The sequence below is a fragment of the Bos grunniens genome, chromosome 28, assembly GCF_055505025.1.
Source record: "Bos grunniens cultivar Pamir isolate PY7600 chromosome 28, Bosgru_T2T1.0, whole genome shotgun sequence".
Classification (NCBI taxonomy): domain Eukaryota; kingdom Metazoa; phylum Chordata; class Mammalia; order Artiodactyla; family Bovidae; genus Bos; species Bos grunniens.
Window position 1 is genome coordinate 17,029,123 of NC_141192.1, and position 467,865 is coordinate 17,496,987.

General features: G+C 38.7%; 4 protein-coding genes, 1 long non-coding RNA gene, 1 other non-coding gene and 3 pseudogenes across 25 annotated transcripts; 4 read left to right on the forward strand and 5 right to left on the reverse strand.

Moving 5' to 3' along the window:
* Nucleotides 1–3,129: 3,129 nt before the first annotated feature.
* P4HA1 (prolyl 4-hydroxylase subunit alpha 1) lies at nucleotides 3,130–103,436 on the forward strand. Of its 10 annotated transcripts, none has more exons than XR_015156834.1 (16): nucleotides 3,130–3,233; nucleotides 20,517–20,602; nucleotides 28,715–28,822; nucleotides 30,101–30,197; nucleotides 31,672–31,823; nucleotides 35,251–35,388; nucleotides 59,212–59,451; nucleotides 61,823–61,982; nucleotides 64,238–64,414; nucleotides 76,243–76,313; nucleotides 86,487–86,586; nucleotides 94,236–94,289; nucleotides 96,709–96,774; nucleotides 100,209–100,277; nucleotides 100,771–100,867; nucleotides 102,337–103,436. XR_015156834.1 is itself a non-coding variant. In XM_086382108.1 (16 exons), the coding sequence occupies exons 3-16, from the start codon at nucleotides 28,747–28,749 to the stop codon at nucleotides 102,405–102,407; spliced, it is 1,605 nt and encodes a 534-aa protein (XP_086238234.1). In that variant the 5' UTR covers nucleotides 3,130–3,233; nucleotides 20,517–20,602; nucleotides 28,715–28,746; the 3' UTR covers nucleotides 102,408–103,436. The 10 variants fall into 10 exon arrangements, 4 of the variants coding, with proteins under 4 accessions (XP_086238234.1, XP_086238233.1, XP_086238232.1 ...); XM_086382108.1 differs by lacking the exon at nucleotides 76,243–76,313 and adding an exon at nucleotides 75,124–75,194 and having other exon boundaries at nucleotides 61,823–62,019; XM_086382107.1 differs by having other exon boundaries at nucleotides 61,823–62,019.
* Nucleotides 97,512–200,617, reverse strand: LOC147342919 (uncharacterized). 5 transcript variants are annotated; one of them, XR_015156840.1, is made up of 5 exons: nucleotides 200,151–200,509; nucleotides 198,110–198,288; nucleotides 101,114–101,253; nucleotides 98,008–98,070; nucleotides 97,512–97,614 (listed from the first exon to the last, which is right to left on the reverse strand). It is a non-coding gene; the product is annotated as an uncharacterized LOC147342919 (long non-coding RNA). The 5 variants fall into 5 exon arrangements; XR_015156842.1 differs by lacking the exons at nucleotides 97,512–97,614; nucleotides 98,008–98,070; nucleotides 101,114–101,253 and adding an exon at nucleotides 193,289–193,992 and having other exon boundaries at nucleotides 197,618–198,288; nucleotides 200,151–200,617; XR_015156841.1 differs by lacking the exons at nucleotides 97,512–97,614; nucleotides 98,008–98,070; nucleotides 101,114–101,253 and adding an exon at nucleotides 193,289–193,992 and having other exon boundaries at nucleotides 198,055–198,288; nucleotides 200,151–200,437.
* On the reverse strand, nucleotides 99,604–100,198 carry LOC147342920 (large ribosomal subunit protein eL21 pseudogene; annotated as a pseudogene).
* On the forward strand, nucleotides 105,850–114,517 carry LOC147342921 (transcription factor BTF3 pseudogene; annotated as a pseudogene). Its single transcript, XR_015156837.1, has one exon. The product of XR_015156837.1 is annotated as a transcription factor BTF3 pseudogene (transcript).
* On the reverse strand, nucleotides 180,153–184,240 carry LOC147342922 (stathmin pseudogene; annotated as a pseudogene). The gene has a single exon (XR_015156838.1). The product of XR_015156838.1 is annotated as a stathmin pseudogene (transcript).
* PLA2G12B (phospholipase A2 group XIIB) lies at nucleotides 198,121–218,119 on the forward strand. Of its 3 annotated transcripts, none has more exons than XM_086382109.1 (4): nucleotides 198,121–198,331; nucleotides 207,930–208,018; nucleotides 211,567–211,732; nucleotides 216,618–218,119. In XM_086382109.1, exons 1-4 carry the CDS (start codon nucleotides 198,121–198,123, stop codon nucleotides 216,737–216,739), a joined length of 588 nt encoding a protein of 195 aa, XP_086238235.1. In that variant the 3' UTR covers nucleotides 216,740–218,119. The 3 variants fall into 3 exon arrangements, with proteins under 3 accessions (XP_086238235.1, XP_086238236.1, XP_086238238.1); XM_086382110.1 differs by having other exon boundaries at nucleotides 216,621–217,042; XM_086382112.1 differs by lacking the exon at nucleotides 207,930–208,018 and having other exon boundaries at nucleotides 198,181–198,331; nucleotides 216,618–217,042.
* Nucleotides 218,120–218,248: 129 nt separating this feature from the next.
* Nucleotides 218,249–246,925, reverse strand: OIT3 (oncoprotein induced transcript 3). 2 transcript variants are annotated; one of them, XM_086382102.1, is made up of 9 exons: nucleotides 245,492–246,925; nucleotides 240,758–241,132; nucleotides 239,890–239,997; nucleotides 234,543–234,665; nucleotides 230,537–230,659; nucleotides 228,912–229,072; nucleotides 226,876–227,291; nucleotides 220,502–220,601; nucleotides 218,249–219,046 (listed from the first exon to the last, which is right to left on the reverse strand). In XM_086382102.1, the coding sequence occupies exons 1-9, from the start codon at nucleotides 245,550–245,552 to the stop codon at nucleotides 218,870–218,872; spliced, it is 1,644 nt and encodes a 547-aa protein (XP_086238228.1). In that variant the 5' UTR covers nucleotides 245,553–246,925; the 3' UTR covers nucleotides 218,249–218,869. The 2 variants fall into 2 exon arrangements, with proteins under 2 accessions (XP_086238228.1, XP_086238229.1); XM_086382103.1 differs by lacking the exons at nucleotides 239,890–239,997; nucleotides 240,758–241,132; nucleotides 245,492–246,925 and adding an exon at nucleotides 234,813–234,908.
* Nucleotides 246,926–256,777: 9,852 nt separating this feature from the next.
* MCU (mitochondrial calcium uniporter) lies at nucleotides 256,778–452,492 on the reverse strand. Of its 2 annotated transcripts, none has more exons than XM_086382115.1 (8): nucleotides 452,334–452,492; nucleotides 305,399–305,468; nucleotides 286,198–286,368; nucleotides 285,017–285,121; nucleotides 271,144–271,304; nucleotides 269,298–269,501; nucleotides 260,092–260,208; nucleotides 256,778–258,763 (listed from the first exon to the last, which is right to left on the reverse strand). In XM_086382115.1, the coding sequence occupies exons 1-8, from the start codon at nucleotides 452,481–452,483 to the stop codon at nucleotides 258,752–258,754; spliced, it is 990 nt and encodes a 329-aa protein (XP_086238241.1). In that variant the 5' UTR covers nucleotides 452,484–452,492; the 3' UTR covers nucleotides 256,778–258,751. The 2 variants fall into 2 exon arrangements, with proteins under 2 accessions (XP_086238241.1, XP_086238239.1); XM_086382113.1 differs by having other exon boundaries at nucleotides 256,778–258,767.
* Nucleotides 281,299–281,405, forward strand: LOC147342926 (U6 spliceosomal RNA). Its single transcript, XR_015157283.1, has one exon. It is a non-coding gene; the product is annotated as a U6 spliceosomal RNA (small nuclear RNA).
* Nucleotides 452,493–467,865: the final 15,373 nt, after the last annotated feature.

Consider the following 467,865-nt stretch of genomic DNA (forward strand, 5'->3'; position numbering starts at 1 on the left):
ATTAAATTCTGCCAAAAAAAAAAAAAAAAACCCACTTACTTACTTTTATTGGTTAAGCATTGATAAGCACTAAATCTTTAATTAAAAATTTATACATCCAATAATTGGAAGAATTTCTCAGCGTTTAGTGTCTGACCCTTTACCTTTGTTTTACAGTGCTGGGCGGGTCAGAACAATGGGTGGTAGGAGTATTCTTGGATGCCACTCCTACACTGGGACAGCTGAAAATAGCTTAACTATACATGGGAGTGACTGTGAATTACAGAAATAAATCCCACTAAACTCAAACCAAATGTATTCTAAATGAAGTTCCCTTCAGTTATTATAAAAATGCCTTCTAGCCATTCCAACACTAGACAAGGGGACGTGTGACGGAGGGAAATCAGTGAGAAAAGAATTAGCAGTCTAAAGATTGCAGGTAAAATGTTCACTTTCACAAATTTTACAAAAGCATAAGACTGTGTGAGTGTATTGCTAAGTCCCTTCCAGGGTCTTGGACAGGGCTACTGCAAATGAAGTCCCCCTAAAGCTGAGACTTTCTTAGCTTCACTAAATCTGCCTCAAGGTCTGGAGCCATTTTATTTACAGGGTAAATTGCAGTTTTCAGGATTTTCTGTTCTATATAGGGCCAGTGGATACCACTGATTATAGTTTTACTTGAGACCAAGATTTAAGGAAAAGATCTTTGCCTTGCCCTTTAGGTCAAAGGCTCCCTGCTTTTTGTTTAGACTAGTGGTTCTCAAACTCTTTGATCTCATAACCACTTCATGCTCCTAAAAAGTATTGAGAACTCCAAAATGCTTTTACGTGGATATCTATCAAAATTGACTGTATCAGCAGTTAAAACAAACATGCAAAATATTTAATTCATTTAAAAACAACAATAATAAAGTAACCACTTTATTACATGTTACATGTTAATGGGAGACCTGGGTTGGATCCTTGGGTTGGGAAGATCCCCTGGAGAAGGGAAAGGCTACCCACTCCAGTATTCTGGTCTGGAGAATTCCACGGACTGTATAGTCCATGGGATCGCAAAGAGTTGGACACGACTGAGTGACTTTCACTTTGACTATACGTTAACAGGGTTTACAGGTGGCGCTATTGGTAAAGAACCCGCCTGCCAATGCAGGAGACAGGGGTTGGATCCCTGGGTCAGTAAGATCCCCTGGTGGAGGGCATGGCATCCCACTCCAGTATTCTTGCCTGGAGAATCCTATGGACAGAGAAGCCTGGCAGGCTACAGTCCATATAGGTTCAGAGTCAGACATGACTCAAGCAACTTAGCACGTACATGTTAAAATACTTTTTAACAAAAAATAACTTTTCCAGAGCAAAAAGAATTAGTGAGAAGAGTGGCATTATTTTACATTTCTGCAGATCTCTTTAAATATCTGACCTAATAGAAGATTCTCATTCTTCTGTGTGCACTCTGTTGCAATATCCCAGGACCTGTAGTCTCTGCAAAACCCCACTGTACTTTCATTAGCATGAAAAAGGCAAATAAACTTTTAGTATGAAGTAATTTTTTTTCCTGTGAATTCCCTGACCACACTCTGAGAACCGCTGATTAGTGGTTCACTATATTTTTCACTGTATTTCCTTTGAGTTGCCTAATGTTCCCTAAGTACCCTCTCTGATTATTTCTTTATCTGTATAATCAACCCCACCTCCTAGATAAGAGTTAAATCTTAATTATTGCTGTGCCGTTTATCATTCATGGAAAACTTTAGAAACAATGTTTAATGACTAACAAGTCTTAGAGAAGTCTTTTTTCCTTCATTGTCTGCTTCCAGATAGTTAAGACTTCTTTTAGGAATATAACGGCTAAGGGAAATGTTAGACGAAGACCAGACACAAGACTGGGTTTCTTATATGCTCAGTTCAGTCAGTCAGTTCAGTCGCTCAGTCGTGTCCGACTCTTTGCGACCCCATGAACTGCAGCACGCCAGGCCTCCCTGTCCATCACCATCTCCCAGAGTTCATTGAGACTCACGTCCATCGAGTCAGTGATACCATCCAGCCATCTCATCCTCTGTGGTCCCCTTCTCCTCCTGCCCACAATCCCTCCCAGCATCAGAGTCTTTTCCAATGAGTCAACTCTTCGCATGAAGTGGCCAAAGTACTGGAGTTTCAGCTTTAGCATCATTCCTTCCAAAGAAATCCCAGGGCTGATCTCCTTTAGAATGGACTGGTTGGATTTCCTTGCAGTCCAAGGGACTCTCAAAAGTCTTCTCCAACACCACAGTTTAAAAGCATCAATTCTTCGGCGCTGAGCTTTCTTCACAGTCCAACTCTCACATCCATACATGACCACTACAGCACCATCTAATAATTACCAAATCCTTTCTGTGTGCTAAGCATGTTCTAAGTGCTTTACATACATCATCTCATTTAATCCTCACAACGAGGAAGGTACTATGAGGTACCTATTTGTCATTCTCATTTTGCAGGAAACTGAGATACAGAGAGATCAATCCCCATAGTTTTATGGGACTGAGCCAGAAATTGAACCCAGAAATCTCCGGAGCGCGTAGTCCGTTATCTACTGATTAAGTATAAAGATGTGAGATGGAACAAGATACACATAAAATGAGTGTAGGTGACAGAGAGAGGTAGGTAAAGCAAAAAGCCTCAGGGCCGAGACAGCAAGACAGAATATACTGTGTTGTTTTCCACCCAATACTTATTCTTTTCTGCTCTATTTTCTACGCTTCTATGTTCCTCTTCTCACATTTAAGACATTTCCTCGCTGGTGCTTTCGTCGCTCAGGCCTGATTGAGGTGCTGATCCCAAAATTCAGGCTCTAAACAACCTGTTGAAAGAAGCAGCGCAAATCCCAAGTAACCATGGAGACGGTGGCGTGGTGAGAGCCCCGCGCAGGCGCGTTACATCCCAGGCCCGCCCGCCGGTCCCTCCTCTCGGCCTCAGACTACACGGGCTGGTGAGGAGTCCGGGGCGTGGGCCGTGGGCCACGGGTAGGGGCGGAGAGGGCCGGGGCTGGGCGCCTGCGCAGACGCCGGGCCGCTGGTGTGATCGAGCTCACGTAGCGAGGGTTGCAGTCGCCTCCTCCTCAGCGCAGCCGTCGCAGTCTGGAGGTTATAAAAGGGCTAACTGGCTCCCTCTGCTGCCCAGTCGCGCCGCCAGCGGGCTGAGGGAAAGGAGTAGGTAGCCGGCCGGGTGCAGGCGACCGGGTACTGAAGAACGCGCAGCTCTCGCGTGCCACTTCCCAGGTGAGACATTCGCCCGACCTTGGGGACTGAGGCTGCAGTCCTTGGGCAGCCGTGGCCTTTCTCGATGGCTCTGCTGGTCTGGTCCCTGCCCCCTCTCGTGGTATGGCTCGGGGGCGGGGGGTGTGCTCCCCAGTTTACTACTGTTGCCTCAGTACTTTCTCCTTTGGAGACTCGCCCTGAGCCCCGTTTCCCCTGGGAGCCCCAGAGGCCCTTTAGCAGTCCTCCGTGCTCCCCTTTCCACCGCCTCGCAGGTTGGCGCCCCGGACCGCTAGGGCTGCGGCAGCCTCAGTCTCCGCCCCGGGGACCAGCACTTTCTTGAATATTCCTTCCTGGGGAGGAATCACCCTGTTGAGTTTTCCAAGCGCCTCGCCTACGTGGGTCCCTCCCTTCAAAGCTGAGGGGTATGCAAGGGTTTTCGGCCTCCACAGCCGCAGATGGTTAGCATGTGGCAATAGAGAGCGGTTTTTAAAGCTTAGACCAGAGACTGAAGCGCTCGGGCATTTTTATTCTGCCGGAGTCGTGGGGTCTGGGAAGCAGACCTACCCGGGAAAGTTCAGGTTTAACTCATCTGTTGCGCGCCGCGGGCTGATTGAGCAGCTGGAGGTAGCCCCGGGCAGCGAGTTTCCGGCAGCTAGGTTGAGGAAGTCGGCTGTCAGATCCTCCGGTGAACTGGGAAGCTAGTCTTCTTCCTTCCTTCTTCTGCTACAAAAATTTTTTAAAGGCACATGAGCTTCTCCCCTCCCCCTCTCTTTCTCTCAGCCGAATTTGCAGCTTTTAAAAGTCCACATCAGTAAATCAAATTCCGTGGCTGTGTGAGAAGTCTGAGTTGAGTTACATGGATGGCCCGCAGCTGCATGTTTTTAAGGGGGCGAGGGGAATGGTTTCATAAGACCATTTTCTCCTAAATAATCGAATATATTAAATGCAGTCAGGTCGTAGACACTAACAACATAGACGTTCCGGATAGAATGGACAGGACTTGGAATTTTGCACTGTTTGCTTTAAGAAAGGGATGAAGCAGAAGCTGGATCTCCTTTTAGGAAATTGATCTAAAAGGCCAAAGAGGCTTGCCAGTTTCAACTTAACTGTTTCTGGTTTCTCTTGAGAGCTGTGGCTCTTGGACTTTCCCTTGGAATGCACTCTGAAGGAATGGAATAGCCACTACTGAGTGGGGGAAGGGAAAAGACGTGGCAGCAGTGTTCTTTCATCAACTTTTGCCTCCTCTTCTTTTTTTTTTTAATAGGTTCTGGCAAGAAACGTATTTCCCCTTTTAGATTTATATGTAGCTTATGAATGAGGCTAGTCTTTTCCTAAAAATCTGATGAAATATTCAAGTCTTCATAGTGGGAATACTGGAATTTAATTTATGAAACACTTAAAAGGGATTTTTCTGATCAAATATCTGTGGGAAAAACGGATATAATAAGCAAGAAATATTTAAGAAGCTGAAAGTGAACAACCTTGAATAAGGGTTTTTCCCTTGATTTAAAATTTAAGTAGACATTCAGTGATTTTTTTTTTAAACTTTGACTTTTAGCCTGTGAATGTAATTCCTAATCTTAACGATGAACTTCATATTTACCTTCCTCCCCCCCAATCGTGGGAAGTGTAAGTTTTATTACTTACCTTAAAACTTTTTTATTTATTTATTTTTGGCTGTGCTGGCTCTCCCTTTCTGCCCATGGGCTTTCTTTAATTGTGGTGAGCAGGGACTACTCTCTAGTTGCCCTGCACAGGCTTTTTATAGCGGTGGCTTCTCTTGTAGAGCTCTGCAGGGGTTTGAGTAGTTGGGCACATGGGCTTAGTTACTCCTTCACATGTGAGATATTTCCAGACCAGGCAGGGATCAAACCCAGGTCCTCGGATTTTTAACTACTGGGCCACCGGGGAAGTCCTGTTACTTAGTTTTGAAAGTCCTGTCAGTTTTGGTTTTAGTACATTATGCCTTAAGTCCTGTGATATTTTAGATGTCTGATGGCAAAGGATTCTTATAGATTTAACATAGTTACTACGAAAAGGATTACTTTGTGTCTTTAGGTGAAGAATGCTATTTCCTTTGATATCCTACAATGAGTTTTATTTTGAAGTACTGAAAATCAAGGGTTTTTGTAAGCGGATAATTGTATTTGCCATTTTGGTAATTAAAATAGTGAAAAAAATGAAAATATACTTTTAATTATTGCAGAAAAAATTAGTGTAAAAGACTAATGAAAAAAAAAAAAGGCTGTGTATTACCAGAGTACTGCAGGTTGTTGCAGGTGAATCTTGGCTTTTTGGTAAGGAGATGTTAACCTTTTCTGTTACCTCAGAGTGGGTTGTATAGTGACAAGCAGTATCTTTTATAGGGCAGATAGGTTTGAGCTCCTGCTTTTATTCCATGGATGCAGCCTAAAGCTTGTGAGCCTTCACTTCTGTGAATAGAATGCCTTATTTTACTTAGCAGTTATCAACTGGGAGAAATATAATTACATCACTTAGATTTGAAAAGTGTCCCTGTGGGATTCATAGTAGTACTTCTCAACCTATTTTGTGGTCGTGAAGTCCATTGGAAATCTGATAGAAGGTGTGGACTCTGGGTCTGAAAATGCAAGTACACATATCAGTGTGGAATTTTAATCACCATTTACAGAAATTCTCTCCCTCCATAAGTGCATCTGTAAATTCTAAAAACCCTAACCCTGTTAAGAACTAAAAAGTAAAAAGAGATACAGAATAAAGGCATCTAGGTATCTTGAGGCAGGATTTCTTGAATATTTTGGAAAATCGATCTAGGCTTTGTATCTGACTGGCCTTGACTGTATAGATTACCCTAGTAAACTTTGGCTAAAAGAGTTTTTAGGGCTTCCTGGATGGCTCAACGGTAAGGAATCCGACTGCAGTGCAGAAGATGGGTTCGTTTCCTGGGTTGGGAATGATACCCTGGAGGAGGAAATGGCAACCCACTCCAGTATTCTTGCCTGAGAAATTCCCTGGACAGAGGAGCCTGGTGGGCTACAGTCCGAAGGGTCACGAAAAGTCTGACATGACTGAACAACTGTGCAGAGAATAGTTTTTAACAAAGTGAATAAGTTAGTTGGAGAATTGTTGAATTGCTTAATTGCCTAGGTAATTATACATCATGTTGGCCTCCCCTCACCCCCTTACAAATTGTAACATATCTTTGGTTCTGCTCTAAAAGTGGAAAATGCTTGAAGGTAAATAAATTGCATAGACCCTTGGCATTACACTTTATTGCTCTTCTTACAGTGAGATCTTGAATCTTTTAAAAAATATTTGTTTATTTGGCTGCACCAGGCCATTGTGCCATACAAACTCTTAGTTGTGATATGTGGGATCTAGTTCTCTGACCACGGATGGAACCCAGTGGGCCTCCTGCATTGGGAGCTTGGAGTCTTAGCCACTGGACCACCAGGGAAGTCCTAAGATCTTGAATCTTAGAATTACATTATAAGGTGCGAGTGTGTGGGTGTGTATAGTAAATGAATATATGAGACAAGCCAAATAAAGTGGGTATGTGGTTTTGTGAAAGCTTCATTAATTAAAGCTTCATTTATGTTTCTACCCTATGAAATTTATTTGTATAAATTAAAGCTATTCTCTCATTAGTTTTTTCTAGCCAAATAATTGTGCTTCAGTAAAAACTAATGAAACTCAAAGGATTTCATTACGTTTACTCCAACAGTTTTGAACTTGATATAATGAAAAACATTCCTTTTCCTGAGGTTGTTTGGATGATCAGTGTGACTATTAGTGCATTTGGTTGTGCATTGACAAAAACAATATAGAGATTTATGTTTCTTATGTAGTTGTCATCAGTGGGTGAGTACTCTCTTGGACTTCTTAAACTTCCTGCTTAGTGTTTTATATAAATGTCCATGTTTAGTGTCCATGTTTTGGTTTGCATATTTTTCATGTAAATAGTGATATTATATCAAGTTAATATACTCTGTCTTTTTTTCTTGTTGGGCACTTGAACTATTTCTTCACTGTAAATATTGTGAAGAGAAGCCTGAAATTTAGTGGTTTATTTTATTTTATCTACCTGTTTAGCAAAACCTTAACTAGTTTTCTTTCTACCTTTACTTTTTTTTATTTTGGAAAAGAAACACATGACAGTAAAAATTCTTATACTAGTCATTTTTTCTTCCCACTAAGAATTTTCTAGGGGATTGAATTGGGCTTTTTTAATCAATCTGATAACAATTAAAGGACTTTCAGTTCAGTCACTCAGTCGTGTCCTACTGTTTGAGACCCCTCATATAGTATGTACTTCTTGTGGTGGGGGGAGGATGTCTGGCTTCTTAAACTCAGTATTAGTGCTTTGAAATTCATCCATATTATTATGTGTTTGTGTCTTTTTATTGTTGGATAATATTATATTGTATGGATATACTGCAAAACTTTGTTTTAGTCCATGTTCTTATTGACGGCCATTTGGGTGGTTTTCAGCTTTTAACTATTATAAATAAAGCTACTATGAGCATTCACATATAAGTCTTTGGAGGAATATATACTTTCTTTTCTCTGACATAAATGTCTAAGAGTGGAATAGCTGCATATGTGATAGGGAAATATTTTTTCCCAGACTGTGGCTTGTTTTAATTCTTTTAACAGTGTGTTTCAAAGGGCAGCAATCGGCTCTAATCGTGGACAGAATGTCTGTGCAGAAAATCTTTTTCTGTGCAGAAAGATTTTTAAAAAAAAAAACTATAATAAGTGAATTCTGCAAGGTTGAAGGATAGAAGGTCAGTATATAACAATCAGTTGTATTTCTATATAATAGCCAAGGACAATTGGAAATAAAAATTTTAAAGTACCATCTCAATAGCACCAAAACTTGTAAAATATTTAGTATTAGCTTTACAAGACATGTGCAAGATTTATATAATGAAAATTATAAGACATTAATGGAAGAAACCAAAGAATACCTACATAAGTGGAGAGAGATACCATATTCATGTGTTGGAAGAGTTAATATTGTTAAGATAACCATTTGTCCTGAGCTCATCTATAGAGTCAATGCAATTCCAGCCAGATCTCAGGAGGAGAGGATTTCCTATAGAAAGTAACAAGCTGATTCTAAAATTGATATAGGAAAACAATGAAACTAGAAAAAGGTAAAACAATTTTGAAAAAGACAAAAAAGTTGAAAAACTTGTGATTTCAACTTATTATATTACTGCAATACTCAAGAGTAAAGATAGCGAATAGGCAAACTTATAGATCAACAGAAAAAAATAGAGAAATCAGACATGCAAAATGGTCAGTTTGTTTTGATGAGGGTACTAAGGCAATTCAGTAGAGAAAGGATAATCTGGAATAGTTGTATGTTCATATATAAAAAAACTCCGTCTTATTTGGGCATCTAATATCCTCTGTTGGACACTGGGCAGCCCCTTGCTCAGGAATTCGTATAAATATTTTAACAGATGACAGAAAGGCACCAATGGATATGAAATAGGAAATAAGGTTTACTCACCAGGTCAACGCAAAAGGATTCCTTAAGGAGAGGTCTTAGGTTTAGTCCAGAATGAAGCAAAAGTGAAGTAGGGTGGTTGAGTTTAATTTTCATTGTGACCTGGAGTGTGATAGTTCCCGTGTGTGGGATTTTCATGGTTTTAGCTTCCCATTGATAGTGGAGAGAATGGCCAGGCTTTCATACTGACTTATCCAGATGTGGGGCAAAGGGAGAGGGAAGTGGGCTTTAAGGCAGTTAGCTTTCAAACATCAAAATAGAAAATTTTTCTTTATTATAGCCTCAGTGCAACAATTCCCCATAGTCTATGCAAAAACTGGTTCAAAATGGTTCATAGATCTCAAAAGAAGACCTAAAGCTAGAAAATAACTTGAAGAAAATATAAGACAATCTTTTGGACCTTAGATTGAGCAGAGTTTTTTGTTTTTTTTTTAAATCAGCAAAAAGTTAGACACCAAAAGCATGATCCATAAATGAATAAATCAGTACTATGTTCACCTTCAAAATTAAGAACTTATGCATGGTGGAGAGATTTGACAGAATGTGGTCCACTGGAGAAGGGAATGGCAAACCACTTCAGTATTCTTGCCTTGAGAACCCCATGAACAGTATGAAAAGGCAAAATGATAGGATACTGAAAGAGAAACTCCCCAGGTCAGTAGGTGCCCAATATGCTTCTGGAGATCAGTGGAGAAATAACTCCAGAAAGAATGAAGGGATAGAGCCAAAGCAAAAACAATACCCAGCTGTGGATGTGACTGGTGATAGAAGCAAGGTCCAATGCTGTAAAGAGCAATATTGCATAGGAACCTGGAATGTCAGGTCCATGAATCAAGGCAAATTGGAAGTGGTCAAACAAGAGATGGCAAGAGTGAATGTCGACATTCTAGGAATCAGCAAACTGAAATGGACTGGAATGGGTGAATTTAACTCAGATGACTATTATATCTACTACTGTGGGCAGGAATCCCTTAGAAGAAATGGAGTTGCCATCATGGTCAACAAAAGAGTCCGAAGTGCAGTACTTGGATGCAATCTCAAGAACGACAGAATGATCTCTGTTCGTTTCCAAGGCAAACCATTCAATATCACAGTAATCCAAGCCTATGCCCCAACCAGTAACGCTGAAGAAGCTGAAGTTGAACAGTTCTGTGAAGACCTACAAGACCTTTTAGAACTAACACCCAAAAAAGATGTCCTTTTCATTATAGGGGACTGGAATGCAAAAGTAGGAAGTCAAGAAACACCTGGAGTAACAGGCAAATTTGGCCTTGGAATATGGAATGAAGCAGGGCAAAGACTAATAGAGTTTTGCCAAGAAAATGCACTGGTCATAACAAACACCCTCTTCCAACAACACAAGAGAAGACTCTACACATGGACATCACCAGATGGTCAACACCGAAATCAGATTGATTATATTCTCTGCAGCCAAAGATGGAGAAGCTCTATACAGTCAGCAAAAACAAGACCAGGAGCTGACTGTGGCTCAGATCATAAACTCCTTATTGTCAAATTCAGACTTAAATTGAAGAAAGTGGGGAAAACCATAAGACCATCAGGTATGACCTAAATCAAATCCCTTATGGTTATACAGTGGAAGTGAGAAATAGATTTAAGGGACGAGATCTGATAGACAAGAGTGCCTGATGAACTATGGATGGAGGTTCGTGACATTGTACAGGAGACAGGGATCAAGACCATTCCCATAGAAAAGAAATGCAAAAAAGCAAAATGGCTGTCTGGGGAGGCCTTACAAATAGCTGTGAAAAGAAGAAAAGCAAAAAGCAAAGGAGAAAAGGAAAGATATAAACATCTGAATGTAGAGTTCCAAAGAATAGCAAGAAGAGATAAGAAAGCCTTCTTCAGCGATCAATGCAAAGAAATAGAGGAAACAACAGAATGGGAAAGACTAGGGATCTCTTCAAGAAAATCAGAGATACCAAAGGAACATTTCATGCAAAGATGAGCTCGATAAAGGACAGAAATGGTATGGACCTAACAGAAGCAGAAGATATTAAGAAGAGATGGCAAGAATACACAGAAGAACTGTACAAAAAAGATCTTCACAACCCAGATAATCACGATGGTGTGATCACTGACCTAGAGCCAGACATCCTGGAATGTGAAGTCAAGTGGGCCTTAGAAAGCATCACTAGGAACAAAGCTAGTGGAGGTGATGGAATTCCAGTTGAACTATTCCAAATCCTGAAAAATGATGCTGTTAAAGTGCTGCACTCAATATGCCAGCAAATTTGGAAAACTCAGCCATGGCCACAGGACTGGAAAAGGTCAGTTTTCATTCCAATCCCAAAGAAAGGCAATGCCAAAGAATGCTCAAACTACTGCACAATTGCACTCATCTCACACGCTAGTAAAGTAATGCTCAAAATTCTCCAAGCCAGGCTTCAGCAATATGTGAACCGTGAACTTCCTGATGTTCAAGCTGGTTTTAGAAAAGGCAGAGGAACCAGAGATCAAATTGCCAACATCCGCTGGATCATAGGAAAAGCAAGAGAGTTCCAGAAAAACATCTATTTCTGCTTTATTGACTATGGCAAAGCCTTTGACTGTGTGGATCACAATAAACTGTGGAAAATTCTGAAAGAGATGGGAATACCAGACCACCTGATCTGCCTCTTAAGAAATTTGTATGCAGGTCAGGAAGCAACAGTTAGAACTGGACATGGAACAACAGACTGGTTCCAAATAGGAAAAGGAGTTCGTCAAGGCTGTATATTGTCACCCTGTTTATTTAACTTATATGCAGAGTACATCATGAGAAACGCTGGACTGGAAGAAACACAAACTGGAATCAAGATTGCTGGGAGAAATATCAGTCACCTCAGATATGCAGATGACACCACCCTTCTGGCAGAAAGTGAAGAGGAACTCAAAAGCCTCTTAATGAAAGTGAAAGTGGAGAGTGAAAAAGTTGGCTTAAAGCTCAACATTCAGAAAACGAATATCATGGCATCCGGTCCCACCACTTCATGGGAAATAGATGGGGAAACAGTGGAAACAGTGTCAGACTTTATTTTTCGGGGCTCCAAAATCACTACAGATGGTGATTGCAGCCATGAAATTAAAAGATGCTTACTCCTTGGAAGGAAAGTTATGACCAACCTAGATAGCATATTCAAAAGCAGAGACATTACTTTGCCAACAAAGGTTTGTCTAGTCAAAGGCTATGGTTTTTCCTGTGGTCATGTATGGATGTGAGGTCATGTATGGACTGTGAAGAAGGCTGAGCGCCGAAGAATTGATGCTTTTGAACTGTGGTGTTGGAGAAGGCTCTTGAGAGTCCCTTGGACTGCAAGGAGATCCAACCAGTCCATTCTGAAGGAGATCAGCCCTGGGATTTCTTTGGAAGGAATGATGCTAAAGCTGAAACTCCAGTACTTTGGCCACTTCATGCGAAGAGTTGACTCATTGGAAAAGACTCTGATGCTGGGAGGGATTGTGGGCAGGAGGAGAAGGGGACGACAGAGGATGAGATGGCTGGAGGGCATCACTGACTCGATGGACGTGAGTCTGAGTGAACTCCGGGAATTGGTGATGGACAGGGAGGCCTGGCGTGCTGCAGTTCATGGGGTTGCAAAGAGTTGGACACAACTGAGCGGCTGATCTGATCTGATCTGATGCTGTTTGAAAGAGTGTTATGAAGGTGAAAAGGCAAGTCACAGACCTGGGAGTTAATATTCTCCTATCACATATCTAACAGAAAACTTGTATCCAGAATATCTACAGAACTCACAACCTTCAATAGTAAGTGAACAGCCTAATTAAAAATTTGACAAAAGGATTTAAGTAGAAACTTTACCAAAAAAGGAATATGGATAGCAAGTAAATATACCTAAAGATACTAAACATCATTGATAATTGAAGAGTTGTAAGTTAAAACCACAATGAGAAACCAGTAGTGAGAAAATTAAGACATTAAGAAAAATGAAGGAAGAAAGGAAAAATAAAAAAAACAATACCAAATGCTGACAAGACCATGGGGCAGTTGGAGCTTTCATTTGTTGACACGGGCAATGAAAACAGTATAGCGACTTTAACATTTGGCAGTTTTTTATGAAGGTAAACATACATATGGGTGGGCTTTTCTGGTGGCTTAACCGGTAAAGAATCTGCCTGCAATGTGGGAGACTGGGTTTGATCTCTGGGCTAGGAAGATCCCCTGGAGAAGGGAATGGCAGCCCACTCCAGTATTCTTGCCTGCAAAATCCCATGGACAGAGGAGCCTGTCAGGCTACAGTCCGTGGGATCACAAGAGTTGGCCATGACTTAGCAAATAAACCACTAAACCACCACCACTATATATGCTTACTGTGGAACCTAGCATTCCTACTCCCAGATTTACCTAGTGAAATGAGAGTTTATGTTGATTTTTTAAAATAATTTTATTCATTGATTTTATTTTTGGCTGTGCTGGGTCTTTGCTTTGGGCAGGCTTACTCTGGTTGCTGTGAGCAGGGGCTACCCTCTAGTTGCCATGTGTGGTTTTCTTATTGCCGTGGCTTCTCTTGTTGCTTAGTTGCTCTGCAGCAGGTTTGATCTTGGACTAGGGATCAGACCTGTGCCCCCTACATTGGCAGGCAGATTCTTATCCACTGTACCACCAAGAAAGTTCTTGATTTCCTTTTTTTTTTCAAACAGCTTTATTGAGATATAATTCACATACCATATAATTTACCTCTTAAAGTGTACAATTCAGTGGATTTTAATACATCTACAGAGTTGTGTAACCATTATGACAATCAATTTTAATCCTTTTTCAAATAAATCACTCCAAAAAGACACCTCAGATCTATTAGCAGTCACTCTCCTCTCCCTCCCCCAGCTCTAGGCAATCACTAATATGCTTCTTTTTAATGTCTGTAGATTTTTTTTCATGTAACATAATGTTTTTGAGGTTTATTTGTATTGTAGCAGTATTAGTACTTCATTTCCTTTTATGGTCAAATAAGATTCCATTGTATGGTTATATCAAATTTTGTTTATTCAGTCATCATTTGGGTTGTTTCCACCTATTTGCAATTAATGCTGCTGTGGACATTTCTGTACAAATATTTCTGTGGATATGTGCTTTCATTTGGTTTGGGTGTAGACCTAGTAGTGGAATTGTTGGGTCATATGGTGACTCCATGTTTAACTTTTTTAGGAACTGAAAAGTTCCTAAAACTTTTAGGAAAACTGTTTTCCAAAGTAACTACACCATTTTACATTCCTATCAGCAATGTATGAGTATTCCAGTTTCTTCACATCCTTGTCAATACTTACTCTTTTTATTACTATAGCTATCCTAGGGGCTGTGAAGTGGTATCTCATAGCGGTATTTCATTTACATTTCCATAATGACGTAACAGAACCTTGTGTGCACCAGGACCCGGGAGAAAGGAGCAGTGACCCCACAAGAGACTGACCCATGCTTGCCTGGGAGTGTCCAGGAGTCTCCAGCCGAGGCGTGGGTCAGTGGAGGCCTGCTGCAGGGTTGGGGGCACTGAGTATAGCAGTACATGCATGGCATCTTTTGAGGGAGGTCACCATTATCTTCATTACCTCCACTGTAGTTTGGCCTCAGGTAAATAGCAGGGAGGGAATACAGCTCCACCCATCAACAGAAAATTGTTAAAGATTTACTGAGCATAACCCCGCCCATCAGAACAAGACCCAGTTTCCCCCTCATTCAGTCTCTCCCATCAGGAAACTTCCATAAGCCTCTGTTTTTCTCCATCAGTGGGCAGACAGATTGAAAACCACAATCGTAGAAAACTAACCAATCTGATCACTTGGACCACAGCCTTGTCTAACTCAGTGAAACTATGAGCCATGCTGTGTAGAGCCACCCAAGACGGACAGGTCATGGTGGAGAGTTCTGATAAAATGTGGTCCACTGGAAAAGGGAATGGCAAACCACTTCAGTATTCTTGCCTTGAGAACCCCATGAACAGTATGAAAAGGTAAAAAGATAGGACACTGAAAGAGGAACTCCCCAGGTCGGTAGGTGTCCAATATGCTACTGGAGATCAGTGGAAAAATAATTCCAGAAAGAATGAAGAGATGGAGCCAAAGCAAAAACAATACCCATTTGTAGATGTGACTGGTGCTGGAAGCAAGTGAGTGAAGTCGGTCAGTTGTGTCCGACTCTTTGTGACCCCATGGACTGTAGCCTATCAGGCTTCTCAGTCCATGGGATTTTCCAGACAATAGTAATGGAATGGATTGCCGTTTCCTTCTCCAGGGGATCTTCCTGACCCAGGTATCGAACCCAGATCTCCCACATTGTAGACAGATGCTTAACCGTCTGAGTCACCAGGGAAGTCCCTGATAGAAGCAAAGTCCAATTCTATAAAGGGCAATATTGCATAGGAACCTGGAATGTTAGGTCCATGAATCAGGGCAAATTGGAAGTGGTCAAACAGATGACAAGAGTGAATGTCGGCATTTTAGGAATTAGCGAACTAAAAAGGACTGGAATGGGTGAATTTAACTCAGATGACCATCATATTGACTACTGTGGGCAAGAATCCCTTAGAAGAAATGAGTCAACAAAAGAGTCCAAATGCAGTACTTGGGTGCAATCTCAAAAATGACAAAATGATCTCTGTTCATTTCCAAGGCAAACCATTCAGTATCACAGTAATCCAAGTCTGTTCCCCGACCAGTAATGCTGAAGAAGCTGAAGTTGAATGGTTCTATGAAGACCTACAAGACCTTCTAGAACTAACACCCAAAAAAGATGTCCTTTTCATTATTGGGGACTGGAATGCAAAAGTAGTAAGGCAAGAGATACCTGGAGTAACAGGCAAATTAGGTTTTGGAGTACAGAATGAAGCAGGGCAAAGGCTAATAGAGTTTTGCCGAGAGAATGCACTGTTCATAGCAAATACCCTCTTCCAGCAACACAAGAGAAGACTCTACACATGGACATCACTAGATGGCCGACACTGAAATCATATTGATTATATTCTTTGCAGCCAAAGATGGAGAAGCTCTATACAGTCAGCAAAAACAAGACCAGGAGCTGACTGTGGCTCAGATCATGAACTCCTTATTGCCAAATTCAGACTTAAATTGAAGAAAGTAGGAAAAACCACTAGACCATTCAGGTATGACCAAAATCAAATCCTTTATGATTATACAGTGGAAGTGAGAAATAGATTCAAGGGATTAGGTCTGATAGACAAGAGTGCCTGAAGAACTATGAACGGAGGTTTGTGACATTGTACAGGAGACAGGGATCAAGACCATCCCCAAGAAAAAAAAATGCAAAAAGGCAAAATGGCTGTCTGAGGAGGCCTTACAAATAGCTGTGAAAAGAAGAAGAGCGAAAACCAAAGGAGAAAAGGAAAGATATACCTATTTGAATGCAGAGTTCCAAAGAATAGCAAGGAGAGATAAGAAAGCCTCCCTCAGTGATCAGTGCAAAGAAATAGAGAAAAACAACAGAATGGGAAAGACTAGCGATCTCTTCAAGAAAATTAGAGATACCAAGGGAACATTTCATGCAAAGATGGGCACAATAAAGGACAGAAATGGTATGCACCTAACAGAAGCAGAAGATATTAAGAGGTGACAAGAATACACAGAAGAACTGTACAAAAAAGATCTTCACGACCCAGATAATCACGATGATGTGATCTCTCACCTAGAGACAGAAATCCTGGAATGCAAAGTCAACTGGGCCTTAGGAAGCATCACTACAAACAAAGCTGGTGGAGGTGATGGAATTCCAGTTGGGCTATTTTCAGTCCTAAAAGATGATGCTGAAAGTGCTGCCCTCAATATGCCAGCAAATTTGGAAAAGTCAACAGTGGCCACAGGACATGAAAAGATCAGTTTTCATTCCAATCCCAAAGAAAGGCAACGCCAAAGAATGCTCAAACTACCGCACAATTGCACTCATCTCACACACTAGCAAAGTAATGCTCAAAATTCTCCAATCCAGGCTTCGGCAGTACGTGAACCGTGAACTTCCAGATGTTCAAGCTGGTTTTAGAAAAGGCAGAGGAACCAGAGATCAAATTGCCAACATCTATTGGATCATCAAAAAGGCAAGAAAGATCCAGAAAAAAATCTATTTCTGCTTTATTGACTATGCCAAAGCCTTTGACTGTGTGGATCACAACATACTGTGCAAATATGAGAAGACCAGTCTACCTGACCTGCCTCCTGAGAAATCTGTATGCAGATTAGGAAGCAACAATTAGAACTGGACATTGAACGACAGACTGGTTCCAAATCGGGAAAGGAGTATGTAATGGCTGTATGTTGTCACCCTGCTTATTTAACTTATATGCAGAGTACGTCATGAGAAACACTGGGCTGGATGAAGCACAAGCTGGAATCAAGATTGCTGGGAGAAATATCAATAACCTCAGATATGCAGATGACATCACCCTTATGACAGAAAGTGAAGAGGAACTAAAGAGCTTCTTGATGAAAGTGAAAGAGGAGAGTGAAAAAGTTGGCTTAAAGCTCAGCATTCAGAAAACTAAGATCATGGCATTTGGTTCCATCACTTCATGACAAATAGATGGGGAAACAGTGACAGACTTGATTTTTGGGGGCTCCAGAATCACTGCGGATGGTGACTGCAGCCATGAAATTAAAAGACGCTTACTCCATGGAAGGAAAGTTATGACCAACGTAGACAGCACATTAAAAAGCAGAGACATTGCTTTGCCAACAAAGGTCTGTCTAGTCAAGGCTGTGATTTTTCCAGTAGTTATGTATGGATGTGAAAGTTGGGCTATAAAGAAAGCTGAGCGCAGAAGAATTGATGCTTTTGAACTGTGGTGTTGGAGAAGACTCTTGAGAGTCCCTTGGACTGCAAGGAGATTCAGCCAGTCCATCCTAAAGGAGATCAGTCCTGGGTGTTCATTGGAAGGACTGATGCTGAAGCTGAAACTCCAATACTTTGGCCACCTGAAAACTGAGTCATCTGAAAAGACCCTGATGCTGGGAAAGATTGAAGGCAGGAGGAGAAGGGGACAACAGAGGATGAGATGTTTGGATGGCATCACCGACTCGATGGATGTGAGTTTGAGTAAACTCTGGGAGTTGGTGATGGACAGGGAGGCCTGGCGTGCTGCAGTCTATAGGGTCGCAAAGAGTCGGACACGACTAAGCAACTGAATGACTAGTGATGTTGAGTTTTTTCATGTACTTATTGGCCATTTGTGGCTTCTTTGGAGAAATGTCTCTTCAAACCCTTTTCTCATTTAAAAAGTGGATTATTTTTCTATTGTTCAGTTCTAAGAATACTGTATACTAGGTATTAAACTTTTGTTAGAGATATGATTTTTAATTTAATTTTTTTTTTTTTTTTTTACCATTCTTTTGGTTGTCTTTTAAGTTTCCTGAAAGATGAAAGTTTTAAATTTTGATGAAGTCCAGTTTAATTTTTTCCTTGGTTTCTTGTGCTTTTTATGTGTCATATCTAAGAAATTATTGTCTAGATATCAATGTTTAAGTGCTTAATCAAGGTTATGAAGATTTACACCTCTTTTTTCCCCAAGAGGTTTATAGTTTTAGATTTCAAGATAATCTTGGATACATTTTGAGTTAATTTTAGGGTCAATATAAAGTTTTCTTAAGTTTATTCCCAGGTAATTAACATATTGGTTGCTGTTGCTTCTGGTGATTGGTTCTTGTTTGTATGGACAGGTCCTTTTCTAAAGGGAATGTTGCTTTTTTGTAAATGATAATTTTTCAAGTAGTATTAGCTTGCTTTAAAAAAAAAAATTACTACAACCCAGAGGGATAGGGTGGGAGGGATTTGGGAGGGGGTTCAGGATGGGGGGACACATGTGCACCCATGACTGATTCATGTCGATGTATGGCAAAAATCACAATATTGTAAAGTAATTATCTTCCAGTTAAAATAATTAAAAAAATCAATCTTTAAGTTTCATTGAAAGCAGTTGTTTTGGAATAGTTTGTTTTACCACATGTTCCTTGTTGTTGTTTTACTGGCTATGTCGTGTCTGACTGTTTTGCAACTGCGTGGACTATAGCCCGCCAGTCTCCCCTGTCCATGGGATTTCCTAGGCAAGAATACTGGAGTGGATTGCCATTTCCTCCTCCAGTGGATCTTTCCGACCTGGGATCAAACCCAAGTCTCCAGCATTGGCAGGTGGATTCTTTACCACTGAGCTACCTGGGAAGCCCACATATTCCTTAAGTTTAATAAATCTAAAATGTGTATTGTACAAGATTTTATTTTCCACTTGTATCCTAAGGGTGGCAAAGACACTGCAGTTGCCTTATCAGGATTTTTTCTGTAAATCAAATATACATACAAATTGTTTTTGAGCAGAAGGGATTGATGGTGGTATTATGCCCTAGTAGAAGTATGGAGTTGCTCATTTGAATTTTACTAACCCAATGATTTGACTTGATCTTTTCACTTCAGTGCTACTTTGACTTCATTTGTTAGCTTGCATATTTGTTTATTTATAGAAATACAAATTTTCTGTTAAAAATGTTTATTAAAATGCAGAAATTGAGTAAAGAGAATGGACTGTGATTCCCTCTCAGACAATTGTTAACATTTTTTGATTTCTAAAGAATTGCTGTGTTTTATATTATTGCTGTTTTTAATATCCTAATCAATATTTATTGATATTCATGTTATAAAGCACATAGTTTCATTAACAAAGAGAAGATACTGCAAATTCATCAGATGAGAAATATATAGACTATGTTAATTTTGGGAAATACCAGCATTTTTATAAGCCACAAGGAGAGCATGTATAATTTAATGTTTACTTCTTTTACTTCTTCCCTTCCACTGCCTCTGTCCACTTTTTTCTCCCACTCACATTTCTAAATTATAAAGCCTGTGCATCTGTTTGCTAGTAGATTGGGCTTCTTGGTCCTTTTCACTGCCTTAGCCCAGGGTTGAGGTTGCCTGGGCTTCCCGCAGTTCTCCAAGTCACCTCTTTTTCCATGTCCTTTGAGACACTCTTGGCAACAAATCTATTTATTCTTGTGCTCTTGCCCCACATCCAAAAGTAACATTTCTTAAGTGTCTCCTAGGTGTCAGGCATTGTCCAAGGCACTTTCATCTGAAGTACTGCTGATTTTTTATTATTAGCTGGTGGTCAAGTTTGGCCTCATATTAGATACCTTACCTTTTTGCTTATTCTGCTTCCCTTTAAAGGGACCACCAAATAAAAGTCAACATTACTGATGAAATTTTCCTAAATTGCAGGCCTCCTAGTCTCATGTACGGTAATTTTTGTTTTTTTCCTGTTCTTAGAAAAGAATCCTGATACTTTATCCTATATTGGGAAATGTATGCATTGCTAACTAAAGTGTTGGAAATAATTGAGAGGTATATTTTACAGATTAAAATACACAGTTTAAAAATCATTGAAGAATGGCACCATTTTAATTATAAATAAGATTTGTTTCATTCTCAAACTTTCCCCTCAGCCTACACTTATTATTAAAATGTTTCTGGTTTAGGGGAACTTGACTTTCTTAGAAATAGAAACTTTAAATATTGAGCTTAACTTCAATTGTGAATCCAGTTTAAATATTTTTTTAATGGATTAAAATCATATTTATTCTTAAACTTTGTATCTCACATATATTCATTGAATTTCTAAAATTAAGAAAAACATTTAAAAGATCATTGAAAAATATTGCTTTTTGGTGCTAGGGAATAGAGAGTAGTAAACACATGAGAATTATTTACCTTTTTTAGTTTGCCTTAAAGAAACAGGGTTGATGAGTGAAAGTGTGTGTGTGTGTATGTATGTATATATATATTTTTTTAATTTGTTTTTTAGATCTGATGTTAGATCTTATTTGTCACTCTTGGAACATCTCATTTTTGACTGGACTCAGAAGTTCTCAGGACAGCCTCCATCTCTTGGTAATCTGTTATTGCCATTTTTCTTTGGCTTCCTTCATTCTCTTGGCCAAAAGTTTAGCATATTCTGCAGCCTCTTCCTTATTTTTCTTAGTACACTGTTTCTTCAGAGCAATAGTGTTGCAATAGGCCAGCATTCATGTTGCAGAATACGTGGAGTAATATGACGCTGAATCTTGGGTGCTTTGGTAGTGGGTTTCTTACCTTCTTTGTTTAAGGGCTTTCTCACAATATATTGGTGGACATCTTCTTCTTTAGAGAGGAGAGAAAGTGTATTCATTTGGACTCTGGGTTAAACAGAAATCTTAACTCATACTAGTCCATAATGGAATTTAAGAATTATGGTGATAGGAAGTTGTCTTAGCAACAGAGGTCAGGAGTATGATTAAATTTCCAGAATAATTGGAACATCCGCATGTTTTCTTCTGTCTCTTGTCTGTCTTCCTCTCTCTGTATGTGCATCATCTTAAAATCTTTCTAAATAAGCTTCATTCACTTGGTCCCTAACTTTTCCCAAGCTTTATTTGTAAAATAGTTCAGACATTCAAAGAGTGCCTGCCACCACTTTTCTCAGTTTCATTTTCAAATTTTCTGACAAAGAACTTTGAATGGCCACTTGGTCAGGGAGAAGTATCATGCTATATAACATGACTGGTAAAACTGTGGGAATGAATTACGGGTGAACTGGGGCAGTTAAAAAGGTAGAAGGGGGCAATTTCCAGGAGAAAGAGTAGGGATGATTGAGGTGCCATGTAGGGAAAAACAAGCGTGTGTTTTTGAAATGATCTTATCTTCAGATTACTTCTGACAAGGAAGACTGAACTTTGGAAGAACCTCTGAAAGACAGCCTACATAGCACTTTCAGTTAAGGGCAGTATCTTGGTTTAGAGGTTCTCTCCAATCATATCCTAAACTGCTGTTCCATTGGAATGATGCCAAACACTGGGTTCACTGCTCAAGTATAGAAAATTGTGGCAAAGAGGCTAGCATGACTTCTGGGTTTTTAATCGAAAAGTTGGTCATACCATTGAAGCACTCATCCCAGACTCTATGTATGTACCAGAGATGCAGCTCACTCTCTTTGGGAGTAGAAGTATGACTGGGATTCTTAGAGTTAAGTTAAAACAAATGGTAATTGGCAGAGCAATTACAGGGCAGAACAGAAATATAACTGGTTCTATTAGCAATCACTCTTAGTTGTCTTGGGAAATCCATCCTGCTTATATGAAAGAGACGTTCTGTCTAGATGTGTATACCACGTTGCAGTGGCCTGAATTAGCAGCTTGAATGTGTGTTGGTATTTTGTGCTGACCGTAAAACCTGTCAGAAAGATTAAAGTCTAACACAGATGTCAGGAAAACCAACAGTTGAGTATGGAATTTGTATGAGGAAAAATAATCTTAAAGTTGGAACCCTCTAAAGAGGGTTTGGAACAAGTTGTGGAAGATGTGGAGAGACTGTTAGAGGGAGCCCTGTAAAAAGTTTTTCATGTCAGAGAAAGATTAGAATATCAAGCATTCTTTAGTCTGCCTGATTTTTGAGTGATTTGTTTGGGAAAGACAGACTTGTTAATGTTGCATTTTTTTTCTTGGAAGAAAAATGTTAGACCAAAAGGCTAATAGAATTATTTGCCAGATGCCCTGTTCTAGTAATCCATTGAATAACCTAAATATACAGTTCAGTGAATCCTGATAACTCAGAGTCATATTTAAAATAGTAGAACTGTTTAACTATAGTTCCCAGGTTTGGTTGATCTGTGAATATGTGGGACTGGACTTTTCTAGAAGGACAGTAGGAAAGTTTTAGATAAACAGTACACTTTGCATTTTAGTTTTGTCCAGGTCTACCAGAGAATATGTTTCCCAGGTTGTTGTTTTCTTTATAGTTTTAGAAATATTTAAAATTAAAATTTTTTAATTTAAAAATATTCATGCATTTCAAACATTATATGTAATATATATATAGATTATTTATAGATTAATAAACACTCATGAAACTGCCATCCAACCAAGAACCAAAATATTATGAGTAACTTATCCATACTGCTTCAGTAATAAATTTTATTCCTGTATAAATTTGTCTTTGTATCTGCCTCTTCTTTGTCTTTCTTTCCTTTCCTCCTTTCTCCCTTCTCTTCTTCTCCGTCTTTCTTTCATTGTGTCTTCTCTGGGATCTGGGATTTACCTTCTTTTGAAGAAGATTGCATCCTCTTTAACCCATTTAAATTCTATTTCAAGCTTGTTTGAGGATTTAGAACAGAAGGCATTTATGTCTTCCTGTTTTTGATAAAACCCTAATGTCTTTTGGGATGCTTTACTCTTAGTTGTACATAATGATTGCTTTGCATGCTGCTAACTGAACAAAGGTGGTAATAAATGGAAGTGAGACATCGTAAGTGATGAAACCATTATGTTTTAAAAACCTGTGATTGATAAGGATATGCTTGTCTATAAACATGCCACTTAAGGTTTCTAAAGAATGTGCATGAGGCATAGTATTCAGACAGATTAGAGAAACCATTCCCTAGAGTAATTAGAAATTCTGTGACATGTTCTAAAAAATAAATTGAAGTAAAATATATTTTAAAGACAGAGTGCATCTTTTGTATGATTTCAAGAGGTAGTCATAACCTGTGGTTCTCAAAGTGTGATCACCAGAACAGCAGCAGCAGCGTCACCTGAGAACTTGCATATGTGATCTAGGTACTTTGACCATTGGGTGATCTGATACAGCTAAAGTTTAGAACCAGTGTTATATACTCTATCTTCATTTATATTAACTAGTTTAGGTTGGCATGGTAATTTGGAGTAATGCTGTGAGAGGGTCTGAATTTTCTATTGCAAGTGACAGAAATCCAACTTAAACTAGTTTAAGAAAAAGGGAATTTACAGGCTCCCTCAGCTGAGTTGGAAGATTATTGGGGAAGTTCACAGGTTCAGAGCAGAAACTATAAGAATCAGGGCCATGGAGCTTGTAAAACTGCTTGTTTCTGCATAACTTTGTCATTTTTATAGACTAAGTTCCTGTGTATGCTTGTCAGGTGGCACAGATGGTCACAGGCAGCTCCAAATTCATGTCCTCTGAGCGTAGCAATTCCAGAAAGAGCTGCTTTTTACCATTTCACAAGCCCACTCTTCAACAGTTAAATTCATAGGAATGAGGGTCAATGACTGGCTTAGCCTGGGTCATATGTCTATTTGTGGGAGAAAGGAGAATAGAAAAGTGTGCCACTACATTGTCAGGAGTGGCACACTTTCGGTTGCTTTCAAATAAGCTTAACAGTCTTTGAAGCACAGCAAGAAATCTAGAGGATTATCGAGTTAGAAAATGGGACATATGCAAACATGTTAGCTACTTTATTGTGTTAGAGTGTGGTTAACCATTTCGTTAAAGTCTTACGGTGCCAAAATATGGAAGTTGATGTTTTAGGTTTTCTATTTTGTATGGAGTTAATTTTTGTCATTATAAAAGCAAATATAATTAGAGAAATGCAAACCAAAACTACAGTGGAGTACCATCAGAATGGCCATCATTAAAAAGTCTACAAATGGAAAATGCTGCAGAGAGTGTACGGAAAAGTGAGCCCTTCTACACTGGTGGCGGGCATGTTGGTTGGTACAGCCCCTGTGAAATACAGTGTGGCAGTTCCTCAGAAAACTAAAAACAGAGCCGCCATATGATCCAGCAGTCTCACTCCTGGGCACATACCCAGACAAACTATAGTTCCAAAAGATAACATGCATCGTTCATAACAGCCAAAACGTAGAAACATCCAAATGTTCATTGACAAATGAATGGATAAAGATGATGTGGTACCTATATAAAATAGCATACCACTCAGTCATGAAAAAGAATGGAAGGCCATTTGCAGCAACATGGATGCAACTAGAGATTATCATACTGTGAAGTAACTCAGAAAGAGAAAGACAAATATCCTATGGTATCCCTTATATGTGGAATCTAAAATATGACACTAATAAACCTGTCTACAAAACAGAAAAAGACTCACAGAACAAATTTGTGGCTGCAGAGGGGAAAGGGTGTGGGGGGAGAGAAAGACGGGGAGTTTGGGATCAGCAGATGTAAACTGTTATATATGGGATTCATAAACAACATGGTCCCACTCTGGAGCAGGCTACTATATATACAGGGAACTATATTCAATATCCTGTGATAAACCATAATGGAAAAGAATATTTTAAAGAATGTATGTATATACCTGAGTCACTTTGCTGTACAGCAGAGACTTGCACATTGCAAAACAACTGTACTTCAATAAAATTAAATAATAAGAACCTATTACATGAGAAAAAAATAAGCATTGAGTATAAAAGTAAATATACCCCGTGTTGTTTAGTTGCTAAGTTGTGTCCGACTCTTATGTGAGTTCATGGACAGTGGACCACCAGGCTCCTCTGTCTGTGGGATTTCCCAGGCAAGAATACTGGAGTGGGTTGTCATTTCCTTCTTCAGGAATCTTCCTGACCCAGGGATCAAACTTGTGTCTCCTGTATTGGCGGGTGGGTTCTTTACCAGTGATTCACCAGGAATGCCCAAACCCTTGACATCTGGAAAATACTGAAAAATAGGAAAGAAAAAAATCACGTAATGTTCTGCTCTCCAGAGACAACTACATTTTGGTGAATTTCCTCTGCATATTTTTTTGGTAAAATTATGATATTATAATGTTAAGTTTTTTCTTTGTTTTGATTAGTATTTATTACTAACTTTCTATCAGAGTGTAGTAGAAACTTAATCTTCTTCAGTATAGATTCCACCAGAGTTGTATGGTGTTTATTTTTTTTAAGACTTAATTTTTTAGAGCAGTTTTAGCTTCATAACAAAATTAAGAGAATGGTATGGAAATGTCGCATGTACTCCTTGCTCCCAATATGTGTAGCCCCCCACCAGAATGGCGTATTTTTAAAAATTAATGAATCTACATTGACACATCATAATTGCCCAAAGGCCATAGTTTAACATTACCCCTTCACTCTTAGTGTTGTAAATTCTGTGAAAATGAACAAATGTATAGTGATATGTATTCATCATTATGATATTACACAGTATTTTCACTGCCCTAAAAATCCTCTGTGCTCCGTTTGTTCATCCCCCCTCTTCTTCTGCCAACTACTAATCTTTTTATTCTCTTAATAGTTTCACCTCTTCCAGAATATTATATAGTTGGAATTATACAGTATATAGCCTTTTCAGATTAACTTCTTTCACTTAGTAATATTTTTAATTCCTCCATGTTTTTTAATGGCTTGATAGCTCATTTCTTTTTTAGCATTGAATAATATTCCATTGCCTAGATGTATCACAATTTATCTGTTCACCTTCTGAAGGACATCTTGGTTGCTTCCAAGTTTTGCCCATTATAAATAAAGTTGCTATAAATATCCATGTGCAGGCTTTTGTGAACATAAATTTTCAACTCCTTAGAGTAAATACTAAACATGATTGCTGGATCATATGGTAAGAGTGTATTTAATTTTTTAAGAAATTGCCAAACTGTTTTCCAAAGTGACTGTACCATTTTGCAATCCCACCAGCAATGAATGTTGTAGGATTGATGTTAATTTTCAAATCTCGTTTTCATTTGAATTTACAAGTAAGGAATATGTTCATTTTAAGTTTCTTGACATATAGCACTATCATCATTAAGTATTTTAAATTTAGTTGTTACATTTAATAGGCAAAAACTGGCTATCTTATTTCAACTTCTTGAGTCCTTGATTACTGATGAGTCAGTTTTTATTTCAGTGGGTTTCGTTAACTGTAGTTCCTCTTTTGTGGCTTTCTGGGTTCTTAACCCACTCATTGGGCTTCCCTGGTGGCTCAGATGGTAAAGAATCCGCCTGCAATGCAGGAAAACTGAGTTCAATCCCTGGGTTGGGAAGATCCTCTCGGTAAGGGAACAGCTACCCACTCCAGTATTCTGGCCTGGAGAATTCCATGGACAGAGGAGCCTGGTGGGCTACAGTCTATGGCGTCGCAAAGAGTTGGATGCGACTGAGTGGCTTTCATTTTCAGCCCACCTCTCTGCTGATGTCTTGGGTTTTTTATTGATTTGCAGGAGTTCCTTGAATGAGCTCTGTTTTCTTTAGTTTCCTAGTTTATAGTTTTTATAAAACAATATGTAAACCTGTTATTTTGTGTATTTTAATTCCATTTGGCTTTAGATTATCTTAAGTTTAAAAATTCTCTTTTCAGAGGTCCAGTAACTTTTGTTGTTTTGTTTTTTGTTATTATGACTTCTTTATTTCATCTAGAATAAAGAAATTTTCAAGCTTTTTTGGTAATTTCTGTAGGCCAGTGTTTCTTGATTCATTGTAAGGTTTAAGGACAATAAAAGAAGACAGAAACTTTAGTGACAAAATACATTTTAGCAATGAAAAAAATGATAACTTCTTATCTGACAGATCTAAACTTTCTCATCAGAGCTAATGTTTAGACAACATTTCTGGTTAGCCTTCTCTTGGTACAGCAAAAGCATTTGTATTTGCTGGAAATAACATTCATTTATGAAGAAATTATGGCAGAAATCTGTTTAAACAGTGAGAAAATTCTAGACTGTTCAGACAGCCCAGGATTTTGAAAAAACCTTGGGCTTTGGCAAGAGCCCAGGAGAGGAAGTGTCTGCATCTGCTACATTCTAGAAGCCTTCCCAAAGAGTCACTGTAAGGCAGCCAAGAGAACAGTGTATTTCACTACTGTGTGGTTCTGGAGGAAACTTAGGAGGACTTCCAGCATGTCAGTTTCTGTGATGATCTATTTTTATTGATTCAAGTTAGGAGGAAAATGGTATGTGTGTATGTGTATTGGGGTGTGTGTGTGAGAGAGAGAGAGAGATTGGGAGTTTTCTATTGTGGACAATGGTGTGTGTGTGTGTGTGGACAATGGTGTGTGTGTGTGTGTGTGTGGACAATGGTGTGTGTGTGTGTGTGTGTGTGTGTGTGTGTGTGAATGATAGGGAGTTTTCTAGTGTGGACTTGAACCTGTTGCTTTCGGTGAAGTCTCTTGGGGAGAGTCAGAGGTGCCTGCACAAAGAGGAATAGGGTGACAAGTGAGAATAAGCAATGGGTGTCTGTTATTGGTGTAAACAGTGTTACAGGGGTAACTTGTTTTCCTGTAAGGTAATAAAGAAGAACTTAAAAGTCCATGTTTATGTGGTAAAGAAGGAGCAAGAGAAGAGTGCTAACAGGGCCTTTGGGAAAGCAGGGTAAAATCTGCTGGTTAGTTGAAAATCTGCATCTGCCATGAAGAATCCATTCCAGAAAAGAAAGACAGAAGGGCTTTGCTGCCAGTTTTTTTTTTTTTTTTTTTTCCTGAATGCTAGAGCTATGTCCTGGGCTAAGGATTTTTTACGTAGAACACAGTAGAAAAAGCTCAACTTTGGGTCCTTTGAGAGAGATTACTAGCCTAAATCGACAGCTCGCTAACTTAAATACCACACTATTCACCTATTTAATGTTCATGATTGGTTGATTTTGAGTAGTTTTACAGTGTTCTTCAGCCATCAGTCCCCGCAGTATATTTTGGAACATATTCATCACCTCCAAACCTACAACTTTTAATTGAACTTATTTTAAAATCTAAAGCCATTGTAGGGAAAAGATGGACCAAGTTAGGAATTAAGGGAATTAATCAGAAAGCTCTGAAACATTTTGTCCCTTTAAATATATTCTAACATTTTAGAATGTATTTTGGTAGTATTTAAATTAAGTTACTCTAATAAAGTGGTATATTTTAATGGGAAATTCATGACTTAGGTCTAGATTGCAGAGTAAACTTAATGAAAAAGTATACTACCATCCAGTTGATCTAACTGTAGTAGTAACTAAAGAGAAAACAAACAGCATTTTTAAGCATACATTATCATGGTGATAGCAAACATGTATATTTTTCTTTTAACATGAAATATCAAGTGAGTACTGTTCTATGAAAAATAAGATAGTAGCTCTTACTAAGTTATTAAATCAGTTTGCTAGAATTAACAGTGTTCTGTGGGCAATCTTAAAGTCTGACTTACATTTTATTCATAGGAAAAATAGGTTAGGAACTTTTCCTATCCTTCCTTTGTTTTAAATAATGGCCATATTTCTCTTGTAGGTGTGTGAGCCTGTAAAATTAAACCTTTGAAGATGATCTGGTATATTTTAGTTGTAGGGATTCTACTTCCCCAGTCTTTGGCCCATCCAGGCTTTTTTACTTCTATTGGTAAGTCTTAATTATTTTGTTGTGTTTGTTTTTGTATTTAAAAATTTCCTTTTTTTCATATTTTTAAATCGGTAAAAACAAATACATTATATTCTCAGGGACTGAAACATTACTTCAGTCCCTACCCCTCTAAAAATCTTTCTTTTTTCCTTCATATTTAAATGTTTAATTTTTTCTGATTGCCAAAACTTAGTAAAGCATACAAAAGAAAATTCTCTGATAGAGTCTACCTGGCAAATCACTTAATATATATACTTAGTCTTTATTTTCCTATATGAATACTTTATATGTTTTAAAAGAGGTGTTTTCCTACATCCTGTTGACCAGTTTTACCCTTATGTGATTGTGGAGCTAAATAAAACACAAGCAAGTATATTTATGACACTTAATTTTGGAATGTAAAATGATGAGTTTTCTCATCCTATTGAGGCTTGCCTAGTGGCTCAGACCAGAGAAGGCAACGGCAACCCACACCCTTGCCTGGAAAATCCCATGGATGGAGGAGCCTAGTAGGCTGCAGTCCATGGGGTCGCTAGGAGTCGGACACAACTGAAGCGACTTAGCAACAGCAGCAGCAGTGGCTCAGACAGTAAAGAATCTGCCTGAAATGCAGACCTGGGTTTGATCCCTGAGTCAGCAAGATCCCCTGGAGAAGGGAATGGCTACCCACTCCAGTGTTCTTGCCTGGAGAATCCCATGGACAGAGAAGCCTGGTGGGTTACAGTCCATGTGGTCGCAAAGAGACACAATTGTGCAACTTTTTTCTCTCATCCCATTAGGAATAACTAAATATGGATATTTGAATTTCAGTTGTGAAGTTTTTAAGTTTAAAAGTTAAACTTTAAAAGTTTTAACTTTTTGTTAGTGTGATCTTTGTCAAATTGAATAAAAATTTAATCCTCAGTAGTCTCAAAATCCAAAAAAGATGAGGGGGGAGGTAGGGAAGAAGAAATGTTGATCCTTGGAAAGTAATGTTTTGAAATTAAAAAATAAATTCTTAGATGAATAATTTGTCGATATCCAAGCTTGCAGAATTAAGTAGCTTGAAAATTAGAATTGGACCACATGCCTAGAAAAGTTTGGGGCTTAATTTTTATTTATTTGGTTTTAAAAGAAAAAAAATGATGCTCTCTCCAAGATACCTGGTTCATGCCAGTTAAGTCCTTTCATTAAATGAAGCATTCGCAATCATTCTTAAATTATTTAGAAAACTTGTTTTGACGTATGGGTGGGTATGTATGGGTATTTGATAACTGTCTTCTCTTTTCTTCTTTCTAGGTCAGATGACTGATTTGATTCATACTGAAAAAGATCTGGTGACTTCCCTGAAAGACTATATAAAGGCAGAAGAGGACAAATTAGAACAAATAAAAAAGTAAGTCAAGTGTTTTACTTATTATGACTGACTCCACCTGGATGTTTTCTTCCTGGGTAAAACATTCTTTAAGTGAAAATGAAAGCCCTCTGTCAGTCTTAAAAGGCTGGATAAGGGCTAAAATAGGACCACAGAAAACAAAAGTTAGGCCCAATTAAAGACTTCATGTGGAAGACTATGGATTGAGATAAGAATGTAAATGGATACAGGTAATTGACAGTTGTTTTCTTTTTTTTAATAGTTGCTAATATCTTCTATCCTCCCTAATCAAGCAATTTTCCACTGCTATTTAGCCTTTAGTTTTATGGTTGCATTCTAGAGATTACAGTGGTAAGTATAGTATTATTTAATTGATAGGTTTTTCTTCAAATGCTAATTTATCTTTAATTGACTCAGGTTCATAGTTAATCCTGACCTGAGAGTTCCTAGCGTTTGTTTAATGAGTAGCTAAGTAGTCAGGTTATTTATTTATGTATTTATTTTTAAGGTTTCTTTCTTTCTTTCTGCTTGGGTGTGCAGGGTCTGCATTGCTCTGCTCAGGCTGTCTCTAGTTGCAGTGCCCGGGCTTCTTGTTGCGGTGGCTTCTCTTGTTGCGTACCTGGGCTCTAGGTGCATGGGCTTCAGCAGTTGTTCATGGGCCTAGTTACCACTACATGTAGGATCTTCCTGGTGTAGGGATGGAACCTGTATCCCCTGAGTTGGCAGGCAGATTCTCAACCACTGGACTATCAGGGAAGCCCCAGTTTTTCTGTTTTAAAATATAGTTTCTAAGTACTGAGTACAAAATTTTTCTGTAAGTGTGATTTAAATGAATATGTAACTGGATTTGGATTGGGATGATGTGTACTTTGTAATAATCAATTATTTGGACTTGTAGGGAAATAAATTTTTAGATTCTTACTGCTGCTGCTACTGCTGCTAAATTGCTTCAGTCATGTCCGACTCTGCGACCCCATAGATGGCAGCCCACCAGACTCCCCCATCCCTGGGATTCTCCAGGCAAGAACACTGGAGTGGGTTGCCATTTCCTTCTCCAGTGTATGAAAGTGAAAAGTGAAAGTGAAGTTGCTCATTTGTGTCCGACTCTTAGTGACCCCATGGACTGCAGCCTACCAGGCTCTTCCGCCCGTGGGAATTTCCAGGCAACAGTACTGGAGTGGGGTGCCATTGCCTTCTCTGAGATTCTTACTAGAGGGGTCCAATCAACTTTTACTAAGATATGTTACATTTACTGTAACCATTTGGGAGAAACATAAAACTAAAAAAGTCTTATATTTTAATTTTTCCAAATTAGATTTTATCTGTAAGAGAATCTTGCTTTTTTAAAAATCTTTATAATTTTGCTTAAAATATTTTTAGGTATAGTTTTAACTCAAAAACCTCTAATCTTTTTTGAGTGCTTTACTAAATTATGTTCTTCCTCATTAAGTGTGTATTTACTTTATGTATATTCCATTTGTGTCTTACATTTTAGATGGGCAGAGAAATTAGATCGGTTAACCAGCACAGCGACAAAAGATCCAGAAGGATTTGTTGGACACCCTGTAAATGCATTCAAATTAATGAAACGTCTGAACACTGAGTGGAGTGAGTTGGAGAATCTGGTCCTTAAGGATATGTCAGATGGTAAGTCAGATGGTAAAACTAACGAGCCAAAAAAAAAAAAAGCATTTTGGGTACTACCTGTAGAAATGCCAAAAGAAGTGATAAATTCAACTCAATTATTGCTGAAATGTGTTTGATTTGACTAGAGTTAGTTTAGCCTAGATCCTGAATTCTTGATTTAAAAAAAAATGAGTAAACACTGAAAACAAAGAAAAATAAAATTTTATTCTTAAAAAAGTAATTTCTACTCTTCATTTACTTAACACTGGTCCTTTTTACTTTGAAATACACTAAAGTGAATCAATTATTGGCATATAGCTTCATTTCTGAGGATAATCATTTGCATTTTAGGATTACCTTCAGATTTTAAAAATTTATGGCTAGTTCTTTATCTTCTAATCAATTATTAACATACTGGGAGTGGTACTGATAAGGGAAAACATTAGCTGTGTTTTTCCTAGTACTTTGAAGCTTAGGATTGTTTTGTTTAACATAAACTATAAATTTAAAAAGTGAGACTCCAAACAGTAATAATGAATGTCCTTCTCAATGAAATAGTAAAATTATAGTTGGAGTAATGAGATGTTTGAGATATTTAAGTAACATATACAGAAAACTAAGTCTGAAGTTTAAGGAAGTAAAGGTATTATTATGCTTAGTACATAGTATTTATTTGTTGAATGATTGAAGATGGCAAAAAAAGAAAAGAACTGAGCCAGCTGTGTAGGTGAAGTACTCCAAGGGTGCTTTCAAGTGTTTGTGAGCAGTAAACTAAGCTATTATGCATAGGACAGGAAAACCGTGCTAAGAAAAATTAAGGCAAGCACTTATAAATATTTTGACATGAGAAGGAAATACCTATGATCATTTGCTCTCTTATATAACACCATGAGAATATTTTTAAGGTCATATATATTCATATATATGCGTTTGTATACATATATACATATACACATGTTTATTTATTATTAAAAAAAAACCTCAAGTAACAACCTGTATGACCTAAGTGTTTTTAAAATAAGATAAGCCTCAAGACTTTGGTATTTTAATCTGTGGTAGTACCCCATAATGCCATAGTAGATAAGCATTTTCTCTTATTGGAGAGGATTTTAAGCAACTTCTAGGAGATTTTTTTTTTGAGGCATAAAAAACATTACAGTTCTCTGTAAAACTTGCTTGTAAAAATTGTGTGGATTTTGTGACTTAAAACTATAAAGAATATGCTTAATATGAACTTAGACCTCTTCAGCTAGTTGTTTATTTATACATTTCAATTAACATAAAAATACCTGGCCTTTTGATGATCAGAGTATGTACATAGTTGATTATAAGTAAATGAGCATGGAGGGAAGTCTCATACCTAACTTTGATCTGCAAATGATGACACATATATTATTCAAATTTTAAATCACTTTTTGTTTCTGTTGTATTGATTTATTAAGGGAGTATTTAGCATCCATTTTCCTTCGGAGTTATATGTATGTACTTGTGCTTAGTAGCCCAGTTGTGTCCAACTCTTTACAACCCTTTGGACTGTAGCCTGCCAGGCTCCTCTGTTCATGGGATTTTTTCCCTTAATATATATATTTTATTGAAGTATATATTTTTCCCTTAATATATATATTTATTGAAGTATATATATATTCCCTTAATATATATATATATATTGAAGTGTTTCAGGTACACAGCAAGGTGATTCATTTATATATATGCATATGTTATTTTTGAAATTATTGTCCATTATAGATTTTTACAAGATATTGACTATAGTTCCTTGTTTTGTACAGTAAACCTTTGTTGCTTGTTGTATGTCTGTATTTTTTAATTAAAAATTTAGCATTTTATTCATAGTAAGTAAAAAAAAGTGTAATCAAAATGTCATACATTTTTTAATTAGGCAAAATTTCATAAGTTTTCTAAAATATATATATTATACATATATATGTATACAAAAACTTGACTACTATGCTTGATAAAGCCTTGAGAACATCAAAAAAAAAAAAGAGATGGGGAAATTGGAAAACATAAACTAAGTGAAATGGGAGCACTGAATATAAAATAGAAAAAGTGAAACAAACTAAATAAAAGATCATCATGTAGGTCCATGGGATGTTTTTTAGGCAAAAATACTGGAGGAGTTGCCATTTTCCTCCTCCAGGGGATCTTGCTGATCAGGGATCAAATCTCCTGTGTCTCCTCCTCTGAAGGCAAATTCTTAACCTGCTGAGCCATCAGGGAAGCCCTAGGAGTTACATAGTTACCAGTAATTTCTGAATTTGATTTTTGCTATATTTTATGTAAAACATTTAAAAATTAATATTAGGATTTATGTAGAGCAAACCTTGATTGATGAACACTATATTTGATAATTAAATAGATCTAAATATATTTTAATAAATGAGCTTACCCAATACTCTGAAATAAGTAATTATTTCTTCCTTCTCCTTAAAGAATTCCACCAAACTTTATATATTTACACACCTATGTGATATGTGGCACAAGGAAGAAGAAAATAGAACTTTAAAAGCATACATTTTATCTGAAAATATAATTTGTTGCCAGTGAATTTGGTTTTCAAGTATTTAAATCTGTTTGCTTTTCAAGCTGCAAGCTTAGCAGAGGCTGTACTGTGTAACTAAAACCTATTCAGATAGATATAATTTATGCAGTGACCTCAGATTACATAAGCAACATTAAAAATGGTTTGGGAAGATATAACAAATTAGAGGTGTATCAAGTCTCATTCAGTGTATTTAATTTTTTCTTGTTACACATGATATAGTGGAAAATTATAATAATATAGATTAAAAAAATCTTTATAAGACTTGTGTTAGAAATTAAAAGTCTGTGAGGGTCTAGAGTCTTTTTTCTTCCAATTATATTGAGATATAATTGACATATGGTACTGTAGAAGTTTAAAGTGTACGGTACAATGATTTTACTTACACACATTGGGGAATGATTATCATAGTTAGTGAACATTCATCATCCCATGTAGTTACAAAATTTAAAAACTAGAAAAAATGTTTTTCCTTGTAATGAGAACTCTTAGGATGTACTCTTTTTTATGTAGATGTTAATTATATTTATCGTGTTGTACATTACATCCTCTGTACTTATTTATCTTATACCTGAATCTTTGTGCCTTTTGCCTGCCTTCCTCCAAATCCCTTATACCCCTACCACCTGCCTCTGATAACCACAAACCTGATCTCTTTTTGAGATCATGAGTTTGTTTTTGAAATATAACTGACCTACAATACTATGTTAGTTCCTGTTATACAACATATTGATCCTATATTTCTGTGTATTTCAAAATGATCACCATGAGAAGTCCAGGTATGAAATGTCATCACGGTACAAATATATTACATAGTTATCAACTATATTCCCTACATTGTACATTTCAAACTTGTGTCTAAATCTTTTTTTGCTCCTCTATTTTAAGGTTTTATCTCTAACCTAACCATTCAGAGACAGTACTTCCCTAATGATGAAGATCAGGTTGGGGCAGCCAAAGCTCTGTTGCGTCTACAGGACACCTACAATTTGGATACAGATACCATCTCAAAGGGTGATCTTCCAGGTAAGGATTCTTGTAGCCTATGAAAAAACCCATCTCCTGGCTTCTCTGTTCAGTCCATTAGGACAATATTGATATAAGAAGACTTCAGTTATTTAAAAATTTTTAACACTAATTTGTTTCATATCCTTTGGGTCAAAACAACCTTTTCTCTAGTTCTTAATAGTTGTGGATAAGCTGCTAGCTTGTTACTGTGAAAGCCTGTGATTTTAGGGACTAACTTAAGCAATTTTAACATGAAAGAGAAACTATTTTTCCAAATGTCTTTCTTTATAATACCAATGTTTGTATGTAAAGTTATAAGGGAATTGATAAAGTTTGTATGTTCACTATTTTAAAACCAAGATATGTGGAGTATGTGCTGATTTTTAGTATTCTATAGTATGAAACATCCTGCTTTCTGACTTCTTTTTCGCAAAACACTTTTTAAAATACTTTTATTTATTTTTGGCTGTGCTGGGTGTTTGTTGCTTCATGTGGGATTTCTGTAGTTGCAGAGAGTGGGAGCTACTCCAGTTGCGGTATGCTAGCTTCTCATTGCAGTGGCTTCTCTTGTTGCAGAGCACAGGCTCTAGAGCACTCAGGCTTGAGTAGTTATGGAGAATGGAATCAGTAGTTGTGGCTTTCAGGCTCTAGAGTGTGGGCTCAGTATTTGGCACACACGTTTATTATAGTATCCCTCATGGCATGTGGGATCCTCCTGGACCAGGGATTTAACTGGTGTCCGTGCATTGCAAGGTGGCCTGTCAACCACTGGACCACCAGGGAAGCCCCCAAACCCTCTTTTTTTAAGTTACAGCTGATTTCATGGTAATCCATTTACATTTTTTATTGTGAAAAGAACATAAAAACAAAATTTACCATGTTAACCAATTTTAAATGTGTAGTTTATGGCATTAGGTGCGTTTGCATTTTTATGCAACCATTATTGCCATCCATCTGCATAGCTTTTTTCATCTTTTGAAACCAAAGCTCTGCAGTCATTAAACAATAACTCCCCAACCCCCACTTTCCCAGCCCCAAGCAACTGTCATTCTACTTTTTGTCTCTGATTTTGACTACTCTGAGTCCGTCATGTAAGTAGAATCATATAGTGTTTGCCTTTTTGTGACTGGCTTATTTCACTTAGGATGATGTCCTTCAAGGGTCATCCATGTTGTTGTATATGTTGAAACTTCCTTCATTTCTAAGGCTCAATAATATTCCATTGTATGTATCCATATTTTGTTATGCATTCATCTGTCCATGGACACTTGGGCTGCTTCCACATGTCAGCTGTTGTGAATAATGCTGCTGTGAACAAGGGTGTGCAAATAGCTCTTCAAGACACTGCCTTTCATTCTTGAGTATATACCCAGAAGTGGAATTGCTGGATCAGATGGTAATTCTATTTTTAATTTTTGAGAAGACACCATTTTACATTCCCACCAACAGTGCACAAGGGTTCCAGTTTCTCTAGACCATTGCCTACACTGGTTATTTTCTTTTTTTAAATTATTTATTTGTTTACACAAATTTCATATAAACAGAAAAGTATAGAGAATAGCATTCATGAACCTGCCACCTAGGATTCATATTAATATTGTACCTTATTTGCCACATAATTATGTATGTATTTATTTATGTTTAATTGGAGGATAATTACTTTACAATTGGAGAAGGAAATGGCAACCCACTCCAATATTCTTGCCTGGAGAATCCCCATGAACAGAGGGGTCTGACGGGCTACAGTCCATGGGGTCTCAAAGAGTCGAACACGGCTGAGCGACTAAGCACAATTACTTTACAATACTGTGATGGTTTTTGCCATATATCAGTATGAATTGGCCATGGGTACACATGTCCCCTCCCTTTTGATAGCCTCTCCCTCCTACCTTCCACCCCGTGCATCTAGGTTTTCACAGAGCACTGGCTTTGGGTTCCCTGCGTCAAATATCAGACTCCCACTGGCTATCTGTTTTACATATGGAAATGTATATGTTTCAAGGCTATTCTCTCAAATCATCCCACCCTCTCCTTCCCGTACTGTGTCCAAAAGTCTGTTCTTTATGTCTGTGTCTCCTCAGATGCCCTGCACATAGGATCATTGGTACTAACTTGTTAATATACAATATTTGTCTTTCTTATTTACTTCATTCTGTATAATAGGCTCTGTGTTTATTCATCTCATTAGAACTGACTCAAATGCATTCCTTTTTATAGCTGAGGAATATTCCATTGTGTATAGGTACCAGTTTCCTTATCCATTCATCTGTCTATGGACATATGGGTTGCTTCCACGTCCAGTTCAGTTTAGTTGTTCGGTCATGTCTGACTCTTTGCAACGCTATGGATTGCAGCACACCAAGCTTCCCTGTCCATCCCCAAATCCCAGAGCTTGCTCAAACTTATGTCCACTGAGTCAGTGATGCCATCCAACCATCTCATCCTTTGTTGTCCCCTTCTCCTCCCGCCTTCAATCTTACCCAGCATCAGGGTCTTTTCCAGTGAGTCAGCTCTTTGCATCAGGTGGCCAAAGTATTGGAGTTTCAGCTTCAGCATCAGTCCTTCCAATGAATATTCAGGATTGATTTCCTTTAGGATTGACTGGTTTGATCTTGCAATCCAAGGGACTCAACCAGAGTCTTCTCCAATACCACAGTACAAAAGCATCAATTCTTCAGCACTCAGCTTTCTTTATAGTCCAACTCTTACATCCATACATGACTACTGGAAAAATCATAGTTTAGACTAGATGGACCTTTGTCGGCAAAGTAATGTCTCTGCTTTTTAATATGTTGTCTAAGTTGGTCATAGCTTTTCTTCCAGGGAGCAAGCGTCTTTTAATTTCATGGCTGCAGTCACCATCTGCAGTGATTTTGGAGCCCCCCAAAATAGTCTCTCACTGTTTGGATTGTTTCCCCATCTATTTGCCATTAAGTGATGGAACCAGATGCCATGATCTTAGTTTTTTGAATGTTGAGTTTTAAGCCAACATTTTCACTCTCCTTTTTCAGTTTCAAGAGGCTCTTTAGTTCTTCTTCACTTTCTGTCATAAGGGTGGTGTCATCTGCATATCTGAGGTTATTGATATTTCTCCCGGAAATCTTGATTCCAGCTGGTGCTTCATCCAGCCCAGCATTTCGCATGATATACTCTGCATGTAAGTTAAATAAGCAGGGTGGACAAGAAACAGCTTTGACATACTCCTTGCCTGACTTGGAACCAGTCCGTTGTTTGATGTCCGGTTTTAACTGTTGTTTCTTGACCTGCATAAGATTTCTCAGGAGGCATGTCAGGTGGTCTGGTATTCTCATATTTCCACAGTATGTTGTGATCCACACAGTCAAAGGTTTTGGCATAGTCAATAAAGTAGATGTTTTTCTGGATCTTTCTTGCCTTTTTGATGATCCAACAGATGTTGGCAATGTTCCTCTGCCTTTTCTAAAACCAGCTTGAACATCTGGAAGTTCACGGTTCACGTACTGTTGAAGCCTGGCTTGGAGAATTTTGAGCATTACTTTGCTAGCATGTGAGATGAGTGCAATTGTGCAGTAGTTTGAGCATTCTTTGACATTGCCTTTCTTTGGGATTGGGATGAAAACTGACCTTTTCCAGTCCTGTGGCCACTGCTGAGTTTTCCAAATTTGCTGGCATATTGAGGGCAGCACTTTTACAGCATCATCTTTTAGGATTTGAAATAACTCAACTGTGATTCCGTCACCTCCACTAGCTTTGATCATAATGATGCTTCCTAAGGCCCACTTGACTTCGCATTCCAGGATGTCTGGCTCTAGGTGGGTGATCACACCATCGTGGTTATCTGGGTCATTAAGATCTTTTTTGTATACTTCTTCTGTGTATTCTTGCCACCTCTTCTTAATATCTTCTGTTTCTGTTAGGTCCATACCATTTCTGTCGAGCCCATCTTTGCATGAAATGTTCCCTTGGTATCTCTAATTTTCTTAGAGTCTTTTCCATTCTATTGTTTTTCTCTATTTCTTTGCATTGATCACTGAGGAAGGCTTTCTTATCTCTCCTTGCTGTTCCTTGGAACTTTGCATTCAGATGGGTATATCTTTCCTTTTCTCCTTTGTCTTTCACTTCTCTTCTTTTCTCAGCTATTTGTAAGACCTCCTCAGACAACCATTTTGCCTTTTTGTATTTCTTTTTCTTGGGGATGGTCTTGATCAGTGCCTCCTGTACAATGTCACAAACCTCCATCCATAGTTCTTAAGGCACTCTGTCTATTAGATCTAATCCCTTGAATCTATTTGTCACTTCCACTGTATAATTGTAAGGGATTTGATTTAGGTCATACCTGAATGGCCTAGTGGTTTTCCCTACTTTCTTCAATTTAAGTCTGAACTTGGCAATAAGGGGTTCATGGTCTGAGCCACACTCAGCTCCTTGTCTTGTTTTTCTGACTGTATAGAGTTTCTCCACCTTTGGCTGCAAAGAATATAATCAGTCTGATGTCAGTATTGACCATCTGGTGATGTCCATGTGTAGAGTCGTCTCTTGTGTTGTTGGAAGAGGGTGTTTGCTATGACCAGTGTGTTCTCTTGGCAGAACTCTATTAGCCTTTGCCCTGCTTCTTTTTGGATTCCCAAGGCCAAATTTGCCTTGTTACTCCTGGTATCTCTTGACTTCCTACTTTTGCATTCCAGTCCCCTATGATGCAAAGGACATCTTTTTTTTGGTGTTAGTTCTAGAAATTAAAAGACGCTTACTCCTTGGAAGGAAAGTTATGACTAACCTAGATAGCATGTTCAAAAGCAGATACATTACTTTGCCAACAAAGGTTCATCTAGTCAAGGCTATGGTCCTGTGGTCATGTATGGATGTGAGGTCATGTATGGACTGTGAAGAAGGCTGAGCACCGAAGAATTGATGCTTTTGAACTGTGGTGTTGGAGAAGACTCTTGAGAGTCCTTTGGACTGCAAGGAGATCCAACCAGTCCATCCTGAAGGAGATCAGCCCTGGGATTTCTTTGGAAGGAATGATGTTAAAGCTGAAACTCCAGTACTTTGGCCACCTCATGCGAAGAGTTGACTCATTGGAAAAGACTCTGATGCTGGGAGGGATTGTGGGCAGGAGGAGAAGGGGACGACAGAGGATGAGATGGCTGGATGACATCACTGACTCGATGGACATGAGTCTGGGTGAACTCCGGGAGTTGGTGATGGACAGGGAGGCCTTGCGTGCTGCAGTTCATGGGGTTGCAAAGAGTCGGACACAACTGAGCAACTGAACTCAATTGAACTAGAGTTCTTGTAGGTCTTCATAGAACCGTTCAGCTTCTTCAGCATTACTTTTCGGGGAATAGACTTGGATTATTGTGATATTGAATAGTTTGCCTTGGAAACAAACGGGGATCATTCTGTTGTTTTTGAAGTTGCACCCAAGTACTGCATTTTGGACTCTTTTTTGACTATGATGGCTACTCCGTTTCTTCTAAGGGATTCTTGCCCACAGTAGTAGATATAATGGTCATCTGAGTTAAATTCACCCATTCCAGTCCATTTTAGTTCACTGATTCCTAAAATGCCAGCATTGACTCTTGCCATCTCCTGTTTGACCACTTCCAATTTGCCTTGATTCATGCACCTAATATTCCAGGTTCCCATGCAGTATTGTTCTTTACAGCATCAGACTTAACTTCCATCACCAGTCCCATCCACAACTGGGTGTTGTTTTGCTTTGGCTCTGTGTCTTCGTTCTCTCTGGGGCTATTTCTCACTGATCTCCAATAGCATATTGGGCACCTACCAACCTGGGGAGTTCATCTTTCAGTGTCCTATCTTTCTGTGTATATCCATGTCATCTTTCAGTGTCACGCCCATGTCCTAGCTATTGTAAACGGTGCTGCAGTGACACGGGGGTACATGTGTCCTTTTTAGTTATGGTTTCCTTCGGAGAAGGCAATGGCGCCCCACTCCAGTATTCTTGCCTGGAAAATCCCGTGGACGGAGGAGCCTGGTAGGCTGCAGTCCATGGGGTCGCTACAGTCGGACACGACTGAGCGACTTCACTTTCACTTTTCGCTTTCATGCACTGGAGAAGGAAATGGCAACCCACTCCAGTGTTCTTGCCTGGAGAATCCCAGGGACGGGGGAGCCTGGTGGGCTGCCGTCTATGGGGTCACACAGAGTCGGTCACGACTGAAGTGACGTCGTCGTCGTCGTCGTAGTAGTAGTGTAAATGCCCAGTAATGGGATTGCTGGGTCATATGTTAGTGTTTTCCTGGTTTTTAAAGGAATCTCCGTACTGTTCTCCAAGTGGTTATATCAATTTGTATTCCCACCAGGAGTATAAGAGGGTTCCATTTTCTCCACATCAAACAGCATTTATTGTTTGTAGGTGTTTTGATGGCCATTCTGACCAGTGAGAGGTGATACCTCATTATAATTTTAATTTGCATTCCTCTAATGATGAGCAGTGTTGAGCATGTTTCATGTATTTATTAGTCATCTTTATGTCTTCTTTGGAGAAATGTCTGTTTAGGTCTTCTGCCTACTTTTTGATTGGGTGGTTTGTTTTTCTGGTATTGAGCTGCATGAGCTACTTGTATATTTTGGAGATTAAATCTTTGTCAGTCATTAAGTTTGCTGTTATTTTCTCCCATTCTGAGGGTGTGTTGTCTTTTCACCTTGCTTATAATTTCCTTTGTTGTGCAAAATTTTAAATTTTAATTCGGTCCCAATTGTTTATGTTTGTTTTTATTTCATTTCCTCTAGGAGGTGGGTCATAGAGGATCTTGCTGTGATTTATGTTAGAGTGTGCTCTGCCTATGTTTTCCTCTAAGATTTTTATAGTTTCTGGTCTTACATTTAGGTCTTTGATCTATTTTGAGTTTATTTTTGTGTATGGAGTTAGGAAGTGTTCTAATTTCATTTTATTAGTAATGTAGTTGACCAGTTTTCCCAGAACCACTTGTTGAAGAGACTGTTTTCTCCATTGTATATTTTTGTCTCCATTGTATATTTTTGCCTCCTTTGTCAAAGATAAGGCCCACTGGGGCATGGATTTATCTCCAGGCTTTATATCTTGTTCCATTGGTCTGTATTTCTGTTTTTGTGCCAGTACCATACTGTCTTGATGACTGTAGCTTTGTAGTATATATAAAGTCAGGAAGGTTGATTCCTGCAGTTCCATTCTTCTTTCTCAAGTTTACTTTGGCTGTTCAGGGTTGCTTGTGTTTCCACACAAATTGTGAAATTATTTGTTCTAGTTCTGTGAAAAATACCATTGGTAGTTTGATAGGGATTGCATTGAATCTATAGATTGCTTTGGGTCATATAGTCACTTACACTATATCGATTCTTTCAATCTAAGAACATTGTATATCTCTCCATCTTTTTTGTCATCTTTGATTTCTTTCATCAGTGTCTTATAGTTTTATGCATACAGATCTTTTGTCTCTTTAGGTAAATTTATTCCTAAGTATTTTATTCTTTTTATTGCAATGGTGAGTGGGATTGTTTCCTTGATTTCTCTTTCTAATTTTTCATTATTAATATATTGGGATTCCAGGGATTTCTACATATTAATTTTATATCCTGTGACTTTACTATATTCATTGATTAGCTCGAATAGTTTTCTGATGGCATCTTTAGGGTTTTCTATGTAGAGAATCATGTCATCTGTAAACAGTGGGAGTTTTACTTCTTTTTTTCCAATCTGGATTCCTTTTATTTTTCTTCTCTGATTGCTGTGGCTAGGACTTCCAAAACTATGTTGAATAATAGTAGTGAAAGTGGGTATCCTTGTCTTGTTCCTGATTTTAGAAGAAATGCTTTCAGTTTTTCACCATTGGGGATATTTGCTGTGGGTTTGTTGTATATGGGCTTTATTATGTTGAGTTATCTTCCTTCTGGTGTTGAATTTTGTCAGTCTTTCTCTGCATCTATTGAAATGATCATATGATTTTTGTCTTTCAATTTGTTAATATGGTATATCACATTTATTTGCATATTGAAGAATATTTGCATCCCTGGGATAAAGCTAACTTATTCATGATGTATGATCTTTTAAGAGTATTATTGTATTCTGTTCACTAGAATTTTGTTGAGGACTTCTGCATCCATGTTCATCAGTGATTTTGGCCTGTAATTTTCTTTTCTTGTGACATCTTTGTCTGGTTTTGGTGTCAGGGTGATGGTGGCCTTACAGAATGAATTTGGGAGTTTTCCTTCCTCTGCATTTTTCTGGAAGAGTTTGAGCAGGATAAGTGTTAGCTCTTCTCTAAACTTTTGGTAGAATTCACCTATGAAGCCATCTGGCCTTGGGCTTTTGTTTGTTGGAGATTTTTTATTTCAGTTTTGAGTTCCATGCTTGTGATTGATCTGTCCGTGTTTTATTTCTTCCTGGTTCAGGTTTGGAAGGTTCTACTTTTCTAAGAATTTGTCTATTACTTCCACGTTGTCCATTTATTGGCATATAGTTGCTCATAGTAGTCTCTTAGGATCCTTTGTATTTCTGTGTTGTCTGTTGTAACTTCTCCTTTTTCATTTCTGATTTTATTGATATGAGTTTTGATTTTTAATCCCTTTTTTTCTTGATGAGTCTGGTTAACGGTTTGTCAATTTTATCTGCTTAAAGGACCAGCTTTGCTATAGTCTTTCATTTCTTTTGCACTTATTTCTTCTCTGATCTTTATGATTTCTTTCCTTTACTAACTTTGGGTTGGTTTTTTGTTGTTGTTCTTTTTCTAGTTGCTTTAGGTGTAAGTTTAGGTTGTGTGTTTGATGTCTCTTGTTTCTTGAGGTAGACTTATATTGCTGTAAACTTCCCTCTTCACGCTGCTTTTACGGCATCCCATAGATTTTGAGTTGTCATGGTTTCATTGTCATTTGTTTTTAGGCATATTTTGATTTCCTTTTTGATTTCTTTAGTTATCTCATGGTTATTCAGAAGCGTATTGTTTAGCAACCATGTGTTTGTGTTTTGTAGCGTTTCCTATAGTTGATATCTGGATGGCATCACAGACTCGATGGACATGAGTCTGAGTGAACTCTGGGAGTTGGTGATGGACAGGGAGGCCTGGCATGCTGCGATTCAGGGGGTCGCAAAGAGTTGGACACGGCTGAGCGACTTAAATGAACTGAACTGAACTGATAGTTGATATCTAATCTTACAGTGTTATGATCAGAAAAGATGCTTGAAATGATTTCAATTTTAAATAAATTTACCAAGGCTTGATTTGAGGCCCAGAATGTGGTCTGTCCTGGAGAATGTTCCACATGCACTTGGGAAAATAGTGAAATCTATTGTTTTTGGATGAAATGCGCTGTAGATATCATTTAGGTCCAATGGGTACAATGTATCATTTAAAACCTGTGTTTACTTATTAATTTTTTGTCTGGATGATCTTTTCATTGGTGTGAGTGGGATATTAAAATCCCCCACTATTATTGTGTTACTATTTGTTAGCATTTGCCTTATGTATTGAGGTGCTCCTGTGTTGAGTGCATATGTGTTTATAATCATTATGTCTTCTTGAATTAATCCCCTGATCATTATGTAGTGTCCTTCTTTGTCCCTTCTAACGTTCTTTATTTTAAAGTCCATTTTGTCTGATATGAGCATTGCTATTACCTCTTTCTTTTGGTCTCTGTTTGCATGGAATATCTTTTTCCAGTCCCTCACTTTCAGTTTGTTCATGTCCCTAGGTTTGAGGTGGATCTCTAGTAGACAGTGTATATAGGGGTCTTGTTTTGGTATACATTCAGCCCATCTGTGTCTTTTGGGTGGAGCATTTAGCTCATTTACATTCAGGGTGACTATTGATGAGTATGATCCTGTTACCATTTACTTATTGTTTTGGATTTGTTTTTATAGGCCTTTTCTGTGTTTCTTGTCTAGAGAAGTTCCTTTAGCATTTGTTGAAGGGCTGGTTTGGTGGTGCTGAATTCTCTTAGCTTTTGCTTATCTGTAAAGCTTTTGATTTCTCCTTTGAATGAGATTCTTACTGGATGGATAGACTAATCTCAGTTGTAGGTTTTTGCTTTTTATCACTTTAAGTATATCCTGCTATTCTGTTCTGGCCTGTATGAAAGTGAAAATCACTCAGTCATGTCCAGCTCTTTGTGACCCCATGGACTATACAGTCCATGGAATTCTTCAGGCCAGAATACTGGAGTAGGTAAACTTTCCTTTGTCCAAGGAATTGTCCCAATCCAGAGATTGAACCCAGGTCTCCTGCAGTGAATGCAGATTTTTTACCAGCTGAATCACAAGGGAAAGCCAGGAATACTGGAGTGGGTAGCCTATCCCTTCTCCAGGGGATCTTCCTGACCCAGGAATTGAACCAGGATCTCTTGCATTGCAGGTGGATTCTTTACCAATAGTTTGTTTAAAGATCAGCTGGTAGCCTTATGGGGATCCCCTGGTATGTTACTGTTGCTTTTCCCTTTCTGCTTTTAATATTTGTTCTTTGTGTTTAATTGTTGTTAGTTTGATTAACATGTGTCTTGTTGTGTTTCTCCTTGGGTTTGTCTTGTATGGGACTCTCTGGGCTTCCTGGTCTTGGGTGGCTATTTCGTTCCCTATTTCTTTTTTTTTTTTGATAGTAGCCAACCTAGTGCATGTGAGGTGGTATCTCACTGCAGTTTTGCATTTCCCTAATCACTGATGTTGAGCATCTTTTCATGTACTTATTAGCAGCCATCTGTATGTCTTTGAAGAAGTATCTGTTCAAGTCCTTTGCCTATTATTTAATTGGGTTACTCATTTTTTTGTTGTTGAGTTTTAGAGATTCTCTATATATAATGCCTTATGAGATACATGATTTGCAAATATTTTCTCCTGTTCTGTGGGTTGCCTTTTTACTCCACTGATAACTGTATTTTGTATCCAAATTTTTAAATTTTTACGAAGTCCAGTTTTTTTTTTTTCTTCTGTTGCCTGTGCCTTTAGGGTCGTATACAAGAAATCATTGCCCAATCCAGTGTTATGAAGCTTTTGTCCTATGGTTTCTTTTAAAAGTTTTACTGTTTTAGATCTTATATTTAGGTCCTTGATTTATTTAGAGTTAATTTTTACATGTGGTATTTGGTAAGGGTTCAGCTTCATTCTTTGCATGTAAATATTTGGTTTTCCTGGCACCGTTTGTTGAAAAGATCGTCATTTTCCCATTGAATGGTCTTGCCATGCTTGTCAGAAATCATTTGACAATATATACAAGGGTTTATTTCTGGCTCTCTATTGCATTGGTCTCTAAGTCTGTTTTTATGCTGGTCTATAAATTGTTTTTTTACACACTACTTTATTATTGTAGCTTTGTATTAAGTTTTGAAATCAGGAAATATGAGTTTTCCAGTTTTGTTCTTTTATAGGATTGCTTTGACTATTCTGGGTTCCTTGAGATTCTGTATGAATTCTATGATGGAGTTTTCTATTTCTATTTCTGTCTTTTGCATTGAAACTGCAGGTCACTTTGGGTAGTACTGACATTTTAATAATGTTGTCTTCCAATCCATGAACATGGCATGTGTTTTTCATTTATTTATGTTGTCTTTCAGTAGCTTTTTGTAGTTTTCACTGTATGTCTTTCACCTCCTTGGTTAAGTTAATTCCTAAGTACTTTATGCTTAGATTTGTTTTTGTAATTTTTTATATTGCTCATTATTGGTACATAGAAATGCAACTTATTTTTGTGTGTTGTCTTTACATCCTGCAACTTGGCTGAATTAATTTACTAGTTCTAACAAGTGTTTTTGCAGGAGGATTCTTAGGATTTTCTAGTATAAGATAATGTTATCTGTGGGGAGTGTCCTGGTCGTCCAGGGGCTAGGACTCTGAGCTTTCACAGATAAGGGCGCAGGTTCAATCCCTGGTTGGGGAACTAAAATCCCACCAACTGTGTGGTGTGGCAAAAACAAAAAACTGTTATCTGCAGATAGAGATCAGTTTACTTCTTCCTTTCCAGTTTGGGTACCTTTAAGCTTGTTCTTGCCTATTTGCTCTGGCTACAACTTCAAGTACTAAGTTGAATACAGTGGCAAAAGTGGGCATCCTTGTTCTCATTCTCAAAGGAGAAGCTTTCAGTCTTTTACCATTGAGTGGGTTTTTCAAATATATCTTTTATTATGTTAAAGTATTGATAAACTTCTAGTTTGTTGAGTGGTTTTTTTTCCATTATGAAAGAATACTGAATTTTGTCAGTTGCTCTTTTTTGGATCAGTTGAGATGATCATATGTATGTTTTTTCCCCTTTATTCCATTAATGTGGTGTGTATATTGATCAGTATTCATATGTTGAAATATCCTTGCATTACAGGAGTAAGTTCCACTTGGTCATGGTGTGTAACCATGTAATCATGGTGTATAATCATATGCTGCTGGATTCTGTTTGCTAGCATTTTTTAAAAAATATTTATTTATTTGGCTTTGCTAGATCTGAGTTGCAGCACATGGGCTCTTTAGTTGTGGCATGGGATCTAGTTCCCTGACCAGGGGTTGAATCTGGGACTCCTGCATTAGAGGGGCAGAGTTGTAACCAGTGTACCATCAGGGAAGTCCCTGTTTATTAGTATTTTGTTGAAAATTTTTGCATCAGTGTTCATAAGTGATGTTGGTCTGTAGTTTTCTTGTAGTGTCTTTTTCTGGCTTTGGTATGAGGATGATTCTGGCCTCATAGAATGAGATAAGTGTTCTTTCCTGTCTTTTTGAAAAGTTTGAGAAGGATTGGTATTAGTTTTTTTTTTTTTTTAGTGTTTGATAGAATTCTCCAGTGAAGCTAATAGTCTTCCAATCCATGAACATGGCACATGTTTTCCATTTATTTGTGTTAATAACAGAGCTTTTCTTTTGTCAGAATACTGTTGATAACTGATTCAGTTTCCTTACTCAGTTCAGTCACTCAGTCGTGTCTGACTCTTTGAGACCCCATGAACTGCAGCACGCCAGGCCTCCCTGTCCATCACCAACTGCCGGAGTCTACCCAAACCCATGTCCATTGAGTCGGTGATGCCATCCAACCATCTCATCCTCTCTCGTCCCCTTCTCCTCCTGCCCTCAGTCTTTCCCAGCATCAGGGTCTTTTCAAATGAGTCAGCTCTTCACATCAGCAGTTTCGTTGCTAGTTAAAGGTCTATTCAGATTTTCTATTTTTTTCTTAGTCTTTGTAGGTTTTGTGTTTTTAGGAATTTGTCCATTTTATCTAGGTTATTCAGTTTGGTGTACAATTTTTCATAGAATTCTTATAATCCTTTGTTTTTCTATAGAATCAGTAGAAGTATCCCCACTTTCATTTCTAATTTTAGTTATTTGGCTTTTTTCCTTGATCCATGTAGCTAAAAGATTGTCAGTTTTATTGACAAAATTCTTTTCAGAGAACCAACTTTTGGTTTCATTAATTTTATCTGTTATTTTCCATTCTGTGCTTCAATATTTCCTTTCTTCTGCTAGCTTTGGGTTGTTTGTTCTTGTTTTTCTAGTTTCTTAAGTTGTAAAATTAGGTTGTTGATTTGAGATCTTGTTTTTTTAATGTAAGAGTCATAACTATAAATTTCACCCTTAGCACTGCTTTCATTGTGTAAGTTTTGGTATGTTGTAATTTCATTTTCATTTCTCTTTTAAGTATTTTCTAATTTTCCCTGTGGTTTCTTTTCTTTTCTTTTCTTTTTTTTTTCTGTTAGCCGTTAAAGAGTGTGGAGTGTGTTGTTTAATTTTTGCAAAATTTGAAATTTTCCAGTTTTACTTATGTTACTGATACCTGCCTTCACGTGATAGTTTACTATTGCCATCTGTCATTTATTCTATGAATATACCATTACTATCTTCTTGTCCTTATCAGTTGGAAAAATAAAATATGTTACCTCTGTCTTCATACTGAAATTGACTTTCTCAGTAAGAAAATACAGTGGTATGAATGACTTAAGATGTTTTTCTTGCTTATCTTTCTAAATTTGTAATGAAGTAGCAAGTGGGAAAACTAATCATGGTGTTCCATTAAACTGTAATATAATTCCATTAAGTTGGATTTCCAAAAAAGTATACATTTGCAAATTTTATTTTCTGTTTCTGCTGTTATAACACTTGTGATAAGATCACAGCCTTGTTTTTTAATTTGCTTCTGGTTTAAAACATAATTTAATAGATATAAGCCATTTAATATCTATTTAACATAATAACCATTGTGTATAAGTATTAGAAATGCAATAATGAATAAACACTGCTTTTGCCCTTAGGGTACTTAAATTCTTATGCTGTGGTATGATGAATGCCTAGCTAGAGATAACTTAGGAGACCATGGAGCACATAGACAGAAATCTAATTCTGAACTTGATAAATGAGAGGTGTAAAGTGAGACTTCCTGGAAGACAGAATATGTTAAAAAATTGAGAAATAATGGACAAGGAATTAGCCAGGAAATAGGGAGTATGAAAAAAGTATTCCAAACGGAACATGTGTATAGGCCAGAGAGGAGAGAACGTTTAAATCAGATAGCTAACAAGTAGTTTGTTTAAGAGCCAAGTGCGTGAACTACGGGCACAGGATGGTGTGAGAATAGTGAGAGATGAGGCTCCATTTTCCTGAGGATAAAAAAGAAATAAATGTCTGGGTGGGGGGTGGGGATTCCATGCCAGTCCCTTCTCTGTCTTCTCCCTCTCTTCCTAAGTTTCCATTTCCCTCCTCCTCCCTGAGAGACTTAGGGCAAAATAGAAAAGCACCGGTGGGAAAAAAAAAAAAAAAAGGTATATAGGTAAAGCTGAAGCCGTCTCTTGAGGGCCTTTGTCAGTTATGTAGAGAAGTTTGAAGCATTCTGAGTATAATGTGTAGTTATTGAAAAGTTTTAAACAGGGAAATTATATGATTTTCATTTTAGAGATATCATTCTGGCTACAGAATGGTTTGAGACCCGAAGGTAGAGACAAAGAAATCAGAGAGGAGGCTGTTGTAAAAATTTAAGGGATAACAGTGGTAGCTTAGGTTATTTCCAATTTTTGCAGGGCCAAGGTTCCAACAAACATTTTCATTATGTTTTCTTGTGTCCATTGCACACATGCAGGAGTTTCTCTAGAATATAAGGTTCTCAGACTTTACTAGATGTAGCCAGATTGTTCTCCAGAGCAGATGTACCCAAGTACAGTAATATTCCCTCCAGCAATGTATGGGAGTTCTCATTTCTTAATCTCCTTGCTAACAGTTTTGTCAGACTTAAAACTGTAGCAGTTGAGATGTGAAGCCTTACGGATGAGGACTGGAGGGAAGGATGATTTGCCTTTTCAAATTGCCTCACCTCCCAAAAATCAGAGAAATGCTTTTTTCAGTGGATTTATATTGATGTGATGTTACTTCTTGATTAATTTTGTCTGTTTCTCCTTTTTGAGCCCACCTTTTGAAATGCTTTCTTGATATTTTAATATAAAATCTGATAAGTTATATGTATTTTGGTATTGATGATGGCTTTACAGTTCATATGGACTGTTCCTTTAGTTTCAGGTTGTTCCTAACCCTAACTTGTTTAATAAATTCATAGCTTCCAGAGATATTACACTTTTTGGGGGGAGGTGGTAAAGTAGAAAAGAATGGTGGTATTGCTTTGATAGGCAAAGGGGACACCAGGGAGCTAATGCCCTCAAAACTGTGTGTCCTCTACACTTTTTTTGTATAGAATATGTCATATATAAAATCTGAGTTACTTCACATAGAAGTTGAGTGTTCTTATTGGTCATTTGCATCATTATCTTGGTGAACTGATAAGCTTACTTCACCAAGCAGTAGATTCTCTGTACATCTCTGGGGTGCACTCAGCTGAGAGTGTACCGTATTGCCTCTGACGCAAGACATCAGCTTCCCAGGTATGTGCATTTTAAATGTATTTGTTCTTTACAAATCAAGTTTTTATCCAGTAAGTATTTCTATAAAGTCTAAGAATTTTAAAATTAAATCTTGCAATTTAAGGGTGAGCCAAACATTTCTAAGTAAATTTTCCTATACTGTCTACTGTCACATATTATTATAGTTTATACTGTGATAATAAATTTAAAGGACTTTTGTGTTTTAACTGTAAACTTGGGTTACTACATTCAGTTTTTTTTTTAATTGGAAGATAATCGCTTTACAATGTTGTGATAGTTTCTGCTGCACAACATTGTGAATCAGCTATGAGTATCCATATAGCGCCTCCCTCTTTAGTCTCCCCACCCTGCCACTCCTCTAGGTCATCACAGAGCACTGAACCCAGCTCCCCTGTATTATAGGGCAGCTTCCCACTAGTTATCTATTTTACACGTGGTAGAGAAGGCAATGGCACCCCACTCCGGTACTCCTGCCTGGAAAATCCCATGGACGGAGGAGCCTGGAAGGCTGCAGTCCATGGGGTTGCTGAGCGACTTCACTTTCACTTTCATGCATTGGAGAAGGAAATGGCAACCCACTCCAGTGTTCTTGCCTGGGGAATCCCAGGGATAGGGGAGCCTGGTGGGCTGCCGTCTGTGGGGTTGCACAGAGTCGGACACAACTGAAGCGACTTAGCAGCAGCAGCAGCAGCAGTGTATATATATGTCAGTGCTACTCTCTCAATTCATCCTGTCCTCTCCTTCACTGCATTCAGTTTGAGATGCTAATGTCAATCATCTGTGCTATTTGCTTTGAACCGAAAGAATTTGCCTTTTTTTGTCATCAAATTCTAACTATTCATGCTTTGTATGAACACTTTCTATGGTTTTTTTCTGCCAACATCACTTCCCTTATGTCATTTTATTTGTCGTCTTGTCCATTACTTTTTCTTCTCATGTTCTCTACGTCGAAAGCAGCCTTCCCTTTCAAATGCTACGTCACTTCTCTTTCATTTTCATTTTCTTTAATACAGTTCCCAGACATTTTGCCTTTGATAATTGTGAATAGATCAACAGGTAAGATAACCAGAGATACTTTACCAAGGCAGAAGAGCTCAAGATCCTCTACTGTCTCCATTATGCTTTCAAATAATATTGACAGGATATAAGATCACGTGAAAAATTTTACTGGTGCTGTCTGCATTTATTAATAGCATACTATCCTCTTGTGTCTTTTGTGTGTCCCTGAGAAAAGACATTCTTAATTTCTGCATTGTAAAGCTCGTCTTAGAACTATATTCCAGTTCTCGTAACTGAAAAATTACAGTCCAAATTCAGTATGTTTCTTTTGTTTCTGAGATTGCATCGTGTTAAACTATTAATAAGTTAGTTTGTTGGTATCCTTTTCTGGATTAGAGTGTGAAGTAGAGAGTAACTGTCACAATATGGATCTTTATCCTCGTTTTAGTAGTACACTGATAATCAGTTATGGGCTTCCCAGGTGGCACAGTGGTAAAGAATCCACCTGCCAGCGCAGGAGATGGAAGAGACTTGAGTTTGGTTCCTAGGCTGGGACGATGTCCTGGAGGAGGAAATGGCAACCCACTCTAGTATTCCTGCCTGGAAAACTCCATGGACAGAGAAGCCTGGTGGGCTATAGTCCATTGGGTTGCAGAGTCAGACATGACTGAGGGACTGAGCATGCAAGCAGGATAATCAGTTACTGTCCATAAATGACGAATAGGAGGCAAAAAAATATATATAGTAAATGGAGGTAGTTGTATGATTTGAATGTTTGATTGTATTGGTCCATGTGATCCTCCTGTACGTATACCTCTGTATTAGGACTGTGCTTTGTACTGAAATCTAACATCCTCAGACCAGAGCATGTTATCCCCTAGACAGAATCACTAGCAAAATGTGTCCTAGATTTTATTTCTTCTTAATTTTTCATGAACCTTTTCTGCTAGCACTGGAAAAAAAAATGTTGACATCATTGGTTAGGTTAGAGCTAAATCTGATTCTAGCCAATATACTGATTCGTTGAAGTATATTGAATCAGAAGTTTTTAAGGAAAACCCCATTGTGTTCCTTTTTCTATTTCCTTTCTGCTGTCATCAGACATATAGGCATGTGTTTCTTTTGGTTAAATACCTAGAAGTGAATTGGTTGGGTTGCATGGTAGGTATATATCTGATTTTTAAAGTAAAATAATTGGTAGGTATATATTTGATTTTTAAGAAACTACCAGATGGTTGTACCATTTTATACTCTTGTCATTAGTATATGAGCATTTCAGTACCTCCACGTACTTGCAAACGCTCGTGAATAAGTCCTTTAAATATGTTCTTTGTTAAAATTGCTTTGGCTATTCTAGATTCTTTGAATTTCCAAATAAATCTTAGAATTTCCTTGGTGGCTTCTACAAAAATGCCTGTAGGAGTTTTAATTAGGCTTATTTTGAATCTTGAGGATAATTTGGGCAATACTGTCATTTTAACAAGACAATTTTCTAATCCATGGACGTGCTATATCTTTTTGTTTTGATATACGAAGTAAGATATTTTGACATTAACTTAAACCACTGAGAGCTTCACATTTATTGTTTGAACATTGGTATCAAAAGTTGGAAAATATACCCCTCCTTTTCTTTCTCCCCTTCCTTTTTCTTCTTCTATATCTTCATCACTAAAAGCACATTTATCACAGGATTTTTTTTTTTAAGATTTATTTACTTGGCTGTGGTGGGTCTTTGTTGCTGCACATGGGCTTTAGCTGTGGCGAGCAGGGTCTAGTCTTTGGTACACAGGCTTCTCACTGCAGTGGCTTCTCGTTGCGGAGCACAGGCTCTAGGGGCGTGGCCTCAGAAGTTGCAGCTCACAGGCTCTAGAGCATAGGCTCGGTAGTTGTGGTGCATGGGCTTAGTTGCTCTGCGTCTTGTGGGGTCTTCCTGGACCAGGGATCGAACCAGTGTCCCTTGCATTGCAAGGCAGATTCTTAACCACTGGACCACCAGGAAAGCCCCACAGGCTAGTTTTTAATTTATATCCTATCTTTGTCCTCTTCTATTATTAAAAAATTTTATGTTTTTATTTAAAAGAGGCACCCAGATTTTTTAAAGATTGAGATGTGATTGGCATATAACTTTGTGTTAGTTTTGGGTGTGCAGTATGACTTGGATATGTATGTGTTGTGAGATGATCACCATAATATGTTTAGTTAACATGCACCATCACATCACATAGTTACAAAAACTTTTTTCTTTTAAAATATATGTACTCTTCCAGCAACTTTAAATATACAATACAGTATTATTAACTACAGTTAACATGCTGTACATTACATCCCCAGGACTTATCATATAATTGGGAGTTTGTACCTTTTGACCACCATCACCATGTCTCTCGTATCTCTCATAGTAGTTTTAGTTATGCAGAACTTTTTTTATTCATTCAAAGTCTAAACTGTCTTAATAAGGTCCACTTACAGAAGTTCTACTATCATTCTGTACTTCCCAACCTGTTGCTTTCTTCTTCCTATATGAACTACCACTTGATTAGGCTTTTCATTTCCACTGTTTCTTCTTTAAAATATAAGCAAATGTGTATATATATTCCTATTTTCTCTCAGCTTCAGCAGAGAAGGCAGCATAGTATACTTTCTGTATTTTGATATTTTAATTTATTGATATGCTCTAGATATTACCTCATATGCTATGTAGAAATCCTCATTTCTTTTTATAGCTACCTGTTACTCTCTTTTGTGAATTTACTATAGTTTATTTAACTGGGGCCCCATTGATTCAGACATTTGTTTTGTTTGTACTCTTTTACTATTATAAAAATAATATAAAAATAATATTGCCAATAACCTTGTGCATATTTTTTTGTTTTTTGCCAAGTGATCTTTGGGATATTTTTTCTAGAAATGATGCCACTGATTCAGAGTAGATGTATAGGACATTTTGCTAATATTGCTAATTTCCCTCCATAGTGGTTCTGTCATTTTTTTCTACCAGTGATACATGAGAGTGCCTATTCACCACAGCATCACAAAAAAAATTTCAGACTTTGAAATTTTTGCCAATCTGATAGCTCATTTTTCTTTAAGTGTATACCAAATTCTTTATCTTTTTTTTTTTTTCTTTTTGGTACCTCAGACTTTTCTTTTGGAATTATTTTCCTCCTCCTCGTTGAAACAAATCCTTGAGAATCCCTTGCCTGTACTTTGGCTTAGGAGTCTCTGTGCTTCCTGAATCTTTGGTTTCATGCATTCTAATTCTAGAAAATTGTTGACTGTTATTTCTATAAATAGTGCCTTTTCCACATTCTGTTGTCTTCCTAGTTTTTCTTCCTTATCTTTTAACTAGCACTTTATATGTATTCCTCCTCTGTGCTGCATTCTGAGTAGTTTATCCTATGGTAAGTTATTCAGTTCTCTCTTCTAGGTATGTTATTCTCTTTTTTTGTTGTGTCTCACTTGCTGTTTGACCTGAGCAATACATGTTTGTCTCTTTGATAATATTTATAATTTCTGAAAGTTGTATTTTTTCTCCTATTCACATCTGCCTGGTCTTTTTAGGGTATCTTACATGTTCATATTTTCTTTTTCTTTTTTCTTTTTTTTTAGAAATTCTTTAAACATTTTAATCATAGTTATTTTGTAGTCTTAATCTGATAACATCTGAATATATTGGGTGATATCTGATACTGTTTTTGAATAGTTTCTGCTGATTTTGCTCATAGTGGCTTGTTTCATTGTGTGCTTTGTGATTTTGAATTGTGTGCATTTCTTCAGATTGTGTGTGCGAATATTGCAAAACCTGAAGTGAAGGTGTGTTTTGCAGAGTATAAATGTTGCTTCTGCCACGTGTCCTTTGACCTTACCAGCCTCCAATCACTTTAAGTTAAATTCTTGGCTTTGGTTTCCCAAGACCATGGAGATAGCGTATATTTGAAATCGAAACCTCCCAGAAGGCATGCCTGTGGAATTCTTACGAGATTGTTTTCTTACCTACAGTGCAGGATGAGAAAAATAAGTTTTTTTGTTGTTTCTCTTTGCCAGCTGACAAGAGTTTTTTCTAGCTCATTTTTTAAGTAAAGAGGTAGTTTTTCAAGGGTCTGTTCTGTCATTTTGCATGGGCCTGAGGCTTTATCTCCTATCCCTTTCTTTTAAAAAAATTTTATTTATTTGTCTGTGCTGGGTCTTCATTGCTGTGCAGGCTTTTCTTTAGTTATGGCAGGCGGGGCTACTCTCCAGTTGTGGTACTCGGGCTTCTCACTGAGGTGGCTTCCCCTATTGTGGAGCACAGGCTCTAGAACATTGGGGCTTCAGTAGTTGGAGCACGTGGGCACAATAGTTGTGGCTCGCAGACTCTAGAGCATGGACTTAGTTGTGGCATACAGGCTGAGTTGTCCCTCGGCATGTGGGATCTCCCCGGACCAGGGATCAAACCCATGTCTCCCACATTGGCAGGCAGAGTCTTTACCACTGAGCCATTAGGGAAGCCCTCTTTATCCCTTTCTTGATGGTTAAAAATCATGCTTCTAGTTTTCTCATCTGATGACTGCCTCCAGAGGAGATGCAGCTTCATCCTCTACTTACCTCTCTAGGTTTCAAGTTCCTTTTTGGTTTTGACCTCAAAAAATTTGCTTAATTCCTGTGAATCTGGCCATGGTACAAATGGATAAATGGATAACTGTTAGATTTTATCCAGCATTTCTAGGTAGAGTAGTTAATCCTTCAAAAATGCTGGTGTTACAGCTGCTGAGCTCCTGAGCAGTTGAAAATCTGCATGTAAATTTTGATTCTCCCTAGACTTAAGTACTAATAGTCTACTATTGATCAGAAGCCTTAGTGATATTTTAAGTTGCTTATTAACACAATTCATATGTTGTATGTATTGTGTGCTACATTTTTACAATACAGTAAGCTAAAGAAGGCAATGGCACCCCACTCCTGTACTCTTGCCTGGAAAATCCCATGGATGGAGGAGCCTGGTAGGCTGCAGTCCATGGGGTCGCTAAGAGTCGGACACGACTGAGCGACTTCACTTTCACTTTTCACTTTTATGCATTGGAGGAGGAAATGGCACCCCACTCTAGTACTCTTGCCTGGAAAATCCCAGGGATGGAGGAGCCTGGTGGGCTGCAGTCCATGGGGTCGCTAAGAGTCCGACACGACTAAGCGACTTCACTTTCACTTTTCACTTTCATGCATTGGAGAAGGAAATGGCAACCCACTCCAGTGTTCTTGCCTGGAGAATCCCAGGGACAGGGGAGCCTGGTGGGCTGCCGTCTCTGGGGTCGCACAGAGTTGGACACGACCGAAGCAACTTAGCAGCAGCAGCAGCAGCAAGCTAGAGAAAAGAAAATGTTATTTAGAGAAGCATAAGGAAGAGAAAATACATTTGTAATACATATATGTATTTATTGAAAAAAATGCCCATATAAGTGGACCCATGCAATGCAAACTTTGTTGTTCAAGGATCACCTGTGTTTTATATCAGAAGCAGTTCCCTTCCCCACCCTACCCCCAGAATATGTGGTCCAGATGTAATTTTCTCACTGTTGTTTACTTAACATGCTATAAACAAAGAACAGCATAAAATACTCAGGCTCTTAAAGTCTCTACTTAACTCATCTGATTTACTGTTCATAAAATGGAATGTTACATGGTTGCTATCATTCAGAGAATATTTTTTACATTTATATCTTTCTGTAGTTCTTTATCTTTTCCCTATTCTTATAAAAGTAATGGTGATTGTACAACATTTGAAACATAATTAGTCAATAGTAAAAAGACAACCAAGTTTTTAAATGGACAAAAGATTTGAACAGACATTTTTCCAAAGATGATATATAGATGGACAATAGGCATGTAGAAACATGTTCAACATCATCATTAGAGAAATAAAATTTAAAAACCACAATGAAATGCTACTTCGTACCCTCAGTGGCTATAATAAAAAAGATGAGCAGTAGCAAGTATTGGTGAGAATGTAGAGAAATTGGAACCCTCATACATTGATTTATGTATGAGCATACACACAGGATTGTAAAATCGTAAAATGGTGCAGCCACTTTGGAAAACAGTTTGGCTGTTTCTGAACATGGTAAGCATAGTGTTGCCATAAGACCCAGCAATTTCACTGCTATGTATATACTCAAGAGTAATGACAAAATATTTCCACACTAAAACTTGTACATGAATGTTTATAGTAACATTATTCATAGAAGTCAGAAAAGTAGAAACAATTCAAATGTCTATCAACTGATGAGCAAAATGTAGTCTATCCTATAGTGGGCTGGTATTTGGCAATAAAAAGAACCTTGAAAACATTATGCTGAGTAAAACAGTCCAGTCACAAAAGACTACCTGTTGTCCAATTCCATTTATGTGCGATAGCCAGAATAGACAAGTAGGTACAGAAAGTAGACTGGTGGTATCTAGGGATAGGGCAGGAAAGGGGAGATACAATGGGTAGTGACTGCTTATGGTTACAGCGTTTCTTTTTGGGGTAATGAAAATGTTCTAAAATCCTATTATGGTAATGGTTGTACAGCTCTGTGAATATAGTGAAAACTGTTGAATTTTTTAACTGGGTGAACTTCATGGTATGTAAATTACATATCATTAATACTTTTGAAAAGGGGAATGGTAGGGGAAAGAGTCAATAGGTTTGTCTCTCTTCCATGTATCCCTTTATCCTAAGGTGTTGGTTAAGAGTTAGATATATCTCATGGTGATTCCCACTGTGTTGGAAAATTGCATACTTCAGCTTAATTGGTGCGTCTTTTTGATATGAGGACTGATAATTGAAATCGTGGATTCTCTAGGTCCCACATCACCTATTAGCTGTGTGATCCTTGCCATGTTTCATTACCTTGTACTTTGTTCCTTTGTTTATAAACCTAGGGTAATTCCTGCTTTTCCTACCTCAGAAGGTTGTTGTGAGGTTCAAATGAGAGTGAGATAGTACTTTGAAAGCCGTATAGTCCTAAATAAACCTATAGTAGTATTAAGATTCCTAAAGTTCTCTGTATTTTCTTTCCATAGGAGTAAAACACAAATCTTTTCTAACAGTTGAGGACTGTTTTGAGTTGGGCAAAGTGGCCTACACAGAAGCAGATTATTACCATACAGAGCTGTGGATGGAACAGGCACTGAGGCAGCTGGATGAAGGCGAGGTTTCTACCGTTGATAAAGTCTCTGTTCTGGATTATTTGAGCTATGCAGTATACCAGCAGGGAGACCTGGATAAGGCGCTTTTGCTCACAAAGAAGCTTCTTGAACTAGGTATGTTAATTTGGCCTAATTCAAGGTTAAGGATATATTGGGGGATATATAGATATACTAATTATAATTATGTGTGAGTATGTATATTTGTCATACAGTTTTGGTACTTTTTGTCACAAGTCAAGAGCTCATCTGTCAGACATACTTTATCTTTCTGTTTATCCTCTAAATAAATGGCAACTGATCTTTCTCACCTAATAGTACTATAAGAGTAGCTGTGTTTCTCTGCTCTGTACTTCTTAGGAACTTCAAAATTGAATCCAACATAGCTAACTCAGTCAAAACTGTTTATTTGCCATGTTGCCATATTAAATATTAACCAGTATCCTTTGAAGGAAATTTTTGGTTTACTGAATTTCCTATTTGGAAATAGTGATTTGAAACGTCAGCCTAAATAAAAAGGTAAAATGAAGCAAACTCATAATTGTCAAAAAGATGAGTTTATTCAGGAATAGCAGAGGAACTGCATTTGGGACATGCAAGCTGTAGGAAGCTACAGATACGTCCGTTGAGGGAGTAGGGCAGGGAATATAAAGAGGTGAGAGTTCAGTTAGAGTTTGTTGAAATCAGAAACAAATGGGGACCAGCATTGAACATTCCCTAGGCAGACAAAACCCTCCAGTCATACAAACAAAGCTCAATTTAGCTTACTTTGTAAGACCATCTCAAACTGAGTCATTTCTTGTTCATGCCCCTGGAAACTGTAAGCAAAATTTCCCAAGATTGATAAGAGGCAACCCCTGACCAATTCCCTGAAATTTAAGAACATTCCAACATTTATCAGTTTTCTGAAAATCAGGCATTTATGGGAAATCAGTCTCTCAGTCTTTAAGTTTTGTGTTCCTGAGGGCACATGCATGAGATTTTCCATTTAATATCTTCCAGTTCCATCGGAGATTGAAATTATTTCACAGAAATAAATAGAATGAAAATATATTTGATTGCCGTATTTAAATATTAGGAAAATATGATACGAAGATTTTACCACTAGTATTTTTAACAGGGATGTAGTGTTTTTCTAAGTATGATCAAGAGGCCAATGATCAGAATTACTTGGATGCTTATTAGAAATGAAAATTCCTGATCTCACCCCAAACCTACTGACTTAGAATCTGTGGTGGTGAAATTGTATGCTAAAAAAAGTCATGTGGCCTTTGGTATATAATGAAGCTTTAAAACTTAAATTATTTTTATGAATAGGTAAATATGTGTATATTAGGAGAGTTAAACAATTCAAAAGGATTGGTCATCTGAAAATAAGCTTTTGAAATTAGGTTATTTCTTAGTTGAATGAATTGATAAATTGAGATATTCAGTTAGCCCTTTTCCCCCAGTATTTTAAGTGATTTTTTTTCCTCCTGATTTAAAAATACTTCATTCATTTAAGAAAAAATTTTAAAAGTAGAAGAAAATACAGAAGAGTCACCATAAACCAATCACCCAGAGACACCTACCAATTTTTTTGTTTCCTTGTAGCATACCCTCTTCTCCCCCCATTTTTCCATTTCTTCTGCAAAATTAGCCTCATATTCTGTACATCACAACATAAGCAATTTCTCAAAGACAAGAAGTATTTTACAAATCTAAGGCTGGATTTTTTTTAAAACACTCAGTTAACGTCACAAGTGAACTTTCTGTGCCCTAGTCTGTCTTTTTCATTTGTGTTGTGTGTGTATGTGGGCGGGGGGGTGGGGGGAGTGGTGGTTTATATTTTTTTTCTCCCACATGGGTGGAGTAGTCCTCCTTCCCCCTACTAAAAGATAGCTAAAAATTATGACTAGCAATTCTGAGGCAGTTAGTGGATTCTGGCTTATTTGAAAATTATATTTTTAGTTTCTCTTTTCTGTCTCACTTAGAATTTTGGGACTGAAATGCACTCAGCCCTCAGAAGTAGACTGTGTTCGGCATTTATAATATTATCTGTGGTAAAGGTTACCTTTGAACTGTATACCCTGTCTTCCCCATGGTCATTACATTTCAATCTCAGAAAAATCTTTTCTGTTGCTTAAAATAAGTTTAATCAGTAGTACTTTAAAATTCATTTGACATCAAATTGATCATACTTCCTTTGGCTGCTTAGTAACTTGTCACATGGAACATTCTCAAAGTAAAAGCAATAATTACTACTTTGAAATAGATGGCTGATTCCATCTCCAGAACTAGAGTTAGAACTGTACTCTTGATTTGCTTGGGGCAGTACTGATTTACACCTGTTGTTTTGGTATAATAATTTTCATTAATGCCTCCTTTCACTCTCATAAAGCAACCTGGTTTGGAAGGTAAATTACATGTTCCTCCACTGGGTATCTTATGCTCATGCTTGAACAACTGTAAACTTACTCACGAACATGCTTTCTTTCTTTCGTAATAGATCCTGAACATCAGAGAGCTAACGGTAACTTAAAATACTTTGAGTATATAATGGCTAAAGAAAAAGATGCCAATAAGTCTTCTTCAGATGACCAATCTGATCAGAAAACCACACTGAAGAAAAAAGGTGCTGCTGTGGATTACCTGCCAGAGAGACAGAAGTACGAAATGCTGTGCCGTGGGGAGGGTATCAAAATGGTAAAGTGGAAAAGCCAATTGTGTGTGTGTGAGTGTGCATGTGTGCTTGTACGTAGTTCTGGAGAGACACAGAATCTTTTAAACTTTTGTGATAAAAATTAGAATTATTCCTAAAGTATTACGTTATGTCACATCACTTTATTGTTGGCGTTGCACTTAATGTGTTCCAACTTCTAGTAAAATAGCTTTAAAATAAAGCTTGTGACTCATGTACCATTACATGCATTTTTGGTAATTATTACCCTTTTCATAGATTAGAAGAGGCTTTTTAAGGTGAAGGATCAGATTATTTAAGAGAAGTGATACAGTTTTTTCTTATATCTTAATGCAAAAGAGATTTCATCAGTCTTAGATAGAAATAATATATCATTCTAACATCCTATGAAACGATGGATTCATCTATACAGTGATATCTTGTGGTTTTGCTCCTAGTCAGCCTTGATAAGACTGCCTAATGTAAAGTTTTAGTCTATTTAAGAAATATTAAAAATGCATAAAGACTTTAAATAGATTTTGGCTTTATAACATTTATTTTTTAAAATACTAAAATGTGTCTGTAAATATCCCTTTGTTTATTGTATATCTATATTATATGTTTATACTCAGTTTACCAGAATACTAAAAAGGTAATAGGCCAAAAATAATACAGTTCAAGCCTTGGGAACATAGGTTTCTTTGTTCAGCTTTAGGACTTTTCAGATCCTTTTTATGATGATTATGAGTATGATATACTTTGTTTCTCAACCTTAATTGATCATAGAACCCTTTTTAAAGGAGTATCATGTGGTACTAGTGTTCAGTTGAATGCTGGTGTATGAGGCAGGATTTAGTGAATTTTTGGAGTAATTTTAAGTGAAAGCATTTGAATAGTGTTTAACTTTTCTCTACTACTGATAAACTTAGGCTGGGTTTTATGTTTTGATATTGATGACTTCTTGATATTTGGTGATTTACTGTTGACAGCCTAACCTCTACCAGCAAATAAGTAGATCTTATCTATGTTGACACTTTGATAAGTTCATGGATTCCCAGAGAATATGAACATTGATAAGTTCATGGATTCCCAGAGAACTTTTGCTTTGATCTAATGAGTAAATACAAATTAGACTCATGAAACATTTTTTTTTAATTTCACATCTAAATATTTTAGTGTATATCATTTAAAGATAAGGACTTTTAAATGACCACAATACCATTATCATGATAGTTCCAGTATCGTAAGTAGTTAGTAGTTCCATAATATCATTAAGTACCTAGTCAGTGTTCAGATTTCCAGTAGTGAGCAGATATTTTTTACTGCCCTTAGAAACTCTTAAATAAGAGAGCAAAATAGAACTATAGATTTATAACAGAAGTCTGTTAATTTGCCCGTTTGTTGATGTGACACACACGTAAACTCAGCCCAAAATCAAAAGAGCATCCTTTTTCTCAGAATAGTTAAATTGGTCTTATCATCATATAAAAGATATATTTAAAACCTTGGATTTGATTCTTGGTAAATAACGAGAATAAACATAAATCACTATTAGTTCTACTTTATAATATGAAATGCTTGTTTAATCAAGAGAAGAATCAGCAATGGCATAACATTAGATTGGCCAAAACATCCATGCGGGGTTGTTTTTATCTTTCTGGCCAACTGCATATTTAGTTAATGTGATACATAGGTGATTGAAAAATACATTTATTGATTTTTGCTGACTTGAATACCTGCTACTAAAAGCACCTGGCTTCTTTGTTTAATAACTAATTTTCTCTTTCAGAGCTCTCTTTTCATCGTAAAAAAAAAAATCACTTAAACTTTTTAAAATTAGGAGGTACTTGGGAAAACCTGGTTAGGTTTTTTTCTTTAAGAAACTTTTCTGGGTTTTTCCCAGTTACTTTGTGAAGTTTGGCGCAGGGCTGGTCATTCATTTCATATTTCTATAATCATTTTATTATTTTTTTCATATTTACAAGGCCTGAACTTTATTTTGATGAGAGAAGGGTTAAAGAGAAACCTCACCGTCTCTTCCAGAAAAGAATCATTAATAAAACTTTTAAAATTCTGAAGGTCCTGTTTGATGCAGAATATTTGCAGAGCACTATTTGTTTTGTATGTTCTTCCTCAAGTACTGTGTCTATATACCAGCATGATTACTGCTTCTTATCTTCATAGGAACAGCATTAAAATATTATTACTCTAATATATTTATAATTTTTTAAACTTTTTGTTCAGACTCCTCGGAGACAGAAAAAACTCTTCTGTCGCTACCATGATGGAAACCGGAATCCTAAATTTATCCTGGCTCCAGCCAAACAGGAGGATGAGTGGGACAAGCCTCGTATTATCCGCTTCCATGATATTATTTCTGATGCAGAAATTGAAGTCGTTAAAGATCTAGCAAAACCAAGGGTAAATAATTTTTTTTCTTTTTTTCTCTCCTCAGTTTACTTGTGTTTCAGCTTTTCCTTTGCAAGATTATAAAAATGATAATTGACATGACAATAACCCCATAGATAGTTTTAGATATTATTGTTGAAAACTAATGGAATTAACTAAGCTCTATTTATACCAATTTTTCTCTTTTTATTATCAACACATTACATACCTTGTATGTAACCTTGCAAGTAGGGTTTAAGCATTAAATTATGAAAATCATAGGTTATATTTTTATTCACACTTAACAGATTTGTGTTTCAGCATCTTCCTGAAAAAATTTCTGTGTACTTTGGAGCCCTTTAATCTCTGAGATTGATCAGAGGCCAACTTTTTATATTTAACTTCTATAGTTTTATCTGAAATAATACTTGAAGTATTTTTATTCCTGTCTAGGTACATTATTACTTGGAGGATATCATTGGGCATGAACATCTTGCTAATCTGAAATAATGACATCATCGGTTTCTGGCTTCAACCTACATCATTTATCTTAAGAAAGAATTTATTATAAACACAATCCTATAAGCTTTAGTGTTTAGCATAGAAATTAATCTTTGGGGAGCAAGAATGACCTTTATGCTCTTGGCTTTTTCCCCATCAGCTTGTTCTTAAAATCTGTTTGGTCTTATTGACAGCAAAATACAAACTATGATCATTTTCATAAAGAGACTGTTAAGTAAACACTAGAAATATTTTTGCTCACTTACTATACAGGAACTGGAAATTTTTTCTGTAAAGGTCCAGATAGTAAATCTTTTTAGGTTTTGCAGGCTGTACAGTCTGTTATAACTACTCACCTCTGCTCTTGTAATGCAAAAGCAGTCATAGAAAATACATAAATGAGTATGGCTATATTCCAGTAAAACTTTTATTTCTAGAAGCAAGTAGCTGGATGAATTCAGCCCATGGACCATAGTTTGCTGTTCCTTGTCTGGATTTCTATACTGCAGAATAAACTTGAAATCAGAATGTTTATTGCTGTTAAGTTTTACTACTTTTGAAAATGGGTACTTTTTGTTTTTTAACTAAAGATTATGAGCTTCTCTGGTGGCTCAGAGGGTAAAGAATTTGGCTGCTCTGCAGGAGACTCAGATTCAATCCCTGGGCTGAGAAGGTCTCCTGGAGAAGCGCATGGCAACCCACTCCAGTATTTTAAATGAAAAGACTTGTCTAATTTGTATGGGTGTTGTCCAAGGGAGCTCTTACAAATCTTTTAAACAGATAAAAGATAGTGATGTCATATTCTGTCTTTTTTTTTTTTTGGATTTTAGTCTGTTATATTTGTGTCAGTAAAGCAAAATTATTGTGGTAGAATATTAGAAATTTATTTCTGCTTGGAGACTGTCTTATATCTCTGAGTTTGGAGACCTCAGTCTTAAAAGGGATGCCTCAATTAGATTATTTGATCAAAAAATACAATGACAAGGAAAATTTTATATTCTTGTTAACCTCCAAACAATCTTTCATTTTTAGAAAAAAGTTTAAAATCATTATCTTGGCTGCCATCTCTTTCTGTGTTTTTTAAAAAAAATAACATTTATGAGTTCTTTTCATCAATCTTTGTGCTCAGTCTAAGATTATTTCACTGTTTATTTGAAATATATGAGCAAATATCTTGAAGGAAGAAAAGATTGACCTTGAAACTGATTTTTTCTTTTTAATTTATTTTTTTATTGAAAGATAATTGCTTTACAGAATTTTGTTGTTTTCTGTCAAACCTCAACATGAATCAGCCATAGGTATACATATATGCCCTCCCTTTTGAACCTCCCTCCCATCTCCCACACCATCTCACCCCTCTAGACTGATACAGAGCCCCTGTTTGAGTTTCCTGAGCCATACAACAAATTCCCTTTGGCTATCTATTTTACATATGGTCATGTAAGTTTCTTCCATACGTCTCATCCTCTCCTCCCATCTCCCCATGTTCATAAGTCTATTCTCTATTGAGAATAGAGTCTGTTCATAAGTTTGTTTCTCCATTGCTGCCCTGTAAATAAATTCTTCAGAACCATTTTTCTAGATTCCATATATGTGCGTTAGAATATGATATTTATCTTTCTCTTTCTGACTCCACACTGTATGATAGGTTCTAGGTTCATCCACCTCATTAGATCTGACTCAAATGTGTTCCTTTTTATGGCTGAGTAGTATTCCATTGTATATATGTACCACAACTTCTTTATCCATTCATCTGTCAATGGTTGCTTCCATGTTCTAGCTATTGTAAATAGTGCTGCAATGAACAATGGGATACGTGTGTCTTTTTCAATTTTGGTTTCCTCAGGGTATATGCCTAGGATTGGGATTGCTGGGTCATATGGGTGGTTTTATTCCTAGTTTTTTAAGGAATCTCCATACCATCTTCTCCATAGTGGCTGTATCAATTTATATTCCCACCAACAGTGCAAGAACATTCCCTTTTCTCTACACCCTCTCCAGCATTTATTGTTTGTAGACTTTTTGATGATGGCCATTCTGACCTGTGTGAGGTGATATCTCATCATACGACTGAGCAACTGAACTGAACTGAATAATGAGTGATGTTGAACATCTTTTCATGTGTGTGTTAGCCATCTATATGTCATCTTTGGAGAAATGTCTGTTTAGGTCTTTTTCCCACTTTTTGATTGGGTTGTTTGTTTTTCTGGCATTGAGTTGTATGAGCTGCTTGTATATTTTGGAAATTAATCCTTCATCAGGATTAATTTGCTATTATTTTCTCCTATTCTGAGGGTTGTCGTTTTACCTTGCTTATAGTTTCCTTTGCTGTGCAAAAGCTTTTAAGTTTAATCAGGTCCCACTTGTTTACTTTTGTTTTTATTTCCTTTCCTCTAGGAGGTGGGTCATAGAGGATCTTGCTTTTTTATGTCATTGACTGTTCTGCCTATGTTTTCCTCCGAGAGTTTAATAGTTTCTGGTCTTACATAAAGGTCTTTAATCCATTTTGAGTTTATCTTTGTGTATGGTGTTAGGAAGTGTTCTAATTTCATTCTTTTACATGTAGCTGTCCCGTTTTCCCAGCACCATTTATTGAAGAGGCCGTCTTTGCCCCATTGTATATTCGTGCCTCCTTTGTCAGAAATAAGGTACCCATAGGTGCATGGGTTTATTTCTGGGCTTTCTATCTTGTTCCATTGGTCTGTATTTCTGTTTTTGTGCCAGTACCTTACTGTCTTGATGACTGTAGCTTTGTAGTATAATCTGAAGTCAGGAAGGTTGATTCCTCCAGCTCCATTCTTTCTCAAGACTGCGTTGGCTATTCAGGGTCTTCTTTGTTTCCATATGGATTGTGAAATTTTTTGTTCTAGTTTTGTTGGAAATGCCATTGATAATTTGATAGGGATCACATTGAATTTGTAGATTGCATTTGGTAGTATAGTCATTTTCACAATATTGATTCTTCTTGCCCAGGAACATGGAATGTCTCTCCATCTGTTTATGTTGTCTTTCTTTCATCAGTGTCTTACGGTTTTCTGTGTACAGTTCTTTTGTCTCCTTCAGTTCAGTTCAGTTCAGTTCAGTTCAGTTCAGTCACTCAGTTGTGTCCTACTCTCTGCGACCCCATGAATCGCAGCACGCCAGGCCTCCCTGTCCATCACCAACTCCGGAGTTCACTCAGACTCACGTCCATCGAGTTAGTGATGCCATCCAGCCATCTCATCCTCTGTCGTCCCCTTCTCCTCCTGTCCCCAATCCCTCCCAGCATCAGAGTCCCTTCCAATGAGTCAACTCTTTGCATGAGGTGGCCAAAGTACTGGAGTTTCAGCTTCAGCATCATTCCCTCCAAAGAAATCCCAGGGCTGATCTCCTTCAGAATGGACTGGTTGGATCTCCTTGCAGTCCAAGGGACTCTCAAGAGTCTTTTCCAACACCACAGTTCAAAAGCATCAGTTCTTCGGCGCTCAGCCTTCTTCACAGTCCAACTCTCACATCCATACATGACCACTGGAAAAACCATAGCCTTGACTAGACGAACCTTTGTTGGCAAAGTAATGTCTCTGCTTTTGAATATGCTATCTAGGTTGGTCATGACTTTCCTTCCAAGGAGTAAGTGTCTTTTAATTTCATGGCTGCAGTCACCATCTGCAGTGATTTTGGAGCCCAAAAAATTAAAGTCTGACACTGTTTCCACTGTTCCCCATCTATTTCCTGTGAACTGATGGGACCAGATGCCATGATCTTCGTTTTCTGAATGATGAGCTTTAAGCCAACTTTTTTACTCTTCCACTTTCACTTTCATCAAGAGGCTTTTGAGTTCCTCTTCACTTTCTGCCATAAGGGTGGTGTCATCTGCATATCTGAGGTTATTGATATTTCTCCCAGCAATCTTGATTCCAGCTTGTGCTTCATCCAGTCCAGCATTTCTCATGATGTACTCGGAGAAGGCAATGGCACCCCACTCTAGTACTCTTGCCTGGAAAATCCCATGGATGGAGGAGCCTAGTGGGCTGCAGTCCGTGGGGTTGCTAAGAGTCGGATACGACTGAGTGACTTCACTTTCACTTTTCACTTTCATGCATTGGAGAAGGAAATGGCAACCCACTCCAGTGTTCTTGCCTGGAGAATCCCAGGGACGGGGGAGCCTGGTGGGCTGCTATCTATGGGGTCGCACAGAGTCAGACACGACGGAAGCAACTTAGCAGCAGCACTCTGCATATAAGTTAAGTAAGCAGGGTGATAATATACAGCCTTGACGTACTCCTTTTCGTATTTGGAACCAGTCTGTTGTTCCATGTCCATTTCTAACGGTGGCTTCCTGACCTGCGTACAGATTTCTCAAGAGGCAGGTCAGGTGATCTGGTATTCCCATCTCTTTCAGAATTTTCCACAGTTTATTGTGATCCACATAGTCAAAGGTTTTGGCATAGTCAATAAAGCAGAAATAGGTGTTTTTCTGGAACTCTCTTGCTTTTTCTATGATCCAGCGGATGTTGGCAATTTGATCTCTGGTTCCTCTGCCTTATCTAAAACCAGATTGAACATCTGGAAGTTCACGGTTCACGTATTGCTGAAGCCTGGCTTGGAGAATCTTGAGCATTACTTTACTAGCATGTGAGATGAGTGCAATTGTGCAGTAGTTTGAGCATTCTTTGGCATTGCCTTTCTTTGGGATTGGAATGAAAACTGACCTTTTCCAGTCCTGTGGCCACGGCTGAGTTTTCCAAATTTGCTGGCATATTGAGTGCAGCACTTTCACAGCATCATCTTTCAGGATTTGAAATAGCTCAACTAGAATTCCATCACCTCCACTAGCTTTGTTCGTAGTGATGCTTTCTAAGGCCCACTTGACTTCACATTCCAGGATGTCTGGCTCTAGGTGAGTGATCACACCATCGTGATTATCTGGGTCGTGAAGATCTTTTTTGTACAGTTCTTCTGTGTATTCCTGCCATCTCTTCTTAATATCTTCTGCTTCTGTTAGGTCCATACCATTTCTGTCCTTTATCGAGCCCATCTTTGCATGAAATGTTCCCTTGGTATCTCTAATTTTCTTGAAGAGATCTCTAGTCTTTCCCATTCTGTTGTTTTCCTCTATTTCTTTGCATTGATCGCTGAGGAAGGCTTTCTTATCTCTTCTTGCTATTCCTTGGAACTCTGCATTCACATGCTTATATCTTTCCTTTTCTCCTTTGCTTTTTGCTTCTCTTCTTTTCACAGCTATTTGTAAGGCCTCCCCAGACAGCCATTTTGCTTTTTTGCATTTCTTTTCCATGGGGATGGTCTTGATCCCTGTCTCCTGTACAGTGTCACGAACCTCATTCCATAGTTCATCAGGCACTCTATCAGATCTATACCCTTAAATCTATTTCTTACTTCCACTGTATAATCATAAGGGATTTGATTAAGGTCATACCTGAATGGTCTAGTGGTTTTCCCTACTTTCTTCAATTTCAGTCTGAATTTGGCAATAAGGAGTTCATGATCTGAGCCACAGTCAGCTCCTGGTCTTATTTTTGTTGACTGTATAGAGCTTCTCCATCTTTGGCTGCAAAGAATATAATCAGTCTGATTTCGGTGTTGACCATCTGGTGATGTCCATGTGTAGAGTCTTCTCTTGTGTTGTTGGAAGAGGGTGTTTGCTATGACCAGTGAATTTTCTTGGCAAAACTCTATTAGTCTTTGCCCTGCTTCATTCCATATTCCAAGGCCAAATTTGCCTGTTACTCCAGGTGTTCCTTGACTTCCTACTTTTGCATTCCAGTCCCCTATAATGAAAAGGACATCTTTTTGGGGTGTTAGTTCTAAAAGGTCTTGTAGGTCTTCATAGAACCGTTCAGCTTCTTCAGTGTTATTGGTTGGGGCATAGACTTGGATTACTGTGATATTGAATGGTTTACCTTGGAAACGAACAGAGATCATTCTGTCGTTCTTGAGATTGCATCCAAGTACTGCATTTTGGACTCTTTTGTTCACCATGATGGCTACTCCATTTCTTCTAAGGGATTCCTGCCTGCAGTAGTAGATATAATGGTCATGAGTTAAATTCACTATTCCTAGATATTTAATTCTTTTTGTTGCAATGGTGAATGGGATTGATTCCTTAATTTCTCTTTCTAATTTTTCATTATTAGGATATATAAATGCAAGTGATTTCTGTGTATTGATTTTGTGCCCTGCAACTTTGCTAAATTCACTGATTAGGTCTAGTAATTTTCTGATACTATCTTTAGTGTTTTCTATGTACAGTATCATGTCATCTGTAAACATTGATCTGGATACCTTTTATTTCTTTTTCTTCTCTGATTGCTGTAGCTAGGACTTCCAGAACTATGTTGAATAATAGTGGTGAAAGTGGACACCCTTGTCTTGTTCCTTATCTTAGGGGGAGTGATTTCAGTTTTTCACCACTGAGAATAGTGTTTGCTATAGACATCATATATGGCCTTTACTTTGTTGAGATGGGTTCCTTCTGTGCCCATTATTTGAAGGGTTTTAATCATAAATGGGTGCTGAATTTTGTCAAAGGCTTTTTCTGCATCTATTGAGATTATCATACGGTTTTTATCTTTCAATTTGTTAATATGGTGTATCGCATTGATTGATTTGCATATATTGAAGAATCCTTGCATTACTGAAATAAACCCAACTTGATCATGGTGTATGAACTTTTGGATGTATTGCTGAATTCTGTTTGCTAAAATTTTGTTGAGGATTTTTGCATCTATGTTCATCTATGTGATATTGGCCTGTGGTTTTCTTTTTTGTGTGTTGTCCTTGTCTGGTTTTGGTGTCAGAGTGATGGTGGCCTAGTAGAATGAGTCTGGAGGTGTTCCTTCCTCTGCAATTTTTTGAAAGTTTTAGAAGGATAGGCATTAGCTCTTCTCTAAATGTGTGATAGAATTCTCCTGTGAAGCCTTCTGATCCTGGGCTTTTTTGAGGGGGAGATTTTTGATCACAGCTTCAATTTCAGTGCTTGTAATTGGATTGTTGATAATTTCTATTTCTTCTTGGTTCAGTCTTGGAAGATTGAACTTTTCTAAGAATCCGTCCATTTCTTCCAGGTTATCCATTTTATTGCCATATAGTTGTTCATAATGGTCTCTTATAATCCTTTGTATTTATATATTGTCTGTTGTAACCTCTCCTTTTTCATTTCTAATTTTGTTGATTTGATTCTTCTCTTGATGAGTCTGGCGAAAGTTTTGTCAATTTTATTTATCTTCTCAAAGAACCAGCTTTTGGTTTTATTAATCTTTACTATTATTTCTTTCATTTCTTTTTCATATATTTCTGCTCCAATCTTTATGATTTCTTTCCTTCTACTAATTTTGGGGTTTTTTGGTTCTTTTTCCAGCCGTTTTAGGTACAGTTAGGTTGTCTATTCGATGTTTTTCTTGTTTCTTGAGGTAGGATTGTATTGCTATAAACTTCCCTCTTAGAACTACTTTCGCTGCATCTCATAGGTTTTGAGTTGTCATGTTTTCATTGTCATTTGTTTCTAGAAATTTTTTGATTTCCCTTTAGATTTCTTCAGTAACCTGTTGGTTATTTAGAAGCATGTTGTTTAATCTCCATGTGTTTGTGTTTCTTACAGTTTCTTTTTCTTGTAATTGATACCTCGTCTCATAGCATTGTGGTCGGAGAAGATGCTTGATACTATTTCAGTTTTCTTAAATTTACTGAGGTTTGATTTGTGACCGACGATGTGGTCTGTCCTGGAGAATATTCCATGTGCACTTGAGAAGAAGGTGTATTCTTCTGCATTTGGATGGAATGTCCCAAAAGTATCGATGAGATTCATCTCATCTAATATATCATTTAAGACTTGACTTTCCGTATTAATTTTCTGTTTTGATGACCTGTTCATTGGTGTGAGTGGGGTGTTAAAGTCTCCTGCTGTTATTGTGTTACTGTAGGTCTCTCCTTTTGTGTCTGTTATTGTTTGTCTTATGTATTGAGGTGCTCCTATGTTGGGTTCGTAGGTATTTACAATTGTTATGTCTTCCTCTTGATTGATCCCTTGATCATTATGTAGTGTCCTTCCTTATCTCTTGTAATATTCTTTAAGGTCTATTTTTTCAGATATGAGGATTGCTACTTCAGCTTCCTTTTGCTTCCTATTTGCATGGAATATATTTTCTCATCCTCTCACTTTCAGTATATATGTGTCTTTAGCTCTGAAGTGGGTTTCTTGTAGACAGCATATATATGGGTCTTGCTTTTGTATCCATTCAGCTAGTCTTTGTCTTTTGGTTGGAGCATTTAATCCATTTACATTTAAAGTAATTATTGATATATATGTTCCTATTGCCATTTTCTTAATTGTTTGGAGTTGATTTTGTAGATCTTTTTCCTTCTCTTGTTTTTTTGACTATTAAGTCTGTTTTAACATTTGTTGTGGAGCTAGTTTGGTGGTACTGAATTCTCTTAACTTTTGCTTGTCTGGAAATCTTTTTATTTCTCCATCAGTTTTGAATGAGATCCTTGCCGGGTACAGTAATCTTGGTTGTAGGTTTTTCCCTTTCAGTACTTAATATATATCCTGCCATTCCCTTCTGGCCTGCAGAGTTCCTGCTGAAAGATCAGCTGTTAAGCATATGGGGTTTCCCTTTGTATGATACTTGTTGCTTATTCCTTGCTGCTTTTAATGTTCTTTCTTTGTGTTTAGTCTTTGTTAGCTTGATTAGTATGTGTCTTGGCATGTTTCTCCTTGGGTTTATCCTGTATGGGACTCTTTGAGCATCTTGGACTTGATCGACTATTTCCTTTTCCATGTTGGGGAAATTTTCAACTATAATCTCTTCAAAAATTTTCTCATACACTTTCATTTTCTCTTCTCTTCTGGGACCCCTTTAATTCAAATGTTGGTGCTTTTGATGTTGTCCCAGAGGTCTCTGAGACTATCCTCAGTTCTTTTTGTTCTTCTTACTTTATTCTGCTCTTCAGAAGTTATTTCCACCATTTTATCTTCCAGCTCACTGATTCATTCTTCTGCTTCAGATATTCTGCTATTGATTCCTTCTAGAGTATTTTTAATTTCAGTAATTGTGTTGTTTGTCTCTGAATGTTTATTCTTTAATTCTTCTAGGTCTCTGTTAATTGATTCTTGCAGTTTCTCCATTTTGTTTTCAAGGTTTTTGATCATCTTTACTATCATTATTCTGAATTTTCAGGGAGTTTGCCTGTTTCCTCTTCATTTATTTGGACTTCTGTGTTTCTAATTTATTCCTTCATTTGTGTAGTATTTCTCTGCCTTTTTTTTTTTAAACATTGTGTTTGAGGTCTCCTTTTCCCAACTTCAGGGTTGAATTCTTTCTTCCTTTTGGTTTCTGCCCTCCTACGGTTGGTCCAGTGGTTTGTGTAAGCTTCATATAGGATGAGATTTATGCTGAGTTTTTGTTTGTTTATTTGTTTTTCCTATGATGGGCAAGGCTGAGTGAGGTGGTAATCCTGTCTGCTGCTGATTGGGTTTGTATTTTTGTTTTATTTGTTGTTTAGATGAGGTGTCCTGCACAGGGCGCCCCTGGTGGTTGGGTGATGCCAGGTCTTGTATTCAAGTGGTTTCCACTGTGTGAGTTCTCACTATTTGATACTCTCTAGGATGAGTTCTTTGGTAGCCTAGGGTCTTGGAGTCAATGTTCCCACTCCATAGGCTCAGGGCTTGCTCTTGAGCTTTGTGTGGTTCTGTATATTCTTTTCATCTGGTCAGGTTCTCCTGTCCGCCCTCAGCTCGTGTTCTGCGTGCACTTCTGTGTCTGAAGGTGTATTCCTGATTCATCCATGGAGAGAGATGTACTCCCCGCCCACCTACTCCGCCGTCCTGTCTTCAAACTGATTTTGAACATTCGTTTTGCAAGCATTTCCATCACTGAAAAAAATTAAAACAAAAAGTTTGTGATGAGTTATCAAATGCATATTGCCATTCTTGTAACTATAAATTAACTTCAAATTTTAGAAATTTCTTTTCCTTATTTCACATCCTGTAACCTTTCAAAGAAATTTAATTTCCAGTCTGTTTTGTGTCCACTCCATTCATGGAAAAAAATTTTTTTTAAAAATATAAAAAATTTAAAAGTCAACTGGCTTTCAAGGTTCAACACAGGTGACTGGAAGTCTGTGGAGTTATTTTCTCTTTTTAGCTTCCTTTGTAAAAATCCCAGATTTCTGACTGATTGGATAAATGTGATTCATTTTTTTTTTGTTTTGTAATGCAACTATTTTGATGGTTGGCTTCACAGCTGAGGCGAGCCACCATTTCAAACCCAATAACAGGAGACTTGGAGACGGTACATTACAGAATTAGCAAAAGGTAAGAGATGTGTATGCTGCATATTTTGCTCTCTAATGAGTGTTTTGTACATCCTACAGGAATTATTCATTTAAGGGAAGTAGGTCATTTTCAGTCTCCAGTCAAGTCACCGCCTATTTTTAAGCATGGAAAAACTGCTTTGTGTTTCACAGGTCTTTCTCTTTAACTAGAAGTTCTGTTTTTAGTATGTAATTGGTCTATTATTTTTAGGGAGTTAATATGCTTTTCCATCTCTCTTCAGGTTAGGAATCAAATCAGGTTAGGCCAGTCCAGGAACTGGCTTAATACTTGTTTTCTTATTCCTTTTTCTTTTTTCTTGCCAAAGACAGGAAAAAAAAAAAAAAAAGGCAGCAGCCTGGATTAATCTGGGAGTAGTCTTTGTTTATGTCGTTCTCTCATATTCGTAAATATGCTGCAGTGAATTCACATCATTCTTCATGATGATTGTGTTGGCATTTGTTCATGCATCTTATAAAATAACATTGTCATTATGGAGTCATTTGTATTTCTCCTACTGGAGTTTTTATTTTAAAAAACTTGCTGACTTAAACGTTGGCAATGGAAAGAACAGAGTTATGCTTGAGATCTCTGTCTTCCAAATGCTATTACTTACAAGTTTAGTTGCCTTTTACTTCACCAGAGAGATTTAACAACAGTTATAGCTTGGTGAGAGTTTTAAAAAAATGAATTTAAAGAGACTACTAATTACTCTTTTGTCAAATAATTTGAAGAACATCAAACTTCTAGATCCGAGAAAGAACCTGTGAAACCCAGTGCTATAAATCATTTACATACAGCTTCAAATGATTTAAAAAAAAAAAAGTGAAAGGACAATCTGCAACAAAAATCCGTCAACCCATTTTTTTCTTGATTTGGAAGTGGCTTTTCTTATCGCCACTTTTCTAAATGTTTCTGCTGATTTGAAACCATTGCCTACCATCCAGACCAATCTGAACCCTTCCAATCACCTGTGGCTTGGCAAAACAAAACAAAAGCCCCAAATTGCCTGCTACGTGAGTAAGCCCTTGTCCTTTCTCTTTTTTTGTAGCTGAGCCGAGCTACAGTACATGACCCTGAGACTGGAAAATTGACCACAGCCCAGTACAGAGTATCTAAGAGGTAAGGGAGTGATGGGAAGAATTTTAGTCATATTTGGACTATTTTCTTTCTTGTGAGTCTAGTTTTCATAAAACCCATCTTATGGTTTCTAAGACCTCGGCTATTAGGCATAGGTATTTGATAACAGTGCATGACTTTTCATGATGGACATGGTTATGGGGAAGTTGATAGAGGTTTTTCAAAGTGACTTGCTAGGTTTTAAAATGCCTGCTGAGATAGCCCACACCCTACCTGGTAAGTGAAGTTGTGTTCTCATGTTTAAAGTAACAGAAGTTCCCAAAGACTCTTCATAGAACAAGGCCTATTTTAATTTGTAGTAAAGCAGGGGCTTAAAAATCTCAGGGTGACTCAGTAGCTATAGGTAGTGAGAATGACACCTTGAAAGATTACCTAAAAAGTCCTCTGTAAGTCAGTTGGTTTCAAATTCTTTGTTTTTAACAATATTTAAGAGAATCTCCTAAGTTATTGGCCGATAGGTCACTGAAATAATTTTTAATAAAAGGTCACTATGTAACTTGTAAGTATATATAACTTAATAGAAGCTCACAAAATAAATGACGTTATTTCAACAGAACTCTATCCATTTACTTATTTGTATAAATAAAGTTTCTCAGCTCTCATGAAAATAGAAGTGTCATTGAGCTGAATTCTGTCTCATTGTAGCAACAAGTAATATTTATTCACATATAATACTTAATTGAAAATAAACAAGCTTCGTCTCCTTAGGAATATTTTAATATATTTTCATTTTTTATATTTGATGATTGTTTAATTATGTTCTTTAGATTGCTATTGTTTAGTTGCTAAGTCATGTCCAACTCTCTGGAACCCCATGGACTGCAGCATGTCAGGCTTCCCTGTTCTTCACAATCTCCCAGAGTTTGCTCGAATTCATATCCATTGAGTCAGTGATGCTATCTCACCGTCTCATCCTCTGCCGCCCCCTTTTCTTCTTGGCCTCAAATCTTTCCCAGCATCAGGGTCTTTTCCAGTGAGTTGTCTGTTCACATTAGGTGGCCAGAGTATTGGAGCTTCAGCTTCCAATGAATGTTCAGGGTTGATTTCCTTTAGGATTGACTGATTTGACTTCCTTGCTGTCCAAGAGACTCTCAAGAATCTTCTCCAGGACCACAATTCGAAAGCATTGTAATAACCCATTCTAGGAGACATTTTTTTTTTTTTGAACAGTTAGGCCTTTATGTTATAAGAAATGTATATTTTTATCAGTTTACATAAATATTTTGTTGTGGCGAAGTATAATGTGATGAATAAAAGACTTTAAATCATAAAAATATATCCCTCTTGGAGAGGGCTTCTCAGGCTCAGCACTATTGACATTTTGGATCAGATGATTGTTGTTTGTTGACTGACCTGAGGCTTGTAGGATATTTAGTAGCATCTCTAGTGCCTGCTGAATGCCAGCACCCTTCTGTCACCAGTTGTGACAATAAAAAATATCTTCAGACATTGTCACATGTCCCCTGGTAGGCAAAATTTCCACCACCATCCCTGGGAATTCTACCTCTCTACCCCTGTTAAGAACCACTGTTTTAAGGTAGGAATGGAATGAAAATGCATGTTCAAGGAAAAAAAGGGAAGACTGATGTAAAATTTTCAAGCATTTAAAAAATGCTTCATTCATGTATTTTCTTAAGTGGATGATGATGGGCATAAAATCATCATGGTATTTAGAGTCCACTGGATAAATTAAAAAATAATCATTTTTCAGAAATTACCACTGTTTTCAGTATGACAGAATTAAATTTTTTGAAACTCTTGGGATGAAAATTTTCATTTGTCAGCTAAAAATTGTGCAAAGGAGTACATAGATTTTTAACAACTAATTTAGGAGGCAGTCAAACAAAAAATAGCATTTCTCTGTAAGTCATAGCAGAAGTACTATAAAGACTATACAGAATGCATTGATTTGTTTTCTTAATTACTTTTTTAAGGCAAAGCTTTGTGTTCTTTATGTATTAGCCTTCAGCATCCCCACACACGTATTCTGGTATACTAACTGTCTGTCCTATACCGCTAGCTATCCCCTTACCCCTAATCACATTCCTGCAGTGTGATTTTGATGTTTGTTAACACTAATACAAGGTAAGGATTTGCAGTAAATAATTTGGATAGACATGTTAAACCATGATTGTAATGCTTCTGTGCATTGTATAATAATTAACCCTGATTTGTAGTTAAGTAAGCTAAATTTCCATTTATAGAACCTTTTCATGTCTAAAAAATGAACTCATCTTTTTTAAAAAAATAACTAAATCCATTATATATTTTATCAGAGATTATTACATGGTTTTAGGCTTTTTTTTTAACTGTCATAAAACTAGTAAGTATCTAAATTCTTTAGATTGGACAAAATATTCAGCCCACAGAGCCACTGGACTCTTAGAAAAGTCAAATTACTTTTGGAAAGGTGATCCAAACCTTATTTTCCCCTCTTTGGAGCTAAATATTTCTAAACATTTTGAGCTTATTTTTGAAAATACTATAATTTCATAGCTCTGGATTTTTGAGAAAGGCACAGCCATACTTTATATTATATTTAACAGTAGAAGATACTTAGCCAGTAACATTAGACACATTGAAAGACTGAATAACACCACAGTAAATTCATGCAGACTTGGCAAAGAATGCAGTGTGAGTGTGTGTTTGTGTTCAAAACAACCTAGTAAAAACAGAATTCCATAGCACAGTGGTTTTCATTTTTACTCTAAAGGAAAAATTTTCATCAGTCCTTTAAAAAATAAAATCTTTATGTGAGAGGTCTAAACAGTTAAGGAAGGAATTTGCTCCTTGAAATGTCCAATACATTTCATATTTTAACAAATAAAAAGTTTTTGCTATTTTGAAAATTTAATATCTATTGAGACATTTTCTACCCATCACTGTGAATCTGAAATTTGGAGATTTCACAAGTGAAATAAATGAGTGTTTTATGTTTCCTTCATATTTTATTGCTGGAGAAGGAAATGGCAACCCACTCCGATATTCATGTCTGGAAAATCCCATGGACCGAGGAGCCTGGTAGGCTACAGTCCATGGGGTCGCAAAGAGTCGGACACGACTGAGTTACTTCACTTTCATATTTTATACCTCTGAAGAAGGCATCTCCAATGCAAAAATAGCAGAAAAAGTTTGTTTGTACTGATGTCAGTTAAAGAGGTCCCCTTTTCTCTGGGAACATCTGTATTTTGAAAGAGTCAGAAGGGAATTTCAAATATCTGTATTCTGAGACATTTCTAAGTGATTGCATCATCATCTGTGGAAGTAAAAATATGTTCATCTTCTAGCAAATAGAATTTTCTTTGGGCAGAGTATGTGTAGAAATCCATTACTGTTTAAAAAACAAAATGTTTACTCTATTGACTACCTGTGAACTTTTGGCAAATCATTTTTTGTCTTTCCAGTATTAAAAAAAAAAAAACTAAAATTTTACTGTGTGTGTGTGTGCGCGCGCTCAGCTGTGTCTGACTCTTTGCAACCTCGTGGACTGTAGCCGCCAGGCTCCTCTCCATGAAATTTTCCAGGCAAGAATACTGAATGGGTTGCCATTTCCTTCTCCAGGGGATCTTCCCAACTCAGGGATTGAACCTGTGTCTCCTGCATTGGCAGGCAGATTCTTTACCACCACTCCACCTCAGCTTGTTACTGGAGAAGCTAATAGTTTGGCTAAATCAAAGTAATGGAATTTTAGTTTTTGAGAAGTAATCATTCAGTTATAGGTTGTGCAGTGATAAAAGAATCCATTTGTCAATGCAGGAGATACAAGAGACACAGGTTTGATCCCTGGGTCGGGAAGATCCCCTGGAGAAGGAAATGGCAACCCGCTCCAGTATTCTTGCCTAGAAAATTTCATGCACAGAGGAGCCTGGCGAGCTACAGTCTGTGGGGTCACCAAGAGTTGGATACAATTGAGTGACTGAGCACACACACGCACACACACATTCAGACGTATACTCTGAGAAGACAGTTATGTGAGTTCGTAAGTCCAGTTAAAGTAATACATGCAAATAAACAGTTGATTGAGTGTGGTAGAGAAAGCTTCTTTAATTCTGGTAGAATCAATATCACTTCTTGGAAGTGATCTCATTTTTTACTTTGAAGTACAGATATCCTATAATATGATATTTTATTATGCTTAAGATTTAATTTACCCCATGTTAAAAAGGAGCAAATGGAGTGTAAAAATGTATTAATATTTTTAGTTTAGAGGCCAATGTAAATAGCTTTGAGTGATACCAAAATTTTTTTTTAATTTGCATAGCTTGTAACAACAACATCCCCTTCTATTGGCTAGAACAGTCCTTCTCAGATTGAGATAAATGGATAGATCCAGATGGATCTATAGTGTTATTGTATAATTGTCCCACTGAGAACCAAAGAGACTGGATAAATTCCACCTCTAGATGATTAGTCTTTCTTTGTTAATTGTGAAGCACTTATGGAAGAGTTATTGAAAGTTTTGCCCTCTGTAAGTGGCACTTTGGGCCCTGAATTATATTTTGCCTTTGCAAAAAAATCACGTAGTGGTATGCAGATTACATTAATCATGTTTTCTTTTGGCAGTTTTGTAACAATCTTAACCTTCCCTTGTGGTTCAGCGGGTAAAGAATCTGCCTACAATGCAGGACACCTGGGTTTGATCCCTGGGTTGGGAAGATCCCCTGGAGAAGGGAAAGGCTACCCACCCCAGTATTGTGGACTGGAGAATTCCACGAACTGTATGGTCCTTGGGGTTTCAAAGAGTTGGACATGACTGAGCACTTTCACTTAAAAACCTCCAAAGTGATGGTGTTTGTTTACTTGAACATGCATTCCTTAGTATTAGAAATATAGTCATGCAACGTGAGACTGTTTCTTCTTACTTAAATAAAGCATTCCAGTGATATTTTTTAAAGTATATAGTAAAAGGATAATGAACTTTTTTTTATAGCAGAAACTCATTAGAAATGAAAAAAATGTTAATGTTACTCTGCATGTACAACTTAACTCTCAGGTTCCTGTCATTAAGACCAAAAGAAATATATTTTGGGTTATCTAATGGAAAAAGAGGACACATAAAAAGACTTCTGTTTTTCTCCTAGCGCTAAACTATGTTTTGTGGAAAAAACACTGTATAACTTAGTTGACGTTTTCAATTATAATTGTACAAAAGATAGAGAATGTTCTTCAAATGATTTTTTTTCCAGGTTACAGTAAATGCTATAATTTTATATTCTAACTCAGTTAAAGCACTGAGTACTAGAAGAATATTGATATCTGATTATTTAATTTAATGTAGGAGTAAGACTTCTAGATCCTAAAGAACAGTTAACATATTACAGTATCATTGTCTTGTCATTTTTAGTAGTGTTAAAACAACTCAGCTAATTTCAACTATCCAATAAGTCTACAATAATGTTCCTGAAGACAGATTAGCAGTAATGCTTTTAAGGATGGGATGAGTAAAATGTTTTAAATGTGTTCTCCAGCTTTGGAGAATCTTACTGTATTTTGGAGAATCTTACTATATTTTAGAGAGGTTTCATATAAAAGTCATATTAAGTGAAATAACCTCCTATGTAGAACTCATTTTCCTCTCCAGTGACTATAGCAGTTTCTTTTAAAGCTGTGGTTATCAGTGACTGTGTCTCATCTAAGGCTTAATTTCTAAGCCTTCTATTAAGATAGTTTATGATATAGCAAGAAGTACAAATTAAAACTTTTAAAAAATTTAAACAATTAAAATATTTTTGCCTCTAAGATTGGCAAAGATTAAAAAGATTTATACTGTCAAGGATTTTATGAAATGGGTACTCATAAACAGTTGATAGAAGTATAAGTCACAAATATTTTTGGAGGGCAATTTGATATCATTTATCAAAATGTAAAACTCATGTAGTATTTCCACATCTAGGAAATTATCCTACAGAGATATTTGCAGAAGTATGCAAAAGGTATGCATAAGTTTGTTACAATATTGTTTGTAACAGAGAAAAATTAGAAACAACCTTTTTTAACCAGTGCTTTATTGATAGACCTTTGTGGTCATCTTGGAATTAAAGATATTTTAATATTAAAAATAAAAAGTAATTTTAAAAAGGTAACAAATTGAAATGTAAAGTGGTATAGTTGCTGTGGAAAACAGGCTGGCAGTTCCTCACAAAGTCGAACATGGGATTATGATATGATCTAGAAATTCCACTTCTAGGTATATATCCCCCCAAATTGAAAAGAGGTCTCAAACCGATTACTTGTACATCCATGTTCATAACAGCCTTATTCATGATAGTCAACAGGTAGAGGCAATCCAAGCATCCATTTGTGGATGAATGGATAAATAAAATGTGGTATAAACAAATTATGGACTGTATTCAACCTTTAGAAGGATTGAAATTCTGATACATGCTATAACATGGATGAACTTTGAGGATATTATACTAAGTGAAATAAGCCAGGCATAAAAGGACAAATATGATATGATTCCACTTACAGAAGGTATCTAGAATAGGCAAATTCATACAGAGAAAAAGTGGACTAGAGGTTACCCAGGCCTGGGAGGAGAAGGAAATGGCAAATTGTTGTTTCAGAGTATACAGAATTTCAGTGTGGGATGGAGAAAAAGGTTTGGAAATAGAGAGTGGTGATGCTTGTGCAACTTTGTGAATGTATTTAACACCCCTGAATTGCACTCTTAAAAGTGATTAAAATGGTTAATTTTATGTTGTATATTTTTTACCACAATAATTTTTTTTTAAATGAGGTAGCATTATGTGTATTAACTAGGAAATATGTCAGAAGTATTTTTAGGGAGAAAAAAGTATATGTGTATATTAAGGTGTAAGGTTGAAGGGTGGATTCTTTTTTTTTTTTTAATTCTCTCAGTAAGTTTGTTTATACACAGGGAAAAGCTATTGAGAGGATATATATCTATTGGTTAATAGTGTTTTGAGACTAGGAAAGGGATGTACTTTTATACTCTTTGAAATTTTTATAATAAGTATTTCTTTTAAAAATACCTTTATTGAGGGACTTGCCTTGCAGTCCAGTGGTTAAGACTTCTAGCTTCCAATGCAGGGGGCATGGGTTCAGCCCTTGGTTGGAGAACTAAGATCCTGCAAGCTGCTTGGTGTGCCCCCAAAACAGCTTTATTGAACTATAAACCATACAGTTCACCCATTTGAAGGGTATAAGTCAGTGGTTTTTAGTATAGTTAGAGAATTGTGCCTCCATCACCGCAATTAATTTTAGAACATTTTCATTACCCCAAAGGGAAGTTTTACACTCCTCAGCCATAACTATCCAATCCTTACCCCCCTACCTGTCCAACCCTTGGCGACCACTAATCTACTCTCTGTTTTTAATAGATTTGCCTATCCTGAATGTTTTGTGTAAATGGAATCATAAACGTGACCTTTTAGTGTCCGGCCTCTTTTGCTTAGCATGTTTTCAGGGTATGGTTGAGCAATATCCTTTTGTATAGATATGCCACATTTTATCTATCTTTTGATAGATATTTGGGTTATTTCTGCTTTTTGGCTATTATGAATAATGCTGTTCTGAAGTTCATGTCTTTTGAAATACTGCTTATTTTGATGATGTCCTGTTTGTTGTTGTTCTTTGTACTTTTGAGGTCATAGCTAAAACAATGACTAATCTAAGGTCACAGAGATATACATCGTGTTTTTTTCCAAAAAGCTTTGTAGTTTTAGCTCTTATATTTAGATCTCTAATCCCTTCTGAGTTAGTTTTTTTTTTTATTATAATGTGAATGAGGTAGGGGGTTCATCTTTTCTTTTGCACATGGTTATCCTGTGTCCCAGAACCATTTGTTGACTATAACAAGCATTTGTTATAGTCTTGTTAAATAAACAGGCATATTATAATGTTGACTATAACAAGCTTTTATAATTTTAAAACTATAAAGTGAAAGTGATAATTTGCTAAAATGGTAAAAGTGAAGGTGTTCTTGAGAACAGGAGACTTCAGGCTAAAGAGTTAAGTAAGCAAGGAGTACCTGGAGAATGCTTGAGTGAGGAGAAGAGTTTCAAGAGGGATAAACATTGTGAAATGTTACTAAAAGAGCAAATAACTGTGAGAAAAATCAGAAAATCTTGTTTGATTTAATAACAGCAGGATTATGAGTGATGTTAGCAAGAGCAGTTTCGATGGAGTGATAGAGATTAAATCTAGATTGGAATGGATTGAGAAGTGAGGAGTCTGTGAAAAGGTTGACTTGAAGAGGGAGGAGAAAGAAGTTGGTAGCTGGAGAGAGAAAGAATTGAGGGAAAGAATTTGAAAATTTTGCTTATTTGTTTAATGGGAAAGTCTTAAGTGCTATTAAAAGCTGTGGGAGGAATTATTGAGAATGGATGTTGATTATGTAAGAGAGAGAAGGGCTAATCAATGATTCATGATTCCTGAAATGGCAGGAGATAATAGAATCTAAGGCAGAGGATTGGCCTTAGATAATGGAGAGAAATCTCCTCTTGGAACTGGAATGAACTAGAATGAACTGTGTATCAGGAATAGATTGAATGGTTTCTGTTTTGTCTTCTAAGTAGGAGATATGTTGTCCACTGTGTGAAGGGGGAGTCATGGGTGGGCTGGCATATAGAATAAAGGAGAGGGTAAGGCCCACTTAGAGTTAGTGTTCATGAATTTTTAGTGGAATGTATTTGCCTTATTTCATTATTTTCTCCAGTAGAATTTGGTAATACAGGTATAAGCTTGGAGAAAAGAAATTCATTCAGAATTTTTGCCAGAGAGTTGAATTTAGGCTTTTATCAAGAATGCTGTTGAAGGACTTCCCTGGTGGTCCAATGGATGCCACGCTTCCATTGCAGGTGGCATGGGTTCAATCCCTGTTTGGGAAACTGAGATCTTGCAGCCATGGCACTACTAAAAAAAATTGCTGATGCTGTAGAAATGATGGACCGTAGCTTGGTGAGAGGAGTGAAGAAAGAAAAAGTCTATTAGACTGGGAAAAAGCATACATAAAGGAGAGAGTTGAATTTTACAGTACCATTTTATTGAACTATAGTTTCCATACCATAAAATTCATCCTTTAAAGTATGCAGTTCAGTGGTTTTCAGTCTTTTTAGCTGTGCAGTCATCACCATTATCTAATTCCAGAACATTTTCACCACCCAAAAGGAAATCCTGTATCCATTAGCAACCGTTCCTTAATTCCCCCTTCAATGGCAACCACTAATCTACTGTCTATCGATTTACCTGGACATTTCATGTAAATAGAATCATAATGTGTGACCTTTTGTATCCGATTTATCTTTAACATAATGATTTCAAGGTTCATCCGTGTTGTGGCATGTATCAGTACTTCCTTTTCATGACACAATAATCCATCTTATGGATATATCACATTTTATGTATCTGTCCATCAGTTGATGGACATTTGGATTATTTCCACTTCTTGGCTATTAACAATGCTACTGTGAACATTTATGCACAAGTTTTGGTATGAACACACATTTTAATTTCTCTTGGATACACATACCTAGGCATGGAATTACTAGGTCACTCTATGTTTAACAATTTGAGGAATTGCCAAAGTGTTTTCCAGAGTGACTGCACTAGTTTCCCTTCCTACCAGCAATATATGAGGCTTCTGGTGACTTCACGTCATCACCAACACTTGTTATTGTCCATCTTTTTGATTACAGCCATCCTACTGTGTGTGTTGGGTATCTTTTAAAAACTTTTTTATTTATACAATCAGTACATGAATTCTTTTCCTTATGAAATATTAGCATTATATAAATCAAGCTAAAATCCCTAATCTCCACCCTGGCCAGTTCCTATACCTTACCTAGAAGGAACAGTTGTTTTTAGTTTGATGTATATATTTGTTTCATATATATATATTTTTCAAAATTAACAAGAAATTCTCCGTGTAGATAGCCCTTTATAGCCTTCTTACATTAACCCACCTGTTTTCATGAAAACTCTGTAATAAATGATATTAATTTTTTCCCTTTCCAACCTCGAACTGTTGAATGTAACATCCTTTAACATCAGTAAAAATCGTATCAAAGAAGCAAATCAACTAAATGATTATAGATAAAGCCATAATATTATGGCTGTATATTATGGCTTTTAAAATGGCCTTTATGTATTGAAACTTAATCAGTAAAACTAGTATTTTCTTCATGTTTTTAGTGCCTGGCTGTCTGGCTATGAAAACCCTGTGGTGTCACGAATTAATATGAGAATCCAAGATCTGACAGGACTAGATGTCTCCACAGCAGAGGAATTACAGGTAGGTAATCACATTATTCTTAAACTTCTTCAAAAGATGCTTCACATAGAGAACTCTCCTCAATGTTATGTGGCAGCCTGGATGGGAGGGGAGTTTGGGGGAGAATGGATACATGTATATGCATGGCTGAGTCCCTTTGCTATCCATCTCAAATTATCACAACACTATTAATTGGCTATACTCCAATACAAAATAAAAAGTTAAAAAAATTTTTTTAAAAAGATGCTTCAGATGAGATTTTTCTGTCACTGTACAGACAGTATTCAATTTGCATACTTTGTGACTGTAAAAGTGCATATATAGGCTGAAACCATGTACACTGATCTTAATAATCAGTGGGAAAACTTGAAATTGTTCTGGGACCTTTAAAATTTTTTCTCAAAACATTAAAAACTCTTACTGTTGAGTATAAATTTCTAAGGAAATGAAAAATATGTAATACTAATATTTATTAATACACTGTTTTTCATAAATAATTTTTTCTTTCTGTTTTCAATTCATATACCATAAAATTTACCCTGATTTTAGTATTCACATGGTTGTACATCATCACCACTATTTTCGTCACACCGAAAGAAACCCCATTTAAGTAATCACTGTCCATTCCCCTGCTCTAGTGCCCCTGGCGACTGCTTCTCTACTTTCTGTGAATTTGCCTCTTCTAGATATTTCATATAAATGGAGTAATACAATATGTGGCTTGATATATTTGGGTTATTTTACTTAACAATGTTTTTAAGCTGTATATGTATTGTAGCATGAATCAGCACTTCATGCTTTTTCATGTCTGAATAATACTCTCTTATTGGCGACTTAGCATAGCATAGCATAGCATTGGATATACCACATTTTATTTATTAGTTGAAGAACATTTGTTTCCACTCTTTGGATATTATGACTAATGCTATGAACATTGGTCTACAAATTTTTGAACAGATAACATTTAAATTCCTCTTGGGTATATATCTACTAAAGGAAGTGTGCTGGTTCATGGGTTATCTTTAATATTTAAGGAGCTGACAAACTGTTTTCCCAAATGGCCAAGTGATTTTACGATCCCACTGGCAATGTACAGGGTTCCATTTTTGTCTCATCTTTGCCAACACCTGTTCTTGCCCATTTTTTTAAATTAAGGTTATACTAATATGTATGAAATGCTATTTCATTATGGTTTTTATTTGCATTTCCCTGGAAAACCACTAGACCATTCAGGTATGACCTAAATCAAATCCCTTATGATTATACAGTGGAAGTGAGAAATAGATTTAAGGGACTAGATCTGATAGAGTGCCTGATGAACTATGGATGGAGGTTCGTGACATTGTACAGGAGACAGGGATCAAGACCATCCCCAAGAAAAAGAAATGCAAAAAGCAAAATGGCTGTCTGAGGAGGCCTTACAAATAGCTCTGAAAAGAAGAGAAGCAAAAACCAAAGGAGAAAAGGAAAGATATAAGCATCTGAATGCAGAGTTCCAAAGACTAGCAGGGAGAGATAAGAAAGCCTTCCTCAATGATCAGTGCAAAGAAATAGAGGAAAACGATAGAATGGGAAAGACTAGAGATCACTTCAAGAAAATTAGAGATACCAAGGGAACATTTCATGCAAAGATGGGCTTGATAAAGGACAGGAAAGGTATGGACCTAACAGAAGCAGAAGATATTAAGAAGAGGTGGCAAGAATACACAGAAGAACTGTACAAAAAAGATCTTCATGAACCAGATGGTCATGATGGTGTGATCACTCACCTAGAGCCAGACATCCTGGAATGCGAAGTCAAGGAAGCATCACTACAAACAAAGCTATTGGAGGTGATGGAATTCCAGTTGAACTATTTGAAATCTTAAAAGATGATGCTGTAAAAGTGCTGTCCTCAATATGCTAGCAAATTTGGAAAACTCAGCAGTGGCCACAGGACTGGAAAAGGGCAGTTTTCATTCCAATCCCAAAGGCAATGCCAAAGAATGTTCAAACTACCGCACAATTGCACTCATCTTACATGCTAGTAAAGTAATGCTCAAAATTCTCCAAGCCAGGCTTCAGCAATATGTGAACCATGAACTTCCAGATGTTTAAGCTGGTTTTAGAAAAGGCAGAAATAAAATTGCCAACATCCACTGGATCATCAAAAAAGCAAGAGAGTTCCAGAAAAACATCTATTTCTGCTTTATTGACTATGCCAAAGCCTTTGACTGTGTGGATCACAATAAATTGTGGAAAATTCTGAAAGAGATGGGAATACCAGACAACTTGACCTGCCTCTTGAGAAACCTGTATGCAGGTCAGGAAGCAACAGTTAGAACTGGACACGAAACAACAGACTGGTTCCAAATAGGAAAAGGAGTACGTCTATGCTGTATGTTGTCACCTTGCTTATTTAACTTATATGCAGAGTACATCATGAGAAATGCTGGGCTGGAAGAATCACAAGCTGGAATCAAGATTGCCAGGAGAAATATCAGTCACCTCAGATATGCAGATGACACCACCCTTATGGCAGAAAGTGAAGAGGAACTAAAGAGTGAAAACGTTGGCTTAAAGCTCAACATTCAGAAAATGAAGATCATGGCATCCGGTCCCATCACTTCTTGGCAAATAGATGAGGAAACAGTGGCTTACTTTATTTTTTTGGGCTCCAAAATTACTGCAGATGGTGATTGCAGCCATGAAATTAAAAGATGCTTACTCCTTGGAAGGAAAGTCATGACCAACCTAGACCTCATATTAAAAAGCAGAGACATTAATTTGCCAAAAAGATCTGTCTAGTCAAGGCTATGGTTTTTCCAGTGGTCATGTATGGATGTGAGAGTTGGACTGTGAAGAAGGCTGAGCGCCGAAGAATTGATGCTTTTGAACTGTGGTGTTGGAGAAGACTCTTGAGAGTCCCTTGGACTGCAAAGAGATCCAACCAGTCCATCCTAAATGAGATCAGTGCTGGGTGTTCTTTGGAAGGACTGATGTTGAAGCTGAAACTCCAATATTTTGGCCACCTGCTGCGAAGAACTGACTCATTGGAAAAGATCCTGATGCTGGGAAAGATTGAGGGCAGGAGGAGAAGGGGACGACAGAGGATGAGATGATTGGACGGCATCACCGACTCAATGGACATGAGTTTGGGTAAACGCTGGGAGTTGGTGCTGAACAGGGAGGCCTGGCGTGCTGGGGTTCATGGGTCTCAAAGAGTTGGACACAATTGAGTAACTGAACGGAACTGATTGCTAATGATGTTGAGTATCTTTTCATGAACTTATTAGTTATTTTTATATCTATGAAAGTAATTTCTATTCAAATCCTTTGCCTGTTTTTTTTTAATGGGGTTGTCTTTTATTGAGTTATAAGTGTTGTTCTTATGTTCTGAATACTGGACCCATGTTAAGTATATGATTTGCAAATATTTTCTCCCGTTCTCTGGGATGTCTTTCACTTTCTTGATGGTGTCCTTTGGCAAAAATCTTTAATTTCTATGAAGTCTGATAGTCTTTTTTTTTTTTTTTTTTTGGTTGCTTTTGCTTAAGGTGTCTTAAGAAACCATTGCCTAATCCAAGGACATAAAGATTTACACCTGTGGTTTTTTCCTATAATTTTCATGGTTTTATTTCTTACATTCAGGTCTTTGATCCATCTTGAGTCATTTTTATATATGATATAAGGTAGAGCCCAAGTTCATTCTTTTCATGTGGTTATATAGGCAATTGTCCCAGCATCATTTGTTGAAAACTAGTCTTCACTATTGAATTGTCTCAGTAATTTAAAATATTAGAGATACTGAGGATTACAGTGTTTTAAATCTTTGTAAGTACTTCTCAGGGGCTTTCCTGGTGGCTCAGGGGTTAAAGCATCTGCCTGCAATGCGGGAGACCTGGGTTTGATCCCTGGGTTGGGAAGATCCCCTGGAGAAGGAAATGGCAACCCACTCCAGTGTTCTTGCCTGGATAATCCCATGGACAGGGGAGCCTAGTGGGCTACAGTCCACAGGGTTACAAAGAGTCGGACACGACTGAGCAACTTCACTTCACTTCTTTAAGCACTTATCAACAGTGATTTCCTTTCTTCTCATTGTGAAACTTATGATACAGAGTGAGCATCTTTTCTCTTTCTTTGTAAATTGTCCTGCTTCTGAGTTTGGTTCAGCTTTTAGTGTTTTATCCTTTCTGCTTTTAATGTTGCTAAATATCTCTCAGAGATCTTTTATTGATGATTTTTTTCCAGAGTCACTTCCTCTAAGATATCTTCATTCTTTTCATCATGATCACTTTCTTTATGTTAATAAGTTCATCGCCAACAAAATTCCTCTGACCTTCACCAGATTCCTCTGACTGCATATCTAGAGTTTCTCAAACAGCAAAAGTTGGAAACATTTTCCTTGTCAGTCTTTTATTCTTCATCTCCATTTTAGTTTGATTTGTGGGGGGATCAGCATGAGTTTTCTTTTTAATACTGAAGTATAGTTGATTTACAATGTTGTGTTAGTTTCAGGCATACCACAAAGTGATTTAGTTATACATATCTGTATATATGTATTTTTTTTTTTCAGATTCTTTTCCCCTATAGATTATTACAGAATATTGAGTAGAGTTCCTTGTGTTATCGCTGAGGGTCGGACACGACTGAGCGACTTCCCTTTCACTTTTCACTTTCATGCATTGGAGAAGGAAATGGCAACCCACTCCAGTGTTCTTGCCTGGAGAATCCCAGGGTTGGGGGAGCCTGGTGGGCTGCCATCTATGGGGTCGCACAGAGTCGGACATGACTGAAGTGACTCAGCAGCAGCTACCTTTCTGCTTTCGTAACCATAAGTCTGTTTTTTTGTGTTTTGTTTTTGTTTTTTTTTTAATTTTGTAGTTTGTATTGGAGTATAGCTGATTAACAATGTTGTGATCGTTTTAGGTGAACAGTGAAGGGACTCAGCCATACATATACATGTATCCCTTCTCCCCAGGATGGCACAGTGGTAAAGAATCTGCCTGCCTGTGCAGGAGATGTGGGTTCAGTTCCTGGGTTGGGAGGATCCCCTAGAGTAGGAAATGACAACCCATTCCAGTATTCTTTCTTGGAAAATTCCATGGACAAAAGAGCCTGGTGGGCTACAGTCCATGGGGTCACAAAGAGTCAGACACAGCTAAGCGCGTGCACACACACACTCTCCCCCAAGCTCCCCTCCCATCTTGGTCCTTGTTGGTTATCCATTTTGAATATAGCGGTGTGTTTATGTCCATCCCAAACTCCCTATCTGTCCCTTTCCGTTAGTCTTTCCCCCACCCCCAACCATAAGCTTGTTCTCTGAGTCTGGTTTTTGTTTTGTAAGTTCATTTGTATCATTTTTTTAGATTCCACATATAAGTGATCAAATGATATTTGTCTTTCTCTGACTTACTTCACTTAGTATAACAATCTCTATGTTGTTGCAAATGGAATTATTTCGTTCCTTTTTATGGCTAAGCAACAGTCTGTTGATAAGTATATTCCACATCCTTGTCTATTCCTCTGTCAGTGGACATTTAGGTTGCTTCCTAAAGGTCTTAGCTGTTGCAAATAGTGCTGCAGAGAACATCTGGGTGCATGTGTCTTTTAGAATTACGGTTTTCTCTGGATATATGCCCAGGAGTGGGATTGCTGAATTACATGAAGCTCTGTTTTCCATTTTTTTAAGGAACCTCCATACTCTTCTCTGTAGTGGCTCTGTCAGTCTACATCCCCGCCAGCAGTGTAGGAAGGGTCTCCTTTCTGCACACCCTCTCCAGCATTTTTTGTTTCTAGACTTTTTGATGATGGTCATTCTGACCCTTGTGAGGTGATACGTCATAGTTTTGATTTGCATTTCTCTAATAATTAGTGATGTTGAGCTTTTTTTTTTTTCATGTGCTTTTTGGTCATCTGTATGTCTTCTTTGGAGAAACATCTGTTTAGATCATCTGCCCATTTTTTGTTAGGGTTTGTTTTTTGATACTGAGCTGTGTGAGCTGTTTGTGTATTTTGGAGATTAATCCCTTATCAGTCACATCATGAGAGAGGTGAGCTCAGGTCCTACTCATCTTTTCTCATCTTGTCCCAGAACCGAGTCCATTTCAGTTTGATTTCAATTTCAGTTACAGCATTATTGCTTTCCATTTCTCTGCTGCAGTTACCTTTGTTGGCCAATTTCTTCTAATTGTCTATTATTGCAAAACATCACATAGATTTTTACTGGAGAATAAGGCGTATGCTTTTCTGTCTGTACAAGAACTGAATAACAGATATGCAGTGGCCAATCATTGATACTTTAAAGAAGTGGTTGGTCATTGGTCATGTTGTGTAGCTGTTATTTATGTAGTAATTTGTGGACTGAAGAGCTAGTAGCAATATTTGCTACTATATATAGTAATTACTGTGGTATTGTATATAATTACTCACAGTTAATGTAACATGGTAACTGAAATGTCCACTGTGCTGTTGGGGGTCTGGTGTTAATGGTTAGTTAAACCATGATATCTGTGATGTATGCATTTTAGAACTGCAAAACAGGACTGCCTATATTTAAGTTTGCCTAAGTAAATTATCATTTACTCCATGGTCATCTACAACTTCCTTGGTACTCATTTGATTATTAAAAAAATGAAAGCTATGATGTGTCTTTTCTTTCCTAATTTGTATTTATTCTTACCTGCCTAACCATCACAGGCTCTTTCAGGCTACTTGATATTTCTGACTGAATAGTCTGATCCAAACCAAGATATCTACAACATAAGAAGTAAATTATCCACAGTAATAATAATTTACATAAGACTTGGACTTTGCTGTGAGCAAAGTTGTAACTATGTACTCATTTTATCAACAATGCTCTTTAGCATTATGAAGCATTATGTAGCATTATGTACTCATTTTATCAACAGTGCTCTTTAGCATTATGAAGCATTATGTAGCATTATGTACTCATTTTATCAACAGTGCTCTTTAGCTCACATTTTCCTTTAATTTTGTTAGCATTTTGTCATATTGGGGTGAAAAGAGGTAGTTAACATTATCTTTATTTTACAAACAAGAAAAGTGATTGTATCCAAAGTTACATATGCTGTATTTTAACTAAGAAATCTGGACCATGAACTCAGACCAAATATTTTTCTTACTTTCTTTTGTTGCTTCTCACTGGGACATTTGTCACATCCAGATGAAGTTGTCAGGGCCTTCCAACAGGAATAATTAAATTGGTGTTAACTTCTTCTCTTTTTTTACTTAAGTAGGGAAAAAATACATATCCAAAGGGGATTTCATTAAAGTAGATTGGGAATTTTCCAGTATTTTGGGCTTTGGTAAACATGAATCTTGATTTAAATTCTCAAGGAAAGTGTTTACTGACAATAATAAAAATTGTGAAATTCTAATTTTATAAAACTAATTCTAAAAATCAAAGTTTGTTATGTATTAGGAAAATCATGTGCTCCAAACATTTGCTAAAGAAAAGCATATTAATTAAGATTCTAAAATAGCGTTTAACAGCTCTTAGTTTTTCATCCTTGATTTCTTAGAAACTCTAATTAAAAAAAAAAAAATGCTTTGCTTCTCATTTATTTAGAAGTACCTAACTGTGATATATGAGAGATCAAAATGGGACTCAGATTTTTTTGAATAGTAATCTTGATAGTTCTTTTATTCATGCCTTGTTTCTCATGCAGGTAGCAAATTATGGAGTTGGAGGACAGTATGAACCCCATTTTGATTTTGCACGGGTAAGTAAACAAAAAAAATGGAGAATGTAGGAGTTCCACTGAAGCTTAGGCATGACATGTTAATTCTGTCATTTTAGTATTATAAATTCATAGCTTATTTTGGAAGAGGTTTGTAGCTCATTTGTGGAAGCATGGTGGGATAGATGCTCTATACATTTTAGCAGTAAGAAACAACTAGAGACATGGAAAAGAATTTAGGATACTTTTAAATGCATCACTGAGCTTTGGGGAAAGTAAAGGAAGTTCTCAAAGGCAAACTGAACAAAGAAAATCTAGAGACTAAAATTAGAGAGTTAAAAGGAAGCAAAAAGGCTGAGGCTGAAGGCGTATACCTCCAGGAATGTAGAGCTTTGGAGATTAACGGCTCTGTGAGAGGGCCTGTATAAATGTATGCTACTGACCTGAGATCCCTGCATAAAACCTAAATCTCTAAAGGCATACACCTTCAGAGAAAGAAAGGATGGCCTAGAAAATCATCTGCTTTGAGTCAGGACACTTCAGGAGTTTCCTTTTGCATCCTGGCTTGCGTAAGATGTATTATGGGGAGCTTCTTTGGGCAGTTTGAAAGCATAGGCCTGCCAACAGCTATAGATGCCCCCAGGGTGTTGATACCTCAGTGATCAGATATAGAATATAAAATAACTATACAATACTTTATTCATTTTTGTCTTATCTTTTATTTTTAAATTCTCAATGATTTAACTGAAATAGAATCTTCAGGTTGAAAAATTTTTTGAAATCTTAAATTTAGTGGATTAAACAGATTAGAGACAGCTGTAGTGAATTGGCCAGTAAATCTGCAGGAGTTACAGGAATACATTTTGGAAAAAAAAATAGATGTGGAGACTGGAGGAAAAATAATATTAAAGCAGTTTGTTAAAAACCCATCCTTGCCCAAGTACTCTTGGTTAAGTATTTAACCTTTTAAATAAAAGTAATTTTAACATATTGAGCTATAAATTATGTCATTACCAAATCTTAATTTAAGCTTTATTATAATTACATGAATTCTAAGACATGTGCCAAGTATTCTAATAAACTTCTTGATCTATTACCATTTTTAAATAAGAGTATATTCTTTGGAAAAAAAACATAGTCTGTTAATATATTATGTTATATTCCTTGACTGACTTAATCCTAAAATCCTAGATACTTTCTGTGTATAGGCTAGCAAAGAATATATTTTTAGTCTATTTTCCTTCTATTTTCAATTACTGAAAAATGTCTTAGGATCTTGGATGACGTGAAAGACTACAGTTTAAGTTCTGACATTAATGTAACTAAACTTTTTTTCTTAGATTTGTATTTTGAAATAATTAGACTCCTAGGAAGTTTCCCCCCAAAAATGTACAGGAAGATCCCATGCACCCTTCAGTGTTAACATCTTGCATAACTATAGTTCATTATTAAAACCAGAAAATTGGCACAAGCAACAGAGCTTATTCATGTTTCACCAGTTATACTGGCTCTCGTGTGTATATGTGTATAGTTCTATTACACGTGTGGCTTTGTGTAACTACCAGCACAGGTCAGGGTACATAACTGCACCATCACGTCAGACTCCCTGTATACTACTCTGTCGCTCCACATACCCTTCTGCTATCCCTAACTGCTGGTAATCATTAATCTGTTCTTTATGATAATTGTTATTTCATAAATGTTATATACAGCGTGCATCCTTTTAAGATGGTTTCTTTTCACTCAGCATAATTCCCTTGAGATTCATCCATGTTTTTGCAGAGCATATTGATAGGGTGTTTCTCTTTATTGCTGAGTAGTTTCTTGTGGTATGGAAATACCAGTTTAGTCGTTCATCCTTTGAAGGATATTAAGGGACATATTGAGGATATGACAAAGGAATGTGTATAAATTTCTGTATGAAAAATAAAATACTTTTTTTTTTTAGAAAATGCCAAGACTATTCTGTATTTTAATTAGCTTTAAATAGCCAGATGTAAATTCTCTAGCCAGATTAAAGTGCTGACAGTCAAAAGACAGGAATAGTAGAGGTGTGAATATTTGAATAGATCATGAGTTCAAAGTAAATCTCAAAGTTATTTTTTTTACCCACAGAGAATTGACTTAATGAATGGGGCTGAAGGTCTCTCATGTCTTGCTTGTTTGGAAGCTAAAACTATAGTTGTTAATTTTTAAAACAATCTGTGGATAGTAGATACTGGTTTTCATTGTATAGACTAATTTCCGCCCCCCAGTGGTCTTATCAAAAGTATTCAGTGTACTGGTTGAATCAACAGTCAACAAATACTTGAGAGCCTTTTGTATGTAGTGCACTGGATATTACAAAGGAACCTTTAGGGGCTATTTTTAGCTTACTGTTCAGCATGTTACTGATGTTTAGTTGCCTGTGGAGAACTTGAATTACTGAATTTTACATCACGGAATTGTATTTTATTCACAGAAAGATGAGCCAGATGCTTTCAAAGAGCTGGGGACAGGAAATAGAATTGCTACATGGCTGTTTTATGTAAGTTATAGCTAAAATTTTCATTTTGAGTTGGGATTTGATCACATGACTTGTTTTAATGTGTTTAGATGTTTGCTTTGGTTAGCTCTTAACATCTTAGTTGAATGTTTCTTACAACTGAGTAAAGAGGGTTAAGATTTTTTTTTCATTTATCACTTTTTCAGATTGTACTTACTACAGTCTGAGGAAGAAAGTTAAAATGATATCAGAAAAGTGTACAAATCATAGGTATTAACTTGATAAATTTTCACAAAGTGAACATATCTAGTGTATTCGGCACTCAGACCAAGAAATAGTACATTACAGCACCCTAGAAGCCCTTTCCTCAAGGGTAACCGTTCTCACATTGTTCATTAGTTTCAAAACAGTATGATCTTTTTAAAAATTGTTTATCTATTGATACAGATAGAAAGAACCAAGCTTTGATCATATAATATTTGCCCCAGTTATCTGTTGCTGCATAACAGATCATGCCAAAACTGAAAGGTTTAAATTAATAATTTGATTTTTACCTTTCATGGTGGTGAGAGTGGGCTTTATTCATGGTTCTTGCTCTGAATCTCTCATGATGGCTGGCACTTGGGGTCACCTTGAAGATTGAGATTAAAGCTGACCAAAATACTGACTTTTGGCCTGGGCTTCCTCACAGCATGGTGACTGGATTCTAAGAGCAAGTATCCTCCCACAAAAGGCAGTACATGACATTTTTATTAGCCATGCTCCAAAGTCAAATAATGTCACTTCTGCTCTATTTTATTAATTGAGGCCATTATAGATGTCTGCCATGCTTCAAGAGGGAAGGAACATAGACACGGATTCTGCCACTCAAGCAGCATGTCCCTGTCATGTAAAAAGAACACATGGGACAGTCCATATTGGGGTATATTAGATTTAGCAAGTACAGTCTCCTACAGTGTTGTAACCTTCATTAACTTTAAAAGATGTATTTTATATTGACTTAGTTTTGCTTATTTCATTGTTGTTTCCATCCCCTATCCTCCTTTGATTTATATGAAATTGAATCTTTTTGTTACCTATTTTATTTCACTCCCTGCCAGATCTGTGTATCCCTACTCCATCTGGTTTCTTTCTTCCTTGCTCCCTGCTCCCTTCTGTTTGTCTTTCGCCCAGTTTATTTTTGGATCATTCTTCTTTCCCTCCCCCCCCCTTTTTTTTTAACAGACCTCCCCCCCTTTTTTTTTTAACAGACCTCTTTCCCTGTATCCAGCCTACCTTGTCACTCTCCTGATTGCTCTCCTCATCCCTCTCACAACTCCATCTGGTTTGTAGAAGGATCTAAGACACCATAAAAAAAAAGGATTTAAGATGTATAAGATAAATTAAGAATGGGAGAGGGAAAACCAAGGGAGAAGCTGATAACATTATGCAAAAATTAGTGTTGTGAAGTCTTTGTATATTTTCTAGAGGTGAGATCTGTAGACTTGTACTGATTTTTATACCATCTTTAAGTGTGATGCTTGTCAGACTTTTGATCTGTACATTTACTTCATCAGATTAGCAGTTATTGTGGTTTTAATTTGCATTTCTCTTATTAGAGAGGTTGAGCATCTTTTCAGCTATTTAAGAGCCATTAAGCATTTGCTTTTGGCTATATTTGTTTCATAAACGCAGGCATACATGATGCTGTATTAATTGGTCCAGTATTCATAAATGTTAGATTATTTGTAATTATTAGACTATATATTAATTAGGTCCCCCTTTATAGCATTTTTATTAATTAGTTTTCATTTTTTTTCCCACTATTTGAATGCTCTTCCCAGATGGTCCCATAGCACAAAGTTTAAATTTCTCCAAAGTTAACTTTTCATTGCTTAAGAGCGATCAGGTCTTTGATACTGATTATGCATGTATCACAGTAAAATACACTTCTTTATATCACTCACTTTAAGCTGTTTAATATTAAGGTCAGACTCTGTTTTCTTTGGTACAGCTTCCCTGGTGGCTTGGTACAGCATTTGCCTATATATCACTGATTATAGCATATAGATGGATTTTTGCTTGATGTTACACTATATTATACTTCATTTTTTTGAAAAAAAATCTTCACTCTATGATCTGTGTTTCCTTTGCCTTATTTTGTGCATGTACTTCTTCAATTTATTTGGAAGATTTGTGTTTTTATTCTGGTTTACCTTTATAACTTTATAAATCTCTTAATTTTCTAATTTTTAGTTGCCATGTGTTGATACCCTACATGAGAAATGACAAAACTGGTTGTAGTTTGTTACTTTTCTCTTAGTTTATTTCTATTTTGTTTGAATTCATGTATTTAAATATTTATTGAATACCTACTATTTTGAGGTACCATTTTAGACACTGAAGCTCAGCAATAAAACAGGTGAAAATTCCTACCCCTATGGAGGTGATATTCTAGTGCTATATAATACATATTTATACCCTTATGTTCCCCAACGTGTCAGTTTTAAATCCTCTCTTTTTACCTCTGGCTATAAAAGAAATAGCTATCTCCCAAATTCTTTTCCAGTCTCCCTTGCTGACTTTATCTTTCCTTTGCTTTTATATATGTATGTACACCCAAATGGCATCTTGTTTTTTAAAAACTGACCAGCATGCACCAACCCATCTATGTAATTAGAAGTCCAGGTATTCTCATTCTAGTATTCAGTATCATAGCTATCTCACAGTAGCATGTTTAATTTTTTTTTTTTTTAATATCTGGCAGTTCATTAACCAATGGAGCATACTGAACAACAAACTGTTACATCTTTCAGGAAGAAAAAACAGTAAATTTGAAAACACATCACCACTGAATTTGGACACAACACCTCTACTCAATTAAGAGAAACATTTGTACAGTCTAGATCTTTATTTTTATACCCATCAGGCCATGAATTCATAGGGAATGGGCTCCAACAATTTGGGTTCCTTTCCATTGGTCCTCATGAAGTGTGCTTCTCTGGGTGGAACAGGCTGGTACTTCAGCTGAACTCAAGTCCCTTTCTCTTTAGTTTCCTTCTTTTTCTGATCATTTTCCTTCACACATTTCAGGAATCTAGCTTGGCACATTAATTCTTTTGGCAAGAATCTTGTTTGTTTACAGTGATGCCAACAGCATGCTGGGTAACATTGTAGACTCTCCCAGTTTTGCCATGGTAACATTTGTGGGGCGTTCCTTTTTGAACAGTACCCATTCCCTTGATATCTATAATATCACCCTTCTTGTAGATTCGCATGTATGTGGCCAAAGGAACAACTCCCATGTTTTCTGAAAGGCCTAGAGAACACGCAGTGGGCGCCCTCCTCTTGCCCTTTGAGTTGGTCGTTTTGGTGAATTAGCCTGAGGGGCCAGGGGTGAGATGGGAAGCCGCAGGAGACACGCATGGGCCTCGAAAGGGGCATGTTTAATTTTACTCCACCAGCACTTTTGACAATACTCTGTCATCTCTTATTAGATGAGTGATGTGTTAGCAGGAGGAGCCACTGTTTTTCCTGAAGTAGGAGCTAGTGTTTGGCCCAAAAAGGTAAGCTGGATTTGTCATTTTAGCTGGGGGTATTTCTCTGTATTTTTTTCCTCTCAGGAAGAGAGATACCTATAGTTATTTATCTATAAAAATAAATAACATTTTAAAAGATAATATACTTAAGGAATACATTATCTATAGGAAAATCTTTCCTTTTTTTTTTTTGTACAATTTACCATGGGTACCCAGAAGTATGAACAACCAGGGATTAGTATTTAGAAGTTTTCACTTTTAAAATGGGTTCCATATGATGCTTGCTATTTATAAGATGTGTTAGCTTTGGCAAACGCACTTCTTTGTTAAGCAACTCTGATGTTAATGTTTTCGTGTCATTGCCAAAATTTTGTAAGTTATGTCATACTTTCAGAATTCTATTAGAGGAAGATATAGTGCTGCCATGGGGAATTATTTCCATAAAACAGGAAAATTTAATTACTGTAAAAGTGATAACCTGATACTTTATTTGGGGATAATTTTGTTTTGTTCTCCTCAGGGAACTGCTGTTTTCTGGTATAATCTGTTTGCCAGTGGAGAAGGAGATTATAGTACACGGCATGCAGCCTGTCCAGTGCTGGTTGGAAACAAATGGGGTAAATATTTCCTGTACTTTCTGAATAGAATTTATGATTTTGGTCTCTTATTTTGGAATTATTTTTTTATGACATTTTAAACACTATTTCCACTTGTTACTCTGAGAAACACTATATGAGTCAAAGTTGAATTAGACAATATCTTCCTCTCTCGGGATTCATAGTTGTCTCAGACACATTAGTGGGTAAAATATAATGTAGTATATAATAATACAAAGATGTAAACAGAAGACCGTAACTACTTACATTTAGGGAGGCTTCTTTGAAGTTTTAATTTTTCTGTTTGGTCTTGAAGATAAGCAGTTGTTTTCCAAGCATGTTAGGGACCAGGGCCAGGACTCGTATGAGGCTGGAGAGGTACTCTCAAGGGTCATGCAAGTATAGAACTGGCCAAGTTAAAAAAAAGGGAATAGAAATGGGTAAGATTATTTTAATAAAGATTCATTTAACCCCATAACTATTTTAGTATGTGTCACTTGGCCACACTTCTAAGATTTAAGAGAAATGATGTTTATATTTGTGAACCACTGGACTAGAATAAAGAGAGGCTAGCACAGGAGAGATGAGTTTAGAAGGCTGTTTCCTGTTGTCTGCGTGGGTGATGATAAAAGGCTGGACTAAGACAGCTGCAGAAGATTTGGAGAGCAGTGAACAGATTGCAGAGATCAAAGAAGGAAAAATGACAGGGTTTAATGAATGAAAGATTGGCTACACAGGTTAAGAAAGGTAACAGACTAGTTAAGAGTTAGTAAGGAATTAGTAAGTGTTAGTTTAGATATTTTATACATGTCGATGCCATGTTCTATAATATAGGGGAAGAAGGAAATTAATTCCTTTTGGGGTGTATTAAACAGTATCTTGAAACACAGGAAACTTAATGAGCACATAATAGGAGAGATTAATCATAGAGTTGCTCCTTTAATGTGGAGACTTTATATTCATCTTTTAAATGTCTTTGTATTAGAAGTTGTATTTTGTGAGCAGGTAAAACAGTGTTTTGTTCTGTCTATACCTACCTACATCGCTTCCCTAGTAGCTCAGATGGTAAAGAATCTGCCTGCAATGCAGGAGACCCAGGGTTTGATCCCTGCGTCAGGAAGATCCCCTGGAGAAGGAAATGGCAATCCACTCCAGTATTCTTGTCTGAAGAATTCCATGGACAGCGGGACCTGGTGGGCTACAGTTTATGGTGTCGCAAAGAGTCAGACATGACTGGGCGACTAACACATACCTACATTAGAAACTTTAAGAAATGTACATTTACAGATTCTCAAATGTACATACATAAAAAATCTGTGTCTCCATCATTTAGTGAAGTTCTTGAAAGCCTCAGTAGCATGCATCTTTGTCTGGTTTTGGTCTTGAATTTTTTAACCCATGTTGAAACTTCATTATAGAGCTTTATCTCAGAAGTTAATTCAGTACTAGTTAGATAGCAGGATACATTAATATATTTTGTTCTTTCACAGTATCCAATAAATGGCTCCATGAACGTGGACAGGAATTTCGAAGACCATGCACCTTGTCAGAATTGGAATGACAAATGAACTTTCTCTCCTGTTGTACTCTAATGTGTCTGATACACACAATTCCCAGTCTTAACTTTCAAGAGTTTACAATTGACTAACACTCCGTGATTGATTCAGTCATGAACCTCATCCCATGTTTCATCTGTGGACAATCACTAACTTTGTGGGTTTTTTTTTTTTTTTTTTTCTTTTAAAAGTAACACTAAATCACCACATTGTACATATAAAAAACCTTAAAGTTCAGTTGGTATCACAGAGGACAAAAAGACAGGGTTAAAAATGAGGAAATTTTACCTTTATATTAAAAAAAATTTTTTTTAGTTGGGGAAAAAAAAGTCAAGCATCTGATTATAATATTTCAGTATATCTCTGTTGGTGGGTGGTGGACTAAAATGGTCCATCTGATTAAGGAACAGATGCCTTACAGTGTATACCTAGGTACTGTGTTTACCTAGTCTTAACTTTCTTCTGGATCTGCCTGACGACTAGGAATAAATTAGCCCTCTAAACTCGGTTCAGTTTAACGTTTGCCCCTATGTTTACTAAGTAGATTTTTTCTTCTCCCAAGTCCTTTCTAAAGTGTTCTTTATTTTTACCAATCTGTTCCTTTCATAGCTCCTCTGTGGTGAATTAAATTTGAGTTAAAATACTTTGATTTAAAAAAAATTTAACAGAAGGTCCTACATTAAAAAGTTTTGGCCTTCTTAACAGAAATGATCATGACTTAGTCTGTTTCTGCTTTTTCTTAAATGACTCATGATTTTGTCCAGGAATTTTTGTTGTTTTCCTTAGTGCTAATTCCTTGCCTCTTGTTCCAGCTATAGACAGCGGGGGATGATGATGTTGGCATTCAGATTAAATAAATACTGTGCCTTAGGAGACTGGAAATTTTAAAATGTACAAGTTCTTTCAATGATGAGGGAATTGATAAAAAAAAAAAAAAAAAGTTTTTCCTAAACAGTCAAAATGTTTGTTTCTTCAATTCTGAAATGTGTTGTGACAATAACCTATTTATGATCTTAAACCTTTTTTTAAAAATGTTTCTGTTTTCTGTGTGGTATTTTTCATATTTGAATGTGAATGTATGCTATTGCAATAACAGGTTATTTCTTTATATTTAGGACCTAGATTTATTCTCGATGTTCGTTCATTCTAAAGTCTCATTGTTGTGGTAGAAAATGTAGGATCTCTAAGCCTTCAGATATTTAATCAAATACGTTACCTTCAAAGGGAGTTCTGATCTTTAATACTGTGGTTATGGAATTTTTACAATAATGTTATGTAAGACTTTATTTTATTCAACTATATGGTGTGGTAGTAGAAAGCTCTGAACCTAAGGAAGTATGTTATTTGACCCTTTAAGTTAACCTTTACATTTCTTATGGTGAATCCTAGTTCATAAAAGGGTTCTTTATCCTTCACACAGTATTCAAATAGGAATTTGGTTAATTCTCTGAGAAACAGGGTATTCAAAAACCATTGGTAAAAAGTTAACTGAAGTTTCTTTCTTCCACCTGTCCTTTGTTCCACTACAAGTATTTTAGTAAGAAGTTGAGGATTAAATTCATTAACCTACCCAGATTTTCTGACCACGGATCATTTTTAAAAAATCTTTTTTTTTAGATGGAAGCAATGTAAATTCAAAATTGTAGAAATAAAATAGGGGTTCAAAGAATGGATATAACCTTTATTGCCGCATGTGTTTTAGCTAGAATAAAAAATACCTATTTTGAAAGAAAGTGATATATTCCATAATCTTAACAGTTTCATTATATTTAACCCCCAAACCCCACACAGGAATTGGTAAACTCTTTTCAGTGTTAGTTAGGTCTTACAGAAACCTCCCAAGTTTTATAATTACCAACTATTTTTCTTTATAAATGCAAAGAAGAAAAAAAAATTCCAGTGTAAAACTTTGCAGTTTTTTTAATGGTGAACTTTAAAATAAATGAGAGCTAGAGCTATGATGGAAAATGTAGTTTCCTTACCAACCCTAAGTGTCCATCCTTTAAGATTGGAAGTTTCATCGTTCATTAACTTTAACCATAGAATTATCACCAGTATCATCAAGTTGACAGGAGTGAAGGGGAGAGTTCACCAGAACACTCAATCGGGGTAAGTCATAACTAGTAGGATTGTTTTAAAAGACAATGAAGTGACTTTAGGATTCCTCAGAAAGCTAGATGGTAAATGCAGTAGTGAAAGAAGCAACCAACCATGTACTTTGGTAAATTTATAATAAAATGGTTACTACAGCATAAAAAGGGTTCCGTTGTAAGCAGTAAACACACACACATATATAAAAATAATAGCTTATAGGTGTATGTGTGTTTATGTCATTGTAGCTGAGGAGAATCTGAATATCCTTATGTAGTCATATGATTGGTTATATGTAAATTCTATGCCAGGTTTCCACTTAAGGCCATACAAGGTAAAAAATGAACAAATGTGTAGGGCCCCATGAGCTAAACAACTGAATGACTAAATGCTTGCCATTAAGAATCTTAGTTTAATACCAAAATAGCACAACCACCACCACAGTCATTAAATACTTAAGTCACTTGAGAAGGAATAAAGAGAATTATGAAATGGAGATTTGCAGAGAAAACAGAGAAAAATAGTATCTTAACCAGTCCCTTCTCTTGGTGCACTTATTTCACTCTGGTTCAGTTCAGCTCAGTCATGTCTGACTCTCTGCGACCCCATGAATTGCAGCACTCCAGGCTTCCCTGTCCATCACCAACTCCCGGAGTTTACTCAAACTCATGTGCATCGAGTCTGTGATGCCATCCAACCATCTCATCCTCTGTCATCCCTTTCTCCTCCCGCCTTCAATCCTTCCCAGCATCAGGGTCTTTTCTCATGAGTCAGTTCTTCACATCAGGTGGCCAGAGTATTGGAGTTTCAGCTTCAGCATCAGTCCTTTCAATGAACACTCAGGACTGATCTCCTTTAGGATGGACTGGTTGGATCTCCTTGTGGTGCAAGGGCCTCTCAAGAGTCTGCTCCAATACCACAGTTCAAAAGCATCAATTCTTTGGCGCTCAGCTTTCTTTACAGTCCAGCTCTCACATCCATACATGACTACTGGAAAAACCATAGCCTGGACTAGATGGACCTTTGTTGGCAAAGTAATGTCTTTGCTTTTTAATATGCTATCTAGGTTGGTCATAAATTTTCTTCCAAGGAGCAAGTGGCTTTTAATTTCATGGCTGCAGTCACCATCTGCAGTGATTTTGGAGCCCAGAACAATAGAGTCTGACACTGTTTCCCCGTGTATTTGCTGTGAAGTAATGGGGCCAGATGCCATGATCTTAATTTTCTGAATGTTGAGCTTTAAGCCAACTTTTTCACTCTCCTCTTTCACTTTCATCAAGAGGCTTTTGAGTTCCTCTTCACTTTCTGCCATAAGGGTGGTGTCATCTGCATATCTGAGGTTATTGATATTTCTCCCGGCAATCTTGATTCCAGCTTGTACTTCCTCCAGCCCAGCGTTTCTCATGATGTACTCTGCATATAAGTTAAATAAGCAGGGTGACAATATACAGCCTTGACGTACTCCTTTTCCTGTTTGGAACCAGTCTGTTGTTCATGTCCAGTCCTGACTGTTGTTTTCTGACCTGCATACAGGTTTCTCAAGAGGCAGGTCAGGTGGTCTGTTTCATAATTTTCCACAGTTTATTGTGATCCACACAGTCAAAGGCTTTGCCATAGTCAATAAAGCAGAAATGGATGTTTTTCTGGAGCTCTTTTGCTTTTTCGATGATCCTGCGGATATTGGCAATTGATCTCTGGTTCCTCTGCCTTTTCTAAAACCAGCTTGAACATCAGGAAGTTCACGGTTCACGTACTGCTGAAGCCTGGCTTGCAGAATTTTGAGCATTACTTCACTAGCGTGTGAGATGAGTGCAATTGTGCAGTAGTTTGAGCATTCTTTGGCATTGCCTTTCTTTGGGATTGGAATGAAAACTGACCTTTTCCAGTCCTGTGGCCACTGCTAAGTTTTCCAAATTTGCTGGCCTATTGAGGGCAGCACTTTCACAGCATCATCTCTCAGGATTTGAAATAGCTCGACTGGAATTCCATAACCACTACTGGCTTTGTTCGTAGCGATGCTTCCTTGACTTCGCATTCCAGGATGTGTGGCTCTAGGTCAGTGATCACACCATTGTGATCATCTGGGTCATGAAGATCTTTTTGTACAGTTCTTTTTATTCTTGGCACCCCTTCTTAACATCTTCTGCTTCTGTTAGGTCCATACCATTTTTGTCCTTTATTGAGCCCATCTTTGCATGAAATGTTCCTTTGGTATCTCTACTTTTCTTGAAGAGATCTCTAGTCTTTCCCATTCTATTGTTTTCCTCTATTTCTTTGCACTGATCATTGAGGAAGGCTTTCTTATCTCTCCTTGAAATTTTTTGGAACTCTGCATTCAAGTGGGTGTATCTTTCCTTTTCTCCTTTGCTTTTCACTTCTTTTACAGCTATTTGTAAGGCCTCCTCAGACAGCCATTTTGCTTTTTCGCATTTCTTTTTCTTGGGGATGGTCTTGATGCCTGTCTCCTGTACAATGTCACAAACCTCCATCCATCGTTCATTAGGCACTCTATCAGATCTAGTCCCTTAAATCTGTTTCCCGCTTCCACTGTATAATTATAAGGGATTTGGTTTAAGTTATGCCTGAATGGTTTAGTGGTTTTCCCTACTTTCTTCAATTTAAGTCTGAATTTGGCAATAAGGAGTTCATGATCTGAGCCACAGTCAGCTCCTGGTCTTTTTTTTGCTGACTGTATAGAGCTGCTCCATCTTTAGCTGCAAAGAATATAATCAATCTGATTTTGGTGTTGGCCATCTGGTGATGTCCATGTGTAGAGTCTTCTCTTGTGTTGTTGGAAGATGCTGTTTTCTATGATCAGTTTGTTTTCTTGCCACAACTCTATTAGCCTTTGCCCTGCTTCATTTCATACTCCAAGGCCAAATTTGCCTGTTACTCCAGGTGTTTCTTGACTTCCTACTTTTGCATTCCAGTCCCCTATAATGAAAAGGACATCTTTTGGGGGTGTTAGTTCTAAAAGGACTTGTAGGTCTTCATCAGTTCAGTTGCTCAGTCATGTCCGACTCTTTGTGACCCCATGAATCGCAGCACGCCAGGCCTCCCTGTTCATCACCAACTCCCAGAGTTCAGTCAGACTCACGTCCATCGCGTTGGTGATGCCATCCATCCATCTCATCCTCTGTTGTCCCCTTCTCCTCCTGCCCCCAATCCCTCCCAGCATCAGAGTCTTTTCCAATGAGTCAACTCTTCGCATGAGGTGGCCAAAGTACTGGAGTTTCAGCTTTAGCATCATTCCTTCCAAAGAAATCCAAGGGCTGATCTCCTTCAGAATGGACTGGTTGGATCTCCTTGCAGTCCAAGGGACTCTCAAGAGTCTTCTCCAACACCACAGTTCAAAAGCATCAATTCCTTGGCGCTCAGCCTTCACAGTCCAACTCTCACATCCATACATGACCACTGGAAAAACCATAGCCTTGACTAGACGGACCTTTGTTGGAAAAGTAATGTCTCTGCTTTTGAATATGCTATCTAGATTGGTCATAACTTTCCTTCCAAGGAGTAAGCGTCTTTTAATTTCATGGCTGCAGTCACCATCTGCACTGATAAAAGTCTGACACTGTTTCCACTGTTTCCCCATCTATTTCCCATGAAGTGATGGGACCAGATGCCATGATCTTCGTTTTCTGAATGTTAGTTTTAAGCCAACTTTTTCACTCTCCTCTTTCACTTTCATCAAGAGGCTTTTGAGTTCCTCTTCACTTTCTGCCGTAAGGGTGGTGTCATCTGCATATCTGAGGTTATTGCTATTTCTCCTGGCAATCTTGATTCCAGCTTGTGTTTCTTCCAGTCCAGCGTTTCTCATGATGTACTCTGCATATAGAACCGTTCAATTTCAGCTTCTTCAGCATTACTGGTCAGGATATAGACTTGAATTACCATGATATTGAATGACTTGCCTTGGAAACGAAGAGAGATGCTTCTGTTGTTTTTGAGATTGCATCCAAGTACTGCATTTTGGACTCTCTTGTTGACTATGGTGGCTACTCCATTTCTTCTAAGGGATTCTTGCCCACAGTAGTCGATACGATGGTCATCTGAGTCAAATGCACCCATTCCAGTCCATTTTAGTTCTGTGATTCATAAAATGTCGATGTTCACTCTTGCCATCTCCTGTTTGACCACTTCCAATTTGCCTTGATTCGTGGACCTAACATTCCAGGTTCCTATTCAATGTTGCTCTTTACAGCATCAGACCTTGCTTCTGTCACCAGTCACATCCACAAATGTGGGGTGTTGTTTTTGCTTTGGCTCCGCCTCTTCTTTCTTTCTGGAGTTACTTCTCCACTGATCTCCAGTAGCATATTGGGCACCTAGCAACCTGGGGAGTTCATCTTTCAGTGTCCTATCTTCTTGCCTTTTCATACTGTTTTGCGGGTTCTCAAGGCAAGAATACTGAAGTGGTTTGCCATTCCTTTCTCCAGTGGACCACATTTCACTCTGGTAGAAGTGTATTATTTAGCAGGAATGGTACTGGATAACTTAGAGAAATAAGAATGAATTATCAGTACTAGAGAGTACCATTTGTTTAGTTACAAGATTTATCAGAATGAAATAGATTTCATAGTCCAATTTTCTGATGTCCTTGGATATTATTCTACCACACTCATGAGTTTTGCAAAAGTAACTGTAGTGGAACAGTAAAGTTCTTGGGTGCCTGTTTTATTAACTTGTTTTTGAGGACTTCGAAGTTTCCTTTGTGTGTGAATGTAGCCTTCAGTTAAATATATATTTTGATGCACGAAGACTAAGTTATAAAAAATTAATAGTCTTATCAAATGTAAAAGTTTATATTCTGCTTTTTGAAGCCTTGTTGAGTTCCTATTGCAGCACTATTCAGCTGAGATTAGTTGTACAAAAAAAGATAATCACAGGTAAAATGAGCTCTAAAATCTGAAAAGAAAACCCTTACATTTTTGTCATTTGGTTGTTCCAATTCCTACCAGATTTATTTGTAATACAGATCTGTTTTAGGCTAAGCACTTTAAAAGATTCAGAACAGAACATCTTAAAGAGAATATGTAGAGTGATGTGCACATTTCATGACTTTATTTAGAGAGATGAATTTTATCCTTAGTCAAGTCTACAAAGAGCCAAAATTATTATTTTAATACCTTCCTTAAAACCATAAATGCAATTAAGCTCCATTGCAATTTAGGTTTTATATGAGTTTGGATATATCAGGGGTTAAATCATACTATGTATAATAACCCTGTAGTTGGTAACTCATAGATGAAGAAATACTTAAATTTACCTATGTATTCTATTTTTTACTTTACATTTAAAAGGCAGAAAAGTTTAAGGCCCTGTAACATGAAACACTTTCAGATTTTTATCATGAAATGGAAAAAATTCCTTATTAAAAATAATGTGTTATCTTTCCACATTCCCTTACAACAACGTGAATCAGCCATAAGTATACATATATCTCTTCCCTTTTAAGCCTCCTTCCTGCCCGAAAACACCTGTTCCCGATATGCTCAAAGAGCTGAAGGAGAGCATGGACAAAGAACGAAGTCAGCAGGTAATATATGAACAAAATGAATATCAGTTTAAAAGAACCAATTCTGGAACTGAAAAATACACTAGAGGGATTCAACAGCAGGTTCCAGTAGGCAGAGGACTAAATCAGGCAACTTGAGGACAAGTCATTACAAATTATCAAGTCTGAGGAGCAGAAGGAGTACAGAAAAGTGAACAGAGCCAAAGGGACTTTACATGACACCATCAAACAGCTTAGTGTACAACATTATATGAATTCTTGAGGAAGAAGATTTCTGGGAGATAATTTGAAAAAATAATGGTCAGTAACTTCGCAAATTTGTAGTCATGTCAGTCAGTGAAAGTGAAAGTGAAGTCTCTCAGTCGTGTCCGACTTTGCGACCCTATGGACTGTAGCCTATCAGGCTCCTCCGTCCATGGGATTTTCCAGGCAAGAGTGCGGGAGTGGATTGCCATTTCCTTCTCCAGGGGATCTTCCCGACCCAGGAATCGAACTGGGGTCTCCCGCATTGCGGGCAGACGCTTTACCGTCTGAGCCATGTCAGTCAGTAGTCTGACAAATTCCAGAAGCTTAAAGAATCCCAAGTAGGATAAACTCAAGAGAATGACCCTGAGATACACTAATCAAACTCTTGGAAGATGAGCAGCAAGAGAGGACTGAATTACTGTCCAAGGAATCCTGAATAAGATTATCAGTGGGTTTATTAGCAGAAACCTAGGACGTCAGAAGGTAGTGCTTTACATTTAAAGCACTGACAGTCAAGAACTATGTACATAGTAAATCTGTTCTACAAAAATAAGGGAGAAATTTAGACATTTGCAGATAGACGAAAGCTGAAGGAGTTCATTACCACTAGACCTGCCCTATAAGAAATGCTTCTAGTTGAAAGGGCTCTAGACATTGACTTGAAGCCATAAGAAGACATAAAAATCTATAATAAAGATAAATGTATGGACAACAGAAAAAGCAACATTGTGATTTTGGTTTATATCTCTTTTCCTAGAGAATTTAGAAGACAAAATGGATAAAAATAAATCTGTTAATGGGTACAATATATAAAGTTATAATTTGTGACTTCACTAACAAATGGGAGTAGATGTATACAGGGGTAGAGTTTTCATTTGTAGTTACAGAAACTGTTATTAATTCAGATTATTATAACTTTAGGATGTTATATGTAGTCCACATGGTAACCACCAAGAAAATGTCTAAAGAACATATGCAAATAGAAATGAAAAGTAATCAAAATGTGTCATTACCAAGAAAAGGCAGTAATAGAGGAAAGGAGAGGGGAAAGCTCTTAAGATACAAAGAAGAGAATAGCAAAAGTAGTTTTGCCATCCCTAGCAAGGAAGGTTCACACATTGCTGGTGGGAATGTAAAATCGTTCAATCACTGTACATTCCTCTTTTGAGTATGTTTCCAAAAGTAATGAAAGTAGATGCTCAAAGAGAGATTTATTTGTACAGTCACTTTAATAGCAGCTATATTTACAATAGCCAAAACACAAGCAATCCAAGGGTCCATCAATAGACAGATGGATACGTAAAAGATAAAGAGGACAGTTTTTAAAATAAAAATAAGTAAAAAGAAAATGACACTGAAAATAAGCAAAGAAGATCTAACAGAGATAATGAGAATCCCTAAATAACAAAACCAAGTAAAGAGAATCAAAAAACTTTATGTAGTGTGAGTGCCTGACAAGAAGCTGTTAATTGCTGACACATCCATTTCAAAGGCATCCATCTTAAACATACCGTCAGCTGTATGACACAGCTACCAGCAAAACAAATAGATAAGCAATCAGGCTGTTCCACCCCTGGAATTCCCCTTTTATTAATAGAAAGTCTTGTGTCCTAGACCAGCTGTCCCCAACCTTTTTGGCACCAGAGACTGGTTTTGTGGAAGATTATATTTTCCCATAGACCTGGGGCAGGGGGATGGTTTGAGGATAATTCAAGAACATTACATTTATTGTATACTTTATTTCTATTATCATTACACTGTGATATATAATGAAATAATTCTACAACTCAGCATAATGCAGAATCAGCGGGAACCCTGAGCTTGTTTTGCTGCAACTAGGTGACCCTATCTAAGGGTGATGCATGATGGGAGTGGCAGATGAAGCTTCACTCTCATTCACCTCTCACCTCCTATAGTGCAGCCTAGTTCCTAACAGGTGGCTGGGGACCTCTTTCCTAGATAAATGACAATTCTACCATATCTGTTTTCCCCTTCCCATGCCCTGGTCCCACTTATACTTGAAATTTGCCAATACCGAGGCAGGCACAAAATCTCAGGCACCCTATCCTGGGAACTTAATAAAGGCTGAATCCTCCAGATTTGTGCTCCCCCCTACTCTACCCATGACCAACTCTGTGGCCCTGGATAGTGCTGTACCCTGTAGGATCTTTGAGTAATGTTGTTCTTTAAAGTTCCCTGATGGTTTTTGCTGAGGTGCTCCCTGCAGTCATAGTTAAGAACCACAGGGCTGTTCCGGCCACGACATTGGCTCTGGTCCAGGAAATGTCTGGGGGCTCTCCACAAGTAACAGGGACCCAGGCAAGTGTCTCAGGCATTCCTCTCCAGCATTATCACTATGAGTAGGCTGAGATGGACACAACACTTTCCTAAAAATGTTTAAAACTATATATTGAAAGAGCAGGGACTTGTGTGCCAGAGAATAACAACTCAGAATAACCAACATCAATATGTACTTGTAAAATTACTAGATTTTAAAGAGGGAAAAAATTCCTTTGAGCATTTTGGCAAAAAGACCACATTACTTATAAAGGAGAGAGAATTAGATTATTATTAGGTGTTGACAGCAACACCTTATCCTAGAAGAAAACGGATATAAAATATATTTAAGATAGTCAAGGAAAGAAAATGTGAACAAAAGGTTTTATATACAGCATAACTAACCTTTAAGTATAAAGGCACAGACAAATCTATCAACATGCAGGAACTCAGAAAATATTGTTCCTATGACACCTTCCCAAGAAATTTAGAGAATGAACTGATACCAGAATGGAAAGCATGAAATAGATATGAAAGATGATGAAAATACTATTAAACCCATAGGATAGAGCAGCAGCTACAGAAAAAATTAACTTTTATAGTATAAAATAAAGATTTAAAATTAGTGTACTTATGGTGTAGCTACTCTGGAAAACAGTGTAAAGTTTCTTCAAAATGTTAAAAACAGAACTATGATCCAGCAGTTCCACTTCTGGCTTTTTATCAGCAGAAGTGAAAGCACTAACTTGAAAATATACATGCACCCCATGTTCTTTGCAACACTGAACATGGAAGCAACCTAAGTGTCCATCAGTGAATGAATGGAAAGAAAATGTGATACATACACACAATATTAATCATCCATAAAAAAGAAGTTTTGTCATTTGTGACACCATGAATGGACCTTGAAGATTATCATGCCAAGTGAAATAAGTTGGACAGAGAAAGATAACTATTGAGTACAATATGATCTTACTTGTACATGGAATCTAAAAAGACCAAATAGTAACAAAAACCTAAACATGCAGATACAGAGAAAAGATTTAGTGGTTTCCAAAGGTAAGGGGTTAGGGTAAAGGGTAAAAAGGTGAAGGTGATCAAGAAGTACAACTTCCAGTTATAAAATAAATGTCAGGTCTAGCTGCCATCTTGCATCCCCACATGCATGCGCCTAATCTCAGCTGGTCTGCCCAAGACCACCTGAGCACCAAACCTAGTCCCCAGCGCAGCCCTATTTCCGCTCCAGCAAGATGAAAGAAACCATCACGAACCAGGAGAAAGTTGCCCACACAAGTGTGCACTGGTGGGAAAGGAACTGCTTGCAGAAAGAAGAAGGTGGTTCATAGAATAACCACGGCAGATGACAAAAAACTTCAGTTCTCTTTAAAGAAGTTAGGGTTAGACAACATCCCTGGTATTGAAGAGGTGAGTAGGTTCACAAATCAAGGAACACTGATCCACTTTAACAATGCTAAAGTTCAGGCATCTCTGGCAGCAAACACTTCCACCATTACAGGCAATGCTGAGACACAGCAGCTGACAGAAATGCTACCCAGCATCTTAAACCAGCTTGGTGCGGATAGTATGACTGGTTTGAGGAGACTCGTCAAGCTCTGCCCAATCTGTGTACGGAGGAGCACCACTTGCCAGAGAAGAAAATGATGAAGGTACAGATCTAGTGGGTAATTTTGATGAGGCTTCCAAGAATGCCGCAAACTGAATTGAGTCAACTTCTGAAGAAGATGAAGAAGTTACTGGGAGCTGCTATTTTATATTATGACTGCTTTTAAAATTTTGTTTATGGATCTGATAAAATCTAGATCTCTTTATACCTTTGTTGGCAAAGTAATGTCTCTGCTTTTGAATATGCTATCTAGGTTGGTCATAACTTTCCTTCCAAGGAGTAAGGGTCTTGTAATTTCATGGCTGCAGTCAGCATCTGCAGTGACTTTGGAGCCCCCAAAAATAAAGTCTGACACTGTTTCCACTGTTTCCCCATTTATTTCCCATGAAGTGATGGGACCGGATGCCATGATCTTCGTTTTCTGAATGTTGAGCTTTAAGCCAACTTTTTCACTTTCCTCTTTCACCTTCATCAAGAGGCTTTTCAGTTGCTCAGTTGCGTCCAACTCTTTGCAACCCCATGGACTGCAGCACTCCAGGCTTCCCTGTCCATCACCAACTCCTGGAGTTTACTCAAATTCATGTTCATCGAGTTGGTGATGCCATCCAACCATCTCATCCTCTGTCATCCCCTTCTCCTCCCGCCTTCAATCATTCCCAGCATCAGGATCTTTTCCAATGAGTCAGTTCTTTGCATCAGGTGGCCAAAATATTGGAGTTTCAGCTTCAGCATCAGTCCTTCCAATAAATATTCAGGACTGATTTCATTTAGGATTTGACTGGTTGGATCTCCTTGCAGTTCAAGGGACTCTCAAGAGTTTTCTCTAACACCACAGTTCAAAAGCATCAGAATAGACAAATCTAAACAGAGGATTAATGGTTTCCTGGGGATAGGGGTATTAGAGAGTGATGGTATTAGATTTCTTTTTGGATTAATGAAAGTATTCCCAAGTTGATTGTGATGATGAATACACAATTCTTTGAATATATTAAGTCATCACGTAGTACATTTTAAGCTATAGAATTGTATGATATGTGAATTCTGTTTTAGTAGAAGTGGTGTTTTCTTTTTTTTTTCTGTTTAAGGCAAGAAAGGAAGAACAAACCAAAAAGAAGCAGAAAAAAACTAAGAGCAGAAATAAATGATATAAAAACAGGCGAATCATAGAGAAATTCAGTAAAGCCAAAAAATATTTTCTTGAATTGATAAATCCTTAGCTAGACTGATAGAGTCAAGAGAAAAGAAACAAATTGCCAATATCAAGCACCAAAAAAGGGATATTAACAACAGTTTTTACAAGTATGATAAGGATAATGGAATATTATGAACATTTTTATGTCAATAAATTAGACAATTCATATGAAATTGACAAATTTCTTAGAGACAAATTATCAAAATTTCCTCAAGAAGAAATATCCTGGACAACCCCATATCAAGTTAAAAAACTGAATTAATAATTAAAACCATTACCACACTATCCCAAGAAATAAAAATGGTTCAATATTTTAAAAATCTGATGGCCAAAAAGCAGATGGAAAGATATTCAACATCACTAATTATCAGAGAAATGCAAATCAAAACTACAATGAGGTATCGCCTCACACTGGTCAGAATGGCCATCATCAAAAGATCTACAAACAATAAGTGCTGGCGAGGGCATGGAGGAAAGAGAACTCTCCCACACTGTAGAGGGAATGTAAACTGGTATAACCATTACTGAGAACAGTATGGGTGTTCCTTAAAAAGTTAAAACCATAACTACCATATGATCCAGCTAGCCCACTCCAGGACATAGATCCAGAGAAACCACAGCTAAAAGATACACACACCCCAATAATCACTGCAGCACGTTCACAGTAGTCAAGACAAGGAAGCGACCTAAATGTCCACTGACAGAGGAATGAATAAAGAAGATGTGGAACATATATACAACGGAATATTACTGACCTATTAAAAAGAACGAAGTAAGGCCATTTGCAACAATATGGATAAACAGATTATCATATTAAGTGAAGTCAGGCAGAGAAAGATGATTTCACTCAAAGGTGGAATCTAGTTCTTTAAAAATGGTATAAATGAACTTATTTATAAAATAGAAGCAGGCTCACAGATTAAAAAAAAAACTTAGGAACTCCTTATTGCAAAATTCAGACTTAAACTGAAGAAAGTAGGGAAACCATTCGGCCATTCAGGTACGACCTAAATCAAATCCCTTATGATTATACAGTGTAAGGGACGAATAGATGCAAGGGATTAGATCTAATAGAATCCCTGAAGAACAATGGACAGAGTTTCATAACATTGTACAGGAGGCAGTGACCAAAACCATACCCAAGAAAAAGAAATGCAAGAAGACAAAATGGTTGTCTGAGAAGGCCTTACAAATAGCTGAGAAAAGAAGGGAAGTGAAAGGCAAAGGAGGAAAGGAAAGGTATACCCATCTGAATGCAGAGTTCCAAAGAACAGCCAGGAGAGATAAGAAAGCCTTCTTAAGTGAGCAATGAAAAGAAACAGAGGAAAACAACAGAATGGGAAAGACTAGACATCTCTTGAAAAAAATTAGAGATACCAAGGGAACATTTATGCAAAGATGGGCACAATAAAGGACAGAAATGGTATGGACCTCACAGAAGCATACGAGATTAAGAAGAGGCAGCAGAATATACAGAAAAACAGTACAAAAAAAGATCTTAATAACCCAAATAACCATGATGGTGTGGTCACTATAGATATCCTGGGGTGCAAAGTCAAGTGGGCCTGAGGAAGCATCACTACAAACAAAGCTAGTGGAGGTGATGGAATTCCAGCTGAGCTATTTCAAATCCTAAAAGACGATGTGAAAGTGCTGCACTCAGTATGCCAGCAAATTTGGAAAACTCAGCAGTGGCCATGGGACTGGAAAAGGTCAGTTTTCATTCCAATCCCAAAGGCAATGCCAAAGAACGTTCAAACTATAGCACAATTGCGCTCATTTCACATGCTAGCAAGGTAATACTCAAAATCCTTCAAGCTAGGCCTCAACAGTACATGAACCAAGAACTTCCGGATGTACAAGCTGAATTTAAAAAAGGCAGAGGCACCAGAGATCAAATTGCCAACATCCACTGAATCATAGAAAAAGCAAGAGATTCCAGAAAAACATCTGCTTCATTGACTATGTTAAAGTCTTTGACTATGTGGATCACAACAAACTGTGGGAACATTTTCAAGAGATGGGAATACCAGACCACCTTACCTGCCTCCTAAGAAACCTGTATGCAGGTCAAGAAGCAACAGTTAAGTGGACATAGAACAACAGAATGGTTCATAATTGGGACAGGAGTACCTCAAGGCTATATATAGTCACCCTGCTTATTTAACTTATATGCAGAGTACATCATACAAAATGCTGGGCTGGATGAATCCCAAGTTGGAATCAAGATTGCCGGGAGAAATATCAACAACTTCAGATATGCAGATGATACCACTTTAATGGCAGAAAGTGAAGAGGAACTAAAGAACGTCTTGATGAAGGTGAAAGAGGACAGTGAAAAAGTTGGCTTAAAACTCAACATTCAAAAAACTAAGATCACGGCATCCACTTCCATCACTTCATGGCAAATAGATGGGGGAAAAATGGAAACAGTGACAGACTTTTATTTTCTTGGGCTCCAACGTCACTGCAGACAGTGACTGCAGCCATGAAATTAAAAACTTTCCTTCCAAGGAGCAAGCATCTGTGACAAACCTAGACAGTGTATCAAAAAGCAGAAACATCACTTTCCCACCAAAGGTCCATATAGTCAAAGCTATGGTTTTTACAGTAGTCATGTATGGATGTGAGAGTTGGACCACAAAGAAGGCTGAGCACCAAAGAATTGATGCCTTCCAATGGTAGTGCTGGAGAACTCTTGTGAGTCCCTTGGACAGCAAGGAGATCAAGCCAGTCAATCCTAAAAGAAATCAATCCTGAATCTTCACTGGAAGGACTGATGCTGAAGCTGAAGCTCCAATAATTGTGCCACCTGGTGCGAAGAGCCAACTCATTGGAAAAGACCATGATGCTGGAGAAGGTTGAGGGCAGGAGGAGGAGGAGAAAACAGAGGATGAGATGGTTGGATGGCATCACCAACTCGATGGACATGAGTTTGAGCAAAATTGGGGAGATAGTGAAGGACAGGGAAGCCTGGCATGCTGCAGTCCAGGGGATCATAAAGAGTTGGATATGACTTAGCAACTGAACAACAACAACAAAAAATTTAACAAAGGGCAAATGGGGTGGGGGAGGATAAATTAGGAGCTTGGGATATATACACACTGCTGCTAAGTCGCTTCAGTCGTGTCCAACCCTGTGCAACCCCATAGATGGCACACTACTATAATTAAAATAGATAACCTACCAGGACTTGCTATACAGCAGAGGAAACTCTACTGAATATTCCTTTCCTTGTATGGAAAAAGAATCTAAAAAAGTATGAATATATGTATATGCATAACTCAGTCACTTTGCTGTACATCTGAAACTAACATAAATCAACTATACTTGAGTAAAATTAAAAAATATAGAATAAAATCAACTAATCAAATCCACAGCTTTAATAAATATTATATTAATTGCTTGAGAAGGTGTTTGACATCCACATGATTAAAAACAAATTGGAAACTAAAAGTAGTAGGGAACCTCCTTAATCTGTAACAGGTAGCTACTATAAACTTCTAGTAAATATCACACTTGATTGTGAAATTTGTTTTTAAGAATTTCAGTTAACACCAGAAGAAAGGTCAAATGCTTGCTAGTACTTCTTCCATTCAAAACAGTGTCAAGCATAAATCACAGCAAGATCTTTTTTTTATCCACCTCCTTCAGTAATGAAAATAAAAACAAATGAGACCTAAGGAAACTTAAAAACATTTGCACAACGAAGGAAACTACAAACAAAAGGCAACACTCACAATGGGAGAAAATGTTTGAAGCAAAGTAACCGACAAAGGATTCATCTCAAAACTCTCTAAGCAGCTAATGCGGCTCAACATCAAACAAATAATTCAATCAGATAATGGACAGAATTCCTAGACAGAAATTTCTCCAAAGACGACCTGCAGGTGGGCAACAAGCAATGAAAAGATGCTCAATGTCTTAATTATCAGAGAAATGCAAATCAAAACTACAATGAAGTGTCACCTCACACCCGTCAGAATGAATGACCATCAAAAAGTCTACAAACAGCCTGTGTGCCACAACTATTGAGCCTGTGCCCTAGAGCCCAGGAACCACAGCTGAGCCCTCCTGTTGCAGCTACTGAAGCCGCACGCCCTGGAGCCTGTGCTTAGCAACAAGAGAAGCCACAGCAATGAGAAGCCTGCACACCATAGTAGAGAGTGGCCCCTGCTTGCCAAAACTAGAAAAAAGTCCACTCAGAAAGGAAGATTCAGCACAGTCAGAAATAAATGAATAATGTTTAAAACTCTGCAAACAATAAACGCTAGGGAGGGCATGGAGAAAAGGGAACCCTCCTACACTGTTGATGGGAATGTGAATTGGTACAGCCACTATGGAGTTTTCATAAAAAACTAAAAACAGAACCATCTGACCCAGCAATCCCACTCCTGGGCATATACCTAGAGAAAACCATAATTCAAAAAGATATATGCACCCCAAACGTTCATTGCAGCACTATTTACAATAGTCAAGACATAAAAACAACCTAAATGTCAATCAACAAAGGAATGGATAAAGAAGATGTACATATATACAATAGAATATTACTCACCCATAAAAGGAACAAAATTGTGCCATTTGTAAAGAGATGGATGAACTGTCATACAGAGTGAATAAGTCAAAAAGAGACAGATACCATATATTAATGTACATATGTGGAATCTAGGAAAATGGTACAGATGAACTTATCTGCAAGGCAGAAATAGACAAAGAGAGAACAAATGTATGGATACCAAGTGGGGCAGAGGGCAGAATGGGTTGGAAGATTGGGATTGGCATATATACACTATTCTATATAAAATACACAACTAATGAGAACAGACTATATAGCTCAGGAGACTCTACTCAATGTTCTGTGGTGACCTAAATGGGAAGGAAATCCAAGGAAGAGGGGATACGTGTATACGTGTGGCTGATTCACCTTGCTGTACAACAGAAACTAACACAACACGGTAAAGCAACTATACTACAATTTTGAGAAAATGGTATCAAGGTCCTGGTAAACATAACAGGAAAAATAAGAGGTGCATGGCAGACAGTTTAGAAAGACTCACTCCACCCATTCCGATTCTTATTTTGCTATACCAAGTAGATAGAAAGCTGCAACAACTTTAAGACTTCCTGTCCGTAGGAATCCACTCAGGTTTTACCACACAAACACACTTGAGAGCAATGTGTGGCATCATTTGTACGTTTGAAGACTGGATCTTTCTGCAAGTCCCATGATGGTGGCAACTAGCTTTTCTGGGCCCTCTATGGCAGAGTTTGTGGCATCTATTCACAAATATTGAGTGGCAGCATTTTTCCTTGCTTTGTTACATCCAAGCTCGGCATCTCCTACCCCTGTAGTTTTAGTAATCTAATTCACATAATTTAAAACAATCTACTTTTTGCTTAAATTAGACACATTGCTATGTTATAAGCAGCTACAAATGTTGGCCAAGGAAAGAAATTATGACTAAAAAGAAAAAAATTTATTATTATTTACAGGTTACATGATTAAATACAGAGGAAGATCTGAGAAACATGCTATATACAAATAACTATAATACCAGGTTAAAATGATATTATGAAAGTAGAGATAAAGTGCTACTTAGGTTCAAAAGGGAAGTTGAATTCCTAGCTTTGAGAGCCCAGTGGTGGTGGAATGATGCTAGGAGGAGGCATGCACACGGTTATGGTGTATAATTCCTTAAAATGCTGATCAATTCAGTTGGCCACTATTTTGATGAAAACATTTGCACCAATATTTATAAGGGATATTTGCCTGTAGTTTTCTGTTCTGGTAGTATCACCACCTTGCACTGGTATTGGTGTGGACACCATCGCGTTGGTGTGCTGGACTTAGGAGTTAAAAATGTCCTTCCTCTCCAGTGTTTTGGGAAGAATTTGAGAAGCGCTGGTGCTGCTCTTTGTCCATGATTTGTAGACTCAACAGGGAGCACCTGGTCAGGGCTCTCCTTGGTTGAGAGGTCTTTGATTATAGATTCAATCCCACGCTAGTTGTAGGTTTATTCAGATTTTCCATTCTTTATTATCCAGTTTTCTCGATTGTGTATTTTTAGGAATTTGTCCATTTCATATAGGTCATCCAATTATTGGTGTACAATTGTTCCTAGTGCTCTTACAACACTTCTCATTTCTATAAAACTGGTAGTGATGTCCCCACTTTCATTTCTGATTCAGTAGTTGAATCCTGTCTTTTTTCTTAGTCACTGGCGAAAGATTTATCCGTTTTATTGTTCTTTTCAAGTGGGGTTTGTTCTTGAAATTAAAGGATGGTACTGTGTATGAAATATAATACACCACGTTAATAATAGAATGGAAGAAAAACCCACGTGGTAATTTCAGTTGCCACAGAAAATCCATTTGACAAATTTTAACACCCTTTAATGGTAAAACCTCTTAACAAACTAGGAATAAAAGGGGATTTTCTCAACATGATTTTTAAAAATCCCATCGTTAACATATTCAAAGGTGAAAGGCTTTTCCTAAGACCAAGACAATTTTATCACTTCTATTTGCCATGGTATTGGAAGTCCTGGCCAGAACAATTGAACAAGAACAAGCAAAAGGGCATCCAAATTGAAAGAGAAGTTAAATGATCTCTATTCACATGCTATGACTTTATATGTAGAAAAGCCTAAGAATTACAAGCAAAACCCCCACTAAACCCAGTATGGAGTAAGAAAAGTTGCAGAATATAAAATCAATTTTTAAAAATAGTTGCAATTATATACAATAATAACTGACAATTGAGAAAGGAAAGTAAGAAAAAAAAGTCCATTTCCAAAACCGAGACAGGCTGGGACCTGGGACCCTTTCCTGCAGTGCCCCACTGCTCCCACCTGAATACACCTCTTCTCCAGCAACAAAATGCAAACAGACGATATGGGACGGAAGATAACAGCATGCATGCACACTTGGGGCAAATTCTGGACCCCAAAATAGAGACCAAAACCCCACTTGCCACTTGATAGGAGCCTAGAGCAAAAGCAGGGTACTGCACATGCCCCCTGCGCATGTAATAGACATGCCCTACCCTCTGAGGGTAGAGACACCTCTACCCTCACCCCATTAAGGAACAAGCTTAGCCCCTCACTTTCAGAGTTGGTTGATCTCATTTTCCCATGCTACAGCAGAGTCCCCAATAAAGCCTTGTCTGGATTTTTTTTTCCAGGCTCTGATTAATTTCTGTCGACTGGGAAAGGACAAGAACTGTGGTCAGTAACAAACTTCGTGGTGCCCAACACAGGGCAGTTGTCTCTATCTGGGGAGAGGATATGGGTGCCTCCATGATCACCATGCACACCTTCCCAGCGGGTGACAAATGTCCACCTCGACCTCTTGATACTTCAGCATCACCATGTTTGCTAAGTCTGCCTTCCAGCCCCCCTGGGGCCTCCGTCCCCTCACTACAACAATGGTTTCCCTCTTTCCCCTTGTCTTTTTTCCTTCATCATTTTCCCTCTGTCCTTTTGGAGCTTCCCTGGTGGCTCAGATGGTAAAGAATCAGCCTGAAACCAAATCAGGGTTTGATCCCTGGGTGGGGAAGATCCCCTGGAGAACGAAATGGCAAGCCACTGCAGTATTCTTGCCTGGAGAATGCCATGGACAGAGGAGCCTGGTGGGCTACAGTCCATGGGGTCACAAAGAGTCAGACACAACTGAGCAACTAACATTTTACCTTTGTCCTTTTTCACTCATCACTTTCCCTTTGTCCCTTTCCCTCTCCTGAAATCTACTACTTCTCTCTCTGTCCTTTCCACCTGAGAGTGTGGACGTCGGTTAGCTACAGCATCACTCCTCTCAGCTTGCGAGACCTGCTCCCTCTGGCTGGCAATGGCTCACCTTGATGGGTGACAAGCAGAGGGGAGAGAGATTCACCTCATACCTGGCAGACCTTCATCCAGGGGGCTCCCCACTGACCAGAGATTTAGGAGACAGATTGAGGTGAAACCTCATATCATGTAGTGGCTGGAAGTCTGATCATCACAACGTTCCCACCTTTATTTTCTTGCCTCCAGGAGAAGTCCCATGGGGGTGGGCTGAAGTGACAGATTTCTAAATACTGGTGTACATGTGGGTGAGAGTTCCACCTGTGGGTTGCAGTCCCACACATGCTGTACAACAAACTGTTTCCCAGGCTTGATCACCCTGGTGGACAGTGGACAGGCTGCTCTCTCCTTAACGGGACCTTTCTGGAAGCGTACAGGTTGGGATCTGAATAGACACCCACAGTGGTGGGTGGAAATGGCAATCTCTCTGTCTCATTTTCGGTCCTTTCTGTCGCTCCTCCTTTTACCTCTCCCTTGGTCCTCGTCTCTATACTCCAGTCCTCTGTATCCTGAAAACTCTTGTTCGTGTCTTTAGGTTTTGTAATTGGTATCTTTGTATGTGATGTAGTTTTGGCGTCCTACTGCTCCTGCGAGTCTCTACAGATATTGTGGACACAGTGCAGCACTGAAGCCTTGAACAACAAACAAGTCCCCATTGCCTGAGTTCCAGCTTTGGTTTACTAAATGGGATTTTAAGAGCAGAAAGAAAAAACAAGAGCTTGCATTTCCCCCTCCTCTGTTCTTGCAATGTAACTAGCCTGCGGGGCTCTTAGGAACTACTTGATTCATCTGTAGTCTACCAGACTGGGGAAAAAGGGCCATTTTAAATACAAATGGGCAAAATATGAGATTTCTGGTTCTTTGTGTAAAAATTAACTTCTAAATTTCTGGTTCTGCCTTTGTGTAAAAATTAACTTTTTCAGTAGTCATGTATGGACGCAAGAGGTGAACCAGAAGAAAGGTTGAGCACTGAATAATTGATGCTTTTGAACTGTGGTATTAGAGAAGATTCTTGAGAGTCCCTTGGACTGCAGAGAGATCAAATGAGTCAATCCTAAAGGAAATCAGTCCTGAATATTCATTGGAAGGACTGGTCCTGAAGCTGAAGCTCCAATACTTTGGCTACTTGATGTGAAGAGCTGACTCATTAGAAAAGACTCTGATGCTGGAAAAGACTGAAGGCAGGAGGAGAAGGGAACGAGAGAGCATGAGATGGTTGGATGGCATCACCGACTCAATGGACATGAGTTTGAGCAAGCTCTGGGAGATGGTGAAGCCTGCAGGGTTGCAGTCCGTGGGGTCGCAAAGAGTTGGACACAACTGAACAACTGAATAACCACAACAAACTTGTAAATGAGCTGTATTTAATTGGCTTAAAGGAAATCAAGTGCTTATACACATTCTCAGAAATTTAGGAGAGGTTCACCAAACCTGAGAAAAGAAGTTAAGTGAAGTGAAAGTCGCTTTGCGACTGTATAGTCCATGGAATTCTCCCAGGTCACAACACAGGAGTGGGTAGCCTTTCCCTTCTCCAGGGGATCTTCCCAATCCAGGGATCAAACCCAGGTCCTCCTGCAAGTGAAAGGCAAAGGAGACAGGGAAAGATATACCCAACTAAATTCAGAGCTCCAGAGAACAGCAACGAGAAATAAGATCTTCTTAAATAAACAGTGCAAAGAAATAGAGGAAAAGAGTAGAATGGGAAACATGAGATCTTGTCAAGACAATTGGAGATATCAAGGGAACATTTCATGCAAGGATGGGCACAATAAAGGACAAAAAACGGTAAGGACTTAACAGAAACAGACAAGATTTAAAAGAGGTGGCAATAATACACAGAAGAACTACACAAAAAGGTTTTAATGACTGAAGTAAGCACAATGGTGTGATTGACATCACCTAGAGCCTGACATCCTGGAGTGTGAAGTCAAGTGGGCCTTAGGAGGCATTACTACCAACAAGGCTAGTAGAGGTGAGGGAATTCCAGTTGAGCTATTTAAAATCATATAAGATGATGCTGTTAAAGTGCTGCACTCGATATGTCAGCAAATTTGGGAACTCAGCAAAACTCAGCAGTGGCTAAAGGACTGGAAAAGGCCAGTTTTCATTCCAATCTCCAAGAAGGGTGGTGCCAAAGAATGTACAAACTACTTCATGGTTGTGCTCATTTCAAATGCTAGTAAGATTATGTTCAAAATCCTTCAAGCTAGGCTTCAGCAGAATGTGAACCGTGAACTTCCAGATGCACAGGCTGGGTTTAAAAAGGCAGAAGAACCAGAGATCACATTGCCAACATTCCCTGGATCATAGAGAAAGCAATGGAATTGCAGAAAACATCTACTTCTGCTTCACTGACTACACGAAATCCTTTGTGTGGATCCCAACAAAATGTGGAAAATTATTAAAGAGATGGGAATACCAGATCATCTTACCTATCTCTTGAGAAATCTATATGTGGGTCAAGAAGCAACAGTTAGAACCTTACATGGAACAACTGACTGGTTCAAAATTGGGAAAACGAGTCTGAACAGGCTGTACGTTATCACTCTGTTTACGTAACGGATATGCAGACTACAGCATGTGAGATGCCGGGCTGGATGAATCACAAGCTGGAGTCAAGATTGCCAGGAGAAATATCAACAACCTCAGATATGCAGATGATACCACTCTAATGGCAGAAAGCTAAGAGGAACTAAAGGGCCTCTTAATGAGGGTGAAAGAGGAGAGTGAAAAAGCTGCCTTAAAGCTCAACATTTCAAAAACTAAGATCACGGCGTCCAACCCCATCACTTCATGGCAAATAGAAGGGGAAAAGTTGAAGCAGTGACAGATTTTATATTCTTGGGTTCCAAAATCACTGCAGTGACTACAGCCATGAAATTAACTTGCTCCTTGGAAGGAAAGCTATGACAAACCTAGACAGTGCATTATAGAGCAGATATCACTTTGCTGACAAAGGTCTATATAGTCAAAACTGTGGTTTTTCCAGTTGTTGTGTATGGATGTGAGAGTTATACCATAAAGGCGGCTGAGTGCCAAAGAATTCATGCTTTTGAACTGTGGTGCTGGAGAAGACTCTTGAGAGTCCCTTGGACTGCAAGGGGTTCAAATGAGTCAATCCCTAAAGGAAATCAACCCTGAATAATCACTGGAAGGACTGATGCTAAAATTCCAGTACTTTGGCCACCTGATGTGAAGAGCCAACTCAATGGAAAAGACCCTGATGATGGGAAAGATCGAGGGCAAGAGGAGAAAGGGGTGGCACAGGATGAGATGGTCAGATGGCATCACCCATTCAGTGCACATGAATCTGAGCAAAGTCCGGGAGATGGTGAAGGACAGGGAAGCCTGGTGTCTTATAGTTCCTGGGGTTGGTTGCAAAGAGTCAGACATGACTTGGTGACTGAACGACAACAGTTGCTTTACAGTGTGTTGCTGCTGCTGCTGCTGCTGCTAAGTCACTTCAGTCGTGTCCGACTCTGTGCGACCCCACAGACGGCAGCCCACCAGGCTCCCCTGTCCCTGGGATTCTCCAAGCAAGAACACGAGTGGGTTGCCATTTCCTTCTCCAATGCATTAAAGTGAAAAGTGAAAGTGAAGTCGCTCAGTTGTGTCTGACTCTTAGCGACCCCATGGACTGCAGCCCACCAGGCTCCTCCATCCATGGGATTTTCCAGGCAAGAGTACTGGAGTGGGGTGCCATGGCCTTCTCCGTTACAGTGTGTTAGGGAAGTTATATAAATAGTCTTGTTTAGGCTTCAGAGACAAAGCAGAGAAGGCCTCTGTCTTTGCCTGGACACTGGCCTGTCTCTGAGTGCCCCGATTGCCTGCTGTGAGTGCAAGACTTGCGGCACCATAGATAAGATAGGGGAATATCTTGAGATTGTTGAGCCCTTGGAGGGGCCCTGGCCAACCAAGCTCCAGGCTTAACAACAGTCCAAGTTTTATCAGACAAAACAAACAGCATTAACATGAAACCAGAGCTTCAGTTTGCTCAAAGATAGATGATGATATCAGTTTGCTTCCTGGGATTATAAGCAGGAACCCAAAGTGAAATTTTTGAAGTCTCGCCCACAGAGCAGATGCACTGCCTGGGACTTTTTCCCAATTGGGATTCCAGATGTGCTGTGACACAGGACTTCCCAGCACTGTTTGAGTTTGGATATTGGTCAAAAACCCAATTTTGTGATGTATCCTCTGCTGTTTCTATTTCTCTTTTCTTTCAATGTTAGTATACTGAAAGTAAGCTAGAAAATTCTCTAATAAATATAGGTATTATTTATTTGTATATAACAAGTGGCTTATTTTGTTAACAAATCCTTTAAACCTGAGATGAAAGTGAAAACTTTCTGCAAAACACAGGTTGTGTTGGTTTCTGCTGTACAACAGTGTGAATCAGCCATGAGTATACATTCCCTGATGGTTTTTGCTGAGGTGCTCCCTGCAGTCATATTAAGAACCACAGGACTGGGTCAGCCACAACACTGATTCTGGTCTGGAATGTCTGTGGGGGCTCTCCACAAGTAACAGAGATCCAGGCAACTGTCTCAGGCATTCCTCCAACAGCATCACTATGAGTAGGCTGAGACAGACACAACACTTTCCTAAACATGCTTAAAACTATATATTGAAAGAGCAGAGACTTGTGTGTCAGAGAGTAACAACTCAGAATGACCAACATCAATACATACCTATAAAATTACTAGATTTGAAGGGAGAAAAGAATCCCTTTGAGCATTTTGGCAAAAAGGCCACATTACTTATAAAGGAGAGAGAATTAGATCATTATTAGATGTTGACAGCAACACTTCATCCTGAAAGAAAATGGATATAAAATCTATTTAAGGTAGTCAAGGAAATTGTGTATCCTCTGGAAGGAAATTGTGAACAAAAGGTTTTATATCCAGCATAATTTAACTTTTAAGTACAAAGGGCATAGACAAATCTATCAATATGCAGGAACTCAGAAAATATTGTTCCTATGATACCTTCCCAAGATTCTAGAGAATGTACTTCTGATACCAGAATGGAAAGTATGAACTAGTTAGATATGAAAGATGATGAAAATACTGATTATCAAACCCATAGGACTGAGTAGCAGCTACAGAAAAAAAATTTAACTTTTAACATTTACAGTATAAAATCAAAAAAAGATTTAAAATTAGTGCATTTATGGTGTAGCTACTCTGGAAAACAGTATGAAGTTTCTTCAAAATGTTAAAAAGAGAACTACCATATGATCCAGCAGTTCCACTTCTGGCTTTTTATCTACAGAAATGAAAACACTAACTTGAAAATATACATGCACCCCCATGTTCTTTGCCACCCTGAACATGGAAGCAACCTAAGTGTCTATTGATGGATGAATGGATAAAAGAAAATGTGATATATACACACAATAGAATATTAATCATCCGTAAAAAGAAGTAAGTCCTGCTATTTGTGACAACACAAGTGGATCTTGAGGATATCATGCCAAGTGAACTAAGAGGGATAGAGAGAGAGAACTATTGAATACTATATGATCTTACTTGTATGTGGAATCTAAAAATACAAAATGACAACAAAAAACCTACTCATGGATACAGAGAGAAGAGTTAGTGGTTTCCAAAGGTGAAGGGTGGCAAAATGGGGGAGGGGGGGTGCAAAATGGGTGAAGGTGGTCAAGATGTACAAACTTCCAGTTGTAAATTAAGCCACTAGGAAAATGTAACTGTGTAGTGATGGATGTTAATGATTATTGTGATGATCATTCTGCAATATATGTAAGTATTGAATCATTATGTTGTACACCTAAAACCAGTATGTCATAAGAATTATAACTCAAGAAAAATGATCACTCCCAAATGTCAGTAGGGCCAAGTTGAGAAACCCTGATCTCAGTCAGTTGATTAAGAACAGCTGAAAGAAATGTACTGATTGTGGTGAAGTGCTGTTTTGAAGAAGTTGCTTTTAAAATCTTCAGGTTATATTACATATGAGCCTGAAAAATATGTTCATCAGATACCATGTTCTTCATCCTATTTATTTTTCTTGGCACATTAAAGGGCATTATAAAAACCAAGGAATATAATAATAAAATAAATGTATTCAATTAGGAAAATAGAGAAAAACTTTAGTAAGTATAACGAAAACAATTAGTGCTTAGATGCAAGTTTACAGCACTAATGTCTACATTAGAAACATGAAACATCCAGAATTAATCTGGTTTGCACCTTAAAAAGCTGGAAAAGCTATACAATGGGGAATATTACTCAGCAATAAAAAGAAATGAAGTAGTGATACATGCTACAAGATGGACGAACCCAAAATATATGCTAAGTGAAAGAAATTAATCACCAGGGGCTGTATATTGTAATATGATTCTATATGTATGAATGTCCAGAGTAGACAAACCTAGAAAATAAAGATCAGTGGTTGTCTGGGGGTGGGGCAGTTAGGAAGTGTTGGCATTAGGTTTCTTTTTGGGTTAGTGAATGTATTTCCAAGTTGGTTGTGATGATGAATACACAATTCATTGGCTATACTAAAAGTCATCAAATAGCACATTTTAAGTTGTTCAGTTGTATGGTATGTGAATTGTTTCAATAAAAGTATTGTCTTTTTTAAAGCTAGAAAGGAAGAATACATTAAACCAAAAGTAAGCAGGAGAAAACTAAGAGCAGAAATAAGTGAAAATAGATGTCATGGAGAAATTCAATGAAATCAAAAACTATTTTCTTGATTACATTGATAAACATTGATAAATCTTTATCTATCATGCATCAAACCTGGACTGGTGATTCATTTCATATATGATATTTTACATGTTTCAATGCCATTCTCCCAAATCATCCCCCCTCTCCCTCTCCCACAGAGTCCAAAAGACTGTTCTATACATCTGTGTCTCTTTTGCTGTCTCGCATACAGGGTTATCGCTACCATCTTTCTAAATTTCATATATATGCGGTAGTATACTGTATTGGAGTTTTTCTTTCTGGCTTACTTTACTCTGTATAATCGGCTCCAGTTTCATCCACCTCATTAGAACTGGTTCAAATGTACTCTTTTTAATGGCTGAGTAATACTCCCTTGTGTATATGTACCACAGCTTTCTTATCCATTCATCTGCTGATGGGCATCTAGGTTGCTTCCATGTCCTGGCTATTATAAACAGTGCTGCGATGAACATTGGGGTACACGTGTCTCTTTCAATTCTGGTTTCCTCAGTGTGTATGCCCAGTAGTGGGATTGCTGGGTCGTATGGCAGTTTTATTTCCAGTTTTTTAAGGAATCTCCACACTGTTCTCCATAGTGGCTGTACTAGTTTGCTTGGGGCTGGTGCACTGGGATGACCCAGAGGAATGGTATGGGGAGGGAGGTGGGAAGGGCGTTCAGGATGGGGAACACGTGTACACCCGTGGCAGATTCATACTGATGTATGGCAAAACCAATACAATATTGTAAAGTAATTAGCCTCCAATTAAAATAAATATATTAAAAAAAAACTTTACCTAGACTGACAAAAAACCATGAAAAAAGAAACAAATTACCAATGTTAGGCATCAAAAAAGGGACATTACTACAGCTTTTACAGCCATTAAAAGGATAATGGGGACTTCCCTGGTGACTCAGTGGTAAAGAATCCACCTGCCGATGCAGGAGACTGGGTTCCCTGATCCAGGGTCTCCCATGCTGCCGAGCAACTAAGCCCATGGGACCCAACTGTTGAGCCTCTGCTCTGAAGCCTGGGGGCCACAACTACTGAGCCCATGTGCTGCAACTGCTAAAGCCCCGCATCCCGAGCCTGTGCTCTGCAGCACGAGGGGCCACTGCAGTGAGAAGTCAAGACACAGCAATGAAGAGAGCCCCCACTCACCACAACCAGAGAAGAGCCCACACAGCAACAAATACCCGGCCAACACTAAATTTAAAAAATGGATAATGGAATAATATACACATCTTTATATCAATAAAGTACACAATTTATACATAATTAACAAATTCCTTGAGAGAAACAAATTAACAAAATTTACTCAAGAAGAAACAGTCTGGATAGCCCTGTATCAAGTAAAGAAATTGAATAATTAAAAAATCATCACTTTATCCCCAGAACGTAAAGATGTTTCAATATTTTTTAAATCTGATGGTCACAGGAAAAGATGCTCAACATCACTAATTATCAGAAAAATGCAAATCAAAAGTACAATGAGGCATCATCTCACACTAGTCAGAATGGCCATCATCAGGAAACCTACAGGGCTTCCCTGGCGGCTCAGTGGTAAAGAATCCACCTGCTAGGGCAGCAGCAGCATCTCACAGGCTACGGAACAACTAAGCCTGTGTACTCCAACTGTTGAGCCTCTGCTCCAAAGCCCGAGAGCCACAACTATGAGCCCATGTGTCGAAACTACTGAAACCCCTGTGCCATAAAACCCATGCTCCCCAACAAGAGAAGCCACCACAATGAGAAGCCTGAGCACCAAAACTGGAGAATAGCCCCCACTCACCACTAGAGAAAAGCCCGTGCCACCTCAAAGATCCAACACAACCAGAAATTAAATGAATAAATGAAACCCCTACAAACAGGGGGACTTCCCTGGTGGTCCAGGGGTTAAGAATCTGCCTGTCAATGCAGGGGATACTGGTTTGATCCCTGGTTGCAGAACTAAGATCCCACATGTCAAGGGGCAACTAAGGTGGTGTGCTCTAACTGCTGAGCCCACATAGAGCCCATGAGCTGCGATCGCTGAAGCCTGCACGCTCTACAGCCTGTGCTCTGCAACAAAGAGAGGCCACCGCGATGAGAAGCCCCCTCACTGCAGCTAAGAGCAGCCTCTGCTCGTCACGACTAGAGAAAGCCAGCTCACAGCAACGAGAGCCTGTGAGCCCCAGGAAGACCCAGTACAACCAAAATAAATTAATTCTTTAAAAACCTACAAACAATAAAGAGAAGAAGAAAAGGGAACCCTCCTACACTGTTGGTGGGAATGTAAACTGGTACAGCCACTACGGAAAACAGTATGGGGAGGTTACTTTAAAAACTAAAAATTGAACTACCATGTGATCCAGCATTCCCACTTCTGGACATACATCTAGAGAAAAGCATAATTCAAAAAGACACCTGTACTCCAATGTTCATTGCAACACTATGTACAACAGCCAAAACACGGGAGCAACCTGAATGCCCACTGACAAAGGAATGGATGAAGAAGTGGTACCTATATACAATGGAATGTTAGTAGTTAGTTCAGTCGCTCAGTCGTGTCCGACTCTTTGCGACCCCATGAATCGCAGCATGCCAGGCCTCCCTGTCCATCATCAACTCCTGGAGTTCCCTCAGACTCACGTCCATCAAATATGGAATATTACTCAACCATAAAAAGAGTGGAATAATGCCATTTGCAGCAAGATTGATAGATGTAGAGATTATCATACTAAGTGGAGTAAGCCAGACAGAGAAACAGAAGTATCATATGATATTGCTTGTATGTGGAATCTAAATAAATGATACAGATGAACTTATGTACAAAATAGAAATAGTTTCACAGATTTTGAAAACAAACCTATGGTTACCAAAGGAAAAATGTGTGGGAGGGATAAATTAGGAACTTGAGACACACACTACTACATATGAAATAGATAACCAACAAGGACCTACCATAAACCACAGGAAACCCTACTTAATATTCTGTAGTAACCTATATGAGAAAAGAATCTGAAAAAGAATATTATGTATATGTATGGGCTTCCCTGGTGGCTCAGATGGCAAAGAGTCTGCATGCAGTGTAAGAGAGCCGGTTCCATTCCTGGGTCGGGAAAATCCCCCAGAGTAGGAAATGGCAGCCCATTCCAGTATTCTTGCCTGGAAAATTGCATGGACAGAGGAGCCTGGAGGGCTATAGTCATGGAGTTGCAAAGAGACAGACACGATTGAGCAGCTAACACACATGTATATGTATAACTAAGTCAATTTGCTGTACAAACTAACACAACACTGTAAAACAACTGTACTCCAATTAAAAGTAAAATAAAATCTGTTAATTGAATCCACAGCCTTAATAAATGTAATGTTAATTGTAGGGGAAGGTGTTTGACATCCATAAATGATTTTTTAAAAAACTTGGAGGCTAGAAGTAGAAGGGAACATCCTTAGTAAGATTGTGGGTATCTACTATAACTTCTAGTAGATATCACAGTTGATTGTGAAACTTGTTTTTAAGGATTCCAGCTCATGCTCATGCTCAGTTCATGTCTGACTCTTTGTGACACCATCAACTGTAGCCCACCAGTAGCTCCTCTGTCCATGGAATTTTCCAGACAAGAATATTGGAGTGGGTTACCATTTCCTACTGCAGGGGATCTTCTCATCTCAGGAATTGAACCCATGTCTCTTGCATTGGCAGGTGGATTCTTTACCACTGAGCCACCTGGGAAACCCTAGGAAGTAAGGTCAAATGCTTGCTAATACTTGTTCCATTCAAAATAATGTCAAGCATAAATCACGGAAAGATCTTTATTGACCTACCTCCTAGAGTAATGGGGGGGTGGAAAAAGGGCCCTAATGAATATTAAAAGCTTTTGTGCAGCAGAGGAAACTACAAACAAGACAAAGAGACAATCCTCAGAACGGGAGAAAATATTTGCAAATGAAGCAACTGACAAGGGATTCATCTCTAAAATATAAATAGCTCATGCAGCTCAATACCAAAAGAAATAAACAACACAGTCAAAAAATAGGCAAAAAACCTTAATAAAATTTCCCCAAAGAAGACATGCAAATGGCCAACAAACAGGAAAAGATGCTCAACATCTCTAATTATTAGAGAAATTAATCAAAACTACAGAGGTATCACCTCACACCAGTCAGAATGGCCATCATAAAAAATCTACAAATAATAAATGCCAGAGAGGGTGTGGAGAAAAGGGAACCCTCCTACATTGTTGGTGGAAGTGTTAATTAGTAGAGTCACTATGGAAATTGCATGGAGCTTCCTTGGGAAAAAAAAAACAAAATTGAAAGGAGAACTACCATATAATCCAGCAACCCCACTCCTGCGCATATACTTGGAGAAAACCTATAATTCAAAAAGACATATGCACTCCAGTGTTCACTGCAGCGTTATTTACAGTAGCCAGGATATGGAAGCAACCTAAATGTCCATCAACAGAGGAATGGATAAAGAAGATGTGGTACCTATATAAAACGGAATACTATTCAGCCATAAAAAAGAATGAAACGGTGCCAACTGTAGAGACGTGGATGGATCTAGAGACCATCATACACAGTAAAGTGAGTGAGAAAGAAAAACAAATACTGTATAATAACGCATATATGCAGAATCTAGAAAAATGGTACAGATGAACTTATTTGCAAAGCAGAAATAGAGACACAGACATAGAGAATAAATGTATATATTCTGAGGGGGTTGAGGAGGGGTGGGATGGAATGAGAGATTGGGATTGGCATCTATACACTACTGTGTATAAAAAGACAACTAATGAGAACCGCCTGTATAGCACAGAGTTCAATGCTCTGTAGTGACCTGAATGAGAAGGAAATTCAGAGGAGATACATGTATACGTGTGGCTTATTCATTGTGCTGTACAACAGAAAGTAACACAACGTTGTAAAGCAACCACACTCCAGTTTTTAAAAATTGGCGTCAAGGTCCTGGTAAACATAACAAGAAAAAGAAAAGAGGTGCATGGCAGACAGTTTAGAAAGACTCACTCCACCCATTCCGACTCTTATTTTGCTATACCAAGTAGACTGAAAGCTGCAACAACTTTAAGACTTCCTGTCCATAGGAATCCACTTAGGTTTTACCACACAAACACACTTAAGAGCAACGTGTGGCATTATTTGCACATGGATCTTTCTGCAAGCCTCACGATGGTGGCAACTAGCTTTTCTGGGCCCTCTATGGCAGAGTTTGTGGCATCTATTCACAAATATTGAGTGGCAACATTTTTCCTTGCTTTGTTGCATCCAAGCCCTGCACCTCCTACCCCTGTAGTTTTAGTAATCTAATTCACATAATTTAAAACAATCTTTTTGCTTAAATTAGACACATTGCTATGTTATAAGCAGCTACAAGTCTTGGCCAAGGAAAGAAACTATGATTAAAAAGGAAAAAATTTCTTGTTATTTATAGGTTACATGATTAAATACAGAGGAAGATCTGAGAAACATGCTATATACAATAACTGTAATACCAGGTTAAAATGATATTATGAAAGTAGAGATAAAGTGCTACTTAGGTTCAAAAGGGAAGTTGAATTCCTAGCTTTGAGAGCCCAGTGGTGGTGGAATGATGCTAGGAGGAGGCATGCACACGGTTATGGTGTATAATTCCTTAAAATGCTGATCAATTCAGTTGGCCACTATTTTGATGAAAACATTCACACCAATATTTATAAGGGATATTTGCCTGTAGTTTTCTGTTCTGGTAGTATCACCACCTTGCACTGGTATCAGTGTGGACACCATCGCGTTGGTGTGCTGGACTTAGGAGTTAAAAACGTCCTTCCTCTCCAGTGTTTTGGGAAGAATTTGAGAAGCGCTGGTGCTGGCTCTTTGTCCATGATTTGTAGACTCAACAGGGAGCACCTGGTCAGGGCTCTCCTTGGTTGAGAGGGTTTTGATTATAGATTCAATCCCACACTAGTTGTAGGTTTATTCAGATTTTCCATTCTTTATTATCCAGTCTTCTTGATTGTGTATTTTTAGGAATTTGTCCATTTCATCTAGGTCATCCAATCATTGGTGTACAATTGTTCCTAGTGCTCTTAACAGTGCTTTTCATTTCTATAAAATTGGTAGTGATGTCCCCACTTTCATTTCTGATTCAGTAGTTGAATCCTGTCTTTTTTCTTAGTCACTGGCGAAAGATTTATCCGTTTTATTGTTCTTTTCAAGGGGGGTTTGTTCTTGAAATGAAAGGATGGTACTGTGTATGAAACATAATATACCACATTAATGGAATGGAAGAAAACCCCATGTGATATTTTCAATTGCTACAGAAAATCCATTTGACAAATTTTAATATCCTTTCATTGTGAAAAACTCTTTAACAAACTAGGAATAAAAGAGAAATGTCTCAACATGTTTTTTAAAAGCCCCACAGTTAATGTCATATTCAAAGGTGAAAGATAAAAGGTTTTTCCTAAGGCCAAGATATGTTTTACCACTTCTATTAACCATGGTATTGGAAGTCCTGGCCAGAGTAATTCAGCAAGAACAAGCAAAAGGGCATCCAAATTGAAAGAGAAGTTAAATGATCTCTATTCACATGTGCTATGACTTTATATGTAGAAAAGCCTAAGAATTACAAGCAAAACCCCCACTAAAACCAGTATGGAGTAAGAAAAGTTGCAGAATATAAAATCAATTTTTAAAAACAGTTGCAGTTATATACAATAATAACTGACAATTGAGAGAGGAAAGTAAGAAAAAAGTCCATTTCCAAAACTGAGACAGGCTGGGACCTGGGACCCTTTCCTGCAGTGCCACACTGCTCGCATCTGGATACACCTCTTCTCCAGCAACAAAATGCAAACAGACGATATGGGACGGAAGATAACAGCATGCATGCACACTTGGGGTAAATTCTGGACCCCAAAATACAGAGACCAAAACCCCACTTGCCAGTTTATAGGCGCCTAGAGCGAAAACAGGGTGTCGAGAGCAAAAGCAGGGTACTGCACATGCCCCCTGCACATGTAACCATGACCCCTGGAGATACTCCTCCCCTCACCCCATTAAGGAACAAGCTTGCCCCCTTCACTTGCAGAGTTGATCTCATTTTCCCATGCTACAGCAGAGGCCCCAGTAAAGCCTTGCCTGGATTTCTTGTCTGGCCTCTGATCAATTTCTACTGACTGGGAAAGGACAAGAACCGTGGTCAGTAACAAACTGTGGTGCCCAACACAGGGCAGTTGTCCCTCTCTGGGTACCTTCGTGAACACCATATGCAGCTTCCCCATGCGTGACAAGTGTCCACCTCAGCCTCTTGTTTCAGCATCACCAAGGCTGTCCGCCTTTCAGCCCCCTCGGGCCTGTTTCCTCGCTCGGGCAATGCTTTCCCCTCTCCCCTTGTCCTTTTTCCTTCATCGTTTTCCCTTTGTCCCTTTCCCTCTCCTGAAACCTCTCTGCTTCTTCACTCTCTGTCCTCTCCTTCTGAAAGAGCGGATGTGGGGCAGCTAGAGCATCGCTCTTCTCAGCTCGGCCCACTCACCATGAAGGATGACAAGCCGAGGTGGAAAGGGCTCACCTCACACCGTGCAGACCTTGGGCCAGGGGCTCCACTGACCAGAGACTTGAGAGGGGGATGCAGGTTCAAACCTCATCTGTGTAGCGGCTCAAAGTCCGAGCATCCTAATAGTCTCACCTGTATTTCCTGCTGCGAAGAGAAGTCCCACAGGGGACGGGCTGAAGCAGCAGATTTCTGTACACCAGTATACATGTGAGAGGCCCACCTGTGGGTGAGGGTCCCACATGTGATGGGCAACAGGCTGGTTTTCTGGACTTGTTCATCTGGGTTGGCAGTGGACAGTGTGCTCCCTCCTTCACTGGCCCTTTCTGGAAGCATGCAGTTGGTGCCTAAATAAACACCCCCAGGGGGTGGGTTGCAATGATAATCTCTCTCTCTTTCTCGTTCTCATTTTCAGTCTTTTCTGTCCCTCCTCCGTTCACCTCTCCCTTGGTCCTCACCCCTATACTCCACTCCTCTTTATCCTGAAAACTTCTCATTTGTGTCTTTAAGTTTTGTCATTGGTACCGTATATGATGTAGTTTTGTCTGTCCAGCTGCTCCTGCAAATCTCTGCAGTCATTGTGGGCATGGCAGAGCACTGAAACCTTGAAATACACTGAAACCTTGAAATACAAACAGCCCACATTGCCTTGGACTCAGCCTTGTTGGGTTACTCATGGGATTTTGAAGAACAAAAAGAAAAGACAGGAGCTTGCATTTTCCCCTCCTTTGCTCTTGCAATGTAACTATTCTGCCTGGGCTCTCAGGAACTATCTGAGTCATCTGTAGTCCCTCAGACTGAGGGGAAAAGAGGGCCATTTAAATACAAGTGGGAAAACTATGAGATCTCTGGTTCTGTAGAAATTAACTTGTCTAGCTTAAACCTGTGGCTTTAATTAATACAGATCTTTTAGAGTTATCAATATTAAGGATGATGTTTTCACTTTACATAGAGTTATAAGAAGTCATAAGTGCATATTTTTTTCTGTTATAAAACTTGTCAACAGGGAAACATAACTTGATACAATTAAATTTTTAAGGAAATATAACTTGGATAAGAAGTTTTTGGTAAACTATAGGAATAATTATGTTTAGGAAGCATCCATCTAAAACGGTATCTCCAAATTTTGAGAACTTTGAAACTGTGTGTACTTAGTCGCTCAGTCGTGTCCAACCCAAGGACTATAGCCCTCCAGGGTCCTCTGTCCATGGTCATTCTCCAGACAAGAATCCTGGAGTGGGTTGCCATGCCCTTCTCCAGGGGATCTTCCCAACCCAGGGATCGAACCCAAGTCTCCCTCATTGCAGGTGGATTTTTTATCATCTAAGTTACCAGGGAAGCCAGATTTGAAACTAAATTAAGTTAAATGAGAGGAATTAATTGGATATTCAGGCCATTTCAAGTAAGACAAAATATTGGAACATTAATTGCTGAACAGGTCTTACTTCACCTACTTTGGTCTTCTTGTGAGACAGAAACTAAAGATGTTTGGTGCCACCTGGACATGTTCTCTACCGACGAATGGAAATGGTTGCTTAAGTAGGATGTGTTTTCAGAGCAGAAGGTATGAGGAATGGAAATATATTTTGTTGAAAGGAAAATGGGTGATTTTGTTCTTCGGCTGCTGCTGCGTCACTTCAGTCGTGTCCGACTCTGTGCAACCCCATAGATGGCAGCCCATGGGGCTCCTCTGTCCCTGGGATTCTCCAGGCAAGAATACTGGAGTGGGTTGCCATTTCCTTCCCCATATTTTGTTCTAGAGCTGGTGATTTCTGAGTGGGGAAAGAACAAGGGAGAAAGTTTGGCTACAGAAAGTTATAGAAGGTTTGCAGAAGAGAAACATTGAGAAAAGAGTTTGTGTATGGTCAGGATTTCTAAGGTTGGATTAAATTTAATTAGGCAAATGGATTTTATTAAAGAATGGGCTGATGCAGGACTAGATTTGGTTCCTCTCTCCTGAGAGAACAATGTTGAGTCCTGGATGCTGCTTTTGAGAGCAGATCATGTGAATTCCTATGTCTTTAACTGATCTACATTTACTTTTGATTTTTTCCCCCAACTTAGAGCAAGGAATAAGTATTATTTCACAGAAACCCATGATCCTATCTGGCAGGAAGTTTTAAAACTTTTACAAATTTTTGACAGACTTTTCAAATATCAAATTCTAACTGAACTTCTTTTGACTTCCATTTAACTTTGGGGTGCTTCAAGGGTCTCCTGTGTGTGTGTGTGTGCGTGCGTGCTCAGTAGAGGCTGACTATTTGCAACCACACAGACTCTAGCCCGCCTATAATTGTTGTTTTCTCACTAAGTTGTGTCCGACTCTGCGATACCATGGATTGCAGCATGCCAGGCTTCCTTGTCCTTCACTATCTCTTGGAGTTTGCTCAAATGCCTGGCACATCCCAAAGAGAGATTCTAAATTAATTGGGTTAATCTGCAAGAAGTTAGGCAGGTTCTCAGAGAACCCTGACAAATTTAGGGATGAATTTGTCAGGCTGCAGTTGGCAGTCTCTTTCATGTGGCAGGATATCATGGTTATTCTGGCCCACCTAGGATGAAAAGGAGCATATACTGAGAAAGGCTGGGGAACATGCAGATGGCCTGCTGGCCACCAGTCCACATTAAATTTATCAGGTGGGTGGGGATTCAATCCCAGAACATGACCCACACAGGGACTATGAAGATCGTGTTGGCCAGGCTAAGATGAGACATTGTATTACTTGTCTAGCAGAAGGAATAAAAAGGTGTATGGTGAAGCCTGTAAATTCTAAGATCCAAGAGTTTATATTGGAAAAAGATAAAAACCAGACAGTCTTCTTGAGCTGAGTGACAGAGGCTTTCAGGAAGGACACCAATACAGACCCAGAGTCCACAGAAGGGAGGACATACTGGCCATGTATTTTATCACTCAGGCTACTCCTGACATCCAGAGAAAATTACAAAAGCTTCAGGCTGGGCCCCAAACCCATTGTCAACCTTGACAGCAGAGGCCTTTAAGGTCTATAACAACCGAGACTTAATAGAGGAGGCCAATAAGGATGAGGCTAATAAAGAAAACGCAACTTTTGTCTGCTTTGGTTCCTCTACCACCTGAGGGGTGGTGAGGAGGAGTGAGAAGGTCCAAAAGACAGTCAAGAGGCCACCTGGGCTGAAACAGATGTGCCTTTGTCTGAAAGAGGGGCCTTGGAAGGGGGAATGTCCTGAGCACCCTCTGGTGGGATGCCCAAGGGGTATCCCTGACCAGCCTCAGTTTCGTGATAATTTCTCAAATGAGATTCCTGTATGCCGTATGGTGGACCCAAGTGCCTGCCTGTCTCCAGATCCTACTTGATCATCCTCTTGACTCCAGCAGAGCCTCAGGTCACTCTAGACGTGGCAGGTAGGAAAACTGAATTTCTTCAGACACCTGAGCCACTTGCTCTGTTCAGACTTGACCAGCCAGCCCCCTCTCCAGCCTTGACTGTAATGTGATGGGAGATGATGGACAGCCAAAGGGAAGGTGATTTATGTCCCTCCTTGCCTATGGACTTGGGTCCATTATCACTATTCACTCCTTCCTGTATATGCCAGAATGTCCTGTCCCTCTCCTCAGGAGAGATTTGCTAAATAAATTAGGAGCTATAGAGTCTTAAGTGAAATCCAAGGTGGTAAAGAATTCAAACAGAAAATGCTTCTGTTGGTAGTGGTAGCCCCAGATGATCCACCTCATGGTCATCAAGATATAGCCTAGGACATCCTCTAAGAAATGAGAGAACAGGTGGATTGTGTAGTTTGGGATCACTTGGTGCCAGGAAGGACAAAATTCCTTCCCCTGATAAAAACAAGATTAAGGCCTGGGGCACAGCAATCACACTACAGGGCATATACCCTGAGAAGACCGTAATTCAAAAAGACACATAGACCCCAATATTCATTGCAGCACTATTTACAATAGCCAGGATATGGAGGAAAACTAAATGTCCATTGACAGATGAATGGGTAAAGAAGCTGTGGTACATCCGGTGGGATATTACTCAGCCATTAAAAAAACAAAATTGGGTCATTTGTAGTGAGGTGGATGGACCTAGAGTCTGTGTGAAGTAGGTCATACAGAGTGAAATAGGTCAGAGAGAGAGAAACAAATATCGTATGTTAACGCATATATATGGAATCTGGAAAAATGGTACTGATGAGCTATTTGCAGGTCAGGAATAGAGATGCAATCGTAGAGAATGGACATACGGACAGTGTAGGGGTGGGGGAAGGATAAACTGGAACGCATTGGAAAGTAGCGCTGACATATACACTACCATGTGTAAGACAGTTAGCTAGCAGGAAGCTGCTAGCCCAGGGAGCTCAACTAGCGCTCTGTGATGACATAGATGGGTAGAATGGGGATCGGGGTGGAAGGGAGTCTCAAGAGGGAGGGGATATATGTATGCTTGTGTGCTAAATCAATTCAGTCATGTACAACTCTTTGCAACCCTATGGACTGTAGCCTGCCAGGCCCCTCGCTCCACGGGATTCTCCAGGCAAGAATGCTGGAGTGGGTTACCATGCCCTCCTCCAGAGGATCTTCCCAACTGAGGGATTGAACCTGCATCTCTTACATCTCCTGCATTGACAGGCAGGTTGACAAGCACCACCTGGGAAGCTGGATTATTGTTATTGTTCAGTCACTAAGTTGAGATTCTTTGTGACCCCATGGACTGCAGCGTGCCAGGCTTCCCTGTCCTTCACTATCTTTCAGAGTCTGCTCAAACTCATGTCAAACTCATATCCATTGATGGTGATGCCATCCAATCACCTCATACTCTGTTGCCCCCTCTCCTCCTGCCCTCAATCTTTCCCAGCATCAGGGTCTTTTCCAATGAGTCAGCTCTTCATATCAGGTGGCCAAAAGTATTGGAGCTTCAGCATCAGTCCTTCCAATGAATATTCAGGATTGATTTCCTTTAGGATTATTGGTTTGAAAGCCCAGACATGTATACATTTAGCTGATTCATGTTGTTGTACAGCAGAAACAATAATATAAAGCAATTATATGCCAATAAATAAACTGCAAGGATATACTGTTAGTTCAGGGAATATAGCCAATAATTTATAATAACTTTAAATGGAGTATAATCTATAAAAATTTTGAATTACTATGGGATACACATGAAACTAATATTTTAAATCACCTATGCTTCAATTTTTAAAAAGGAAAGAAATGTTTTAGACTTATGAAAAGATATAAAGAAAAATGAGCACCCACATACCAAGAATATTGCTTAACCCCTCCCTGTTTCATTTCCTTCCTTCTGACTTCATTCCCTGCTGCTGCTGCTGCTGCTGCTGCTGCTAAGTCGCCTCAGTCGTGTCCAACTCTGTGCGATGCCATAGACAGCAGCCCACCAGGCTCCCCCGTCCCTGGGATTCTCCAGGCAAGAACACTGGAATGGGTTGCCATTTCCTTCTCCAATGCATGAAAGTGAAAAGTGAAAGTGAAGTCATTCAGTCGTGTCCGACTCTGTGCGATCCCATAGACGGCAGCCCACCAGGCTCCCCCGTCCCTGGGATTCTCCAGGCAAGAACACTGGAGTGGGGTGCCAGTGCCTTCTCCAGACTTCATTCCCTAGAGGTTCTATATTTGGTGTTTGTGCATACTATGTAATATATTAGTTAGAAGTTACATATTCAGGGGCCTTTCCTCACAGTCCAGTGGTTAGGACTCCACTCTGCCAATGCATGGGCTGCAAATTTGATCCCTGGTTGCAGAACTAAGATCTCACATTCCATGCAGCATAGCTAAAGGATAATTAAATTATTTTACAGAATAAAGATTAAAGCCTGGGGCATATACATGGACAAAATTATAATTCAAAAAGATACGTGCAGACTTCTCCGATGGTCTAGTGGTTAAGAATCCACCTGCCAATGCAGGGAACACAGGTTGGATCCCTGGTCCAGTAAGAGTCCACATGACCTGGGAAGCTAAGCCCACGTGCCACAACAATTGAGCCTGCGCTCTAGCCTGAGCTCTGCCACAAGAGGAGCCACTGCAGTGAGAAGCCTGAGCACCTCGATGAAGAGCAGCCCCCAGTAGCCAAAACTCGAGAAAGCATGTGTGCAGCAGGGAAGACCAAGCACAGTCAAAAATAAAAATAAAAAAGGTACATGCACACCTATGTTCATAGCGGCACTATTCACAAGAGCCAAAACATGGAAACAGCCTAAACGTCCATCCATAGGTGAATGGATAAAGAAGGTGTGGTACATATATAAGTGGCATTCTACTCAGCCATAAAAAAGAACAAAATAATGCCATTTGCAGAACATGGATGCAACTAGAGATTATACTTAGGTGAAGTACAAAAAGAGAAAGAAATATCCCTTATATGTGGAATTTAAACTATGACACAAATGAACATGTCTATGAAATAGAAACAGACTCACAGACGAGAAAACAAACTTGTGGTTCACAGGTGGAGCGGGGAGGAGAGGGATAGGCTTGGGGTGGGTAGATGCAAGCTATTGCATTTAGAATGCATAAACAATAAGGGTCTACTGTATACCACAAGGAACTATATCCAATCTCCTGAGATAAACTATAATGGAAAAGAATATTTTAAAAAAGGAAAATATGTATGTGTAAAACTGAGTCACTTTGCTGTACAGTAGACACTGACACACACTGTAAAAGAATATTGTAAAGTAAAAAAAAATAATAATAATAAAAAATAAGAGAACTAAAATTCAATTTAAAAAAGGAAATAAAAAGAATATCAATTCATGAAACAAGAACAAAAACATTTAGGTCCTGCCAGTCCCCTTGCAACACCCCCATCCTCCCCATTCAGAAGTCTAGCAGGGAGTACCAGTTTGTGCAAGACTTAGGAGCAGTGAGTGAGGCACCCTGTTCACCCACTGGTGTCAAACCCATTCACCCTCCTCACCCAGTGCCAGGAGCACCCAGTGTTTCTCTGTTCTGAACCTCAAAGATGCATTTTTTCCTGTAATCACCTCCATCCAGGCTCTCAATGACATTTTGCCTTTGAATGGAAGAGCCCTGACACCCTGAAAGATACCCAGTACACATGACAGTATTTCTGCAGGGTTTTGGGGACAGCCCCCATCTGTTTGGAAATGCATTAGCAAGGGAATGGAGCCTTGAGAAGGGAACTTGCTACAATATGTTGATAATTTATTGATAAATAGTGAGACCAAGCAAGATTGAGATCAAAATACTGTTAGGTCCTAAATTTTCTGGCCAAAAGGGGATATAAAGACTCTCTAACCAAGGCACAGATCTTATAGCAGTGGCTTCAATATTTAGGATTTGTTTTGACTCCAGGGGCATGAGCCTTAGCCATAGATGGAAGAAAAACAATTAGTGCATTATCATCTCCAACCAGAATGAGGCAACTCCTAGGATTTCTCAGAATGGCTGGGTTCTGGGTTCTATCTTATCTGGATTCCAAATTATGGACTTATAGCAAAACCCCTACATGAGGCACTAAAGAAAGGAGAAAAGGAACTCCTTCCATTGCACAAGGACAGCCAGCAGGGCTTTGAGAGACTCTAAAGACTGAGTCGAGTAGAGCACCAGCACTGGGGCTTCAAAGTTGTACAAGCCCTTTATTCTGTGTTCATGGGAGGTCAAGGATAGCACTAGGAGTCCTGGCCCAAAAGCTGGGAACAGATCAGAGGCAAGTGCCTTACTTTTCAAAACAACTGGACTCAGTGGTCCTGGGAGAGCCAAGCTGCCTGCAGGCAGTAGCAGCCACAGTCCTGTTATGAGGCTTCCAAGTTCAAGGCTGTATATTGTCACCCTGCTTATTTAAATTATATGCAGAGTACATAATGAGAAATGCTGGGCTGGATGAAGCACAAGCTGGAATCAAGATTGCTGGGAGAAATATCAATAACCTCAGATATGCGGATGACACCACCCTTATGGTAGAAAGTGAAGAAGAACTTAAGAGCCTCTTGATGAAAGTGAGAGAGGAGAGGGAATAAGTTGGCTTAAAACTCAACATTCAGAAAATGAAGATCATGGCATCTGGTCTCATCACTTCATGGGAAATAGATGGGGAAACAGTGGAAACAGTGGCTGACTTTTTTTTTCTGGGCTCCAAAATCACTGCAGATGGTGATTGCAGCCATGAAATTAAAAGAAGCTTACTCCTTGGAAGTAAAGTTATGACCAACCTAGATAGCATATTCCAAAGCAGAGACATTAGTTTGCCAACAAAGGTCCGTCTAGTCAAGGCTATGGTTTTTCCAGTGGTCATGTATGGATGTGAGAGTTGGACTGTGAAGAAAGCTGAGCGCTGAAGAATTGATGCTTTTGAACTGTGGTGTTGGAGAAGACTCTTGAGAGTCCCTTGGACTGCAAGGAGATCCAAACAGTCCATCCTAAAGGAGATCAGTCCTGAGTGTTCATTGGAAGGACTGATGTTAAAGCTGAAACTCCAATACTTTGGCCACCCATTGAGCTGAAGAGTGAAGAGCAAAAAGAGCTGACTCATTTGAAAAGACCCTGATGCTGGGAAAGATTGAAGGCAGGAGGAGAAGGGGACTACAGAGGATGAGATGATTGGATGGCATCACCTATCCAATGGAGATGAGTTTGGGTAAACTCCAGGAGTTGGTGATGGACAGAGAGGCCTGGCATGCTGCAGTTCTTGGGGTCACAAAGAGTTGGACACGACTGAGTGACTGAACTGAGCTGAACTGAACTGAAGCTGGGTGAGGTAGCTTCGGTTAGCTGGGACATTACTTAGGTGTCCTGACCCCTCATCAGGTACAGTCTGTGCTGGAAGTCAAAGGACATAATTGGTTGACTGAAGAAAGGTTAACAAGATATTAAGCCCTTCTAATGGACACACTGGACATGACCTTGGAGGTGTGCCATACCCTGACCCCAACAACTCTGCTCAGTGTTTGAGAGTGGAGATTTATTGCATCAGTGTATAGAGACCCTAGAATAAATTTACTCCAGTAGGTCTGATCGTCTAGATGAGCTTCTTTACAGCCCTGAACTTGAATGATTCACTGATGGGACAAATTTTGTAGAAATAAGAACCCCACAGGCAAGTCACAGTCAGTCTAGATGAAGTCACAGAAACCAAAGCCATGCCACACCCCAGACATTAGCCCAGAAGGCTGAACTAATTGCATTAATGTGAACTTTGCAATTCGGGAAGATAAAGTTTTTTATTGACTCTTAATATGGGTTCCACATACTACACAATCATACTGCCATTTGGAAAGAAAGAGAAATATTAACTGCTAGAAATTTCCCCAGAAAACATAAAGATTTGGTTTTGGCTCTTTCAGAAGCAGTGAAGGTCCCAAATGACCAGCAGTCACTGTAGGGGCCATCAGAGGAATGGCAATTTTGTGAGCCAAGGGAACAGCAAAACTAATCAAATTGCAAAACAGGCAACTGGAACCTGATAAGGTATGGCTGTAGTGAATGGCCCCCCTGAACTCCCTAGCCTTCCCCAGTATTCCCCACAGGAACAAGACAATGCTGAGAAATGGGGCTATTAGAAGTGAAGCACAGACCGACATGAAAAGGAGGTTACAGTTCTAATCCTTGAGTCCAACAGTGGAAACTGTAAGAACAGATGCCACACACCCTGGGAGGGATGCACTATGGAGGGGTTTAAGAGAAAAGTAAAATAAGTAACGCTGCTGTGTGATCGATATGCCCTTAACGACCCACAGTCCCATCCAACACCCTCTTCCTTAGTCAGACCAATCCAGCACTGAGGGACATCCAGGGAAAGACTGGAGGTTAGATTTCACCCCAATTCCGCCATGATCAGGATGTAAATATCCTCTGGTATTTGTTGATACATTCCCAGGATGGGTTGAGGCCTTCTCACCAGATCTAAAAAGGCTATGGACGTCTGTAAGTCCCTTTTAAAAGAAATAATTCCTTGGTTTGAACTTCCAAAGTCCCTTAAGAGTGATTGATAACAGGCCCTCTCTTATAGCCAGAATCACATAGGACCTCACAAGCTACACACCCCCTGGCACTCCCAGTCTTCAGGGAAGGTAGAGAGAATGAACCATACTTTAAAAAAAACCTTAGCAAAGCTCTGCCAAGAAACTCAGGAACCCTGGACCAACTTGCTTCCTAATGTAGTCCTCAGGGTCCATGTAGCACCCAGGAGTGGTCAGAGACTTAGCCCATTTAAAATGACTTACAGGAGGCCTTTTCTTACTACTGACATCCACTGATGAGAAAGTGAATCAGGCTCTGAGATATATTACTAATCTAGGACAAGTTCAGAAGGTGACTCAGGATTAGGCCCACAAGGCAAGGCACTGCCGGCTCCCACTGAAAACTATAGTAACAGAGCAGTTCCTTCACAAAGAAACCAAATCCTTTTTAAAACCTGGAAAGAAAAGTCCCCCCTAGATCAACTATTGCCAAAATAGGAGGAGGATGCCTATAAATTAATTGTAACCACTCCTACTGCTGTCAAATGCGAGGGATATCTAGTTGGGTACATTTGTCAAGATTAAAAATTTTACCCTGCAGGTCACGAGAGGAACAGTACACTCATGAGCCATTGGGATATCTGAGATATCTATTCAAAAGACAGGCACCAGGCTTCCTTGATGGTCAAGTGGTTATGAATGTTCCATTCAATGCAGAGGACGCTGGTTCAATCCCTGGTCTGGAAAGACCCCACATACTGCAGAGAACTAAGCCCATGTGCCACAGCTACTGATCCCAAGAGCCTAGAGTCTGTACTCCGCAACAGGAGAAGCCACTGCAGCAAGAAGCCTGCACACCGCAACCAAATAGAGAGTAGCTCCTGCTTGCCACAACTACAGAAAAGCCCAAGTACAGCAAAAAATAAAAATACATAAATAATTTCTAAATGCTTAAAAAAAAAAAAAAAAGACTGGGACCATCAACAGATAAGTAAAGTGTTGTAGTGGGTTGGCTCCTGTCTGAAGCCTTCATGGGACTTGGGACCTCTCTTATTTCCTTGGCTGATGTGGTTCTTGATAATCGTCTGGCCCTTCAGTAAACCTTCTGGCAGAACTAGGTAGAGTTTGTGTAATAACTAATACTTAATGCTGCACTTGGATCAATGGGACAGGGCATGTAAAACTTAATATTAAGGAAATATAAGCCCAGGCAGAGTGGCTTCATAATTTTGGCAGGGGCAATATTGCCTCCCTTGTCTGGTCACCAGCTAAGCAAGCCCAAAGTTAACCTGGTTCCTTCCCTTTCTAGGCCCTAATTGCCCACTGATGCTTCTCTCCATTTTAGCCCTTGTTTGTTGAACCTTTGGTTAAGTTTGTGTCTTTTATCCTCCAACACTTTGAAGTAAGGCTAATGATGGCTCAAGGAATCCAGCCAATTCCAGTGGAGAGTGGCCCAGGTCCCTATAGGTCCTTGGAACAGTCACAAGAGAGTTCTACACCTCTTGGGTGGGCTAGGGTCTGCAGCCCTGGTCCAGGAGGAAGAAGTTTCAGAGGAGAACTTCGGCTCCCTTATCCCTTTAGAAAAAGGGTGTAGACTCTTTCGTGGGGAATGACACAGGCTGGGACCTGGGAGCCTTTGCCGCAGTGCACGATGCTTGCACCTGAACACACTTTTCCTAGAGCAACAAAATACAAAGATACTGTATGGGACTAAAACTAACTGCCTGCATGCACAGCTAGGGCAAATTATGGACAAAAGATACATACAGATGAAAAAACCCAAATGCCACTTTTGAAGAGCAAGGAGCAGAAGCAGAGTGCTGGGACAAAAGCAGGGTACTGCATTTGCCCCATGAACACACCACCACCTAAGGAATAGGCAAAACACCCAAGCCACCCTAGCCCTGACCACTGGACACTCCCTTGCCTTCACACTATACAAGCAACAAGTTGGCCTCCCTTAGGGAGTAAGTTAGGGAACCTATTGTTTGTTCTTGATCTCCCCTGCTGCTGCAGGGGCCCCAGTAAAGCCTTGCCAAAAGGGATTTTTGATACAAAAGTCCATTGCCATTTTCCTTTCAGTCTTTCTAGATACACACACACACACACATATACACACAGTGGAATAGTATTCAGCCATGAAAAAGAATGAAATGCCATTTGCAGCAATATGGATGGCTCCCATCAGTTCATGGGAAATAGATGGGGAAACAGTGGCAGACTTTATTTTTTTGGGCTCCAAAATCACTGCAGATGGTGATTGCAGCCATGAAAGTATAAGACCCTTACTCCTTGGAAGGAAAGTTATGACCAACCTAGACAGCGTATTCAAAAGCAGAGACATTACTTTGTCAACAAAGGCCGTCTATCAAGGCTGTGGTTTTTCCAGCGGTCATGTATGGATGTGAGAGTTGGACTGTGAAGAAAGCTGAGCGCCAAAGAATTGATGCTTTTGAACTGTGGTGTTGGAGAAGACTCTTGAGAGTCCCTTGGACTGCAACGAGATCCAACCTGTCCATTCTAAAGGAGATCAGCCCTGGGATTTCTTTGGAAGGAACGATGCTAAAGCTGAAACTCCAGTACTTTAGCCACCTCATGCAAAGAGTTGACTCATTGGAAAAGACTCTAATGCTGGGAGGGATTGGGGGCAGGAGGAGAAGGGGACGACAGAGGATGAGATGGCTGGATGGCATCACTGACTCGATGAACATGAGTCTGGGTGAACTCCGGGAGTTGGTGATGGACAGGAAGGCCTGGCGTGCTGCGATTCATGGGGTCGCAAAGAGTTGGACACGACTGAGCAACTGAACTGATCTGATCTGAAAGATTATCATACTAAGTGAAGGCAGACAAAGAAAACTATGCTATCACTTATAGGTGGAATCTTAAAAGATACAAATGACCCTATTTGCAGAACAGAAACAGACTCACAGACTTCAAAAACAAATGCTGTGGTTGACAGAGATGAAAGGTTAGGGGGAGGGATAAATTAGGAGTTGGGGATTAACATATACACACTACTACATACAAAATAGATAACCAGGGAAGTTCCTGGTGGTCCATGCTTAGGACTTCAAGGTCTCCCTGCCGAGGGCCTAGGACAATCCTTGGTTGGGAATTAAGATCCTGCAAGCCATGTAGTATAGCCATAAATAAATATATAGGTTTAAAAATAAACTAGATAATCAACAAGGACCTACTGCATAGCACAGGAAACTCTATTAATAACCTATATGGGTACATTACCACTGTAAAGTAGAAAACCAGTGGGAATTTGCTGTATGAAGCAGGGAGTTTAAAGCCGGTGCTCTGCGCCAACCTAGAGGGGAGAGAGGGGGAAGGATGTGCGAGGGAGGTTTAAGACGAGGGGGACAAACATATACCTATGGCTGATTCATGTTGATTGAAGAGCAGAAATCATCACAATATTGAAAAGTAATTATCCTCCAATTAAAAATATAATAAAATGAATAATCTGTATGGGAAAAGAACCTGAAAATAATAAATTTATGTATCTATATAACTGAACCACTTTGCTATATATCTGAAACAAGTGTAATATTGTAATTCAACTATACCGCAATATAAAAATTAAATTAAAAAAGAAATTAGGTAGAGATCAGGCAAAAGTCTGTGAAAATTAAAGTATATAATTTAAGTAACAGTTTAGGATAAGGAGTAAGAAATACCCCACTATACGGAACGACAAATGAGAACATGCATATAACTTCTGACTAATGGGAACTGAATAGGTATTAGAAAGCAGTGGAATTAATAACACTGATGTTTGTGAAATATGAAAGTTGTTGAGAGTAAATTCAAGAGTTCTCATCACAAGGAAAATGAATTTTTTGCTTTTATTTTGTATCTGTATGAGATGATAGATGTTTATTAAACATGATGATAGATGATAGATGAGATGTGTATTAAACTCTACTGTGGTCATTTCATGACATATGTAAGTCAAATCATTGTGCTGTACAATTTAAATTTATATAGTGCTGTATGTCAGTTATGTCTCAGTAAAACTGGAAGAAAAAAGATCTCAAAAAAATCTTGCCAGATTTTGGCAACTAAGAGGCTAAAGACAACATTCCTTTTTTTATTCACTTATTCATCAAGTGAACCTACTATTAGAAGACTGCATTTTACCTGTCAATTCTGAGGAGTTATCTGAGGAAAACATTGAAATTTGACTATGAATTTTAGCATCTTTCAGATGATGTACACTATCTTTGGGGGGGCGGAGAACACTGGTTATTAAAGACAGGTCGCCAGTCCAGGTTCGATGCATGAGGCAGGGCACTCAGGGCTGGTGCACCGGGATGACCCTGAGGGATGGGATGGGGAGGGAGGTGGGAGGGAGGGTCAGGATGGGGGACACGTGTACACCCATGGCTGATTCATGTCAAGGTATGGCAAAAACCACCACAGTATTGTAAAGTAATTAGCCTCCAATTAAAATTTTTTAAAAAGTGAGAACACACACACACAAACACAGGCAGGTTTGTTTACACGCTATTCTCATCCTTCTGCTGTTGTTCTCCGGGGCCTACACGGGGTGTAGACTTTTATTCTCCCCTCACAGCTGCCTTGGAGAAAGTTTCTGCAGTTGCCTGCAGTTCAGTGGGGAGAAGGAAATGGCACGGGGGAGCCTGGTGGGCTGCCATCTCTGGGGTCGCACAGTCGGACACAACTGAAGCGACTTAGCAGCAGCAGCAGTTCAGTGGAGTTTTCTGGGTCATCTACATCTTGCTCATCTCTCTTCCTCACATCAGTTTGAGCCAGTGCTATTAGTTCCCCCCCCAAATCACGTGAGAGGAAGGGCTTCATAGATTTTGTGTTTTCATTTTTCATTTTTGACTAGAAAATAGTTACACCCACATTTCAAATCTTACTTTTGCTTTGACAAGTAAATTTCTTCTCCTTGTATTGGGGGTCAGCAAATTCTTTGTAAAGGCCCAGTGTAAGAACGTTAGACTTTTAGGCCATGCAGTCTATTGCAGGCATTCAATTCTGCTGTGAAAAACGATACATAAATGAAGGAATGTGGCTGTGTTACAACAAAAATTTACTTGTGACAGTAGGTGGCAGGCTGGATTTGGCCTGGGTACATGGTTTACCAACTCTTGCTTTTACTGGTTGACTTTTGGAATTCCTTTATACCTTACGTATAAAATGTACTCATAAAAACTAACATTATTGAGCACTACTTAGTCTATTCCAGGTACTCTGTTAGGCACTTTATATGCATCATTTCATATAATTGTTTCAAACTTTGACATGGATCCTGACGTCTTGTCTTTTACGGAATATGCATCTGAGGCTTAGAGAGCTTCAGTGACTTGCTCAAGGTCACACAAGTGGGACGTGACAGTTGAACCAAGGTCAATATGAATATATTTTGGCCAGGAGAAATATCAATAACCTCAGATATGCAGATGACACCACCCTTATGGCAGAAAGTGAAGAAGAACTATAGAGCCTCTTGATGAAAGTGAAAGAGGAGAGTGAAAAAGTTGGCTTAAAGCTCAACATTCGGAAAACGAAGATCATGGCATCTGGTCCCATCACTTCATGGCAAATAGATGGGGAAACAGTGGAAACAGTGTCAGACTTTATTTTTCTGGGCTCCAAAATCACTGCGGATGGTGACTGCAGCCATGAAATTAAAAGATGCTTACTCCTTGGAAGGAAAGTTATGACCAACCTAGATAGCATATTGAAAAGCAGAGACATTACTTTGCCAACAAAGGTCCGTCTAGTCAAGGCTATGGTTTTTCCTGTGGTCATGTATGGATGTGAGAGTTGCACTGTAAAGAAAGCTGAGCACCAAAGAATTGATGCTTTTGAACTGTGGTGTTGGAGAAGACTCTTGAGAGTCCCTTGGACTGCAAGGAGATCCAACCAGTCCATTCTGAAGGAGATCAGTCCTGGGTGTTCATTGGAAGGACCAATGTTGAAGCTGAAACTCCAATACCTTGGCCACGTGATGCAAAGAGTTGACTCAATGGAAAAGACCCTGATGCTCGGAAAGATTGAGGGCAAGAAGAGAAGGGGACGACAGAGGATGAAATGGTTGGATGGCATCACTGACTCAATGGACATGGGTTTGGGTGGACTCTGGGAGTTGTGATGGACAGGGAGGCCTGGTGTACTGCAGTTCATGGGTTCACAAAGAGTTGGACATGACTGACTGAAGTGAACTGAACTATGTGATCTATATTTGATTTTTTTCCCCATTTATCTCAAGGGAAGTATTGTTTCACAGAAATCTATGATTCTCATCTGACTGGGTGTTTAAAAACTTTTAAAATTTGATAGACTCACCAAATCCCAAATCACAATTGAAATTCTCTTGACTTTCAGTTAACTTTGGGCTGTCTCAAGGGGCCCCTGGAGCATCCCAAAGAGAGATTCTAAACTAACTGAGTTAACCTGTAAGGAGAGGTTTGGCAGATTCTCAGAGAACCCTGACAAGTTTAGGGATTAATTTGTCAGGCTGGGGTTGGCAGTTTCACCTGGCAAGACGTCATCTTTATTCTGGCCCCCTGTTGCACCCGGGATGAAAAAGGAGGGTATGCTGAAGTTGGGGAATACACAGATGGCTTCCTGCCACTCATACCAAATGTATCAGGTAGGTGGGCATGCAGTCCCAGAACATGACCCACACGGGTACTATGAAAATTGTGTAGGCCAGGCTAGGATAAGGCATTATATAACTTATCCATCAAAAGGAATGAAAACATGTATGGTGAAACTTATAAATTATGATAAGGTCTAAGAGCTTACACTGGAAAAAGACGAAAACTCGGCAGTCTTCCTGAGCCTGGGGACAGAGGCATTTAGTCCACAGAAAGGAGGTTGATATCGGCCATGAATTTTATCATCCAGGCTACGCCCAATATCAAGAGAAAACTACCTTTTGAGCCTGGGTCCAAATCCTATCGTCAGCCTTGATAGAGGAGGCCTTCAAGGTCTGTAACAACTAAGGCTTATCAGAGGAGGCCAATAAGAACAAGAGGCTAATAAAAAAAAAATTAAAAAAAGGAAAAAAAAAAAAAAAAGCATCCATCCCAGCACAACCAAAATTAAAACTAATTAATTTAAAAAAGAGCGTTTGTTATAGCAGCATAACTGATCCTTACTAATAGAGTAGTGTATGTAATGTACAGTCAATGTGTTTATTTGTGTATTTATACATGCACACATTTTGAAGGTGGGAGGAGAAGGGGATGACAGAGGATGAGATGGTTGGATGGCATCACCGGCTCAATGGACATGATTTTGAGTAAACTCTGGGAATTGGTGATGGACAGGGAGGCCTGGCGTGCTGCAGTCCGTGGGGTCACAAAGAGTCGGACACGACTGAGCGAATGAACTGAACTGAACATGCACACATATACACGTTGACTGTTACATTCTTTTGTAGCTTGTTTTTTCCTTTTTGCTAAGAAATATATTTATTATTCAAAAGCCAAAAAAAAAAAAAGAAAGAAAATGCACCTTTTGTCTGCTCTGATTCATCTGCTATACAAAGGAGACCCTGGAAGGGTAAGAAGATCCAACAAATAGCCAGGAAGCCACCTGGGTTGAAACCAGTGCCTTTTGCCTGAAGGAGGGACACTGGAAGTGGGGACACTGGAAGGGGGAATGTCCTGAGCATACTACTGTGGGTGATACCCGAACGGCAACCCTGATCCACCCCCATTTCTAGATAGTCTCTCCAATGAGATTCCTGCTCACTGGGTGATGGGGCCAAGTGCCTGCCTGGCTCCAGATCCCACTTGATCTATCCTCATAGCTCCAGCAGAGCCTCAGGTCACCCTGGACGTGGCAGGGAGGAAAAGTGAATTAACTTTCGACTCCTGAGCCACCTGCTCTGTTCTGACTTGACCAGCTCGGCCCCTCTCCATCCATGACTGCACTGTGATGGGAGCTGATGGACAGCCAAAGGGAAGGTGGTTTATGTCTCCCTTTGCCTATGGACTCGGGACCATTATCACTACTCACTCCTTTCTGTATATTCTAGAATGTCCTGTCTCCCTTCTCTGAAGAGATTTGCTAAACAAATTAGGAGCTAAGTAATCTTAGGATAGGTAAAATCCAAAAGGCAAAGAATTCAAACAGAAAATGCATCTATTGGTAGTGATGAGCTTCCTGCTGGTCATCAAAATATATCCCAGGACATCCTCTAAAAAACTAGAGAGGTGGATCCTGTAGTCTGGGATAACTTGGTGCCAGGAAGAACAAAATTCCTTCTCCTGATAAAAATAAGGTTAAGACCTGGGGCATAGCAATCCCACAACTGGGCATATACCCTGAAAAGACCATAATTCAAAAAGACACATGGACCCCAATGTTCATTGTAGCACTATTTATAATAGCCAGGACATGGAAAGAACCTAAATGCCCACTGACAGATGAATGGATAAAGAAGATGTGGTGCATTTATACAATGGAATAATACTCAGGCATAAAAAAAAAAAATGGGTCATTTGTAGTCAAGTGGATGGACCTAGAGTCTGTCATATGGAGTGAAGTGCCTCTGAGACAGAGTAACAAATATTGTGTTTTAACAAATATATAAAGAATAAAGGTGGCTTCCCTTGTGGCTCAGCTGGTAAAGAATCCACTTGCAATGCAGGAGACCTGGGTTCAATCCCTGATTGGGAAGATCCCCTGGAGAAGGAAAAGGCTACCCACTCCAGTATTCTGGCCTGGAGAATTCCATGGACTGTATAGTCCATGGGGTCTCAAGAGTCAGACAGCCACATATGAGCACCCACATACAAGAACACGGATTAACCCTTGTTTCATTTCCCTCCTTTCAACTTCATCCTGCAGAGGTCCTAAATTCAGTGTTTATGCATACTATATATTAGTTAGAAGTTACATATTCAGGGGACTTCCCTGGCAGTCCAGTGGTTAGGACTTTGCTCTACCAATGCATGGGCCATGAATTTGATCCCTTTTTGGGAACTAAGATCTTACATGCCATTCAGCATGGCCAAAAAATAAACAAATTAAAGAATAAAACTAAGGCCTGGGGCATACATGGGACAAAACTATAATTCAAAAAGATACATGTAGACTTCCTTGGTGGTCTAGTGGTTAAGAATCCACTTGCCAATGCAGGGACACAGGTTCGATCCCTGGTCCAGGAAGATGCCACATACTGTGAGAAACTAAATTCTAGCACCACAACTCTGGAGCCTCTGCTCCAAAGCCCAAGCTCCACAACAGAAGCCACTGCAACGAGAAGTCTGAGCACTGCAGTGAAGAGCAGCCCCCAGGAGCCAAAACTAGAGAAAGCACGTGTGCAACAAGGAAGACCAAGCAAAGCCAAAAATAAAAGAATAAAAATAAAAAAAGATACATGCACACCTATGTTCATAGCAGATTCACAAGAGCCAAAACATGGAAACAGCCTAATGTTCACCAATAGATGAATGGATAAAGAAGATATAGTGCATATATAAATGGCATTCTGCTGCTGCTGCTGCTAAGTCGCTTCAGTCGTGTCCGACTCTGTGCGACCCCATAGACGGCAGCCCACCAGGCTCCCCCATCCCTGGAATTCTCCAGGCAAGAACACTGGAGTGGGTTGCCATTTCCTTCTCCAATGCATGAAAGTGAAAAGTGAAAGGGAAGTCGCTCAGTCGTGTCCGACTCTTAGCGACCCCATGGACTGCAGCCTACCAGGCTCCTCCGCCTATGGGATTTTCCAGGCAAGAGTACTGGAGTGGGGTGCCATTGCCTTCTCCGAATGGCATTCTACTCAGCCATAAAAAAGAACAAAATAATGCCATTTGCAGAACATGGATGCAACTGGAGATGATCATACTAAGTGAAGTACAAAAAGAGAAAGAAGAATACCATGTGATATCCCTTATATGTGGAATCTAAAATATGACACAAATGAACATGTCTACGAAACAGAAACAGACTCACAGACTACAGAACAGACTTGTGGTTCACAAGGTTGGGGCGGACAGGAGAGGGATAGACTAGGAATTTGGAGGGGATAGATGCAAACTATTATGTTTAGAATTCATAAACAACATTATTCTGCTATATGCCACAAGGAACTATATCCAATCCCCTGGGATAAACTATAATGGAAAAAAACATTAAAAAAAAAAGAATGTGTGTATGTGTAAAACTGAGTTGCTTTGCTGTACAGCAGAGATTGACACACTGTAAAAGAGCTACATTTCAATTTGAAAAATCAATACATGAAACAAGAACAAAAATATCAAATACTGCCAAGTTTTTTCTGATAGAGTTAAAAAGAAAAAGATTATGACCTGGGGAAAGATACCAATGAAAAGACGATATATTTTAAAGCCTGAGGCCCTGAGGAGGTCCAACCACTGGTCAGAAAATTCCTAAAACATGCTGATCCCCTTGTACCAGCCCTGTTCTCACAGTTAATAAGTCTGGGCTTCCCTGATAGCTCAGTAGGTAAAGAATCTGAGAGCAATGCAGGAGACCCTGGTTCGATTCCTGGGTCAGGATGATCCCCTGGAGAAGGGATAGGCTACCAACTCCAGACTTCTTGGGCTTTCCGTGTGGCTCAGCTGGTAAAGAAGCCATCTGCAATGCGGGAGACCTGGGTTCAATCCCTGGGTTGGCAAGATCCCCTGGAGAAGGGAAAGGCTACCCATTCCAGTATTCTGGCCTGGAGAATCCTGGGTTGCAAAGAGTTGGACAGACTGAGCCACTTTCACTTTCACTTTTTAGAAGTCTAGTGGGGAGTGTCGGTTTGTGCAGACGTAGGAGCAGTGAATGAGGCAGTCATCCCTTTTCACCCACTGGTGCCAAACCCATATGCCCTCCTCACCCTAGTGCCAGGGAGCACCCAGTATTTCTCTGGTTTGGACCTGAAAGACGCACTTTTCTGTATTCTCCTCCGTCCAGACTCTCAATACCATTTTGCCTTTGAATGGAGGAACCCTGACACCCTGAAGGATACCCAGTACACATGACAGTATTTCTGCAGGGTTTTCGGGACAGCCTCCATCTTTGTGGAAATGCATTAGCAAGGGAACTGAGCCTTGAGACGGGATCTCTGCCTCAATATTTTGATGATCATTGATTAAGTAGTGAGACCAAACAAGATTCAGATCAAAATACTGTTAAGTCCTAAACTTTCTAACAAAAAGGGGATATAAAGCCTCTTTAAACAAGGCACATAGCAATGGATTCAATATTTAGGATTTGTTTTGACTCCAGGGACATAAGCCCCAACCATGGATCAAAAAACAATAATTAGTGCATTACCATCTCCAGCTAGAAACAGGCAACTCTGAGGCTTTCTCAGAATGGCTGGGTTCTGTCTGATCTGGATCCAAATTATGGCCTTACAGCAAAACCCCTACATGTGGCACTAATAGGAGGGGAAATGGAACCCTTTCAATCCAATAAGAACCACCAGCAGGACTTTGAGACTCTAAGACTGAGTTGAGTAGAGCCAGTACTGAGCTTCCAAAGTTGGACAAGCCCTTTACCTTATACATTCATGGGAGGTCAGGGATAGCACTAGGAGTCCTGAGCCAAAAGCTGGGACTGGCTCAGAGATCAGTAGGTTACTTTTCAAAACAACTGGACCCAGTGGCCCTGGGGTGGCCAAGCTGCCTGTGGGCAGTAACAGCCACAGCCCTGTTGGTCAATGAGGCTTCCAAGCTCACCCTGGGACACACTTAGTTGTACTGACCTCTTGTCATGTATCATCTGTGCTTGAACTCAAGGACATGATTGGTTGGCTGGAGGAATGTTCACAAGATATCCGGCCCTCCCAGTGGACACCCTGGCCATTACCTTAAAGGTGTGCCAGACCCTACATCCACTGACCCTGTTTCCAGTGGCCAAGAGTGGAGACTTATTGCATCAGTGTGAGATGCTGTGGAGGAGGAAATGGCAACCCATTCCAGTATTCTTGCCTGGAGAATCCCATGGCCAGAGGAGCCTGGCGGGCTACAGTCCATGGGGTTGCAGAGTCAGACATGACTGAACACACACACATACAGACCATAGAACTAATTTACTCCAGCAGGTCTGATCTTCTAGGTGAGCCTCTTGACAGCCCTGAGATGAATGATTTGCTGGTGAGAGCAATTTTGTAGAAATGAGAACTTGACAGGCAAAGTATACCATAGTTAGTCTAGATGGAGTCATAGAAGCCAAGGCTCTGCCACCCCAGATATCAGCCAAGAAGGCTGAACTAACTGCATTAATGAGTTTTGCAACTGCTTTGCAACTGGGGAAGAAAAGGAAATTAAATATTTTTATTGACTCAATACAGGTTCCACGTGCTACAATCTCATACTGCCATTTGGAAAGAAAGAGAAATATTAACTGCTAGAAATTCCCCCATGAAACATAAAGATTTGGTTCTGGCTCATTTACAAACAGTGCAGCTCCCGACCCGGTAACAGTAACCACTGTAGGGGCCAGCTGAGGGATGGACCTTCTGTGAGCCAAGAGAACAGCAAAGCTGATCCAATTGCAAAACAGGAGCTCAACTGCAGGAACCTGAACAGGTTATGGCTTTAGTGATTGGCCACCTGAACTCCCTAGCCTTCCCCAGTATACCCCACAGGCTCAAGAAAATACTGCGAAATGGGGCTATTAGAAGGGCAGCACAAACTTGTTTGAAAAGGAGGCTAAAGATCTAATCCCTGAAGCCCAGAAGTGGAAACTCACTGGTAGCTTACAGGAGCTTACAGGATGCCTGTAAGCATGTGGGAGGGATGCAGTATGGCACTTGACGCCATAGGCCAGTTCAGGGAGGGATTAAAAGAACAGGAAAACAAGTCATGCTTGCCTGTGACTTTTGTGCCCATAATAACCTGCAGTCCCATCCAACACCCTCTCCCTTAGTCAAACCAATCCAACATGGAGGGACATTCAGGGGAAGACTGGAAGTTAGTTTTCACCCAGATGCTCCCAGGATCAGGAATAGAAATATTTTCTGGTGTTTGTTTTTCCTTTACAGGATGGGTTGAAACTTTCCACACCCAATCTAAAAAGGCTATGGACGTCTGTTAGTCCCTTTTAAAAGAAACAATCACTCACTTTGGACATCCTAAGTCCCTCAAAAATGTTAGCAAGCCCTCCCTTACAGCCAAAATCACATAGGGGCTCACAATGGCCCTTGGGATAGACTATAAGCAACTAAAAGATAGACTATAAGCACCTACACATCTCTTAGCACCCAAGTCTTCAAAGAAGGTATAGAAAATGAACCATACTTTAAAGAAAACCTAAGCAAAGCATTGCCGAGAACTGACCCAACTTGCTTCCTACTGCAGTCCTGAGGGTCCGTGTAGACCCCAGGAGTGGTCTGAGACTTAGCCCATTGAAATGACATATAGGAACCCTTTTCTTATTACTGACATTTTCCTGCTGAGAAGTAAACCAGGCTCTGAGATACACTACTCATCTAGGACAAGTTCAGAAGGCGATCCAGGGTTATGCCCACAAGGCACTGCCAGCTCCCACTGAAAACCACAGTAATGGAGCAGCTCCTTCATAAAGAAACCAAGTCCTTCTTAAAAACTAGAAAGAGGGGTCCCCCAAAGACCAACTATTACCAAAATGGGAGGGTACCTATACCACCTATAGGTATAGATATAGGGAGGATACCTATACCACCCAACTACTGTCAAACTGCAAGGGATATCGAGTTGGGTACATCTGTCCAGATTAAAGCTTTTACCTCCAGGAACCTGTCAGGTCACACAGGAGGGATAATACACCTGTGAGCCAGTGGAAGATCTGAGATACCTATTCAAAAGACAGGCTCCAGGCTTCCTTGGTGGTCAAGTGGTTAAGGATCCTCCTTTCAGTGCAAGGGAACACTGGCTCCATCCCTGGTCTGGGAAGACCCCACGTGCCGCAGAACAACTAAGCCCATGTGCCTCAACTACTGAGCCCGTGAGCCTAGAGCCTATGCTCCGCAACAAGAAGCTTGCACACTGCAACTAGAGACTTGCCACAACTAGAGAAGAGCCCGCGTGCAGCAGAAAGACCCAGCACAAATAGTGCAGGCTATGTTTGGGGGAGAAAATTGGTTATTAAGGAAGGTTTGTTTACATGTTAGTCTCATCTTTGCTGTTATCCTTAGGGGCCAACACTGGGAGGAGAGACTTTTCTTCTCCCCTTAAAATTGCCTTGGGGAAAGTTCTTGCAGTTGCCTGTAGTTCAGTGGAGTTTTCTGGGTTATCTACATCTTGCTCATCTCTGCTCTTCAAGTCAATTTGAGCCAGTGCTGTGGGTTTCTCCCCAAATCATGTGAGAGGAAGGGCTTAATAGATCTTGTATTTTCTTTTTTTTTTTTGTCTCTGACTAGAAAATAGTCTGGAGAAGGAAATGGCAACCCACTCCAGTACTCTTGCCTGGAGAATCCCGGGGACAGAGGTGCCTAGTGGGCTGCCATCTATGGGATCGCACAGAGTCGGACACGACTGAAGTGACTTAGCAGCAGCAGCAAATAGTCACATCCATATTTCAAATGCAGTTTGAAATTTTGTTTTGGCCAATTAAGTTTCTTTTCCTTGTATTTGGGGGTTGGCAAACTCTGTGTAAAAGGCCAGATGGTAAAAAATTTTAAACTTTTCAGGCTCTGCAGTCTATTGCAGCTATTTCATTCTGCTGTGAAAAACAATACATAAATGAAGGAATATGGTTGTGTCACAATAAAAATTTACATGTGACAATAGGAAGCAGGCCAGATTTGGCCTGGGGGCACGGTTTACCAACTCTTGTTTTTCATATAATTGTCTCAAATAATACATATAAAGTGCTTAACAGAGTACTTGGAATAGACTAGGCAGTGCTTAATAACATTAGCTTTTATAGGTATAGTTTATACATAAGGTATAAAGAAATTCCAAAAGTAAACCAGTAAAAGCAAGAGTTGGTAAACCCTAGTCTATTCCAGGTACTCTGCTAAGCACTTTATACGCATTATTTCATATAATTGTCTCAAACTTTGACATGGATACTGTCATCCTCCTTTTACAGAACGTGCAACTGAGGTTTAGAGAGCTTCAGTGATGTGCTCAAGTTCACAGAGATAGGAAGTAGCAGACCTATTATTTGAACCAAGGTCAATATTTTACCAAGTTAACAAGCCACTAGTTCTATTAATTTTAGTTTAAATGGACTATATGAAGAGACAACCACCCACTGATGAATGGATAAAGAAGATGTGGTACATATATACACAAAAGAATACTCCTCAGCCATAAGAAAAGGGTGAAATCTTGGCACTTGCAACAACATGGATGGACCCAGAGGGTATTATGCTAAGTGAAGTAAGTCAGATAGAGGAAGGCAATACACCATGATTTCACTAACGTGGAATCTAAAGAATAAATGAACACATAAACAAAAAAGAAACAGACTCAAGGTTACAGAGAACAAACTGGGGCTGGCAGATGAGAGGATGGGGTGAAACGCTGGACAAAATAGGTAAAGGAGATCAGGAGGTACAGACTTACTAAGTCACAGGGATATAATGTGCAGAATATTCAACAATGGATGTAATACATAGTCAACAATATTACTCATAGACTTAATATTACCATATAGTAAATTTGTATGTTGGCAGATGATTACTAGATTTATCAAGGTGGTATTATATATAAATGTCAAATCATCTTGTACACTTGAAACTAATATTGTATATCAGCAATACATCAATTTTAAAAATGTTAAAGGGACAGTACACCTGAAATAAAATTGATGACAAGGCATTGAATCAAGCCAATGCTATGATAAGGAAAATTAACCTAAAATCATATATTGTCCAAATTATAATTATAGCTATACCTATATATATATATATATAGATAGATAGATAGATAGATAGATACAAGATGTAAAAATTATCCATTTTGTAGCTAAGTACTCCTGCAGTATCTAAACCACCAGTGTATGTAGATGCATTAAAAGGGGAAGTGTCAGGACACAGCTGGGACTTTTATCATTTTGTACTTCAGGAGACGTGATCTCTCAAGGGAAAAAAATGAGGGTCACAATATCCATTCAAATTGTTTTTATTACTTATCATTTGGGGTCTTTGAAAAAAACCTAAAATATGAAAAAAATTTCAGGAAAGCAAACAGGAACTTGTGACAAGGAGAAATCCCAGAGAAAGTAGAGCTCTCATAGAAAGTCTCACCCTACAACCCAATCAAACTCTTTAAGCCAGAAACTTCGAGGTGATCAAGTAGTGATGGAGAGAAGTGGATAAATTTAGTATGTGCTTTGGAAGTAGAATCACAGGACATGCCAGAGAATTAGATGGAAGGCCTGAGGGGGAAAGGAGTCAAGAACCATATTAAGTTGAACTGTGCAGAAGCACATTTCCATGAGTAAGATGTGGGGTTAGAATAAAAACTTCTGTTTAGGTCATAGTGAGTCTAGGATATTAAGATGCTTGAGATGGAATGATTGCTAATAGCCGTCTCTAATCAGACTTTAAAGGAAAGTGAAGGAATCAAGATGAGGCAAAGAGGAGAGAGAGGTTTACTGGGGATGTGAGATGGCTCTGTATCTCAGTTCCTCTCATTTCTTCAACCCTCTTGAGAACCGACTCTAGAACAAGTCCCCCCTGTTATAAGCCTTTCTTGATATGGCCAATTTGTTCTCCACCTTATTGAACCTCATAACTTCATTTTATAATCAGTCACGTGTTTGCTTAACATATGCTTACTGAACTCTTTCTGTGTGCTAGTCTCTGTGCTAAATTCTAGAACACGATCTGTAAGGCACAGCCTCTTAAATTCTGATAGCTTTTCCTCTTTCTTCTCAACTGTGTTATTCATCTTGAGTTTAAAAGATACAATTCAAGTGTAACAGGCCCTGGTTTTAAAACCAGTCTTTATTCTCATAACCATCAACATACTTTGCTATTTACCATTTGCTATCTACAGTGACTTTTCATATTTCAAGACTTTGTCTTTGGTTATCGGCAGAAAATCTCACTGGCGGCTTGCTTCGTGGCCTGTGCTCTGTTCACAGAGTCTGTTCCACAAACTTTCCCCTGAGCACAGCTGTTCTCTGGGACTTTGGATTAGTAAAGTTCTCAAACTTCTTGGTCTCAAGGCCCCTTTGTACTGAAAATGGAGGATGCCAGAGAACTTTTGCTTTATATAGGTATATCTTTCTATGTTTACCCTATTTGAAATTCAATTTTTGGAAACTTAATAATTTAATGTTAATGAACCCATTGGAATTTTCTCCTGGCTGTACCTTGTGGCATAAGGATCTTAGTTCACTGACCACAGATTGAACCCACAACCTCTGCGGTGGAAGCACAGAGTCTTAATCACTGGACCACCTGGGAAGTCCTTGGATTTAAACGAGTTTATGAAAAAGTTATCTTCCAGAAAAAGTGACATCCTTTACATTTTTGAAACATCTTTAAAGCCTGATGAAAGAGGAAACAGGCTGAATTTCATAACTGATGTGATGCAACAGGTCATGCAGACTTTGAAATACTCCACATTTGTGAGAGTGTGAGTGAACTAAGTAATGTCTTAGTATTATGCAAATAGTTTCCTGGACCCCACCTTAAGAACTTAATCTCCAAAATATACAAACAACTCATACAACTCAACACAACAAAAAACAACCCAATCAAAAAATGGGCAGAAGACCTAAACACATTTCTCAAAGAAGACATACAGTTGACCACAGGCACATGAAAAGATGATTCAATGTCACTAATTATTGGAGAAATGCAAATCAAAACTACCATGATGTATAACTTCACACCAGTCAGAATGGTCATCACTGAAAAATCTACAATAACAAATGCTGAAGAGCTTATGGAGAAAAGGGAACCCTCCTACACTGTAGGTGGGAATAAATATAAGTTGTCACCCTGGGGAATAGGGGCTTCCCTGGTGGCTCAGATGGTAAAGCATCTGCCTGCAATGCGGGAGACCCAGGTTCAATCCATGGGTTGGGAAGATCCCCTGGAGAAGGAAATGGCAACCCACTCCAGTACTCTTGCCTGGAAAATTTCATGGACTGAGGAGCCTGGTAGGCTACAGTCCATGGGGTTGCAGAGTCAGACACGACTGAGCGACTTCACTTTCACTATGGGGAATAGTAGGAGGGTACTCAGAAAACTAAAAATAGAATTGTCATATGATCCAACAATCCTACTTCGAAGCATGTATCTGTACGAACTATAATTCAAAAGATCCATGCGCTGCTATGCTCATAGTAGCACTGTTCACAATAGCCAGAACATGGAAACAACCTAAATGTCCATCAGCAGAAGAGTGGACACAGAAGGTGTGGCACATACATACAATGGAATACTGCTGCTGCTGCTGCTAAGTCGCTTCAGTCGTGTCTGACTCTGTGCGACCCCATAGACGGCAGCCCACCAGGCTCCCCCATCCCTGGGACTCTCCAGGCAAGAACACTGGAGTGGGTTGCCATTTCCTTCTCCAATGCATGAAAGTGAAAACTGAAAGTGAAGTTGCTAAGTCGTGTCCGACTCCTAGAGACCCCATGGACTGCAGCCTACCAGGCTCCTCCGTCCATGGGATTTTCCAGGCAAGAGTACTGGAGTGGGGTGCCATTGCCTTCTCCGCAGTGGAATACTATTCAGCCATCAGATCAGATTAGTCGCTCAGTTGTGTCCGACTCTTTGTGACCCCATGAACTGCAGCACTCCAGGCCTCCCTGTCCATCACCAACTCCCAGAGTTCACTCAGACTCACGTCCATTGAGTCAGTGATGCCATCCAGCCATCTCATCCTCTGTCGTCCCCTTCTCCTCCTGCCCCCAATCCCTCCCAGCATCAGAGTCTTTTCCAATGAGTCAACTCTTCGCACGAGGTGGCCAAAGTACTGGAGTTTCAGCTTTGGCATCATTCCTTCCAAAGAAATCCCAGGGCTGATCCTCTTCAGAATGGACTGGTTGGATCTCCTTGCAGTCCAAGGGACTCTCAAGAGTCTTCTCCAACACCACAGTTCAAAAGCATCAACTCTTTGGTGCTCAGCTTTCTTCACAGTCCAACTCTCACATCCATACATGACCACAGGAAAAACCATAGCCTTGACTAGATGGACCTTTGCTGGCAAAGTAATGTCTCTGCTTTTGAATATGCTATCTAGGTTGGTCATAACTTTCCTTCCAAGGAGTAAGTGTCTTTTAATTTCATGGCTGCAGTCACCATCTGCAGTGATTTTGGAGCCCAAAAAATAAAGTCTGACACTATTTCCACAGTTTCCCCATCTATTTCCCATGAAGTGATGGGACCAGATGCCATGATCTTCATTTTCTGAATGTTGAGTTTTAAGCCAACTTTTTCACTCTCCTCTTTCACTTTCATCAAGAGGCTTTTTAGTTCCTCTTCACTTTCTGCCATAAGGGTGGTGTCATCTGCATGTCTGAGGTTATTGCTATTTCTCCTGGCAATCTTGATTCCAGTTTGTGTTTCTTCCAGTCCAGCATTTCTCATGACGTACTCTACAGCTGGCTATTTCTGAATGAGGAAAGAAGGGGCAAGATATAACTACAGAAAGTTTTGGTTTGTAGAAGAGGAACACTGAGAAAAGAATTTTGTATGTGGTCCAAGTCTTCTAAAGTTGGATTAAATTTAATTAGGTAGACGGATTTTTAATAAGAGTAGGCAGATACATGCCTGGATTTGGTTTCTCTCTGTCATAAGAGAACAAAGTTGTCCTGGAATGCTACTTTCGAGTTGGACTATGTGAGTTTCCATGCCTTTAAGTGATCTATATTTATTTTGGATTTTTTCCCCACCTTAGTTCAAGGAGTATTTTTTCACAGAAACCTATGATCCAATCTGACTGGGTATTTTAAAACTCTTAAAAGTTTTTGACTAACTTCCCAAGTATCAACTTCTAATTAAAATTCTCTTGACTTCCAGTTAACTTTGGGTGTGTTTCAAGGGGCCCCTTGAAGATCCCAAAGAGAGATCCTAAACCAATTGGGTTAACCTGTGACAAGAGGTTTGGCAGGATCTCGGAGAACCCTGGCAAGTTTAGGGATTATTTGTCAGTCTGGGGTTGGCAGTCTCTCTCATCTGGCAGGACTGCATGGTTATTCTGGCCCACTGCTGCACCCAGGATGAAATGAAGCATATACTGAGAAAGGCCAGGGAACATGTAGATGGCCTACTGGCCACCAATTCACACAACTAAATTTGCCAGGTGGGTGGGGATGCAATCCCAGAAGATGACCCACAAGGGGACTATGAAGATTGTGTAGGCCAAGTTGCTGCTGCTGCTGCTGCTAAGTCGCTTCAGTTGTGTCCGACTCTGTGTGACCCCATAGACGGCAGCCCACCAGGCTCTGCCATCCCTGGGATTCTCCGGGCAAGAACACCGGAGTGGGTTGCCATTTCCTTCTCCAATGCATAAAAGTGAAAGGTGAAAGTGAAGTTGCTCAGTCATGTCCGACTCTTAGCAACCCCGTGGACTGCAGCCTACCAGGCTCCTCCATCCATGGGATTTTCCAAGCGAGAGTACTGGAGTGGGGTGCCATTGCCTTCTCCGTAGGCCAAGCTAGGATAAGACAATATATTACTTGTCTATCAGAAGGAATGAAAATGTGTATGGTGAAGCTCATAAATTCTGATAAAGTCTGAGGGATTAAACAGGAAAAAGATGAAAACCAGTCTTCCTGGGCCAGGTGAGAGAAGCATTCAAGAAGGACACCAATACAGACCCAGAGTCCACAGAAGGGAAGAACATACTGGCCATGAATTTTATCACCTAGGCTACTCCTGACATCCAGATACAATTACAAAAGCTTCAGACTGGGCCCCAAATCCCACTGTCAGCCTTGGTAGAGGCAGTCTTCAAGGTCTGCAACAACAGAGGTATAACAAAGGAGGCCAGTAAGGATAAAAGGCTAATGAAGAAAATACAGCTTTTGGCTGCTCTGATTAACCCATCAGAGGGGACCCTGGAAGGCCGAGGAGGCTGAAGAGATGACCAAGAAATCAGCCTGAGCCTGAACCAATGCACCTTTTGTCAGAAAGAGGGGCACTGCAAGGGGGAATGTCCTGAGCAGTCTCCTGTGGGACACCTGGGGACAACCCCAACTGGCCCCAGTACCTTGTGGATCTCTTGGATGAGAGATTCCCACACACCAACTGATGGGGCCTGAGTGCCTGCCTGACTCCAGATCCTGCTTGATTCATCTTCATTACTCCAGTGGACATTTGGGCCACTCTTCATGTGGCAACCCAATCATGACTGCATTGTGATGGAGGTTGATGGACAGCCAAAGGTAAGGTGGTTTATGTCTCCCCTGCCTGCAGAGTCGGGTCCTTTATTATTTAACTCACTCTTTTTGTACATGCTAGCATACTCTGTTCCCCTCCTTGGGAGAGATTTGCTAACTAAGTGAGGAGATAGTATATTCTCATGTGTGTGTTAGTTGCTCAGTAATGTCCTATGTGACCCCATGGGCTGTAGCTCACCAGTCATCTATGTAGCCCCATGGACTGTAGCCCACCAGGCTTCTTTGTCCATGGGATTCTCCAGGCAAGAATACTGGAGTGGATTGCCACACCCTACTCCAGGGGATCTTCCTGACCCAGGGGTTGAACCCAGGTCTCCTGCATTGCAGGCGAACTCTTGACCATCTGAGCCACAAGGGTAGCCCACCGTATATTCTTAGGACAGGGTGAAATCCAAGAAGGTAAAGAATCTGAACAGAATATATATATCAGGTATCAACAGATGATCTACCTGTTGGGTGTCAAAATATTCTCCAAGACCTCCCCTAAGAAATTTGTGAACAAGTGGATCTTGCAGTTTGGCTCCCCTCAATGCCAGGAAGTATAAAAACATGTTCCCCCAATAAAAACAAGGCTAAGGCCTGGGGAGAAATACCCATGGAAGAGACAGTATCCTTTAAAGCCTGAGGCCCTGAGGGGAATCCAATCACTACTCAGCAAATTCCTAAAAAAAGACTCATTAGGCTCTGCCGATCCCCTTGCAACACCCCCATTCTCCCCATTCAGAAGCCTAGTGGGGAGCATTCGTTTGTGCAAGACTTAGGAACAGTGAATGAGGCCGTCATCCCTGTTTACCCACCGGTCCAAAAGCATACACGCTCCTCACCCAACTGCCAGGGTGTGCTTGTGCTTGGTCGCTTAGTTGTGTCCTGCTCTTTGCGACCCCATGGACTGTCAACTGCCAGGGAGTGCTCAGTATTTCTCTGTTTTGAACCAAAATAAAAGAGATGCACTTCTCTTTATTCCCCTCCATCCAGACTCTCAATACCTTTTTGCTTTTGAATGGAGGGGCCCTGACACCCTGGAGGCTACCCAATATACAAGGACAGTGCTTCTGCAGGTTTGGGGGGACAGCCCCCATCATTTTGGAAATACATTAGCAAGGGAAATGAGGGACCTGAGCCTTGAGAAGGGAGCTCTGCTTACAATATGTTGATAATCATTGATAAGTAGTGAGACAAGATTCAGATCAAAATACTGTTTAGGGCCCTAAATTTTCTAGCAAAAAGGGGATATAAAGCCTCTCCAACCAAGGTTCAGATCTCACAGCAATGGTTTTGATATTTGGGATTTTTTTTTTTTACCTTAGAGGCATGACCTCTGGCCATAGATTGAAATAGCCATTAGTGCATTACCATCTCCAAATGCAAAGAGAGAAGCTTGACGCTTTCTCAGGATAACTGGGTTTTGTTGTATCTGGATTCCAAAGTATAGCAAAATCCTGTATGAGGCTCTAAAGGGAGGAGAAAGGGAACCTCTTCAATGACACTATGACCAGCAGTGGGCTTTTGAGACTCTCAAGACTGAGTTGAGTAGAGCACCAGCACTGGGGCTTCCAAAGTAGGACAAGCCCTTTACCCTGTGTGTTCACGGGAGGTCAGGGATAGCACTAGGAGTCCTGACCCCAAAGCTGGGACCAGATCAGAGGCCAGTGCCTTATCTTTCAAAGCAACTGGACTCAGTGGTCCTGGGACAGCCAAGCTGCCTGTGGGCAGTAGCAGCCACAGCCCTGTTGATAAATGAGGTTTCTAAGCTCACCCTGGACAACTTAGACGGTTAACCCCTCGTCAGGTACAATCTGTGCTGGAAGTCAGAGGACATCATTGGTTGACTGGAGGAGGTTCACAAGATATTGGTTCCTTCTAGTGGACACCACAGACATCACTTTAAAGAGCGCAAAACCCTGAACCTGGCAACTGTTTTCAGTGGTTGAGGGTGGAGACTTATTGCATCAGTGTAAGATGCTGTGGAGGAGGAAATGGCAACCCACTCCAGTATTCCTGCTTGGAAAATTCCATAGACAGAGGAGCCTGGCAGGCTACAGTCCATGGGGTTGCAAAGAGTCAGACACGACTGAGACCACAGAACAAATTTACTCTAGTGGGTCTGATCTTCTAGATGAGCCTTTTGACAGCCCTGAGGTCAAAAGATTTACTGGTGGGAGCAGTTTTGTAGAAATGGGAACCTGAAAGGTGGGGTATGTCATAGTTAGGCAAGATGAAGTCACAGAAGCCAAGGCCATGCCACCCAAAAGGATGAACTACTTGTATCACTGAGAGCTTTGCAATTAGCGAAGGATAAGAAAGTGCACTCATTTCACATGCTAACAAGATTAAGGTCAAAATCCTTGAAGCTGGGCTTCAGCAGGACATGAATTGAGAACTTCCAGATATACAAACTGGATTTAGAAAAGACAGAGGAACCAGAGATCAGATTGCTAATATCCGTTGGATCATAGAGAAAGCAAGGGAATTCCAAAACACATCTACGTCTGCTTCATTGACTATGATAAAGCCTTTGACTGTGTAGATCACAGCAAACTATGGAAAATTCTTAAAGAGATGGGACTACCAGACCACCTTACCTGTCTCCTGAGAAACCTGTATACAGGTCAAGAAGCAACAGTTAGTACTGGACATAGAACAGTGGACTAGTTCAAAATTGGGAAGGGAGTATGTCAAGGCTGTATATTATTAGCTCTGTTTATTTAACTTCTATGCAGAGTACATCATGAGAAATGCCAGGCTGGATGAATCTCAAGCTGGAATCAAGATTGCCAGGAGAAATATCAACAACTTCAGATATACAGATAATATTACTTTAACGGCAGAAAGTGAAGAGGAACTAAAGAACCTCTTGAGGAAGGTGAAAGAGGAGAGTGAAAAATCTTGCTTAAAATTCAACATTCAAAAAACTAAGACCATAGCATCTGGTTCCATCACTTCAGGGTAAATAGATGGGGAAAAAGTAGAAACTGACAGATTTTATTTTCTTGGGCTCCAAAATCACTGAGAACAGTGACTGCAGCCATGAAACTAAAAGACACTTGCTTCTTGGAAGAACAGCTATGACAAAGCTAGACAGTGTATTAAAAAGCAGAGACATCACTTTACTGACACAGTTTCCTATAGTCAAAGCTATAGTTTTTCCAGTACTCATGTATGCATGTGAGAGCCAGACCATAAAAAAGGCTGAGTGCCGAAGAATTGATGTTTTTGAATTGTGGTGCTGGAGAAGACTCTTGAGAGTCCCTTGGACTGCAAGGAGATCAAACCAGTCAATCGTAAAGGAAATCAGTCCTGAATATTCATTGGAAGGACTGATGCTGAAGCTGAAGTTTCAATACTTTGGCCACATGATCCAAAGAGCTGGTTCACTGGAAAAGACCCTTATGCTGGAAAGATTGAGGGCAAGAGGAGAAGGGGGCAAAGGAGAATGAGATGGTTAGATGGCATCACTGACTCAACGGACATGAGTTTGAGCAAACTGACAGGGAAGACTGGTGTGCTGCAGTTCATGGGGTCGTAGAGAGTCAGACACAACTTGCTGACTGAACAACAAGAAACTAAATATTTTACTGATTCTAAAAATGGGTTCCAGGTGCTACATGCTCCTGTTGCCATTTGGAAAGAAAGAGGACTGATAACTGCTATTAATACCCCCACGAGACATAAAGATTTGGTTCTGGCTCTTTTAGAAGCAGTGCAGCTCCCTATCCGGTGGCAGTAATCCACTGTAGGGACCACCAGAGGGATGGACCTTCTGTGAGCCAAGGAAACAGTAAAGCTGATCAAACTGCAAAACAGGCAACTGGAACCTGAACAAATTGGCTCTAGTGATTGGCCTCCCTGAACTCCCTAGCCTCCCCCCAACCCCTGCCCCAGTATTCCCCAGGGGAATAAATGCTGAGAAATTGGGATATGAGAACTGAAGCACAGACTGGTATAAGAAGGAGGCGAAGTTTCTAATCCCTGAAGCCCAACAATGGAAACTCACTAAGAGCTTACACGATGCCACCCACTATGGGAGGGATGCACTATGGCACTTGATGCCAAAGGCTTTTTCAGGGAGGCAGTAAAAAGAACAGTAAAACAAATAATGCTTGTCTGATTTATATGCCTGCAACAACCCACAGATCCATCCAATACCCACTTTGTTCTTCAGGTCGATTCAACGCTGAGAGACATACCTAGGGGAAGACTGGCAGTTAGATTTCACCCAAATGTCTGCATGATCAGAATGTAAATATCTTCTACAGTTTTTTGATACTTTCCAGGATGGGGTGAAGTCTTTCCCACCTAATCTGAAAAGGCTATGGATGTCTTTTTTAAAGAAATAATTCCTTGGTTTGGACTTCCAACATCCCTCCAGGGTGATGAAGGGCCCTCTCCTATAGCCAGAATCACACAGGGGCTCACAATGGCCCTAGGAATAGACTACAAGCTACATACCGCTTGACACCTCCAGCCTTCAGGGAAGGTAGAGAAATTAATCATACTTTAAAGAAAACCTTAGCAAAAAAGCTCTGCCAAGAAACTCAGGCACTCTGGACCAACTTGCTTCCTATTGCAGTCCTCAGGGTCCTTGTAGCCCCTGGGAGTGATCTGAGACTTAGCACATTGAAACGACCTGTGGGAGGCCTTTTCTTACTGACTGACATTTGTTGAGGCCCTGAGATATATTATTAATCTAGGACAAATTCAGAAAGTAATTTAGGACATTTCCCACAAGGCACTCCCCGCTCCCACTAAAACTACAGAGAAAGGAGCCTTTTCTTTGCAAATAAACCCTGGAGGGACTTCTCTGGTGATGCAGTGGTTAAGAATCCACCTGCTAATACATGGGACACAGGTTCAGTACCTGGTCTGAAAGAGTCCACATGCCGTGGGGCAACTCAGCCCATGTGCCACAACTGCTGAAGTCCACATTCCCCAGAGCCCATGCTCTGCAGCAAGAGAACACATCGCAATGAGAAGCCTGCACACTGCAACTAGAGAATAGCACCCACTCACCACAATCAGAGGAAGCCCATGCACAGTAATGAAGACCCAGCACAGCCAAAAAAAATCTGCCTGCTAGTGCAGGGGACATGGGCTTGATCCCTGCTCTGGGGAGGTCCCACATGCCACAGAGCAATGAAGCCTATGTGCCACACTACTGAGCCCATGCTCTATAGCCCATAGCCTCAACTACCGAGGCCCTGCTGGCCACAACTAGAGAAAGCCCTTGCGAAGCAACCAAGACTCAGCACAGCCAAAAAAGGAAAAAACAAAACAAATAAATAAACCCTGGGGACCAAGTTCTTCTTAAAACCTGGAAAGAGGGTTCCCCCAAAGACAATTATTGCTGAAATGAAAGAGTCACTATAAAGTAATTTTAGCCATCCCCACTGCTGTCAAATTGCAAGGGATATCTAGTTGGGTACATTTGTCCAGACTAAAGCTTTACTACCAGAAACCCCGCAGGTCACAACAGAAGAACAATGCACCTGTGAGCCAGCGGAAGATCTGAGATACCTACTCAAAGACAGGTACCATCTAGGACTTCCCTGATGGTGCAGTGGTTAAGAATCAGCCCGCTAATGCAGGGGACGTAGGTTCGATCCCTGGTCTGGGAATTAAGATCTCACATTCCACATGCCACGAGGCAACTAAGCCCACGCACCATAACAAACAAGTCCATGCACCCTAGGGGACATGCGCCACGATTAAGAGAAGCCGCTGCAATGAGAAGCCCTTGCACCATAACTGAAGAAAGCCTACCTGCAGCGACAAAGAGCCTGTGTGTCTCAATGCGACCCAGCACCGTCAAAAAGTAACTCATTTAAAAAACAGACAGATACCAATAACAGATAAGTAAAATGATGGAGTGGGTGGGCTCCTATCTGAAGCCTTAACAGGACTTGGGATCTCTCTCTTTCCTTGGCTGGTGTGGTTCTTGACAATTGTCTGGCCCTTCTGGGAGAACAGAGTTTGTGCAATAACTATTGTAATACTTCGTGCTGCACTTGGATCAATGCAACTAGACATGTAAAAGTTAACATTAAGGAAATATACGCCCTCGGCAAAGTGGCTTCGTAATTTTGGTAGGGGCAATATCACCTCCCTTGTCTGGTTGACAGCTAAGAAACCCAAAGTTAACCTGATTCCTTCCCTTTCTAGGCCTTTAATGGCTATTGTTGTTCTCCTTTTTAGCCCTTGTTTAAGTTTTTGGTTAAGTTTGTGTCTTTATAGGCTCCAGCAACTTGAAGTAAGGCTCATGATGGCTCAAAGAATTCAGCCCCTTTCAGTAGAGAGTGGCCCAGGTCCCTACTGTCCTTGGAACAGTCAGTGAGGGACTTGTACCCAGCTCTATAGTAGGCTAGGGTCTGTGGCCCCTGTCCAGCAGGAAGAGGTTTCAGAAGAGACTTTCAGTCCCCACCCCTCAAGAATAAGGGTGTAGAGTTTCTCAGCTCCAGGGTCCCAGGGTCCCAGATTCTCAGACAGGCTGGAATCTGGACCCTTTACTGAAATGCATAATGCTTGCACCTGGACACTCCTTTACTCCAGGAACAAAATACAGACAGACTATATGGGGATAAAAATAACTGCATGCACATGTACTTGGGGCAAATTCTGGACCCAAAAGTATACAAAGAGACCAAACAACCCAGTTGCCACTTTTGAGGAGCCTGGAGCAAAAACAGGGTGTTGGGAGCGAAAGCAGGGTACTGCACATGCCCCCTGCACACACCACCACCTAAGGGGTAGGCAAAACACCCAAGCCACCCCTCCAGCTGGACCCCCAGACACACCACTACCCTCCCCGCAAGTAAAGAAGAAGTTTGCCTCTGCTTGGGGAGCAAACAAGCAAGGGAAAGTGTTGTTTGTTCTGGTTCTCCCTTCTGCTGCAGCAGGGGCCCCAATAAAACCTTGCCTGAATTTCCTGTCTGGTCTCTAGCCAATTCTATTGATTGGGGAATGTCAATAACCCTGTAATTGTTGTTTCGTTGCTAAGTTGTGTCCAACTCTTTTGTGACCCCATGGACTACTGTAGCCCTCCAACCTCCTCTGTCCATGGAATTTCCCAGGCAAGAATACTGGAGTGGGTTGCCATTTCCTTCTCCAGGGGATCTTCCCGACACAGGGATCAAACCCTGTCTCCTGCATTGGCAAGGGGATTCTTAATGTCTGAGTCACCAGGGAAGTTCACCAAGAACCCTAGTCAGTAACAAAAGCATCAAAGAGAATAAAATTCTTAGGAATAAATTTACCCAAGGAGGTAAAAGACTGTCAACTAAAAATCATAAAACATTGGTAAAATAAAGAAACTCAACTAGAAAAGGCCAATGCACAGCAACGAAGACCCAGCACAGCCAAAAATAAGTAAATTAATAAAAAATCTTTTAAAAAATATCACTAAAAAAATGCTAACCATCATCTGACAGTGCAAGATTGCCACAAACTTTCAATTTTTTTAAAAAAAATGCAGTATCTGCAAAACACAACACAGTAAAGCACAATAAAGTGAGATGTGCCAGTATATAAAATGGGATTAACACTGCCTACTTCACATTTTTTAAGAAACAGAGATGATAATATTTTTGTAGCATTTAGCACAGTGTTTGGCACATAGTTAGAACTTAATAAATAGCATCGTGGTCATTGTTTTCATCATTATTGATGTGAGGCTATCCTTGAGACAGAAATACAATGAAAATGTAGGAAAAGAGTGTGATTATGATATAAGAGTTAGAGAGATGGGGCATATCTGAGAGAATTTGCAAAGCTAAAATCATCTGATAGAGGAAGGAAAGACCTGAGAAGAAGCCCCTGACCTTCCAGATCTTTTTCCATCCTTTGCCCAAACATTTGGCTTATGTTTACTTGTAGCCATGGAATCATCTAGAAAATATCTCTGATTGGCATGAGTATTTTTGGAAAATAGTGTTTTGTATGTAAGCTGAAGGTGAGCCTTCTCAGTTCTGCTTTCACCATCTCCAATTTCTCTCACTTTGTAGGTACCTCCATCAACAGTTGTTGATTAAACTCCCCTCAATTAAAAAGAAAGACAGTAAAGACAAATGAATGGAAAGACACTCTTTAATCATGGCCTGAAAGACTTATATTGTTGAGATGATAGTATTACATAAACCGATACATAGATTCAATGCAATTTCCACTAAAACCCCAATGACATTTTTTGCAGAAATAAAAAAACCCATCCTAAAATTCATGTGGAATGTTAATGGCCTCCAAATAGCTTAAATAATTTTTAAAGGGCAAAGCTAGAGACTTATACTTCCTGATTTCAAAGTTTACTACAAAGCTGAAGCAATCAAAATATTGTGTCTTGGCTTATGGAAAGAAATATAAATAACAGTGACTAGAATAAAACACCCACAATAAACCCCTTTATATATAGTTAAATGATTTTGACAAAGGTTCTAGAGCCATTGAGTGGTAGAAAGGACTCTTTTCAACAAATAGTCCTGGAAAAACTGGATGTCTACATGCAAAAGAATGAAATTGGTCCTTTATCATATACCACATTTAAAAAATTAATGCAAAATGGATCCAAAACCTAAATGTAAATTATAAAAGTACTGAGGGAAAGGATATGGCAATGCTTTCTTGTATATGAAACAAAAAGCATAGGCAACAAAAGAAACAAATATATCATTTGGACACTACCAAAATTTAAGCTTTTGTGTAAAATTCCAAACTAACAAGAGAGAGAAAAGGCAATCTACAGAGTGGGATAAAGTATTTGCAAATCCTATAAGAGATTAATATCCAGAATACACAAAGAACTCCTAAAACTCAGCAACCACCACTGCAATTAAAACCTGGGCAAAGTAGCTTCCCCAACTGTACCGGACACAGCCAATGAGACCCATTTACTTATCTTATCCAAAGTACTGAGTCATAAGCTACATCACTGTAGAGGCTGGGGGAGTGGCAGATAGAACTCCTGGATAGCATTAGAGAAACACAAATCCGAACCACATCAGAGACTGCATCAAGAAGCCCACCCATGAGTACTGGCAATACCTCGCCCACTGATCCCAACTCCCGAGCACTCTGCTTGCTTTACTTATATACTACCACACCCTGTCTGGCTAGTGGGGACTCACAGAAAACCAGACTGACTCTGCAGACCAGGGAGAGACCAGAAACTTTAAGTTTTTTTATTCAGTTTTAAGTCTGTCCTAGGTTAAGCAAAGAGGTGGCTGTCAGCACCTGTGAGTATATTGCAGCATTGAGAGAAGGCCTATGAGCTTAAGAATTCAGCCAAAAGAGGGAGCAGGAAGCTTGGAGCAGATGTAGTCAAAGAATCTGATAAACCCTGCGAATTCCTAGCAGGATGACGGAAGGTATTTCTCTCCTAAAAGTGAAAGTGAAAGTCGCTTAGTCGAGTCGGACTCTTTGTGACCCCTGGACTGTACAGTCCATGGACTTCAAGTCAGTTATAAAAGACGAGAGGAGGTAACTACTACTTTAAATGTAAAGACAACAATGCAAGACTTTAAGGGACATAAAAAAAATCAAGGAAACATAACAACACTAAAGGATCACAATAATTTTCTAGTAACTGAACTCAAGGAGAGGGAGATTCCCAGTTCATCAAATAAAAGAATTCAAAAGAATTGTTTTAAGGAAGCCCAATTATACACAAGAAAACAATTCAAAGAAATCAAGAGACAGTACATGAAAAAAATGAGAAGCTTAACAAAGAGGTAGAAATCATAAAATAGAAGCAAACAAAATCTGGAGCTGAACAATTCAGTAAGTAAAAGAAAAATACAGTAGAGAGCACTAACAGCAGGATGAATCAAGCAAAAGAAAAGTATGTATGAATTAGAAGACAGGACCTTTGAAATTATCCAATAAGAGAAGAGAAAAGAATAAAAAGAAAAGAAAAAGCTAACTTGTCTATAGGACAACATCAAAAGAAAGTTTGTTAATTATTGGAATCCTAGAAAAAGACAAGAGAAGCAGGAAGAAAGCTTATTTAAAGAAATAATAGTTGAGAAATTCCCAAATCTAAAGAGAGATTTGGATATCCAAGTTAATGAAGCTCACAGATCACCAAACTGTTTCATATGAACAGATCTGTACCTTTAAATGACATATTAAAGGAACTTAATAGATACATACAGAATATTCCATCCAAAAGTAACAATGCATATTTTTCCTCAAAGTGCACATGGCCAAAATATAAGTCTTAATAATTTTAACAATACTGAAATCAGATCAAGCATTTTTTAATTAATTAATTTATTTATTGGCTACACCATGCAGCATGTGGGATCTTAATTCTTAACCAGGGATTGAATCTGTGCCCCTTCATTGGCAGAGAGGAGTTTTAACCACTGGACCACCAGGGAAGTCACAGATTAAGCATCTTTGCTGACATGAATGGTATAACTAGGAATCAATTATAAGAACAAAACTGAAAAATTAATAAACATGTGAGGATTAAACATGCTACTGAACAACCAATGAGTCAAGGAATAAGTCAAAAGAGAAATTAAAAAATACATTGAGACAAATGAAAATATAACATACAAAAATTATGTAATGCTGTAAAAGTAGTTCTATTAATATGAGGGAAGTTCATAGTGGTAAATGATTACACTAAGAAATAAGAAAGATCTCAAATAAACAACCTAACTTTAGTTTCTTTTAAGAAACTAGAAAAAGAACAAACAGTCGACAGTTAGTACACTAGAAGGAAGGAAATAAAGATCAAAATGAAAATGAATTAAATAGAGACTAGAAAGACCACAGAAAAGATCACTAAAATTAAGGGCATTTTTTAAGATTACAAAATTGGCAAATATTTTGCTGAATTCACCTAGGAAAAAAGAGAAAATTCAAATAAAATCAGAAATGAAAAGGGAGGGATTTCCCTGGTGGCTCAGTGGTAAGGAATTCCCCTGCTAACGCAGGAGACACAAGTTCGATCCCTGGTCTGAGATGATCCCACATGCTTTGGAGCAACTAAGTCCATGTACCACCACCATTGAGCCCGTGCTCTAGAGCCTGGGAACCACAGCTTCTGAGCCCACACACCCTACAGCCCCTGCTCTGCAATAAGAGAAACCACCACAATGAGACACCCGAGCACCGCAACTAGAGGGCCGTCCCCACCTGCTGCAACCAGAGAAAAGCCCACATAGCAATGAAGACCCAGCACAGCCAAAAGAAATCAATAAAAAATTAAATTATTTTAAAAAATAAATTATTAAAGCAATAAATTATTTTTTATTTTATTTTTTTTGCCACCAACCGCACTGTGCAGTTTTATTAACCATTCAAGTACAGTAGCGTCTGTAAGATCGGGACAGAATTGGGATTTAAAAGTGAACATATTCAGCATCTAACAATTTGAAAGAAGCCACTACATACTCTTTTCACAGACATGTTTCCACGGAGCCAATACAGTACTAGCCATTAACCCAGCACACCAGGTGTACTGGAGTAGAAAAGATGCAACAAGAAAAATAGCTACATTAGAAAGACTTCAACACTTTAGAAAAAGAGTAAAACACTTTTCGTTTCTCCCCTTCAACCCCTAAAACAACATCATACCGTCTGGATCTACCTATACAGTCCTACATCAGCTTCTAGAATATTTGTCAGGAGGGCAAAAGTAAAATGACACTGGCCAGTACAGTCTTTGGATATTTAGGAAGGGGAGGGGGAGAAAGTCAGTTCTCAGAGCAAATTAGTCGGCTTCAGTCTCATCAGCAGGATCTTTGGATTCTTTGTTCTTCCGCACTTCTTCAATGTGCTTGTCCTTCTCCCGCAAGCGCTCCAGCTTGGCGGCCATCTGCGCCTCTCGGTTCTCTTTGTTGGCCTCCATCTTGTGGGTCAGCTTCTCTTCCGCCATCTTACTGAAGTTGTTGTTCTCCTCTATCGCCTTCTGAAGCACTTCTTTCTCGTGCTCCCGTTTCTCAGCAAGCTGCTTCAAGACCTCAGCTTCATGGGACTTGCGTCTTTCTTCTGCAGCTTCTAATTTCTTCTGAATTTCCTCCAGGGAAAGATCCTTCTTCTTAGGAGGGGAAAGGGGAAATTCTGGGACAGATTCTTTTGATCGAGGGCTGAGAATCAGCTCAAAAGCCTGGCCTGAGGCACGCTTCTCCAGTTCCTTCACCTGGATATCAGAAGCCGCCATGGTGAAGAGAAGACAAGAGACTGGCACTGTACTCTACACGATTCACTGGCAAGGAAAACCCTGCTCCGTCCAAGCCGCCTGGCCACACTCTCTAAAGCAATAAATTATTAAAACAGAAAGAAATGAAAGAGATGTTAAAACTGATACTATAGAAATGCGAAGGGTCACAAGAGACTACTATGAACAATCAGTAACCAACAAATTGGACAACCTAGAAGAAACTGGTAAATTCTTAAACATACACTCTACCAAAACTGAGTCTGAAAGAAGTATAAAATATGAAGGGGGAGAAAAAGTTATGAGTTTGAAATAATTAATCGGAAGCCTCCCAACAACAAAGTCCAGGACTAGACAATTCATTGGTGGATTCTACCAAATGCTTCTCAAACTCTTCCAAAAAATCAAAGAGGAGGAAACACTTTCAAACTCATTTTATGAGGCCAGCATTACCATGATACCAAAAACAGACAAGGACAGTACCAGAAAGTAACAGTACTGGTCAATATCCCTGATGAATACAGAAGCAGGAATCCTCAACAAAATATCAACAAACAGAATTCAACATACATTCGGGCTTCCCTGCTGGCTCAGTGACAAGGAATCTGCCTGCCAGTGCAGGACACATGAGTTTGATTCCTGGTCCAGAAGGATCCCTCATGCCACAGGGTAGCTAAGGCTGGATACCACAACTACAGAGCCTGTGTAGCTGGAACTGCTGAAGCCTGAACGCTCTAGAGCCTGTGCTCTGCAACAAAAGAGGCCATTGCCATGACAAGCCTGCATACTGCAGCTAGACAGTGGTCATCGCTCCCTGCAACTAGAGAGAAGTCCGCACAGCAACAGAGACTCAGTATAGCCAAATAAATAAAATTATATTTAAAAATCCCAATACATTAAAAAGATCATATACCAGGGAGATGTGGCCAAGATGGCAGAGTAGGAAGACCCTGAGCACACCTCTTCCCACAGGCACAGGAAAAGCGCATCTACAGAGCAACTGTCTATAAGAACAACCTGAGGCCTAGCAGAAAAGATTTTCCATAACTAAAGATATAAAGAAGGAATTATGAGGTGACACAGTACAGTCAAGATACACATCACCTGGGTAGGTGACAACAAATGAGAAGATAATCACAACTGCAGAAATTCTCCCCAGTGATCAAGGAGACTGAGCCTCATGTCATGCTCCCTATCCTGGGGTTCCTGCACCAAGACAAGCCCCAGGAACGTCTGGCTTTGAAGGCCAATGGGGCTTGTGTATGGGAAAGCCAGAAAGCTGTACAAAGCATAGGCTGTTCTTAAAGGGCATGCATAAAATCTCACACACTCTGAGTCGCAGTAGAAAGAAGCCTGAGTCAGACCCACTTGCTGATCTTAGCACCCTTGAAAAGCAGGAGAAAACTGGAACTCCCTTTGGGAACACAGATGCTGACAGCACTCTTCTGTGGGGAGCTCATTCTACTATGAGGATGTTTATGCTGGCAAGCACCATTCTGGAGTTCTCCTTCTAGCCTATTAGTGCCAGAGGTTTACACATCCACCAGTAAGCTGGCACCAGCACTGTGACTCCTTGGACTGCCCAGCTAGCCAAGTTGGGACATGGGCCTACCCGCCAAGAGGCTGAAACCAGTGCCATGACTATACATACTGCAAAGCCACTACGGTGGGACCTGCCCACCAGCAGGTCATGACAAACCCCAGGACCCTCCAAGCTACACAAGCAACTGAACTAGGACTCATCCACCAGTGAGCTGGCAGTCACTGCATGAGCCAGGGCCTGGCTGTCAACTAAGCCTGGGGCCAGCATGCCTAACAGCCCTCCCATATTAGCTGGCCCCAACACAATAGAAGGACCCATGCAGCAGTCCATATAGGGGGCACCCTAGAGGGTATAGCTCTGGAAACAAGAGGGGAGTGTGCTGCTGGGCCCCACAGGACATCTCCTATATAAGGTCACTTCTCTAAGATCAGGAAAAGTTACTGACCTATATAATACATAGAAATAAACAGAATTAAGCAAAATGAGGAGACAGAGGAATATTCTCTACATGAAGGAACAAGGCGAAACCCCAGAAGAACTAAGTAGAAATAAGGAATCTATCCAATAAAGAGTTCAAGATGATAATCATAAAGATATTCAATAAACCCAGGTGAAGAATGAACACAGTGAGAAGTTTAACAAAGAGCTTAAAAAACCTCGAATAGCCAAAGCAATCTTGAGAAAGAAGAATGGAACTAGAGGAATCAACCTGCCTGACTTCAGGCTCTACTACAAAGCCACAGTCATCAAGACAGTATGGTACTGGCACAAAGACAGAAATAGATCAGTGGAATAAAATAGAAAGCCCAGAGATAAATCCACGCACATATGGACACCTTATCTTTGACAAAGGAGGCAAGAATACACAACGGAGAAAAGACAATCTCTTTAACAAGTGGTGCTGGGGAAACTGGTCAACCACTTGTAAAAGAGTGAAACTAGAACACTTTCTAACACCATACACAAAAATAAACTCAAAATGGATTACAGATCTAAATGTAAGACCAGAAACTATAAAACTCTTAGAGGAGAACATAGGCAAAACACTCTCCGACATAAATCACAGCAGGATCCTCCATGACCCACCTCCCAGAATATTGGAAATAAAAGCAAAAATAAATAAATGGGACCTAATTAAAATTAAAAGCTTCTGCACAACAAAGGAAACTATAAGCAAGGTGAAAAGACAGACTTCAGAATGGGAGAAAATAATAGCAAATGAAGCAACTGACAAAGAAGTAATCTCAAAAATATACAAGCAACTCCTGCAGCTCAATTCCAGTCAAAAAATGGGCCAAAGAACTAAACAGACATTTCTCCAAAGAAGACATACAGATGGCTAACAAACACATGAAAAGATGCTCAACATCACTCATTACCAGAGAAATGCAAATCAAAACCACTATGAGGTACCATTTCACGCCAGTCAGAATGGCTGCAATCCATAAGTCTACAAGCAATAAATGCTGGAGAGGGTGTGGAGAAAAGGGAACTCTCTTACACTGTTGGTGGGAATGCAAACTAGTACAGCCACTATGGAGAACAGTGTGGAGATTCCTTAAAAAACTGGAAATAGAACTGCCTTATGATCCAGCAATCCCACTGCTGGGCATACACACTGAGGAAACCAGAAGGGAAAGAGACACGTGTACCCCAATGTTCATCGCAGCACTGTTTATAATAGCCAGGACATGGAAGCAACCTAGATGTCCATCAGCAGATGAATGGATAAGAAAGCTGTGGTACATATACACAATGGAGTATTACTCAGCCATTAAAAAGAATACATTTGAATCAGTTCTAATGAGGTGGATGAAACTGGAGCCTATTATACAGAGTGAAGTAAGCCAGAAAGAAAAACACCAATATAGTATACTAACGCATATATATGTAATTTAGAAAGATGATAACAATAACCCTGTATGCGAGACAGCAAAAGAGACACAGATGTATAGAACAGTCTTTTGGACTCTGTGGGAGAGGGTGAGGGTGGGATGATTTGGGAGAATGGCATTGAAACATGTAAATTATCACACATGAAACGAATCACCAGTCCAGGTTTGATGCACAATACAGGATGCTCGGGGCTGGTGCACTGGGATGACCCAGAGGGATGGTACAGGGAGGGAGGTGAGAGGGGGTTTCAGGATGGGGAACATGTGTACACCCGTGGCAGATTCATGTCAATGTATGGCAAAACCAATACAATATTGTAAAGTATTAGCCTCCAATTAAAATAAATAAATTTAAAAAATAGAAATATGAAGAATAAACAGAACTGAAAGATACAATAACTCATAAAAAATAAACTAGAAGACACCAACAATAGATTAGATGGAAGGAAGAGATCAGCAAATTACAAGACAGAATAACAGAAATCATCCAACCTGAAAAGACAAAAAAAATTTCTTTCTAAATGAGGATAGTTTAAGAAACCTCTGAAACAACATCAGTCATACTAACATTCACATTCTAGGGGTCCCTATAATGAAGGAGAACAGAGAAAAAAAGAGGCAGAGAACTTATCTGAAGATAAAAACTTTCCTAACCTGGGACAGGATCCAAACATCCAGGTCCAGGAAGCACAACGCCTCAAACAAGATGAACCCAAAGAGTTCCACACCGAGATACATTGTAATTAAAATGACAGAAATTGAAGATAAACAGAAATCCTGGGACTTCCCTAGCGGTCCAGTTAAGAATCTGACTGCTAATGCAGGGGACGCAGGTTTGATCCCTGGTCTTGGAAGATCCGCCATGCAACAGAGCTACTAAGCCCATGTGCCACAACTACTGAGCCTGGGAGCCGCAACTGCTGAAGCCCATGTGCCTAGAGCCTGTGCTGTACAAGAGAAACCAGTGCAATGAGAAGCCTGCGCACTGCAATGAAGAGTAGCCCGCACCCTCTACAACTACAGAAAGGCCATGCATAGCAATGAAGATCCAGTGCAGCCAAAAAAAGATAAATAAATAAAATTTTAAAAAGAGTGAATCTTAACAGGAGCAACATAAAAGCAACTAGGTATATAGAAGGGAATCCCCACAAAAGTATGGGCTGATGTTTTAGCAGAAACTTTGCAGGCCAGAAGACAGTGTCATTATATATTTAAAGTGATAAAAGGGAAAAACGTACAACCTACAAGAATACCCTACTCAACATGGGTATCATTCAGATTTTTAGGAGAAATGAAGAGTTTTATAGAAAAGCTAAAGCTAAGAGTTCAGCACTATTAAGCCAGTGATTATAAAAGGAAAAATCTCATTCATAAACACAAACAGTAAAGTTAGTGGATCAACCAGTTATAAAGCCAAAGTAGTAAAATCTATATCCACAAATTAGTAGTTAAGGGATACACAAAACAACTAGATATTACATACTATGCCAAAAACTTTGAATGCATGTGTATGTTGGGGGAAGGAGTAAAAATGCAGGGTTATTAGAATGTGAACTTAAGATAACTGTATATGTATAAATTTACATACATAGTTATACTTCTATATTTGAACCTCATGGTAACCACAAACCAAAAACTTGTAATAGATACAGAAAAGCAAAAAAAAAAAAAAACAGAAAGGAATCTAATTTGACAAAGATAGTCAAATTACAAAGAGCAACAAAAGAAAAAAACAAAAGAGAAATACAAAAGACCCAGAAAATAACAAAATGGCAGTAAGTATATACCCAGAAATAATTATTTTAAATGTAAATGGACTAAACTCTGATCAAAATCAGAGTGGCTGAATGGATGCAAAAATAAGACCCATATATATGCTGCCTAGAGACTCACTTCAGAGCTGAAGGCACACACAGAAAGTGAGGGGATGGAAAAAGGTACTCCATATAAAAGGAAATAAAAAGAAGTATGGAGTGTCAGTGAGACAAAATAGACTTTAAAACAAAGACTGTAACAGGAGACAGGATATTACATAATGATAAAGGGTAACTCCTATAAGAAAATATAATAAATGCAAATTTACATGTACTCAACATAAGAACATCTAAATACGTAAAGCAAATATTAACAAAACAAAAGGGAGAAAATCAATAGTAATACAATAAATAAGAGACTCTAACACGCCACTTATATCAATGGAAAGATCATCCAGACAGAAAATCAGTAAGGAAACGCAGGCCTTAAACATCACCTTAGATCAGAGGAACTAAATAGATACATACCGAGAACATTCCTTTAAGAAGCAGAAAACAAATTCTTTTCAAATGGTCATGGGACATTCTCCAGGATAGTTCACATACTTGGCCCCAAAAAGGTCTCAGTAAATTAAAGAAAGTTGAAATCAAATCAAGCATCTTTTCCAAACACAACACTATGAGACTAGAAATAAACTACAAGAAAAAATTTGCAAACAAACAAACATGTGGAGGCTAAAAAAATATCCCACTAAACAACCAATGTGGCATTGAAGAAGTCAAAGAGAAAATTTTAAAAATACTTGGAAACAAGTGAAAATGTAAGCATTGATCCAAAAATCTATGAGAAACGGCAAAAACAGTTCTAAAAAGGCAGTTTATAGCAGTACAAGCCTACCGCAGGAAACAAGAAAAATTTCTAACAAACAATCTAACCTTGCACCTAAATGAACTAGGAAAAGAAAAAAAATAGAAAGTTAGTAGCCAGGGAAGAAATAATAAAGAGCAGAGCAGAAACAAATGAAAGAGAGACTAAGAAATAATAATAATACAGATTAAGGAAATTAAGAACTGCTTATTTGAAAATATAAACAAAACTGGTAAACCTTTAGCCAAACTCAAGAAAAAAAGAAAGAGGCCTCAAATAAAATCAGAAATTAAAGAGAAGTTATAATCAAACCATAGAAATACAGAGTGTCATAAAAGAGTACCACAATTATACACCAACAAAATGGACAATCTAGAAGAAATAGATCAATTCTTAGAAACACACAATGTCCTAAGACTGAGTCAGGATGCAACAAAATATGAAGATACTGACTACCAATAGTGAAAATGAGCCAGTAATAAAGTGTTAGTCACTCAGTCGTGTCCAACTCTTTGCAACCCTGTGGAGTGTAGCCCGCCAGGCTCCTCTGTCCATGGAATTTTCCAGACAAGAATACTGCCATTTCCTTCTCCACCAGTAATAAAAACAAACAAGCAAACAAAAAAACCCTCCTAACAAAAGTCCTAGACCAGACAGCTTCACAGGTAAATTCTGCCAAATATTTAAAGAAGAGTTAACATCCATCCTTCTCAAACTATTTCAAAAGTCCTAGACCAGACAGCTTCACAGGTAAATTCTGCCAAATATTTAAAGAAGAGTTAACATCCATCCTTCTCAAACTATTTCCAAAAAATGGAAGAGGAAGGAGTACTTCCAAACCCATCCTGTGTGGTCAGCAGCACCCTGATAGCAAAACCAGAAGAAGACAACCCTCAAAGAGAAAATTACAGGCTAGTGTCACTCCTGACACTCAAAGATGAACTCCCGAGGTCGGTAGGATGCTGGGAAAGATCGAAGGCAGGAGACGGGAACGACAGCAACGAGATGGTTGGATGGCATCACTGACTCAATGGACGTGAGTTTGAGCAAGCCCCAGGAGATGGTGAAGGATGAGAAGCCTGGCGTCCTGCAATCCATGGGGTCATAGAGAGCCAGACATGACTGAACAACAACAATCACTCCTGAACATAGATGTCAAAATCCTCAACAAAATATTAGAAAACCAAATTCAGCAACACACTAAAAGTATCATACACCATGATCAAGTAGCGTTTATTCCAAAAATACAAGGATGGTCCCATATCCACACACACACAAATCAATCAGTGTGATAATACCATATTAACAAATTGAATAATAGAAATCACATGATCATCTCAATAGATGTGACTAAAAGTTTCTGATAAAATTGAACATTCATTTATGATTTAAAAAAAGCTTACAGTGAATGTAGAGGGAACATACTTCAACATAATAAAGGCTAGATGTGACAAACATATAATCAACCTAATACTCAAGGGTGGAAAGCTGAAAGCATTTCCTCTAAGATCTGGACCAAGACGAGGATGCCCATTTTATTCAACAAAGTATTGGAAATTCTAGCCATAGCAATCAGAAAAAGAAATAAAATAAATCCAAACTGGAAAGGAAGAAGTAAAACTGTCACTATTTGCACATGACATGGTAAATATATATTTAAAACATCTTAAAGACACCACCAAAATATTAGAATAAATTAATTCAGTAATGTTGCAAAATATTAATACACAGAAATCTGTTGCATTTCTATATACTAACTACAACTATCATGGGAGCTAAGAAACAATCCCATTTACAATTGCCCAGAAAACAATAAAATACCAAGGAATAAATCTAACCAAGAAAGCATAAGGCTTGTATTTAGAAAACTATTGTACGATGATGAAAGAAATTGAAAACGACACAAGCAAATGCACATGGAGTGGAAGAATTAATAATGTTAAATAACCATATTCCTCAAGGCAATCTCCAGGGTCAATGCAATTCCTGTCAAAATACCAATGGCATTTTTCATGGAACTAGAGCAAGTAATTCTAAAACCTTTATGAAAACAGAAAAGACCTTAAATATGCAAAAGAATCTTAAGAACAAAGTTGGAAACATTACAGTCCCTCATTTCAAACTATGCCACATTGCTACAGTAACCAAAAAAATGTGTACCAAAAAATAGACACATGGATCAGTGGAACGAAGTTGAAAGCCTAGAAATAAACCCACATTATATGGTCAGTTAATCCCAACAAGAGAGACAAGAATATACAAAGGGGAAAATACAACTTCTTTAATTAGCTGTGCTGGGAAAATTGGACAGCTACATGTGAAGAATCAAACTGGACTACTTTATCACACTGTATACAAAAATAAACCCAAAATGAACTGGATTCAAATGTAAGACCTGAAACCATCCACTTCCTAGAAGAAACCATAGACTGTATGCTCTTTGACAATAGTTGCAATATTTTTTTTTTTTTTTGATATGTCTCCTCAGGCATGGGAAACAAAAGCAAAATAAACAAATGGGACTATATCAAACTCAAAAGTTTTTGCATAGCGAAGGGAACTATCAATGAAACCAAAAGGTAGTCTACTAAATGGGAGAAGATATGTGCAAATGATTTATCTGATAAGCAGTTAATAACCAAAATACACAAAGATGTCATATAAATCAACAAAAAATAAACAACCTGATTCAAAAATGGGCAGAGAATAAAAATGAGCAGAGAATCCAAATAGACACTTCTCCAAAGACGACATACAGATGGCCAACAGATGCAGAAAAGATGCTCAACATCACTACCCATCAGGGAAATGCAAACCAAAACCATAGTGAAACTAACGTCTCGTACTTGTCAGAATGGCTATTACCAAAAAGACAACAAATAACAAGTGTTGGCAAGGATGTGAAGAAAAGAGAACTCTTGTGCACTGTTGGTGGGAATGTAAATTGGTACAATCACTATAGAAAAGAGTACAGTTCCTAAAAATTGAAAGTAGAACTACTGTATAATCCAGCAATTCTACTTTTGGGGATTTTTCTAAAGAAGAGAAAAATACTAATTTGAAAAGATATATGCACCCTCACATTCATCACAGCATTATTTGCATTAACTAAGATGTAGAACAACAGACTGGTTCCAAATAGGAAAAGGAGTACGTCAAGGCTGTATATTGTCACCCTGCTTATTTAACTTATATGCAGAGTACATCATGAGAAATGCTGGACTGGAAGAAACACAAGCTGGAATCAAGATTGCTGGGAGAAATATCAATAACCTCAGATATGCAGATGCTGATGCTGCTGCTAAGTCACTTCAGTCGTGTCCGACTCTGTGCGACCCCACAGACGGCAGCCCACCGGGCTCCCTCATCCCTGGGATTCTCCAGGCAAGAACACTGGAATGGGTTGCCATTTCCTTCTCCAATGCATGAAAGTGAAAAGTGAAAGTGAAGTCGTTCAGTCGTGTCCGACCCTCAGCAACCCCATGGACTGCAACCTTCCAGGCTCCTCCGTCCATGGGATTTTCCAGGCAAGAGTACTGGAGTGGGGTGCCATTACACCACCCTTATGGCAGAAAGTGAAGAGGAACCAAAAAGCCTCTTGATGAAAGTGAAAGTGGAGAGTGAAAAAGTTGGCTTAAAGCTCAACATTCAGAAAACGAAGATCGTGGCATCTGGTCCCATCACTTCATGGGACATAGATGGGGAAACAGTGGAAACAGTGTCAGACTTTATTTTTCGGGGCTCCAAAATCACTGCAGATGGTGACTGCAGCCATGAAATTAAAAGATGCTTACTCCTTGGAAGGAAAGTTATGACCAACCTAGATAGCATATTGAAGAGCAGAGACATTACTTTGCCAACAAAGGTCTGTCTAGTCAAGGCTATGGTTTTTCCAGTGGTCATGTATGGATGTGAGAGTTGGACTGTGAAGAAGGCTGAGTGCCGAAGAATTGATGCTTTTGAACTGTGGTGTTGGAGAAGGCTCTTGAGAGTCCCTTGGACTGCAAGGAGATCCAACCAGTCCATTCTGAAGGAGATCAGCCCTGGGATTTCTTTGGAAGGAATGATGCTAAAGCTGAAACTCCAGTACTTTGGCCACTTCATGCGAAGAGTTGACTCATTGGAAAAGACTCTGATGCTGGGAGGGATTGGGGGCAGGAGGAGAAGGGGACAACAGAGGATGAGATGGCTGGATGGCATCACTGACTCGATGGACATGAGTCTGGGTGAACTTCAGGAGTTGGTGATGGACAGGAAGGCCTGGCATGCTGAGATTCATGGGTTCACAAAGAGTCGGACGTGACTGAGCGACTGAACCGAACTGAAGATGTGGAAGCAACCTAAATATCAATCAATAGATGAACAGATAAAGAAGAGGTAGTATATGTGTATATATGTACACACACACACAATGGCATATTAGTCATTAAAAAAAATGAAACTTTGCCATTTGGAACAAGATAGATAGACCTAGAGGATACTTAGGCAAAATGAAATTTAAATCAGGCATAAAAAGACAAATATTATATGATTTCACTTAGAATCTTAAAAAACAAATGAGCAAGCATAACAAAATTGGAACAGTCATGGATACAGAGAACAAACAGGTGGTTCTGGGGGACAGAAGCGGGGGTTGGGTGGGGATGAGTGAAAAAGGTAAGGGAGATTAAGAGACACAAATATCCATTTACGAAAACAAATGAGTCACAGGGATGAAATGTACAGCATGAGGAGTAAATAATACTGTAATAACTTTGTATAGTGACAGATGATAACCAGAGTTATCACAGTGATCATTTTGTAATGTATAAAAATATCAAATCACTATTTTGCACATCTGAAACTAATAAGTCAATTATATTTCAATTAAAAAAACTACTCAGAAGCTATAATCAAATCTTTAAATTGTTGACAAAAACTGATTCTCTGGTATCATTTAATGACAACACTAGCCATGCCATTTAAAAATTTCATGTGTAGTATAGAAATGTTTTGTGTATGGTTCAGAAACCATCTGAGCAGAGGGTGGGGGCAGGAGCTGAGAGAGGCGGCCAGCAAGCCTTGGCCTGCAGCAGAACATGAGGGTGGGTGCTGAAGCCCCCCACCCTCTGCTGGTCCCAGGGAGAGGCTGGGGCTGGCGGCCGTGAGGATACGCTAAGAGGGCGACTTTGACATAGCCATGGAATTAGATGCAACTGCCACTCCCAAAGCCAGAGAAGGTGCCTGAGGCAGCGGACAAGACACCGCAGGTGCTGTCCTAGCCTCAGAGGTGGCAGTTTTCACAAGGCTGTGAGCAGGCACAGGTTACTGCTCACACCTTGCTGGGGGCTTAAACAGCTTGGCCTCTCCTAGGGACCCACAAACTGGAGTCTTCTCCTCTGGGAGAAATGGTAAAATGTCTTTATTTCTCACACCTTCTCTCTTAAGTTCCTGAAATGTCTCTTGGAAATACTGAGAAAGGATGATGTGGAGAAAAACGCCATCAAAGCCATTTTTAAGGACAGGGAACCCTGGAGTGCTCTAGCCCATGGGGTTGTAGAGAGTCAGACGTGACTTAGTGACTGAACAACAAAAACAAAACCTTTTAAAAGTGAATTAAAATAAAACAATAAAAAACATATGTAAGGAGAAATAGGTGGCTAATCAGGTGTAAACAAAGAATTGTAAAAAAAAATGCTTTGAATTTGCTGGGGTTTTTTTTTGCTTATAAAAACTGAATTTTGATTAATCAGAAAGATGTTTCTTTTATCTGTTGATATATCTTACATCTGACATTGATTTGTAATGTGGTAATGTGGTCTCTTTCAGTAACTGAAATAATGAAGGAGCTGCCTTCATTATTTCTTTATTTCAGCAGAAATAGATATGGAATCTAGCTTCCTTCTAAACCTCAAAAAAAGGGAGGCTTTCCCTAGTAGTCCAGTGGTTAAGAATCCACCTTCCAATGCAAGGGACATGGGTTTGATCCCTGGCCAGGAAACCAAGATCCCACATGTCATGGGGCAATTAAGCCCATGCACACCAACTAGAGAGCCTATACACCTCAATGACTGAGCCCACGTGCTGCAACAAAGACCCAAGCACAGCCAAGAAAAGAAAAAGGATCATACACCATGATCAAGTGGGATTTATTTGGGAGATGCAAGGATGGTTTAGTATCTGCAAATCAAGCAATGTGATACACCACATTGACAAAATGAAGGATGAATATCATGTAATCATCTCAAGAGACACAGAAAAGTAGTTGACAAAATCCAACATCCATTTATGATTAAAAACTCTCAAAAAAGTGGGTACAGAGGGAATGTACCTCAACATAATAAAGGCCACATATGACAAATCCACAGTTAACATCATACTCAATGGAGAAAATCTGAAACTTTCATCTAAGATTAAGAACAAGACAAAGATGCCCATGCATACCACTTTTATTAACATTGTATTAGAAGTCCTAGCAGAGCAATTAGGCAAGAAAATGAAATAAACAGCATCCAAATTGGAAAGGGGGAAGTAAAACTGTCACTATTTGCAGATGACACGTTATTATATATAGAAACTTCTAGAGACTCCACTCACACACAAAAATATTAGAATTATAGAGCAATTCAGTACATTTGTAGGATACAAAAATGAATACATGAAAATGTTGCCTTTCTATACACTAAAAACTATCAGAGAAATTAACAAACTAATATACAATTGCATACAAAGAATAAAATATCTAGGAATAAATTTAACCAAAGCAGTGAAAGACAACTCTCAACATGGGAGAAAATAATAGCAAATGAAACAGTTGACAAAGGATTAATCTCAAAAATACACAAGCAGCACATACAGCTCAATATCGGGAAAACAAACAACCCAATCAAAAAGTGGGTAGAAAACCTAAACAGACATTTTTTCACAGAAGACATATAGATGGCTAAAAAACACATGAAAAGATACTCAACACCACTCATTAGTGAAATGCAAATCAAAATTACAATGAGGTATCACCTCTCATCAGTCAGAATGGCCATCAAAGTCAAAAATTCTACAAACAATAAATCCTGGAGAGGATGTAGAGAAAAAGAATCCTCTTGCACTGTTGGTGGGAAGATAAGTTGATGCAGCACTATGGAGAACAGAATGGAGATTCCTTAAGAAACTAGGAATAAAACTACTTTATGACCCAACAATCCCTGGGCATGCATCCTGAGAAAACCATAATTTGAAAAGACACATATACCCCAAGGTTCACTGCAGCTCTATTACAATAGCCAGGACATGGAAGTAACTTAGATGTCCATCGACAAATGAATGGATAAAGTTGTGGTACATACAAACAATGGAATATTACTCAGTCATAAAAAGGAACAAAACTGGGTCATTTGTACTGATGTGGATGGACCTAGACACTGTCAGACAGAACGAAGTTAAGTCAGAAAAAGTATCATATAGTAACATATATATGGAATCTAGAAAAATAGTACGATGTAACTATTTGCAGGGCAGAAACAGAGACACAGATATAGAAAACAGACTTGTGGACACATGGAGGAAAGAGAAGGTGCGATGAATTGAGAGAACAGCACTGACAGGTATACACTACCACGTGTAAAACAGACAGCTAGTGGGAAGCTGCTGGGTAACACAGGGTGCCCTCAGCTTGGTGCTCTGTGACGACCTAGAGGGGTAGGATGGGAGTGGGCTGGGAGGGAGGTTCAAAGGAGGGACTATATATATACTTATGGCCGATTCATGTTATAGTACAGCAAAAACTAATACGATATTGTAAAGCAATTATCCTCCAATTAAAAAAAATTTTTTTTAACTATAATGAGGTATCACTTCATCAGCCAGAATGGCTATCATCAAAAAATCTACAAACAATAAATACTGGACAGGGTTTGGAGAAGAGAGAATCCTCTTACACTATTGGTGAGAATGTAAATTAGTACAACCATTATGGAGAATAGTATGAAGTTTCCTTTAAAAACTAAATATAGAACTGCCAAATGATCCAGCAATCCCATTCTTGGACCTATATCCTGAGAAAACCATAATTTGAAAAGATACACGCCCTCCAGTGTTCATTGCAGCACTATTTACAACAGCCAAGACATGGAAACAAACTAAATGTCCAATGACAAGAATAAAAATGTGGTACATATATGCAATAGAACATTACTAAGCATTAAAAAAAAGGCAATAATGCCATTTGCAGAGACATGGATGGATTTAGAGATTATCACACTAAATGAAGTCAGAGAAAGACAAATATATGATATCACTTAAATGTGGAATCTAATAAAAAAGTCTATTTACAAAACAGACTCACAGATCTTGAAACTTACAGTTGCCAAATGGGAAACATTGGATGAAATGATAAATTAGGACCTTGCAGTTAACATACACACACTACTATACATAAAATAGATAACTACTAAGGACCTCCCACATAGCACAGGGAACTCTACTCAATATTCTGTAATTACCTATATGGGAAAAGAATCTGAAAAAGAAGACATGTGTGTGAGTGTGTGTATATATACACACATATATACACACACACATATATATGTGTGTGTGCAAGATGATAGAGGTATTAACTAACCCCTCTATGGTAATCCTTGAACAATATAGATAGGTATCAAATCATCATGAAGTATACCTTAAATTTACATATGTTATACTCCAATTAATTCCCAATGAAGCTGAGGGAAAAAATCAGGTAAAGAAGGACTTGAATAGACACTTCTCCAAAGATGACATATAAATGACCAAAAAGCTCAAGAAAAGGTACTTAATACCACTAACCATTAGAGAATACAAGTCAAAACTGCAATGAGATACTACTTCATATTCTTTAGGATGACTACTGCCAAAAAACAAAATGGAAAATAACAAGCATTGGTTAGGATATGGAGAAATCGGAACCTTTCTGCATTGCTGGGGGGAATGTAACTGGTGCAGCCATAGTAGAAAACAGTATGATGATTTCTCAAAAAGTTAAACGTAGAATTACCATTTGATCTGGCAAAACCCATTTTAGTTATGTACTCAAAAGAAGTGAAAGCAGGCACTCGAACAGCAATTTGTATACTAATTTCACAGCAGCATCATATACACAACGGTAAGTACCAACACATGCTTCAACACAGATGAACCTTGAAAACATTATGGTCCATGAAATCAGCCAGACACAAAAGGACAAATGTTGTATCAGTCCATTTCTATGAGGTACCTTCTATAGACAGATTCGTATGGACAGAAAGGATAATAGTGGTTGCCAGAAGTTGAAGGAAAAGAATGGTTAATTATTTAACATACAGAGTTTCCACTGGGGATGATGAAACAGTTCTGGAGATGGAGAGTGACGACAGCTGAACAACATTGTGAATGTCTTTAATGTACTTAAGGACACTGCATTATCCATTTAAAAATAGTTAAATGGTAAATATGAATAAATAATATTTACCATAGTAATAATAAATTTTAAGGTATCAAAAAATGGGGAAGAGATACTTTTAATAACTCCAGTAACAATTGGATCAGCAGAGCCTTCTCAAAATTAAAAATTATCAAAAAGTATCTGAGACCTTGCATTTGCCAAGAGCAACTGGCAATGCTTTCAATTGTATGAACTGAAAATGAAGTTACTAAAAGTATAAATTTTAATGACTTAATAAATGAATTTGCAGAAAAGTCAGAAAAATGATCAATCAAGGTGTCATACATTAATAAAGTATTACATATTATATAAAACTATGACATCAAAAATATTTTTGCAATTTATAAGTTTATATTGTTACTCAGCTATCACAATTACCCAGTATTTATAACACAATAAAACTTTTTTTTTTAAGGAAAAAGCTTTCTATTTTAGGTCCTTTAATGGCAATTTCCCCCTGCTTTTTGAAAAGGAGCTCCACTTTTCATTTTAACTGGTCATGTAGCTGGTTCTGTCTCTCAGCTTTTAGCCTGGATAGCCTGCTTATCTTTGACTGAGTCATTTGGATCTCAGTTTTCTCACCTCTCAAATGGGTATGGTATTTACCTTTCTTTGTAGAATTGATGTGAAATTAAAATACACACACATATATACAATGGCTTTAAAAAATTATAGGTACTTTAAAATATTGGTGACATTGCTGCTGTTCATACGAAATATTTTATAATGAGTACCATTACTGGAGTCTTTAGACAAATACATTTCTTATCTAAAATGAAGAAATTTAACTCACTATTTTCTGTGGAGATTTCCAGACTTTTGACAGAGAAGCAAAATGACTCATTTGATCCATAGTTATTATTTTTTGGCCTAGTGATTTCATGGATAAAATGTATTTCTTCACAGGACTAAAAGCAAAGTATAAACTGAAGATGACACCAAAACACTAGACGTCGGTCAACATTTTTAAAGCCTAAGGTTTCAAATAGTGTTTCTGATAAACTCTTTTAAGCAACTCAATGGAAGAATAACACTAAGAGTGCTGAGTTCCCCCAGTTCCATCTCAATCTGTATACACCAGATGCAGCTGAGTGTAAATAAAAATACTGCTGTTAAATAAAGAGGCAAAAATGCCCCAGCAGTAGGTTGGCTATGATGAGGAGCTCTGTCAGATTAGAGCACAGAGTCTGAGAGCAAAGCAGGCACTGACACGGAAGGTGGGGTGCTGAATCTGAACCCCCATTCACAGACAGAGCAAACTCTGACAGTACCCAGACCACTGGTACAGATGACACTGTTGACTCACCATCATTGGGGGTTTCCTGAGTCTTTTATACATCTTCCTGTATCTCGCTAAACACCAACTGTAGGTGACTGGCTTGGGGTGTGGCCAGGTCCTTTGTGTCAAGAGGCTGGTCCTGGGGGACCAAACTTGCAACTGATCTGTAGGTTAACCAGCTTGTTTGGGGTAGAATTCCAATTGCTCCACAACTTACGCCTCCAGAAGCTGGCTCACTTCTCTGCTCCAGGGCCGGGGAACCCACTGTGAAGTGTTCGCTCTCTCCCTAGCCGTCCCCCGGATAGGCCCGCCTACTGCCTAACCTTTACCCTTTCTAATTGCCCTGATCTCATCCTAACCTCCATAGCTGTGTTTAAAGTCCACCTCTGGGGAACACACAGATTGAGCGTTCCAGGTAATCCCTTTTCCAGTCCTGCCTGGCATCTGGCCGGTGGGCTGTGTACCTGGACTTCCTGGGACACTGGCTGGGGGAGTTTGAGGAGGGACCTCAGCACCCGCCTGGCTACAGGATGACGTGGGCCATCAGCTTCTTGATTTTGTGGCTCAGCCTGGCTGGTGGCCTGGCTCAGAGTGACACCAGCCCTGACGAAGAGGAATCCTATTCAGACTGGGGCCTTCGGCACATCCGGGGCAGCTTTGAATCTGTCAACAGCTACTTCGATTCCTTTATGGAACTGCTGGGAGGGAAAAATGGAGTCTGTCAGTACAGGTGCCGATACGGTGAGTGCACGGTTCCTCTTCCTGTGAGACTGACGCTGGTGGACCTGTGAACAGCCTGAGCAGGGCCACAATCTGTCATGCACTTTTTCCCTGTTACCCACTTCTTAGAGGGTAGTTGCCAGATTCAGAAAATTAAAATGTAGAATGCCCAGTGAACTCTGAATTTCAAATAAACAACCAATATTTGGTAAAATATTTGAGATATTTGGAACATGCTTATAATGACAAATTACTGATTGTTTATTTGAAATATATATTTCACTGCACTTCCTGTGTTTTATCTGGCAAACCTACTCCAAGGAGTTTTGCAATACTTGTTCCCTGGGGCCATTTTAATGGGTTTGTTTTGAGGCAGATAGATACTTAGGAAAAGGTGGCAAGGGCAAGGAGGAAAATGAATAGGGGATGTCTTTGTGAGATGTTCCTAGGGCTGAAAACTGAAGCTGATCATTCAGGGAAAATTCTGCCAGAAAATTCTGAGCTTCCTCAGTCACTCTGGGCCTAGCTTGGAAATGGATTCTCCTCTCCCCCTAATCCAGTTCACACCTTCCTCCCAACTGTGTCAGTCTCTGATCACTTTGCCTAGCCCATCCTGCCCCCTACCCCACCCCGCACCGAGAGAGCTGTCCCTGCCTCGGTCAGCAATGGCAGGCCTTCCGTGAGTAGGATGGGCATCTGCCAGCCGCCTCTGCCCACAAGGGATCAGGCCCTGAGTGACCACACTGCCCCTCAGGCCTGGTCTTGGATGTGGAACTGAACGGGTAGGAGCACTACCTCATCTGAGTTGTAAAGAGGGTACATGGGAAGCTGGGTGCAGGCCCAGCTGCAAAACAGCAGACCCTGAGGCCCCTTCTTGCTCTCCCCTTACACTGGAATTCAGTGTAATGGGAGCAGAAAGTGGGGCCCTGGACCTTACAGCTGGGAGGCAAGTGGTAACTTCCAAAGAAAATGTTTTTGAAACCACACACAGTCTCCTAATAGCATCCATTTCATTGTTTAGTTTATCAAATGTTTCAGCGTGGGATTAAGAGATGAAAATGGTGATCGAGCCTAGCAGGCAAATACTTGAGAAATATCCTCTCTAGACACAACAGATAAAACTCAGCTTGGAGAGAGACTCAAAAAAGCCACATACTTACTGGACTCAGCCAATGTCTCGCACTCCTTTCTTAACCCTGAGCAGGGGCAATCTCTTCTTATAAACTGGAAGGTGACTAAGAGACTGTGGTTAACACTCCAGAACCAAAATTTGTACAGAATAGAAGCCTTAACCTCAGAGGGAGACAGTGAAAAAAGGAAGCTGCAGCATCTCTGTGAAGATTCCATAGAGTAAACCTGCGCTAGATAGGGCCCACCTGGACGGCTAGCCACGTCTTTATCCAAGGTGTGTTGGACAAATGCAGAGGTGCCTTGGCACAGGGACCATGCTCACAGAGTTTGCATGGATGGGGCAGGAAAGGGTTAACTCCAGGTATTTAATAAACATAGGTGCTCCTTCCTAGAGGCAACACAAGACTGTGGTTTAGCAAATAGATAACAGCAGGATTTTTTTCTTCTTCTTCTTTTCTCTTTCTTTAGAGAAACAAGACCCAAACCCTCTTGTCTAGTAAAATGGCATTAAAAGATTTCAGCAAAGTTTGGTTTCAAGTTTCCACCTGGGTCAGTCGATGCAGCAATCACTGGCGGGGGTTGGGTGGGGTGGGAATAGTCAACAGAGAGATTACAGGGTCGCAAGTAACTCCAGTTACTCTGCAAAACGGAACCTGTCCAAAGAGGGACCTGAAAACCACATAGAAAAGAGGGGGTTAAGCCTTGTTACCTTTGGAATGCAGAGAGCCAAGAACCTGAAGGCTGCACCCAAACAGTACAATCTTCTCAAGTTGATTGAGAACCAAGCAGGCCTTTGAACAAATAGCATCTAACAACTGACTGTTCTTTTACAGTTTGCTTTGTGACACATTTCTTGGGCAAAACACTTTCTTCAAAGCACTGGCTCCCAAACTTGCCTGTGCTGCAAATCCCCTTAAGGGCTTGTTTAAAAAGACTGCTTCACCCCCACCCCTCAAATACTGGTTGGGTAGGTCTGGGGCGGGGCCAGAAAATCTGCATTTCTAAGAGTTCCCAGGTGATCCTGCTGCTGCTAGGGTCCTGGGATCATACTTTGAGGGAGAAAAAATAAACTGCTTTAAAAACTGCATTTTTTTCCAGAAGGAACAATTTAGCAACAGTTAATCTACAAGAAAAACTGCCATTTCATAGGTGCTTATCACTACTTAAAACAGTGGTTCCTACCTCACTCAGCACTTAGAATCACCTGGGCGGCTTTAAAAAACCCGTGCTGCCCAAATCAATTAAAAGGGAACCTCCTTAGGTTGGACCCAGACATCATTCTTTTTAATGTTTCCCAGGTGATTACAAATTGTGGCTACAGTAGACAACACTATTTAAGGGATCATTCTGGAAGCACTTCAGCTCATAGTTGTTCAGACAGGCAATTTGTGCTTGTATCCTGCTAGCTGTCAACACTATTTGCCACACTTCTTCCACCTACAGTTTGTTTTCATGTTAACACACAAAATCTTAATTTACCAAAGGATTGGGTTAAATATAGAGATCCATCACAAATCAAGAGCATACATGGTACATACACCTGGTTTAAGGAGTCTGCACTAATGGGAACACCCTCTCCCACCTCAGGGATTCTGACTCAGTAGGGCTGTTCTAGGGACAGCACAAATGGTCCTTGAACCAGGCTTTGATGGAAAATCAAGGGTTTGATCTGAGGGTGGGGGTGCAGGACGTCTCATTGCTAGTGACCTTGGACAAGTTACCTAACTTTCTCAACCTTTGTTTCCTCATGTTCATATCTAATGTTAATAATATCTATCTTGCTAGATGGTTATAAGAATTAAAGACACTGTATATAAAGAAGTAGTGCTGTTAGAAAGTGAAAGTCACTCGGTTGTGTCCAACTCTTTGTGACCCCCATGGACTGTAACAGCCCACCGGGCTCCTCTGTCCATGGGATTCTCCAGGCCAGAATACTGGAGTGGGTAGCCATTCCCTTCACCAGGGGATCTTCCCAACCCAGGGACTGTACCCCCGTCTCCTGCATTGCAGGCAGATTCTTTACATCTGAACCAAGCTACCAAATGGAGCATGGCAGGTACCAAACACATTTTATAAATGTTTGAGAAAGATAGTCAACAAGTTAACTATGCAATCAGATTCTTCCAATTCTTTTTCAATACAAAATTAAAAAACAGAAATCCCAGTGGCTGGAAAACACCCTCTCAGCTCCCGGAAGAAATCATCAAATGATGATTTAGACGTTCTGTGTCTTTATGAAGGTCTCTGGGGCAGAGTTTCTGTGTCTTGTATATCATGATTTAAGATATTCATGCACACTGTCACACTTGGATAAAAGGATAATTTTCTTCTTGGGTTAAGTTCTAGGAAAGCAGGTATCCTTAAACATCAGCGTTCTTATTTTCTAGAGAACTTTTCACCTGTTTGAAATTTTAGAGCAGAATTTTATGAACCTGTGAGTTTGTGTATTTTTCCAGGCAAAGAATTCACAGCCTTCATCAGATTCTTAGAGGATGTATAGCCCGAAAAAAGGAAAGAGCTACTGACTTAGAGGGCAAAGGTTGTTCTCAGGAAAAATGATGAACTGTCGAGGTTTGCCAGGATTGGGGGCCGGTGGTTCCTGGGACAAAGGACTTTAAATACTGAAACAGGGATTGTCCCACACAAATCTCTGGGACAAGTCGCTCACTTGACCTCATACAGTAACTGAATCTGTTTTAGCGACTGGAATAGAGTTTACTGCTTCAGTTAAATTGCCACAGTTCTGTTTTGCCCCCTTGCTGTGTTCCTCATGCTGTGTTTGAGGGTTTCTGGCAGGAAGCAAAATGTGCACTTCAAATTCGGCACTCTGACCACTAGGTCGACCCCTAATGGAGCACAGAACTGCCTCCGCTGGAACCAGCTGCGTGGGGAGAAAGTACACACCCTCCCGTGTGGCTTAACCCTTGACCTGGGTGATAAAACCCAGACATTTTTACTGTGACAGGGAGAAAAACTGGTTGGGCCCAGAAGATAGTGGACCTGTCTGCTGGTAGAACTCTCATTTCATGCCTAACTCCCTTGTTTGTCTTTTCAGTGTTCTGTGGTGTTTCACTTTAGTCAGATGTTTTAAATTTCCACAAGTCTATCGGTACTTCCTTTATATCTTCTGCATTTTTTGTCTTGCTTAAAGGACCATCCTCACATCAAGATCGAAACAGTTTTTGGCTCGTTTTTCTGTGAAAGCATCTGCGGCTAATATACATAATGAATGAGTGTTGCGGTGTTCTGAAAATAATTTTTATGAGCACTAAAATTTTAATTTCAAGTTTAATACGTCACAAAATATTATCCTTGTTTTGACTTTTCCCCCAACCATTTAAAAATATAAAAATTATTTTTATCTGGCAGGTTATACAAGAACAGGCTGGACTTGGACCAGTGTTCGCTAAGCTGACCCAGATCAGGTGGTCAGCCTCTCACTCCTATAAGTAGCCAAAACCCAAAAATAAACCTAATTTGTGACATCGTGCATAACTGATGCCTAGACTCGAAACATCAAACTGAAAAGACGCAACACAACTCAAATCTGCTCCAACTGTAACATGAGGATCTGGGACATAATTTCTGTCTGGACTCAAACCATCACCTTTTTTCTTAGAATTTTTATTTCAAGCTTCATTCCTCAATAGACTTTCTGCAACTATCATGAAACATTAAATACAGTAAAAGTAACTGTCATCAACAGCAGGCCAGATAGGATGTGTCTATAATTGGTGACCCATTATCTTTCAAACTGGGAGTTTTATCTTCTGTGAGTTATTAAGTCCAAAAAAGGCAGAGGGTAACTCAGGAAACTGGACTGAGTCTGCTGCAAAAACCCTTGATCAGAAAAAGAGTTAAATTTCACCATCAAATTTGGACATTTGTTTGTTTACTGAAAACTTCCCCCTGATTTCTATAAACCTAGTATAAGTAGAACATTTGTAAAATAACAACCCAAAGAAGAAATAAAATCACCATAGTCTCACTTCCGAGAGATAATACACATTTAATTGTGTGATTATTTCCATATGTATAATTTGATTACTAGTGTTATTTAATACACTTTACCCATTCCCCTCCTCCCAGTGCAACACACACACACGTTAGTAGAGTATCAATACTAAGTTATATTTCTCAAGGCCTTTGAAAAGTAACAGAAGAATCACTGGTGGGCTGGCAGACTCCATCAACGAGCACAGGACGCTTCCATTACAAATAATAAGAAAGGCCGAGTGGGAATTAAATATTAAAACAAATACATATACACTCAAGCTAGAATGAAATAAAGGGAAACCTTCAAGTTCCTGAAATGAAGAGGAAACACAAAACCAAAGTGGGCGCAGGAGCTTATGCTGCTGTGGTCCTTGGAGGCGTCAGTCTGGAACATTATATACAGATTCCATGGGCTGAGGAATGTGCTTTAATGCTCATACAGAGAGAGGAGAAGAACTGTAAGATTTGGGAAGTTGGAATTGAACAGTTTGCAGAAAGTTTAGAGCCTGGGAAACTGTCTAGTCTGTTTAAAAGGGATTTGAAGTAGCAAAGAAGCTTTCTATCCACCTGGGAGTGGGGCCTGGAGGAAGAATAAATACCCACTAAAAAATCACTACCTGAAGCGTATTCTATGTACAGATGAGGAATCGGAATCTCTTCAGTTGGCCTGGTGTGAATATCCCAAGCTGAGACATTAACAAATACCTGTGTGTCTCAATTATCCTCAGTCTCCTGGAGCCACAGCAAATCCTACTAGGGACTACTCTACAGTATGTGACTCAGGGCACAGGAATTCTTTTAGAAAAACAAGCCCTTCTGAAAACAACTACATACCATTTGAAAAGATAATCCACCATGAGGGAGAGTCAGTGGACATTAAAAAATGAAAGGGCATCCCAAGGATTGGAGATAAAAAACCATAACATTTGAAATTATTAAAGATATGAAAGAAAGGATAGAAAATGTAATTAGAAAATAAAGAAAATGGATATGTAGATTTGAAAGATTTAAATAGAACTCACAGAAATAAAAATTATAGTCATCGGAAGAAAACAATTCAGTGGATGGGTTACATATCAGAAAATCTAACAGCTAGTCAACCTACAGATAATTAGTAAAGTAGAAAATAAATTTGATGAAGCTAATAAAAATTCAGTACAGAGAGAAAAATAGGGAAAATATAAAAGAGAGATTAAGATACAAGAAGGACAGGATCAAAAAGATTCACCATTCAGTAGAAAGAGTCCCAGAAGGAGAAATTATAGAGAATGAAGAAACTTAAAAATTCAGACAAGGGCTGTGAATTCTCCAGAGGTGAAAGACCCAAAGCCTTCAGATTGTTCCAGATACATAGACCACTTACAGATACACTCTAGTGAAATTGTGAGGATTGAAGAAATTGGAACTTTTGTATATTTCTGGTGGAAATACAAAATAGTACAGCTGCTGAAAAAAGCAGGCTGATAGTTCCTCAAAAAGTTAAACAGAATTACTATATGACCCAGAAATTCCACTCCTTAGCTATATATACACAAAAGAACTGAAAACAGATATTCAAACCAACACTTGTTATACAGTTGATCATAGCAGCACTATTCACAAATAGCCAAAAAAATGGAAACAAACACCATGTCTATTAATGGTGGATGAATAAACAAACTGTAGTAGATCCAGAGAATGGAAGATTATTCATACATAGAAAGGAGTAAGTGCTGGTACATGCTACAACATGGATGAACATGAAAGATGGAGATTTTTCTAAAAATGGGTCTTGGGTTTCTTTCTGGGATAATAAAAATGTTCTAAAATTAGATTGTGGTGATGGTCTAACAGCTAAAACCCACTGAATTACATTAAATGAGGGAATGTATAATATGTGAATTTTATTTCAATAAAGCTGTTGTAGAAAAAGATGTAATGAAAAGAGATTCAAATCATAATGGCAACTGCAATAGTTAAGTATTGCTGAGAAACAAGTGACCCCCAAACTTAGCAGCTAAAATTAACAAACATTTATTGTATCACACAGGGTGAGGGATCTAGACGCTCTTCTGGGTAGTTCTGGCTCTGAGTTTCTAATAAGGGTTCTACTCACACTGCCTGTTGATACTACAGTCTCTGAAGATATGACTGAAGCTGGAGATCTCCTTCCAAACTCATGTGGCTGTTAGCAGGAGGCTTTAGTTCTTTGCCACATGGGCCTTTCCATGACAGAAGTTGTAGTCTTTTATAATGTAATTTTGGAAGCCACATACCTCCATTTCTGCCATATTCTGTTGGTCACACAGACCAACCATAGGACAGTACACACGGGTATAAATACACCAGGACAGGGATCACTGAGGGCTATCTTGAACCCCATCTTATAAACATGTACCACAGTAACAAATACCCAAACAGACTATGGCAGAAACTGCTTATCGTCCCCATTTTTTCTACATTTATAAGCCCTCCTTCCAACTTCAAGCTGGGCTCATGGCTGCCTCCATTGAAAAAAAAAAAAAACTTCATTTCCTAGCCCACTTTTGCAAGTAGTTGTTGCCATATGATAACTCTTTGTGACCCCACAGACTGTAGCCTACCAGGCTTCTCCATCCATGGAATTTTCCAGGCAAGAGTACTGGATTGGGTTGCCATTTTCTTCTCCAGGGGATCTTCTCGACCCGGGGATCGAACCTGGGTCTCCCTCACTGTAGGCAGATGCTTTCACCATCTGAGCCAGGGAACTCCAAAGGGAAGTAAGAGGAAGTGATGTGTGTAACATTCTGGAATGGATTTATTAAAGAGAGGGGCTCTGACCTTTTTACCTCCTTCTTCCATTCTGCTATTTGTAATATGGATGTGTTGGCTGAAGCACCATCTTGGATCATGAGACCCAGGGCTACATTCCAGGGCTAGTAGAGCAGAAGATTAGAAGTAGCCTCGGTTCCAGAAAAGGGCAGACATCATTCCAGCCTTCTGAGCCTTAATTTTTAGATCCTGATATTCTTAAAATATTCTGTTTAAGCATCTGAATAATATAGTTTGTAGGAGATATAATAAACATATGGAGTAAATTATAACACTCTATTGAAAGATATAAAGAAAGATCTAAGTAAATGGAAAGCTATATTAGGCTCATGTCTGGAAATTTAGAATATTCTAAGAAATTCAGTTGTCTCCAAATTAATCTGTAAGTTCAATGTATTTTCAGTAAAAATCCTGATGATGTCTCTTGTAGAGTGTAATAAGTGGACTCTCAAATTCGTATGCAAGAGTAAATGTCCAAGAGTAATCAGACAATTTTTAAGAATAAAAGGAGGGAGAGCTTTAAAGCATAGACTTAGCGTCTAAAACTTAAAACAGAAAGATGGGGTATAAAGAGACTTCAACTATAACATTTAATTAAGCATAAAAAATATTTATAGCAAGTTTGGCAACATTGACATGCATTTTCTCTGTGTAGTGGGTACATAGGTATTTGTTTCTCTGACTTTAGTTTTGAAATAGTTCATAATACAAAATAGTTAAGAATAAAATACCTGATAGGAGAAAATTATAGAAGAGAAAGAAGAAATGCCCTGTGTCTCACTTGGAGGATTAATTCTTGGCTTATTTCCTCTGTCTTTGGCTATGTCTTGCATCTCCTATAAGATGCAGAGGAATGAGGGGAAAGAGCATGGGTTTCAGAGATAAATAGGAAAGCTGGATTTATATCCCAATTCCTCCCACTTTCTATATGACTCAGGCAAGTCACTAAATCTCTTAGTCCCATATTTCTTATCTGGATAATGGCATAGAAATACTCACTGCAGATGACTGTTCTGAGGTCATCTAAGGTCAAGGTTATCTTTATCTATAATGACTACCCTTGATACACTGACAAGGCTTCTCTGTATGTATTTGCAAGACTATAAAATAACCCAAAAGCCATGGAGGAGAAACCAAGCCATCCAAAGCTTTTCAGATAGTTTTGCCTTAGTTCTATGACACAAACAACTACAATATTGCATAGGCATGTTTTCTCTGTATTTTGGTAAATAATGCTTTGCCTACATTTATGGAATCTTGCAAAATTTCCTTCAAGTTATTCTAAAAACGTTTGTGGTATTATTTTAATTCTGATCCCTTAGTGTATGATCAGGCGGTGGTCTTTGTGCATAGTATGTGGTCTTACAGTGGATAGAAGAATGAGAGGCCTCAAGTTTTAGTTTGGTTTTGCCATGGTGACCTTGAAGATAAGGTCACCCATGTAAGAAATGTTAGAATTGTTAGTAAATAAATGCTCATAAAACTCTTCAAGATTGGGAGAAAAATGCCAGTCTGGTCTGGAGATGATTATCTTTTTATGATATCATCACCGTCATCACCACCTAATTTAAGTCGGTGATGAGCTGTGACTTTTAAAGGAAAAGTTGAATATACTTTTAGACAATATTTATTTGATGAATGTTTCCAAATGCTTCATTTCTAAACACTTCTTCCTGCTTCTTTCCTCTCTTTCCCCTGCTAGGAAAGGCACCAATGCCCAGACCTGGCTACAAGCCTCAGGAGCCCAATGGCTGCAGCTCCTATTTCCTGGGTCTGAAGGTACCAGAAAGAGTATGTACACCACCATTGTTTTCTTAGTTGACTGGTTTTGACTAAGACTAATCTAAGAGGTCCCTCTGATGGAATTCATCACTTATGGAATATGGTTGAGCAATATAACTAGTATTTTAAACTGGATACAGAGAAAAGGAGATAGTTTTCAAAGAAAGCATCTGATTTCCTTTTCTCAGATGCAGCTGTCCCTCAGATTAGCCATTGGGTAGTGAACTTTGAAGTCACCAGTGCAAACATCAGCTGAGCCTTAGCGAACCAAGCATAACTTAATTTGAAATATATCAGACAAGTGTGACTTCTTTAAATTGGTGAGACTTTCTAGAGATGTACTGGAGCAAGCTGGTACTGACCAGTGAGGGCTGATTGCTATATCCTCAGGACTTTTGCAAGTGGCTGACTTCATGTCTGAACTGTTAAATCAATTATGTTTGGAGTATTAGCATCATAGAAATCTACAGACACACACACACATATCGTCCCCTGCCAACCAGCTGCCGGCTAAAACATTTTTCATTTTGCAACTGACTATTTCTCAAACTATCACACACACACAGAAGTCGCTCAGTCGTGTCTGACTCTTTGCAACCCATGGATTGTAGCCCACCAGGCTCCTCGGTCCATGGGATTTTCCAGGCATGAATACTGGAGTGGGTTGCCATTTCCTTCTCTCAAACTATCAGCTTCCTCTAAAAACAAGTAATAATTATTTAAAGACCTCTCAGAAACCCTTTTACATTTTTCACTTTAGAAAAGAAGCTTCATGTAAAAAATTGGTAGAAGGATTTCATATCTTGTTTTGGATTCTAAGCTGGTCCTACTCTTGTGTGTTCTTGCCCCGAGTGTTCACAGTTATCAGAACCAGTGTGTTTTCCTTTGTGGAAGCTCTCAATGACCTTTTATATATTCCACAGACACAGAGTCTGCCTGGTTGATCGTGTGGATTTAATCTGCAGCTTGTACAGCTGGTGGGAAGGTTTTGGGTCTTCTTCCTTAGCCACACTGCCTCTGGGTTTCAATTGTGGTTTGATTTCTACCTCTACATGTGGGTCATCCACTGGGGTTTGCTCCTGAGGCTGCCCTGGAGGACTTGGGTCTGCCCCTGTGAGGGCCAGGTGTGGAGGTGGTGCAGCTGGTTGGGTTGCAGGGGTTCTGGCAGCTCCAGGTCCTCAGGGGAGTTGGAGGCTAGGGCAGTAGGAAATATAGTGCTCCAGAAGGGTATGGCAACCAATATTCTTGGCTGGAGATCCCCCTCCCTGACAGAGAAGCCTGGCAGGCCACAGTCTACAGGGTCGCAAAGAGTCAGACACAACCAAAGCGACCCTGTGCGCACAGACGCAAGACTCTTTTTTCTTGCGGCAGCTCTGCCCCACTGACAGTTGAGGATGAAAGTGGTGCAGCTGCTTGGCTTGTGGGGACCCTGGCGGCGCCAAGTGTGCAAGGACACGGACTGCCTCCGCTGCAGGAGTTGAGGCCCTATCAGAATCTTTTTTCGAGCCTCTTGTTGCTGGCATCAGAAGGCCTCTTTGGCCAGACTTTCTCCGTAGCACTGCCTGTTCAGGGACTTAGAGGGCTCCCTTGCCTGGGGTCCTTCTCTGTTGTGCGGTGCATCAGGCACATAGAGGGGCATCCCTGGCTGGGGTCCTACTCTGTAGTTCTGTGCATCAGTCACTTAAAGGAGCACCCTGGGTGGGGTCCTACTCTGTCGTTCAGTGCATCAAGCGTTTGATGGGCCAGCCTCTTTGTTCAGCTACCGATGCTGGTGTGTGGGGAGAAGCTATGGTGATGGCGCCACCCCCTCCGCATGACTCAGCAGTATCGCCTTGCTTCCATGGCTGCCTGGCTTTCCTCCACAGGCATTTCCCAGCACAGTCTCCTTCCTCACATCCGCCCCCCACCCGCTACCCTCATCTGTCTCTCCGAGGTCAACAGCGGCCCTCGCCTGGTATTGCTCCACAATCTCTAAACTCCAGCTCCCAGCTGTTACGCCTTCCAGGGTACCAGCATCCCTGTCTGTGGTATGTACGGCTGCCGCAAGGACTGTCTGATTCTCATCCCCTTTAGGCTGCCACAGATCAGTTGTTTCACTCTAAGCCTTAAATGTTTCTCCTATGACTCAGGCAATTGCCCTGATGTGGGGATTGGATCCCTGCTTCAGTTCCCCCATTGGCCAAGGGCAGGTCAGTCCTACCAACTTTTCCCCCTAGTTCCTTCGTCCTACGGATTTTTGCATGGATCTATATATTCTTTTCCACTGGTCAGGTACTCCTGTCTGCTCTCAGCTGGTGTTCTGCATGCATCTCTGTGTCTGAAGGTGTGTTCCTGATGTAATCGTGGAGAGAGATGTACTCCACGTCCACCTACTCCTTCACCATCTCGTTCTCCTCTGATTACTTCTCTTTAATCACTTATTGTACCATGTCCCTTCCCTCTTCAAGTGCATGCAAGCTAAGTTGCTTCCGTCATGTCTGATTCTTTGTGACACTATGGACTGTAGCCCACCAGGCTTCTCTGTTTATGGGATTCTCCAGGCATGAATACACGAATGGGTTGCCATGACCTCTTCCAAGGGATCTTCCCAACCCAGGGATGGAACCTACATCTTTTATGTCTCTGGCATTGGCGGGCAGGTTCTTTACCATTATGCCATCTGGGAAGCCCAATCAAATCTAACTTGTTACTTTGGAAGTCAAGGCCAGCTATCAACTTGTCTTTCTCCCTAATTAAAAAGTACATATAATAAAAAATATATATCACACTGATAAGACCCTTGAATGACTAAACTAACTGGTTGACTTGCTTATGTATGATTTGCTTATTACTTCCTTTCTTTACTTGTTATATCTTAAGTCTACCATCATCTAATAATCCTCTACAAAAGTTCCCATTTGATATCTCTGTGTGTGGAAGTCTATGAACTTAGTTTATGACAGATTTATAATTGCTTATAGGACACTTTATAAATGTGTATGTGTATATATATGTTAGATGTTGTTTGATCGTAGTCCCCTTGTGGTCAGGAACTGTGTTCTATACCCTACTCTGTTCCCCAACACATTACAAACAGATACACACACTTAAAACAGCGCTGCATGGAATGGGTCCCTGCAAAATCCTGGTGACCTCTTTGTAAACTAAGGCTTAACTTTTCATACTTCTGAGCCTTGGAATCTTTGGTTAAAAAAAAAAAAAATCTCACAAAGTAAAGGTTTTAGTTGAATTTGAAAGTATTGAAGCTCTGCCCTCTTGCACTCACTTTCTGATTTTCTATTTTTAGCTCCCTAATGGCCTGTGAATTTGAAAACTACTAAAATCTAAAAGAAAAAGTAGAAAAAGGGGCCATTCAAAGTTATTAAACTTATGACTAGATCATGATCAAAACTTAGCATGCTGTGACTGTCTACTTGATGTATTCTTTCCAGTCATCTGGTGCTTCTGATCTGAATCTGTAACAGGAATTTGAGAACAAGGTAGGGAAGGTTGCCTAAGGTCCTTGGTCTAAACGTGGCATTTTCTTCCTTCTCTTTTCTTCCTTCACTTTTCTCCAGATGGACTTGGGCATTCCAGCAATGACCAAGTGCTGCAACCAGCTGGACGTCTGTTACGACACTTGTGGTGCCAACAAGTATCGCTGTGATGCAAAATTCCGATGGTGTCTCCACTCTATCTGCTCTGACCTTAAACGGAGTTTGGGCTTTGTCTCCAATGTGGAAGGTAGGTATCTTAAGTGCATTGACCTGTGAGCGGAGAGTTTGGTGCCTAGCTTCACACAGAAATGTAATCAGAGCCCCTTTACTCAAAGAGACCATCAGAGTTCACTGATCTTTCTTTATAGAACTCTGTGACCAATGAAGCAAGGGGGAAGGGAGACTCTGGGCAATCCTTCACTAAAGTTCTTGCTGTCCTGCCCAGGAGCTGCTGGCGCCACTCCTGATGGACAGGGCCACACCAAAGCCTTCCCAGAAGATAAAAATCTATCCTCTAAGACCAGAGCAAGAGTAGCCCAACTGGCTTTCATTATCCATTCCACTGTTAAATAATTTTCCATATCAGGAATTATTCTGTATAGGTCTATGGGGTTGGGTTGAAGCTTTTTTTTGTTGTTGTTCTCAGTAAGAGAAAGAATTTTTAAAAACCTATCTTCTTCTTGTGTAAAGTTCTCTATATCCTTGAGGATAATTATTTTAAAACGACTGCTTAGCTGCCTAACTTCTAGCAGTGATTCTATAATTTCTTTTTCCTAATTTATCTTAGGAAAATTGTAATTCTTTAGTTTCTGAAGCCTGAACAATATATCCAAGTTATTACTGTTACATACTTTTAGATGGTAAAGTTTGAAATTCAGGCTTATGAAGAGCTGGCTTTATGCTACTGGGAAAGTCAGCCGCAGGAAGAATCTTGGCTCCTGTTATAGACCAATGTCTAGAGTGTTGTTCTAATGTGCACAGACTTGAAAATATGAATAATTAATGAGGCTCTGTAAATGGGAGCATCCTTCTATCTGAACCTATAAAAGGTGAAAAATGCCTGCTGCTAATCTAGGGTCAGGTCAAGTTAGTCCCCACAATAAATTTTAGAACAATTTCATCACTCCACAAAGAAATCCCAGAGCCATTAGCAGTCTCACCACAATGTTCCCCTGTCTAGTGCTAGGCAACCATTAGTCTTCTGTCTCTATAAATTTGCTATTCTAGACAATTCATATAAATGGAATGACAAATATGTGGTCTTCTGTGACTGGATTCTTTCATTTGGTAAGGTTTATCCATATTGTAGCGTGCATCAGTATTTCATTCCTTTTTAATTGCTGAATAATATTCCATTATATGGATAAAACAAGTTTTTTTTTTTCCCATCAATTGATGGACATTTGGTTTGTCTCCGCTTTGGACTATTATGAATAATTCTGGTATGAACATTTATTTACAAGTATTTGTGGTGACATGTTTTCAATTGTCTTGGATATATATCTAGGAGGGGAATTTCTAGGTTATTTGGTAAGTTTGTGACAAATTGATTTCCAAAATAGCTACCCCATTTCACATTCCCACCAGCAATATATTAAGGCTCCAATTTCTCCACATCCTTGCCAACATCTGTTATTATCTATCTATTTATTATAGACCCTATTGGGTGTGAAGTTATATCTCATTGTGGTTTTGATTTACATTTCCCTGTGGGCTAATGATATTGAGCATCTTTTCATGTGCTTATTAGCCATTAAATAATTGCTTTGGAGAAATGTCTATTCATTTGCCCCCCTTAAAATTGGGCTCTCTTTTTATTATTGAGTCATAAGACTTTTTTATATATTCTGGATGTAAATCCTTTAACAGATGTATGACTTGCAAATGCTTTCTCTCATTTTATGGGTTGACTTTTAACTTTCCTGATGATATAATTTGTAGTGCAGAAGTTTTACATTTTGCTTAAGTCCATTTTTATCTTTTAAATTTCTTGATGTCTTTCTTGATGTCTTTTGATGTCATATGTAAAAGGGCTTTGCTGAACTCAAAGTCACTATGTTTTCTTCTAAAAGTTTTGTTTTAGCTCATATATTTAGATCTATGATCCATTTTAGTTAATTTTTCTGTATGGTGCAAGAAAGAGATCCAGCTTCCTTCTTTTGTATATAGATATACGCCATTTGTTAAGATCCAGCTTCCTTCTTTTGTATATAGATATACGCCATTTGTTAAATAAAAGACTATTCTTTTCCACCACTTGTTCCTGCACCATTTGTTGAAAGAGACTATTCTTTCCCACATGAAATTGTTTTTGTACCCTTGTCAAAAAAATCAGTTTGTCATAATTGCAGTGTTTATTTCGAGACTTTCGATTCAATTCTATTCTATTGATCTATGCCAGTCCCACACTGTTTTTATTACTGTAATTTTGTAGTAAAATCTGAAATCAAGAAGTGTCCTTCAACCTTGTCTTTTTCAAGATTTTTTCAGATATTCTGTATCTCTTTCATTTCCACATGAATTTTAGGTTCAATTTGTCAATTAGGTGAAATTTTGATAAGACTTTTCTTGGCTCTGTAGATCCATTTGAGGAATATTGCCATCTTAAAATTATGGTTTCTGACCACTGAACATGGATGTATTTCCACTTATTTGGGTCTATTTTAATTTTTTAAAAAACTTTTTATTTTATTTTGGAGTATTATTGATTAACAATGTTGTGCTAGTTTCAAGTGTACAACAAAGTGATTCAGTTATACATACACATTTATCTTTCTTTTCAAATTATTTTCCCAATCAGGTTGTTACAAAATATTGAGCAGAGTTCCCTGTTGGTACCTGAGTGACAGGAGGTCCTTGTTGGTTATCCATTTTAAATATGGCAGTGTGGACATGTCAATCCCAAACTCCCTAACTATCCCTCCTAGCAGTTCTATTAATAAGAGGAAAGTTCATAGCAATAAACTTCAACATCAAGAAATAAGAACGATCTCACATCAACAACCTAACTTTACATCCCAAAGAACTCATAAGAGAAAAGCAAATGAACTCCAAAGAGTGTAGAAGGAAGGAAGGAAGAAAGATCAGAGTGGAAATAAATGAAATGAAGACTAAAAGGACAATAGAAAAGGTCAATTAAATTAGGAGGTTTTCTTTAAAAAGACAAAATAGACAAAACTTTAGCTACATTTGCCAAGAAAAAAAAGAGGATGAAAATAAAATCAGAAATAAAAGAGAAAACATTAAAACTAATATCACAGAAATATAAAGGACCATGAGAATCTACTATGAAAAATTATACACCAACAAGTTAGACAACCTAGAAGAAACAGATGAATTCCTCAAAACAATCTATCAGGAATGAATCATGGGGACATAGAAAAATTTGAACAGAACTGTTACTAGTAAGGAGAATGAATCAGTAATCAAAAATCTCCCAACAAACAAAAAATTTAGGATCAGATGGTTTCACTTTTTTTTCAAAGGTGGAAAATTTCTATACATGTTAATTTAATTAGAGATAAATTTTACATGAAGTTAACAAAAACATCAAATTTCAAAAAAATTATTAATAAGCATTATTTCTTAAGAGAAGTCATTGAAATTTATAAAAAATATTATTAAAAGACATGAAAAAACTTGCATCATTATTTTGAAACTGATGCTACAGATTTAGCCAAGAACATTATTCTCTACCATTTCTTTTCTCATCTCTGATTTCTGTTGTTGTATCTGTTCCATGTGATACAGAAAGTGTCTAACCCAAAAGATCTGGGTTATTAAAACTCTGCACATTCCCAAGAAATGGCTATTTTCTAGCCATGCTAGCTGATGACTAGCCCTTCATCAGCTCTGGGGAAGTGAACTCTTAGAAAATTCTGACTGATGAGATGTTGTGGATGCCCAAGATCTTGAGCCACACTATACCAGTTGGTCTAGATGGCTTATACAATCATGTCTTTTATGGTGAATAACCTGCTTTCCTTCTGGGGGTCTGGGAGTACCAGTGACTGAAATCAGTCACATAAGCACCATATGCCTATGTAACTGATGCCCAATAAAATCCCTGGACTCTAGATTCAGGTGAGGTTCCTGTTTGGATAGCTTCACTTTTAAAGTGGCTTCAACATTCAAAGAAAAATTAATCAGCTATTTAAGCGGCTTCAACATTTAAAGAAGAATTAATACCAATCCTTCTCTCCTCTGTCTATGGAATACTCCAGGCAAGAATACTAGAGTGGGTATTCACTTCTCCAGGGAATCTTTCCAACCCAAGGATTGAACCTGGGTCTCTCTCATTGCAGGCAGATTCTTTACCATCCAAGCCATCAGGGAAGCCCCCTCAGTCTTTCAAAAAGTTGAAGACAGGACTTCCCTGGTGGTTCAGTGGTTAAGACTCTGTGCTCCCAATGCAGGGAGCCCAGGTTTGATTCCTGGTCAAGGGAACTAGACTCCACATGCTCCAACTAAGAGCCCATAAGCTGCAACTAAAGATCCTGGATGTGGCAGTGAAGACTCTGCAAGCTGCAACTAAGACTGGGAACAGTCAAACTGAAAAAAAAAAAAAAAGATTGAAGAGGAGGGAAAACTTCCAAACAAGTCTTATGAGGCCAGCCTTACCTATGCCAAAACCAGATAAGAACACCATACACACACACAAATTTACAGGCCAGTATCCCTGATGAATACAGATGCACAAATCTTTCACAAAATATTAGTAACTAGGTAATAAATAACTAGGTTATTTATCCCACACTTGAATAGGGAAAGCTGTAGGAAACATAGCAATGTTATTTGAGTCCTCTGGAAAAAAAATGTAATTTTCCATGGAGTGAGCATAGTGATGTGGGAGATTCTGATTGCTAGTCATGGTTTTGACCTGGAGGCCCCATAAAAGGAGAGCATCTCAAAGTGTGTTCTGCTTTATTAGATTGGATAGAAGCTTCTCTGAAAAAGCTTCTCATAAATCTTTTTTTTTTTTCCTTTTAATTCTGTATTTGGGTCACTGCTTCTAACTTTCCTCTGGGTATCATGTTATCCTTGGAAATACACTGCCTCTTCAAAATTACTCAAACTACTACTTGCAGTAGTCTTGTATATTAACCCTTATATTTCTCTTAATCTTTTTCAAGTAGCCTGCGATTCCCTGGCTGATACTGTGTTCAACACTGTATGGACTTTGGGCTGCCGGCCCTTTATGAACAGTCAGCGGGCAGCCTGCATCTGTGCAGAAGAGGAGAAAGAAGAGTTGTGAGGAAGAGGTGATTCCTTCCCCATTTTGAGTGACGCCACTCAAAGCTGTCGGTCTGGGAGATGCTAGTATGGCAGATGTACCTCATCCTTTTTCCCAAAAGTTTGGATACCACAAAGCACAGAAAGGAACACTATTTTACAGCTGAAAGTGAGTCTTGACCTTTGAAAAGGAGGATTGGAAAAAAGACACAGAGTGATTTGAAAACTACTCTTCACTTTAACACCAATCTCCCCAACCAGGACATATCTGCCTGGAAATTCAGTGCTTACTTTGAAGACTAAAATAAAGACTAAAATACTGGAATTCTTGGAATTGATAATTATATTAATAAGTGAAATTTTGGAGAGTCCAACCATTCGAGAGGCAATGACTTTCCTCTGGTCCATGTTTCAGTTGCTAATAAGCATCTCACATATTATATAGATTTTAGAAAATTTTGAAAAGAGATGAATGAATTCCACTATCACCAACGAGCTTCCATTTCACTTAGAAGAGAACAGAACCCAACCTGGTAAGTTCCTCCAGCGACAACAATTATAATCACTGGTGCTGAAGAGTTAAGAACAAGACAAGGTCAGAGACTTACTTGATTAAAGCCTGTGGAGGTGCAGGTCAGACAGAGTGGGGTCTCTGGGGTTCCATTTTTTTCCTTCATTGAACTAGTCCTGTTGAAATTCCCAATTACTAAGCGGTGTTAGTGTCATGTTAAGATCTGAGAAGCATTTGGTAAAAACTGCTACTGAAGACAGCTAGGAAAAGTCCGTAGAAACTGAAGGGAGCGAGAGACAGTCCTGATTGCAGATTAGAATCACTTGATGAGTATTAAAAACACTGGTTCTCAGCACCGATTGTAGATTAGAATCACCTGAGGAGTATTAAAACCCTAAAGAACCTCTGGGGGCTGGTGCCTACATATTGGTATTTTAGAAACACTCCCCAATGACTCTGATGCACTGTGAGGCCTGAGGACCACTGAAGTCAGGGACTGACAAAGACCTGGGCCATATCAGGCTTAGCGCCTGTTTGGGTAAAGTTCCAGCTGTTCCTGTGCTAGGACAGCCGAGCTGAGTAGTTGTGGCAGGGCCTGTATGAGCCAGGAAGCCTAAACTAGTTACCTTCAGCCCTTTACAGAAAAAGTTTGCCAACCCCTGATTTAGATTGTTTTCTCCTTTTTCTTCCTTTTGTTAATGTTACTGGTTCCAATACAAATTGTTGGTTGCAGCCTTTTCTAAAAGGAAAAGTTAGAAAAACTGCTTTCTGATCTTCCGTAAAGCCATAAAATGAACGGGCATATTTAGCAAGTGGATTTAACTGCGGATAACATTTATCTCTGTGGTTTAGGATATTTACTTCAATAAAACTTATTAAGCACCTACAAAATAGAGTGTGGTGTAGCTTTATAGCTTTTTCTGTTGTCAGTCTGAGGGCACAGAATGCCAAATAACAGGGCATATGTTACCATATTTTAATTTTGTCTACTGTTCAGTCACTGAACCACTTAAATGCATGTTAATGAATTATAAACATTTATTAATTGAAAATAGTTTACTTAAGACAACATAAAAACCCCAGAGGAAAATATTATGCAGGAGAAAATCCAAATAGTTTATTTTTAGTACATACTTACAGTGACAGACTTCCAAATCCCCTATAACTATTCTGTATTTGAATGGAAATTTTAGGGTATAATTATTATTTACATATTTAAGGAGTCAGTGTGTATTTAAGCCATAATTTCAAGCCACTATTTCATTTTTTAAATTCCTAATTTGGAATAATATACCCAACTTCTGATTTTAGTGGTGGTGCTACCGTGTCCTACTCTAGGTGTTTTATTGCAGGAAAGAAATGGGGGAGCATGGGGGTGAGCTGTTTTTGGGGTGCATGGCACAGCTTTCCACTTTAGGAGGATGAAGCTCCATCTGGAATAGGCTGGTCAGCAGTGAGGTGACTTTTCCTGACCCAGTGGCTGGAGTCAGAGTGAGTCGGTTCTGGGGGGTTTGTCTAAACCCAAAGTGTAAGGTTTAAAGCAGCATGGTGTTCTAGAGTGTCAACTGATGTTCTCAGAAGACAAGGGGAGAATTCCATAGAGACAGGCAGCCTGCAGGAGGACGCGGGTGGTGGGTTGTCCTAGTCCTCCCAGTCGATGCTGATTGGCCCGCCTGTCAGCATCTGGCTCCGTGGACCACTGGCGTCCTCTCCTTCAGTAGAAGCCTCACGACGCACCCGCCGGTGGCAGCCCTGAGCGCAGCGAGAACGCTCGTCTAGCATCCCGCAGACCAGGACCCGGCAGTGCAGGAACACTTCCTGGAAAGATCACAATGATAAAGAACAAAAACAGTGAAGACAGCTGCCAGTTTGGGGGGGGGGGTGCCTACTAGAAGCCAGACACTACCAAATACTTCATATGTTTTATCTCATTTCATCTAAACAACTGCCCTTTGAGACAGATGTCATCCCAATTTTACAGATCAGGAAACTAAGAAGGTTAAGGATCTTGTCCAGATTCACACATTTAGCAATGTGGCAAACATACTCAATCACATGGGTGATTTAAAACCTGACATCCACAACTTCTGCCTCCGTGCCTGGACACAAGAGAACCTTGGGAGGACAACGTCTAATAACATTAATATCTTGATTCATCACATCAAGGTCTGGGCATAACATGGGGTCCCATCCACATCTGTGTAAAGTAACAAGTTCTTTCTCCAAGCTTCTTCCTATAAGTAACTTCCCAGTGCATGCTGCCGAGTTGAAGAGGAAGGTCAGGGTTAGCCATCATGGTTAGCAGTTATTTCCGAACAATGATGAAGCTGGACAGCACATGAATACACTTAGACGCGATATGGAAAAAACTGTTGACCTCAAACTTTCCTTTGTTTAAGTTGTTTCAACAATTCTACTAAAATAAAAAACCTTCCACCTTAACACAGTATATCAATATATGGCCTCTTATAACCTCTATTTACTTATATACATTAAAAAACTGTTTCATATTCAATTTGCATTTAAATTTTTTATGACAAGAGTTTTTTCATATCTCCTTTTTCTATATTTCATTGTACATTAACTGCTTAATATTGCATTAATTGATGCACTGGTTTAATGCCTCTCTCATAACAGTACTCTATAAGCACATTCAACAAACCATGTTTTTATTTTTGTTTCTGAGAAGCTGTCAGAATTGAAATTTTTAGACTGATAATTTTATGGTTATTACACATTGTCAGATTATTAATTAATTGTCAGATTATTACACAACTTTCTAGAAGGTATATCAACTTATATTGCTACTATACACATCTCCCTATAGCCTTGAAAGTTGGGATTTATAATTTTTAAAAATTTCATATGTATAAAATAGTCTTATAATTATTTGAATTGGCATGTAAAACAGTGAAATACTGTTTTCACTGAACATTTCACTATTTGTCTTTTTTGCAAATATTCTCTCCATATAGTTTGCCATGTGACCACTACACAGGCTTTTTCAATCACACCTGCTCACAAGGATTTTGTATTATAATCACATCATATTTTCTTTGAACAAGCCTAGTTAATTTATTGGGAGGGGGCAGATGATTCTGACATTCACGGAGGTGGTAAGATTCTAGATGGCCAGTTTTATAGTATTTTTCATAAGGTCACGCAGATCCCAATGGTAGGCTTTAGAATGTGAACCAATTGGGACAGTAGGAAGGCTCAGGTTCATGGAGGGAGAGGGCAGGCAGCTCTGTAAGGTAAAGGTGTTCGGCTCACCTTGTGGTCTTTGCCCACAAACTTGAAGACGGGGACCTGAAAGTGCTTTGCGAGGTGATCCCGGGATGTGTACTGCTTCACTGAGTCATCTGAAACACAGCTGGAAGCAGGGCAGGACAGCACGTAAGACTTGATTTCTTAAACAGAGGTGGAAAAACAATCCAGTCCAACGTGTTTGGTCCAAGGAGAGGCAAACGGGGTGGAGGAGGTTGGGCTGCACTCAAGATTTTTGAGAATGAAGGAAAAATGAAATCCCTTCCCTGTGAAGGCATCTCAGACACAGCTCTGCTCATTAACGCTCTCTGTCCCATCTCTCATTCACTGTACCCACAAACTGTGCACCAGGACCTCCTGTTAAGTCAATATATAGAAGTATTAGTAACAGCAACAACATTTATTATAAAGATATCTTTCGATATTGGGGTATCTTTTTAAGGCTTTAATGGCACCCCACTCCAGTAATTTTGCCTGGAAAATCCCATGGACGGAGGAGCCTGGTAGGCTGCAGTCCATGGGGTCACTAGAGTCGGACACGACTGAGCAACTTCACTTTCACTTTTCACTTTCATGCAATGGAGAAGGAAATGGCAACCCACTCCAGTGTTCTTGCCTGGAGAATCCCAGGGACAGGAAGCCTGGTGGGCTGCCGTCTATGGGGTCGCACAGAGTCGGACACGACTAAAGTGACGCAGCAGCAGAAATTCTGCATTCATGTACTTTATTACTGATTTGAGAAGGCTTTTCTTGAATGAAATTTCACTATATTTATCAGACACCTAACAGATACTCACCCCTGAAGGGGATCCAAAGGTGAGCAAACCCCAATTTGTACAACAAGGAGCTGCATAAAGATGTCAGTTTCTTAGATAATAACTAGACCTATTGGGGGAAAATAATTTACTTCCAACATGTTTTAATACCTCTTTTCACAGATTTAATGCCAAATTTTAATTTGATAGGCTTTGAGATTTTAATCTCAGGTCTACCACTTGAAGTGAAACTCCTAGGCTCACCTCAGGGTTAGCTGGGGGAAAAAGAGGGGTTCTTGATTCTCCACTTTGAGCCCAAGGATTAAAATAGATGAACCATTTTTCCTAAAGGCCGGGGCTCATACATATATTGTGGAGGGAGGTGGGAGAGGGGTTCAGGATTGGGAACACGTGTACACCCGTGGCGGATTCAGGTTGACGTATGGCAGATCCATTCTGAATTCAAAAGGAACTTTTACCTATTTCCTTTTCATGGATGTGGATGCTTCATTGTTTCTATCAGGCAGTAAAAAAGTGGGATCAGATATAAACACCTATAAAACTGGATACTTACTCCACATATTTACAGAACACTTTCTAGTTTATTGCTAATTGCTGTTTCAGGGCAGTCAAAAAATCCAATAAAATTATTTAAAAATACGACACCTTGACTTGTATTACCACTGGTACCTTATTCCCTTAAACTGAAGAGGATCTAGAAATATAATGTGGTTTCTGTTATTTATTATATTTATGTACACATTGTCATTTTCCTGAGGGTAAATGAATCTATGCCATTTCTGATTATGTTCTCAACTACCTATTGCATATCTAATCTGTGTGACATACTCTGCTGGGTGCTGCAGAGGAGTTAGAGATGAACAACATGGTCTGTGATGTCAGGGAACTTAAAAGTCCAGTAACTGCCTCAGCATTTTCCATTTATCTTTACCTAAAATACTATTTTTTAAAAATTGAAGTATAGGTGATTTACGATGTTAATTTCTGATGTACAGCAAAGTGATTTCGGTATACACATATATGTTCTTTTTCATATTCTCTTCCACTACAGGTTAGTACCAGATAGTGACTATAATTCCCTGTGCTATAGTGTGTGTGTATGCTTAGTCGTGTCTGACTCTTTGCAACCCCATGGACTGTAGCCCACCAGGCTCCTCTGTCCCTGGAATTTTCCAGGCAAGAATACTAGAGTGGGTTGCCATTTCTTCCTCCAAGGGATCTTTCCAACCCAGGGATCAAACCCACGTGTCCTGAGTCTGCTGCATTGGAGGCCCTTTGCTATACAGCAGGCCCTTGTTGTTTGTTTTATATAGTGTGTATCTGTTCATCCCAAACTCCTGCTTTATCCCTTCCCCAAATCCAAACTTCCCCTTCAGGAACCATTGGTTTGTTTTCTGTGTGTCTGCTTCTGTTTTGTAAATAAGTTCCTTTGTGTCATATTTTAGATTCTACATATAAGTGATATCATCTGGCATTTGTTTTTCTCTGCCCGACTTACATCACTTTGTGTGATAATCTCTAGGTCCATCCAGGTTGCTGCAAATGGCATTATTTCATTCTTTTCTGTGGCTGAATAGTAAAAAAAATACTATTTTTTAAAGAGAAAATGTGACAGAAAGAGTTGTTGTAGGGTAACACATTACAGAATAGAACCCAAGACAAACTCTGGCTCTTGATTTGGTGTTTGCTGGGATTAGACAATTCTAGTTCATCAACTCCAAGTTCATGTGCTAAAAGAAAGTAACAGCAAACGGTACAGGGTAAGTTCAAATAACTGATTACCCAAAAGTTGTCCAATAGCGGATTTTGGAATTCAACGTTTCTTTTTCTGGAGATAAACTTTCTAATTCTACTTTGCTTAGGCTTGCATTAAATTTCTTTGCATTCTCAGACGATATGCCAACTAAAACTAGAGGGAAGCAAATCAGATGTGTTAAATATCAGGGGAAACCAGCCTGATTTAAATTCAAGCTGAGGACAATGAATAATCAACCAATTTACAAATATAAGTAAACAGCATTATGTTTATTTTAGGACTCTGAACTAGTCCCAAATTAGTATTATGAAAACATTCATTCAATAGTTCATTAGATAAATAGTTAATGAGCTTTACTGTATGTAGGCAAGGCATTGAGGACGATGAAAGGAAGATTTCTAGTTCTGGTTAGAACAATCAGGGACAGCTTCATGGAGGGAAAAAAAAGTCCCAATGTGTCTCAAAGGACCAGTAAGAATCAGACAGGAAGAAAAAGGAAAGAAGATTTCAGGCAGTGGAAATGGCAGCTGCAGAATCAGGAGAGTGTAAGGAGCAACAGAAACTGTGAAATGCCCATAGTTCTCTTTGGCAGGAGCAGAAACCGGAGAAGGTAGAGGTCAGAGGGTGAGGCACAGCAAGCCAAACTGAGAGCTGGATTTTTTCTTGAGGGAGTATCTCAAATGCACCATTACTGCTCTTAGCTAATACTGTACTATCCAGTATTGCACTAGAGATGAAACTATTTGCCCATGTATAGTGGAAACAGGTCCACATAGCTGTGTTTTTGAGTTCTGCTTATGCTTTTGAACAATTTTAATATCTTCCATAGCATTGTTTTTGTGTGTGCTAAAGGCTGGAAAATTAAATAGCACATCTTCTTAGAACTGTATAAAATATAAGCATAGAATCCTAACTGAGGGTCTGGGTTACATGTTTTCCCAGCAACTTTCCCAGTTAAGACTATATGTTTGCAAAAGTAAATGCAAGGGGCAGGAGAAAACTTGTGGTAAGAGAAATATTCACTGCCTTGATTGTAGCGATAGCTTCACCAGTGTGTAGACATCAGAACTTACCAAATTGTACACTTAATCTTTTGGCCACACGGGGCAGCTTAGTTCCCTGACTAGGGATCGAACCCGGCTCCCTGAAGTGGAAGCGTAGAGTCCTAACTACTGGACCTCAAGGGAATTCCCCAAGCTGTATACTTTGAATAGCATATTTATTGTATACAAACAGCACTGCAATAAACCTGTAGAAAATTTAAAAGTAATCACCCCCAACAAAGTAAATCCATCCCCAAATCTACTTAGCACTAATTATGTGACTGAAAAAGAAAAGAAATAAAAATTGATGCTTCTATGTTTCATTTTAAAACTTTGTGGAGATCACTTTAAGACGGCAAGAAACCCAAAGGCCTGCCGTCTCCTATGAAACCTGCCTCTAGCCATCCAAAGCAGCTCAGATGCCTTTTCCAGATTGTGAAAACAAGCTAAGGAGGCTACAGGAATCTGAAGCTAGAGGTACTCCTGCTAGTAAACAGCTAAATTTACCAACCAAAGAAGTCAAGAGCCATCAGTATGTTTTCAACAGGAATCTGACTATATATATAATTTGTTTTTCTTTTGACTGGATACCCAGGGCTCTGTGGAGATGAGACTTGAGAGCTGGGATGTAGGAGGCTGTGTTTGGAAGCTTTCATCTGTCCAGGTGAAAGATAATGAGGGCTGGAAATAAGGCAGTAAGAGTAGAGAACGGGTTGGGATATTGCTACTTTTAGAAAGGCTTTGCAGTTGATCCTAATGTGTATCAAAAGTTTAAAATCACTGTGCAGGAAATGGATAGTAGCAGGGAAAGGTCACCTGTGGTGAGAGATCCAGGGGGTTAAAAGCAAAGGAGAAATTTCAGAGTCTATCAGGGTAATTAGCAAAGGGCATGAACCAGGGCACATCTGTGGTGCTCTTCACTAGGCCATTTCCCTTTTCTTAAGCGGCAGGTCCTGACCTGCTAGAGATATGTCCCATCTGACATTGAGGATGAGGAAGGAACTGATGAGATACAGTTATGAATTTGGGATGTGAGTGTAATTTTCCTGGCAATGTAAGCAGTAGATGTGGTAACTGTTAGGCTTTTAATGATACAACAACACACGCAAAGTTCTCAATCCAACAACCTCAACAAATACAGAACTCTCCTTTGTATAAAACAAGCAAACAAACAAAGTTCACTTGATCTCTCCTCTCCTAAAACCAACCAATTATTTCATCTCTCTCCTTCATGACCAAACTTCTTAAAAGAGGGGTCTGCATTTGCTGCTTCCACTTCCTTATCCTCTTGCATTTCTCATTCCCAATCTGCCACCCTTATGCGAAGAGCCTACTCATTGGAAAAGACCGTGATGCTGGGAAAGGTTGAGGGAAAGAGAAGGGGGCGACAGAGGATGAGATGGTTGGATGGCATCATTGACTCAATGGACATGAGTTTGAGCAAACAGGGAAGCCTGGAGTGCTGCAGTTCATGGGGTCGCAAAGAATCAGACACGGCTTAAAGACTGAACAACAACAACCATGCCACCCATGCTCTACAATCTCTCTGACCAGGTTAATCAATCATGTATATATATTAAGTTGCTTCAGTTGTGTCCAACTGTGTGACCCAATGGACTGTAGCCTGCCAGGTTCCATGGGATTCTCCAGGCAAGAATACTGGAGTGGGTTGCCATGCCCTTTTCTAGGGGATCTTCCTTACCCAGGGATTGAGCCCTTCTCTTATGCTTCATGCATTGGCAAGGCAGGTTCTTTACCATTAGTGGCACCTGGGAAGCCCCAATCAATCCTATAGTTTCAACTATAAACAGGGGTAATCCTCTGTTATTTGTCTCTACTGTTTCTGGGTCTAACTGACATGCATTTCCAACTGCCACTGAAATTCTCTTAAGTATCCTGTGGGTATTTACAATTTGTTTCTGTTTGTTGTTCAGTTGCTAAGTTGTATCTGACTCTTTGAGATCCCGCGGACTGTAGCCTGCCAGACTCCTCTGTCCATGGGATTTCCCAGGCAAGAATACTGGATTGGGTTGCCATTTCCTTCTCCAGGGGATCTTCCCAGACCAGGGATCCAATCTATGTTCCCTGCATTGGCAGGCAGACTCTTTACCACTGAGCCACCAGGGAAGCCCAGGCATTTATATTAGAATATTATTATTTGGAATTATCATATTCAGTATTTTTATAGCAAATCTGCTTTTCAACCTATGTCCTTTCATCTTGGTTAAGGACATCTAGTCAGTCATAACAAGTTAGACCCCTTGGAGTTATTCTGGACTCTGCTCTTCCTCACCGGTTTTTACCACGAAAATGTGCACAAGTGGTTTCTGAACTAATTAAGAGCAAGCAAGAGTGCTGCTTGGTTTTATGAAATGATTGAAGTTGCTATTGTGTCCAGAGATCAAATGTGAAAGTGTTAGTCCCTCAGGCTGTCCAACTCTTTTCAATCCCATGGACTGTAGGCTACCAGATTCCTCTGTCCATGGAATTCTCCAGGCAAGAACACTGGAGTGGGTTGCCATTTCCTTCTCCAGGGGATCTTCCTGACCCAGGAATTGAACCCAAGCCTCCTATGCTGCTGGAGAAGGCAATGGCAACCCACTCCAGTGTTCTTGCCTGGAGAATCCCAGGGACAGGGGAGCCTGGTGGGCTGCCGTCTATGGGGTCGCACAGAGTCGGACATGACTGAAGTGACTTAGCAGCTTAGCAGCTCCTATGCTGCAGGCAGATTCTTTACCATCTGAGCCACCAGGGAAGACCCGAATGAGAACTAAGGCTAATCCATCATTCAAGAAGCCTACTTACCCATCCTGGATGATGTAGTACTTCATGATCTCGTCGATCTTGGATGTGGGGGTGGCAAAGCAGCTCTCCACCAGGCTTTCTAAGCCATTCACGTGCACCAGGGGCTCAATACCAAAGTAGAGGGAATCTCGCAGCTTGAGAGTAGGCAGGGCTTCCCGGTAAGGCTCTTCGAACTCATGGTCCTTGAAGATCTCCAGAGTGAATGGGAAGATTCCGTGACTGCGGCTCATGATTTCCAGTGGGGTGTTGCGAAGGTTGGGAACGTAGCCTTCGGAAATGGTGTACAGGCGTGGAAACTCACAGGTCACGGGAATCAGCAGTTTGCTGGTTCGAATGATGATGTCGCCGCTGCTCCCTGGGGTCTGCTTGGGTAGACCTGTCACCAGGTTGCTAGCCACGATCTTGTCGTTCACCACCTGAGCCAGGCCAGAGCCAGGAGAGGAAAGAGTCTCTGTTTATTTCTACAGAGCACCCTACCTGCTGCCCATCATAACATTCTCCAAATTTCTCTTTACGTCAAAACACATGAGAGATTCAGTTGCTAAAACCTGAAATTAAAAAAAAAAAAAAAATCGCTTCTCCTCTTTTTACTAACATGTTTTGACTGTTAAGAGTTTTATATACCACTTCATGGTCAACCCACACATTCCTTTGGAGTTATTAGTCATAAAAACCTGAGCTATGCAGAATCAGCAAATTCAAAGCTCTGATAGTTTAGAAAAGAACAGCCTCTGTATATTATATTTTTTCTGGAATCCTAGACTTGGTGATTGTGCAGCAGCATGACCTTGGGCTGAGCTCATCTGCATGTGGGCTTCAGCTGTCGCATTTACTCAGATGATTTTCAGTTCTTCATCTCTAGCCTTGTCTGCTCTCCTGTGTACCAAGAACCCCTGGCTCATTGCAGGGCACTTCTATTTGATTATCCACAGATATGACAAAACACAATTTGCCTAAAGTGGGTCCTTCTCAAATATCTCCCCAACGTCTCATCCCAAGTCTAATTAGCTCTCTGATTTTTCTCTGTTTGTTTCCATAAATAAATACTTGTTTATTTGATTGCAAGGGCCTCTACACCAATCTCCTGGGTCTAGGTCCTCTTTTTTCTATTCATTTTGTCCACTTCTGATTTCATCATAACAGTGCCTGCTTCATCCCATTCCTATGGGGAAAAGCCAAACGTCTCACCCCAGCACACAAAGCAGATCTTTGAAAGCACAGTCTCTCTCCACCCACTTTTCCAGTTTCCTTTCCATTATTCATTCCTTGCCAGCCAGGTTATGTAGCCCATTCACTTAGCATAAGCCTCAAGAATTCCCATCGCTGAGACTTGATCACTTGTTTCTCATCTGAAATGCCCTTTCTCCACCTCTCTGCCTGTATAAACCAGGCATATGCTTCCACCCCAAATCAAGTCTCACTTGTCCTGACTACTCCAGGGTTTGTCCCTTTCTGGCCTCCTATACCACCGTCAACTGTATCCCTGACTCATATTTTATGTGTGTTGTCTTTTAGGAACCATGTATGTTCCTAAAAGTCAGGGATCTTATTTTGCATGTATTTCACATATCCCGCAGCCTCCCCAGCACAGGGCTGTGCACAGATTCTTGGAAGGAAGAACAAATCTTTTACCTCTACCTGGTTCAATCCTTGGACTCATTTGTTACCTCATGAATTAATCATTTTTTCTTCAAGTAAAATAATTGGTCAGAGGAGACACAGTAGGCCCCCTCGTACTGGTGCTAACGCACTCAGGAAAATGTCTGTGCATATTGGAGAGATGGTATTCAATACTATTTGAGAACTGACAGAGCAGAATTCTTTTTAACTTGCTGTCTTCCCAGGGTCAGGATCACAGCACAACACAGATGCTCAATAACACATTTGTTAAATGAACAGCATATGAATTTTTGAGCGCCAGTCTTTTATGCGGAAATATGTCATCTATGACACAAGCCACAACGCACACCTTCATCAACCAATTCCCAAATAACTAGATTTGGTCATGCCCCAAGAGTCCTCCAGGAAGAACCTACATCAACCACTGTGCCACACGTCTTGAGGGAGAAGAGGATGTTCACATGGGTGCCATTGGACACGCCTCGGCAGGAGGTGTTGGTCAGGAAGAGCTCCAGACCGCCAACCAGGTCCCTGGGGATGCTCACTTCGATGGTGTTCGACTTGCAGAATACAGGAACTGTGGGGACAGGGGATGCTGTTAGAACCAGGAAAGCGGAACTGGGAGAAGGGGAAAGAGACAACTAGGAGAAACAACTTCTCCCTCTTGCACTTTGAGCTTTTTTGTGGTCAAATAATGCTCATCAAATACTGTATTATTTCCCAAATGAAGAAATATTGTTCTGAAGTTTCAAGTTAACAAACATTTCAAAGCGTGTCTAGCATAACTCCATGTATCAAAACACTTAAAAATGAACTTTTAGCAGAAACACAATTTATCGGCAATATAGGAAAAGTACTGCTTTGATATGGGCTTAAATTACATAATGTTACTGCTTTGACTTCACCATTAATTATTGCCCCATAAAACAGTGGTAATAAAAACGGCATTAGTGCACTTGGGGAAGAATTCCAAATCATCCTTGCATGGCTCAGTAAACCATAAACTGTGACTATAAATCCCACTTTAATTTAATATAAAAAGATTGCTTTTCTTAAGCATTCTCGTCTCAAGACTGTACAAATGTCCTAAAATAAGTACTTCTGAGTACTGTCAGACAAAACATGAGGGCAATATCAGTGTATGAGGGCACATAATAGCAATGACTTAGTATTAAGAAATCACAGATAGGTGCTTATTAAATATTTGCTGGATGAATAAATTAATATTCTGGACATAAATAACTAGATTCCCAGAAAAACAATGATCTGTTAGAAAAGAGGAACTCCATCTAAATTAAGTATTGAATATTAGTTATTCAACTAATAACAGAAATCAGGGTAAATAAAATCAAAAGTAAAAAGCAAAGGAAACCACATGTTCCAGCAATCCATTTCTGAGTATAGATCCCAAAGCACTGAAAACAGGATCCCAAAGAGATATTTGCATACACATATTCATAGCAGCATTATTGACAATAGCCAGGAGGAGGAAGCAATCCAAATGTCCATCGATGGATGAGTGGATAAATAAAATGTGTACACACGCAGTGGAATAGCTTTAAAGGGAAGAAATCCTGTCATACGCTACATGCGTGAAACTTGTGGACAATTTACTAAGTGAAATTAAGTCAATCACAAAATGACAACTTGTAGGAATCCACATATATCACACACCTAAAATAGCTGGCTTCCTGGAAACTGAAAGTAGGATGGTGGTTGCCAGGGGCTGCAGGGAGGAAGGAGGGAGGGGTAGCTGTTTTTAATGGGTACAGAGTTTTAGATGTGCAAGATGAAAAAGTTCTGAAGATTTGCTGCACAAAAATGTGAATATACTTAACACTACTGAACTATGCACTTAACACTGGTTTAGATGGTAAATTTTATGTTACCTTTTTTTAACTGCAATTTTTGAATGATTCCAGAGTGAACACACACTGCTGAAAGAGCTGGTATTGTAAAAGATGAGAATCTTGACACACTTAGGTGAGGAAGACAGGGAAATTTGGGGCAGAAGTCAGAGCAGAGGCTAAGCATGTAGTACCTTGGCAAGTGTGGTTATCCTCAGACAGCACCAAGCCCCGGGGACATTCACACCGATAGCCTCTCTCAGATGTAAGGCAAGAATGGCTGCAGCCACCATTGTTATTGTGGCATCCTTCAATGTCTGCAATAAAACCAAAAGAAAAAGGAAGAATCTTGTAGCCCTCTTCCCCAAGAATTCTGGTTCTTGGACTCATGGTTTGCATCAGGCATTATACTTGACTTACCATAGTATCACTGGGGCCCAGCTCAGTCACTGAGACATGCTGGAATGTCCACAAAGAAGTTTTGATTAAATGTTAGAGCTACAAAGAGCCATCTTACAACACAAACACAGCTCTCACCATTTAAGCTGGTCATTTTGTAGAATGCCCTTCAACCCGGATTTGTCTGTTTTTCTCATGAATAAAGTATAATTTGGAGAGGAAGATGGAAAGTCATTTCTTAATTGCTGTAACATTTAGTCCACCCAATTTTGAAATGTTTGTTACTGATGTAAAAGGAACTGACAAAATATAAATTCAAGCAGAGCAGCTAAATGGATCAGAGTTACTCAGAGTTATTGCCAATGGTTGGGTCACCAGCCCCTCTCCTCGAATCTCTAGGAATAACAGCACTGGAGATATTTTTCTTGGGTTGACAGCACATTATAAAAATGAGACCTGGACAGCACACTGAGAGATTCCACTCTACTGAGCTCTCTCATTCTTCTCTTATGAAGCAGCTTTTTAAAGTTTTCTTTTTAAAAGTTTTGCATTTTCAAAAAGCATACTCAATCAAATGGGCAAAAAAGGAAAAATATTCAGTTGAAAAATGAAGAAACTACCACATAATGTCATAGTTAGCAGAGGAAAAATAATGACCTTTGTGGGTTCTGGATGCTATCTTCTAGATCATGCATCATCAAACTCTGGCTGCTATATGCTGTTGTATATAAAGTTTTATTAGCACACTCAGTCATGCTCATTTATTTCCCTCTTATCTATGGGGTGCCTTCTCACTACGAGGGTAGAGTTGAGTAGTTTCAACAAATTCCATATTAAATATCCACTGTTCGGTCTATGCAGAAAAAGTTTGCTGCTCCCTCTTTTAGGGGTAAGGTAATATTTAAAAGTCCCTGGTGGCTCAGACAGTAAAGTGTCTATCAATGTGAGAGATCTGGGTTCAATCCCTGGGTCGGGAAGATTCCCTGGAGAAGGAAATGGCAACCTACTCCAGTACTCTTGCCTAGAAAATCCCATGGACGGAGGAGCCTGGTGCAGGCTACTGCCCATGGGGTCGCAAAGAGTCGGACACGATTTCAAAGGGAAAGCTATTTAAAAGGGAATGCCTTCAGGAATCCTCTGGTGGTCTAGTGGTTAGGACTCTGAGCTCTCAATCTCAACAGTCCAGGTTTGATCCCTGGTCAGAATTAAGATCCTTCATGGCATGGTCAAAAAAAAAAAGTGGGGGAGAAGGCTTTCAGTTCATTTAAGATGTTCAGGGAAAGATATTAGCCAATTTCCAGTTATAGCTGTAAGTCTCAGTTCAATAATGATAAAAATATTAGTTCTTTGGAACATCAGTTAATTAAGTTGGAATGAATCAATTTTTGTGAAATAGGGAGAGAGAATAAATTTGCAGTGAATTAATCTTCACAAAATTTAAGAGAAATTAGGTTATGACCTATTTATAAATCTGTAGTTAAAAAAGATAAAAGTATTCGTACAGGTTTTTTAAATAGCTGCAAATGATATATAATGATATAGAAGAAAGCATAAAATATGCTATAAAATGTTAAAATCAACATTAATAGGAAATTTTTTTCTTAAAAGTGATGTTCCTTAAGTCATTTAATTTTCCTGGGTGTCAGTTTCAATAAATGTAAAATGAAAGTGTTAGATTAAATGTTCATTAAGAATATTTCCAGATCTAAGACTGCAACGCACAAAATAAGCTGAAATTCTTACTTGGATTGAAGAATTTTAAGTCTCTTACAAGGATACACCAAAATGTTTAGAATGGATATATCTAGCAAATGGGATTCTGGGTCCATATCTTTCTTTTACTTCTCTGTATTTTCTTCTATGAACATAACTCTTTCATAATACAACAAACAATAAAAATTACTTAAAAATTAAAAAGAGCCTTTTATTTTAAAAAAGAAAATATGCTAATCTAACAGACTAGCTAAAGAAACAAATATGTTTGGACTATTAATAAAATGTAAGGATTTCCATAAAAACAAAAAACCCAAAAACTCCAAAAAGGGCTTCAAATATGAATCTTAATCCTAAAGTGTAATTCATAGTCAAACTTTATCTTCTGCTAAAATACTTTTCAGTTATGATTATTAGGTTTTAAAATTATATTAGGATTAACTGTAATATTTCCAATAAAATACTCATAGATAATTACAAATGTTCCTCATGGAACATTTCATTAATATACAAATATGCAAAGATGGTTGTATAACATAAGATTTAAGGAGGATTCAGGATATTACCCTTATCCAATAAAGCTTAAAGTACATTTAGCCTTTTTATAAGAGACAGCAGTTTGATATCCTGGTTAATGGACCCTGAGTTAATAATGCAAACTTTGTGGCATGAAATAAATTGTGACCACTAGCCATAATTTTTCCTTTTAGGGTAGAAGTTTATTATTTTGAATATAGATAGAATAAAGTGAACTCACAAGCAGTGTTATAATGTATTATGCCACACATTCAGTTACCCTCTGGGACATATCATTTGTCCTCTGTAAATAATGATAAGCAGCAGCATTTATCTCTTCATATAATCTGCAGAGTTTTTTTCTTTTTTTGGTCTCTCAACTCTCAATGTCATGAGATTCAGATTTATTAAAATAGAAATTATGAAATTTCAGCTCAGATAATTTGCAAGGGCAAATGTGCCTGAGAGAAGGGATACTGTCAAAGCTTCATGTCATAATACTAGACAATTTCCATTTCAGTTATTCAACATACATTTCAAATTATTTTTTATTACTTAATTATACAAAATGTATACAGAATCTCTGGACTTCCCTGGTGACTCTGTTGGTAAAGAATCTGCCTGAAATGCAGGAAACCACTGCAATGCAGGAGACCCAGGTTCCATCCCTGGGTTGGGAAAATCCCCTGGAGGAGGAAATAGCAACCCGCTCCAGTGCTCCTGCCTGGGAAATCCCATGGACAGAGGGACCTGGCGGGCTACAGTCCATGTCCAACTCTACAGTCCAAGAGTCGTACATGACTTAGTGACTAAAACTGCCACCATACAGCATTTCTACTATCAAATCAGGTAAGTTTACTTATCTCCAGACATGTGTTAATCTCTAATAAATGCAAAGCATATGAGTAAAATAAATGACTTCATAAAATCCAGTTTCCCAAACTTCCAAGATGGTAAGACTCAGGTAGGAAACTTGGTAAAAACACAAACTGTAAGGCCCCTCCCACCTCACTGAACTGGAGTCTCCAGGAGAGAGACCTGGGAAGGGCTGGCTTTAAAAGCATGCAGGTGATTCTCAGCAAGGAAGTCTGAGAAACTGCTATAAACCATTTGTTCTGCCACCTGCCTTCATTATCTTGCTACTTCAGATGTGCTCCCTGGGTCTGCAGCATAGCCAGCACCTAAAAGTTATTTAAAAATGCAGGATCTTCACCTGACTCCAGACCTACTGAATCAGAACCTGCATTTTAACAAGATGCCAGGTGATTCGTGGGTGTATTAAAGTTTGAGAAACATGGAATACCTAATTTTTATATCCCAAACTAAAAATGCAGCTCTTTGCCTCTTGCAACATGCAACAGCTCCCTTCTGCCAAAGCTTGGAGATAAAATCAGCACTGCATTCTGTCTGCAACACAAGCATCCTGCAGTGATACTCAGTGCTGATGAGTGGTTTCTTTACACAGTCAAATTGTTACTCTCTTCTAACCCTGGACAGTTTCATAAATGTCCAAAAAATCAGCCAGTGGCTTAGTGGGGGCTCTTGATGTGAATCCCTTCTTGCCCATCTCACCTTCACATGTCTTGCCATCACTTCTTAGCACGCGGCCAATCCCACACTCACAGCGATAGGAATTTTTGAGGTTTACACATATCTCACTGCAGCCACCATTGTTTTGCTCACATTCATTTTCATCTGTAGAAGAGAAACCACACCATTTACATAGTGCTGAGCCATGCAGTCTTTTCCCAAGCCCTTTAGCAGAATCACTACATCTTTTCAGATCCTGTTCACAGACTTTCCACAAACCATCTCCAATATAATCACTTCTATAATATTAACCTGGTCTCCTCAACCAAGTCATTTGTCCCTCTGCCCTCTGCTGGAGTGGAAGGCAGCTGGTTGTTTGCCAGTTCCCTCCTCAGGGCAAAACTGTTGGGGAAATGAAATTCCCTTTGTTATCTGGTTTCACTTATTTGCTTGTATTGGCGAGTTTCATTTTCTCCAATTCCTGAAACTTACAAATCAAACTGTGTTTTAAATGCATTAAATAAATTTACATTGCGAAAGGATAGGTCTGGTGAGATTTTTTGTGAAGCAGTCTTCCTTTATATATATATATTTTATTCAAGTATAGTTGACTTACAGCGTTTCAGGTGCACAACAAGGTGATTTAGTCATACATACACGCATATATTAGTTTTGAGATTATTTTCCATTAGAGGTTATTACAGGATATAAACTATGGTTCCCTGGGTTATACAGTAAAACTTTGTTGATTGCTGCATATCTGTTTTTTTAAAAAATAAAAATCTAGCAGTCCATTCATACTAAATCAAACAAGTGGAATCAAAATGTTATGAACTGTTTAGCTATGCAAAATTCATGTTTTCTAAAATATATGTATTATGCATACTATTAGTGAGGCAGTCTTCTGTTGGGTTGGCCAAAAATTTTGTTCAGTTTTAAGTAAAAAAAAGACACGTTTTTCATTTTCATGAAGAACTCTATTGACTCTATTTACTAACCGAACTCTATTTACTAACTGAACTAACTTTTTGACCAACCCAACGTTATAAACAACTGCCTTTAAAATCTGTTTTAACTATTGGAAGGGCCTTCCCTGGTGGTCCAGTGGTTAAGACTTTGCAGGCAGTGAGGATTCAATCTCTGGTCAGGGAACTAAGATCTCACGTGCCTCGTGGCCATAAAAACAAAATATAAAACAGAAGCAATATTGTAACAGGGCTTCCCTGGTGACTTAGATGGTAAAGAATCTGCCTGCAATGCAGGAGACCTGGTGTCAATCCCTGGGTTGGGAAGAGCCCCTGGAGAAGGGAATGGCAACCCACTCCAATATTCTTCCCTGGAGAACTCCATGGATGGAGGAACCTGGCAAACTACAGGTCATGGGGTTGCAAAGAGTCAGACACTGCTGCTGCTGCTGCTAAGTCGCTTCAGTCGTGTCCGACTCTGTGCGACCCCATAGACGGAAGCCCACCAGGCTCCCCCATCCCTGGGATTCTCCAGGCAAGAACACTGGAGTGGGTTGCCATTTCCTTCTCCACACTACTGGGCAACTAACACAATGTTGTAACAAATTCAGTAAAAACTTCAAAATACTAAAAAACCACCTTTAAAAAAATAAACATTGGAATATTTCCGTATCGTACTTAAGTAATGATTGTTATCCTTTTTAAGAATCTGATAAAGGATAATGATTCTTGTTATAAAAAAATGTACAGTTGGCAACAAATGTCAATCCACTTCCTTCTACAAACAAAAAATGGGGAGCTTGAAGAGCTAAATTTGTCATGGGTTGGATATAAGCTATAAACTAGGGACTGGGATTTAAATACCCACTAAATGACAGAAGGCATGGCTGTGGGTCCCTGAGAGAAGATGAGCTGGAACTGAAACCGCGCTCAAGCCGGGACCTTGCAAAAGGCATCCCCGTAGTGAAAGGGGCATAAGAAGGGCTCTGCTCTGAGGCTCGGTAACCAGTAAGGAGCTCTCTGCCTGAGGTTCTGAGAGAGAAAAAAGCCTTCGTAAAAGCCAAGTCTGGCTCTGCCATGGTTGAAGTATGAAGTCACAATTCCCACATCTCGTGGGGATCTTGAAGCTGAGAAACTGATATAAACTTTGACCTGGATTGGTGAAACTTCTGTGACAAAAGCATCTGAAACACTGCTGTGTAGTAAAAAAAAAAAAACAAAAAAAACACCAAACCCAACTTCTTCAAACCAGGTGATAAGAGTGGAGTTCCACAGAAAAAACAATTACAATAGAAGATGGTTTACCATAAAACACTACACAGGCGGAGATGATCTGCTATGAGAAAGCTGATAAGGTAACAATTGGTAATCGCTGAACTATAGAGAACAGAATAACCCAAGAAAATACATAATACAAGGATTTAAAAAATGACTAAACAGATACGAGGCCAGTAACCAAATAAAAGAATGTGTAGGAAGACAAAGCAGAATTGAAACCATACACACAGAACCTGTAGAAATGAAAAATACAGTTGATAAGATCAGGCCCTACTGCCTGGACAGTGGATGAACAGGGTGCCGGCAGCCTTCCTGGGTACGGCCACACTGGTGCTTGGGTCCAGTCTCTGTCCAAAGCCTGGACTGCTTACCTTGAGACTGATTCTTTTTATCGGAGAGAGAAATACACTTCTGTTTTTTTAAGCCTTTGTTATTTGGGAGTTAATTGTCCGTTACAGCCTAACTTAGATACTCAAGGCCCCAGCAATTCCACTTTTATAGGTATAAAATGAAAAAAGTGTGGAGAAAATCTCACAGAAGAGTTAAGGTTCTTAAAAGTATGTTAATTTTAAGAACATACAAACAGTGCTATATAGTTGGTTATATATGTTATATTGTTATTGTTATTTATTACATAAACAATAAAAGCATGAAAACAGGGACCAGAAGGACATAACTAACTTCAAAATACTAATTCCCCTGGAGGGTGAGAGAAGTAAAAGAGATGGCATGAGACGGCTTTATCTGTGTCTGTAAAATTTTATTTAAAAAAAAGGAAGAAAAATTTAGCTATAAATCTGGGTACATGAGGGTCTGTTATATTATTTTTCTTTACTCTTCTCTCTGCCTCCCCCAAATACATAATTTATAATAAATAATTAAAATTGTTATATATTTTTTTAAAAACTAAAGTAACATTGACACATACACATTAACACAAAGCTTTGCCTCTAATTTCAGGGAATTCATGATCTCCCTGAAACCAGTAGACAGGCCCCAGGTAGAAACTGGCAGCTTCCCCTGTGTCCTGATAGGCAGAAACATCCAAGGTAAGTTGCTAAACAAGATACACGTATGGTGTGAATAACTGGTGACCTTTGATTTAAACAACAGCAATAATTAAATGTGTATATTTTTATTTTTATATCTGCCTGAAGAAATCCTGGAAACATACATAAGTAAATAATGTAGGAGTTTACTTGGGGTGGAGTTGGAGGAGGGGAAATGGAACAAATGGAGGACACAGAGCTAGACATTTCACTGTATACCTGTCATGCTGTTTAATTTGGGAGCTATTTAAATACATTACCTATTCAAAATTTATATTAAAATAAAGGCAGAGAAATGAATGAAAAACCCCTGCCTTAAAAGGAAGCCAAATATTTTCCAACAGATGTGTGTGTGTGTGTGTGTGCGCGCGTGTGCAGTGTGAGAGGTTGGGGGGATTGTAGGAACCATCATCTCCTACACCCCAAATCCGTTTGCATTAAATCACATAGTCAAAATCGACCATGCAAGAGCCGTAACAACTGTTATGGGAGGGCCTAACCATGCTCCATAGAACAGTTGGTGGGGGTGGGGGGAAGCTGAGAAACAAAAGCTTTTCTAAAATAAGAACCCTTTGATAGCCCTTTTATCCTGATCCCTATCCCCCTCTGATCTTGTTACTGCTCTTCTGGAGGAGGCAGGTGTGGGGCAGTGCTTCCCTTTCTCTCCAGACTTGTTTTAAATCTCTTTGAATCTGAATACAAAAAGCTTCATAACATTAAACAGAAAAGAGATGACCTCAATCCTGGGTTTTTCAACTCTATTTTCTCCCAATTGTGGACAACAAAACATATATACAATTAAACAACTCTGCATTTCCAACGAATAACCTGACTCCCCTTTCTTGCCACTCAGACAAACCGAAATTATATCACTGAAGCTATAGGAGTATACCTGTAGGTAATTTTAGACCAAAGCTATCCAATAGAAATACAAAGCAAGCCACACATAAAATTTCTTATTAGTCACATTAAAAATTTTGTTAAACGGCATTGGTAAAATTAATTTTAATAACATATTTCATTTACTCTAGCATTTCTAAAATGTTCCATTTTAATATATAATCAGTATTAAAATCCTTGAGATATGTTCTTTTAAGTAGCCTTCAAAACCCAGTGTATATTTCACACTTACAGCCTGTCTCAATTTGGATGATAAATTTTCATCAGAAATATGTGATTTGTACTTCAGAGTCATGAAATTTACAGTTCACTCAAGTTGTTCCACGTATTTTTAGTTTTCCAATGACAATCAAGTATTAGCTTTTTTTTTTTTTGTCCATTTAATTTTATTTTATTTTTAAACTTTACATAATTGTATTAGTTTTGCCAAATATCAAAATGAATCCATCACAGGTATACATGTGTTCCCCATCCCGAACCCTCCTCCCTCCTCCCTCCCCCTCCTCCCTCCTCCCTCCCCATACCATCCCTCTGGGCCATCCCAGTGCATCAGCCCCAAGCATCCAGCATCGTGCATCGAACCTGGACTGGCAACTCGTTTCCTACATGATATTTTACATGTTTCAATGCCATTCTCCCAAATCTTCCCACCCTCTCCCTCTCCCACAGAGTCCATAAGACTGTTCTATACATCAGTGTCTCTTTTGCTGTCTCGTACACCGGGTTATTGTTACCATCTTTCTAAATTCCATATATATGCGTTAGTATACTGTATTTATGTTTTTCCTTCTGGCTTACTTCACTCTGTATAATAGGCTCCAGTTTCATCCACCTCATTAGAACTGATTCAAATGTATTCTTTTTAATGGCTGAGTAATACTCCAAGTATTAGCTTTTAAATTAAAATTATGTAAAATTACAGTTCAGTTTTCCAGTCACAGAAGCCACATTTCAAGAGCTTCATAGTCACATATGGCTAGTGGCTACTAGACTGGACAGCATAATCCTAGGCTGTCCCAGTACATGATACAAATTTGACTTGAGGCTTTAGTTATGAACTAAAAAGGCAAACCCCATTCTGAGCGCTCAGAGACACAAAGTGGAAAGATGGTGGTGCTGCGAGGCAAGAAGAGTTTTTGATTTGATTTGTCCTTTTGCCCCTAATAGCCTGTTTCTACTGCAAGAGGAGTTTCTTACCAAAGCATGTCTGTCTGTCGGGGCCGAGCACGGTTCCTGGAGCACATGTGCACTCACTGGTACCCAGGCAGCTGCCATGGCAGTCGTCATCACAGATGTCATAAAAATCTATGGAAGGATAAAGATGACCTTTCATGAGGGGCGAGGGTCAGAGGACACTCTCATCCATGAGAAAGCCTCATGAGTTCAATCATGGGGTATGAATTCCTAATCAACATCAAGAGAATTCCCACTGTTCTGGCTTTATATAACCCACTGGCAAGAGGTACTGTCCAGGGCCATGGGCATGTTCTGTCATTGAGATCCGTGAGTCCTAACTTCAGATCCACAGACCCCTGGGTGACCCTGGTGTTTTCTGCAAAACCTCACCAAACATGAGCTGTAGATTAAATAGTATTATGTTCTACTCTTCTATGCAGTCTATTTTTAAAATGTATACAGATTTTGATGGGATTAATAACATGAAAATTCATTTGAAAGTATTACTGATCTCAAGTAGCTTCTTCCCATTATACATCATTTCTAAAAAATATCAATGGATACTAAGCACAATGCTACCATATGGATGTCTGAAATATATCTAAAGAAGGGGTCTTCCGTGCTCAGAAAGGTTGGAAATCCACACTAAATTACATAAAAGACAAAACTGATCAAAGTCATAGCTCCCTTCCCTTTCTATTCTTGGGAATTTTTCATAAATCTTAAGAGCAGACCCCAGAAATCATGAGCTAGAGATATCTGTGCTCCTAAATCAATGTTCTTCAGGTGCTGAGATACTACCACCACAGAATTTCCTATGGCACTCTTCTCTTTGATGCCATTTCTGTGGCCTTTGAGGGGAGGGGAGAGAGCCCAGGGAAGTACTCACGACCACAGTAGACATGAAAGCAGACGCTGGGCTTGGTCAGACGATACACATAGTAGCCTCCAGGGCAGGACTTGACCTCCACTGTGGTGTTCCATAGGCAGCAGTTTCCGTTGAAGCTCGCGCAGGCCTGGCGTTGCACAATGCCATCACCTTCCAGAGGGTGGCTGCCATTGAGCCAGACAGGTGCATGGGTTCCGCAGTGGTTTTCCGGTATGCAGAAGGTGGGCATAGCATCCCCTGCCATGCCTGTGAAGCGGTACCACTCCCCGTCCACACTGTTGTCACATAGAGGGGAACCTCGAGACTCATCGAATTGGTGCTCAGTGTTCCTCCATGGCTCGTTCAGACTGATGTAAGCAGAACAAGGGTCTAGGGCTGGGAATGAAAAGGACACCTCAGAGGCACCTTGATGATTTGGGTCACAGTGGCAGTAGCCTGTGGAGAAGGCAATGGCACCCCACTCCAGTACTTTTGCCTAGAAAATCCCATGGACAGGGGAGCCTGATAGGCTGCAGTCCATGGGGTCGCTAGAGTCTGACACGACTGAGCGACTTCACTTTCACTTTTCACTTTCATGCACTGGAGGAGGAAATAGCAACCCACTCCAGTGTTCTTGCCTGGAGAATCCTAGGGACAGGAAGCCTGGTGGGCTGCCGTCTATGGGTCGCACAGAGTCGGACACGACTGAAGCGACTTAGCAGCAGTAGCAGCAGCAGCAGCAATAGCCTGAGTTTACTTTCTTGATCTTAGATTTCAAGAAAGAAGTAATCTAAAGTCCCTAAAAGCAGTTGTTTAAGATTCTTCAAGTTGATGTAAACATATTTCATAAATGCCTTTTACATTTGAAAAATTATTTCAAATCTACTTAAGGCTCTGTGTTTGCATTGGACTAAACCTTTTATCCACAGTATTCCTCTGATAGGATTGTTGTTCAGACCAAAGGAAGTTATAATCTTACTGAACACTGCACTGGTCAGACTGGATTTTGAGTACTGTGTTCATACCTGGAGGCTATACTTTATGAAAGTAATGGACAAACCTGATGTCCAGAGGATGGTGACCAGATTTAGAAGGGAGCCTAACAATTATTTACTGGGGAAGAAGCTGAGAACTATCATTTGGAGAGAAAAAACAAAACAAAACAAAACCCTGCATATTATGTATTACTTTTCAAAAAATCTGGAAAAGGCTTGTGAAAGAGGAATTAGGTATTCTGACAATGACAAAACAAATTGTTATGGGGAAGTGCATTTCAGTTCACCTATCCAGTAATGGTGGTTTGATTGCTAAGTCGTGTCTGACTCTTGTGACCCCGTGGACTGTAGACTGCAAGGCTCCTCTGTCCATGGGATTCTCCAGGCAAGAATACACGGAGTAGATTTCCATGCCCTTCTCCAGGGGATCTTCCCAACCCAGGGATTGAACAGGCGTTTCTCATATGTTTTCTGCATTGGCAGGTGGGTTCTTTACCACGAGTGCCACCTGGGAAGCCCAGTATTGGAGAAGCTGTATCACAGTGTGGTAAGCTCTTCATCTTCGGATATTCTGAAAAAGGCTGGATGGTCCAACTAGATGGTCATTTATAAGCACGATTATGGGTGGAATTTTGTACTAGTAGGTAGTTTGGCTTGATAATAAATACGTAAACTTATTCTACTGAGAAGTAAAAGGCCTCTGGCACATGCTTTGAAATACACCGTATAGCAGCAAGGGCAGTCTCCATGTGAATGTGGGTACATGTTCCACCAGCTTATTGAAAATATCATGAACTTCGTGTCTTCACAATTAGCCATGGCATCACTGTCTAGAATACAGCAACATTTCAAGCATGCATTTTTAAGGCATAAATAACATAGACAAGTATCTTATCAAAACCATTTTAATGACTGAAGACAGCAATATCTCCAGTATTCTCACTGCCTCTCTCAATTTCAGGAAAATGCTGAATTAACATAGGCAAATTTTGCTTATAAAGAATCTTACAATAAAATCAAGATATTCTAGAAAGGAGACCTAGCCAGAGGATACTATCCTTCTTAATGCATGTGAAGCTGATTTAATTGACATTGTAGGCAGGGAATTCATATCAAGGCTAGTAAACTTTGTGGACAAGAAATTCAGCTTTAGTAAATACTGCACAATAATTAAATGTGATGGGCCTTGTTGATAAGTTGTCAAGAAAATATGTTGAATTTTCCCAGGCTACATTTCCAATTCAAGTTTACTCTCAAAACTTCAGTCACATGTAGAGGAGGGCGTAGCCTAGTGCCCCGCTGAGAATATAACAAGGACAAGAAATAAGTACAACATTGCATATTCTAAAAAAAAACTTCTGCAGAGTTACACATGGAAGGCACAACCCTCCTTAAAATGTCCCTGAGGTACCCCAGCTGTGTCCTAGACCATGGTTTGATGTCTCTCGAGGGGAAGAAATGTCCACATACGGACTCTCTACCCTCTGAAAAGGGAGACGTTCCCTCATCTGCTCTCCCAGCTGTGGTTTTCTCTTATGAAGAAAGGTTTCCAGGGCAATTTCACAGGTGATTATATATTCATAGAAATATTTGGTTCATCTCCTTGGCTCTAATTTTACAAGAAATGGTTAGGCACTTAACTTGTAATGGCTTTTACAGAAATTCCTAAACCTCCCTCAGTAACTATTTCATGATTTATAAAGTTTTTCCTTAAATATAACTATCATTTCTTGCGCTATTTGTTAAAAGTTTATTTCTTCTCTTGTAGGAATATATGGCACAAATAGAAATTTACTATCTTCTGTAAAATAAACATATATTAAAAGTTACTCATGCAATATTTTCTAACATTAAATAAACCCATTCCACTCACCCCCCTTTTAAGGGAGTACTTCAATCCTTTAATAATCTGGCCACTGGTGTTAATTCCTGCTTTCAGACTCAGTGTGGAGGCCAGAATTCGATATTGTACATGCTGCGTCCTGAACTGCTGATATATGTACACACACCCATATATACACTCCTCAAATGAAAACAGCCGGGTGGATTGCTCTCGAAGTTCAAGCCAGGGGGCCTGGCTGGCAAAGAGCCGGTCAGCCTTTACCAGGATTCTCGCGCATCAGCCCCCTGGCCAGCTGCCCCTCCCGTATCCCCTGAGCCGGGAAGCGGCGCGGATGTCCGTGCGACGAGGGGCCAGCACCTCTCGGCGGCCCAAAGCGGACAGCAAATGTCAGCATCGCCGCCCTGTCATCCCCGGGGACCAGGAGTCCTCGACGGTCCTGGTCCGCACCCCCGGCCCCGCCCCTCGGCTGGTCGCCCGATTCTTCGCCCTCTCTCTCTCTTAGGCCGGAAACCCACCTTCTCTTCTTTCCCTCTCCCCCTTCGCTTCCTTCCCTCCCACCTCCCCTCTTCTCTGGCCCTTCTTTTCCTTTTTTCTCACTTCTCTCCTCTCAGGCAACCTCACCCCCACCTCAAAAAGTCCCCAGCCTCTAAAGTTTTCCCATTTTATGGCTTGAAGTCAAACGTCTTAGAAGTGCTGGGGGGCAGGGTAATTAAAATAAAAAAGATCTAAGAAGGGAGAACGCGTCTGATGGAAGGGTACAGGAGGTAATGGGCAGTTAAGCCAGGGAAGAGAGTGGGGAGAAAGCAGAGAGGAAGTTGAGGGAAGGACGACTTTGGCTCAAGCAACTCTTGGTTACTTACTGGCAGCAGATACAGGGTGATTAATCTTGGCTCAGACCTATCTTTAGGACTATTTTTTAGACCAGTTTTAGATGTAGAGAATAGTTGAGAAGACTGTATAAAGAGTTCACATCTTCTGGCACCCAGCTTCCCCTCATGAGATAATCGTACACTAGTATGGTTATCTTTGCCACAATTAATGAACCACTGTTGACAGCTTAACTCAAGTCCACAGTTTCGATTTCTTTAGTTTTTGCCTATACCTTTCTCGGTCCCAGGGTCCCAGGGTCCCATCCCCTGGACCACATGACATTAAATTTTCCATGTCTCCTTACTGTCTCAAGTCTAGTTTTAATTGTTTATTCTTAAAACTACTAGAGCAAGGCCTTAGGTACCCCAAAGAAATAGGGGCAGCTAAACACTGAGCTTCCCCAAAATGCCAAGGAGTATGGTTCTCTTCATCTCAGCCTCTTCTCACTCTGTCTTCTAGTTAGAACTTAAATTCTAATGGGAAAAGGAGAGAGAAAATTGTTTCTAACTGTAATGAAAACTTGGCTTTGTTGGCCTGTTTTGTACCAAAGCTGGGTGGGGAGAGAGTTTAAGATTCACTCAGTCAGTGCAAAAGTCATATTTTAAGAAGTCAAACCTAAGAAGTCTGATTTATCCAGATCTGTGCCTTTATGGGCACAGTTAGTCCCCTGTATTTGTTAAAGGAAAAACTCTATCCTCCACTCTGAAAATCTTTTTTTTTTTTGCTCTTAAAGTTAGGACTATAAAAGTGCCTAGAAAATGAAGAGGTTAGAACCCTTTTACACATACTCCAAGAAATATTTAGCTCGTGGAAAGTTGTTTGGATTTGGCAGATCCATGGAAATTTTGGATGCCAGGTGAGAGGCTAAATGGAACATGAAATGAAATTCTCTGAAAACATATCTCCATAGGTTATCAATGACTTTTCTTATACTATTCTAGAACCAGTATTTAAGATACTGGAATCTTGCTCTTAACAACCTGTACATAACAGCAAATTCCTCCAACAAAAACCAATATTGTGCCAAGTACTTGACGCAAGACTCACCCCTGGGTGCCACCCGTGTTACTATGATGAGGAGGCAGGCGAGAAGCAGGAGCTGAGGCATCCTTCTGGACCAGCCACCAAAGACAGACTGGAAAATCCTCTTGATTTCAGTTTTCCTTTGTCTACTTCTTTCTCAAGCACTTAAAAAAAAGGCCTCTAGGCTCTTATGAAAAAGACTTTTTAGTACTGGTTGGGGCTTTATCAGAGGAAGAGGATGAGTGGGATAAGGTGTCCATTGCTCTGGCCTTGACCCCAGATAGAGGCACTGTTTTACATTGTTAAGAGTTATTTTATTGATATTTTTCTTTAGGGGAAAAAAAAAAAAAAAACAACCCTCACAATCCCTCATCCTCCTATTGTTTTTTTTTTTTTTTTCAAGACTTCCCTGCAATGAGGCCTCCAGTATCTTATCCAGAAGGGAACTCTAAAAGAGGGATATCCCCTCACGTCAAAATCTTGTTTTGTGACTTTAAGAAATTGATTTCACGATATTGAAGCCATAGCATAGCATACTAAATGAAAATGCGATAAAGTCTAATTCTGGAAAATGATCTTTAGAAAATGTCTTTGTCAGATGGTCAAGGAGTTGATAATAGCACACAAAAAAGCAGTAGGGATCAGTATGGAATGAGGACAATGTTCTCTTAAAGCAGGCTTCCAAGTCTGGTTTATTATGGTTTTTGGTATCAAAACTCACTAGAGAAACAAAGTGTAAGCTGTGTTTGAGGAGCAGTATCTCATGTTTTCACAGAGCCTTTCCTCTCTGAATTTAAATTGGCTTACTGTTATTTATTTTACTAATTCTCCCTAAGATAGGGGTTGTTGTTCAGTTGCTCAGTCCTGTCTGACTCTTTGTGACCCCATGGACTGCAGCATGCCAGGCTTCCTGTCCTTCACTAATTCCCGGAGCTTGCTCAAACTCATGTCCATTGAGTTGATGATGCCATCCAACCATCTTGTCCTCTGTCACCTCCTTCTCCTCCTATCCTCAGTCTTTCCCAGCATCAGGGTCTTTTCCAATGAGTCAGCTCTTTGCATCAGATGGCCAAAGTGTTGGAGCTTCAGCTTCAACATCAATCCTTCCAATCAATATTCAGAGTTGATTTCCTTTAGGATTGCTTGGTTTGATCTCCTTGCTATTCAAGGGGCTCGCAAGAGTCTTCTCCAGCACCACAGTTTGAAAGCATCATTTCTTTGGTGCTCAGCCTTCTTTATGATCCAACTCTCATATCCATACATGCATACTGGAAAAGCTATTGCTTTGATATATGGACCTTTATTGGCAAAGTGATATCTCTGCTTTTTATTACGCTGTCTAGGTTTGTCATAGCTTTTCTTCCAAGGAGCAAGCGTCTTTTAATTTCATGGTTGCAGTCACCGTCTGCAGTGATTTTGGAGCCTAAGAAAATAAAGTCTGTCACAGCTTCCATCTTTTTCCCTATTTTCCATCAAGTGATGGGACTAGATGCCATGATCTTAGTTTTCTGAATGTTGAGTTTTAAGCCAACTTTCTCACTCTTCTCTTTCACTTTCATCAAGAGGCTCTTTAGTTCTTCTTTGCTTTCTGCCATTAGGGTGTTGTTATCTGCATATCTGAAGTTATTGATATTTCTCCCACCAATCTTGATTCCAGTTTGTCCCTCTTCCAGCCCAGTGTTTCTCATGATGTACTCTGTATATAAGTTAAATAAGCAGGGTGACAAATACAGCCTTAACATACTCCTTTCCCAATTTGGAACCAGTCTGTTTTTCCATGTCCGATTCTAACTGTTGCTTCTTGATCTGCACACAGGTTTCTCAGGAGGCAGATAAGGTGGTCTGGTATTCCCAACTCTTGAAGAATTTTCCACCGTTTGTTGTGATCCACACAGTCAAAGGCTTTAGTGTAGTAAATGAAGCAGAAGTTTTTCTGGAATTCCCTTGCTTTTTCTATGATCCAGCAGATAATTGGCAGCTTAATCTCTGATTCCTCTCCCTTTTCTAAATCCAGCTTGTATATGTGGAAGCTCTCAGTTCACATACTGTTAAAGCCTAGCTTGAAGGATTTTGAGCATAATCATGCTAGCATGTAAAATTAGCATAATTGTGCAGTAGTTTGAACATTCTTTGGCATTTCCCTTCTTGGGATTGGAATGAAAACTGACCTTTTCCAGTCCTGTGGCCACTGCTGAGTTTTCCAAATTTCTGGCATATTAAGTGTAGCACTTTAACAGCATTCTTTTAGGATTCGAAATAGCTCAGTTGGAAATTCATCTCCTCCACTAGCTTTATTGGTAGTAATGCTTCCTAAGGCCCACTTCACTTCATACTCTAGGATGTCTGGCCTAGGTGAGTGACCACATCATCATTGTTACCCAGGTCATTAATATCTTTTTGTGCAGTTCTTCCGTGTATTCTTGCCACCTCTTCTTAATATCTTCTGTTTCTGTTAGGTCCATACTGTTTCTGTCCTTTATTGAGCCCATCTTTGCATGAAATGTTCCCTTAGTATCTCTAATTTTCTTGAAGAGATCTCATCTTCCCATTCTATTATTTTCCTCTATTTCTTTGCACAGATCACTGAGGAAGGCTCTTATCTCTCCTTGCTTTTCTTTGCACCCTGCATCCAGATGGGTATATATTTCCTTTTCTCCTTTGCCTTTTGCTTTGCTTCTTTTCTCAGCTATCTGAAAGGCCTCCTCAGACAACCATTTTGCCTTTCTTTTTCTTGGGGATGGTTTTGGTCAGTGCCTCCTGTATGTTACGAACCTCCATCCATAGTTCTTCAGACTCTCTGTCTTGTCTACCAGATCTAATCCACTGAACCTATTTTTCACTTCCACTGTATAATCATAAGGGATTTGATTTAGATCATACCTGAATGGCCTAGTGGTTTTCCCTACTTCCTTCTATTTAAGTCTGAATTTGGCAATACAGAGCTCATGATTTGAGCCACAGTCAGGTCTTATTTTTGCTGACTGTATAGAGCTTCTCCATCTTTGGCTGCAAAGAATATAATCAGTCTGATTTTTGTATTGACCATCTGGTCATGTCCATGTGTAGAGTTGTTTTTTGTGTTGTTGGCAGAGGGTGTTTGCTATAACCAGTGCATTCTCTTGGCAAAACTCTGTTAGCCTTTGACCTCCTTCATTTTGTACTTCAAGGCCAAACTTCCCTGTTACTCCAGGTATTTCTTGACTTCCTACTTTTGCATTCCAGTCCCCTATGATGAAAAGGACATCTTTTTTTTTTTTTTTTTAGTTCTACAAGATCTTGTAGGTCTTCACAGAACCATTGAACTTCATCTTCTTCAGCATTAGTGATTGGGGCATAGACTTGAATTACTGTGATGTTGAATGGTGCTTTGGAAACAGAGATCATTCTGTGGTTTTTGAGACAGCATCAAAGTACTGCATTTTGGACTCTGTTGACAATGAAAACTACTCCATCTCTTCCAAGGGATTTTTGTCCAGTAGTAGATATAATGGTCGGAGAAGGCACCCCACTCCAGTGCTCTTGCCTGGAAAATCCCATGGACGGAGGAGCCTGGTGGGCTCCAGTCCATGGGGTCGCTAAGAGTCGGGCACAACTGGAGCAACTTAGCAGCAGCAGCAGCAGCAGATATAATGGTCATCTGAATAATTTCGCCCATTCCCGTCAATTTTAGTTCACTAGGAGAAGGCGATGGCACCCCACTCCAGGACTCTTGCCTGGAAAATCCCATGGATGGAGGAGCCTGGTGGGCTGCAGTCCATGGGGTCGCTAAGAGTCGGACACGACTGAGCAACTTCACTTTCACTTTTCACTTTCATGCATTGGAGAAGGAAATGGCAACCCACTCCAGTGTTCTTGCCTGGAGAATCCCAGGGATGGGGAAGCCTGGTGGGCTGCCATCTATGGGGTCGCACAGAGTCGGACCCAACTGAAGCGACTTAGCAGCAGATGTTTCAAATTAGGAACTACTCATCCAATTGCTGACACTTAAAAGTAAGTGACAAAGTTTACTAGAGTTTCATTTTTAGACAAAAGAGGGAAAATGTAGGGTCCTGTATATTACATGTCACTAGATATAACCTTAGTGATTACAGGTTTGGAGTTTGCCAGCCCCCTGACATCCTACAGTGTGTAGAATGAGAACTTGTAATCACTGAAGATAATATGAAGGGGAAGGATACAAAGAAGCATAGAGAAAAGGTTTTTGTTTGTTGTTTGTTTTTTTAAATACTACATTAAACAAGGAGCCAAGTGAAACCAAATTTTCACTCTCCTAATCTTACCTTGACCTGATGCTTTGGGCTTCTAAAATTTTTATTTTTCCTCATCAATGTTCCTTTTCTAATACCTGAATTTCTAATGCCTGGCAAAGGAATATTATTATCTTTAGGTAGTAGTCCCTAAACTTATCTCCATAATCTTTCAGCACATTATTTTACTAAGTAGCATTCAAATTACTGTGGTCTCTTTCCTCTGGGGTTTCAGTTCAATTAAACATTAGTGCCTAATAGGGGTCAGCTAACATGCTGGTCACAGGTATTTGACAGTCATTAAGGTAAAAGTGGTCCCCACAAGCAGAGTTTACAGTCTGGCAAGGGGTTTCTATTGATTTAACTTGTAGTTAGCTACTTCATCCCTAATGCTAGCAGGACACAGGCAATTTGATCATTAGCTTATTAACTTGCAATCTCATGGCAGCAATGGATGACTCTGAGGCTGAGGAATTGTTTTATTGCAGAGTAGCGCTGCTAAGAGGCAATAGTCTTAACAGAAAAACAAAATCCTGCAATTTCCTGCCCCTGAGAACCCATCTGACTACTTCATATGGGCTGCACAGAAACAGAGGATGTGTGCATGAGATAAGCGCAGATTTGCTGCCAGGATTGATTGCCATAGTCAAGGACTTTTACCAGATATCCCTTTGGTTCTGTAAACAAGCCTTCCCTGGATGGTAGGGGTTTTTTTTTTTTTTTTTCCTTATTCCTATTTTGTCCTTTTTGGTTGACTTGCCCTATCAGTTTAATTTTTTATGATGAAAAATTTCAAATATATACAAAGTAGAAAAAAACAATGACTGCCCTGCTACAATAATAGTTAACATTTCATCAGTCTTATTGCACTTATACAGCAATATGCATTTCTAACAAATGGTCTTTCTCTTTTACATAACCATAACCATATTATTATTACAACTATGGGAACTAGCAGTAATTCATCTAATGCTCATTCCATAGTTCAATTTCCCCAGTTGTTTCAAAAACACAGATTTCTTTGTATTACTGATTTGAGTCAGGATTCAAACAAGAGCCATACATTGCTTGTGGTTCAGTTCAGTTCAGTCGCTAGTCATGTCCGACTCTTTGCGACCCCATGGACTGCAGCACTCCAGGGAGTGCTGTCCGTCAGCAACTCCCGGAGTTTACTCAAACTCATGTCCATCGAGTTGGTGATGCCATCCAACTATCTTATCCTATGTCATCTCCTTCTCCTCCCACCTTCAATCTTTCCCAGCATCAGGGTCTTTTCCAGTGAGTCAGTTCTTTGCATCAGGTGGCCAAAGTATTGGAGTTTCAGCTTCCATCTCTTTCAGAATTTTCCACAGTTTATTGTGATCCTCACAGTCAAAGGCTTTGGCATAGTCAATAAAGCAGAAATAGATATTTTTTTGGAACTCTCTTGCTTTTTCAATGATCTAGCAGATGTTGCCAATTTGGTCTCTGGTTCCTCTGCCTTTTCTAAAACCAGCTTGAACATCTGGAAGTTCATGTTCATGTATTGTTGAAGCCTGGCTTGGAGAATTTTGAGCAGTACTTTACTAGCGTGTGAGATGAGTGCAAATGTGCGGTAGTTTGAGCATTCTTTGGCATTGCCTTTCTTTGGGATTGGAATGAAAACTGACCTTTTCCAGTCTTGGGCCACTGCTGAGTTTTCCAAATTTGCTGGCATATTGAGGGCAGCACTTTCACAGCATCATCTTTTAGGATTTGAATGGAATTCCATCACCTCCACTAGCTTTGTTCGTAGTGATGCTTCCTAAGGCTCACTTGACTTCACATTCCAGGATATCTGACTCTAGGTGCATGATCACACCATGGTGATTATCTGGGTTGTGAAGATCTTTTTTGTACAGTTCTGTGTATTCTTGCCACCTCTTCTTAATATCTTCCGTTTCTGTTAGGTCCATACTATTTCTGTCTTTTATTGAGCCCATCTTTGCATGAAATGTTCCCTTGGTATCTTTAATTTTCTTGAAGATATCTCTAGTCTTTCCCATTCTATTGTTTTCCTCTATTTCTTTGCACTGATCACTGAGGAAGGCTTTTTTCTCTTTGCTATTCTTTGGAACTCTGTATTCAAATGGGTATATCTTTCCTTTTCTCCTTTGCTTTTCGCTTCTCTTTTCACAGCTATTTGTAAGGCCTCCTCAGACAGCCATTTTGCTCTTTTGCATTTCTTTTTCTTAGGGATCATCTTGATCCCTGTCTCCTGTACAATGTCATGAACCTCCGTCCATAATTCATTAGGCACTCTATCAGATCTAGCCCTTTAGATCTATTTCTCACTTCCACTGTATAATCGTAAGGGATCTGATTTAGGTCATACCTGAATGGTCTAGTGGTTTTCCCTACTTTCTTCAATTTAAGTCTGAATTTGGCAATAAGGAGTTCATGATTTGAGCCACAGTCAGCTCCCGGTCTTGCTTTTGCTGACTGTATAGAGCTTCTCCATCTTTGGCTGCAAAGAATATAATCAATCTGATTTCGGTGTTGACCATCTGGTGATGTCCATGTGTAGAGTCTTCTCGTGTTGCTTGTGGTTGGGACTCTTAAATTCTTTTAATTCATAAGGGTCCCTCCAACCCCCCATGTTATATGTTGAAGAAACCCAGTCCTTTGTCCTATAGAATGTCTCACATCCTGGGTTTGGCTGACCACTTCGTGTGGTGTGTTTTAGCTTCCCTTCTCCCACATTTAATGTTAAGTCTTTGTATTTTCTTATTTTTCTGACAACGTATGTGCTATTAGAAGTTAAAAATACTCTGTTGACACTGAACCAATTTAATGCTCAGGCAGGAGTGCTGAAAATAGGTCACTTAGGAGGTGGATTAACACATCTGCTCTTCAGGAGAAATCTGAACTAGAATAACAATTTGAGAGCTACCAGCCTATAAAGGTAACTGCAACTGGGATTGGGGAGAATGGATGAGACCATCCATGGAAAATGGGGTCCAACATGGGGCCTTGGAGAAACCTAATATAAAAATGTGGGCAGAGAATGTTGCAAAATGACTGAAAAGCAGTCAAGAGATGTGGGGTATAGTCCACGGGGTTGCAAACAATCAGATATGACTGAGTGACTGGGCATGTAGTCGCTGCAGCCGCTGAAGGTGGCTTCAAGGTGGGTGAATTGTTCAGTGGATGATGCATTTATAAAACATACATAAATGAAAATTTATAAAGTGGGTCATTTTATATTCAGTAGCACATGTTAAAGTTAACCTATGTATTTATCCTAAGGAAATAACCACATAGTGCATTTTGGAAAATAAGGAGTTTGGACTTATTTGGGAAAGCAATGAATTAAAGGTTATTGGTAGTGAAAAAAATGAATTACAATCCTTAATAATTTTGGTGAACTTGATTTCTGAAATCAAAGAAGTTTCACTTTTCTGTGAAATCCAGATAGATTTTAAATATTCAACTTATTTGTATTTGTTTTTTTTTTTTTTTTTTATGTGCTTACCACTACGCTTTCCCAAGCAGGATACCATAGTAAGTACATGTGACATGATCGTTGCCCTTTCCACTTACCACTGTCACCGCACTCACCAATCCTCACTTGTTCTGGTTGTCTGATCACAGGATCCACTGAAGAGTTGTGACACAGCTGCCCTCCTGACGTCTCAGTCTCCTTCCCTTTAGAGCAATGGTTTGATGAGGTCAATGGTTTGCATGAGAGTCACTATGAGCACTTTTTAAACACAGATTGCTGGTCTAACTCCTTGTCTGATTCAGCAGGAAGCAGAGAACTTGCATTTCTGGAGAGGTAAGTTGCTGTTCCAGGCACCATATTCTGAGAATCATTTTATTACTTTTTTCAGCTCTAAGTTTATGATCCCTTTGCAAAACTGCATTACCTACACCCATGAATGAATTTAATATTCTCCGTTATTCTACAAAGCATAACAGGATATTGTGGAATATGTAATTATTTGTCTTTTAAAAATGTATTTTTATTGGAGTATAGTTGACTTACAATGGTGCCAGTTTCAGGTGTACAGCAAAGTGAATTAGTCACACACATATATATATTCTTTTCCAGATTCTCTCATGTAAGTTATTACAGAATATTGTGCTATACAGTTGCTGCTGCTAAGTCGCTTCAGTCGTGTCTGACTCTGTGCGACCCCAGAGACGGCAGCCCACCAGGCTCCCCCATCCCTGGGATTCTCCAGGCAAGAACACTGGAGTGGGTTGCCATTTCCTTCTCCAATGCATGAAAGTGAAAAGTGAAAGCGAAGTCGCTCAGTCGTGTCTGACTCTTAGCGACCCCATGGACTGCAGCCTACCAGGCTCCTCCATCCATGGGATTTTCCAGGCAAGAGTACTGGAGTGGGGTGCCATTGCCTTCTCTGGTGCTATACAATAGGTCCTTACTATTAATAGTTACCTGTTTTATATATTATAGTGTATATATGTTAATCCGCTGGGCTGGAAGAAGCACAAACTGGAATCAAGATTGCTGGGAGAAATATCAATAACCTCAGATATGCAGATGACACCACCCTTATGGCAGAAAGTGAAGAGGAACTAACAAGCCTCTTGATGAAAGTGAATGAGGAAAGTGAAAAAGTTGGCTTAAAGCTCAACATTCAGAAAACTTAAGATCATGGTATCTGGTCCCATCACTTCATGGCAAATAGATGGGTAAACAGTAGAAACAGTGTCAGACTTTATTTTTGGGGGGCTCCAAAATCACTGCGGATGGTGACTGCAGCCATGAAATTAGAAGACGCTTACTCCTTGGAAGGAAAGTTATGACCAACCTAGATAGCATATTGAAAAGCAGAGACATTACTTTTCCAACAAAGGTCGGTCTAGTCAAGGGTATGGTTTTTCCAGTGGTCATGTATGGATGTGAGAGTTGGACTGTGAAGAAAGCTGAGTGCTGAAGAGTTGATGCTTGTGAACTGTGGTGCTGGAGAAGACTCTTGAGAGTCCCTTGGACTGCAAGGAGATCCAACCAGTCCATTCTGAAGGAGATCAGTCCTGGGTGTTCTTTGGAAGGAATGATGCTAAAGCTGAAACTCCAGTACTTTGGCCACCTCATGCGAAGAGCTGACTCGTTGGGAAAGACTCTGATGCTGGGAAGGATTGGGGGCAGGAGGAGAAGGGGATGACAGAGGATGAGATGGCTGGATGGCATCACCGACTCGATGGACGTGAGTCTGAGTGAACTCCGGGAGTTGGTGATGGACAGGGAGGCCTGGAGTGCTGCGATTCATGGGGTCGTAAAGAGCTGAACACAACTGAGCGACTGAACTGAACTGAATGTTAATCCTAAATTCTGAATTTATCACCGCCCCCAACATATCCCCTTTGGCAAACATAAGTTTGATTTCAAGATCTGTGAGTCTATTTCTGTTTTATAAATAAGTTCATTTTTATCATTTTAAAAATCAGATCTGACATATAAGTAATATCATACGATTTTTCTTACTTCATTTAATATGATAATCTCTAGGTCCATCCATATTGCTGCAAATAGCATTATTTCATTCTTTTTATGGCTGAGTAATAGTCCACTGTATATATGAACCATTATCTTATCTATTCCTCTACTGATGGACATTTACATTGCTTCCGTGTCTTGGCTATTTTAAGCAGTGCTGCAATGAACACTGGGGTGCATGTATCTTTTCGAATTAGTTTTCTCCAGATAAACGCCCAAGAATAGGTTTGCTTGATCATATGGTAGTTCATATTTAGCTTTTAAAGGAACCTCCATACTGTCCTCCATAATGGTTTTATCAATTTACATTTCTACCAACAGTGTAGGAGGATTTCCTTTTCTCCACACCCTCTCCAACACTTACTGTTTATAGGTTTTTTGATGGCCATTCTGACTGGTGGGAGGTGATTCCTCATTGTAGTTTTGATTTGCATTTCTCTAATCATTAGTGATGTTGAACATCTTTTAATCTTTTTGGTCATTGCCTATCTTCTTTGGAGAATGTTTATTTAAATCTTTTGCCTATTTTTTGATACGGTTGTTTGTTTTTTTGATATTGAGATATTGAGCTGCATGATCCATTTATATATTTTGGAGATTAATCCCTTGTCAACTGCTTAGTTTGCAAATGGCTTTTTGTTTTGTTAATGGTTTCCTTTGTTGTACAAAAGTTTAGTAAGATCCCATTTGTTTTTACTACTCTAGGAGGTGGATCAAAAGATACATTGCTGCAATTTATGTCAGAGAGTAGGCTGTTTTCCTCTAAGAGTTTTATGCTAGCTGTCCTTACATTTAGGTCTGTAATCCATTTCAAGTTTATTTTTGTGTGTGGTGTTAGCGAGTGTTCTCATGTAGCTGGCCAGTTTTTCCAGCACCACTTACTGAAGAGACTATATTTTCTCCATTGTATATTCTTGCCTACTTTGTCTTAGATTAGTTGACCATAGGGGCTTGAGTGTAGTTGTTATTTGTTAAATGCAAACAACAGCTTAACATTTTCAATATTATCTTCTTAAGCCTTATGTATCTTAGGAATGTCTGTGTCGGTGGCTGTGAGCTGACTGGAGGCAGGACCGTGGCTGTGGAGGCTCTTAGTGTATCTCACACTGCACTTAATGCAGAGATTTAACACATGCTTTTCGATAGGCCTTCAATGGACTAGGCAGCATGTGGTATCTTCCCATTGGGTAAACATTATAAATTTGATACACACTCTTAAAATAATGAGAATTTAATCTTAGTTCCTTCTTGAACAAGTTTCTGGAGTCCAGGAGACCACACTGGTGTTCGGATACAATGGAGATAGCTCCTGTTAATCAGGAGATAAGGATATTAGTCTCAGGGTGCTCTCTGGGTTGTTGATAACTGAACTTCTGGTGGCTCTGAAAAACTAGGAAAATATCAACCATCTTAAGTTTAGGAAGACTTCGTGAAATGCCTTTTAAAAATACAGGCTCTGGGTACAAAACAGTTTCCAAATTGTATTTTTATAAAGATCCTTCCTACTCTGAATCAGAAGAAAACAAGCTTGTTTTTACTTTTGATTTTGGTTGCTTTGCTTTAAAGAATGAGATGCTATAGTTCAAAAATTGAATAAGTATTTATTGTTCCAGAGGTACATTGCGTTTTATACATATTTCATAAATGATACAGGATTTTACACATGTTCAATATTTTGCTATTTGTTTAAAGGACTTTTCTTCACGTTCTCCCCTCCCTAGCCTCCCACACAACCTGAAAGGATTTGCTCATTGCACTGTGCTGTTTCTTCTTAAAACCCCTGCAGTACAAACAGGATAAATGGTTTAAAAATAATTCACAGAGCTTAACAGAAATAAATGAGGGAAGGGGGTTGAACAACTTGGGGGCGGATGAGGAAGGAAGTGGGAGGAGGGACGGGAAGTGGAGACATGCATCCTTTCATTCCGTCATGCCAGTGGAAGGGAGGGGTGGTGGCAGGAGCAGCAGCAGCAATCCTGGCCGGCCTTCAACCTCTGCAAGGCACCTGGAGTCTGGGTTTGTCACTTAAAGTGTTTCTCTTCATACACAATGATCCCAAAGAAGGAAGAAAAAGAGAAAGAAAACCCTTGCCACAAGGAGGAGGGATGGATCATGTGAAAGAACAAAGTGAATCAGCTAGCTGTGTGGCAAGCCCCATCATCCTTTCATCCTGCCCCCACAAGTCGTTATTAATAAAAACAGATCAGACACAGATTCCTTTGACTCTCCAAGTGCAGATGTCATCTGGAAATACGATAGAAAATATTTTGATAGAGTATAAGATTATTTCCTCTTTCTCTCAATTTAAGATAAGAAAAAATAGGGTGAAGAGGGTAGGTTGAAAGAAACCATAGAAATGTATTCCTATATAAAGATAAATTGCACCCTTTGAGATCCACTCACTTGATTTACAACTGCTTAAGTGGTGGAGGTGGGAGGGTTCACAAGCAGCATGGAAGTGTGTATCCTTTGAGACTAACAAAGCCTCCAGACAAGGCAAGGCCATCTGGGTGGCCTGGAATGCTGTCATACAAGCAGATTAACAGCAATGAAACTATTCGGGTTCTGAAATGGCTACAGAGCCATGATTTTTAGCCAATTTGTAAACCTTACATCTTCCTGATTCAGTAATACAGCTAAACATTCCCCCTCTGGCTTGAGCTGTGGAGGGAGAGAGGAATATCAATGGGATAGTTAAATAAAGGAGGGAAATTTGTCTTCCTCTTAAAGATTACTTAGTAAAAAACAAAACAAAAGAAACCTCATGCAGTGTTGCCAATGATTTCTAGATAGTGATTCAGAGCACTGAAATATATAGACATTTAAGAAGGTATGAAGGCATAATCCAAAGAGTCAATTATCAAACAGTCATAAGTTGGTTCCAATTATCATATGGATAAAACTAGCATACCAACAGGTGTGGGTGGTCAGAAATGTGCACAAATGGGAGAGAGTCCTGGTAACTTTGCAGAGACTGGGTCCAGTCTAAAATAAAAGCTAATGACATGGGCTCAGACTCTGTTTGCCACCCACGTATCTTGAGGTTTTGCTTTTCTGGTGGATTTATTTACTCCTATGTCAAAATTAAGAAAAGTTAAATTAAAAAAAGAAAATTAGAGCTTAGTGGGGTGCTGGTGTGTTACTGTTTTGCTGACCCTGCAAAGAAGATGCAAGAGACAAACACCCCCAGCATCAATTTTTCTTTGTGAATCTAATCTCCCAACTATATAGAGTATCATTTTCATCCAGAAACTGAGATGCTTGATTAAGACAGTATTTCACGAAGCCCTTTGAGCTTATATTCCACAAAGCGTGATCTTCAGATTTTAACACTCCTTTCTTCCCTAAGATCTTTTTGTTTTTGTTTTTTAATTAAAGGTAAAAACCCTCTACCCCAACATGGCTCCCAGCTTCCACCTGCAATGCTTTAATTAAAAAGGCCATAGTTATAAACAGGTGTTCTTTCTGCCGGGACTCAGAGACTCTTTGCAGATCAATCTTTTTCACCAATTTGTCGGAGGGGCAGATGTACTTGTAATGGGTCTCTCAGTCTCTTCAGGTCCATTTCTGCCTAAAATAGAAACAAAAGGTGAGAAAAACTGGCTAGTCAAGCTTTCAATGATATTACTGCCTCCTGAGAAAAGGAACTTGTCTTTCCTCCATCATTATGAGTCAGAGAAACCATCTGAATCACTCTGAAAGTACGAGTGCCCTAGTGGCGAAGGCGCAGGACAGTAAAGGTGTATGGCCCCAGTGGCGAAGGCGCAGGACAGTAAAGGTGTATGGAAACAGAAGCTGGTCCCGGTAGTTTCAGCTGTCAGCAGAGCCTCCAGAAAGGCCGTGCAGTCAGCAGGGCAGGACTCGGGGCTCAAGAATGCGAGGGCATCGGAGGTACCTTGATGGCGTTTCTTCAGAGAAGCCCTTTGGAGCCAGAATTTAAATTATACTGCTCAAGACTTTAGTTATTTGTCTAGTTGCTGTTTAAGCTTTTCATTTATCAGTAATTTTAAAAATAGGGGTGTGAAGTCAACTGCAGCACTTTCAAAACTCACACATGCTTGGGCCTCACCCCAGTGTGGGGATGGGGCTGAAGTACCTATTTTTTTAATAGCTCCAGAAGGTAAGAATTCACTTAGGCCGAGGCAGGAAGACAAATTAAACCTATTCAGAGCACAACCCCATCACCACAAAGGGACAGAGAAGGTGGAGAAGGTCCAGAGAAGATAATTAAACTTTGAAGAGAAGGGAATGGTTTCCTGAGGTTTTAAAAAACCTCTAAAGTAATGAAAGACTGCAAAGAAAAGGAATGAGTATTTCTTAACCAAAATCAAAGATATCAGAGTGAGGGGAAGGCATAATCAGAAATGTGAAAGAGGTAACTGTTATAAGAAATAAAATATCAATCTTTTAAAAAAGCGTCTAGTAGTTCAATAAGCTCTGACTGGCACCTGGCAAAGATTTCTAGTAGTCTCTCTTTGACCTGGGTTTTATTTTTGCCCCATTGCTACCACACATTTTAGGTGAGAGATCTTGGGGTCAATTGTAGAAAGATTAAAAAAAGAGAGAAAGATAAAAGCAGACAGAAAGGTGAAGATACAAAAACTAAAAAACTAAAAATAGGTCTAAAAATTTCAATATGCTAGTGTTAACAGGATAGATGGGACACATTATCTTTTCTTGTGTTACATAACACCTGCTTGTGTTATATAAAACTTCCTGGGGAGGTGTATATGTTAAAACAGTCATTTCTACTGGTTGAGGAATAATTTGCATAGGAAGAAGAGGACTGGATCATTCTTTCAGAGTTTACCCGTTTAAGTAGTGTGATTATAGATGATGATGCCGCCACTGTACAAGACGGGGCTGGGGTTTACTTTCATTTTTGGAAAACTTACCTGAGCAATTGCATCCTTGAGTTGATTGTATTTCTCTAGGTCAAAACGTGACTTTTTGGCTCCTTTATGGAAAAATAATAAGTATTGTCTGTCTCTGGCTTCTGGATAAACATATTCCTTCAAAAATAAAAGAAAAATTAAATTATTAGTCCTTAGCACACTATCGTCACAAAATAAGCCCTTACTATTGATTAGATTCAGTACACATGATTGCAAATAAAGATATACTACTGACATGTGCTATGTTAAATATTTCTTAAAATTTTTTTTATTGTGAAAACACAGAAGAGAACACAAAACAAAAATGTACTTCCTAAAGAATCATCATCACATAATAAATTTTAATCATCACCAGGTAAAGAAAATAGAATACTACCAATAACTCAGAAGCCTCCTTCCTGCCCCTGTCCAATTACTCACCCTTTCTTCCTCTGCAAAATAATCACTATCATGACTTTTATGGTATCTGTTTTCTTGCTCTCTTTGTAGCTTTCTTACTTAAAATGCATCTTCCTGAGCTCTACGGATCAGTTTCACCTGGTTTTTAAAATTTTATATTAATAAAAATGAAGTCAGAGAGTACGCAATGTGTATGACTACTTTCACTCAGTATCATGTCTGTGATACTCATCTTTTGCGTGCACCAGTTTCAGGCGTATTGCACGGTGATTCAGATACAGGTAATTACAAAATACTGAGCATCATTCCATGTGCTATACAGTGGGTCTCTGTTGCTTATCTGTTTTATATATAGTAGTGTGTGTATGTTAATCCCAAACTCCTAAATTATATTATTTACATGACTACCTCATATTTTATTTTATAAAATTTTATTTATCTATTTATCTTTGGCTGTGCTGGGTCTTGTTGCTGCATAGGCTTTTTTCTAATTGCAGAGAGCAGGGGCTACTCTCCAGTTGCCGTGTGCAGACTTCTCACTGCGGAGGCTTCTCCTGCTGTGAATCACGGACTCGAGGGCACTTGGGGGCTCAGTAGTTGTGGCTCGGGGTCTCTAGAGCACAGGCGCAATAGTGGTGGTGCACAGGCTTACTTGCTTCACAGCATGTGGGATCTTCCCAAACCAGGGATTGAACTTGTGTCTCCTGTACCGGCAGGCAGATTCATAAGTCACCAGGGAAGCCCTACCTAACATTTTAAAAACAACTTTACTTGAGATACCATACAATTTACCTATTTAAGGTATAACAGTGCTTTTTAGCACAGCCACAGAATTGTACAATCATTACTACAGTAAATTTTAGAATATTTTTATCATCCCCCAAAGAAACCCCATACCCTTTAATATCACTTCTGATCTCCCTCCATACTTCCAGTTCTAGGTTAACTACCTGTCTACTTTCTGTCTCCATAGATTTGCCTATTCTGGATATTTCATAAGTGGAATCATACAACATACAGCCTTATGTGTCTGGCTTCTTTCAAGGCTCATCTGTTTGTTTCATGTATCAGTACATTATTTCTTTTTATTGCCAAGTAAGACTCCATTGAATGGATATGCTACACTTTATTTACCTATTTGTCAATTGATAGACATTCAGATTTTCCCACTTTTGGCTATTATGAATAATCTTGCTATGAACATTTGTGTACAAATTTTTATGTAGACACATGTTTTTACTTCTCTTGATGATATACAGCATTTTCATGATTACTCGTGAGGCTGAGGCTTTTTCATATCCTCTTTTATATTACTGGCCGTTTACACATCCTCTTTTAGAAGTGCCTGTGCATATCTGGATTGTCTTTTTCTTATTGGCTTGTAGGATTTGTTAATATATATGGATCCTTTGTGGGATATACCTACTGCAAACATCTCCTCCCAGCTCATTCTCCCTCCTAATGGTGCTCTTCAGTAAAAAGATGTTCTTAATTGTTAATACAGCCTAATTTATTATTTCTACTTTTTACGGCTAGCACTTTTTATTGTGTAAACAGCTGTTTTCTTTTCCACAGTAATGAAGATGTTCTTCTATATTATTACTTCCCAGGAGCTTCATCGTGCTACCTTTCACGTTTAGATCAACAATCCATCTGGAATTAATTTTGTTTATAGTATGAGGATGAGGTCATTTCTTTTTTTTATATGGACAGTCAATTGTTCTAGCACCATTTACCAAAAGACTTCTTCTCGGCAGCGCCATTTTTTAACATCATAAGTGCATTCACACTAGGGCTGTTCCTACTTTGCTGTCCCATTCCACTGGACTACGTCCACACCTCCGTCACTGCTTCAGTCACTGCAGCTCCGCCGTGTGCTCTGTACTGGAGAACTGTAGACCAGAACTGTAGTCTTCATATCTGACATAGTAAATCCTTTTATGTAGTCTTTCTTCAAGAGTTTATTGACTTTTCTTAGTGTTTTTATTTCCATATAAATTTTAGAAGTAGCTTAATCAAATCTCTTCCCCCAATCCCAAATTTATTGGGATTCTAACTGGGGTTGCAATGAATCTAACAGATCAATGTGGAGAGAACCAACATTTTTACAATATTTACTTTTCTGGTCCATGAACATGTGGTATCATTACATTCATTAAATCTCCTTTAATTTTATGCTTTTCTACATAGACATCTTGTACATCTTTTGCATGATTTATTTTTAAAAGTCATTTTAAGTTGCATCTTTTAAAAAGTTTCATTTCTAACCATTTGTGGTTGGCATATAGATATGTAACTCATTTATGTGCACTGACCTTGTATCCAGTAACCTTAATGAAACTCACTTATGAATTCTAACCAATTATCTACACATGTTTTTAAAATTTTTCTATGTGCAAAATCTATGTATCATGCCAGTTGTTTTTCTTTCCAATATTTTCATCCACTGTATCTTTTTCTTGCCTTCTGCATTGGCTAGGACCAAAAATAAAAGTGGAATGGAAGTGGTCCTCTTACCCTTTTTCTAGGCAACAAAGGGACATTACAACACTTCAAGTTCGCCTACCCCTCCAGATACACATGCTAGTTTTGTATGTTTTCGTTTTTTCTGTGTTTTACGCATTCACTGTTCATTTGTTGTTATTTTTGGCTGTGCTGTGTCTGCTGCAGCACGCAGGCTCTCTCGTCGTGCGTGGACTTCTCATTGTGGTGGCTTCTCCTGTGCACAGGCTCGGGGTGTGCGGGCTTCGGTCGCTGTGGCACAGGGCTCAGTGGTGTGGTACACGGGCTTGGCTGCCTTGTGGCATGTGGAATCTTCCCGGACCAGCGATCAAACCTGTGTTCTCTGCATTGGCAGGTGGATTCTTAACCACTGGACCACCAGGAAGTCCATTTAATATTCATTTAGATTCACTCACAGATTTACCATTTTCATTGCTCTTTATTCCTTCCTGCTTTTTTGACTTTCCAGCTGTGATAACCTTCCTCTGCCCTAAGAACAACAACCTCTAGTATTTCCTTCGTACAGATCTACAGGTGACAAGTTCTCTATTCCTTTGTCTGGAAACATCTTTATTTAACCTTTATTTTGGAAGGATATTTTTGCTGAGTATAGAATCCTAAGTTGACAATTATTTTCTTTCAACACATTGTAGGTACCATTCTATTACCTTCTGGTGGTTGAGATTACCTTCATTTCTGTGGTTGACATGCTATCTAACAGTGACTCCTCAGAAGGCAATCCTTTCTTTTTCTCCTTTTGCTTCTCTTAAGATTTCTTCTTTGTCTTTGTCTTTTGCAATTTTACTTCTGATGTGTCTAGATGTGAGCTTCTCTTCCTTTACATTGATTGGTATTTGACAGAATTTTTAAATCTATAAATTAATGTCTTTCATTATTTTGGAAACCTCTCAGTCATCAGCTCTTTAAATATTGTTTGTTCCCATTCTTTTTCTCCTCTCCTTCTGAGACACTAAGAAAATTAAAAATGTATTAGGCCTTTTCACTTTATCCTCTATACCTCTTGCCTTCTCCTATATTTTACTTCTTTATGTCTTTCCATATTTATTTCTTCTGATTTATTTCCAGGTCACTATATCCCGCTTATGTCTACTCTACAGTTAAATCAATCCATTAAATTTGTTCTCTAGAATGTTCATTGTTTTTTTTTTTTAATCAAATTTTTTTTTTAAATCAGATTTTTTTAAAATCTGTTAATATTCTCAACCTTACCTTTTATCTCCCCAAATACAGTAAGCATAATCATTTTAAAGGCTTTGTCTGATAAATCCAGTTACTAGATCTCCTATTTGTGTTTCAAATGTCTATTGTTTTTATAGGTATTTTCTTGTGTATCTGTTTATTTTTTATTGTATGTTTAACTCTGTATTTAGGCTTAGGATAATGTTATCTCCTCCCAGGGAGATTAATATTCTCTTCTGCCTGGAGCCTGTGAGATTAGCATCATGGGACTTCCAGTATTCTAGGACTACTTCAACCCGATTTACAACACTGGGATGCTTGAAAGAACAGGTTCTTCTATTCTACAATAGTGGCCTTTAAAATTCCAAACCAAAGCAAACGTGTTTCAACCTATTTTAACAATCCCTGGACATGAATGTCTATGGCTTTGGTCCTTCTAGGTTATCCAGTATGGCTCAGCTTCTTGGCTGCTCGGCCTTTACTCAGTGTAAATCCCAGAGGAAAAAGGACACCTAAACACCAGACTCACCTTACTCAGACTTCTCTTCTTCTGGTCCTTGCCTGGTAATTTTTGTTATGTTCTCTAGAATCTACAGGCAGATGTGTTTTATGTTTTGTTTAACTATTTTAACATTTCCTAATGAGAGCATTGTTCTGATTACCTAGTATGCCACAACTGGAAACAGAAGTAAATATTTAAATACTGAGGATGACAGATAACGACTCAACAGTAGTTGAGGGGTTTATGGAAGCTTTTTAAAAAGACAGAATCATGATCTGGATCAAATAATCTTGACCTAAGGGACAAATGCTGGTTTAAAAACTTGAGAGAAAGCCCTCTACTTTCATCTAAGTTGCTGTGACTAGGCTACTTATCTTTGGTAAGGATATAAATGTATACACTAATTCAATTTATTCAGATCTAGTCTATGTATCCTCTCTTGGGCAACAAGCATTTACTAAGCAACTGCATGCTAGACTCTATTCTAGAAACTTGGTTATTTGATAATAACTGAGAAGAAAGACATGGAGAGCTTTATTATAAAGGAAAGAGAGTCAGAGAAGGAGAGTTTGGTAACATAGAGAACATACAAAAAATATATACTGGGGTAAGATTCTGGAAGGAGGTAATAAGATTAAGAGAAGGTAGAAGAGCTAGCCCTGATTAAGAAAATGCCACCTCTTATTTGAATTTAAGGAAATAGTATGCAAGTCAGTAAGGATGCTATTAAACTCACAGAGTTTAGGAATTAGAAAGCTTCTATCTGTTAAGCTCAATTTTCTAGGAGAAGTAGAAGGCAAAGTTAAAGGTGGGATGAGGAGCTTGATGTGAAGTCTTGAAGTAACTTTATGGGGGAAGAAAATCTAATTAGAAACATAAGCAGTTGCCCATTCCATACTATTACATGATTTTTCTCTAGCAATGTTCAGTAGCCTGGATATAGGGTAAATGGCTAGAATTATCCAAGATTAGGAGTTTACAGACTACATATAATGGAAAGACAATGGAGCAGTGATTGAACAGAATGGCAATAGGGTCTAATTGGGACAGAAAAGGAAGCAACACATGAGGAAGGTGACAAAACAAGTTAAGAGAGACGTCAGGAGCCTACAGGTTTAGGCACACGAGTTTTTATTATAAGTAGGTTCTGAATGGTCACTGAAGTAGTTTGCTGGAGTATAACAGAACATAAAGCATGAATGTTGGAACTGAGATGACAAAGGGTATTAAAGGCTAGGTCAGTGTTTCTTAATCTTTTTTCATCATTACCTTAAGATGCCTTTTCAGATATTTTCCCCTTAGCTGCCTCTTCTCCCCAAAGAGGTTTTAATACCACAGATAGACTATATATCCATTTATCTGTTGTAATTTCCAAGATGTTTTACTCCTCAAGAACCAATTTTTGCCTCCTTGAGGGTGACATCCCCTTTGTTGAAAATACTTGGGCTAGGGTATTGAATAGTGGTTCACATGCCTGCTGAAGTAACTTTTTCAACTGGCATTTTCTTATTGTCAGGCTCCTTTTTCATATGACAGAAAGTGGTACTTAGGTCTCACTGAAATATTAGTAAAATTCAATATGCTACTTAATTTTATGATCTCAAGGAACTTATCATCTTATAAAAATTCTTTGGAACTTAATACACTTTTGAATCTATTTAGGTTGCTAATAAAAGCTTATTCAACAGTTTAAATGCTACTGAATAGGCTTTTGCTTCATGGGTGTTAATTATGGCTATTGACATGGGGAAGAATATTTTACATTCAATTTGGTCAATGTTTTCCTACTCACAAGACTAAATTGTTTACTACTGCTATTTTGCAACCAGTCACTTGGGGGCAGCAAAAATGTTGAGGAATCACAGCAGTTCAGCATTTAAACAGTAGGACACATAGGCACTGTATTCAGTTCAGTTCAGTTCAGTCGTGTCTGACTATTTGCGACCCCATGAATCACAACACGCCAGGCCTCCCTCAGTTCAGTTCAGTTTAGTCACTCAGTTGTGTCTGACTCTTTGCGACCCCACGAATCGCAGCACGCCAGGCCTCCCTGTCCATCACCAACTCCCGGAGTTCACTCAGACTCACGTCTATCGAGTCAGTGATGCCATCCAGCCATCTCATCCTCTGTCGTCCCCTTCTCCTCCTGCCCCTAATCCCTCCCAGCATCAGAGTCTTTTCCAATGAGTCAACTCTTCGCATGAGGTGGCCAAAGTACTGGAGTTTCAGCTTTAGCATCATTCCTTCCAAAGAAATCCCAGGGCTGATCTCCTTCAGAATGGACTGGGTGGATCTCCTTGCAGTACAAGGGACTCTCAAGAGTCTTCTCCAACACCACAGTTTAAAAGCATCAATTCTTCGGTGCTCAGCTTTCTTCACAGTCCAACTCTCACATCCATACATGACCACTGGAAAAACCATAGCCTTGACCAGACGGACCTTTGTTGGCAAAGTAATGTCTCTGCTTTTGAATATGCTGTCTAGGTTGGTCATTACTTTCCTTCCAAGGAGTAAGCGTCTTTTAATTTCATGGCTGCAATCACCATCTGCAGTGATTTTGGAGCCCATAAAAATAAAGTCTGACACTGTTTCCCCATCTATTTGCCACGAAGTGATGGGACCAGATGCCATGATCTTAGTTTTCTGAATGTTGAGCTTTAAGCCAACTTTTTCACTCTCCTCTTTCATCAAGAGGCTCTTTAGTGCTTCTTTGCTTTCTGCCATAGGGTGGTGTCATCTGCAGATCTGAGGTTATTGATATTTCTCCCGGCAATCTTGATAGTCTAGAGGGCCACAGTCCTTGGAGTGTCACAAAGAGTCCAACATGACTGAGCAACTAACACATTCAAACACTATACAGTTAACCCTTGAACAACATGGGTTTGAACCAAACAGGTCCACTTATATGTGGATTTTTTTTCAATGGTAAATACTATAGCACTACACGATCCACAGTCAGGTGAATCCCCAGATGGGGAACCTTGGATATGGAGAGACTATGGATACAGAGGAACCATGGGTCAGAGGGACGACTGTAAGTTATATGTGGATTTTTTTTTTTTTCACTTCACAGAGGGTTGATGCCCCTAAACCCTGATGTTCAAGGGACAACTGTAATTTAATGTGTTTAAAATACCTAGTACATACACAGATGAGTTGAGAGACATTTGGAAAGGACAGCAACCAGTTATGAACTTCGGCTAAGGAGTCTAGATTTCACCTGATAAAAAGAACCCATTTAAGGGGTGTCTCAGTGGTAAAAAATCCACCTGCCAATGCAGGAGACATGGGTTCAATCCCCAAGTTGGGAAGATCCTCTGGGAGCAGGAAATGGCAACCCACTCCAGTTTTCTTGCCTGGGAAATCCCATGGACAGAGGAGCCTGGTGGGCTACGGTTCAGGGGATCACAAACAGTCAGACACAACTTGGAAACTAAACAACAAGAAACTAAAACAACAAGAAACTAAACAACATAGACATATGCAAGCCATGCCCAGAGGTCTGATTAGATAAGACTGATCTGGTTGCCCGCTCTGTTCATATAGAGTGATGAATATGAGCTAGACATGGGATTAAGTGCTAGAGATGCTGGGCAAACAATAGCAGGACATGAGCAATGTACTTCCTCTCTTCTGCCCACTAGACAAATTTGGGAGGCCCAGAAAGGTTAAATAACACCCTTGAGCTTTCATTTTCCCTCACAAAAATAGGCCTGTGACCACTGGTCTAATGACTACAGAAATAAAACATCTATGTTCATTCAACAGAGGCCATGTAAAAACATAAGAAGCAACTCTCAGAATTCTTTTGACACTTAAGAAAATAGAAAAAGTTTCTCATCTATCTCAACTATTTCAAGTGATTTTTATTCAAGGGAGCCTGGATCTATGGTTGTATCACTTAAAGCAATAATAAATCCCTCATACATCCCATGGATTTCCAAGCTACTAAAAAAATAGCACTAACAATAACAATTAGTTCTAGACACTGATATTTAATACATGAGCCTTGGTTGTTAAAGAACAGAATAGTGATTAGATATCTAACTTTCACTTCCCTTCCTTGACATTAAAATAACATTGACAAATACCTATACTACTGATATACTTAGAAGTAACCCAGAGTTTTGTTTATTTGATTAGTTTTCACCAATTCTCCATTCCAAATATTCGATAAAAACAAAAAACTACCCCATCTGACTGCTACATTAATTACACAGTACATAAAAAGCCAAGCCAACTGAGCTGAACAAGTTATCCTACAGCTGACCTCTCTTCTCCTTTGCCTTCTTATTCTCTATCTTACCATAATATTGTTATGAATTTAGCACTTTATATGGTTCTCTTAATAGTCTGTTTGCTCCATGGGGGCCAAAGCCATGTCTTATATCTCTCTATCTCTAGCACCTAGAGTAGTTCCTGATATGTAATTGGCATGCATGAGCATGTGCATGTACATGTGTATATGTGAGTGACTGCATATAAAGGATAAGTGATTTACTTAAAGGGAACTGGCCTTATAAAGAATATGAGAGAAAAGAGAACTACTTTGACAACCAAAATTTCACTATGTCAGGAAAGTTACTTGAAGAGGAATTCTTACCTGGCGTGTCATTACAAAATATGCATACATTGCCATGGCACTTCCATAAGTGATGAAGTAGGTGACTGGCTCCATGATGTCCCAAGAATATTCCCACCAGGTAAGCCGGGCCAAAATGCCAAACTGTGTGGCCATGTAGGCAAGTCCACCCCATAGCACCAAAGTGGTCCTCTTCTCAGCTTTTCTGCTGATTTCAATTCGTACCTATAGGTCACACATGATCAGTCAACTCTAAAGCATTTTGACATAGATCCAATTTTAAACTCTTATTTAAACTGTTCTATGTTCACTTAAGAACAGGGCTTGCAATCAAGATACAAGTTGGTCTCAATTCTAGAAAACAGAGTTTGTCTTCCTAAATAGTATCTGCAGTTTTTACTGAATAATATTTTATAGGAATAACATTTTTAGTACACTAGTAGCTGAAAATATGGTGAAATAAGTTAGTTTCATAGGTCTTTATCCAACCACAAGATTATTTTCTTTGAAAGAGGGAAACAAAAATAGGCTAATGTTCTCTCACTGTAGCATTCAAGATTTAATCCATTATTAATTTTTTACTCAAGAGGTCTACTGGGGCAAAAGAGCACAGCGAGTCAGAGCATGGGCTCTGGATTCAGGCCCTGATCCAAGAATCACCATAACTTCATTAATGTGTTGTTCTGTTAAATAAGAGAATACAGGTAAAATATGTAGGACAATTCCTAGCACAAAGTAAATATTCAGTAAAGGATGATAATTATTTTGTTATAGCTAATACATTAAAAAAAGCTTTGCATTTTGAAAGTACAAAGTTTAAATTTCATCTCCCTTTACAATAGTTCCTCAAACATTTCTAAAGGTCTTAAATTTAATGAGAACAACCTTGAGATATATGTTTATTACTTTTAAGGAAATAAGAAAAAAGTACAATATTATTTATTCTCCTCCTTAATCTCTAATATAGTCTAGTTTCTTAAAGTGGAAATACTTGTATTATTATTAAAAAATAAGGATGACACATCTTCAGTGTAAAACATTCAGCAAAGTATAAAGAAGAAAAATTATTCATGATCCTATCATTCTATTAGCATTTGGGAATACGTCCCTTCTATTTTCTTCTTTGTGTGTGTGTGTGTGTGTGTGTGTGTGTGTGTGTATGGCTATATGTGTAACATATATTTCAATGAAAAATGGAATCATAGTATGCACTACCACGGGCTTCCCGGGTGCCTCAGTGGTAAAGAATCTGTCTGCCAATACAGGAGATGCGGGGTTGATCCCAGGGTTGGGAAGATTCCCTGGAGAAGGAAATGGCAACCCACTCCAGCATTCTTGTCTGGGAAATCCCATGGACAGAGAGCCTGGTGGGCTATAGTCCTTGGGATCACGAAAGAGTTGGATGACTTAGTGACTAAACAATAACAAAATGCACTAATGCGTACATTATCTTATAATTTACTTTTCATAAAATATGAGTTTTCTATAGCATATTAGATCGACAGAATTGTTTTTTAACAGTTACATGATATTCCATATAATATTAATTCTTAAGTTGGCTAAAATGATTATCTACCTCACTTAGAACCCTTCTTGATCAGCAAGTATTCCAATCTTTGTCATAAAGGTAGTATGTCTGGTTAATGAGAATATATTCAGGCCTCAAAGCTCTAGGTCCATTATTAAGGCCCAAACTATTTCTTTTAAAGTTCTTTCATAGTTTTAATTGGAAGATTTTTATGATTCAGTTCCCCAACTCATCAGGTTAACATAATTCAATCACATACAACTTGGAGGGGGGGAAGCAAACATATATCCTCTGGAAAAAATACTAGTGAAGAGAAAAGTGTGAAATTTGAATTTGCACCTTTTCCAGGGGCGCCAGCTGTTCTTTGAGATCTTCTAATCTTTCAATAAGCTCCCTTTCCTTGTTTAACTGGTGCTGCTCGATGCACAGCGTTGTGTATAGCTGCTGGACCAGTGTCTTTACATCATTCAGTGTTGCTGCATTTTCATGGCTTAAGAGGTCTGAAAGAAAAAAATTGTTTTTAAAAATTTAAGCCTTAATTCAAGGGCCCCCAATCTCTGGGGCCATAGACCAGTACCTCCTGTCAGATCAGCGGCAGCATTAGAGTAGAAATAAAGTGCACAATAAATTAAACAGGCTTGAATCATCCTGAACTGTTCCCCCTCAACCTACCACTGCCCTGGTTGTAGAAAAAATGTCTTCCATGAAATCGGTCCCTGGTTCCAAAAAGGTCGGGGACTGCTGCCTTAAATAAAGAGTTGCTATTCCGAGGGCTATTTGTGATAAGAACAAGGGAGATTCATTCACTATAGGGAATCTACCTGCAGTGCTAAACTGAAGGAAAGGGATAGTTCCTTTTTAAAAAGGAAGGATCTATAAATCCCAGAAAGTAAGTTCCAAATTTGAGCAACTTGAAAATTTTGAAGCCAACATCCACCATTATACTGTTGGAAGTGTAAATGCTACAAGTAATAATAATCTTCATTAGATAAAGACAAAAAATTCAAAATAATAAAAAACTGGGAATAGAACTGCTTTATGATCCAGCAATTCCACTGCTGGGCATACACACTGAGGAAACCAGAATTGAAAGAGACACGTGTACCCCAATGTTCATCGCAGCACTGTTTATAATAGCCAGGACACGGAAGCAACCTAGATGTCCATCGGCAGACGAATGGATAAGAAAGCTGTGGTACATATACACAATGAAGTACTACTCAGCCGTTAAAAAGAATGCATTTGAGTCAGTTCTAATGAGGTGGATGAAACTGGAGCCTATTATACAGAGTGAAGTAAGCCAGAAAGAAAAACACCAATACAGTATACTAACACATATATATGGAATTTAGAAAGATGGTAACAATAACCCTGTATACGAGACAGCAAAAGAGCCGCTGATGTATAGAACAGTCTTTTGGACTCTGTGGGAGAGGGAGAGGGGTGGGATGATTTGGGAGAATGGCACTGAAACATGTATAATATCATATATGAAACGAGTCGCCAGTCCAGGTTCAACGCACGATACTGGATGCTTGGGGCTGGTGCATTGGGACGACCCAGAGGGATGGTATGGGGAGGGAGGTGGGAGGAAGGTTCAGGATGGGGAACGCATGTATACCTGTGGCGGATTTATTTTGATATATGGCAAAACCAATACAATATTGTAAAGTTAAAAAATTAAATTAAATTAAATTAAAAAAAAAGAGAAATGTTAAAAACTAGTAGAGAAGTTTAGAATTAATCTGATTATTATCATGCTTATTAAAATTTTGATCTATAATTTATCTGTGGTCTTGCCATTTTAACTGGTCATTTTTTTCCTTTAGTAACTAACACTTGAGGGAAAAACATATAGTATTTCAAATTTGCAAATACAAGGTATAAATAAAAATATCATTATCCTAATAATCTTAGCCTCTATATACCTTCCCCCTAACACATCAATTTTTATTTATTCCTGTTGGGCAAAGACATGGACTAGCTCTTTGGGTCTCAACATCAAAGAGCATGAAGTCATGAGAATGACTGAAAAGGTAAATGATTAAATAATTCTTTGATTCAATATCCTCTTCTGTGAGTAGCATGTGTTTCCAGAACTCTAAAAATTATGTTTTGAAAATTTAATAAAAAGCCAGCTAATTTTAGCTGTCAAAGAATTTTTTAAAAAGCACCCAAGTAAAGCTTTTGTTTTAGAATCTTATTAGCCTTGAATGTGACATTCTGTTACCTGGAGCAGGAGGTCAGCCTTCTTCTAAACCAAAATAAGCCATGGTCAGAATTAGTCATGCATTATATATGGAATTTAGAAAGATGGTAACAATAACCCTATATGCAAGACAGCAAAAGAGACACAGGTGTATAGAACAGTCTTTTGGACTCTGTGGGAGAAGGCGAGGGTGGGATGATCTGAGAGAATAGCACTGAAACATGTATATTATCATATGTGAAACAGATCGCCAGTCCAGGGTTGATGCATGAGACAGGGTGCTCAGGGCTGGTGCACTGGGATGACCCAGAGGGATGGGATGGGGAGGGAGGTGGGAGGGGGGTTCAGGATGGGGAACACATGTAAACCCATGGCCAATTCATGTCAATGTATGGCAAAAACCACTACAATATTGTAAAGTAATCAGCCTTCAATTAAAATAATTAAATTAAAAAATTAATTAATTAAAAAAAAGAAAATTAGGTATGAATGGAGCTGTTTAGGTGAAACTCATTTTAGATTCCAGTATAATTTCTCTAAAAATTTGCTTCCGTATCTTCAGAAAAATGTGTACATTTTAAGTACAATGCAGTGAAAAGAGCTCTGAACTAAAACCAGGAGTCCTACTGATACGGTAGCCTCTAACTACACGTGGCTGTTGAACACTTAAAAGGTGACTATACTTTACTGAGATGTACTCTAAAGAAAATCTACACCACAAAAAAAGTCTTCATATAAGTTAAAGAATATAAAATATCTCATTAATAAAGTTTTATATTGATGATACATAAAATGAAATAAGCATAGTTTGGATACATGAGACTAGTTTAAAAGTTATTAAAATTAATTTTACCATGTCATACCATGACATGGATGAAACTTAAAAAAAATCATATGAAATGAAAGAAACCAGACACAAAAGACTACATATTGTATGATTCCATGTATATGAAATGCCCGTAAGAATTGATGCTTTCAAACTGTGGTGCAGGTGAAGACTCCTGAAAGTCCTTTGGGCAGCAAGGAAATCAAACCAGTCAATCTTAAAGGAAATCAACCCTGAATATTTGCTAGAAGGACTGATGCTAAAGCTCCAAGACTTTGCCACCTGATTTGAAGAGCCAACTCACTGGAAATGATTTTGATGCTGGAAAAAATTGAGGGCAAGAGGAAAAGGGGGAGACAGAGGATAAGATGGATGGCATCACTGTCTCAATGGACAATGAGTTTGAGCAAACTCAGGGAGATAGTGAAAGAGGGAGAGAAGCCTGGCATGCTTCAGTTCATGGGGGTCACAGAGTCAGACACGACTGAGCGACTGAACAACAAGAGCAACGACAATAAGCAGCTGTTGAGAGGTGAAATGGGAGTTGACTGCTATTGGGCATGCAGTTTCTTTTGTGATATAAGAATGGTCTAAAAAAAAGAATTAGTCATGCGTGTATTTCAAATATTCTTCAAGGTGTCCTTCACTAGATTTATCACAGAAATTCAATCAATAAAAAATTCAAAAAAGAGTAGCAAATTGGATTAAAGAAGAGCTGATACAGTAATATGGGCTATAGCACCTAGCACAGTTATCTATCTTCATACTTCAATGAATGTGTGCTGCATTAATGGGAAAAGATTAAAGCAAGAACACCCTGAGCTCGAGAAGTCATCTGTGTCAACAGGGTCTGTTTTGCACTAAAGTTGCAGCTCACATTCACAAATCATTCTACAATTTCCAAAGTTCCAAAAAGAGAAAACTGCACTCTGGAATGTCACAGTAAAGTGGTAAAGTCCACACCTCCTGATCCCCAGGCCTGGAACTGAGTTATAAGGCTTTTACTATACCTGGAAAATCCCGTGGACCGAGAAGCCTGGCAGGATGCAGTCCATGACGTCGCTAAGAGTCAGACACGACTGAGCGACTTCACTTTCACTTTTATGCATTGGAGAAGGAAATGACAACCCACTCCAGTGTTCTTGCCTGGAGAATCCCAGGGATGGGGGAGCCTGGTGGGCTGCCGTCTACGGGGTGGCACAGAGTCGGACATGACTGAAGTGACTTAGCAGCAGTTATTATATATTTACATATCTTATATATATAAATATATAATATTAATATATATATTAATTATGTATTATAAAATATTAATATCAATATTAATATTTTCTTGCGAGCTCAGTCCTCTTTCAAAAAGATAATTGTTTAGGTAGGTATAAATTATCTATGGTTAACAAAATCCTCTCACACATATTACTCCATATTTATTCTCATATATACAATCCATAATTTACAAGTGAGGAATTTGAGTTCTTCAATGGGCTTCCCTGGTGGATCAGTGGTAAAGAACCCGTCTGCCAATGCAGGAGACGTGGGTTCAATCCCTGGCTCAGGAAGATCCCTGGAGAAGGAAATGGCAACCCATTCCAGTATTTCTCCCTGGGAAATCCCATGGAGAGAGGAGCCTGGTGGGCTACAGTCTATGGGGTTGCAAAAGAGTTGGACACAACTTAGAGACTAAACAAAAACAGTAGACACAATTTGAGTTCTAGAGAGATAAGATTAACAAACATTTTTGTATTAGGTACCAATAACCTCAGATATGCAGACGACACCACTCTTATGGCAGAAAGCGAAGAAGAACTATAGAGCCTCTTGATGAAAGTGAAAGAGGAGAATGAAAATGTTGGCTCAAAGCTCAACATTCAGAAAACTAAGATCATGGTATCCGGTCCCATCACTTCATGGCAAATAGATGGGGAAACAGTGGAAACAGTGTCAGACTTTATTTTTCTGGGCTCCAAAATCACTGCAGATGGTGACTGCAGCCATGAAATTAAAAGACGCTTACTCCTTGGAAGGAAAGTTATGACCAACCTAGACAGCATATTGAAGAGCAGAGACATTACTTTGCCAACAAAGGTCCGTCTAGTCAAGGCTATGGTTTTTCCAGTGGTCATGTATGGATGTAACAGTTGGACTGTGAAGAAAGCTGAGCACCAAAGAATTGATGCTTTTGAACTGTGGTGTTGGAGAAGACCCTTGGACTGAAAGGAGATCTAACCAGTCCATCCTAAAGGAGATCAGTCCTGGGTGTTCATTGGAAGGATTGATGTTGAAGCTGAAACTCCAATACTTTGGCCACCTGATGCAAAGAGGTAACTCATTGGAAAAGACCCTGGTGCTGGGAAAGATTGAGGGCAGGAGGAGCAGGGGACGACAGAAGATGAGATGGTTGGATGGCATCACCGACTCAATGGACATGGGTTTGGGTGGATTCTGGGAGTTGGTGATGGACAGGGAGGCCTGGTGTGCTGCGGTTCATGGGGTCACAAAGAGTCGGACACGACTGAGCAACTGAACTGAACTGAACTGAGCTATTCAAAAATTCTATATTAGGTACTGAGCTATTCAAAATCACTGCAGATGGTGACAGCAGCTATGAAATTAAAAGATGCTTGCTCCCTGGAAGAGAAGCTATGACCAACCTAGACAGCATATTAAAAAGCAGAGACATTACTTTGCCAACAAAGGTCCATCTAGTCAAGGCTATGGTTTTTCCAGTAGTCATGTATGGATGTGAGAGCTGGACTATAAAGAAAGCTGAGCACCAAAGAACTGATGCTTTTGAACTGTGGTATTGGAGAGTCTCTTGAGAGTCCCTTGCACTGCAAGGAGATCCAACCAGTCAATCCTAAAGGAAATCAGTCCTGACTATTCATTGGAAGGACTGATGTTGAAGTTGAAACTCCAATACTTTAGCCATCTGATGTGAAGAACTGACTCTTTAGAAAAGACCCTGATGCTGGGAAAGATTGAAGGCAGGAGGGGAAGGAGACGACAGAGGATGAGATGGTTGGACAGCATCACTGACTTGATGGACATGAGTTTGAGCAAGCTTCAAGAGTTGGTGATGGACAGGGAAACCTGAAGTGTTACAGTCCACAGGGTCACAGAGAGTCGGACACAACTGTACGACTGAACCGAACTGAACTGAGTTATTCACTACAGAGGCACATGCTCAGTCACTTCAGTCACGTCCAATTCTTTGCAACACCATGGACTGTAGATGGGCAAGCTCCTCTGTTCATGGGATTTCCCAGGCAAGAATACTGGAGTGGTTGCCATTTCCTTCTCCAGGGAATCTTCCCAAACAAGGGATCAAACCCACATCTTCTGCAGCTCCTTCATTGGCAAGTGAATTCTTTACCACTGAGCCACCTAGGAAGCCTCACTGTGGTGGGGAAAAATCAAATATAAGCTAGTTCCTTCCCTTAGTGAAACCTAATAATGATATTCACAAAATTGCAGAGCTAGCAAAAGATCTGACTGGTTGTCCAATGACTTTTATTTCATGCTCTTTCCTTTTCTATTTCCACTTTCAAATCATAATTACACTTAAAAGTGCTTAGCAATCCAGGGAGGGAGGAAGGGAGGAAAGAAGAAAGGAAGCAAGCATGCAAACTAAATAGACTCTCCATCTTCCTTTTCCTAATGAAGCACAGACGTTAATGATCAAATATGTGTGGTCAATCATAACCTGAAAATCTATTAAATCCAAAATCAGGCTTGGTATTTGTTTTATAAAAAAGTCAGTGTCTATTAAAATATCATTCACTGAAGACATATTTTAAAACTAATATTCATATTCTGAGTTCTGCTGTGTAGAAAATTTATTTTTTATTTCAATCTTTTCTTTCATGGCTTCTTCTGTATTTTATGGTATAGTCAGAAACATTTCTCAATCCAAGTTTGTTTCTCCATTGATTTTTTTTTTGCTACAATAAATTATAAAATAAGTAGTTAAGTGAATGGGTACATACATTTATACATTCATACAGTAGGTAGCAGCTATGAAAAAGAATAAGGAATTCTTTATGCTCTGGTATTTTAAGATTTTCAGAATACACTGTTAGGTAAGAAAAGCAATCTGGTGGTTTAATACCCTGACATTTAGTTTCACTGGAATGATGTTTCCCTAAATATCCCCAATTCCCCAAAATTCCCTGTATAGTTCTGAATTAGAGTTAGCCACAAGACAGACTTAAGTGAGATTCTGGAAAGCAGGAGAGAAGCAGAAGCCCTGAAGAAGCTCTGAAGGTAGTAAGACAGATGCAGAGGTGCCTGGAGATGCCAGCGTGAGCCTGCTCTCCCTGGCTCTGCATCCGGCTCTTTATCCTCAGCGGCCACCTCTGAAGATTCACAGCAAATCACACCTTCAGTCAGGTGCACCTGCTAGAGCTGTGCTGTCCAAAACAGCAAGCGCTGGCCATGTGTGGCTGCTTGAATCAAAGTGAAATAGCATGTAAAATTCAGTTTTTCGGTCACACTAGCCACATTTCAAGTGCTCAGTAGGCACAGAGGGCTGATGGCTACCATACTAAACAGTGCAGAAATGTAACATTTTCATCATCACAGAAGTTCTATTTGATCACCCTGTCTCAGGGATTTCTCCACCAGCCCTTCTTTGCTAATTCTCCTTAACCTAAGAATTAAGGAGAATTTCCAGGTTCCCTGGCAAGCTTTGATTTGTCCACATTTGCCACCACTTCAAAATTAGTACCTTTTCTCTGATCTTCCAAGCTCCCCTTTACAGACTTACTTCTTTACTTTCATCTACAACTGTACAAAGTCTCATGCCTATAATAAATCTTTTATTCCACATCATTCAGAGCTCTGCTTCCCCAATTGAATCCTGACTGACATATGCAATGTGTATGCTATGCTATTATTTGCATAAAAAGGGGAAAAATTATGCATTCACACTTGCTTATGAATGAACTATCTCTGACAGGAAACCTAAAAAACTAAGAAAAATGCTTGCTGGTAAGAGGAGAAAAGGGTGGCTGGTAAAACAGGAATGAGAAATTTTTTCCTATATATTCTTAGACTTTGGGATTTGAACATTGTGAATGTATTACCTATTCAAAACAAATAAGATTTTATGTGCTCCAACATACCTTCAAATGGCAATGAAAAGATTATAAAATGATAATTCATAGGAGATCAGTCTTAGAGATTTCCAGTTCTAGACCTGGCTGAACAAACAGCTGCTATCTTTCTGACCAGGTATCAGAGTAGCCCTGGCAAACTCAGGGGACTTAGCTTTATTTTGTTAAGATTTTCCTGACAGGGAGAATATGCTTCCATGATATTGTCATGGTAGAGGAAAACAACAACCTCAAACCCCTCAACCCTGAAAAATCTGCCCATATATTTGGAGATGAAATTATAGGAAGAGAGAAGATAAATCTGCTAATGGCTTAACTTCTGGATGATTTGAGTATGCTTCACTAAAAATTAATTAAGATGTTTATTAATGTTTCTGCACATGCCATCAATGCCAGGATAATTAAGGTACACAAAGATAGAGAAATGTGCAAAAATAATAGGTTAAACACTCTTTTCAGCTAGTATAATGGTTTGGAAAAGACTGGCTATTTGAGTCACTGGTATTTGGTTTGCCTGTTCAACTGTTTCTCTCAATTATTCACATTATTAGGACAGAAGCAAGGTCTCAAGTATCCTCTGGATGGATAAATGGGACAAAGGGCTCAATGGTGCCAATCAAAATGATCCTTCTCATTACAAACACTCTCAGACTCTTTGCAACCCCCATGGACTGCAGCCCACCAGGTGCCTAACTCCATGGGATTCTCCAGGCAAGAATACTAGAGTGGGTTGCCATTTCCTTTTCCAGGGGATCTTCTCAACCCAGGGATTGAACCCAGGTCTCCTGCATTGCAGGTGGGTGCTTTATTGTCTGAGCTACTAGGGAAGCCCCAAGATCAAATTTAAAACCATCTAACTGCTACAATAACTACTTCTCTCATCCTGCAGAGGTCAGAGAGGAATCCAGCCATACATAGCTATGGTAACCAAGAGAATGCAATGGAACTTGCAACTAGCCTTGCTACTATGACCTGCCCCTTTGTTCCATTTCAGCTTTTTCCTGGCTCTTCCCTCCAATTTTGGTGTTAGGTACAAGAGCTGTTAGTACTTAGGTATCTATGTACTATGTAGTACTTGTGATCTAATAATTATATTAGGATCTAATAAAATTTAAATCCTACATGAATAAGTTCTCTATCCTCAGTGCCTGGTGAAGTGTGTGAAGTTAAAGTTTATTGGTGTACAATGTTCATAGAGCATTTTTTAGTTCTAAAGTACTACCCAAACACAGGGAAAAGAAAAACAGGAGAAAAAAAGTGAAAATTAAAGGAGGGTAAGGAATGAGTTCTGAAAGAGATGGGAATACCAGACCACCTGATCTGCCTGAGAAACCTGTATGCAGGTCAGGAAGCAACAGTTAGAACTGGACATGGAACAACAGACTGGTCCCAAATAGGAAAAGGAGTACGTCAAGGCTGTATATTGTCACCCTGCTTATTTAACTTATATGTAGAGTACATCATGAGAAACACTGGGCTGGAAGAAACACAAGCTGGAATCAAGATTGCTGGGAGAAATATCAATAACCTCAGATATGCAGATGATACCACTCTTATGGAAGAAAGTGAAGAGGAACTAAAAAGCCTCTTGATGGAACTGAAAGAGGAGAGTGAAAAAGTTGGCTTAAAGCTCAACATTCAGAAAACGAAGATCATGGCATCTGGTCCCATCACTTCATGGGAAATAGATGGGGAAACAGTGGAAACAGTGTCAGACTTTATTTTTGGGGACTCCAAAATCAGTGCAGATGGTGATCGCAGCCATGAAATTAAAAGACACTCCTTGGAAGAAAAGTTATGACCAACCTAGATAGCATATTCCAAAGCAGAGACATTACTTTGCCAACACAGGTCCGTCTAGTCAAGGCTATGGTTTTTCCAGTGGTCATGTATGGATGTCAGAGTTGGACTGTGAAGAAAGCTGAGCACCAGAGAATTAATGCTTTTGAACTGTGGTGTTGGAGAAGACTCTTGAGAGTCCCTTGGACTGCAAGGAGATCCACCCAGTCCATTCTGAAGGAGATCAGTCCTGGGTGTTCTTTGGAAGGAATGATGCTAAAGCTGAAACTCCAGTACTTAGGCCACCTCATGCGAAGAGTTGACTCATTGGAAAAGACTCTGATGATGGGAGGGATTGGGGGCAGGAGGAGAAGGGGACAACAGAGGATGAGATGGGTGGATGGCATCACCGACTCGATAGAAGTGAGTTTGAGTGAACTCCGGGAGTTGGTGATGGACTGGGAGGCCTGGCGTGCTGCGTGATTCATGGGGATACAACTGAGCGACTGAACTGAACTGAAGGAATGAGTAGAAAAAACTATGTCAAGACTTTAAAAACTATACTGGTGCTCACTTTGGCAGCACATATAGTAAAACTGGAACGATACAGAGAAGATTAGCATGGCCCCCGTGCAAGGATGGCATGCAAATTCATGAAACGTTTCACATTTTTCTGTATCAACCTAGAGGGATGGGATGGGGAGGGAGAAGTGAGGGAGGTTCAAGAGGGAGGGGACACGTACGCCTATGGCTGATTCATGCTGATGTCTGACAGAAAACAACAAAATTCTGTAAAGCAATTATCCTTCAATTAAAAAATTTATTAATTAAAAAAAGAAATAGGGAAAAAAACTATTCTGGGACAGTTTTCCTTCATTAACTATTTTAACTTTTATTAGATAAACTGTATTTGTCCATCTGCGCGGTGTATATACAGAACCCTAGTGTGCTCGTCACCTAACACCCAAACCTAGCGCTGCCAGTTCACTTTCTCCATTTGTGAGTGAGAGCCGCTCAGTCGTGTCCGACTCTTTTCCATCCCATGGACTATACAGTCCATGGAGTTCCCAGGCCAGAATACTGGAGTGGGTAGCCTTTCCCTTCTCTAGGGGATCTTCCCAACCCAGGGATCGAACCCAGGTCTCCCACATTGCAGGCGGATTCTTTACCAGCTGAGCCACAAGGGAAGCCCAACAATACCAGAGCGGGTAGCCTATCTTCCTGACCTAGGAATTAAACCGGGTCTCCTGCACTGCAGGCGGATTCTTTACCAACTGTGCTTTCACTAAAAACAGTTACAATGTTGAGACCAATAGGCTTACTCTTCTGGATGAGCAGCCTCCCTCTCAATACAGAAATTCAACTGTTTTCTTACTGAATGCAACTGGAAAAGAATGGTAACTTGGATGCCCGCATTATCTCCCTCAGACAGGGAGAGGAAGATAATGTAATGGAAACACTACCTTGTGTGTGTGTACTGAGTCGCTGAGTCACGTCTGACTCTCCGCGACCCTATGGACTGTAAGTAACACACCAGGTTCCTCTGTCCATGGGATTCGCCAGGCACAAATACTGGAGAGGGTTGCCATGCCCTCCTCCAGGGTATCTTTCTGACCCAGGGATCAAACCTGCATCTCCTGCATTGGCAGGCAGATTCTTTACCACTGAGCCACATGGGGAGCCCTAAAACTTACATTTTTTCAAAAGAAAAAGATACTTAGTTTTACTATGTTTTAAAAGTTAAGGGGAAAAGCGTTTATAAACTTAAAGGAGTATTATTTAAGCTTCTGTGAAAAATGGTATATAATGACTGAATCTCTCATTGGCTAAGAAAGCAGAGCTGAAAGAGCTTTGATGTCTAGATTTAAATATTAAAATTATCTTTTTAAGTTCTATAATGCTGCTGCTAATGAGCTTACCAAATTTCACATTTCAATTTACAATTATCCCATGAATTAGAGACTTCTGACCCTTGCAAACTTCACGTCTGTCTTCTAGTGAAGGTGGACAGATATTCTACAGCTCTGAGGTACAGATAAGTCAAAGAGTTATATATGGCTACCACATTGATTACCAAAGAATCAAATATAATTTCTCCCCTTTTCGGTTTCTACCTTTATTTTCCTTATTCAACTTGAGAATAGTCTTATTAAAAAAACTAAAACATATTCATTTCTATTTAAAAAACATAGTATTAGGACAAGATGGTTGGAAATATTCATTGATTTAAATACCTCTAGTTTTTGAAAACATAACAGATAGAAGCTTGTATCATTACTTTCGTGATTGTTATACCTTACATAAGACTACATTAGTCAACTTTTAATATTTTAGTGAGATTCTATTTCCTTTGGACATATACCCCAGAGTGGGATGCTGAATCATGTGGCAGTTCCATGTTGGTAAAAGTTCCATGCTGGTAAAAATTAATTTTATAATTATAAGATGAACAAGTTCTGGGGATCTAATGTACAGCATAATGACTATGGTTAAAACTGCAACGTATACTTGAAAGTGGCTAAGAAAGTAGACATCAAGTATTCTCATCAAAAAGAAATGGTAACTGTGAAATAGCTCCTCTAGGCCCTCCTGCGCCTGCGCAGCCACGGCTCCTTGGACATGGGGTTGCTCCTCCCAGCTGCCGCCCCTGGCCTCATGAAATGATGGAGGTATTAACTAATCTTACTGTGATAATCATTTCTCAACACCTAAGTGTATCAAATTATCACACTGTATATCTTAAATGTACATAATATTATGTGTCAATTATATATCAATAAACCTATGGAAAAAATACAAAAACTAAGTAAAATAAGGCCTGTACTTCTGCTATTTTAGAGAACTTTCTAGTTCAAGAATCAGAGAATAAAGAAGAAAAACATATTAGCATAGCTAATATATATAGCTAACAATTCTTGGTTTACATGTTTAGTTATTCTAACTTAACTATTAAAGGATACTTTAACTCACTTAATTCACTCAATATAGAATGATTACCTAAGTCAACAAGTATGTAAAAATCACAGGACCTTCCCTCTGAGCACTTGAAAAAGGATTACGAAGGATTCAGAGAAGACAGTGATCACTTCTGGTTGGCTGGGAGTCAGAGAAAGAATAGGATCATGAAAGCCTTCATGGAAGAGCTGACATTGATGATTTTGACATGAGGAAATGGTAAAAAAGGAAAAAGGCATCTCAGGAAAGGTGAGCAAACACTAACACGGCAAAGAATGAGGACATATATAGTTCAGGAAAGCAGAAAGGAGTACACAGTGGAGGAAACGTAGCATCATTTAAAAGGAAAAGAGAAAAAATTTAAAGGTAGAGGCAAGCCAGATTTTGAGGAAGGCATTCAATACTTAGGCTTTTACCTTTTCTACATTAGGGACAATTCACAAAAGAAGAATGGAGGGGACTTCCCTAGCGGACCAGTGGTTAGGAATCTGTGATTCCACTGTAGGGGGCACAGGTTTGATTCCTCGTCATGGAACGAGAATTCTGTGCAGCAAAAAAAAAAAAAAAAAGCAGAATGGAAAAAAACAAATGTCTTAGGAAGCTGATGGATGCGGTGGTGGTAATAAGAGGGGAATTAACAACATCAGCAAGTGACTATCAAGGCAAAGAGAGAAAAATGACCAAAAAGACACACTTCAAAGTGCTATTTCAGAGGGTTATTTAATACCATCAGTACTGTGCAGAGTCACATTGGAGAGCAGAGTGAAAAGAAAAATCAGTAATACTGATTGTCTTTATTTAAATTTTTGATGTTTTATCAGGAATTTTTTGCATTAACTTTGGTTTTTAACAGTAGTTCTTTAAAATACTTGATTACTGAGTTTCTTGGCGTGTTCTTAGAATCTGCACCTAAGACAAACATCCTAACTTTTTCCACACAAAAGCGTATACATGTCAGAAATTCCCAAGAACAATTATTGTACAATAATTGACTTTCAGAATGCTAACCCTTAGCCATCAAAAAAAGTGGGGTTAATTCCTGTTACATACATTTAAGAGGACAGGGAGTTCCATAATTTGTTTACAAAAGGTTCCTCAAATAACATTAAAGTAATGTTACTTTTAGCTTGAATGGAGGGAAGGAGTTTAAGTTATGTAGAACACTTCTGGTTTCTGTTTTAGTCAGTATACTAGCCAAGTGCTACCTATATGTAAAACTTAGAGTATTCTTTGAATACTGTCTGTTTCTCAAGTTTATCCAGGGAAAAACAAAGTTCTTTCCAAAAGCCCTTCTCATGTTTCTCTGACCTTATCAAGGTTACTTTTTACCTCTCTTTGGTGGTCGTACATGATACGTTAAGTCATTAATGACCAGCTTAAAGTCGTCAAGGAGGAGGAGGTCTATTCCTGTTGAGGCAGCAACTCGAACGCCATCTGTGAAAAATTTAAATGTGAAAAATTTAATTTGTCATATGTCCATAATTATTCAAGAGTGGTCAGGAAAGAAAGCAATCCTCAAAATAGATTTTAAAATTATGTCTTTTAAATTTCAGTTAGCTTTTTGCCTTATCCCCAAACTCTATGCGAAATAAAGCTTATACTACCTGAGGCTTTTTGTTTTCGTGGCCTCAAGTCTGTGAAGATTTAACAACGTACTTTTCTGGCAGAACTTTATGAACAAATGAAATAATTACATAGGTGTCATCTGGAAACCTAGGGTCACTGGGAGAGCTGCATGGATGTCTATTTGTCTATGACGGAAATTGGTTGTTAAAAAACCAACATCTTCTAGTATATGGAACTTTGCAGTATAGTTACTGATTAGTTGCCAATAATTCAGTAGGGGCAGAGGCTAGGGTGAGCAAAGTACACCAAGTTCATCTATTAATTATGAGTTGAGAATTAAGCATATTTAAACTACAGGGACTTACTGTACTAGGCTTTTATGTTTTCTGTACATTTAAAATTTTTCAAAGTGAAAGTGGTAAAAATGTAAGGCACTTAAAAAATAAATAAATGAAATGGATGTCATGTCAAGTGGGAATTTTAGTGCCTTATTTTCTGTTATTTTCAAATCCCATGTCTTTATTTTATAAACGTTTATGTGAAAGACATAAAAAGATCTAAAAAGAAGTCCTAATATTTCATATCTTCAGAGATAATGGCTCAACTACTGGATAAGTTTATTCTATGCCTAAGGTAATGACAAAAGGTCTCAAAAGTGTAAAATGTGACTGATGGCGCATTTTTGCCCATGGCATTATATGTGAGGTGCTTTTGAATTAGATCCCTGTGTATTAATATATACCCTTACTAAAACTGAACAATCATATTCTAAAAACTGGGAGAGAAATCACTGTCTCTCCTGACATTTGCTAAGCAAAAAATTCTGTCCCGAAGTTAAAAGCATGTGATTCATTTGCAGCATGTGTGTGTGTGTGTGTGTGCATAGAATCAGTTTAGAGGGGGAACAAGGGGTGGGTGGAAATGAATAATGAAGGTGACTATACCTGGTGAATAGATTGCAACTCTGTCAATGCCCCGGTCCTCTTCTTGTAGTTGTCGTAAAAACACACCAACAGAGTCTGAGATAGGTTTGAGTGTGAACTGACAGCGTTCACGCCGGGACGGTAGCCTCACAGATATCACAGGTAACCCATTTTGATACACCACTGTCACATCTGAATGAAAAAGACCCATAATCATATGATAATCAGATTTCATTAAAAGTTAAAGTGATATTATTAATCTTCTTAAATGGGGGTTTACTACTATTAGTGTGGTTTAAAATGTTTCCAAAGGTTCAAGAATATGCCCTTTAGCTTTAATTGAAGATTATTCTGGGAATTGGCTTATGGAAGATTATATCTATCACATAAATCACTTTTCAGAACAAATAAAATATGCAGAGGATTATCTTTCAAGTGGGTCAAGAGGAGGCTTTCCCAGAAACTTGAGGTAAAGTTCTTGGTATTGGTGAATACAAACCCTGATTCCATTTACTAAAATTTTATTAAGTAGCCAGAGATTGCAGGGCCAAATTCTATATCCTGTAGGAGATGGCTCTTGGGAGCCAGAGCTTTCAAGGATTTGTGGGGGAATAACATGTGAAAGTATACCAATAAGTAAGACTTACTCAAGGACAGCAATTCATATTTATAGTACATATAATATTACATCCAAAGTGCTTGATAAATAAGCATTCTCTTATACAATGTGGACATACTATGATACAATAAAAAACAATTTCTTTTAAGTTCTCTTGAACATTTTCCTGAGGTTAGCAAGAAGTCAAAGCTCAACATTTTGGGACTTACTAACAGAAAGTTATTAAGGGAAACATTAACATAAGCTACACAACTGACAGGATTTTCTACAACACTTTGGCACAGAATTCCTTATTTTCTTGTTTTATTCCTTAATTCTTAATTTATAGAACCTTAGTCTCTAAAACAAGTGTCAGAAGAACTCTTTCAAATCATTTTCAAATGAATTTTCAAATAACTTTTGAACAAGAATTTTTTACACAAGCAACCAAGCATTTAAAGGTGGTAGGTAATTTAGCATTAGCCTGTAAAAGGAAAACAGGGTATGGAGTCAAATCTGGCATGGAATCCTGACTTTAACTTTGGACATATTATATAACTTCTGTGAGCCTCACCTTTTCATGTATCAAATGGATTTAATCCCTAACTGAGACAGTTGTTGTGAGGAATAAATAAACCATTTATAACATACTGCTTTTAGATGAGTGGTTTATTAGCTTTTAAAAAAAGTAATTAAAAGATACATTCTATAAAGTTTGTAAGGATTCATACTCCTTAAAACTGAAGAGAAGAAATTACATAGAACAGTGTTCTGAATTTTCTAAATGCATTAAACTTTCATAATTGTAGTCATTTACATCTTTTTTCCTCACCCGGTCTAGTAAATGACAACGCCTATAATGAACACAGAAGCCTCACACTACAGTGTTCATGACTTAAATAACGCTTATTGAAACACAGTTTATCAATAACAAAATACATTCTTATTTGAAATGAGTATTTGATGAATTCTGATGTAACAGGATAAAGAACATTTCTATTAGCCCCCCAATTCTCTTGACCTCATTCCAGTTAACCCCTGGGCAACTACTGATTGGATTTTTGTCACCATGGATTACCTTTAGTGTTTAGACTTCTGTACTGCTGGAACAGCACAGCATGTGCTCTTCTGTACCTGGGTGACTTTGAGATTCATCCATGTTGTCACATGCACTGGTACTGATTTGTTTTTACTGCTGAGCAGCATCTAACTATACATGGACACACTGTAATTTTGTTCATCCATTACATGACTGACATGTCGATTGTTTCCAGGTTTTGACTACTATGAATAAGCTCTTTATGATTATTTACTTAGAAGTCTCTGAGTAGACATTTGTTTTTGTGGTATACCTTTTCTCATCCTTTTACTTTTAACCTACCCATGTCTTTATGTTTTAAGTGGGTTTCCTGCAGTCTTGCTATTTTATCCAATCTGACAATCTGTCTTTTAAAGTATGTATATCTTTTGCATTTAATAAATTATAAATATGGTTATGTATAAGTCTGGCCTCTTGCTACTTTTCTTGACTCAATTCTTTCTTTTACTTTCCATCTATTCTTGCCCTCTTTTAGATTAACTGAGTATTTTTATGATTACATTTAATCTCTACTATGGGCTTCCCTGGTGTCTCAGCGGTAAATAATCTGCCTGCCAATGCAGGAGACCCAGGTTAGATCCCTGGGTTGGGAAGATACCGTGGAAAAGGAAACGGCAACCTACTCCAGTATTCTTGCTTGGGAAATCCCTTGGACAGAGGAGCCTGCTGGATTACAGTCCATGGGATTACAAAGGAGTTGGACATAACTTAGCAACTAAACAACAATACCAACAACAAACTGGCTTATTAACTGTACCTCTTCATGGTTTTGGGTTACTCTACAGCAAGTAATGGCAGTGTTTTTCTATAAAGGGTAGATATCAAATACTTTAGGTTTTTGGCAGTCATAAAATCTCTGTTGCAACCTAAGACTCTGCATTGCGGTACAAAAGCAGTCCCAGGCACTATGAAAACAAATACGCATGGCCGTGTTGCAACAAACTGTATTTACAAAATTAAGGAGTGTACTGGACTTGGCCTATTGGGTCTGCAGAACCCACCTCAAGGGTTTGCAATATACATCTTTAATTATCACAGTTAACCTTCAGGTCATATTATACCACTTTAGATATAGTGTAAAAACCTTATAACAATATGCTTCCATTTCCCCTGCATTGTGCTACTGTTCTACATTTTATTTCTATATGTTACAAACCACAAACTATTTTTACTTTGACAATGAATTATATTTTAAAAATTTCAAAATGAGAAAAATGTCTTTTACATTTATGTGCATATTTACCCTCTGGTGTTCCTCTTTTTTTTTTTTTTTGGTATAATCCACATTTCCATTTGGTATCATTTTCCTTTTGTCTCATGAGATTCCTTACACATTTCTTGTTGGGCAGATATGTTGGCAATAAATTCTCTCAGTTTTGGTTAAGTCCAAAAAAGTCTTTATTTCATCTTCATCTTTGAAAGACAATTCTGCTGTCTAAAAATCTAGTTTTTTTTCCCTTCCAGTACCCTAAAGAACTTCTAGTTTGTACAGTATGTTATACATTTGTGTACATTCTTATCTTTGTTCCTTTGTATACAGTATGTCTTTTTCCCTCTGGCTGCTTTTAATATTTTATCTTTATCATTGGTTTTCAGCAACCTGATTACAATGTTCTTTTCTATGGTTTTCTTTATGATTGTGCTGTTTGGGAATTGTTAAATTTCTTAGGTCTGTGGGCTCATCATTTTCATCAAATTTATAAAAACTCTGGCCATTATTCAAATATTTTTCATGTCTCCCACACCTCTCCTTCTGGATTCCAATTACACTCATATCATACCATGTGGTACTGTCACACAGGGCACTGAAGCTCTTTTCATATATTTCAGTTTTCTCAGATTCATTTTGGATGGTTTTAATTGCTATGTTCTTCAATGTCACTGATCTTTTCCTCTGTAGTAGTTAATCTGCTATTAATTCCATCCATACTGGTTTTCATTTCATATATATTTTCATCTCTAGAAGTTCCATTTGTTTATTGTTCTATTTTCTATTGTATTATGCTTATGTTTTTTCTTTTCTTTTCATGAATATAAGAATCATATTTATAATAACTATTTTAAAATCTTTATCTGTTAATTCCATCATTCCTAGGTCTGGTTCTATTGACTAATTCCTGCCCCCACCCACAACCCTGCAGCTTCATCATATGCCTAGTAGTTCTTGACTGGAGATTAGACATTGTGACTTTTACATTGCTGAATGCTGGATTTTGTTGTATAGTTACTGCATATTAGCTTGATCCTCTAGAGTCTTTTAAGACAAATCTAGAGAATCCTTGGCCCCCCTTCCAAGCTATGCTTTTTCTGGGAGTCTCTACTGAATGTTCATGTAGTCAGAGATGCCTCGCCTCTCTAGCTGGAGAGAAGTCAAACGATTTCTGGCCCTGAGTGAGCACTAAGAGTTATTCATTTCAAAGCTTCTGCTGCTGCTAAGTCGCTTCAGTCGTGTCCGATTCTGTGCAACCCCACAGACGGCAGCCCACCAGGCTCCCCTGTCCACAGGATTCTCTAGGCAAAAAACTGGAGTGGGTTGCCACTTTGTTCTCCTTTACAGCTTCTGGTAATTGCTATCTCCTGGGAAGTTGTTATAGCCTGGCTTTGTGGCTTAGAATTTAACCAAAGCCTCAGGCTGTGAGCTGAAGCAATGTAAGATTAATTTCATTTGCTTCTCTTTCCTCAGATCAAAGTCCTGTCTAGCCTATTGTCCAGTGTTAAAAACAGTATTTTCATGTGTTTTTATCTGGTGTTCTAACTGTTGACAGCAGGATAGCAATTCCCACAGCAGTTAATGCTTTGTGGATACATGATTTGAATTTTTACATAAAAAATAAAAAGCAGAGCCATAAATCTCTATTTATTCTTTCCAAAGGACAGTCTGAGTTTTCTAAGGAAAATGAGGCCAAAATAGTAATATAAAGTTAATACATAGTATGTACCATCTAAAGTTTTCAATATCTAAAACAACTTGAAATTTTTGTCATTTTCTTTCTCGTTTTTAAAAGAATCCTTAGCCATACATTGCTTCTTTAAAGTCAGAGCCAGTAATGTTAGGGGAAGCACACTGATTGAAAACGCCCACCCTGGCCAGGCACCACAGTAATTATCTGCATGAGTGTTTTACGACAGGAGGTTCTGGTAAGGAACAGGGAACTAATAAGCCTCCACCAACCAGAAGAGTTCGGGAAAGGTCAAAAGGAGACACCACCTGTCTGACCACCTCCCAGAATCCTTCTCTCTGGCATCCATCTTGGCTGAACAAGGTGTGTACCACCAGGAAGGACTCTGAGTCAGAATGATTGGCTAAAGACAACCCGGAAACTAATTCCATCACCGTAAAACCCGAGACTGCAAACCATGTGACAGAGCAGTTCTCCTGGGTTCCCTTACCCTACTGCTCTCCTCCGGGTGCCCCTTCCCAATAAAATCTCTTGCTTTGTCAGCACATGTGTCTCCTCGGACAATTCATTTCCGAGTGTTGGACAAGAGCCCAGTTTCGGGCCCTGGAAGGGGTCCCCCTTCCTGCAACAGTAACATAAATATCCATATTTGTTCTATAAGCAGTAATGATGATGGGGTTCATAAAATTAGGTGACTAACTTGTCTACCTGGTGTTCACCCTCACCACCATCCAGTCTTCTTTCTACATGTGAAAATATTCAACCACAGATTTCAAGAAGTAGTCAGAGTTGAATTAAAATAAAAGATAAGAATCTGTGAATATTAAACACATAAACTATGGGCGATTTCACTAATATATCAGTTTCACGGGTAAGTGCTTAGGGATTACTGTTTCAAAATAACTGAGACAAAGTAAACAGGCAAAATTAAGGTTTTTATCACTCAGTTTAACTTTTTTAAGATTATGAAATTGTTAAAAGGAGTTAAATATGAAAGCTTTGAAAAACTTGGCAAAGATAGCACATTTCAGAACTAACAAATCTTTAATATAATACGGCTTTCGAAATAAATCCCCAGGTCTCATTCTTTCCCACACACTCAATTGTAATGCAAATACTAGATTTCTTGTTTTGCAACCAAAGAATAACAATTACCAAAGTTCCTCAAGTTTAATAATATACAAAATGGCTGTAGGTTGTAGTGAAGTCACAATGGGAGTTTACAAGCTAATGACAGCTGTCAGCTACTATTCTCTAGAGTCAAATATTCTTTTCAAATGCAAATTGCATCAAGTAGCTTTTTGGTTGGTTAAAAAAAAATCTTTTGCTCTGATTTCCATTTCAATAAATAAGAAATAATCTAAAGTATGTTCTGGAGCAGTGTACTTCAAAGAAACCTAGAAGTTATGGGGCATCCAATATAAATACTGAGAGACAGAATATGACAACTGAAGTAGGAATAAAAATTAAAAGGCAAGGAATTTTCCAGAGTAAAAAGAGAACTGCAAGGACAACAGACATCGGGGTAAAGAAGTAATATATTAAATAAATTTTTAAAAAATGCTTGGGAGAATTATAGAAAAAGTCCTATAGTAAAAATGCTTGTTATTTAACCAATTGTTAAAATTCATAGGAGGAAAATTAATCGGTGTTAAAAATAATTATCAAAATCTCCTCTAAAATATATAATTTTATGAACACTGTGACTGAACACAAGTTTGTGTGCCTGATGGACAGAGAGGTCAAACAAACTGAAATGTCAAAGTCTGATACAGAGAAAGGTTTATTGCAGGGCCAATCAAGGAAAATGGGTGGCTCAAAAACCCCAAACTCCCCAACAGTTTAGGGGGAGAAGTTTTTTGTTTGTTTTTTTTTTTAAAATACTATTAATTTATTTTTAATTGAAGGATAATTGCTTTACAGAATTTTGTTGTTTTCTGTCAAACCTCAATATGAATCAGCCATAGGTATATATATGTCCCCTCCCTCTTGAACCTCCCTCCCATCTCCCTCCCATCCCACCCCTCTAGGTTGATACAGAGCCCCTGTGTGAGTTCCCTGAGACATACAGCAAATTCTCACTGGCTCTCTATTTTACATATGGTAATGTAAGTTTCCATGTTACTCTCTCCATACATCTCACCCTCTCCTCCCCTCCCCCCATGTCCTTAAATCTGTTCTCTATGCTTGTTTCTCTACTGCTGCCCTGCAATTAAATTCTTTGGTACCATCTTTCTAGATTCCATATATATGCGTTAGTATATCTTTCTCTTTCTGACTTAGCTTTACTCTGTATAATAGGCTCTAGGTTCATCCACCTCACCAGAACTGACTCAAATGCATTCCTTTTTATGGCTGAGTAATATTCCATTGTGTATATGTACCACAACTTCTTTATCCATTCATCTGTCAATGGACAGCTAGGTTGCTTCCAGGTTGTAGCTATTATAAATAGTGCTACAATGAACACTGGGGTACATGTGTCTTCAATTTTGACTTACTCAGGGTATATGCCTAGGAGTGGGATTACTGGGTCATATGGTGGTTTTGTTCCTAGTTTTTTAAGGAATCTGGGGGAGAAGTTTTTATAGGCAAAGTTCGGGGTGAGGGCTGCAGGGTTTGTGACTTTCTTTTGATTGGTTGATGGTGAGGTAACTGGGTGCCCCAGGAATCATGTCCTCAGTCTGAAGTTACCATCTTTCACCTGGGTGAGGGCTTCAGTTCCTGCAGAAGAGCTCAAAAATATTATATGGATATACATTTAATTCATATTATATGTATATACTGCCCCAAGGCTGCCCTATTGTTTCTTGATTGCTCCTCCCTTGTTTCTGCATTCCCTCTGCTCCCTGATTAGCAATTGTTTGAATCAGCCCTTTGGAACCTAGAAGGCTGAATGAAGCCTATTTTCTATAAACAAGAAATGGGGACCCAGAAAGGATTTGTACACAGGAGACCCACAGGGTCTTGCTTGGTTTCAATAAAACTGTATACCTCTTAAAGATTTATTATGAAAAAGGAAAAGGTATAATAAGGAAGCACATTTAGGGTGTTCTCTGCAGAGATACTTAGAACTGAACTTTATATGATAGATGATTCCAGTGGCTTATGACTTTGCTATCATCTGTTTCTTTTCTTTCTCTTTTTCTCTACTATTCTGCATCAAGAATATGAAATACAATAATATAATTTTAGTGTTGGAAGGGTTAAAAGAAATCATACAGACAATAAGGGCCGTTCTTCTATGCTGCTGTTGCTTAGTCATGAAGTCGTGTCCTACTTTTTTGCAACCCCATTTCCTTTACCATGGAAAATGGTGCCATTTCCTTCACCAGGGGATCTTCCTGACCAGGGATCAAACCTGTGTCTCCTGCATTGGCAGGCAGATTCACCACTGAGCTAGGTGGAAAGCCTGCCCTTCTTCTATAGCTAAGAACAATAAAGTGCAACAAGGTTAGATGATATTCCTAAGGTCCATCCATGTTGTCCCAAATGGCAAGATGTCATTCTTTTTTATGGAATATGCTATTGTACATATATTCCACTTCTTTATCCTTTCATCTATCTGTGGACATGTAGGTTACTCTGGTATCTTGGTTATTGTAAATAATGCTACAGTTAACATAAGGGTGCATATATCTTCTCAAATTAGTGTTTTTATTTTCTTCAAAAAAAATTTCTGGAAGTAGGATTGCTTAATCATATTATAGTAGTTCTATTTTTAATTTTTTTGAGGAACCTCCATACTGGTTTCCATAGTTGCTATGCCAATTTACATTCCCACCTTTTCTTCACATTCTCTGCAACACTGTTATTTCCTTTTCGGTAACAGCCATTCTGACAGGTATAAGTGATATCTCCTTGTAGTGTGATTTGCATTTTCCTGATGATCAATGATACTGAGCATCTTTTCATATGTCCATTGGCTATCTATGTCTTCTTTGGGGAAACATCTATTTAGGTCTTTTGCCCAATTTTTAACCAGGTTGTTTGTTTCTTTGATGTTGAGTCGTATGAGTTCTTCATATAATTTGGATATTAACCTCTTATCAGATAAATCATCTGCAAATATCTTCTCCTACTCAATAGGGTGCCTTTTCATTTGGTTGATAGTTGCCTTTGTTGTGCAAAAGCTTTTTAGTTTGAAGTGGTCCCACTGTTTATTTTGCTTTTGTTTACCTTCTCTGAGGATATGTATCCAAAAAATATTGGTAAGACCTATGTCAAAAGTGTACTGCCAATGTTTTCTTTTGGTTATTTGGGGTCTTTTATGTGTCCATATGAAGTTTAGAATTACTTGTTCTAGTTCTGTTAAAAAAAAAAAAAATGCCACTGGTATTTTGATAGGGATTGCACTGAATTTGTAGATTACCTTGGGGAGTATGATCATTTTAACAAGATTAATTCTTCCAATCCATGAGCATGGTATATCTTTCCATTTGTTCATGTCATCTTGAATTTATCAAAGTCTTATAGTTTTCTAAGTATTTACCTCCTTGGTTAGATTTATTTTTAGGTACTTTATTATTTTTGATGCAATTATACATGAGATTATTTTCTTAATTTCTCTTCTTGATAGTTCATTGTTAGTTTATAGAAACACAATAGTGTTTGCTTTTTTTTTTTTTTTGGCTGCACTATGTGACTCTTGGAATCTTAGTTCCCCACCAGGGATCAAACCCACCCCTACCCCCACTGCAGTGGAAGTGCAGGGTCCTGACCATTAAGCTGCTAAGGAATTTCTAGATATTAATTTAATACCCTGAAACTTTACTGAATTCATTTATTAGTTCTTTTTAAAAAGTTATTTGTTTTTGGCTGTGCTGTACTCAGGTTTTCTCTAGTTGTGTCCAGTGAGGGCTACTTCTCATTGTGGTGGCTTCTCTTGCTGTGGGGCACAGGCTCTAGAGTCTGAGGGCTTCAGAAGTTGTGCTTCCTGGGTTCTAGAGAGCTGGCAGCACAGGGGTTGCAGCACAGGGGTTTAGTTGCCCCGTGGCATGTGGAGTCTTCCCAGACCAGAGATCAAAGCTGTGTCCCCTGCACTGGCAGGTGGACTCTCAACCACTGGAACACCTGGGAAGTCTAGAATCATAAATTTAGTAGTTTGATAAATCCAGCTGTTGGGTCCTTCCAAGTGGCAATATAAATTAACTTAGTGAAATCAACTATATATTTCACTGTGAACCTAAGGTGAATTAGTGTTTGTACAACTGAACCTCTCTCTGTAGAACTATGTAAAAATCAGTTATGTGAAGTTAGTACAAGGCTTAAGTGATAAAATTTGTGAAAACAGAATTATAAACCTTTTTTGAAATATATGGTATTATTGGTTTTGGGCTTCTCTGGTGGCTCAGAAGGTAAAGAATCTGCCTGCAATGTTGGAGACCCAGATTTGAACCCTGGATCAGGAAAATCCCCTGGAGAAGGAAATGGCAACCCTCTCTAGTATTCTTGCCTGGAAAACCCCATGGAGAGAGAAGCTTGATGGGCTACAGTCCGTGGGGTCACAGAGTCAGACATGGCTGAGCACCTGACACACATAATTGGTCTTATGTTAAATATGTCAATTACAAATTGGCACTTGCCAAGAGGCCTGGAATGCTGCAGTCCATGGGGCTGCAAAAGAGTCAGACATGACTTAGCAATGACTGAAGAACAATAACAACGACAACAAAGAGCATCAATAGTGACGAACAACAACAAGGGCTTTTGCCACCAGTCTCTGCTGAGTTTGAAGCCTATGAGGCTGCAGCTGTTGACCTTCAACACTCGCTGAGGGAGTTCAGGGTGGAGTGAGGCTCTCTGCGCCAGAGAATCTGGTGGAACAGGGCTTTAGATAGATATTTTCAGGAACTGATTTCATCATTCCAATCCACACATCTCTTCATATCTAGAAAAGCACTAAATCATTAAAGGACGATATCTGCTCCTTGTGACTAGTAGAATCTTTTTTTTTAATATTTATTTTTTTTAATTTAAATTTATTTATTTTAATTAGAGGCTAATTACTTTACAATATTGTATTGGTTTTGCCATATATCAACATGAATCCACCTCCCTCCCCATACCATCCCTCTGGGTCATCCCAGTACACCAGCCCCAAGCATCCTGTATCCTGCATCAAACCTGGACTGGCGATTCGTTTCTTATATGATATCATTTTGACTCAAATAAAACTTAATTTGCAACTCTCAAGTTGTGCATCTTTTTTTGTCTACAAATAGTAGAACCTATATAACTTTTGTTGAATCTGGTTCTTTTAAAATCTGTTTATGAAGATAATTAAACTCTCATAGATGTTAAAAGCATTTGAGCTAAATAAAAGGTCATCCACATCCTTCATCTATTCATTCTGAGAATTAAATATTTTATATTGTTTTGTAAAAATAAAATCCTGTCTTAATGTAGTGCCCTAACATTTTTTTCTTTTTTAAGAATAATTCTTTTCATGATGCTGCTTTGAAAGTAACTTCATTAATCCTTGACTTTTGGCCCACTTTAATTTCTGGACGGTGTAAAGTGGAATACAATCCTAAAGTACAGAGAGTAAAGTGCAGTAGAAGAATGATAGATGTTGGAATCTCAGACTTGAAAACAATTCCTGAAAATCTCAAATTCTACCACTGGAGACACCTTGAATGTATGGGCACATTACTGAATATACCCTTACCTCATTCACCTTTAATACAGAGATTCTAATAACTCACAAGGAGGCTGAGAAGATTCAATGAGGATATAGAAAAATGCTTTCCTTGGTAGTTTGACTTGCTTTTTCTAAAATCTACAGTCTTAAAAAACTGAAGTCATACAAATTTCCATGAGAAAATTTCCAGTCAAGGCTTTAACCCCCAAGAGAACAAAAATCACTTGTTCCACCGAGGGCAACAAGGAGAAAAAGAGCATAAATTATATAAACCAATTCCTGTTCCTAGGTATTTCTGGATAACAGACCTCCTTGATAACCTGAAGAAGGTATGGATTCATTCCCCCCTTAGACCTATTTCCTGAAAAAATTCAAACAATTCATACATAAAAATTTTAGATACATTTGTTGCATTGAAAAATTATTTCCTTCATATTAACTGTTATGGACTGAATTGTGATCTCCCAAAATTTGTACTTTTGAAACTCTAATTCCCCATGTGCCTATCTGGAGATAGGGTCACTCAGAGGTAATTAAGGTTAAAGGAAAAGATAAAAGTAATCTGATAATCTGTTGTGCTAATCTGATAGCACAACAGCTATATATGAAGAGTAAGAGCTTCCCCCACACCGTCAGTAGGTGGAAACACAGTGAGAAGGTGCCAGCTAGGAACAGAGTTCTGATCAGATCTTAACCACGCTGACACCCTGCTAGCCTCCAAAACTGTGAGAAAATAAATTTTTGTTGTTTAAATTACTCAGTCTACAGTATTTTGTTATGGGAGACTACTAGTGAGCAGACTAGTACACTGCCATATTTTTAAAATAAATGTTAACAAAAATTGAAGCATTTTTCCTCATTTTAAACAAATAACAGTCATTCTGTTTTTTTAAAGAAATTAAAACTTACAAATTAAAACAGAAAATAAACTTTAATTCTATATAAAAGGACATTTCAATTATAAGACTGGTATTGTTTGGCTTGAATAGAAAGTCACATAATGGCTTGGTTTTGGAACATGCTAACTTGAATATTACCTTTGATATCTAAAAAGGTTGTGCCTTTCTGTTTTGATGAAAAGAAGCTATAAAAACTCAGAGACTCTGGGAAAGGTATGTGGTAGCACAGCTCTCATAGTTCACTTCGCCAGATGATGCTTGGCTAAGCATGTGTAAGGAACCTAAGGTTTCTTCAAAGACTCTTAGAATTGAATTTATATCACTTTCTGTTTTGATGCAGTATCAATAATGAAATGACTGGAAATCCAAGTTCCAATTTTAAAGTTTCTGAGTGGAAGTAATCTTCAAGAGCTCTAAGTTTTTTCTAATTTTTACAGAGAAACTGACAAACCTTTCCATTCATGACTAGCCTAGAGAGAAACTTTCTCCAGCAGCTGAAAAATTCACCAGGTTGTCTACTTCCTTCTAGTTCAGAGCTACAGCTTGGTTAAAAGGGTTCATGAGTTTTCTACCAAGTCCAAAATAATGACTGTAAGGTCTTGAACTGGAAGATTATGCTCATTCATAAAGGCCCAAATACCCCCCAAGTTAATCAAGACATAACTAAAAACACTCCCTTGTAATAAACTTTCTCTTCTCTTAAAAAGCAAAACTCCTATCCAAAGTTTAATCTAGCAAAGGAGAATTTACATTTTTATTCTTTTTCTCACAAATTATTGTTCTCATAATACTAACTACTTCTGTGGTAACAGGCAAGGCCTCTTTTAGGGATGGTGGAAGTCTTCAATGCCAATGAAAAAACAAATGCATTATTGCAATGGATAGAGCTCCTTTCTTCTCTGAGGTCATAAAAGCATACATGTTGCTAAGTTTGGAAGATGTGCCATCTGTTCACAGAGTACAAAGATCTTTCTTAGAAAAAAAAAAAAAATCCTGGTAGTTATTTTGGAAAAGAAATTTAACACTATTTCAAAGATGGTGATAGCCATTAACGTTAACTGCATTTCTAATTTCCATAAGAGATCACATATAAGGGATTTTTCTTTGTATCAACATGTATATTAATAGACAAAAATTGGAAAGTAACTCCTTAAAACAGTATCAGTAGTTTAACCAAGTCACATTCTGGAGGGAAATGGCATAGTCTCCAATTTCCTCAAAACTTACCTCAAAATATTGAAATAAATGATAGCAATCCTAGAATGGATGACATCATCTGAATTGTGATATAAATTTACTTAACCCAGTTTAAATACTGTCAGCACAAAAAGTTTAAACATCTTTCCAAGTTCACATGGTTGTTTTTCTTAGCAATGTGAAAGTCAATTTTATAAAAGTCTTCAAAAAGACTTTTGTGATGCAACAAGTTCAACCATATTTTGGTACTTCAAACTGAAACTCCTACTTACCAAAAAAAAGTTCAAACTGTAGGATGTATTTTTAAAATGGCAAAATAAGGTGTTTCAGCTTTCCCAACCTCACATCTAGGTTGGTGAGAAACATGCCCACATTAAAACACTGAGGTTTTCTGTTTCTATCATTTTTTGTGATTTTATTACTTGTGTTTCCTTTTTGTTGTTAGGTTTTTAAAAGCTAGAAGGAAAGACAGTGGTGGGGTATGTTTATGCCCTCAATATAAATGATGACAATAAATACAGAATTTCCTTCCAACTGTACATGAATAGCCATTAACAATAAAATATGATTTTAAAAAATCCACCCTTTCCCACAAAATTATTTTAAAAGTAACATGAAAATTTCTGGAATATACAAAGAATGCATACAAATCGATACTAAGACAGTCAATTTTTTTAAACAGGCAAGAAGTTTGGCACTTCAATGAAGAACATATTTGAATGGTTAATGAGTACATTAAAAGATGCCCAACATCTTGATCATCAGTGAAATGCAAATTAAAACCTCAATGAAATAATACTAAAAATCCACTAGAATGTCTATTATCAAGAAGTGTGATGCAGGATACAGGATGCTTGGGGCTGGTGCACTGGGATGACCCAGAGGGATGGTACAGGGAGGGAGATGGGAGGGGGGTTCAGGATGGGGAAGATGTGTACACCCGTGGTGGATTCATGTTGATGTATGGCAAAACCAATACAATATTGTAAAGTAATTAGCCTCCAATTAAAATAAATAAATTTTTTTAAAAAGTGTGACTATACCAAGTGTTGGGGAGGATATAGGGAGACTGGAAAACTTAAATACCGCTGGTAGGAATGCAAAGTGGGACAGCCACTTTGGAAAACAGTTTTGCAGTTTCTTAAAAAGTTAAGTACATGATGAAAGAAACTGAAGACCACACAAGCAGTTGTACTGATAAGCTGTGTTCTTAGACTGGAAGAATCAACATTGTTTGACCATATTACTCAAGGCAATGTACAAATTCAATGCAATCCCTGTCAAATCACCAGTGACATTTTTCACGGAACTGGAAGAAAAGTCTTTAATTTGTAGGGAAACACAAAAGACTCTGAAAAGCCAAAAACAATCTTGAGAAAGAAGAATGGAGCTAGAAGAATCATGGTCCCTGACTTCAGACTATACTACAAAGTCACAGTCATCAAAACAGTATGTACTGGCACAAAAAGAGACATATAGATCAATGGAACAGGAAAGCAGGTACAGAAATAAACCCACACACTTACGGTCAATTTATCTACGACAAAGGAGGCAAGAATACGATGGAGAAAAGACAGTCTCTTCAATAAGTGGTGCTGGGAAAACTGAGCAACTACATGTAAGAGAGTAAAATTAGAACATTCTCTAACTCAGTATACAAAATTAAACTCAAAATGGATGAAATATCCAAAGATCAGATACTATAAAACTCCTAGAGTAAAATTTAGGCAGAACACTCTTTGACATAAATCACAGCAATATTTTTTTGTATCCACCTCCTGGGGTACTAAAAACAAAAATAAACAAATGGGATCTAATTAAACTTAAAATTTTGCACAGCAAAGGAAATCATAAACAAAACAAAAAGGACAATGTACAAAATGGGAGAAAATATCTGCAAACAAATTGACCAAAATGGGCTCAATTTCCATAATATGCAAACAGCTTGTATACCTCAATACCAAAAAAACCCCAACCCAATAAAAAAGAAAATGGGCAGAAGACCTAAATAGGCATTTCTCCAAAGAAGACATACAGATGGCCAAGAAGCACATGTAAAGATGCTCAACATCACTAATTATTAGAGAAATGCAAATGAAAACTACAACGAGGTACCACCTCACACTGGTGAGAATGGCCATCATCAAAAAATCTATAAATAATAAATGCTGGAGTGGGTATAGAGAAAAGAGAACCTCCTACACTGTTAGTGCAAATGTAAACTGGCGCATCGGCTATGGAGAACATTAAGGCGGTCCTTAAAAAAGTAAAATAGAGTTTCCATAAGTTCCAGCAACCCTACCACTGAGCATATATATGGAAAAACTGAAAACTCTAATTTGAAAAGATACATGCACCCCAGTGTTCACTGCAACACTGTTCACAATAGCCAAGACGTGGAACCAACCTAAATATTCACCAACAGATGAGTGGATAAAGAAGATGTGGTGTATATTTATATATACACATACATAAATAATGGAGTATTACTCAGCCATAAAAAGTTTAAACAATGCCATTTGTAGTAACATGGATGGATCTAGAGATTATTGTACTAAGTGAAGTAAGTCAGACAAAGACAAATATTGTATGATATTATTTATATGTGGAGTCTAAAAAAATGCAAATGAACTTATTTACACAATAGAAATGAACTCAGATATAGAAAACACACTTGCACCCAAGGGGAAAGAGGGGGAAGGATAAATTGGGAATTTGCAATTAAGAGATACAAACTACCATATATAAAGTACATAAGAAAACCAAGGACATACTGAACAGCACTGGGAACTATATTCAATATCTATAATAACATATAATAGGAAAACTCTGAAAATAATATATATATGTATGTATAACTGAATCACTTTGCTGTACACATGGAACAGTGTAAATCAACTATACTTCAATAAAGAAATTACGGATATACTTACCATATGACCCAGACATCCCACTCCTAATATCTACTCAAGAGATATAAAAACATATATCCATACAAAGACTTATAAGCAAATGTTGATAACAGTATTACTCTTAATAGTCCAAAATGGAAAACAATCCAAATGTTTTTCATGTGGTGAATGAAAAAACAAAATGTGTATTTTGTTTATTTCCATATATTAGAATTCTACTCAGCAATACAAACAAAGAACTTCAAACCATGATACAGTATGGATAAACCGCAAAAGCATTAGGATATGTAAAAGAGGCTAGATGCAAAAGACTACATATTGAATGAGTCCATTTATATGACATTTAAAAAAAGGTTTAACTACAGAGAGAGAAAGCAGATTAGTGTTTGCCTAAGGCTCAGGGTAGGAGCAGGGACTGGTTGCAAAACAGGAACAGAACTTTTAGGGGTAAGGAAATAGTCTAAAGCTGGATTGTTATTATGCTTACATGATGATAGGTGAATTTTATGGTACATAAAATATACATAAATAAAGCTTTTTAAAAAGTAATGGGACAAAAAAACAAAGAAAAAAAACTAGGGCCTATATCTAGTTACTTAGGTTAAGAATTTATATATATTATCTATATCTGGGCTAAACAGATGATTGTTTATTATTAAACAGGAATTTTTATAACTGTTTATTGCTAAAATTAATTGTCCTCAAACAATTTTTGTAAGGAAATTTTATATTTTTTGTTAACTACAAAATAACATTTCTTCCTATCACGGCTCTCAATACAAGGCTAATTAAGTAGCCTATTTCTGGACAGAGAAATGAAGGCAGCTAGGGAGACTTTCTTCTTGCTCTTACTCAACTTACCTACAGTGAAGACATGTCCTGGCTTACTGCATTTAAAACCGTCAGGACAACTCTGGTTGTCCTCAATGTATTATAAAAAGTGCTCTGGGTTGGGTGATAAATTATATAGTCAACCCTGTCTATAGCAGAATTGTTCTCATCCTTAATCCTTAATTTTCATTACTATGAAGGGGAACCCCTGAAAGTTTCGAAAGCCTTTAAATAGGCTATAAACCATACAGTCATAAAATTTTCAGATAGTCATTTTACAAAGGAGGATCTGGGGCATAGAAAAATTAAAATGAGAAGCCCTAAATCACATTGTTTTGATTAAGGTTTTTAACACTACCACACACACCACTCTTTATACAATAAGAGTTTTTGTTGGATAAGTACATTTTTCTCTTGGAGGTAGTAATTATTACTATGTAATAATGAGGCAGGAGGTTTTAAGAAGGCAATTACTTTGTCTAAGATTAAACCATGGCTTAAAAGTGAAAATTGGGATGCAAATCTTGATTACAAAGCTAAACACCACCTCTAAGCATATTGCCTCTCATGAAAAGGACCGTGGGCCTGGGTAGAGGGATGTGCGTGCACACATGTGCACAATGTGGCCAAAGCAGTTCTTGAGTGGAGGTTCATGAGACCAGGGATTCCGTGAGCTGGGTTGAGAGAGCCTGTATCACTAAGAAATTATATGTAACATTGCCTATGTGTATGTAAAATTTTCTTCTAGAGAGAGAATGTAAAGCTTTTACCAGATCCTCAAAAGTATTTATGACACAGGAAAATTGAGAACCTTTTAGATTGCTTTGTTAGGGAGGTTAAACATTTAAGATACTCTATATTTTACAACAGCTATCATAGTCATAACCAGAACATTTTGTCAAACAACAGAATTAATAGGCAATTACTGAGAGGCAGTATATATTTTCTATATACATATAATATTGTTTGTGTGTGTGTGCTCAGTCTTGTCCGACTCTTTGCGACCCCCTGGACTATAGTCCACCAGGTATATAATGTAGTATTTTGGATTTTGCACTTTTTTTAAAAAAAAAGAGGATCAAGCCCTCATTTGATATATTAATAGAACATGACCCAGTAGCCGTGACAGTAGTGAAGAATGAATGATGGGAGAGATGTTTACTATTGGTGGCTAAATTCTGCTGAAGTAGCTGTGCGTTAAGCAGAGTTTTCTTATACACTATACCAGCCTAAAGTAAGATTAATTTAGAAGTACTAAACCAGAAAGGTACATAAATTGAGAGTAGAAAGGACAACAAATTTCATTAAATCAAATAATTTTCTGCTTCTGTTTCTTGGTAAGTAATACAAGTTGATTTTCTTAAGCAGGACAATAGTATTCGTAGGAATTTGGGGAGCAACTCTTTTTTTCAAAAGTATGTATCATTTTACCTTTGTAAAAATATTGTCTTCAACCCCTCATACAACATAGAGTCAACATACTAGCATTTATGTCCTGGGATAACATTCAGCCAGACACACCAGTACAACTTTACTATTGTTAAATTATTGAAAGACATGGAAACTGACCCCAGTACTCTTGCCTGGAGAATCTCCACGGATAGAGGAGCCTGGTGAGCTACAGTGCAGGGATTGCAAAGAGTCGGACATGACTGAGCGACTAAGCACAGCATGTAGCGCATACAGATTGGTACACTGGATAATAGTAACTGTATTACATGATAGAATTAATAATAAAAATTTCAATATAAAATCACTAGTTCAAATTATTCGCCACTGAATATCATAATAAAACTGGTACAAGAGTCCTGTTGGAATGTGACTTAGTTATCACTGAATATATATAACTTAATGAATATATAATTATTGATACTGACACCAAATATTTAACAATTTTAGAGAATATTATAAAAACAAGAAGTTTCTAAGTGAAACGCTTCAGCAAAAGCTGAGAGGATTCATCACTATGAACAATATGTTTATACTGGAGAAATTCTCTCTTTATTGAAACTCTCCAATTGTTTTGATTCTGGCCTATTTTTTAAGAAAAATAAATTTGTATGTCAATCTGAGAATGGGAAACAGTGAGAAAGGAAAAAAAAAAAAAAAGCACTGGACATTAAAACAGTTTGCCATAACTCACCATCAGAGGGCACAACAGTACTGCAATAAACAACTCCCAAATTAGGCCAAGAAGAGAGCCTCTGGTGTACCTAGAAAATACAAAAAGACACATCCATCGTCAGGGCACACAACAAATGTTTTATGCATATGTGTATGAGTGTAATAAATAAATAAAGCTTTTAAATCATTCATATAATATGTATTCTTTAGTGGAAAAGTTTAAAAATCCAGATAAAGGAAAAGTCTCTCAAACTCTTTTCATCCTAAGGTGTTAGTGATGCATTTTAGTTTATTTCAAGACTTCATACAAACACATTTACACACACACACACACCCATACAAACTGTTTTCATCTAGTTTTTTAAACACCTAATACTGGTTTTAAGCACTGTCAAGTCTAAACAAAATTTTGTTTCTTGTTCCTCTTACTAGTTTTTAGACCTGGATTTCCTTTATGTCTTTTACTAGGTATAAGACAGTTATTAAATAGCTATATCACTACTCTACTGTTATTGGGTAGACATCTAGTCTTTCTGTTTATTCGCCTTTTTTCGTTTTAATTTGGTCAGGCAACTTCACTCCTGGAGTCTTTAATTGTTACCATCTTCTGAATATTGGAAGGAACTCACACTAATACCCACCCTTACTACTTCCTCAAAGAGTAGTGTCATTGTGGATTTAGGTTCAGAATTCAGGCTCTCACAATTAAACTAAGTTTCAGAAAGATTACTGAATACATTTCTGACTTGCTAAATGCTTAATTTATTCCCTTGTACCTTTTAATTTCCTAGCTTCAAAAAGTATTAAAGGAGGAAGAAAAGAATACTTTAATGGACTAAAAACCAACATATTAGCCTCAGAGCCAGATATTATATTCCACTCTAAGAATCCAAACAAAAGTCATTTAGGACTCTAAGCCAATGGATACCTAACAAGACTATGATGTATAACACACATCTTTCAAGTTAGTATCATAAATTCCTACTTCTTACCAGCTTAAGAAAACATGCAGAATGCAAGACTGTTTTCTAAAAATGAAAAAACCACTTAAATCACTTGAGACTTCACAGCTGCTCATTACACATTCATGTTTTGATGCCGTCATCGAGAATCTTTAAGTTAATATACGTAACAACTTTAGTGTAGACTGCTACTTTCAGATTTTTTTTGTTTCAAAATATTTAGTTAAACTTAATTTTAGTCAGAGATCCAAGAAGGCACTGGTTAAATACAGGTGTGCTGGGAAATCCTACAATCCTAATCCTTTGCTTCAACACTTTTAATGGGGACCACAGAATCCTTAGCTCCATAAAGATGTTTTGAAAAAGAAGATGAGTCCAAACTCATTCTACAAATGAGAAAACTGAGACTCAAAGAGGGAAAGTGACTTACAAAGAGCCACATATCAGAATCAAGATTAGAACCCAGGCCTCAATAGTGCTAACCATCTTTTATACAAAATACACAGGGCCTGGATCTCGTCCTCTGTAGGTCTCAACTGGCTCAACTCTAACTTTAGGATGCTTTGTTGCTGTGCAGTATCTAAGTTGTATCAAACTCTTTGCGACCCTGTGGACTGCAGCACATCAGGCTTCCCTGTCCTTCACTATCTCCTGGAGTTTGCTCAAGTTCATGTCCATTGAGTCGGTGATCCATTTCATCTTCTGCTGCAGCTCTTCTCTCCTCCTGCCCTCAATTTTTCCTAGCATCAGGGTCTTTTCCAATGAGTCAGCTCTTTGCATCAGGGGGCCAAAGTATTGGAGCTTTGGCTTCAGCATCAGTCCTTCCAATAAATATTCAGGATTGATTTCCTTTAGGAGTGACAGATTTGATCTCCTTGCTGTCCAAGGGACTCAAGAGTCTTCTCCAGCACCCCAATTAGAAAGTATCAATTCTTATGATGTTTAGCTATCGTTTACAAGATGCTTTTATTTAAAATGTTTAAGTTATCTTATTTAGTTAGACCAGAAAAAGCAAGTCTATGATACAAAATTCAAAAGAAGAAAAAAATAAGTAAAAAAATTAATTATTTTACACAAATAATTGGTCTTCCTCCCATCCTTGTGGCTCAGCTGCTCAGTTCTCCTCTCCAGAGGTAACTGGTTAAATCCAGATAGTCTATCAGACACTATTATTTATATATATATATATAAGTGTGTGGGTATATGTCTAAGCATTTGTGGAGATTTTTAAAAATGCAAATGGTAGCATGCTACAGTCTCATTAGTCATTTGTCTGTTTAATACATTGTAATAATAAAAGGTTGTCTGTCAATAGACACATGATACTTGATTCTCCCTGATGACTGAGATGGGAAAGAACCTGACTGCAATGCAGGAGACCTGGGTTCAATCCCTGGGTCAGGAAGATCCCCTGGAGGAGGCATGGCAACCCACTCTAGTATTCTTGCCTGGAGAATCCCATGGAGTCAGACACAACTGAAGCAACTAAACATGAGCATGATACTTGAATGAATATCCTTACATGTGGGCACAGATATCCAACAACAAAATACTTCAAGAGAAAGTGCTAGGTTAAAGATATGTGCTCTTCAACTTTTGAAAGCTATTACCAAATTGTTTTTCATGGAGGTTATATGAATTCACATACCTATCAAATATACTCTAATTCTCTAAATGAGTATGTGGTCTCTATGCCCTCCTAAACAATGGGCTATTATTAAACTTTGTTATGTTGCCAATATTGCAGGCGAACAGTATTTCACCACAACTGTAATTTACATTTGTTTTGTATTGAGTGATAATTTATACATATTTTAATCTAAGAGTTAGTTGTATTTGTTTTCCTATGCACAAAGTATTTACATCTTTTGCCATTTTTTGAATCTCAATCTTGGTCTCGAATATTATTTTGTAGAAAGTCTTTAAATATTAAGAAAATTACCAATTGGTTATAAAAATTTCCTTGTTTTTATTTTTACTTTGTTAATGGTGTTTTTGTAAGAACACAATTTTCATGTTTTAAGAGTCAAACTTTTCAATCTTTTCTGTGTGGTTTAAGGGGCCTGTGTCATGTATCTTAGCAGGTTTCCCTGCTGCTGCTGCTGCTAAGTCGCTTCAGTCATGTCTGACTCTATGCGACCCCATAGACGGAAGCCCACCAGGCTCCCCCGTCCCTGGGATTCTCCAGGCAAGAACGCTGGAGTGGGTTGCCATTTCCTCCTCCAACGCGTGAAAGTGAAGTTGCTCAGTCGTGTCCGACCCGATTCCTAGCGACCCCATGGACTGCAGCCCACCAGGCCCCTCCGTCCATGGGATTTTCCAGCAAGAGTACTGGAGTGGGTTGCCATTGCCTTCTCTAGCAGGTTTCCCTACTTTGAGAATATTATAAAATTCTTCCATGGCCTCTATCTTCTCAGGTTTAAATCTTTGATTCATTAGGAATTAATTTTAGTCAGTTAAGAAGTAGCAATCCAACTTACCTCTAATGATAACATAGCTATCCCTTATATTTAATAATTCATTTTCCCTCTTATTTTAAATGCTACCTTTATAATTCCCCAAATACCTACGTCAATTTGGATCTTCTTCTGTCCAATGATCTGTATGTTCATGCTCTAGTGGCGATTTAGTCATTAAGTCATGCCCGACTTCTGCAACCCCATGGACTACAGGCTCATCTGTCCATACAATTTTCCAGGCGAGAATACTGGAGTGGGTGGCCATTTCCTTCTCCAGGGGATCTGCCTGACCCAGGAATAGAATGCAGGTCTCCTGCGCTGCAGGCAGATTCTTTACAGAGAGAGCTGCCGTTTTAACATTCTACCTTTATATTTTTACATCTAGCAGGGTGGGGTATTTTCCCTTATTACTTTCCTTTAAGAATTTTCCTTGCTATTTTTGCTTATTTGTATCTCCATATTTACTTCAGAGTCAGTATTTTTATTTACACACATATGCACAAAGACACACACACACTCATGACACCAATCAGCTTCAAAAGTAACACTGCATTGGGATTAAGAGCATAGAATTTATAATTAGCCCTGAGTTAAGAGTCTGTAATGTACTCTAACTGCAGCCTTTGCAAGTTCATTAGCTTCTTTGTGCCTCAGTTTTCACTGAAAAATGGACAGAGTGTAATACTAGTAGTTACCACATAAAGTTGCCATGAAGACAAAATGATAAATACACATAAAGCATTTAGAAAGAGCCTGGCATAGAGTAAGCGCTCAATAAAATGTTAGGGATTTTTGTTTGTTTGTTTTGAAGTTGAGATCTTATTAACTCCATGGATTAACAAAAGGAAACTGACATCTATTTTTGATTTTGACATCTATTTTGATTTTTGAGTCTTTTCACTCAAGAAACTTGTCTTTCTATTTTAGTCTGTTTTTCTCAGAATATCTTAAGGTTTTCTTCATTCAGATTTTTCCTGAGTTTCTTTGTTTTAGGAATGACTCTAGTTTTCTTTGTGATCTAATCTGGGATTTTTTAAATGAGAAGTTTAGCCTATTTATATTTATTAATATAACATATATTTAATCTTTCAGTCATCAAACTTTATGTCATAAAATTTTTGTTTGTTGTCTTTATTGTTGGTCTTTCTTCTTAAAAAGTTTACTAAACAATTTGTGTTTGCTTTGTTTTAGTTACATGTGTACTTCTATTAGTAATATTAATATGGGAAGTTTTTTTGTATTAGTAGTTATTTTAGAGTAAGATCTAAGTTCTTTTAACTACCTTTAAGGCCCAATATTGTCTAATACTCTGTTATCTCTCTGGGCTTCCCTGGTGGCTCAGAGGTAAAGAATCTACCTGCAGAGCAGGAGACTGCCTGCAATGTAGGAGACATGGATTCTATCTCTGGGTCAGGAAGACCCGTGGAGACGGAAATGGCAACCTACACCAGTATTCTTGCCTAGGAAATCTCATGGACAGAGGAGCCTGGTGGGTTACAGTCTTGGGTGTTGCAAGAGCTGCACCCAAATTAGTGACTAAACCACCACCATTATTTCTGACTTCACTGTCTACCATTCTGCCTCTCAATCATTCTGCTTTAGCCCTTAGGCTCTTTTCTATGCACACTACCAATACTTTAACTGTGGTTTTCCCTTTCATTTCTTGATTGGCTGAACTTCATCTTATAAAGGTAGGACTCATGAGAGCTAAATTCCCTAAATGTTGGCATGTTAAAAAATGTTTGTCTTCGCCTTTATACTGAATGACTATTGTACGAGCTATACGTTGTATGTACCAGCTCTATTTATTCTAGGACCTTTGTAATAGCTATTCCTCTACTTAGAATACTGTTTCTCCAGATAACTCCCCTCAACTCCACGTTTTTCTTTTATTGAATTGATTTTTTTTTAATTGGAGTGTAACTGCTTTACGATGTTGTGTTAGTTTCTGTTGTACAATGAAGTGAATCAGCTATATGTATACATACATCCCCTCTGTCTTGAACCTCCCTCCCACCCCACTATTTCACACCTCCAGGACATCACAAAGTACCAAGCTGAGTTCCCTGTGCTATACAGCAGGTTCCCAACAGCTACCTATTTTACACACTTAGTGTATATATGTCAATCTTACTCTCTCAATTCATCTTGGATTTGTTGATTTTAAATGACATATTTTCACAGCTTGGAGTTTCACTACTTTACATCAGTTCTGTCCTGTACCCTTCCAGCTTTTGTTAGTTATATCATTACTACACTGGCAAAGTTTTAAATATTCATACTCTGCTCAGCAAAATCTAATCTTCACATTTGTTTTAGTCTTAATTTTATAGATCAGTGGACTCTATGTATACTACCAATACTTTAAATGTTATTTTTCCTTTCATTTCTTGGTTGGCTGAACTTCATCTTATAGAGGCAGGACTCATGAGAGCTAAACTCTCTAAATGTTGGCCTGTTAAAAAATGTTTGTCTTTGCGGCCTGTTAAAAAATGTTTGTCTTTGCATTTATACTGAATGATTATTTGGACTGGCATAAGATTCCTAAATTCATCTTTCTTTGAGGACTCCATGGTAAAGTGTGAGTGATCACTGCTACTTTGGAGAAGTCTGAGGGCAGCCATTATTTTGAAGAATCCTCTTTCAGCTTTGTTGGAGATCTGCAACCATCCCACAGGCATCCTCTCTCGAAGTCTTCTCACTCATTTATTTGACCTTCACTAGATCTGCAGTTGGAGAAGGCAATGGTACCCCACTCCAGTACTCTTGCCTGGAAAATCCCATAGACAGAGGAGCCTGGTGGGCTGCAGTCCATGGGGTCGCTAAGAGTCGGACACAACTGAGCGACTTCACTTTCCCTTTTCACTTTCATGCACTGGAGAAGGAAATGGCAACCCACTCCAGTGTTCTTGCCTGGAGAATCCCAGGGACAGGGGAGCCTGGTGGGCTGCTGTCTATGGGGTCGCACAGAGTTGGACACGACTGAAGTGACTTAGCAGCAGCAGCAGCAGATCTGCAGTCGTTCTTCATATACTGTGCTTTGGGATTGCAGAGATCTCTCTGGTTGTACTGAAGATGGAGCTTATATTTCTGTTTCTTATTCTCCTTCCCCCAAGTGAGGGAGAAATGCTGCCCTTTATTGGGCCATCATTTATTCAAGTGGTAACTTTTTAATATGAACTTTTTCAAACTTACACAGAAGTAGAAAACATGGCATGGTGAATTTCTTCCATTCACCCATCACCTGCTTCTGTATTTACCAAAATTTTGTCAAACCTGGTTCATCTACATCCACCCAGTTTTTTCAACAGAGTATCTTAAAGGAAATTCCAAACATCATACTGCTTTACCTGAAAATATTTCAGTATACATCTTCTAGGCCATTTTAAAACAGGAAGTACTCTGTTTTAAAGATTATCAACAATAATAAATGATGTGTTTGTGAGGCAGAGAACTAAATAAAAACATGGCTGTTTATCCACCTGCTTTTGCAAATGAAGTTTTACTAGAACACAACCAAACTCATTATTTACTATCTAGCGCTCATTCACCCACTTTGACACTACGACTGAAGAACTGAGTAGCTATGCAGTTGCCGGAGAGTTGGGTAGTTGCAACAGAGACCATATGGCCAACAAAGCCCCAAATATTTATCATATGGCCCTTTAAGAAAATGTTTGCTGACCTTTGCTGTAGAAGCCCACCTGCACTGTTTTGAGAGAGTTCACTGTCCCAAAGTCCTTCCCAATCGCTTCTATAATGACACTGACAATTACACAATATTACTTTTTAAGTGTTCACACACACATATAGGCCCTTTTTTTTGTTTAAACCTTTTGATAGCCTATAGTCTAATAAGGACACTGGGAACAAAACAGATTTTGTTGTTGCCTTTTTTCTTTGAAATATGGCAACAATAACAACAAACAAAAGCAAAACAAAGACAAAATAAATAAATAAATAAAAGGATTCAAGACCAAAGAGGCATTGGTATTCTAAACTGTATTTCATGTCTCTCCTAGATTGAATATATGTTGCTGTTTAAACTGTATATTCTTAATAAATCACAAGAAAATAGGAAGAGTTTAATAAATATTTGATTCGTGCTGAATGTTTTAAAAATATGTCAAAAAGTTAAAAAAAGAAAAACACTCAGGTAAATAGCATGCATTATTCACATATTTAAATTTCATAGGCAGAGAACAAGATTAAGGTTAAGAAAGTAAATATTCAGAATGAGCAGAATCATCAGAGAAAAAGTAAACCTCTAAGCAATCGATGCCAAATAAACACAGTGATGTGGTGCCAACACGGTCCCTTGAAAAGAAAACACAAGTTTACATCTTTGGTATGAAACAGTCTGTACCTTTGATAAGTATTTTGAGAACCTTTAGGAAAAACAGGGGCTTCTAGTGAAACTAAAGGAAGGTGTAACATCTACCCTGGTATTATAACCATCACCCTTAAATCCTAACCCCAGGAAAAGAAAAATGCTAGCATTATTAAGTTAGAGTCCGACGACAAAATACTATAACTTTATTTTCCCAAGTCATAAGACTTAAGATAATTTTAAAAATCAAATTTTAGAATGATAAAAATATATTCCATGACCCTAGAGCAAATTACTAAATTCATGTCAAAACTAACTTTCAAATCCTTTAGTTCTATCACGAGTTATGCGATTCTCCTACATGTACCATTCATTGTTCAGAAGAGCAAACTTAGCAACATATTCCTGCCAGCAACTGAGGAAGACTGTCAAGTCTAAATATCCTGTCAATAACCAATAAATATTCAGTCAGTTGGACATTAAAGCAGAAGCTGGGAAACAGAAGAAATAAAGAGAGGAAAAAAGAAAGAGGAAAAAGGTACTTCCATATTAACCCAGTTCCCTTTATTTATAAAAATCTTGGGACCTAATTTCATTAGGAAGCAAATATTTGTTACCTGTGTCAAACTATATAAAAAAATACTATATTAGTTATGTCAAAAAGCTTAAGATGGAATAACTATATATATATATATATATATATATATATATATACACACACACACACATACTTATCCATGGCTAAAACCAAGTTATAAATAGCCTCACTATTATCATGAGTTTAGATATGTCAAATAAAGTCTCTTTTCTTTAAGATCAGAGTACCCAGGTTTCAACAACTTTTCCATACCTCTAAAATCCAGTGCCTACAAGTATACTAGGATTAACAGTGTAAAAGTATTTTAGTTGTTCTAAAGCAAGACACCCCTGGGTTGGGAGGATTCCTTGGAGAAGGAAATGGCAACCCACTCCAGTATTCTTGCCTGGGAAATCCCATGGACAGAGGAGCCTGGTGGGCCATAGTCCAGGGGTCACAAAAAGTCAGACACGACTTCGGACTAAACAACAACAAAGCAAGGCACACCTATAACAGTGTCTACACTTTGGCATCAGTTTTTATCCATATCCTTGATATAATAAAACCGCTGAAGCACTGCATCGCCAATAATTTCTCACTATTTTAGTATATATAGTAAAATGAGACTTCAAATCCTCAAGATCTGATATAGGAGGAAATGCTGCAGTTAAAAGAGTTGGGGCCAGCTGAAATCTTGATTTGACGCCCAAGTCGCAGTTTCCCCAGTTGTTAAATAAAAACAGCAATGACAACAAAACTATTTCACAAGGCTGATTTCACTTAAGGATAAATAAAAGTAAAACTATGACAATCTTTGAATGACCAACATTCTACGAAAATTTTAAGACATTCAGAAATATAAATTCTGAACAGGGACCTCCCTGGAGGCCCAACAGTTAAGATTCTGTGCTTCTAGTGTGGGGGGCTGGGTTCGATCCCTTGTCTGGGAACTAAGATTCAACATGCCATGTGGTGTGGCCAAAAGAAACTCCTCAACCCCCTGCCACCTGCACAAAAAAAAATCTCAAATCAATCTCTTTAAATGCCTCTTATTTACAAGAATTTAATAAATTTAACACATTTCAAAAGTCACAACTATCTCTAAACAAAGAGATTGTTGTTGTTCAACCACTAAGTCATTTCTGACTCTTCTGTAACCCCACGGACTGTAGCCCACCAGGCTCCTCTGTCCATGGGATTTCCTAGGCAACAGTACTGGAGTGGGTTGCCATTTCCTTTTACAGAGATCCATACAATATAACACCTTGTGATGTTAAAGCTAGAAATCTGAAGGTTTAAAGAAAACCTCTTCAGAAAGCACTATTAAAAACATTTAATGGGTTACAGGGCATATTTTATTCTTCTCTCAATAACTCACCAAGGAAGCAAAGTTTCTGATACAGTTTAAGTGAAAGTGGTAATTATATTCTGTAAGCTAAATTACATAATACAGTTTAATATTAGAAAATTATTTGTCGTTGAATATGGTATTTTAAATGGTTCCTACATTTTATTATAACGTTGACAACATTTCCCCATTACAATATATTGTTCTTCATATTGAAAGTCATGATTCAATTTATATACCTTTGACCTTCAAGAGAATTTCACATCTACAAAACAAGGCAATATGAAAGGCTTTCATTGTATCTTTTAACATCAGTTTTCTAATTAGGAAATCAAATCTAGCTTCCAAATTATCAATAAGGTATTTAAAAAGCTATACTTGTTCAACAGCTCATAGTGCTTTGAGGATCAAATGTATATAAAGATACACTTAAAGAATAACGTGTGCATGTGTGCTAAGTTGCCTCAGTCGTGTCCAGCTCTTTGCGATCCTATGGACTGTAGCCTGCCGGGGTCCTCAGTCCACGGGAGTCTCCAGGCAAGAATATTGAAGTGGGTTGCCATGCCCTCCTCTAGGAGATCTTTCTGACCCAGGGATCGAATCTGTATCTCTTACATCTCCTGCACTGCAGGCGGGTTCTTTACACTAACGCCACCTTGGAAGCCCAGATAATAGCATACATGTATATAAAGGCACTTGGTCCCAAATCTTCATTACTGATCTAACAATAGACTAAAATAATCAGAGCATTCAAACCTTAAACATAACTATTTGTATATCATATCATTCAACATAATATGAATTGACATAAAGGTCATTTTTAAATCCAAGTAAATACAAATATCAACCCACTCCAGTATTCTTGTCATGGACAGAGGAGCTGGGCAGGCTACAGTCCATGTGGTCACAAAGAGTTGGAAACGACTGAGTGACTAACACACACCACGTTTTTTAATGGTATCAAGAAATGCTCAGTCTTCTCTGGTGGTCCAGTGGTTAAGACTCCACATTTCCAATGCAGGGGCTGTGGGTTTGATTCCTGGTTGGGGAACTAATATCCCACCTGCCTCACAGCACAAGCAAAAAAAAAAAAAAAAGTTTTAAAGAAATTCAATTAAAAAACGCTCATTATATTAAGTTAGCTTTTGAAATACATATCTAGGTTCTAAACTTGAAAATATCACCAGAATTTCTAGTATATCACTACTTATTGAGTTAATTTAGTATGAATTAATTGATAAACAATGTTTCTATTTAAGATTTTGGTATCACCCCAAAATTACAACCTATAGTTTATACTGGTTAAGAACTCTAATATCTGCTAAAATTTCACTGTGTAGTCAAAACCCCTAGTATAGAAGGCAATTCTACACCTACACTCAGAATGTGCTTACACCCTGATGGTTGCTACATTTTCCTTAATGGATGCAGTTTTACTCTCTTGGATCTCAAGACGGACACGTTAATGATATGAAGGCATTTCTGCTTTTCTTAAGTGACAATCTCCCTTCCCCACAGAGAACTGGGAAGTTCTTTTCTATTTTGTTCCTTTCCTTCTATTTATTAAGAACCTACACTCATAAGAAAAGTAAAAACCGTGGCTCCACTATATCATACTGTTTTTACAATTATTATTTTATCTAATATTTTATGATGAATTTTCAAAGAGCAAAGTTGAATTTTATAGTGAACACTTTTATACCTTTCATCTGGATTCTATGTTATCTATCCATTTTCTTTTACAGAAATTCTGAATTGTTTCTTTAATCATTTAAAAAATATATTACATTCTCTAATTCTATTTCCTCTACAACTTTCCTGCACTGCTCCTAGATTTTGTCCATATCTGTTTTCATTTGTCACATTGTATTCTAATTACCTGTTTAGCTGCCTGCCTCCCTTTCAGAGTAATGATCACCCTGAAGACTGCCTTCCTTTCTTTATATGTTGGTACTCTACCCCTCTACATGAGGAGAAAGCAGAAGCTTAATAAATATTTATCTAATTGAGTTGTCTTCTTCCTTATATTTCAGTTTCCTTAACATTTTTATGACTTTGCCTTGTTATATTACTGCTAAACTAATCCAAGTAATAAGGAATTATAATTTCTATAAGAATTTTGGGAGATACTCAGAGTGCCAGTTTCTTCATATATATGAAATGTCTATTTTATTTTTAGCTGCTATAAGTACAAATGTATTCCATGTTGTATTGAGATGGCCACTAAGTATTTTTTAAACAACAACAAAAAATCCAAATGCAAAACCCTTAAAGAACTCACTGTCCCATAAAATCTAGCATTTGTACCTCGTGATAATCATTTAGATAATTCAAAGCAGTATACAGACTTAGATATAAAGGAATGAAATCAGCATGTAAACTACATGGGAGTGTGAACTCTCAATAAGTATTTGTTAAATGAATAAACATAGATGGTTTAAAAGATCTTTGAATTGAGAGTAAAAATAGAACTTCACTGGTTGTGTTTTTTGATTCACAGTTCAATTTGGCTATGGTTCTTCTCATCCCCTGAATTAATATTTCCTTCTAAAATACCATTAAAGTCTGTAGAGTCTCAGTATAAACCAATGTTAGGGAAATAGGTAGATGCATTTATAAATTAATGTATTGGGATAAAACTCCCTTCTCTAATGTAGCACAGAAGTTAGGAAAACAAGAACTTTTTTTAGTAAGTATTTTATTTTAGCTTGATGATAAGGAAAAAGGTGTTAGTTATATTATTCTTTATGCTTTATATAACAGAAGTATTTTTTAGTTTTTTGTACTTCGCTGATGCCCAGGGGCTATGAGGTTTCTGAGCTGGTTCTAAACAACTGCTACTCAACATGTAGTTCATGAATCTGTGGCATCAGCATCAGAGGAATATGTTAGAAATGTACATTCTCAAGCCCCATCTCAGACTTACTCATCATAATTTGCATTATAACAACATGACAAGAGAAGCACTGCTGGAATCATTCAGACGAGATTCAAGGGATACATTGGTTAGGACACTTTACCTTTCTTATTTATCAAGACCCCAGCATAAGCATCAAGGGAGGCAACATGACATAAAAGAAAGAATATTAAGAGTTTGAAAAGTCAGATTCTAATCTCTAGTATATGACCTTAAATTTTAGCTCTTCTTATCCGTAAAATGAATGAGTTATACAACATATACTGCAGGGCTCTTTCAACTCTAAAATTCTACGAATATATGGAAAATAAATACTAATAGGTATTTGGGGAAATGACTCAACTGCATGTACTATCTTAAGAAATTTGGCTTACTTTAATGCTACAGGAGTCTTGTCCATCAATTACTTTGTTTAGGTTTGAAAATCAATCTCTATTTTTCATTTTGACACTTGGTTTCTGAAAGATGCACAGTGGTGAATAACTTGGGAAGTGGGTGGCTACTATTAATAATTCCCCTCACTGCTTCCTTTGTTCTTAAATGCCAATAAAACACAGGTAATAGACAGGAGTCATGAAAAAGTAAAATCAGATTCTGTATTTTGAACCAGCGCAGGAGAATAATATCATTCTTAGGAAAAACATGATTGAAACATTAAGAGGTAAAGGATTATGATGCCTGACACTGTCAAATAAATCAGAAAATAATAAATAATAGTGAGTGTGTGTACATATATCCACAGGTGTGTGTAAAGAGAGAGAGATAAAGCAAATGTGGCAAAATAATAATAATAATCCGGGAGTTGGTGATGGACAGGGAGGCCTCGCATGCTGCAATTCATGGGGTCACAAAGAGTCGGACATGACTGAGAGACTGAACTGAACTGAATATGTACTGACCCCCAAATATCTTGTTGTTATCGTCTCTCTTTTTTAAAGTAAAGTATAGCTGATTTATTTTTCTGAAACCTTTAAAATGCAAGAGAAAAGCTAGGATAGAAAGGGGATAAATATCATTATATACAAAATTTCAGCAACTTATACTCCCATATTGATTCTATAATTTGCCTTTAACAGATTTGCTTTATTCTTTTCTTAGCTTAGGATAAAATAAACGGGGGAAAAGAAGTAGTAGTGAGAAGTTGTGTCACGTCTTTCTTGTATTAATGAAGTAAATGATTTCAAACCAGAAGTAAGCCTTCTGTGATTTTCATTTTTATTCTAGTTTCAGCTAATAATGAAAAAGAATGTAGCTACCACTCACAAATATAAATAACTACAGACCCTTTTTATTCCTCTGCAATGAGAGGGACCTAACAGCTGCTATAAAAATCACTCTCTACCCTCCCATGTGTTATGTAAGTATAATACACTTAAGAAGACCAAAACATAAAATGAACAAGTAAGAGGAAAACAGCTATTTTGTTTAAGAATTCCTTTTTCATTTATAATAAGTTATTGTACCAAATTAAAAACAAAATAAACATGCTGCCTGCATTCCCAATGTAGTTGTCCTGCTTAATAGTCAATCTCAATCTGGAATATGAGCAAAAGAATCATGTACTAGCTGACTAGTATTTTCCCTTCATTCCTTCCAGACTTTATCCAACAAGAGTATTACAAGAACAACAAATCCAGTTTCAACTAATTGGAAATTTTAAAACACTCATAAGTCTTATTTGTTCTTAGCACTTTGGCCTTATATAGATACACAGATTTGGATAAACTTTCCTCCTTTTATTATCTTTAGTGAAGGAGATTTATTTCAATTTTCTTGATTTTTAAAAATATTCTTACGAAGCTGTCCCAGAGTATAGCTTCAAATAATAAATACATTTCTTAAAATTAATACAAAAGAATAGTAGTCATTAAAGGTATTCGGGCAGTACAAAGGGTAATAAGACCTAATATGAAAGTGAAGATGATTTTCATATATAATTCAAACTGAAAACACTCAACTCAGAATAGTCTTCAGCCCACTCTGACTCCAGCTGATCTCTCCATCTGTTTAGGGATCACATGGGGGCCAATCTCTTAGCTAACAATACTTTTAAAACATTTTTTTTTATTGAAGTATAGTTGATTTTTGGAGAAGGCAATGGCACCCCACTCCAGTACTCTTGCCTGGAAAATCCCATGGATGGAGGAGCCTGGTAGGCTGCAGTCCATGGGGTCGCTGGGAGTCAGACACAACTGAGCAACTTCACTTTCACTTTTCACTTTCATGCATTGGAGAAGGAAATTCTCCAGTGTTCTTGCCTGGAGAATCTCAGGGACAGGGGAGCCTGATGGGCTGCCGTCTATGGGGTCACACAGAGTCGGACACGACTGAAGTGACAGCATAGCATAGCATAGTTGATTTACAATGTTCTGTTTAATTTCTGCTGTATAGCAAAGTGACTCAGTCATATATATATAATTTTTTTCATATTCATTTTCCATTATGGTTTATTACAGGATATTGAATACAGTTGCCTCTGCTATACAGTCGGACTTTGTTATTTACCCATCCTATGCATAATAGTTTGCATCTCCTAATCTCAAACTCCCAATCCTTCCCTCTCCCAAACCCCTCCCCCTTGCAACCACAAGTCTGTTCTCTATGTCTGTGAATCTGTTTTGTTTCTCAGATGTTCCTATATGTCATATTTTAGATTCCATATGTAAGTGATATCATCTGATATTTGTCTTTCTCGTTCTCACTTATTTTGCTTAGTATGATAATCTCTAGGTCTATCCATGTTGCTGCAAATGGCATTATTTCATTCCTTTTAATGCCTGTACACATCTTCTTTATCCATTCATCTGTTGATAGACATTTAAGTTGTTTCCATGTCTCGGCTATTGTAAACAGTGCTATCTTAATTAACAGTTCTGATCACAACTTTATACAGTTAAGACTGAGATTGACAGACTGGCAGATCCTTACCTATATACAAGATAGGCCCTTACCACTGCCCACTAGCATCCTCTCCATCTTCTAAACATGTACAAGGTCTAAGTTTTCAAAATACTTTCTTTATTCTTCGTCCGTTCTACAAAGAATTTGAGGGAACAACAACACAATCACTCCATAAAATGGTGGCAAATTTTTAAAAAACCAAGACCAAGAAAAAGAAAAATACTAGAAAACAAAAACTGAGATTAAAAGAAGTTTTTATGTGGCTCATCAAACAGATGCTAAATTAAGTTCCATATTTAGCTTTAAGTCTCTGTGGCAACCAGAATAACAATCTCCTCATGCACAATGTCTATGTCCCAATCTCTGGATTTTGTGGTCATATTACTGGCAAAGGGAAATTATGGTTCCCGATGGGATTAAGGTTGCCAATAAACTGAGTTTAGAATAGGAGATTATCCTGGAGAGAACCAATGGTATCAAAGGGACTTTCAAATGGTTAGAAGAAGATGTGGCTATAGAGAAGCAGAGAGATGCCAGTTTGACAAAGACCAAGAAGGACTCTCCCCAGTGTCACTAGAGAAAAGAGAGTCATGGCAAGCAGGTAGCTTCTGAAGCTGGAAAAGGCAAGGAAATGGGTTCTCCCCTGGAGCCTCCATAAAGAAATGCAGACTTGCTGACGCCTTGGTTTTAGCCCATTGAGACTTGTACTGGACTTCTAACCTACTTAACTATATAAGATAATAAATTTCTGTTGTTTTAAGCCATGAAGTTTGTTGTAACTTCTTGCTGCTGCCGCTAAGTCACGTCAGTCGTATCCAACTCTCTATGACCCCATAGACAGCAGCCTACCAGGCTCCCCTGTCCCTGGGATTCTCCAGGCAAGAACACTGGGGTGGGTTGCCATTTCCTTCTCCAGTGCATGAAAGTGAAAAGTGAAAGTGAAGTAGCTCAGTCGTGTCTGACTCTTAGCGACTGCATGGACTGCAGCCTACCAGGCTCCTCCGTCCATGGGATTTCCCAGGCAAGAGTACTGGAGTGGGTTGCCATTGGGCAACAATAAAAAACTATTATGGCTTCTTAGCCCCCAAGACAAAAAGACAGCACAATCAGTGATAATTCTCAATAATAGTAGAGAGAAATCATAACAACTTGTCAGGAAAGGCAAAATATTTTCTAGCACAAAGTTCTAAAAGAAATTTCTGATGCAACGATTTATGTAGGAGGCTCTGAGTAATAACAGTGGATATAGGATCCCCCCAAATTCTGGATATTAGATTAAATAAAACATTTCACAAGATTGTTTCTTACTTTTCTTATTGTTTCTTAGGGAAAAGAGATCATTAAACAATGTTGAATCTTCCAAAACTTGTTTTATGGTCTTGTTTACAGTCAATTTTGGAAACTGTTCAATGTGCATTTGAAAATGGCCAAGTATCTACAGTTGTTGAATATGGTGTTGCCAGAGGCTTTTAATATCACTGAGTTAGAGCTGACAATTTTGGGTGACAATTAAAGGGCTTAACTTTGTTTCTTGTTTGACTGGAAAGAAGCAAAGAAAATGCATCTACTCCTGCAAAGAAATATGTTGATTCAAGAAACTGTTGTGAGGAACTGTCCAAACAGAATAAACTGCTTCCATAAACACTGTGGAGTTAAAGTCAAACAGAAAAGCGTGCTTGTTTCCTTTTGATAAAAAGACAGATTTCATGTTCAGAACCCGGACATGAAAGGAAACTATAAACAAGGTGAAAAAACAACCTTCAGAATTGTAGAAAATAATACCAAATGAAACAACCTACAAACAATTCATTTCCAAAATATACAAGCAGCTCATACAACTCAATATCAGAAAAGCAAACAATCCAAAGAAAAAGTGAGCCAAAGACCTAAACAGACATTTCTCCAAAGAAGACATACAGATGGCTAATAAACACCTGAAATGATACTCAACACTGTTCATTATCAGAGAAATACAAATCAAAACTACTGTGAGATATCACCTTACACCAGTCAGAATGGCTATCATTTTAAAAAATCTACAAACAATAAATGCTGAAGAGGGTGTGGAGTAAAGGGAACCCTCTTTACACTGTTGGTGGAAATGTAAATCGAGCCAAGCCTGGGGTGCTGCAGTCCATGGGGTCACAAAGAGTCAGACATGACTGAGCAACTGAACTGAATTGAACTGATAGCCACTTTGGAAGATAGTATGGAGATTCCTTAAAAAACTAGGAATAAAACTACCATATGACCCAGCAATCCCACTACTAGGCATACACCCTGAGGAAACCAGAACTGAAAAAGACACATACCCTAATGTTTACTACAGCACTATTTACAATAGCTTGGACACGGAAGCAACCTAGGTGATCATCGAGAGATGAATAGATAAAGAAGCTGTAATACACATACACAATGGAATATTTAGTTTAGTTTAGTTTAGTTCAGTTGCTCAGTCGTGTCCGACTCTTTGCGACCCCATGAATCGCAGTACGCCAGGCTTCCCTGTCCATCACCAACTCCCGGAGTTCACCCAGACTCACGTCCATCGAGTCAGTGATGCCATCCAGCCATCTCATCCTCCGCCGTCCCCTTCTCCTCCTGCCCCCAATCCCTCCCAGCATCATAGTCTTTCCCAATGAGTCAACTCTTCACATGAGGTGGCCAAAGTACTGGAGTTTCAGCTTTAGCATCATTCCTTCCAAAGAAATCCCAGGGCTGATCTCCTTCAGAATGGACTGGTTGGATCTCCTTGCAGTGCAAGGGACTCTCAAGAGTCTTCTCCAACACCACAGTTCAAAAGCATAATGGTCATCTGAGCTAAATTCATCCATTCCAGTCCATTTTAGTTCTCCGATTCCTAGAATGTCGATGTTCACTCTTGCCATCTCCTGTTTGACCACTTCCAATTTGCCTTGATTCATGGACCTGACATTCCAGGTTCCTATGCAATATTGCTCTTTACAGCATTGGACCTTGCTTCTATCACCAGTCACATCCGCAGCTGGGTATTCTTTTTGCTTTGGCTCCATCCCTTCATTCTTTCTGGAGTTATTTCTCCACTGATCTCCAGTAGTATATTGGGTACCTACTGACCTGGTGAGTTCCTCTTTCAGTATCCTATCATTTTGCCTTTTCATAATGTTCATGGAATATTACTCAGCCATAAAAAGGAACACATTTGAGTCAGTGCTAATGAGGTGGATGAACCTAGAGCCTATTATAGAGTGAAGTCAGTCAGAAAGAGAAAAACAAACATCATACAGTAACGCATACACATGGAATCTAGAAAGACGGTACTGATGAACCTACTTACAGAGTAGCAGTGGAGATGCAGACACAGAGAACAGACTTAGGGACACGGGGCGGGGGAGGAAGGACAGGTGAGATAAATGGAGAGAATAACATGGAAACATATATACTCCCATATGTAAAGTAGACAGTCAATGAGACTTTACCACAGGACTCAGGGAACTCAAACCAGAGCTCTGTAACAACTTAAAGAGGTGGGATGGGTGGGATGTGGGAGAGAGGCTCCAGAGGGAGGGGCATATGTATACCTATGGCTGACTCATGTTGATGTATGCAGAAACCAACACAATATTGTAAAGCAATTATCCTTCAACTAAAAATAAACTAAAACATAATTTTAATTAAAAAAGAAAAAAGAACCCAGGCATGCATATTAATCTTATTAAGGCTGGACTCAAAGGCTGGACTGGGTTGTTTTACTGTCTAGAGCTACATGACTAATTGATAGTTAAACCAGTTTTCTAAAATGAATATACATTTTTCAAAAAGGTTATCATATACAACTGGTAACTCTTAGACACCAGATAAAGTTGAAAACTAGCTGATTATTTCACTATATTTTCAACAAAAGGGACATTTCATTAGGAAATATCTATCTTGTGTTTCACTGCACTGTAGGCTTTGGGGACCAAATTTTTTTTTTTTTTTTTAACTAGAAGAGAATATTTTCAATGAATTTGAAGACAAAATTTCCATTTTTGGACAGAGGAGCCTGCATGGCTACAGTCCATGGGGTCACAAAGAGTCAGACACGACTGAAGCGATTTAGCAAGGACACAAATGTAATAAAAACAAACACTGCCACTTCATATTCAGTCTTCCCTGTGATAATCATTAATGATTGCACTAAAAATCAATATCTTTTTTCAAATTTGAATGTAGGGTCAGGAAACAGTGGTTGAGATGATAGCCTAAGTCTTGACAACTAGTTTCCTCATTGAGTGACCTTTAATGGAAAAACATTTCTTAGATCTAACAAATCAGCTGGCTAAGGTACGTAAAATTTATATACCTTACAATTTAAAAATTTTTACAACTTAAATTTAAGCTAATAACATATTACATTTTATAAATTAAAACTAGTATCTATATTATTCTAGTTTGATTTAAAAAATATTTTAAGCCCTTATAAACCTTCATTCTTTGACTTGTATCACAGATCATTGTTCGCTTTCTAGTCTGCTTCTTGCAATATAGAAAGCTATCGCTTCTCCTAGACAGGAGCAATGATCACAAGGAAGTTAGAAAGTTAAAAATGGGACAACACTTTAAAGATAAAGCAAAAATCAATTTCAATTGGCAGAATGGGCACTGAATCAAGGAACAGAATTTGATGTACAAAGTTGAAGTCCTGGTCTCAATACTGAGTTGAAAGCAGATGACTGTGTGGAATCTAGCATCAGTGTCACGGTTTGGGGAACAAAAAAGAAAACAAAATAAAAAACAGAAGACAAACAGGATGAGGTAGGGAATAACTATTGACTGAAACACTGTGAAACTTTTTATTATGCCATTAAAAAAACCCTAGCCAAATGGATGAATAAGAAGTCCAAAAAGAGATATCTACTGGACCACTTGCCAGTGAAATATCAAATAATCCCTTGTTATGCCTATCAAAGCAAAGCATGGGTAATTGTGAAAACCACCTAAATGTTTGCCCTCCAGCTAATATAAACATGAAGTCAAAAGTAACACTAAAATACCAAAAATATTTATTTCCTTCCAACAATGAAGCTGGGCAGTTTATGAGTACAGCTTGTCTAAGAAGAGGATGAGAGAAATTATTAAGAATCAAATCTAACAGTTCTTATGATACATGGCACACATCTTATTTCTTACTGATAAAATTCTCTACAAATGTTAGCAAGCATTAGAACAAAAACATGAGTTATATAAATACATATTACACACATGCACAGATGAAATGTTCTTTGAAGCACCAATAAGGTAAATAGACCATGTCTTTCAACAGATTTTCATTGATGAAAGCTGCCCACCTCAAGCACATTATTACTTCCTGCACTGTAACATATATATACTCAACTTCATAGAATAAATGGCACACACTTTCCCTTCAAACTTATCTTCAAGAGGGAAAAATGTATTTATCTTTGAAGTGGGTAAAAAAATTTTTTCCTTGAGTCAACAATCCCATATAACTATGATATGTTTCAATGCACTGTGTATTCGTTATTAGCACTGGATCAATGTTAAACTTCTTGAGTAATAAATATATTATGGTTATACAGAAAAATGTTCTTATTCTTGGAAGACATATGCTGCACTTTTTACGGATAAATTGTCAATGATATCTCAAAAGGTTCCATGGGGGGAAAAAGCATACTTTGGCAAAATGTTAATCAGTGAATCTATATAAAGGAAATTTGAATGTCCACTAGTACTATTCTTTCAACTTTTCTGTAGATCTGAAATTTTTCTACAAAAAAGGAAAGCATTTACTAAAAACCCAGAAGTGCTAAGGTTGATAGACTACTACAGACGAGGGAACTGCAAGTACTAAATATAATACTTAGAATATTCTAAGCTCCCTGAATGAAAAAGCTTTCCTTTCTGATTGCCTTTTATATTTATCTTGATATTTTACTTAATGTGATGATATCTAAATCTCCTGATGAGTATTTAGCATGTTGGGGTGAAGCAAACAGTGGGAAACAGGAGTAGCAACAACTGATTAAAGGACTAACAACTTGTCTTAACACTGTGTTTGTGCACACAAGTGCACATGTCTTAGTTTATCCCTAAAATCCTTGCCTAAAAAAGTATTCTTAATTTTAGGACACACTAAGATCTTCAATACCCCAAACCCAATCTAAGCAGAAGAGAGGGAAGGTAATAAATTCCTTTACTATAAAATTCAAATAGGAGCTGCCACAGTCGTGGTGGGCTCTTTTGTTAATCAGAAACAATATCCAAAGGCCTAACGGTGACAGACTGGCAGTAGCTCAGGTTTACTCCTGTCCCCACTACACTCCAGTGGGCGGGTCTCACTAATATCCCCTTTAGCACTTCTATATGAAATGCAATGCCAATCCCCAAAACCTATCTTTAGTTAAATAAACATGCAAACAGATATCAGAGGTTTCAAATATACAGAGACAGAAGTGTTTCTATGCCTCAAAGAAAAGCTTTTCACCCCTCCTTTCTTTCCATTTCTTACCATTCTCCCTTCTCACCAAAATGTCAGACTTACACTGAAAACGATTTCCTCAAAGCAGCTTTTCAATTGAACTATGCAAGTTACAAGGCCTATCTTGACTCACTCCAATTTGTCAAAATAATAAAAATTGACCTAAATCCCTCTCTGCTGTTGATTTTTAGAAATGCTGTTTAGGATCCAGATACCAATCTCCATAAGGTCCCCCCACCAAATTTTCAAATGTCATCCAAAGAAGTATCTCAAATCTTTTCCTATCCTGCCCAGCAGAAAAGTATTTGAGAGATATAACAGTCAAACTGGCAGCTGTTTATATACTGAATTAATGTTCTTATAAAAGAAGGAGAAAGAGCATTTAGAATTGAGTTAATTTTATTTCCAGTGTGTAAGAACACTCAATGCCAGTCAGTATGTTTAATGTCACTGAACAGCATCATTAAAACACTGCTCTGAGTCAATGCTGTCTTTACATACTTTAACAACACAAGCTCTTTGAGAATGGCCACAATACTACATTCTTCCTCTTCTCATTCAACACTACTAAATAATTCAATAATTGGTCTTCAGTAACAATTGCAATAAATAGAACCTAGTCTATTCTATAATTAGGATATGTTAAAGGAGTTCAGCAGGACAAGAAGAAGCAACAGTTAGAACTAGACATGGAACAAGAGACTGGTTCAAAATTGGGAAAGGGGTACTTCAAAGCTGTATATTGTCACCCTGCTTATTTAACTTCTATGCAGAGTACATCATGAGAAATGCCGGGCTGGATGAACACAGGCTGGAATCAAGATTGCTGGGAGAAATATCAATAACCTCAGATATGCAGATGATACCACTCTAATGGTAGAAAGTGAAGAAGAACTAAGAGTCTCTTGATGAGTGTGAGAGGAGAGTGAAAAAGCTGGCTTAAAACTCAACTTTCAAAACACTAAGATCATGGCATCCAGTCCCATCACATGGCAAATAGATGGGGAAACAATGGAAACAGTGACAGACTTTATTTTCTTGGGCTCCAAAATCACTGAAGATGGTGACTGAAGCCATGAAATTAAAAGACACTTGCTTCTTGGAAGAAAAGCTATGACCAACCTAGACAGCATATTAAAAAGCAGAGACATCACTCTGCTGGACAAAGGTCCGTCTGGTCAAAGTTATGGTTTTTCCAGTAGTCATGTACAGATGTGAGAGTTGGACCATAAAGAAGGGTGAGTGACGAAGAACTGATGTTTTTGAACTGTGGTGTTGGAGAAGACTCTTCAGAGTCCCTTGGACTGCAAGGAGATCAAACCAGTCAATCCTGAATATTCACTGGAAGGACTGATGCTGAAGCTAAAGCTCCGATACTTTGACCACCTGATGCGAAGAGCTGACTCACTGGAAAAGACCCTGATGCTGGGAAAGACTGAAGGCAGGAGAAGAAGCGGGTGACAGAGGTTGAGATGGTTGGATGATTTCACTGACTCAATGGACATGAGATTGAGCAAACTCTGGGAGATAATGAAGCACAGAGGAGCCTGGTGTACTACTGCAGGTTCATGGGGTTGCAGAGTCAAACATGACTTAGCGACTAAACAACAAAAAGGAGTTTAAGGTGCTAAAAGTAGAAATTATCTCACAAGTCAAAAAGGCCAAAGGAAAACTTAAGTGGCTTCTCAGAACACTACACTCTGTTTTATTTTCACAGAGTAAGCAGCATGTAGTCCGACTCACAAGGAGTCAGACACAACTGAGTGACTAACACTTTCAACTTTGAAAAGTTAGCAAAACACTGGATTATTATTACCACAATAAGGCAATCATGGTTTACTTACACTTAGTCCACCTGTCCCATTAATCATTCTACATTTGAAAAAAAATCAAATTTTCAGAAAATCTGAAAAGTCACAGAAGAGGACAGTGACCTAGATTAATGAGTGGAACTTTATTTTCAAAATCACATTTTTTCAGTCTTGTAATATAGCCAGAACAGTTACTCAGTTATAAGCTGTTTAAGTCTTTTACATTTTCTACTCTATTATTGTCCTATCATCTAATTCCTTTCCAAAAGGGAAGCTGAACACTCGTGATTTTGCTATTTTCACACAGCTATTTTCCATTTTACAAAATTCTAAAGGAGTAAGACAAGTCAAAATATTATCCACATTTTAGTGATTAGAGTTAGTACCTGATTGAATTTTTAAAGTACTTAGTACATGCAGGCACTCAAGAAATGTTAATTTCCTTTGGGATAAAATTTCAGAGCCCTCTGGATCAGTCAAGTCCACTGAGGTCTCTACTATTCTCCCTCTATCAATTACTAATACAAAGTAATATACTTACAGCTTTTACTGCCATTTATATTACTTTTCCCAAATAAACTGTAAGCCCTTTAAAAACAAAGTATCGTGTACTTCTCTTAACACTAATTTATAATAACCACTTAGTAACTTTTATGTTAAAGACAATAATAATTCTAATACTGAGGCCAGTAGCCACTGCAAACAATACCTAAAGAACAGATTCAAATGCTTACCCAAAATAATATTAGGTTTCCTTATAAAGTATTAGCAAGCCAGCATATCTCAGGCTACTTTTAAGAAGGTGGTATAGTCAATAACCAAATAATACTGGCACTCCACAGAGAAAGGATATGTGATGAGACAGAACTAGCCAGGACGAAAGGGTTCTATTACTGTATTATGCAAATAGTGCTAGGTAGAAGGATAAAAAACAAACATGTCTGAGGAGAGTCTACCCTCAAAAGTAAAAGCTTACTTACATAATTACTTTATTTGAAATCTGTATATACAAGGCAACAGATTTAACAGAAGTTATAAGGAGAGAACTATCCACAAACTATACTCTGAATTAAACTGATTTTAGAGTGTATGCCAGGGGAGCGGTATGATAAAAACCAACTCCAATAAGTAAATTATAAATTCACAGCAATGAAAAGAAATAGGAAAAAAAGATTGGCAAAAAGATTGCTGTATAACACTTTTGTTAATCAAATTATTAAATTCAACTATTTAAATTATGACATTATGCCACCAACTCCTCATGGATTTGCTTATTTGCCTGGTTTCTCAGAAGACATTTTATAATGAAGCTCAATAACTTCACCAGGTCGTACCTTAGTTTAGGATATTACAGCCTGTATTAGCTACTTGGAACCACATACCAACTGGAATACTTTTTAGTTATTGAAGTACAGGAAGTGACAGAAAATTTCCTTTTATTTAAATGACTATTAGAAACTATTATACAACCAAATAAATTCTTATTTTTTGTCCCTTCCAACACATTCTTATATATTATTCTTAGAATACTTGAAAGTTTTCATTGAATTATCTGAAGAAAAAGGAGATCATGTAAAGCTAAAGAATTGCTAATGAGTGCTACATCACATGACATTCCTAAAAGATTCCTCTAGAATTAAGAAAAAAATTACGAAAAACATTAAGAGCCCAGAGCAATTTTTAAGCTATGTTCAACTTTAAGGAGTATTTATTGATTCCATGTTATGAAAATCAGTCCTGAATATTCATTGGAAGGACTGATACTGAAGCTGAAACTCCAATACTTTGGCCACCTGATGTGAAGAACTGACTCATCTGAAAAGACCCTGATGCTGGGAAAGATTGAAGGCGGAAGAAGGGGACAACAGAGGATGAGACGGTTGGATGGCATCACCAACTCAATGGACATGAGTTTGAATAAACTCCGAGAGCTGGTGATGGACAGGGAGGCCTGGCATGCTGTAGTCCATGGGGTCGCAAAGAGTCAGACATGACTGAGTGACTGAACTGAACTGATGTTATGAAAGATGAAGAAAGGAGCACATTTATACTTCCTGTTATGCCCCTTGCCCACCTCATTGTTATTTTTATAATATTAAATTTTATAAATTTATAATCTATTCTAAAAGTGTAACTTGTACTGAGGTATATAAGTTCTTTAATGAAATTAATTTAATTTCTCATTATTACACTAATTTTTTCATGGTTTATTCCTGAATTCCTTATACTGATTCACCTTTTAATTAGGTATATTATGCTATAATTTGATTTAAAAAGCTCTCATGGGTATACGTTTGTTGAGCTTTTCCATGCTCAAGTACATTTATGTGTTGTACTCATGCTTAAAGTATTTGGCTGCTGCTGCTAAGTCGCTTCAGTCGTATCCAACTCTGTGCGACCCAACAGACAGCAGCCCACCAGGCTCCCCCGTCCCTGGGATTCTCCAGGCAAGAACACTGGAGTGGGTTGCCATTTCCTTCTCCAGTGCATGACAGTGAAAAGTGAAAGTGAAGTCGCTCAGTCGCGTCCGACTCTTCGTGACCCCATGGACTGCAGCCTACCAGGCTCCTCCTTCCATGGGATTTTCTAGGCAAGAGTACTGGAGTGGGGTGCCATCGCCTTCTCCGAAGTATTTGGCTGGTATGAGGTAAACCTCAGGACATGGTAGACATTCCCCTGTTGTTTTCTGACATTGCTTCTTATTGAGGAAAAAGCTAAAGCAAGTCCAAGTTCTGTCCCCCACCTCACTATCTAGATGTCTATAGAATTCTGTCCTTATTCTTCAAGTTCAGTAATTTGACCAAGACATGCCTTGATATCAGTTCATCTATATTATTTATTTCCAGGCCAAAGGGTAGTCATTTTCATTCAAGGTTTTAATTATTTCAGGAAGAGTTTTTTTTCTATTATACCTCTAAATATTTTTTCAGTCATTTGTTGTTTTTATTTAGAGGCTGACAAACAGAACAGGCAAGATACAGCCCACCACTTGTTTTTGAATATAACTTTTTACTGGAACAAAGCCATAGGCAGCATATTCTTTTGCACCGTAAGACACAGGGCTGAATGGCTATAACAGAAACTGTACTGACCGACCACAAAGGACTAAAATATTTACTGTCTGTCCCTTTACAGAAAAAATGTGTTGATCCCATATAGATATTAGATCTCCTTTATTTTCCTGTATCACCTATAATTTTTATATCTTATATTTTCTTATTTAAAGTTATTAAATTTCTTCAAGCCTTTGAGCCACGTCTTTGATTACATTTACTGTCCCTTAAAATTTCTAATATGATTTTTGTAATTCTAATGCTTTTCCTTTTCTCTTAGATTTCTTTCCTGAAGTTCACCCATGGATAGTTCATCTCCTTTTATTGTCCTATTATCTCTTAACACTTGTGTTGGTGAGGTTTTATAAAAATTGTTATTTTCCGTAACAAGTCATGTCAATAATTTCTTTGAGGCTATGAACAACAACATGTCACAACTCCAAAAAAGGGTCACTGGTTAGACCTTTAAAGTATTATAACACTTACTTTTTAGAGAAATCATACATTGATGGGAATTCCCAGGAGGGGTTCAGCATCCTCCTGCATGTGGTCTAGATTTTACAGTATGTAGCAAATTGTTTCACTGTCTGTATTTTGGGGCTTAGCCTTATGCCTCATTTTTCTTCTTTTTTATTTTCCTGTCTTCTTATTTTTAGTGAGTTTCAAAGGAGAAGGGAAGGGTAAAACTTTCTTCACTCTGCTACCTTTAACTGAAAGACTCCTCACACATTATACTTTAAGATGAGCTAATCTTCTAAAGCAATAAATTACGGGCTTGATAGGTTTTAATGCATAGGGGAATGGAACATAAAAATCCAACATCAGCAGTGTGAAAGAACTGCTTAGAAGAAGACTGTGCCAGGAACAACATTTGTTTGGAGATCTGTTCAAGCAACTGTGCCAAATCAGTTGTATCACTTGGATTAAAAGTAGTTGCAGAATGCTGTCTGTACTATAAAAGACTTCCATAGGATGCTTACAACTAGGTTTAGGATTAGTATCAGCAGTTTCACCTGACCATCACTGATCCCTTATTGTATTATTTGATTCAGCTCTCATTTGTTGACATATATGTATGTAAATGCTTTTACTTTTCAATCACCTGCCACTCTGGTTCAAATATCTCCTCCAATTTTCGGAGGTTAAAGTGATTTTTAATGCTTGAAATTTGTTAGGACTAGGCAATAAAATATGCTGTTAGTTATAAAACACATTGTGCAGTATGAAACTGAGTTATGTTTTAAAAATATCTATGTATTGACTAGAAGGACGTGTGGCAAACAGATGTTAGGTGATTATGTCTGTATAGTTTCTAAATTATTTACAGTAATCACATATTATTTTACAATCAGAAAAAAAAATCACAAAAATATGCTATCCATAGTGCAGATATCAAAAGATAAGGTATTTACATTAACAAAACCCTCTTATATTCTTTCCCAAATTTGCCTGATTTTTTATCACCTTCTATAATTAAAGGTTTCGGTTTCTGCAGTCTTCAGAGCGGCTTACAGCTCTGGGTCTTACAGCACATTGCTGGCTGATGCCATTGCTCATAAAAAGATCCTCTGTGTCTAAGTGTTAATTTCCAAATTGGCCGGTCAGTAGCTCTCAATAGAGGTCTATGGCTGGCTATCTCATTTGAATTTGTGTTCCAATGGGTTCTATTCATCTTACTAAAAGCTTGTCTCATTTCAGTTGCCTTGCGGGAATCTGTTTGGATGACATGAGTCATCCTCAATATATGAAAATCCAGAACACTGGGCTGGGCTACTGGACTAACAGCTAGGCTGTGTTCCAAGTGCTGGCAGCACTATTTAATGTTTAGTACAGCTTAGAAATGACACTGATGAAAGTGATCCAGGAATAAGATGTGTTAAAACACATTTTTAATCTTCAAGCCACAGAGATGACTAAATTGTCAAGGTGTAGATCTTATGTTTATTCAAAGGCTGGATGTCCCGCTGCACCAATCTCCAATAGGACACTAATAAACAGACAATGTAAAACCTAAGTATTTGATAAAACATTATTTAAAGCAGTATTGGGAAGAAAGGTTACTTCCTCTTTATATTGCTTTGCAAAAATTTCCTTCATATTGCAACAATATGTTTATGTTAGGTACTGTCAGAAAACAGTCCTTTACCTCAAATGCTGTTTTAGAGCATATCCTCAATAATGAATGCTAACATCAAGCTGCCAACATCCGTTGGATCACAGAAAAAGCAAGAGAATTCCAGAAAAACATCTACTTCTGCTTCATTGACTACGCTAAAGCCTTTGACTATGTGGATCACAACAAACTGGAAAATTCTTAAAGAGACGGGAATACCAGACCACCTGACTTGCCTCCTGAGAAACATGTATGTAGGTCAAGAAGCAATAATTAGAATTAGACATGGAATAACAGACTGGTTCAAAATTGGGACAGGAGTACATCAAGGGTGTATACTGTCATCCTGCTTATTTAAATTATATGCAGAGTATATCATGAGAAATGCTGAGCTGGATGAAAGACAAGCTGGAATCAAGACTGCTGGGAGAAATATCAATAACCTCAGATATCCAGATGACACCAACTTTATGGAAGAAAGCGAAGAGAAACTACAGAGCCTCTTGATGAAGGTGAAAGAGGAGAGTGAAAAAGCTGGCATGAAACTCAACATTCAAAAAACAAAGATCATGGCATCTGGTCCCATCCCTTCATGGCAAATATATGGGGAAACAGTGGAAACAGTGACAGACTTTATTTTCTTGGGCTCCAAAATCACTGCAGATGGTGACTGCAGGCATAAAATTAAAAGATGCTTGCTCCTTGGAAGAAAAACTATAACAAACCTAGACAAAGAGACATTACTTTGCCAACAAAAGTCCGTCTAATCAAAGCTATGGTTTTTCCAGTAGTCAAGTATGGATGTGAGAGTTGAGCAATAAAGAAGGCTGAGCATGAAAAATCGATTCTTTTGAACTGTGGTGTTGGAGAAGGCTCTTGAGAGTCCCTTGGACTGCCAAGAGATCAAACCGGTCAATCCTAAAGGAAATCAATCCTGAATATTCATTGGAAGGACTGATGCTGAAGCGCCTACACTTTGGTCACCTGATGAGAAGAGCCAACTCATTGGAAAAGGCCCTGATGCTGGGAAAGATTGAAGGCGGGAGGAGAAGGGGACAACAGAGGATGATATGGTTGGATGGCATCATCAACTCAATGGACATGAGTTTGAGCAAGCTCTAGAAGATGGTGAAGGACGGGGAAGCCTGGCATGCTGCAGTCCTTGGGGTTGCAAAGAGTCAGACACGACTGAGCAACTGATCGACAACAACAAAAAACTATTCATTAGAGTCTATCCCCGAAATTCCTTTCCCCCTTCACAACCTGTATTAACCTTTAAATCTCTTTATAGAACTCTGTTCTCTCTGGTCACTGGATCAAAGGTTCCTTTTCTTTCTTTTGTTTCTTGCTCTGCCCACTGTCCCCACCTCACATTGATAATGAAGTATAAGAAATCCTGAAATTACAAATTAAAAACATTATACTTTCCAGATTGAAAAAACACTATACATATCTAAAATGAAGAGATAATATAATATATAATATATATATACACACACATTGCCTTCAAGTGTATCTAGAACATAAATGATAAGGAACACTGGCTTGGCTGAGAAAAATTTGTTGTTCTCCTGAAATGTAGGAAGACACAGAAGAATGTTTCAGGTTATATCTGTAATGAAGGCAAAGACATATTTCAGAATTCTATAGGTCCCGAAACTAGACTGAAAAAGCAAGTAAGGTCTGTTGGTAACATTCTTCCCCCCCAAAAAATCATGCTATCTTGAGAAATTATCATTTGTCTTCCAAGACAAGTTGGTTAATGTGGAATTTATTTTTCAAATATTTAAACAGTCTCATTACTCAGTCTCTGAATACAGATAAAAGGAAATCATTAAACGATAAACTCAAAGACAACTTATGCATTTTTATTAACAGTATGCCTTTTCTATTGAACTAAACTGAATTTGAAAGATAACTTTCCTCCTGCTCTAAAATGCATTAGTTGAAAGAAAAGCAATCCAGAATTGGGTGGCTGCCTAGTCAGGAAAAGAAAATCCAATTGTAAAAATAATCTGAGTAAGTTCCACTGATCTTTTGGTATAAATCTTATTTAATAGATTTTCAGAAGATCAAATCTATTGGTTATTACCCAAAGGGTTAATACTGGTTGTGAAGGGGAAAAGGAACTTCGGGGGATGGACTCTAGTGAATAGTTTTTTGTTGTTGGTCAGTTGCTCAGTCGTGTCCAACTCTTTGCAACCCCATGGATTGCAGAACGCCAGGCTTCCCTGTCCTTCACCATCTCCTACATAACTACAAAGGCACAAGAAAATGCTTATCTCATAACAATGCCAATTCAGTTCAACAAAAACACACATGAACACATCAACAAGATATTAACAAATGTTATTTTGGCTCATTGATGCTGCAGTGGAAGCTTCCTTTAACATCAACAATCTTTTTCTAGAAACAACCACCACCACCACAAAACTGAAAGGCAGCATTATAAATTACACATTTTCATTTAAGTAAACTGGCAGTAAAAGATTTGAGTTTAAACTATCTTGGTTCATTCAAAGTGTGACTTCACAAAGGAGACCAATACAGTGTACATTAAATCTGTGACTAAAAGCATGTGCTGAACAGCTTTGAGATCTCTTAATGAGTGAGTGTAACCAAAAGAAGTTACAGTCTTTTTCAATATTCTCCCTTGGCATATTCAGGCCTATCCTCCTTGCTTTTTTCCCTTCTTAGGATAAGCCTTGTTTTAATTATGTTCTCTGGTGTCTCAGGTTCCTTGACCTCCTAGATCCACTTTGTCAACCCCTGCTACTGATAAATCCACTTCATCAACTCCTATCATAGGAGGAGGCAAGGACTATTTAAAAAGGTAACACAACTGTCTTAACTGACACTGATACAAATTCATATTATCCAACGTCAGATGGATGAAGTTTGCTCAGTAAATAAATATTTTCACATACTTCTAGTAGATACTCAGACTTTTCCCCTACAGACCTTTTCAGGATTGCTTCCTATACCTCTCAGTGACTTTACCAAGGTCAAAATCTTATGAAATTCATTTCCAAGATTTCTCTTATTACCACAGAAAAGCTTCTCAATTTATTTTTCCTTCCTTCCTTTCTCCCTCCCTGTCTCCTTCCCACCCCCTTTCCTCCCCCTCTATCTATCTATTGTATAGTTGAATTACAATGTTGTATTAGTTTTTTTTTTTTATTCTATATCCAGAGAAGAAGCATCTGTGTTTCTTTTGGAGGTTAATCTCTTTACTGCTTCAGTTTTGGCTCCTTCCCCAAAACTGAAACATGTCTTCTTCTGAACTACATCCATTCACCCACCCTACAAACTCTTACCTTCACTGATTCTATTAATACTTCCTACCCAAACTAGTTTTTTCACTGCCAAATTTTCCATTGCCTTCTTCTCAGTTCTCATATATTAATACCTTTTGGAAACATTTGACACTGCTGACTACCTTGTCCCTCTTGAAATTCTTTTCTTTGAATTTTAAGAATTCCTGAATTTACTTCTTGGCCTGCTGTGTCTTCGATTATTTCTATCTCCTTCGTTGACTATTCGGAGAAGGCAATGGCACCCCACTCCAGTACTCTTGCCTGGAAAATCCCACGGACCGAGGAGCCTGGTAGGCTGCAGTCCATGGGGTCTCGAAGAGTCGGACATGACTGAGCGACTTCACTTTCACTTTTCGTTTCATGCACTGGAGAAAGAAATGGCAACCCACTCCAGTGTTCTTGCCTGGAGAATCCCAGGGACGGGGGAGCCTGGTGGGCTGCTGTCTATGGGGTCACACAGAGTCGGACACGACTGAAGCGACTTAGCAGCAGCATTGACTACTGCTCTTTCAGCTGTCCCCCAAATACTCATTAAGGCCTGTTCTTTGCCTTTGTCTTGTCACACTTCTCTACGCATGAGGAGCTCAACGTTTGTTTTTAGAACTTCCAAGTTATTATCACAGTGAAAATAATAATTTGAGTCCTTTCTGTATTGGTTTTCAGATCCAAATTTCCAACTGCTAGATATCTCTGTCAAATATACCTATAGTTTCTTAAACTGTATGTTCCCAAACTTGTTCCACTCCAGTGTTTCCTATTTTGATTAATTAACTCCAATCTTCTGGTTATTCTCTCAGGCTTAAAACCTCATAGTCATCTTAGAATCTGCACTTCCTACTCCCAGTCAATTCCATGTATCATCAAGGCTACCACCACCCTTTTCACTCCTTTTTAGTTTTTTTTTTTTTTTTTTTTTTTACCAACAGTGGTATATAATCCAGAGGTTAAGTACACAGGTCCTGAAGTCAGAAATTAATTTGAATCTCAGCTCCCCAATTTACTAGCTTTGTGATTTTGAAGTTTTGTTTTTGTTTTTAACTATCTAAAACCTTAGTTTCTGCATCTATAAATCCAGATGTAAGTAGCAAAGGCCTTATGTATAAAAGCACTGACACTCAAAAAACACTAAAATTATTTTTTGCTATTGTTAACTACTCCTGCAATAGAACCTATCCTTCTAATATATTCATCAGAGTGTACTAGTCACTCCCCCCTAATAAAGATTGGATGATATTAGTATCATCACTTCTTCAACACACTTTCATTCACTTCTCCAACACACTTTCATTCACTTCTCTTTGCTCAAAGGATAAGGCCAAAACTTTCTATAATTTTCAACGTTTTCCACAAAATAAATGGATCCCAACTCTTCCTCAAAGTACTAGAAGGATACTTCCTTCTAAAAAATTACCTTAAAAATGTGTGTTATTAGATTCTTATTATTTCCTTTATCTAACAGTTTTCTATCCCATGAACATGAAGAATATACCTGAAACTTTAACAAATTTGGGGGGAAACTTTCTTCTTGTGTCAAACTGTAAAATATTTTCTTGGTATTCTATAAGCCTTTTGAAGTTATTATTTCAGATGTCCATGACTTCCTATCTCACAAAAAATTTCTACAGTAGACTTATCTAATTTCAGGGCTAACATTACTTGAATCCTTTCTTACTTGGCTGGTAATGAGCTCTGCATAGGAATCAAAGAAGAGAATCTGGCTGAGTTTCAGAGATAACAGGAGGAAGAAAAGGTTGGCCAACTGCTAAATATAATGACAAAAGAAACCTAATATCCAATAGTGATAATAATATGTTGTTGTAAAATGTATCTATTCTTTAAATGTTATTCTCTTCCTAAGCATTTCTTACAGAAATCATTTATCATTAAGTAAAATAAAATAAGTGTCTAAAAAGTACTAAAAATTTCCTGTTTCATGTTGCTCATTGACTAGTTTGTATCTAAGTGACTGTTTCTATTTGGAAAAGTAATTAGATGTTTAAATAAGTAAACAGAATCTGGACAGAAATCAATGATTGCTTTTTAAGTTTTCTTCTATTTCATTAGTTTATCTTACCAATAATGTATAAATACACATTAACAGAATAGTAATTTATATGTTCAGTTCAGTGCAGTCGCTCAGTCGTGTCCGACTCTTTGTGAGCACGTGAATCTCAGCATACCAGGCCTCCCTGTCCATCACCAACTCCCGGAGTTCACTCAAACTCACGTCCATCGAGTCCGTGATGCCATCCACCCATCTCATCCTCTGTCGTCCCCTTCTTCTCCTGCCCCCAATCCCTCCCAGCATCAGGGTCTTTTCCAATGAGTCAACTCTTCACATGAGGTGGCCAAAGTACTGGAGTTTCAGCTTTAGCATCATTCCTTCCAAAGAACACCCAGGACTGATCTCCTTTAGAATTGACTGGGTGGATCTCCTTGTTATTTCACGACTAATACATGTTCCTGGGTGAGAAAAGGGAGAAGACTCCCTGTATCCTATCTTCTGTTGGCCATCCCTTAGGACAGCCAGTCAATACTTACGTTAAAAATCCAGTACCAGGTCGATTCTCTAAGGAAAGTTTGTGTGTGGGATGAGGGTGGGTGGGGGGTAAAGATGGGGAGGAGAAAGATAGTATAAATATGGAGAAGGAAAAGGAGGCAGAAAAATCAAAGCATTAGGTTCACTGTTCCAATAAACAATTTAGAATTTAGTTAAAATTTGGGCTTTGTTTCATGATGACTAGCCTCCCTTGCTAATAAAAAATAACCAAAAAAAACACACCCCAAAACACTCATTTAATTTGAGCAAATTTTATTAGTTTTCTTGACTTACGCTACATTAACAATTATTGGCTCCAAGGAGAAGCACCAAGAGTATATATAAAAAAATTTTTCAGTAAAAGCACATTTGGCCTAAATGCACTGGTCATAACAAACACCCTCTTCCAACAACACAAGAGAAGACTCTACACATGGACATCACCAGATGGTCAACACCAAAATCAGATTGATTATATTCTTTGCAGCCAAAGATGGAGAAGCTCTATACAGTCAGCAAAAACAAGACCAGGAGCTGACTGTGGCTCAGACCATGAACTCCTATTGCCAAATTCAGACTTAAATTGAAGAAAGTAAGGAAAACCACTAGACCATTCAGGTATGACCTAAATCAAATCCCTTAGATTATACAGTGGAAGTGAGAAATAGATTTAAGGGCCTAGATCTGATAGATAGAGTGCCTGATGAACTATGGAATGAGGTTCGTGACATTATACAGGAGACAGGGATCAAGACCATTCCCATAGAAAAGAAATGCAAAAAAGCAAAATGGCTGTCTGGGGAGGCCTCACAAATAGCTGTGAAAAGAAGAGAAGCAAAAAGCAAAGGAGAAAAGGAAAGATATCAACATCTGAATGCAGAGTTCCAAAGAATAGCAAGAAGAGATAAGAAAGCCTTCTTCAGCGATCAATTGCAAAGAAATAGAGGAAAACAACAGAATGGGAAAAACTAGGGATCTCTTCAAGAAAATCAGAGATACCAAAGGAACATTTCTTGCAAAGATGAGCTCGATAAAGGACAGAAATGGTATGGACCTAACAGAAGCAGAATATATTAAGAAGAGATGGCAAGAATACACAGAAGAACTGTACAAAAAAGATCTTCACGACCCAGATAATCATGATGGTGAGATCACTGACCTAGAGCCAGACATCCTGGAATGTGAAGTCAAGTGGGCCTTAGAAAGCATCACTATGAACAAAGCTAGTGGAGGTGATGGAATTCCAGTTGAGCTATTCCAAATCCTGAAAGATGATGCTGTGAAAGTGCTGCACTCAAGATGCCAGCAAATTTGGAAAACTCAGCAGTGGCCACAGGACTGGAAAAGGTCAGTTTTTCATTCCAATCCCAAAGAAAGGCAATGCCAAAGAATGCTCAAACTACCGCACAATTGCATTCATCTCACACGCTAGTAAAGTAATGCTCAAAATTCTCCAAGCCAGGCTTCAGCAACATGTGAACCGTGAACTTCGTGATGTTCAAGCTGGTTTTAGAAAAGGCAGAGGAACCAGAGATCAAATTGCCAACATCCGCTGGATCATGGAAAAAGCAAGAGAGTTCCAGAAAAACATCTATTTCTGCTTTATTGACTATGCCAAAGCCTTTGACTGTGTGGATCACAATAAACTGGAAAATTCTGAAAGAGATGGGAATACCAGAACACCTGATCTGCCTCTTGAGAAATCTGTATGCAGGTCAGGAAGCAACAGTTAGAACTGGACATGGAACAACAGATGGTTCCAAATAGGAAAAGGAGTACGTCAAGGCTGTATATTGTCACCCTGTTTATTTAACTTATATGCAGAGTACATCATGAGAAACGCTGGACTGGAAGAAACACAAGCTGGAATCAAGATTGCTGGGAGAAATCTCAATAACCTCAGATATGCAGATGACACCACCCTTATGGCAGAAAGTGAAGAGGAACTAAAAAGTCTCTTGATGAAAGTGAAAGTGGAGAGTGAAAAAGTTGGCTTAAAGCTCAACATTCAGAAAACAAAGATCATGGCATCCGGTTCCACCACTTCATGGGAAATAGATGGGGAAACAGTGGAAATAGTGTCAGACTTTATTTTTCTGGGCTCTAAAATCACTGCAGATGGTGACTGCAGCCAGGAAATTAAAAGACGCTTACTCCTTGGAAGGAAAGTTATGATCAACCTAGATAGCATATTGAAAAGCAGAGACATTACTTTGCCAACAAAGGTTCGTCTAGTCAAGGCTATGGTTTTTCCTGTGGTCATGTATGGATGTGAGAGTTGGACTGTGAAGAAGGCTGAGCACCGAAGAATTGATGCTTTTGAACTTTGGTGTTGGAGAAGACTCTTGAGAGTCCCTTGGACTGCAACGAGCTCCAACCAGTCCATTCTGAAGGAGATCAGCCCTGGGATTTCTTTGGAAGGAATGATGCTAAAGCTGACGCTCCAGTACTCTGGCCACCTCATGCAAAGAGTTGACTCATTGGAAAAGACTCTGATGCCGGGAGGGATTGGGGGCAGAGGAGAAGGGGATGACAGAGGATGAGATGGCTGGATGGCATCACTGACTCGATGGATGTGGGTCTGGGTGAACTCCGGGAGTTGGTGATGGACAGGGAGGCCTGGCATGCTGTGATTCATGGAGTCGCAAAGAGTCGGACACGACTGAGCGACTGATTTGATCTGATCTAATACCTTCCTCAAGATTGTCTTTAAGGTTTTACTTCAGCTGACTGTGTTGTGAATGAGGAATTATTAAATTCTGTCAGAGTCTCCCCTCTACCCCACGCTGACTCCAAGATGAATCACCTTGTAATGATATTTATTTATGGCTAAAGTCAGGTTTTTAAACTTACCTAGGTATCCAAATAATGTATGAAAATGCTGCTTCTATGTGTGAAAAGCAGTACAATGACTATTGTCTCTCAAGGACTTAAGAACCCACATGAATTACTAAAAAAATGTCACTCGCTAGAGCTGTGCTATGCAGACTAGATAAATTAGAATGATGCTATGAAATTCACTTCCGCATTTGTGTTTTACACTGTGTTAGTGAAAAGTTCTATGCAGGTAAGTGAGACTATAATAGATTATACAAAGCTCCTGTAAAATTTGAAAAGAAGGAAAAAATGGTAGGAGAATTGAGACATCACAGCACACACAGTAGTGGATGTATGACGTACTCAGAAGAATCCAAGCAGTGAAAATGAGTACCATAATCATCTTTTATGTTGGTCATTTGATTTTTTTTTAACTTTTTATTTTGCATTGGGACATAGCCAATCAATAATGTTGTGATAGTTTCTGGTGAACAGCAAAGGGATTCAGCTCTACATATACAGATATCCATTCTCCCCAAAACTCCCCTTTCGCACAGGTTGTGTTGGCCATTTAATTTAATGTTAGCAAAACATTATCACATAAAACTAAGGCCACTTGAATTTTACTATTTTGGTAATATGGCTTTACAGCTATACAGACTTCCCTGGTGGCTCAGAGAGTAAAACGTCTGCCTACAATGCAGGAGACTTGGGTTCGATCCCTAGGTTGGGAAGATTCCCTGGAGAAGGAAATGGCAACCGACTCCAGTACTCTTGCCTGAAAAATCCCATGGATGGAGAAGCCTGGTAGGCTACAGTCCACGGGGTCACAAAGAGTCGGACACGACTGAGCAACTTCACTTCACTTCAGGAGCTCTATGCCTCTTTGATCTTATTTTGTACCTCTGTCATCTTTATTCCATAGATCCCAGCCCAATGATTTCTTACAGTTCTCTGAACTCGCCAACCATGTTCTGCTCTTATGGCCTTACACAATTTCTTTTCTCTGCCTAGAATGTTCCTTCCACAGATTTTCATGGATTGGTTCCTTTTTGTCATTCAGGTTTCATTAAAATCCCCTACTCAGATGGGTCCTCTCTTTCTATTCAGTTTAAAGTAGCTCAATAGTTACCATGAACACAGAGTTGGATTTATTTTATTCTTGGTGCTTCTCACTATATGATCTTATTGATTTATTTTTGTCCCCTTCCCTTCTGCCTACACCACTACTGGAGCACAAGCTTCATGACTGGTTCAACTATATGTTCCTGGCAATAAGGGAAATGTACCTAATACATAACAGACATGCTCATTCAAATAATATCTGCAAATATGAATGAGTTAAGGGTCTCAAGACCTCCACATAGCTGTCTGCAAAGCCCTTCATGACGTATTGCCGACCTATTATCTCTGGCTTGATTTCATACCAGACTTCTTCTCATTTTCTATAAGTCAGTATACACTGCTTTTGCACTTACATTCTCCTCTTTGGGCAAAGGGTCTTTCCTCATTCAGTCCATTTACGGAAAGACCCCAGTTTATTCTATTTAAAGAAAGATCCCAATGTATTCCTTCAGCTGATCATTTCTGCAGATCTCCTTCAATTACTACCTCCTTGAAAACCAGACTAGATCAAATCCCCTTAATAAATTCTCTTAGAGTTCTTCATATCTCTATTCTAAGCACTGAAAAAATATAATTTATATTTAATTGTGAGATTATTTGATTACTATCTGTTCCTTTATTAATCTGTAAACTCCATGGAAGCAGGAACCATGCCACCTTTAGAGTGCTTGGCACATTAAAGGGTCTCAGTATTTATTATATATATAAATATATGTGGAACGAACAAGCAAAACAAAACTTAAGAGACTCTTCATTTAATTAACTAGCTTTTTTACCCTATAGTTCTCATTTAAGGAAGTCTATTCTGGGAATTAGAATTGAGCAGAATCCTTTTTCAAAAGAAAACATTACATATCTAAAATTACAAAAGAAAAACAATTTGTTTTGCGATGTTTAAAAGTTCCAAATTGATTTATTTAAAGCAAGGTTTCAACATCAAGCTTTTAGACTGCTTAAAAACACTGAACTGAAAACTGGGGGTTGTGGTACTATATCCGAACAAAAGGAAAGGTAAATAAACATTGTACCCTCTGATGTAATGCAACAGGAATTATACAGAATCACTTGTAATGTATTCTTGCCAAAAAAAACTGAACTAGAATCTGCTTAAACTTCTAAACTTAATTAACAATATGTAGAAATACAGGAGAGAGGAAAATATGTTAAAAGACATTAAAATATGTCACAAGGATTAGTAAATTTTATAGGGAATTTCTATAGCACAAATGATCTGATTCATCTTAACAAATAATTGACAAGGGGAAAAATTTAAGTGAAAGATTCGGTTCTCATTCACACCCAGCCAAAATGAAACTCTCATTTGTCAGAAATATATTTGATAACACATGCATACAATTATAATGCACCACACCTTTTTATCATTTTTGTTGAAAACAGCACAAAACAGAATCAACTGTACTCTTATTTGTAGTAGTACTACAAACAAGAGTGCATCTGTTTGTCAATTTGTTCCTTTTTGGCACTCAAACTTTCAACAATAAAAAACAAATTTTAATTAACCATACTAGAGAAAAGCCTGAGTTAACTATTGCCTTCTACAGAAATTACCTTAAAAATCTTTTATTATATGAAGAAATGATCAAAGAGTATGAAGTCAAAAAATTATAAGAATAAAGTACCACAGTGCCAAAAGTACCAAAGAAGTGTTTCAGGTAGTTAATAAAAATTTGTTACTATCCGGGAATATGTGTTTGTTGGCTTTTGAAATGTATAAGTAGTAAGAGCTTTTTTCACATTCTAAATAAATATTCATTTTCATTCCTTAAAAAAAAAAGGTGAGAGAATAGGACCCTACAGATTAAAAGAGAATATAATGTATGGCCCTGGTTTGGATTCTGCTTTGAATGAACCAACTATAATAAAACATGTATGGGACAATTAGGAAAATTTGAATAATTACTAGTTACTTGATATTAAGGGCTTCCCTGATGGCTCAGACAGTAAAGAATCTGCCTCCAATGCGGGAGACCTGGGTTTGATCCCTGGGTTAGGAAGATCCCCTGGAAAAAGGAATGGCAACCCACTCCAGTATTCTTGCCTGGAAAATCCCATGGACAGAGGAGTCTGGCAGGCTACAGTCCATGGGGTCACAAAGAGTCAGACACAACTGAGTGACTAACACTTCCATTTTCACGCTGATGATATTAAGGAAATATGTTGATATTTTTAGATGTGATCATGGTATCGTGGCTATACTTACATCTCAGAGAACTATATTAAAGTATTTTTGAAAAAATGATATGGTAGATGATTTGCATAAAACAATCCAATATTCATGTGTGTGTGCAAGAGAACAAAGTGACAGTAAAGATGAAATATTGGCCATATGGCTTATAACTGATGACGTTAGGTAATGTATACACGGGATTCATAAAGCTATTCTGCCAACTTTTGTAAAAGTTCAAAATTTTCATAATAAAATACTAAGTATACAAAATGGAGGTTTGAAGTTATTTATTATAAAAATTTAGGAGGATAGGAATTGAATATATATTAAGATTCTCCAAAAAAAAAAGTCTTCAAACACAAGTCCCCTTTACAGTTTTCAGTAAGCACAGATAAATGAATAGTAGAGGATGCTACTCAGGAACAAATTGAACAATCCTGATTCATGGGTTTGGATTTTTGTTTCTCTGAGGTAAGTACTTGCTCGTATTTGCTCATTCTTTCCACTACTGCATTATTAAATGTAAGTTCTGCAGTTTCCTTAGGCTCATTGAGTATTACAATAGGCAAGTAAAAGGGGAAAATGAGAGCCAAATGGATAAAAAAAAACACAGGAAAAACTAGAACTGCTGCTGATTCTGTGTAGAAATGGTTTCTAAAACAAACACACAAGAGGGGAAAAAAATAACCAACCATCTACTTTATGAGCTATAGTCTCCTCCACAATAGCACAAAACAGTTTATCCAGATGGAAAAACCCACCTAATTTTGCTCCTGAAAAGTATTCTATTTTGAGTCTATCTTCTCTGACAATAAAACTCACAAAGAAGAATGGGGGGAAGATATTATTATAAGAGAATACAGAAACAGTGAGTCATGAATAATACAAGTGAAATAAGACATAATTCTTTTGGTACATCAACTGAAGGATGTACAGGGATGAAACCATGTTGATTAAGCTGTACTGAAAAGGTACTCAATGCAATTACACGAGAGGTATAAATATTGCAATGTAAGTTTGAGTGGTGATGTTTCTATAAAGGACTGTACAGATTTACCAGCTCACTTCTAATAGGTATTTACAGAATTAGAAGAAACATATAAACAAATATTATTTTAATGTTCAAATCAAGGCATAAAACACAAAACAGAAAGTAAAGCTTTAAAGATTATGCAAATAAATCAATGTTCTGTTTGCTTTTAAAAACAAAGGCTGAATATTTTGAAGATATATACAGACTGAATACAGAGGAGGGCAGACTCTGAGAGCCCTGACTATCCAACAGCATAGAGTAGTTATTAATAAGTATTTGCCTTTACCATAATTTTCCTTTTTCACTCAGTTTCTGATGAAACTACAAATTTGTAGGACTCATTTACACGTACCTGACAGTTTCACTAAAGGACTTTTAAGACATCATTCGGAAGCCCTGACCAGAGGTATTAGCTTTGAGTCACTCATAAAACCTTTCTTTTTGAAGAAAACTCAAGCTTGATTTGTATTCCAATTACCACAAAAATATTTTTAAATGGAAATGGGGTTAACAAAATGCCTTTGTCTTGTTTATCCTGTATGTTTGCCAGACTCACTGAAAATGCTGAAGTTACTGACGCAAGGATAGATGGTTGTCTCAAAGGAGGCAAAGAAAATCTTCAGGATACACTACGAGCCTGACTCGAGAACTATTTGTATCAGTAAATGCTTTATGGCCCTCAGGATAGAACGGGCTGACCTCTTCTCAAATGTGGAAGTTTCCATTTTTGAGCTGAACATTTCCTCAAAGGCCGTATATGTATTCTTAAAGGAAACCTTTTATGAATGTGGAAAACATGCTTAACTAAGGTTTTGAACTACCTACCTAGAGTGCTCACAAAACAAGGTATGTTTTCTATTTTCTTTTAGAGTAAAGTAGCCATTTTTAAGAAAACAAACTGGCAAAGAATTACCAAAAATAATCTTCTAAGAAATCGGTGGGTCAGAGTCAGTCCCAAGCCTCTCAAAAGGAAGTTGAGCCTGTGGGAAGAACAACTCAGAAGGCCAGAGTTCTAATGTTAGCTCCAGTGCTAAGATCGTGACCTCTCTCAAGTCGCTCACCTCTCTGAACTTCAGTTTCTCCATCTGTGACATGAGGACTGGATGAGATGAGTTTTAAGGTCCTAACTATAAAATTCCATGAAATCGTTTTGATCCTACAGCTTCTATAACATAATCCTAGAAGATGAAAAATAAATGTACATCAAAGTGTCACTGAAGTTACCTGGCATTAAATCATTCAAGAAGAGTCATCTTAACACATTATATACCTATAAAATCAACAACATAGATCTTTTGAAAACAGTTTCAACAAAAACTAAAAGTACTGAGTTAATATTAACTATCTAGAAAATTATTTAATTAATTTGAACCCCTCATCACCTATATTTTTAAAGCATTTTAAATTTCTATCACACATTAATAGTTATTTAGTTTAACAGATGATACTGTATTATAACACTAAAAGTACCATAAATTTTGTAAAGGATAGTTTTCAAAGTGAAAGTGAAAGGGTTAGTCACTCAGTTGTGTCCGACTCTTTGTGACCCCATGGACTGTAGCCTGCCAGGCTCCTCTGTTCACGGAATTCTCCAGGCAAGAATACTGGGAGTGGGTAGCCATTCCCTTCTTCTCCAGGGGATCTTCACAACTCAGGTATGAAACCTGGGTCTCCTGCACTGCAGGTGAATTTTTCACCATCTGGCCACCAGGGAAGCCCTATAGATATGGTCCCTACCTACTCCTACCTCCCAGGTTAAGGATAACATGCTAAACTTGGGCTTCTCCCTTTACTGAAACAGTTTTAAATATAATCCAACACCTAAAATTTGTATACAAAGATAAGAGTGTTCTCTGGAGAACAGATTCCTGAAGGCTCCAAAGTTAGTTTTGTTGACCACAATGTTTTTAAAACCAGGCATCAGAATCTGTGATCAGACTGCGGGGTGAATAAGTAACAGCGTGCCCAGGTATTACTTAGTATTAGAGGAAAATCTGGCACAACTACCTGGAGCTTATTTCTGTTGGAGTTATGATAGAAACATTTTTATATTCCCCTACTTTTTGCAAGTTCACTTTATTCACTTCACTTTTATGAAAAACCTACATTAGTACCTGCTTTCACTAAAAGAAACCTGAAGATGATTTTTCTTTTTATGAAAAAAGGCAAAAAATGAAAATAGTGTTCAGTGTTTGTTTTGCCATGTTAGGGGCAGTGCAGAACCTGAGCGACAAAAGTAGTACCATCAAACTCCTTCTGGGAACCACACTCAGCATCTCAGCATCAAGCCACCAGGGCTTTGAATTGTGTCTGTGAGCATCTGCACTTTATCTCATTTATTTTATGCATCCATTACCATGAGCTGTCCTAAGGTAATGCTTCTTCATTTTATGCCATTTCTGCTTACAAAGTTTCATAGGAATGCTCTACTTTTGGATACCAAAGAACCTTATATATAAAAAGATATACATACTTAGTACGTAAGTGCTAAGTGTGCTAAGTCGCTTCAGTCATGTCCAACTCTGTGCGACCCTATGGACTGCAGCCTGCTAGTCTCCTCTCTTCATGGGATTCTTCAGGCAAGAATACTGGAGTAGGTTGCCATGCCCTCCTCCAGGGGATCTTCCTGACCCAGGGATCGAACCCGTGTCTGTTACGCCTGCATTGGCAGGTGGATTCTTTACCACTAGCACAAATGGGAAGTCCTATTTAGTACAAAATAAAATAAAAAAATGTATGTAAGCTTCAAATGGGAATGTGAAAATGGGATTTCAAAGAAACTTTGTATTTGCCAAAGATACCCCTATGGACAGAAACTCTGTAATAGCAGTGTTGTGCTGTGCTTAGTCTCTCAGTTGTGTCCGACTCTCTGCAACCCCCATGGGCTGTAGCCCACCAGGCTCCTCTGTCCATGGGGATTCTCCAGGCAAGAACACTGGAGTGGGTTGCCATGCTCTCCTCCAGGGAATCTTCCCAACCCAGGGATTGAACCCAGGTCTCCCTGCATTGCAGGCGGATGGTAATAGTAGAAACTCCATTAAAGCAGGATGATGGAGGAGGCTGGGCCCTGCCTAGCTAAGAGATAAAAGACCACATGTTTCTCATTCTTGAAGGCAAAAAGACATCCCCAACTACACATGCACAGAAAGGCTCCCTGGAATCAAAAAAGTAGGCGGGGCACCACCTAAAAATAAGTGATATCAACTACCCATAAGCCTCTTCACTAGAATCCATCTTAACTAAGAGATGAGCATGCACACATGGGAGAATACTGAGGTATACCAAATAGGGACTCAGAACAAGGCAAATCAAAATGACTGGCCAAAGGAAACCCAGAAAAAATGCCCCATAAAAGTGATTCAAATCACCCTGAGGGTGCGACTGTCTCTCTGAGTCTGCCCATGTATCTATCCACACGTACTGTACTCTTTCTTCTCCCAATAAACACTTTACTTGATTACTTTCTATCTTTGTGGGAATTCTTCTCTGCAAAGCTGAAGAGCCTGGGCCTTGTCACTGACCACTGGTGTAGTGGTTAGGATTCGGTTCTCTCACCACCGCAACCCGACTTCAATCTCTGGTCCGGAACCAAAGTCCCACTTCAGTGCCTTAGAAATCCTTTCAAACAGAAACAAAAAGGCTATCAATAAGGGCATACCTCTTGGATACTATCCTTTAAACAACAGGGTTTCTAAGAATCTTAAGGGTCTTGTCTCACAGGGAGCTAGCAAGGTTGAAAAGGGTTTATCTTGGAGAAATTTTTGGTTAGAGTTGAAGACTTCCCTGGTGGCTCAGACGGTAAAGTGTCTGTCTACAAGGCAGGAGACCCGGGTTCAATCCCTGGTTTGGGAAGACCCCCTGGAGAAAGAAATGGCAATCCACTCCAGTACTATTGCCTGGAAAATCCCATGGACAGAGGAACCTGGTAGGCTACAGTCCATGGGGTCGCAAAGAGTGGGACAAGACTGAGCGACTTCACTTTCACTGACTAATGAACTGAGTTTATAAACTCAGATTTAATGAGAAGCCCATAAACTGGCTTGGAGAAACTCTATCAACTTGGATAGAAAAGATTACAAACTAAATGAAGGCAGGCTTTGGACCTCCCAAACTTCTATAAGGCAACTCAACAGCAAACAAGAAAGAGAGAGACTAATTTTTATGCAAAAGCAAGGATGACTCAGCAGAATCAAGAGCCCAGAGGGCAGAGTCAAGAATTTTAGCGAACAATCCCATAGACAGAAAAATTGAGCCTAATCAAGGAATTGGCAACACGTGTTTGGCCAGACTTCAGAACTGCTACAAATCAGTAACTGCTATGTATGGCTTGTTTTTCTCTCTTTTCCAATGGGAGGATCTATCATGGTTATCCTATACTTGTCCTGCCATTATATGTTGCAACGTATTGGGTGGGCCAAAAAGTTCGTTCAAGTTTTTCCATAAAATTCAATGGAAAAACCTGAATGAACTTTTTGGCCCACTCACTATGTGGGGCAGACAACTTATCTCTTTAGTCACAGGTCTTCAAATCAAGAAGGAATGGTTCTCAAGGAGACGAATATAGGGAATTGTACCTGAGGCACTTCATTCACACCTGGACTTGATAAGATCCCAGACTTGGAATTGCTGCTATAATAGAATGTGAATTGAGATCTTGATAGAGGAGTTGAATGTATTTTGCATGTGGGATATGAATTCTTACAGACAGAGGGCAGACTGGCAAATTGTGTTTACTAAAGATGACCACCACAATATACCCCATCCTGCAGGTTTTTCTCATAAAATGATGAAGCCATCATTCTTTTCACCCAGAGGAGGGTCTATGATTCTTCCAATCTGGGTGGACCAGTGAGTGTGGGAGAAGTAATGATATATGACTTCTGAAACTAAGTCATAAAAGGCCACAGAGCTTCCACCTGGCCCTTTGAGATACTCACTCTCAGAAGCCAGCCACCATGTGCTGAGGAATTCTAGGCCATATAAAGAGAGAGCCCATATGTAAATATTCCATATTACAGCCCCAGTTGAGGTACAACCTAACAGCCAGCCTCAGCCAGACATGTGCGAAGAAGACCCCATCATCATTTGACTATAGCCACGGGACACCTCAAGCAAGTTATCATCTTGCTACACCCAATCAACTCACCAAACCATGAGCAATAATAATACAATAACTGTTGTTGTCTTAGGTCACTAAATTTTAAGGTGACTTTTTACAAAGCAATAGATAACAACAGTATATCTCTCTTTGATAAATTAAACCCTCATGGCCACAAAAGGATGTAGGACTGTTTACCTATATAACATGTGGCCTAAGACTACAGAGCTTCTATAAAAATTTTCTTATAGGTGTTCCTTTTGCTGGTTATTTTCTTTTTGAGTGGTTTCAAAATCTGTTGTTCCTAGCCATATAATTGCAGTAAGCCTTAAAAGCAGCAGAATCATCATTGCCACCAGCGTCTGTTGGGCTCTAACCATGTTATACATTATATCTTACACGCATTGATGTCATTTAATCTTCAAAAGAAACTCCTGAGGTGGTACTATCATTATTCCCATATTTACATGGAAACACTGAATTACTTTATCCAAGGTCACACAGCGAGGAAGTGACAGAACCAGGATTCAAACTTGATTTCAAAGGCTTCATTCTTTACTACACAATATGGTTCCTTTTGATAAACGGAACTGAGGTAGCAATCTTTTCTGGATAAAGTCATTTAAAAATGATTGTCGCTTTTCAGCATAGAAAAAATTTCCCACATAGAAGAGAACATGTTCAGAAGGGGAAATTTTTAAATAAATTAATATAATCTCATATTCTTACATAAATGTGCAGAGATCATCTGCACTCAAACAGTAATTATTCAGATTAGTTGTACTTGGTGATTCATGGCACTTCAATAACTATAGGAAAGCAAATTGGCTGAAAGGCTTCCTGATGAAAACAAAGTAATTTTCCCCCTATCTTAATAGGCAATATAGTTAGGCAGAAACTTCAAACAAAGAGCGAGAGAGAGAAAGAAAAGGTATAGTTTTTAGCATTGTTTTAAATAGAAAGACATCCTCTAAAGAGAATCCATCTAAAGATTAGCATAAAAAACTTTTGATACCTTTTCTCCTAGACTAGGCATATAGATGATATGGTGAACAGAATAATAAAACAAAAGGGAGTGAAAATAATAAATACCAATGATTACAGTTTGCAGTCCATATAGGAGATTAAAGGGAAATTCTCTTTTTGCACCGCTTTCAAAAATAGCTAGCCAGCAGCTGAGATTTACAGACTGAAATTTGACTTTAAAACATTATAGTCATTTAATAACATAAAGAAATTAAAGACCTAAGACCCATCACTAATTTTAAATTGTTGGGAATAACCAGGGCGACAGACAAAAAAGTGCCACCCCCATCACTCCTTACCCCTCAACAACGAAAAGATTATTTCTCTTAAAATATTATTTCAACCCCCCCCTCCAATCTACAAAGACTACCAGTAGTATATCATATGAACTCGATTCCTTCTGGAGAGAATCAATCATTCTGAAGAATATCTACTAAGTACATACCAATCAGGAAGGCTCTCACGATTTTGAAATGCTTCCAAAAATTCTGATGTATCTTTGTCAAACCACAATATATTTCTTTGTTTCTTATTTCTCTATAATCAAAATGAAAGCACTATTATGATTTAAATTATATACTGGATATGAGATCTCAAGAGATTACATTTCAACTGAAGTACCATTATTCACAAAAGTACTTCTGCAATCAAAGCTTTCTGAGCACAATAGCTTTTATTGTATAGCCACAGTGTTCCTTAGATACAAACTTATAAATAATAAAGACCAGGGAATTCCAGGAATAGCCAGGGTTATTATTTTATTAAGCAAAAAGAGATTAAATTTAACAGGAGATATTTCAACTCCATACTTCCATCTCTATTCACTTATAAAATAACAGGATTCAAAAATAAAACATATCAGAATCATCTTGCAGAGCTTTCTTTTCAATATCACAATTTCTAAGAAGAGTACATACGAGTCACCTCAGATCTCATTCAGTTGACAATCTTTATGTTTGTTTTAGGCTGCTGGGAAGTATATAACACATACAACTTCCTGTGTTTCTTACTCCCACTCTCACCCCAAATGAGGGTGAAGAAGGTGGATAGAAAGTAATGAAAACAGGAAAGTCTAAAATTAGCCTAAAAATTATTGCCCATCTCATTCTATTGATACAGATTCAGGGAACGTCTTTTCCTATTTCTCCTTCGCTGAATTTTGCAACATGGAAGACATATACCAGAACCAGACCAAACGCTGAACTGCAATGCTATGAAGGATAAGAAAGATCTACAGAACTCAGAATTCTGATGTACATGTCTACAGTTTAAGTGGTCTATGACAATGCATGGTACAGAACATGTTCCTAAAGTCTCCTGAACGGTGCTACTGTTCAAACCAGAACAAAAGACAGTAATTATATCAGAAGTGGCTGGTGGGTCATGTGGTGAGAAGAGGAACCAACATCCTTTTGAGGATCTCTGATCAGGGATGCTCACTGGTCTTCAAATTTCTTTTCAAGTACTCCATACTTGTGTGAGTTAGATGGCTTAATGAAGTCTGAAATGCTCTTAAAAGAGGGTAACTGCTTTAGTGCCATGATTTGAAATATGAATATAATTTCCAAAGCTCAGGAGGGTCATAAAGATTAATGTGTTGATGGTCTATCTTTTTCTTAGATGCAAATTTGATGGAGAATTTTGAAAGAACAGGACTCAACAGGGGTTAAGGGAAGAGACAGGAAAAGCTGGAAACCCTGGAGATGAACTGCACCAATCTTATATTTGAATGAAGGGATGAGGGGAAGAGCTAATCTTGTGTGTCAAACATGGTTTAACCTCATTTTATCTGGATGTAGTATGGAAATGGAATTCCCCCATAAAACAAAATCAGAGAGAGATGCTCAATAAGATGATTAGACTATAATATAAAATTAGCACTATAAATTCTTATAGCTCCAACACTTACTTGACATCAAGCTAAAATTAATGCAGTTCAAACGCCACAGAAGTTATAGACATTTAAGAAAGGTCATATTATAACAAACTGTACCAGCAATCACTCAAATTCCAGCCATGTGACTTTGTTACATATTAACTGGTACTCATACTACCAACAACAGAATGTGAATTACATAGTATCACTTAAATCTAAAACATCTTACTACCTATTGTGCTAAGATTATACTCTTAAGTACCCTGTTCCCAAAATTTCCAGCCATTCAATCTCATTTTTGGAAATGGTCAAGTTACTCTGTGTGTCAATTCTGCTCACTTGATGGTGGTAGGTTTCAAGGTCCCTAAAGTGTATCTGACCATTAGTGAACACAGAGATAATCAGTGGGAGGACCCAAAGAAAGAAGTGCAAAGTCACAAGCCTGACGTCTAATTTTTACTGATTTAATACCCCAAAGTCACTCACTATATGCCTCAAGGAGTAGACACAGTCATCATTCCAGACAGGCACAAATGAATCAGTTATAGCACTCAAGGACTCTAAGCACGGTCTTATTTTCCCACTTGAGAAGACAGATAGATAACAGGACAGAAAAGATTCAGGAAAACAGCAAAACTGGCTCCAAGACATCAAACCCCATTCTAGACTGTAGTCAGAGGAAGAGATTCAGACATACCCAATGCTTAGTCTCTTGAATCATCCTTACTTAATAAATGTGAGGTTCATCCCAACAAAGCACCTGGTCCACTGTTTTAAAACAGAGGATGTTACAGACTAGCAGGCAAACACTCTGCTGAGTCTATTACTCATGATGTACAACTAGGTGACAATGCAAAATAAAAAAATGATTTTTTTTAAACACACTTCTTTACCTATCCTTTAGCAATATGGTATGGTGTAACATTTCTAAGGAGATTGGACGGGGGAGCCTGGTGGGCTGCCGTCTGTGGGGTCGTCAGAGTCAGACACGACTGAAGCGACTCAGCAGCAGCAGATGAAATTTACTCATCAGTAGTTTGTATGTGCAACTACTTATACAGCCTACTACCTTTGTGTTTTCACTGTAATCCCATCATTTTGATGCTACATTATCACTGAGTTGTTTAACCAGCTGGAGTCATATACTCAGAGTCAACGACTACTTGTTTAGGTAATGGCTTTGATATCTACTAAATGAACAGGCCAGAATTCCTTCCACAGACTAGAATACAGAAGAGACTATGTCCTTGTTTCCTGACAACTGTTATCATTTTCCTTCAGTAAAAGGCATCAGTTCAGTACCTATTACGTAGACATACTGTGAAGAAAATAAACAATAAGAAAAGGTCTGTGATGTCTAAGAGGTAACAATCTGACTACCAAGGCTCGATACAATCATAAAACAGACTGGTTTATAACAATGCTTAGGTGCCAAATGAGAGGAAACTCAATGGAATTTAAATAACCAAGAGAAGTTGAATTTTCTGTGCATCAAGATTATTGTAGGCAGTAATTATTTGATCAATTATTATTGATCAAAGAAGGCTTCTTGGAGGTGGGACTTCAGCTGGATCCAGCAAGATAAATTATTTTACAAGGTGCCAAGGGCAGCAGGTTTGTCTTTCAAATAATGCTTTGTTTGGCTTAATATTAAAATCATTTTATATTACATTATTAAGCTGATGGAAAGATTATCCTTCTAAGTTTGAAGTTAAAATGTGGTCCTTGAAAAATCTTTCCCTCTCTCTATGTAAATTTCCTTAGTTATTTTGCTATTTGAAGTTCAGAATGTACAGACGTAGAGAGTAGTAGATTACTGATTCGATGGTCTGGACAGGGACAAGTGCCTAAAACCTCAAACTCACATTTTCTACCAATGTTCGCATGTTTCCAGGAGGACTGAATTTAGCGAGAAAACTGGAGAAACAATGTTAATGTGTTTCAAAATAATTTAATCCCAACAAATCTGTGAATCAGTAACCATTATCCTAATTCTTCCAATGAGAAAACGGAAGTGTAGGTAAGTTATACAGCTAAGAAGCAGCACAGCTAGGATTTGAAATCAGGTGCATCTGATTCTAAAAACTCCTCTCTTTCTACTATATGTGACTTGTTTAAAGGTAGCAAAAAGAATGACTGCTCACTCAATGCTGGAATGTTCAAACACAACATAAAATGGATATATATATGTGTGTGTGTAAACCTAGCCAGAATTCCACCAACAGCTATCCTGAACTATATTAACTACTAACTATATTAACTATTTAGGCACATCTCTGAACACTAATCTCATGTCTAATGAAAATATTTCTATGGCCAATCAGTTCATTATGTACCATTCTATTCTTGAACTTCGACTGCACAGCTTAATACCTTATTTAAAAGAGTCTTGTTCACTTACTGTTCCATGGGCAACTTTCATCACCTTGAGTTGGTAAGAAACACCTTGCAGCCAAGGACATATTATTCTTCCTTAGAATCTATAAAGTGTTCAATATGTTCCCATGGTATATACTCAATAAACATCTATTAAGAGTTGCTGAGCAACAATCCTTTATGCTTTGTGTGTGATTATACGCTCAGTCGTGTCTGATTCTTTGCGACCCCATGGACTGCAGCCCACCAGGCTCTTCTATCCATGGGATTCTCCAGGCAAGAATACTGGAGTGGGTTGCCATTTCCTTCTCCAGGGGATCTTCCCAACTCAGGGACTGAACCCAGGTCTCCCACATTGCAGGTGGATTCTTTACTGTCTGAGTGACCAAGAAGCCCAACAATCCTTTAATTTCTATCAAAAAAAAAATCTCCTTTCCAAAAAGATTCCTTCAATCACTTCTACTATTAGATAACTAACAATAAAATTAAAATAAGTGGCTACGCAAATAATTTTTTTTAAAAAACAAATTAAGCTAAGGTAAAAAGTGCTGCCCTTGTAGGAGCTTACTTGTAATCAGACAAGGGTCAGAGATAAAATGAGAACTTATTTCCATGAAACGAGCCAACAGAATATCACATATACATTAAAACATGAAAATCATTGCAATTCTGGAATATATGCCAATACACAAAGGAAGATCATTTCGTCAGACAAATGCCTACTCAACAAGTGTAACTTCTTAGAATATAACCTATTTTATATTCTGTTTCCTTAACCTTCTACTAATTGTGACAATCAGAGAATGTTTTTGGACACTGGGATATATTTCTGTAATGCACTGTTTTAAAAACTCTAAAATGTATTTGTAAAATACATATCTAGTCCTTGCAAACCATGCAAATTTATGAACCTAAGTGGCAGGGGGTGGCAGGAGGTAGGGAGATGTGTGGAAGCAGAGAAAGAGAAAAAGAAAGCTGTAGCTCCAGTAAATACACAGCCACTAACCTTGCTGCAGAGACACCAAGGTTACGGGAGACCCGCTGGCAGCAGCTCTGCCAGGTTTGTGTGGAGCAGCCACTATTACCATTTGCTTCAATGACTGAGTGTACACATGGAAATTGGGGAGACTCTCCTGCTGGATCAATAAACTACATCTGCGTGCTGAATATCCACAGGCAGGAGGAGCCCAGGGGAAAGGAAAAGAAGGGCAATCCCTGAACTGTGTGGAATCCCAACTCCCTTGACAACAGCAAGACTGTCAGCTTGAAGAGCTCTTTCAAGCAAGTGAAAGCCATACACGAGGAACTGGCTGATTCATGTTTTAAAATCAATCCCTACGTGCTTTTTGCTCCTCACTCTGGCAAGGCCATTATCACTTTAGAGCTGAAAATATATCAGGGTTTAGGAATTTCCCCAAATCCACTGGGTAGCAGGAATTCCCCACACCACTACTCGGGAAAGGCAAAGCCTCTCTGCAGTCTACTTCAGCCAGAGACAGACTGCCCAGCAGCCCTCTCATATACACCCACGCCTGCTCAGACACAGGCTTCCCCAGCACTCGCTCCTTGCACAGCACCACATTAACATTTATGGGAGCTGTTGGGAGTGCAGAGGCTTTTCCTGACAAAGACATCCAGAGATCTAACCCCCTCGATAACTGCTTTGTAGGACTTTCTGCCCTTCTCAGACCTGCCAACAGGCAGCCAGCCTATTTAAATCTATTCTTTAACCTCTCCTAAAATTATATGTAGCCAGTTAAAAAGTGCACTTACCTTCAATAAATTGCTCAGGAAAATTATGCTACAAGACAGCCTGATTTTAAGTAAATAAATTACACATTAGCTTTTAAAAACCACAATTATTATCTGCATAAGACACCTGCTTCTTAGAGATCTATTAAGAAAACAGAGCCACATTTTTTCAAATTTGACAGTATTAATTTGATAAGATCTGAAAAAACGAAAATGAACAAAAGCCTATGTACTTTCCTTTTAGTCATATTCAAAGCAAGCAATCCCCTTTCCTCCCCACCCGGCACCCCCACCCTACTCCTGAATTAGGCGTGCTCTTTTCATTTTCATTCTTAAGAGGGAGTAGAAAAAAATACCTTACAAAATGTAAACCCCCTCACAGATCCAAGTAAATGGGTTCTTGAGTCTTGTAGCACAACATGAAGGGTTAAACAAGGACCTAACATCATCCAGCAGTGCCTGGTCTTCCCCCGCTTCCTTAGATCAAGCAGCAGAGTTAATTATGTGGAACAGCCAAAAATGTAGAGTAATTAGCTATTGACTCTTGGGGGCTGGTAAATTTCAACAATGCCTATGGTTCTAGACTTTATAATAAACTTTTTTTTTAAATTAATTTTATTTTTAAACTTTACATAATTGTATTAGTTTTGCCAAATATCAAACTGATATAATAAACTTCTATTTAACCTGCTTTTGAAACCAAAAAGGCAAAGTATTTTTTTTTTTAAGAAAGAAGCAATATTACTTAAAAAAAAAATTTGCAGTTCATCATGAAGAAGGTCCTTCCCATATGCATCTGATTTTAGGTACTTATATTGTGTTCTCCACCTCACTCCACTCTTGTGTTTTCTTGGTATGATCTCTGCTCTCTCCTTTACTTTGAGAAAGCAGAGTAACACTTTGGATACAATAGCTCCCCACAATGTCCTGCCCCCCAAAAGCCTCCATTTATCCCGCAATGTTTAACTTGACATATTTTTCCCTCAGCAGAAAATAAGCTAGAAATCCCAACGCTGTTCCAACTGACCAAACTCTCCTAGGAAGAGAGTGTTCACACAGTATGTGGAAAAGCCTCTCAGATGCCAAAGACCGACCCAAACAAGTGGCATGTGGCAACTTCATATCTGAGTCCAAAGCACACTCCTTCAAGGAGCCACTAGGTTTGCTTTTGGTTTTATTATTTGTGTCTTAAATAATATTCTAAAATAAATAGCAAATCACACTTGTCCTGGACATGAGGGTAGGAGTGAAGGAAGGGGAGGGAATTAAAGACCATAACTTGATCCTTCAAAATACCTGGAAGTTCCATAGAACATGCACCCAGATGGTGTACCTCTGTCAGGTAATAAAATCCAACTTGAAAACAATCTACACATTGACATCCTCTAGCCAAGGCGGAATACGTGCAATGCATTGGTTTCATTTAAACTATTCAATGAAGTACTTAGGGTGGATATTGATTATGCTTAAAGTGCATTCAGCAAAAAAACCAAACCAATTGAATTACTGTTTCTTTTTTTATGACTGGGAATTCCCTTCATACTTTTCTGTAGAACTATAGGCTACAAACTACTCAGGTTTGCCTTAGTGGAAGGAAGGTCCATGAGAGACACCCCCAGTCACAAACATTTCTAAGTTCACTGGATTTTTGATTATTTATCTTTTTCTCTTTAAAGTTCAAGGAGTAGTCCCATATGTGCTACCAAAGGATGTTGGCTCATGTTTAGACAGCTACAACAGAATAATAATCTCTGGTGTTCCTGGTCTTGCTAACTACCAGTCAAGATACAAATAAAGCATGAGTCCTACATATAAGGGACTTAAAAACTAATAAGGGAAACTAGACACACATCCTTGCAAAGTTAAATAAGAAAACAAAAGTAAAGCTGGGTTCCTCAGAAGAGGTAGAAATTCAGTTAAGACTTTTACAAATAGGTAGAAGTTTTTTTTTTTTTATAAAAAAAGGAACATCTGGGAGTACATGAATAAAGGAATAAATATGATATGACTACTACTACTAATAGAATGGCATTTATTTGGCTTCCCAGGTGGTTCAATGATAAAGAATCTGCCTGCCAATGCAGAAGACACAAGAGTGGTGGTTTGAACCCTGGGTCAGGAAGATCCCCTGGAGGGGGCAATGGCAATCCACTACAGTATTCTTGCCAGGATAACGCTATGGACAGAGGAGCCTGGTGGGCTACAGTCTACGGCGATGCTAAGAGTCGGACACAACTGAGCACTCCTATGTTACGGTATGAAGGTGACAATGTACCCGGCGCTCTACGAACGGAAACGACTTCAAGTCCTGCTGCACCTCTACAACCACTTCACAGTGGGCTTTTTTGGGTGAGCTGAGAAGGGATATGGCATTCTTTCATATTGCCAATTTTTGAGTTTCTCCCAGTGAATGTGTGGTTAGGGTATATTCTGTGGTGAAGAAGGGTTCCAGGACACAGTACAGAGAATCATGATCCAAAGACTACAGAAAGGGGTCTGCAGCCCTGGTAACGTTCACCAGTTCCCCTCACGGAAGTGACTCCCAAAATCTGATGAGAGTTAAAAGGAGTTTTCCCTTTTTGCGGCCTATTTGCTATTCACTCGCTAAGTCGTGTCCAACCCTTTGCAACCCCATGGACTGTAGCATGCCAGGCTTCCATATCCTTCACTATCTCCCAGAGTTTGCTCAGACTCATGTCCATTGAGTTGATGATGTCATCCAACCATCTCATCCTCTGTCACCCTCTTTTCCTCCCGCACTCAATCTTTCCCAGCATCAGGGTCTTTTCCAATGAGTTGGCTCTTTCCATCAGGTGCCAGTATTGGAGCTTCAGCTTCAGCATCAGTCCTTTCAATGAATATTCGGATTGATTTCCTTTAGAATTGACTGGTTTGATTTCCTTGCTGTCCAAGAGACTTCGAAGAGTCTTCTCCAACACCACAGTTCAAAACCATCAATTCTTTGGCACTCAGCCTTCTTTATAGTCCAGCTCTCACATCTGGAAAAACCATAGCTTGATTATATGGACCTGTGTCAGCAAATGATGTCTCTGCTTTTTAACACGCTGTCTATGTTTGTCATAGCTTTTCTTCCAAGGAGCAAGCGTCTTTTAATTTCATGGCTGCAGGCACCTGCAGTGATTTTGGAGCCCAAGACTTTCCAATAAGCAAACTGTCACCTGTTTCCATTTTTTCCTCATCTATGATGGGTCTGGATGCCATGAACTTCATTTTTTGAATACTGAGTTTTAAGCCAGCTTTTTCATTCTCTTCTTTTACCCTCATCAAGAGGCTCTTTAGGTCCTCTTCACTTTTTGCCATAAGGGTGGCGTCATCTGCATATCTAAGGTAACTGATATTTTTCCTGGCAATCTTGGTTCCACCTTGTTCTTCATCCACCCTGCATTTCGCATGATGTACTCTGTATATAAATTCAATAAGCAGGGTGACAATATACAGCCTTGACATATTCCTTTCCCTATTTGGAACCAGTTTGTTGTTCCGTGTCCAGTTCTAACTGTTGCTTCCTGACCTGAATACAGATTTCTCAGAAGCAGGTAAGGTGGTCTGGTATTTCCACCTCTTTAAGAACTTTCCACAATTTGTTGTGATACACACAGTTAAAGGTTTTTCTGGAATTCTCTTGCTTTTTCTATGATCCAACAGATGTTGGCAATTTGATCTCTGGTTCCTCTGCCTTTTCTAATAGCAGCTTGAACATCTAAAAGTTCTCAGTTCACGTACTATTATTAAAGCCTAGCTTGGAGAATTTTGAGCATTACTTTGCTGGTGTGTAAAATGACTGTAATTGTGCGGTAGGCTGGATATTCTTTGGCATTGCCTTTCTTTGGGAATGGACTGAAAACTGACCTTTTCCAGTCCTGTGGCCACTGCTTAGTTTTCCAAATTTGATGGCATACTGAGTACAGCATGTTCATAGCATCATCTTTTAGGATTTGAAATAGCTCAGCTGGAATTCCATCACCTCTACTAGCTTTGTTCGTAGTGATGCTTCCTAAGGCCCACTTGACTTCACACGCCAGGATGTCTGGCTCTAGGTGAGTGATTACACCATCATGGTTATCTGGGTCATGAAGATCTTTTTTATGTAGTTCTTCTGTGTATTCTTTCCACCTCTTCTTAATATCTTCTGCTTCTGTTAGGTCCATACTGTTTCTGTCCTTTATTGTGCCCATCTTTGCCTGAAATGTTCCCTGGTATCTCTAATTTTCTTGAAGAGATCTCTAGTCTTTCCCATTATATTGTTTTCCTCATTTCTTTGCATTGACCACCTAGGAAGGCTATCTTTGCACTGATCACTTAAGAAAATTCTACAATGGAACAGTATTGTTTCTAAGAAAGTAAGCTTAGAGGTACATGAAACAAGGGTAATCTGGAGTCACTTTTCCTCAGGACTTGGGCTCTATCACCAAATTAAACCAAACATCTAGTGGCCTCTAAGTTATAACAGACCACAGTAAAGGATGAGTTGGGGGTTGAAGGATTCCCTTATATCTTGTGCTTTGATTGTTATTTCCCTCGTCTACCATGTCTGGTATATGACTGTCAGATAACAAATGCTGGTCTAGATAATGACTATACAAAACTTGTATATCATGAAGAAATGGAAGTACAAGCAGCCCAATGGATTTTCTTCTCATAAACTAGTTTAAAACTATGAATGAAATCACAGCACTGCTCAAGTAAAACATTTCTTGTTTCACTGGAACACCATACTGAGAGTCAAGAGAAGATTCTTCCCCCGCCCCACTCATCAAACTAGGAAATCACATAGAAGAATGTTTTCCCCATGAGTCTGCTCTCTCCCTGAGCTTCTCTCAGAAAATGGTACTATCATTAGCTGTTGAAATTAAAAACCTGGCCATCGTTTTTAACTCCTTCCTCCCACCTTCCTTCCTTCAATCACCAAAGACTGTGGGTTCCAGCTCTTAAATAGCTGTTAAATCCATCTGTCTCTTTATTTCCAAGGATGAAACGCACCAATCAAGTTCTCCCTGCCTCCTATCTACCCTCCACAACATAACCAAAATTATCTTTCGAAAGTGCTAATCTTTTCATGTTACTCTCTTGCTTAAAACACATTTCACTAGCTTTAAGAAATTTTAAAAGTCCAAATATTAAAGGGAGGAACAAAAGCAGTAACTGATTTCCAAGAGTTCAGTGTCATGAGTATATACTTAAGAAAGGGCCGAAAGAAAAGATATGGATTAGTAAAATGCCAAGAGGAAAGAGAGGGGCAGCAATGGGAGCCAGGCTAAAGGTAAAAAGTGGCATAAAAACTATTTTAAAAGATGAGTAAATTGTCTTTGTGGCATGTTAAAAACACAGTATTACTTCATATAACAACAGATTTTTCAATTCAACAAATATTTAATAGAGTTTCTATTATCTAGAAGGCTTTGGATTATCCACCTTTTTGTAACAAGCCTCCATTCCAAAGACTTGCTATAATCCCACATCCCCCACGGCCTACCCACAAGATAATACCTTCTCTGACTTCATTTAAAAACAGAACTAACAAAGTATTTATAGGTGGAATAATATGATGCTTGTGACTTGATTTAAAATAATTCTGAGAAAGGAGCGAGTAGAGGGAGGGAAAGATATAACAAGACTGGCAAGATGTTCATACACTGAAGCTGAATAATGGGTACACTGAGGTTCATGGGTTAATTATATTGTTTTCCTCACCTTGTGTAGTTCTGTAATTTTTCTATGATAAGAAGTAAAACAAAACCCCGCCAAAAAATTATAAGAAAGAGTGACTCTAGTGCTAAAACACAACGCTTTTTCCATTCAACAAGCTTTCCTACAGAACAGGTAGATAGATTTTCCTACTTCAGTCATCATGTTGATACGATTTTGAACCACAACTAGAAAGGTTATCCTTTCAAATTCAATTACGTAACATAAAGATTGATACCAAAAGTTAAAGAGAAACAGCGCGAGAATTCAAAGTTGATTTTCTTAGTTAACAGCTACTGCAACTGAAATACAGAAACCACATTTGTTTTAGGAAAGCCTGAGTAGAACTATATTTCCTTCTCTTGTTCCTAGACATACTACTGGAAAAAAAGTATATCTTAAAGTTAGTATCTATTTCACCAATACTTGATTTTAAGTGGTCCTGGTTGATACAGGATAGGCTACAGGGCATTTTGTACTTCCAAAAATGAAGTTTTTATGAATACGATCATGTTGTTCTCTTTATCTCTAAAACTACCCTTGGTGCGGGTTATAACGCCCTACAGGAGGATTTCTCAGCTTCAGCACTACTGATGTCCGGGCTAGATAATGCTTTGTTGTCGGGGCTGCCCTGTGCATTGCAGTACGTTTATTCAGAGAAGCGTCTTTGGCCTCTACTCACTGATGCTAGGATCACTGTTGCCCCCCAACCAGCATTTGACAACTGAAAATGTCACCAAACGTTGCCAAATATCTCCTGGGGTGGGGAAAGATGGGACAAAAGTACCTCCTATTGAGAACCACTGCCCTATAGCAATGAGACAATATGATTTCTTTTAGTTGCTTATTTTAAAAATATATTCTCTTCTTCATAAATACATGTTCCTAGTCTAAGACTGTGAGACACCCAGGAATGTGTGTATATATTACTATCGTTACTTACAGGAACAGCTTCCTAGTCACAAAATCACAGAAGCATCTTAATGATCTAGTTTGATGTTCTCATATGGACCACAGCCCAGATCTGTGGCTGTATATTCAAGAATTCAGGAGTCACCTATAAAAGGTTTTAAATCTTCCACCTTTACTACTGATAATCTTTTTAAAAATATTTACTTGTTTGGCTGCACCAGGTCTTAGCGGCAGCACACAGGATCTTCATGGTGACATGTAAGATCACAGTGTGTGGGGTCTAGTTCCCTGACCGGGGATTAAACCCTGGCCCTGCGTTGGGAACACAGAGCTTCTGCCACCGGACCCTCAGGGAAGTCTCTGCCACTGATCATCTTGGAAAGTTTGGTTCATCAGAATGAATACTTTATAATTAAGTGTTGCCAGGTACACAGTAAGAATTGGTGCATGAGATGACCTATATTACAATGCTCTCTTTGCCAGTGGATAGGTGTGTGATTTTTGGCAAGTTACTAACACCACTGAACTAGTTTCTTCTGAGTAAAATAAAGGCATTGGACTAGATCAGCAAATTTTCAAATTTGAGTTATGTACAAATTATGGCTTATGCTCTAAACAGCTTAAAAATAAAAACCCCTCCTTTCCCTGTTTCTTATATTAGGTAGTCTCAGTGAGGATTTACCTATAAACAAGAAAAAAGCATAAGTCTTTTTATAATTTTTTTCTCTTATCAATGTTGAATATCTTTCATGTGATAATTATTTAATACATGGCAGTTATCATAAAACTTCTCAACGACATAATTTGAAGAATTAAGCAGGAAATTTTAAAAAACTGCATTAAACATTAATCAGTTTAAAAAATACTGTATTTGTGAAACTTACTAGCTAATCATTTAAAGGGAACATTCCTTTCATTGTGCTTTTAAAATCCATTTACTTCTGAAAGAAGCCTGTATTTGCTTAAAAATGGAAGAGCCTTAGATAAGCCTGTGATGGTAGAAATTATTAGCCTTTAACAGTTAATTTTAAGTCTTGTTTTTGAGGAGACAATGCAGGCAATCAATTAGTAACACAGAACAAAAGGAAAGCACTGATGTGGTAATGTATAATAATGAGCTATAGGATTATTTGTATGAATTTAAACTTTTCTGCTCTGATCTACTTCGCATTTCACTTTTAGAAAAGAAGAAAGGTGGCATTAGATAATCTCAGTGCAATCTAACTGCTAGGATATAGTTCTATGAAGATGCCTAAAACTTAAAAAAAGTCAGTCAGCTTGTTCCTGAAACAAAAATCAAAGAACTCAGGGAATACAAAGATTTCCTTAGCATTAGACTACCTTCACCACACAGTTACGGCAAGTCGCTTCCTCCTTGTTTTATTAGTTCCCTATTGTCTCTGTAATAAATTACCATAAAATTCGTATTTTTAAACAACACATATTCTCCTACAGTTCTGGAGGTCAGAAATTTAAAATGAGTCTCACTGGGCTAAATAAACTCAAGGTTTTGGTCTTCTAGAGGCTCTGAAACAAGAATCCTTCCTAACACTGTTCCGCTGCTAGACCCCTCCTCCATTCCTTGGCTCATGACCTCTTTCCCACATCACATTTGCCAATGACTTGCACTTCCTGCTCCCTTATTATAAGGACCCTTGTGGTTATAGCAAACCCATATATATACTCCAAAATAATCTTCCCCCAAATTTAAGAGTAACAGGTTTAAGAGTAGCAAGGATTTGTGACTCAGCAGTGAGGTGTGCAACTATTCAAGTCTCTGGAACTAATGAAACTACATGTTTCACCTTCTGCTAGTTCATGCCTAAAGGCTTTTTCTACTTGATAACATGTAACAGCAATAAAAGGCAACCTTCTGGTTTAATGCTATTATGAACCAATCACAGACACTGGATTCAAAAAATACTTCATTGCATTCTACATCCAATAAGGCCCAAGGACAAATAGTTACATATTTTCAGTATTTTCAGCTGTATAGGCATAATGAAAAACAATGAACAATATATCTGCTCAATGTTTGCGGCATGTTCTATACTAGCTTGTAACATATATAACCTATAAAAACCCTATTTTAAAAAAATTATTGCAACTCTTGCCATTTTACAGTATCCTGATACTACTACAGTTTTGTATAAGTATTAGTAATTAATAAGTATTAGAAATTATTGGATTAACATTATACAGATTACAAATAGGTATTATTTTCTTAATTTGTAAATAAGTTGTAAGAAACTTTAGATACTATCAACCCACAGTCGCAGTAGTGTTCAGCATGACAGAAAGTCTATTCCAGATGAGAGCAATCAAGAATGTAGGGCTTCCTCTATTCCCAAATCCCAACTGAGGATTATGCTAATAGGCGGGGCAGTCCACCTGCATTTCTCCTACTTCCATTTCTGTGATGCAGAAGCTCTGTAAGAAGAAAGAGCAGCTGAGAGCTCTGGGCTTCACTTCTTCCAGCCAGCCCCAACTCCCACTCATAGGATGAAGTTCTACCACAGCAGGCAAGCCAAGAATGCTGAGGTCCCAACTACCCTGGCTCCAGCTTGCTCACAGATTTAAAGTTTCCACAACAGAAGCAGCCCAGAAGACCAAGTAATAGTATCGTTACAAGAAAAGGGACCACTATCTTCACTCTCTGCTCCAGGGCAATGGCAGAGGTTTAGCCTGGGGTAAAGGCAGGACACAAGAAGACAGAAAGCTCCAAAGTGCTCCCCAAGGGAAGTGACTTTATTTGGGACACAGTGTGGGAAAGTTAATAGTGAGGGAACTACAGGAGATAATAGAGATTTTGGTAGTAAGCAATTAAGGCACTGGTAAATCTTTGAGACTAACAAGCTAACCCATAGAACAGCTAGAATTTTACAAGGGAGAACGAGGGGGAAAAGCAGCTAAAAAGAGTCCTGGGTTTAGAAAGCAACCTCAAAGGCTGCTACAAAATTACCCCTGCAGTGAGGCCCAAATTTAATCATATCGGCCTGTGGAAGAATTTATGCTACAGGCATTACTGATAACAGAGCAAATAGCAGAAGCTAATACATGATATCTATAGAGGGAGACAGTTTGACAGAACAGAGAAAGAAAGAGCCAAAGAGAGCCTTGCTAAAACCACCATCATCCTAGAATGATTCTGTGCATGTCAAAGACTGACTTCTGAGGAACAGTATCAATAGCTATACACTACAGGGAAAATTGTTTTTGTTGTTGTTTAGTCTCCAAGTCATGTCCAACTCTTTTGTGACTCCATGGATTGTAGCCCACCAGGCTCCTCTTCCTGTCCATGGGATTTCCTAGGCAAGAATACTGGAGTAGGTTGCCATTTCCTTCTCCAGGGAATCCTCCGACCCAAGGACTAAACCTGGTCTCCTGCACTGCAGAAGGATTCTTTACTGCTGAGCCACCACAGAAGCCCACAGGGAAAAAAGACTTCACTACAATGGTCTAATCAAGCCACTAAACAAATAAACAAGCAAATAACAACAGCCAATTCAGTGAATGTGTCAGAACTAGGGGTGGACTTATATCCTCAGTTGCTACAATGTGTTATCTAAAATGTCCAATTTTTACTACATATAAAATAGATAACTGACAAGGACTTGAGCACAGGGAACTCTACTCAGTACTCTGTAAAGATCTATATGGGAAAATCTAAAAAAGAGTGAATATATGTATATGTAAAATTGATTCACTTTGCTATTCAGCAGAAACACAACACTGTAAATCAACTATACTCCAAAAAAATTAATTTCAAAAATGTCCAGTTTTTGGCAAAAAATTATATAAAACATGCAAAGAAACAGAAAAGTATGCTCCCTACACAGGAAAAAAGAGCAAGCAACAGAAACTGTCTTTGAACAATGTTCAGATGTTGGACTTAACAGGTAATGACTTTGAAACAACTATTATAAATATGTCTACAGAGTTAAAGGAAAAAATGCTTTAAAAACGTAAAGGAAGCTGGGCTTCCCTGGTGGCTCAGTGGTAAAAATCCACCTGCCGGATCAGGAGACATGGGTTCGATTCCTGATCTGGAAAGATCCCACATGGCACAGAGGAGCAACTGAGCCCATGCACTGTAATGACGGAGCCTATGCCTGAGAGCCGGGGAGCAGTAACTATTGAGCCCAAGCACCCCAGAGCCATGCTCCACAACACAGAGACGCACACTGCAGCAAAGAGGAGCTCCTGTGTGCCCAACTAGAGAAAAGCCCACGAAGCAACACAGACCAGGCTTGGCCAAAAACAATTAATTTAAGTAAACAATGAAAATATCCTGTCAAATATACAATATCAATAAGATAAAAAATTATTTTAAATAGTGGAAATTTAGGAGTTGAGAAGTACGATGACCAAGAAGAAAAATTCATCCCAGAGACTCAACAGTAAATATAATATAAATTAGAAGAAATATTGGAAACTTGGATATAGATGGAGACTGTACAATCTGAACAACACAGAGAAAAAATAATGAATACATATTAACAGTCTCAGAGAAAACGGAAAAGCATAAAAAAACAGCAACATGAAAAGAAAGAAGAAAACTTTTTTCACAGAAGTAGAGAAAGGAAGAGAAAATATAATCAAAGAAATAATGGCTAAAAACTCCCCAAATTGGGCTACAACAATCTACATTTCCAAGAAGCTCAACATATTCCATGCAGGAACGCATTAAGAGATATCATACATATACAAGACATATCAACAGTAAATAGCTTGAAAACAGCAAGAGAAAAACAACTTCTCACTCACAAGGAAATCCCAAAAAGGTTAACAGCAGATTTTTCATCAGAAATAATGAAGGCTAAAAGAAAGTGGAATGACATATTCAAAGTGCTGAAACCAAAAATATATGTCAACCAAGAATCTGATAGTCAGAGGACTTCCCTGGTAGTTCAAATGTTGAGACACTGAGCTTTCACTCTGGGGGCACAGGTTAATTTCTTGGTCAGGGAACTAAGATTCCACATGCCATGCAGCACAGCCAAATAAAAAATAATCTTATATTCAGTAAAATCATCTTTCAAATAAATACATTCCCAGATAAACAAAAATTGAAAGAATTCACTGCTGGCAGACCTGCCTTATAAGAAATAAAAAAGGAAACTATTCAGGTTGAAAGTATATGACCCCAAAAGTAATTCAAATCCACATTAAAGAACCAAAGGACTTCAGTAAAGGTAATTATGTGGCTATAAAATATAGTATAAATGCATACTTCTTCACTTAACTATTTAAAAAGCAGTTATATAATATGTACATAGTTGTATTATTGAGCCCTTAACATTTAGGAAAGTAGTATATTCAACAATAACAGCATAAAATAAGTAAGTAGGAGCAAAGTTGCATTGGAGTAAGGAAATGATAACAAAAATTACTTGAATTTAAATAAAGGAAGACAGCAAGTGGTAAGTAAGAAGATTCAATATAAGAAATTCTATAAAAAATATACTTGCTTCCATTCTTGTCTCTGCATAAAATTACATAAAGTAATCATTACCACACTACTAGGTTTTAACATATATAGCTATAATACAAATAACAACAGCACAGAAGGGGTGGAAGAAATCAAGCTAAACTTGAGAATACTTTGATGTTTCACTGAAATTTAGTGTAAATCTTAACTACTTAACTACTTTGGCAAGTTACCTATGGTAACCCCTAGAGCACCCAGTAAGAAAATAATTTAAAAAAAATAGTGAAAATAATCATCAGAGGAATCGAAAGGTTACACTAGAAAATATTCACATAATGCAAAAGAAAGCAGCAGAGACTAAACAGAAGAAAAGGAACATAGGACATCACAAACTAGGCCATAAAGCTAGAATCAATAAATTTAGAAGGATTGAAACCACAGAAAATATATTCTCTGGACTTGTGGACACAGCAGGGGAAGGACTGCTGCTGCTACTGCTAAGTCACTTCAGTCGTGTCCGACTCTGTGCGACCCCACAGATGGCAGCCCACCAGGCTCCCCCGTCCCTGGGATTCTCCAGGCAAGAACACCGGAGTGGGTTGCCATTTTCTTCTCCAATGCATGAAAGTGAAAAGTGAAAGTGAAGTCACTCAGTCGTGTCCGACTCTCAGCGACTCCATGGACTGCAGCCCACCAGGCTCCTCCATCCATGGGATTTTCCAGGCAAAAGTACTGGAGTGGGATGCCATTGCCTTCTCCAGGGGAAGGACAGGGTGAGGCAAATTGAGAAAGTAGCATTGACATTATACACTATCATGTGTAAAACAGATAGCTAGTGGGAAGCTGCTATATAACACAGAGAGTTCAGCTTGGTGACGACCTAAAGGGGTGAGACTGGGGTGCGGGTGGGGATATATGTACATTTATAGCTGATTCATGTTGTTGTACAGCAGAAACTAACATAACATTGTAAAGCAATTATTCTTCAATTAAAAAAAATAAAGTGTGTTTTCTGACCACAAAAAATAAAATTTGGAATAAGAAACAGAAGGAAATCTGGGGATTCACAAATTTATGGAAATTAAATAAACTTCTAAATAATCAATAGAACAAAGAAGAAATCACAAGGGAAATGAGAAGATACTTTGAGATGAATGAAAATGAAGATAAAACATAACAAACTTATAGAATGTAGCTAAAGTGATGCTCTGATGGAAACTCTCAAATCAATAACCTAACCTTCCCCCTTAAGGTTACACAGTATATGATTCTATTAGAGAAATGTCCAGAGTAGGTGAATCCATTCAGGAATTATACTGTTGGTTACCTAGAACTGGAAGGATTGAGGGGGAAATGGTTATGGGGTTTGATGATTGTGGTGACGACTAGGGTGATGGCTGTACAACTCTATGGGTATACTAAAAAGTAATTATATACTCTAAATGAGTGGACTGTATGTTTTTTAATTATAATTCAATAAGCTGTTAAAAACACTCAAATAAATAAATACAGATAGTACATTTCATCAATACTAAGACTTTTTTTCACATGCTAACACCTATGAAATAAAAATGGACCTACCTTCAATGGAATTTCACACAGCAAAGCAGTAATTGTGACACAGTTGTCACTGCCTGTACAATCAAGAACTTGACTTTCTCTTCATGGAGTATCTGTCACTTCAACCTCTCTATTTCCTTAAACAAATCACTGAATGCTCATTGTAAGAAGAAATATGAGTACTTTTGCTGTATGGACATTCCACTGACACTAAACTCAAGAAAGCGCCAATCTAGAGATTATCATACTGAGTAAAGTAAGTCAGAGAAAGACAAAATACTGTATGATATCATTTACATGCAGAATCTAAAAAAAGGTACAAATGAAATTGTTTACAAAACAGAAACAGACTCACAGACATAGAAAACAAACTTTACCAAAGCAGAATGGGGGAGGGATAAATTAGGAGTATGAGATTAACAGATATACACTACCATATGTCAAAAAGATAAACAACAAGGATTTATTCAATTGCAATATAGAAATCTATATTTGGTATCCTGTAATAACCTATAATAGAAAAGAATAAAAAAATTACATGTATAACTGAATCAATTCGCTGTATACATGAAACTAATACAGTATTGTAAATCAACAATATTTCAATAAAAAAAGAAAAGAAAGTGCCAGCATCAAAAGGTATAGAACATGTGTCAAGAACGTGAAAGAAAACTCCAGAGACAATAGTGGAAAATTTTCTAAAAACACAGGATGACACTGTATAGAAAAACATGGATTCCATAACTCTGGGTACAAAAAATGATTCACAGGGATTGGGCTCTGAATATTAAGAAGTTTAAGGTTACCTTAAGAAATTCATTTCACTTATGTATTCCTCTTTATGTATGAGATATAATTTTTAAACATCTAAAGAAAATTTTCAATGAGGATAAAATAAAATTTTGTTTGATAAAGCATTATATCATAGTTTAATCATTTTTTAAAATGCTATGTAAAATAATGGTATATAACTAATGGCATCTTAGAGGTGATGAAATACGGCATATTAGTAACAACAATCAGTGTGAGTGGACTAAACTCATCACTTAAGAGGCTGAAATCATCATCTTGATAACTTAGTTCCTATAATGCATAGAGTTCAAGGTTGATTTGCCTAATTCTAAAATTAATATTAAATCCTAGATTTACTGAAAGGTTTTTAAATCAAGAAATGAATTACCAAAATCCTTAGTAGGGAAATTCTTCAGAACCTATTATTACTAACAATAAACCAGATTTTTTAAGAGGACACGTCTATCCTGCAACCTGGGCAAGAGGGGCAAATTTTTATAATACCAAAATGACTTCATTTAAAAGGATTCTAGGATCCAGAGATTCTGTAAGAAAGATTCTATGGTAGTTTTATTTTGTGCAGAAATAAATGCAATTTTAAAAAACAAATTATAAGTCATTTTTTCCTTTGTTTTCTTCTCAGGATCAAAGATTGATTACTCTTTATTTCAATCTTCTTTTTCCCCTTTGAAAATTTTCACTCTAATAGATAGTACATGTCATTTTAACAGTCTTAACATTTTCTGCATTCCCTTAAGAGGCTTATTTAAAAGTTGACCTGATCATCTAGTGTGTGCTTCAATTAAAAGTTAAGAACCTAGCGAGATAAGACAAAACAACCAGTGCAATCGCTCCCCAAATTAGACAGATTTCTGTTCATTCATAAATTCTCTTAATTCCTATGACAACTCTCAATTTAAATTTTCATTTTTCAGATAAGAAAGCTGAACTTCAGAAACCTTGTGACTAAATTAGTCACTTAAAAAGTGTGTGTGGGGAGAGACTCAGCACTCAAACAAATCCTACACCCTTATTTTCATTCTTCATAAATTCTTCAACTTAATGTGCTAGAAAAGAACTGATTTGATACAAAAATGCACAGATACAGTCAAATCAAAGTAGATATTTTCATTCCCTCCATAAAATTTTCAACTGAGCTCCTTTTTCAATAAGTAGGAATCCATACTGTCCTATACTTTCTCTGGGTCTCTGTATCTGTGTCTCAGTTTTCTTATCTATAAATTTCTTAGGAAACCTCAGAGATGACAAGACAACTATACATAGCAGAAGGAAAGCTATTTTAATTTGGAAAGCCCTGAAATCCTAACCAAAGTAATCCACACAAACAGTTCTTAAAAACATAAAATCATCAGAATTTAAAAAAAAATACTTTTTAATACAGAATTTAAAACAAATCTGTAATGTTAGAAGCAGATTAATGACAGTCTGTGGCTAGAAGCAGAAAAGAGCTTAACTGCAAAGAGGCACAAGGGAACTTTTGGAGCAATGAAAATATTCTATGTGATTGTGATGGTGATTACAAAGATTTATATGCTTGTCAAAACTCAGCAATTGTACACTTAGGCTTAATTCATCACGTGGTAAATTTTTTTTCAATAAAATTGATTTAAGAAGGAACGGAGAAGACAGAATCAAGGCCAGCTGCTTTAGAAGAGTTCTCCACAAAGGAACGATCTCTTGAGTACCACTCTGCTAACATCTACTGGTTTTTGGAAAAGTGTTTGACAAGCATATTTAAATCATAAGAAATAAAGAAATGTTAATTCACAGAAGTTCATTTGAAGAACCACAGAATGTTAGACAACTCTGTTTCAATCATAATTGATTAATAAGTATCAGAAATACAGGATGAGAAGGTCATGAAGTAGTGCCTTACCAATTTTACAGAGAGAATTGGAAGTACTTGGAAATGGACTATAATCCTGAACATTCAGTTTTAATACCCTAGCTATAAGACTCTGCAATTTTCTAAAAGCACATTTGAAAAGAAAATTATTTTAAAAATTATTTAAGGGTAAGATTGAAAAGCACTCAAGGGTTTTAAGAGTCCAAGCAGCTCTAAGCTACAGACTGCTAGTTTATGACTTAAAATACCTAAACATAATGATTAATGCAGATCTTGTGCTTCTTGCATATTTTGGACCTAGCAATACAGAGAGGTCATCCAAAAAAAGAAAAAGCTCATATTTCAACTTCAGAGACTGTGGCAAGCCTTGATTTTACCATTAATTAGTAATGTCCAAAATCACTGCAGATTGTGACCGCGGCCATGAAATTAAAAGACACTTGCTCTTTAGAAGAAAAGTTATGACCAACCTAGACAGCATATTAAAAAGAAGAGACATTACTTTGCCAACAAAGGTCCGTCTAGTCAAAGCTATGGTTTTCCAGTAGTCATGTATGGATGTGAGAATTGGACTATAAAGAAAGCTGAGCACCAAAGAATTGATGCTTTTTTTTTTTTCACTCTTTAAAAAAACTTTATTTTAATTGGAGGATAATTGCTTTGCAAGGTTTTGTTGGTTTCTGCCATATATCAACATGAATCAACCATAGGGATACATCTGTCTTCCCCCCTTCAACCTTCCTCCCACCTCCCACCCCATCACATCCCTCTAGGTTGTCACAGAGCATGGGATTGAACTCCCTGAACCAAAGAGCAAATTCCCACTGGCTATTTTACATATGGTAATGTATATGTTTCAATGCTACTCTCTCAATTCATCCCACCCATTCCTTCCCCCACTATGTCCACAAGTCTGTTTATGTCAGCATCTCTGTTACTGCCCTACAAATAAGTTCATCAGTATCATTTTTCTAGATCCCATATATGTGCATTAATATATGATATTTGTTTTTCTCTTTCTGACTTGCTTCACTCTGTATAACAGGCTCTAGATTCATCCACTTTACTAAAACTGACTCAATTTCTTTCCTTTTAATATTCCATTGTATGTATGTACCACATTTTCTCATCCATTCATCTGTTGATGAACATCTGGGGCTTCTTCCATGTCCTGACTATTGTAAATAGTGCTGCAGTGAACACTGGGGTACATGTATCTTTTTAAATTTTGGTTTCCTCAGGGTATATGCCTAGTAGTGGGAATTGATGCTTTTCAACTGTGGTACTGAAGACTCTTGAGAGTCCCTTGGACAGCAAGGAGATCCAATCAGTCAATCCTAAAGGAAATCAGTTCTGAACATTCATTTTAAGGACTGATGCTAAAGCTGAAGTTCCAATAGGTTGGCCACCTGATGTGAAGAACTGATTCATTTGAAAAGACCCTGATGCTGGGAAAGACTGAAGGCAGGAGAAGGGGACAACAGAGGATGAGATGGCTGGATGGCATCACTGACTCAGTGGACTTAAGTTTGAGTAAACTCCGGGAGTTGGTGATGGACAGGGAAGCCTGGCGTGCTGCAGTCCATGGGGTTGCAAAGATTTGGGCACAACTGAGCGGCTGAACTGAACTAACAGCTGAGACTACGTTTAATCTGGATGAAATGTAGAAAGTCTAGTCTTGTTGGACTTTTCCTATTAAATATCAGTGTTTTTTAAAGGGAAAAGAGCTACAAAAAAAAGGTACTTTTAATTTCAAACCCTCTCCTAATTTTATTCTAGTTATTCTAGAATAAATTTATTTATTTATTCTAGAATTTATTTATTCTTGTTAATATAAACTTCAAGAAATGAAAGACGTCAGTCTGGACTGTTTCTATGCTGGGAAGTTTTAGAGCTTCTATAACTCATTGGTGAGAAAAAAGATTACTTATTTTTGATGAAGATATTTGCCTCTGATACCTGCAATAGGCTATTAAAATAATAATCTTTGAAACATAAGACATGTTCCAAGAAATAACTTTCCAGAAGGAGCAGGCATAAACCAGAACAAAAAGCTAATAAATTTCTCCTTTCCCTTTCCTCTTACTCATTGCACTGTTCCATTATCTCTCATCTTTTGTAAGTAGCTCTAATGAAACCATTTCTAGATTTTGCAACATTTTACAGACAAAACTTCATTTTATAGACAAAACTTTTAACTAACACCTTTCTAAACTATGAGACAACTTAACTCATTAACTATAGTATGCTATCAACAACAGAAATTTTTATAGACCGATTTTATTTGGGCAAAGCACAGTATTTTCATTAACACCTTTGTTCTCTGTGCCCTAATATCTAATTGTTCCTAAAGACAAAAACCACATCTACATAACTCAATTTTTATGCCATCCTACAACTTTGTGGTCATCAATGAATCCATAGTGTGACTACTAGTCAAAGTAAGTATTTACAATGAACTTGTGCTATACAGAAACTCAGACTATCCCGATAAACACCATTCTCTCCATGAAGCCAAAAAGTAATATAAATCAACTTTGAACTTTATAGCAACTATGCTCTCTTAGTTACTCTAGATAGACTATGCCCCATTTTTTCAATTAAAAATATTAAAACTATAACTCAAAATCTATTTAAGGAAAGGCAAATTATTTAAATTCAAATTACAATGATTCCCTACTGCATACTTCATGAAAAGATATAATTTACTTCTTAAACAGTTTACAGCTTAAGCAGTGCATGTAAGAACTATTAGTCCAGTTGGTGAAGAGAAAATATTTGAATACATGTGCTATAGCATGTTAGGCCACCTTTCAGCTACCAGACCAAGAATATACACAGCTTCCAAAATAACTAGAATTCCTAGCTATCTAAAACATTAAGTTGCTACATTATAACAAGGAAAAAAAATACTACATCTACATGTAATTCCACTCTTAATCAGCAACCATCTCCCCTGAAGTTTTTTGATATCTTGAAGTAACCAGCTCCTTCCTTGGTCACAATTATATACTATCCATTAAAGTCAATAATGGACTACCTGGCAAGGCAGAAACTGGCTCAATTATGACAACATAACAAAGAAAAGAGAAAGTGAACTGGAACAGATTTCTACAATGCCCGGACTCCTTAAATCATTCAGTGGAAGAGAAAGCCACAGGGCAGGGAAAGGCAAAGTATATGGGAAGTCAACATTATGTATATGTGAGGTAGGTGCCTGGGGGAAACAAGATTGCTCTTAAGAACAGAAAAATCTAACAATTCAACCTCAACTATTTTGCTTACTTACGGATGGTAAACGGCTAATTTCAGAGAAGGAACTTAAGAATTTAGGTTCTCTACAAGGTTTTTCTTTTACTTTGTTTATGAAGGGGTGCTTGTGTGCTTAGTTGCTCAGTCGTGTCTGACTCTTTGCAACCCCATGGTCTGTAGCCCACCAGGCTCCTCTGTCCATGGTATTTTCCAGGCAAGAATACTGTAGTGGGTGGCCATTTCCTTCTCCAGGGGATCTTCCCAGCCCAGGATTGAACCTGGCTTTCCTGAAATTATCTTAGATCTCTTAAGCCTTTCTTTCTGTTCTCTTCTCTCTCAGATGGTATGAAAGTGAAAATGAAGTTGCTCAGTCGTGTCTAACTCTTTGCGACCCTGTGGACTGTAGTCCACCAGGCTCCTCCATCCTTGGGATTCTCCAGGCAAGAATACTGAAGTGGGTTGCCATTTCCTTCTTCAGGGGTTCTTCCCGACCCAGGGATAGAACCCAGGTCTCCCGCATTGCAGGCAGATGCTTTAACCTCTGAGCCACCAGGGAAGCCCAGATGGTATGACTCAGTCATATAAGCCAAAAACTTAATTGAACTATATATGAAGATACCTGAACAAAAGTAATAGCCTTTTGACTGTCTCTTTACCTCCAGTCTTATTCTCTCTCAAGACAGCTGGGCTGGATGAAGCACAAGCTGGAATCAAGATTGCTGGGAGAAATATCAATAACTTCAGATATGCAGATGACACCACCCTTATGGCAGAAAGCGAAGAAGAACTAAATAGCCTCTTGATGAAAGTGAAAGATGAGAGTGAAAAAGTTGGCTTAAAGCTCAACATTCAGAAAACGAAGATCATGGCATCTGGTCCCATCACTTCATGGGACATAGATGGGAAATGGTGACAGACTCTATTTTGGGGCGCTCCAAAATCATTGCAGATGGTGACTGCAGCCATGAAATTAAAAGACGCTTACTCCTTGGAAGAAAAGTTATGACCAACCTAGATAGCATATTCAAAAGCAGAGACGTTACTTTGCCAACAAAGGTCCATCTAGTCAAGGCTATGCTTTTTCTAGTGGTCATGTATGGATATGAGAGTTGGACTGTGAAGAAAGCTGAGTGCCAAAGAATTGATGCTTTTGAACTGCAGTGTCGGTGAAGAGTCTTGAGAGTCCCTTGGACTGCAAGGAGATCCAAACAGTCCATCCTAAAGGAGATCAGTCCTGGGTGTTCATTGGAAGGACTGATGCTGAAGCTGAAACTCCAATACTTTGGCCACCTCATGCGAAGAGTTGACTCATTGGAAAAGACCCTGATGCTGGGAGGGATTGGGGGCAAGAGGAGAAGGGGACGATAGAGGATGAGATGGCTGGATGGCATCACCAACTCAATGGACATGAGTTTGAGTGAACTCCGGGAGATGGTGATGGACAGGGAGGCCTGGCGTGCTGCGATTCATGGGGTCGCAAAGAGTCGGACATGACTGAGCGACTGAACTGAACTGAAGGACTTCTTAGATAAGGACTTAAAATAACCATCCAGGATTATTCAGGTGGGCCCAATCCAAACACATGAGTCCTTAAAATCAGAAAACCGTTTCCAGCTATGGAGCCTCAGAGACGTCGGTGTGAAAAGAACTGGACCCCCATTGCTGCTGGCTTTGAAGATGGAGGAAAAGGATTATGAGCCAAGGAATGTGGATGGCTTGAAAGGAACACAGCATTATTGACACCTTGATTTTAACCCAGTAAGATCCATCAGATTTCTGACCTATAGAACTGAAGCTAATACATTTATGCACTTTTAAGCCACTAAGTTTATGGAAATTTGTTAACTGCAGCAATAAAAAAAATAACACTTAGGGATTTTTTCTATTGTTGTCCGTGTCTGGTTGAGAGTAGGAATTCTATCTCACTTAAAACTGCATTCACAGTAACCCAACACCATTCATGTCTACAGAGAAGCTCAATAGTATTTTAGAACTGTACATGTTCATTATTTAATTCCAAAAATCCTACTACTGTAATTAAAACTTTTTTTTTCAATTCAGAATCTTAATTGGGAACATGAACTGCTTTCATTCCTCATTAGTCATTTCAGGCACAGAGATCTATTAATACTTGTTTATTTCTTCTGACTTGTCTCCTTTTATTAATAGGATAAGTACTCACTATGACACACTCTTCTCAAGGAACTTCATGCATGCATTCAGATACATCAATATTTTTAAAATCATATATACTGTCATTAGAAACATATTTTTAGTTCTATCAATCCCAATAACTATTAAGAACTACAACTGATGCTTAATTTGAACAACATGAGTTTGAATTGCACTTACACATGGTTTTTTTAACAGTAAAAACTACAGTACAATACTATCCAAGGATTCAGAACTATAGATACAGAGGAACTACATACATGGAGGGCTGACTACTAGATTATAAGGAGATTTTTCACTACATAGAGGATCAGTACCCCTAACCCCTGCATATTCAAGGGTCAACTGTATTTTATTTATCTGCAGGGTTTTAAATTTAGGTCTCCTGAGTATATGAAAAAATAAATTAGTACTAGAAGCTCATTTCTTGAATCAAGGTTTTAGAAATATTCAGAAAGTAAAAGTACCATTTTATAATCCTCTAAAATTGATGTTATTTTCCCCATATCAGAGGCATGGTCAATACCATAGTTCACAATGATATATAGCTAACATTTTTTAGGCCATTATATGTGCCTGTCTTTGTGATAATTAAGTGTTTCACAAGCGTTCTTAATCTTTACAATGACTCTTTGAAGGTAATTCTATTACTCCCAATGGGATGGAGTGGGAGCTCAGAAGGATTAAGTACCTTGCCCAAGATTAGCTATACAGCTCAAAGGTAAGGAGCTGGGAATTCAAATCTAAGTCAATAAAAGAGAGAGGGAAAAAAAAAAGCAAACTTTTTAGATTAACACCTATATATACAAGCTTATTCTACTAATCAAAAATGGAATTTGGGAAAAGTCAACCTTCACACCTGACAAAGAGTTTTCAAAGTGACAGGTACCCACGAAGGTATGGCAGTGGCTATCATAAAATACCAAAAAGTACCATCATTTGACAGTGAGAAAAAGTAACTGGCCATAAGACAACTTCATTTTCTTTGTACCTTAGAATTTGTTTTCTGGAATGGATAGGTCAGTAAATCATATGTCAGTACTGTTCATCTTTCTTATCAGCTGTTACTTCCATTCTGTGAGAGACAGAGAGAGAGATTCTAAATATCAGGCTCATTTTGTGGCTTAAGGTTGGTTCCATATGAAACTCATTTCGTTCAACACCTGATGTTTCTCATTACTAATGGTTAGTTGAAAAGGGAAAGTCACTCAGTCGTGTCAGACTCTTTGTGACCCCATAGACTATAGCCTGCCAGGCTCCTCTGTCCATTGAATTCTCCAGGCAAGAATACTGGAGTGGATTGCCATGCCCTTCTGCAGGGGATCTTCCCAACCCAGGGATCAACCCAAGTCTCCCATATTGCAGGTGGATTCTTTACTGTCTAGGCTACCAGGGAAGCCAGTGGTTAGCATTTACACAGGATTATAAATGGACTGCAAAATGTTAGCAATATTGATCTTCACTTCTCTAATTATTCAACAGTGCTACAATCTTAAGTCACTTCACTAACTTTCTAGTCTTTGCACTCTGCCTGGCATTCTACTGAGCTCAGTACAGTAGTAGAAACAAAGAAGGAATTAGAGCATGATTTAAAAGCTTTAGAAGGACTATGTTTGAATCTCATTCCCATCACTTAACTAATTATACAACCTTCTGTAAGTCTTAGTTGCCTTATCTGTAAAATAAGGACAAAAATAACTACCACCTACAGTTCTTGGGAGGATAAAATTATTAAATACATTTTTCAAAATGCACCCAAAACAATGCCTGGTCCTAAGTACTCCTTTCTTTTTTTTTTTAATATATTTTATTGAACTATAGTTGATTTACAATGCTGCATTAGTATTAAAACCAGGTTTTTTAGGGAGTCATTTCTTGAATTAAGATTTAAAAGTTTTGTAGGATTTAAAGATATCACAGTGTCAGGGGTATCTTAATCTATGTGGGGTGCCATACAAAAATACCACAGATAGAGTAACTTAAACAAAAGACTTATTTTTCAATAGTTCCAGAGGCTAAACATCCCAGATAAAGGTCTGATGGGGTTGGTTTCGGGTGGGAATATTCTCCCTGTAGACAGCCATCCTTGTGCTGTGCAGTGTTCTTCCCACTCCTTATAAGGGTGCCAACTCTGTTGGATTGAGGCCTGACTCTTACGACTTCATCTTAATTGCCTCCCCACAGACTCCAAACACAGCCACACTGAAGATTAGAGCTCAAACACACGAATATTTGGAGGACACAAACATTCAGACCATAACAAAGAGTATTACTGCATTTTGGGGCTGAGAGGCTTTTATGTTAAAGAAAATTTTACAGAACTCATTCAAACCTCCCGCCAAGTTTCTTCAACAAACAGAAATACTACAATCCTACATGGAGACTGGAGGAACAGACATGGAAAGGTTAAGGAATATATCCTTAATGATACACATGAATAGAGGCAGAATTACAAATAGAATTTTAGCCTTTTAAGTTTGAAGCTCATCCTATTAAATAATACTGTATTAAATGTTTTATCACTGTCCTCTTTGACATTACTTCTTAAATCTGCCTTTAAATTCTTTCAACCGAAATTTTAAGTGATATTAAAGAAAGGGAAGAGTTTTTGAAAATGACTGAAGTTCTCAGAGTCAAGGAAATAAACAGAGCCTTGATAATCAGTTTAACCTTATGGTTTTGTGATTTCTTCTTTTAGAAAAATCCAAATACTGGTAAATTCAGCAAAGTCATTAGCTTGTTTCTTGACCAACACTCATCAACGAGGCTAATCCACCCACGGGCAAGTTGGAGTTAGATAATCATTTCCAGAAGCAGAAAGCTGCCTATTCATGCTTGCAGAAAAGCGGAATATTGCTTTAATAACTATATTTCACTTTCTCTGAGTGGCAGAGATTTTATACACTATCTCTTTGAGAATCAAATACTAGCCTATATCTTTGGGCAAGATATAGCATTAAAAAGAAAAGTGAAAATTGCTCAGTCGTGTCCAACTCTTTGCAATCCCACAGACTGTAGCCTGCCAGGCTCCTCTTTGGGCAGGATATAGCACAAAGGTTCCTTCAAAGAACATTCTCGTGGAGTGGGAGGTCAGAATTCTTACGCAGGGAAAAACACTAGCATATACTTGATTGGTATTACTCCTTAGACCACTTTGGCTACACCTTAAGTTCTTCTCCTCTTTTTAAAGACTAAGAAAAATGTAAAACTAGGTGATGTTATTCCCATTTTTATGGCTTTTTAAAAATACTTTTATCCTTTAGCATTGACGTGTAGGCTGACACCTCCGAGAAAACGTGAGAAGCTTCCTTTCAAAAACAGCAATTTTTACAGAGCTTTCTGTGCTTTTAAGGTGGGGGGGGGGGGCAAGAAATAGAACTGAATCACATTGTACTTGCTTTTAACTAACCAAATGAAACACTTTCCCCACCCCCCACCCCGAAAACAATGTTTGTAACTCTGTGCAATAATGTTGCACCTCCCTGTTTCTTCAGCTGCAAGGGGTGGTAGTAGTGACTTCCTGCTGCGAATCTTCCTATTACTCACCATCTCTTATTTGCCTGTGTTACCATTTTCCCATATAAAATTTCTTCTGTTGTAAACACCAGAGAATACGTGAGATGCTTTCTGTCTTCCTTGGGAGACTGTGACTGATAAACCGCTTATTGGCAATTTTTATCATTTATTGCTTTTTGAAATGCTCATTAGCTTTTTCATATACTCTGTGCTTTAATATAGTTCAAGTACAAATCTTAAGCTTAAATTTATGGATTCTGAGATTAAAACTCTGATCAAAACTTCTCAGGACACATGCTGAAATAAGGACGGAGAGTAGAGAGAGGAAAAAAGGCAGACAGGGAAGGTCAGTGAACAAAACATATGGCAAAAGCTATGCAGGTAATATGCTAGATGTGCCAAAGTAATGTCAACAAGGGAGTCTCTATGATTGAGCTTTTCTTTGAATACAGAAAAAGTCCCATTAAAAACAAGTATACTGACAATGAATACAACAGGCAATGATAATACTATTATAATCTCTAAGAACTTCCACTGAATTACAAAGTTTCTTTAGCGAGGCTCCCAAACTGTCTAATGATCCAAAAGAAATGTTTTACATATGACTAATTGTTGATGGCTATAACCTAGAGCAATCTATTTAAAATGTAATTCTTAAACGGTAACAATCCAAACAGATTTCTACCACAGCAGTACAGGCATCATTTTTTCAGGAAAAAAAAAAAAAAGGAGTATGCTGTATGGCTGTGCAAGCTTCTTTTATGAATTGGGGTAGTAACCCTAAAGCAAGTACTTTGACACAATCTTTGAAAACTCCTGTCTGGCAGGAAAAAGTCCCAAGACCATATTTATTTGAGGATATTTTCCTTCTTTTTTTTTTTGGCTTCACTGCACAGCATGTGGGATCTTAGTTCCCTGACCAGAGATTGAAACTGGGATCGACTCAGTGGAAGCACAGAGTCCTAACCACTGGACTGCCAGGGAATTTCCCGAGAGACCATACTTAGGTGATCACTGATGTTTCAGCAAATCAAACTGCTGTGACTTACAGGGACAAGCTCATAAGGATGTAATACTAATACAACAACAAAAGATAAGCTAGCACTTAAATAATACTTACACTTACGTGCCGGACACTGTTCTAAGTACAGTTCAGCTCAGTTCAGTTGGCTCAGTCGTGTCCAACTCTTTGCAACCCCATGGACGGCAGCACGCCAGGCCTCCCTATCCCATCACCAACTCCCGGACTTTACTCAAACTAATGTCCATTGAGTCCGTGATGCCATCCAACCATCTCATCCTCTGTTGTCCCCTTCTTCTCCCACCTTCAATGTTTCCCAGCATCGGGGTCTTTTCAAATGAGTCAGTTCTTTGCATCAGGTGGCCAAAGTATTGGAGCTTCAGCTTCAGTCCTTCCAATGAACACCCAGGACTGATTTCCTTTAGGATGGACTGGTTGGATCTCCTTGCAGTCCAAGGGACTCTCAAGAGTCTTCTCCAACACCACAGTTCAAAAGCATCAATTCTTTGGCACTCACCTTTCTTTACAGTCCAACTCTCACATCCATACATGACTACTGGAAAAACCACAGCTTTGACTAGACGGACCTTTGTTGGCAAAGTAATGTCTCTGCTTTTGAAATCGCTGTCTAGGTTGCTGTCTAAGTACTTTATATATTTAACTCATATAGTAATTCTCACAACTGAATGGCATAGGAACTACTGTTTCCCACTCTACCTCTAAAATTACAGGCATGGCCTAAAGACATAAACTAAATTTCCCAAGTTCACATAGTAAGTAACATCTAGAATCTGATCCCAGGGAGTCAGCCCAAAGTCTATGCTCTTAACCATTATACTACATTCTTTCCCTAACATGATCAAAATCATACAGCTAACTAGGTGATGAGGTCAGGAATTTAACACAAGTCTTGAGCTACATTTAACCAAAAACATTTATGAGACATGTGAGTTACAACTCTTTAGCTCTTCCCCGCTAAACCCTCCCAAGTCTTTCCCGTCACCAACACACAATGCCAGTGAAACTGGGCAATGGGCATAGCATAGCATGGAACCTCCAGTGTCATTTGTAAGTCAGCCAACCTGCGTGGTACACAACAGAAAAAGTAAAGTGTTTGTGGTCAGAAAAAAAATGGGCTGAAAGTAACTTTGCAATTAATTGGCAGTGGGCTTCCCAGGTGGCTCCACCTGTGAGGTAGGAGACACCAAGTTTGATCCCTGGGCTGGGAAGATTCCCCTGGAGCAGGAAATGGCAACCCACCCCAGTATTCTTGCCTGGGGAATCCAATGGACAGAGAAGCCTGGTGGGCTACAGTCCAGGGGGTTACAGAGTCAGACATGGGTTAGCAACTGAAACAACAAAAAAAGCTACTAAGCAGACTACGGGTTCTGAAGTCAGACAGAAATAGACTGAGTACCTGGCTTAGAGACCATTGCAGGGTGATAAAGTTTATGCATATAATAAAGGCACCTTTTTCTCTTTGTCAAAAAAGCAAAATGGGAATGAACTTCTGCCCATGTTCAGCTCACCAAGCCATCCACCCAGGGGCTCCATTTTCTCTAAGAAGTGGCACCTAACCCAGCCCCAAGCTACTGATTAGAGTGATGTGGCAACCAGGAAGAAGTTTCAGTAATCTGACTTTCACCACAAGGGGGTGCCTTGTTATATTTCAAAGGTGTCTATACACTAGTGGCAACTTCCTACTCTAGTACTTATTACTGCTGCTGCTGCTAAGTCGCTTCAGCCATGTCCGACTCTGTGCGACCCGGTAGACGGCAGCCCACCAAGCTCCTCCGTCTGTGGGATTCTCCAGGCAGGAGTACTGGAGAGGGGTGCCATGGCCTTCTCCGGTACTTACTACTACTAGTCATGTAATCTTAGGGCAAGTTACTTAAACACTCTAAACCTCAATTTCCTTGTACGGAAAAGTGTTTGAAATAGTACTTCCCTCACGGTGTGGTTTCTAGGATTACACAAAATGATGCAAGTAAAGTGTTTAATACAGGGCCAGGCACTGAGTAAGTACTCAATAAACTGCAACCAATAAATAAAAACAACCATTGCAGTATCACATTTCTCCGAGCCTCAGATTCTACCCCTGTTAAAATGAATATCATATAGCTCATAAGCCATTTCCAAGAATGTTGAATTTTGACAATACGAAAGCATTTCCATATTCATATTTGAAATATGAAAAGCTATTTCATATTTATTTATAAATTTCATCTAAAGAATTAGGAACTACAAAAAGTTCTTGGTACTTAGCACTTAATAAATACACAATGAGTGTTAAACAGTATTGTTGCAAGAATTAACAATTTATTTAACATTTTTATACCAAACATTCATGTTCTGGGTATTACTTACTTTAGGGAGGATATTTATGCTCATGGATCATTTTAAATTTTGAGAGGAAAAGTATCTCATTAGAGATATCTCTAATTAGATATCTATATCTATTAATTAGATAAATATCTCTGATTAGAGATATCTTTCTCTAAATATCTCTAATTAGAGATATTTGTTATCTCTAAACAAAACAAATTTAAGGAGTCTAAGACTGAGGTATACAGTCTCCAAAAAAAAAAAAAATCTTACAATCCATCAGGTTTGAACTAACTTTAAAAAAAAAAAAAAAGGAAAATTCATCTCAGAGAACACTAAATTTTCTTGCTTAAGATTTGTTGTTGTTGTTTAGTCACTAAGTCATGTCCAACTCTTTTGTGAACCCATGGACTGTAGCCCACAACGTTTCTCTGTCCATAGAATTCTCCAGGCAGGAATATGGAAGTGAGTTGCCATTTCCTTCTCCAGGGGATCTTCCCAACACAAGGATCAAACTCGCATCTCCTACACTGGCAGGCAGACTTCTTACCACTGAGCCACCAGGGCAGCCCTGCTTAAGATTAGAGCCTCTCTATAGAAAAGACTGTGTTTTATATCCATGTGACACACATAAATCACCAGATTTTCACATAGTGGCAAAGCTGCCTGTTGATTCATTTCAACTTCAAAATAGATACTTGATCCTGCTCCCTTAAGAAAAGAGCTCCTTCCACGCATATTGCAATGTTTGAGATATTTAAAGCTTCACTTCCCATAAATTCCAAGCATACAGTCTCACAGCGGCCATAATTGAGCTACAAGGAAAATACACCAGAGGTCTACAGACTAGACGATTTAACAGGACTTCAAATCTGCAATGAATGATGTTTACTGTGATCCATACAGTTGGAAAAAAACAAAATAAAACAAAGACCTAAGGCTGCCATCAGATCTTATCCTTCTTCCAGGTCTCTCTATCTTCCAAATGTGCTTACAAGTTTTGCTGTCATTTTGTTGCTATTCAAGGTTAATAATACCACCAGAATGCTAGCTACACATTTGCTGATATAGTACTAAAGGAAGAAAAGAATGTTTTCTCATCTTTATGCTTGTATCTTCTTGACACTCTAACAAAAAACACATCCAATATTTACTGTGGATTATTTTCTCCATCAAGACACATTTTGATAGGATAGACACCAAAAAGCTCTGTATTCAAATCTGAATCTGTCACTGAATAGTGTTATGTCCTCAGTTTATCATTTAACCTCTGTGAGTTTCCTCCAAGATAATCTATGAAAAAGATTTTTTCTATCATAAAGTGATATACATATGGAAATAATTATTTCTGCCACCACTATGTCATGCAAATAGATATAAAAATCCATTTTAGTTATTTCAATGTACAATAAAGGAAAAGTTGTGAAAGTGCTTTTCAAGAATAGAAGCATTCTATAAATGCAAGCCTTATAAATTGCATCATCTTTTAATTCTTTGGAATTTTATTGTAGTGCTTGCTAAAGTACTACACACAAACAGCTCAATCAAAAGGTAATCATAATGGGAACTTCTGGAAGCGTTAAGTTTTGACAGTTGGGACAATCGGTTTCATGAGCAATATAATCTGTTTGCCAATACTTGCTATATTCTTTTGGCTTGTTTAGTAGCATTTCACATAGCCCATGCTATCACACAAGGGCAGTAAAAGTAAAGCTTCAAGTCTGCCTATCCTCACATCTCTCAGGGTTACTCAGAGCATATGATATTGCCTCTATTTTAAAAATGTCCCCTAAGACATTTCTGGGCAATCACCTAAACACATGAAATAAAAGATAAAGCCAGAAGTGGAGCAATAAATAGGCTAGATTCACTGTTAGATTCACTGTTATTTTTCCTGGATATACTGCATTCCTTGGGGCGGGACAAACCTCCACACTGAAAACAAAAAATCTCCCTGTTCTTTCTCCCAGGCTTCTTTACTACCTGAGAATTATGAACAACAGAGCAGAAGAAGCAAAAAAGTTTGTCCCATGAGACATTTCAAGGAATTAACTTCATGAAATCTTTGTTTGCTACTTGGCAGCTCTACAAACTATCAATACATATAACTGATCTCCATTAAGATCAAGGCTAGACTCATGTGACTCAAGATTCTCTATCTGGGAAGGAAACACTGGGCATCTGGCAAAATAATCTGTCAAAGGACAAGTCTCCTTGTATCATTAGCAGGCAGATGAAAATGGCTATCAAACATCAAGTATAATACTAAACTGCTATTGCTAATGTACTTTACCACATTTAAAAAGGAATTATCTTTTTTAATGTGCATTAATTATTATTAAAGCACAACATCTCTAACCTCAACATAAAACATGCCACTAAGAAATAAAACAGGGAGATTCAAGATGGAGGGGGACATATGCACACCTCTGGTTAATTCATGTTGATGTATGACAGAAACCAAACCAATATTGTACAGCAATCATCAAGCAACCAAAAATAAATATAATATTTTAAAAAAGAAAAGCAACTACTTCAAATGGCTTTAAAAGACAGCTTAGAAGCCAGACACATAAGAGTTCAAAAATTATATTCCAAAATTAAATACTCGTTTGGTAATTAGTGTACAAACACGCTGTCAGTTCAGTTCAGTTGCTCAGTTGTGTCCAACTCTTTGCGATCCCATGGACTGCAGCACACCAGGCCTTCCTGTCCATCACCAACTCCCAGAGTTTACTCAAACTCATGTCCATTGAGTCAGTGATACCATCCAACCATCTCATCCTCTGTCGTCCCCTTCTCCTCCTGCCCTCAATCTTTCCCAACATCAGAGCTGTTTCAAATGAGTCAGCTCTTCGCATCAGGTGCCCAAAATATTGGAGCTTCAGCTTCAGCATCAGTCCTTCCAATCAACACCCAGGACTGATTTCCTTTAGGATGGACTGGTTGGATCTCCTTGCAGTCCAAGGGACTCTCAAGAGTCTTCTCCAACACCACAGTTCAAAAGCATCAATTCCCCGGCATTCAGCTTTCTTTATAGTCCAACTCTCACATTCGTACATGACTCCTGGAAAAACCCTTGACTAGATGGACCTCTGCTGGCAAAGTAATGTCTCTGCTTTTTAATATGTTTTCTGCTTCTGCTAAGTCGCTTCAGTCATGTCCGACTCTGTGCGATCCCATAGACGGCAGCCCACCAGGCTTCCCTGTCCCTGGGATTCTCCAGGCAAGAACACTGGATTGGGTTGCCATTTCCTTCTCCAATGTATGAAAGTGAAAAGTGAAAGTGAAGTCGCTCAGTCCTGTCTGACTCTTAGCGACCCCATGGACTGCAGCCTACCAGGCTCCTCCGTCCATGGGATTTTCCAGGCAAGAGTACTGGAGTGGGGTGCCATTGCCTTCTCCGAATATGTTGTCTAGGTTGGTCATAACTTTTCTTCCAAGGAGTAAGTGTCTTTTAATTTCATGGCTGCAGCCACCATCTGCAGTGATTTTGGAGCCAAAAAAAATAAAGTCTAACACTGTTTCCACTGTTTCCCCATTTATTTCCCATGAAGTGATGGAACCAGATGCCATGATCTTAGTTTTCTGAATGTTGAGCTTTAAGCCAACTTTTTCACTCTCCTCTTTCACTTTCATCAAGAGGCTCTTGAGTTCTTCTTTGCTTTCTGCCTTAAGGGTGGTGTCATCTGCATATCTGAGTTTATTGATATTTCTCCCGGCAATCTTGATCCCAGCTTGTGCTTCATCCACCTCAGCATTTCTCATGATGTACTCTGCATATAAGTTAAATAAGCAGGGTGACAATATACAGCCTTGATGTACTCCTTTTCCTATTTGGAACCAGTCTGTCACTGGTACAATATTTTGCTAACAATGTATGGCAATATTGATTAGGTATACCACAAGTTTAAAACAGCTGCTCATCTAGACTTGAGGTCTACAGATGAAGTTCATGCTGATTTGGTTTTAATACACTAAATATGTTTCAGCTGCTGAAATATATTACCTATTTGAATTTATACAGAGAACACAGTCCATAAAATATAACAAAGCAGTATGCAAATTTTCAGAAGGCAGAAAATGAACAATAACTTTTTTCTTTAGATGTGTTTCAAGTTGATACACAGTGGTTTATTTTTAATAATTTATTTTTATTATTTATTTTAGGTTGCAATGGGTTTTCGTTGCTGAACACGGGTTTTCTCTAGTCGTGGCAAGCAGGGGCTACTCTAGCTGCAGCGTGCGGGCTTCTCACTGTGACGGCTCCTCTTGTTGTGGAGCACAGGCTTTATACACACGGGCTTCAACAGCTGCAGTGTGCAGGCTTCAGTAGTTGTGGTACACAGGCTTAGGTGTTCCACAGAATGTGGAATCTTCCTGGCCCAGGGATAGAACCCATGTACCCTGCACTGAAAGGCAGATTCTTATATACCGTATCACCAGGGAAGTCCAAGATACAGTAGAGTTGACACAGAGGTTGTTATTGAAGATTTGCATCTGACAGATCTGTGCTTCTGTGGCCATAATTTATATAAAATGTATTTAAAAGCAATTTAAAGTGAAATTAAAATTTTTAACTTTTCAAGATGTAGTCTATTCACTTTAATTTTTCTCTTTCATGAAAACTGTGTTTGGGTTTCTGAGGTGCTGGCTGGCTGACTCTGATGGTTCACAGATAATCACTGCTCCAAATCCTATCCGGGATTGTTCTCCTGTGTCATCTTCCCTTTCCTAACACAGAACAATTTGGGTTCCTGTACTCAATTGGAACACAGAGAGTTTTCCAACACCATCAATAAGCAATTCTTGAACACCAGCAGGGTGTCCAAGAAGTCAACTTAATTCTGATCTGACACCATCCCCCTGGAGAGAAAGCGAGAAATTCAGGAGCAATTAGATGGAAGAGAAGTATAGGGCAAGGTATATGAGAAGGAGGGCTTCTCCAGGTAGACCATTTTCCCTGCATCTCCACATGTTCACCGACCTGAAGCTTCAAGCAATGATTTCTGAAGCAGAAGATCTGAAAAGACCAACTAAGGACCACTGATTTCCTACTGGAGGCCATTAAAAAAGGGTTTTTCTGATGTAATGGCATTTAAAACAGTGCAATTACATAGAAAACATTTAAAATTTATCCTGAGATCTGGTTTTAAATAGAAAACAGATTATAGGTATAAATGAGCAATTCACAGTAGGAGAACCATGAATAGTTAACAAATACTTTAAAGTACTCAACTTCACTCATAATCAGGAAGATGATTCAAAAGACTTTGAGATTCCATTTCATATCCATCATATAGGTTAAAAATATAATAAAAAAAACTGTCAACAACAAGTGTTGAAAAGGATATGAAACAATCTAAACTCTTATATACACTACTGGCAGAAAAATAAATTGGTGTGACCACTTTGGGGAGCATCTGTAAAGGAAAACACGTAAACCCTATATCCCAATAATCCTAGTCATAGGCAAACCACAGAGAAAGCCTGGCACATGTACCCAAGGAGACCTGCACAACAATGTTCACAGCTATATTCTTATTAGGGGAAAAAATGGAATAGCTGCATGACTATCAATAGGAGGATAGATAACAATGTTCAAAAACTTCTTGCTGAATGAATGACACTGAGGGATGAATAACAATTTTCTCAAAGGAGGTCAGAGCCTCAGGAATATGTGGGACAATACCAAAAAGTATAAAGAAAAAGAGTATGGTACACAAAAACGGAAGACAAACTGTGGTACATTAAACAATGGAATACTATTCAGCAGTAAAAAAAGGAACAAACCATTGAACAACATGGAACATGTCATTGGAACCACTGGAACAATATGGACGAATCTCAAAGGCATTACACTGAGTAAAAGAAGCCACTTTCAAACATTACACACTATTTGATTCCCTTTATATGAAAATCTGCAAAAGGCAAAAGTACAGGAACAGAAAACAGATCAAAGGTTGCCAGGGGTTAGGGCTGAGAGGAGGGTTTGAGTACAGCAGAAAGCACAAGAGAATTTTAGAGGTGGTGAAACTGGTGTTCTGATTACTGAGGTGGTTACACAAATCTACATGTGTGTAAAATTCAAATAAATATACACTTCAAAAACCCAATTTTATTATACATAATCTTTAAACTTCTGATAAAAAAATCAAGATCTCCTCCAGAGAGATATATATCTGAGATTTATGACATCATTTACCATGTATCTTTTATACATAAAAGGCCACCAGATCATGCAGTTAGATGGCCATCCACACAAATACTATGACGTCTTCCTCAAAAAATCGTTAACAAAAGCCTAAATAAGGGCACTGAAGAATAAAAATCAAATATATAATCAATGTCTTATAACAAAATTTGCTTACAAAGTACCCATTTTTTGTACTTGCTTTATGAAGTTAATTTATAGAATTTAAAGGCAATAACTTGCACAATTAAAAGAAATTTTTTCTGTCACAATGGTTTCACGCTTGCAAAACTTTCTTGCAGGGATAGGAGATATTGCTGGAATTAAATTAAAGAATTAAATTAAAATTCTTTATCTTTTCCTTCTCATTCATCTTCTCAATTTCAGTGTTCTCTGAATAAAAAATTATCTAAATCCTGGGATGGAGACTCCACCAACAGATCAGGACATTAACAGTGAAAACTTCCATGAATTCCCTTTCCACAGCCTACTAGGGTTGCCTAAAGAGCAGACAGCAAAGCTATAACACTGCCCTTTAACTCCGGTGACTATGTGTCCCAATCTGCCTGGGACAGCCCTGGTTTAACACCTGCTGTCCTGACATAACTATTAATACCACCTACTTTCAGGTTAAAGGTGCTGAGTTTACGACAATGAATTATATGGCCATTCTACCCTTAACCCATTTTCCTTTAGGAATCTAATTCACAATTCCTACCTATTACCAAGAAACAGAAAGGAGACCTATAAAGAGAAGCCCTTATACCAGGTTGGGTTTTTTTTTAAAAGATAGGAAAAATGAATTTAATTAATCTAATGTGTTGTAGTTACTTATTTGGTCAATTATAGCTAATAAAATCCTCTTCTTAGGATTCTATAAATACCCTAAAACGCTAGAGAATCCATACCCTCAGATTTAATATCACAGGAAAAACTTCTAGTTATGCTGAAAAAAAAAACAAATTACCTATTTAAAATCTCTACCCATGTCTCTATCCTCATTTTAAAGGTATTTAATAGTGTAGAGAGGCCAGTTGCTTTTTTAAAAAAAATTGAAGTATAGTTGACTCACACTTTTATGTTAGTTTCATGTGTATGATATAGTAATTTGATATTTTTATAGATAATATTCCCCAAAGTTATTATAAAATATTGGCCATATTCCTTGTTCTGTACATTACATCCTTGTAATTTACTCATTTTATTCTTAGCAGTTTTCAACCTCTTACTCCCCTTCACCTATTTTGAAAGTGAAAATCACTCAGTCATGTCCGATTCTTCACGACCCCATGGAGTACACAGTCCATGGAATTCTCCAGGCCAGAATACTGGAGCGGGTAGCCTATCCCTTCTCCAGAGGAGCTTCCTGACCCAGGAATTGAACCGGGGTCTCCTGCATTGCTTCCCTGGTGGCTCAGATGGTAAAACATCTTCCTGCAATGCGGGAGACCCGGGTTCAATCCCTGGGTTGGAAAGATCCCCTGGAGAAAGAAATGGCAACCCACTCCAGTACTCTTGCCTGGAAAATCCATGGATGGAGGGCCTGGTAGGCTACAGTCCATGTGGTCACAAAGAGTCGGACATCGACTGAGCGACTTCACTTTCCCTTTTCTCCTGCACTGCAGGCAGATTCTTCACCAACTGAGCTATGAGGGAAACACCCATTTCACCCCTCCCCCATACCTCTTTCCTCTGGTAACCACTAGTTTGGTCTTTGTATCTGTGAGTCTGTTTTGTTTTGCTTAGTTTTTAGATACCACATGTAAGTAAAAACATACAGTATTTGTTTTTCTCTTATTTTTCTAAGCATAACATCCCCTAGGTCCATCCATGAGGTTCCAAATGGTAAAATTTCATTTTTTTGTATGGTTAAGTAACATTCCATTGCATACATATGTAGTATGCATCCATACTACAAATTCTTTATTAAAGGCCAGTTCTTTTTATTACAGTTGAGGATACTATTTGCCAAACTCTAAGGAAGCTAAATGGCTCCAATATGTTGTATCTCCAGATGGTAGTTTACCTCTGTTTCTTTGATGTGATATCATTCATTATCAAAGAAAAACCAGGTTTCAAATTACAATTATTTCTTGAGACTATAACAAACATGGACTAGTTAGTGTATCTTTCTTGTAAAATCTACCTAAAGCAATGAACCTACTTCCTCAGAGAATGAACTATCCAGACTCCTTATATCTCCTTGTCATCCACCCTTTGGACAGGTCACTGGATAGGAAAAGGTTAATATTTGCTCTCATTCCTTGGTAACAAATCTGATGGGATAAAGAGAATAAGATAACAGACCTACACTATGTTACAACCGCTATTAGTCACATGATTATTGAGCTGTGTGGTAAGATTTTGAGGACTGAGTACCCCCAATAACTCAATTTTTTCACCTGCTTCTTTTTACCTTTTCTAATGTGGCTACTAAAAAGTTTTAAATTACATACATGCTGCATCATATTCCTATTGAACAGACCTATAATAGACTGTTTTAATGTGTTTCCATAATAGTTTTCATAATAACAATAGCAGGTATATTACCGAGATAGTTTTAAAGTCTTTGCAATGGCGCACAAAGTTCCTAAGCAACAAAATTATCTGTAACAAGAACAGTCCTTGTTACTGTACATTAACAAGCAGTACACTCTTCTTAAAAGATTTCTAAAAGAGAAGAAAATGAAAACCAAAGCAAAACCTGTAATATTTCTTAATGTAATACTCCTCACGTTTTTCTTTTGGTTTTTCTTTCCTTCTTTTTAAAAACTGCTGGTTCAAGGAATATTCTTAACTATTTGTCAAGGCACTGTGCAATCTCTGAAATATATCAAAGCAATCAACCATAGATTTAAGAACACAATAACAGCTTGGGAAATCTACCTCCATAGCAGAGTGCAATGCCAGATCAGGAAGCAAAACCTAGGCCAGGAACATAAGACTAAATACAGCATATAGGAGGCAACCTGAGTTCAAACAAAAATAAGCTCAAACTATTACCCCATAACACTTTGTCCTATCTGCTCCCCAACTTTTCTTTTTTTTTCAGTTTATGCTGCTGCTGCTGCTGCTAAGTCACTTCAGTTGTGTCCGACTCTGTGCGACTCCATGGACTGCACCCCACCAGGCTCCTCCGTCTCTGGGATTCTCCAGGCAAGAACACTGGAGTGGACTGCCATTTCCTTCCCCAATGCAGGAAAGTGAAAAGTGAAAGTGAAGTCGCTCAGTCATGCCTACCAGGCTCCTTCGTCCATGGGATTTTCCAGGCAAGAACACTGGAGTGGGTTGCCATTTCCTTCTCCAATGCATGAAAGTGAAAAGTGAAAGTGAAGTCGCTCAGTCATGCCTACCAGGCTCCTCCGTCCATGGGATTTTCCAGGCAAGAGTACTGGAGTGGGGTGCCATTGCCTTCTCCTTTTAGTTTATAGTGAAGTTGCTCAGTCGTGTCCAACTCTTTGCAACCCCATGGACTGTAGCCTACCAGGCTCCTCCGTCCATGGGATTTTCCAGGCAAGAGTACTGGAGTGGGGTGCCATTGCCTTCTCCTTTTAGTTTATAGTGAAGTTGCTCAGTCGTGTCCAACTCTTTGCAACCCCATGGACTGTAGCCTACCAGGCACCTCCGTCCATGGGATTTTCCAGGCAAGAGTACTGGAGTGGGGTGCCATTGCCTTCTCCTTTTAGTTTATAGTGAAGTTGCTCAGTCGTGTCCAACTCTTTGCAACCCCATGGACTGCAGCCCACCAGGCTCCTCCCTCCATGGGATTTTTCAGGCAAGAATACTGGAGTGGGTTGCCTTTTCCTTCTCCAGGGGATCTTCCAGACCCACGGATCAAACCCAGGTCTCCTGCATTGTAGGCAGACGCTTTACCCTCTGAGCCACCAGGGAAGCTAATTTCGGTCACAGATGTAGGCTGAAAAGCCCTAAACAGTTACATTGTTGGGTTCAGAATTCCCTTTATAGTCCCAAATTTCAAATAGAGTAATTTCATGCTTCATAACCTACCATGAGGTGTTTACCAAACTTCTAAATAAACGATAAAAAAAATCAGGCCCCGCCCAATCCCCTATACACTGACAAGTCTTGATATCTCAGAGTTGGTATTATTAGAACAAAATAAATTCCTTCTCCTCTATCCTGGCTTACCTTACATGGTACCAATTATAACAAACTGGTATTAATTTCAGATGGCTCCTGAAATTACAATTACAAATATAGCATAAAAATCTCCAAAGTTACTAGTATAATCTCTGTTTGGAAGCAATTTCAGATACTTCAAACACTGAATCTTATTACAATCCTAGAATAAATAGGAGACCTAAAAATAATGAACTTTAGACTTATAGGACAGAGCTTCAATAAATATAATTCAAAATGATACATCTCTCTAGAGGAAGATTTATCCAATTTAAAAGGGAAGTAGTATTTATACAGATAACAGGACATTTATGCCTCTGACACTTAAATTTAACTAAAAATCTACTGTACAAAAGTTTTGTTTTTTTCTAAACAACCACATAAAATTGGATTCTCCAGATATGTGATGTAACTTGGAGCTTCTGCTCAAGTATTTTTTCCTTTAAAGTCTGGCCATATTCAAGCATTTTATGGAGGCTTCTGATTTTTGGAAAACTATAGCTATGCCAGTGTGTAGTTGGTATCAGTCCTGTATTTGACTATTATAGCCAACGGTTACACCACTAGGTTCCATGCCCTACTAGCACACAGAAGGTGCTCGATAAATATTTGCTGAGAAAATAACTGAGAAGATGGAAATACAACTGCACACTAGTATCAGATGCAAAGAAAAACCGGATGCAAGGAAACAAAATACAGGTAGAACTAGGTAGGATGCCCTTCCACTAAAAACACTAAAAACAGCCATCAGCACGGGATGATGAGAGGGTTTTGTAGATAGACAGTGGTGATAGTTCACGACAATGTCAATGTATTTAATGTCACCGAATTGTACACTTAAATATGATTAAAATGGTAAATTTTATATGCATATTGTGCATGTGTGTGTGCTTAGTCATGTTCAACTCTTTGCAACCCCCAAGGACTGCAGCCTGCCAGGCTCCTCTGTCCATGGAATTTTCCAGGCAAAAATACTAGAGAGGGTTGCCATTTCTTCCTCCAGGGGATCTTCTCTACGAGGAATGAGGGACGGAACCCGAGTCATGCAGCTCCTGCATTGGAAGGCAGATTCTTTACCACTGGGTCACCTGGGAATTATGTACATTGTACCACAGCTTAAAAAAAATGTAATAGCTACTCAGCCAAGGATGACTACAGACTTCCACAGGAAAATACTGAGACTATGGTGAGAAATTCTGGGCATGTAAAACATTATGGTATATGGTGCAGTTAAAAAAAAAAAAAAAAACCTTTAAAATAAGAAAAAAGACTCTCACTGTGAGGATACTATTTTACAAAATATCTGTGTTTGCTAAATTCTTGTGACAAAAAGTAACATACTTTGGTAACTGTTTATGTATAAAATACTAAATAACATTTGTTCTATGGGAAGAAAAACTAAGTATACCTCTAGGTAAATGGAATTTGAGTCTTTAGATATAAACCTGCTTGCTTAAAAAACTGAATTAAACTGTTTTAAGTTGTCCATAAGCTCTTCAAGTTTATATATTTTTAACTCATGTAGACTAACCACATAAATGATTTTATAATATTAATATGAAATACTTATTTGCAGATCTTATTGTTCAGTCGCTATGTGGTATCCAACTCTTTTGAGACCCCATAGACTACAGCCTACCAGGCTCCTCTGTCCATGGGATTACCTAGACAAGAGTACTGGAGTGGGTTCCCATTTCCTTCTCCAGGGTATGATCTTCCCCACTCAGGAACTGAGCCTGTATTTCCTGCTTGGCAGGTGGATTCTGAGCCACCAGGGAAGCATGCAGATCTTATTTACGCAAATCCAAAAGAGGGGCAAGTCACTTTAAGGAAAGAAAACTGATAAACCAAATGCCCAGTGGCTAAAAGATAATGTGAAATCTCAACTAGTGACCGGGGACTATCTGTTGACCCAGAGGTCTATCTGAACATTCTTCCAACACTCTCCAATAAAACTCAGGAACAGGCCTTGCAGAAAGAAATCTGCCCTGTAACTCAAAGAAATCTGGTATGAATGAGATGTTTTTAAGAAAAAGAGGGGGCCTGTGATTTTTGAACAACCACCAGCCTTGCAGTTTCATTTCACTTTCTGTCTCAAAGTTGTGACCAGTTAGCCAAAAATTCTAGTATGTTCTCCTCCTCACCAACCCTTCTGGATTTAAGTTGGCAAAATGAAATCAGTCCACTGATCAAGTCTGCACTTGGTCTGTCACTAAGTAGGAATATCATGTTAATGCTAACGTTAACCATACAAAAATAAAGACAGACAAAACAACAACAGCAAAAAAAACGCTTCTTTAGATCTAGGATGGGAGGAATAAAGTCATAAGATAGTCATTATATAATAAAAAGAAAATTTATATAGAAATACTTTCTATATTAAGGATGGGCTTATTAATAAAAGAAACTGGGCTAAAACAAATTTCGAATGGGCTTCCCTGGTGGCTCGGTGGTAAAGAATCCTCCTGCCAATGCCCGAGATACAGGTTTGATTCCTGGATCAGTAAGATCCCCTGGAGAAGAAATGGAAACCCACTCCAGTTATTCTTGCCTGGAATATCCAATGGACATAGAAGCCTTGGCTACAAGCCATGGGGTCACAAAAAGTCAAACATGACTTGGTGGCTAAACAACAACAATTTTCAAATGACAAAACAATAAAAACAAAGAAACAAAAAATACATATATAAGACTGTCAAAAGAAAGATGAGAAAAAGGTGAGTTACAGCATTACCAACAAAAAACAAATGACTGGAGAGAGCCACACAGTTTAGTTATACTACAGAACAGCATATTGGCTTAGCTTCTCAGATTCAGCTTCCATAACGCACCAAGAGAACGTCAAGTATAGGTAAAGCTACTATATAGAACAAGGGTTATTTTCAGTATAATCAGTTGTCTCAAATTCTGTCACGGATATTCCAAATCTTTCATGGTTTCTTCACAGCTACTCTTCCAATAAGAGCATCCTCCTCCTTTCTAGGTGATAATGCGAAATCAATCTTTTTTGTTTTAGGTTTCTTTCATTTGCTTCTAAATTCATAAACCAATATACAACTTATACTGCAAGCTTCTAGAAGCAGAATTATGACTTATATAGCACCTTAAAGGAACAAGTGAACCAAGAACTTCCAGACGTTCAAGCTGGATTTAGAAAAGGCAGAGGAACCAGAGATCAAATTGCCAACATCCGTTGGATCATCAAAAAAGCCAGAGAACTCCAGAAAAACATCTACTTCCACTTCACTGACTAAGCTAAAGCCTTTGACTGGGTGGATCACAACAAACTGTGGGAAATTCTTCAAGAAATGTGAATACCAGACCACCTTACCTGCCTCCTGAGATAACTATATGCAGGTCAAAAAGCAACAGTTAGAACCAGATATGGAACAACAGACTGGTTCCAAATTGGGAAAGGAGTACATCAAGGCTGTATATTGTCACCCTGCTTATTTAACTTATATGGGGAGTACATCATGCAAAATGCTGGACTGGATGAAGCACAAACTAGAATCAAGATTGCTGGAAGAAATACCAATAACCTCAGATATGCAGATGACACCACCTTAAGGGAGAAAGCAAAGAAGAACTAAAGAGCCTCTTGATGAAAGTGAAAGAGGAGACTGAAAAAGCTGGCTTGAACTCAACATTCAAAAAATGAAGCTCATGGCATCCGGTTCCATCACTTCATGGCAAATAGATGGGGAAACAACAGAAACAGTGACAGACTATTTTCCCTTGGGCTCCAAAATCACTGCAGATGGTGACTGCAGCCATGAAATTAAAAGACGCTTGCTCCTTGGAAGAAAAGCTAGGACAAACCTAGACAGAGTATTAAAAAGCAGAGGCATTACTTTGCTGACAAAGGTCCGTATAGTCAGAGCTTTGGTTTTTCCAGTAGTCATGTATGAATGTGAGAGCTGGACCATAAATAAGGCTGAGCACTGAAGAACTGATGCTTTTGAACTGTGGTGTAGGAGAAGACTCTTGAGGGCCCCTGGAACAGCAAGGAGATCAATCAATCCTAAAAGAAATCAACCCTGAATATTCAATGGAAGGACTGATGCTGAAGCTGAAACTCCAATACTTTGACCACCTGATGCAAAGAGCTAACTCATTAGAAAAGACCCGGATGCTGGGAAAGATTGAAGGCAGGAGGAGAAGGGGACGACATAGGATGAGACAGTTGGATGGCATCACTGACTCAATGGACATGAGTTTGAGCAAGCTCTGGGAGATGGTGGAGGACAGCAAAGCCTGGGGTGCTGCAGTCATGGGGTCACAAAGAGTCGGAGACAACTGAACAACAGCATCAAAGGAACAAGTACAGAAAAAGAAAAGCTTCCGATGACGAAACAGTGCCTGATACACAGAAGGTACCAAGTATAAGTATTTTGAGTGAATAAAGGAATGCACTGTAGCAAAGTTTACCATCTTCCCCTCATAAAGATGTTTATATTAAAGGGGATTAAGAAATGTTTCTCCAGACAGCTAATCTCCAGGCAAGACAATGAAACATAATGTGGTGACCAAGTGGCTCATTCTCACACTCACACTCTTTCCTACCACCACGATTCCCCATCCTCAACATGCTCCAGCCACTCAAACACATTCATACATACATATACATCTAATACCAAAGCCAAATATAAAGAATTTGTTTCTTCCCTTTCTCTGACTTCCTGCCTTGAATAAAATCTCCAGTAATATTTACAGTTTTGTATCCCTTAAAAATCAGCTCAGGAATTGTCCAAATGAGCAAGCAGCCATTCTAACCCTGTCTTCAAGAGAATGACCTTTTCCTAACCCAGGTTCTCTGGTGCTTTCTATCTGCTCCAATAGGTAAAGTCACTCCCTAAAACTTATTCACAGTCCTGGCATGGCCAACAGATTCTTTATAATTAATGGCTCTTTGTTATTAGGCATACCCATATATGTGGAAGTTGTTGGGCAAGACATTTGTATGTCCAATATGAACCCTGTGTCCATATGAACCATTGTGTCCTATATGAACCCTACTAGCTAGAGTTTTCACTCAGTGACTTCAGTCAATGAATAGGCAAGCACTCAATGTACACATGAAAATTATAGCTATTAATTTATAAATAAAACAGTGACCAGTGGTGACCAGTAGGTTGTGACTGTAAGAGTTTCATTTCTCATAAAAGTTTTCATTTCTGAGCATTATTTACTTATTAAAAGGCCTAGAAGTCTAAAAGGTGGCTGAAATGTATAAAAAACATGCTGAAAACCTCTAAGGAAAAATGGTAAAGCAACAGAGTATAAATTAAATTGCCAGTCTGAAGAAACCCCTATGACAACAAAGATGGACAGAGTACACAGAAAAAAACAGAAACAAGTAGAAACGAGAAGATTAATCAAACAGAAGTCTTAGATACAAATAATCTACAAACCACAGTCAATTTGGAAGCATAACACAGGAAATGTCAACAGTAGTGACCACTGACCACAGGGGAACATGGACAATCTTCTCGCAGTACAGATGCCTTTCATTCCATCTGGTACAAAAATACCTTCCACTTTCAAAAGACTATTTCTAGATGTTTATCTTTTGCAGTGAACGGCTATAAATTACAGGGACATTTTTTATGTAATTTGCTTATGCCTACTGAAACCTATAGGGCTTCCCCAGTGGCTCAGCAGTAAATAACCTGCCGGCAATGCAGGAGACACAAGTTCAATCTCTGGGTCGAGAAGATCACCTAGAGGAGGAAATGGCAACCAGTTTTCTTGCCTGGGAAATCCCATGGACAGAGTCTGGGGTTGCAAAAGAGTCAGACAAAACTTAGCAGTTAATCAACAACACAACATTGAAACCTATATTCAGTTACATGCTTGATTATTAAACTCATTAACTGTTGTATTTGAGGTGGGGGGAAAGGTAGTTAATTGTATATATAATTAAACATATGAATACATGCATTAATATTTTATTAACAACTACTGAAATATGCTGGAACAGTCCACATTATGCCAAACATAACCAGAAACTATTTTACACATCTCATAAGTCTTTGCCTGATTTAAAAACTCCTCTCTCTCAGAACCATGCTCTCATCTCCCCACCGCCACAACCAGATTAAAGCATCTGTCCTGACAGATAGTTCATGAAGAGAGATGACCTCACCTAAGAGCAACACACTGGCTGTCCAGGCAAAGGAGCAAATGACTCACAGGACCTGCTGGCTTGGACTCACCCTTGCACTACATCAGCTTTTATGACCTCGCTGCAATCAAAGTCAGAAATTAAGAAAACAAATAACATATAGGATATGCATACAGAAAGGAGTCAGAGGTCAGGAAAAAATGCAGTAACTAAAAAATCATAATTCTGAAGCTTGGTCGTTTCAGAAATTCTAAGACAACCAATGAATAAGAAGTTTTATTTGGGGAAAATCATTCCTAAAAGTTATTTCAATACATTTTACTGTTATGATTAGCCATGAACTATGGAATTTGCTATTTTGAGGTAACAGAAGAAAAAGCTTCACACCAGAAGGGAAGAAATCATGAGAGAGAGCACACTTTTCCAGCTGGCTATAGAATAGTAAGCAAGAGAGCTATTATTAATTAAAATACAACAAGGAGAAAAAAAACACTGACAGATTCAAAGCAAAATAACAATAAAAAAAATCTTTTTCCACTTGGTTAACTTCGTATACTAAGCCTAGCCTACTAAGAAAAAGGAGGCTAAATAAATAACCACACACTGCTGCCTCCCCCGCCCCACCCCCCACCAAGCTCTACACTGCAAAACGTCAGACTACAGGAGCATAAGAAGTCAGCTTTCTTTAAAATGGAAAATTTTCCTCTATTTCATAAACAGAGCAGCCTGAAGGAACTGCTGCAAGGAAGGCTATTAAGATGCTAAATTTGCCTACAACTGAAATTAACACTTTTTAGCTAGAATTCAAAGAAAACAGGCATATATATAGTCTGACTTTATCACCTTTCCAATTCCTAACACTACACATTTTTTAAAACCCTACTTGGGAAAAAAAAAAAAAAAAAACCTACTTGACACAATAAATTTAACAAGATTCAAATTATGCTAAGCATAATTTCAAGTGTTATTTTTAAAGTATATAAAATGGAACGGTCTATCTCAAATCTGAGTATGGACTTCAATGTATACTCATTCCAGCCTTTTCTTTTACAGCAACAAGTCACTAGTAGTCAAAAAAATTTTAAGGAAAGTTACTCCTGGACACTCCAATTTACAGTTCCAACTTCAGTAACTAAAAAAATTTCCTGTGCCTCAACTATGAGCAGCATATCACTGTGGCATGACATTCAAGCCTAAGTATTTACACTAAGAGTATAAGTATTTACACTAAGTATTTACATATTACCTGTCTTCCAATACATATCCAAAAATACTTTTGGCTCCAGCTGAACATAATAATGAGGGGGTATTCTATGTAACAACAGTATAAATTACTGGGGCCTTGAATAAAGAGCTGGAGACTTGAAGAATGAACATTTTGACAGGTAGAAACATTTAGGTAGAAACCTTCAGAAGGACAATCAACATAAAAAGAGTCCATGAACAAAGACAGAACCATGAGGCATGTCTCAGGAATCCAGCACAGCAAAAGTCTAGGTTCCTAAAGGGAGAGAAGACAAAAGATGAACCTGAAAGATCAGACTTGGTTCAAACCATGAAAAGACTTTTAATACCAACGTTCACAAATTTTAAGCTTTATTCTCCAGGAAACAGTTTAAGCAGAAGGGTGACTATTAAAAACTGTGTACCAAATACAGAACTTCCACAGATAAGAAATTACAAGTTTCATATAACATTTCCTTATGTTCTGTTATTTATAACCCTGAACTACTGAAATATGAAGCTAGGATGTCAACACTCTGGCTATCAGTACTCAACGTTTCCTTTTTCAACACAAATTAAAAATCCACATTTCCTTGCTTAGGATAAACTTTCTAGAAAGGCTTTGTCTTTTTGTCCCATTTCACCTAAAACAAACAGCACAAACCAGAGGAAAAAGTAGAGTCTTTTCTAAAGTCTGCTCAGTCTGAAAGCTCAATCTGGCACATAGGGTACACACCACTTTGTTACTATATATGACTGGTGCCATTCCCTACTCCATGAGGCTATTTTTGATTCGTTGTACATACAACTAAAGGAGGGATGAATGAGAAGAATTTCTCAGTGCCCCAGGGTACTTACTCATAAAACTTTACTCCTTTCCTCCCCTCTATCTTCCTCAGAAAAACTTTTTGATTACTGTAATTATAAGCTTTATTCCGTTAACAGAGCCGGAAAGCTTTCCAGTGGTTTTACTTATAACAGACTATAACTCTGTCCCCAGTTCTAGCCTAAAGCTTTCTCATTCTTTTAAATTATTACAGGATTTCTCCAGCTGCACTAATTCCCAGAAGCCTGCAAATCCTCACAATTACTAAAGCAGCAAGCAGTAGATTATAGGTACTACTGTACCTACAGATAACCCCCATCTATACCACTGCTTTGGAGAAGGCAACGGCACCGCACTCCAGTACTCTCGCCTGGAAAATCCCATGGATGGAGGAGCCTGGTAGGCTCCAGTCCATGGGGTCGCTAGAGTCAGACACGACTGAGTGACTTCACTTTCACTTTTCACTTTCATGCACTGGAGAAGGAAATGGCAACCCACTCCAGTGTTCTTGCCTGGAGAATCCCAGGGACGGGGGAGCCTGGTGGGCTGCCGTCTATGGGGTCGCACAGAGTCGGACACGACTGAAGCGACTTAGCAGCAGCAGCAGCAGCATACCACTGCTTATCCCTACTCCCATGCCAACTTACAAGCAGCAGAACGGTAAGGAATTGTTAGGGATATAATCAACAGCTTGCTGCACCTGAAGCCTATGTCCAGGGACTGCCCACTTTTAAAATTCAGGTAAAGAGATAAGAACCAGAAAAGAGGAAAACACTGACAACTTTCCTCCATGGAATTCACAAAGGGCTGCTTCCCTTATCCTCTCAAGTTTTAAATTATAAAATCTTTTACAATTAGATTATGTGCTGTATGAGGTCTGGGGCCAAGGCTTAGCAATGTGGGTCTTTTACATGGAAGGTAGAGAATAAGTTGGTTTTTTCTTAAATAAGTATTTTTCTTGAGTAAGTATTTCTTGCACTGAGGTTTCTACTCACCCGTTTTACCACTTTTGTTTCTATCCTGCTCCAACAGAAAGTTCCTACTGTTACATTAGTGGTCAGCCTTCTTTGTTTTCTTACTTCTAAGACAGCTACTCTTTAACATCTCTGAGAATCAAATCATGACTGGAAAGTTGGGCTTTTCACCACTGTGGGTAACAATGGGAGAGTTCCTGACGTTTGGGAAAAGCAAGTTATTTTCAAGAAAAATGTTTGTGGCCATTTAGAGTTTAAGCCACAAATCAAACATCCTGTATGCTTCAATAACAAGACTAAGAAGCTTTACATAACACCACAGTGAATTATAAGCAAATTCTTATAGAAACTTTTCATAAACATTGAAAGCATTAACCCAGTCTGTGAAAGCACTATGATCAAACGCTAACAGAACCATTTCTTCGATACTGTGGTTTCTAACACCAAACAACATGTTGACATCATTCAACAATGTCCAAGATAATCTACAACTTAATTGCTAAATTCTTGGCCTAAAAATCATCAAAAAGGTACTGTTAGGCTAAGGCAAAGGAAGTATGGTAATAAATCTCTTTCCTGACAAACGTTACAGACTTTTTAAGTACTTGAGAGAACAGCAGCATTTAAAACATTAAAATCCAAAGCTAAAATTTATTAAGATAATAATGGGAGGGGGGGTGCAGCTCAGAGTTTTTGTTCACAACTTATTTATTAAGGCAGCTTAGCAACATTCCTCCCAAACATCTCCAGGAGGCAAATATTGGTCATAATCCTTCTCTCCCAACAAGCAAAAAGGGTTGGTTGGTCCTTGGTCTCCAGGGGATAAAACAGAACCATCTGAGGGAAAACAAAACACGTCTGGATTACAAGGAAATATTTTCCTTAGAGAATGCAACAATTTTTTCCTCTCGCGCTTCCTTTTAGAACTAACATTCTTTACAAGTATAGGGGTACTAGGCAGCAGAGTCAATGGGGGAGAAAATGAATCACAGAAATTAGTCAGAATCTTATTATTTAGTTATCTAATAATCCAGACCTGAGGCTGGAGGTAAATCTGAGCATACAGAATGATCTGCCAAAGCCCAACCAACTTTCACTGTCACTGTAGAGAACCGCTGAAAGGAACAAAGGCAAGCATTAAGCAAAGCACCCTCCCAAAGGTATAAAAAACCATGTACCTAACCTCCAGGTGTACACCTCTCAATACAAGCAAAGAATTTTAAACACTAAAAATGCTTATATTAATTTACTATATTTATTTCAAAAATTAAAGTATTAAGTTGTGTTGATTTGCAAAACAAGAACATTTATGACTTTTCCTGCTTTTTAAAAAATGGAGTAATACATACTAATTGTAAAAACTAAAATTAAATACAGAAATACATAACATGGAAAGTGACAGTCCCCTGCAACTCATCCCCCACAGACAACAATTATTAAAAGTTTAAACTACAGGATCTTACAATGTTCTATAATTACGAAATCTCAAGGTTGAGGATCCACAAAGGTAGTATGTACAATGGAGCACCTTCTTCACTCCTAACTAGAGATACTAAAATATTTACAATGTCCCTGGCCAGTATTCAGTCAGCCTCTGCTTGAACAAATCTTTTGACAAGGACCTGACTACCTCCCAAAGCATTTCATACTGGCTTTCATTCTAATACTGAGTGACTACTACCTTTCTGTCAGATCATTCTGGTTTCTCCCTTGAATACATCTCTGTTGTTAAAAATGTATCCATAAAATAAGGTACCCAGAAATGAACACAATACTCTGGAACAATCATACTCCTTATTCTGGACTTTGCTTCTATTCAGTTCAGTTCAGTTGCTCAGACGTGTCCGACTCTTTGAGAACCCATGAATCCCAGCACGCCAGGCCTCCCTGTCCATCACCAACTCCCAGAGTTCACTCAGACTCACGTCCATCGAGTCGGTGATGCCCTCCAGCCATCTCATCCTCTGTCGTACCCTTCTCCTCCTGCCCCCAATCCCTCCCAGCATCAGAGTCTTTTCCAATGAGTCAACTCTTCGCATGAGGTGGCCAAAGTACTGGAGTTTCAGCTTTAGCATCATTCCTTCCAAAGAAATCCCAGGGCTGATCTCCTTCAGAATGGACTGGTTGGATCTCCTTGCAGTCCAAGGGACTCTCAAGGGTCTTCTCCAACACCACAGTTCAAAAGCATCAATTCTTCGGCGCTCAGCTTTCTTCACAGTCCAACTCTCACATCCATACATGACCACAGGAAAAACCATAGCCTTGACTAGATGGACCTTTGCTGGCAAAGTAATGTCTCTGCTTTTCAATATGCTATCTATTAATAGAGCTCAAATCACACTATGCACTCACACTGAACATTCTGTCAAATGAAACCCCCTCGGGTATTTTTCATGTTATCTGCTGTTAAACCACATCACATCTAGCTAAAATAACACTTATTTTTGGAATCATATGTGAATTTTACACTTCATTTCAGTTCAGTTCCTCAGTTGTGTCTGACTCTTTGTGACCCCATGAATCGCAGCACGCCAGGCCTCCCTTTTACACTTACTGATGTTTAATGCATCTTGATCATTTAGTCTATCCTTTCAGTCGAATTATTTTCAATCTCTGTTTTGAAAAACAACACATTTTCTATGTAACTTATTGCCAGCTATATGGATTTGCAAAGCAAGTCATCAATAGTTCATCCATGTCATTAATAAAAATGCTGAAGACTAAAATACTATTCAGCTATAAAAAAGGACTAAAATCCTGATACATGCTACAACATGGATGGACCGTGAGAACATTATGCTTAATGAAATAAGCCAGACACAGAAAGAAAACATTGTATGTTACATTTATATGAGGTACCTAGAATGGGCAAATTCATATAGACAGAAAGAAAAGTAGAGATTACTAGGGACCTAGAGAAAGGGAACAGAGAAGGCAATGGCAACCCACTCCAGTACTGTTGCCTGGAAAATCCCATGGACGGAGGAGCCTAGTAGGCTGCAGTCCGTGGGGTCGCTAGAGTCGGACACGACTGAGCGACTTCACTTTCACTTTTCATTTTCATGCATTGGAGAAGGAAATGGCAACCCACTCCAGTGTTCTTGCCTGGAGAATCCCAGGGACGGGGAAGCCTGGTGGGCTGCCATCTATGGGGTCGCACAGAGTCGGACACGACTGAAGCAACTTAGCAGCAGCAGCAGGGGAAGGAAAAATTATCATTTAATTGGTAGAGTATTTGGAGGGATGATGAAAAAGTTTTATGTATAGTGATAAATGTATTTAATGTTTCTGAATTGTACACTTAGTGATTAAAATAAATACTATATTACATATACTTTGCCAGATAAAGGAAAAAAAGGAATGAACTACTGATAAGCGCTGAGTGGGAAAAAAAAAAAACCCATTTCAAAAGGTTACATACTGCATGAGTCCACTTATATAATATTCCTGAAATGACCAACCTAGAGAAAAGGATTACAGAATAGTTGTTGCCAGGTGTTAGGGAATAGGGAAAGAAAGATGGGTAGGATTTTAAAAGCAGACAAAGGATCATTATGGTGATGGGATTGTTTTGTATCTTGACTGTAATGAGGATACAGAAGCCTACACATGTAATAAAATTTCATAGAACTAATGCACACACACACACACACACACACACAAATGAGTAAACCTAAAACAGAAAATCTAATAAAATCTTAGGACTGTATTGATGTTACCATCCTGGTTGGGACACAGTACTACATTTTTTGCAAAATGTTATCATTGAGGGGAACTGGCTAAACAGCAAGCTGGCTCTCACTGCAATATTTCTTACAATTGCATGTGAACCTATAATTACCTCAAAATTAAAAGTTGAATTTGAAAAAATAAGTAAATTTTAAAATGCTGAACGGAAGATGACAAGGCATAGCGTCTGCCTCTACAACCGTGTTCCCGCTGTCCGCTGTTACCATGGTCAGCACCACTAGACCACCCCACCATTAGAGAGAAGCATTTATAATTTTTAAAATTCATTTTTTAATCATCTATTCTAGAATCCTGCCTGTGTCACTAATTTCTCTTGGGTCTGCAAATCTACTTTCTTCTCTTTTTCAGAAGACCCATCTTCAATTTTCCAGTATTTCTCTCATTTTCTAAGATTTCTCAAAGACCACAGATAGTTTCATGCGTAAACTCTGACTACCATGAGCTCTTTCCCCCACCCCGCCCCCGCCCCGGGATAACCCCATGCTCTCCTTTTACGATCTTCACTATTCCCAGACAGGGGCTCTCCTTTATTAGTGCCATTTTCATCCTTCAAGTCAAAAGAGGTTCTTTATCTGAAATGTAAATAAGGATAAGAAACTGTGCTTTCACTGTCATTTGTTTAACATTATTAAATATAAACAGCAATTCTATTCTTACTTTTTCCTATTATTCCACAGTTTCCTTGTTTTCATTTCTTTAGAAGTATCATGTTATTTGAGCTCATTCTGTAATACTCTACAGTCACTCTTGACTGTGTATCCTCCCCACTGGTCTTTTGTAAAGGTCTGTTTTAATCTGAGTCAAGCAAGAAATTTTTCTCTTGTAGTATGCATGAATCTTTAAAGAATCCTCTTCTAGTTCTACTTATAATTTCCAATTAGCATTGCTACTACTTACTTTTTCAAGATTTTTCTTTCTTTCTACCATATTCCCATTTTTAAGCCTCTGTTCAGATTCCTATTTTTGAGTTTTGTAAATGTAACTTTCAAAATAATTTTCCAAGTTTTCTTCAACAAGCATATTTTACCATTAAAAAGTTAATTTTTAAAATTAATTAACTTTAATTGGAGATTAATTACTTTATAATATTGTGGTCGTTTTTGCCATAAACTGACATGAATCAGCCACAGGTGTACATGTGTCCCCCATTCTGAACCCCCTCCCACCTCCCTCCCAATCCCATCCCTCCGGATTGTCCCAGTGCACCACCTCTGAGTGCCCTGTTTCATGCATCGAACTTGGACTGGTCATCTATTTCACATATGGTAATAATATACATGTTTCAATACTATTCTCTCAAATCCCACCATTGCCTTCTCCCACAGAGTCCAAAAGTCTGTTCTTTATATCTATGTCTCTTTTGCTGTCTCGCATATAGGGTTGTCATTACCATCTTTCTAAATTCCATATATATGCATTAATATACTGTATTGGTGTTTTTCTTTCTGGCTTACTTCACTCTGTATAATAGGCTCCAGTTTCATCCACCTCATTAGAACTGATTCAAATGTATTCTTTTTAATGGCTGAGTAATACTCCATTGTGTATATGTACCACAGCTTTCTTATCCATTCATGTGCTGATGGACATCTAGGTTGCTTCCATGTCCTGGCTATTGTAAACAGTGCTGTGATGAACATTGGGGTACACGTGTCTCTTTCAATTCTGGTTCCCTCAGTGTGTATGCCCAGCAGTGGGATTGCTGGGTCGTATGGCAGTTCTATTTCCAGTTTTTTAAGGAATCTCCGCACTGTTCTCCATAGTGGCTGTACTAGTTTGCATCCCCACCAACAGTGTAAGAGGGTTCCCTTTTCTCCACACCCTCTCCAGCATTTATTGTTTGTAGACTTTTTGATAGCAGCCATTCTGACCAGTATGAAATGGTACCTCATTGTGGTTTTTATTTGCATTTCTCTGATAATGAGTGATGGTGAACATCTAAAAAGTTAATTTTTAAAAAATAAAAGTACATCCAGATTTGCTTTGTCTACCTTCTGCGAAATTAAATCATCAGAAAGTCTTGTCAAGATTGAGCTAAATAAGATTAAGACTAAATCGAAACATAAAATATAGCAGGTACCATCTATTGAGCACTAGCTTATACACTTGTACATTTGTTGCCTCACTTTATCTTACAACAATCTTACCAGGTAGACTTTATCCATCACATTTTACAGATGAGAAGACCAGCGTTTAGAGAGATTACTGTGGCTTGTCCAAAGTCAACCAAGGAGAAAATGGTAGATTTTTAAAACCTAGTCTGGCACCAAAGCCTGTGTGAGCTCTCTCCACCTTTCTCTCAGCAGTCCTTACAAATATTCTATTTGTTTATTTTTTCTCTTTTAATATTAATCAGGCATAAGAGCTCTTACTAAAAGATTACACTCATTAAACCCACTAAATGCAGAGGGAAAAAAAAATCACAAGGGCCGTTTTGTTCTCATGTTCTCATTACAGGAGATGCTCTCTCCTGTAATTTAATCAAGCTAAGAATATACTTAATAAGCCTCCATTTGCCACTACAAAAGATGACACATATGATAGCTATGTAAATCATTCTCATGGTCCAGTTAAACCAGTTATGAATTTTTTAATACCCAAATTCTTTTTGGGGGCGAGTTAAAAAAACTAAATATAAAATCTAAATGTTACATACAAAACCTTGCAATACCAGGTACAAGTGTTTTTTATATTCTTGATGAGTGAATGTGCTGGAGGAGTATGCCAGAAACCCAACAGCATTTGTTTGACACATGTAGCAGTCATGACTTCCTTGCTCAATGAGATTCCCAAAGGAATTAATCAGATTTAATTCAGTTCACCAGATCCTATCACATTTGGTCAAAATTAATAGTGCTTTTATAAATTCTTCCATTCATCTATCTGTACATCAACAATCTCCATTTCACTTTTTTACAAACATGACTTACTCTCTTTATGACCAACTCTTTTAAAAAACTGAAAGACACTGAAAAGGACACATGACTGCCTTCTTTGAAAAAAGATCCTCTGAGTTGTCAGTTTGAAAAATGAATGGATGATAGATTCATAATGAAGTAAAGTTTTAAAAATGCATCCCCACTCTTAAAACTCAACAAAAGAAAGACAACCCAATGTAAAACTGTGCTAAGGATTGAATAGGCATTTCTCCAAAGAAGATATACAAATGGTTAAGCACATGAAAGTATATTGATCATTAGTTATTAGGGAAATGCAGATCAAAACCACAAAGAGATACCACTTCACACCCACTAACACAGTTAAAATAAAAAAGACAATAACGAGTGTCAGTAAAGATGCAGAGAAACTGGAGCATTCATAAACGGCTGATGGGAGTGTATAATGGTGCAGCCTCTTTATAAAACAGTTTGGCAGTTCCTCAAGAAGTTAAACATAAAATTATCCTATGACCCTGCAATTTTACCACTAGATATATACTGAAGGGAAATGAAAACACACATCCACAAAAAACCTGTATGAGAATGGTCATAGCAGCATTATTCATACTAGTAAAAAATGGAAACCCCAAATATCATTCAACTGATGAATGGATAAATAAAATATGTATTTATATATAAATATACCCACACCATGAAACATTATGAATTATAATATGCAATAAAAAGTACTGAAGTATGCTTTAACAGGGATGAATTTTAAAAACATTGTGTTGGGGCTCCCTTGGTAATTCAGTGGCAAGGGATTCACGTGCCAATGCAGGAGATATGGGTTTGATCCCTAGCCTGGGAAGATCCCATATTCCCTGGAGCAAGTAAGCCCATGAGCCACTACTGAGCCTGTGCTCCAGAGCCCGGAGCTGCAACTGCTGAGCCCACGTGCCACAACTACTGAAGCTGGAGTGCCCTAGAGCCCAGGCCCAACAGGAGAAGCCACCACAAATAGAAGCCCTTGAACTGCAACTAGAGTAGGCCCTGCTTGCTGTAACTAGAGAAAAGCCTGCAGAGCAACAAAGACTCAGGATGAAAGTGAAGGTGAAGTCGCTCAGTCGTGTCCAACTCCTAGCGACCCCATGGACTGCAGCCCACCAGGCTCCTCCCTCCATGGGATTCTCCAGGCAAGAGTACTAGAGTGGGTTGCCATTTCCTTCTCCAGGGGATCTTCCCGACCCAGGGATCAAACCCAGGTCTCCCGCATTCCAGGCAGACGCTCTAACCTCTGAGCCACCAGGGAAGCCCACCGCAATGAAGACTCAGCATAGCCAACAATTAATTAATTTTTTAAAAAACAGTGTTAAGTGAAAGAAATCAGTTATAAAAGCCCATGCATTGTATGACTTCATTTAAGGGAAATGTTCAAGTTAGGAAAATCCATAGAAATAATAAAGTAAATTAGTGATTACCAGGGATGGATATAGAAGGGAATGGTGAGTGACTGCAAATGAGTACAGGGTTTCTTTCCGTGGTGATGAACATGTTCTGGATTGGATAGTGCAGAACTCTGAATATCCTTAAAACCATGGAGCTGTATACTTTAAAAGGGTGAATGCTATGGTATGGAAGTTATATCTCAATAAAGCTGTTTTTTAAAAAACAGAGAGCTTCCTATCATTTGACACTGAAGTTGAAGACAGCCATGGCCTTCCAACATCCATTCCATTGGTGCTCACTGACAAGATTACCTACTAGAATAAAAGACTCGAAGTCTGAATGAGGTAGTAATTTTTATTTTCTCACAGGTTTGTTCTCTGCAAATCTTTAATTATTAACATTTTGGGCCATTTAAAAATGATTTTTTTTTCCCTTTGAAAAATTCTGAGGAAAAATAAGTATAACCAAACGTACCAGTAAGAGAAAATCAGAGCTGTTTTTTGAGCTCAGAAAAAATGTCTTTAGACATTGCCAAATATCACTCCTGGTTAAAAACCACTGTTCTAACTATACCTTTTTCACCTTTTTTAAAAAAATGCATTCTTCTAATGGTCATTTCTAAAAATATCTGCTGGTCATATCCTGTAGGTGCTTTCCAGAGAATGCGTATGTTTCTGAATACGACCTCCTCATCTTAAACATGCAGAAGGTTTTAACACAGTTTCAATATGAGATGACAGACTCTCTTTTCCTTGTATGTATATATCCCTTGGATTTTTCCAATACTATAATAATAATGCGTGTGAAAGTGCACTGTGGGCAGTGATAACTGATGTAAAGGCTGATGCCTCAATTGGGGGCTTCCTAGGCGGCTCACTGGTAAAGAATCCACCTGCCAATGCAGGAGACGTGGGTTCCATCCCCGGGTTGGGAAGACCCCCTGGAGAAGGAAATGGCAACCCACTGCAGTATTCTTGCCTGGGAAATCCCCTGGACACAAGAGTCTGGCAGACTACAGTCCATGGGGTCACAAAGAGTCAAACACAACTGAGCTACTGAGCATGCACACATGCTAAATACTAAATATTTCACCTTTTCCCCATTGTGCAGTAGCAGAACAGTTTCTGAATTTGATCCTTGTCTCACTTGTGAGCTTTGATTAGCCTAAGCTAGTAGTTTCGAAACTTCCAGACACGACCTATCAAACTGTCATAAAGTCAGTTTAGCAGAGGGACAACAAACTTACATAAGTGTAATACAAAAAGGAACAGTGCATTGCGTGTAGTAAGGATAAATATTATTTCACAGAATGATTGTCAACTTGTCTGTGTATATGTGCATGTACTGAATCTTGATATAAAATTATTTCTTATTGGGGCTTGTAGTTGATTTCTCTTTAAGAAGGAGTCTAAAAAGCAATTTTCTCTCACTTCATTATATAATGCAATTCTTTAACAGGAAAGACCTATCAGTGTTATCTGGGGTTGGGGACTTCTGCTATTCTGAAGCAGTTACTAGAGCTAGCGCATTATCAGTGTAACTGTAACCACAAAGCACCATTCCCATGCGTCAAGGTTAGAGGGATAAAGAAGCAATTTCTTTCAAGGCCAACTAGGCTGTGGCACTGGACATAAAACAGGTTTAATCCCAATACTCACTGGCACATAGTCTTACTAGTATTTAGTAAGTATTCAGTATTTATCTTTGCTAGAAACATCATGCTGTTCTCCTCCTAAACAGTATATAAATAATTGTAGTCACTCCATGACATCCAACAGCTCGTGCGGTTTAATAACACAGAAATATCTTTCTTTTCTCCACATCTATAATTACATCCCTACTCTCAACAGGACATCTCAGGGAAAGAAAAGGGAAGTAAGATGAGCATCTTCAAACTTCCATTAAAACAAAACCAAACAAGACCATCTTTTGTAATTTCACACTATACTCCCTCTCACTCAACACACTCCAGCAATATCCTTGTTCCTCTGGTTGGCTAAGCTCATCCACTGTCTTGTGACCCAACCCCTCATCCTGATCCCAAACCACTGCCTTTTCACTGTTCCCTCTACTTAAATATTCTTCACCTTATCATTACATGGATTTCTTCTTGTCATTAGGTCTCAGCTTAAGTACCTTGACCCTAGAAAGGCCTTCACTTTCAAATCTAAATTAACCCTGCAACCACTCTCCACCATGTCAGAGTCTCCATGGTTTTTAACTACCACACCTTTAAACAGCCTTCAATGTTTAGAGAATTCCTCGTAAGTCCTGCCTATCCAAGTCAGAAGTCAGAAATTCACTTTCTCAGCCTTTCCTGAAAATATGAAGCAGGTTTGTGACCTATCTAGTATTTAGAATAGTGCTGCAGATACAAGAGGTATTCAATTTAAAAGAAAAAAAAAAAACCTCTTTGCTGCTACATAAATGCAAACACAGTACTTGGGAACCAGTTTGAAGAAATTCAAAGTATCAGTGCTGTAGAAGTTAAGAGCTAAAAAGGATCAATGTGGATTGCAGAGGTCAGAGGCTTCATAAAGGAGATAGCACTTGAGTACTGAAAAGATGGACTCTAAGCCATCTTTCTATAGGATACAGAAGGGGAGATACATGACTTCTAAAGGATGCAAACTAATGAATAGCACTGGGAATGTGTGGCAAACACAAAATACAGAATTAAGGAAACGTGTGTTGAGCTGGGTGGAAAATATCTTAGATATGCAAGACATGCAATATTATGAATGGCTCTGAATGCCAGGCTTGGGGAATGGTGTATTTGATGTTTCAAGAACACTAATCCTCAATGAGCATTTTCATCTATTCTTTATTCTAGATGTTATCTGCTATGTAAACCTACAACAGCTACCCACACATTTTCTACAGCACTCCCTCTCTGAACACTGATGTTCTATATTTATCTGTTCAAGCTGAGAGACTACCAAAGAAAGAGATTCTTTAATTAATCCTCCTGTTACCAAGCGAATACCCAATTTAAAGATAAAAAATCTATTACCAAAATGGCCTTTATTTCCCAACCTCATCCCCAAAGTCCGATTCTAAAATTGTCACAATTCCCTTTCTCCTCCGATGTATTAGACTGCGTTGGTACTAGGTACAGGAACTGAGGGTTTTTTTGGTTGCTGTTGGTTTGGCTGCACCATGTAGCATGCGGGATCTTCACTCCTAGACTGGGATCAAACCTACACCCTATGTAATGGAAGCAGGGAGTCTTAACCACTCGACTGCCAGGGAAGTCCCTGAACTAGGGCTTCAAGGAGAGAATTTTGTTTTATTTTGTATTAAGGTAACACAGTCACCCAGAACACAGAAAGAAAAGCAATTTTATAAAGATAACTCTTCAAATAAAGTCTTATTAAGAATCCAGCAAGTCCTGTAACTAACAACTATTAAAAAGCTACATAATTATATTTTATGGTCTTCCCTGAATCAGAGGGACCTTAGAATACTCTCTTATGTTGTTGGTTTTGGAAAACAATCTGACAGTAATCATCAAATATTACTAAATATAGGGCTTCCCTAGTGGTTCAGTGGTTAAGAATCTGCCTTGAAATGCAGGGGACACCAGTTTGATCCCTGGTCCAGGAAGATCCCACATGCCTCGAGGCGACTGAGTCCATGTAGCACAAAAACCGAAGCCCACATGTGTCTAGAGCCTATGCTCCACAACAAAAGAAGTCACTGCAACAAGAAGTTCACATGTTGCAAGCAGAGTAGCCCCTGCTTGCCACAACTAGAGAAATGCCCATGCACAGCAATGAAGATCCAAAGTAGACAAAAATAAATAAAAATGTTAAATATTACTAAATATACATGTATATGTATACATCATGTGATTCACTCCTGATTCTCTATCTCATAGAATAAATGTGCTTCAACAGATTACTATCAATACGATGTTCACATCAACAAAAAATGGGGATCAAAGTAAATGTTCATCAACAAGGAATTAACTAAATAAACAATGGTTCCAGCTGCACCAGGGAATAATCTCATATATAATGCCATATTTTATATAACCATTAAATGAATGACTTAGAGCTATACTAGTTGACTTAACAGAAGTTTTATTAATTATTACTGAGTGAGAAAAACAAGATACAGAAAAGAAAGTATAATATGATCTAATTTTATAAAACAAAGTAAAATAAAAAACACTGCATATATGCACATAGGAGTGTGGGTTATATTGATACCTAGGAAGACATAAGATGATGATTCAAGTATGGAGACAAATAAGGAAGGATAAATACTAAAGGTTACCTTGGAGCACAATGAGATAAAAGAAAGAAAAGAAATTAGGCAAGAAAGGAGGAAAGAAGTAAACTCACAATTATATAAAAACACACACAGACAGTTGTTTAGTTGCTAAGTTGTGGTCGACTCTTTGTGACTCCATGGACTGCAATACGCCAGACATCCCTGACCTTCACTGTCTCTCAGAATTTGCTCAAACTCGTGTCCAACGAGTTGGTGATGCCCTCCAACCATCTCATCCTCTGTGCGCCCTTCTCCCACCCTCAATCCTTCCCAGCATTAGGGTCTTTTCCAATGAGTCCGGTCTTCGCATCAGGTGGCCAAAGTATTGGAGAGTCATCATCAGTTCTTCTAATGAATATTCAGGGTTGACTTCCTTTAGGATTGACTGGTTTTATCTCCTTGCAGTTCAATGGGCTTTCAAGAGTCTTCTCCAGCACCACAATTCAAAAGCATCAAGTCTTGGGTGCTCAGCCATCTTTATGGTCCAACTCTCACACCCATACACGACTACTGGAAAAACCATAGCTTTGTCTATAAGGAGGTCCAAAAAGTGATGTCTCTGCTTTTTAATATGCAATCTAGGTTTGTCACAGCTTTCCTTCCAAGGAGCAAGTATCTTTTAATTTCACGGCTGCAGTCACTGTCCACAGTGATTTTGGAGCCCACAAAAATAAACTCCATCACTCTTTCCATTTCTTCCCCATCTATATGCCATGAAGTGATGGGATTAGATGCTATAATCTTAGTTTTTTGAATGTTGAGTGTTAAGCCAGCTTTTCCACTCTCATCTTTCACCTTTCACTTTCATCAAGAGGCTCTTTAGTTTCTCTTCACTTTCTGCCATTAGAGTGGTATCATCTGCATATCTAAGGTTATTGATATGTCTCCCAGCAATCCTGATTCCAGCTGATGATTCATCCAGCCTGGCATTTCATACACATACTCTGCATATAAGTTAAATAAGCAGGATGATACTATGCAGCCCTGATGTACTTTTCCATTTGGAACCAGTCAGTTGTTCCATGTCCAGTTCTAACTGTTGCTTCTTGACCTGCATACACGTTTCTCACAAGACAGGTAAGGTGGTCTGGTATTCCCATCTCTTTAAGAATTTTCCACAGTTTGTTGTGATATGGAAATTTAAAAGAAGGGTTTTTAGAAACCAACTAATATAACCTTCCTAATCATCCAGAGATTCATTTATTCAATAACAACTGCCTACTTTGTGCATTCAACAGGGACAAGGGTTGGTGTCTCCTTTCTAATAATAGATCTAGTAACAAAGAATTCATCTAGTCCCAAAGATGCCCAGTGCATATTAAAGCTGATATCATCAAAGAAAATGTCTTCCGTGTGTTTAGCTGAAATTTGCTTCTCCATAAGGAGAAGGAATTAATCTATTCTAACTTCCATGCACATAATTGTCTTCACATATTTTCAGGACTGATATTTTATTCACTCAGCAACCACAGATAGCTCTCTACCTTCATATATAATACAGCCCTTAAAATTTGCCTAAAAGTTGAATGTATAGACTCAGACCTAAGGAATTTAAATATTAACAAAATAACAACTGGGGGAAAAAAATGCAACTCAGATTGCAAAGAGTTAAGTTTCCTAATATATAAAGAGCTCCCATTAAATCACAAAGAAAAAGACCAATATCTTTATAAGAGTTAAGAAAAGGAGATCTGGTGCACAGGAAAAAAAAAAAAAGGATAAAAACAATTCTTTAAAAAAATGTTCAACTTCACTCACTGAATACAAAATAAATATGCATTGAGTACCATTTACTCACCACAATTTGGTGTTACTATTGAAAGTTGGTAACACCTTTTGATAGCAAAGATGTAAGCAGACGGTAATTCTCATACCTTCTGCTTTCAGGAATGCTTTTACAAACTCATACAGGAGCAATGATGAATACACAGTCATTTTCTATAGCAATGCAATTATTTTGAATGTGGTAGGGGAGAAGACTTTTGAGAGTGCCTTGGACAGCAAGAAGACCAAACCAGTCAATCCTAAAGGAAATCAACCCTGAATATTCATTGGAAGAACTGATGCTGAAGCTCCAATGCTTTGGCCACCTGATTCAGAGAGCCAACTTATTGAAAAAGACCCTGATGCTGGAAAAGATTGAGGACAGGAGGAGAAGGGGGCGACAGAAGATGAGATGGCTGGATGGCATCAGCGACTCAACGGACACGAGTTTGAGTAAACTCCAGGAGACAGTGAAGGACTGGGAAGCCTGGCATGTTCCTGTCCATGGGGTTACAAGAAGTCAGACACAACTTAGCGAATAAACAACAACAATGCAAATAATAGCAAAAAAAAAAACCACTCTAAACAAACATGTAACAGAGGGAATTAACATTTTTCAGTAAAAGTACACACCTATATGAAAGAGTTTCATGATACAAAAATATCAGATAGCAATTCTTTTTTAGTTTTTTAAACTTTTTCTTTTGTATTGGGGTATAGCTGATTAACAATGTTGTGACAGTTTCGGGTGAACAGTGAAGTGATTCAGCCACACATATACAAGCATCCATTCTCCCCCAAACTCCCCTCCCATAAAGGCTGCCACATAATACTGAGCAGAGTTCCATGTGCTCCAGACAGCAATTCCAAAAGAAGAGTTTATAGGACAACTGCCTCTTAATATTCTTTTTTTTAAATACAGTTGATTTACAACACTGTGTCACTTTCAAATGTACAGGAGAGTGACTTTTTGTGGGTTTTAGTCCATTATAGGTTATTACAAGATATTGAGTATAATTCCCTGTGCAATACAGTAAATCCTCATTGCTTATCTATTTTATGTATAGTAGTTAGTATCTGTGAATCTCATACTCCTAACCTGTCCCTTCCTGCCCCGCCCATTTGGTAACCATAAATTTGTTTTCTGTCTGTGGGTCTATTTTTGTTTCGTAAATAAGTTTCTTTGTATCATATTTTTAGATTTCTCATCTAAATGGTATCATATGATATTTGTCTGTCTGACTTCCTTCCTCAGTATGATCATCTCTAGGTCCATCTATGTTGCTGCAAATGGCAATATTTCATTCTTTTTAGGGTAGAGTAATATTCCACCCTCTGTGTGTATCATATCTTAAACATTTGAGTATCAATGGACACTTAGGTTGTTTCTGTGTCTTGGCTATTGTAAACAGTGTTCTTGCCTGGAGAATCCCAGGGACGGGGGAGCCTGGTGAGCTGCCTTCTATGGGGTCGCACAGAGTCAGACACGACTGAAGCGATTTAGCAGCAGCAGCAGCAGGTATGAACACCGGGATACATATACCTCTTCAAGGGTTTTCATTTCTTCCGGATATATACCGAAATGTGGAATTACTGGATCATATGGTAGTCCCAGTTTCAGTTTAAGGTGCCTCCCTACTGTTTTTCATAGTGGCCACACCAGTTTACATTCCTACCAACAGTGTTATGAGGGTTTCCCTTTCTCCACATCTTCTCCAACATTTATTATCTGTAGCCTTTTTGATAACAACCATCCTGACCAGTGTGAGGTGATACCTCATTGTAGTTTTGGTTCACATTTTTCTAATGTTGCATTTCTTGAATTAGCACTGTTGAGCATCTCTTCCTGCTGGCCATCTGTATGTCTTCTTTGGAAAATGTCTCTTCTGGGCTTCTCTTTCCATTTGTCTCCTGATATTGAGTTGTATGAGTTGTCTGTATATTTTGGATATTAATCTCTTGCTGGTTGCATCGTTTCCAAACATTTTCTCCCATCCCATAGGTCGTCTTTCCTTTTTGTCAGTGGTCTCCTTTGCTGTGCAAAAGCTTTTAAATTTAATTAGGTTCCATTTGTTTATTTTTGCTTTTATTTCTTTTACCTTGGAGCCTGATCTAAAAAAACACTGCTATGATTTATGTTAAAGACTGTTTTGCCTAAGCCCTCTTCCAAGAGTTTTATGATGTCATGTCTTACATTTAGGTCTTTAAACAACTTTCAGTTTATTTTTATATATGGTGTAAGGGAATGTTATTTCATTGTTTTACATGTAACTGTCCAGCCTTCCCAACATCACTTGTTGAAGACACTGTCTCTTCTCCATTGTATACTCTTACCTCCTTTGTGTCATGGATTAACTGACCATAGGTGTGTGCGTTTATTTCTGGAATGTCTATTCCATCCCATTGATCAATATGCCTACCTTTGTGCCTGTTTTTTGCATCAATATCAACTGTTTTGATTATTGTAGCTTTGTAGTATAGTCTGAAGTCTGCAAGGGTATTTAGGTTTCTCAAGTTTGGCAGTTCTGGGTCTTTTGTAGTTCCAGATAAATTTCAGGATTATTTGTTTTAGTTCTGTGAAAAATGCCATGGGAAATTTGATAGCAATTGCATTAAAACTGTAGATTGCTTTGGATAGTAAGGCCATTTTAACAGTATTAATTATTCTAATCCAAGAGCACTGGATATCTTTCCATTTCTTTGAATCATCTTCAATTTCCTTTATCAGTGTTTTATAGTTTTCAGTATATAGGTCTTTCACCTTCTTGGTTAAGTTTATTCCTAAGGTTTTTGTTTTGTTTTTTGGCTGTGCTGGGTCTTCATTGTTATCTGTGGGCTTTCTTTCTCTAGTTGTGAGTTGCATGTGGAATCTTCCTGGACCAGGGATTGAACCCATGTCCCCTACACTGGACCACCAGGAAAACCCCTGTATTTTTTTTTTAATGCAATTTTAAATGGGATTGTTTTTTTACATTCTCTTTCTGATATTTCATTATTAGTATATAGAAATGCAGATGATTTCTTTGTATTAATCTTATATCCTGCTACCATGCTGAAATCACTTATTAATTCTAATAGTTTTTGTGTAGAGACTTTAAGGTTCTCTATATTGAGTGTCATGTCATCTGCAAATAGTGACAGCTTTACCTCTTCTCTCTCAATTTGGATACATTTTCTCTCTTCTTCTGGTCTAACTACTGAGGCTAGGACTTCCAATACCATGTTAAATAGAAGCAGTCTGAGTGGGCATCCTTGTTTTGCTTCTGAATTTAGCTGGAAGGCTTTCAGCTTTCTACCACTGAGCATGATAAACTGTTTGTGGGTTTTTCAAAAATGGCCTTTATTATGTTGAGACATATTCTCTCTATACCCACTTTGAGTTTACTTCTTAATATTCTTCATTACCAAATCTACAGACAGAAGAATGAGCTTTCCAACAACCATAGAAAAACCTAACAGTCTTCACTAAAATAGTAAAACGTTTTTAGAAGACAGCATCTCAAACAGATGGACTTTTAAAGATGCTTTAAATAACTTTATTGTAATTTGTGCCTGTTACTTTTGAGTGTATAAGAATGTGATCAGGGCAGTAACTGATTCTGTTTACACAGTAACATACAACAGAAGGATCTTCTCAGAGGGGTTTTGTTGTTATTTTCAATTTTCCCTTAAAACTTGTTTCAAGGGGAAAGAATGTTTATGCTTTAAAATTCTCAAATATGCCACCAGCAGAATCTATTTTGAAAATTATATCATAAACACAAGCAATGATACAGCCACTCTTTGGAGTATTATGCCGTCATTAAATGTTCATGACACAGTTGTTAAATATTTGGCAAAATTCCAAGCAAAAGAAGCAAAATACAGTTATATACTTTTATGTTGTACATAAAGATCAATGATTCTTTTATCAGAGGAAAGACGAACTCCATAAAAAAATGTCTGGAAGGGAGTGGTTATCTGTCAGTAGTCTTTTCTTCTTCCTTTCATTTTTCTGTGTATCTCAGCTTTTCAATGATAATATTTATTACCTTTATAATAGAAGCAAGCTTTTTAAAAGGATAATAATTCTGACTGTGTTAGACAAAATAAGAATCACAGCATCAGACATGTGAACAGAAAACTAAGGTTATCTCTGTTCTCTGAAAAATTTAGTAATCATAAAAATGTTGTTATAAAAAATCTGTACCTTCATTGCAATTTTGCTCTGAATCTTAAACTGCTCTAAAAAGTCTTAATTAAAAAAAAAAAAAACTCCAGAGGATAAACATTTTCTGAAACCAAAAGTGACACAAGAAAGGAAACTTTTATAAAAGAAAAAGGGCTTTTCCTTCAATGTTCAAGTCTGTAGGAGAAAAATATTGTAAATTTTAGTTAGTGTCACTCAATAAAATAACACATACACTCATAAAGAAAATCAGACTTTTTCTCCATTTAATTATCTGCCAAGAAGAAGTGACAGCTTTTAGTTCAAATTATCCTTTTCTCTGACCTCTGTGAATCAAACCCCAAAATAAAAATGTGTTAATATGGTTATACCTGAACGATTAATTTGCAAAAAAGTAACTCTGGCTATCGTGTTTATAATTCTTATTGTGCTATAATTTTACTTGTAAAAAATACTTAAGTGTAGAAGAAAGAAAACTCTGGTTAGTAAGTACAGCTCAATCTTGCCACCTCAGCGTAATATTTGTCTATGCACAAACCTAACTTTCAAGAAACAAAGATCATGGTGTCTGGTCCCATCACTCCACGGCAAACAGATGGGGAAACAACGGAAACAGTGACAGACTTTATTTTCTTGGGCTCCAAAATCACTGCAGCCACGAAATTAAATTAAAAGACACTTGTTCCTTGCAAGAAAAGCTATGACAAACCTAGACAGCATATTAAAAAACAGAGACATTACTTTGCTGACAAAGGTCCATATAGTCAAAACTACGGTTTTTCCAGTTGTCATGTATGGATGTGAGAGCAGGAAAATACAAAAGGCTTGAGTGCCAAAGAATTGATGCCTTCAAACTGTGGTGCTGGAGAAGACTCTTCAGAGTCCCTTGGATTGCAAGGAGATCAAACAGTCAATCCGAAAAGAAATCAACCCTGAATAATCATTGGAAAGACTGATGCTGAAGCTCCAATACTTTGACCACCTGATGTAAAGAGCTGACCTACTGGAAAAGACGCTGATGTTGGGAAAGATTGAAGGCAGGAGGAGAAGGGGACAATAAGAGTATGAGATGGCTGGATGACATCACCAACTCAATGGACCTAAGTTTGAGCCAGGGAAGCCTGGCATGCTGTAGTTCATGGGGTCACAAAAAGTTGGACATGACTGAGCAACTGAACAACAGCAAGACTAAGTGAAGCAGAGGAGTGAATTCCACTTCAGGGGGAAAAAAGGCAGCAAATGAGATCAAGAGGAGAAGGTAGCATCATAAAGGAGAAGGCAATGGCATCCCACTCCAGTACTCTTGCCTGGAAAATCCCATGGACAGAGGAGCCTGGTAGGCTGCCATCCATGGGGTCCCTAAGAGTCAGACACAACTGAGCGACTTCACTTTCACTTTTCTCTTTCATGCATTGGAGAAGGAAATGGCAACCCACTCCAGTGTTCTTGCCTGGAGAATCCCAGGGACAGGGGAGCCTGGTGGGCTGCTGTCTATGGGGTCGCACAGAGTCAGACACGACTGAAGTGACTTAGCAGCAGCAGCAGCAGCAGTTTATAAAAAGTCACACACCTTTTAAATTCTAATAAACTAGTGTGCCAAACTCATCCATAAATTTTAATATTTATACATAAAAAAGTCCCTATAAACCTATTTTAATCTTCAAATAAAGTATACAAATTACATTTTCTCATTAATTATCACAGATATTCAAACTCACAGTGATGTTATTATGAGATTAACACACTACCAAACATATACTTTACCATAAATACTGTTGAATTCCTCATAAAAAACTGAAGTAAACAATAATATCAAGTTTCAAGTACCAGTGACAGGCCCAAACTGATTTGTTTATATGTATTTCAGATAGTTTCCTTTCAACCAAAATGAAATGCTACTTTTTCAGTCTCAACAGCAAATATAACCATTATCCCCACCTACAGAAAACACTGCCTAGAAACAGCAGTAATATATCACTACAGTTTGGCATCAGACAGGTATAGAAACACTGCAGTATATTTTAGAAATCATCTCAGGACAACCAAAAAAATAAAAATTAAAAATTCCTTCCATACAAAGGATGTTCCCAGATGGGAAATACACACACTCAATTTATATATTTAGAAGAAGTACATATAGGTGCATTCAACAACTTTTGAGTGCTTTTGTGTTAGGCTTTGGGTGCTAAGGATTCTGTCATGAAGAAATTGCTTCTGTTATAAAGAGATAGGAAAGGAAGGCAAGTAATACTGATATATAAACATGTTATATGTTGGAAGTACTAGGAAAAAATAAAGCAGAGAAATGAAGAAAGTGTGATGAGAAAATGTTGAGGAAAGACTACAAATTTATATAGTGAAATCACAGAAAATATTTGAGCAGTCTTGAGAGAGGTAAGAAATAAACAAACCCGCATGTAATTCAGAAGAGCATTCTAACTATGCGTGCAAGCTCAGTCATGTCCAACTCTCTGTGACCCCAGTGATCAAACCCACATCTCCTGTGTCTTCTGCACTGCAGGCAGATTCCTTACCTCTGAGCTACCAGAGAAGCCCAACTCTAACTATACAAAGCTACGAATGCAAAGATCCTGTGAGATGAGTGCATGTCACCCATCATGGAACAGTAAGGACAGTATCATAAGAATAGAGTGGGCAAGGGGGAAAGTAGCAATAATTGGGTGTGAGTCAGAGAGCTAAATGTTCAGCAGTGGTAAGACAGAACTGGCTGGAACCATCTTAAGAGCAGACTATTATACTTTCTAGAACTTTGAATCCCACAGCAGGAATAATAATAGCACAAAAATAGGCATATGCTATAAATCAGAAGCTTTTCCTTTTCCAGAGATCATTTTATCAGCACATTGCTGCTTGGAGGCCACTTAACATACTTTGTCTTTTACTCTAAGTGAGATCTGAAGCTGTCGGAATGGTTGTCTTCTTACCTGACATCATCACTTCCATTGCCTGAGTTCTCATCATAAAAAAAAAGCAAAAGCAAGGAGGCTACTTTGGAGGCTGTTGTTATATTCTAGGCGAGATACTTTGGTGGTCTAAAACAAAGTGCCAGTGTGAGACAATGAGAAAAAGTTAAGTGTCTATCAACAAATGAATGGATAAAGAAAATATGGCATATACATACAAAGGAATATTGGTGGTGTTTCTGACTCTAATGTGACCCCATGGGCTGTAGCCCACCAGGCCCCTCTGTCCATGCAATTTCCCAGGCAAGAATACTGCAATGGGTTGCCATTTTCTTCTCCAAGAGATCTTCCCAACCCAGGGATCAAACCCACATCTCCTGCATTGCAGGCAGATTTTTTAAAGATGAGCCACAAGGGAAGCCCACAATGGAGTACTATTCAGTCACAAAGATTTTAACAAATCAAACGTTCCCATTTTTAACAACATGAATAGACCTAGGGGCTATTATTGGAGAAGGCAATGGCACCCCACTCTAGTACTCTTGCCTGGAAAATCCCATGGACAGAGAAGCCTGGTACTGCAGTCCATGGGGTCGCTCAGAGTCAGAAACGACTGAGTGACTTCACTTTCACTTTTCACTTTCATGCACTGGAGAAGGAAATAGCAACCCATTCCAGTGTTCTTGCCTGGAGAATCCCAGGGACGGGGGAGCCTGGTGGGCTGCCGTCTATGGGGTCTCGCATAGAGTTGGACATGACTGAAGTGACTTAGCAGCAGCAGAGGCTATTATGCTTAGTGAAATGAGTCAGTTCAGTTCAGTCACTCAGTTATGTCTGACTCTTTGCCACCCCAAGGACTGCAGCATGCCAGACTTCCTTGTTCATCAACAACTCCCAGAGCTTGCTCAAACTCATGTCCATTGAGTTGGTGATGCCATCCAACCATCTCATCCTCTGTTGTCCCCTTCTCCTCCTGCCTTCAATCTTTCCCAGCATCAGGGTCTTTTCAAATGAGTCAGTTCTTTGCATCAGGTGGCCAAAGTATTGGAGTTTCAGTTCAGCATCAGTCCTTCCAATGAATATTCAGGACCAGTTTCCTGAAGTCTCCCTGCAGTCCAAGGGACTCTCAAGAGTCTTCCCCAACACCACAGTTCAAAAGCAGATATGAGTCAGATAAAAAAAAGTGAAATGAGTCAGATAAACAAATACTGTCAGTTTTCACTTTTATATGGAATCCAAAAAATAAAACAAATGAACAATTATAGCAAAACAGAAATGAACTAACAAATACAGAGAACAAACTTGTGGTTACCCATGAAGAGTGCCTTGGAGGGAGGGGCAGAAAAGGGGAAGGGGTTAAGATGTACAAATTACTAAGAATAAAATAAATAAGATATAAGGATATATAATGTACAGGACAGGGAACATTGCCCATATTTTAAAATAACCTGAAATGGACTTTAATATATAAAAATACTGAATCACTATGTTGTATACCTGAAAGTAATATCATAAGTCAACCATACTTCAATTAAAAACGGAGAAGTCAAACTTGATATAAAGAGCTATTCTGATGTGAATCAGTACATGATAACAGTTATTAAGCTTCCTGCAAACAAAGTAATGATATGTAGTTCTAAGCTAAATATATCATTCCTGGTTCTGAATTAAGAAGCACAAAGAACTAAGAGTCTTATATGCACATTATGTATCCTCAGCTATTAACAGTTCTATTATCATTTCAAATGATCAACACATATATTTATTTTTATATACATATAAGGCACTGCAGGGTTTATAAAAAATCCTATAATCTAAGCCCTCAACCCCAAGGAGGTTAAAATTCTAAAAACTAAACTAAATCATCCATATATTAAAAACTACAGACTCAAGGCAATAAAAGTATAAAATATATGGTCAGGCAAGTAAGCAATCTATAAACTGCCAGGAGGAAGGGAGAGGAAAAAAAAAATATCACCGAACAGATAGAACTTGAGCTAGGCCTTAAAGGATAAACACAATGAGACTGTGAGAGAGGGATGAAAGGAACAAGCAAGGGCCTTCCAGGCTGTGGATCTGCAAAGTGAAAGAGCTAGGATAAAGGTGAGCGTGTACCTGGTGGTTAGGGATGGGTCTATTCAAGGCATGCAGGAGACAGAAAGTTACAACTGTAACTTGTACTAGCTTGGGCACATTATTTAGAACCCTCCAGCCTCTATTTCTTCAACAGTGGTAATAACAGTATGTACTTTACAGGAATAAATTACATAAAACCATGCATGTACGGTGCTTCACACAACCTGAAAGTTAATAAGCAATCAGTTCAGTTCAGTCGCTCAGTCGTGTCCGACTCTTTGCGACCCCATGAATCGCAGCACGCCAGGCCTCCCTGTCCATCACCAACTCCCGGAGTTCACCCAGACTCACGTCCAACAAGTCGGTGATGCCATCCAGCCATCTCATCCTCTATCGTACCCTTCTCCTCCTGCCCACAATCCCTCCCAGCATCAGAGTCTTTTCCAATGAGTCAACTCTTCACATGAGGTGGCCAAAGTATTGGAGTCTCAGCTCTAGCATCATTCCTTCCAAAGAAATCCCAGGGCTGATCTCCTTCAGAATGGACTGGTTGGATCTCCTTGCAGTCCAAGGGACTCTCAAGAGTCTTCTCCAACACCACAGTTCAAAAGCATCAATTCTTCGGCACTCAGCTTTCTTCACAGTTCAACTCTCTATCAAAACAACATTATCATTAACAGTGGAAAGATAGACTGGAATTCAATTTTAGAAGGTCCTGAATATCAGACAGTGGCCAAAGGACTGGAAAAAGTCAGTTTTCATGCCAATCTCAAAGAAAGGCAATGCCAAAGAATGCTCAAACTACCGCACAATTGCACACATCTCACATGCTAGTAAAGTAATGCTCAAAATTCTCCCAAGCCAGGCTTCAATAGTACGCAAACCATGAACTTCCAGATGTCCAAGCTGCTTTTAGAAAAGGCAGAGAAACCAGAGATCAAATTGCCAACATCCTTTGGATTATTGAAAAAGCAAGAGAGTTCCAGAAAAACATCTATTTCTGCTTTATTGACTACGCCAAAGCCTTTGACTGTGTGGATCACAAACACCTGACCTGCCTCCTGAGAAATCTGTATGCAGGTCAGGAAGCAACAGTTAGAACTGGACATGGAACAACAGTCTAGTTCCAAATAAGGAAAGGAGTACATCAAGGCTGTATATTGTCACCCTGCTTATTTAACTTGCATGCAGAGTACATCATGCGAAATGCTGGGCTGGATGAAGAACAAGCTGGAATCAAGACTGCTGGGAGAAACATCAATAACATCAGATATGCATATGACACCACTCTTATGGAAGAAAGTGAAGAACTAAAGAACCTCTTGATGAAAGTGAAAGAAGAGAGTGAAAGTTGGCTTAAAGCTCAACATTCAGAAAACTAAGATCATGGCATCTGGCCCCTTCACTTCTTGGCAAATAGATGGGGAAACAGTGAAAACAGTGACAGACTTTATTTTGGGGGGCTCCAAAATCACTGCAGATGGTGACTGCACCCATGAAATTAAAACTGCACCCATGAAATTAAAAGATGCTTACTCCTTGGAAGAAAAGTTATGACCAACCTCGATGGCATATTAAAAAGCAGAGACATTACTTTGCCAACAAAGGTCCGTTTAGTCAAAGCTATGGTTTTTCCAGGAGTCATGTATGGATGTGAGAGTTGGACTGTGAAGAAAGCTGAGTGCCGAAGAATTGATGCTTTTGAAGTGTGGTGTTGAGAGAAGACTCTTGAGAGTCCCTTGGACTGCAAGGAGATCCAACCAGTCAATCCTAAAAGAAATCAGTCCTGAATATTCATTGGAAGGACTAATGTTGAAGCTGAAACTCCAACATTTCGGCCACCTGATGTGAAGAGCTGACTCATTAGAAAAGACCGTGATGCTGGGAAAGATTGAAGGTGGGAGGAGAAGGGGACGACAGAAGATGAGATGGTTGGATGGCATCACCAACTCAATGGACGTGAATTTGAGTAAACTCCGGTAGTTGGTGATGGACAGGAGGCCTGGCGTGCTGTAGTCCATGGGGTCACAAAGAGTCAGACATGACTGAGCCAAACTGAACTGAATATCAGACTAAGGTATTTATATTAAATCCTAAAGGTGGTGCCATGTAAAAGTTTTTTGAGAGGACATGCTTTGGTGAGATTTTTAAAAGATAAATTTGGCAAGAAGATACAGAATGGACTGATTGCAGAGGAAACACTGAAAAGTTGAGATGCTATTTAGACAAATGTCCAGACACATGGTAAGAGTTCTACTATAAGGAAGGATGGTGATTAAGGGAACATAAAGTATAAGATAAGTGAGATGAGAAAGATAGGCTCCAACTAGGATTTAGTTACTAGATAAAAGGATGGGATATAGGTATAACTCACAGGTTATTACGGATTTGGTTCTAGACCACCACAATAAAGCAAATATTGCAATAAAGTGAGTCACATGACTTTCCTGGTTCCCTAGTGCATCTGGAAGTTCTGTCTGTTTACTGTACTGTTAAGGGTGCAATAGCATTATGTCTGAAAAAAAGTACACACCTGTGGAAATGCTTTATTGCTAAAAACGCTAACCATCTTCTTAGCCTTCAGCCAGTCATAGTACTAACATCAAAGACCACTGATCGCACATCACCATAACAAATGATGAAAAAGTTTGAAATATTGCAAGAACTGCCAAAATGTTACACAGAGACCTGAAGTGAGCAAATGCTGTCAGAAAAACAGTGCTGACAGACTTGCTCAACACAGGGTTGTCACGAACCTTCAATTTGTAAAAAATGCAATACCTGTGAAACACAATAGAGAATCAAAGGTATCAATAAAAAAAAAAGTGAAGTCAAAAAAGAGGTGCCATTTGGGGAAAAAACTCTACATTCTGGTTACATTTGAAAGCTCACTCACTGATTTAACGACAATCAGAGGGAAGGAGAAAATCCAGCATGTACAAATACACCAGCATATCCAAGTGGCAACTACTTGGCTTGTAAGTCTTTTCCATAGTAAAGAATGGATGAAGTATTTTCGGAGGCATCCCCAAACCTGGTTACAATAAAGAGCAGTCATTAACACCTACTTTAGTCATCTCACTCAGCTCCAGTAACACAATGGCACTTTGATAATTCTATAATTCAGACACCACATATTCTAAGATATGAGGTTAATTTGTTCAGTTTTCTCCACATAACCTTCAAATGTTGACAATGAATTTTCTGTGTTTTTCAGAGCTGCTAATACTTTTGTACACTTTTTCTTTGAAGAATAACATAAATAGAGAGAAATATATGTTTGGTGAATTTTCACAAAATGAACACATCCATGTAACCAGTACTCAAAAGAAGAAACAGAACATCACTGGCACCTCAGGAAACTCCTTCATACCCCAATCCCAACACTTTCCCCACCCCCACCAAGGATAATCAGTCTCCTGACACACACAGTTCTATCTGTTTTTGAGATATATGTAAGTGAATACTGTTTGGTGCCTGGCTTCTTTTGCCAGACACTATTATATTTGTAAAATTCACATATTATTATAAATAGCTATTCTCTGTTTACCGTGATCAATGTTTAACATTCACTGTGTGATCATGCCAGAAAACTATCTGCCCATTTTATTGTTGATAGGCATTAGGAAAATTCCAGCTTGAACTATTACAAGTAGTCCTGTTATGAACGTTTTTGTTCATGTCTTCTGGTGACTACATGCACACAATTCTGTTGTATATAAATCTAGGAGTGGAACTGATGAGTCACAGAGCATACATGTGTTTAACTTTAGTAAATAACATACATTTTTAAGGAAGAAATAGTTTAAGGTCTTTTTGAGGAAATTTGAATGATTAATGATTCATCAGAAGGTGCTGACTTAAAAAAATACTTTTAGGAGGGTAAACATATTGAAGTAGGATGGCTGATCTGCACTGCTTCCAAAGAAAGCAATTTATTTTAGAATATTTTCACCAGCAATTTTGCATATGACAATAACAGAAGTAACCAAGTCTGTCTTGTCCTTTCTGGAATTGATGATACTAAAAATTTAGGAACAAACTGAAGAGCCGTTGCTATTAAAAGTAAGTACTTTCTTGACAAGTTACAGAATATAAATGTTACAAGTCAGAAGTCTGCAGTAGTTAAGCCTGTACTCATTTAATCATACTCCTGGAAACTGAAAGACTTCAAAACTAGTTTAATACTCAGGTGGTCATATAAATGCCTTCTACATCAGTGAACATGCTAATAAAATTCATTTAATCCTAGAACAGGAAAAGAATATTATGCAAAGACTATGGGAATCTGAATAAAGCATGGATTAGTTAATAATAATGTATCAACACTGGTTCATTACTATTTATTTTTATATATATATATATATTCATTGATTATAACAAATGTACCATACTAATGTAAGATGTTAATAATAGGGAAAATGGGGAAGGGGTATCTATGAGAATTCTATATATAATCTTAGTCATTTTCCTGTAAATCCAAAACTGTTTTAAAATAAAATTTATCTTTAAAACTTCATTTAAAACTCATAACATAATCTACAGATTGTAGTACACCTGCTAAACTCTTCTTAGGACACAATCCAAATGCACTTTGAGCTGTTAGACACTCATACACACATACATACACATACAATCCTGCTATCTGTGAGCTTAGACACACAAATACATGAAGGAAGCTTTCTATCTGTGCCAGTTTTGGTTTTGCTCCTAGCTATAAAATTATTATGCAGGCTTAGACTTCTTTTCAATCCAACTAACCTAACCTTTTTTGAGTATACACTATAAGCACTTAGTGATTCATTAAGAAGCAATTCCCCAGTTACCTTCAAACGATAAAAGCATCCAAACTCCAAGTAAGGTCAATTCTCCAATAAATCATATCTTTGTGGTTTAAATCATTGAATTTTTGCTTTTACTTCACAGAAAATAAGGGAAAAAAGATTGTGCCTTACAGCTAGTAGGGAAAACAAGTAGCTCTAATGTGGTTTAAGACCTAGCAGAAGGAACCCTGAGCAAGGAAGCCGGAGACCTAGCTTCTAGCTTCAATTTTATCACTTTTCAGCTAACCTAATGAATTCAACTGTAGTCACACCATGTCTATCTCTAAGTACAACTTGAAGTTTGGTTCTTTTGTAGGAGAAATCAGCAAACTTTTTCTTAAAAGAGCCAATTATTTTAGGCTTTGTGGGTCATGTGGGTTCTGTCACAACTCAAATGTTATTAATACAAAAGCAGTCATAGACAACATGTAAATGACAAATGTGCCTGTGTTCCAATAAAACTTTATTTATAAAAAACAAGCAATGGTCTTGGTTACAGTTTGCCAGTTCCTATTCTATATATCAGGGGCAAGAAAATCAACTGACAAGTTCAATTTTGTAAAACTATTCCACTGAAATAAACTGTGTTTTGTTTGCAGGGAAAAAACGCTTATGAATCAGGATCTTCACATACCTGAGAATGTTCAAGTTTCCCCTGCGTGAACAGGTCACATCACCAATACCTAAGACAGAGCAGGAAAACACTCTTCCTTACATGGTTGTTATGACATAACAGGGGGTGTGTTAATTTATATAGGCAAAATTTACAAGGTGACCTGCAAAAGTAAAATACCAAGTTTTAGCAACTTTAGCAACAAATACAGAAACCCAAATCTCATTAACACCAATAATCACTTCTTCCTTATAGTAAGCTAAATTAATTCAGAAAACTGCCAAGGTCACTGGCTTTGCTGGGAGAGCTGTTTTGTTTCCATGTAACTCAGCTGGTTTAGAACAATAGACCCTTAGTCATCCATAACCTATTAAATTTCCAGGAGGCCAGAGTAACGAACTGTTTGAACTAATTTAGAAGTTTGATTCATTCTGGGATGGGACAGGGGTTTTTCATCAGTATAAATGGTCTAATCAAGCCAAGATCGTATTTATCATCCTTATAGGGTCTATCCTAGTAAAAATGTTCCCTTCTGTGTTAGTCACCTTGCTAAATTCAGCTTCATGTTAGCTACCAGATATTCAACAGCAGGCTGGAGCAAAGAGCCGGCCCACAAGGATCAAGCAAGTGCCTTTTTAAAAACTAATCTTAAGGAGTTCCTCTCCATGGCTTTGCAAAGTAAGCAAAAACCATGCCAAATAGTAAAAAAGGCACTTACTTGACTCCCACAGACCAGCTCCACACTCTAGCAGCTGTCACTGGCATGGTACATGGAGAGTGAGGTGGAAACGATTATCTTGCCAACCACTGTAGGAATGGTAGCGAAAGACCTAAAAGAATAGAAAAATGTAAAGTCAATGTCAAAGGAGAGGCCCTCCTGAGCCTGCTGACATGGGTACCTCAGCTTTTAATGCCGAAAAAGAAAAGGAAGTCTGAAAAGTTCAAGTCATTCTTATTACAAGCAATCCTTTAGGACAAGAGAGCACTTTTAAAAGAAAATGAATTATAACCTAGACTAAATCCAGACTGGTTATGAGAAACTCTGAAATACACTTTTTTTCCCAGAGAAAGTATTGAATCGTTCAGAAATAAAATTGAATCATAGAGAAATAATAATAAAATAAAAACAGAATCATAAGAGAAATAAAAATAGCGAGAATCTGAAGCAACAACTCTTAAATTAATACTTTTAGAAATAGTATTAAGGGGAAATTTTTTTCACATACCCCTACCATTCTAGCATTTGAAAAACAGAGAACTGTGATAAACTATACAGAAATAAGAAATATTAGTAAAAACTTAGGAGTTTCCCAGAAATAGAGGTGTCAGCCTATCGAAGTTCACTCAGGAACTTTCGCCAGTTTCAGAAACAAGTTTATAAAACTTAAGAAATTTTGGCACAGTTAAAAAAAAAAAATTCAACTCATTTGCGTATCCATACAACTCTCTGGTTTAGAAAGTATGTTTTCAAATGCTTTACTCTTGGCCATTTAATTAGAGATCATCGAAAAACAAGAAGAGTAATTTTTATTTTTATTTATTTTAAATATAAGCTTATCTTATTTTTTGGCCGTGCTGTGTGGCATCCTAGTTCCCTGATCAGGGGTCAAATCCACGCCCTCTGCAATGGAAATGCATAGTCTTAACCACTGGGCCACCGGGGACGTTCCAAGAACAATTTTTAAAAGCCTGTTTACATACCTATCTTCTCTCTCCATCCTACACTATTTATGGGTGAAATAATTTGTGGGGGAAAAAAACAGTGTGATGTGCAAGAAAAATAGCAACAGTGAAAAAACAACAATCATTCTGAATTCGCAATCCCCTCTTCTCCTCCCATCTAATCAGTCCTATCAAAACAAAACTAGCAAAAAATAAAAAAACCTCCTTTACTTGCAGGTCCATTCAGCACGCTTTTCCTCAGAACCACAATCCAAAGAAACAGGCAGTTGAGTTTACTCATTCTTGAGGCATCAGAATCCACCCAATAAAAACAAGCAAATAATTTAAGCTTTCAATCTAAATAAATTATAGCCAAAAAAGTATTCTTGCACTAGCCCTTAATTCTAATATGTTTAAATTTGGGTCACTTTTTTAATGGACAGTCTGGTGATTCAAACTACCCAGGCCTCAATTAATTTAATTAGAATGGAATATTCACTGTTAATAGCAACTCTGGCCAGACTACATCTTGGGTGCTTAACTAATGTTTTCTTCTTAATTTTGGCTTGTGTTTGCTTTGCCTCAGCTCCAGGCCCTGGAAAGCATCCCGTTTATTGGTGTTTCCCTCACTGCATCAGCATTTCTGGTTAATGCGCTACAGCAAATCACTTGGAGGTACAGCCTGAATGGAGTTCTGTACTGTGTATTCTGCAAAACTGTTCAGCCCACCATATGAAAGATATTGCAAATCAAAGACTACAGGAGACTGGCAAGAAAACATATTGCTCAGAGATTGGTTTTTTAAATTAATGACTACAAAGAAAGAATACACACTGACATACATACATAACACGTATATATGTAAACACATATATTATTAATACAATTATTTATTTCACACCACCTGCCTGCCTCAGAAAGAAGTACCTCCCCTCAGTCCCACACTTTGTTTTTCCTTTACTGCATCAAAACCATGACACAATCCAAGAATCGGTTTTTGGTTTATTTTTTACCACATAACAGACATATCTTTTTACAAAACAAAGCATATAGCTTTAAAATACAAATTACTCCAAACACACAGAAAAGAAATAATGACTAAATACCAACAAGTTTCTATCCACAGCTTGCCTGCACTTGAAAAATCTGAGAATTTTAATAGAATTAACCAAGCTTTTGCTGCATCTCAGTCCCTTATGAGTTCACTGTAATACAGCAGATGCTGTTCTGCATTTTGTATAAGACACGCTCATCTGTGTAATGAAACATTACTCGTCTCTGCCTTCTCTTGGGAAGTATAAAGGGCTTTCCCAGAAAAATGATAAATGAGGACATTCCACACCAAAAAAGGAATTGGCCTTTTTGAAAGTCAAAACAACATTCCTAATCTGACTTTTAAAATGACATATTTCTCTTTCCTATCCCCCTAAAATGTTCAGCTAAAAAGGTTTTCAGTTAACAGGAAAATGGATAAATATGTGCAACAGAGAATGAAACACCCCCCAGCTAAAAATGAATGAGTCAGAACCAAAGGTATCAACTACACAATTTAAGTTTTAAGCAAAAAAGAACAAATTATATAAGGATATATCCAATGTAATATCTTCTAAATAAGACTTAAAACATGTTTACAATGTTGTATGAGCTATATGGCATAAACATATACAAGGGAAACATCAAACTGGAGAGTGTTTGGCAAAGAGGAGAGGAAATAGGCCTGAGGAAGGCAACCTGGGGTAGCAATTATAATTGTATTATTTCTTAAGCTAAAAGAAATACATTATTCTACTTGTTTTTATAGACATTACATACTTCATAATTTAAAAAAAGACTTTTCCCTTTATATGTTTGACGAACAACAAAATTCTTTATGAAGGACATCCACTTCCCCACCCCCAGCACCAGAAAACCACCACCCTCAGCTGTCAGTATGGCCTTTCCAAGCGGGCTTCTTTGAGAGCCTGATCCTCAGTAGTTATCTTTTTTCTTCTGCTAGTGCTGCTACTTTCTGATGCTGGCTGTGATGTAACCTTCCAGATCCATATCTCAGAGCCTCAGCCTGTCTCTACTTTTAATCTTACCAAGAGTATTCGTTTTAGGCAAGAAATCTATTACACATAGTTTCCTTTCATTTCCCCCCTTTAACTGCTGAAAGCTCTAGTAATCATTAAAAAGAGAGCCATTATGTATCTAAAGCTCACTGGACTTTGTGGCAGTTGGCCAAGCTATGAACTCTATTTCCTTCTGAATCAACTACTAACACAGGATGAGATATTAAAATTAAAGAAAGTACTGAGTTCAAGTCTCCATTTAATAAATGAACATTCCAAAATTTTGTAACATCGTATATACTACAATTCTGTTCTACCATCTCAATTGTGCTTGGATAACATTTTGTTTTGATGCTTAAGTCAGAGCTAGAAATGGAAAAAAATAAATTTCATATTTTGGGGGGTTAACGAGAACAAAATAAGAAAACAAAACCCAATTACTAACATGCATATAGATGAGACATTCAGACAGAGTATACCCTTGGGATCCCCTCAAAAACAAAAACAACAACAAAATCACTATTACCTCTTTGTGATCAGAAAACTCATTTTTTCCTGTCTACTCAGCAGCTTCTGTCCTTAGCATTCAAAGATCACGGAAAGAGAGGTAGTAAGAAAGAGACAGGGACAGACATTAGCTGGTATTCTTCTGTTTACGAAAGAAATGTAATTCCATCAAAACCAAACCAAAAACTTTCCATTTTCTCACTTGCTTTTTACTACTTCCACTTCATTCCATCTTTAAACACTTCTTTAAAGTATTCTGACAGCTATAATCTGTTTTAAAGTGAAAAATAGGTTTTTATCACACTTGGCCACTTGCCACAGCCCTAGCAGCTAGCAGAATTCTGGCAGTACAAGATACAGGATACAGTGGGGGTAGATGGAAATACAGAAGATTTGTTCCAAAATAAACACCTCCAAAAACCTGTCATCTTTGGAAATATGTATCAGTAGGGAATATAGAGTTGGCAGCACCTCGTTCAAATAGTTCCTTTCTCTTTTCAGCAGTGCCCAGCCCTTCACTCTTCTCTATTCTCCTTCACTTGCTCCAAATACCTCCCAGGTAGATGTCACTGTGTCAATTTCTTAAATTACCTATAGCGTACATTCTTTTTTTTCCATTACTCTTTTTACTTAACATTGCACATAGCCATGCTTGTTTCAGCACAACCTGTGAAGTCTTTTAAGATTATCAGCTGCTGTCTGAAGCAAAGTCATTCCTTCTTGATAGCTCTATGATTTCCATCTGTAGAATCAAGGCACAGGGAACAAGATGATATACCAGGTTGAAGGAGTCGGACAATGGTCCCTAGGACTTTTTAACTCACTGACTCATTTGTCCAACACTGACTGAATGTCTACATTCACGACACTGTAGTAGACTCAGTTCACAGGGTTTGGAAGACCAGACTACTATGAACAACTAACCACTTGTTAAGATTTTCACACTGGGGATTCCTGTAGTATAAAATCAAAGAAACATTTTCTGTTCCAGTCTGGCAGGTCACAACTCAGAATTCATGAATGATTAGCACAGTCCTGTCTCACAACACACCATCATTAACTGCTTTTTTCCTCCTCCCTTCTCTCCAACTCTGAATTTCCCACCATATCTTTACCTCTTTTCCAACTCCCTCAGCAGTTTGAATTAGAAGAAGAAGAAAAAAGAAAGATGGAAACAAAGGCTTAATGAATTAAGAGGAACGTAGGGTAAATTGTTCATCAAGATGTCAGAAGTAATTATGCAAACTGTCCTGAAAAGGAATTGGAAGGCTCTTTTTTTGTCACTTCAAGCCCTTTGCTCTTGTGAGAATAAGTAAACATATAACCATCAGTTACTGATTTTATACAAGCTAGCCAATGAAATAACATAAAAATTGCTTGTCGTGTTACATAAAAATGATAAATTAGAATTAAAGAACTTTTTAGGTTCACCTGACCAAGCATCCGTATTGAACTGACAAAAATAATAGGATCAAAGAGGTTATGCCACTCACTCAAAGTCAAACAGCAAGTTATGGAAGAGAAAGCAGCAGAGCCCAGACCCCTAACTCCATTATACCACATAGCACATAATTCTCTTCAATTACTTCTTATTTTGGTGACTGGGAAACACACACACACACAAATACATACACACTCTTAGCACTTCCATCTTTTCATTTGTTTAACCATCCCAGAGAACTATTAATAATAAATTCTGTGATGGTACAACTATTATTTGCTCCCATAAGATTTCAAAACGTTCATCAACTACACCGCAAATACAATCTTTTCTGGTAGAGCAGATACACTAATGCCTCTAAAAAATTGTCATAATTGTAAAGTAAATATTTACCTTTGTATTATAATAAAACCTAGAAGACCAAAGAATATGTGCTCTCCAGTAAGAAAGCCAGTAAGGTCCTAGTCAATTAAAATGTTAGAGAAATCATTTCAAATAACTTGTTCTCAACCCTACATAAAGGCTCAGCGCCAAAGAATTGATGCTTTCAAACTGTGGAAAGCATCTTTGGAGAAGAATCTGCAAAGTCCCTTGGACAGCAAAAAGATCAAACGAATCAATCTTAAAGGAAATCAACTCTGAATATTCATTGGAAGGACTGATGTTGAAGCTCCAATATTTTGGCCATCTAAGGTGAAGAGTTGACTCATTTGAAAAGACCCTGATGCTGGGAAAGACAGAAGGCAGAAGGAGAAGGGCCAACAGAGGATGAGATGGCTGGATGGCATCACTGACTCAGTGGACGTGGGTTTGAGTAAACTCCGGGAGATGGTGAAGGACACGGAAGTCTGGCGTGCTGCAGTTCATGGGGTCGCAAAGAGTCGGACACGACTTAGCAAGTGAACAACAACAACAACATATATGTGTGTGTGTGAGTGTGTGTGTGTATATATCACTACACTTGCAACACTGAGGGATAATACATATATATTCCTACTACTTCTGCCACTCCAATTTCTCATATTATGAATTTCTCAGAGAAATTCATAATATGAGAAAGAAGACTACATTCATAATATGAGAAAGAAGACTGCTAAAATTTCACTAAGAAAAGATTTCATGCTTAGGAATAGCTAGTTTTGTTTGCTTATTTGTTTTTTAAAAGATAAGATCCTCATACTTAAAATTGGTATTTAATGCTTAATCATACTTAATGCTTAATATTTCCTAAAGGAAATCAAATATCACAGAAATGGAAAGTTAAAGGGAACAAAGCCCAATAAAATTACTCAAAAGTATTCATCTAGTTAATGAACATGTTAAGAGTTTCTGCTTTGGCAGAGTATAATACACAGAACATATTCTTTCAACAAGATCTGCTGAATGCTTATCATGCTATGTGAACTTTTTCATACTGCTATGCAAATCTTCCAGATTTTGATATTATGCGGTACAGGTAGGGAGGCAGGAATAGGGATAATGTGGATATCTGATTTTATATATAAATTTTTTAATAATTTAAAAATAATTAAACCAGTTTTTTTAATACAAAAGCAGAGGTGTAGAAAAAACAACAAAGAAACATACTCAACATGACAATAAAAAGAAACTCACAGAAAAGGTCAAAAAATAAAATTTCTGTACTTGAGTAATACAGTCAGAAAGGCTGCCTTTCTACCTAGTACTTACTAGCTGAGTAACAGCCCACAGCCAAGTCCTATCAGCAGTCCACAGCCAGTCAAGTCTTATCAACTCTACTTCCTAAACCTCCCTTCTCTCTGTTCTCTTGTTCTCTATCCTCAATGCTACTGTCCTAGTTTAGACACCTTTTGCCTGGTCAATTAAGATGTTCTACTTGTGTCTGTTGTCTTTCCAGCCCCAGCCTCTCCAACGAAGTCCGCACACTGATGCCGGTGTGAACCTAAAAGCAGAACCTAACCATGATTCAACTGCTTGAAATTCTTCCCTTGCTCACCTATTTGACAAGTAGCATTTCTGCAAACTGTAGCTTAAACTGCACAATCAGTTTAAATGGGTCTCAACCAGAATTTCCTTAAGAAAACAGAATAGAAACTGTACATGCCTTATACTTAGTAAAAATATTGTAGCATGAGACCTTTCCCAGTTTTATGCACACATGCATATACTCAATCAAAATACAAAAGTTATTTCTACTGTGGGTTGAGTTTTTTAAAAAAATGCTGACTTAATAAAATTTCAGCTCCTTCGCAGGTTCTTTCACAATCTGATCCTTTATCATAGCAAGCGGTTAAGAGACAGGCTCTGGAGCCAGACTACGTGGGTTTACACACTAGCTATGCCACTCACTAGCTGTGTTATCCTGGGCGAGTCATTTACTAGCTGTGTGTCACTGACTGACTGTGATTCTGGGCAAATCACTCAATCAGCCTGATGCAACTCAGTTTCACTATCTGTAAAACAAGGATAATAGCAGTACCTGCTCATAGGGTGTCACAAGAATTAAGTGAGACTGTATAGTGCTTGGGACATGGTGCACTTGATACATTTTATTATTGGTATCACTACTACTGTCCAACTTAATCTCCAGCTGTTCTTACCCAAACTCCAATTCTAACAAATGACTGGCTGTTTCTCAAGTACATTGTACCCCTCACACTGTCATGTTAGATACCACTGCTGCCTTAAATATGAATCGACCTTTTCAGCCCCCCACACATTATATTTCCTCATATTTCAGCTCAAGCAAGGTCTCCCCACTTAAAGGCTTTCCTAACATCCTTTGGTAGCTCTCAGTGTTCCCACTGAGTCTCTACAGGGGAAAAAAGAAAGAGCATAGCCAGCTGCAGTCTTGTTTATGAAGGTCTCCTGGCCAGGCTGTGAACCCTTAGAACCACAAGAGAAACATGTCTCTTTACCAGCAGTGTCTCACAGAGAGTAGGTGTTCCACAGATATTCTCTGAATGACTCTAGGTTATTCATCTTTCTAGGTCTTTATTTTCTCATTTGTACAATGGGGACAGTATTTTGCCTGAAGGGTTGTTATGGAGTACACTACACAATGTTGTAAGTGTTTGATAAGGAAGCAATGCTCAGCTATTACCAGGTTTACTGGGTGGCACTTTTTAGAATCTCAAACTGAATTTCAAAGATCTCGGGCAGGGGGCGTGGTGGGGGCGGCTTGAGGAGCAATACCTTAGACCTTTATCAGCTAAAATCTGGTGGGGAGAGTAAAAAAAAAAAGATTTAAGAAATGTAGCCAATGGGAGGGATAAGATCTCTTGGAAGAAACTGCAGCAGATGCTTGAGAAACAAAACTGAAGGAGCAGACCCTGAAAAGGAAGGAAGACCCACACTGACAACCAGCATGCTACAGCTTTAATTTCAGCCAGACTCAGGCTTACATCTCAGCTCCAAAACATTTGTTCATCTTTGCATCCCTATCATTAAAACAGTTTATGAAACGAAAAGAAGAAATTAATCTATTTCATCCTCAATTTCCTTATCTATAAAACTAGCACAATAATACCTTTCATAGGGTTATGGTAAGAATTAAACATGGAAACACAATGCCTTTAACTCTGAAATGCTTTCTTCTATATCTACCCCTCTATCTTTAAAGGCCAGGTAGTTCAGCTAACCTATTTGCTCTCCTGTTATTTTATAAACTATCAGTTGCATTAATACTCTTAAACTTCCTGTAACATCATTTACCATAGGTAAGAAGTACAAAGTGGGCCAGTCTTAGAAGGCAAAAAAGAAATTTTAAACATCTTGCAACCTGTAAGATAGTAAACTCAGGACTGAACATTTGAGACTACCCTCTGGATAGCATCATACACCCAATGGGCTCTGCTCAGCAGTTTTCTGGTGATTATTACAAGTGCTCTCACCAAAAGAAAGTGGACAATAATAAGAAAAAATATGTACAAACTGAAAACTTTAGTAACAAAGCATAAAAGGTAAACATTTCACCCTTTTGGATTAATAAGTATTATTAACATCATCAAAGGACTTGTAGAAAGACTCTTATTTTTAACAGATGTCAAAATGCAATGTCGTATTAACCAATTATTCCAGAACTGAAGTAGAAAAAGTTCAGTTTTAGTATGCTAGTAAAGCCAGTTAGTGATGTAATTTACCAAGTTATGCTTTTACCAATAAAAAAAATTCGAGCCTGTACATGGTTTATGGGTCAAGAATTCACTAAGCTTATTAAAACTACTTTGCTTGAAGTCACCTTTGATTTTTACACAAGCTGTCTCACTGCAAGCATTTAACAAAGTGCAGTGAAATAAATGGATCATTTTCCATTTGTGTTCAGCTGCAGAGGACAGGTTTTTTTTAACCAGATGTCATCAAGCTTAATCTAAATCAGGGAGTAACCAAAATTCAGTTTGACTTTAGGGTCTTGCTGGAAGAATTTGACCCCAATTCACTTTCAAAAACCAGTCTCAGCTTAATCATTTTTAGAATGAAACAGAATTATATAATTTCAAGGGGGAAAAAACTGAATGGGAAAATTAGCAGATGTGTTAGCCATTATCAGCTCTGTAGTAACTTGTTAGGTACCAAGGAAATAAAAGTTCCTTTCCTTTACCTACAGTCTTGTCAAGCTCTAAATTCTAGGACTCTTTTAGGTACATGTCTTCCACAGTAACATCTTCCTGTAACATGTTGTTCCTGTACTGTATCAATCAGTCAAATAAAGATTAGAGGATTCCTCTATACTGAGTGGGCTTCCCTGGTGGCTCAGAGGTTAAAGCGTCTGCCTCCAATTCGGGAGACCTGGGTTTGATCCCTGGGTCGGGAAGATCCCCTGGAGAAGCAAATGGTAACCCACTCCAGTTTTCTTGCCTGGAGAATCCCATAGACGGAGAAGCCTGGTAGGCTACAGTCCACGGGGTCGCAAAGAATCGGACACAACTGAGCGATTTCACTTCACTTCACTTCTATACTGAGTGGTTATCTTGAGATCTTAAAAGGTAATTATCTCCTTAATTACAGGAAAACAAACAGTAATTATTTAAGAAAACCCACAAAGCACAAAGCCAGAATATAAAAAGAAATAAAAACCTACATCTCAGGAGTTATTGAGAAAATGGTATCAGCGAAGTGCTACTATGGAAGACCATAACCACTCCTTGATCGCACTTTCAAACAGGAGGAAGCCCCAAAACCAAACGAATTCACATTCAAGTTGTTGTCTTTGTCATACGCCATTCTTGATGCTGCCTTTCTATTTAGATTCCCTCTTGGAGCAGAGTTCCATAAAGCATAAAATAGAACCCCTTGAGACTTAGAAAAGTTCAATTAATCAGAGTTTGTTGACTAAATCCAAATTTACTCCTCCAACTATCTTTGGGGCTCAAAATAAACAAGATTTTAAAATAAAGTTTCCTTAATAAGTCTGCTCTAAGCATATTTATCCAGAACCCTCAAAATCTTAGTATTTTAGTCCTCTAAAACAACAATAAATCTAGACTCTGATTCAAACATATATTTCTAATAATCTGGGTATTTCTTTTACTTTGGATAGAAAGTTTGTACCCCCCCCACCCCCCAGTAGACCTAATACAATGTTACCAACTCTCCTTTACTAGTCCACCATCAGTCCAGTTCAGTTCAGTCGCTCAGTCGTGTCCTACTCTTTGCGACCCCATGAATTGCAGCACGCCAGGCCTCCCTGTCCATCACCAACTCCCGGAGTTCACCCAGACTCAACGTCCATCGAGTCAGTGATGCCATCCAGCCATCTCATCCTCTGTTGTCCCCTTCTCCTCCTGCCCACAATCCCTCCCAGCATCAGAGTCTTTTCCAATGAGTCAACTCTTCGCATAAGGTGGCCAAAGTACTGGAGTTTCACCTTTAGCATCATTCCTTCCAAAGAAATCCCAGGGCTGATCTCCTTCAGAATGGACTGGTTGGATCTCCTTGCAGTCCAAGGGACTCTCAAGAGTCTTCTCCAACACCACAGTTCAAAAGCATCAATTCTTCGGCGCTCAGCCTTCTTTACAGTCCAACTCTCCATAAACAAGTGTAATATATAACCAAGGACAGCATTGACAATAACAAACTTAAAGCAATTACCCAAATTAACCAAATATGGTTACCTAAGCAATAAGTCATTAAACAAGTCAAGGTTGGGGGAGGGGGCGTGGCAGAGCACACCTTTTCACTGGCAAGCAGACAAAAGGGTGTGTATTTGTTATCTATGTATCTAGCACTGCTCTGGAGTCCATGAGGGACTAAAAGGAAACAAGATACACAATCTTTGCCCAGAAAGATAAGACATCCACAAATGAAACATTTAGAGAACAAGCCAGAGTCAATCTGTATCCTGAAAATAATAAATCCTACCAGCATTCAGAGAAGACAGAACAGAACAATGGGAAGGGGTTAAAAGCTAGGAAACACACAAGATTCAGACTAGGATTGCTCCTTGAATCCACCTCTATTTAAAAGCATTTTTATCCCATGGACATGTATGCTGCTGCTGCTGCTGCTGCTGCCGCTAAATCGCTTCAGTCGTGTCCGACTCTGTGCGACCCCATAGACGGCAGCCCACCAGGCTCCCCCGTCCCTGGGATTCTCCAGGCAAGATCACTGGAGTGGGTTGCCGTTTCATGAAAGTGAAAAGTGAAAGTGAAGACGCTCGGTCATGTCTGACTCTTAGCTACCCCATGGACTACAGCCCACCAGGCTCCTTCGTCCATGGGATTTTCCAGGCAAGAGTACTGGAGTGGGGTGCCATTGGCTTCTCCATGGACATGTATACACTCCTACATTTAAAACAGGTAACCAACAGGGACCTACTATATAGCACATGGAACTCTGCTCAATGTTATGTGACAGGTTGGATAGGAGGGGAGTTTGGGGGAGAAGGGATGCATGCACATGTATGGCTAAGTCTCTTCACCATTCACCTGAAACTATCACAACATTGTTTGTTAATTGACTATACCCCAATACAAAATAAAAACTTCAAAAAAAAATGTTTTTAAAGAATTTTTATCCCAGATGTCATTAACCACAAACGGAACAAGTCACTTCCCTTGGTTCCCATTAGGTCTGTTTTCTCATCTGTAAAGTGAGGAAGTTAGGTTCAAAGAGGAGTCACAGGTCCCAGTCTCTCACATAAAATGGACCTTAGAAGATAGAGGAGTGATTAAGACTAAAATTCCACTACAAAAACCGCATAAACATTTAGTATGGATATATGAGACGCTGGTTTAAGTACAGTGGAGTATTTGTGCTGAGTGGATCTGGCAAGGTAAGACTCAGCCAGTTCATAAGGATCCCAATTAAAGAACTGGGACTTGTCTCCGTGTCAGGCAATGTAACCTCTCTTAAGGTTACATTACTCTCTTAAAACTTCTAGGTTAAAAGAAAACAAAATAAAAAGCTTTCTCAGGTTAAACTGAAATGATATCACTGCCAAAGAACTACAATGTGTAAAGCAGAAAGGGACAGCCATGATCCGTAACAGTATAACGACAGACTTAAGAGATTTAGTAATTCAGCATAGCCGTTGACCACTAGGAAATGCCAACATTCAGGCTATCATAATCAGAGATGAGACAGATGGAGCAAAGAAATTACACAACCCACAGTGAAAGGCAGTTCCCTTCAAAGAATCATCCTTGAAAACAGCCACCTTCACTAACTGCACAGAAAGACATGCAACAAATATTTAAGATCAGTCTTCATTACAGCCACAGGCTGGAAAGCAATAACAGGCTCTTCACACAGAAAAGGAAAAAATTACACTAGATGGTGCTACAACTACTGACTAAGCCCCTGCAGCTTTTCTCCCATTTACTCAGTTGAACAATGGTTTAATGGGGGGGGGGGGGGGGGGGCGGTGAAGGGAGGGGGATGTCGGGGGGGAGGAGGCCAAGTTCGGTTTCATAACTTCACAACCACTTTTACCTATATTAGCTGAACTGCATTGCTCTGGGCTTGTTCTTCAAATCTGGAACAGATTCAAAAACATGCCTCTCAAGCAAAAACTCAACCAGTACTATAACTGGTTATTTATACTGATTAATTAAATTGACTCTAATTTACCAGACTTACTACAGCAGAACAAAAGTGGCACAAGCAGGACTTGTGATCTGTCCAATGCAGAGTGCCATCTGCTGCACACGCGCCGGATGTCACCCACACAAGACTCAACCTCAGCCTCTTCTCAGGGACCTTTATAAGAGCAAGTTGTTTGTTCTATATTGCCTAATACACGTGCCTCAAACCAACAGAGGAGAATTCTCATTCATGGGGTTTTGAAATACCAGTACTTTCATAACAAGCAGTAGTAAGTTTTAAAAGGAAGGAGAAAGATGTGAAGGAGCAACTGCACTTTATAATCAAAAGAATACAATAAGAGGGAAAGAAATATCTGGAGTGGATCAGAGTCCTAAAACCGTTGTATATTCCCCATATAATCTTGGCCACATCTCTCCCCTTTCTGGATCTCAATTTCAGGCATAAAATGTCAAGAATTAAATAGGTCTCTAAGAGATATCTTTCAAATTTTGAGCCTTGTGAGGAATCAAAAAATAATAGATGGAGACAGCAGTACACATGATAGCTTTGGAGCAATCATAGAAAAAGAAAAAAAATAACTTTACATATTTTAAATAATCAGGCACAACTTTTTTCAAAATCTTACAATGCTAAGTTCATTTTCAAGTCACCATTCTTACAACACTTCCGCCCATCAGAAATAACACTTCATTTAGTTGTGCTTTCAGCTCAAATTTGGCACATCACTTTTACCCACACCAGAATAGCACAGAAAAACACTTTCATGAAGTACCTGCACAAGCAAGGCACTCACAGCCTGACAGACTCGCATAGTGGAAAATACACAAGGCACAAATTTCAAAACGCTAAATGAACACCACACCCAAATAGTCTAAAAAACAACTGCAAAGTCGAATATATTATCAAAATACAGAGACAAAGACAACTTGGTAAGTCTTTAAATAGTTTGAGGGGTAGGGGAATGCAATCAGATTTTTGGGTGGCCTTATGTTTTTAAATGAACAAAACATATAACTGGAGGCTATGAAACATGCAAATCTAAATTGAACTGTGGAAAGCTCGGCTCTCACCCAAAAGCTTCAGCAAAGCAATATGTCAGTATGCCAAAATGAAGTACAATTTTCTCACAAGGAGGAGGAGAGGGTCCATATCTGTGACTAACAATAACAATACCATCTTGCATTTAAAGAGCATTAGTTCTTTTCACTACTCTTTCAGACACCTAATTTTATGCTGTCAACAGTCTTAGGGTATCCTCTAAAAACCGCCAGTTCAGTTTCCTCTCAAGAGCCATGTGATCAGAACAAGAAGACAGGTGGGTGTATTTGTTGAGGGCTGAAGGTACTAGTTTCTGCTATCAGGCAGTCTGCAGTGATTTCTCATTACCACACTATACAACTTTGCCCTAGGAAATAAAACCTACACTCTTTCTTTTGGAGTTGGCCAGATCAGATCAAAAATATGGATCTAGAAAGTCCAAAGAAAGATAACCTGCTGACTTGTTAAATCAAGAATTCCAAGTCAACTTGATCTCTTGCAACTTAAAAAGAAATATACACACACCCCAAAGCTGTTCAAATAGAAACTCCTGTGCGTTGCCAGCCAATGAAAGCCAGCAATAACGGGTTAATACAACCACCAAAACCCTGCCGCTGGGAACAACTTGTCATATTCGCTTCCCCTCTGCCTGCTGCCCACCCTTCCTTTTTCAGGCAAGCACAAGCTTATAAACCAGCCCTCCAAAAGGGCCACCGAGGACCTTTAAGGACCTGAGAGGATGGAGCTTGCCTCCTGAAGCAATGCAGTATCCATCGCAAGGGTGCTGTGCCCCATGCCCACAAGCAGGAAGTCACAGAAAGGGATAAAGTTTGATTTTCCGCCTTGCCGGTTCACATAGGGCCGAGAAGAGAACGAGGGAGCAGCCCCGCTGGGGTTCAGGGTTGCCCTCCGGGGGACAGTTCCCAGCAGCATGGCACTGCCACTCCTGACACAGACACAAGGCAGCCGCGGCAACTCAGGACACCCCAACCCGCCCGGAGGAGAAGGGAAAGGGGACAACTTGAACAGTGCTCAGTTAGGGAGCAATGGAGCAGAGCTGTTAAGGAAAAAAGAGGGAGGGACCGAGATTGGGGCGGGTCGGGGAGAGGTTCAAGTCCCTTCCCTTCCCCGCCCTGGTGTCCCCGGTCCTGCGGGGACATCCCAGCCGTCGCCCCTCCTCCTCCTCCTCCCGGCTTCCTCCGCCCTTCTTTTATTCCTGGTTGCCGCCGCAGGCGCCTGAAGGGCACGGCGGCTCCTCGGTGCCCGGCAACCTCGGGAGCGGCCGCGAGTTGAGGGAACTCGCCCGCTGCCCCGGCGGCCTGCCTGCCGGCGGCTCCCACACGCCAGCACCGCCCCGCCCTCCCCGGAGCCGCCAGGCGCGCTCGCTCACCGTCCGGTGGTGCTGCTGCTGCCGGTGGCGGCTGACGCCCAGAGCAGGGAAGCAGCCCGCAGTCAGCGCTCCGCAGCCGCCGGCGCCCCCGCCGCCGCCACCCCGGGAGGAGAGGAGCAGCAGCAGCGATCTACCTGCGGCGGCCGCCATCTCTCAACTGTAAACGGCGCCGACCCAGGCAGCGCAGCGGACGGCCGGGGCGGAGCTAAGGCCGCCACTCACCGGCGCCGGCCCAACTGCCGCCCTGGACTGAGTTGATGAGGCGGGGCTTCGTGCAAGGTCCAATCGACAGGCAGCAGAACCACACTAGAGACTGCCTGTCTCTTCCAGAGTTACCTATTGTGGGGCATAGTCAATTACGGGCAAATTCTAGGGAACGGGTAATTGGCATCCAAACCCCACAGGATAGCAGCAGTAGAGATAGCGTATTCGATTCGGCTAATCTTCATCAAGGATACAGCTATATAATAAGTGTAACTGGGGAAATGGATATTTGTGCAAAGCTCTGTAGTTCGCGAGTGTTTTAAGTTGGCAAAATAGACTCCAAATTAGTAATCATTAGCTAGGTACGCTGGAACTCCCAACGACACGCCCAGAGTTATCATTCATAACTGATGGTATTTGGATATGCTGAAATTATCCCCACATCCTGAGATTATCTAACAACTATAATATGCAGCATAGTACAGGAGAGGTAGAATGGTTATGATACCAAAGTCCCAGAAGGAGTACATGTTATCAGTGAATTAACAGACCTGTATACACTTCAAATACTCAGTTAACTTTTACAGCACCTTTATACTGATATTCTTACACTCTCCATAAGCAGCACTCTCATTTTCTTAGCATTTTTGACCTTATGTGTGCTTATTAAACTATAGAAACAGAACATGCCCATAAGTAATAAAAAATCACTTGAAGGTTACCTTAATGAATTTTCATAATTTAGCTAAGTTAGCCACTAGAATACACTTTGGAATAACTCTTTCTCTTGAAAATACTTCTTTCCACAGAAACAAGCTCATAATAATAGTTCATTTAAGACTATGAAAGATTTGAGGTTTCTTAATCTTCTCAGAAGACAATTTCCTTGCTGTCTGTTTATTATTAGCTAGTTAATTCTAACTCCTTTTAAAATCTGGAGCAGGAAAACAGTTTGGTAAGCAAATAAAAGTATTATCCTAAATTTTAGGGTGATAAAGTTAAAGCTAAATGACACAATACACGAACATAATTTTATTCTATCACTTATTCTAATAATATTTTTTAAAGCTTGACTGAAATGGTACTTTTTTGATCAAGAATAGCTAAATAATAAAGGGAGATTTTGGTTTGTTTAATCCTTCCACCCCACCCCATGACTATAAGATGATTGGCTTTTCCAGGTGAGACACTCATACCACTCACCCAAAAGGCATTTGTTGCTCAACAGTGGAACATGAGAGCTCAGGAATGAGACAAGCCCCTCATTCAACAGCTGCATACACTAATCCCCCTAGCTGGAAATCTGTGACATTCCTGGGGCAACTTCACTTACAATCATTTTCCACTCATCTGTATTTATCCCATCTGCACTTTATGTATTTCCCCATGCTTTCTTTATGTATTTCCCCCTGTCTCTTGTCACTTCACAACTTCTTACTAGGATTACCATGGATTTTAGTTTTGTTTTTATTTTCTGTGTATTTGCAAATCTGGCTACTAATCAGTATTATGCCTTCCACTCCATGTTATACTTTGAAAAGTTCTACTGGAATTGCCTTTCCTCTGTTTCTCAAACTATGAAAATAAAACATGGATCCTGCATTACTGAGATTTAGTCCTGTGGATTTGCAAAAGAACCACAATAAATAGTTTTTCAACTGCAACCTGAAACTGAAGGGATTATCAAAAGCTTTCTCTTTATCTATTAATATTTACCAATCTGTGTCATCTTTCATCTACCAAGATGATACCATTGATGAACTACATGTAGCTTGCGTATTTTGAGGATCCACCGACTAAACTGAATTTTAATAATCCCCGGCTAGAAATTAATCTAAACAAATCTCAATTATCTCTTCACAGAGAAAACCTTTCCACAGCTGCAAAGGATATATCTCACACAAGCTGATTGGCAAGGCCAAATAAGAATAAAGTGTAGACAGCTCAATAGAAAGTTGTTCTCTAAACAAATAGTAATTTCTGGAAGAATAAACAAAAACACATGTTACTTTTGGGAAATTTTAAGGGGTAGTTATCTATTTGAATGGTTTAACTTTTTCCCATCTGCATGTTATTTTTATACTTACAAAAATATGGTCACTGAAACCTACATGGCTGCAGAATTGTTTTCTGTGCCAATCCTTAAAACAGGTTGATCTTTTCTTTTAGCTAAAACTAATCAGAACAGATTTCCTGGAGCATGAAACCCTAACTAGGTTCTCTACTAAAATGTACACTAAAGTCAGCTCCAAAGTATGACTCAACTCAGTGGAGTATTTGCCTAAGCATTCCAGAATAGCCAGGGTAGGTGATGCACACAGTTTGTTGACGTGAGCAAGGAAACATGAAAGAGATCTGCTTAGAGATCTGGGAACTATGTTTCATGGTTTGCTAATATGAGTTATTATTAGCAATCAGCAATTCCTAAAGATCAAAAAAAAGTATACAAAGAAGAGAGAGGAAAGTGTGTTTAGCTTTTAAATATGTATCATAAACCACAACTTAGATCTGTTTTCTGGTGATTTGGCTCCATTATTTTTCCAGATGTCATTATTCCTATTTTTTAACACTACCCATCTGCAGAAGGGCTCAAATATTCAAACCCCACCACATAGCTTTTCCTGTCTATATATCTAGTCTGACTTCATCAAACACATACACATTTTTTTTTCCTTCCTTTTGTTTTTCTCCTTTTCTTCCCCCTTACTTTAATGGAGACTGCAATTGGATCATTTACATGCTTTATATACATAATTTACATAAATATAGTTACATATCTCCTCTTAAAATTTTTGTTTGACAAGAGTTTCATGCCCTGGCCTCCAAAGGATGACTGACTCTATATTAATTTTATAACTTAGTAACATTAATCTAACATTCTTTTAGGTCAGAAACATCCAGTTTGCAAGTTTGGGGGGAGGGGAGGTTTGTTGTTCTTTTTTGTTTTTCTGTCAAGTACCTAACAGGGAAACACTGAGTTCAGAAGGCAGGGCTTGTTCAACTAGGACTGTCTTCGTTCATGTTTCTCAGGATCTGAGAGGTTGGCAGCTAACTTGCACGCCATCTTTATCATATTGGATTGGCTTGTGGCCACCTACAGCCTTTGCTCTTTAGTAGACCTTTGGAATCAGGAAGTCTTTTGTCTAATCTGAAGTGATTCAAAGAGGCAAGACACTAATTCTGCACTCAAACCACTTATTCCTTAGACAGTGCCCAGGAATTCAGCACACATTTTAGTGGGATGCAACAATATCCACTCCAAAGTATTCACAAGTGCCCCCTCACCCAATCCTAAAAACATTTTCCGACAAGGCTGAATTATAACAAAATTCCAAATCGGTAAAGGGCTCTCCTCTCTCAGCATTCTCCAGGTATTTACTACCCATACCCTGAACATGCCCTGACATTCCAACCTCCAACTCTTTGCTCCTGCTGTACCTATACATCACCTGTTCTACTCTGTTAAGACCAGCTTGGCTTCCTCTGAGAGGAAATGCCCAGGTAAAATTAAACTCTCAAATTTGTTCTTTGACTTTATATCATGCTGCTGCTGCTGCTAAGTCGCTTCAGTCGTGTCCGACTCTGTGCGACCCCAGAGACGGCAGCCCACCAGGCTCCCCCATCCCTGGGATTCTCCAGGCAAGAACACTGGAGTGGGTTGCCATTTCCTTCTCCAATGCAGGAAAGTGAAAAGTGAAAGTGAAGTTGCACAGTCGTGTCCAACTCTTAGCGACCCCATGGACTGCAGCCTTCCAGGCTCCTCCGTCCATGGGATTCTCCAGGCAAGAGTACTGGAGTGGGGTGCCATTGCCTTCTCCATTCTATCATAGTACTACGGTACTTGATATGAGCTGGTCTCATATCAAGTATGACAGTGAGGTCTGCCACACCATTGAGTATCTGACCTATTTCATTAGACTAATTTGCCTGGCTAGGCCACAGTACCCTTCTCCCCTCACTTTTGTATGTATTTTATATCAGAATGATTTATGTTACTATCTTTCTCCTACACAGCTCTTCCATTTTAGAGTTGCCAATCTGATAAATTAATTTAAGCTGACTTTAGATGATAACAAGTTCTTCCTGGATTGCCTCTTTTGTACAACATTTACACTTAGCGACTCAAACGCTAATAGGCAAAATAATTTCACAGAGAATGGCAGGTCTAAGAAATTTTTTTTCAGGTGAGATCGTCCATTAATAGTCTTCAAATTTTCATCAAATACCTAGTCACTTCCCTCTGCCTATTTCAAGGTCAAATACATCTTTATATTATGCTGGTTGTTGCCCACATTTCAGCTTCTCTGAAACTGAGCTAATTTAGTGTCGAATGCTGTATTCATTCCCTACTTCAATGTAATATATATAATCTTCACCAGTACTTTTAAACATGAACACAAAGTCTGGACTGTGGGATGAACTTGGGAGGCAAAGGGTGGAGGAAACTGTGGGTATGAGACTGGTCATTGCCAGTTAACAACAGGTGCGAATACTGCTCTTTAAATTTAGCCACTGTACTTGGCATCTTGTCTCTCGGCCGTCACTTATAGCAACCACTATGATTTGGAAAGGATCAAGGAAATGATGACAGAAAGGGTCACGTTTATTAAAAGGCAGAGAGAACCGGTTTTGTTCTTTTTTAATAAAAACTAGCCTAAGGAATAAAAAGCAACATAAGACTTGCGAAGTGCAAAGACAGCTTAGAGTGAAATGGGAGAGATAATAATCATTAACAAATTGTTCTTAATTAGGCAATTTAAAAGTCACTGCAGCACCAAAAACTTGGGAGACAGAGTATCTAAAATTTGGATGGAGACTCAGAAGATTGTTACTATTAATTGAGAGTAGGGCCTCACCAAACCCCCAGGGCCAGGGGCCAAACAAGGGGATCACCCTCAAACCTCTTCTTTCCCTTAACTCCAGTTCATCATTCACATATTTAATTTGTCTCCCTCTCCTTCTCCATTGTTGCTTCCCTGGTCGAGTTTTTTCTTCTTTTTCTTTTTTAATAGACTCTATTTTTTAGAGTAATTTTAGGTTCACAGCAAAACTGAGACACCCAGGCAGGGATATCCAACATGCATTTAAGTTTATAGCTCTGAATACAACAAGGTCCTACTGTATAGCAAAGAGAACTATATTCAGTATCCTATGATAAACCATAATGGAAAAGAATATTTTTTAGAAAAAATTATATATATATATATATATATATAAAACTGAATCACTTTGCTGTATAGCAGAAATTAACACATCATTGTAAATACACTTTAATTTTTTAAAAAATTTTTTAAAAAGAATACATTACATTCCTATCTTCATGCCTTGCTTTGCTAATATGTATATATTCGGTTGAAATAGGGCCCTTTGGCTTATCCAGCATCAGAGAGAATAACTCATTTAATAGACTTGTTAAGTTTTAAGAAAGATTTATAGCATCTATAGATGCTACAACTTTAAAGCCCCGAAGCAATTGGACCTATTACCTATTTGATCAAAATCATGATTAAGAAGAGGAAAATTTCACAGATACCTCTAGATTATAAACCCAGCAGAACATGTGAAAGAATCCTAACTCAGAATCCCAAGTTAATTGGGAAATGCCATTTTTATTAATTCCCATGATGTAGAACTCACTTATGAGGATTTGGGAAAGACTGTATGTATTTGATGATTCTTTTAAAGTGGACATTGCTGCTTTCTTATCAGTTTTGTATTTTGGAAAGTAAAAAAACACATAGACAAATAACTTCCTGTTTACCAATATAGGTGCTTCTCCCAAAAATAATCCTGGGAAATGGACTTTATTGAATTAAATTTTACATATAGGCCAGTTTTGAAAAGTACAACCCTAACTAGTCATTTCTGGAATGCATCTTTTAGGATAGTAATTCTCAATCTTTGTTCCATTTTGGAAGGTAAGTTTTTCACACATTCTCATCACAAATAATTGCTCACTAGAAGCATCTAAACAAATAAAACAAACTTTGGCTTATACAGATTCCAAGTATGTTAGTTTTAACTATACAGTGCCCAGACGTCTCCTTGTATTGAAGGATCTGAAATATTTCTTAAATATAATGAAATGGGCAGACACTGGCTCAGCCGGGCCAGGAGTGATTCCACTCAGAGCCACCTTCAGGCCTGATGGTTCTAGGCCCTGGGAAGGAGGCCAGGCACCCCTTACACCTCCAACCAAGAGGCACCTCTCACTGCCCAGTAGAAAGAAGAAAACTTCTCTGCACCAGGACAGCCCAGCTAGTGAGAAGCCTCCATATTTTGGATGTCCAGATCCTCCAATGGACTCCCCAGTTATTACAGCCCCTCCAAACTACTATTCCCTATAAAAGACTCCGTGGTCCTTAAGGATATGGCACAGACCTCATCCCAGCACAGTGGGCTTTACTCAATCCTATTCAAAGGAACTTTACAGAGATACAATGCTTCTAACCTTTTGGAACTTGGCCTCAGCAGAAAACTGAGAATTTCATAGAATAAGGTGGGTACAAAAATCTGGAGATGTTTTTGAGCACAAAGGAGGTGGGAGCAAAGCTGTCTATGGTCGAGGAAAGAAAACGACTACAGATGGAAACACTTTGCTGGCACCTGCCCTGACCTCCAGGACCAAATGGACAGAGTTGTGCTTGCAACTGACGTCAGGGAATGGGGAACGGGAACCATGACAAACACCACCTACAGGGCCAGCAGGAAATGCAACATGTAACCATACTGTATCCGTATCAGCTGGAGCAACCATCATCAGACAGGGGGCAGGGGCTTGACAGCAGGTCATCAGCCCATCTCCCTGTGACAACCCTCTCTGCCAGTGCTGAAACCTGCTACCAACGATGGAGATGAACAACTGGCTGTCAAAACTTAGTCTCTCAGCCCATGACATGAAGGCCACCATCCTGCATATTATAGAGATGATGGTGGTGGTGGTGGTGGTTTAGTCGCTAAGTTGTATCCGATTCTTGCAACCCCATTGACTGTAGCCTGCCAGATTCATCTGTCCATGGGATTCTCCAGGCAAGAATACTGGAGTGGGTTTCCATTTCCTTCTCCAGGGGATCTTCCTGACACAGGAATTGAACCTGGATCTCCTGCATTGCAGGCAGATTCTTTACCAACTGAGCTTCAAGGGAAGCCCCTAAAGGCGGATTCTTACCATCTGAGCCACAAGGGAAGCTCAAGAATATTGGATTGGGTAGCCTATCCCTTCTCTAGGACATCTACCCAACCCAGGAATCAAACTGGAGTCTCCTGCATTGCAGATTCTTTACCAGCTGAGCTACCAGGGAAGCCCACCTAGAAATGATACTGACATCTAAAAAGCTCAAGGTCCCTACTTTGCTGTCCAATATCCGGCCAACATCTTTTACTTGATCCCAATAATTGAAGACTCACAACTTCAACTTGCTTCCACTTTTTTTTTAAATTAGTTTTGTTGAAGTGTGGTTGCTTTGCAATCTTGTGTTGGTTTCTGCTGTGCAACAAAGTGAATTGGCTATATGTATACATATATCCACTCTTTTAGATTTCCTTCCCATTTAGGGAAGAGCAGAGTGGGGTTCCCTGTGCTGTGCAGTAGGTTCTCATTAGTTGTCTGTTTTGTATACCATAGTGTGTGTATGCCAGTCTCTAATCTTTCAGTTCATCCCACAAACACACCCCTTCCCTGCTTGGTAACTGTAAGTGATTCCACTTTCAAGGGCACCTAATATGGCTTTCCGGAGAAGGCAATGGCACCCCACTCCAGTACTCTTGCCTGGAAAATCCCATGGGTGGAGGAGCCTGGTAGGCTGCAGTCCATGGGGTCGCTAGGAGTCAGACACAACTGAGCAACTTCACTTTCACTTTTCACTTTTATGCACTGGAGAAGGAAATGGCAACCCACTCCAGTGTTCTTGCCTGGAGAATCCCAGGGATGGAGGAGCCTGGTGGGCTGCCGTCTCTGGGGTCGCACAGAGTCGGACACAACTGAAGCGACTTAGCAGCAGCAGCAGCAGCAATATGGCTTTCCTCGGCTGCCCACAATTGTCTAACAAGCCCGCCATTGCACATAACCTACACTGACAAGATACAAATTCACTCATCTAGCCCCCTGCTGCATCATACAGATGATACTCTGTTTATGGGGACCCTCTGAGAATGCCATTGGGAATACACACATTGCCAGTACAGTCAGTGGGCCAGTACCCTGCGTGACATCCCAACTGGCCACTTCCACCAAGTCTCTGGGCACAGCGTGGCCAGTTGAGGACTGTGAACTTCCTTTCACTGTGAACATCCACTCCACACAATCTGGCCTGTATTAGGTCTCTTCATCTTTGGGAGAGAACATGTTCCACACATAGCTATCCTACTCAGGCCTCTTTCTGCCATTTTGTGCAAATAGGCTTCTTTCAATGGGGAAAAACCTCCACAAATTGCCCTCAAGCTCCTGGCCAGCAAGCCACACAGTGACCTACCCTTCATCCCTCCGGACTCAGACTTCTGAGTTGACTGGCTGGTGATGCGTGATGATGCCCCATGGAGTCTCTAGGCCAAGCGTACTCTACCTGGCTACCCATGGGGTTCTGGACCAAATGTCTGCCCCAGCAGCAGCCTGACTGATCCATACCACTATAGTTCCAAATCTTGGAAGCCTACTGGCCCTTTCAGAGTCAAGGCATTAACAAGCTCAAGGCCAGTACTGCTTCACAAACAGGTCCCCATCTTGCCTTGGGTCATCAGGGATTCAAACCAGCAGAGGCTTGACATGGCCACTGAAACCTGAAGAGGAAAATTGTAAATATTCTATGGCAGGACAATCAAGTTAAGACAAAAAGAAAACAAATGGCATGCCCCCTTTGTGGCAAGCTTTCCTGCTGTGCAGTGCGCGTCTACATGATACATTAACAGACCACCACGAAGCAGAAGGATGAAATCAACCTTTGAGAAAAAGTTGACCCCTTTTTCCAACATGATCATTGTGTCATTGTAATTCTATGATTAATGTATTTCTAATTCTATGATTAATATATTTTTTTCATCTCATACAAGGGATTACATTGACCAAAGGCTTGTCTGTACATGCATAATCGAGAAAAAAAACAGCTTTGTTGATTGAACTATGTACACAATGCTAACTCATCAATGATACATAATTTCTTTTCTCAAAAATGTGTAAAACTGCATCGCGGACTCCTGATCAATGGAGCAGTTCTCAGAGCTTCTGAGAATCTGTTTCCCAGATTATAATCCTGTTTCATTAGAATAAAATTCTATTTTCTTTCTTCTTAAGAAAAATATGTATAATATAAGATAAATGGGCTTTGCCCATGGCTCAGCAGTAAAGAATCTGCCTGTGCTGCAGGAAATGTGGGTTTGATCCCTGGGTCGAGAAGATCCCATGAAGGAGTCATGGCAACCTACTCCAGTGCTACAGCCCATAGGGTCACAAAGAGCTGGACACGACTGAAGTGACTTAGCACATAGCACAGCACATAAAATAGATATAATAAAACAGTTTCTACCGTAATTTCAGTAGCACCTTTCCTGAGTTTCAAAAAATTCATTGTTTTTAAAAAATGTCTATTTATTTGGCTGCACCAGATCTTAGTTGTGGCTGTCAGGCTCTTCAATCTCCATTGCAGCTTATGGGATCTTTAGTTGTGGCATGGGAACTCCTAGTTGCAGCATGTGGGATCTATTAAAAGTTCCCTGACCAGGGATGGAACCTGGGCTCCTAGCACTGGGAGTTGGAGTCTTAGTCACTGAAACACCGGGTAAGTCCCTCAAGAAATTTATTTCAATAAATAATATGATTTGTTGATTGAGTTGCCACAGCTAACAAAATAAAGGCTCTGGTCTCACAGAACTTACTGTTTAATGATAACAAATAAAAGAATCAGCAGAGTATTGTAGAAGGGAATTGAACCTATTTTTTAGGATCTGGGAAGACATCTCAGGGGAAGTAATGTTTGGTGAGACCTGAAAGCTTAGGAGGAGTAAATGCCAGAGAGTTTTGAGCTGGAATACCAGAGAGAAAGCAGGAGCAGTTTACATAGGATTTTATAAATTCTATTAAGGAGTTTTGATTTTACCCAAAGAGCACAGAGAAGTCTTGAGGGATTATAGAAATGGGAGACATTAGAAAATAGACTGGAGACTAGAAAAACTAAAGGCAGGGAAAGAAATTAGGAGATCTGGGTAAGAAATGCCAGTAGCATGGTTTATAGTATTGGCCATAGAGGAAAAGAGGTTAATTTTGAGAAAGATTCTATATAAGAAGTTGAATCAAGAGGTATTGGTAATTAGTAGGATGTTAGTGGGCAGAAAGGAAGAGGACTCAGGTGTCAAGGGAGACTTCTAGGTGTCTCACTTGGGCAACTGAGTAGATGCCAAGGCCATGCACTGAACGAGGGAACACAGAAAGAAAAGATTTGTTGGTGGAAGATGATAAGTTCAGTTTTGAAATGTTGTATGTCAGGTGCCTTGAGCCATCCCAGCAATAATATTCATCAGAATTTCGTTTTCGGAGCCTAAGACTCATGAAGCACATCTATATGAAAATAGATGTAGGGGTCTTCAGCATATAGATAGTTGGTAGGAGTGGATAACACTACTCAGGATAAGTATGCAGGAGAAAAGAAGATCTAAGAAATTAGTTTCAATGTAATATGTTTCCATAATATGTACTTAACAAGTACTTGATTTCAGTAAATGAATAAATGAGTAAAATCATATATCTAGAAGGCATTTTTTATATTTGCACAGGACTTTTTCAGGTAATTGACACTCACTGACCTCAGTAGTTATGAGTTGTTTGGTTTCTAAAAATGTTCTGGGCTCCTGAAGAATTTTTAAAATCTAATGTAAGATTCTTATTTTATTACAATGACAATATGTATAAAGTTCCCAAGTTGAATTCTAGTACTTCAGAAAGGAGCAAATTTACATACTTGGCATAGTTCCTTGCACACAATTCATGCTTAATAAACATGTATTCAAAGAGATTTGTGGGATGAATGAATAAATGCATGAATAATTTCTAGATCTCACCATAAAGAAAGTTATAGTATTTCCACTATACTGCTCTTATGTTTGTTGAGGTACTACAATAAAACAACATAGTAATTCGGGGCCCAGGCGCATTAAATGCCATGAGGGCATTTAATCAAAACAAGCACATCTGAACTAGTAAGACTACCTAGGCATATTGAGAGAGACCTGGGGTGATATATCCAATAAAGAATCCATGTGCAAAACATATAAAAAGCTTTCACAAATCAATAAGAAAAGGCAGCAACTCACAAATAAAAATGGGCAAAAGATGTGAACAGATAATTCACAAAAGACATCAAAATAATCAGTAAACAATTGAAAATGTGCCTGACTTCAATCCCCATGAAGGAAATGCAAATTAAAAACCACAATGCAACCACCAATGTGACAGTACTTCAACCTCACCAGAATTGTTAAAATGAAAAAGATGGAAAATAACAAGTTCTGGTAAGACTATGGCACAATCTCAACTTCCATATGTTGCTGCTGCTGCTGCTAAGTCACTTCAGTCATGTCCGACTCTGTGCAACCCCACAGATGGAAGCCCACTAGGCTCCTCTGTCCCTGGGATTCTCCAGGCAAGAACACTGGAGTGGGTTGCCATTTCCTTCTCCAGTGCATGAAAGTGAAAAGTGAAAATGAAGTCTCTCAGTTGTCCCAGACTCTTAGCGACACCAAGGACTGCAGCCCACCAGGCTCCTCCATCCATGGGATCCTCCAGGCAAGAATACTGGAGTGGGGTGCCATATGTTGCTGCATAGAGTTGCAAATTAGTATAACCACTGTAGTAGTCATAGTGAAATATATAGCACATAAAATGTATTCGGGAGACAGTCAGTTCAGTTCAGTCACTCAGTCATGTCCGACTCTTTGCGACCCCATGAATTACAGCACGGCAGGCCTCCCTGTCCATCACCAATTCCCAGAGTCCACCAAAACTCATGTCCATCGAGTCAGTGATGCCATCCAGCCATCTCATCCTCTGTTGTCCCCTTCTCCTCCTGCCCCCAATTCCTCCCAGTGTCAGGGTCTTTTCCAAGAGTCAACTCTTCGCATGAGGTGGCCAAAGTATTGGCAAAGTTTCAGCCTCAGCATCAGTCCTTCCAATGAACACCCAGGACTGATCTCCTTTAGAATGGACTGGTTGGATCTCCTTTCAGTCCAAGGACCTCTCAAGAGTCATCTCCAACACCACAGCTCAAAAGCATCAATTCTTCGGCACTCAGCTTTCTTCCCAATCCAACTCTCACATCCATGCATGACCACTGGAGAAACCATAGTCTTGACTAGACGGGCCTTTGTTGGCAAAGTAACGTCTCTGCTTTTGAATTTGCTATATAGGTTGGTCATAACTTTCCTTCCAAGGAGTAAGCATCTTTTAATTTCATGGCTGCAATCACCATCTGCACTGTTTTGGAGCCCCCAAAAATTAAGTCTGACACTCTTTCCACTGTTTCCCCATCTATTTCCCATGAAGTATTGGGACCAGATGCCATGATCTTCGTTTTCTGAATGTTGAGCTTTAAGCCAACTTTTTCACTGTCCACTTTCACCTTCGTCAAGAAGCTTTTTAGTTCCTCTTCACTTTCTGCCATAAGGGTGGGGTCATCTGCATATCTGAGGTTATTGATATTTCTCCCAACAATCTTGATTCCAGTTTGTGCTTCTTCCAGCCCAGCGTTTCTCATGATGTACTCTGCATAGAAGTTAAATGAGCAGGGTGACAATATACAGCCTTGACAAACTCCTTTTCCTATTTGGAACCAGTCTGTTGTTCCACGTCCAGTTCTAATTGTTGCTTCCTGACCTGTATACAGGCTTCTCAAGAGGCAGGTCAGGTGGTCTGGTATTCCCACCTCTTTCAGAATTTTCCACAGTTTATTGTGATCCACACAGTCAAAGAGACAGAAACCACACCAATTACTTGAAAAGAGACAAGTAATAAAAGCCTCTTTTCTAAGTTTTAATAATTCTATTTTCCTTTATGTTCTCAGCCCTAGAGATTGCAGCTACTTCTTGAAGTTGTTACCTAATGATTTATTCAAGTTTTCTTATTATTATTGTTAACATCGTTTTATCTGTTGTTTGTTGTTCTGTTGCTAAGTTATGTCTGACTATTTACAACCCCATGAACAGACAGCAGGCTCCTTTGACCTCCACTATTTCCTAAGTTTGCTCAAATTCCTGTCAGTGATGCTACCTAACTATTTCATCCTCTGCTACCCACCCCCCATTTCCTTTTGCCTTCAATCTTTCCCAGCATCAGGGTCTTTTCCAATGAGTCAGCTCTTTGCATTAGATGGCAAATGTATTGGAGCTTCAGCTTCAACATCAGTCCTTCCAATGAATATTCATGGTTGATTTCCTTTAGGATTGACTGGTTTGACTTGCAGTCCAAGGGCTTCTGAAGAGTCTTCCCCAGCATCAAAGTTCAAAAGTGTCAGTTCTTTGGCACTCAACCTTCTTTATGGTCCAACTTTCACATCTGTTCGTGACTACTAGAAAAACCATAGCTTTGACTATACAAAACTTTGTTGGCAAGGTGATGTCTCTGCTTTTTAATATGCTGTCTAGTTTTGTCATAGCTTCCCTTCCAAGGAACAAGCGTCTTTTAACTTCATGGCTGCAGCCACCATCCACAGAGATTTTGGAGCCCAAGAAAATAAATTCCGTAACCGATTCCAATTTTTACCCTTCATTTAGCCATGAAGTGATAGGACTGGATGCCATGATCTTAGCTTTTTGAATGTTGAGTTTTAAGCCAACTTTTTCACTCTCTTGTTTCACCCTCATCAAGAGGCTGTTTAGTTTCTTTTTGCTTTCTGCCATTAGAGTGGTATATCATCTGCATATCTGAGGTTGTTGTTATTTCTCCCAGCAATCTTGATTCCAGCTTGTGCTTCATCCAGCCCAACATTTTGCATGATGTACTCTACCTTTAAGTTAAATAAGCAGGATGATAATACAGTCTTGTCATACTCCTTTCCCAATTTTGAAACAGTTCGTTGTTCCATGTAAGGTACTAACAGTTGCTTCTTGTGCTACATACACGTTTCTTGGAAGAAAGCTAAGGTGGTCTAATATTCCCATCTCTTTAAGAATTTTCCAGTTTGTTGTGATCTACACAGTCAAAGGCTTTAGCATAGTATATGAAGCAGAAGTACACGTTTTTCTGGAACTCCCTTGCTTTCCCATAATCCAGCAAATGTTGGTAATTTGATCTCTAGTTCCTCTTGCCTTTTCTAAACCCAGCATGTACATCTGGAAGTTCTTGGTTCATGTACTGATAAAGCCTAGCTTGATGGAGTTTGAGCATAACCTTGCTAGTATGTGAAATAAGAGCAATAGTAATGTAGTTTGAACATTTTTTGGAATTGCCCTTCTTTGGGATTGAAATGAAAACTGATCTTTTCCAGTCCTGTGGCCACTGCTGAGTTTTCCAAGTTTGCTGACATATTGAGTGCCGCACTTTAACAGCATCATCTTTTATGATTTAAAGTAGCTCAGCTGGAATTCCGTCATCTCTGCTAGCTTTGTTCATAGTAATGCTTCCTATGGCCTACTTGACTTCACATTCCAGGATGTCTGGCTCTAGGTGAGTGACCACATCATCATGGTTATCCGCATCATTAAGACTTTTTTGTATAGTTCTGTGTATTCTTGCTACCTCTTCTTAATCTCTTCTGATTCTGTTAAGTCCTTACCATTACTGTACTTTATTGTGCCCATCCTTGCACATCCTTGGAAGAAAAGTTATGAGCAACCTAGGCAGCGTATTAAAAAGCAGAGACATTACTTTGTCAACAAAGCTCCATCTAGTCAAAGCTATGGTTTTTCCAGTAGTCATATATGGATGTGAGAGTTGGACTATAAAGAAAGCTGTGCCAAAGAACTGATGCTTTTGAACTGTGGTGTTGGAGAAGACTCTTGAAGAATCCCTTGGGCTGCAAGGAGATCCAACCAGTCCATCCTAAAGGAAATCAGTCCTGAATATTTATTGGAAGGACTGATATTGAAGCTGAAACTCCAATACTTTGGCCACCTGATGCAAAGAACTGCTTCATTTGAAAAGACCCTGATGCTGGGAAAGATTGAGGGCAGGAGGAGAAGGGGACGACAGAGGATGAGATGGTTGGATGGCATCACTGACTCAGTGGACATGAATTTGAGTAAACTCCGGGAGCTGGTGATGGACAGGGAGGCCTGGCATGTTGCAGTCCATGGGGTCACAAGGAGTTGGACATGACTGAGTGACTGAACTGAACTTGCATGAAATGTT

Coding starts and splice junctions, on each gene's coding strand:
- P4HA1 (XM_086382108.1), top strand. CDS start 28,747: ATGATCTGGTATATTTTAGTTGTAGGGATTCTACTTCCCCAGTCTTTG. Junction 30,198..31,671: donor AAATTAGAACAAATAAAAAA/GTAAGTCAAGTG, acceptor CTTACATTTTAG/ATGGGCAGAGAAATTAGATC. Junction 100,868..102,336: donor GCTGGTTGGAAACAAATGGG/GTAAATATTTCC, acceptor GTTCTTTCACAG/TATCCAATAAATGGCTCCAT.
- PLA2G12B (XM_086382109.1), top strand. CDS start 198,121: ATGACGTGGGCCATCAGCTTCTTGATTTTGTGGCTCAGCCTGGCTGGT. Junction 208,019..211,566: donor GTCTGAAGGTACCAGAAAGA/GTATGTACACCA, acceptor ACTTTTCTCCAG/ATGGACTTGGGCATTCCAGC. Junction 211,733..216,617: donor CTTTGTCTCCAATGTGGAAG/GTAGGTATCTTA, acceptor ATCTTTTTCAAG/TAGCCTGCGATTCCCTGGCT.
- OIT3 (XM_086382102.1), bottom strand. CDS start 245,552: ATGCCTCAGCTCCTGCTTCTCGCCTGCCTCCTCATCATAGTAACACGG. Junction 241,133..245,491: donor AACACGGGTGGCACCCAGGG/GTGAGTCTTGCG, acceptor TTTCATTCCCAG/CCCTAGACCCTTGTTCTGCT. Junction 230,660..234,542: donor TGATGGCAAGACATGTGAAG/GTGAGATGGGCA, acceptor GTTTTATTGCAG/ACATTGAAGGATGCCACAAT.
- MCU (XM_086382113.1), bottom strand. CDS start 452,483: ATGGCGGCCGCCGCAGGTAGATCGCTGCTGCTGCTCCTCTCCTCCCGG. Junction 286,369..305,398: donor TACTGTTGTGCCCTCTGATG/GTGAGTTATGGC, acceptor TTTTTCATTCAG/ATGTGACAGTGGTGTATCAA. Junction 258,768..260,091: donor TCAAGGATGCAATTGCTCAG/GTAAGTTTTCCA, acceptor TTTCTATTTTAG/GCAGAAATGGACCTGAAGAG.